At 39.2% G+C, this 503,622-nt stretch overlaps 41 protein-coding genes and 2 long non-coding RNA genes across 106 annotated transcripts; 23 read left to right on the forward strand and 20 right to left on the reverse strand.

Annotated features, from left to right (window-relative positions):
* The first annotated feature begins 21,053 nt into the window (after positions 1 to 21,053).
* Positions 21,054 to 23,012, forward strand: LOC124176567 (translationally-controlled tumor protein homolog). The gene is made up of 5 exons (XM_046558016.1): positions 21,054 to 21,209; positions 21,533 to 21,603; positions 21,694 to 21,881; positions 21,992 to 22,263; positions 22,541 to 23,012. Exons 1-4 carry the CDS (start codon positions 21,182 to 21,184, stop codon positions 22,221 to 22,223), a joined length of 519 nt encoding a protein of 172 aa, XP_046413972.1. The 5' UTR covers positions 21,054 to 21,181; the 3' UTR covers positions 22,224 to 22,263; positions 22,541 to 23,012.
* Positions 22,113 to 76,955, reverse strand: LOC124176558 (retinoic acid receptor RXR). 5 transcript variants are annotated; one of them, XM_046558001.1, is made up of 6 exons: positions 64,734 to 64,861; positions 57,967 to 58,582; positions 35,899 to 36,028; positions 35,422 to 35,592; positions 30,844 to 31,150; positions 22,113 to 30,631 (listed from the first exon to the last, which is right to left on the reverse strand). In XM_046558001.1, exons 2-6 carry the CDS (start codon positions 58,049 to 58,051, stop codon positions 30,032 to 30,034), a joined length of 1,293 nt encoding a protein of 430 aa, XP_046413957.1. In that variant the 5' UTR covers positions 58,052 to 58,582; positions 64,734 to 64,861; the 3' UTR covers positions 22,113 to 30,031. The 5 variants fall into 5 exon arrangements, with proteins under 5 accessions (XP_046413957.1, XP_046413959.1, XP_046413958.1 ...); XM_046558003.1 differs by having other exon boundaries at positions 57,967 to 58,446; positions 64,734 to 64,854; XM_046558002.1 differs by having other exon boundaries at positions 57,967 to 58,542; positions 64,734 to 64,854.
* Positions 76,956 to 77,303: 348 nt separating this feature from the next.
* Positions 77,304 to 79,765, forward strand: LOC124176559 (beta-1,3-galactosyltransferase brn). The gene has a single exon (XM_046558007.1). The coding sequence runs from the start codon at positions 77,623 to 77,625 to the stop codon at positions 78,889 to 78,891; it is 1,269 nt and encodes a 422-aa protein (XP_046413963.1). The 5' UTR covers positions 77,304 to 77,622; the 3' UTR covers positions 78,892 to 79,765.
* Positions 79,766 to 80,227: 462 nt separating this feature from the next.
* Positions 80,228 to 81,424, reverse strand: LOC124176568 (Sjoegren syndrome nuclear autoantigen 1 homolog). Its single transcript, XM_046558018.1, has 3 exons — positions 81,218 to 81,424; positions 80,664 to 80,863; positions 80,228 to 80,564 (listed from the first exon to the last, which is right to left on the reverse strand). Exons 1-3 carry the CDS (start codon positions 81,267 to 81,269, stop codon positions 80,472 to 80,474), a joined length of 345 nt encoding a protein of 114 aa, XP_046413974.1. The 5' UTR covers positions 81,270 to 81,424; the 3' UTR covers positions 80,228 to 80,471.
* Positions 81,425 to 81,881: 457 nt separating this feature from the next.
* On the forward strand, positions 81,882 to 82,754 carry LOC124175626. The gene is made up of 4 exons (XM_046556024.1): positions 81,882 to 82,139; positions 82,382 to 82,559; positions 82,664 to 82,715; positions 82,751 to 82,754. The coding sequence occupies exons 1-4, from the start codon at positions 82,044 to 82,046 to the stop codon at positions 82,752 to 82,754; spliced, it is 330 nt and encodes a 109-aa protein (XP_046411980.1). The 5' UTR covers positions 81,882 to 82,043.
* LOC124176556 lies at positions 82,707 to 84,870 on the forward strand. The gene is made up of 6 exons (XM_046557995.1): positions 82,707 to 82,838; positions 82,918 to 83,014; positions 83,176 to 83,433; positions 83,540 to 84,469; positions 84,531 to 84,629; positions 84,723 to 84,870. The coding sequence occupies exons 1-6, from the start codon at positions 82,762 to 82,764 to the stop codon at positions 84,750 to 84,752; spliced, it is 1,491 nt and encodes a 496-aa protein (XP_046413951.1). The 5' UTR covers positions 82,707 to 82,761; the 3' UTR covers positions 84,753 to 84,870.
* On the reverse strand, positions 82,960 to 90,791 carry LOC124176557. Of its 4 annotated transcripts, XM_046558000.1 has the most exons (8): positions 90,659 to 90,791; positions 88,330 to 88,413; positions 87,413 to 87,459; positions 87,226 to 87,338; positions 86,891 to 87,079; positions 86,166 to 86,703; positions 85,633 to 85,909; positions 85,038 to 85,506 (listed from the first exon to the last, which is right to left on the reverse strand). In XM_046558000.1, the coding sequence occupies exons 3-8, from the start codon at positions 87,430 to 87,432 to the stop codon at positions 85,381 to 85,383; spliced, it is 1,263 nt and encodes a 420-aa protein (XP_046413956.1). In that variant the 5' UTR covers positions 87,433 to 87,459; positions 88,330 to 88,413; positions 90,659 to 90,791; the 3' UTR covers positions 85,038 to 85,380. The 4 variants fall into 4 exon arrangements, with proteins under 4 accessions (XP_046413953.1, XP_046413952.1, XP_046413956.1 ...); XM_046557997.1 differs by lacking the exons at positions 88,330 to 88,413; positions 90,659 to 90,791 and adding exons at positions 82,960 to 83,100; positions 87,547 to 87,965 and having other exon boundaries at positions 85,366 to 85,506; positions 87,226 to 87,459; XM_046557998.1 differs by lacking the exons at positions 88,330 to 88,413; positions 90,659 to 90,791 and adding an exon at positions 87,547 to 87,958.
* On the forward strand, positions 88,312 to 96,116 carry LOC124176566 (calcium channel flower). Of its 2 annotated transcripts, XM_046558015.1 has the most exons (6): positions 88,312 to 88,469; positions 88,556 to 88,676; positions 88,898 to 89,105; positions 89,816 to 89,923; positions 90,673 to 90,842; positions 91,795 to 91,928. In XM_046558015.1, exons 1-5 carry the CDS (start codon positions 88,467 to 88,469, stop codon positions 90,797 to 90,799), a joined length of 567 nt encoding a protein of 188 aa, XP_046413971.1. In that variant the 5' UTR covers positions 88,312 to 88,466; the 3' UTR covers positions 90,800 to 90,842; positions 91,795 to 91,928. The 2 variants fall into 2 exon arrangements, with proteins under 2 accessions (XP_046413971.1, XP_046413970.1); XM_046558014.1 differs by lacking the exon at positions 90,673 to 90,842 and having other exon boundaries at positions 91,795 to 96,116.
* Positions 96,117 to 99,522: 3,406 nt separating this feature from the next.
* On the forward strand, positions 99,523 to 101,009 carry LOC124176561 (phosrestin-2). The gene has a single exon (XM_046558009.1). The coding sequence runs from the start codon at positions 99,623 to 99,625 to the stop codon at positions 100,757 to 100,759; it is 1,137 nt and encodes a 378-aa protein (XP_046413965.1). The 5' UTR covers positions 99,523 to 99,622; the 3' UTR covers positions 100,760 to 101,009.
* Positions 101,010 to 110,867: 9,858 nt separating this feature from the next.
* On the forward strand, positions 110,868 to 138,628 carry LOC124176553 (sodium-driven chloride bicarbonate exchanger). The gene is made up of 23 exons (XM_046557987.1): positions 110,868 to 111,390; positions 116,911 to 117,032; positions 119,173 to 119,307; positions 120,106 to 120,171; positions 121,128 to 121,266; positions 121,346 to 121,565; positions 122,328 to 122,451; positions 123,067 to 123,270; positions 125,661 to 125,765; positions 126,220 to 126,323; positions 126,515 to 126,700; positions 126,859 to 127,065; positions 127,145 to 127,557; positions 127,672 to 127,837; positions 128,112 to 128,279; positions 128,367 to 128,516; positions 128,611 to 128,886; positions 128,952 to 129,341; positions 129,418 to 129,525; positions 130,215 to 130,349; positions 133,880 to 134,070; positions 134,245 to 134,365; positions 136,494 to 138,628. The coding sequence occupies exons 1-23, from the start codon at positions 111,371 to 111,373 to the stop codon at positions 136,569 to 136,571; spliced, it is 3,828 nt and encodes a 1,275-aa protein (XP_046413943.1). The 5' UTR covers positions 110,868 to 111,370; the 3' UTR covers positions 136,572 to 138,628.
* Positions 138,629 to 143,319: 4,691 nt separating this feature from the next.
* Positions 143,320 to 169,211, forward strand: LOC124176551. Of its 7 annotated transcripts, none has more exons than XM_046557980.1 (11): positions 143,320 to 143,448; positions 143,680 to 143,988; positions 160,369 to 160,487; positions 161,123 to 161,342; positions 161,732 to 163,211; positions 163,516 to 163,629; positions 164,117 to 164,859; positions 165,019 to 165,534; positions 166,272 to 166,384; positions 166,758 to 166,965; positions 167,076 to 169,211. In XM_046557980.1, exons 3-11 carry the CDS (start codon positions 160,388 to 160,390, stop codon positions 167,788 to 167,790), a joined length of 4,209 nt encoding a protein of 1,402 aa, XP_046413936.1. In that variant the 5' UTR covers positions 143,320 to 143,448; positions 143,680 to 143,988; positions 160,369 to 160,387; the 3' UTR covers positions 167,791 to 169,211. The 7 variants fall into 7 exon arrangements, with proteins under 7 accessions (XP_046413936.1, XP_046413935.1, XP_046413942.1 ...); XM_046557979.1 differs by having other exon boundaries at positions 143,321 to 143,448; positions 143,619 to 143,988; XM_046557982.1 differs by having other exon boundaries at positions 143,326 to 143,988; positions 161,756 to 163,211.
* Positions 169,212 to 170,744: 1,533 nt separating this feature from the next.
* On the forward strand, positions 170,745 to 177,127 carry LOC124176562 (ribonuclease P protein subunit p40-like). The gene is made up of 7 exons (XM_046558010.1): positions 170,745 to 171,380; positions 171,503 to 171,647; positions 172,062 to 172,226; positions 175,799 to 175,924; positions 176,146 to 176,329; positions 176,426 to 176,764; positions 176,991 to 177,127. The coding sequence occupies exons 1-7, from the start codon at positions 171,261 to 171,263 to the stop codon at positions 176,992 to 176,994; spliced, it is 1,083 nt and encodes a 360-aa protein (XP_046413966.1). The 5' UTR covers positions 170,745 to 171,260; the 3' UTR covers positions 176,995 to 177,127.
* On the forward strand, positions 172,172 to 175,546 carry LOC124176555. The gene has a single exon (XM_046557993.1). The coding sequence runs from the start codon at positions 172,313 to 172,315 to the stop codon at positions 173,879 to 173,881; it is 1,569 nt and encodes a 522-aa protein (XP_046413949.1). The 5' UTR covers positions 172,172 to 172,312; the 3' UTR covers positions 173,882 to 175,546.
* LOC124176565 (inosine-uridine preferring nucleoside hydrolase-like) lies at positions 177,092 to 178,775 on the forward strand. Its single transcript, XM_046558013.1, has 5 exons — positions 177,092 to 177,283; positions 177,427 to 177,610; positions 177,710 to 177,826; positions 177,934 to 178,070; positions 178,235 to 178,775. Exons 1-5 carry the CDS (start codon positions 177,092 to 177,094, stop codon positions 178,592 to 178,594), a joined length of 990 nt encoding a protein of 329 aa, XP_046413969.1. The 3' UTR covers positions 178,595 to 178,775.
* On the reverse strand, positions 178,764 to 180,169 carry LOC124176569 (bublin coiled-coil protein). Of its 2 annotated transcripts, XM_046558020.1 has the most exons (3): positions 180,009 to 180,169; positions 179,655 to 179,860; positions 178,764 to 179,291 (listed from the first exon to the last, which is right to left on the reverse strand). In XM_046558020.1, the coding sequence occupies exons 1-2, from the start codon at positions 180,115 to 180,117 to the stop codon at positions 179,679 to 179,681; spliced, it is 291 nt and encodes a 96-aa protein (XP_046413976.1). In that variant the 5' UTR covers positions 180,118 to 180,169; the 3' UTR covers positions 178,764 to 179,291; positions 179,655 to 179,678. The 2 variants fall into 2 exon arrangements, with proteins under 2 accessions (XP_046413976.1, XP_046413975.1); XM_046558019.1 differs by having other exon boundaries at positions 178,764 to 179,860.
* Positions 180,170 to 185,844: 5,675 nt separating this feature from the next.
* LOC124175627 lies at positions 185,845 to 190,927 on the reverse strand. The gene is made up of 10 exons (XM_046556025.1): positions 189,950 to 190,927; positions 189,807 to 189,875; positions 189,430 to 189,519; positions 189,313 to 189,359; positions 188,014 to 188,036; positions 187,287 to 187,730; positions 186,730 to 187,181; positions 186,579 to 186,647; positions 186,375 to 186,464; positions 185,845 to 185,934 (listed from the first exon to the last, which is right to left on the reverse strand). Exons 1-10 carry the CDS (start codon positions 190,925 to 190,927, stop codon positions 185,845 to 185,847), a joined length of 2,352 nt encoding a protein of 783 aa, XP_046411981.1.
* A 1,326-nt stretch (positions 190,928 to 192,253) lies between these two features.
* On the reverse strand, positions 192,254 to 194,106 carry LOC124176570 (putative gustatory receptor 28b). Its single transcript, XM_046558021.1, has 5 exons — positions 194,045 to 194,106; positions 193,050 to 193,063; positions 192,897 to 192,965; positions 192,729 to 192,818; positions 192,254 to 192,633 (listed from the first exon to the last, which is right to left on the reverse strand). Exons 1-5 carry the CDS (start codon positions 194,064 to 194,066, stop codon positions 192,583 to 192,585), a joined length of 246 nt encoding a protein of 81 aa, XP_046413977.1. The 5' UTR covers positions 194,067 to 194,106; the 3' UTR covers positions 192,254 to 192,582.
* Positions 193,825 to 199,578, forward strand: LOC124176554 (carnitine O-acetyltransferase-like). 5 transcript variants are annotated; one of them, XM_046557989.1, is made up of 13 exons: positions 193,825 to 193,925; positions 196,053 to 196,149; positions 196,326 to 196,456; positions 196,528 to 196,657; positions 196,830 to 197,002; positions 197,081 to 197,234; positions 197,332 to 197,509; positions 197,635 to 197,822; positions 197,883 to 197,983; positions 198,107 to 198,229; positions 198,604 to 198,925; positions 199,008 to 199,145; positions 199,249 to 199,578. In XM_046557989.1, the coding sequence occupies exons 1-13, from the start codon at positions 193,894 to 193,896 to the stop codon at positions 199,447 to 199,449; spliced, it is 1,968 nt and encodes a 655-aa protein (XP_046413945.1). In that variant the 5' UTR covers positions 193,825 to 193,893; the 3' UTR covers positions 199,450 to 199,578. The 5 variants fall into 5 exon arrangements, with proteins under 5 accessions (XP_046413945.1, XP_046413944.1, XP_046413946.1 ...); XM_046557988.1 differs by lacking the exon at positions 193,825 to 193,925 and adding an exon at positions 195,547 to 195,940; XM_046557990.1 differs by lacking the exon at positions 193,825 to 193,925 and adding an exon at positions 195,547 to 195,693.
* A 149-nt stretch (positions 199,579 to 199,727) lies between these two features.
* On the reverse strand, positions 199,728 to 202,285 carry LOC124176560 (GDP-fucose protein O-fucosyltransferase 1). The gene is made up of 6 exons (XM_046558008.1): positions 201,991 to 202,285; positions 201,272 to 201,387; positions 201,059 to 201,182; positions 200,545 to 200,909; positions 200,196 to 200,432; positions 199,728 to 200,056 (listed from the first exon to the last, which is right to left on the reverse strand). Exons 1-6 carry the CDS (start codon positions 202,097 to 202,099, stop codon positions 199,853 to 199,855), a joined length of 1,155 nt encoding a protein of 384 aa, XP_046413964.1. The 5' UTR covers positions 202,100 to 202,285; the 3' UTR covers positions 199,728 to 199,852.
* A 124-nt stretch (positions 202,286 to 202,409) lies between these two features.
* On the reverse strand, positions 202,410 to 204,605 carry LOC124176563 (serine/threonine-protein phosphatase 2A activator-like). Of its 2 annotated transcripts, none has more exons than XM_046558012.1 (8): positions 204,319 to 204,605; positions 204,158 to 204,240; positions 203,875 to 204,078; positions 203,542 to 203,759; positions 203,350 to 203,474; positions 202,961 to 203,061; positions 202,742 to 202,849; positions 202,410 to 202,650 (listed from the first exon to the last, which is right to left on the reverse strand). In XM_046558012.1, the coding sequence occupies exons 1-8, from the start codon at positions 204,359 to 204,361 to the stop codon at positions 202,510 to 202,512; spliced, it is 1,023 nt and encodes a 340-aa protein (XP_046413968.1). In that variant the 5' UTR covers positions 204,362 to 204,605; the 3' UTR covers positions 202,410 to 202,509. The 2 variants fall into 2 exon arrangements, with proteins under 2 accessions (XP_046413968.1, XP_046413967.1); XM_046558011.1 differs by having other exon boundaries at positions 204,158 to 204,243; positions 204,319 to 204,604.
* Positions 204,606 to 204,750: 145 nt separating this feature from the next.
* LOC124176572 (sorting nexin-17) lies at positions 204,751 to 208,749 on the forward strand. Of its 2 annotated transcripts, none has more exons than XM_046558031.1 (9): positions 204,751 to 204,927; positions 205,333 to 205,470; positions 205,555 to 205,920; positions 205,998 to 206,091; positions 206,155 to 206,405; positions 206,654 to 206,863; positions 206,970 to 207,149; positions 207,241 to 207,339; positions 207,414 to 208,749. In XM_046558031.1, the coding sequence occupies exons 2-9, from the start codon at positions 205,411 to 205,413 to the stop codon at positions 207,594 to 207,596; spliced, it is 1,443 nt and encodes a 480-aa protein (XP_046413987.1). In that variant the 5' UTR covers positions 204,751 to 204,927; positions 205,333 to 205,410; the 3' UTR covers positions 207,597 to 208,749. The 2 variants fall into 2 exon arrangements, with proteins under 2 accessions (XP_046413987.1, XP_046413988.1); XM_046558032.1 differs by having other exon boundaries at positions 204,751 to 204,912.
* An 88-nt stretch (positions 208,750 to 208,837) lies between these two features.
* LOC124176571 (serine/threonine-protein kinase 3) lies at positions 208,838 to 215,719 on the reverse strand. 8 transcript variants are annotated; one of them, XM_046558024.1, is made up of 11 exons: positions 215,024 to 215,160; positions 214,741 to 214,821; positions 214,451 to 214,631; positions 214,148 to 214,375; positions 213,690 to 214,008; positions 213,313 to 213,446; positions 213,060 to 213,222; positions 212,901 to 212,992; positions 212,615 to 212,809; positions 212,237 to 212,423; positions 208,838 to 211,198 (listed from the first exon to the last, which is right to left on the reverse strand). In XM_046558024.1, the coding sequence occupies exons 1-10, from the start codon at positions 215,143 to 215,145 to the stop codon at positions 212,244 to 212,246; spliced, it is 1,695 nt and encodes a 564-aa protein (XP_046413980.1). In that variant the 5' UTR covers positions 215,146 to 215,160; the 3' UTR covers positions 208,838 to 211,198; positions 212,237 to 212,243. The 8 variants fall into 8 exon arrangements, with proteins under 8 accessions (XP_046413980.1, XP_046413986.1, XP_046413985.1 ...); XM_046558030.1 differs by lacking the exons at positions 208,838 to 211,198; positions 215,024 to 215,160 and adding an exon at positions 215,491 to 215,719 and having other exon boundaries at positions 211,878 to 212,402; positions 213,313 to 213,443; XM_046558029.1 differs by lacking the exons at positions 208,838 to 211,198; positions 215,024 to 215,160 and adding an exon at positions 215,491 to 215,719 and having other exon boundaries at positions 211,878 to 212,423; positions 213,313 to 213,443.
* A 1,977-nt stretch (positions 215,720 to 217,696) lies between these two features.
* Positions 217,697 to 246,045, forward strand: LOC124176132 (transcriptional coactivator yorkie-like). Of its 2 annotated transcripts, none has more exons than XM_046557005.1 (7): positions 217,697 to 218,178; positions 222,024 to 222,934; positions 238,396 to 238,622; positions 238,706 to 238,881; positions 239,988 to 240,171; positions 240,273 to 240,389; positions 241,083 to 246,045. In XM_046557005.1, the coding sequence occupies exons 2-7, from the start codon at positions 222,255 to 222,257 to the stop codon at positions 241,103 to 241,105; spliced, it is 1,407 nt and encodes a 468-aa protein (XP_046412961.1). In that variant the 5' UTR covers positions 217,697 to 218,178; positions 222,024 to 222,254; the 3' UTR covers positions 241,106 to 246,045. The 2 variants fall into 2 exon arrangements, with proteins under 2 accessions (XP_046412961.1, XP_046412959.1); XM_046557003.1 differs by having other exon boundaries at positions 240,273 to 240,355.
* Positions 246,046 to 246,398: 353 nt separating this feature from the next.
* LOC124176133 (40S ribosomal protein S18) lies at positions 246,399 to 248,195 on the reverse strand. The gene is made up of 4 exons (XM_046557006.1): positions 248,059 to 248,195; positions 247,594 to 247,779; positions 247,129 to 247,230; positions 246,399 to 246,613 (listed from the first exon to the last, which is right to left on the reverse strand). The coding sequence occupies exons 1-4, from the start codon at positions 248,059 to 248,061 to the stop codon at positions 246,446 to 246,448; spliced, it is 459 nt and encodes a 152-aa protein (XP_046412962.1). The 5' UTR covers positions 248,062 to 248,195; the 3' UTR covers positions 246,399 to 246,445.
* Positions 248,196 to 248,240: 45 nt separating this feature from the next.
* On the forward strand, positions 248,241 to 256,602 carry LOC124176128 (histone-lysine N-methyltransferase NSD2). Of its 3 annotated transcripts, none has more exons than XM_046556992.1 (14): positions 248,241 to 248,723; positions 248,835 to 249,094; positions 250,184 to 250,481; positions 250,646 to 251,055; positions 251,178 to 251,985; positions 252,084 to 252,262; positions 252,596 to 252,917; positions 253,069 to 253,291; positions 253,485 to 253,680; positions 254,407 to 254,836; positions 254,920 to 255,175; positions 255,297 to 255,514; positions 255,797 to 255,999; positions 256,140 to 256,602. In XM_046556992.1, the coding sequence occupies exons 2-14, from the start codon at positions 248,873 to 248,875 to the stop codon at positions 256,389 to 256,391; spliced, it is 4,017 nt and encodes a 1,338-aa protein (XP_046412948.1). In that variant the 5' UTR covers positions 248,241 to 248,723; positions 248,835 to 248,872; the 3' UTR covers positions 256,392 to 256,602. The 3 variants fall into 3 exon arrangements, with proteins under 3 accessions (XP_046412948.1, XP_046412949.1, XP_046412950.1); XM_046556993.1 differs by having other exon boundaries at positions 248,241 to 248,615; XM_046556994.1 differs by having other exon boundaries at positions 248,241 to 248,591.
* A 1,407-nt stretch (positions 256,603 to 258,009) lies between these two features.
* On the reverse strand, positions 258,010 to 263,843 carry LOC124176130 (calcium permeable stress-gated cation channel 1). Of its 2 annotated transcripts, none has more exons than XM_046556997.1 (12): positions 263,620 to 263,843; positions 263,007 to 263,133; positions 262,658 to 262,875; positions 262,129 to 262,405; positions 261,914 to 262,017; positions 261,504 to 261,696; positions 261,323 to 261,434; positions 261,002 to 261,198; positions 260,574 to 260,903; positions 260,218 to 260,493; positions 259,857 to 260,090; positions 258,010 to 259,718 (listed from the first exon to the last, which is right to left on the reverse strand). In XM_046556997.1, exons 1-12 carry the CDS (start codon positions 263,637 to 263,639, stop codon positions 259,488 to 259,490), a joined length of 2,319 nt encoding a protein of 772 aa, XP_046412953.1. In that variant the 5' UTR covers positions 263,640 to 263,843; the 3' UTR covers positions 258,010 to 259,487. The 2 variants fall into 2 exon arrangements, with proteins under 2 accessions (XP_046412953.1, XP_046412954.1); XM_046556998.1 differs by having other exon boundaries at positions 259,517 to 259,735.
* A 1,795-nt stretch (positions 263,844 to 265,638) lies between these two features.
* LOC124176129 (putative uncharacterized protein DDB_G0291812) lies at positions 265,639 to 268,824 on the reverse strand. Its single transcript, XM_046556996.1, has 5 exons — positions 268,057 to 268,824; positions 267,129 to 267,895; positions 266,454 to 266,999; positions 266,086 to 266,323; positions 265,639 to 266,008 (listed from the first exon to the last, which is right to left on the reverse strand). The coding sequence occupies exons 1-5, from the start codon at positions 268,579 to 268,581 to the stop codon at positions 265,733 to 265,735; spliced, it is 2,352 nt and encodes a 783-aa protein (XP_046412952.1). The 5' UTR covers positions 268,582 to 268,824; the 3' UTR covers positions 265,639 to 265,732.
* A 31-nt stretch (positions 268,825 to 268,855) lies between these two features.
* LOC124176134 lies at positions 268,856 to 280,007 on the forward strand. Its single transcript, XR_006869310.1, has 3 exons — positions 268,856 to 269,464; positions 269,617 to 275,702; positions 279,721 to 280,007. It is a non-coding gene; the product is annotated as an uncharacterized LOC124176134 (long non-coding RNA).
* Positions 271,795 to 279,868, reverse strand: LOC124176131 (transmembrane protein 268). 4 transcript variants are annotated; one of them, XM_046557001.1, is made up of 6 exons: positions 279,242 to 279,868; positions 278,735 to 279,115; positions 278,314 to 278,481; positions 275,460 to 275,655; positions 272,447 to 272,530; positions 271,795 to 272,082 (listed from the first exon to the last, which is right to left on the reverse strand). In XM_046557001.1, the coding sequence occupies exons 1-5, from the start codon at positions 279,866 to 279,868 to the stop codon at positions 272,478 to 272,480; spliced, it is 1,425 nt and encodes a 474-aa protein (XP_046412957.1). In that variant the 3' UTR covers positions 271,795 to 272,082; positions 272,447 to 272,477. The 4 variants fall into 4 exon arrangements, with proteins under 4 accessions (XP_046412957.1, XP_046412955.1, XP_046412956.1 ...); XM_046556999.1 differs by lacking the exon at positions 272,447 to 272,530; XM_046557000.1 differs by having other exon boundaries at positions 271,795 to 272,530.
* Positions 280,008 to 281,297: 1,290 nt separating the features above from the next.
* Positions 281,298 to 286,647, forward strand: LOC124175561 (mediator of RNA polymerase II transcription subunit 15-like). 5 transcript variants are annotated; one of them, XM_046555949.1, is made up of 11 exons: positions 281,301 to 281,529; positions 281,861 to 282,147; positions 282,714 to 282,946; positions 283,206 to 283,548; positions 283,709 to 283,912; positions 284,115 to 284,129; positions 284,163 to 284,670; positions 284,921 to 285,067; positions 285,323 to 285,769; positions 285,953 to 286,146; positions 286,252 to 286,647. In XM_046555949.1, exons 2-11 carry the CDS (start codon positions 281,872 to 281,874, stop codon positions 286,498 to 286,500), a joined length of 2,616 nt encoding a protein of 871 aa, XP_046411905.1. In that variant the 5' UTR covers positions 281,301 to 281,529; positions 281,861 to 281,871; the 3' UTR covers positions 286,501 to 286,647. The 5 variants fall into 5 exon arrangements, 4 of the variants coding, with proteins under 4 accessions (XP_046411905.1, XP_046411904.1, XP_046411907.1 ...); XM_046555951.1 differs by having other exon boundaries at positions 281,302 to 281,529; positions 284,247 to 284,670; XR_006869197.1 differs by having other exon boundaries at positions 281,298 to 281,529; positions 284,115 to 284,670; positions 285,936 to 286,146; positions 286,252 to 286,389.
* Positions 286,648 to 286,770: 123 nt separating this feature from the next.
* LOC124175562 (dynein axonemal assembly factor 3) lies at positions 286,771 to 289,530 on the forward strand. The gene is made up of 6 exons (XM_046555952.1): positions 286,771 to 287,247; positions 287,561 to 287,750; positions 288,007 to 288,177; positions 288,308 to 288,487; positions 288,784 to 289,021; positions 289,130 to 289,530. Exons 1-6 carry the CDS (start codon positions 287,001 to 287,003, stop codon positions 289,451 to 289,453), a joined length of 1,350 nt encoding a protein of 449 aa, XP_046411908.1. The 5' UTR covers positions 286,771 to 287,000; the 3' UTR covers positions 289,454 to 289,530.
* Positions 289,531 to 290,356: 826 nt separating this feature from the next.
* Positions 290,357 to 290,748, forward strand: LOC124175180. Of its 2 annotated transcripts, none has more exons than XR_006869111.1 (3): positions 290,357 to 290,400; positions 290,505 to 290,624; positions 290,685 to 290,748. It is a non-coding gene; the product is annotated as an uncharacterized LOC124175180 (long non-coding RNA). The 2 variants fall into 2 exon arrangements; XR_006869112.1 differs by lacking the exon at positions 290,357 to 290,400 and adding an exon at positions 290,414 to 290,490 and having other exon boundaries at positions 290,535 to 290,624.
* A 17,586-nt stretch (positions 290,749 to 308,334) lies between these two features.
* LOC124175236 (RNA-binding protein NOB1) lies at positions 308,335 to 310,942 on the reverse strand. Its single transcript, XM_046555273.1, has 6 exons — positions 310,720 to 310,942; positions 310,347 to 310,479; positions 309,758 to 309,969; positions 309,265 to 309,655; positions 308,835 to 309,169; positions 308,335 to 308,725 (listed from the first exon to the last, which is right to left on the reverse strand). Exons 1-6 carry the CDS (start codon positions 310,789 to 310,791, stop codon positions 308,465 to 308,467), a joined length of 1,404 nt encoding a protein of 467 aa, XP_046411229.1. The 5' UTR covers positions 310,792 to 310,942; the 3' UTR covers positions 308,335 to 308,464.
* A 209-nt stretch (positions 310,943 to 311,151) lies between these two features.
* Positions 311,152 to 318,328, forward strand: LOC124175235 (E3 ubiquitin-protein ligase Su(dx)). Of its 2 annotated transcripts, XM_046555271.1 has the most exons (13): positions 311,152 to 311,290; positions 312,100 to 312,238; positions 312,348 to 312,803; positions 312,875 to 313,271; positions 313,440 to 313,671; positions 313,780 to 314,090; positions 314,185 to 314,427; positions 314,510 to 314,669; positions 314,757 to 315,031; positions 315,136 to 315,361; positions 315,440 to 315,536; positions 315,639 to 315,841; positions 315,960 to 318,328. In XM_046555271.1, exons 2-12 carry the CDS (start codon positions 312,181 to 312,183, stop codon positions 315,809 to 315,811), a joined length of 2,628 nt encoding a protein of 875 aa, XP_046411227.1. In that variant the 5' UTR covers positions 311,152 to 311,290; positions 312,100 to 312,180; the 3' UTR covers positions 315,812 to 315,841; positions 315,960 to 318,328. The 2 variants fall into 2 exon arrangements, with proteins under 2 accessions (XP_046411227.1, XP_046411228.1); XM_046555272.1 differs by lacking the exon at positions 315,960 to 318,328 and having other exon boundaries at positions 315,620 to 315,830.
* Positions 316,296 to 320,566, reverse strand: LOC124175239. Its single transcript, XM_046555279.1, has 6 exons — positions 320,346 to 320,566; positions 319,972 to 320,061; positions 319,643 to 319,797; positions 319,395 to 319,545; positions 318,942 to 319,252; positions 316,296 to 318,426 (listed from the first exon to the last, which is right to left on the reverse strand). The coding sequence occupies exons 1-6, from the start codon at positions 320,423 to 320,425 to the stop codon at positions 318,323 to 318,325; spliced, it is 891 nt and encodes a 296-aa protein (XP_046411235.1). The 5' UTR covers positions 320,426 to 320,566; the 3' UTR covers positions 316,296 to 318,322.
* A 26-nt stretch (positions 320,567 to 320,592) lies between these two features.
* LOC124175244 (protein SYS1 homolog) lies at positions 320,593 to 321,752 on the forward strand. 2 transcript variants are annotated; one of them, XM_046555289.1, is made up of 2 exons: positions 320,593 to 321,004; positions 321,109 to 321,752. In XM_046555289.1, exon 2 carries the CDS (start codon positions 321,222 to 321,224, stop codon positions 321,702 to 321,704), a length of 483 nt encoding a protein of 160 aa, XP_046411245.1. In that variant the 5' UTR covers positions 320,593 to 321,004; positions 321,109 to 321,221; the 3' UTR covers positions 321,705 to 321,752. The 2 variants fall into 2 exon arrangements, with proteins under 2 accessions (XP_046411245.1, XP_046411244.1); XM_046555288.1 differs by having other exon boundaries at positions 320,594 to 320,999.
* A 204-nt stretch (positions 321,753 to 321,956) lies between these two features.
* Positions 321,957 to 322,837, reverse strand: LOC124175246 (NADH dehydrogenase [ubiquinone] iron-sulfur protein 6, mitochondrial). The gene is made up of 3 exons (XM_046555291.1): positions 322,658 to 322,837; positions 322,282 to 322,458; positions 321,957 to 322,160 (listed from the first exon to the last, which is right to left on the reverse strand). Exons 1-3 carry the CDS (start codon positions 322,790 to 322,792, stop codon positions 322,095 to 322,097), a joined length of 378 nt encoding a protein of 125 aa, XP_046411247.1. The 5' UTR covers positions 322,793 to 322,837; the 3' UTR covers positions 321,957 to 322,094.
* A 232-nt stretch (positions 322,838 to 323,069) lies between these two features.
* LOC124175245 (U6 snRNA-associated Sm-like protein LSm4) lies at positions 323,070 to 324,446 on the reverse strand. The gene is made up of 5 exons (XM_046555290.1): positions 324,248 to 324,446; positions 324,128 to 324,169; positions 323,956 to 324,054; positions 323,507 to 323,714; positions 323,070 to 323,425 (listed from the first exon to the last, which is right to left on the reverse strand). The coding sequence occupies exons 1-5, from the start codon at positions 324,248 to 324,250 to the stop codon at positions 323,328 to 323,330; spliced, it is 450 nt and encodes a 149-aa protein (XP_046411246.1). The 5' UTR covers positions 324,251 to 324,446; the 3' UTR covers positions 323,070 to 323,327.
* Positions 324,447 to 325,878: 1,432 nt separating this feature from the next.
* LOC124175234 (TLD domain-containing protein 2) lies at positions 325,879 to 405,189 on the reverse strand. Of its 13 annotated transcripts, none has more exons than XM_046555264.1 (20): positions 404,404 to 405,189; positions 395,322 to 395,643; positions 352,807 to 352,872; positions 351,968 to 352,074; positions 348,579 to 348,667; positions 347,890 to 348,127; positions 347,083 to 347,240; positions 346,246 to 346,632; positions 345,932 to 346,165; positions 345,477 to 345,845; positions 343,988 to 344,139; positions 343,645 to 343,827; positions 342,986 to 343,152; positions 342,212 to 342,247; positions 340,844 to 341,006; positions 336,417 to 336,660; positions 335,900 to 335,989; positions 330,055 to 330,336; positions 329,796 to 329,965; positions 325,879 to 329,467 (listed from the first exon to the last, which is right to left on the reverse strand). In XM_046555264.1, exons 2-20 carry the CDS (start codon positions 395,504 to 395,506, stop codon positions 329,332 to 329,334), a joined length of 3,456 nt encoding a protein of 1,151 aa, XP_046411220.1. In that variant the 5' UTR covers positions 395,507 to 395,643; positions 404,404 to 405,189; the 3' UTR covers positions 325,879 to 329,331. The 13 variants fall into 13 exon arrangements, with proteins under 13 accessions (XP_046411220.1, XP_046411222.1, XP_046411223.1 ...); XM_046555266.1 differs by lacking the exon at positions 404,404 to 405,189 and adding an exon at positions 402,826 to 403,076; XM_046555267.1 differs by lacking the exon at positions 352,807 to 352,872.
* A 322-nt stretch (positions 405,190 to 405,511) lies between these two features.
* Positions 405,512 to 408,281, reverse strand: LOC124175240 (MICOS complex subunit MIC27). Its single transcript, XM_046555280.1, has 6 exons — positions 408,127 to 408,281; positions 407,833 to 408,005; positions 407,412 to 407,557; positions 406,223 to 406,456; positions 405,768 to 405,940; positions 405,512 to 405,692 (listed from the first exon to the last, which is right to left on the reverse strand). The coding sequence occupies exons 1-6, from the start codon at positions 408,139 to 408,141 to the stop codon at positions 405,657 to 405,659; spliced, it is 777 nt and encodes a 258-aa protein (XP_046411236.1). The 5' UTR covers positions 408,142 to 408,281; the 3' UTR covers positions 405,512 to 405,656.
* Positions 408,282 to 409,081: 800 nt separating this feature from the next.
* Positions 409,082 to 410,760, forward strand: LOC124175242 (nuclear cap-binding protein subunit 2). 2 transcript variants are annotated; one of them, XM_046555287.1, is made up of 4 exons: positions 409,082 to 409,304; positions 409,391 to 409,711; positions 409,886 to 410,036; positions 410,457 to 410,760. In XM_046555287.1, exons 1-3 carry the CDS (start codon positions 409,236 to 409,238, stop codon positions 409,988 to 409,990), a joined length of 495 nt encoding a protein of 164 aa, XP_046411243.1. In that variant the 5' UTR covers positions 409,082 to 409,235; the 3' UTR covers positions 409,991 to 410,036; positions 410,457 to 410,760. The 2 variants fall into 2 exon arrangements, with proteins under 2 accessions (XP_046411243.1, XP_046411242.1); XM_046555286.1 differs by lacking the exon at positions 410,457 to 410,760 and having other exon boundaries at positions 409,886 to 410,115.
* LOC124175241 (ras-like GTP-binding protein RhoL) lies at positions 410,454 to 424,836 on the reverse strand. Of its 5 annotated transcripts, none has more exons than XM_046555283.1 (6): positions 424,700 to 424,836; positions 414,972 to 415,242; positions 411,916 to 412,045; positions 411,429 to 411,543; positions 411,200 to 411,317; positions 410,454 to 411,071 (listed from the first exon to the last, which is right to left on the reverse strand). In XM_046555283.1, the coding sequence occupies exons 2-6, from the start codon at positions 414,994 to 414,996 to the stop codon at positions 410,869 to 410,871; spliced, it is 591 nt and encodes a 196-aa protein (XP_046411239.1). In that variant the 5' UTR covers positions 414,997 to 415,242; positions 424,700 to 424,836; the 3' UTR covers positions 410,454 to 410,868. The 5 variants fall into 5 exon arrangements, with proteins under 5 accessions (XP_046411239.1, XP_046411238.1, XP_046411237.1 ...); XM_046555282.1 differs by lacking the exon at positions 424,700 to 424,836 and adding an exon at positions 420,627 to 420,940; XM_046555281.1 differs by lacking the exons at positions 414,972 to 415,242; positions 424,700 to 424,836 and adding an exon at positions 420,627 to 420,942.
* A 129-nt stretch (positions 424,837 to 424,965) lies between these two features.
* LOC124175237 (homeobox protein aristaless-like) lies at positions 424,966 to 486,372 on the forward strand. Of its 5 annotated transcripts, none has more exons than XM_046555274.1 (5): positions 424,966 to 425,950; positions 471,373 to 471,703; positions 476,615 to 476,660; positions 484,299 to 484,472; positions 484,760 to 486,372. In XM_046555274.1, exons 1-5 carry the CDS (start codon positions 425,776 to 425,778, stop codon positions 485,354 to 485,356), a joined length of 1,323 nt encoding a protein of 440 aa, XP_046411230.1. In that variant the 5' UTR covers positions 424,966 to 425,775; the 3' UTR covers positions 485,357 to 486,372. The 5 variants fall into 5 exon arrangements, with proteins under 5 accessions (XP_046411230.1, XP_046411233.1, XP_046411234.1 ...); XM_046555278.1 differs by lacking the exon at positions 424,966 to 425,950 and adding an exon at positions 455,918 to 456,537; XM_046555276.1 differs by lacking the exon at positions 424,966 to 425,950 and adding an exon at positions 466,704 to 467,351.
* Positions 486,373 to 503,622: the final 17,250 nt, after the last annotated feature.

Here is a 503,622-nt window from a genome sequence, read left to right on the forward strand (position 1 = left end):
GAAAAGAGCGTGGGATCAACAGCAGAGAAATGACGGAGGAAAAAGCACCTGCTGAAAAATGTCGAAAACACAGGTTCTCGTTTTTTGGCTGTAACTTTTGATGCGTTGATCGCAGCGTATTGGGACTGCGCCCAATCGATTTCTCTCGCAAAATTACGTCGGAATATCGCCTGAGAGAATTGATTCCAGCACTTTTCAAAATCGCGAAAATTTTCGCCAAAAATACAAAGGGGTAAGCCTTGCTGATTTTTTGGGCGAAAAACTTTTAGTCTCCGATTCGATTTGTATGACCCTTTTCTGTCCAATTGGACCCCCAGGAACTCAGAAAACGCAGCAAAAAGAGCGTGGGATCAACAGCAGAGAAATGACGAAGGAAAAGCACCTGCTGAAAAAGGTCGAAAATTCAGGTTTCCGTTTTTTGGCCGTAACTTTCGATGCGTTGATCGCAGCGTATTGGGACTGCGCCCAATCGATTTCTCTCGCAAAATTACGTCGGAATAGTGCCTGAGAGAATTGATTCCAGCACTTTTCAAAATCGCGAAAATTTTCGCCAAAAATACAAAGGGGTAAGCCTTGCTGATTTTTTGGGCGAAAAACTTTTAGTCTCCGATTCGATTTGTATGACCCTTTTCTGACCAATTGGACCCCCAGGAACTCAGAAAACGCAGCGAAAAGAGCGTGGGATCAACAGCAGAGAAATGACGAAGGAAAAGCGCCTGCTGAAAAAGGTCGAAAATTCAGGTTTCCGTTTTTTGGCCGTAACTTTCGATGCGTTGATCGCAGCGTATTGGGACTGCGCCCAATCGATTTCTCTCGCAAAATTACGTCGGAATAGTGCCAGAAAGAATTTATTCCAGCACTTTACAAAATCGCGAAAATTTTCGCCAAAAATGCAAAGGGGTTAGCCTTGCTGATTTTTTGGGCGAAAAACTTTTAGTCTCCGATTCGATTTGTATGACCATTTTCTGACCAATTGGACCCCCAGGAACTCAGAAAACGCAGCGAAAAGAGCGTGGGATCAACAGCAGAGAAATGACGAAGGAAAAGCACCTGCTGAAAAAGGTCGAAAATTCAGGTTTCCGTTTTTTGGCCGTAACTTTCGATGCGTTGATCGCAGCGTATTGGGACTGCGCCCAATCGATTTCTCTCGCAAAATTACGTCGGAATAGTGCCAGAAAGAATTTATTCCAGCACTTTTCAAAATCGCCAAAATTTTCGCCAAAAATGCAAAGGGGTTAGCCTTGCTGATTTTTTGGGCGAAAAACTTTTAGTCTCCGATTCGATTTGTATGACCATTTTCTGACCAATTGGACCCCCAGGAACTCAGAAAACGCAGCGAAAAGAGCGTGGGATCAACAGCAGAGAAATGACGAAGGAAAAGCACCTGCTGAAAAAGGTCGAAAATTCAGGTTTCCGTTTTTTGGCTGTAACTTTCGATGCGTTGATCGCAGCGTATTGGGACTGCGCCCAATCGATTTCTCTCGCAAAATTACGTCGGAATAGTGCCAGAAAGAATTTATTCCAGCACTTTACAAAATCGCGAAAATTTTCGCCAAAAATGCAAAGGGGTTAGCCTTGCTGATTTTTTGGGCGAAAAACTTTTAGTCTCCGATTCGATTTGTATGACCCTTTTCTGACCAATTGGACCCCCAGGAACTCAGAAAACGCAGCAAAAAGAGCGTGGGATCAACAGCAGAGAAATGACGAAGGAAAAGCACCTGCTGAAAAAGGTCGAAAATTCGGGTTTCCGTTTTTTGGCCGTAACTTTCGATGCGTTGATCGCAGCGTATTGGGACTGCGCCCAATCGATTTCTCTCGCAAAATTACGTCGGAATAGTGCCTGAGAGAATTGATTCCAGCACTTTTCAAAATCGCGAAAATTTTCGCCAAAAATACAAAGGGGTAAGCCTTGCTGATTTTTTGGGCGAAAAACTTTTAGTCTCCGATTCGATTTGTATGACCATTCTCTGACCAATTGGACCCCCAGGAACTCAGAAAACGCAGCGAAAAGAGCGTGGGATCAACAGCAGAGAAATGACGGAGGAAAAAGCACCTGCTGAAAAATGTCGAAAACACAGGTTCTCGTTTTTTGGCTGTAACTTTTGATGCGTTGATCGCAGCGTATTGGGACTGCGCCCGATGGATTTCTCTCGCAAAATTACGTCGGAATATCGCCTGAGAGAATTGATTCCAGCACTTTTCAAAATCGCGAAAATTTTCGCCAAAAATACAAAGGGGTAAGCCTTGCTGATTTTTTGGGCGAAAAACTTTTAGTCTCCGATTCGATTTGTATGACCCTTTTCTGACCAATTGGACCCCCAGGAACTCAGAAAACGCAGCGAAAAGAGCGTGGGATCAACAGCAGAGAAATGACGAAGGAAAAGCACCTGCTGAAAAAGGTCGAAAATTCAGGTTTCCGTTTTTTGGCCGTAACTTTCGATGCGTTGATCGCAGCGTATTGGGACTACGCCCAATCGATTTCTCTCGCAAAATTACGTCGGAATATTGCCTGAGAGAATTGATTCCAGCACTTTTCAAAATCGCGAAAATTTTCGCCAAAAATGCAAAGGGGTTAGCCTTGCTGATTTTTTGGGCGAAAAACTTTTAGTCTCCGATTCGATTTGTATGACCCTTTTCTGACCAATTGGACCCCCAGGAACTCAGAAAACGCAGCGAAAAGAGCGTGGGATCAACAGCAGAGAAATGACGGAGGAAAAAGCACCTGCTGAAAAATGTCGAAAACACAGGTTCTCGTTTTTTGGCTGTAACTTTTGATGCGTTGATCGCAGCGTATTGGGACTGCGCCCAATCGATTTCTCTCGCAAAATTACGTCGGAATATCGCCTGAGAGAATTGATTCCAGCACTTTTCAAAATCGCGAAAATTTTCGCCAAAAATACAAAGGGGTAAGCCTTGCTGATTTTTTGGGCGAAAAACTTTTAGTCTCCGATTCGATTTGTATGACCCTTTTCTGACCAATTGGACCCCCAGGAACTCAGAAAACGCAGCAAAAAGAGCGTGGGATCAACAGCAGAGAAATGACGAAGGAAAAGCACCTGCTGAAAAAGGTCGAAAATTCAGGTTTCCGTTTTTTGGCCGTAACTTTCGATGCGTTGATCGCAGCGTATTGGGACTGCGCCCAATCGATTTCTCTCGCAAAATTACTTCGGAATAGTGCCTGAGAGAATTGATTCCAGCACTTTTCAAAATCGCGAAAATTTTCGCCAAAAATACAAAGGGGTAAGCCTTGCTGATTTTTTGGGCGAAAAACTTTTAGTCTCCGATTCGATTTGTATGACCCTTTTCTGACCAATTGGACCCCCAGGAACTCAGAAAACGCAGCGAAAAGAGCGTGGGATCAACAGCAGAGAAATGACGAAGGAAAAGCACCTGCTGAAAAAGGTCGAAAATTCAGGTTTCCGTTTTTTGGCCGTAACTTTCGATGCGTTGATCGCAGCGTATTGGGACTACGCCCAATCGGTTTCTCTCGCAAAATTACGTCGGAATATTGCCTGAGAGAATTGATTCCAGCACTTTTCAAAATCGCGAAAATTTTCGCCAAAAATACAAAGGGGTAAGCCTTGCTGATTTTTTGGGCGAAAAACTTTTAGTCTCCGATTCGATTCAAATGACTCTTTCCTGACTAATTAGACCCCCAGGAACTCAGAAAACGCAGCGAAAAGAGCGTGGGATCAACAGCAGAGAAATGACGGAGGAAAAAGCACCTGCTGAAAAATGTCGAAAACACAGGTTCTCGTTTTTTGGCTGTAACTTTCGATGCGTTGATCGCAGCGTATTGGGACTGCGCCCAATCGATTTCTCTCGCAAAATTACGTCGGAATAGTGCCAGAAAGAATTTATTCCAGCACTTTTCAAAATCGCCAAAATTTTCGCCAAAAATGCAAAGGGGTTAGCCTTGCTTTTTTTTCATTTTTGGAGCCGAAAATTTTAGGTCTTGGATTCGATTCAAATGACTCTTGCCTGACTAATTGGACCCCCAGGAACTCAGAAAATGCAGCGAAAAGAGCGTGAGATCAACAGCAGAGAAATGACGGAGGAAAAAGCACCTGCTGAAAAATGTCGAAAACACAGGTTCTCGTTTTTTGGCTGTAACTTTTGATGCGTTGATCGCAGCGTATTGGGACTGCGCCCAATCGATTTCTCTCGCAAAATTACGTCGGAATAGTGCCAGAAAGAATTTATTCCAGCACTTTACAAAATCGCGAAAATTTTCGCCAAAAATGCAAAGGGGTTAGCCTTGCTGATTTTTTGGGCGAAAAACTTTTAGTCTCCGATTCGATTTGTATGACCCTTTTCTGACCAATTGGACCCCCAGGAACTCAGAAAACGCAGCGAAAAGAGCGTGGGATCAACAGCAGAGAAATGACGGAGGAAAAAGCACCTGCTGAAAAATGTCGAAAACACAGGTTCTCGTTTTTTGGCTGTAACTTTTGATGCGTTGATCGCAGCGTATTGGGACTGCGCCCAATCGATTTCTCTCGCAAAATTACGTCGGAATATCGCCTGAGAGAATTGATTCCAGCACTTTTCAAAATCGCGAAAATTTTCGCCAAAAATGCAAAGGGGTTAGCCTTGCTGATTTTTTGGGCGAAAAACTTTTAGTCTCCGATTCGATTTGTATGACCCTTTTCTGACCAATTGGACCCCCAGGAACTCAGAAAACGCAGCGAAAAGAGCGTGGGATCAACAGCAGAGAAATGACGGAGGAAAAAGCACCTGCTGAAAAATGTCGAAAACACAGGTTCTCGTTTTTTGGCTGTAACTTTTGATGCGTTGATCGCAGCGTATTGGGACTGCGCCCAATCGATTTCTCTCGCAAAATTACGTCGGAATATCGCCTGAGAGAATTGATTCCAGCACTTTTCAAAATCGCGAAAATTTTCGCCAAAAATACAAAGGGGTAAGCCTTGCTGATTTTTTGGGCGAAAAACTTTTAGTCTCCGATTCGATTTGTATGACCCTTTTCTGACCAATTGGACCCCCAGGAACTCAGAAAACGCAGCAAAAAGAGCGTGGGATCAACAGCAGAGAAATGACGAAGGAAAAGCACCTGCTGAAAAAGGTCGAAAATTCAGGTTTCCGTTTTTTGGCCGTAACTTTCGATGCGTTGATCGCAGCGTATTGGGACTGCGCCCAATCGATTTCTCTCGCAAAATTACGTCGGAATAGTGCCTGAGAGAATTGATTCCAGCACTTTTCAAAATCGCGAAAATTTTCGCCAAAAATACAAAGGGGTAAGCCTTGCTGATTTTTTGGGCGAAAAACTTTTAGTCTCCGATTCGATTTGTATGACCCTTTTCTGACCAATTGGACCCCCAGGAACTCAGAAAACGCAGCGAAAAGAGCGTGGGATCAACAGCAGAGAAATGACGGAGGAAAAAGCACCTGCTGAAAAATGTCGAGAACACAGGTTTTCGTTTTTTGGCCGTAACTTTCGATGCGTTGATCGCAGCGTATTGGGACTACGCCCAATCGGTTTCTCTCGCAAAATTACGTCGGAATATTGCCTGAGAGAATTGATTCCAGCACTTTTCAAAATCGCGAAAATTTTCGCCAAAAATACAAAGGGGTAAGCCTTGCTGATTTTTTGGGCGAAAAACTTTTAGTCTCCGATTCGATTCAAATGACTCTTTCCTGACTAATTAGACCCCCAGGAACTCAGAAAACGCAGCGAAAAGAGCGTGGGATCAACAGCAGAGAAATGACGGAGGAAAAAGCACCTGCTGAAAAATGTCGAAAACACAGGTTCTCGTTTTTTGGCTGTAACTTTCGATGCGTTGATCGCAGCGTATTGGGACTGCGCCCAATCGATTTCTCTCGCAAAATTACGTCGGAATAGTGCCAGAAAGAATTTATTCCAGCACTTTTCAAAATCGCCAAAATTTTCGCCAAAAATGCAAAGGGGTTAGCCTTGCTTTTTTTTCATTTTTGGAGCCGAAAATTTTAGGTCTTGGATTCGATTCAAATGACTCTTGCCTGACTAATTGGACCCCCAGGAACTCAGAAAATGCAGCGAAAAGAGCGTGAGATCAACAGCAGAGAAATGACGGAGGAAAAAGCACCTGCTGAAAAATGTCGAAAACACAGGTTCTCGTTTTTTGGCTGTAACTTTTGATGCGTTGATCGCAGCGTATTGGGACTGCGCCCAATCGATTTCTCTCGCAAAATTACGTCGGAATAGTGCCAGAAAGAATTTATTCCAGCACTTTACAAAATCGCGAAAATTTTCGCCAAAAATGCAAAGGGGTTAGCCTTGCTGATTTTTTGGGCGAAAAACTTTTAGTCTCCGATTCGATTTGTATGACCCTTTTCTGACCAATTGGACCCCCAGGAACTCAGAAAACGCAGCGAAAAGAGCGTGGGATCAACAGCAGAGAAATGACGGAGGAAAAAGCACCTGCTGAAAAATGTCGAAAACACAGGTTCTCGTTTTTTGGCTGTAACTTTCGATGCGTTGATCGCAGCGTATTGGGACTGCGCCCAATCGATTTCTCTCGCAAAATTACGTCGGAATATCGCCTGAGAGAATTGATTCCAGCACTTTTCAAAATCGCGAAAATTTTCGCCAAAAATACAAAGGGGTAAGCCTTGCTGATTTTTTGGGCGAAAAACTTTTAGTCTCCGATTCGATTTGTATGACCCTTTTCTGACCAATTGGACCCCCAGGAACTCAGAAAACGCAGCAAAAAGAGCGTGGGATCAACAGCAGAGAAATGACGAAGGAAAAGCACCTGCTGAAAAAGGTCGAAAATTCAGGTTTCCGTTTTTTGGCCGTAACTTTCGATGCGTTGATCGCAGCGTATTGGGACTGCGCCCAATCGATTTCTCTCGCAAAATTACGTCGGAATAGTGCCTGAGAGAATTGATTCCAGCACTTTTCAAAATCGCGAAAATTTTCGCCAAAAATACAAAGGGGTAAGCCTTGCTGATTTTTTGGGCGAAAAACTTTTAGTCTCCGATTCGATTTGTATGACCCTTTTCTGACCAATTGGACCCCCAGGAACTCAGAAAACGCAGCGAAAAGAGCGTGGGATCAACAGCAGAGAAATGACGAAGGAAAAGCGCCTGCTGAAAAAGGTCGAAAATTCAGGTTTCCGTTTTTTGGCCGTAACTTTCGATGCGTTGATCGCAGCGTATTGGGACTGCGCCCAATCGATTTCTCTCGCAAAATTACGTCGGAATAGTGCCAGAAAGAATTTATTCCAGCACTTTACAAAATCGCGAAAATTTTCGCCAAAAATGCAAAGGGGTTAGCCTTGCTGATTTTTTGGGCGAAAAACTTTTAGTCTCCGATTCGATTTGTATGACCATTTTCTGACCAATTGGACCCCCAGGAACTCAGAAAACGCAGCGAAAAGAGCGTGGGATCAACAGCAGAGAAATGACGAAGGAAAAGCACCTGCTGAAAAAGGTCGAAAATTCAGGTTTCCGTTTTTTGGCCGTAACTTTCGATGCGTTGATCGCAGCGTATTGGGACTGCGCCCAATCGATTTCTCTCGCAAAATTACGTCGGCATAGTGCCTGAGAGAATTGATTCCAGCACTTTTCAAAATCGCGAAAATTTTCGCCAAAAATACAAAGGGGTAAGCCCTGCTGATTTTTTGGGCGAAAAACTTTTAGTCTCCGATTCGATTCAAATGACTCTTTCCTGACTAATTAGACCCCCAGGAACTCAGAAAACGCAGCGAAAAGAGCGTGGGATCAACAGCAGAGAAATGACGAAGGAAAAGCGCCTGCTGAAAAAGGTCGAAAATTCAGGTTTCCGTTTTTTGGCCGTAACTTTCGATGCGTTGATCGCAGCGTATTGGGACTGCGCCCAATCGATTCCTCTCGCAAAATTACGTCGGAATATTGCCTGAGAAAATTGATTCCTGCACTTTTCAAAATCGCGAAAATTTTCGCCAAAAATACAAAGGGGTAAGCCTTGCTGATTTTTTGGGCGAAAAACTTTTAGTCTCCGATTCGATTTGTATGACCCTTTTCTGACCAATTGGACCCCCAGGAACTCAGAAAACGCAGCGAAAAGAGCGTGGGATCAACAGCAGAGAAATGACGAAGGAAAAGCACCTGCTGAAAAAGGTCGAAAATTCAGGTTTCCGTTTTTTGGCCGTAACTTTCGATGCGTTGATCGCAGCGTATTGGGACTGCGCCCAATCGATTTCTCTCGCAAAATTACGTCGGAATATCGCCTGAGAGAATTGATTCCAGCACTTTTCAAAATCGCGAAAATTTTCGCCAAAAATGCAAAGGGGTTAGCCTTGCTGATTTTTTGGGCGAAAAACTTTTAGTCTCCGATTCGATTTGTATGACCATTTTCTGACCAATTGGACCCCCAGGAACTTAGAAAACGCAGCGAAAAGAGCGTGGGATCAACAGCAGAGAAATGACGAAGGAAAAGCACCTGCTGAAAAAGGTCGAAAATTCAGGTTTCCGTTTTTTGGCCGTAACTTTCGATGCGTTGATCGCAGCGTATTGGGACTACGCCCAATCGATTTCTCTCGCAAAATTACGTCGGAATAGTGCCTGAGAGAATTGATTCCAGCACTTTTCAAAATCGCGAAAATTTTCGCCAAAAATACAAAGGGGTAAGCCCTGCTGATTTTTTGGGCGAAAAACTTTTAGTCTCCGATTCGATTCAAATGACTCTTTCCTGACTAATTAGACCCCCAGGAACTCAGAAAACGCAGCGAAAAGAGCGTGGGATCAACAGCAGAGAAATGACGGAGGAAAAAGCACCTGCTGAAAAATGTCGAAAACACAGGTTCTCGTTTTTTGGCTGTAACTTTCGATGCGTTGATCGCAGCGTATTGGGACTGCGCCCAATCGATTTCTCTCGCAAAATTACGTCGGAATAGTGCCAGAAAGAATTTATTCCAGCACTTTTCAAAATCGCCAAAATTTTCGCCAAAAATGCAAAGGGGTTAGCCTTGCTTTTTTTTCATTTTTGGAGCCGAAAATTTTAGGTCTTGGATTCGATTCAAATGACTCTTGCCTGACTAATTGGACCCCCAGGAACTCAGAAAATGCAGCGAAAAGAGCGTGAGATCAACAGCAGAGAAATGACGGAGGAAAAAGCACCTGCTGAAAAATGTCGAAAACACAGGTTCTCGTTTTTTGGCTGTAACTTTTGATGCGTTGATCGCAGCGTATTGGGACTGCGCCCAATCGATTTCTCTCGCAAAATTACGTCGGAATAGTGCCAGAAAGAATTTATTCCAGCACTTTTCAAAATCGCCAAAATTTTCGCCAAAAATGCAAAGGGGTTAGCCTTGCTGATTTTTTGGGCGAAAAACTTTTAGTCTCCGATTCGATTTGTATGACCATTTTCTGACCAATTGGACCCCCAGGAACTCAGAAAACGCAGCGAAAAGAGCGTGGGATCAACAGCAGAGAAATGACGAAGGAAAAGCACCTGCTGAAAAAGGTCGAAAATTCAGGTTTCCGTTTTTTGGCTGTAACTTTCGATGCGTTGATCGCAGCGTATTGGGACTGCGCCCAATCGATTTCTCTCGCAAAATTACGTCGGAATAGTGCCAGAAAGAATTTATTCCAGCACTTTACAAAATCGCGAAAATTTTCGCCAAAAATGCAAAGGGGTTAGCCTTGCTGATTTTTTGGGCGAAAAACTTTTAGTCTCCGATTCGATTTGTATGACCCTTTTCTGACCAATTGGACCCCCAGGAACTCAGAAAACGCAGCGAAAAGAGCGTGGGATCAACAGCAGAGAAATGACGGAGGAAAAAGCACCTGCTGAAAAATGTCGAAAACACAGGTTCTCGTTTTTTGGCTGTAACTTTTGATGCGTTGATCGCAGCGTATTGGGACTGCGCCCAATCGATTTCTCTCGCAAAATTACGTCGGAATATCGCCTGAGAGAATTGATTCCAGCACTTTTCAAAATCGCGAAAATTTTCGCCAAAAATACAAAGGGGTAAGCCTTGCTGATTTTTTGGGCGAAAAACTTTTAGTCTCCGATTCGATTTGTATGACCCTTTTCTGACCAATTGGACCCCCAGGAACTCAGAAAACGCAGCAAAAAGAGCGTGGGATCAACAGCAGAGAAATGACGAAGGAAAAGCACCTGCTGAAAAAGGTCGAAAATTCAGGTTTCCGTTTTTTGGCCGTAACTTTCGATGCGTTGATCGCAGCGTATTGGGACTGCGCCCAATCGATTTCTCTCGCAAAATTACGTCGGAATAGTGCCTGAGAGAATTGATTCCAGCACTTTTCAAAATCGCGAAAATTTTCGCCAAAAATACAAAGGGGTAAGCCTTGCTGATTTTTTGGGCGAAAAACTTTTAGTCTCCGATTCGATTTGTATGACCCTTTTCTGACCAATTGGACCCCCAGGAACTCAGAAAACGCAGCGAAAAGAGCGTGGGATCAACAGCAGAGAAATGACGAAGGAAAAGCGCCTGCTGAAAAAGGTCGAAAATTCAGGTTTCCGTTTTTTGGCCGTAACTTTCGATGCGTTGATCGCAGCGTATTGGGACTGCGCCCAATCGATTTCTCTCGCAAAATTACGTCGGAATAGTGCCAGAAAGAATTTATTCCAGCACTTTACAAAATCGCGAAAATTTTCGCCAAAAATGCAAAGGGGTTAGCCTTGCTGATTTTTTGGGCGAAAAACTTTTAGTCTCCGATTCGATTTGTATGACCCTTTTCTGACCAATTGGACCCCCAGGAACTCAGAAAACGCAGCGAAAAGAGCGTGGGATCAACAGCAGAGAAATGACGAAGGAAAAGCGCCTGCTGAAAAAGGTCGAAAATTCAGGTTTCCGTTTTTTGGCCGTAACTTTCGATGCGTTGATCGCAGCGTATTGGGACTGCGCCCAATCGATATCTCTCGCAAAATTACGTCGGAATAGTGCCAGAAAGAATTTATTCCAGCACTTTACAAAATCGCGAAAATTTTCGCCAAAAATGCAAAGGGGTTAGCCTTGCTGATTTTTTGGGCGAAAAACTTTTAGTCTCCGATTCGATTTGTATGACCATTTTCTGACCAATTGGACCCCCAGGAACTCAGAAAACGCAGCGAAAAGAGCGTGGGATCAACAGCAGAGAAATGACGAAGGAAAAGCACCTGCTGAAAAAGGTCGAAAATTCAGGTTTCCGTTTTTTGGCCGTAACTTTCGATGCGTTGATCGCAGCGTATTGGGACTGCGCCCAATCGATTTCTCTCGCAAAATTACGTCGGAATAGTGCCTGAGAGAATTGATTCCAGCACTTTTCAAAATCGCGAAAATTTTCGCCAAAAATACAAAGGGGTAAGCCCTGCTGATTTTTTGGGCGAAAAACTTTTAGTCTCCGATTCGATTCAAATGACTCTTTCCTGACTAATTAGACCCCCAGGAACTCAGAAAACGCAGCGAAAAGAGCGTGGGATCAACAGCAGAGAAATGACGGAGGAAAAAGCACCTGCTGAAAAATGTCGAAAACACAGGTTCTCGTTTTTTGGCTGTAACTTTCGATGCGTTGATCGCAGCGTATTGGGACTGCGCCCAATCGATTTCTCTCGCAAAATTACGTCGGAATAGTGCCAGAAAGAATTTATTCCAGCACTTTTCAAAATCGCCAAAATTTTCGCCAAAAATGCGAAGGGGTTAGCCTTGCTTTTTTTTCATTTTTGGAGCCGAAAATTTTAGGTCTTGGATTCGATTCAAATGACTCTTGCCTGACTAATTGGACCCCCAGGAACTCAGAAAATGCAGCGAAAAGAGCGTGAGATCAACAGCAGAGAAATGACGGAGGAAAAAGCACCTGCTGAAAAATGTCGAAAATTCAGGTTTCCGTTTTTTGGCTGTAACTTTCGATGCGTTGATCGCAGCGTATTGGGACTGCGCCCAATCGATTTCTCTCGCAAAATTACGTCGGAATAGTGCCAGAAAGAATTTATTCCAGCACTTTACAAAATCGCGAAAATTTTCGCCAAAAATGCAAAGGGGTTAGCCTTGCTGATTTTTTGGGCGAAAAACTTTTAGTCTCCGATTCGATTTGTATGACCCTTTTCTGACCAATTGGACCCCCAGGAACTCAGAAAACGCAGCGAAAAGAGCGTGGGATCAACAGCAGAGAAATGACGGAGGAAAAAGCACCTGCTGAAAAATGTCGAAAACACAGGTTCTCGTTTTTTGGCTGTAACTTTTGATGCGTTGATCGCAGCGTATTGGGACTGCGCCCAATCGATTTCTCTCGCAAAATTACGTCGGAATATCGCCTGAGAGAATTGATTCCAGCACTTTTCAAAATCGCGAAAATTTTCGCCAAAAATACAAAGGGGTAAGCCTTGCTGATTTTTTGGGCGAAAAACTTTTAGTCTCCGATTCGATTTGTATGACCCTTTTCTGACCAATTGGACCCCCAGGAACTCAGAAAACGCAGCAAAAAGAGCGTGGGATCAACAGCAGAGAAATGACGAAGGAAAAGCACCTGCTGAAAAAGGTCGAAAATTCAGGTTTCCGTTTTTTGGCCGTAACTTTCGATGCGTTGATCGCAGCGTATTGGGACTGCGCCCAATCGATTTCTCTCGCAAAATTACGTCGGAATAGTGCCTGAGAGAATTGATTCCAGCACTTTTCAAAATCGCGAAAATTTTCGCCAAAAATACAAAGGGGTAAGCCTTGCTGATTTTTTGGGCGAAAAACTTTTAGTCTCCGATTCGATTTGTATGACCCTTTTCTGACCAATTGGACCCCCAGGAACTCAGAAAACGCAGCGAAAAGAGCGTGGGATCAACAGCAGAGAAATGACGAAGGAAAAGCGCCTGCTGAAAAAGGTCGAAAATTCAGGTTTCCGTTTTTTGGCCGTAACTTTCGATGCGTTGATCGCAGCGTATTGGGACTGCGCCCAATCGATTTCTCTCGCAAAATTACGTCGGAATAGTGCCAGAAAGAATTTATTCCAGCACTTTACAAAATCGCGAAAATTTTCGCCAAAAATGCAAAGGGGTTAGCCTTGCTGATTTTTTGGGCGAAAAACTTTTAGTCTCCGATTCGATTTGTATGACCATTTTCTGACCAATTGGACCCCCAGGAACTCAGAAAACGCAGCGAAAAGAGCGTGGGATCAACAGCAGAGAAATGACGAAGGAAAAGCACCTGCTGAAAAAGGTCGAAAATTCAGGTTTCCGTTTTTTGGCCGTAACTTTCGATGCGTTGATCGCAGCGTATTGGGACTGCGCCCAATCGATTTCTCTCGCAAAATTACGTCGGAATAGTGCCAGAAAGAATTTATTCCAGCACTTTACAAAATCGCGAAAATTTTCGCCAAAAATGCAAAGGGGTTAGCCTTGCTGATTTTTTGGGCGAAAAACTTTTAGTCTCCGATTCGATTTGTATGACCCTTTTCTGACCAATTGGACCCCCAGGAACTCAGAAAACGCAGCGAAAAGAGCGTGGGATCAACAGCAGAGAAATGACGAAGGAAAAGCGCCTGCTGAAAAAGGTCGAAAATTCAGGTTTCCGTTTTTTGGCCGTAACTTTCGATGCGTTGATCGCAGCGTATTGGGACTGCGCCCAATCGATTTCTCTCGCAAAATTACGTCGGAATAGTGCCAGAAAGAATTTATTCCAGCACTTTACAAAATCGCGAAAATTTTCGCCAAAAATGCAAAGGGGTTAGCCTTGCTGATTTTTTGGGCGAAAAACTTTTAGTCTCCGATTCGATTTGTATGACCATTTTCTGACCAATTGGACCCCCAGGAACTCAGAAAACGCAGCGAAAAGAGCGTGGGATCAACAGCAGAGAAATGACGAAGGAAAAGCACCTGCTGAAAAAGGTCGAAAATTCAGGTTTCCGTTTTTTGGCCGTAACTTTCGATGCGTTGATCGCAGCGTATTGGGACTGCGCCCAATCGATTTCTCTCGCAAAATTACGTCGGAATAGTGCCAGAAAGAATTTATTCCAGCACTTTACAAAATCGCGAAAATTTTCGCCAAAAATGCAAAGGGGTTAGCCTTGCTGATTTTTTGGGCGAAAAACTTTTAGTCTCCGATTCGATTTGTATGACCCTTTTCTGACCAATTGGACCCCCAGGAACTCAGAAAACGCAGCGAAAAGAGCGTGGGATCAACAGCAGAGAAATGACGAAGGAAAAGCGCCTGCTGAAAAAGGTCGAAAATTCAGGTTTCCGTTTTTTGGCCGTAACTTTCGATGCGTTGATCGCAGCGTATTGGGACTGCGCCCAATCGATTTCTCTCGCAAAATTACGTCGGAATAGTGCCTGAGAGAATTGATTCCAGCACTTTTCAAAATCGCGAAAATTTTCGCCAAAAATACAAAGGGGTAAGCCCTGCTGATTTTTTGGGCGAAAAACTTTTAGTCTCCGATTCGATTCAAATGACTCTTTCCTGACTAATTAGACCCCCAGGAACTCAGAAAACGCAGCGAAAAGAGCGTGGGATCAACAGCAGAGAAATGACGAAGGAAAAGCGCCTGCTGAAAAAGGTCGAAAATTCAGGTTTCCGTTTTTTGGCCGTAACTTTCGATGCGTTGATCGCAGCGTATTGGGACTGCGCCCAATCGATTCCTCTCGCAAAATTACGTCGGAATATTGCCTGAGAAAATTGATTCCAGCACTTTTCAAAATCGCGAAAATTTTCGCCAAAAATACAAAGGGGTAAGCCTTGCTGATTTTTTGGGCGAAAAACTTTTAGTCTCCGATTCGATTTGTATGACCCTTTTCTGACCAATTGGACCCCCAGGAACTCAGAAAACGCAGCGAAAAGAGCGTGGGATCAACAGCAGAGAAATGACGAAGGAAAAGCGCCTGCTGAAAAAGGTCGAAAATTCAGGTTTCCGTTTTTTGGCCGTAACTTTCGATGCGTTGATCGCAGCGTATTGGGACTGCGCCCAATCGATTTCTCTCGCAAAATTACGTCGGAATAGTGCCAGAAAGAATTTATTCCAGCACTTTACAAAATCGCGAAAATTTTCGCCAAAAATGCAAAGGGGTTAGCCTTGCTGATTTTTTGGGCGAAAAACTTTTAGTCTCCGATTCGATTTGTATGACCATTTTCTGACCAATTGGACCCCCAGGAACTCAGAAAACGCAGCGAAAAGAGCGTGGGATCAACAGCAGAGAAATGACGAAGGAAAAGCACCTGCTGAAAAAGGTCGAAAATTCAGGTTTCCGTTTTTTGGCCGTAACTTTCGATGCGTTGATCGCAGCGTATTGGGACTGCGCCCAATCGATTTCTCTCGCAAAATTACGTCGGAATAGTGCCAGAAAGAATTTATTCCAGCACTTTACAAAATCGCGAAAATTTTCGCCAAAAATGCAAAGGGGTTAGCCTTGCTGATTTTTTGGGCGAAAAACTTTTAGTCTCCGATTCGATTTGTATGACCCTTTTCTGACCAATTGGACCCCCAGGAACTCAGAAAACGCAGCGAAAAGAGCGTGGGATCAACAGCAGAGAAATGACGAAGGAAAAGCGCCTGCTGAAAAAGGTCGAAAATTCAGGTTTCCGTTTTTTGGCCGTAACTTTCGATGCGTTGATCGCAGCGTATTGGGACTGCGCCCAATCGATTTCTCTCGCAAAATTACGTCGGAATAGTGCCTGAGAGAATTGATTCCAGCACTTTTCAAAATCGCGAAAATTTTCGCCAAAAATACAAAGGGGTAAGCCCTGCTGATTTTTTGGGCGAAAAACTTTTAGTCTCCGATTCGATTCAAATGACTCTTTCCTGACTAATTAGACCCCCAGGAACTCAGAAAACGCAGCGAAAAGAGCGTGGGATCAACAGCAGAGAAATGACGAAGGAAAAGCGCCTGCTGAAAAAGGTCGAAAATTCAGGTTTCCGTTTTTTGGCCGTAACTTTCGATGCGTTGATCGCAGCGTATTGGGACTGCGCCCAATCGATTCCTCTCGCAAAATTACGTCGGAATATTGCCTGAGAAAATTGATTCCAGCACTTTTCAAAATCGCGAAAATTTTCGCCAAAAATACAAAGGGGTAAGCCTTGCTGATTTTTTGGGCGAAAAACTTTTAGTCTCCGATTCGATTTGTATGACCCTTTTCTGACCAATTGGACCCCCAGGAACTCAGAAAACGCAGCGAAAAGAGCGTGGGATCAACAGCAGAGAAATGACGAAGGAAAAGCACCTGCTGAAAAAGGTCGAAAATTCAGGTTTCCGTTTTTTGGCCGTAACTTTCGATGCGTTGATCGCAGCGTATTGGGACTGCGCCCAATCGATTTCTCTCGCAAAATTACGTCGGAATAGTGCCAGAAAGAATTTATTCCAGCACTTTACAAAATCGCGAAAATTTTCGCCAAAAATGCAAAGGGGTTAGCCTTGCTGATTTTTTGGGCGAAAAACTTTTAGTCTCCGATTCGATTTGTATGACCATTTTCTGACCAATTGGACCCCCAGGAACTCAGAAAACGCAGCGAAAAGAGCGTGGGATCAACAGCAGAGAAATGACGGAGGAAAAAGCACCTGCTGAAAAATGTCGAAAACACAGGTTCTCGTTTTTTGGCTGTAACTTTTGATGCGTTGATCGCAGCGTATTGGGACTGCGCCCAATCGATTCCTCTCGCAAAATTACGTCGGAATATTGCCTGAGAAAATTGATTCCAGCACTTTTCAAAATCGCGAAAATTTTCGCCAAAAATACAAAGGGGTTAGCCTTGCTGATTTTTTGGGCGAAAAACTTTTAGTCTCCGATTCGATTTGTATGACCATTTTCTGACCAATTGGACCCCCAGGAACTCAGAAAACGCAGCGAAAAGAGCGTGGGATCAACAGCAGAGAAATGACGAAGGAAAAGCACCTGCTGAAAAAGGTCGAAAATTCAGGTTTCCGTTTTTTGGCCGTAACTTTCGATGCGTTGATCGCAGCGTATTGGGACTGCGCCCAATCGATTTCTCTCGCAAAATTACGTCGGAATAGTGCCAGAAAGAATTTATTCCAGCACTTTACAAAATCGCGAAAATTTTCGCCAAAAATGCAAAGGGGTTAGCCTTGCTGATTTTTTGGGCGAAAAACTTTTAGTCTCCGATTCGATTCAAATGACTCTTTCCTGACTAATTAGACCCCCAGGAACTCAGAAAACGCAGCGAAAAGAGCGTGGGATCAACAGCAGAGAAATGACGGAGGAAAAAGCACCTGCTGAAAAATGTCGAAATCACAGGTTCTCGTTTTTTGGCTGTAACTTTCGATGCGTTGATCGCAGCGTATTGGGACTGCGCCCAATCGATTTCTCTCGCAAAATTACGTCGGAATAGTGCCAGAAAGAATTTATTCCAGCACTTTTCAAAATCGCGAAAATTTTCGCCAAAAATGCAAAGGGGTTAGCCTTGCTGATTTTTTGGGCGAAAAACTTTTAGTCTCTGATTCGATTTGTATGACCCTTTTCTGACCAATTGGACCCCCAGGAACTCAGAAAACGCAGCGAAAAGAGCGTGGGATCAACAGCAGAGAAATGACGGAGGAAAAAGCACCTGCTGAAAAATGTCGAGAACACAGGTTTTCGTTTTTTGGCCGTAACTTTCGATGCGTTGATCGCAGCGTATTGGGACAGCGCCCAATCGATTTCTCTCGCAAAATTACGTCGGAATATTGCCTGAGAGAATTGATTCCAGCACTTTTCAAAATCGCCAAAATTTTCGCCAAAAATGCAAAGAGCCTTGCTTTTTTTTCATTTTTGGAGCCGAAAATTTTTGGTCTCAGATTCGATATAAGGGGAGAAATCCCTTTGGAAGCGTGAAAAATATGTATTCTTCGATAATTTTAATAGAGGGGAAAAAATTATCTCATTATATCCAAATTTCAAAATAATTTTATTGAAGCATCAAAGGTGAGAAACAATTATTTTTGTTGCGATCATACACAAAATGGTGGCGTTATTAAGGGTCTTGGGACGCCTGTTTTCCGTGACATCGAAAAGTGCTACCGTGGTCACTCTTTTGCTGTTGATCTGAAAAAGATTTAACAAGTGTTATTCGTTTATTGACATATTAAGGAGAAGGATGTACCTAAAAAACGATGACAAAGTGCAAAATTGAAAATTAGGGAGCCCTTTCATTCTCAGGGTCGAATTTTCGACCTTTTTTTTCGACATACTTGACCCTCAAAAAGGTATTCATTCATGCATTCATTCATTCATGCGCTACCTTTCGAACTTTAGGCACATCCTTCCGATAATATTACTGAGTGTGATCTCGTCATGTAGCGAACCTGGAGCGTAGAAACTATGGAGCGGTTGTCCCTGAAGTCGAGTTTCACCAGGTAGCGGATTCGGAGCGCAGGAACAACGGAGCGCTTTTCCTAGAAGTCAAGTTTCACCAGGTAGTGGACCATGAGCGCAGAAACTACGCAGCGCTTGTACTGAAAGTAGAGTTTCACCAGGTAGCGGACCTGGAGCGAAGAAACTACGGAGTGCTTGTTCAAACGTCACCAAGTGAAGAATCTGGACAGTCAGAACTACGGAGCACTTGTCCTGGAAGTCGAGTTTCACCAGGTACCGGACCTGGAGCGCAGAAACTACGCAGCGCTTGGTCAAAAGTCACTTGTTCAAGAACCTGGACAGCTAGAACTACGGAAAATTAGCCCTGAAGGTTAAAAGTCACCAGGTCAAGTACCAGGACAGTCAGAACTACGGAGCACTTGTCCTGGAAGTCGAGTTTCACCAGGTACCGGACCCGGAGCGCAGAAACTACGGAGCGCTTGACCTGGAAGTCGAGTTTCACCAGGTAGCGGACCTGGAGCATAGAAACTACGGAGCGCTTGTTCTAGAACTCGAGTCGCATCAGACAGCGGACCCGGAGTACAGGAAAGATGGAGGTAGACAACCCGGTACTCTAAATATGCGGAGCGCGATTCTCATACGTCCACTGTACTGCGCGGTTGTTTCCAGACTGATGAATTTGGCTAGTTGATTTTCGTCTATATAGATCGATCACGTCGGGAGAAAAAAATTTTGGGTGACGTCACTTTCTGAACATCCGAACATCCAAACTTTGGTTTCGAACTGTAGTACTATGGATGATGTATGATGTAGAATGTATGATGTTGTATGATGTATGATGTATGATGTATAATGATTTTAGTATTTGCATTTCAGATAAGAAATACGCGCTTTATCTTTCCTGCCGATTCCAGACTCAAGCGGCTAGGCCCTTCGATGGTCAGCTGTTGACTGAAGATATATTCTGTGAGCTAATAACGCTGCCGTTCTGCGACAATTGGATATTCAAAATTTTTGCTCGTACCTTTCAAAAGTGTGTTAAAATACACTCGAAGTTTTCAGAAGCTTCGTTCTATCTCTCCCTATCAAAAAAAGGAATCGCCGGCAATCACCTTTTTAGGTCTTTAAATCAGAACACTGCGTCAAATACTGTATTATATGTATACAGAGCATCTCTTTCATCTCGATCAAAATTAGCGCATCCCTGATGTATTACAGTTACTCTGAATTTTTCTCCTCACGAATACTTTTCGAAAAACAATTCTGCTTCTCTGCGCAACGTAGATACTTCACTTGCGAGTAGCTAAAACAGCATTTCGATTGTAAGGCTACGAAAATTCTAGATCGAGAGAGTAAATGAAAGGTTGTTGGAATAATTACGCGTAGTAATGTTATAGAACACAAGGCGGAGCGGGGGGACGAAGAGGACGAAAGTGGTCGGAGATGGTCGGAGGTGGTAGGGGGTAGTCTAAGCTGGTAAGAGGTGTTATGGGGTAGTCGGAGGTGTTCGGAAATGGTAGGAGGTGGTAGGAGGTGGTAAGGGGTGGTACGAGGTGGTGAACGGCAGCAAGGGGTGGTACGAGGTGGTGAACGGTAGCAAGGGGTGGTAGGAGGTGGACGGAGATGGTCGAAGGTGTTTGGCGGTGGTAGGAGGTGGCAGGAGGTGGCAGGAGGTGGTTGAAGGGGGTAGGAAGTGATCGGTGGCGGTTGAGGAGGACGAGAACGACGAAAAGGACAGGGTCGAGGTAGACGAGGACGGCGAAGATGGTCGGAGGTGGGAGGAAGTGGTCGACGGTGGTTGGAGGTGCTTGGAGGTTGTAGCGGTGGTTGGCGGCGGACGCGGTTACGCGTCTTCTCACGGGGATGATCCAGCTCATCGACATTTCCAAGTCGCAATCGTCAAGTAGCCTTACATACTAACTTTGTACCGACTCAATCTCAAGTTTCCATACCGACACTACTTTCGTTGCTACGCATGTCGCGGGGGTGCGAACCCGTTAGGTAGCCCACCTGGGCCCACTTACCCGTCGAAAACTGGTCACAAAAATTTACCCAGGGGTAAATTCATCACATCTTACATCTGTCGTTATATTCTTCAGTCAACGACTGCGTATAGCGAGGTTATGACGCATGATTATCAATCACGCAAGGAAAACATAAAACATCCATGCGGTCGCATATTATTATTATTCTTGCAAGAAACAGAGGATCAAGAGACGCAGGAGTGTCTTGACGTCAAGTTATTACAATATCATAAAGATTCTACAAGTCTCGTAACTCGTTATAAATTTAAACTCATAACATATTCTCACTTCCCTAAAATTTAAAATTGTTACGTCGTTAAGTGCGAGTCTTTCACTCGCACTCTCTGGATACGTTCCACAACTTCCACACGAGATAGGTGGGTCAGAGTAGGCTTTCACCAAACGCGTGTGCGTTCCACCTATAACTATTGCCTACACGCTCGCGGTCTTTTTATGTTAATGGAACGAGAATTTTAGCGGTCGCGTTCGAGGGCCTTGCGAGCGTAAAGTGGAACGTACTCCCTGTGAGATAGCAAAAGACACGGCTATACTGCGTACAGCGCATGCGCGAGCATGTAGCTATTTCGTTCTGCGGACTTGGCCTTTCTCATGCGGTAAAATGAGCCAAACCTTGCCTGCGGAGTTCGGTCTCCTAGTATTTATTTCGTGGTTTTTGGTTACGGAAAGCGCCAGTGGACTAGCAGACTTTATACATTTTCAGTCAACGCTACCGACGCTACAGGCCTAAAATTCACCATCCATAGGATTCTGAGATGCCAATAGACGTCGCTGTGTGCAAATGCGAATAAACCGGATGTTGCGCATTGTCTTGCGCATTATCCGCCCTGTCGTCGATCCATTTTAGCACCGTCCTTTCCGGTTCGCTCTATCGAGTGACTGCGTCTTATTTAGTTTTAGCTGTATACAAATCTTTCTCCATCTTCCACAATGAGGATCTACAAAGATATTTTCACCGGTAATTATATTTCGCTAAACTTATCCTGTTTTTTACAATACGAATTTTCTAAATTTGTAATTCTATACCGGAATTATGAAACGTTCATTATCAACTAAATTTCAAAGTGACATTTCGATAAGCCTCCTTTGTCACATAGCAATCTCGGTCAGCTCTAGTAATCCAACCATACGTTCTTATGCTAAAATCATACAAATCACTCAATTATTTCATATTAGTTTGTTTCAAGATTATGAAGAAGATATTTTACACATCTAGATTTCACTTTCTTCCAAGGTAACCTATGAATACATATGTTTCATCGTTTATTTTACGCATTCCAGGTGATGAGATGTTCTCAGATACCTATAAAATAAAACTGGTCGATGACGTCCTCTACGAAGTGTATGGTAGAGTAAGTATATTACCTTTCCAATTACCTCGATTCTTTGACATGTTATTGACGTCCTTACACGTCGCATCTAACACTCACGCCACATTTCAGCTTGTCACACGCAAGGCTGGATCAATCGAAATAGCAGGATTCAACCCGTCAGCTGAAGAAGCTGACGAAGGTACGGATGAAGCTGTTGAATCAGGAGTTGATGTAGTACTGAATCATCGTCTTCAAGAAACTTTTGCCTTCCATGACAAAAAGTCCTACACTCTGTACCTCAAGGATTACATGAAGAAGTAAGTGTTAACATATTTTTTTACAGTCAATGCTTGAAACCATGTTTATTCATTCTTTACTTGTCACGTTAATTTAATTGACTAAATTTTTGCACTTCTCTTAATTTCAGACTAGTTGCTAAACTGGAAGAGAAGGCACCAGATCAGGTTGAAATTTTTAAGACCAACATGAACAAAGTCATGAAAGATATTCTCTCAAGATTCAAGGAGCTACAATTTTTCACTGGCGAATCAATGGATATTGATGGAATTGTTGGTCTAATGGAATACCGTGATATCGACGGTGACTCAGTGCCGGTACTGATGTTCTTTAAGCACGGCCTAGATGAAGAGAAATTCTAAATAATTCTTAGATATGAAACAAATTGTGGAAAAAAATTTTGTAAGTTTATACCATATTTCATAAAAATTTGATCAGCTATATGCAACAGCTGGTCTTATACATGGAAATTCTCGGTCAACATATGTTATCTGTTAACCGATGCACAAACATGTTATATAAAATTGGTGACTGAATTCCCGTTACAATATTTTTAGTTATTGTAGCGTCTACGTAAATCAAACAGAATTTGTCAACGATGTGGTTGCACTCTCGTTTCTGAACTGGTTCAAATATTTTTAGTTTAATTCTACATATCTTCTATTTTTACGTGTTACAGATAAGCTGAAGCTAAGACTGCCCACATGGCGACGCCGCTGTGAAATTAAGTTACAAATAACCCTTCCAATTTCCTGTATCAATTGCAGTTTTATTTATCAAAAAGAAACCTAAACAATATTAAACACTATTTGATTGTCTTTCTAAACTGTACATACTCAGATTACTCAGATAAATATTTATCACTTGTCGCATTCAGCTCTTACTTTAAAGACATGACCTCCAACTTGTGAGACTAAACATGATTGTTAGTCTATTTATTTTTTGATTACCACTTCTCTTAACAGATTTAATTTATACACTTGTATTTATTACGGAATGGAAGATGGGGAAAGAAGACGGTAGCACAACACTTCGATCAATAATGCATTGTGAATTATTTACAGCTGTTACATCAATATTAATTATTTTTGTTTCTGAAATAAATTCGATACACCTATGCCTGACGAAATAAACTATTGACGTTTTCATAATCTGGTCTTTTGTTCCTTTAAATACCTCAACATCAATTTCAACTTGTATGTATATATTTTTTTCCATTAGCAAAAATTAAAATTAGAAGATGTTTTTATTTCATGGATTATAAATTACACCATAAGCGGTAATGATTAAAACAAGCCAGCAATATTTTGCTCGAAGTGACAATACTTTTCCATCGTCATGGTATGACGTAAAAAAAAAAAATAATAAAAATTAGAGGTAGATGAGGTATGTATTTAATTTTTCAGATATACACATAGATATTGATTTAATAAAACTGAAAGTTTCGTAAAAATATTATATTTAGACAAAATTGGAATAGACAGTCGTACTATATCTTCGCGTTACCGTCACAAATTCGACTGAGAATTGTTACAAATCACCATCATCATATTTTTTATAAAGTACACATGAAAATATTAATTTAGTTTACTATATAATAATATGTACAATTATTCTGTGTTAACTGGTCTTCTCCATATCTTTCTCTAGTCTTTCATCAATAATATATTACTCTTCCTCTTTACAAAACAGTGATTACTCTGATAATGATTAAATGACATTCTAAAACCTGACACATGTGCTTCTTTCCTATTACTGAAAATATTTTGACGTTTACAAAAGCGTTTATATCTAGGTATATGTTTATACATATATGTATATATATATATATTACTATACATCATATAAATATATTATGTATAGTATAACACACATAATGTCACATCTATGTGTCTATTATAATCATATGTATACGTAAGTGAATTTACCTATCCTAAAACAATTTTTTTTGCCAATTATGCATAGAATATCGCATAAAGTTATAACTAATTTTTATATACTACAGATGAGAATTCTTACACGTCTAATAGAAAATAAAAATAAAATCGCTAGGTGAGAAAGAGGATCAAGTCTAGACAGCTGATTTTGATCTGTCGCAAAAGAAATCAGTAAATATTAATCCGTGTTGAAATTGAATTTCGAGGTAATCAATTTCTTTAGATGATTATCACTTCATCGTTTTTACAGAATTAAAACTTTAAAAAATAGCATCGTATCAAAGAGATAAAATATTCAGCTATTTGTAAGGTAAATTCTAGTGGAATCGACCGCTGTAACTTTGGGGATCATATAAATTGCGTAGTGCAATTGGCTCCAGTGAAAAACTGGAATGTTCATTCTGTAGAGCCAACCAACCTGTTTCATTCTACAAAACTTATTGTTAATGAAGAAGATGTCTAAGAGAAGATTGGCCGCACACGGTTGTAATCAATAAATTTAATTTTCAATTATTAAGCTACATGCGCGTTCTTGAGCCAAGAAGAACGTTTTTTGGGTGTCGATGCCAAATGAATCAAAGAATTATGGATTGACGCTTCGTTCTTAATCGGGGAGGGGGAGAGGCACCCCTCAAAACTAAAACATTTTATTTATAAGAACAATGTTGTAAGAGAACTATGTCACGGTATTATACGAGTGTAGTAATGAATTATAAAACTGACAAAGAAAAAAGAAAAAGAGAGGAAATGTAGCAATCACGTGATTTATACTCAAATACATAGAAAACGGTATCAGTGCCGAAAAATTATACATACATCCGTGGACCGCTGACTCCAGCGTGGAAAGGTATAATACACAAACACAGAAAAGTGATTCGGAGACATCGCAAGTCAAGATGAAAGCCGAGTCATTATCTGTGGAAATAACAGGTTGTAAATTCATCATGTTAGAATCTATCATGATCAGAGGTTGATTAAGGAAAAAATCCCCTTTCCTCGATAGGGCCAAATGTCAATTCATAATTCTTTCATTCATTTGACCGTAGACACCAAAAAAGCGTCCTTCATACTTTTCACGCGGTCGAGAAAAATCCCTGTCAAAATTTTTGAGCCAACATTACAAAACGTGTAAGTTCAATTTATACAACTGTGTATGCATAATGTGTTACAGACGATCCTAATAATATATTAGACTATTTTAAAGATATAGTGCATGGTATATATTATATACATACATCAGTAACAGTAATGTGTAAGTATTGTTTTATACGACATTTAGATTGAGGAAAGTTAGTACTCTGGCACTTATATAATTTACTAGCTTAGCTCTCATGAAGGTACAGTAAGTTAGTAGGAGAATCACTACTTTTTAATAAGCGGTCATGATAAATCTTGCTCAAACTGCAAGAGGAATTTTCATTGATAGAAGTTTTTGTACTGGTCTAGTTTTGTCTCTGAAAGTAATTGTCTTGCAATTTTTCTGCCATAATTAAGATCCTAATGACTTATAATAATTTAACACTGTTCGATCAATAAGTGAATGACAAGAATTAACTGACCATTGGAACAATAATGTTGAAACAGAATCTAGACCTTGCTCATCTGAGCCTGCTTCATCCATGTTCGCAATTGTTGAAGATCGTCTTCTCTGCGATAGATAAAAATATCTACTTTTTGTTAACTCCTAGTAAATACATCCATTGTGGTTAATCTTTGCTTTTGTGATCTGCTTTCCCTGAAAATGTAATTGTATTTGTATTTCTATCCTTTTTTAACGTAGTTGAGTTAACAGGGTTCGTGCGCTTTTTGGAACTCGAAATTCCCTGACTTTTCCAGGTGTTCCAGCCTGAAAATATGATTTTTTTCAGTAACCTTCCAAGAAATATGCCGCTGATTAATGACAATTTTTTTGCATATTAATACTAATACCTTCAATATTATCTTATAATTAATTCAGTGTCCGACTACTAATTTACAAACAACAGCCAGCGATTTTCAGTAAGAAAAAAACGAGAGGAGGTTAGATATCAAGTAATGTACGTATAAGAACGAGTTTATTTCTTCAAGAAACTTAAAATTCTAGTCTTATTTTCGAAATTCCCTGGCTTTTCCCTGCTGCAAGAAACTCCCTGAGTTTTCTCGGTTTTCCAGGTTTTCCCTGTGCGTACGAACCCTGGTTAATGACACATGAGCTCATAACAGCTCAAGAATGATTGCTCATGAAGAAAAATATAATTAATATTTCTGATCACTCACGCATGTATTGTTATTTCTCTAGTCGGTGTTGTTCGAGTTTTTTGATTACCCAAGCTAAGGTGAGCCGGCAATACCTCGGATTAGCAAGGTTCTACTTGTAATACATTTTTTAAAATAGAACAAACCTTTGACTTTTCATCTTTTCAACGAAAACTTTATCTTTCGAAGCGTATATTATCTGGTGAAATATTGCAATACTCCTACTTGTGTTTTATTTTTAAGACATAATGCGCGCTAAGCTGAGAAAACGTTAAATACAATTTGAGCATCGTATTATTCCATTTATCTAAATTATATTATGAAACGACATATGGCAAAAAGCGTATACTAGTAATAGACCAAAGACGACGGTGTTGAACAATAACTGATCGTTCATAGTCTAAAGTCTAATAATATTTCATTTTACGTTGACATTTGTAACCAAAAATTATGTATAATATTATCATCAGCTTTTGTATCATTTATATCAGGGATTGATTAGTTATTTTTTAAATGTAATGTTATATTTCCTTATTACAATTATAACATCGTATATATCGCGCAATATAATGCACAATTGAATATTACTTGTAATATTAAATATTTGTAGCTTAATAAAATCTAATCTACTGACCGGCTACTGAGGTTTTCGTATTGTATGTGTTCATTAAAAGATGAGTTACAATTTAGAAATATAGATATTTTTGTTTTATAGTAACATTTATATATTTATTATTTATTTATATTGAAAATCTATGCACAGGTAACAACACTCGCACCCCACAATTCTGTTAAATGTTCGAAACAATTTCATACCAACGGTTACATTTCTATCGAATTGTGAAACAAACGTACTATTTACGGAATAATAATAACTTATTTATACAGATTATAAATAATTTTCTTCATATATTTACGCATATGTAATTAGGGGAATTGTTCACATTTTTACACAATAGCATAGTATACAAAACCTAACGTTATGAAAAGTCATCACACTAACTTCCTGCAAAATTGACAAAATACATCAAGAATATCTAGGCATTCCATACTTTTTTATGCTTTTTAGTTCCGGTGTTATTTGGCCTATAATTCATTAACGTCAACAAACAAGTTCGCTAATAAGTAATACATTTTATCATAACATTTTATCCACTTTTCAAATTCGTTTCTGAATCCCCATTTTAAATTTCGTACTTTCCGATAAGCTGAATAAAATGTATTATAAACTTGCAGTTGCTTGGAATAATTTCAACTCTAATGCAGTAAAAAAAAAAAAAAAAAAAAAATTAAAATTAGGAAATAAAAGTTTCCAATTTGATAATAATCATCATGCGAGGACAACAGTAAATACTCTCTTCAATTTCTCTACTTCTTCCTCTTCAAGCCCATAACAATAACCAACAGCTCTAACAATCGTAGGCAATCACACGCAAATAGAAATATTTTTAATAATACAATAATAGTAATTTCTATAATTTAAGAATCTATTCATATCGTAATAGGTATGATCATCCACCTATGATTGATAAAATAATTAATACTAGAAGATGCGAAATTATCGACCATACGATAGCAAAGAATCCTTTTAAAGACACATGAGGAATTAATTCGCTGCTATGTGAACATGTTGATTATTTGGCTTCGCAGTAAGATGACGCAACATTTTTGATCATAGTTGTGTTCAATTTTTCGCATTTATTTTCCTACAAAGAATAATATTTAAATAGTTGAGGGTCTTGAATCCGGCAAGAATATTGATGCCTCCATTATTTGAAAAATATAACAAAAATGTAAATTGCCCGATTTTCACCTCATTTACTTTGATTATCAGCATTCTCTTCTATCGATTAATTTAACACGAATAATCGTAATCGAAATTTATCTATGCTTGATTCTGATTTCAAATGATCTACAACAGGAAAATATCAATTCAATGCATTATCTTTAGATCAGATTCAAAGCACAACTTGTCAACCAGTAAACTGAATCGGTGATTCACCGAGTACCTAACAAATTCAATTTTATCCACGGTATCATTAATGAAACTATATACATATGTATATAAGTATAATATATTTAGCTTTAACGTTGTAGAGTTTCCATATTATGCGTGGTAGTTGTAAAAATTTAGATCACACGTAATAAGTCGTTGTGAAGAAAATATCTCCGCAACGACCCGTCTTTTTGATAACTAGTCAGACATTCCTATAGACTCGGAAATAACATTTTTACGTTATTTAAATATTTTTAATAACTGACAGACTGTAACTCCGTCATCAGTTTTGAAAAAACCCTAATGGATAAAAAATACAACAATTGCGATTGTGAATTTTTTACCGTCAACTGAACTGATGTTCGAATTTATTATTTTGAAGATTTCATTCAATTTTCCGAGAATTATGCTACAGATCTTCTTTCTCTATCTATTTATCTATATTGTGTATACAGTATAATCGAACCTTAAAATATCTTATATTATAACACAATACAATGTAATGTGACATACATGCATATGATGCATAAAACATAATCGAAAAAAGAAACAGTTAAATGAATGAATTATCAAATTCTTTTAGCTTGTTCTAATATACAAATAATAATAATAAGAAGAAGAAGAAGAATAATAAATTACTGTGATCAAATATCTGCATATTTTGTTGAACCCAAGATTTTTTGGGTTAATATTATTATTGGATTGTATTTTTATTTACCAAAACAATGATTATGTATAAAAATCATTATTGACGCTACCTTTCGATCGTAGACGAACAAAAGCAGAAATAATATAGTAATTAAAGATTAATTAAAAATTGTGAAAATAACAACTATCTTAGGAACATTATTTCATAACATATGTCTACAGGCATACCTATAATGTAGGAGCCTACGTTCATTCAACCATAGTTCAACAAAAATACAATCCATTATGTTGACATATTATTAGTAAAAATAACAAAATTTCATCTTTTCTGTTGTTACAATTAAGTTTTGCCGGGTGTCCTGACTAACGAATGTGTAAATTGTAAGCCGTAGTTGAAGAATTTCAATAAATAATTGCCAGAGACACTTACTCTTGAGATATGTTTCAGAATAAATATATCAATGACGACATAGTATCGTGATATTTTCGCGATTATGACCACCTCACATGTAAGTCTCTGAATTCATTTTTTCCGAAAATTTTAGTTGACCGATATCCTTTTCTACGTAACTAAGTCTCATTGCAGTCAGATAGCTGATATTCAGAAAATCTTACACTGTGTTCAAATATTTCAGTGTTCCGTCTGACCTGTGCACATATCGTACCATTGAAATTTCGACAGACAATGGAAACGATGCGAGTTTAGGGGAAAAAATTATTAATTAATAATCTGCGTACCTTTCTAAATAAAGCGTTCATTAAAGATCGAGTTGAAGTTATATCTCAATACAGCCCATTAGAAATACATCAATTGCAATAGCTAAGAATTTTTGACATTGAATACTTAACTGCTAAATTTCAGAATAGAATAGCACCGTATTTGTATCACGTTTATCTCAATTTTGTCATCACCGAATTTTCTACCTACGCTATGTCTCAACTACCCAATTATTTATATCATACACATTTATCGAGTACACAGATATATGATTATAATTATTATTAGTATTATTATTATTACACGCAATTATAAATTAGAAAAAAATTATGCGCCAATTTACAAAGAACAACGCGTGCCTTGACTTTTTTTCACCTACGGTTTACAACTTACACTTTATTATTTTACCCTGACGCATTTGACGCATAAGCCCCCGAATTTGAAAGTATTAACGATAAAACTGGATATGGGAATGAAAATAATTATAAATAAAAAATCAAAATAAAAAAGAAGAAAAAAAAAAAACAAACATAATAGGTGGTAATGCGAATACTTCGCTTCTGAAATGGGATTGAAAAAAGAATACGTCAGAAGTCACATGTCGGCGTGCCCTAAAATGCGACACACCTCCTGCTCCTAAGGATCTGATGGAGACTCTAACATTTCCATGAGAAAAGTATCGATCGGCACGTCTCCTATTAATCTAAAAAAAAACAGATGCTCGAGGCATTTTAAGCTGATAGAACGTAGCGAAGGTAGTCTTAAAAGGAGCTTTGCGAACCGACCAGGTTCGTCAGGCCTAGATGTGCGGGTGTATTCCTCCAACGATGCATAAACCTTTTCCCTGAGTAGCTCGACCTCTTGCCTGGATTTCAAACCACGAGCATCCGGATTGTAAAGAATGATCGATCGCAAACAGCCAAGCTCTGTTTTGTCCACTTTCATTTCCCGCATTTTAGCAACTAGCTCTGTAAGCACTCGTTCAAATATTGTACCAACTCCTGCTTGACGGGCGGAATCACCGTGAACAGTTAATCCTGTTGCAAGAACAATCCCATCCTTGACTTCGATAGACCGGTGAGAAAAAGCTGCTATCAGTAGCTCGTTCCATCCAGCTCTGAGAAGAAGTACTTGATCCTCAAGCGGTAGCGAGGTAAACTGAGGAATATGCTTAGCCCACTCAACTAACTGAAACAACTGTTTGTTCGTCGCGTTGCAAATATTAGTTACGGCGTTCTGAAAATGTGAAGACAATGTTTTTATTCGTTTTTACAACTTTCAATGATCTCTTCTTTTATGAAAGACATTTCAAATGTTCTTTATTCATACAATTATACTCGTGCAACATTCACTTTCCTGGCTATTCCCTTTGATCAGTCTGAGATCAAAGATTTAAAATTTACTTCTCGAAGGAAAGGCAATTTCTTCTCAACGGTTTAAACACGTACCTCGTAATTTCCTTGGTGCTCGGTTTTACATTCCACTCTTTTCTCCGCCTCCAGTATGCGCTCTATCGGCATATCAGAGTGCAAACTGCTAGTGCTTTCAACTTCGCTTTGATCTCTTTCCTTGGTACGTTGTCTCTCCTCCTGTACCGCCTCACGTTTCATGCCCATTACCAAACATTTTTGATACCGACAATACTGGCAGCGATTCCTCTGCCTTTTGTCTATTATGCACGTCCTCTCTTCCCGGCATGCGTACGACAAGTCTTTGCGTACGGTGCGTTTGAAGAAACCCTTGCATCCCTCGCAGCTGCAATTAAAATCAACGGAAAACGTTCGTTAGTTATAACCGAATCTTGGCATATCGGTGTTAAATTATTCTTGCCTCGGAGCTGATTCGCAACTCCTTTCCTTGACTAAAACGCCAGAAGGTGTTAATCAGAGTTATTGTGAGACTTGCAGCGATCTTTGGATTAAAATACCATTACATTTCTCTCACTAAAGAAAACATGTTCGCCGAAGTTTACACTCACGGTATTTCTCGCAACCAGAGTGGACTTAACGAGTATAAAAATACAAAACCGACTGAAATAAATCGTTTGCGGAATAATATTTTTTTGGCTTGCAGTAGGCAGGCATGCAGAGTTTTGGAGTCAGTCCAAATATAAAAACAGTGGCGTTTGCGGAGACATGAGTCACCCAGCGGAGAGAAGCATGCGTACCCTGCAGAATCTCCCTAACTCACTCACTCTTCTTTAGTACACTCTACACGCTTATCCCGTGAAATTATTTCCCAACGTGTAAAACAACATGTTTTATTTGACTGTCGGATTAAAGAGCATTCTGAATAACGATCTAGGGGAAAAGATTTACGGTGTTAGATTTTCTCCCAGAACGAACGAGCATTAGTTGCTAGTTTAACTAGACTCTGAAGACAAATTCTCACGGCATTGATATAATTTAACAAAAATTCATTAGAATCTATTTGAATATACATATAAATACACACATTCATTGATTATTAGTTTCTTTTTTTTTCTTTCGCAAAACTGGAAAATTAACAACTAACGTCTGAGCTGATAATTGCTCTAAGAAGTATGCATACGAATGACTAGATATGAAATATTATTCAGCTCTGCAGCTGTAACGACATGACTTAAAACGACAGCGGCATTGAAAGAGTTAATAATGCATCCTACGCGCGAAATGAACATCCTACACACATTTACTTCATCCACACTTGCTCGAGATCTTGTACAAGTGCAGTGCATAAATATATAGAAATGTTTAGCACGCGTGCAAGACTGCCCGTCGTTGCCACCCGTCTGTTATTCTCTACAGTTTCTGTTTCTCATAAACATTAAGATCAAAGCAACTACGGTGGTCCAGAATTGAATTAAACAGTCCTTACGCTTGATCATTGGAAAATGATGGAAGGTCTATAGTTCCTCGCGTGTAACGATATCTGCAACAGGCTGCTGATTATTATTATTTATTCGTCATGAACGGAGAGTTTTTTTTTTTTAGTCTTTCTTTTTTATATATAAATAAAACTCACATACAGCAATTACAAGCAAACGGAGAATACGATGTTAATAAGTGAAGCAAAAGTAAGTTAACAGTTTATACCATACAATCATTCTTACAAATATATAACCGATTAATAACTAAACGATAACGGTATATTATAATTATACTGCCGTCTCTTTGACCGTTTGCACACTGTTTTAACAGCCAACGCATTTTCGAGACAAGCGGAACATAAAATTGAAAGGCACGGCCGAAGGGCCTAGAATAAGTAAGGATCACTAGTAATGGCAGGGTAAAAATGATTAGAGAATTCATAAAATGCATGACATACTATGCAGTAATTGTCTGTAACAGCCTGGCAAAAAGTTCAAACTACAACTGGGAAGAAGTACGGCCGTAAACTTGAGCAATTACCAAGGAAAATTCAAGGCAACACGTAAGAGAGCAATATGCAGTCAAGTTATATGCCCAAGACGACATAAAAGTCAGCAGCTCGAAGCGAACCTGATGTCAATTTTATTCATAGATTCAGGGTAACGATTAAAGGCGGGGACGAAGTATTGTCATTGTTAATTATGCAACCTATTGCGAAGTGGCGAATGAAAATTAATCCCACGCCCGCCAATTAATTACCTGGTTTCCGTAATTCACTATGTACATGTATATATGTGTATATTATACACAAGGGAGCAGAGTTTTTCTACTAATTTTCATCGTTACTTAATTAGTTATCGTTCGACGACGAAGATCATGCTGCCTGAAGACCCTTCGCAGAAGGAAGTATGGCTGGGTGGTCAGCAGTGCGTGTGTTACACCTATACACACAATGAGCAAGTCCAAGGTTGCATAGTTGCTTGCACGCGCGTTAAATGCAAGTGTGCGGAATGTATTGCATCTTTGTGTTGCGTGTGTTAATGTCCATACTTCTGATGCAACGCCAATTCCCTTTCCATTTTAACATTCGAACGAACAACATAGATATAAGGTTCACCCGCAGGAATAATAAGTTAGAAGCTTGATTAAACTGGTTAATTTTAACGACGCTGCAGTTAATAACGTTAATCTGTTGAAAGAAAAACAACTATTTAGCACCTTTGTAGAATGTACCTGAAGACGTTGAATTTACAAAATCTGATTTTGTTGATGCTGTATTAATAGTTTACTAAATTTCAAGTCCAAAGATGCACCATTCCAATAACGTTACAAACTTCAGTCTGATTAAGTTGAACGGAGAGGTCAAGTGTAAACTCTAGCATTGTGAATTTTTAACGCTTGTACAGATTGAATAACCGGCTTTAGTGAATTTTTAGAACATAAAAAATCGATCCTCAGTCTTATCGAAGGCCTTAAGGGTTCGCCATTACCTGTTGATTGACACGCATATAGCTATAAGACAAGTTTAAAGAAGATTGGAAGAAACGAGAAACGAGAAACAAGAAACAAACGTCGTTGCCTCAGGGCGAGTTAATTGCATGTAATGATAATGTTTTATTTATAACTTTTTCCACCACTTTTCCACACCAGATATTCGATTACACCCTGTTGCTATGCAGTCGCAAACAGAAATGTTCTTATCACTAGGTAATCTTTATTTTCAGTAACAATAATATATGGAGAGAGAAGGAAGAACTCGCTTTCATGGTACGTTTATAATGAAATCCAATCAATATTTCTTTCATTATTATTATTATTATTATTTTTATCATCAAGCAGGCAACAACCGGAACGTATCAAAGCAAAAATATGGACTGTACTCAACTTTATAGAACTATCTGAATATAAATTTGTTGTTTCTTACAGTAAATTTTTCACCCATAACTCACACATATAGAATCACTCTAAACGCATTAACGAGATTGGTACAAATGTTGAAAGATAATACACTACGTGCAAGAAAATTCTTACGAAATATCATCATTACGAGCACTAGCTTAATGAGCATCGGAGAATACCGCGGTATGATAATTTCAGAGTTTTTCCGATAAATAAAAATAGTGAAAAATGCAACAACCAATCAATATTAAGATGTCATAAACACACTTGAAGGAAATTTATCGTCCGGTATAAGATGCATACAGTAGATACGCTGTTCAGCAAACACTCGTACTTTGTTACGAACTGGTTTAACCTGATGGAAAAAAAACAACAACTTGTAAATCTTGCCTGAGTAGATCTCTTGTGCGCATACGCTGAAATTTTTCTTCGCCGCACTCGCCGGGATACATGTGCAGTTTTTCATCGTAACTCATCGACAATGCGTCGCCCTTTTCTCTTATCGATTAACGGAGAGGATGAAAAAAAAAAAAAAACACCCGACCAAAAGATTGTTGGGTTAAAAACTCGCGATCGGAGTATAATCGACATATTTCACACGATTATTATCTTGCCGCCAGATAATAAACTGCACCACAATAAATAACGACAGCATTTCAAATCGTTAGCAATTAAAGACGCGTTCAACGTAGCGTCGTCTTATCTGTGACTCGATGATTTTTTGACGTCCCAGCCGTCTGTTCGATCGTGTTTTTACTCAGGGCCAGCGATCTTGTTTCATTACGTTGCTGGTAAAGGTTCAACATCCTGTTGTTACGTAAACATTACAATTACGACCTCGACCTCTCTCTCCCTCACCCTCTCTTCCACTCTGTTCCTTGATCAGTCAAGCTCGTCAACAGGTCGACGGCAATCTTTGTCCATTTTTCATTTCTATTATTATCGATGCCCCAAGGTTGTGATTGACGTTAAATCTGTACACGGATTTATTGACCTCTGATTGAAGAGTAAAACCATCTGCTACTTTACGATTAACGCAAGACCAACAAAAACGAAAACAAAGAAGAGAGAAAAAAAAATCCCCCGACGTACACGAAAAGAATCTTTTGTACCTGGTTTATTCCTCCTTCGACAAACCTGGATCTCATCCCACTCTGCATCCCATAACACTGGAAGTCTTTTGATTGGTTGGCAGCACAATGTTCGATCTCGCCTGTGTGAACATGGCCTTGCTGCCAAGGCGAAGGAGCCTGTGGTTATAGAGCGTGTGAAACTCACCTGTAAACTCCGTAGTGTTTTCCACTTGCGCGATCCCCGCATATAGAACAGAGGTGTTTGCTTCCTGAGAGAGGATGATTGGGCGGATACGGTGATCCGGCACCTCCTGACTTGCTCTGACCTCCGGGAGACGTGCTGAGCAAACTGCTGTGCCCTCCGATGCTGAATGACCTGAAGAAGAAGTGCGAAACGTGTGTCGCGTTAAATGTTCGACGATCATCTCTCGATTGCATTGAGACTGCACATTATCTGGTGCTTGGATTGTTTCGCAATTGCCATTGTCAGTCGGGAATCAAACTTTGGATATCAGACCGTATAGTTTTATTACTCAAGTGTTTTGTCTCTTTCTCTTTATTTCTGTCTTTAAAAACAAACGTCGATTAGGTATTACATTTTTCAAAGCTCGGTAAATATATCCGTAAAGAAGGATCGAGAACTGAAGATGAGAGGTATCGAGATATAGAAAATTCCACCTACCCTGGACTGCTGGGTCCTGAGGGACTAAAGCTGCCAGGATTCAAGAGGCTGGAAGCGTCTGGCTTCATTTCCAGAGGACTCTGCGGCCCTGCGGAGGACATTGACAGGTTGCTGTTATCCAAACTCAGCCCTAAAATCATAAATAGATACGATTTGCTTATTACAGTTTCGAAAGTTGATTAGAGGGTGATCGAATAAATATTCATACATCATGTATTATGTGTAAAATAATAAATCCCTCGACTTATTTCAAACTTTATTATCAATCGTCAGAGTGAATCACATGCGGCAAGAGCTAATTGAACGACATACTAATTAGCTTTCGTTACCAACCAGCAGGCAACGAAGTTTAATTGGTTAAATCTATATCGTGTCGCAAGGCATAAGTGGTACCACCCTTCCTCCCTCCCAAAGCTCACGTGAGAAAATCTTTGATCTGCATGGTAAAGGAGTTGTCACGCATGCTGTCTATGTCAAGACCTTCGCATTTCCCTATATATTATACCTGTTGAATAGCTTTTATGCACTGTACGCAGCTTACACTATAATCTCAAACTCTCGAGCTAAACACGCTTGGGGATCTAAAGAGATCGGCGGACGGCTCAAAGTACGTACAACAACTCATTACATGTTTAATCGTACAGATATAACGTTAAACTTATGCAACGTTTTATTACACGATATCTCTATATAATATTATAAATATAGAATCTAAGATCTGCAAAGAGCACATTAATTAATGACGCATTCCCGCGAACCTGCAGCAATAGTCGCACGGTGTGTAACCAACCAAGCGGCGGAAATAATTGCTGCAGGAAGTCACCGTTGCCAAGACCTTGTAATCATTAAAAATTCAATCCGCATGGATATCTCGATGCTCAGCGCGGTAGATAAAATCTCAACACTTTTCGCCGTCACATATAATTTAACGTATCGCACGCCTCGTATACATATAATATCAAAGCTTAATTGTTTAGGCATAAAACTTTCGGCAGTTTTTTCGGTGTATTCATTTGCATTATTTATGTAAAATATCTCTTAGTCTTTATCTACCTCTTTTATTGAGGTGGAATATCTCGTGACTAATTATAACTGAAATCGACCAAACTTTTCCAAATGAACGGGAAATATTGTTGTTAGAAAAACGGCTAAAAATAGCATAAAGATCGTATCAATGTCAAGGTAAAATATGTAATGACCTCCGTGGAACCTGTTACAGACTTTTATATAATTATAAATTAAAGTTGAGGATAATACAGTGAAAAACGAGACGTAAATAAAAAAACGGCCATTATTATAATTCGATACATCTTTTATTGAGCATCGTTATATATTTTCAAGACCAGACGGCGTCTCATTATCACGAGATGCTTGAATATACCCTCACGCTTCCAGACAAGAGTAATGTACCAAAATTTATATGATGAAAGTAAGAATAAAGGAAAAAGGGATTAGTTTGTTCTATACAGTAATTTGACGATTTTCTCAACTACAATGTAGAAACCGCGGTATGCCTGAGAGTTTGGAGGACAAATTGGTTGCGAAAATGACACAGGATGATAAAACGTGTAGGCGCACCGTGGAGCTAATTCAATATCATTGTGCACGTTCGTAAATCCTAATCCAGCGTCCGTCTGATGCGCACTTGGAATTCGCTGGTTATCCCCTTGACGGCTGCCGAGTACATAGGTATATATAGAATAAAAGAGAGAGACAGAGAGAGAGAGAGAGAGAGAAATTATGTTGACTCGTAAATAAAAAATCTCAAAACCTGAGCTACCAAGGACAAAGTACGGGAGTGAATTTTGATTATTTCGACTAATTACACTGTAAATATACATAAATTGTGTAATATATTTTCGAAAATCTTACTCAACCACCGGCAATTTGTCAAAATCTTTCAGCGAAAATGAAGGCGTGAAAAAAATAGAAAAGGTGAAAAAAAAAGATTGACAGATTGAAGAGGTTGTCTGACCAAGAAGAATATTTACTTTTAATAATTTAGATAATAAGAAGCGATACTTTTCAATAATTTTATTACGAGATAATCGTACGCTGAATATTTATCGGGTAATAATATTCATAACCTACAAAGAAAACGTCGAGAAGTACAAAGGTAAAAAAAATACTGCAACCATATACAAAAGCTTATTGTTAGGCATTGATGTTTCGTTTCAATCTCGAAATCGTTAAAAAAAAAAAGGTAGGATAAGATACGTTCGATTTCCACTCTACGATGTGTATTTTTATCCGTAAGGCTATAATTTTCCCAAAAGTCAGCGGAGCAAAGATTTTCCTCTTCCCCTCTGTAACAAATCGATATGTATTGCCATTCATCGATGAATAATAATAAAAATCATCGGTGCAACGTTGCGAAACTAAATATTATTCAACCATTGCGAACTTGACGAAAAAGGGAAAAAATACAAGAAATATTTCAATGACATTGCAGTAAATAACCTTCCGAATAAAACGAGCCACCATCGTGCATCGTGAAATCGAACGAAACTACTACATTTCTCAACATCATCATCGATATCTATACCTATAAATAATATAAGCTTCGATTTTACACAATTCCAGTATTGTCTATTTCCCTGCCTACACTTTACGTTCAAAGAGACCTTGGAGATTGTCAACTGACGAATATAACGAAAGAATTTAATAAATGGCTAGTCAAATTACGACCGTCTCGTGAGGATATTAATAAAAAAGTATGTACACTTGGGGACAATAAATCTGATACGGCTAATTTTTTACACTAGACAGTTACGTTGGCAACACGGAGAAATCTACAGCGCCACAGTCGGCCGAGCGCGAAACTAACTCAATCTCAATAAACGTAACATAACCGATGACCGTCGAATCTAACTTTAGAATACCGCGGGGATAATGACTTGTTAGATTGACACGTATTTTAAGGTTAGATTCGACGGTCATGGGTTATGTTACATTTATTGAGATTAAGTTAGTTTCGCGCTCGGCCGACTGTGGCGCTGTAGGTTTCTCTGTGTTGCCAACGTAACTGTCTAGTGTAAACAATTAGCCGTCTCATAGTCATTGTCCCCAAGTGTACGTACGATCGTTGCTTTTTCGTAAGCAACGCAGAAAGAAAGACTCTCTCGCCGTGTCACTGCTAGGAGAGGGGCGGGAAAAGGGAAGGGGAAGGTGAGTGGGGGGGGGGGGGGGGGGGGGGGATTGGGAGGCGGGGGCGTCTCCGAGGCTTGCCGAGCGTCTGTTTGCATCGCCCACGAGCGACCTCGACATCCCTGACCCGGACAACGCGCTTTAAGAAACAGATACGACGCGATGACGCCGCGACGCTCCTCCAACCGAATTCACTCGAGGGATTGACCGGGTCCTTTGTATCGCCTTTGCGTTTGCGTCTAGCGTCTAGCGTCTAGCGTTTACGATTATCGTTTCGCGTAGCTCGCAGGTATCGCCCGCAAATACGTACGCACGTATTTACGTAATTTGAGATATAGCCTCGACGTTTTTCATCTGTTTAAACATCTCTGACTCGGGGGTACTGCACTGCTGCATTAATTAACATACCTCTGCCAGCTGTCCTAACTATAACCCAGTTATAATAATAACATCAACAACGATAATAGTAATAATAATAACTACACCTCCGCCCTTCACTTTAAATAAGCAGCTTGATAGTTTTATACCGAGTATTCGAAGCAAACTCATTCGTTACAACGAAGTGACAAACTCGAATTATTACGTGTTCGTACTCGTAGGCAGATTTGTTTTGTTTTGTACTTTTCACCCTAGACACCGTCTAAAGAATATTGATAGATTGTGCTTCCACGTATTTCGGAACGTCGAGATGATATTTAAAGTCGTGAAATCGCGGGGAAAAAAAGAGAAGAATAAAAAAAAATAATTGCCACTTTCACTGAAATATGTAATCTACGCTGTACGCCTTCGCGTGTGCAAACACGGCGATACCTGTAATTTTATGTTACATGTAACCTATGTATGCACATGTGTATATAGTTTGTATGATGTAGCGATTTATACAGTTGACCAGATGGAAAGAAAACCACGTGAATCGCAAAAATTCTTCAACTGCAAAAGTTTCATAAAAATTGCCTCTTTACTCCAACTCGTGTTCAATCGAGTTCAGAAAGCAGTGAAGCGTCGGTATTTCTGTTCCAATTTATTGTTGTCATTGTAAATATAATTTATATATGTACGTAACACGTACATTGTACATAGAACTCGACATTTCAATTTTTGCAAAAGATAGCTTTTTAATGAAAAACAAATTAAAAAAAAACAACTTTCAACATTCTCTGTTTAAATATTACATCATCTGCCGCGAATGAAATTTTGTAAAACGTTCATACGATCCAATAAGCTCGTACCAAAATCACAGTTGCACAGAAACGCTGTTTATGAAAGTATATACAATAACGCATAACGTGCTCCGTGAAAATCTTGATAAAACCGAAATGAACTTGTTACGACGACGACGACAGGGGAACCAGAGAAAACTAAACTCAAGTGAAAAAAAAAAAAATATACCAATGAAAAGTATACGTCCATGAAAAAAAAGGTAGATATACGATACCTACAATACCAAATTCAAGTCACGTTTCTGTACGTATATCTATAACATAAATTATATCAATACAATTTCACTACCTAAATTTTATTATATAATACATTAATCGAGTAATTTTGCAGGATCTTTATAATAAACGAGAAGAATATTAAGAAATCGAAAATCCAGGAATTGTTTAAAATGGGGGGGGGGGGGATTATAATCAAACTTGTAGGAAAGAGCATAGATTTCATACATTACTTATCGATCTCTTCGCTTATACCTGTGTAAAGAGCCCGATTATGAGGACGAAGACATCCCCCCCTCCTTCCGAAATGGCATCAGGCTGTGCAACTTGAGCTGACAAGGCCAAGCCGTTCGGGTGCGTCTCTCTCTCTCTCTCATTCTCTCTCTCTCTCTCTCTCTCTCTCATTCTCTCTCTCTCTCTCATTCTCTCTCTCTCTCTCTCTCATTCGCTCTCTCTCTCTCCTTCTTTCTTTCTCCTTCTCGTTGGCGGGCACCTTGACCAGACAAGCGAGCAAACAGAGCCTCCCGCCCTCTTTTTTTTCGTAGCCCCCGCCGCCTTTTCCGCTCACAATCAGCCGCCCCGGAATAACGCGTGGGAGCTAGTGACCTACACCAATGATCGTAGTCTGCAACCGGCGTGGAGTTCTGCACTCTTCTCCACTTCTCCCCCCTTTCGCTGTTCTCCTTCTCTCTCACTTTTCCCTCTCTCGTTCTGTCCCCTTGAGCGCGCCTCGCCGCATTTCGTCTCAACTCGCCTCGTCTCTTTTCACGGTATTATGTGTTGGTGGGTAAAAGGAGCAGCGTGTGTGAACAGCACACAGAGCACACAACGGACTACGGGGTATTTAATTAAAGGGATACGGGGACAATGAGGAGACGATTACAAAGAGATAAAATATAAAATACAAGTAAATGCGTGTTATTACGTTGCGGAAAGTTCTTCTTTCCGATGCTCTCGAGCTTTTTTCATTCCTTTCACTCTCGTTTGCTTGCGTATCTTATAAGCATTGTTGGTATTTGGTCAATTTTGCCTCTATTATTTCAGCGTTCCCCGAGCATAATTGAACGTAAATTGAAACCTAAGGGTACAGGATTCGTCGGAGAGAAAATTGGAAAATAAATACACTGCGTTGATGAAGTTTGCAGACATTATAGATAAATATATATGATGAGAAAGAGTTTCGTTGAACGGCTTGTTAGTCGTAATAAGGAAGAAAAAAAAAACGAAGATATCGAAAATTTCTACTGTACTTTAGCGTGTCATTTTCCGTTGTTAATTTTTTTTTTTTCTAACGATACAAATTCACGTTACATACAAGATTTGTTTCGTTAAAATTTGTACGCGAAACTTTCAGCGAAAAGATTCCAATGGTACGAAGCAGAATAATTTGAAGAAAAAAAAAACCGCAATCAAAAACGACGACGATTCCGTTTAAACTTATCCTCGTGTTTCAACTGATCAATTTCCCCTCAGTAAAGACGGTGAGGACAAAAACGAGAAACGTTAAGAAAAAAACAAAATATACTCGGAATATTAACTGCAGAGTCGTAAAATGTTCAACGCGAATTAAGAAGAGACCTAAATTCTTCTCCGTGTATCTGATCACAAGTAGGCGACGATTTCGACTGATGTGCAAAGAAATGTCTGTTAAAACCTCGCGAGTTTCTATCGCAGTATAACAATTGAACCTTGCGTATACTTCGTCGCAATTTTATACGAACAATAGCAACATAATAAAGTAATACGTAAAAAGATGAAAAAGAAAAGCGAGAGAAGAAATATTATAAAAAATAAATTTTTATAAAAAATATTGTAAAAAGGCTTATGAAGAGTAAAGCAAAAAAAAAAAAAGAAAAAAAAGATTTGTAGAAAATACGAAAAATATTGAAATGCGAAGACGACGAAGAGAAGGAAAAGAGGCGGACAAGAAAATTACTGGTTTCTTCCCTAAACGACAGCGACGCCAGAAAACGGGTCTAACGACCGTAATAACCTCTGACAAAGACAGGTTGAATAGCATAGTCGATGTGAGATATCGCGATCCGAGATTCATCGACTTGCTTTTTCATTATTTAATTTCCTCTTTTTTACGCGAGCGATATTTTTCGACCGTAAAATATGTGAAAATGATATACTCATCCGGTTCTTTTTGTCTATTTGATTTTTTCTTCCTCTCGCTATATCTGTCGTCTTTTATTCCTTTTTGTCAAACAGGAATGCTGATAACCTTTGGCTGACATTCTTTATACCTATATCGCTCTTACATGCATTAATATTTGTGTGTGTGTACCAAAAAATTCAAACGTACACGTACAGGGTGACGACTCTGACATTGATATTTGTAAATGTGAAATTTTGTAAACTCACCGATTTATTCGATAATCTTCTTGAATTCATTATACGTAGGTACACAAGTGAACCGAATAATTTTTCTCCTATTACAAATTATCATCGCCACGGAATGATGTTGCAAGAAATTTTACAACGGTAAAAAATCATACGATAGGTGTGTACGATTTGCGGATGGATATTTTTTGTCGGTATACCTACTTGCGCAAACGAAAATTTCAACAGTTTTTGTTCTCATATATGGTATTATTTTGATGTTGTTTTTTTTTTCTAACCCTGCAACCTTCGCAAGAGATCCGATAAAATCTCGAGAATGTAACACGAACGTCCGTCCGATATCTCCGCATGGCAAACTTGCCTACCTTTACATCGACATTTATTTTTACGCAAGGTGTATGATAGGAATCGCGGTTATAATTATAAATTTAAAATCAACAACGAAATTCTCTCCGGCACCTATAAACATTAATTATTTAAGAAGCGAGACGACATGAAAAAATTCGTCTTTATCGTCGTTTTTTCAATATATATATATATATATATATATATACACAAGGATAAGGATAAAAAATTGTTGCAATTCAAGGATTCTGCCTACGAATATTTTGGTATTTTCTACATCACACGTATGCATACGTGCACCGACATGCATCTGCGTACGTAAGTAAATCCTAGTGTAGCGTGCTTAAAGGTATATAATATAATGACACAATTCAAAAGTTTTTTAAAAAAAGATTTTTTATGAGAACGAGTTAAAACAAAATTCTATGTACGTATGTATAACACAAGACGATGATAATCTTTGTATAAAAATGCAGCAGCAGGGTTAAATGTCAACAGATTTTTTCGATGCCTACGTTTAAAGGTCTTTCGTACACGGCTGGTGTGAGCGTTGTTTTATTTTCAGCTTCTCTCGGCGAGTGATCGTATCGCGATAATTCTACTTTATTGACGGATCCCATTTTAATATTTCACGAGGAGAACTCATCAACTTTCTATCATTCGTATAATAAATTCTCTAAATGTATTTAACATTTAGCTTACAATTAATCAGATTCTTCTTCTCATTTTAATTCCTGTTTCAGTTCAATTCCATCATAATTTACCAATCGTCGAATTACATTACACGTATTAGTACATACATGCCGTGCTCATGTTTTCTTATTTTTCTCTAAACGTCATAAATATAGGTGTACATGCAATTTTGTCTGCCTTTTTGCCCCCCCTTCCACGCAGTCGACGCGCGGCGACTAAACTTTTGTTGCGTAAAACTTTCGACATTTTAATGACAGAAACTAGTTTCGAATATGGAATTCGGGTTATCTGTAATTGAGTGCCTACGCGCCCGTTCGAATCACCGTAGCGGAGTCCCTCTCGATTTACTATTCAATTAAATTCTACAGTACGTTATATACAGCGATACGTAAAAGACTGGCCATTTTTCTTTTCTTTTTTTTTTTTTTTTAACGCCCAATTAATGTTTAACTCTTGAGGAACTTGTGAACTTCGACGAAAACAAAGATTGTATTAAAAAGGAGAGAATTTTCATTTCTTTTATTCTAATTAAATCGTCTCGATCTTTTGCAAATATCTTACTTTATTTTATATTACAAACTGTCAGATTCCTCGGCTACGGCAGCTTTGTCAAAGCGTACAGTTTGTGCATCTGATCCTCTCACGTTTCATCGGCATTGACCCGAAATGGTAACGTATAGATTCACACACACACACACATATATATATATACATATACGTATAGTTGTGATATTTAAATATACTGTAAAAATGCATCGCGAGGGAGAAGAAGAAGAAGAAGAAGAAGAAGAAGAAGAAGAAGAAGAAGAAGAAGAAGAAGAAGAAGAAGAAGAAGAAGAAGAAGAAGAAGAAGAAGAAGAAGAAGAAGAAGAAGAAGAAGAAGAAGAAGAAGAAGAAGAAGAAGAAGAAGAAGAAGAAGAAGAAGAAGAAGAAGAAGAAGAAGAAGAAGAAGAAGAAGAAGAAGAAGAAGAAGAAGACCGCGAGTAAAGACGGGAGAGATGTTGATATACAGGAGGGAAACTGGTTTTTTGCAGTCTTAGTAAATGTTATGCCAAAAGTTGTCAGACAGTGACGTCAGCCCCCCCCCCCCCCTCCTTATAAATCCAGTTAAGGGTCTCATTTTTCTACTTTTTCAACTTTCCTCCACTAACAGTAGACCGAGACTGCAGTGGTTCGATAAAAAGTTGCTGACAATTTTCACGCGTTCGTTCCATGATTTCCCAAATTTAACGTCAATTTTTTTTACCCTCAAAGAAGCCGCGAGAGTTTGAAAATTCGTCGAAAAGGTCTGTTGTACGTAGATGTGCTTAATTCTTTCGACAAATTTCACGAAATATGGAAGAATGAACGATTATACAAAGCAAGTAGTCGGTGTGCGGTAAAATTTCAAGTTTTTCTGCGCCAGCTATTCTGCTGCACGTAATATTATATTCGTTACACAACTTATTGGCAAACGCATTCGGAGACGAATACAGCGTCGGGTGTCTTTTCACTCATACGATATGAAATGTGTTAAATTGGTTAGGGTGCAATGTGCATACGTTTGCTCAATTCAAAGGTTTATATACGCGTTTGACTCGGTACCGCTAAATTTAGAGAAGCGGTTCCATGACGGATCGCCGCTCTCGCCCGTTTCGTTCGATCGCTGCTGCATCCCGCTGCAGATGGCGCTAAAAGTCCCTGCTAAAAGTGATGGGAAGAAAAAAAAAAAGAATAGTATACAAAAAAAAAATTAGCAAGTCAACCCGACAGCTATATATACATATAAATATGAAAGAAATGACGCTAAGAAAAATTATAGTTCTTTTCATCTGAGGTTCAAGTTCGTAACGTTATTGCAACGTTGCATATTTAGGAAAACTAGTTACTATATTTTGCAGCACGAGAATTTCACTCCCAGTGTGAAAGTGAATAAACCGTGTTACTGCAGCACTGAGAAACTCAAATAGTATAAATTCAATCCGTTAAAAATTATACCACAGTTGCAAACAACAGTAATTTTTCTCTTGATCGTTTTTTGACGTTAACGTCGCTAGCTTGAAACTCGTTTTTTTCCTCCTCTTCGTATTATACAAAAAATGAAGTCAAATTTTTTTAACGCGAGTCTCTTTATCGATCGAATAAGTACAATATTTAGTTTTTCGATCACATGCAGTACAGAAATGAGATAGATATAGAAATGAAAAAAGAAAGGAAAGAATGAAGAAAATAAAATACCGTGATATGTTACACAAATGAGAGAGTAAAAATTGCCTAACTGGTCACCGGTTCAGATTTATTGGCGAAAAAATTCCTGAAAAATTGTTTTGCTTACCACAAAACACGCGAGAAATAAAAGCAGAAGCCCGCAGCGACGCCAGCGGCCGCTCCTCCTAATATCCTTTCTCCTTTCCCCACCCACCGTGAACGGTACAAAAAAAAAAAAAATAAATAAATAAATAAGAAAAAAATAAAAAAAAAATAAATAAGTAAAAAAGATAATAATCGTGCAAATTCTCGGAACACCGAAATATTGCAAGGCAAGGTTATATTTTCGCTGCGGCAGGTAGGAAATTCTCCGGTTCGTTCGCTACGGGGCAAAGCTCTAAGCAAAATTACCGGTTATGTGCCGTCTATACGTGCACACGCATACATATATATATATATATACATGTACACCTAGGCAACGTGAAGGGTGAGATTAGTGGAGGCGGGTCACGCCATCTGGGAAATGCGGACTGCACCCAACTGCATCTAATTTCGCCCCCCCCCCCCCCTTCGCGCCCCGAAACAGGCACTCATACGATCGCATTCGGTAATGTCTGCGTAATTGCGTTGCAATATTAATTAAAAGTCGCGGTCTGCCATATACTGCCTTATTTTATTTTACTTTTTGTTTGAATGTGTTGCTTTTCTTTTCATTTCTTTTCATTTCATTTCATTTCATTCCTATTTTCTTTCATCGGTTTTCACTTTCGTGCTACGACGAGAAAACTTGGATTACAAGTTTTTGTACATAGTTTCATTATTGGAAGTTTATTCCTGAGCAATCGCTGCGAACAATCAATGTTGGAGTTTGGTAGAGGTCGTCGGATTTTTAATGACATCGCGATAATTTATTCAGGATAAAATTGTTTATTTTTTCGTTTTAGACTTGAATGGAAGTTATCGAGGTAGTGCGAATGAGTTGGTTCAATCGATCTTTTCGTATTGAAAACTTGCGTCTCGGTTGATTCAATGAAAAATTGTCGGTTTCGGTGGTTTTTTCAGGAAAAAATCAGCTCGCCTGTGTGATTCGTTCAAATAAAGCTTTTCATACAGCAAATTTTGTTCAACGGTTGATTCATTTATTCCTGTAATAACGAACAATCCCCGCAGAATTCTTTTTATTGTAAATTAACGAACTTTGTTTTCTATTTTTTTTTTTTTTTTCTTTTTACTGGACAAATAAATCAAGATACACGTATTTGCGTGAAAAATTTGAATTCCGATTCGTTTTGTTTTCCGCGGGATAAAATTTAATTAAGTTACAGGAAAAGAAAGAAAAAAATCGTGAAAACCCTCTAATTCCTGCAAGACAACGATCTCGTAATAAATAAATAATTCCCGACTACCAATTACGCTACTGAAAATACATATTTGCAGTCTGTCAATTAATTATGATTTTCAACTTGTACAACGAATAATAATTATAATAAATATAATTCATACGACGACGGTCGTTAATATTTTTCACCCCTAATTTCAACATTACCACACGTCCCCGCATATTGTCACGTAATAACTCATAACGACGACGATGAAAAATTTAAATAGATACTTATCTTGCGGAGAGGCACACGCGATGCGTACAAGCTCATTTTACTTACGCACTCGTTTAATACGGAGAATACACGTATCGTATGCCGAGATATGCGTATATTCTATGTACGTGGGTATATATCAGCTTTATTGACGTCTAGCACCTGCAAAACCCACCCAAAAGGGGTGCAGTCAGGCAGCAGGCAGACAGGGAGAAAGGGTGAAAGGGAAGGGGTGGTTAACGGAGCAGGCTGACCTTGAACTTAACCCCGGTAAGACGAGCCGATCCATATTCTGGAGCACTGCATCAACGAAACTACGTACGTGCGGCCACCCTTGCACTTCCATTAGCAGCGTTCTTCTTTTGTTTCCGAGTTAAAGTATGGCAAAGATTTTCTCTTGCTCGATACTAAAACTCGTCAATTTTCAAACGAACAAGAATATGACACGTAAATTAGATTCTTTGCACTTATTCTCGCATAATATTGAATAATTATAAACGATACTGTATTGTGGATAAAATATACTTGGTTATTGCAAGTGTAGAAATCAATGATAATAATAACGACGCAAATCACATATTTTCATTCAGTTTAATTTTTACAAGAAAAGAATGATTCGAATTATTAACGCGTTTCTAGCTCACTCCGCGATTTCGATTTTTTATAAGACGTAGAAAATGCAAGTACATCATCAAGAACATAATGTTCTACAAGAATTGCATCAAACGTCCAGCGTTCAAGTGCCGTATAAAAAAAAATAAAAAAATCCTACTTTAAATATTATCGTCATTTATTGCGCCGAAGGTGCAAAACTAGTTTCGATCTACGGTTCCACCACGAAAGATTATATTTTCGTCACTTTTTCGTACGTATTGTATCAAGCTAATGCACTTTTTGCCGATTCGCTTCGTATAGTTTCCCACGAAAGAAACGAATGTGCGCGGATTGGTTTTTTTTTTTTTTTTTTTTTTTTGCGTATCGCAAATAAACCACAGTAGCTATAAATACTTCGTGCAGAAGTTAGTGCGGAGTTGTAAGCGTATGGATTTCATGGAAGTGGAACAAATGAATATACCATTTGACATATTGTAGGTGCAATAATATTATAGTTTTCTCGAGTACAACGCAGAATAGCTCGGAATAATCCTCGATCGAATGGACCATTTTTAAAGCTCGTGTAAGCGCGGCTGATAACCTGGATGGAGAAAATCGAATAGATTGATCAATCTGACCATCGTTATAGGAATGATTCTACCGAGATTATTCTTTTCATCGCGGGCAGAAGTTAGGACCGAATAGAAAAAACAGCGAGAAAACAAAAAAAAAATTTGCTCCATCAAATGATTTGGTACTTGAAATTTTTCATTCCTTTAAATTAATTCGCAGCGCTATCCGCATCGTTATATTTCAAGAGTAAATTACTCCGCATCGCATCGTTAGACTGGTATTTAATAAAATTCGTGCAATCGTTCGTAGGTACGATAAAAAAGACAATTCGTCGATTCGCTGATTCTTATACGTTCTCTTTTCCGCGGTAGTAATTCAATCCGCATGCATATATGTATAAGTATATCTGTATAAAATAAAGTAATTCAATTGTGCGGCGGTGACTCTTGAACAACATGTCGAATAAAAAGAAACAACGAATAAAAACGACACACACACACACACATATATATATATATATATAAAGATACACGGACTGCGGAGAGAGGAGAAAAAAGAACCCCGAGAGAAAAAAAAGCAAAGGAATTAAGATTGGCATTGAAAAGTTGTTACGAAAAATTCACTCAACGCGAATTGCGTCGCTTTGTTTCACGGTTCAAACCTTAGCGTGTCTATATATTATATATTATATATTACGTACATAACACGTGTCTATATACATACAGCGGCCCGAAATTGAACGAGTATCCGATCCTCGTTCGTTCAAATACCAGAAATATCGAAATGTATTTTTTATTCATGCACAGAAGCGGTATCGCGGCGAAGCTACAGAGGCAGGCAGAAACAACGCAAACCTTGTATACGTATGCTTGAAATTTATCGACGCATGCGTATCATGTATGCCAATGTGTAACATACGTGCATATAAAACGACGTGGCTTCGACAGCGGACAGGGCGAATCGCTTTCAAAGTGTGCATAATGCGCGCTAAACGGAGCAAACGCAGCGACGCGAGAATTCGTCAACGTCGAAAGTGAATAACGATGAAAAAATTGTGTGAAAAATCAGTAACTGACAAAATTATGATTATCCATTCCACATTTGCGTGAAAAACTTTCATAATATGACATACAATCTTACAAAGCATAGAAGCATATACATTATTTTGCACGATTTACCGAAGAGAAGAAAAAAAAATAAAAAATGAATTATAGAAATGAAGAGTAACGACAAGTGTAAGAGAGACCTCGTATAAACTGACCTGATTATATCAATTAATTTCATCGCTTTACGCACGCTGTACGCGTGTGAAATGAAAAACGAAAAAAAAAAAAAAACGATAAAAAATAGTTCTTCTTTTATCCCCGATACAAAAAATTAGGACCGAATAATCACAGCTAGGCAGAGAATATAATCTGAAATCGCATGTCTGGCCCTGAATGCAGTATAAACAACACCTGTACGCATATCAAATGTGCCTCATGCCAGTATAACATACCTAGGTTATATACATACCCATGTGTAACGCTCGCTTTGACACGAATAGAATTGCATGTACATACCTTTGTATATATATATATATATATATATATGTATGTATGTATATATACATAATGGTTACAGAATGTACGTATTACGGATGTGCGGGGAAGGGCGACACGTGGCTCGTCGGTTACGTCAGTGCTAGACGTAACAACAATACACGACGAGCATGGAGGGAGGGAAGGAGAAAGAGACAGAGATATAGGTACGTACATGATGCATAGATACCTACGAGTTTATCCGGGACGGCACGGCGGCATGACACGGGAGGATCGAGGTGGTCATCCGGCGTGAAGGTTATGCCCTCGGCGAAGAAGGAAGGAACGAACGACGCAGCGCGACTTCCTACTACGTTATACTATTCTAGCCTTTCTACGCCACAACGATAACGCGATGCCGCCTCAGCAGCAGCAGCAAAGACGCGGTGCGATGGAATTTTATCTCTCGCTGAGGCGCCTGTGCACCAACAGGAACTAGCGGTTCAAGACTGGCCGTAAGCCAGCCCTCGAACTTCCCCTTCTCACTCTGCAGGTTCCAAGTTCATAGGGAAAAGGAAAATTAATGATATCCGATTCGAATTTCGAACTAGAAATTCAGACTCGTGGTTAAAGCTTGTAAAACTCTCGGATACCGTGTTACGTGAAAGTACGACGCTTTTTGTATCATTTTTTTTTTTTGGAATCTTGTTATTTGAATAATTGAAACAGTACCGAACCGATAAAATCCAAAATTTAATCAGACCTAAGTATTAATAAGCCTCGTCGATTGGGACCAAAATCCCTAGACCTTGAGACTTCGAGATCTAGTGGAAACTCAACTTTCCACTTTCGGGGCGATTACAATGACTTTCGCTTTTCTTTGAAGACAGGGAAACGGGAAGTTACAAGAGAGAGAAAGATGGAGCGGATCGCTACCGCGCCCAATGCTAGACGCGCATTATACCCACGTACAGGATTCAAGTACCTGCCATGCCTCCGCAAATACGCACACGACACACTGTGATGCCGTACATACCTCCGTATAGGTATATCAATGCACACGTGCATGTATGACGTGCTGCAACGTACGACATAAAATTATGCGACTACCTACACGTACGTGTACGGAACACGATTTTGCCGGTAAGTATATCGTATATTACACGTTAAATCAGTGAACGGGCGTCGTGTCGTACAGTGATCAATTCACGTAAATTATCTACGATTATAACTCATTTCTGTAGGTACATGACACAACGGCGTTCGTCATGCGGCACAATCGTACTATATTTTTTCCTACATAGTGTGACAGAAAGAAAAGAGAAAAAAAGGCCATTCGGATTTTCAACTTCATCTTCGATAAATTTTTCCACCTGATACGTAGGTACACGCGCTTATAGGTAGGTGTACGTACTACACATAAATTTAACGAGGTCTAGAAAAAAAAAAGAAAAAAATTCACCTTTCAACGAAAACTTGCTCAACAATATTTGAGTTATAATACCGTACAATACACTACAGGTATGTTAAATATTTTACCATTTTTCAATAATACATATTATACGCATACGCACATCATCTACGTGTAGAGGTTGACTTGAGTTTGAGGTCATTGCCGGGACAAGGTTTTTTTTTTTTTTTTGAAAAAGAGACCCAACTGCACACGTAGTGCACCTCTGTTGTAGGTATCCACGTAAATATTACAATAGGCGTGTTCAACTATGCACAGATAGGCGAGAGCCTCTCTTGGTGCTGCACGCAGCACGGTTTGTTAACAACGGTGCCAAGGTTATGATTGTTACGAGGTATAGAGTTGTAGGTTGGTGGATGTAGGTTCTGTTGGGTAGAGGTATACGCCGTTCAACTTGGCGTAGAGAGCGATTGTTACGTTGCCGCGAGGTTGGCCAGGGCAAGGTCTAGGGCCAAACTCTACCTGTACTCTCCATTCGCCGTAGAAGACCACGAAAAAAAAATGTGAAAACGACGAAAAGCGAAACGACAGTAGTCGAGGGAGAAGAAAATTGAATGTTTTTTGAAAAGAGTAAAAAAATCCATCGATATTGCAAGATAGAGTTGAAATTATATTATCGAATATGCGCTGGCATCAATTGCTCCTCAAGAATATTACGATATTACGTATGCTAATTAAACTCTCGTTATAATTACTGCATATAATTATATCCCACTGTGTACATCATTTTGTTTATCCACTCCTTAAACTTCGTATACTTTAAGCTGTATGAAAAGATCGCTTCAAAGTAATACGAAAATACAAAGTACCGAAATCATAAAGAAACGCTTGGGCATCGACGTTTTGTTTCAAATCACTTCCAAGCTGTTGCGGAAAATCTACTAAATTCGCAATAACTAGTACCGAATTTGTATTACAAAAAAAGTCTTTAGAATAGAACAGAAAAAAAACCACAAAAAAACGCGAGCTATCTTACATAAGGCAAGTGTCCCAGTTATCGACCCTGTCCCAATTATTGAACTTTTTTTGTTGTATCTCTTTGATTCGTAGATACAATTACTACAATTACTAAAAAAGAAATTTGTAACGTCTAACCCTCTAGAAATTGGTTTTAGTCATCGAGAAATTCACAATTTGTACTGTCAGTTTATAATTTTACAAAAGAAAAGCTTTAATAATAGGGTAAACTTAGCATAGTCTAATCAGTGAAATCGAACAATTATTCTATTAGCTTTTAAACAAAGTATCTACAGACTATATCTAAGCTTCCGTTTACAATTCCATTAACCTCAATTTTTGCATGTTTCGAAGAGATCTTTGCTGTTTATGAAAATTTCGATCCGTGAAAATAACCTCCCCCGCCCCCCCGTTCGCGCCAAGAAAAAACGCATAAATAAAAATAAAAAGAGATCGACGCTGTCGAGTGAAGAAGGTTTGAAAGTGAAATAAAATAAAAAATGACGTATGAATCGGTGGAATAATAATAAAATAAATTGCTGAGCGTGATTTGTGCCAGTGGTGCAGCAGGGAAGAGGAGAAGAAGAGACGACACATCCGGACGTAGCTGCGACCGACACGGTTTGCCCTTGTCCTGAGAGACCGACCGGCGCAATTAGACAAGGTCAGTTGGAGGTCTGCCAGAAAGACTTTTTGCGCTAAGCGAACGGTAGGTAAATGTACCCGAATACATGCATACCCGTTACACAATCTACCTACGTACAATGCGCGTACAAATACCTACACCTACAACCTTAACGCACGTCCGTATTGTAACCTTATGCATCGAAAGCCGCCTAATAGGTAGGTAATAATCCAGTTTCGCGGGAACAGAAGTCTCGGTGCTAAGACGTTTAAAATATAACGATGACCGAATTTATGTACGAAAACTAATTGCAAAACGACCCTCGGCCTCGCTCGTAATTTTAAATAAAGATACGGGAAAACAACGAATCTTATCACAAGTCGAATAATTATTTATGCGGGATCGAGTGATCATTTGGTCTCGATTGCGCTTCGAATCCTGCAGCCGGTGGATAATTCTGAAGAAATACATATTTAGACGAAGGAGATTACGGACCGAAAATTTGGACAAACGTTGCGTCAAGTTCTGATGTATAAAAAAAAAAAAAAAAATAAAAAATTTCATTCCTCAAACATTAAACCTGGCTACAATATTTTATTTGTTTCACCAGAAATTTCAAAGGTTTCGAAAATCTTCATTTTTCGCATCTTCGGAATCGAATATTATATTAATATAAACCTCCCGCGATTTTTCACCCGAAAATTTTCCCGACATTCCATTCCGAGAACAGGAGTCGTTGCACCGGAATTCATGCTGCACGCAGGATACACGATATTGCTATCCGTTAACACATGCAAAACACACACGTGAATATAACCGAAATATTCGGGGTAGTAAAAAATAATAAGCGAGCGATGAAAGATGTTTCCTTTGGTCAAAGAGGATTTCTTTTCCTTTTACTTTCTCTTTTTTCCTCGTTTTAGTTTCACACAAAACGAAGCTTCTCGGTATGATAAATTTGAAAAACACTTCGCTTTGCGATATCGCCGGACGCGAGTAAGGAGACGAAAAAAAATAGTCCAAGATATTTAAAATAACCGTAACTACACAATTTTCATCGTTTATTATCACTGTTACTATTATTATTGTTGTTGTTGGTGTTGTTGTTATTATTATTATTATTATTATTATTATTTTCTATACCGTACATAAATGTAAAGTGCAGTTGCAACGAAAATATTTTTAACTCTATAAGCCAACTACTGTACATGTGCGTGAAAAATTCTTTGATGTTTATTCTTAATCAAATGCGGTACAGGAAAACATTCGTACCGTAAATTATCCATGATACGTTTTCAAAAGTGTGTAATACCGTAGGTGAAAAAAAAAAAAAATAAAATAACGGAAACGAAAAATTTCACATGGTTGCAAGAGAGAAGAATTCGATGGCTGAAAAAATTACTTGAACATAGATATAAGCTTCGACAATTACAGGCATGATAAAAATTTGTCGTTAACGTAAGTAAAATTAGTGAGTATCGTACGTACACACTGTACACGTTTCACATACATGTATGCAACTGGCTGCAGCGGCAACGCTGAAGCAAACATAAAATTGCACCGGTTATATCTGAAATGTAGCCGCGACCTTGACGCCGCGCCGTGGAACTAGACGTTATGGCAGTTGCGGTCGAGTTGATAAATTATAACGCATATCGTGTCATAGGGTGCGTGAATGCGATTTCGAGTGTAGAGGAGAAGCTTCGCGATTTTCATAAAATCATATTTTCTCACTGGATTTTTCGAAACCAATCGATTACGTCGCTTCTAGCTATAACTCATCATACTTGGGTTGCATAAATTTATATTATTTCCTTTTCTTGCTGTCTTTTCGCACGATCGTACGTTCAAATAAACGTACTAACAAAGCGTGTATATAACGTACGGATGAAGGGCGGAAAAACTTTAGAAGAATGCCAAGTTCAAGGTGCATTTTTCAAAGGTATAATGTACAATGTACAGATTACACATGTATATAAGTAATACATTTGAAATTATATAAATGGTAATCAGTTTCCGTTCAATTCACATTCGAAACACCGGATCGCGATTAAATTTTCTTTTATTTCTTCGATACGGGTATCTATTTATCTTTATCCATCGACCCGTTTGTAAAATTTTACGTTTAAAAGAAAAATTTCCCGGATCAATTTGTAACGCGTAATGAAATTTCTCAAATAACGAGAAATAACTAACTGAATAAATCTAATCTGCAGAGCTGTATTTGGCAGGGAATAGCTCGTACACGTATGCAGCTACAAAATTAGTCTTTCTCTGTACGATTGTTTGCCATTCCTTGTACACGACCTTCACCTTTGTCTTTAACCGCGTTAAACAGAATTGACAGTGAATAGCTGTAGAGGAGAGAGAGAGAGAGAGAGAGAAACGGCGCAACAACTTCCATGCATTGCAGCAGCAGCTGTCTGCAGCCGAACGATTGAGGAAAACAAACGAGTAGCGTCCGAATATATTATTATTTTTCGTGTATGCGAATTTGTTCATGATTGTTCAACCGCTCTGACACCCGAAAACAATCGATCACAATACGTATTGACTTTCAAATCATTCCAGAGATGATAGAATAGAATAACCAAATTAGCATTCAAGTTGTATTCAGTTTCGCTGTTCCTTTATTTGTTTCTCTTTTGTAAATTTCACATAATTTATAAAGTAGAAACACGATTTTCGTATCGTATTCGCAGGTGTTTCATTCAACATTTTTCGACAACGAAAATTACCTACGTTTTGGGGTGAATGAAATCTTCTTCCAAGATCGAGGATTTTTCAAAACTCCCGCGTTCTTCTTATCCAAATTCGTGCGTCGACTTCACTTCCATGCAAAGTGTGTTTTTTGTTAATCGCTTCGACACGCGTATAATTGAGAATTTAAATAATCACCATTGTTGTATCTGCCGACTATTTCTTTTCTACTTGCATGCATCACGGTGACACAAATGCGTTTATTTATAAATTGTGTATAAAACATCGTTCAAAAATCTTCCAAAAATACTCGCGAGGTCGTGAGTTCGGTATAACAATGATTGATCTAAAATAAATTTTTTTATATAATTACATATAACGCGTTCGAATAATTTTTTCACCGCAGTAAGTAATATACGGTCAGACTGCAGCCGTAATATGGATTTTCTTCTCACCGTAGGGTTCAACTTGGTTATCTCAGCCAACTCGACAGTTTTCGCTGATATTTCGTTTTTTTTCCCCCTTATTGCACATTATCCCCCCCCCCCCCCCCCCCTCTATTTTAAACGTGCAGCATAACTTGCGCATAATACTTTTCGCTTAGGTGAGCTGAAAGAGGAATAAAAAAAAAATTAAAAAAAACGCCTCACGCGGGCAATGCAGGTATTGAATTTTACTTGGACTGCAGGTTGATTGTGCACGTTGTGTCACGCCTAATGTATATAATATACAACACAACGGTGCTGAGATAAGAAGTCACGCGAGAGTAAGTTGCCCGCGTTATAATTCAACCTCATATGCGATTTTATAAACTATAAGTAAAAATAAATTTTATTACATTTTCGTATTACGTGTCGTGTGAACGACAACGTTGCAAATTATTATTCCTCGTTAAATTTTGCTTTCAGCCGAAACTGCGTGACGGTGAGGAAGATGATAGCTTCGAGTAAGATTACAAATGCAGCATTTCGAGGCAACGGCTGCGCCGATGTTACGTTATTCAGCGAAAACCGGAGTTTCGCTGCATCATTGCAATTTAACACGCAACATCTCGTTATTGAGTCATAAGAATCACGATCGTACTTTATATGGTTCGCTAAGTGCGTTATATCCCGTAAATAATTTTCCTGCGTGAAACCTTAAATATCTTCAAAGCGATACTGCGCGACATTAAAATCATTCATCCGTGTGTTCAACCTAAGGAGAAGCAAGCTTTACGCTAATTGCATTTATTTCACTTGGCGAATTAGTCTGCTGTCCGCTAAGTTTTAATAACACTAAGAAGAAAAAAAAACAATTGACCATCAGGATTACAAAAATTCAAGTTCATCGAATAATAGTCCAATCAATTTATTCCGGACTGTCAATGAATTATTTACAATTAGTCGAATTCACCCAGTATTAACTATATATAAGTTAATAATCTAGCAGAATATTCATGCATTCAAGGTTAGTTTCGACGAATGTCAATTATCCTCACTAAATGTCTTTCCGTTGCAATAAATTAACGATTCTTTCATCACCGCTAACAAAAAAACATTCCGTCGAAACCAATTCGCAATTCAACGTAATTCATTTCCTGCCGATTAATATTTAGAAATTTTTCCCATTTCAATCGAATATAAATTTTTTGACACTCTACGTATATAGTTATATAAAAAGCAATAAAAATATTCGTAAAGTTAAATGAATTCAAATCTATTTATACCGATTCTTTGAGCCTAGGAAGCCTCTTTTCCAATGCAATATGAAAATATCATTCCTATATCGTTCGGAAACGGGTTTTGCACCCTTTTCTTTTTGGATCTCGATGCGGTTGTTTTACCTGAGATTTATATTTACACGAAATCTTTTGCAAAAGCATGTTCGATATACGTACAAGTGTTTCCGCGGGCCCAGTGCTGCGCCTGGGTTCCCTGAATGATGGCCGTTACGGACATCATAGGTTTCTCCTTTTTCATCATCTTGAATTCTTCTTTTTTCGCAGCCACTTTGAACAATTCGCGTATTTCTTTCCCGCTTTTCAACACCCTTTTTTATTCCTTTTTTTTCTTCCTTATCCACGATGTAAATTCAATTCGATTATTATCTCCTCGGTACAATTGTTATTATTACGACACAATTTTCTCGCAGAATCTGCATCTTCGTTTATTTATTGCAAATGAAATTTTTCTTTCTCTTTTAGATTCTTTGTACACTGTTGCATATACGTATATGTAACGTATATTTTGAAAATAACGACAAATCACTGGCACGTTTTTTTTTCCTCGCTTTCTTTTGTTAGAAAATTTTGGTATCGTTCACAAATGTTTTACACTTTTCGTTCCCTTTGTCACTGCTTTTGTCGTCGTTGTTGTTTCTGTTGTTATTATTATAAGTTTAAGTTTCCTTTTCAATCAATCTTTTATTCGGCAAAATATAATCCGTTTTGGCGCGCGTTTGCAGCGAGACACGCCTATTAAATACAATTTGCGTAATAGATGAAAATCCTGAAGCTGAAATTATCGTATAAAAATCGCACGTGTAACTTTATATTACGTTTGTGAAAGGATTGACAAAATTTTTTTCGAAAACATAAATAACTTCGAAATTTGCGCCGAAACAAATTTCGAAGACACATTTTCATCGTCACTAATTCGCACGTTATTCCCACTAGATTAATTGAAATTTCTTCCGTGATCAAATCATTTCGTTAATCGGAAAGATTCGCTTTTCAATGTATCAAAAATACGAAAATAAACGATTTCAGAAAAAAAAAAAAAAAAAAAAATACAGTAATTTATTACACGGCATATTCGATAGGCGACTTGCAAGTAATAACTACACATAAATACGTGTAACATCAGTTTACAACTACTGCGAATACCGATGTGAGTTAGGTTACAGGTACCTAAATACCGACTCGCAAGGTGAAGTGAAGTAAAAAGAAACGAGATAAACAAGAGCGAAAAGAAAAAGTGCGACAACAGGAGTTCGACTCGACCCGCAGACCAGCCTTACACTCGTCGCCCGGTCATCGTCTGGGAATTCCTTGGCTCCGAATGACTCCGTGAGTGATTGCTTTTAGAGTTTTAGTTCTACAGCCTATATATACGTGAACAGATGCACAAATGTAGGGACGTACGTAGGTACAGAAGCCGTGCTGCATCCGATACGCTTTTCGCTATTTCTCTTTCCATTCTTTATTTGCTTTTTTATATTTCCTTGTAGGTTTCATTGGTGTTTCTTTTCTTTTATTTCACCTTTTCTTGCTCGCGAAATTTATATCCCCGTACTCGATATACACGCGCAATTTACTGACTAAGCAAAAAGTGTGCAATATATTATACGTATACATACACACTATGTATAATGATATTAGTTGGAGATTATTCGATCGATCGCTTTCACATACGATAATATTGAGCACCGTTTCGCTCTGCGCTGTGCAAATAATGCAGTTATTTTATTAGAAGTATCGGAGAGGGAGAGAGATCCGAATAAAAGTTTGAAAGGATGAAAAATTCGCGGTGCATCACTCATCGCGAACGGATGCAAAAGCCTGCAGAGTTCCCCTCTACGTGAACACTCGGCCGGAAGTCGGCGCCGTTTGCCCGGCGACGCGTCGTCATTTATGTATATAGATACATACGTATACATATAATAAACCGCCTGCTTTTTTTTTTTTTTTTTTTAACCTCCTCAAACGCGCGGCGGTTATAATATGCAATATAACGACGACCGCATCAGCCTCCCTCTCCTCTCGCGTTTCCCATCCACATCCATCATATTCTCGTGCGTGTACATATATGTATAATATCGCGAATACGCATACATATATATATGTATATGTATAATGTGCAGCGCGGCGTGCACGCAACCGAACAAACCTATTTTTGCAAATTTTCGCGTTCTGTTTCAACCCCCCTGTTTTCCCCCCCGCCCCGTTTACTTTACAATTCTTTTTTCCTATTTCGTTAATTTATTATTCCTCTCAACTGTCCGCAGTGTATCCGCACAGTCGGTTGTGTATAAAAATATAACTATTAGCATTTTTCATACAACGAACATCGCGCGACAGGAAGACTTCAAAGGTCGGGGTGGATTTTTTCTTTTACTCTTCAAGTATATAACGGTTGAAAATTTCAAACTCGAATTATACACTTTATGTATACGCGTGTAATAATTCGTGCTGTTTTTTTTTTTTTTTTTTTTTCTTTCTTATATCCAGTTTTGTAAAAAATTGATAACAACTCCCGACGTTTGGTAGATTTTCGATGAACATGGGGACGAAGAAATTTGGAAACAGAAATAATGACCAGACGCGAAAATGATTACCGCGTGCAGCAGCCGCTTATCAAGTCGTCGGCGGGCCGCCGGTGGTAAAACGATACGATTGTTTGCCGGAACGACGACGACGCAACGATGCAAGCAGCTAGTCAAGGTGACCGCGTCGCACCTTGCGGATAACCGGCGAAGCAAAAAACAATAAAGAGAGAAAAAATAATGGAGGAAAAAATGGAAAATAAAAGTGTAAAACGTGGAAAATAAGTGGAAAGAGAGGGAATGCAAATTCGTAAAAATTCCAAGGATACCTCAAATGAATTTACATTACACAAATTAATTAGTCAAGACTTTGCAGAAATAAAATACGAATACGTCATGAAATTCAACGTACACACGCTCTTTTGAATAATAATTTTCAAATTTTCTGAAGTATTTCGTACACCGCTCTGCCTTTCACAATATTCTATACATGCAAAAGTAAATAGATATAACGAAATGAATATAAAGTTGAATTTACAGACCGCAGAGAAGAGGAGCCGTAACAGAAACAAATTTTTGAACCGTATCCGAGGTATTTAAATTTTTGCAATTAGTGAAAATATAATTTAGAAATGGAAAAAGAAAAAGAAAACGGCGGAGACGTGTATCACAGACTGCATCTTGCAGGGCAATTGAGGGGATATTTACGTACGTGAGGTACGTATATAATAGGATGAGGGACGATTACCAAGAGCAATGGCCGACTGCAACACGCGACGACGTTAAAAACACGCGAATCAATATACCTATCCTGGGTAAAAAAGGTTCACCTACTACAGTTATGCAGGGTGGTTAAATCGCTCTTTTCGAAAATACTCCGATTGAACATTTTCACGGCAAAGTTTATCGTTCTTCTTTACAATGAATTTAAGGAATTTTGTCTTTTTGTTCTTTTCCTTTTCAGGTATCGCGCGGAACTTATAAAAAGCAGAGATTTCATTATTTTACCGCACGCAAGTTGTCGCGAAATTACATATGGATGAACCCTGCGGTATTATTCGTTGCATATTATAGCGCGGAATACGGACGACGTTTCAATATATTATGTGGAACATGGGCACGACGAGTGGCATAAAATTCTCGCTTGTCTGTCTTTTACAGCGCAATAATAACATCGATTATCCATAGTTAAATGAGGTAGAACTTTCCAGCCGTGCAATATGTATTGACCGAGCGTAAATGTGAGATATGGATACGTCTTACGTGCAAGCCTGTCGGCGAACGAATGAAAAAACCAAACAGTTTTATCGAAAAATCTTACGTGTAATGTGAAAATTAAACACAGATTTTATAATTCAGAGAAACGTAAAATTATTATTAAATAAAGAGAGTGCCTGTGTGTGACGAAGCGAGAAAATTTACATTCTCGTACGTTTGATAATTGAAAATTCGCATCTTGTTTTATCTGGTCATTATTTTCATATCAAAAATGTCCGATGCGAGTTGTGGTTTGTTGTAGTGCAAATATTTAATTAAAGTTTAGAATTTGGTTTGAATTTTCCAAGATTCTTAGCGTAATTTATACACTTTTAATCAAAACCGTCCAAACTCTGATATATTAAAACGACGAACGACGATTTTCGAAAAACGGAAGTGAATAATACTGCAGTTTTTCAGCGAATCTAAAGTTCCGCATTTCAGCGTCAGAAAAATCTCATTTCTATTTCTGAAATAAATCTATAATGTAATGACTTATTAGTCCTGAGAATTTCCTGATTTTTTTAAAGCGAGTATATCCGCGCTTCAGACTTCCTTTAATTTTCCTATTTTCCGTTTTTTCCCGTACCTACAGATATAATATTGTAATTCATACATGTACGGAGAACCGGAATCGTTATTGCAGATCGACGAAGGTGTCTAGCACAACCTTCGTGATTGACAGGAGACCTTGTTCATATTATTATTCAGTCGCGGCAAGCGTTGCCGATAGCGTGTAAAGCTGCGAAAATACGCATCGATATCTACTTGTAAGAAATAAAAAAATAAAAAAATAACCTCACACAATAAGCGTAAATTGGAAAACTACTTCGCCTTTCTTATTTCATTCGTTTCAAGGAATATTTTACAATACTTGTATACTGTTTATAATATACATACCTACTATATTATAATATCGTGATATTATTAAAGGATTTTGGTTTAATCCACAAGCCGTATAAGTAAAAATTTTGCAAATAATAATTATTTTTGCATGCTTTGTTAACACGCAGAGTATACAAAGCAGTAATTTTGACATCTCGCGAATATTCGAAACTGCAATAATATAAAATGATCGCTGAGTGAAAGTTTATTCGAATTGAAATAAACGCGTACAGGTAGACACAAGTTTTACTAATAAACAACGCAAGTTCAAAACAAGCTACATAAAGAAAAAAAAGAGATAAACACAGTTGGATTTTCAATTTATCGCTGCAATTAATTATCCCACCTTTGAAGTTTCCTTTCTCACTTTGTACAATACCGTTCAACTTTATCACAATCCCAATGACGTTACATTGCCAATCACGCTAATTTAGGAAAAACTAGCATAAATTATCCTACGAAATGTGTTAAAAATCAAACCACCGATCGAAGTTCGTACATTTTGCGATCATTTACGACAATAAACATACATTTTACGCAACACGTTGTGTAACAAAGTAATTCGCTTAACAAGAAACAAAAAAAAAAAAAAAACAAATAGACCGATCAAAATCGAATTTCGCAGACGGTTTAAGCGACGAGATAGCCGATGAAGAAACGAACGAAAATGACTAACGACAATCGTAGACGTGATTTATTAGAGTTTCTCAGCGGCACGGAAACCTTGCAATTCAATATCACGAACTGATTTTCAGAACGCCATTCGCCACGAGACGGTATTCACGGCATCGCAGCACCACCGACGACGCCGAAACTACGAATGCGACATAAAACGGCGAGTAGAACAAACCGGCAACGGTCAGACGCTCGTTCGAATTCGGCCGCGACGAGGCGAGACGACGGAAATCGGTTATTCGCTACTAATCGTAACTGCTGTTATTAATATACTCTTTACGAGATTGCGATCGAGCGGTGCTAATCGTGATTATGTACAGTATACGTGTAAGGTGTACAGGCAGGCGTGCTTCTTCCACCATTCATGTTCCTTTTTTTCTCTTTACACATTTTTCATTATCCGATCGGGGCCTGCCGCGGTATTATAAAGGCAATTCGTTGTATCCCGGTCAATTTCGATCTGACAATACAAACTGCGAATGACGTTGGTAGAAAAAAAAAAAAAAATGGAAGAGAAAAAGCGAAAAGATAATAAAACACGACAAGAATGAGTAACAAGATACAGGTCTGAATGTATTTTCCTTTGATAGAAATTAGTCTCGGTATTATACTGATGAAAACGGAGTGAAACGTGTGCGGACACAACACGTGATGAAATGATGGACAAAATTGCGTACATCTTGTTTACATGTTGTTGTTGTATATTTAATTACGAAGGGTAGAAGAAACTACGATCATTGAAACGAGGCGACGACAGGACGGGCGAATTTGATTAAAACGCGGCAAAATTATGTACACATGTATGTAAAATGAAATATGTATTCCGTACGACCGTGTATATAACGTGTGTCCCTGATGAATTAATTCCACTAAAGAAACAACTGTCAAATCATAGCGAGCCGAATGTTTATTTATAACAATACACGATTCATCTGCGTTATAATTTTGACTACACATTGCAAATTTGTAGATTGTCAATATTACTGTCGTTACAAGATTACGGTTTATACGTTAAGATTCCATTGCCTTGTCAATCACTCTCTATAACGTATTATTAATAATCACACACAAATACTGCATATGCGTGTGTGTATACATATACACGCGTAATGAACCAACGTCGACTCGACACGTTCTTCAAAAATATTGCGTATAAATGAAGCATCGATTATGTTGAAAAGGGACGAATCAAATCTGGATAATCTTGCAATATTAATCGCTCAACGCTTCCGAATGAATATACGTATAACACCTGACATATTGCGATACGACTTATATACCACAAGGAAACGGTACAACAGAGACCAAAAAAAAATCTGGGACGAATGGGTGCGAGAAAAACGAATAAAAACTTTCGAGAGATATTACACGTATTTACACGTACGATTAACTATCTATACGTTTGCCTCTGGTCGAATTGATGCGTGCGTAGGTGTGACGGTGTAAAAATTATTGTTATAAAAAAAAAAAAAAAAAAAAAAAAAAAAGAAATAAATAAACAAATAAATAAATAACACAAAAAACTAAAAGTACAAGAAAGAGAAAATGGGAAAAATATAAAACGCGGAAGCTGAAGATGCGCACTTCGGTTGTAAAAGGACGTCTCGTGCGGCACACTTGAGGTCGGGGTATTAAACCGTGATCGAGCTTTCGCTTGCACTTAGCGTGCAGTGCGCGTCGACGGCGGTGTTTGGCCGCGAACTCCACTCACCGACTGACTGACTGACTCTGAAACTCCCTCCTCCCTCTTTGCTTCCCCCCTCCTCCCCCCCCCCCCCCCCCCCCCATCACGCCCTCGCTACCACCGTCACCCCCCTTTTGCCGACGACGACGACGCGCGCGGTTCCACCTTCTGCGACTTTAGCAACGAAGCGGCAACGCGAGGCTGACGATGAGACGACGTCGTCGTCGACGAGAGAGGGAGAGAGAGAGAGAAAGAGAGGGGGGAGGAGGAGGAGGAACTATACAACACCGCCGCACCGTTGCTCCTACTTTTCGCGACTGCAGTCAAGTTCTAGTGCGCGGCATTGGGCCCCAATGCACTTCGTGCCGCAGCTTTTCAAGCTCTGGTTCTGACTCGGCCGATGATGACGATGACGATGATTCAGAGGAGCTACGCTTCGTCCCGCACTAATCCCTCTTACTCTTATGACGGATGTAGTACGGTTGTTTTATATTGTTGGGATTTGCTCGCTCTGCGGTGTCGCGCGAGCGATTCGAAAGCTTTTGTATGACAATGCAGTGTGTATCGTTCTTGAGTAGGTACTTCGAATCTGCTTGGAATTTGTCGTGAAGTGAAGGTGCGATTGTCGGAAAGTACGTTCTGGGGAATTGATATTGTACTGATTTTTCATTTGTTTATTTCGCTACACGTGACCGGCTTTCAGGATATATTTTGCAAATTGTTCGATTACGTTACACTTGAAAAGAAAGAAAAAACAAAATAAAAAAAATTTGGCAGTATTAAAATTGACCAAGAGTGAACGGTGTGAGCTACTATAGAACAATTTTTGTGGTCAATTCGGAACTTGAAAATCAGATAGTGTTAGATTGACGCAAAAAAAATATTTTATACAAGTTCACACCGCATTTTTTTTACAGCGTATACTTCGCGGGATCATTTATTGGTCATAGCTGACCGAGAGCGCATTTTCTGACGTCAATGCGATCACGTTGCAAAAAAAATTTCAAATCGAATCGATGTTTTGCGAAATAATGAGATGGATTAACGTAAAAATATTTAATCGGTCACGCGACACCGGGCAAAAAATACCTCCAAAAGCTTGGTTCCCCGAAAATTGACACTTTTTGATTATATTATCGCGAGCCGGTCGTACCTTGAGCATCCATTATTTATCTATAACGAGGCAATGTATTCGCAAGCTTCGAAGATCTGGTTTTCAAGAATTCGTTATGAAGGATATAGATAATGATGAAATTATCAACAAAAGCTTGGATGTCGATGAGGCCACGTGACGAATTACGCTTTCAATATCGTTCAATATTTACCAGATTCGTGCAATTATTTCACTGGCTATATACATCTACGACGTCTCATTTTATTCAGTGGACTATATTTACAAGAGTTCATTGAAATACATACATTATTTTACTTCTTACATTACGCCAATATTGTTGGACATTTAATTTTACAACACCCCAACGATATCGATTATATGAAATACCGTGGGCATTGAACGTATTACTTCGAAATATTCTCTACTCATGCTCTTTTGTCCAATCTTTGTGTTTCTTTCTTATTTTTTTTTTTTTTTTTAACAAAGCGTGTATTACTCTTCGACATTCAACCTCTCTCCGTGTTTCATTTTACTTTTTTTTATTTTTTCTCGCGTGTAAAAAAGCGGTTTCGTAACATAAGATTCATGTTGCAAAAAATAAAATAAGAAAAACCACCACCCCCACATCCGGCCAAGAAACTTTTTAGAGACTCGCGTAGTTTCCGAGGTTTCATGCAAACCAGTTCGACGCGCTGCCTGAACTATGTGCTAAAAAAAAAAAAAAAAAATGTCCAACTTTTACAATCATTCACGTTACATTGCGAATTCGTTACGGTCATGAATTCAGCCTCGAAAGGAACTTTTGTTTTGCAAACCAAGCACAAAATAAATCGAGATTTATTGTTGCGGTGTATTTTTTTCAAATCATTTCGATTCTATCTACCCATCTAAATTACATTACTTTTATTCTAGAAATATAAAAAAAAATAAATAAATAAATCGCTTTTGAAAACTTTTCGGGTTAACTTTCAATTGGAATCCTATCGTACTATTGTTGATTACTTTTTTATACGATTATTGCGATGTCCTCTGCTCGACGTGTTCACTGTAGTTGATTACTTGTATATGTTTCAATATTTCATGCTCAATGTTGTGAATAATGACATATTACGTTCTCGTTACATTTACATTGCCATTATTATGACAATTTTTAGTAAAGAAAAAAATCCCAATAAACGCTTAGCGAAAGCCGTAACTTTCGACTTTCACTGAAATATCACAGTTGGCGATGATTCAAGAATTCGAATATATTTTCAGATAAACAGGTAGATAGGTTTTACGTACGAAAATTCAATAACCATCGCAAGTGCGAAAGATAAATGAAACTTGTGTAAAAAAAAAAAAAACAAATAAATTGTTTTCAGCAGATGCGAATATCAAAAGATCTTCCCGAAAGAGTGAAAAAAAAACATCGGGGCGATCGTACGATTACAATTTCCGGATGAGAACGTAAAATTAGACAAGATAAAACATACGATGTACGATAATAATACAGCAAACATTTCGCGCGCGTGCCATTTCAACCCGTTGCCCATCACATGTTGGAATTATGAAAATTGCTCATAAAAGGAAACATTCTCGTATAATTCACCGGATGATTGCAATATGGGCAACCGAGTGAAGAGAGAATCCGCAAGTTTGGACCGTTCATCTCCTTCTGGACGAGGAGGAGGCATTAAGTTAAATTCAAGGTTCACCGACGAAGAAAAGGAGGGAGCGCCTAGTTTTTGCGATGTGGATTCGAAGACCAGTCTTTGACTGCATGCGGGAACGGCGTCGTCTCGACGCGAGGCGCCTTTCTGCCTGCGTGTTTGTACAAGATCTAAGATGAAAATACGTGTCCCCACATGACATGAATCGAGTCGAATTACAGGTGCATCGTTAACCACGTGTGTGTAATCTACACTAAATTCAACCCAGAATTCTACGGTCGCTGTTTAACTAACTCCGCTGCGTCGAGAAGGGGATAAAAATGGAGGGAAGACAAGTCACTTTGGTATCAATAAATTCGGTGCAGTTATTTTTTCACTACCACTTTTTTTCTTCCCCCCGCGCTCAGCTCCTTCGGGAGATTTCAATTTGCGCTTTATCTGTATATTATATACATATTATACATACGCAGAGAGGGAGAGAGGAGGAAGAGAAAAGAAGAGAAGAGAACGATGACGCGTGCTCGTATGTCTTCAGGGTTAACCAGCCCAGCAGCTCGACACATTCGTACCTTATATCCTACAAACCGGGCCAAATTAGGAAGAGAATTTTTGTAGGAATCGCATACATATATATATATATATCTTCATCTTTTTCCTTATCCCTCTTTGCCAGAGGGAGGTTACAACTTACACGTTATGCCTTTTCTGTAACGAAAAATAATCCCTCTATACTACGGAATATATTAGCATGAATGCGTATTTCTGTTGCACTGCGGAATGGAAAGCGTAAATTGTAATGCGTGGCAGTCGTGAAAATTTTACGTCTTTTTCCATATACGGCAGGTCGTTGCGAACGATTTAAGAATAACAACGATAATAATGAGAAAGATCGCGGTTGATCTTCAGTTGAAACGTGGAGTTATTCATTTTTTAGAATGTGGAATGCGTAAGAAAAATTTACACGTAGAAATTCTTCAATAGTTTCCTAGATTTTAGTGTATTTGAGAAGAAAAATGCAACGTTTTAAGCAACGTCAAAATTTGTCCGGAAAAAAGTATAATTATTGGAATTGATTGACTGGAAAAATGCAGAGAATATTATACTAGACATACATGCAAGTAAGTAAAATAGAAAATCATTTTCGATCAGTAATATAAAAGCGTATGATAATTGAACACATAAAAAGAAAGAATAGAAATGTGCTAGCTTTAAAACGATTTTAGATTTAAATTAATAATCGAGCGACTGAATTTTATTCAAATGAGACGACCGTCTAAAAAATATTCCATAATATTATACGGTTATCATTTGATTGGGATTTTCACGACGCGTTTGAATCTCAAATCCTGCTAATCAAGCTCTGCTGCGGAGTTTATTTCCACATCACGTTAGGTACGATAGCCTGTCTATATTCGGTTCTACATAGATATCGCGAAACTGCAGAGTGCAGATTTAAAACGTGCACGCGGCGCAGTTGAAACATCCGTTTGTCGTAAGTCAATAATTATTACAGAAGTCGGTGCAAAAATAACAACGTTTATCAACACGTTAAACATCTGCGATTCGCTTATAGCTTTGTCTGCTACTCGTACAACTGTTGATACGAGGTGAATGTATACGAAACTGTAAGAGAACAACGACTTATCTCGGTATAAATCAGCCGAATTATAACATTTTTTCAAAATTTATCGACATTTTGAAATAATTGATATAATCTACAAATATTCGTTTCCCATTTTGCGCTCAGGTTTCGATCGCGTTAAACTTTTAATTCCAGCAATAACGCACGCGCAGCTTTTTGGGTAATAACCTTTGAGAAAACTGGAGCCTAGCTCGGAGTCTGGTGGAATAATACAAGAAACTCGATGGTGCAGCAGCAGCAGCAGCAGCAGCTGCGCACAGGGACAATAGAAGACGAAAATTATCGTTTGTTGGTGCAAGACGACGGGCCGGGACGAAAGAAACAACCAATTTGACGAACTATTGTTCAGCCATAAAGCCTGAATTTTTTGGGCCTAATTAACGTTCCCATCGTGTCGCGTTGCGGCAAACGTTCCAACGGAATCCTGTCATACAATAATACGTTGTATCGCGAGCGTAAATGATACGTATGAAAAAATTTTGGCTTTATACTTTTCAATTTGAATTTAATAAATATATGAAAGGGTAATCGCAACTTTCTTCCATTTCTCAAAACAAATTTTACTGCACGAATAAGTACGAATCTTTGCTTCTAATATATAAGACACTGTTTTAAAAACAGGTTGCACAAAGTTTTAGGATGATTTAAAGTTGAAATGTTACAGCCAAGTTAAAATATTGCAGAATAACGTAAACTCACTGCAATATTACGAATCACGGAATTTTTAATTATCACTCGCAAGTATCAATGCCATGTTCTTTTTTACTCGTTGACGGGATATCGAATTACGATTAAATTTATTTCGGTCTATTAAACTTGCACCGCTAATTTTCCACTTTCATTGTACATTTTTTTTTCTTCTATTTGTAACTTGAGTACCAATTATCAATAATCTGTCCATCAACTGTAATTTTCACTTCACAGATTTATCGTTGTTTTAAGCAATCGTGTGTCACGTTTAGATTGTATGAGAATTTTTTTTACACCGCGTAACAAGTTTGGATTCACTTGATTTTGACGTGAAACCGAAAATGAAAAATTGAAAATGAATCAGAAGGTTAACATCGTCGTAAAGACTAAAAAATCCCAAACTCCAGTTGCGTCGACGTTCTGTCTTTATTATTTCGATTAAACCGCAAAAACCACGTCACACATATCCTTTCATATTTTCACCATATTTCCGGAGCCGCGAAACGACTTTCGACGAATTTTGCAAATAATTTTACAATAATCCGACCGTGGAAAACGGCGAGAAATATAAAAAGGGTAAGGGTCGCGGCAGCGCAGCAGCGAAAGAGAGATGGATACGTAATAAGAGCAGAGGGCGTTTTCGATACCGGAGGAGGACTGTGACGAAACTACGCGGGTGCAAACTGCACACACCGACGACGAATCCACCCGGGTGTAAACGGGTGCAAGGTTACGGGCAGCAGATATTGTGCAGGGTTGGTTCGGCTGCTCGACGCAAAGCGCAGACTCGACTTCTCGTTACGATCCCGGTGCAGCCCTTGACCGAGTTTACCGCCCGCCGGCGTCTCCCGTTCGCAATTGCATGCATGCCTACCTATGCCACGTAAATACGTACTTACGTACCGCAGGTACGTAACGCTAGTTCATGCACCGAGCTGCACGCGCGTCAAGAGGGGAGATAAGAATTTTTATTTACGGCCGAGCGAAAAGCCTGCGAATTTACCGTGTGCAGTGCACTTTTTGTTGATTGCAATATATATATATATATTGTTTCTTAATATCTTTTTATTCATTATTTAAATGGTCGCGACGTTTCGATCGGCTACGGCCAATCATCTTCAGGCAATAATTATTGACGATCCTACGAACTTGAGGTGTTATTGTCACGCCACGTCAGGAGGAAGTCACTGAAAAGATATTTTACCGTGACCAAATTTGACGAGTCATTTTTAATATACAACCACAGTGGTCACTGATTTCAAACTACTATGTATGTTGTTGTTATTACAGGGTGTTTTCGATGAAAATAATTTGCGATTCACCATCGTGGCACCCCACGAAAAATTTGTTTAGGTCGAATGAAAGATTCTGGAAAAAGACGACAAGGCTGAAGTTTAGAATAGATCGTTGTACAGTTTTAGAACTACTTTCAGGGAGTTGGCTTTTCGAAATATGAACATTTTTTCCATGATTTACTAGTTGAATTTTAGACAATCCCAAGGATGCGACGTAAAGATTTTTTTAAACATGTATCGTTAAGTTGACGTTACTAGCTTTAACTTTATGTATTTTCCTATTAATTTACTCATTTACGCTACGGTAAATACAGTTAGTATAAGCTGATGGGAAAAAATTAAACGGTTTGACACCCTTTTATTTTATTCTTTGTTCAAGTACATACTTGATGCGAATATTAACGTAGGTAGCACGTAATGTACCTATCCGCGTATTTGAAGAAAAGTTGTGAAAAAAAAAAAATATGTCTACTTTCAACTTTTCAGTACAAGGCTGAATATGGTTTCGCGACAAAATTGTTTAGGTAGATACTTCTATCCAGAATTTGCCATATCTAGCAAATAGCTTCTTTTTTTTTTTTTGCGCGAATTCAAGTCCACAGGAATTTTTTTTTGCAAAATTGCAAACATCGTTGCAAGTTCAAAAAAAACAAAAACTTTTCGTGCCTGTTTCGAAAATAATTCGTATGCTTGATAATTTTTGTTCGATTCTTGTAAAAAATAGAAATATCTCATGTAACGTATCGATACGTTACGTATAGAAATCAGAAAAAAAGACAATTCCGTCGCATTCCAATGTTGCACTCTGCAGCCAGCTGCCTCTGTAAAACAAAACGACCTTGGCATTCGCGGCTGTACGGTTTAACTAAGTCTAGCCGGTTTATATATCCCGCGCCGAGAAGCCAGGTATATACGCGTATGTATTATACGTATATATATAAACGAGGGTGCAATTTTCGATCAATAATGGCGCTTTGTTAGCTTGCGGTTGGCACAACCAGTTATATTATACATAACGTAGACTACACACGCGGATCATGTACGACGTGTAATAACATTTGGGAAATGAAAATTTTCACCCGTCATCCACAAGTTCTATTGTTCGACAGCATCGAAATTGTAAATTCATCATATTTTTATTCGCGTCGTGAAGAAAAATATCCGCGCATGATATACTGTGAGTTTGAAATTTGCATCACACGCAGGGACTTTTTGCATCCCGAATTCATGTTTCGACAATCAAACAATCCGAGCGTGAGAATAAAAATTGCGAAAACTTTGGAGCAAGGAAAAATGGAAAAACTTAAAAATGAGGAAAAAAAAAAAACGGAGAAACCCGTAACACGTTATAATAATCGATCCCCTACCCCCGGATCACTTCTCAATTCAATTCTCCCTGAAGTGGGATGTGTTCTATGCGTTGTATATAAGACGTGGGATGAGGAGGATGCGGGTCGTAATTATTACGCCCACATAAAAGAGGGCAGGTGTGACCGTCTAAATGCAAGAATAAGCTAACTCGGAAAGTGCGAAAAAGAAGGGGAAGCAACGCGGCGAGAGAATCGTCAAGGTTATTTATTTTTCTAATCTTTTTCAGCACGCAGGCTGCGCCGCCGGTGGTGCATTTCTTATACGTATATCTATCCGAAGTAATAGCTGCAGGTACGCAAATGAAGTTTAATGTATGCAAATTTATAAGGAAGAAGAAGAACGGCGTGAGCGGTATACGGTGCGGAGGAACCGAAAATAACGAAAATAACAACAATAACGAAAACACGAAAGAAACTCTCTTCTTCTACGATACGATGAATGAAGGGGGTAAAACATGGAGGTATAAAATATCACGCAATATTTCGATCGGCGATCTATACACCTGCTGTAGGTGTGACTGTAATTTTATTATTTACGTCTGGATGTGAGAAATCTCACTACAGGTGGTGGGAATCGGAGTAAAAATCGACTGCGCTGTGACACGAGGATAAGTAAAAGGTGATACAGGATACTGAACAGACATCTGTAAAAAGTCCAATTCATAGCAGGCACCTTGAAATGTATCCGTTACAACTCATGTGTAACCATACTCCGAGGCGGTGTGCGCATTTCCCAGGTTTTATTCATTCTAGACGTGTATATAAATTTATATAATATTTTTGGGAAAATTATTTGCCTGTAGGAAGTGTTACTGGGTAGGGGGTGAAAATATAGAAAGATCAAAAAATTAAAGGGCCGTAATATCGAATTCTTAAAGAAGCGAAAATTTCATTTATTAAATTTAAAAATGTTGAAAGTCAAAGCGTGGAGGAGTAAAAGCATAGAAAGGTCAGAACATAGAATGCCGAACTGTAAAATCGTCAGAATTCCTCTCGATAATATAGAATCGTATTTTCTATATTTTGTCGTTCTGTATTTCGATTTTCTATATTTACAATTTTTTGTACTTGGAGTTTCCACATTTAAAAATTTTATAAATCAGATATTCACATGTATGAAAATGCGATATTCTGGCCCATCTACGCTCGACAATTCTAGTTTTTTAACCCCTACCCTTTTTTGCTGCAGGAGGAGATTGTTACGATAGAAGCTGGTGATTCTGATAACAGACGACGCGAGTAGGGCACCATGTTAAGGCAAAGGTTTCTATTATTCGGAACATAACGCGCGAGAGGAGACGATCGCGTAACATTGACCCATATCCAGGTTGGGAATTAATGCGCGATGATTTGCAGCTTATTGTTAGGTAGCTCTGAGTATCTGTATAAAACGGATGTATAGGTACGCACTTGACACGGAATTTTCGAATAATGACAGGGATTTACGATTATCAAGGTGCGTAGTTGAGAATCAAGGGTTTAATTAAAATTTCATCACACGATATATACCTGCAGGATAATTTTCGACGTTGATTTTTTCACAGTGTTCGTGAACGTGGGTATGTAACTGTGCGTGCATTAGATACATGCATACATGTGTATCTGCTGAGTTACGAAAATAGGCGGGTATAACGCAAAATTTTTCTGACCCCTTAATCAACAGCAACATTATACCTATATGCGAGAATAATAATGTGAAATAGGCTAAAGCCCGCACGGCACGCACGTTGTTTTTGGCGATAGTCATGCGGTATGTATAATTTAGGTATCCTTGAGGAAGACGACGACGACGAAGTTTAGTGTGCCGCCTGACACAAGGCCTGCACACATTTATTTCGCAATATAAAATCCGACTTATTTTTCCGTTCGTTAATTATTATCAACGCTTGCACTTTATCGCATTACATGAGTCATGTTGAGAGTGATGGTCGCGTGAAAAGAAATTTCTTTTGTGCTTTCGTATCGGGAATTAAGTTGAAGTAAAAATAAGTTTACATCGATTACGTACAAATATACTCGACGAAGCGCATTCATATAAGTATACGATCGTAAATATTTAATCCACGAATTTGTTGCTACGAAAAAGGGAACGAAGCTTATCTACGTCAAATTTGTTCCTTACCCTCACGGAAAAAACCCTCAATTTGGGGGTGAATTTGTACCCTCCATTTTCTTCTTGTGGGAATTTAGTATTACCTATGTATTAGGGGTACGAATTGACGCCCAAGTTGAGCGTTTTTTCCGTGAGGGTAAAACAACACTTTTGTTACCCTGGGTATTTCTCTGCAAGAGATATTCTCTTTTGCTTAGATTTTATTTCACTTCTTTGTTCATTAGCGGTGACTTCTTGACGAACAAATTCAGACAACGTATATTCATTATCACAAATCATGGGCAAATGAACAAAAATCTTTCTCAAACCCAAATGGCATGTTGCTACAGGTATGTCGCAAAATGAAGGATGATTCACGATTTTGTTTAATTGGAAACGATTGTTTTTTATTCCCTTATCATTCCGCTACATCTCGAAAAAATTATCTCGAACGCAGATATAGATTCGTACTGATAAACGTTTTGGTTTGTTTTTTTCTTCACGCAGTTGTGAGAATTAACCAATTTAACAACAATGGACAATTAAGCCGACAATTCTCATGTATAATTACCAAAATAGATTAATCAAATTTCACTGTAATGTAAAAAAAGAAGAAAAAATCGAAGAAAGACTCTGGAATATCGTCGAAAGTGTTTATTGGGGGGGGGGGACCAAGTCAGTCTGGAGACAGACGATACGCTACGAATTAAACTCAACAAACGTATATGTATGGGAATTAAAATATATGTACATACATACACTGTTGGTCCATGAGATCTGTTGTCGATGGAACAGAACGTCCTTGAAAATACTTATACGTGAGATCGGGGGGACAGAGGTAGTTAGGCCAGAGTCGCCTTCTTGCAAAATCCGTAACTCTAAACCTGCTCCGAAATAACTGGCCAGCACGAGACAATATTCCCACGTATATCGAGACGCGGAATCCGTAAACGCCAAGACCCAGAGGTCGTACACCCATTAGAAGTATGTGTCATACGCATCCAGAGGTATTTGAGGTGCCGATAAACTCTGCGTCAGGTAAATACGACGAGGCAAGGGGGAGGAGGAGGGGGGGGAGGTAGAATAATAACACAAGGCGAATCGCCTGTGCGTAATTGACCTGATTAACTCCGTTCGAAAGAAGGTAATAAACCCGGTGTAAACGTGACAGCTTTGAGTGTACGTAGCCATGTGTCGTACCAGCTGTACGCAGAATCATATACGAGGTTTGTTTACAAGAAGTAACGATCGTTTTGTTCCGCGGTATTCGGGTCGAACGGAGTAAAAAAAATTTGAAAGAAAAAGAAAAATAATTTGTATGCGCATGTATTATAATAATGTTATATTATGCACGGGACAAAGTTCTTTGGCGTAAAAAATTTGTTAACCAAGGCAGGAATAGTGGGGTAAAATTTCAACGGTACAGTCGGAGACAAGAGTAAGCTGCGTGACACAGATTTCGAGGAGAGCGGTGGGTGACCTTTTTTCAATGAATTATTACGGAGATGGTGGTGATGTTGTAATGGGGAATTTACCGCGGTATGGTTTCACGGATTTTCGTCGTAAAATAGGGGCATTTGTTTAAACACACAGGGGGTGAATGGGTGTCAATGAACTAGTTTTCTTACGACCCTGACACTGCCATTGCTCCCCGGGTTCGATTCGTGTCAGAGCTCTCTTCCTCGCTCTCGCTCAACAATATTGATGGGTGATGTTTAAATATATAAATGAATAGCTCTCACCCCTGTCGCTGGAATCCATCTCCGACGCTGTTCGCAGTTTGTAATCCAAATGGTCACCGATTCACTTACCAATCCAAGTCCAACTGTTCTTTCAACAAACACCGCTTAATTTAGGGCCCCCGATTGATCAGAATTCGCTACAGTGTAAACATGGCCGTAGGTCCGTACCATTCTTGTCACATTTACCGCAGGGTCGTTGAACTTTTCCAAAATTTTCTTTCTCTAATCGTAACCTCTCCTGTATAACCCTCGATTATTTCATTCAACCAAAAACAATCTGGGATAATACGTTACGGGTGCATTACTATAAATAGAACCCTAAATACGACGATGTTTTGACTAATAATTGTAGCGCGACAATCGACCGCAGGTGGCGCCACCTTACCAAGGACTCACTTTCCCGCCCTATTTTCAACACGCCAATCACACTCCTCCCTACATCCCATTCGCCCGTGTAGCGATACCGTTGATCGTATTGAAACTACGGGCTGTCGGTGACGGCGAACTCCACTTGGAAACTGGCTGTCTTTCAACTAATAACTAGACTTAGGTGGTGCTGCGATAAGTTCGAGGCCGAATTAGTATAATTTGTCGTCGAAATGGTTTAAATTTTCACAATAATCACTGCTTCAACATTCACTTCAATCATTACGAATTTAATTTCGCATTGCAAGGCCGCCGGATATGGATTTACACGTTTATTGGCTTACTTTTGGTAATTATGAAAATGTAACATGAATCACTTGATTAATCAATGCGGGGAAATAATTTTTTTTTCGTGATATATTTATGTTAATTGATGATGAAGAAATTGCTGTTCATCTTCGAATAACGAACTGAACGTAAACGACCGTCACGATCGCAGGCTCAACCACTACTGCGGCCTCAGATTGTATCGTACGTCATCTGATGTTGACAATTGAACCTACACGTTACGCCCATTGAGCTAACATCAATATCCGCAGTTAAGTTTTCGGCGGAATCCTAACCTATAGATTTGAAATTTATCTCGAATTTAATGAATACTTAAAACGGGGTGTGTTTATCGTTGATAACGATCGTAGGACTGTGCCTTGTCAAGACAATCAATGAGAAATAGACTTCTTTTATTCTCTATTTTTGTATTTCTTTAGCGTAAAAAAACTAAAGTGACACCAAGTGACGTTCGAATGTTTTAGTTTATCAAAGAACAATGTTTTGCATATTACAACCGCTTTTACGAAAGCTCTACATCCTCTTGTCAAAGATAAAAATAAAATACGTTTGTTTCGGTTTCATTGTGATCGCCACGCTCGATTTTTTCGGCGTATTCCACCACGCTTTTGAGACATCCTATCACGATTCATTTACGTATCCGTACTACGGTGAGATCCACGAATTCGTAGCACAACTTCGTAATAATGAGAAACCGGATGTGGAACCGATCAACGATTATAATTACACTTTCATCTACGACCTCAAAGAAAAGTGCATTGAGTACGAGCACAGTAATCTGCGTTTGGTTTTTCTGGTGAAATCGGCGGTAAACAATTTCGACAGACGAATTGGAATCCGGAATTCATGGGGCTTTGAAAAACGGTTTTCTGATGTGCCGATAAAGACTGTGTTCCTGGTAGGCAGATCACCAGAGAATCCAGAATTGGAGGCACGTCTGAAAGCTGAGGCGATAAAGCACAAAGATATCGTACTGATCGATTTTATCGACACCTACTTCAATAATACCATAAAAACAATGATGGGATTCAAATGGGCAGTGAAATACTGTCAGAATTCAAAATTCTATATGTTTGTCGACGACGACATGTATGTTTCCCTCAAAAACGTTCTCAGGTATGTTAGACACCCGACTGGCTACCCCGACTACCTGAAGGATCCTAAAGGACCGGAACACTTAGGGCTTTCCAAAGGTTCCAAAAAACATCTGTATGCTCGGATGCGTCGGGCAACCGTTAGGGAAAAAATAATTGCCAGAAAGAAACCTGGGTGGATCTTGCATAACAAAACTTTACACCCAAGTGCAGTAGGCATTTCAAGGAACAGGACCAAGAGGCAGATATTTGATATTGAACTACCGGAAGATGTTCGCTTATTTACCGGGTATGTTTTTGTCTCTGCGCCACACAGGCACAGGACCTCCAAGTGGTATGTTTCCTTGGATGAATACCCTTACCATCTATGGCCGCCATATGTAACTGCCGGAGCTTATATTCTCTCAAAAGAAGCGCTGCTTGATATGTACTATGCCAGCTTTTACACCAAGCATTTCAGGTTCGATGATATCTACTTGGGACTAGTTGCCAAGAAGATAGATATCGAACCTTTTCATTGCGACGATTTTCATTTTTATAAAAAAGATTATACAAAGTACAATTATAAGTATGTCATTGCTTCTCATGGGTATGGTGATCCGAACGAACTATTGAGAGTATGGAACGAACAGAAAGCTTTGGGATATGCTTAGATATTCAGATAATCGAGTGGTATATTTATACTTTGACTCTTCTGTAATGGAGGTTTGAGATCTGAAATCGAATCTTTTCATTTGATTTTGTTTTTTGGGCTCGTTCTAATGCCTACGATCCATGCAAAAGCCGTAATAGTTATTTTTGTTGTGCAATATTCAACTAAAAAGATTCCAGTATATGTAAGATATTGTTCTCAAAATCGTGTTAGGTACTTCATTAGGTGCTAATTGCAGTATTCTGTGATTTAAGATGTGAAAGTTAACGTCAAGGGTCTTGAAATTTTTTTAGCTATCATTAAGTTTAGTGTGTAATAACGTCTTTCTTCAATTTAAAAATATATTGGTTCAATGTTTATTTGTCTATCATATAAAATTTCATATTCATCTAACTTTAAATTTAGAATAGCTGCCTTTGTCCATACATATTCCCACTGGAATATGGGTATTCTTTACGTTGCTCGAGTATCAACATGTTTTTAGATCCTTTTTACTTTTTGTTTTACTTTTGTATTAAAGTCATATTAGTATGTAGTCATGATTTAATTGTAATGTCATTAAAATTACTTATAATTGTTAATCTTAAAAATAAAGCTTTAAATGTATCATTGTAAACTTAGTACAAAAAAACAAAGACCTCAGAAATGCTATATCAGTTAATTATGAAGTGAATTCTATAAGTCTTGATGTTGAGAGAAATATTAAACAATAGCAAGACTGAGCATCTATATGTACTATTCCAATTGAAATCATTTTACAGTTGCTGATAAAACTTGTATTGTGTCTATTTATGGAAAGAAAGTGGACCTTGAAAATGCTCTAATACTGAACATTATATATTCTACGAGCTTGAAGTTAGTAATCTTAAGATAATCAAACACTGAACAAAAAATTATTATTTTTCAACTTTAGAATTAAATTGGAGGATTTGAATTCGCAAAAAAAATAAATGTGTTTTGCTTTATTACACATCACTAAATTTTATATTATCTTAAAGTTGTAAAATAAGTAGATTTCCTATAATTGCGCCGTTACATTATAATTACACACTTTATCCTCATGTACATTCTTTAGTATGACATGGAATAAATTGCTCTAATTGTACGACAGGCCCTAAGACCAATACTTTGTAGTTGAATACGAGTGTTGTTACTATATTAGAAAATCGTGTTTATTAACTTTATAAACTTTGATACTCTTTTAGACGGACACGCGTTAATCAGCTTTGTACAGTCAAGTTAAAGACTCGTACTACCTACTTCAATATTTGTAAAACGTTGTCGAGAATAAAATATTTATAAAGTTTAAAAATCGGATGATCAACAAGCCATCAATATAGTATTAAGATAATTTACATTCACATATATTTACAGTTTTGTACTTGGTGTATATTAATAACTATCTTAGATCCTTGTAACGTTTGCAGTTGGGTAGTTATTCCCATAAATTATTTTGTTTTTGTTCCCTTCATTTTTACACTTATTTGAAGTGCACTAAGAGATGTTTGATATATTTACATAAATAAATTTTAAAGTATGTATATTTAACTTTACCCCATTGTTTTAAGCAATTAGTTATTGTCACTTATCGGTGTTAGCTTTTAGAAGGCTCTGGTCTAAACACGTCGCCTCTCTTTTGAGCATATTGAGTAACAATTGAGAACTTTCCAAAATCTGTAACGATGAAATGAATTAAAAAAAGGAAAAACGAAAAATGGATAAAAATTCAATATCTGAATACTCGGGAACACATGATGTAAAATACAACTTCACCTTCATGTAAGCCGATTCAGTTTCTGCAATTGTTCGATCATAATCATTTCTGGCTGCTATTCTTTTTGCCAAACTTTCGTTCAACTGTGTTAATTTGTACGACATCTTTTCTATCTCCCTCTGAAGATTGTTCTTTTCCTCCTCCTGGGAGTCAATTTGCATCTGTAATTCCGCCCGTCGTAACTTCATCTCTTCCAGACCTTTTGATGACAAAAGTAAGCAAATAACTTATTTCTTCTAGATATCGTTTCTTTTTTATTTTAGTAGGAGAGTTGATTGGAAAATTTCAAAGTGCACATCTTTGTTCCACCTATCGTTCCAGTATTATCATGACTAATATTGCAATGAAAATTTATGGTCGCGTCCAGTTGGATAAGAATAATTCGTTAGTTGAGTAATTAGTAATAAATACTTATGCTGTGCACTGAATCGTTATGCGGATTTCCGACAAGATCGTAGAATAGGTTTAAATAATGGAGAAGGCCTCAAAGAACTTAAAAGTACTGATTAAGACTTGATATTGAGGTTATGTTCAATGCTCTGTTTAAACTTACATTTCACAAGTTCTTGATTATAGGTTTGAAGCGCAGCACCGTGTTGAGACATAATCAATTTCGAGATTTTAATTATTCCAGGTATAATAACGCTTTACTCATGTTAAAGGAAATTTATTCACACGTCCTACATAATACCTGTATCACCGAAAATCCGAACATTTGTTTGACAACAATTTTGATTATGAAATCGCGTCGCGACGAATCTCGATTCGACTCCAACATCTTTAAAGCAGTCTGAAGTTGACTCCACACTGCGACATTGTTTTCAACCTCGATTGCTACGGAAGCGACGGCGCCACCGTTATACATTCGAATTTCAAAAATTGGCTTATAAACCAATTTTAACTCCCATACGCATTATTAAACTTGCACTTAAAAGTAATACCACGAAGGTGAACTGATCATATTGCAACACTTCGGACTTATAATTATTCCCAGCGTTAAACGCGTATTACACCTAGTGATCATTACATGAAATGATAGAAACTCAATTTCATTACTGAAATTATTTTGTCGTAAAAGAAAGGATGAATCAAGGCAGAAAATTACTTTCCGCATCAATCCCGAGTATAAATAAATTGCACTGCCTGGTGGGAGAGATAGATTCACAAGAGGTTCAAGATTCGTTAGTTAATTCTTGGCATCATTGGCGCATATTGAAATGCCGGTAATTATGAGAATTCGTTACATATTGACCTCTGTGGTTCTATTGGGTTTGTGTTTTCTTTGCTAATCTGATTGAACACTTACAGATAATTAACAAATAAAATATCATGTTCACAGATTGCTAATTCATTCATTGCCGGATGTTATCGTTTCCCCAATGATGACAAGCAAGGGCAGCATACACATCGTAGCACCTAAAGAGTTACTTGAAACCGGTGAAGTACAGCGAAAGCTCAACGAAATGAACATTAAGGTTGAATTTGACTTTGAAAATAATTTTTTCTTTCAATTTCGCTTTCGATGATGCAGTCAGCATTTATATATTACAACGTCACACTCCGTTCTGACCATGCGATGTATTTCATTACTATCTTTTCGTTGCTTGTTTTCATTACATGAAAATTCGACTGGAACTGACAAATAAAATATTGTCATATACTCATGAGATTGCAGGCTAGGTCATGATCATAAAACAAATTCTTCTCATGTTTCAAGTGCTCCAAATTCATGGATGTTACACAGAAGGTTTACGAAGCCTGTTTAAAATATACAATATCATTTAAACTTGCTCCTGAGTGGAACAGAGTCGGTAACAATCTTTTGAAAGGAAAGAACTTTCTTGTCTCACTGGATCTACCAACCAATGCAATCTCCATGGAAATGATTTCAAATTGTAATTATATTTAAACCGGCGATTCGTGTACAATGTACATGTCTATTTATATGTTTAAGCTTATACAGTCAAAAATTCATTGACCAATACAATTCTTTCAACAGGTGAGAAGCCATATTTTTCTCTATTGCCATTCTGTATTAGTGTTCCTGAATTGTCATTGAGATATTTTTCATTATCTCTAAAAGTAGTTGAAAACTTTATGGAAAATGAGAATGGCTTTATTGATCTCAACGGATCAGAATTAGAACCACAAGTATGGGTTCACGTTTTGCCTAGGTAACAATCATTATTTATTTCTCATGATTCCAATATCTACATTTGTTTTTGAAATTTAAATAACTTCATTCTTCTCCAGCTTCAAGAGAGGAAAGGTAACATCCATATCCAAAAAAATTCCACAAACTTGTTCCTTCAACAGCTACGAACAAATAAAGGAATACTGGAAAAATATGGTCAGTAGATGTTGACTCGTATGAAAATCGTCAACTTCTATTCATTCGCAAATCTGTTAATCGATCTCTGTTGTTAAAGTTGGTATCTGAGTAAAAGTTAACAACGAACGCATCAGAATTTCATCTCCATGACTAGAAAATGATGTGCGCTTATTTTTTAGTATGGCTATAATCTACCAGAAAGTGATGTGGGACTGATTTATTATCAAGTGTGTTTTCCCTGGCCTGAACAAAACTACTATCACTATCCTAGCTGCTGCATTAAAGCTGTCCAGCCCACACAACTTTTCCCAGACAATGGGGAACATATAACGCAGCAGTTCCTTCAAGATCTCACTGAAAGAGTGCCCACGATTTTTGGTTCGACGCTAAAATTACATGAATTACCCTCACGACCACCTTCCGATAACTGGCAAAAAGTATGTGCAAAATTGCAAAGACAAATCATATGAAACTCAATATAGAAGCAATAAAATTTTACTAACAGAAAAAATGTTCAAATTTGTTTTATACATCTGTTCTCAGAATGATCACAAGGAGAATATTTTAAATCAGTCATCATGGGTAGTTCGGAATACAAACAAAATTCCAAATAAACAATTGACACCATGTAATTCTCGGAGTAGTGCAAATCCTGGCTACAAATTGCCTGTGAATTATCTTGCCCAGATTGATGTAAATTACCTCGGTGCTTTATCCACTTTTTCAAATACTTCCGGAACCTCGAGATTGATGCATAACGTAATAAAAGATAAAAACCTGAGGGATGCTCTCAATATAAAACGATTTGTGAGCACATGTTCGACTGATAAAAGAATCCTAGCAGATTGTTATGAAAAGTTTTTTCCTCCAGAAAAGAAATCAAAGTTTTCACAACTTCCTTCCGATTCATGTATTAAGGAATATGGCTCTTCACCATTATCGGATAAGCCTAACATAAAAGTGGAAACTATGTGTTCATCTGAATTGATCAAATCTGATTCTGATAAATCACAAATATTGAATGAATTCGGTGAAAAAGTGGACGACACGTCGTTAAATTATATGCTACGTAGAAGAAGTAGCTTTGATTTAAACGATTTTTGTGCAGGATTAGATGAAAACAATTTGTCTGTTGGGTTACTGGATAAGAATATTGCTTTGTGCCCAGAGAAAAGTGACATCGATAAGAATGAATTTGATGGGCCCAATAGTGTATTGGAAGTGCAAAGCCATTATTTCACTAATATTCCTGATAAATCGCAGTGTAATGAAATTACAGATTTGGTCAATACTTCACTACAGCAGGACAAACAGTCAGAGAAAATCAAACCGTTATCAAAATTGAAATTCAATAACTTGTTCGGCAGGAAATCAAAAACTCAGAGAACATCGACAATGAATTTGGGAAAGCACATGCAAAAAAGCAACTTTAAAACAAACAATATCGACTTTTACTTTAAAGGGAAAAAGCAGGTGTGTAATCACGTAGGTAATTACATTTTTGTTGCCTGATTCCAATTTCACGAATTTTCAGGTGAATGTAAGCCATTTTTCAAAAGTGCCAATAAAACCTTCAATGCCGAAGCTTATTCAAACGAACTTGACCATCAAAAGTGGCGGAAAAATAGAACTGGTAATTTCAAGAATTATTAGAAAGAAATATACATTTATCTCATAGTACTACATCTAATTACTGATAATATTGGGAATTGTTTCTGTTTTTTAGTGTGGCGCAAATAATAAAGAAAGGCAATAGACTAAAATCTCAACACCCTGCCAGAAAGGATTTACCGAATGATTGGCAAGTGATTATCAATCCATATTATTCAATCTGTTTTTTTTTAAAGATATTATTAATATAGTACTATTAAATAGTTATCATTTGAAGTTTTTTAGCTATGGAGTTGTATAACTAGCCAGACATTTGGGAATGATTGAAAATTTCCAGTAAGTTAGAGCAAATGCTGTATTTTTAAAACCATTTTATAGAATTCATTTTTAAAAGTTTCATAGGAAGTATAAAAAATATTTCATTAATATCTAAGTCACAGGTATTATGTCCGCAGATTTAAATATACTACCGATTCATAGTGCAAAATGATAGTGTTGATTAAAAATTTCATGAGATCATTCTTATGTATTCTAACTTTTAAACTATGTTAAACTTTGTTTTACTGCTTAAATATAAAGTTATAATGCTACCCTCGATTTGGTATAAAATCAATCCAAATATCGAGTGCAACATGTAATTACTCAGTCAATAAATAATTCAGTCAACAATAAATCACACATTTTTGACTACAGTAAATAATGAAATAAGTATAAAATAGGGACATCTGTGTTTTCATTCATTGCTTAATAATACCTACCTTTTCCAGCCTTATTTAATATTTCTTGTGTTTTGTATAAGCATCAACCACTGCTAACAGTGCTTTTCTATCTCGGTCACTTACTATTCCAATCTCTATAAGGTCCTGGTCATTCAAAGTTAGAAATAAGCTCATATCAACCTAAGTAACAAAAACTGAGCTATTAGTTAAATACATTAAGTTTTCTGATAAGTATAATTTATTTAATAATAACTAACATAAGAATTTACCATTCGTAGATTAGAAACTTATATCATTCATACACACCTCTTCTGCTAAGAATATTGAGATATGATGGGCCAATTCAAATTGTTTCAATACTGTAACAAGCTTAGCCTGTTCTGAATTAAGGACCATTCCACGAGGCGGCGTTTTATAGTGTGGGGGTGTGGGTGTATCCTCTCCACAGATATCTTCATCCTCGAAATCTAATGGCAAACAGGGAGATCGAGGAGGACTGAACTGTGGTTCAAAGGTGAGATTGATGTGGTCCTTTCTAGAATGATCAGTGATCTTGGAAGTCAACGAATGAATATCGTGTGTTCTGAAAGGGCGTTAAAAACTCTTTATAATTGAATTCAGATTGGTAACGATGGACAGTTCTGTAAGTTCAGTTTTATACAATATCCTGGGTTGGCTCTGAAACTAGCTCTAAAAAAATTTAGGATTACTGTTATGCGCTTTTCAAAATTGTGGAATCAGTGTTTACCATTTTCTAAACTGACATTATTAATAAATGCAGATTGAAAGTATAGTTTGTTTTAAATAGACCGAATTTTATTCACCATCAGTATAGTTACCTCTGCAACGGAAGTGCTAGCGTATGGCTATCAGGTGGTTTATCGAATGTGAAGATGGTGCGTTGTTTTTGTTTTGGACGGTAGAATGTGCAATCTACTTTCTTTGTCGGTTCTTGGATAGGACTTGAAGCTGATATAAGATTCGGTGATTTAGCAAACCATGAGTCTAAATTGTAAATTAAGTTTGGAGATATCACTGCTTTATTTTCATAATAAAGCTCTTTCACGTAAAGCAAGTTAATATTTGGTGGTTTCATTTCTTTTGTCATTACTTTATCGTTCACAAGTTCTGGTTTCAACTTTAGATTTCTTTCCTCTGATGAAATAATTGTACTCGATCTTGGAGCAAGTCCTGTACTTTTAATATTATTAGATATTTTGTCACGACAATAGCCATCATTTGTGCTCCCTGATTCTTTTTTAATTGATATATTGTCTGATGTATTGTTCCAATAATCATTCACATCGCATTGCGATTTAGCTAGGGCTCGGATTTCTGGAAATATAGACTGCCGCATCACTAGATGAGTGTACACACCTGGTATAAAATTAATTTGATGTAACAATTGATGACGAAAAGATGATTATTTGTTAATTGGAGTAAATGAAATTTATGTTCACAATCGAATGCATGGATGAATAGTTCTTGCTATGTGCGTCAATTTGATTCTTAAAATTGTAGCGGCTTACTAAATAATTAGACAAGCCTTAAATTTGTAACCTACTTTCATCCTCCACTTTCAATCCCAAACTCAAGAGCTTGAAAAATAGCTTCTTGTCGTTTCTCATAGCAGCAACGCACAGTGGTGTAACATCATCATGTACTGAATTTGCGAGCATCGAAGTGTGAGCTTTATAGATTGTTTCGAACATCTCGTGGCTAATTCCAGCAGCCAGGGTCAGTATTGATGTTCCTAAGAGAAATATTTTCGGGATTAGCCTGCTTATGGAATATCGTTGACCAATGAAAATTATAAATGTAAGGAAAAATAAATATGTAGACGAGACTTTTATACCGTGATATAATACGAGCAAAGGAACATGAAATTAAATTATGTACCCAAATAGTTCCTTTGAGTTAAATCAGCGCCATATTCTATAAGCACTTCTACTGTTTGAAGTTTGTTGGCCCGAACAGCTTGCATCAAAGGGGTCCAGCCGAACTTATTCTTTCTGTCAATGTTGCAATTATGATTTTTCTTTAAAATATCCCTCACTGATTCTGTACAGCCGTTACTTGCGCTTACATGCAACAGACTGTCTCCATAGTTGTTAACAGCGTTCAGTGAGTATTCTGAAAATTAATATAGGAAAAATTGACTTGGAAAAACTTGTAAGTAATGTTGTTCATTTACTATTACGATAAATGATTGACTTTCACCATTTTTTTGAAGAATCTTCCTCAATTCTACATCCAAGCCCAAGCTGGATACTTTTCGTCGCTTTATTGCAGACATATCCTTTCTTATATTGAATCAATCGCACACGGTAACTCATCAATACATTATGCAATCAAGTATCTGTTTATTAACAGTGAAACTACTAAAATGAAAATGTTATGCACGACGGCGGTCATAAGCGGTTTCAAGCAGGTGTTTAAAAGTAATCAGGTTGCAATTTTAGAGCTTCGTTCTTCGAAATTATTGTCAACAACTCCACAGAGTTGCCAAAAGTAATCCTGCGTTTGATCCCTTGTATCTGGACGGTGACAAATAGGTCACACAAATGACAATAACAATAGATGATAATAGACATGTCAGCACAGCTTTGAGAGCCGAAATTGGCGCTGCTACTCAAATGACGAATAGCAGATATATTTGCGTCTTTATCTGATGTAGGTGAATCATCAAGTTTTGAAAGTTTTATCATAATTACAACCAGATTTTTATATGGTAAAAAAACGAAGTGCCGAAATCTCACGGGAATAATTTCAGTAAATTCGTAAGAATAAAAGGTTGCATTGTTTGTCTTTCCGGGGTATGTAAAATGTGCATTCGGAAATAAGTAATTAATAACGCCTCATTATCTTAAATTGTTTGTTTTTGCAATGTGGGCTTGGAAATTTCGGGGTCGTCAAAAAATTCGCGACGACCCTGTCACGGCGCTTATCATTACTCCACATTACTCTTGGTCGGCGAGCTCACCTGAAACTGCTACTTCTTACCTCTATCGGCGACATCGATAACTAATATATATCCGTGGGTCGATTTTCCTCACGTCAACAGAATTCTCCTGATTGTACTGTCAGCTGTGTCAGAAATATTAGCTATTAAATATTTAGTGAAACAAATAGCTTAAACAATGGTAAATATAAACCGTAAACTAAACCGATTCACGTGACCCTTGAGTCACGTGACATTTTCGTTAATATTGTCTATCGTTTTCTCCAGTCTTTTGGCGAGAAAATAGCGTCTATAATGGAAAGACCCGGACAGGATCCAGTCACCAAAGACGAAGTGCCTTGGTGGATGAAGTACGCTGGTCGCGGTGTAGGAACAATCGGTGGTTTTTGTGAGTAACAGCGTGAATATTTGTTTTTAAATAAAGCTAACCTAATTTTCACTATTCATTTTCTCATTTCACAATTTCACAATTCTATTTTTCCGCGTGAAAAAAATAACAAACAAGACTTGAACAGTTATCTGGCTATTACTCGTGTCAATTAAGCAATATTTTTCAAGCTTTAGGGTTACACGCTGGTTTAACGAATAATCTTTAATGACGTATTTCAGTCGCTATCCTCCTCGGAGCATGGGGTTGCGTTGGTATTATAATGGGATCGGTGTCTGCTCTGATCGCTGGCATGTGGCAGATGGTCGCAGGTTTTCTCGTCATTATAATTGAAGCGCCGTGCTGCTGTCTTTTCATCGACTTTGTACAAAACCTCAGTGACTGGGTGGATCGAAAACCGTATTGGCAAAGAGCCGCCGTTTATTGCCTGTAAGTATCGTCGTCAGAGGTGAAATGGAATAAATGGATCAGCAGTAACCTGCTATTCGACATTCCTTGGAATATGATTGAATTGACTACTTGAAAATGGTTTGAAATATTTTCAAGTTTCAACGGCGTTATAGAAATTTCTTCAATATATCTGTTTGTTTCTTCTCACCGTTAGAACTTCGTTATTTGTAACTATTCTCACTTGATATCTTAGGCGCATGTGTTCAGCCATATTTGTTTCCTGTTGGATATCTTGTTCTTGCGTTATCAGAGTCAATTAATCATGAGATTTCTCTCTTATATCATGTATTCGTTTGTATGCTGATTATCTTTCACAAAAAAACTTGTTACAAAAAAGATAGCCATCATTTTAGAAGTTATACTCTTTGTATCAATAGGTATTTAAACTATTCAAACATATTAAATTAGAAGTAAAACATAGTCATATGATTATTAAACCCAATGCTATGAACAAAATCTTGATATTTCTTTTTGCTTTAGTTTATTTTACCGATACAAATCATTTGAGTAAACATTTACTGCAAACGTTCTCGAAATTTGTGAATTTATCTTACTGGATACTCTGAATAGCTTTTCAGCAAAACGTTTTGCAACAGTCTTCCTGTTCCTTAAAAATCCTAGATTTTTTTATTAAACCATAGTATTTTATACCTGCATTTTACATGTAATTGATTATTTCATTATTACAGAATTGCGCTTCCAGCTATTATTCTCGATGCTGGATTGGGCACCATATTTGGTAGTGGTTTGATATTCGCAACAGGAATAATATACGGTTTAATGTCCCTCGGAAAGAAGTAAGTACAATCGCAATTAATCGTATTGTTTATGTTTTGTCTTTGTTTTATAAAAACAACGTGCAATTTATGAAAAATTATCGAAAGAATCTCTCCAATAAAATCACACATAAAAAACTACTACTGTAACTGGAAAAGTAATCGCATCGTAACAACATTGGATAAAATACATTCCAACTTACAATTATATTAAGAATAACATTATTTGGTTGGCGAAAATTATCTGCTTATCTGTATTGTTTTATTGTTGATATAATTCGTTGTTTGCTTTCGGCTTTGGGAATTTTAATTTAAATGAACTGAAACTGGAAAGAGTGTGCCTGGTTGTATACGTTTAAAGTGAAGACATAATCGTTTTCAACATTTTAAAACGAATTTTTCAGCTAACCGACTTTTCTTTCATTGGTAGAAAAACTCTTTAGCTAGTGAAATTACTTTGACGAAAAAATATTAAAAAATGGCTCTATACAATTGGGTTCGACTATAAAAAGTCAATGATTAGACTTCAAAAATATTTAATCGAACATTTGCTGCGTATTTGAAATTTATAATATTATTATATATATAATTTGAAAATTATAGATTAAAAACAATCATGTAACTAACTGTTAAAACAAAGAATCGATTAAGAAAAGTCGAACGTTGATTGTGTATTCCATGTATTTTGTGTGCCTCGAATTTTCGGCGTCATTAAATAATACAGTAACCGCTTAATGGTTTACTAAAAATACTCACACAATGGCTGACAGAGGGTCTAGACCTGACCTGGCAGGAATGACTTCACCCGGAGTTGGCTCCCCGCAGGGTCCCCCGCCTCCCTCATCTGATCATCATACTACTCTCATGGAAGATCCTGATGTCTGGAGGCCAACCTAAACGCGAAAAATTTTTACTTCACCCTCGCTCCTTCACTAATCAGGCAATAATAATAATAATAATACGATGTGCACTGTTACGTATCTAATTGCATCCCTTTTTTATCCAATTGTTTAGGCAATGTATCTATGCAATCACGTAGCTTCTCTGCTAATTATTATTGTTATTATTCTCTTCCAAAGTATTCATTTTTACATTCTTACAGAGCTTGATTTATCATACGAACATCGGTAATGTATCGATTATTTAATAACAAGACTTGATAGCGTCGATTGGCTGCGTTGTTAATACATATAATTTCATGCTTGCAAACTTTGTTACTGAGATTTTCAATTTACAGAAAGATATATTTCTGTACATTTATAAATTTTTTTTCTTTTCTGTACAACGCATGTTCCTTATCTTCCTGATTAGACGATTTTTAGTGAAAAGAATCTTCAAACTATGATGTCGGTTAGGGTAGATAAAACACATGAAAATTAACGCACATTCCTAATGTCAAATGGCAATTTTTCCTGTCTAACGAATGACGAGTAGTATTGGCACAGCTTAATCATCGTTTTGTGAACATTGATACCAATTTTTCGATCACTTATCTGCTTCTATGACTCTAACTGCTTTAATTGAGTAATAATTGTGAGTGATATGTTTCTTTAATGCATTAAGCACTGGGCCGATTTTGCTGTGCTTTCGTTCAGGTGACGTGCTAGTCCTTGATACCACCGGTCTGTTCACTGTCAGTCCCCAGGACGGATGCCGCCTAAACCAAAAATCCACTGTCGGTCCTCAGGAACTGACACCAGACTTAACGTGCTAATTACAAATGAATAGGAATGGTGGCCTAGTTTTATTCTTTCCATAAATTGCGTTGGTCCGTTTTAGTTTATATTGCAGCCACATTTGTGTAGAAGCCTCGCTGTAACCCTAGTTGGGAATGATTAGTTTTTTGCTTTCAACTTGTCATACTTTCTAATGGATTAATTTTTAATTCACAGAGCTTCGGTGGATGACATGAGAATGGCAGCAGCGGTCGAGACGCAAGTAACACCAAGTTCAAACATGAGATCAACGCTTGTAGAAAATGCGCATCCTATCGGATTTTCAATTGCGCCTGACAGCAACGTCTGATCATATTAGCAACAAATTGGCAGCTAGCCAAGCGTCTTGAATGAATTAAAATAGTAGCTGAGTCGACGAAATTTCAATCACTATATAGACTTTGGTGTTCTTTGTTTATGTATTTAAATCGATTACTTTCTGACGAGTAATCACAGTGGATTTGTAATATATATTTCAATCGGAGTAACTGATAATGGATTCGTATGATTGACTATGGAAATCATTTTTCAGTATGTTATAAATCGATTATGTTTCACTGTAAATTCATCAAACACTGTGCGTATAATTAACGAAACTCATTCTTGAATTTATCACAACTACTCAGATTTACAGGGTGGCGACAACCGGGAATACTGGGAAAACCAGGAGAACCGGGAATGGTCGGGCAATTTCATCTATTGGGAAAAGTCAGGGAAAAATCAGGGAATTATGATGGTCTACAGGGAAAAATGTATTTTTTATAAATTATTTTCAAACTTCAACTAGGCTGCGTAAATTCAGCCAAGCTCGCTTTTGTAAATGGTATTGTGAAATTTCTGTGCAGACACACACGCGCACACAGCTTTTAGTTGTAAAAGCTGCTCAATATTGCCTGAGTTTCATGGAAACAGGTCAGGCAATTCAGAATTTTTCGATGGGAAAAGTCAGGAAATCTTATTCGGGCAAAATTGTCGCTACCCTGATTTTTGACTCACGTATTTAATATTTAAGCCATGTAAGCCGTTTATCTTGCTCGATGCAAAGTACTCGAGGTAAGGTAGACAAAGGGTTGCTCCAGGCTGCTCCAAGCTGCTCCGAAATGATGGAGTAAAAATGAAATTGTCATTTGTAGTGAAAATCATGTTATAAGTTGTAGCTATTGCTTATGAGGCCAAAGTAAATGAACGACCAGTCTTGAGAAAAAGTTAGTTGCTTGTTCGTAAACTCAGCTATTACGAAATCAGACGTTTAAACGTGTCAAAGTGCTTGAATATCAACGAGTTCAGCCAAAAGTTTAAGCAAAAAGTTATATTTTGTATTCAGTATTTGAATTCAATAATTAATTTTCAATCGATTTAACAATTACCCGACGGTATAAGTGATACGTTATTCATACACGGAAAATGTAATAAAATCTTGAATACTGAATACAAATGATAACATAATTTCTCTTTTAAAAAAATGGTGTGTCTGGTCATTGATAAGTGTCTTTCAACGGATTGTGCGGTATAGCCAATTTATCACGTACATATTGAGCGATGTATTTTTATTTTTAACCCGTTGACGTCCGCCTGTCTCGACGAAAAAAACTACGGGTGTCTTAATTTTATGCAAATTGCTACTGAACAACAATTACATAACGTCGATAATTGACACAAGACAACACCGATAGTAGTTGTCTAAACTGAACAGCGTTTCTGGCAGCATAAATCAATATAAGTGATAATTGTTGTAATCTTAAGTAAATTATTTTTTCCTTTTTTTCTTTGTCGCATAGTATTACATTAGCTTTAGTAAGTAATTGTAAATTAATTTTTTCCCAGTATTTCATTAATACGAACTGTTGCCAATTATACAATTGTTACATCAAAGAAATTCGATTTTTCAATGCGTACGTATACTGCGATTCTGATGTTACTTCATAGCAGGCTATGAATGTGAAATAATGAACGGACACAAACTCCTAAATACTAAACGATATCCAGTGGATTTATATGAGCAAACAGGAAAAAAAGGGTGACAATGACAGTTTAAAGGATAATGGAATAGATTTTCGGACATCAATGGGTTGACTCCTTTTCCTCTGTCAAACACACTGCGGTTTTACATCCACTAATTGTTAACCTTCTGATCCGTGTCTTCATTTAATTTCTAGAATGTAAATTCTTCTTGATTCCATTAGATTTTAGAAATAAATATTGCCGATTATTTTTAGTTTAACAAGTACTATTAAATTCTTGATTCCATGGTTGAGTTCACTTTTTTTGACAGAGGAAAGAGGAAAGTTTTTAACATAATACATATATTCTGGCACATTCTAATAATTATCCTTACTTCCCATTTCATTTTCTCCTTTCAATTCCGAATGTGCCAAGTTAATAATTGCTCACTATGATTACAATTGATTTTTGTTGTGATCCAAGTTTTATTATTCCAATAATTATGATGTCATGAATTTTCCTGTGGTATCATGTGTTTTGAACACGTGTCATTCCACTATGCCAAATGTTGTTTGATGTTTTTTCTCTTCACTTTTCAAACAGCCCAGTTATCATTCCACATCCCAACGAAACTACACAACATTTTTCTGTCTACTCCTTTAAATTAAGTAACGTATTTATTAAGAGTAAAAGACTAAATGATATCCTCGTTACTACCCCTAATTAGCTCAATTTTTCACGAAAATTCCAGTGAAAAACGAGCTTTCATATCAATATCATATTCCCGATTAGTATTTTTCTTGAAATTATGCAACGAATTTTTTAACATTCATTAAATTTTTAGCCGAAGTCATTTTCTTTGTTGTTATTTCAAGAAGAGAGAATAGAATATAATGTTGCTAGGCACATTGAATTTCACGTTAGAATTATATATTTTTTTCCGCGTTCCGAAATATTGTCAAGGTAAAGGGGAAAAATAAAGAGGTGAATCAAAATATTTCATACTTTTTACAAAGTTGAATAAATATCGGGAAGCAATTTTTATGAATGGAATTCACTTCTTCCGCGCTAACCAAATAACTTATGATATAACTTCAACATTCATCGTAGTAAAATTATTATGATTTTGTCAATGATTATTTTTTATCCGCCCTGAATACTCAGTCACATACATGCATATATATTTTAAAAGAAAATATTTGACTGTCGTAAAGTGTAAATCGATGCATACAATTTAGACAAAATGTAGTGTTAACATGTACCGATATAACGTGATTAGTGACAGATATACATATTTAGAATTGTTGAATTAGTTACGTAATTGTTGAAAGTCATCCCAAATCAGTTGCAATCTAATCGAGTGTCGATATTGGTCAGAGAATGTGTACAACGGGGAAGTTCCTACATGAACAACAAGCAGATTGCTACTCCCTGAGAAAACCTTGTCTGGCACTATCTGCACTAATGCTATACGTCCTTTATTTCCATTCTGTACGCGGTAACTATTATCAATTTAATCGCCATGCCAAAGATTGCAGTCCCGATGTAAATACGAGGATACTTCTTCCATTGTTGTGAATTACGTCTTACTTATTTGTATAATTTCAACGATTTCCAATATACTTTGCGTAAGGTTTGAACAAGTCTGTGCTTATTTGTGATTGCCAGTAACATCCGAAAGCTGCTTAAGATTTCTCGCTTCTATCGCCGCGTTGCTGACCAGCCGAAGTGCAAAGTGGGAAATTATTATAACGGGAAATTGTTAAGACGGATAATGTTTTAGGATATATCAATACATATTGTAATTAAAACGGTTACGATCGATTTAACCTGATGAACGAATTACTTACTAAAGGGGTACATGAAATCAAAGCATCGAAGAGTTTTTGGTTTTACTTTTTTTTGTTTCTAGCGCGTGCTTGTAGCTTAAAGAAATAATCCATTAATGAATTTGGCTTGTTTCAAGAAATCTGCTTCGCTCAGTGTGACGAGGAAAGATGAAGGTATCGATGGATAAAAAAATATTTTTAAACAAGTTTCAAAAATTAACAAGGACCACATGTACTTCCTCCAGCGAGTAATCGGTCATCTTAGGCTAGAATCACATCTATTATATCTGGTTAGGATTATTTATAGGGACTCGTCGCATCGCTGCGTGTGAAACTTATACATATATAAATATATATATACGTTGCGTTACGATAAACTGCGGTTGCATATGCATACATACAATTGTATCGCTCCTCGAATCCAGGCTCTAAGTAGAATTGTTGATTAGGTAGCTGTTCGATTCATGCGTAAAGCGTAGGGAATTTTATGTATCGATCATTCGGGTGTATCACATACCCATAGTACACTGTGGTTTTCTTTTTTAAGAGTTAAGATTACTATTATTTAATAATTATACATATAATAGGGTATACAATTATTAATACTATAAATACACTATACGTACGATATGCATATAAATATAACAAATATTTAACCACATATGATACGTATAATTATATGTTGATGTGTAATGAAATTGTCAATACATGAATCGGATATAATATGAATATTACTTGTTAATCTATCTACTTTTATTCATTGTCATAAAAAAAAATACTCCTCTACACTGCTCGACTAGTTTTATTCAAGTTTATTTTTTCTTTACTTTACGCACTTTATTGGCGGTATTGGTAAAGGGATCTTCAACAGTTTCTCAGTGAACGAGTAGTCTGAAGTTTAAAAATTTTTTATAGGAGATATACAGATCCTAGAAATCATTGATATCAGGTGAAATTGAAGGCAATTTCGAACAATTGAAAAGCATCTAGAAAACTAATTGAAATGGAAAATTAAATGTAGCTAAAAAAAATCAATCTCCGTTGAATAACTTGTTCGTTTTTAATTTCATTAAAAAAATATAATCAACGTCGTAAAAATTAGTCCGTTGACCTGGAAATTATTGTTTTATAATCTGTTTAGTCGACCTCGTTTCTTCTTAACTTTCGTTCGGTTTATTTGTTTTTGTTTCTTGTTTTATTTACGATATTGACAGCATTCAATTATAGGCAAACGATCTGTCAACGCGGTTTTGCCGTCCGCGTAATTTGCGATTAATCAAATCATTCTAATTAATTCTTGTTCGCGGAAAATTCAACTTTATTATCTTATTATTACGCGGACATGTCAAAGTCAGCTGTGACGGCCAAGATTCTGTCCGATGAAGACTTGTTTCGACTGATTGAGCTGGTGGGACAAAACCCCGTTCTTCATGACACCAGTCATCCATTCGCCAAGGACTTATCCCACAAGAATTCCTTGTGGGAAAGCATCGCTAAGGAATTCAATACGCCTGGTGTGAAAAATCATCATTCCTGCCCGTATTAAAATTTTTATATCGAATTGGCATTACCTTAAATGTTATTTCTTTCTAGTAAACGTTGTTAAAAAACAGTGGAATAGATTAAGTTCCGGGTACATTAAGAAATGCCGCGATGCAGCTGCTGGAAAAATTGCAACGGTCAAGACCGACGATCCCTTCGACGAAGCATTGGTCTTTTTATCGAAGTACGTTGTCTCGATCTTCTGTTATACGCAACGCATAATTTGCTCTCTTAATTCTCATTTCTGCGTCAAAGAACGAAAGAAATTTAAAAAAAAGACTGCATATAAAGAAACCAGTTTGCGACTCGCTCATGTTGTGATTATTTTATGATCATGATTATCAATCATTAAGATTGAATCGTTTTAGTTCATCGAAAAACAGCCCTCTTTTCAACGAATTCACCAGATTTTTGCAAAAACAGACTTGATCATCAGTCTAATTATTAACCTGTTAGATTCTCAATTTCTTTAGAAGGAAAAATCTATACATTAGGATGAGTTAAATCTTGATAGCAAAGTTTTTGCAAAAATTAAAAATGATAACACAAATACACATAGCGCGCGTAAAATAATTATCCATTCACGGCGTAAAGTTCTTTTTTTTTTATTTTTTTTTTTTATTTTTACAAAAGCCAGAGATCCCAACGATTGAAACCGGGCAAATGATGAACTTTTAGCTTTATATGTACGTGAGAATTCTCGTATAAGTAACCGATCATCGGTAAAGTAAAATCAGTCAACAAAAGCTTCAGTCGCTATTGATTATGCCAAAGATTGTTTTTCCACGGTTACAAAAATATCAATATTATCCAAAAAGCAATTAGAACATGACCGAACTCGTGTATGGTTTCCCCTGTTCAAAAGAAAGAAAAAAATCAAGTTCGCTTTAATTGATAGAATTAAAACGGTCACACATTTAAAGATAAAACACTCGTCCGAGTAATCGCAGAACTAGGAAAGTAAAAAAAAGATATAGAGAGACAAAAAAAAAAAAAAACTATTCGCGCAGATCGTCGAAACTGCAGCGTGCGAAGAGCTGCGGTGAAATTCCCTCGATAATCGAGGACGAGAATTCGATGGGCGGATTGTCGGTTCATTCGTCAGCGGCATCGGAAGGGACGAAATCCTTGATAATGGGGGAGGAGTCAACGGGGCTGCAAAAAGTCCCAGGATCAACTCCGCGAAACACGCCGTCGTCGCAGCCGAGTACGATCTGCAACACGAGGGTGCTTCGTCCGCGAAGATCGGAACCGGTTCGATCGGCTGGCGGAGATTTGGGATCGTCGTCGAGAAAATCCAGTGGTGGAGGTGGCAAAGGTCAAATTTCATTCGCGCCTTCTTCGTCTGGACGCAAGAGGAGCAAAGGATGCGGTTGCAATTCCAATTTCACCGCGTATCAGGACGACGCTACCGTAGCCTTTTTCGAAAGCATGGCTCTAACCGTCGCCCTGTTTCCTCAGCATCTTCAGGCATCCGTCAAGATGCGGATCTGCAACGTTGTTGCCGAGACGGAGTACGAGTTGTCTTCTCCAAGTACTGTTGCACGCTAGATCAGCGATTATTCTTGAGTTCCGAAGTTTTTCTTTAGCATTAACAAAAAAACATTACAACGATTCTCTCTTTAAGTTGTTGCTGCTGTTGTTGTTCATGGATTTTGCACGATTTTATACGTTTATTATTAGTATATAGTTTTCGTTGACATAATAAAGACACGTTTTCGTTTGATATTTATCAGTGGCATGATATTAATTTTCACCCACCAAATCGAACCACATACCCATACGTTTCGTCAGATAAGGCGAAAAATTTTCGTACGATAGAAATAGCATACTGACAACTTGAAGATATGACGCACGTCAGATATCGAAGACCTTAAGACAGTTCTACAGTTACGAGGATTGCAGACGAACTACTTCGTGTTCCAAAGATTCTTAAATTGACATTGAATAAACATTGTAGTGTTTTATCGCAAAACAAGCTAGCCTTCCGTGCCCGAAAATTGTTGAAATTAATCGTAGACATTAAAAATACAGAAACAACAACTGACAAGTTGAAGTTTTCATACGAACCGCTCCGCGATAAAAGAAAATGATTGAATCAATAGTTAACAAATTCACAGCATCGTTTTCCACCTAACAAAATTCTATTCTTCTCTATTTCAAGCCGATGTTGCAGTGAAATTTAATATTTCACCTTGGACATTTTTTTTCCTTGCGGAGCGTAGATTCAACATATACTTTTAAGATTCTTACCGTAATTGAATAAAGATCGAAACGTGTTATTGGCGTTTGTTCGTACAAATTTTTGGAAAGCAGCTAGTCTAAGGTTAGCGTAAAAACTGACGTAACGGATCGACAAAAGACCTTAGTAATTTTGATCCGTCCGTATGCAAACCTGCGCGTAGAAATTAAAAGTTCGCAAGACCTTCGCGGAAAGGCGAAGAACGACGCGAGGAAATAGAAACGACGAAGACAATCATGTGCGGCGTAGTTGGTGTTGATCATCCGAATCGCTGAATGGATTAGGAAGTCTTAGAAGTTCCCGGCGTCATGAGATCCGAAGCTCTTATAAAGGGCGCCGAAGAAGACGAGGGTTCGCATTTGGCGTTCGAACAACCGGACGACAGCGTCGTAGCAGAATTGTACCGCGGTTGTTTCATAAAAAAAAAAGCACAAAATAAGAAAACCAAGAGATGGTGGTAAATTTCAAGGTGTACAAGAAGTGCTCGCCGAATGGCAAAGTCACGATATATCTCGGGCGGCGAGACTTCGTCGACTACTTGTCAGGGGTCGAGTCGATCGACGGCGTCGTCCTCCTGGACAAGGACTACGTCGAATGCGGACGAAGAGTTTGGGGTCAGGTGGTATGCAGCTTCCGTTACGGTCGCGAGGAGGACGAGGTGATGGGTCTGAACTTCCAGAAGGACCTCTACCTGGCCTCGGAGCAGCTCCACCCGCCTCCGAAGGAGCCGGAAGCTTCGGGCTTGACGAAGCTGCAGGAACGGCTCCTGAAAAAGCTCGGACCCTGCGCCTTCCCGTTCACCTTCGGCCTGCCTCAGGGGGCGCCGTCGAGCGTGACGCTTCAGCCGGGTCCCGAGGAGACGGGCGAGCCCTGCGGGGTCTCCTATTACGTGAAGATATTCGCCGGTGAGAGCGACAGCGACGACGGGCACAAGAGGAGCACCGTCACCCTGGGTATAAGGAAGGTGCAATTCGCTCCGACGAAGCAGGGCCGGCAGCCCTGCACAGTCGTGACGAAGGACTTCCTGCTGAGTCCCGGGGAGCTGGAGCTCGAGGTGACCCTCGACAAGCAGCTCTATCACCACGGGGAGAGGATCACGGTGAACGTGAGCGTGAGGAACAAGAGCAACAAGGTCGTCAAGAAGATGAAGGCGCTGGTGCAGCAGGGCATAGACGTTGTTATATTCCAAAACGGGCAGTTCCGGACGGTAATCGACGCGGTCGAGACGCAGGACGGCTGTCCCGTAAACCCGGGCTCGACGCTCCAGAAGGTCTTGTACCTCCAGCCGAGGTTGGAGAACAACAAGAACCGCAGAGGGGTCGCGCTGGACGGTCACTTGAAACGCGACGAGGTCAACCTGGCCTCGAGCACGCTTCTCACCTCGCCGGACGTTCGCGATTCCTTCGGCATCGTGGTTTCGTACGCCGTCAAGGTCAAGCTTTACCTCGGCGCCCTTGGCGGCGAATTGTCCGCCGAGTTGCCCTTCATTCTTATGCTGCCGAATCCGTCCGACAGGATCAAGGTCATGACTGCCGAGAGCGTTGCCATCGACGAGGAAAACATCGGCGACGATATCGTCAAGAGTTAGACAACCGGAAGCCGAAGGCGGAGGATCGCGTTCGTTTCTTTTCCTCTTTGGTGTAAAAGGTCTGATAATTTCTTATCCGATCTTCTTTCACTGATCCTTTCTTCGCGATTATTCTCTGTTCCTTACACGCTGTTCAATAAATAATTGTACAATATTCGTATTATACTAAAATGGCTTGGTGATGATTCGATCAACCCTAAATAAAGTTCCATATTTCGACACTGACGGTCGTTGAAAGCGAAAACAATTATACAGCCAAGTATAATTATTTAGTATTCGCATTGTATTCTTTCGATATACCCGGCATTTTTTGAGATCCATCCTGTAACGTAGATCCAAAAATACGTTCCAGATAAATTGTGCGCAGAAATCCCGTCGGTCCTTGTTTTAAATAGACATTCGCAGAAGTTTGAAAATCGTCTCGATTCTTTGTTGCAGACCGAACATATCGTCAATCCCTTCGAATGATATTAATCCTCAGATTCGTGCCAAGCGCAGTTGATTTTCTGAATTTCCAATCAATTAACTACCATTGAAACCGGAGTGTGTAATTACCGGTGGAATATTGCCCAGGTTAGAATAAATTCATTTTCAGTCAGACTTCAAATTATAGGATATTAAAGGCCAATCGAGTAAATGCACTCGTGCATGCAAATTGTAGAGTCTATGTTTTGCGAAAATACTATTCGCTCCTTATTACATGCGGTTGGAGCTCCATTAATCACGTCATCAATCGGCATAATCAACTAGCTGTGCAGGTAAGTTCGTAAACTGCCACACAGAGTATCCGGAGTTGGTTGTAATAAGGCGCATACATCGCTAATTAACAAAAGTTCTAATTTCAGTATAAACGGTCAATGTCACCTAATTAATCCGTTTCCCATAATATCTTAAGGACGGACTAAGGCACCAGCTATACGTTCTGTTAAGTTTAAATAAAAGAAAAGAAAAGCAAGACTCTGCGTGATAAATTTGATTTTGGAATTAATTCAATCAGTCTCTGGTATATAAACGTGACGTCGACGACTATCCGCAACCTTGCAAAGACAAGTTTGTACGTAAAGAGAAGCCATCGTCGTGCAGTCCGCGAGTCCGTGGAGCTTAAGCCAAGAAAGAGGAAAGGAGAGAAAAAAAGAAGAAAAGTACACACGTATGCCTGTAATATTAAGACTTGCGAATATATCCATGAAACCTTTTTTTTTATTTAATTTTTTTTTTCTTTCTTTGCGCCAATAACGTAGGATGTACGTCATACGTACGCCAATCAGAGGTGATGAAAGAGAAGCTTGTGCAAGATTGAGGGAAATGCAATTAGAGATCGGCACTCGATTATTACACGCTTCAAGTCCCTTTTAATACAGCGATATTATATATATATATATATATAATCATTCGCGTATCGCGCATGTCGCAAATAACATTGGAACCACGAAGTGAATCCACGGCAAGGAGAAATTCGCATTACTCTCGACCCGCCGACCGCGCAAGTCGTTGACGAGTGTCTGTAGGTAGAAACGTGCAAATATTAACGCGATGCTACCGCGGTAGAAATCGCAATGGTCAGAAACGCAGTGGAGAATTGGCACGCGTAGCAGGCGCGCGTATTTTCTCGAGACTCGCGGAAACGGCGCAATCAAAGAGAGAATTCTTGAGTTATCGCTTGAAACTGCGTAGGAGTTATATGTGTCATATCTACTCCGCCGACCGCGCCGCGTGTCGTGTTCAGCAGAATTATACGCATTTTACAGCTTTGTTCGGAAGTTAAAAATTCTCAAACCGCACGATCGCTTGGATGAGTTGTCCCTAGAAACTGAGCACTGTAACATTGATGTGAAACTTTCGAAGTTATCTAACTTTCTTTTCTAATCCGTGAACGCTTCTCTGTATATTTGTTTTATTCCCAATTTTCTTCAATAACTGATCCTTCGAGTATATGCGAATAAGATCGCTGACCCGTTACGAATTAATGTGAAATAGTTTCAGAAAAATTGTCCGAAATACTCGATATCACGATATTTTACATCGGAGGGAATATTCAGCACTGACTGTTGTCGATAAACAGTGACGGGCAACTTGGCAAGTGATTTCCAGACTATAAATTATTTCTCGTCATAATGTTTCGTGGTTTTTTCTTCTGTCCGCGAATCTGCGACTCGCCCGTCGATCCCAAAACATTGCAGATTCACAATTATACTTACACCCTAAAATGGTAAACGGAAGCGGAACAGCTGCTGGATGCAGACTAATTCGTCTTATTAAATATGTTGCACTCGCGAGTCGACAAAAAATGGTCATGGACGTTGAAATAAAAAAAAAAAAAAACAAAGGGTGAAGGAAAAATCGTCGTACAAGTCGGCGAGCGTGATCTCGACAAAATTATTCAATTCATTGCATCTATGAATTACACATACGGTGTATTATGCATCCGCGATCGTATGTTTCTCGTTCACGTTCAACACTCTTGGCTTTATGTCGAAGTGCAGCCGGAGAGTTTAAGCTTCCGAAGAAACTGGTTTCAAAACGTCTATATAGCTGTCGAAACTAGCGAGTCTCGAAGGTTGTTCGAGCTCAGATCCAGACACACACACACCGAGACTGGAACGGAGTTGTTTTCTGACTTCATCGGTATAAGAATGCGCAGCGCCATAGATTGCATGGCGAAAGTTGTAATTGCCGTTCGTAAAATCTACAATTCAATATTAGACCGTTTCAGACTCTCGACGTACGTGTTACAAGTTTTCCAATTTTCTAAAAAATATTATTAGAATACGGATGTTATAGTAATAATAATAATAATAATAATAATGATAGTAATTTTAGGCATCGTCTCAAGGACAAGAGAATGTTACGCAACCGTATCTCAAACTCTCGAGAATACGTTGGAAACCTGTTGGAAATAGTCTCCTTAAAAAAAAAACAGAGCTTGTTTACACGCACCTTGTTAAACATGTCTAATTCTCTATTACGATAAAAAAAACTCTGCAGCTCGACGTTCTCTTCTGTTCGATTCGTCGCATCGTACATAATAAACCTGTGCGAAGATCAATTATTAAACAAAAAAAAACTAATAAACGTAAAACAACTATCTTCTAAGAATAATTCTACGCGTTCCGTGCGATGAAGAGAAGAAAAGTTTGTCGATTATCTTTCGAAAAATCTTCTATATCGAGAACATCATGCTATCAGAATTATATATAAAAAAAAAAAAAATAAAGCTTGAACGAACGCTGTGCATTTGCGTGACGTTTTGAATTCTCATCGGCGATAAACTTGACGAAGTATGTCGTATAAAACTATCCAGCGCTTGACATCGGTGAAGAAGCCGGTATTTTGGTGGAAAAAAAAAGATGAAAAATTAAAACGAACCGACAGACATAGATAGATAGATAGATAGATCATATATATTATGCCTTAGAACAATTTGCGGCAAAATGAATGTACATTGAGAGAAATTTTTAGTTGCGGTTACCGCTCGATCCTTGACTATTTTCATTTTTTACCACAATCGAAAAATGTAGTTCTAGGTAGATAATGAAAATTAGTTTTATATCTGTTACCGGGAAGTCTAGTTATCGTTACTATTCTTTCTCATTACGATCACTGTTGCTATATTTTCATTGCAACCGTTGCGAAAATTCAATGCTCGTGCAACATCAAATCGACGTTAAAGCCTCGTTTAGCTAAAAAAAAGTACGTTAAACCTCACAAGCTGATTTTCCGTTTCAATTACCAAAAAAAGGATCGACGATAGCGCAAAATGGTTAGGCGTACCTAGTTTTTCGTAATTCCAACAATATTCAGACAATTTTTTTAACGATGCATGTTTACTCAATTTCTCTAGTTAATTTTTTTCTAATCTTCAGTGTACGTACGTACATGAACAAGTGTAACGACCCAGGTTACGTGAAGAATAAAAAATAAAAATCAACAAAATAGTAACGAATGAAATACGACAAAAGAGACACATATTTGGATAGCAATAAAGTAAAAAATGAACCGAGAGAGAGAGAGAGACAGCGAACACGCAAAGGAGAAAAAGTTTGTCAAAGACGACGGACGTATATAGAGGAGATGTTTGGGCGGAGGATGGAGAAGAATGAGAAGAAGAAGAAGAGGAGGAGCACAATCGGGGTTGGACTTTCCCTCGCACAGCCGCGACGGAGAGTGCGTCGCCCCACGGGGGATCAATACGATGTGGAGGCTGACTTTTCACATCGGTGCGAACAGTGTTGGTCGTGCCGAAGACACGCGATGCACGGTAACCGGCCGATCCTCGCGTCGCACGTTTACTCGCATTGCCACCATTTATGCCTGACCGTTCTTACGTTATTATCATCCCGGGAAATTTCCCTCGGTTATTTCGAGTTCGCCCCTCTTGTCTGAAATAAGTTGGCGAGTAATCGAAAGTAAAGAAATTGTTTCTTTTTTCTTTTTACTCTTCTTCTTCTTCTTCTTCTTCATCTTCTTCGTCTTAAAAACACACACACACACACGTAATCAAAGAGTCGAATGTGTAAAGAAGATAGACTAATAGGTAAATAAAATGAATGATAAATTGCAAATAAAATTAAAAAATAAATATCAATAATAGGCGGAGAAAATAATCTATCGTTAAATTAATTCTTCGAGACATTCCTTTGTTCATATGTCTCGTGTAGTTCGTTTTATCGCGTCAATTTTGTTAATCTTCTCGTTCGCCGTACAATTAACGCGATACAGCTGTTGTGACAATTATTCCCGGTGAAGATCGATCTACACCGTGTAAAATAATGTTCGGACCGTGTTTTTAATAATCTAATTGTGATAATAGTAAAAAAAAAAGAAAGAAAAAGAGAAAAGAAAAACGATTTAACAAAAGTAAAACACGTACGTTCCAGTTTTAAAGAAAATAAATGAAATTGTCGTTACTGTTTGGATTTCGTTTGTCAGTTATAATATATTGTACAGAATACGTATACCTAGATACTCGTTGAATTTTCTCCTCGTAAATAAATTCCAATTATTAAATAAATAGACAAAACAAGACAAAGAGTGTTACGATTTTTGTCTAACCGTTTGGATTGCACCGCACGTCGCGAGTTGAACGTTATCTGAGGTCGGTGCGATATTCGCATTAAACACACAGTGATTTTACCGTAGACGATAAAAACGAAGTACGAAAACCGGATGTGTGTACGTGCATAAGTAGTTGGTGGTAATGCAGTGAACTATATGCTCGTTACTGCCGAAAAAAATTGAGCCTGCAGCCTTTGAGTTTAGACGTTCGATCGACGGTTAAATCAAAAGGGTACGTTAATTAATTATTGCTTTAGTTACAACGAGTTATAACGATGAATATTATGGATTGTAATTATCAAATTCTCTTGTAAAAGTAAAAAAAAAGAAGTCAAAGAACAAAAAATGAAGAAAACAAAAATGTCCTGCATCCAATTGCTTTCGTGTATTTACAATGACTGAATGGTTTTTTTTGAAATCCACTTCACATCACTTGCGGTATTTTTTACATACGAATTTTGAAGGTACCGTACAAAGCGAAAATCTGTTAACGGTACGAATTCGACGACAACGAACCGTCATTTATACACGTGGGAAAAAAATATTCCCGCTGGTAACGAGCTAAAAACTAGAATGGAACGGGGAATAAATTTATGGTGAAACAAACAACGCAATCCAACCTCGAGCTGGACGATTCGCGCAGTTTATTTAAGACGATTCTATGCAGCGAGATTTTACCGACTTAATGTTAATTTCCGAAATACATTTTTCTGGCGTTATTCGTCCGATGAGAGAAAAAAGTTTTTCGATATTTTCGCTCGCCGTATTTCCGTTATTTCCGTTATTGCGTTATTTCCAGCATGGTCGGAATAAGGCGGCATTATACTTGGTCGGTAAATAATCACGCGAGAAATTCTTACAATCGTCAGCGTTGGCGTGTCATGGAAGTGAACGCCGTTAAAACCCACGTCGTTAGGATGGTCCACCATGGGCGTTTCACGTACGTTGACTGAATTGAACGCGCTCACACCGAGTGCGAGAAAAAATGATCACGCCTCTGCGTGTGCATACATTTGAATTTATTTAACGAATCGCGTATCGAAGCAACGCGATAAAAATAAAAAATCACGAAATATAGCGCAGGTTCGAGTATACAATATATCGTGTGAACGTTTTATTTCTGCGGCTATATTTGTCCTCCAACATCCCGACGCACTCTGCACGTGTGTGTCTGGCACGCCCAGATGTTCCCAGAATGAAAGAGCGAAGGAATTTTCACCACCTTGGAAATGTATAATTATTGCATGTGTATTATCGGCATGGTTTTACGTAAGCTTGAAATTCGCCACATATGAATCTTGGCAAAAACTTGAATCCAATTTATCTGTGGGTTCATTTGTAATCCATCTAGATGTTCAATTTGATAGTTGCGTTGCAAAAATTATAGGTGTAACGATATCGTCGCGTCATCGTGCGATAGATGGATAAATTTGATTTTTCAAAAACAGCCGAATTGCGAGGAGAGGTTGGATTGATGGAAAAGGGGAATAAATCTCATCACCCCTTTTTCTCGGAGACTGGAGAGTAAAAATTTTCCATCCGTTATCGTTGCGTATTGAATAAAATATGGGGGAGTTTGTCGGACGAAGCGTTAAGGGTGAAACAAGGGTTGATATGGGTTTGGTAAAACAGTGCGAATTGACTGGTATTCTTGCGTTGAAGCCCACTCGGAATGGGATTTTTAGTTATATTGTGCCGCGGATGCGCGAAAAAGATATTTCTGAAAAAATCGACTGAGCAACCAACACCGGAACAACGAAATGTTTAGCAATACCTGCTTTGAAATTTTTAAATTACACGTTGCCCCGTTTTTTTCTTTCTCGTTTATCTCTAAACTGTATTAATGAATCGTTCAAAAACACGCTGGGTCATTCTAATCCAGTGATTCTTCAAAAATACCTCTTTTTCCAAATTTTTTGTTTCCATATTTTTGACTTATGTTTATAATTCTGAACTACACCTTCGTATTCTAAAACCCTTGTATTTTTTCAAGTAGATCGGACTCGTACATTTGAAACAGTAACACACGAAAAATGAGACAGGGTCATTTTGACCCGGAGTGTAATTCTCCATGATCGAAAAACTAGATGCGTCTTCGAAGGGTGTAATTCTTTCTCTAATCTAATACGTGGATATTTTCCTTCGTTGCTTCTTTTCGAAGTTACATCCGCGCGTGGAAAAATTCAATACCCACCGACCAGCTGTAACAAGCTTTGTGCAATTTCCGTAACAGTTTGACACCGAGTCGTAGTCAAGTCACTCAACCTCTGCTCTCGAGTAACTTACTGACTGTGAGAATAAGTATAAGGTATAACGTAGGTCGGGAGACACGCCACAGCAGTCGTGTCAGGTTCAGGATTCAGTCGCGTGAATCGAACCATAAAATCGAGTATTAATTAACAGTCTTCGTTCCTTTCAAAGACGCGCCGAATATTAGAAGTGTATAAAACCAGTTCAATATCAGGGGATTAAGATGCCGAATTTACAATTTACAATTATACTGATCCGACAGCTGCCAACCGGTGCTCTTATCGCTCTGTCAAATTGCGTGACGCACGACCCACAAAGTCTTTGGCCCGTGGAATCGCGATAAGAATCTTAACGCAGTTGTATCTCCATAGACGCAGAGCTTTTATCAACGCCGTATTGAAGTGGATCATCGCAGCGATCGATAGCCCGTCCGTAAATGAATGATAAGGGAACATTTGTTAGGCAGATTTTATTCAAGTGTCAAAAATCTATTTCATTACGCAATCAACCGGTCACTCAAAATAATATAACCGAGTCAATTTCGCAAGTGGGTGTAAATAATTTTCACATTTTTCTCCATTTTTTAATCATTACTTTCCATCATCTGTTGTCTAGTGAATTAGAAAATGGAAAAGCTATGTAGTTCATAGTTCACTTGTTCATTTTATTCGTAAGAATATTTTTTCATCAGTGACCAGTTTCGTACTGCAATTTGTTGATCGGATTCAATATCACTACAGTTTCGTAAATCTAGATACTCGACGACGCCAACATAATAGAAAAAAGTGCTCCGGTGAATTTGCAGAAAAATATTCTTCGGAATAAAATGAATGTATCGTGAAGTGAAATGGAACGGATCTATATCTACGATTTTTCACAATTTCAAACCGGTTTGAATTGAAGGATCGATATCTAATTGTAAGCTTTTGATTATAATTTCAGTATTTTCAATGTTAATTGTAGGATGAAGTAATTTTGCAGCGTGAAATTGGATCATGGATTGTTTGGGTGTCTTACACTCTACTCGAGTCTCGATACGATAACCAAAACTCATTCATCCCCAAATCTAAGATCTTATAGCACGCAAGTTTACTCTGATTGTGAGAATAAGAAAAAACCGGTGCGGACTGGTTTTCGAATCCGGATTCTTTCACCTGGAAACATTAAATGCGGACGAGAATTGACTTTTAATCCAATTTTTAATCGGCAGTGTAATTAATCAAATTTACCACCAGCGCTATTATTCAAAATGATTAGATAACGATTGTTGAAGTCAATCGATCACAGGCCGATCAGTTAGCCGTGCAATTGGACAAACAACAATGAGTGTGTGGAATGTAACGGATTAAATAATTCGTGATCGAGTGCGTGCAAAATAATGATAAAAAGTATTCAAGTATTTGACTTCGATTTTGTTTTTTCGTATTTTATTAAACTGTACAGACGAATCGAAGAATGAATTGAAAATTCCGGGACTTTTTTTTTATCCACTTTCTATTCGCGATTATCGATTTGGAATAATGGTATTCTCATCTCATGTTCAACAATTGTTCCGCAGGGTCAGCAACTGAACAACACAAGTTGCTCAAGGTTCGGGAGATCCATAGAGCTTTATACGCACAGTCTATCATCAAGATTACATTTCAAGGAGTTCAGATCCAAGTTTGCTCGGTTTTAGACGCCTCGCGATATTTTAAATACATTGTTACGATTCGTGTTTCTCTAATTAAATACCGTCGTCGGAAGTCTCAACATTTCGCAATGCTGAATCGTGTAAGGTAGGAAAAAATGATACAAACTGATTACACATGTGTAAACACAGATAGGCGGGTGCTTACGGCACAACGTATCAAAATATTCGCTCGCAACTTTTCCTTCGCACAACTTCGAGCAAAGATAAATTATTCTTTCGTTTCCTCCTTCCACCTGCATCAAGCATAAATCATTACATTTATTATATCTGTATGAAGTTGAGGTTCTTACATCTCGTGTTCAACATCTGTATAAAATATAGACTCTAGCGTCAAAACATTTCCGCACGAAAAGGCAATCCTGCACGATTATAAGTGCTGCAGTTTTTCATTTCCCTGCACATTTTATACTCATATTTAACGTATAATCGTCGTCTGTTGTTCGTGAACTCCGAGCTTTGGTTATCGCGGGTGTGATAAATTATTACGAAATTATCAGTCGTGACGATACACGTTGTATATGAATATATGCGGAAATGATGGGTGGGCAAGTTAATTCTCGTTCAAAGATTAACACTGGCATGCGGACAGAATGGGATTCAAAACTTGTATAAAAAAAACAGATAGAGAAAAATATCGAACAGTTTCGTCGTTCAACGAGAAAAACTAAAATCGATATGTGAACAATTTTCAAAAACAATACGTCGTTATTCACCGATGATCGGCATGCGGTTTAGAATTGTGAGAAGAGAATAAAAATTAATCCTATCGTTAAATACCACAACTTTTCCGTCAACGAACCGCACAAAGATTAAAATACGATGTAATAATATTTATGCCAAGAATTGTAGCGGTTTCTTAACTGTTACATATGTCGGCGATGATCAAATTACAGACACTCTGTAAAAGCAAAGGAGCTGAGCAACTGCTGTAGGAAAAAGCGATTGAACGGCCTTTAAGAGCAGGAAGTGGGGAGGAGAAGGAGGAGGAGAAGCGATTCAGCGTACAGTTTTCTTATCAGAAATGTATTCTCGTCATTTTTCCTTTGTGTCGGATGACCGAGTGAGTTCCAGTGGCTGTATATCTTTATACATAATCGAGCGAATCAGTCAGTTTCAGCTAGGCGTGGTATCGCGGCTGATATAATTGTCGCTAGCGTGAAACAGACACGTGTTTATAAAACCGCGGTAAATTGATCCGCGTTTATTTAGCAAGGTTTTGCTGTTTCACAGCAAGTTCGGTTTCACAGAGTGTTGAAAAAGAAAATTAAAATTGTTTTATAATCGAATGAATGAAAGAGGAGTTTAAACGAGTTTCAAACGATTTGTAATAAATTATTTTCCACGATTTGTATATTTAAAGTGACCTTAACGCATCGAAAAATGAGAAAATATTGAACGTGTAATCGGAAAATGGAAAGTCTTAGACTGAAAAACGATGACTGTCACCGATTGAGAAATTGAAAAAAGATGATTTGTACATCAAGAAATTTGACTGTTGTGAAAATTTGACAAATTTCCCCTTCGATTTCCGCAGGCATAATTGTTTAAAATCACCACGTGGTGTTGATTTTTTTTAGTCACATAATTTTATCCTGCCTCATCTTCACTTATACATGACCGACGTAAAAAACAAGTAAGAAACAATATCAAGGCTTTTTTTTTATTATTCATCCACTCGACCGAATCTGTTTAGTAATTTCTTCTCTGATATTTTATACGTGATAACGATCAGGCATCAAGTTTACCGTGCACGAGGTGTAAGTTTTTCGTCTCAGAGATTCGGGAATTATTTCTTCGTTTTCTGCTGTCGGAGATTTTCGGAACCCGGGACGAGCCTGCACGTTTAGTTTCGTAATCGCTGATCCGATGAACTCAATATCCACCACCATAATATGTTTGACGGCACGGATACTGCACGAGGTGGATGGTAATACACCAAGTCGCCAAGTCAGCAGGGATTAGCCTTGACTGAGTTAATGGATTGAAAATTCGCATTCACCTAATTCAATAAAGCGCCTAGCTAATTGGTTTACACAAGGTCCAGGGGTTCCTCGTGTTACAGAAAATTGAATAAACCTGCCAAGAGTAAAGTGAGTAAATATGACGCCAAGCAAATGTCATTCGCTCAGGGAATAACAATATTTGCTGAAATTTTACTTCCCCCCGTAAGCCTGTATTAATCCTATAATATTGTACAGCGAAAAGTTTTCGATTCGATACTCGAAAATGATGAAGGGTGATATTTTCTCAAAAGCATACACGCGCGTGGGAGAAAATATGGTACGAAGATATTGTCATTCAATTTCGTTCGCCTCAACTTTCGCAAGTTATTATACGCACCGAGAAACAATTCAGACAAGCGGTTTGAACGATGTTTTCTTCGTAAACCAATAACGAACGCCATATACCGATTGAAAGGCATTCTGGTACAGAATGTAAACGCAAATTAGCGCCCGAGGCTTTCGAAACGAAGGGGAAAGATATTAAAATAATTATCACCTCGAGGAACTGGTTCTACGGAGGTTTACTCAAACACAACATTAATTCCTCGTCCGCGTATAATCGATATACTTAACATCACGGCGTGTGTGTAATGTATGGATATACATAACGCGGATAAGTTTCCCAGCGAGTTACTTGATTTCCCGAAACTTGCTGGTAACCGTTAACGGAATAAACTCGCCACAACATCGGCTGCGGCATTCCGATTGCGGTTGCGGAGAGCAAATACCGAGGCAAATACATTCAATCAAGAAAATTGTTGCAATTATTACGGACTGTGAACCACGATGCTTTGCTCTGCAGTCAGAGAGTTTTTATAATATTGTATTTGAGCTCGTTATTATGAAAATTTAATTCTTATTATATTGCTTTTTCACAATGACCACCAAGTATAATACAATGAAAGAAATGCATCAGGTATATCAATTGGAATATTTGTTAAATTCTTCTTATCGCATGAACTGAAATTTTAGTAGATTACACATAATACAAATATTACGTTAAATACGTGATAAGATTTAAATCGGGCCTATGTTTGCAGCGGGCATTCGACTTCTGAATTTTCTTTTCTCCTTGGAAAACGTCGGTTTCATATTTATAACTAATCGTTGCGAGAATTAAAAAAAAAAAGGTCTCCTTCACAACCATATTAAATATTTATAAATAACTGAGGAGTTGAGTGAAAAATCTGAAAAAAATCCGGGTACTGTTTCAGAGTCGAGACAATTGCTGAAAATTTTTTTTTCTTATATCTGAAACGGCGAGGTTCAGACGTTGATCGGGTTCGCGTGGAATTACCCATATACGTCAATTACAGAGCAATTACATTCGACGTATAGAATGTTGCCGATTACGAATTCACGAATGGCATTAAACAATGTCAATAAAAAAGAATTCCGATTACGCAAAAATCTGAAATTCGGAACTTCCGGGTATTTAGTCGCGCACTTGGTCTACGATTGCAAAGAAAAAATACCAACAACGACAATGATAGTAACAACAACAAATAACGAGCGTGGAAATAACCCATACATCTTGTAAATACACGCGTAAATAGCCGTGAAAGTAATCGTCGTTGCGTTCATAATTTGCTACGTATAAATAACAGCCTGATCGTATGGTACGATTAATCACGAAGCCGTGATCAAGCCGCGATATAATTTTTGCACATTGCAAGATTGTGTGTGAATAAACGCCGCTGGATTCTCAGGTCGACGATCGAATCGACAAAAAACCGATTGCATAATCCACTCAACTCCTTATTTCGCATATAGATGTGTATATATGTATATATGTATAATATATATATATATATATGTTACATGTAACCTAGGCCACGTTGCTTTGCCATTAATTGTCTCTTTGTCCTGATTTTGATAGTCATCTGGTCCATCGTCGTTAAAAACACGTGGCAGTACATCGCATCATGTCGGGGGATATGCGAGAGATGCCTTTAATGGTTTTAACATACCGTGTGCAGATGGGCTTAACGCACCTGTGTATCACAGTGTGTGGCTTACAATTAATCGAGAATTTTTTACGATCAGTCTGTACTGTACGCAAGATAGATACATACATACATACATGCATGGATATATACATACATAATTATATGCCTTCGAGCCCGAGTTCACTTCACCGGTAGGCCGTATTGAAAAGCGAGTCCCGAAGCAAAACCGAGTTAGAATGTCTTCGGCATCTTCCTGGTGAACAGTTCCGATCACTACGGTGTAACAATAACTATACAACGTACGTTCGCAACCATGCATGCCTGTAACTCGAGTAAAACGTGTCACGTGAAATAATGTGCCGAGTGATATTCGAAAGACGTGGGAAATTAACCTCCTTGCATAACGCCAACTCACACAGCAATCGTATAATAATGCAAATTTATTCCAACCTTATATTATCGTAATAATTTTATTCTTCGATGAACATGAATTACAGTCGTATTTGTTTTTCCACGCTTCGAAGCTCGGTTAAATAAAGATTTAACAGATAAAAACAATAAAATAGAGAAATAAGAAAAACGAGATAAGGAAAAATTATTACTGAGAAGTGGAACAAAGTCGACGTAAAAAAAAAAAAAATAAAAAAATTAACTACTGTATTTTTCAAACCGATTGCGATCCCGAGACGGAGTTAATTTTACATCGTAATAATCGTTGGTGAAAATTTGATTCAGAAACGTTGATTAAGCCGATACAACTCGCGCCTTTTATTATATACTCAGATTTCTTGTTAGAGTAACACTCGTTGAATAAACGACGCCCGATGAATATCTAAAATTCAAATCAAGGTACCTACACCTCGTCCTTCGTCACTTACACCGTACCCTATATAACCATCGGCAACTACCGTGGGTGGTACGAATCGGTGTATATATTCTCGCATTTTGAGTACGCACAGTAGTTAAGTGTAAGTGGAGAAATTGAAGAGAATACTGAGTTTTATTTTCATGTGTAATACACGTGTATACATGTACGCGTTTTCAGAGGTTTCCTTTACTTCGGTTGGCGCCAAGTTACGTGCCGTAATTTATACTGCGAACGAATCGCAATGAATCGCACTTGACGTACGAGAACTCTTCGTTTATATTGTATATTCTACTTGCGCGGCGGCGTGAGATATTTTACGCATTTCAATGGCGCCACTCGGAGAACTGGGTATACGTATACTACATGTACATTGTAGACGGATACTCGAATCGGACAAGAAATTGAATATTATGTACCGGTGGTTTTCTGTGAAACTCGCCACTCGACGCTAGAAAAATATGGTCAACAGAGGCAAATGGTTGGAGAACAAAAATAATTGTTTTATATTCTACTCCTGATATCAGTCGGTCATACTTGCCGTCTCTTACAATCTTTGTGAAAATAATCAACCGAAGAAATATCAGCGAAAATGTAAAATTTGGCACGAGGTCGATGGCTTGGCTCGCCTAAGACCAACGCTTGATGTAAAAAAAAAAAAAAAAAAAAATTCTAAATCAAGAACCGAGCGATGCCAAGTGTCAAGTTTTTATGCTCAGGCAGTAGTTTTTTTCCTTCACTCACACGGTGCGAAATGTATAATCCAGCCGTATAAAACTTAGTAGGATTGGTCGTGAGTGTAAAGAAAATGAAAAGCTTAATTCGGGGGGAAATTAATATAAATTAGTATAATATCGGTGATCAATTCGTAATTGCTGTAAATGTAAATTCGGTGTACGTGATATTACGTGCAGGCATAAGACTACTCAGTTATAAAAACACACTTACAGACAAGACTGCGGCATACCGTCCATAAAGATAAGAACCAGTCAGTTCCTCGTAGTTACAGTCAACGAGTATATAAATAGGCAAATAACGCGCTTTCGTATAATACCGATACTTCGTACACATTCGGTTTACAGCAGGTTGAGAGCCGTGCTCGCGACACGTGCGGGATACGTGTAAGAAGGATTAATGAAAAGTTATAGAATGCGAGGGCTGCGTTTTTGCCCGTTAGATACTTCATACCCAGCTATAAAATAATACCTACAACCGCAAGATGCGATAGTGTCGTCCAGCCTTGTGCCGCCCGATAAATGATGCGGCAAGTTCTATTTCGATATAATGTTTGAAACCACGTCGCGCATTTCCGTGGCTTCAAGGCTTACGATATCGTATAGGATCTGCGATGGTTTTTCACTCATTCCACCGTCGTTGTAATTATAACTTATTCTTTTCTGCCAAGACAATGCATGACGGTGAATCTTGATTTTTTTAAATTTTCATCAATGTTTCTATTTCTTTGTTATTATTTGTTGCGCGATTTTCGCTCTACTCGCCAATACAGACGTTACGACAACGACAACAATAATAATCATTTACGCGCGGTGCAAGCGTTAATTTTCTTCACATTCAAGGACCAAATAATTAAAAGTAGATGAATGGAAAAAGTGATAAAATAAAGCAGAAAATATGTGTCACGGTATCTCGCGTGACCCTGCAGGCGTGCGACGCATTCGCACGTTACAGCAAATCATCCCCGTTTTTGTTGAATCGAGACTCAGACAGACGTATTTATGCAACGGCGGAATATTTGTAATAAAAGCCTATATCTGGATCGGCAGATATTTCGCGGCGAAGGGATAAATTGTTCGTGTAAATCGCGTGTCTAACGGCATAAGGTCGTAAGCGCTAAAAATTCGATTTCAGTGGCGAGAGGACGTATAATTTTTATTTTATTTTTTTCTCTATTTCACCATTTTCTCTGAAAATCATCAAAACGTACAATTCGATCGAAATCACGCGTTTCAAAAGACAGAGGCAAAAGGTCTTCCATTAATAAATATATATTAAAAAAAGGGGTTAAAAGGGAAAGGTAAAGAGAAATAAAATATTCTACGCCAGGGTGAAGTTTTGTCAATACATATGCCTCTAATCGCGTATGATGGGCGACGTCGATTGAATCTCCGAGTTGTTGGGAGAAGGAAACGGGGTTTCAAGGCGAGGCGATACTTGGTACGATTTTGAATATCACGTGTGATCGACAATCGGGTGAAAACGTGACGGAAATTCGAATGAATTGACGTTTAAATGAATGAAAATGAAATCAGAATTCACGCGTGAACGTGTCTGAAATAAACGATCGTACCTCAACCTGTGATTCCGCTTGTTCACAGACCCTGGATGCATCCGGGCAGCGGAACGGGACGAGGAGCCGGTGCCGGAGGCGACGATGAAGCGCCAAAGGATCCCGGCGCCAGGACGACTCACCAGTCGTACACTGAAAAGGATTTCGAAGGTGAGTCAGAGCCAGATTCTTGACTATAACACAAAGACACGAACGCAGCGTCGATAATACATATACGGTCAAGACTGAAATTTCTAACGTAAATTTCGCGTGAGAAAATTAACAAATGTAAGGGAGAACCGCAAGCACGGAAAATAATATCCTTCACGCCTGTTCGGAGCATGGTAATCATGCCTGATTGCGAGTCGGTAACGATTCTAATTATACTCCGAGGTGTATTATAGACATTTGCTTCGAAGAAACATCGCGTGAGAAGGTTCTGGTATTTAATCGACCAATCCGGTACTTGTCCGGTCGAATTATCTTCGAGAATAAACAGTGATAAACGGATGTCGATCGCCAACCGACTGGAACGAACGGACGGATATTTAATCCGCAGTCCCTTCCGTCTGGATGAACATGCGTACAATTTTCACAGTATAAGGATCGGGAAATAGTAATGATAATAATAATAATTATTATTATAATTATGATAAAAACGACGAATATCGGCAAGCGCGTGAAGTTAAATGACGGCAGACTGATCGAACTTGTTTATCGACTTGTTTAAATCGATCGCGATCTGTTACTAAAAACCGTAATTTCAGGCTCGATCGTTTTTGTTAATCCGAGCCCACGTGCTACAATCTTAAGAAAAGGGTGCAGACTCCATTCTTCTGCTCCAGTTTGAAAAATATCGGTTTGCAATCGGGAGTTTTATAAGCTCGATGACCGCAACTTGCACACGTGTACAGAGATTTATAAGCGATTGGCACGTTTGCCCATAACGCTGAACGTGCATCAGAGCTTTCAGCGAAATTTGATATCATAGGCTAGCGTGTAATAGGTCAGGTAAAGATTTGGCTTCTGTGTATAATACAGATATAGGTATGCATAGAGGCGTATAAGCGAGTCTGGAAGTGCTTCGTAAATCGTTATTACACAGAGATAGGGCGTTAGAGTGAATTATGTAACCCTGCGGCGTCTGCAGCTAGCACAGTGTCGCAATAATCCAAGCCGAGCCTAGAACACGGCGAAGTATGAATCGGGTTTGTATCGTGGAAATGACACGCGAGGGATTCAAAATAATGTAAATTCGCCTGCATTTATGCAATTTAGTTTACAGTATCGTGTTTTCTGATGATGATAACTATGCTTTGTTACAGAAGTCCGAAGGGCTTGAAGAATAATTTTTCAACGATTTGTGCATCAATTTAGAAAATATTGAATAGTTTAAAGTATTTTAACTTTTAACGAAAACTGAAATTTTTCCATGTTAAATGAATGTGAAATGAAATAAAAGAATCTTTTTTTCTATCAAACACCAAGATTTGAGGGGGCAAGAGCGTAAAAAAACATTTTTCCTCGAACCACCCTAATATGTACAATATGCTGATATCTCTGTACGTCAATAACGAGAAGTACCGAATTCGTGTTTAAAATTCCTGCTGGCATTCGTTATAAAGTCCATTATCCAGCTCCGCTGGGTTATTTAAAAGTTGATTCGATGAAGAAGAGAATAAAAAAGAAGCGAGATGAGAAGAAAACGGAAAAACGGAGTCAATTGAACGAAGTCGAATGAATTGAGAGTGGATGTATCCTGAAGCCTCTTCTTTCGGAAAGTAATTAAACGGACGGATGGAGAAGCTTTAGGGGGAAATTTATGGAAAAATACGCTTTTGAGATATCGACGGCGAGAGTTTAACGCGTATGCGAATTGTAGAGACAATCGACGATTTCGTAGGATCGTTTAATAATTGGCGGGTTATCCACGCGACGATAACATTTTCGCTTACACCCTCGCTTCTAATATTACAGTAACGGTTAAACCCAGACAAAATTACCTGACAGCCTAGCAATTTCACTCCAGCGTTGCAAGACAAAATTAGCCGAAGGAGCAATTTCGGCAGGTCTCCCCCTCTCTCTCTCTCTCGTAGACACACACACACACACACACACACTCTCTCCGTAAAACATGCAGCTTTTGAAATTGCTAGGTTTGAAATATGCAAAATGAGAGGTAGAATCGTTAGTCATCCGAAACAGAGCCGAAGAGGGAAATTAGCATATTTCTCTGGCTCTGGGTGAAGGTACGAAAAATTTCCAGGACTTTTCCAGCCTGCTGTTAAACATCCGTCAATATTTTTTCCAGGTCACAGAGCGCACACCGTATACGTGGGCGTTCATTTACCCGGCGAACGAAGGCACCGACGCCATCACAAACACCATCACGCACCGCGGCAATCATCCTCAGGCGAGAAGGATGACTCCGATTCTGACCGTCCAGGTGAGGAATAGACGTCAAGTTTGACAAATCCGGAATATCCAGACCCGGGGTGTTTCTCATTTACACCTTCCTAAAACTTGATTTTTTAAAGAGAGAAACGCATCAAAGATTGACCGGCATCACTGGAATTAGCGTTGAGAATGAATGAATCTTGTCTTACACTCTCTTCATCTGTCGAACATCGCTCATATCTACCGGTACCATTAGTTGATACAATATCCGTGGGATTCCACGATTCCTCAGAGATTTTTAATCCGGAAAACCTCGAACTGCCACTCTCTCATCTTCCATTATATCCGTATACCCCAGCGATATATCCGTGGGGATCTGGAAATGGAATTGCCACTTTACTCAAACCGCGGTAAGGCCGGAGACAATGAGAACCAATTACTCGTGCCAGCAAACCATAAATCGAAACTCCGTCCAGTGAAACAAAAAGGCTGAAAAAAAACCAACAAAAGGAAAAAAAAACAACAGAAAATAAAGAAATTGTAATTGAAATAAAAATAAATAACAGGGTGTTGAACGTTGGGTTGAAATGTTATACGGTTTAATTAGCCAACGACGTGTACAACGTATCGTCTCAGCTTGGAGTGAAATAAATCCAGGAACGAAAACTGAGAGAGTTGTAAAAATAGATGCGATCGAATTGAGCGAAAAAAATTATGATACTAAAATCTAGATTGCATCCTTGCTCCGTGATCGAACAATTTACACGCATGTATCAGATGTTGTTATACACGTATCGGCAACTGATTCGAATACGAAAAATGCTAGCGCTGACAGTTCGCTTTCCAGGTGAGCTGCTGATGACGCGACGGACCCGGCTTGCCAGTTTTTGCGATCCTAAGGGTGAAACAACATGTAAGCGATACAATTTGCGATTACTTTCGCATATCTGCACTCTGTACGCTGCATTCTTTATATTCCTATTATAGAGATTTGAATTTTACACAAGGGTGTATGTCATTCGTTTTAATGTTATATTCGCGTATGTGTAATTCTTTTCCAACTATAATACACGTGCAGTCTACGCGTTTTTAATTATTCGTTATTTGCAGTATTGCATTACTATGTAACATATTCGTAAATTTCTTTCTTTCTGCGATGTTTATAGTGGTATAAAAGGAATTCTGGTTATGACGCTGAAATTCGCGGCCAAAGCCAGCGGCCACGAGTTACGGATAGTAAAAGCCAAACGCAGACAACTGTCGTTTGGTTCTAATGTTCCTAAGCTTCTAATTCCTTGCAGCAAGCTTCGGCGGCCAATATCATTGTCAAGTGTCACATTCTTTTTTCATCATTTCAACTGGCATGACGATTTATCGCTTGCATCCCTTTTCTTTAAAAATTATCTTTAATGATATGACAAAGAACGATTTTCATCTGGTTATATATTGTTACATACCTGTATGATAACGCGTATACACTTCGGAACATGTAATATAGGTTTGTACAGCTTTTTATGTCAATTATACTCTGCCTGCCTGGGTAGTGAGAATATTGTTAATATTCATTACTGACGATTAACAGGACGAATAAATCCTGCATCGAGAAGAAAGCAAATTGTGCAAGAGATGAACATCAGTAGCGTTAAAATTGGCAAAAAAAAAATCTTCCCCGCCATGGTTCGACGACGAATACTGCAGAGTAACCGACGAGGCGAGGAATTGAATGTGAAATAAAAGCGAGAGAAGAGAAAATGAAAAGTATATTTGACGTGACGCGACAGGTTCCACGCATCGAGTGCCCAGCCATTCGTATCGATCCTTTATCAAAAGCGGGGAATCTCGAGTTTCATAAGCGTGTCTTTGTTCCAGTCACTCCACCGGCGCAAAGGGTCCAATTCATCCTGGGCGAAGAGGTCGGCGATGACGCCCACGCCTCTCACCCGTTGTTCTCCGAAATGGAGGAACTGGTTAAAGACGGTGACGAAATGGAATGGAAAGAAACGGCGAGGCACGTAACGTACAATTTCGATTTATCATCCCCGCGTAGCGAGGGCTGGCTGACTTTGATTTCCGGCTTTGTCGGATAGGTGGATAAAGTTCGAGGAGGACGTCGAGGAGGGTGGAAACAGGTGGAGTAAACCGCACGTCGCCACTCTGTCGCTGCACTCGCTGTTTGAGCTTCGAAGCCTGATATTGAACGGCACCGTTATGCTGGACATGGAGGCATCGAGTCTCGAACAAATCGCCGACCTGGTACTCGACAGCATGATAAGCAAAAATGTGCTGCCGGCCGAGTCGAGAGAAAAGGTAAACTTTAGTCCCGGGTAAAAAGGAGTCTTCATTTTTCAAGGGGTTTTATTCGGTCAGGAGGCCGAAAACAAGCGATTTTTCGAGAACTTTTCACGAACAGACGTTTCAATTTGTTGATATAGAAATTCATATACGTATCGGGGTAGCATTGAACTTCGTCCTGATATTTCTTATTTGTAAAAATAATGATTTTTAAAGCTGCTATAACCGATCTCCGGGAGCACCTCTAAAAAAAGGCGTCTTGCGGTGAGCAAGATATTTTTGGACTGGATCATCCGAAGTGAAAAACCAAAAAAGATTCAGTTAATATCCTTGTATTATCTGGTCTTTCATCGAAGGAATAAGCAAAATATTGATTTTCAACAAAACGGCGGTTTTACGAAAAAAATTTCGATTTTCCATAAAAAATTTTCTCTTGATTTCTTTATTAAATGAAAAATATCAGCGAGAAAAAACCTTCGATCAAGGATTGAAAAATGTGTTCACAAAGCTCATATACAAGTTTGAGTCTGATCGGTTCGGCCGTTTCCGAGAAATCTTGCTCACTGACTTTGAAAACATAGTTTTGAGAAAAATGCGTCCAACGTTTCAAAAGCATTTTACACGCCGCTGAGTCGTCTTTGCAAATGTGCGCGTAACTTTGAGAACATTTGTTGGTACTTGAATATACGTACATTACGAAAATGAGATTAAAAAGAAAAAAGACGATTTTCGGAAAATTCCGACCGGGTATAACCCCTTAATCGACCACGTTCGCAGGTTCGAGAAGCTCTTTTGGTCAGGCATAGACACCAGCATGAAAGACGCAAGGACAACAACATGTCGAGATTGCCGATAATAAGATCGCTGGCGGAAATAGGCCGGAATCACTCCTCGTCAAAGAGTAAGTTTTAACAGAATTATTGGTCTACGGAAACTTGGCGTTAATTGTACATTGAATAAATTTTTATCAATACCGATTATTCATATCTCTTCAGGGGTACATGCACAGGTATACTCAAATAAGTACACGGGCACATACCATTTGAATTTTTCAGGGGTTGAACGTTTCGTTCTTCAATAACAAGTTTTCACATTATTTTTTATCTAACAATAAAATAACAAGCCACAGGTATCTCAACAAGGGATGATTTTTGAGAAAGTTATCAAAATTTTTCATACCACGGGTTATGTTTCAGCTTGTTTCATAATTTTTCATTTCCCACACCGAGGAGAAGGAACAATATTGAAACATTAAAACGGGATTACTCGATTCACCCGCAATTTCATTTTAATGTAATTGGAAAATCAATCTAATTATCAAACCAAAACAACCGTTGTTTGAGTCAAGTAATGCCGTTTAATATTTTCAATCACTGTATAACTCCTCGGTGTGCACTTACGGTTTCTTTTCCCTTATGATTTAAGTCCACACGACGACGAAGTGGCGGCGTGTGGTGAAATGCCAACGGGGATGAAGCATAAATATTGGTTAAAGGCGAGTTAATCGGGTTTTCAGATTGTGACTGTTCATGTGGTTTGCATACGTTGTTGACGTCAGATTTGCAGGAGAGACGTCCCGGCGGGGACAGCTATGTCCCTGCGGGCGATGCTGGGCTCCGGGACGCGGTCGTGTCCCGGAGCAGAAGTTGCCCGAGTCCGGACACGAGCCTCCTGTCCAAGGAGGCCAAGGACTCGAAAGGGCCTTACCTCCTGGTACCAGGTACAGATTTTAGGCCAGTCGCCTCTTCGGCGTGACGAACGCTTTCCAGCTCTTTCACAGTAAACCCGCCACTAACAAAGTCCCTAACAAGCCCCAAACCGGGGAGCTGACGCAATAATTCTGCCGCTAATAACCAGTCGTTGTGCTAGCTTCGAAAGTACGTTGTGTTGACAAAGCTTGGGTTACAGGATTAATAAATGTTACATAACCGAACGCACTGTTGGGAACGATTGAAGGAAGGTGCGGTTAAGTTGAACGTCATTATACTCATTGTGCTTCAGGGTTATATTAATACGTAACGCGAATTCACACGATCGAATTAGAGAGGCGCTGAAATGTGAAATACGTAATTATTATTATTACCAGAAATTTCAGACTCTTGACATTTTTGTGTTGGGCTATGGCCATTCAAATTTTGGTAGTTGAACGTACAACGTGTGAATAATCTTAGCAGCACCATGTTGGAAAGAGTGATGACGAGGTATAGGATTATGGTTTAGAATTAGTGTTCTTTAGATGATTCTTAAAGTTAAATTACCGCACATATTAACGCGACAATAGTCGAGGGCGACAGTTTTCAATACGGTTCCTAACCAGCACCCAAAGAGCACTTCCTGTCTCGATTCATTTTCAAAACACTTGTTGCTTCGCTACTGATCTGCTACCATGACGTAGCGATAGCAGAGCAACGTACGTCGCAAAAAAGTTTTTTTTCTATGAGAAGAAAAAAAATTGTTACCTGAATTTTCTTTAGGCTACCCACGTAATTGGCATCTAGAGAGTACTTAATTGAGCTGCGTCAACTTACAGGCGATTTTTTTCAACATTGCTCTTCTAATATTATCCACGTGACTGCGGTACAGCTGCGTTAATGAAAGAGAAAAAGAAAGATAATAATTATAGTATCGCTTGATCCCACGATATGCATTAATCGAATTGTATCTTTGATTTCATTTCTGTCAGCTGAATTCAACATCCCGCATGTAGTGGGTTTCACGACATGGTTCGCTACTTGTCAACTCAAAGGTTAGCCTCGAATCGATCGAATTGATCTTTGATCTTTTTTATTGTTGAAAATTCAAAAATAAAAAAAGATACTTTTCCTTTCAATTAAATATCATCTACGCTGTCGTCATTTTTCGATTTCGGTATTCAACGAAGAGATTTATTATTATGTCTGTTGTTAGTCACTTTCATACTCTACCTATACACTCGAAGCACTCGACATTACTGAATCATCATGCCCACTGATCTGTCATATTTATTATCTGGGGCATTGCGGCTCGACTCCAGCATTTTAAATCGATGCTGGCGGTTCTAGGAAAACCGTATATCACCGATTCCACGATGCAAAATCAAACTGTTAAAAACGTCTCATAATTATAGCAGAGAACGAATTTCCTTTCGAAAAACTTTTGCGTTCAATCGTTGTTCGAACTAATTTAAATGTGGAAAGTTTGCTATCGAAAAGAAAAATGTATGATTCTTAAGATCTTCGATCAAGGTTGAACTTAAGGAAAAACTATTTCAAACCTGCTTTTTCCTAAACTTATAAAAATTTTAACAAACAAATCTTGAGGGCTGGTAGATTCGGGCCGAATGTCTCAGCGTAAAAACGTAAAAATCTTTCTATCCTGAAATCTGGATGTTTAGAATAGTCGAGTGAATGTTGTTACATATAACGAGTTGTCTATACTACATCACATTGTGTTCTTCAGCTAATCGTGTGTACGAAAAATTGTCTATAAGGCTGCACATCTACAACTCACGAATCATGGACATTCTTACTTCTGAATCTATGTAGACGTACGTTCATTCGATCGACTGAGTAATCTGTGAATTTTACTCCTTTTCCAAATCTTGACTCAACTCTTCCGCTCCAAACAATTGCACTTCGTGGATTTTTCAACGAATTGATCTCGACGTACACTTGAACCAGTTACCTATACATCTCACATACAGACTGTGATACTGACAAATTTACACTCTACGACGCGGAGTTGATTGTGAACGTCCAGTAACTAATTTCAGAAGCCCTGTAAATTATACTGTATATGTATACCTATAAATTGCCACTTTTCAGCTATGCTTGCCTTCGATCTTTTATGTCTCACCTCATCGTTGTCTGTCGAAGAAAGTTTACGAGCATCCACAAGCAACCGGAAATTGTTGACAGTCACGTCGTCTCGAAATGTCTTCTACCGAAAAAAAAAACAGCTCGATAGTATTTTACTATCGACAATTAGCAATGGGTTGCTTACCGTGATGCTAATACACTTTTTACGCTCTTGTCAAATGGAATGAAAGAAAGAGAGAAAAAAAAGAAAGAAACTAACCCATGCAAGTACTGTCCTTGTAAATAAACGACTGTTGGTATTGGTGCTTTGTAGTGGAAGAATCGAATTCTGCACCAGTGATAGCTGGTGCAACGGGTCAGGGAAGTGGCGGAGCTCTAAATGCTGGTGGTCGTTTTCTCGGTATCCCCGGCAGCTTCGGTAAAAATTGCTAACTTATCTCGCTTGTTCCATAACTCTGCTTGACAGTAAATTAAGTAGCAACTAGTTTGAGCCATTCGTATGCATAAACATTTCCAATAATTCCCTTAACGTATACATATAATGTGCATAGTTCAATGTTTGCCTGCGATTCGACATAAACTAATCATCCCGTATTGCTTGCTGTCGTGACATCCAAACACTATGCAGAAACTCGATTGAGACACGAGTGTATTCTGTATCGCTTTGCAATGATTTGGCAAACTGCGTTGCCTCATTTTTCCCTTCGGTAGGTATTTCATTTTTTTTCTCACACAAAATTTATCACGAAACTTGACCGTCGAGAATTTGAGCTCTGCGAATGACTACTGGAAGCGAAAGTTCGAGGTACGCAGTCTGCGATTTCGATAGTAGAAAAAGAGGCGCTGTAGGCTGTAAGCTAAGATTGTTACAGGCCAAGAACCAGGAGGTAACGGATTGGACCGAAGTCCCAGCAGCATCTCGATTAGCAGGAATCACAGTTCGCCCGGTTTGGAAAACGGAGACGTTAATCACAGGGTGTGTATAATTTTCCTTTTCCTTTTTTCTTCAATATTCATGACGAATATCCCGATCCTTCGGAAAAGAAATGAACCAACGAAAAATAACAACGAGTATTTGAATCCCGATCTTTTATCTAAAATGGACTACGGTCGGATGAATGCTGAATGAAAACAGGCAGGGAATACGGACAATGCTATGTGTTTCAGGGTAATACACATTTCATGAGAAAAATACCGCCGGGAGCCGAGGCGAGCAATATTCTGGTCGGTGAGGTGGACTTCCTGGACAAAACCTTGTCGGCCTTTATACGCCTGAGTCAAGCTGGAATAATGGGAGACTTAACGGAGGTTCCCGTACCAACTAGATTTATTTTTATACTTCTTGGACCAACGGTGAGTTATGTGTGCAACACGAGGAAAGACAATGAGACGAAAAATGTGAGGAAATCGTCTCCCCCTTGTAATGATATTCGGACCGAAAATAGAGTGACCATGGTATAAACGAGGCTCTTTTAACGAGACATATCTTTCTTCGAAACAACCGCCGATAGGGTGGAAGCTCGGGTTTCCACGAAATAGGAAGAGCAATGGCGACCTTGATGTCCGACGAAGTGTTCCACGACGTGGCCTACAAGGCGAGAAATCGCGATCACCTTCTGGCCGGTGTCGACGAATTCCTGGACGCTGTGACGGTCCTTCCACCGGGAGAATGGGACCCAACGATCAGAATCGAGCCTCCGGCCGCGATTCCTTCGCAGGTAATCGAATAATTGGGAGACAAAATCGGAGTAAAATTATCGTTCCGGAGGGACGTCTTTTGATAATCGTAAATCGTAGGACACGAGAAAAAGACCGAAGGAGGAAAAGCCCAAGGAGGAATTCGACGAGGAGGCCGACGAGCAGAAGCAGAGAGAAGCGTCGGGGCTTTCGCGTACCGGAAGATTGTTCGGGGGTCTGATGAACGACATAAAGAGAAAAGCGCCCTGGTACTGGTCCGACTTCAAGGACGCCCTGGCACTCCAGTGCATCGCGTCATTTATATTTTTATACTTCGCCTGTCTATCGCCTATCATCACTTTCGGTGGCCTCCTCAGCGAAGCTACCGGCAAAAATATGGCCGCAATGGAGTCTTTGGTCTCAGGATTCGTCTGCGGCGTTGGTTACGGGTTTTTTTCCGGTCAGCCATTGACCATCCTCGGATCCACCGGACCAGTTTTAGTGTTTGAAACTATAGTGTTCGAAGTTTGCAAGTAGGTCACAGAATCACTAGTTGTACGTACGTATACCTGTAGTCGTGTCTCGTCGTTGCAGAGAGGATCGTTTTCACCCTCGATATGTAACTCAATTTAACGTATTTCCAACAGAAAAGCAGCCTGGAATTACATGTCCTTCCGATTTTGGATCGGTGCATGGATATCGGTGATTCTGATCGTTTTAGTAGCCATCGACGCCAGTGCCTTTGTATGTTACATCACGCGGTTTACCGAAGAGAACTTTGCTACGTTGATAGCTTTTATTTTCATCATCAAGGTAACCACTGCATTACAAATTACACAGTACGAATGAAACCTGTAATCGGGATAATTAGAGAGTCGGACTCCCCAACGAATACTCTTGGTAACGCAAAAGCTTACGAAAAGAGAATCAATCTCACGGTTAACGATGTTCGTTCGTTTAATCTACGAACGAACTATCCGATCCCGTTTTACGCAACTCTGTACTCCCTTATGGCGCTTGAAATCAATCGGTTTATGTAAATCTTATGTGTCTATGAAAAATAACAATTACCGCACGCGATTCTCAGGCTCTGGAGAACGTCTTATCGATTGGCCAGAAATTCCCTATAAATACACATCCTGGCGAAATACCGAACTACGAGTGCTGGTGCAAACCACCGAATTTGACATCGTCTTTTGAGTCGTCAAGTGGCCAATACTTGAACTGGACAAACCTGAACCAGAAAGAGTGTCTGGTACGATAGTCTTCGATGAATTATCAGAGTAAAAGAGGAAATTTATCGGTCGTACAGTGTCTCGTAATGATTTTCTAATCCTCGCAGAATTCTAACGGAACGCTTGAAGGCATCGGATGCAACACACCCCATTATATCCCCGACGTATTTCTGATGTCGATAATCCTGTTCATGGGAACATTCCTGCTATCCATCGAGCTAAAGGACTTCAAGAACGCGCTGTTCTTTCCGTCAAAGGTAAGCCATGCATGGCACCGGTTTCCTACGGGACGAAAGAAGGAGTCTATGTTTTTGTTGTTGTTGTTGTTGTTGTTGATTCCAATGTCACCAGGTGAGGCAAATAGTGAGCGATTTCGCGGTGATAATAGCAATATTCTCGATGTCACTGCTGGACCACTTCGTCGGTATCGCAACGCCGAAACTGGAAGTGCCGCAGGAGTTTAAGCCGACGTTAGAAGGTCGCGGATGGATGATTTGGCCATTCAACGAGAATCCCTGGTGGAGTTCGATCGTTGCAGTCCTCCCCGCGCTTCTCGGTACGATATTGATATTCATGGACCAGCAGATAACCGCGGTGATAGTGAACCGTAAGGAGAACAAACTGAAGGTACGTAATCGTCGATCGATACCGCCGCGAAGTCGAATCGTCAAAAACGCCAAATGAATCCGCAGAAGGGCTGCGGCTATCACTTGGACCTTTTCGTCCTCGCGATCCTGATAGCGATTTGCTCAGTGATGGGACTTCCATGGTTCGTCGCTGCAACGGTGCTCTCGATAAATCACGTCAACTCCCTGAAGTTGGAATCGGAGTGCGCAGCTCCGGGAGAGAAGCCGCAATTCCTTGGCGTCCGTGAGCAGAGAGTCACCCACATACTGATATTCCTGATGATCGGTTGTTCGGTTCTCCTCACCTCGATGCTCAGACACATTCCGATGCCCGTTCTCTTCGGTGTATTTCTTTACATGGGAGTCGCTTCGCTAAAGGGTCTCCAATTCTTCGACAGACTGTTGATCATGCTTATGCCGGTCAAGTATCAGCCGGACTACATGTTCCTCAGACAGGTGCGTTTTTTAACTTTGGTGAAAAGTATCGGCATGCACTTATTCTTGAATTGCATCCGTTTCTCTCTCTTTTCAGGTTCCCCTGAAACGGGTCCACGTGTTTACACTCATTCAATTGGCTTGCCTGATCTGTCTTTGGCTCATCAAATCCTTCAGCGCTACATCGATACTGTTTCCTCTGATGGTACGATGCTCAGACTTACTTTGCCACGTTCAATCACTTCGTCGATATTTTTTTATAGCCGAAAATATTTCAAGTTTCCCGTAAACGGTTACACGTTGCAGGGAAAGAAATCGCCTGCATTTTCACGCACGAATATCACAAGTCCGGTACTTTGCCTTTCTCAGAACTTGAAATTTCGAATTTTATCATATTTTCGTAAATGGAACCTCAAAATTCGAATCTACGAGAAGTCTAAAACTGGTCTTAAAAGAATATCTTTAACCCCTTTAGTCACAATGGGATGCTCGGTGTCCCACCTCAAAAATTTTCCATGTCCACAACTTCAAACAAACTTTATTACTTTGTATAAATTCGTGATCAGCGGCCGAAAATCCTCCGAGCAACAAAATTTAGTCCAAAATAACGAGTTGAAAGATAAGTGAATGAAAGGGTTAAATTTCGAAATCTTCAGTTTGTACGAGTAAATACAGGCGGACTTTTTTTGAAATTCTAACACCAAACTGCAACGGTACGAAGTCCTCAAAGAGTTCGAAGAAGCGCAACGCGTACTATAAATCGAAGATTAACTTTGTCCATCGTATGCTTTCTCATCTAACTTGTACTTCTGTTTGTTATTTTGTTGTTTTTTTTTTTTGTTTTTGTTTTCTTCAAAACCAAACCAAAACCAATCAAACCGACGACACAATCAGCTGGTCGTGATGATCGGAATAAGAAAATCGTTGGACTTTTTCTTCACGAGACGTGAACTGAAGATCCTAGACGACGTGATGCCCGAAACGAGCAAGAAGCATGCCCACGATATGCAGCAGCTTGAAAACGGCGAGGTTAGCACTGGAACACGAATTCTGAGGGCAATAACATGCCGTAGCTAACGTTCGAGGATCACGGGGCCGGGGGAAATTCCCCTCGTCATGCCCGTGATCGCCGTTACCGCAGCTGTCTCGGAAGACAATTAGACGTTCTATCGCATTTGCATATTATTATTATTATTATTATTGTTGTCGTTGTTGTTATGATTATTATTGTTATCACTATTATTATTACACCTTAACGCAATTCGACACCAGCGATTAGGTACTTCGTTCAACTTATAATTTGTCCCTTCGAAGGAGGTTTAGAACCGTTTCGACGAATACTGTGAAAAAATTTCAACGGAAATTCCAAATGAATTGCGAATTGTTTTGAATAATTGAGAAAAAGCGGCTCGATTCAAATTAATTAACTGGTTTCGATATATTTCTCTTACAGTTCCACAAGAATACAACACACTTACAATATTACTCGATCCTTGTGGTTGGAGCTTTAAAAGGAGCTGCTTAAATTTCTTGATAATTTCATAATTGTAACATGAATTCAGCACAATGATTGTACAGCTGAATATGATTTCTTTTTGATAATATCGTCAGCAATTTTCAATCGTTTATTCATCGTTATTTTATCAATCAATTAGATCACATCGTTTTGGCATTAGTATGGCCGAACATACTCTCCAAAAACGGTAACTTGATCATTCCAATACGATTCTAAACCTCCTTAATAAATCGTAATTTCGCACTAATGAATATCCCATAATTCGTCAGTATTAGAACTATAATCACTATTATTGTTTCTATTATTATCATCATTGTTACAATTATTATTATCGACAATTGTTCACTTCGTATTTTCGTTCCATTTATGACAATTTTGTTTCCCAACATTATTATACTCACTTCGTAGTATGAATTGTCTTTGCACGTTGATTGTGATGTGTGATTTATTTAGATTTGTTACTTATTATTCGTTAAAGTCCTTACAAAATTTACGACACGAGAGAATTTTATACACACGTCTTCGCGCGGATGATAATAAGTGAAGAGGTGTATAATAATTCTTGAATCGCGTTGACAAAAAATAAACATACATGAGGTGATATTAGATACAATATTAATTATTCAATTGATTTGATATGTAAAATACAAGCTAGTGAAAATTTCGTACGCTCAAAAATCACTGCAATTCCATATACAATATAAAATAATAATATTATATTAGCGACAATATTGTACATTTACGAAAAATCGCAGCTGAATCTTTACTTTGATATACACATATAAATCGTTTGAATTTGGAGTGTAAAAGCTTTGAGACAATATACGAAAAAATATTCCGAAGTTGAATCGAAATGTTCGTCTCGTATACAAAGTGTTTGGAATTATAGAATTGAAATTTTTCTACCAAAACGGTTTACGTAAGCGGTATGTAATATATGATTATTACATACTTATATATCTATACCATATATACCATTCATGAAAATGCCTTGAAAGAAAAATATATAATCAGCTGCGCAAAACGTAGTGATTTAGAAACGATCAGTATTAATATATTGATATTGAATCATCGTATATAGATGAAATGTACGTCGACGTTATTATCCAATATAAATAACTATTAACTAGCTATACGAACACATACCTACGTATACACGGAAAATTTGACAATTAGACGGAAGAAAATTTACAGCAGACTTGTGATACGGTTATAACTGGCACGTTCACACTATTGAAAGACGAAAGAAAAGAAAAAAAGATGAAAAAAAAGCGACATACACGTTACACAAAAATTGCATATTACGACGCAAGTCAAACGTTGACTTGATTATTCGCACGAACAACAAAATTACGACGAATATTGGCGACAAATAAGTTATATTTTTCGAAAGAGGAAAGAATAATAAATTAGCGCATCGTTTCTTTCTTTTCTTTTCTTTTTTTTTTTCTTTTTGCTTTTTCTGAACTTAAGCGGGCTTGTTTTTAATTATATCCGATTTGCAGGATCGCGTAAATAAACACCGTTGCCAATACCGTACAATTTACAGTAATTAATGTTACTTACTCGTTCGTTTCTTTCCTTCGTTGTTATTTGAAAAATTAATTATATGTTTCATTATTGTTTACGTTTCTCTTTGTATGTACGAATTGCTGCACTAACAATAAGAGAGTATCTTCATTTTCTTTTTCTTCTTCACGAATTATAGGTGTAGTGAGTTACATACAATTATTTTCGAGTGAATTCGACCGGCGCTTAAATACCTATATTATATGTGTAACTGGTATGATTATGAAAAAAATATACATGTACACATTGACAAAGACTATTTTGTTTACCGGCACTTTTGAACAAGTTTTCTGTCCATGAACGAACATTGAGCTCATTCGTTATTACACGCATAACTGTGTAACAAACATGTTATGCGTTTATCTTGTATTTGTTATTACACATCCATGTAATTCAATGTTCATTAATATATTGTAAATATAAATATATATATATATATATATGTATATATATGTATATGTATATGTATACGTATATGTATATATATGATCTGAATCACCCGATTATTTTATCATCGTGTGTCTCATCTCTTCTCCACATCGATCAATCATCATTTTCTTATCCCTTTTTGCCAACAATCATCGCGCTTTTACAATTATTACAATATCCGTATGATTTATCTGTCTATTTATCGATAATCCATATCATACTTTGTCCGTCGAGTTCCAGGCGATACAAAAATATTTACATATAGACTTTAATAAGCGCGGGAAAGAACAGAAAATGGAATTTACAAGCTCCGATATTTGGGGGAAAAAAACTGAGGTATCAAATTACATACGTATAAGATCGATGGCTTATCGCAACGTCGGTGTGACAAGAGTGCTTGAATAATTTCGTAATCTCTTGTGTGTGCCTGTAACGAACAGTATCAAGTCTCACGTGGCGGTGCAGGATTCTATAATGAGCTAAATAAAAGGTACGGATTTGAGTAGAGTGTAAGACAAAAGAGCTGCTTAAACGAGCTTTAGAACATAGACTATTATAGAAGAAGAAACAAAAAATAGAAGCAATGATCATCGTGGTTCATCAACTCATCCAAATAGCTCATCGCAATATTGTCCAATTCGTTTTTCTTTTGTTTGTTTCTTTTTCAAAGATTTTTCACCGAATTAGAATGAAAGATTTTTAACCTCGTTGTTTCTGGATTGTAATAATATTTTTTCAGTTACAGCGTGATAGTGAGAAGTTAAAATTGCACGTTTCGATGAATGTTTTTACCGTAGTTAAATTTGCTTTTTATTCAATTTTATCCCGCACCACGAATCGATGAAGCTATGAAAATATGAAATTGCGAATGGCCGGAAAAAAAATACGCAAATGTAGTAAAGAATCGAACGATGATAGCGTGAGAGAAAGAAGAATTTTTAGCTTGAGCTTGCACTGCGCACTTTTTACAACATTAACAAATGACGAAATTGATGTATTGTTAGTAAACGTTTGAAAAAAAAAAAAGGTGATAAATTTATGATAGGACGAGGAGAAATCGCTCGGTTTCGGAACGTCGGGAAATCTTCAAATTCCATTGGCGAATGGAAACATAATGAAGATACCGTTGGCGAGTATAAACATCAGCGAAGAGGTGAACAAGACCGGAATATGGCAGCAGGTCAACGAGGGGAATTCGACGCCCGGAGAAAAGCCGAAGCATCAAAAAATGATCAAGTAAGACGAAGTTTGAATTGTATTAATAGCTACGATAGACGGGTATAACGAATAACAAATGATAAGCGATAAGCGTTGAGCGAAAAAGCGTGTAGCGATAAAAAATAAAAGGGATTTTTCACTTTCATTTTGATATTAAACTGCAAAAATTAAATCATCCCGAAACACGTACAGCGTCGGCAAGCAGAAGAAGCACAGCAGAAGTAAGGAGACGGCTTTGCTGATGGCCGACGAAACTACGAGACTGACGACAATGACCGAAGAGGAGGAAGAAGATTGCGGAATTTCTATAAAGGTGAACGATCGTACAGACTTGAAATTTTAGCCCCAGATATTACACCTGACAAAAATAAGCCAAGGATGAATAATAATTACACGCGAGATTGACGCACCCTGCACAAGTTGTATCTGCATTATGTTATGGTCGTCATATGTACCTGTAATACACGTTGTACGATAACTTATAACACTCGATATTAGAATTCTACCCTGTGGTAATACTTATAGCATGCGATTATTACACTTTGGTAACTAGAAAAAAAAAAAAAAAAATTAATCACCGCATTTTTGCGTTTCGCACATTATATGGTATACATATTCATTAGTTTTTAATTTCTTTAGAGTTGAAGCATTTCGTCCGCACTAAATGTTCATACTTTATGTAATATACAATCATGTAATGGAATTATACCTATATTTGTAATATATGTTAAAATATATATCCACGTATGATTGTAATTATGCGTTATAGATTATACATTTTTCTGCACTACACTCTGATTATTATTATTGCTATTGTTGTTGTAGCACAGATGTATGAAATTATGATTTTCAAACTGAAGTAGAATACCTCATACAAACACGAATCGTGTGACGAAACATCACGATCGTCGATTTGTAATCAATCAATAATAACGATTGTCATAATTCATTTTGCACCCATTTCTTCGTTGCAGCATGCGTGTCAAACAAAAGTTTCAATATCTTCTTTTCATACCAAAAACCAGCATTTGAATCTTTACTTTATTTTTATATCATATTCAAAAACAAAAGCTGAGAACCAATCATTTTTTATATTTAACCTATTTCAATATTTCTTTTTCTATACACGGATTTGTTCACGCCTATTATCTGACAATTTATCAAATTCAACCCACGGCATGCTAGAATTGAGGAAAAAAATTACATTAACAGCACGATGCAACAGTGTTCGAAAAAAATTACTACACGTAATATTTGCTTTTCTTTTGCGAGGTAACGTTTTTGAAGAAATGTTTATTCATTCTTTTACTCAATCTATAACATAGTTCAATCATTATTATTTTAACCCAAAACTCACAATCAGCAGTTACACAGCTCATCGCGTACCTAATTATGGTAAGAATGTAAAAATTATTACTAATCGTAATTTGGTGGCTTGATATTTTCGTATGAAATTTATAAAAAAAACTTTACTAGTGTAATTCATTCGAAATTTGATTCACGTAAAATCTTTTTTCTTGTTCTTCAAATACCGCATGCACGCATTTGTTGTAGCGATAACGGAAATAAATTTTCAGCCTTAGCTGTTGTAAAGTATTGCGAAACCCACGCACAATTTATAAACTCCTACATACGTTATATATAATATGAATATATATTAAGATGTTTCGAAAAATGAAATTCTGTTTTCTTGGAAACAGGTTCCCGAGTTTCAATTAGGTATAAAAATACGCCTGTTAAAACTTGAGCTCTCGATATTAACATTCAGCAGTTGCGCATCGCACTTTTCTACTTTTCGTAAGAATAACACGGGAAAAATAGTTTTTGCTCCTTTTTGATTTTTATATCTAGCTAACGATGCGTCGTACAAAAAATTCCAAGACATATTTTTGTAGGGAATTGAACACTCTGCAAAAACGGTCTTCTATTATTTCATGATAAATCTATTCATTCAAAAGTTATTGGAGGTCAAAAATTATTATAACGGATCTTAAATAACTTTTTAAAGAGTAGATTCATAGTAAAATAATGAGATACCTTTTCTGTTGAACGTTCAATTCGCTACAAGAATATGTCCGCGAATTTCCTGTACGACGCATCGTTACTTAGTTATAAAAATCAGAAAGTGCAAAAACTATTTTTCCCATATCATTCTTACGAAAAGTAGAAAAGTGCGATACGCAATTTCTGAATGTTAATATTAAGAGCTCAAATTTTAACAGGCGTATTTTTATACCCAAATGAAACTTTTGTACCTGTTTCGAAGAACAGAGAAGAAGAAAATCTTTTTTTTTCTGTAACACCATAATCCATGGGTATACCTCATACACACTCACCACACGGCCTTCCGCACTTGTACATTATACATAAGATACAAAACAATGACGTAAGGAAATGAAACCGAATTGGGAGTAATATACAGTTTCGTGAAATAATTCTAGGTCGATTTGATAAGATCAAAGGAGTCTCCGAGTCCTCTAAAGGCAAACGGGACAACATCCGCCGAGACGTCCGTCTGAATTGTTGAAATATGCGTTAGGAAAGAAAACGGAAAGAAATCAAACAATAAGACACATACTCAAAGTGGGAATATTTTTTAAACATTTGTATTGTATTATCAACGTACGAATCGAAACGTGACATGAATTTGACCCCGCCATTTCACCCTTCGATTATTATTTATCTTGTCAAGTTTGGTAGTAGTATAAAAAAGTCTCGTTTTCTTACAAAGATTTTGAAAAATGAATATAAAAAAAAAAGAACTGTTAATAACGATGCAAAATATTTTTACCAACTTTCAAATACTCTCATATTGTTACTCGTTACATCAAAAAATTTAAGATTAATGCTGACCTATCTGCTTGTAAAGGTAGAATTATTGTAATCGTTTGGGTATCATCAGATACGTGAATTTAATGAAGAAAATCAATTAATCCTATATCGATACGAATCACGGCTCTGCAATGGAATTGATGTTTAATTTTCTTCTGTGAACACAAACCATAGCCGAGATATGTTGTGCACTGTATAAGCCTAATATAAAGCAGTGACAATCGGTTGATAATACGATATTAAAATCAATTGGGTAAAATTCCTAATGCTGATTCATGTCGTTATAAAAATTTCACATATCATAATTAAACCGAAATCATATCGAGATATAATTTGACGTTTCTTAATTAATAACCCAGTTTCATTTGCCGCATCAAAGAATAATTAGGAATTGAAAAGTTATACAGCTAAACCAAATTTGCATTTACCAAAAATAATTAGCAAGAAAAATCCGTGCAAGAAATCATTTCAAATTAACAATACGAAGCAACTATAATAACTGTGTAGGATGAAAACAGAAAAGAGAGGTAAAAAAAAAAAAAAAATTGTTATTATCGTACAGACAATGACGGAAAAAAATATTAAAAGTAATAATATTTATACACGTGTACGTAATGAAAAACGATATATATATATTTTCATGTTTACATTTGAGTATTATACAAGCCTGCAGCAGTTTATTATGGTGATAAAAAATCAATTTGAATGGTAACATATTATAATAAAAAGCAAAAAAAAAAAGAAAGAAAAAAAAAACGAACCAACAAACATATACCATAGATATCACATTAAAACGTCTAATAATATTATAAGTGTAATGCAGGAAGCGATTTTTATGAAACAATTTTACGGCAGGCTATAATTAGAAAATAATAGAATAAATTTTAATGAATCTATCAACTTATACACAAGTATAATACATACAACATCGTTGCGTTTAGTTGTGGGATTATTATTGATGGAGAAATTTTTTTTTTTCTTTTTTCTCGTCAAAACCGACTCTCGCCTCTGTACAATGTTTGTATTTTTCCTTCGTGCGGGTATAAATGTAATATTCTTTCACTTGACAAAATATTTACTCTAACCGTATAATAATGATTTACTGTAACGTACCGTATTACGTTTTCAAACACTTTACGTGTTCGACGTATATTCACGCATGCGATATTCAAATTACTACGAATATTGCCGGAAGTGCGTGCGAGATGTGCGATGAGAATTGAGTAAATTATACGAAATAGGGATAATATTACAGGTGTCGGTTTTATAGTGATGTAGGTATCGTAACGATGTGTTGTATGTATATTATACGTTGATGAGGATAGATATATGATTATTCCCAGCGTAGTAAAGTATTTGAAAAAAAAAGAGAGAAGATTTTTCTAACAATTGTCATTGAATAATTGTCCACTGCAATTTTAATCGGTATATGTATAGGGTGTTCCCCGTGTATCTTGTAAAGTTTATTTCTTCATTGCTCACATTGGGTAAAAATCGCGGTGTCGCTATTCAAGGACGATGGATTATTGCGTTTTTCACTTCTCGATATTATTTAAAAATTAGTCTTCATTTTAACGTCAAAACTCGGGCTAGGTGAGAAATATTTATACAGAGATTATTCGATTTTTCTGCGTACAATGAGTTTTTCTTTTCGAGATTTCAGAGAGAAAATGCGAAGGATTGGAAAAAATGAAAGACGCAATTTTTCACGGTTGAATTTATATCCCGAATAATTGTCACCTTTCTGATATTCTGATCGATCGAAACCCAATATACGTACCTACTTCTTACGTCGTTCCATGGATAATATCTACATATTTATACACAACGTTATGCTTTTTTATATAAAAATGTTATAGCTATGAAATTGATGGAAACTGATGTTAATCGATATTGTGCGCAATAAGAATTGCTTGTGACGTGCCTAGACGCGTATATCTACGCATTGATTGAACGAAGCTGGCAAATCAAATTAAATGTGTAACGAGTTTAGAAGAATATCCTTCTATTTAGCCGGCGTCTTTCAATGATGGATATAACGTAACATATTTTTGAAACTCGATATGTCCGCTTTTATAGGTATAAAACACATTTTTTCAAGTAGCGAAAACTCAGTCTCCTCGGCAGTTTCACAATTTTTTATAAAAGATTCTACTCCGTCAGATAAAATCGGAAAATCTATAACTATAAATGGATGTAAGTTTCTCTGGCGTTAAGGAAAGTTTGATTTCAACGTCAGAATTTTAATTCCTTGACAATGTATATTAAATCTTGCATATTAATTGCCTAGTTAAAAAACGTGATCCATCCAAGGTTGAATTGATATATATGTATTACAATATACGTTCTCGCTTGTATGTATGTGTACATGTATGTATATGAAATGTTTCCCCTGATTGATATTATTACATAGCTTTATAATCGTGAAATATATACGCGAGCAAATTTTACGATAATACATCCTACGCAATATATGTGTACGAATATTCGACCGCGTTTCAAAACTTGTAAAAACCTACTTTCCTGTGCTATTTGATAACCCTATACATCAGAGCGGTTAAATATCGTTGTATAAAAGTATTATACATGCATAAAATATTTCAATGTTCAGAGGTAATATTTTGAATGGCGTTAGAATTTACATAAATAGTGTATAAATACAATAGGATCGTATTGAATATAATACAATTTAACTATAAAAATAATACGTGTGAAGTTTTTGTAAACGAATTAGGTATTTATTTTGCTATTGATACGTTGCTTCGATAATATTATTATAGGTCAGTATGTCAATAAGTCATTATGTGTTATTGCGCGATAGATTTATACAGAGAGGATGAATAATTTTTGAAAAGAATGTACGTAAGTCAATACGACGTAAATCCGCGTGTAGGAAAGACCGTTTTTCACCGTTTCGATACTTGTCCATTAAATTACAAAATAAGCAAAACCTGCGACTTTTCCGAATTTCAATAGTTTCAATATCATGTGCGAGAGAAATTCGTCCGATGCGTATGAAAGAGGAGGATAATTTTTTTACTTTTATACACGCGGATTTGCCGTATGGTCTTTATGGAATTGTAACGTTGATTATTGCGATCGTGTAACTTCCATGTTAAATATAATAGAGAAATGGGCTGGTGTCACCGATATAGTATTATTTGGTTGTGAAGAGAGATTAATTGTTAAGAAAAATATAAAACAAAAAAAAAAAGAAACCTCGAAGAAATAAATGACAATGATCAAAACGTGTGACTGTAAAATTTTGTAGCAGGAATTGGAGACCGATTTTGGAAAAAATTATTTCATCATTCCGAACCCGTATTTTCCATACTCTTAACAAATGAATTTATGCACATCGATGCCAACCTTCCCTTGATTGCAAAAAAGTCGATAAGGGATGCGGTTTGCGCTCGATAAAAGCAATTCACTCAAGCAATTATCTGATGGACCTGAGATGCCTGAGAAAAAAATACGAAGATACCTCGGTCATTGTTAAAAGTATAAGCCAGGCGTTTGCCATACCGATAATTATATCGATCGCGTTGACATTCGCCAAAGAGTGACTTTCAGCGTTTATTTCTACGTAACAACATCGATGGGAGCGACGGAGATAAATTTGGAAAATAAAATTTGGATCTGTTATTTCTTTACATCGGCTACTTATTTCTCGTCGAAAGTTTTATTCACAATTTGTATCTGCGAGACGACAAAATCCGAGGCGCGCAAAAGCCGAGTGATTGCGCAAAGAATTTTAACGCGACTAAACGATCATGACGAAATAATACATGAGGTATAAGTAAAATCCTCTTGAATATTAAAACTTTTTTTTATTCCCTCTGATTGATTTTCACCTATGTTTCAGCTGCAATCGTTCTGCCTTCAAATGACACAGAGCAGAGTCTCGTTCTCTGTTCATGGAATATCGTTGAACGGTTTATTCGTAACTGGAGTGAGATATTAAATTTAAGAATGCCAATTTATCCAACAATTATACAAAGATACATACGGGTAGATTTTTTTCTCAAGTATAACTATTCTTTCTAATATTTTTTTATTTTTTTTATCGTTTAGATCGCCGGTGGAATCTCTACGTATCTATTAATATTATTACAGTTTCTTATCGAACGACCTAAATGCAACGGTGGAAAGAAGAATTATAAAAACAACATGTGAGGCAATAATCTGTCCAAGCTTCGCCTAACCGACGAAAGCCGCGCGACATCGATGTAACACGAATTGCCTTACTACAGGCGTTATGGTATTCTTCGGTAACTTAATTCCGGTGGATTCTAATCAAACGAACAACGTCTGATTTGAATATGATAAGATTCGAAGTGAATCAGGACTGAATATTAAGTCGATAAGGGAATTTTTAGTACTAGAAAATGTCCGGATAACGGGTCTCGATGAACCGCCTAGTATCTGAAAAACCGCGCTACTGACATGTCGTACGAGTTGCCTCGTTAGAGGCGTTTTCGTATCCCGATAATTCACTGCATTATCAGCATAATCTCTTATAAATCATAAATTTGAATTGATGCATGAAGTTGACATGTTTAAAAATAATTCTAAAATATAAGTATCATTTCAAATTGCAAGACCATATTTGTACGATTCACTGGGTAAAATTACAATAAGAACGCAATTCGCGTACGAAATGCATCTTTGTGTTTACATATTTAACTTGAGTCATGACTGTACGCATACACAGATTTATTTGGTATAATAAGGCACGTAGCTGTCGAACGAGCCATTATTCAACGACATTTTGCCGAACGTTTGTACGTACATGGACGAGTATGTACAGATAGATGTGTAAAAGAGAGAGGGAGAGAGAGAGAGAGAGCGAGCTTGTTTTTCCCAAGTTGTTACCAAGTCCGGGCAATTTCAAAACAACAATCTGTTTTATATCTTGGCATCATTTGCAGCAAAATATACGTGCGTCACGAATTCGCGGAACTCGAGACTCTGTTTAACGACTTTAACCATAAAATGTGATGCTGGAAACTATGTACCCGTACACTATGATTTTCAACCGAACAAACACATTTTACGCCAATTTATTAGCATCGCCGTTCGTCGTCTTACGTACATAGGTGTAGTGTAGGTGTGCCGTATTATAACAATCTAAAATCTAAAAACGAATTTTAGTAGTAAAAAAGAATGATCCGAAATATCGGATCTTGTTTCGCGTATAACGCGCGTGCCTGTAAAACATCATTGGTATTTTACCTTTACCTTAGGTACAATGTTACAATATTATCATGCAAAAACGGTAATCAATTACGTGCGCAATACAATAGGTACCGATAAAAAAGAAATCGTCTTCACCGACGTCACATGTGTAACCTACGTACTTACGTTAAGTTCGCAGCAAAATTACGATTCGAACGTTTGCGTTTTACTTTTCTATTTGTTTCTCTTCTTATCTTCGTGCCTCTCTTTGCGAAAAGATTCAGCACACTCGTTACCGTGCAATGAATGAAAAGAATAAGAAGAAAACGGTCGGCGCAGAGATCGGACAAAGAAAAAAAATGTAATTCGTACAATACGTTGTGCATACATATACCGAACGACTTATCGAACATTCGTCTGCGTAAATAAATTACCGATATGTATATACGTGTGTATCAACTATAAAATAGGTGTACCCGTGTTACGTTACAAAGAATAAAAATTCCGATTGATAAGAATTATCATTGCCTCGATATAGTGTATTGAATTCCACACATGTCTATTCATCTCTACATTCGTTTATTTTCGATTTATGTCACTATAGTCATAGATAATACCCTTGACTCGATAACGATCTCTCCAGTGAATACAATGTGTGAAAACGAAGATGACGATGCGACTTCGTTGAAACGCCAATCACTGTAATATAAACCGAGCCTACACGAGTAGGTACACAGTAATTTTGCCGTTAGTATAAACGAAACCGTTTGAATTTCCCGCCGCGCCGGTATAACATAATCGAATACATGTATAATTTAAATTCAGCTAAAGCTGCTATCGGCGCGCATTACAAGCCGCGTCTGATGTTTGTCCGAGTACAAAGTGTTTGGAATCGACTAGTCGGAGTCGGAATTCGAACGATAATCATGTTTGTCGATATGATGCACGTAATCAGTAACAACGCGCCAATATGCCACATGGTAAAATCATCAATTGCGTGCGCACCGTGACGCACGGAACGTCTGGAATTGTGTGCGGTTGAACGCGTTGCAGATGCTGGCGCTTGCGTTAAAACTGAAAAATTGAATCCAGCTCCCATCGCAGAGAGCAGCAACGACGAAGAGAGAGAGAGAGAGAGAGAGAGAGAATAAAGACGGAGAACCGAGAGACCGTTCGCCAACGCGCAACTACGACAGCACAGCGCAAGTTTAGACGACGCAGTTAAAGAGTTTCTGTACAGGCGTGTAAGTTGGCGTGTATGCGTGCGCGTGCCTCCCGTGCGTTAAAATCCTTCGGTCAGTAGCGCGGCAACAATCGTACGTACTACAAGTGCGATATCGATATGAGTAGAAGGTGTAACGTGCCGCGTGCGAAAAGTTTTTAAAAGTATTGCGCCCTAAGTTTCGCGGGTTTTTTCTCGTTTCTTTTCTTTTTTTTTTCTCCGATTTTGTTTTTTAAATTCTTTTTTTTTTTTTTTTTTCTTTCTCTCATCTAAGTTGTTTAATATTTTTTTTTCTTTTTTCTTTTTTTTGCACTTATTTATTCAACGCGACAAGCTATTCGGCGCAATGTCGCTGCAGCGTTGATTTACGTTGGAGGTGGATGAAAATTTTAAAGGAGACGAGCAAGCGGAACGGAGCAAGGGAGAATAAATAAAAATAGAAAAGAAGAAACAGCAAGTCGCGAAACAGCGAACGATGAACGTGCACACCCCACGCAGCGTGTGAAAGTGGAAAAAGAAGTTTCTTAAAGATTGTCCAATCTGAAATTAATAAATAAGTAATTGTAATTGAAAGTGGAGTTTAGTCGTGGATAAATTAACGCGTGAGGTAACGTTATGCTTGTAATACGGATTTAAAGCGCAGTGTGACAGTTGTCGTTGTACGTGATCGAATTTCGGAATAATTATCGTATCTAAGCAATGAGGTGAGTTCTTCCTGTAAAATGCGATTGTGTTTTTTTTTATATATACGACCATGTTTACACATTATTTCGCTTCGCGTGACGTAAATGAAAAATAGCTATTTCACGCATGCGTGTCTGATGGATTATATGTAATATATACTACGCATTTACTAAAGATTTTACACGCATTATTGTACATATAAACACATATGTGTTGTACACAGGTATATACATATATACGTACACATGTATACGTATACATGGTATGTGATATCATCGGTATTTAATAAACGGAAAGCGCGAGACGCGCGCGATTTTTACCTTCTTTACCGATCGGAACACCTTTCGCCTGAATCATCTTATACAGGTGTAGAAATTTTTTTCAAACAAAGTATGATATACCCGTGAGACAGAAAAGTGAGAATTTCAGGGGGAGACGTGAATTGCTATTTTATGAAAATCGGAATCTCGCGACGCGTCGATATTACATGTACAGCTAACTAAAAGAGTCATGTGGTAAAGTCGAAGCGGAAGAAAGATCATATTTCACTCTAAATACAGCAACAAGATATACCATAATAACTATGCGTATGAAATTATACGAGATGTTTACATAAATACGGTTCCTCGTGATTTTTCTTTTTTTTCTTTTTTTTTTCTAATCCGTGATAATGTACCGAATTCGTTGTTTACTTGCAAAAAAATTTCCAGACTTGTCCGCCAAGAATGAATCAAACAGAGAAGAAAAAGTCAAAGTAATATAACAATCGGGAATTTCGATAAAAATGTATAACTGCGAACGAAATAATATCCGCAGCGACCTAGCTATGAATTTTTCGTATCATTGACCCATCTCGAGGGAATAGAATCATACATGAAAGATGAAAATGATTCGCCGGCACAGCGATGCGAAAGACAACAAGGAAGAATATCGGGAATTCCTCATGACTCGAATACTGCAAAATAACATCACCGGTTCGATATGCAAACGGCACAGGCATGCATCACGCACACGGAGACACATGAAATGTAACTTTCATACGCCGAGTTGTTATTGTCAAGGACTTGGGATCGCCGCAAGGTGCATGTCGGTACCTACACAATATTCGCGGTACGCGCACACATCGTTCCTTACACGTACCGTGTGTGCGATGCCTATTTGGTAAGATAATGCGGTCATATACGGAGCGCTGCTAACGTCGTCGACGCGTTAAATACATCCGCATACACGTATACTTATATTGTTGTTAGAATACCTGGTTGTAAAATGATTGTAAACGAGTATAGCAACATACGTGGATGTGTAACGTACACGCGTATTGCGTTACGTGAAACACGAGTTTTCGGACAAACATCCCGTAGCTGCATAATCACATCGCACTTCTTTATTTAGCATTATAGTACGCAAAACTGTTCTGTCACGGTGTAAAATGTACGGTATGTGTAGTGCGTACATATATCGAGTGGGTTATTTATAGCCGCGGAGTCGTTTGAGAAGAGTTAACGATTACTCGAATGCCTGTACAGATACATCTAATGCGCCTCGATCGCAAATTGTAATAATCATCTAGACCAGACGATTGTACTTTCCATCCCTGCAGTCTACGTTCTTCTTCTTCTTCTTCTTCTTCTTCTTCTCATTCTTGTTAATATTATTACTATTATTCTTCTCGTTCTTCTCCTTCTGCTTTCGCGTAATAATATCAAGTTTGCACAACACAAACATATTCAGGCGTTTATTCGGGTCAGAGAGTTTAGTTAGTCGTTGCGGATAATTAAAAGCAGCAAAGCAGCGCGCCGCGTGGCCCGCGGGCTTATTCCGCGGCTCTCTCTCTCTTTTATATCTATTTTCAAAGCGAAACTTCGTCGGCGGATTCGCATACGTATTACACGTATGTACTCGTATATATATATATACATATATGTATATATATATATATATATATGCACGTGCGTTGTACCGAGATGTTATGTGTATATTAAATCCAAAAGTGTAACGATGAGTAAATCATACGTTACCGGCAAAAACAGCAACAGCAACAACAACAACATCTCAAACCCCCCAAGGATTTTCGTATTTTAATTAACCTCGTTCTCTGTCCCGTTTTCCCGATAACTTTTCGTCTAATATAGAGTCGAAACGTGATTTTTCAGTAACGGACGATATGCGTACGTATATGCAGGTATATTTTACACACATACTTATGAATTTGATTTCTTTTCTTTTTCTTGTTCTCTCAGTATTAAAACAATACCCGGCGTATAATGATTCGTTAATTTTGAAATTATAAACTGTGATAGAAAATTGCAATGGATGTGATCTTGCAAGAGATGTGAAATAACAAAGGAGAAAGAAACAGCTGTCGTGGATTTTATAGTAAAGAAAATGACATTTGCGTGATCTCAACATTACAAGGTGTCACGGGTAAAATAAAATATGCGCAATCGTGCACCTGTAATATTATTTTAACGAGAACTTTACACAAAAAAAAAAAAAAAAAAGACAAAGCAGAAGAAGAATTTTCTTGCAAAAATAGAAAGTAAAATGAGAGAAAAAAATGGAATAAAAGAAACGCGACAGGAATGACGTATTTGCAAGTATAATATTAAAAACAAAGAGGCAAACGCTAATGAACCGATAATCGTTGTACATACCTGGTGCTTAGAAAAGCAACTATTGTACATGCACGTGTAATATTTATATCTTCAATTTGGGTAGTATGTAGTTTAAACATATTACGTATAATATGTGTATATATATATATATATCAAGTATACACGTGTATATGCATATGTATTGTACAAAAGCTAGTACTACTAGTTATACTTGAAGTATATGCTCGATATGTGTACAATGTACATATGCATGCGTGTAGTCTATAAAATAAATGTATACGTGAGTGAATGTGTATTGACCAATTTTTGCTTGCGGTTTTAGATACTTCACTTAAAGCAGAGATAAGAATTTCCGGTTACACGGTGCGAACTAGTCTAATTTAAACAATTTTTTTTTTTGCCTCTCATTTCATTTCGTTTTCTTTCATTAATTGGTTTCATTTAATTTCGAACCGCTTATTTTCTCTTTCGTCTTCGCTCCTTGTTTCTCGCTATCATATCACGTTACGCATGCGACGAAATGCGCAGAGATACGACCGTATCATTCCGAGTTCCATATACCGGTAGAGTACAGAATAGAGGCGCCTCAATCGCAAGCAGTGGACGTATAAAATATTAACCTACCTAATACGAAGAAAACATACCTGTATGCCTGTGCAAGTGTAACCTGGAGGACCGCGTCTTCGAACGATCGGAGAAGAGAACGCGGCTGCGACAACAACAAACGAATAAACCAACCGAATAACAATATACCAATGAATGACGGTAAATTAGTCATACAAGGTAGCAACTCAAGTATACCTTATTGTGATATCGAGAGTGAAACAATATTATCGAAAATATCGCGACAACGAAACTTTTCACATTACAGGGTATTTAAAATAGAAAAGTATGAGTGACAAGATTCTTTCGAAATTAGTGAAAATTAATTATGAAAAAACACGCGAGGGACAAGAAAAAAAGAACAATAACAAGATGAAAAAACTTGTATAACTAAAACGTATCGATACCGCTGGTTCGAGTAAAATCCTTCTTCTCTCAATAATACGAAATATAAGAAAAAGTAAAATCAGCTTTCCTACTCTTTTTGATGAATATATATATAAATAATAATAATATATTATATAATACATGGTTTAAAATAATGTGTAACCAATATTACACATATCCATAACTGATCCCGCGCTGCAGCCTATTTAGTTACACGTATTGGCTTCTATATATTTTTGCGGACATTTCAAAAAATGTTTTGCACCGCGTATGCTCACGTGCACTTTGATGTGCGTGTGTTTGCATGTATATAAACATGTGTGTGTGGGTGTATACGTATCCAGATATTATAACCGTGAACAAATAAGAAGTTGTTGTTTTTATTATTTCTTTTTACAACTCTTATAATAACTTGCGGGACGACCGACTGCAGCAGCAATTTATGCAAATGGCCTCGTTCGTGTTTTCGACGTTTCTGGTTATACGTATAGTATAGTTTATCCATACACATAAATACTTTCTAACTAGAATAACAATTATGATAATAATAATAAATTCGGTCATAATCCCAATGCAAAAAATTGCTTCACTTGTGCTGCAGTAACAAATGTCACAATAAAATCATGTAGTAAACGTTGTGACTTGTCTCGGTTGTACTTCCAGCCGAGAAAAAAGAAATACACGCAAACGATGATGAAATAAGGTTGAAAATAAAACAGAAAACGTATATATATATATATATATATATATATATATATATATATATATATATACTCTCTTTCTCTGAAAGTTCTTTCTCAACATCGTTTGTCGTCGGAAAAATTATTAATGGAACGTTATTATTTAGTTGTTAATGTCTTGCCTCTTTCTTCAAATCTTCACCTTAACATACAAGGCAAGGCCGCGAAAGAAGACCACCTTGAGAAAAATGAACCCTCGCTAATCATTCGAGCGTATGTATTTAGGGTATGGTAACGGTGCGCATCTTCATATATATATATAATATATATATAATAAATATATATAAAATAATACCAATCATTAGAAACAAATGCGATATGCGAAATGTTATACAGAAAGACATATAAAAAGTTTATAACAGGTCATGTATATATATATAAAATATACTAATATACAAATAGACGACAAGTTTTGGAATTTTTTTTGCATCATGTTTATTCATCACATTTGTTTCTAATGATTGGAATTAATTTATTCCGGACCATGCTCGTGCAATAATTTCCAGCCTTCGCCGATTTTTTCTATCGATAAGTTTGACGGTCCAATTAAACATTCGAATGTTCCAATAAAATTAAAGGTTAACTCATAAAATTCGGTTTTCAACTCTGAGAGAAAAAAAAAACGAAACAAAAATTAAGATTTCAAATGTCGGGTGGTTCTTTTTACACAGAATAGTCCCACGGTAAATAATCTCTATCATACGAAACGTGAATAAAATTTAAAACGTACACGGCATAATGCAGTTAACTTTAATTTTGCCTACTTTTTAAACTGGCTAATATATTACGTAATCAATCAATAGTACAGCCAAGAATTTTTGTTTGCTTATGTTTTTTCTTTTTTGTTCACCGAAACTAAACAAACATATCGTGTGTGGAAAATAATGGATCAACAAACAAGTTTTATGGGTAAGCAAATAAATACGCGATAGAATTCGAAAAAATATTACAAGCCTGTACATGGTTATAAAAGTACGTAATGTCTGAGAGTAAGGTAAAATTGAAAAATAAAATAAAATAAAACAAACGAAACGGATCGTTTTCTTGCGTCTCGACGAAGATAAAGGAAGATTGGAAAACAAAAGGAACAGACGTTTTGCATGTATACGAATTGCGCATTTATACAAATGAATTCACGCCATATGTATATACATATCCAAATAGGCACACATGCATACTGACAAACGTATCCCGCAGCATTTTCTAGCTATACCGAATGTGTATAAAGTTAAACACAGATCGGAACTCAACGGATATGCTAATTAAAAGGCAAATAACCGAACGGGGAGTAGAAAAAAAAGAAAAAAAGAAGAAATATCCTGGATTGATACACTGATTGCGAGAAAACATGTCATTGTACAGCTACGTTGCATACCTATACGTACGCAACGCTGAGGAATTTCACGTGAAAATTGTGATGTTAAAAACGATAAATCACATGTAACGAATAACCTAAAAATATGTACGTTATAGCTGGTATTATACTTGCTGCTATGTAATTGAAAAAAACTCACGATGTTCTTTTGCAGTGCCTAAAATCATCCAATATCGATTATTATACACAAACTGGTAGCAATTTATTCAGTAAACTCACAACCTGTGGATCCAATGATTATTCAAATATCGCTATCGGTAGATAAGTGATCGATGAATCTTCTAGAATATTACCGAAGGAAATCTACGTTAGGAGAAAAAAATAAAATAAAAATTCGACACAGCATCGCAGCGTTTCATTTTTTCCAAAATTAACATATTTAACCGGCATGTTCATCGTTTGACCTAATCGGTCGTTTCCGAGTGTCAAATAAAAGCGTTAAAAAAAAAAACTCGGAATGAATAAATTCTTTAGTAGAACCATGATAGTTTTCAGAAGTAATTCTTCACATTTTTTATCCAATGTAACATTAACGTGTACAATGTATAATACACATTATGATCATTCGGGTACCTGTAACGTTATAAATCATAAAAATGAATGTTTTACCGAATGAAAGATATTACGCACAACTTGTTTTTTTTTTCTCACAGACTTTCATGGTTCTGCTAAAAATGTTATTTACTTCGAGGTTATTTATTTTATACATTTATTTTATATATAATATTTTTAGCAGAACCATGAAAGTCTGTGCCACCGCTCGTCGTCAGACTGCAGTTTGTTTACCTATCTCTGATTCCCAGCTTCCTCTGCCATATCTACATAAATTATACCTAATGTGTACCTGCCCGCTATCTAACTCCAAGATCAAACAAGGCGGGAAGCGAACAGTTGACGTAGAAAAAAAGTGGAGGAGAAAAAGAAAGATAAAGGGGAGGAGAAACTTCGCGGACCATTGCGTTAAGGCCACGTAGTACTCCCAGCCTTACCGACCGAGCAAACTCACCCTTTTTCTTCCTAAACGAACGGAACGGGTTCAAATTTCACGTGAGACCATCTTTCATTTGTGAAATTATTGTATTTCTTAGTTCTTGTCTATAGCGACATCAATATTGCATAAAAACAGTCTCACGATATTCATTTTACGGCTTATTTTTGCAGGAATTGTATCTAAAAATATCTCAAAAACGACACATTGTTTTAACGATTTTTAGGATGCCAATAACTTTCCTGCATTCCGCTACAAAAGAGCGATGCATCGTCGAATTTCGAAGTCTTTCCGTTCGTTATTGTATTTAATGTATGAAGAAAACGGGTGAGTCTGCTCGGTCGGTAAGGGTAGGAGTACCGCACGGCCTTAACGTTATACGAGTTCTATAGGCATACGCAAATTTGTATTCGCATTGCGGTGTATCCGTATACAAGTGCATACATCTGGTGTGTATGTATTAATCGCCACTTATTCGCGGGTATATTTTGAGCTTCGAGAACGAATGCGGAACACGGAGGCAATATTCAAAAGCAAACTTATACGTTCTTTTCACCGTACGAAAGAAATATAGCAGAAATAATTGAAAAACAATATTGTACACAAGAAACAAAAGAATATCTTCGAATAATATTGATACTCTCGCAACTGCAGCCTGCTGCATACATACGTGTGGAAGAAACACAGAGATCGTGACTTGGATTAAAAGTGTGATATATTAGAGAAGAGATCGTCAATTTTTACGATGTTTTTTAGGCCCGGTACGAATTTTTGATTAAAAACCTCGAAGAACCGACGCTTTTCTTATGGAAAAAAGTAAGGCGTTCCAGGGGTGGGTAAATACCGAGGGAAAATTTTTGAAAAAATTTGATATTTTTTTTGAAATATTTCGAACCAATTTGGGGGTTGTGACCATTGAAATTCGATTTTACCCTTATTAAGGAAAGGTCTAATGTACATACGTAATATATCTAAAAAGTGCATACCTAATAACCTTATGAAGTTGAATTGACTATTTCTTTCCTCATATCATACTCGTACGCATCGTTACTTTATAATATTGTGCGCATCAAATCGAGATACGTGTGTATGTGTGTATATATTATATATATATGTATGTTATCGAACAAATTTGACAACGAGTCATAGACCTTGATCGATGAACAATTTAATATTTCCTGTCTCTCTGTATCTCCCTCTCTTTCAATATACATATTGTATGTGTCAGGATGTTCCTTATTTTGATCATTTTGCAATTATTTTGATTTCCTGTATTTTTTTCTTCCTCTATTTAATTTATAAACTAATCGGAATTAGAAGGAAGATCCAGTCCACTCCGGCACGAGGCTTAAAAATTTTTATATGTAAAACGGAATGTTTTGAAAAATATTTAAGATTTTTTAATTGTTCGATTTTAAAAATTGCAGATAATTAATGTGGATATTCTCAGGGAGAGTTGGCATGGAATACCCCATATATACATACAGATATCGCGTTATCGAAGACAGCGAACATTATTTATCGGAGGCCATTTCGACCACCATTTACGTTGCAACGCATGTTATCTATAATTTCGTTATTATACAATGGCGATGATTAATATTTTTCTAAACAAATACAGCCGCTGCGCCTATCGCGCCCAATTAACCACATCCTGTTTTATGTTTATTGGCTTGCTAACCTGCCCACGCATTGTGAACGCAAATTACACCTACCGAAGTACATGATAGTCACACTGGTCAACGGTGGTTTGTTGCCCTTGATATTTCAGTGGTCTTATTGTTAGTAAGATTTGATGGCAACGACCCTAGGAGTAAGCTCAGTTTTTCGAAATTGGCTCCAGTTACTTGTGTTAAAAAATGTATAAATAAAAGCAATGTTTACATGAAGAATACGATTTTTTTTTTTTTGATTTTTTTATCAACATCCAAAGTTTGTCAAAAAAATACCACACGTCTCGCCAATAATAATTTTTTTTTTTTGTCACCTTCATGTTTTTCCGTGAATTTCGGTCTTTGAGAGCGTAAAATTTATGAATAAAATCACGATTATATTATTATAGAAACCATCCTCCCCTTGCAATACAACAATAATATAACAACTGGAGCCAATCTCATACGATTGCCGTACAACGTGAATGTTACATGCGGAAATCGTTAATAAGACAGACATTTATGTTGACTTATAACAAAAATGTTACCGCGTAAGATCTTTTAGTTTATACGCTACGTGCTATTCATACCGTTGTGCGAATATAATTATTTCTTCCTCTGTATAATGGGACGGTACACTGATTCATACATTCATACGCGTATATAATGGACGCTGAGTGAGTCGACACGATAGGATCTTGTTTACTTATTTATTTATTATATATATATATATACATATATACTTTTTCTAACGCCACTACAACTGCTTTATGACGAAACATAGTTTAATTAATAATTGCGATGTACAGCGATGGGAATTTTTCACATTTTCACGACCTTTGCAAAAACAATACTATAATAATACAACATGTTTCTCCTCATATGCAGAAAATGGTTCAATTCGATTAACGACATTCCCCTTTTTATTACCGAAGAGCAGGTATTATACGTATATGCATGTACGTATTAAAGTGTGCACTGTGTAATAAAAATGTATATAAAAAATTCCACCGGCTATTTTGTACGAAATTTAATGCTCTACAAAAAAAAATCTGCAAAAATTTTGTTGAATCTAATATTTATCACGTTACCAGCGAAGAACCGTCCTCATATTTTCGTTAACAGTAACAAAGGAAAGATTTTTATAACGTGTAGTTTTAAAGTGATTAACATATTTTTTTTTTTTTTTTTTTTTTGTTACGTAATTTTTACATCTGTGGTCGTACAGTATACCTTACACATGTGAATAGTGCACCACACATCTTAACATTAAACGACAACTAGATTATTTACGGAAGTACATAAAACGCGCGGTTCAACATCCGACTCGTACGATAACAAATACCTGCAACGTTTCAAAGATAAGATGCCGGGTATCCTTGACCAAGAAACACTCGTACGATACATACAATATAATATACACTGTGCGTGTGTGTGTGTGTGTGTGTGTGTGTTCGGTACGTATATTTTATGCGGTATACAAATACGCAACGCAATTCCGTCACGTTTGTCTGGCATGCCTTCCGTTATTGTTTGTTATCGTTTTACTACAAATACCTAATACGTTATGTCAGAGATGATAATGCAAGTACATGTAACGTATATCCACTGCCGATCGCAAAACCACTTGAAGACCACGTGCGCATTCGCTAATTATTATTATCCATATTATACCTACACGTATACACGTCAGCTGACACTTGTGTCGCGGTTAGAACATGCAAATGCAGGGGAACGTTGGGCACGACTTTTTTTTATATTAAACTAGAGGTTCGTTTACTTTGTGAGTTAAATTAAAGTAAGGCAAAAATAACCTTTTTTTTTTCTTAAGATTTAAAAAGACGATATTTTAGACAAAGATCATTTGCTACGGAATACATACATTTCTTCGATCATACATATCGATGGATAACCAATGATTCGTTCAATACAGGTAGAATTAACAGATGCAGTGGTTACAGGTGAAAAATAAAAAAATTCGTAAAATTTGTCTCTGTCATTTTTTTTTTTTTTGGTCAATTCCGACAATATATATTGATGCTCGTAAACCACGTAAAAAAAAAAAAAAACATTTTGCAACGCATGCACGATTTTCGCGGTTTTTTTGTTACCCGTTAGGCGGGATTTTTTATTACCACATATATATATACATGTTTTAGAAAGAAATTCGAACAATTTTGTTGTTTTCTCTCCTGCTGTATAAAAAAAGAGAGTGAGAAAAAAACATGGTAGTTAATTTTTAACCTCACGGTTGGCGATGAGTTGAGCTTTATTATCGGTTTCCGAAATACCTTCGCGACAGAAGCGGTTTGTTTGGTAAACAATCTAATCTGTGGTTAAAATTTTTTCGCTCTGTAGAAACCGTTTGAAAAAAGAATGGTATATAATTTATCCGTATAAATAAATTAGATACAATCGCATCGGAATCAAAGCGTGTGTAATAAAGTTTGTCGTTTCAATATAAATAATACGAAGTCATCGCGATTTTCAGATTCACGAGCCGTTAATTAATTGCTAGGAAACCGTCTATCGTGTTATTTATTATTACTATAAATTTGTTGTAACTGTATCATAAACACATATTTTATACACGCGCTATAAATATTACATATATCTATATACATGCATGACTATAATACAAGATTTCAAAACTCTGCCGCCTCAAGAAGAATCCGCGTCGCGTAAAATCGTGTTTCTTCTTCTAGCCTTTGCCTAGCTTATAATAGGTATACGTTATAACTATATATTATATACACCCACACAAACACACGCACACACACACATATATATATATATATATATATAACATTTATCCTGCAGTCAGAAAAAAAAAGTAAGAAAAAATGTGTCGCTCATTTGAGCCAATGAAATGCGTTTTGACATTTCAAATGTTAACGCGTAAAAGTTGACCATGGAATCATTTATAAACAGATTTTGATCTACGTACCGCAAAAGAAAAAAAAAAATTGAAGATTTTTTTACACATATTTTGCACAAAATTTGCCAATACTTATCAGATCTGTACGTACTAAGTACGTACAATCGTCTAAGACGTATAGCTATGAGAAATTTACAACAAGTATTGTGAAATTGTGTGTAATTTGCGACAACTTTTTGGGAACTATTCTGATTTCACGCGCGGACGTGAGAGAAGTTGAGAAAGAAAAAAACAACAGGCATTCGATCGATGAAGTCTCGACGGAAAGTTGTGAAACATTTTACCAAATTTACCCGCATCTTTGTCGAAATGAAGTAGGTATAATATTGTACATATATATATATATATATATAAGGCACTCCACCCCAAACCGATCTACGTCTGACCCCCACCACCGGTGATTTTATTTATTTTTAAGTATGGTGTAAATTGTAAAAAAATCATCCATCACTGAGTTGTGAATTTTTTGAACCACGCGTTTGTTTTCCTTACTACCAAAAACACAAAAACCCAATCAATCGGCCTGAAATTTATCTCATAAATTCTTCGTTTAATAGAAAAACGAATTTGGTTTGGAAGTTACAATCAAAACAAGTAATTATAAAGTGAGAAAAATGGAATTAAACATAAATTTGAAAAATAGAAATTTATATTTCATTCCATTTTCTCGAATTTATTTACCTGGTAATATCGATGTTGTCTTCCACGACATAATAATTATAGTTTACACAATGGCGGCAAAAAACTGACACGCTCGAACACTTTGACTATATATAGACTCGGTTACGTACACTAGTACATAATATATACATATATATATATTTCTATGTACACGCATGTGAACGTACGTAGATAAATGAAAACGCCGATCAAACGTCCAACGCTTTAGTTTATTTATGTTTGACTGCAACGATCGCTAAACATATCAGATACACGGGCAGGTCATTTATATGCATAAATGCAGGAGCAGGTAAAACAATATTTTAATACTACACATGTACTCGAGTTTCGCATGCAGCCATACCTGTAGTTCTGTACACTGTATTAATAATTATGAGAGATATCGTCGCATGCCGACGAGTATATTGTTTAAACAATTTAGGCAGCTGCCGAATTTCCAGCCCGATGCACGTTCCATACACCAGCAACACCAACAACGATCACTGCAATTATTTTACACTCACGCATGCGTGCATCCCGTTTTTCATACATTATTTACATTTTTTCTAAACATAATTTACAGACACGTTTGATAATATTATTCGTTTTATTCTCTTCGAGAGTGATTTGTCCTGTTCAATTTTTCAATAATGTTACATCGATCCTATCAATTTTCCTCAACCTTTTCGAATTTCGTTCACGCGTGCAAAGACAATAATGAGTGAACTATCGAACAGTGAAAATATCTGTCACTTATTGCGTATAATACGGGAATATTTCAAGTTAAAAAATTTATGCTTTTGCCACTTTTCAAGTCAATATTAACGTTAGTTTCCTCAAAATTGTTCAAACCACCGACCCAGTTTCCACGATTCGAGTTTATTGATGCGTTAAATCATTTATCAACGATCAAACGAAGGAAACCAGAACTAAAAATTAATAAATACATTTATTTTCAACTTTAACCAAGCGATTAAATTATTTTTCTCTTTTGCCAGTGTAATTACACGAAATAAACACGCCGAGTAACTGTTCCGTGTACAATATCCGATGTAGATATATAGGTGTGTGTGAATATCTACGTACGTATGATATTACATGCATATGTTTTTCTCGACCGCGTTTCACGTTTCGCGATTGAGCGTTCCAATTATTGCGTCGCGAACATGTATTTGTCCGTCACGAGTTTGCACCCAAAAATATCCGAGTATCAAGTTTCAACTGGAGGAGGGAGGGGGTGTATCAGAGACGTATCGGTTAGACTGTCTGGATCAAACGTGTTATTCGCTATGTTGTTTGCGCCAATGATACAAGAACGCGAATAGAGTTAATCAAAAAATATTACCCTAATGTGTATTATAAATACTAATAATAATTCGTCTCCGGTATCGTTGGCGAAAATAAACGTTGCTTGACAATTTCCAAACGGTTTTTTCCCTAACTTTTGATATTAATCTCAGAATCAGTAAGCAATTTCCATGAGCGTTGTTTAAGCTCTCGAACATATGCCACGTATCGTCTGTTTGTGTATTTGCGATACCCACTCGCGATAATGAGGGCCTGCAATGACAAAGGGGGGGGGGGGCATGTGGGACATGATCCACACTGCGAGGATATCTACTTACCGAATATCAGACACGTGGCGCCGACGCGGAAGGTTAAAAAATAATTATAATTAATGTATAATGTATAATGTGTAATATATGTGTGTGAAAAAATAAATAAAATAAATGGTATATTATTATTTTCCTACTTCGTGTGTTTAATCACATGACATGTGCCCGAGTGAATCATATCGATTATATGTATTATATATTATTTAATATATATTAATTACAAACTTTGTACACGTGCTTAAATATACGGTAAAGTCGAAGTACGGGTTGCGTTGTTGATAACACGGTTAATACGGCGATGCGAAACGACGGTAATTTTAAATTATCATTCGTATAATATTTATTTTTAAATCAAATTTCGTTTCATCCCGCGACATGATCTCGAGGATAATTGTTATAAGATAATAATTTCGTGGAATATAGACGGAGGAAAGAAATAAAAAAAAAAAAAAAGAAAAACACATCCACGTATCCGCATGAAATTTTATAAATCGAAGCGCGGTACTAAACTCTCAGCCGCAGTTTTTCTTTCTATTTCTGAACCGCGGACACTCTCTTTTGGACTTCGTATGAAAGTTTCTCTCTCTCTCTCTCTCTCTCGCTCTCCCTCTCTTCTCTTTTCTCTTTTCTACTCTCGCTTTCCTCTTCTCCCTCAAGTTATATTATTAAACTTTATTGTCACCGTTTTATTTTCATCCATACGATATCGCCCGCGAAGAATACTTGCCCCGCGATCTTTCCGCCCGTACAAAATAATGTCACCGGTTCGGCTCTGTAATATGATCGCACTCTCGCACACACACACACACACGCATGTCCGATATGCATTATCGCCCACAATATTATAGAAATGGCTATGGCTAGACCATAACGAGCTGCGGGAATTCGTTGACAAAGTTAACACACTGTAGCAATTGTTTGTCATGTTGAAATTAGTGACGTTATCGTAACGAATTACATATGATGAGGAAAAATCGTTACTTCGCGACTTTTGGCGTTGTTTGAAATTCAGTAAACGGTAATGAGACAAGATATATACGCAATACTCGTACGTATTTGGAAATCTTTAAACGAGCAGTTCCTTCGATCATCGCGAAGCTAAGAACGTTACGATGACGTAACAAACTTCAACATTTTAATTTTTTTACTCTAATTCTTCTTTTTCTCCTGTCCCCATAAATTCATTACAATGTAGCCGATTTTCTACATTTGTCATCGCTGTATAATTTTTGCCAATATTGATCGAACCTGTCACTTCGCATGTGCGTGTACAGTTATTTTTCATTACAACAACTGTATATTTACATTGGCATCGTGAGAAATCTGAAACGTGTTACTTTTCGTATAAGAGGCGTCGCTGGATACGTCGACACTTTTCGTCCAATTTTTAGAACTCGTCATTACACGTGCGAAAAATGTCAACATTGGCCGGGATTAAGGTCGTTGTATATATATATATATATATATATATATATATATATATATATATACACACACAACATATAATAAAATAGTAGTATATATTATATACAAATATAGCCAGCCCGTGGTGGGGCGGGAACTCAAGGCTTTTGACAAACGGATAAACAGCTGGCATTTTATAAGATGAAAACAGAATAAAAGCAAAACAAACAAACCCAAAATTGCCCGAGCTGTCGACTTGAACGTTATTCAGCTACTACACAAATATTCTTGTGTTTTACAAGAACCGCGCGCAAGTAACGGGATGAAAAAAAAAAAAAAAAAAAACCCCGACAGCAACACGAAATGTACGTAAATTTTTGGAACATTTTAAATTCCATACTATATGTTGTAACTCTTATGCGTACAATAATACATATACATTATAGTATAGTTATTATCATTATTATCGTTATTGTTGTTGTTTTTGTTGTTGTTATTATTATTAAACGTCGCATCTACGCACAGCTGTATAATTATTTTTATAATCGGCTGTAGAAAGCATCTTGTAAAATCTTATAAAAAATACAATATCCAGCTGTTTGTCCGTTTGTCAAAAGTCTTGATTATATTATTATACATAATATATCTAGATGGCAAATTTCACTATATTACGTGCGTTTAAGTAGATCGTTAAGAAATTGCTCAATAGGTATGTGGAATGAGCATAAATACATAGAAATTATATACCGACAATCATATCCAGCGTAAACTTTATCTATTAATCGCACTTACATCGTCTCTGTGTTTTATACGTATGATCTGTATGTACGACTCTATTGCCAAATCGGGGTTCAATGGTTAGTAACGTAGACGAAATAAAAACGAATTAATCGTAACGATGTGAGAAATATGTGTATATACATATATATGTGGTGCTATCGGGAGGTTAGGAAACGGATGACGCCAGAGATTGTGGTTGATAGTGATATGGTACTGACAAACTGTCTATTATGAGAGAAATCGAGTTACAAGAATGGCATGGTACAATAGAAATGTGAAAACAGGGTAAAAGACGAAACTAGTTGGTAGATGCGTATGGTTACATATATACATATATATATATATATACTTGTATAGACTAATTATTCAACTTATAATTTTGATGACATTTTTTTTTCATTTCTTTTTCCGCGCAGCATTCCGTGATTACAACGATGTAACAGCTAACATCGCTCCTGTTTTCAAATATATAATCTGCAAGATAGAAATCGCCCGACTTCCCAAGTTTCTTAAATAATCTATGATTTTCTGTTACGTACAATCTGTTTACACAGTCTTGCTCCGTTCTTGTTGTATTTTTTTTTTCTCTGTTCTATTCGTCGAGTCAAAGTTGTTAATCGTTGATCTTTTCAATTTCTACAGGTAACGAAGAATTGGCAAAATGTTTCAAAGTCCAGGGCGTGTTTTATGCCTTCTGGCCGTCTGCACGACGCTGCAACTGGGCAATGGTGATCAGTGCTTAACGAGGCCTATATTTGAAAGTAAGTACCTCCGTAAATATATTGCTAATAACGAATCACTGCGTAACAATTGTTATCCGCCAACAACAATAATTTATCGAGAAGATAAAGAGAATGTAATATTTGACGGACGCGCTTCTCATATCGACGAGGCTGAAGTTACGGTAACGTTATCGTAAGGAAAGTTTGGGGAAAAATAACTATTTTTTTATTTTTACAACGATTTTGAAGTAACTGGGATTGCAAAATATAATTACGCTTTGTTTCGTTACGATTTACTGAATTTTTAACAGTTCCAAATTTGCGAAATACCGGTTTTTCCTCAGCATGAATCGTCACTATAACGTTACTAACTTTATCATGATCATATCTACTACGTATAGGTTACACGGTACGTAACGAGTCGACGAAATTTATTTGTAAATATATTCCACGACGGAATGTACGCAATACGTGATGTTATAACGAGTGTAATGCCTACTTTAAAAGTTTTTACAAATATATCATACGCAAATAATTGGACAATTGCAAGATTTGTTTTCTTCGCATTCCAATTTTTCAAATTCAATTACTACTGCGGATAAAAATTGCCTCCTGCGCGCAGGTATAACAATCATGCGTATAAATAACATACAGTGTCGTGATAAAAATTTCAGAGGTGACGGCGAAGCGGATCGTCCAATTGGAAGGAAAAACTTTGGACATCAGATTCGAATTATCGAGACGAGTAACGCAGCGTTTGGTATCCAGAGTAATGAAAATATTCCTAACCGAGGTACTTGGTTACTCGGCCGTTTCGTTAGTGGAAATAGATGATAATTTTAACGCAGAGGAGGTTATTTCGAGACTATCGGACGGCCAACATCCTCAAAGCATGTAAGTCCACGTCAAAAGTAGAAAATTAACAAACGAAAAGTTGAACCGAGATTGAATCCTTGAAGAAAAAAAGTATCGATGTGATATAAAGAGAATAAAGATCTAAAGGTCGTGGTAATCGATACGCGAATTAAAGAATAAAATTTCGTTTCCTGAACATACGTAGCTGTAAAATCATTACACCGTGATGATAATCTCTCGTGACTTAAAAAAAATGACAAATTTTTACTTTAAATAAAACCTTTACATTCAGCCGGACGTACACTTATCCCGTAGAATCACGGTAGATCAGGACAAAGGTTAAGGGGGTGCTTTGGTCGGTTTCTACGCTGACGTACGCATCGTCAAAGAACCCGATTTCGAGACCCGATCTCTCATTGTCAGTGTAGCATGTCCTCACGGCGTGATTCCAGAATACCAGAAACAATGGTGAACATGGAAGTGTGGCTTCCAGTGCAATTGGACATGGCATTTTACATGGAGTACTACGACGTTAAGGATTGCGGTTTCGTCGCACCACCGGGCTACTTCGGATGGTTCGTGCCGCGAAAATTGTGGAGATCGGACCGGATGTCAAGCAGCTGGGAGATGTTCGCGAATACCGAGAGAGCGTCAGATTTTCAACCGGATGACGAGATCCTCGAGGAGATAAAAAGGGCGACACTGAAACCGGGATCCGATAACCAGCACTACTGCACCGAGAAGGACAACTGTCGGGATGGATTTTACGTGCCGGAACGATGCCGGAAAACGAGCAGTGCCGATATAGCGAACACGTCGCTCAGCAATAACGAGGTGCGGGATGTGAGGGAGAGTTGCGCCCTGCTGCTGACGAGCGATCCGGACGCGACGGGTTTCGTCAAGGACGACGTAGACCGTCTGAAACTGTACGTCATGGTCGCCTGGGTTGGTCCGCGTTTGAAGAACCTTACCGAATGGATAACGGATCGATACGCGGCCTCTAGATCCAACAGATCGCTGGTCATACTCCACTGGAATCCGAGCGACCTTGTGCCGAGCGATCGGGACTTCGTTTCGGTTGATTTTCCGCGATGCGACTTGAACGGCGAGAGGTGTCCCTACGGTTCGAAGAGACTGACGAAGCTGGTCTGGGCCAAGCTTGAAAAGATAGCGAAACTCGCTTACCAGACGATAACGAAGGTGTACTTCACCGGTAGCATGTACCAGGAGCTGATCGGCGGTTACAACAACGACACGTCCGAGGAGAAGGTCGCCTGCGATTGGCTTGACAAAAATTTGGAGTGGACGTTGAAGAACTGGAGGTCCGAAGACAGGGACAAGAGCGTCCTCACCATAGGGGGTATCTTTCCGATGACCGGCTCGTCCTACAAGGCTAAATCGATCCTGGTAGCGGCGGACATGGCGAGGGATTCCGTCAACTCCAACAACACTGTCCTCAAGGACTACAGCCTCGAGCTCCTGGCTCGCGACGGACAGTGCAAGTCGGACATGGTCATGAAGTCGTTCATCGACTACATCGTTTACCAGTACAAGACGCTGATCGGGATTCTGGGTCCGGCGTGCTCGGAAACGCTCGAACCACTGATCGGGATCTCGAAGCAGTACAGCACCATGATAGTCAGCTACAGCGCGGAGGGTTCGAGCTTCGACGACAGGGAGAGCTATCCGTACTTCTTCCGCACCATTGGCGAGAACAAGCAGTACAAACACGTCTACCTTCAGCTGTTGAAGAAGATGGGATGGCGAAGGGTAGCCGCTCTGACTGAGGACGGTCAGAAGTACACCGAGTACATATCTCACATGCAGGATTTTCTACAGGAGAACGGAATCACGTTTGTCGACAATGCTAAATACCCGAGGGATAGGGACATCGACGTTATGCGGAGGGTGAGTTTTTACTCCTATGATTATGATTCTTCTTCCTCTTCTTCTTCTTCTTCTTCGATTGTTACGGAAAAATATCATTTTTCACCGTCCATTGTTCGTTTAATATTATATTATGGTTCGGAAAGAGTGCCGCATCGTGGTAGCGTTTAACTTGCACAGTTGTGATAGCAAAATTCACTTAGGTATACACAATACGATCCGCAGTGGAGAAGCGAGCGAAGAAGAGCGACGGGTATGACAACATTGGTTCGATTGTGCCTCTCATTCTCCGATTCCGAAGATAAATTGTTGTTGTTTGTTACAGTATTTGGATAACCTGAAGAAGAAACGAGCGAGAATTATTATAGCCGACGTTTACGACGAAGTCGCGAGGCAAGTGATGTGCGAGGCTTACAAGTTGGAAATGACCGCCTATCAAGTTAGTATGTCGTTACAATAATGATGAGAATTAGTTTTTACTCTGGGTTTATTTTCACCATTCTTTTTCTCATCCGTCTCCTCAGCCAAACGACGAACCGTCATACGTACGATATTTAAGCATTTGAACAGGATTCGCGATGTCGAAGTAGTTGTTGTTCCGTTCTCTTTCGTGATATAAAACTATACCTAAGACAGTGCCCATCGATTCTACGGAATACCGTTTTTAGATGAAACGTCGTCGAGCATTCGCAACTAGCTAATTTGATGCTAAAATTATTCCGCAACTTTTGGCAGACTTTCGTTTAGGTATTACACGTGAATACGCGGGTTATAAATCAGGAATATATAATATTGAAACTCTGGAACCATAAGTTTCTCACATCAGCGTTTCATCGTATAAATAATATTCTTTGGAATTTAGAATTTCACCGGCATTGACTCTGTAAGATCTCCACTAACACAAAGATCAATCGCGATTTCCGCAGGGTTACGTCTGGTTCCTTCCGTTGTGGCTACTGCCGGGTTGGTACGAGACGGAGCGTTACAACGCGGAGGGTGAAACGGTGCCGTGTTCGAACGCAGAAATGGCAGAAGCGGTGAACGGCTACCTGGGAATAACGCACTCCTTCTGGGCTCCGGACGACGAGACGATGCAGGAAAACATAACGGTGAAAGAATGGCGACAGAGTTACGAGGCGAAGTGCCAGGAGCAGAATCTCCTGCCGTCGGATTACGCCGGTTACGCCTACGACGCGACCTGGACCTACGCCTACGCGATGGACCAGCTGCTGGCAGAGAACGAGAGCTACGTCTTCGCTCTTCACCACGAACAAACGGCGAACAGACTCAGGGACATAATAAGCCGAACGGACTTCTACGGAGTGTCGGGACGGATAAAGTTCCTGGGGGGAGCCTCGCGGATATCCGTCGTTGAAATCGTTCAGCACGTCAATAACGAGACGAAGAAAATCGGCCTGTTTCATCCCAACGTATCGGACACTCACAACGAAGTCGTTGGCGGTCGTTTGGACCTCAACATGTCCGCGATAGTATGGCTTACCGGGGAAAAACCGAACGACGGATCTTTGAAGCCTGACAAATGCGTGTTCTCCGGTATAGCTGAACTTCTCGACGTGACCTGCGAAGTCGCCATCGTCATCGTAAACATCATCGGTTTCGGTTGTCTCGGGGTTTTGCTGATCGTCGGTTTCGTTATGATCAAGAGAAAGTTAGTACCTTGGTTCCGTTATGTTACTAGTACAATATTTCGTCGAAAGGATCTTGACGACACTTTGATTCACGAGCAAACGTTGCGGTCAATTACCGTGCCGTTCATACTTTTCAATACTTTAATGAAAATAAATTGTTGATTGCGCGTTTTTTACAGATACGACGAAAAAGTTCGTCTGCACGAGAGGTACATGAAATCGCTTGGTATCGACTTGCTGCAAACGGACACAGCTGGTCTGGACAAGTGGGAAATACCGCGTGAATGTGTCGTGATAAATCGGAAGCTCGGCGAGGGAGCTTTCGGCACTGTTTACGGAGGCGAAGCTTTCTTTGCGGAAAAGGGATGGCTCGCCGTGGCGGTGAAGACGTTGAAAGTTGGAAGTTCGACCGAAGAGAAATTGGACTTTCTGAGCGAGGTCGAAGTGATGAAGCGTTTCGAGCACAAGAACATCATCAAACTTCTCGGCGTCTGTATTAAATGCGAACCGGTTTACACGGTTATGGAATTCATGCTATACGGCGATTTGAAAACCTATCTCTTGGCCAGGCGGCACCTCGTCAACGATCGCAATTACGAAGAATCCGACGAAATATCTAGCAAAAAATTAACAGCTATGGCTCTCGATGTGGCAAGAGCTCTCAGCTATTTGGCTCAGCTCAAATACGTTCACAGGTACCAATTTCATTCGATTGAATTCAATTATACTCGTTATCAGTTACGTACATCACCCATCATACCTGTCAGAAAATCGAATTACTTCTTTCTCATATGTGAAAATATATCCGTACATATCGTAAGTACACCTCCAATCGAGATTCAGCAGGTTTCCAACGTTAGAAAAACTTATCAAAGATTGCTAGATTTCATTTCTACAAGCAGATGATAACAAATTAACACAATTTTCAAGCCCAAACGATTAGAAAAAAATACATCTATTCGTCCAAAAACTAACAACACAATAGGAATTTTTCAAACCGAAAAATTGGAAAACGGCACCCCAATAATATTATTCAATAGCAATGGGTAGTAATAATACTAATGTTTATAGTAGTCCGGATAATAAACAGGCTGAAAGTGTGTAATAAAATTGTTTACGCACCGGTATCGACGACGAACTGTTTACTGAGTTATTTTAGATCAGGTTCCCATTAACAACAACGCGAGCTTTGCTCAGTGTATATATATATAAATATAGCGAAACGCGTTGTCGTTAATGGGAACCTGATTTATATGTACGTGCGTGTGTGTGTGTGTGTGCATGTATATACATATGTTTATATATGAATGTGTGTGTATAGAGGTACACAAGTAATTATATATATAGGCAATGCTAGGATTTCTCCACATTATTATACACACGTATGAATAACATGTATAGGTAATGAGACACGCTCGTTGGTTTATTCCAGAGACATAGCATCGCGCAACTGTCTGGTGAATGCTCAGCGTGTGGTAAAATTAGGTGACTTTGGTATGACTAGACCAATGTACGAGAACGACTACTACAAATTCAACAGAAAAGGTAAGCAACAACTGATAACTGACAGTGAAACAGGCTGATTACTCCTGGCCACCGACTCGATTAAACGATTGAAATCAGACGAGATTGAAGTTAGTAACGCAAGTTATCGTAACGTAAAATATGGAAAAAATATCACTATCGTCTTATTTTTACAACGCCTTTGAAGGAACAAGTATTTCTAAATATGAGTGTCTTTCGTTTTGTTGCGGTTTACTGGATTTCAAACAATTCCAAAATCGCGAAGAAACGGTTTTTTCTCAGCACGACTCGTTGCGATAAAGTTAGTAATTTCAACGTTGTGAAATCAGTAATAAAAATACCTATGTTGTAAGAGAGTGAAGTTGGCCCGAAGTTCATGAAATTCAAATTTAAGGAATGCTACCGGTGAGATGGATGGCCCCCGAATCTCTGGGACTGGGAATATTCACACCGGCATCCGACGTCTGGTCCTACGGTGTTCTACTCTACGAAATAATAACCTTCGGAAGTTTTCCCTTCCAAGGATTGAGCAACAACGAGGTCCTGGAGCACGTAAAGACGGGAAACACGATAGCCATTCCATCGGGAATAAAGGCCCCCCTGTAAGAGATTTAAAAAATACGATATACGGTACAACGAACGACTCGAGACACCCCGTTTGATCCAGCATATGTAATATTTATTTCTTCTTTTTCTCGGTCGGCGTTAAAAGGGAAAACCTTATACGTTCCTGCTGGAAAATCGATCACAAGTTGCGACCAAACGCGCCGGAAATCGTCGATTTCCTCGCGACGAATCCGCGGCTGTTATCGCCGTGCCTCGACGTCCCCTTGGCGAGTGTGCAGCTCGAGCATACGGGTCAGGTCGACATTCAGCTGCCGGAAAAGTTCCGTAAATTTTCCGTATCGATGAGAAGATCCTCGCAGAGCGCGGCTTCGCCGAGAATGGTGGCTACTTCGATCGTGAGTTCCGGAACGCCGCTGATCCGGGGAATCGAAGACGACGACAGGACGATCGGAAGAGGGCGAGAATTGAATCGCGACAGTTTCATAAGCGCGAGATCGTCCGCATTTGGAAACACGGCGCAAACGGCGGGGGAAAGTTCGAGCCCTTTGCTGTCGACGAATAGCGGCGGACTTCCGGTCGTCGATAACTCCGATTCCGATCAGGCATCCAAATACCTCGAACTCCAGCGTTTCGTGAGCGGCGGCGGCGGCGGCGGCGGAAAATCCACGGACACTGGTAGTAAAATTTCGGCTAGGTACGTCAACATGCGACCGGGAATGGACGCGGAAATTAACGCCTGCGACGAAAGCTTTGATCGGGGAAACGTTTTCTCGACGATGACAAAAACTCCTGGAGCTCGAGCCAACGGCGACGTTGCCGAGGGGCATGACCCCCTAATTCAACGCGCACCTTTCCTCTGACGTCACAACCGTGTTACGTCACATTGTGTGCGGGATTACGAACCTTCGATTAAACCAGTGAAACGCCTTTTCTTAGCCTAAAATATCCACAGTTGTGTGCGATATACGCAAGGCTTACGAAATGTGCAAACATGCGTATATACGCAGTATAAGGTGCGCGTATCCGTCACGCCGCTAATCACGCCGCTAAGGTGCATTACATTTGACAATTAAGGTACGGTGTTTGACCGGGAAGAAATTGAGGTGTTGCATAACAAGAATGATAAATTAGAATGCGAGTTACCTATGAAACGTGAAAACAATCTGCAGCCGAGAAATACTTTTCTTTTTTCACTCTTTGTCGGTATCCGATTACAGGAAACAAGATTTTCCATCAATATAAAGATCACCGAGAACAAAGCTACGATGTTAAATTTCTGTATCCCTCGAAATAATCTTTGTACAAAATCAAATTATTTCAGAGGGTTATTCAACTTCCGAGAAATAACTCTTCCGACTTGAGAGGTTTTGACGAGTGTACAGGTATACAACAATTTTCACAGTATTTATTTACTTGTTTGAGACAAATATTGACCCCTGTAAAATTAGTATCTCAAACCCTTGGTAGAACTTCTTCTCTACGGTCTGGGGAAAAAGAAAGACAGATTTCGAAACGAACTTTTTCAATCCTTTCCTTATTGTATAAAACGATTGCCTCATACTTTGGAAAGGAAAAAATTGCGTCCCGTATTTTTGAAGAAGAATCCTCACTTCGAATTCACAACTTTCGTATCAAATAACGAACTTTGGCAATACTTTAAACATACTCATATTATGACGGATATAATTATATTATAGAGATTCAATTTCATCGGGCTAATTGTGCCTGAATGAGAGAAAACGTTGTTCCTTCTCATAACAGTCATCGTATAACATTCCGTAAAGCATATAACAATATAAAATAAGCAATTGTAACGAATAAATTTTGAGAATTGAAGTAGAATTTCAATTCGTGATACGCACGAGGTTTGATTAACGAATTGACTTCCACGAACTTTTTATATTGCTAGTACTTTTCATCTAACAATTGTCCACATTCTTCGCTGACTTGTATCCCCCAACCCCGTTACTTTTCTTCATTTCAGAGAGCTTATTATTTATTGCTCACACGTTACATACGAATCATTGTCCATATAATACGCCAATAAACATCAAGTCGGGAAAAATGTGGAAAATTGGATAAACACGCAACTTTGCGACTATACTTATATACTACCTCAATCGTGTGAAGTTGATTTACCCACGTGTATATCTATGTTTAAAAAACATGTCTGCTATCGCTGCAGGAGATATTATATTCCCGGAAATGCGTACTGTAGAAAAAAAACCATCCGAATAAACTATGTAACAAAGACTAACGAGAAAATGAATAAGTGTGGAATGAAAGACGGAAACCAAAAAACTCGCTATAAGAACCCTGTGTAATAATAATATTAATGTAAGTGACGAGAATATTTTATTATGGTGTAAAATATACACTATACAATTGAAATGAAAATATTCCAATTTTATTTGTATATAGTGTAATATACGTACAAGTATTTGCGTTACTTTATACGAGAATCAAATAGGTATTTTAGGCTGTGACGTGAGTAATGTATCGAGAATATATTAACACGAGTAAACTAATTAGAACATTAGAAGAATAAAATTATAGCTTTCTTTGCCGTATTTATATTCTTATTTATTAAATATACGAATAATGATGAAATATCCAGTCGAATTTGAGTGACAGGATATTTGATTTTTGACGCAGGTACGCGAAAATACGCCATTTTGGTATTACGGGTTTCGCTCGAGATTCAATCAAAACAATTTCAATTCATCAACACGCGTTATAATTGGAGAATTTGTCGTGTATGCGTCAATCGGTTTGTACGTATTTTAAATATACTTGATTTGTACGGGTATTATTCCTAGGTATAGCATTTGATGTGTAAATTGCGCCGGTCGCAAGTGGGGTACATAAAAAAACAAAGAAAACTATATTGCAAATAATATGGTGTACTATTACTTATACATATAATTATGGGCATTGTTACGAAAACGTACACGTCTCTGCTAGTTTCGTAATAAAATGAGAAAATAATAAACGGTCGATTATTTGTTTCATAAGGACAAATAACTCATTATCTTATCTTCCTTGTTTCTTAATTAAATCAGCTGTGTCGAATGAAGTTTCGACCGTGCGCAGTAACAATACAATGCAACAATATACGACCAGTCACATGTAATACTTTGGTAACCATAGAAATGGTTCCATTCTACGGACACATTGAAAAATAATCAACTGCCGATCAGCACAAATCGTATGAAAAACTCACTTACCAGTGCTTTGGCACCTCGTCAATTCCCTCTTCGAGTTGCCGATAATTGTCTTTCACATCGACGCGTGAAACGAATCATTTCACAAAATTGCAATAGAGCAAGCAAATCAGTTTTTTGAACATTAATCACACGTATATTTATTCGAAAAACAAGATGGATTCTCAGGAAACGAACATCCGAAATAACCGAACTAGAAATCGCGCCTGTTATACTCACGTGTTGATCGAAACAATGGAGAATTTATATTTGTACCAACGCGAGTAAATCCAATTCTACGATTAATTATTACAAGGCAGCCTGTCAATATCTATAAATTATGTAAACCGCACTGATGCCGACACGTGTTAGTTTCTTTGGAAAAATTAATGAAACAAATGCGCATCGGCGAGCTATGACGAATTCAGATCTAATTTAATAGTTGCGACCAACTTCATGGACAAGGTTGCAATATTACGAAATACCAGATTCATCAGACGATGGAAATCTATGTTGAATCAGGGAAAAATTCCGGTAAAACTAACCGAAACCGGTGACTGCTGATTGTGAAACTAACACACCGAGCCCTGCAAACGCGACGCGTTCTGACTTGTCAACTCTAGAATCTAGATGTTCGATGTCAGCGTCAGCTGATGCTCCTTTGTTTGTTATAAGGGAGCACCGTTTCGACGCACGCGGCGGTTGTTGGAACTAACTTTGTAATAAGTTTCTAGGCTTCTGTCTAAAGCCAGACTCGAAGAAATTTAATGCGTGGACTGTACTACATACATGCCTATGTATACCGTACGTATACATATATCACTGATCTGTGGTACGTACGCATGAGCGCATATGCGACGGCCGTCACAATAAATTTTAATTTAATACATAGAAAACAGCTGTTCGAAACGTAAGCGTACGAAGTTTATCTGAATTATTTTCCATCGTTCCTAATACGAGGATCGCTGTATTATGTCAATAACGAAATAAAATACAATACAAGACTAGGCGTAATACGCAATTGGATAGCTTGTCGGTGTTTCCTTGGTTCTTACCTTTCTGACTGACAATAACCGCAATGCCTGTTCGTACGACGCGGTGTACGCATTTTCATTAATAATCGGGAAATGCTGTGCCCAGAAGTGTGGGACTTTAAAGCCCCGCAGCACTACTTCAAGGTCGATCATTCGGATTGTTTAACAAAGAACGTGACGGGCGTGATTAGAAAACACTATTTCAACCACTCGGTAAGCGGTATAACGCGATCTCGCGATTATAAATTATAGGTTAGGTTGATTTTATTATGCTGCGCTGCGTAGCTGTAACGAGAGATTTACGTAATTTTAAATAATTCTTGGATTATTGCCAGGTATCTGTCGTCATTCCTGATACAGTTAATTTACCACCGCATTATTTCGAATCGTTCAACGAAGACAACGACTATTACAGAGTCAACAATTTATCAGCATCCGAACTGGTTGACAAAGAATTCATCGAGGCCTTTGTGAAAAACGGTAATTCAATATTTCCACCAATTTTTCATTATAATTTTAAAACACTTCGTTGCACTTTTTCTACTCTTGATTTCCCGCCGGTGAAGCACTAATAGGATGGAAAATTTTCCGTGTTTCTTAACTTACAATCGATCTGCAAACGCCATATTTAGCAAATTTTCAGAACCTTGTATGCATTTGTTTATCAGCAGGTAGTTGAAAAAAATAAACTGTCCGCCACGGAATTTTCATTTTTCCACTACTTCTTTTGACGGAAACAACTTTTTCTTTTCGCCATCAGGTTTAATTATACAGAATTATTTTCAATAGCATCTGTAGTAGATTACTTTGCATGTATGCAAAAATTATTTAACAGAGCTGCCTTTTTAACTGGCTACTTTTTGTAACTGAATATCATCTAATGAACAATTTCAGGTGAGGTCAGTGTGCTGGCAATAGAGAGTCACATCGACACCCAGAATTCACTCGCTGTAACTCCGTCTGGCCATTTGATACTTTCCTTGGTTAAAGAAGATTTCCAAACGCTCGGTATCGAGGGAAAACCTTCGTTCTTCGACCGTAATATCAAAAATCGCTTTGGTGAGTTGTTGGAAAGCTAAATAAAATCTCTAAATAATAAAGGATAAGTGACAAACGGAAAACTTAAGGGGTATCAGATTGACAAAATGCCAAAGAAACACCAAATAGCTTCGCTGGAAGAATTGGCCCTCAGGTCGGTTGGCCAATTCGTAACTGATGTCGGACGGCACATCATGCAGCCTATTTGTATTATGTCATCAACTGATCCTGCTCATGGTATAGCTACTCTAAATTCGTGGCTAGAGTGGATAAAACTACAGTTGGTATCCAACGTTCCGTGGTATTTGTACGACAGAATGTCAGTGGAAGTGTTGAAATCGATATTGAATCTCATCACTAAAATTAAGAACAGCTGCAATCAGTATTATCGCATAACATCTTATCTCTCAGAGTTGAATGTCGTTGTGAATCTCACCGAGGTTGTGATACACTCAAATTTGAAAACCATCGAGTTTTCTGTGTGGCCTAAAATTATGAGACATATTTTTTACAAAAATTTACACGTCATGACAGGCTTAGAAATATTAGATTTAGGGTCAGGATCCGCGGGATGGAAAACTTCCGGTATAGAAAAGATGATCATTCAAGGAGTATCTGCCATGCCTAATTTAACATCATTTACGCTCTGCTTCGATTGCACAAACAGTATAGTAACGGCGGTTGGGCAAAATTGTCCCAAGTTACAAAAATTAGATGTCACAGCTTCAAGGTCTGTCACCGATCGTTGCCTGACGATTTTACAAAAGTGCTGGCAGCTGCGCGAGATCCAATTGTTCAGAACCTCAGTTTCCAGAGCTGGTTACGCTGAGTTATTACTAGAGCATCCGAACTTGGAAAATATCGGCAGATGCGATGAATTCGGATACATTTTAGAATATATTAGAAATACCAGTACCTACAAAAAGCCATTCAACTTGAAGATATTCGAAAGCCGAGACGTCACGACAGAGCATTTGCACCTCTTGGTAGAAATGTGTCCAAATTTGACTAAAGTATCAATCGTGCTTGACGAATCTATTAATGATCTATTAATTCTGTCAAGACTGAACAATTTAACAGAGTTGAAACTTTTGTGCGGAGATTTCTTTACAGATAGAATGAAAGAACTGCTTGAAACTAGGGGTGCCAAAATAACGAGTCTTCATTTGGAGCATGTTAACGAAATTGATTTAAATGCGCTCATTTACATTAGTCAATTTTGCCCGATGCTCAAACATCTAGTTCTTTACAATTGTGAGTTTGATGAACACGCGGCAATAGTATCGGCTAAATTATTTGTTCCACCATTCAAATATTTAGAGCGCATTAAGTGTGTGGCTGACTGTGCACACCTGCATCTTGAATTCCTTCTTTCTCATTGCGTAAACATTAAATTTATACAATTAGGATCATCGACAGGTATCGGTGACGATACAATGGCCAGAGTTTTGTCTAAGAATCCAATGAACAAGTTGGAGGAGCTGAAAATACTTTACAGCGACGATCTATCGATGAAAACTGTAAGATTATTGATGCAGAATTGTGATAATTTACGACGTCTGTCGGAATTAGAAAGTTGGCAAGGCATTTCACTTGCAGAATTGAACGTATTCCAAAGTGAGCTGAGAATAAACAACATCGACTTGGATATAAGTCCGACATTGTCGTTAGCTTAATTAATTATACAATGGGCATTCTTCTAAGGCGGCACGATTTTAAGAATAATAGCAATAATAGTCATGCGCAAAATATCTGTGTGAAATTCTATTTTTATGACAATTTACACAAGCATAGTGATGAAACATTTTTGCAATTTTATAATCGCGTGCAAAATACTTGCCTACATGTACAAATATCGATATGCTCAATAACAACTTCCATTACGAACTATAGACATCGTTACCGGACTTTGCAGATTGTTCCTGTTTATTTTTTTAATTTATTTGTTTTCCTTTCTGTGACCTGTCAAATCCGTCAGTAATTTCTGCATTAATTATTATTATTGAAAAATTAAAGCATAGAAAGACTCGTATTTAGTCAGATCTCTCAAAAAATTTGCTGTATTATACCTGCTTCAAGTATTTATTGTATTTGTTTACTGCAATTATTAGACAAGATTACTGTGACTGTTTACGCTTAAAGTTGTTAAAGAATTGACTGTAATGAATTAAGATAGTCGAAAAGTGAATTAATAATAATTTTACAACGTGAATAATTTGTAATTTATATAAACTCGCTTGTAATCAGTTGAGGCACAGATAGTTTGGTCTGAATCGCTGTGACAGTCTTTTTTTTCAATAGATTTCAAGAAAAGTAACAAAATGATTGTCGGAAATACCTCTGTCTGGTATTGAAGTTTCTCACAAAAATTCTTTTGTGTAAAAATAAATTGGGCAAAGCATTTCGCATTTTTTCACAGCAAATTTTTATTACTCCAGATTACTTAGTCACTTGAGTGATCGAAAAGACGTCGAAAAAAATTCTGTGAATAATTAGGGCACTTGTCTAAAAACTGTTAGTTGTCCAGAAATGGAAATTTCAGACAGAGATTTCCGTCCAGAAAATATATGCACTGGTGCAAGAATGTTGTACAGACAGCTATTGTTGATGTTGAAACTAATTTCAATTACCGATTCCTTACACAATTTGGTTGAATTAATAGTTGGTTTTTCTTACAGGCTAGTAATGAACGAGTAAAAAAATGTTACGAATGAAAATAATTACAAAAATTACTAATTAATGTAGTAAACCCTCAATGATGTAGTTTTTGTTCATGAATGTTTGAACTATTTGAAAAGGAAGCTTTAAACAAATATGTCTCAGATCTAAAGTTTGAATAACGGAGCACAAGCTTTTATAAAAATGTACACATAATATTAATCAATATTAATATTAATAGGTGACTAGCATTGTAGTATGTGTCCGTAATGATAGAATAATAACACTTTTGTGACTCTACCAAAATTGCTGAAATGAATTTTAATTGTACCATATATCCATATATACATGTATTTAATATTCATGTGGACTAAATTAAATGTTGAAAACTGTGAAGAATGTAAAGAAAAAGAAAACGGGATTGGAGTTGATTTAAATTACTTAGCAATGATAAAATAATTGAGTTTTCTCTATGACTGCTACTTATGTACTAGTCATATTGATACTACGAATAAATAATTAAGTACTGATTAAGTGCCTCATATTTTTTATATTTTGTTTAATTGACGTTTCTCTCGGTTGGGAATGTTGGCAACTTTTATATTACTGTAATCTTTGTTGATCGATACAATGTACCGTTCTAATACAATGGAGAATATACTATAAATTTTTAATCATTGCTACATGGCTGGTTTTTATTTCATTATTATTTGTTATTTTCAATTAAATTCACATCAACATATTCAATTTCATCATTTCAGACATTTAGCGTGGTGGTTTTTTTAAATTCGCACAAAACGTTAGCAGCTATGCTTTATCTGTCATTTGTGTAATAATTATTATTTGAAATATGTATGCTGTGTTTTGACTGGGTCACTCATATGTTCAAATCATTATTTTTTTTCTTATTTTTGATTACCGGTGTGCGATCGTAGTCGTGACTATTGATTTGAAAGAAGAAAGTTTTACACCAGGCAAGAAGAACTATGAACACGTCAGGGAGTCACTGACAAATAATCTACATCAGAGGTTCAACGTTATATTGGCTTGGGAACCTCCGGGTAAATATTAACCACAACAAAGATAAGATTATTGTCTGACTGCTTAGCACTCATCTCAATTACTGAATTCTTTCCAAGTACAATACTGTAAAGGGAAGTTCTTCTAGTTACTATATTGAACAAAGATATGTTACGATTAATCACCTTCGATTTGTCAACTATTACTCCCAACTTTTTAGACCCAGACTTTTATATACACTTGATGATTTTTCACATTACAGATAAAAAATTGTGTCCATCGTCAATAGCTGCGTGGTTTGATAAGCGCGGTTACACAGTTAAGCTTTGCCGTCAAAAGAAAGTTGACCAATGCGAGTATTCCATAAAGATCCCCATCATCAACAGCAGCACAAATCATTCAGAGCTCTTCGAATGGCTGGGTGTTTTGAGTATTGGCGGTGATTTGTGAGTTGATTTTCAATAGTTTCTGCGATGTCTTCATAGTCTTGCTAAATTATCTCATACTTTTTGAGAATATATTTATTTTTTCATATTTTACAGAAAGAACAGTGCAGAAAATTCTTATTTGAATAGCTATAAGTGTTCAGAACCATGGACAGAAGTTGGACAAGTGCGCTGTATCAGGTGGACAGGTTTTATAACTCAGAAACAAGTTGAAACAATATTTAATGAGTTAAAAAGCTACGTCAAAACGAGAGAAACCATACCTTGGGTCAGTATTGACGTGCAAGGCTTTTCGGACAGCCCCACAAGCTGGGAATTAAAAGAGCACAATTTTTACATCGATGGGGACAACAGTTACGCTATTTTCTTAAAACCAAATGGAGGATATATACTAAGAACAAGTTTAAGCTCTAATAATAAACCAAGAATATTTCAGTAAACAATTTTTTCACTATGATAATTCTGTCCCTGAACTTAAAATTGTCAAAACATATCAAATGTTATCAACTGCTTGCTGACAAAATAGCAAATATAAAATCTTAATTTAATGTGTGATATTTCCTCTTCTTTGTAAGAGGGCTTACTCAGATACCTTATTTTTTCATCTCCCTCATTATTCTTTACTTATCTTATCTTTCTGACCACTGACCTTTATGCTCAGTTGACCGGGAGGTATTACAACATTCACAATCGCCTCACTAGATTGATTAGCCTAAAGTAGACTGGTTCAAACAGTTTCTCATTTTTATCAAAATTATTGACATGGAAAAACAACTGGTCATAGTTGACTGCGATGCAGGTATTGATGACGCTCTTGCGTTAATTCTGCTAGCTGGGGCGCACAAATTGAATAAAATTCAACTACTGGCAGTGACATGTGTTAATGGAAATACAATCGTAGAAAATGTGGTCAATAATGTCTTCAGGACACTACAGACATGCGGTCTTGCAGATGTAAGTTTCAGTATTTCCAGTTGAATATTAAAAAAATTATAAAATTCCACAAAATTTTCAATTTCTATGAAACATACATTCCAATCTGTTAAGATAACGTTAATAATAATCTGACAAGTGTAAAGTGTCGATTTCTACCCTAGATACCAGTTTACAAAGGTGCTCATTCTCCATTACTGAGCACAGAAAATGCCAGGATATCCGCTACTGAGCAATTTCACGGGCCCGATGGATTTGGAAATATGTTTAAGGATAAGGTGGACGTAAGCAAACTTCAAAAAGAACATGCTGTACACGCGTTGTATAGAATGGTTTGCAAAAACCCTGGTACTAAACAAAGAATCTAATTGAATATATTCAAATTTAGTACTACACTCCACCGCTTTTATCAATTATAAATATCCATGAAATTTATACTATTTCCAGGAGAAGTATCTATAGCTTGTATCGGTCCTTTGACCAATATAGCCTTAGCTATTAGGTTATACCCTGATTTCATCAGCAAAGTTAAAGCGTTTTATGTAATGGGCGGCAACTACACCGGTAAATAATAATTTTCTTATATATCCCTGCAAGATTTTATTTGATTTATTTTGAAATCAATTATTATGAATTCTATACTTTTGTAGTAATCCGATTAATTCTTTTAGCTCAAGGCAATATCACAGCACAAGCGGAGTTTAATTTTTACAGCGATCCCGAGAGCGTTCACATTTTCTTGGCGAACAGTATAAAACCATACGTGCTTTTACCATGGGAGACATGCATAAAGTGCGCTATGGATCCTGTGAGTACTTTTGTATAACACATTGTAAAATATTTCATAGTTTGATGATAAATTTATGTATAAATGGATAAACGGTAACAGGTAAGGATAGGCAGCAACGAATTGAAGTATTTTTGTCAGTTATTTTAACACGCTTTAACTGTTTGTCTCATCGACAATTACAGAAATGGCACCACCATGTATTTGGGAAAATTAATACTCCAGAAGTGCAAATGATGTCTACTCTTTATCAATTTTACTTGAATAGTAATAAAGAATCCGCTATTTATACGCCTTGTGACGAAATATTAGCTGCTATAGTTCTCAGACCTGACGCGGCTACAAAACTAATTGAACATCATGCAGATATAGAATTAACTGGACGTCGAACTAGAGGCCAGGTTGTCATAGATCACTTGGCGTCAAATAAACCCAACACAAACATAGTCACAGAATGTAATTTGGAAATCCTTAAAGAACTGTTGATACTCGCCTTGGACCCTGAGAACTATGAAGGAGATGTTTGTAAAATCAATAGCATGTAATGAATTAGCGAAATCTTTCGTGTAAATCGATTAAAAAATGTACAAATGTACGTATGTACATACGAATAATCTCAAACTTCAAATATCAAACACGTTCTACCAGCTTATTTGGCATTAACATCAGTCATACAACATAGCTAATGGCAAATCTACTTTAAATAAACTCTGGTAATATCTCGATTTCTTTATTGTTTATATTCTTTACTTAATATACACAAATTTTATCAACCTCTCATTCCAGCTACAACAATGCTTTTTTTTCCATATCCATAAATTTATATGTATTATCTGCAAGTACAACTAGACATAGTGCAAATTTGATGACGTTGCACCATGTAATAAATTTTTTTCAAATTTATCACGCTTCAACATTGTTTCCAAGATTATTATTGTCAAAATTCTTTTTACACACCGTTCATAAGAATAATACAGTGAATCAATGAACAATCATTAGAAGATTATTTTACACCAGTGTACACATGTATGTGTGTAATAAACGCCCTTTTGTCACAGAAGAAACTAAAGCACGCTTTCCCTAAAAGAAATCCGTTTACCTTAACATAGTAACAATGCAGTTATTTGTATACAGTTAAACATACAATTTCGTAAGTCATATCGTTACTCGATCACATTTTAAACCCAACTAGTAAATAATTGTCCCCTAGACTATTACCTGCTAACTTAAATATTTCTGCGTCTATGTGAAAATTTAAGGAAAACAAAAATCAGCCGCAGTCACCTCTGGCAGGTTTGTTATTCTATTTTTGAAGTTTGATTCTGTTTAACTTTATGTCACAAGTAAATCGAATGTAGTGCAAGTAGCCAGAGCTATTTCCCTCAAATACAATAAAATATTCTAAGACTACGAGACCAACAAACTCCGATTAAAGCCTGTCAGATTTGAAACAGCATTGCACTAGAGGGAAACTGCTGCAAAAAATGTTTAAGTTTGTCTCTAAACAAAGGTGACAATATAATTAACAACAATATTATCGTTGTTCTTATATTGTGACATTTGGTTCATAGTAATACTTGATCCGTACGAGGTCGACAAGGATACAGCCTGCGTTTTAGAATTGTTGAATTACGGATTTGGCTTTTCGAAACTTTGCAGTTGCTCTTTTTGCGATTCCTGGAATTGTTCTCTGGCCTCGCGGTTCGACTTTAACAGCTCCACTAGCTCTGCGTGGATGTCGTCATTTTTTCTCTCAAGGGAATCCAGCGCCGAATTCAATTGGTCCAGCTGGGCATTGATCGCCTCAAATTCTGTAATCAGTTCGTTCAATTACCACGTTTTCCTGAACCAAGCAATTCCCTAATTCCTCGGTTTGAGGGTTATAAGGCATTTACGCCAGATTTTTCTATTCCTACGGCGCGATAACGCTTCGCGAATTTAACTGTCCCCGCAATTTACCTTCTTCGTTTATGTTGTCGTCTCCGCTTCCCGCGTCAGCCTCGTTCTCCTCATTCTCCTTGTTCTCTTGCGGCTCCACAGCGTCTTCCCCCATGATTATATCTGCCATCACCAGCTTCGCCAAATCAGCTGACGATGAGCCGCGCCCCCCTTTGACCACGTGACATGTCACGTGGTACACGGGCGACGCGCTCTATTCGAAATAGACCGAAACGTCAACGGCGCGGCGGCGTTGACTGACAACGAGGAGCAGAGATCTACCCGATCTACCTACATAGATCAGTGCTGAAGAGGAACGGCTAAACCGGTCGATCGCGACAAGGCAAAGAAAAACACGGAGTCTGGAGAGTAAACGGTAGGCCTCGGATCTGATGAAGTTGGCCATCCCTTTATAGAGAACGGTGAAATCCCAACGGATGCATGCTGATGGTTCGTAGCTTCATAAATTGAAGCTTTTATGCAATTATTTGACAAGTTGTTGCTTTTCTCCTGTTGGTTACTTTTATTAACTCGTATCTCGAATTTCCCACGCGCCAATTCACCTACCCTTTATCATGTTATAGACACATATTATGTGTCTGTTGTTGAAAATCATCCCCTCGTATATTCGTTGGCTGACAATGAAGTATAGTCTTGAACGAACGATACATTTGAAAAAAAAACTAGCACCGCATGGCGCCTGCAAATCAGAGACAATTTGGTTCAATAGAAAAGAATATTTAATTATTTCGGTAAATACGCATGCACATGAATCATAATCACTGTTTATAAACGTTTTATCTACAAAAATTTACAAATTGACTCATTTGGAATTGAAGCACTTAAAATTATGGAAATCGTATACCTATATCTCACATTGGACATAACAATTGTATCAAGATCAATTAGTACAAGCTCGTTACATAATTACTCAATTGCGTTTACAACTTGGTGACTTCAAAGTCTACTGCAAAGGATCTGATTACTGCTCATATGCAGACTAATCATAAATAGTTCGTGTGGAGTGCCGATTGACCAAACAGATTTATAATCGAAATCTCAGCGGTCGTTGCACTGCTATAACAGTTATGCAGCTACCCAGAGTACTGGACCAGAATAACAAGGTAGGTTACCAACGCTGCTAACATCTGCAATTAAGCAGGATCAATGAAAAATAAGAGCAGATAATCAAAATAATTATTGTAAAATATTACACTCACCGAATGTAAGAGCGTAAAGTCCAACCGAAAGAAACCATACGCTGTGAAATTCAATTCTTCGTGTAGTATCCGGAGAGAGAATTCGGTGAGCTGAAAAGGAAACGTCGGATTAACTTTTTGAATAAATATCTGCATACCTCTGATGAATAAAAAATAATAAAACAGCATTCATAAATCTGTAATTGCGGAAAGAAATAGTCCGCGTTACCTCTGCCTTGATTACCGGTATCGCTGTTGCATCCATCAGCTTGTGAATTACCAGACCAGTTCGCTTTGCCTGCGGTATCGCATGAATTTTGTCACAACGAGAGTTGATTTGCAACCGCTGTTGTTAGTATTATTGAAAGAAAATCAATTACCTCGTTTACAGTTTTTGGAACGTTGTACACAAGAAGAATGACGGGATAAGCAATGACAAATGTTAAAAATATCTCTTTAGCAACACGAGTCACCAAAAACGGTAAATCTGAGCTAAGAAAGATAATTATTATCCAATAAACCCAGTAAACGAGCGTGACGAAGGTATGACAGACGCACATTAAGATCGGAAATGAAAAAAAATTCGCAACGTCGTTAGTAATTTCAAAAATCGATGTACGAATGCTGAGAAGTGATCGAAGAGCTGACAACTGATTGTGAGTTGACAAATCCGATATCTCTGATTCGCTGCTGAGAAAAGGTATGGCGGATGAAAGGTAGTGAAAATCCTTGCACTTTAATAGCATATTGTTAACTCGGTAAAATTCCGCCTCTAGAAGTCCGACAATCAAGAAATATTCGGTAATAAAGCAAGAAATAAATATACATGGTAGGATTGTGACTATGAAATACACTAGGTCGTATCTATATTCTACCACACTGAAAGCAATGCACAAAGAAACGTTCATCACCCCGTGTACAACAGACAGCATCAATCTACCTGTAATATTTGGCCCTTTCTTCAGAGAAAGTCTAAAGTCGGTATCGATAAGTCTATTCATAATAATTACAGCATTGTTCTGCTTAAAAGTCCAGGAAACAATAACAACCCAAACTGTTGAAATCGCGACGATGCTCCACGCGATGTCACAGGATAATCTCAGCTGAAATTTTTCTTCATAATCCGCAACCAAATACTTTGGAACTAACAGCACATTTGCAATTGGAATCAAAATTGCCAGTAGGAGATTATAAACCAGTCCGATTTTGGAGAAACTGAAGGCCCAGATGCACACAGGCTTGCCAAAGTTTGCAAACAAGTTTTTAGCTTGAACGGAAAATGGGGCGAGACCGAAAACCTTGAAACCATGAAGGATGATTTTCGTTAACTGGAGAAATTTTTCCGGACGCTTGGCGGTCATTTTCGCAGTTGGCATCATCACCGCTGTAAATGTTGCGCAAATAAGGAAAAGATCAGTAATCGCAGCGATACGTCGATTTCACGCGAATATTTAATTAATTTATCTACGGCAATAATCAATCCTCACGAAACTTTTGTAACGCGCCCTTTGAGGTACCTTATTGGACCGAACGTTCTTATTATACCGATGAGTTGTGTATGCTTCGAATAGAAAAATTTTCCCACAAATACTGCCGTCTATTATACGACGAATAATAGACGAACGTCGAGGCAACCCAGATAACGTAAAACACCCTTCTTCGTGTACCCACGGCATTGATGGCGGCACAGCTGCGTTCAAAATTAATGTATTTGAACGTGTCCTATGTTCCGATTTTATTCAGTGATATTAATAATTCGCAGATTCACTTTCACTTTAATTTCACGTACCGTCACATTCTTATCTTCGCGAATATCATTTATACGACGGAGTATACCACAAACATTTTAAGGCCTTCTCCAAAATGAACTTTGCATCGCAGTCAAAGATATATCGGAATTTTGAAAATAATCAAAATACTTATAAGTGATGACTGTTTGATGTTATATATAATAGGAAATGTTACAATCAATCATCTGTTTAAATTTTACGTCAATCAGTTGAAGAGATTTTGAAATTTAATACCTGCTATTTTGAAAAACATAGATTCGAGAAAAGCGGTAGAATTAACACTTTTCGTTTTGGTATTCTGTATAAGTTTTTGGGTCCGCCCAATAACACCGGTGGTTTCTTACGTTTTTGCGCAGGGAAAATACGAATATGCAAGTTGTTTTATTGTACTTTTTTCCTTCATTACTTCATAAGCAAATTATTTGTTCAGTTGGTCGCAAGTCAAACGCGACGTTTTTTGCTATACGAATGTGGGAAAATCCGAAAATTGATCATTTGAAAATCCATTCTTCATGGTATTCCCTCAAGAGCACTGCAACTCAGGCCTGAAACACTGAAATTACCCCCGTATAATATGTTTCTCTGAACGCTTGACGGGCATTTTTACAATTGACGATGCCCTCTGAATGTTTGAAATAAGCAATGATTGGTATGATCAAGGGGATCTCCGACCTTCATTCCTCAACATATTTGAAAATTTGATTCTAATAGGAATTTTTTGCGTAGAATTCATCAAAAAATTTGGAACAAAACAGTTCTTCTAGGGCCTTATTAATTTTTTATCTAACTAACAAACCGAGATATCGCAACATCTGTACGATCGTTTGTTCCTAATGAAACTTGAGATACGTACAAATTTTTAAATCGATCTTACCATCTTTGATGCATATTTGACGAAAAAAGCAACATAATTTTCGCTGTAAAATATTGTTTACCGTACAATACCTACATTGCGGATAGAAATATTTCTTTCGTTAGTCGTCATTGCCACTGATTGCGAGATAGCGGTATAATGTTTTTACCACCGTACATATACATATATAAGTGGCATTCCGCGCAAATTCGGCCAAAGTCGGACCTTCGGAATTAATGGTTATGTTGAAAAAAATTTATTTATTAATTACAGTTTCTTTCGTTTAAGTATACCCGTACCACTTATGATTTTCGAAAACCAAAATGTTTCAAGGCATGATATTGAAATGCGATTGAATTTTTAAAAATCCTGCGTCAGATGTAAAAACTTTCAAGCTTAGACCCAGAGTGTGCCGGCGATCGCTTTTTTTCAAGATACTGTTTTGTAGTTCGGACAATCGTATAACATTTTTTAAGAGAATGAAAATTGGCGAGGTTCCACCGTTGGTTGCGTTGACGTCGAATGCCCGATATACTGTCCAACAATTGTCTGCCTAAACAGTTTGATAATAATGGCTTATCACATGAAAGGTACCGTCAAAATGTAATATCACTGTGAAATTCACATCAATACAGCAAACGTAATTGTGTACAACGCGGGACCTCGGATATATGTCTAAAAAATACGTCGATGTCAAGTTTTGAACTTCTCATGCTGGTGACTTTCACGGAGCGAAATGATCTGCTACATATTTTTTCGAATAGCGTATCTCACATCTAGAAACAATCCACAATGGCATGATGTAAATTTCACAGCAATATTCGAGTTTGACGATACCTTTTATTTGATAAAGCATTGTTATCAGACGAGGCAGGCAGACAATTGTTGGATAGCATATCGGGCATTTCACATCGACTAACCAAAATTGAACCCTCAATGTTGTTCAAAAAATTTTATACGATTGTCCCAACTACTTTGATTGCACATAATAAATCGACTCTTTGTTATAATTTTTATCAATTCTTTTTCTTTAAAAGGCAAAAAAAGAGGAAAACCGATCGCCGGCCCCACCTGCGTTAAAATATTTCATATCTGACACAAGATTTTTGAGAATTTATTCAGATTTTAAAATTAGGACATAAGACATGATGGTTTTCGACAATCATAAGCAGTACAGATGTACTAAAAAAAAAAAATCGCAAAAAATTCAAGGTATAATCATCATGATCGAGGTAATTCTAGCAAGTTTAGAGTTATCGAGGACCGAGAGATTCGGCTCTCCGTCTCTCTTCCCTAATCCCGAATTAGTATTTCGATATCCTGGACGGGAGTTGTTTACACTCCAGTTGATTAAACATTCATTATGGAGTTATATCAGCAGTATAATACTGAACTGAATAATCCTTACAACATGTGATAGCAGTGTTACGATTTATTTGACAGAAAAGTTGTACAATATCATGAGAACTATACTTATACAATTATTTTGAATATCCTAGTTTAGGGATATTTGTTTTTACGTCGAATGACCTAGAAGTGCAGTGTTAATATTATCATTGTCGCTAACCGGACATCGATCAGCAATTTTTAATTTACGTTCTGAAATAAAATTCATTATTTATTTGCCATATAGCCTTTTCCCTTGATTCGAACACGTCATTCATTTGCCGTGTACGCTTCAACGTTAAACTATCCAACTCGCGATCAGTGTAATTCTTCCTTTCATTGAATCACATGAGTGAGAATTAGAAACAAAAAAAAAAAAAACTCCGGTATCTGGTTTTCTTGGTACCGTACTCGCGCCGGAGAGCAGCTTATTTCGATCGTCTGTACTGCGCATGCGCGGAGGCGAGTACGCGCGCCGAGCAAGGAAGCGAGCGAAGTCAGTCGCGACTCGGGGTCTGAACCGAACGGTACCTACACCGGAGAAGTTCGTCTCACCACTTAAGTACGTAGGCAAATCATAATTAGTTGGTGTGAAGCTTCGGTAGATTAAACGGATTTATAATCGAAATCTAAGCGGCCCTTACACGGCTAGAAGAGTGATGTAGTTCTTCAGAGAACTGGACTAGAATAACAAGATAGGTTACTGAAGTCGCTAACATCTGCAATTAAGAAAGATCAATGAAAAATAAGAGCACAGAATTCAAATAATAATATAATGAGAGGGTTAGTGCAATATGGGTGTATGTGCATGTTAGCTAATTTTGAAATATCGATGTTCAAAATTATTAAACCTTCCAAAATTCCCCGCAAAGTTCGGAGTGCTCTTATGTATTGGAATGTCTATAAGAATAGTATACTATTTTACAGCCAAAATTCTACTGATTCGAATGATTGAACTATACTCACAATATCTTGCACTTACACCCTTTTTGCGTGAATATTCTTTGTGATTTCAGTCTCAATACTCATTGAGAACGTAGTACCGCAAGTTCGACCGGGGACGAGGAAAGACGCTTCAAGTACACTTGTACAGTTTTGTAGCAAGCGGCTTGAACCTTTTGGACTAACCCCCTCAATTGTTTTAAAATATTACACTCACCGAATGTAAGAGCGTAAAGTCCAACTGAAAGAAACCGTACGCTGTGAAATTGAATTCTTCGTGTAGTATCCGGAGAGAGAATTCGGTGAGCTGAAAAGAAAATGTCGGATTAAATTTTTTATCATATGATTTCCTGTAATAATTAAGAAATAAAAAAACAACAGTAATACGTTTGTAATTGCGGAAAGAAATAATACGCCTTACCTCCTTTTTCATTTCCGGTAGCGTTGTTGTGGCCACCAGCTTGTGAACTACCAGACCAGTTCGCCTTGCCTGCAGTATTGCATAGATTTTGGCGCAACGAAAGTTAATTTACAACCGTTGTTGTTAGTAATATTAAAAGAAAATCAAATACCTCTTCTATAGTTTTTGTAACGTTGTTCACAAGAAGAGTGACGGGATATAAAATGATGAGTATGAAAAGCTCCCGAAGAGCAAAATCCAGCGAAAACTCTTCATTTGAGCCAAAAGGGCCAATAATTATCCAATAAGCGCAGTAAACGAGAGTGACGAAGCAATAACAGACGCACATTAAGATTGGAAACGAAAAGAAGTTCGCAACGTCGTTAGTAATTTCAAAAAGCATCGTACGAATCCTGCGAAGTGATCGAAGAGCTGACAACTGATTGTGATTTGACAAATCCGATATCTCTGATCCGCTGCTGAGAAAAGGTATGGCGGATGAAAGGTAGTGAAAATCCTTGCACTTCAATAGCATATTGTTAACTCGGTAAAATTCCGCCTCTAGAAGTCCGACAATCAAGAAATATTCGGTAATAAAGAGTGAAATTAATACAGATGATGGGACTGTAAATACGAAATACGTTAGGTTGTCTCTATATTCTCTCACAATGAAAACAATGCACAGAAAAATATTGATTGTCTCGTATACAACAGACAGCGTCAATCTACCTCTGATATTTGGTCCTTTCGTTAGAGAAAGTCTAAAGTCAACATCGATAAGTCTGTTCATAATAATTACAGCATTGCTCTGCTTAAAAGTCCAGGAAACAATAACAACCCAAACTGTTGAAATCGCGACGATGCTCCACGCGACGTCACAGAATGAACTCTGTTTAGTTTTGTGTTCATAATCTATAGCCACAAACTTTGGAACTAACAGCACATATGCAATTGGAATCAAAATTGCCAGTAGGAGATTATAAACCAGTCCGATTTTGGAGAAACTGAAGGCCCAGATGCACACAGGCTTGCCAAAGTTTGCAAACAAGTTTTTAGCTTGAACGGAAAATGGGGCGAGACCGAAAACCTTGAAACCATGAAGGATGATTTTCGTTAACTGGAGAAATTTTTCCGGACGCTTGGCGGTCATTTTCGCAGTTGGCATCATCACCGCTGTAAATGTTGCGCAAATAAGGAAAAGATCAGTAATCGCAGCGATACGTCGATTTCACGCGAATATTTAATTAATTTATCTACGGCAATAATCAATCCTCACGAAACTTTTGTAACGCGCCCTTTGAGGTACCTTATTGGACCGAACGTTCTTATTATACCGATGAGTTGTGTATGCTTCGAATAGAAAAATTTTCCCACAAATACTGCCGTCTATTATACGACGAATAATAGACGAACGTCGAGGCAACCCAGATAACGTAAAACACCCTTCTTCGTGTACCCACGGCATTGATGGCGGCACAGCTGCGTTCAAAATTAATGTATGAACGTGTCCTATGTTCAGATTTTATTCAGTGATATTAATAATTCGCAGATTAACTTTCACTTTAATTTCACGTACCGTCACATTCTTATCTTCGCGAATATCATTTATACGACGGAGTATACCACATTTTAAGGCCTTCTCCAAAATGAACTTTGCATCGCAGTCAAAGATATATCGGAATTTTGAAAATGATCACACATATTTATTAACCAGGACTATTTAACATTGCAGCGTATTCGTCACTTTGCAATTCGATAGATGTTCTTTCTTTCGACACGCCTGAATTCAACCTCTTTCTTCATACATTGATATTAAAATAAAATCATCTCTGCTATCACTTTTTTCAATTTTGATTATTCTTCGCAACTACATATCTCTTGCTGCAATGAAAACTTTATTATCGATGAAGGCTATAAATATTCGTCGTCCATTATTTTGTACTATATTTTTCCGTATCTCTCCAGACTTGAGAAATAATGGCTATCCGGCAATAGCAAATTAAATCATATGTTAAGAGGTGGTAAAATAATTAATTCTTTTCAATCGATCTCTAATCTTCGATCAATGCGTTCGTATAAAAAATTCTGTAGCAAATCTAAAATTTCAACTTCACTTCTCGATCGATACACTGTGGAATGCCGCATCGATAGACGTCATGACGAAAGTTTCAAAACTTGCAGCTTCCAAAAAATTGTTTTACACCCTATGTAAATTTAACATTTCGAATTAACTGCCTTAGTTATTGTATTATGCATTCTTGTTTTATTTTATCATCTTTTAAAAGCCAATGACTGCTTCGTATATTTAAAATACTGGCACCGCGTTACGTACACACTGTGCGCTTCGCATTACATTGACACTAGCATTTCATAAACTACTTGATTTTTCAAAGCATCAATCAAAGCATAGCTCCTCGAAAAAAAGTATTACGCATCGGAGAATGTTTGGTTTCTTTTAAAATCATTGCAGTTTCTCAAGTAGTTTAGTGAACTGGCTAAAATGTGGTACTAATTGTAATTTTTGTCCGGCCATCGATACACATCTAGTAAATAAGCTATCAATGTTTACGGACGCTGTATAAAAATAAAATAAGAAATAAAAATAAAAAACTTGAGAATTAACGTCCATGGAATTGAACCACTAAATATCAGTAATAATCGTTTATCTTTCTCTCGTGTTTGACCATATTTACATATTAGCAGTATCTATCGGTACTTGAGCGCCTTATGTTACAATTAATAGTAAAACATCTACTGAAATTGAATAAAAATCACAAGATAGGTTCCCATAGATGCCAGCATCTGCAATGAAAGAAGTAACACTGAAGGTTACGGATTATATCTGCTCTGAAACGTTAATATGAATACCCACCGTATGCAAAAGTGCGAAATCCAATTTAAAAAATCCACAAGCCGTGAAGTACAATTCTTCATGCAGCAAGTGAAGAGAGAACTGTTCGAGCTGTAACCCAACCACACGATTAATTAAAGCTTGCAACTCCCAGAAGCTGACAATAAGTAGTGAAAAAGTATAATTCGCATAGTCAAAAAGATAAGTAGAACCTTGTGAACCAAAACGAATTGAATGTAATTGAGTACGTCCAAAAATAGAATTAACTCGAATTAAAGCGAATTGGAAAGAAAGACTTGGATGTACGAATTCTTTTGAATTGGTTTCAATTTGTTTTAATTAGCGTTTAGATTCCGTTTTTGCCGTACTCAATTCGATTTGGTTTACCGGCACGTTACCTCCGATTTGATTTCCGGTTTCGTCGTTTTGGACAATAACTCGTGCACTACTCGACTGGAAAGTTTCGCCTGGAATGTAACACAATTCGTGTCAGAAGACTTTGTCGATTGTTGGATGGTAAAATGAAGTGAAACCTTCTCACCTTATACATGGCTTGTTCAGTGTTGTAAACAAGTAGCACGATGGGGTACGCAATTACGATAATCAATAATACCGTTGAAAGAAATAGGGGCAACGAAAATACCGCGTTCGGTGCAACGAATGGAGTAATGAGATAATAAACGTTGGTCAGAATTGCGTAAAAAGAAGTGCCGATGCATAATAAAATCGGGAATGAAAAAAAGTCCGAAATGTCACTGGAAATTTCAAAAAGCATCGTACGAATTTTGTGTACCGATTGGAGCATAATCAGCTGACTGTTATTCGGTGAAAAGAATGCTTCTAAATTATTGTAATTGAGAAACTGTGTGCGGAGATACGAGTTGGTCCGAAAATCGTCGTAATCCGATAGAATCTCGTTCACTTTTTCAAACTCCTTGATTATCAATCTGACGACCATACAATATTCTACCATAAACGAAGAAACAATGAAATATGGTACGGTGAAATAAATAAAAACGAGAGTAGGAAGTGTGGGTCGGAAAATTTCCTCGATGTATTCATAAATCCAGAAACAAGCGTTGATCGTCACGTATAGACAAACCGTTACGAACGTCCTTTTCTTTGATCGTTCCTTCTTCGATGTCACGTAAAAGTTGAGCAATAACATTTTGTTAGCAATGTCTACAGCTTTACTCTGCTTAAAAGCCCAGGAAACAATGACAACCCAAGCTGTACAGGATACCGAAAGTCCCAGTACCGCGTCGTGTATTGCAGTCAGTGAAGATTTGTTGTCGTAATTCATAGAAACCGACTTCCAAAATGAAACTGCGGTCAGAATTGAAAGTGCAATCGAGAGTAGAATATTATAGGCCAATCCTAAATTAGATGAATCCACAGCCCAGGTGCAAATGGAGTTGTCGAAGTTTTCAACAGAGAATGTTGCAAGTCCGAGAATTTTGAAAACGTAAACCATCACTTTGATGATCCAAAAAAACTTGACCGAATACTTTGCGGCCATTTTCACAAACTTTGTATTCCACTATGGCGAGTGCGCTATGATAGCGTATTAATATCACACGAATATAAATACGGCAGCAATGAATTATCGCGTATCGCAAACAAATCGTCAATACTCATCGGAGTTTTTTCGCGCTCTGAACGTTTTGTTTACTTGCCTCAATATGATTGGAAAGCTTCGAATATTCCTTTACTTATCATACTAATTACGTACCTCGCATCATAAATAGTCAATCAACTGATGGCTTGTATGTACATCGAACTACTGTTCAGGCGTACCTTATGGTGAGTTAGTATAACGGATGTCACGTCAACTCCTATAACGCTAATTAAAGGGTTACGGGTGATTGGGTTTGAATAATATTAATTACGATTAAAAGGAATAACGAATATGTTTAACAAGTATAAAGGGTGATGGGTAGATTTGATGTATAAAGTTTCAACCGTTTGATTGTTACACCAGGTAGAGTGCACACGTCTGCTCTACTGAAGGGTGCGTGGACAATTGCATTTTGAAATTGAAGAAGAACTTGAGAGAGACAAGACTGCGGGAAAAGATATATAGAGAAAAACCAAAACAAGGCCCGTAACTTTGCAGGATGCAGACGCGGTGGGAAAAAATGCAGCTAGGTACTTGGAAGGTTGAGAATAGCATAAAGGATGGGAAACTGAAGGACGTAGCGAAAGTTGTAAAACACCAGATTTGTGGTTCTAAATTATCCTTTTAACCTAGCGATGGTTTGCGACGCAACAGCTGCAGTAATTCATCACGAATCGAACCGAAGCCTGAATCAACATGCAGTAAATACCCATTTATAAGTTCAGCGATAAGGTAAATTAGTATTTTCAAACATTTTGATTCTTTCCGGGAACATTCAAGAAACTCAGTAATTACGAGAAGGTCTCATCAATTCGATGAGTGATTCGGAAGAGTGCCGAGAAAAATGAATCACTTAACAAATGGATGACAGAGTCGCGATGAGAATTTGCGATAGCCGCGTATAATGTACTTTAAATAATCGATGAAACGTAAAGTTCTCGTTGGTTGTTGTGTCTATCGTCCACCTTTCATAACTGTTGATGTAGTTTTAGTAATGAGACTTCATTCTACACGGACATCAAACTCATAAAGCGAGCCGACGGACGATTCAAGCATTTACACTTGCGATGATACTTGTAAAGAAAACGACAATTTTAATCTTCTCATTCGTCTCAGCTACTTTAAGAAGAAAACATCGACGTCACTGAAAAATGGTGTAAAAATGGTACATATTTATTCATTTTCTTGCAACTTTACATACGGTATGTTAGACGCTGAGGTACCAAAAATTAACTTGACATGAATATTTCATCTTTAGTGCGATCATAAAATCCATAATGTTCGCATGTGTAGATAAGATTGATTAAAGCAAAAGAGAAATCAGTGTGAACCTGTGTATGCTGGATGTTAATTAGCATAAAGGCTTTCTGTTCGAATTCGTGTTTGTTCACTATCCAAGTTACCGAGTTCTTATAATTAGCTTCTTGGCAATCTCTGAGATTGTGCTCATTTCTAGCCATAAGACTTAGAATTGATTGAATCGCCTGCACGTGCCTGTCGATATCGAAATAATTGGGATCGATCGGCAGTTGATCTTCTTGCGAGTAGAACGACAGCTATCGGAATTGGATCAGAATAAAAAGGTAGCTTGCCGTAGTTCCCATCATCTATAATGAAAATATTATTCGTACGACATATTACGTATCGCAGCTTTTATTATGTACTAAATAAAACTTGAAAATATTTAAACTTATATATTTACCGTGTGTAAAAGAGTGAAGTCTAGTGTGAAAAACCCATAAGCCGTAAAATTGAATTCCTCATGCAGTAGCTGAAGTGAGAACTGTTCTAACTAAAAGCGAAGTTCGTATTAAAGATTATTATCAACGATCGAATATTGTTAACAACTAACGAATCAACAGTATGTTACCTGTGATTTTATTTCTGATCTCATCGCTGTGACTAAAAGCGTGTGAACTATCTGTCCGGTTAGCTTGGCCTGCAGCATATCGTATATAAAAGTTTTTTCAGATCACTTCGTCGACTATTCAATGACAATTATTAAAGACAAACCAGTCGCTACCTTTTTGACAGTTTCTGTAACGTTGACGAAAAGTGATATGATCGGAGAAACAATTATGAAAAGCCAAATTGTACAGAAAATGGTCTCAGACAGCGAAAAGGGTTGATTTGGAATAATGGCAGGAATAGAGAGGTAATAAACTTGATGAACCATCGTAACAAAAGAATGAGCAATGCAGAGTAACATGGGGAACGAAAAGAAGTCTGCAACGTCTTTGGATATCTCAAAAAGCATTGTACGAATGCCATGGAATGATCGAAGCGCAACTAGCTGCGCGTAATTTGACAAACTTGATGCCTCTAAATGATTATTGAAAAGCAGTGGCGAAGAGGACAGATAATTCGAAAACTCTCTTAAATTTGACAAACACTCGTTGACTCTTCCAAGTTCGTTGGCCACCATTCCCATGGCCACAGAATATTCCAGGATAAACCAGTGAATAACAAAACTCGGTGTGTAAAAGAAACACAAATTCACCAAATCGTTGGGTAATAACGGAGTTTTTCTGTGTTCTATGACCCAAATAGTAATCCAAAGGAAGGGAGTGATCATCAGATGTACAGCTAAGCATACGAGCATCTTTTTATTATTTGGCCGCAGCTTACTCAGACCGGAAAGCCGAACGTCAACTTCTAAAAGTCTGTTCATTATCCTTGAGGCATTTCTTTGCTGGAAGAGCCAAACAGTGATGACAACCCAAGCTGAACAACTCGTCAATAGGCCCTGCACTACATCAGTGGTCTGATTTATCCAAGACTTGTGTTCATAATTCACGGAAACCAAATCAGGCACATCGAATGCAGCCATAATCGGAAACGAAATTGTGATTAAAAGATTATAAATCATGCCTGTTTTCGAAAACACGAATGCCCATGGGCAAGTGGGAGAGCCAAGTTTTTCAATCGGAGTTTTCATCTGAACTGAGAATGGGGCAAGCCCAAAGATTTTGAGAAATTGAAAGATTATTTTTACGACCCAGAAAAACTTTTTATTACGCGATGGAGGCGCTTTCATCATTCACGGCGGTTGATTAATAATAAATTATACGATTTCAGAGAGGTTTAGTAATTAAGTTCAAGCAGATATCTCAATAATGATCACAGCATTTGGACCGAGAGTTCATCATAATTAAAAACTTTTATCGAGATGAATGATTTTTAGTGAGTTTGCAAGTTGATTGTCTTCTCTTATCAAATGCCTGTCACATAACAACTAAACGTGTAAAACTGAGACGGAACCAGTACAAGTTGCATGTTACAAATACGTAGATCAAAGTCGTTTTTGCTTATTAGCGTGATTGGAAAACCTAATAACGAACTTTATTAAATCATAGCTGAACTTCGGAGTGCGTGCAGAGCGTTACAGATGATTACAACTCAGCTCAGATATGTGCACATATAACAATACATGGCAGCCTGAATTACAAAGTAAGAAACTAGTGTACGGGGAATTCATACGTTGAATGTTATATCAATTGTGCAAAAGCCTGTGAGTGAAATACATTTGTTTTTGCTCAACTATAAAACAATGGATTGTAAGCACTGTAAAAAAAATTACAAAAAGAAAAAAAGCACTCAGCAAATTAATGTTAACAGCTACACGAATGTACGGCCACACTTCGAATTATTGAAATACGCATATGCGTAATGTAAAGTCTACATCCTTCGTCGTTATGTTCCACAAAGATCAAAGTCACGATAACTAAATGACTACACCTGAGATAAATGTTATTTCTGATATCGACATACTTCATTTTGATGAATAATAGCGACTTCTTCACTGCTATGTGACCATCGTTATTTTATGAAGCTCCATTAGTTCAAAATATTGTTAACGCGAAGGCACGTTTGACCACAACGTTGGCTGCACTTGGCAACTGAATAGCATTAATTCCCAAAGCTCTGTCCAAAAAATTCACCCAACTTTTATTGTTCAACCGGATTTTACAAATCTATTCAATTTTTTCCGAGTCATTCAGACATTGTCCAATCAATGTAGTATCCAAGAAAGTTTTCCATTTTATTTAGTAATCGATCAAGTATTTTCCAACCGTGACACACCTAACTGTTTATCTTGTTCAGGACACCAAGACTTATTTTCGCAAATTATTACAATAACATTGAATCTGAATTTGTAATTCTTCTACGCCTAACAACAAACAAATTGGTTTACTGATGGGTTACACAGTTTGCCATTACTAAGGCGTTATCTCGTTCATTATCGGTCACCTTTTTGTCAACGCCTTTTTCTTTCCAAGATTCTAATCAACGTCTTTTCAGCTCATTAATAGTAAGTAAAGTTGCAATACTCAGAGAAATTAAAACACCACTCGTCTCAACAGAATTGTTATCATTGTCAAGGAATGCTACTTACGAAAAATTTAATGCCTGGTCAACAATGGTAAAAATTTTCTTAAATTCAAACAGTGTCGAACGGTAGCGCGATCCGTAGCAATTACGACGAGAGGCGGAACTAAGGGCGGGAAATCGAGGTTAGAACATTTGGATACATGAAACGTAATTAGTCATTTCAAACCGTGCAAAACCTTGAAAAATGAATCAAATTTCACGCGTGTAATATACAAAGCCGCACATTTTACTTCACGACTATTCTGCTATAATTATCGCGTGATCATGGACTCAATGTACGCTGCCTATTTTCTTAACTACACAAATACGTTCACCAAATGCATTACATGACATACCGTTCATTAAGCAATTATAGCTGCATCAGCTGCATCGAACTGTACTTGTGTTACGTTCACTATCTCCGATGATCTTTGAACCGACCAAAATTAGCAGGGACTAGCGTTTCCCACAGAGAGTATCATTAGTAGAAAAACCTCTGGAAAAGCGCTTCATGCTTTCGTATTACGATTTTGTAGAATACAGGTACACGTATCGTCTGCCACCTGATAGCCAATTCATTGTCATAAAATTCTTTGTCACTCTTATCTGTCGGATATTCTCACTTACCATTGGAATAATTATTTTGTAATTACAGCCTCTTGTCTGGGGGAAAAAACCGTGATAACGTAAATAAAAATCAACCAATCATGCAGAGATCTCTAATGACACTTCCCTCACTAAACAGATTTTTGGCAAGTACTGCTATTCGTTGTATTTTTCGCAACTGCTATGGAATTAAGATAACAATTACCACTGTTTTAACGAAAATCAACATCTTCACTTCATGTTTTTTGTCTTACCTTTGCCTTCCTTCCAACCTTTTATAACATTGTAAGAGACTCTGATGATTATTTATTTCAAATTACAGATCGGTGCTAGGATAAAATTTATACCAGTATCAGTACACGCCGCGAATATCACCTCGATTAAATTAAACAAGGAAATACCACCCAAGCAACCTGTTCCTGAACTAAAAAACACTATCAATCGTTATTTAAAGTTAGTACTTGAAATCAAATCTATTTCTTCCACAAATGTTTAGTTTTATTCAAGGTTTTTGTCCTTTTCAGATCTCTCGAGCCATTATTATGCGACAAGGAGTACTGCGAAAGTGAAAAAATTGTCAAGGAATTTGAGAAAGGTGTTGGTGCTGAGTTACATCGCAAGTTACTGGAGCGCTACGAAAGCACAGAGAACTGGGTAAAGGGTATATTGTGGGTCATAGTTACATTCAACATTGTTTTATCAATAATATTTATTTAATTTCTTACCCAAAATATTACATGTTATAAAAAAGCAATTTCTATTGTACGACCGCAATATCTTGATGCATTAAATATTTTTTTCTTATTTACTTACGTTTCCTTTGCAGATGAACGAATGGTTTCTGCATGCTGCATACCTGGGATACAGAATCCCTTTAATCGTTCATTCTAGCCCAGGGACTGTTGGTCCTTTGCAAAAATTTTCCTGCCCAGACGAGGTATTTAACTTTGGAGGAAAATTGATTGCCGCTGTTTGTGAATATGATTCTATGATAAAAAGGTATTTGTATTATATTATACTGCAGATGATTTAAATATATACATATTCTTACCATCAAATAATGTTACCTTTCTACAGTGGCAAAATGAAACAAGAAATGGCAGGAAAGGATCCGCTGGACATGCAACCATATGCTATGATACTTGGGACTTACCGACGCCCTGACATTCCTCTGGACTGTCAGTTGCATACGGATACTTCAGATCATATTATTGTGATACACAACAATCATGTTAGTTTACATCAACAGTTACTATTAATTGAATGATAATTTTACTTCTACATTCTTGTCATACAATACACTAAAATAATTCGTGTTTTGATTACAGATTTTTAAACTAAATATTTTTGACGAATCTGGCAAGAATCGAACCCCTCTATCCGAAGGTCAGCTTGCCGCATCGCTGAAGGATATAGCTGGGCGATCGGCTGTTGCTGGTACACCAATAGGAATCTTGACAGGAAACGACAGAGATACATGGGCGAAGGATTACAAAAAACTTGAGGGTTAATTCTTGTTTACATTATCAAGAGTAGGAAAGCAAATGCAAGAATCGATACGAATTAAAAGTTGGCTAAAGTCCTCACGGTTTTGCAGCGAATAAGAGAATGAATGTCTATTCTCATTACAGCTTGTGGGAGTAACCGAAAAATATTAGAAGATATAGAAAACGCAATGTTTGTACTTTGCTTGGACAAAGCAATGGGAAAAGATATCTCGAGAGAAAAGAATTATGAGTCTTTTAGAGCAGTGCAGAGCCTGACGGGGGTCACCTGCGAGACTAATGCTGGGAATCGTTGGCATGACAAAGCTGTTCAGGTTTGTTGAGTAAGGTAATTTTTAGCATTCAGATATTTATTTTTTCGACCTATTTAACAGTTCATAGTATCATATGATGGATTCGTCGGCATGACTTACGAACATAGTCCGTGCGAGGGTGTTCCAATTGCAGTTCTACACGACCACGTATTAAAATATATGTAAGAATTTTTATTTGTGTATTCATCGTTTGCTGCTTATGCAAAAATTTGTTTTTTGTTTCTACTTTTATTTGTCGTCTTTTCGTTCAATAACTTCTATAACTAACTGTTCTCTCGTTTTAGAGCGAACAAAAAGGACGATACATGTGACCAACCCAAGGAATTTCCTAAGGCCCAGCTTTTGAAATTTTATCTTCCTGAAGGAATAGAAAAATCAATATCTGCAGCCACATCTACAGTTGAAGAGTACGTGTAATATTATTAATCCCAACATGAAATATTAGTTTTGGATTTGAGAATAAATTTATAGTTCAAAAGTTGAGGTCTGATATGGGCCGTCGACGACTACGACGACGACGACTGAACGCTTACCTTACATTACGTCAGTATTATTAATCATAAAAAAAATCAAATTCAACCAAATTTCTTTTCTTTTTTTAACGATCATTTCTAGCTTTTTAGACCCACGAAAAATATGAATCCAAACTAATTTTTTTTACATTGTATAAGTTCATAGCAAAAAATTATTTTACATAGCTGAATTTGAAATATCTTGTACAATAATTATTCAAGTAAACGGTGGCTCCTGAAAAACTGAAGATTCTGTCTTCGATCAACAGGATTTCAAAAGACATTGACATGGAGTGTTTTACTTTCGAAAATTTTGGAACCGAGATGATCAAGAAGAATAAAATGAGTCCCGACAGTTTTATACAAATGGCGATGCAACTCGCGTATTATAGAATTCATGGAAAACCTCCAGCCCACTATGAATCTGCTGGACTGCGTAGATTCCGTAACTCAAGAACCGAATGCATCAGATCCACTTCTGTAGAATCTGTTCAATTTGCACAAGCAGTGATTAGCGGTAATACTTCAAAATTGCAAAAGAAAGAAGCAATGATGAAAGCTATAAATGCGCACAAAAAATTAGCTGGGGAGGTCAGTTTTCACTAAGCAGCAGTTGGGTGTTGATCTGTAGTTCATATAAACACTAACACATTCATTTACTTGGCTTCCATAGGCTGCTACGGGTCAAGGTGTAGATCGGCACTTATTTGGATTAAAAACAATAGCAACGAAAGAAGGCTCAACCCTTCCACAAATTTTTACAGACGTTGGATACAAGAGGAGCACACATTTCACTCTAACATCTAGCCAGGTGAGTGTACATTTCTAATCATTCTCGGTTCACCACTTCTCGATTAACGGAATATTCATGCAGCAGAGAGTTAAAATTTTTATACAATTAATGGCGTTACCAGGTTCCGTATAAGACCGCTTCATTCATGTGTTACGGACCGGTAACACCAGACGGATACGGATGCTGCTACAACCCGCGACCTCAAGATATACGAGTGGCTTGCTCTTCTTTCAATGCGTGTAAAGAAACGTGCACTAAAAAATTTGCAGAAGCACTACAACAATCTTTCTGCGATATGATAGAGCTAGCCACTGAATGTTGAAGCGCTAATATTGGCAATTAAAACTGTCATATATGACATAATCATCATTTTTTTTTTTTTTTTTACAAAGAAACGTATTTTATAAATTTTTATATTGTTTAAGTTTAAATAAATCGAAATAATACTAAATCAGCGTTGTCGTAAAAGAGGTTTAACTGAAATTTGATCGGTTAAATAGTTTGAAAGTACAATGTGCCTTATCTTGTTCCAAGTATTACTTTCAAGTATATACTCCCTACATAAAAAATCTGCCACAGACTGTCGGATCTCTGTCGGATCCGAAACAGATCCGCTACAATCCGCTACACACTGTAGCAGATCTGTGTCGGATCCGACAGAGATCCGACAGTCTGTGTTGGATTTATTATGTAGGACTATAATAAAAATAACTTATCACTAATATTTACAATTCCTCGTGCGAAACGTACGAAACAGTTCTTTCTGGTGGGAAACCCCAAAAAATAGTAGGATACCCACGCACTTCCCTCTCCCTGGCCACAAACGCAGAAAATGATGAAATACAGTTACCGATGAAGTAATTAGATCTACCTAAAATTGCTAGGTCCAAATGAGGAGACGCAGGTTCTTCTTGTTTATGTACAGTAATCTGTAACAGAAAAATATTAGTTAGCAGTTATAAAGATACAAATGTGATTGGGCAATCAAAAATTTTTGTTATAAAAACAATCAATATCAAATTACTACTTATTTTTATTACAGTATAGAAGAAAGAAACTAAAACTCACTTCCATTCGTTTTAGGGCTTTGCTGAGCTCCGGTATCAAATGGTTGCTATCTGATGCCACAAAGATGGATTTAACATCGTTGTTTGCACGAATAATGCGTTTTAATTGTCTGATTATTAATTCAAAGGGTGGTAGACACATAGCAGACGTAGCTTTGCCTCGTTCATTTCTATACCCTAAACACTGTGGTGCAGCAAACAAGTTCGGTGAACTGGAAATGAATTCGCAGGCCCTCACCTGTCAGTAAAAGAACAATTCATTTGTTATTTCACATACACATAAGTAGAGAATCAACTTTGTTCTTTGGTATAAAAAAAAAACACGAAAAAAGAAACGGAATTGAATTTACCCAATCAACTCCATTCCGTAAGTGAATTCCAACGTAAGCTCCTCTTGGCAGGTGGTTCTTCACAAATGACTTGGCTTGATCTGCAATTTTATCATTCCAGCCGACGCACTTTTGCAGCTTTTTGTTCTCCATTTGAACAGGAAAGCTAGCAGGAGCTCCAGTGAATGCTAAAACCGGCCAATAACTTGACGGATATTTACGTGACCACTGATATACCATGTCACTGTGATGAACGTCATAATGCAGTGGCCCATAAAACTCTGACCCAACAAACTCTACGTCAAATGTGTCCCAAAATGGTCCAAAGGGGTTGCCGTCCTTCGCGTTGCATGACCCTGTACTTCCTCGTACAGAGTAACAAAAAGCTTGAACAAGAACCAGAGTATCAAAGTATATATCAATAAGAAATTCTATGACAATATGATTCCAGATACTCCAGAGATTGAATGTGATTGTTTCAAGTAAACTTTTACTGCAAAAATTAAACTGCGACAATAATATCTGGAATACATACAAATCCTTTTTGACTCTGGCCATACAGTAGGTGCAATTTTCTTCATGAATTCTTCCATTACAATCACCCTGTGGCAACTTTCCAGTTGAGATACATTAAAATAGGTGTCAAATGGTACTTGTACCTAAAAAACAAGGAAGGTAAATAAATTACAAATTAAATCGAGATTTTTTTATACTGCCATGTTTTTAAACCTGCATATATAATATTCACCGATTTCGTCTCCCCTGTGCGATATTCAACCCATGGTGGCACAACTAATGTGCGATTTAAGGCAATGGAAAAACCCAATGCACCCAAAAAGTTATCTGCTTGGTTACCAAATCTACCTGGAAATATTGCATGTGACAAAACCATGTTAATGAAGTAATAAGCATTGACGAAATAGTCAGTTTATGTAGGGTTGGAGTCAGAAAATTCGTTTTCTTAATGTAAACAATCGAAATCCAGTAATCATGATTTGTTCTAATTTATAATTATTTGGAGATGAGAGTATAAAGAATTCGTTGCTTAATCAAGTTATGTGTCTGATAGTGAGAAAACTAAAATTTCCAATGTATGTGATTTTTATTTAATCAAGTTGGTCTCGTAAACCTATGAGGATTTATTTCCTAGTATTTACTGATCCTATATGAGGAGCACGAAAAAACAGGATTAGTACTTTTTGTCATCAAGTAGCCGAAGGCTTTATGAAAAATTATATAAAATTATTTAACGGCTTATCATAACGTCAATTGAGATTCTATCGCCTTGCAATCAAATGAACTTAACCTTAAAATTAGGGGTTGAAAAAAGTCTATTCACTTTCCAATTTTCCCAAAAATATTCAAAATGTGGATCTGAGAAGTAGCGAAAGAGATAGAAAGGTAGTAAAGTTAAATGAAAACTATCTGACTCAAATATTGTAATTTGAAAATTAAAAAATTTCTCACCCATGCAAGGACAGTAAAGAATGTAGCCATTCTCGTCGATCTCTGCGTATTTACAGTATCCCATATAAACTTGTTCAAAGAATATAATGAAAAGAAGGAACTTGAACATTTTTAATTGTTACTTTTCGACAATGATCTCTCTATAACTTAAACTATCAAACTTGACAACAATCCTTCAAGGAACTGTAAACAGTCTTCCGACGTGCGGTGGTTTCCATGGCAACCGTAATAGCGGAAGTAAAGATTCAAGCCGCAAACGGCAGAAGCTGATCAAAATTTGCCATGAGTTTGTCAAGCTTGTGAAATTATTTAGCCATTCAATGAATTTTATCCTAGAACAGATCGATACCTAAGATTCAAAACTATCGTACCCGCAGCATATTTTTCTCCTTGTATATAAGAATTCAGTTAAAAATAAATTTCAGCAATATAGGTATATTGTACATATGTAACACAGATAATATCTTTTATTATACAGCAGGAAAAATAGAGTTCAAAATTACATTTTGCCCTGGCCATTTAATGTGACGATGAAGTGCGCGTTGGTGGAGGTGGAGGTGGTCGGCTTAGAGGTTTACAGGTGACATAAGGAGACGCTGGAGTTATGGGCAATAGAGATCCAAACAATACGTGTTGAACTACTGGAAACTTGGCCAAGATCTGTAGATTAAGAGTATTTCAAAACTGTGAATTTCACAATAAATTTGTGGTAAATAATAATTAATATTCTACAGATATTACAAAGGCTTACCTCGGCTTTATACATTTTTATTAACCCACTGTTTACTTTCGACCAGGAAGAAACAGCACTAACGTTCCATAGTTGATTAGAATGCTCAGCAAATGGTCCTGTTTTAACCTGCGTTTGAATGAATTTTACATATCATGTATAAAGTAAAACACAGTACAGGAAACAAAGTTGAATCTAAATTAAAACTTGAATGTTGATAAATGTTACTCATTCGTTTACCTGCGATATGAATTCAATGCAGCTGAGAAACATGAATTGTTTACTAAAACGGTCTAAAATATCTTTGTCCAAAAAATGGTGAGGCTCTATGCATGGGTGACCTGTAATACAGTAATATATACAACGCTTGTGATTAAATAATCTAACGTTTTGCGGTATACAATACAAAATATATGATCCTCTGCATAGCAAAACAAGAGAAAATGTTATTTCGTCTCCAAAGGTAACAAATTAAAACGACACAGATAAATTGAACTTTTCTTTCGAACAATTGACTAGATTTTCATTTGATGAAATTTCCTCAAGTTGTTTGTGACCAAAAGTTTGTAGCATCATCCTTTTGAAACCAAAGTTAACATGAATATATGCTAGTAGAAATTTACAATTACCAACTAATTGTGAGCTCCCCCAGATAAAAGGTACGAATTGATAGTCGTCAAGGCTCCACACACCATGGCTTCCCGCAGGCTCCATGCGATATGTTAGTTGCAACTTACGAACTAGCTGAAGATACCTGATAAAAAGAATTTATATGATGCTATTTCTTTAATTTTGCGAAAGGTTATTCTTTCCATGCTCACCTATTAAAAACCTTTACCACAACAGCAGTTTTATCTTCAGGCTCATATGCTGTGATTTTGAACATGCAGCACAAGAACATAATAAATGCCATTTCGTGACCAGTGCCATAATCTATGCGCGTGGCATTTCCAAAACTCTCATATAAGTACTGGACTACTTCCGGTGCAGCTCGATGGAGCTCCACTGGTATAACATTGCGCAGTTCCTCAAGGCCTTCCTGTCAAATAATTTGATTTTTTATTAGAATTAGAATATTGAATAGTTTCATATTAAACCTCACCTAATTATAATGGAAATAAAATTAATGACTTATGCCAAGGTGTCCATCTTACTTCTAATAGCTTGGTGTGCCACAAACGAAAAGATTTATTGCCAAAACGCTGGGGCTGATCTATGGGTGGGATAGCATCGATCCATTCGTCAAATTTCTTCAACATGTCAACGGTTTTGACAACGATTTGTGATTGCGAACATTCTATGTCCGATGCCTTTCCTTGAACAGACTCGTTGAGGGCTAACAAGAAACCAAGGTATTCCTACGGAGAAAAATTTAAGAATTTAAAAACAATGTTAAACTGTTTAATGATTTTTGAAATTTTTATCTTAATTACTCACGAAATAGGCCTCAGATTTTTGCCAACTTATCATGTCGTCAGGTATTTTAATAGCCTTTTTTGGAACAACAAATTCATGATCGTCTGCTGTGAAAATTTACATGAAACACAAAGGTTAGTTTTCAATGGGGGTTCAACAACGGGGATAAATTGTATACTTACGCGAAAATTTTTTTACTTGAGGAGACAATTCGGCTGCTGACATTGTGCTTTTCTGTTATTTATTTATCAATTTTCTCTTCAAATATTGAATAACGTTTTTGAATGGCTAATAAGTTTGTTAAATCATGAACGACGAACCGAAATTAAATCCGTATTTCTTTGCAATACCGATAAATCAATTAATTATCAGCAGGATAACTTTATGGTTATACGAATCAACAAAACCACTCGCGACTTTTCGCACACCCTTAGCGTCAAATTGAATATGTCCTAAATGACAGCTGTTTGGGCATTGGCAATGTGAATTGAAATAGAGGAGCGGAGCTTGGACCATTGTATGGCAGCATCATCGCACTCTAGCGGAAGTAATCTGCAGTTTTCCCAAATTTAACTACATACTAAAATTCGATTTGTCTATAGGCATACCTATAGTCATGCATGTATTCGTGTTAGGATTCATGTGTACATGCATGCGTGCAATTGCATGAATGCACAGCATTATGGGCTGTCATCTAATCAGCTGTTGAATCAACTTTTCACCTAATCCAGGTGTAAAAAAATTTGTGAAAAATACTCGACACACGGAACCTGAAGGTAATATTATGGCAGGTAAGGAATAATGTCTAAACATACTACGTTCTATTTCGAACAGATGGTTTAAAATGTTATATACGCTATTTAAAACACCTTATGTCAGTCCGTATGAAACATTAAATATTTCGCTCTTATCGTGACATATGATGGATTCCCCAATGATTCCCGTCACTTGAAAATTCATTTCATCGAACTGTAACCTGACACATGTAGCTTACGATTGACATTGATCTTATCATGATTAGCCCAATTTTCTTTGCAACATTCGAGATTAACTTTTTTAACTATTATTATTTCCAAGCCCAACAATATTCCCTTTTAAACCATTTTTCCACATGAATCTCTTATCGCCCAATCAGTATCTATGCGATTATTTCTATTATTGCATTGTGTTGATACAATATTATGTGCTCATTTCAGTTTCTCGAAATGTCAGTACGTAAAGGAATATTAGACACATGTTCTATAGTATAATAAAAGATCATATAATCATCAAGCATGCATTTCTCAATACCGGATACCCAGGAATTCATTGACGACAGTGGGAATGCGTATCTGGTAATACATTAGCCATAACTTAATTATACCTATTCGTATTTTTCAATTGATATGCACTAATCTGTCGATGGTTTACTATAATAGGGATATAACATACATATCAATGGATTATTTCACTGCACTGTAAGGTATAAGCAACTGTTGAACCTACATGTGCAACTAGGAAAAGAGCTTGACGTTGTGCTTCCTGAATTTCCGCCAAAAAAGTTATTCCCATTGACAGTAAATCAGCAGGAGGAAAGACGTGCTCTTTTGGAAAAATATATTCAAACAATTGGGCAAAATTCTGCTATAAACAGTTCTGAATTGCTTAATGGATTTCTATTACATGCTCAACAAGAAACGGCAGGAGAACATTCTGGAGTAGAAAATTTAGATATTTTTCTGATTAATGGGCAGAAAATTACAATATCTGCCTCACCCGGAGAAAACTCGGAACAAATTTTAATGGTTTGTATGAACTCTTTGAAAAAATTACAGGACATAAGACTGATCTTGTTCCAAACTCTAATAAACTAAATTTACAGAAATTCTGCCGTTTAATTGAATTGCATGAAAAGTATGCTTGCTACTTTGCATTGTTTCTTATGCATCAAGAAGAAGACGATAGTAACATAAATGGTAAGTTGTAACAGTAAATCCAAGAGGTCCTTTGTCACGAATTGTCAATTGATTTGATTTTAGTGCTACGAAAGTTGCAAAACTTTGAGTCTCCTCTCGTCACTCACAAGAGTATACCTCTTATTAGCGTCAAGATAGTGCTGGCTAAAAGCTACTGGAACCCTGCCTATGACGAAGAATTGATGCAGGATAAAGTTGCTCTAAATCTGCTCTATGTTCAAACAGCATCAGAAATAGACAGAGGATGGATTTCTGTTCCCAATGAATCAAGAGATCGCCTTGCTAGCATACGAGCTAGAAGCAATAAAAAGGAGGTAATTTATCATCTGAATATAATAAATTGTTGTTGGTCCGACATGATAATAACTTTCACTCGTGTATATATCTCTCGATATTTGGTTTGACTATAGGGTATAGAGACTTATTCATTTTCTATTTTCAAAAGTTTATCGAAAGATGAATAGGATTTTGTTAGAAGATTACATACTTATCAAGAATAAATATCCAAGAATAAATAATAAACTGAAAAATTTTGTACAACATTTGTAAACATATTTTACAGTACATGAAACTGGCCAGATCTTTTAAATACTACGGATATGTTCAGTTTGCTGCGTGTCTCAGTGACTATCCTGAACCACGTACAAGGGTTTTGGTATCCATTGGTAAAAACGAACTTAATTTACGAATTTATCAAGAAGGTGAAGAGGAATGTGAAGCTACATTCGAAGTTACTAGAATGCGTTGTTGGCGCATCACTACACTGCACAATGTGAGTGACATCGCTTTAGCTGGCTCCAGCGACATGATATCTCAACTAGATGAATACTTTCTTTAAATATAAATAACCGAAAACAATTGCAACTTCATTAATATAGACTGCAGAAAAACATGAAGATGAAGAATATAGCCTTGAGTTATCCTTTGAATATCTGATGTCTAAAAACCAGTTGCAATGGATTACAATTTCATCGGAACAAGCTATCCTCATGTCTGTTTGTTTACAAGCTATGATCGACGAGTTGCTGATAAAAAGTATTGGCGGAAATAAAAACCAGGTTGAAATAATACTTATAAAAGTTGTTACCCGTATTTCCTCAGTAATGTTTCACATCCCATTTCACCATTGAAAATTTGTCATTTTAATAGGAAAAATCATCAAAAACTTGGACGTATATGAGAAGAGATGGTAACAGTCAAGTCATAGCGACATCTCCTTCTACGGACAGTATTAATAAAACAGACCAGGTTTGTAAACTATTAATGACAAAGTCATTGTAACTAATTTTTGATTTATTTATAATTCATTTTTTATTTTCCAGGAAAGCGAGCATCAATCTATGCCAACAAAAGCTGAACCAATTATGCGAAAAATAACTGAGAGATTATCAGCAGTAACTGTGAAGAAATCCGATGGGATAAAGAGATCAACAAATGTTTTGAACAAAGGAGACGGCTCAACTGAAAATAATGCATTCCATATGATTGGAGACGATGATCTTTGAACATCTATAACATTCCGGTTGGAATAAGAATGGGTGATATTCTATGCAGCTTTTAATGAACTGATACTCAATATTGATGATCTTTGAACATCTATAACATTCCTGTTGGAATAAGAATGGTTGATATTCTATGCAGCTTCTAATGAACTGATACTCAATACTAACAGGTTTGGAATTCATTTTAAACTGTGTTATTAAACGGGGGAAGGTTTTCATATTGTACATCATTGATGAGCCAAAATGATATTGCCAAATCGAATTGTACAAGTATTCGACATATTAGCATTATTAGAGTGGCACCCTTTTTCACATTATGCTATATTTAAATTCACGATCTCACCAAAGAATGATGTTTTTGTTATCCCAATTTAAAACTTTATTTTTGATAAACAAGTACGGATTTGCAAGTAATCAAACAAGTCAAAAAGTAGAGAATCTTGTTACTTGCATATTTTGACTCTCAGGCAAAAATCATATTAGGTTTTCATCTATTTTCGTGATTTAAAACATATAAGTAATATAAATTATTTAAAAAGTCAATTAATTTCACGCATCAACATCAACGATTTTGATGAACTTAATTAGTAGGAGAGGTATTTCGTTTCTAGAATTTGAAGTAAGCAAAAGCCCAATTTTTGAGCGATTTCAGAAAAGAAAAAATGAGGTATAAAATTATGTCACTTTAATATATTTGTATATTGTAACAAGAGCACTATCAATTCTTCATTGTGCTAGGTAAATCGGGTTGCTGAATATTTCTAAAACTCCTGAAGACAGTAACTGCAAAGACGCGAAAATCACGCGATTTTTTCCATACGATGTATAGACTTATTTTTGTATAATATTTTCAATTTTTTTTTTTTTTTGTTTTTTTAATTAATTATACTGAATACTGACGTGATCGTTGATATAAATTTTGTATTCAAAAACGTTTGCCAGCTGATATGTAAATCATGTAAACAACTCGGATTCGAGGCATAAATACGTTTTACACTGAAATGCCCTTGAATTTATATTATTTATACTTGAAATATAAAGAAAATTAGAATCTTTTCCACTCTGTATTAGAGAAATGATTCATAAGCTTTTGTAATACAATTGGTAGATTTATTTATTTTTCTATCAACTGTCCGAAAGAGTGTTTTACTCAGTGTGGTCTTTTCCTTTTCTTGTAAACAATTGTTGAAGAGAAAAAGAAATCTCCGTAATAATGACGATGATATTTTTTTTTGTTTTTAATATTTAGAAATTATGTTGAACACTGTCACAGAGTTTTTCCTATTATGGTTCCCTAATTTCGCTGTTCGCATTTCGATGGATAAATCTGTGCGATATAAAATTATCGGAAGGGTGAAAACGTGCTCAAATATGGCGTATTCCGTAAGATTTAAGGGTATATTGTTTATGGAAAAAAAAAATTCGATAATGTAAGTTATTACTGAATAATTGATATACATATTCATGTATATGAATCAGATGATTATACGTCCTGTAGAAAATAAGTTTTAATTAAATCACTGTCACCTTTTGAGTGGAGCTGATACAGTGTATTGAAAACACTACTTAATACTAGATTGTATGATAAGAACATTAATTTTTTACTTATTGATTAATATTAATTGATAATAAAACTATATCTATTCACTTAGAGCATGACTTTAGTGAATTGTTTAAGTGTGTTTGATCAAACGATAACACCATTCTCAAATAGCAATATCTCCATATTGTGTGATAATGAGAAAAACTGAACATTCTATACAATATTCATACTTACAGTTCAAAATTGAAAAAAGAACAGTCGATTAGCTGAATCGTGTAAAGCATGCATCTACTGTTATAATCGTGATCTTTTATATGGTTCTTAAATGTGCAGCCTTATGAATTCGATTTGTTTATAATAATGAGATTATACAATTTTTATTATATCACACAGATAGATAGTCTGTAATAAAACTGTGATATAAGAACATGTATAATAATAGAATGAACAACGTATTTTCATAATAATTAATAGTCCATTAAATAAATCGCAACGTAACAAAATAAACAAATATTACTTTCTTTTAAATTATGCAGTCAATATGACAAAACATATCTAGGTATATAGTGATAACTGTTCGAAATATTGCCACTAAAGTTTGATGCCAATACTTGTAATAAATTAATGTACCAATTTATCTAAGGAAATAACAGCGTACAATACTATGATAGTTTTCATTATAAATATTAGGAAGCACGTAGAACAGAAAACTGTTTGCCACAAGATATTTTCTGGAATAATGCAATTTTATAATTATTACTTGTAAAAATACGCAAAATGAATAAATTTTTATATTTATACTAAATACGTAAAATTTTATTATCATCTAATGCCTGTTGGTGATACAGCAATGTTAACTTTGGAGGTATTTCTCATTAATTAAATTATAATATTCAATATGCAAGCACATTGGTTTATTCACTTCCATACAAATATGCAAACCTATATTAAATGTAATGCTATAAAAAAAAAAATTCACAGTCAACGTCATCTGCACTAGATTGACTTAAAAAAAAAGTAATAAATAAATTCTGGAAAAGATTTTGACAAAGGTGGACGTTGTAAAGTAATACAACTTTACAATGGTACACGATTTCTACGTAGGTATAAAAATATACAAGATTATTCTATCCTTGATTATGTGTTCTTAGTGAAAAAAGTACGTGTACTAATGTCAGTTTGACTATATGGTTAACTATATAATACTACATATTTATTATCTAAAAAAATAGAGCAACGTCGTCGATACACTTTATTTTTATAACTCCAATTTGATATTTCATTATTTCAAAATTGATTCGTGCTGCTATACCTGATGATATTTACTTCAATAAGGCAAATATTTAGATATCCCTCCAGACCTGATAGACAAATCAATTGCAAAAAAACTCGAGTCATAAGTCATTTGTAATCAGTATATCGATGAATACTGCCAGTTTATAAATTGAGATACTCGACCTCATTGTCATCATTTGTGACACGAAACTGTTTTCAATCTCACTATAATCCGGAAATTTCCTGCATCACGGACTCAATGATTAAAAGCTTATGCATACTACGGGAGGTGCGAATCTATTGTCTTACCTATCCATATGAAATTAGAAATCTATCCTTCTCCATCTTTACTTATTTGTTGTTTTGTTTTTGTTTTGTTGTTTGTTTTTTTTTTTGGCACATCGGTATGTATGGTAGGTAGTGTAAGTGCAGAACTACTCAAACTAAAACTATTAAATGCTAGTTATTGAGTTACGAGACATGTATTGGGTGAAAAAACTCACCGCGTACTAAAAGTGTATACTTCTAAAATGAGCTGATCATGGGAAAGTTACGTAACAATATTATTCAAGACAATTCGAAACCCATCCGATACACCTTCTCTGCCTTCATAAGGACAAAACTTGGCCAGCAAGATCACCGGGATGTGCAGGTAGCAGAGATCCATTGTTTTACAATGCTTGAAGCGCAATGTCGACACGTTGATATGGGTATACATATGTATGTAAGCATTCTCAGGCGTCGGGCACGACAGTTTCTCGTGCAAACATTAGCCTGAAGCCTCATACTGCAAATCAAATAAAGGCAAGTTAATGTTGCTAGATTAAAAGATTTTTTTTAAAACTTCGGTCAGCATTGAATAAGACATATTTTGACCTGAGTAAAAAATCTAGCTACTCTCGGCGTTGTATCAGATGCATCCCAATAGCAAATCGTATATGTACACAATATTATGTACAAACGGAAAAAACAAAACAACTCACCTCAAACTATATGTTTTTTAGTACGCCGGTACATGTGTTCGTTGAAATAAATAACTTTCAAAGTGTTACCTTTAGCAGTGACCATTTGGTTTGAGGATAAAAAAAATATGTGCCTGAATATCAAAGTAATTCAATCTTTCATATCGTAAAATAGTGCGACAAAGGGTTATTAAGAACAAATAATGTTAATATTTCATCGGTAAATTTTTAAATCACGACAACACTACTATTAAAAAATGTGATATCAGATATGTGCTGGGTAAATAGTAAAATGGTAAAAATGTAATTGCATGTAGTACAATTTTCGGTTTAATATGAATAACAATGATTGAAAAAAACGGATTCACTTGAATGAACCGATGATACTGGACACGATTTATTTTCTAAATTGACTTTATATTTAATTCGTGTATATAATGTTTCTATAAGAATATTGTTTGTATAACAGTAAGTAAAGTTAACATATGTAGTAAAAAAATTAAGTATAGTTGCGATTCCATATTTAATTTGTGTAAAATAATTTACATTGAGTGACGTATCGCTATTACACTAATAATATTATAATAGATTGTAGATCCCTAGATTCACGAAAAAAATATTCATTACTAGAGAAATTTTATTGCAGTTCTTTTTTTTTAATGAGGTATTAAAAAATAGAATATAATGAATTTTTATTAGTGAAACTAGGTTTTGAGAACGCATAATTATAATCTATTCATTCATTTATACAACTGTACACACTTTTTATCTCTCTATCACGCTTGATTCTATTACTTCGTCTAGCAGAAAACAATTAGGAAACAAAGTTTAAAAAAAATATGTGTATATCAATAAAACTATACCGAAGCGTTAGAAGTTTTGCTGACGCTTTCGCTTGGTATCCATGGCATCAAGAATTGGCTGCCTCTTTGTCTGGTACCTCCGTCTTAATTCATCTATCTCACGTTCCATTTCTGCATCCAGGCTGGCCATGCGTTGCTGCAGCTCCTCGTATGAGAGGAACTTCAGCTGAAGGACATGCTTGTTTATCTATATTGAATTTTCGTTATGATGCCTATGACTGCGTTTTTTAAATACATTCATATTCAAACATGTTTAGTTATAATTTCAATAATGAAGCTGATGGGTCTTCCCATGATCCAAATGTATCTATTGACGTCAATTATGCAGTAGAAAGTTTGGTATTCTTTACAGTGGGAAAAATTTTAGAATATACTTACGAAATCAAAGTCTCGTTCTGTGAAGGCATTTTGAAATTTCGATATGTTATTGTGAGCCGGCTCTTGCACAGGACATGATATTTGATTGAGTTGTAGCTGTAGATGGCTTTGAAACCTTTGAGATTCTGTTGGACTCTGTTGTTCCACTTTAGGTTCTGTTTCTGTACTATGTGCGGCAAGAATGTGGCCATTGTCCTGAGAATAAGAAACAAAATCTCCTTTAAAAGTGCTAATACTCCATAACAAAAATGGAACACTGAGAAAGTTACAATAAATTTGAACTCACATTGCCAATCTCAGTTGCTTCCTTCTTGTCAAAATGATCAAGAAATAAGGGACGATACTTCTTTCCAGACTCCACTGATCCTGTGTTATGCCCTGTAGAAGGTAAATTAACCATTTGAAGACAATGTCTTGCTCCGTAAATCAAAAGCAGTATACTCACTTTTCATTGTTGCTTCTGTGTCCGTGTCACTATTAATAACCATTGTTCCTAGATCCAACATTGCAGAAACTAGAGTGCCTGTGTCAGGGAGATCTACACCTGGTACCAAGGTCCCGACATCTTCTGGAAGGGGTTTCATAGTTCCACTGCAGTCTTCTTCGTCCTTCAGGTGAGAAAATTCAATGAGCAATGTGAAAAAATAATTGACTTTGTAAATCGTTGAGTAGTGAATCAAGGTGGAAGTATTTTTTACCGAATCATCAGCATGATTTTTTCCCTTAATAGCCACATTATTAATAACGTGTGCTCGGTTGGTCTGTTTTTCTCTAATTTCATGTGCCTCCGCTATCATTTGACTAAGGATACTTGGCTGCTTCGCATTGCCTTCAACAGTTCAATAGTAAAATTGATATAAGTAAAAGAAAACCTGAGTTTTGTTAACAAGTATATCAAAGATATTTATTGTCATTGGTATTAAATTTGAATTTGTTTTTTTCTTGATATGTAAAACTCATACTATAAAAAAATGTCAAGGCAGTCCTGAGTTACATGTATCGTGATTCGGGTTGTTTCACTAATTACTGACTTGCGACTTAATTCAATTACTTGCATGAAACACAGTACGACTACCTATAAATTCATGACTGAGCAGTTCAGTGGCTGTCGCCCTTTCTTCAGGGTTTTTGACGAGACAGCCACTAACGAATTCTATGAACTCTGCACTCCATTTGTCAGGTTCTCTAAAACTTGGTGGGGGTTTGGTGGGGATCATGAAAATTGCACGCATTGGATGAATGTCACCATACGGTGGCTTTCCTTCTGCCATTTCTAGAGCTGTTATACCCAATGACCATATATCCGCGACGCAATCGTATCCAATCTCCTGAATTACCTCCGGTGCCATCCAGAACGGAGTTCCGATAACAGTGTTGCGCTTAGCCATAGTATCCTATAAACAAGTGGGCCAACATTTTTTTAAAATTCGCAAACACTGATTGTAAGTAAATGTGGATGAATTGTTTTTTTTTCTTTGCTATTCCGTCTAATTAGGGGTCAAATTTTTCTGTTTCTTTGTTAATTTGTTTCACCGTTAACTGTCCAGCTACACCAAAATCAGCCAGCTTAGCATGCCCCTCAGTATTGAGTAAGATGTTTCCGGCTTTGATGTCCCTATGGATTTTCCTCCTAAGATGGAGGTATTCAAGACCCTTAAGAGTATCACATAATATCGTAGCTATCTCATCCTCTTGCAGGGTTTTCTTCCTCAGCCTCATTATATCACTGACAGAACCGGCGCCACAATACTCCATAACAATCTGTAATAACAAATCATTTCACTATCATTGTTCGAACCGATAACATTCACGTAACTCACGAAATTCAATTCATACCCATAAATCCGTGTTCTTGAAGTAGCTTCCATAGTATTTCACTACATACGGTGAATCGCATTGCTGCATTATTGAAATCTCCTTTATTATCTCTTGTAAATCCGTATCCACAGGTACTTGCTTGATCGCAAGCACCTGCCCGCTCTCTTTGTGCAATGCTTTATAAACGGAACCATAAGATCTGAAACAAACATTGAGCCATATTTTAAAAGATGTCCAAGTTATACTAAATTAGTATGGCACACTAATAATTAGATTACTAAGTAGAATTCTCTCAAAGTAACGCTCACCCTTCACCAAGCTTGCAGATTATGTCAAAAACCTCTTCGGGTTGTCGTGTCAAGCTTTCCTCGGATAACTTTTTCAACTCACTGTAAAGGTAGAAGGAATTTTTTAGCGTCTGTTCAAAATTTTAATCTCTCTGATTGTAAGATGGCTTTGTCGTATTGTTTCTAAAAATAAAGTAATCCAATGTCATGTTTGACAGACATAGAGGTTGGACTTAAATCAAAGGTGGTTCATTAGAGATTGGAATGACGTATTGTAAATATTTGACAAGATTTGCGTACATACTATCTGTTTGCAAAACCTGAGAAGTAAAATAAAGATTGACCCAAAGGCAAATTTGGAGTGGGAATATATTTTTCCGTTAGTTCATTCCTTGAGAGAATGGACCTTGGAGTCAGACTAGACATGTATGAAATTCATTAATGCAACTTAATCGGTTGAAGAACGTAACAAATATATTGTGAACGGAGTAAGCGATGAAGAATAGTTTACAGTGACAAAGGTTAACAAAGAAAGAAAACAATTTTAGGTTTTCGATAGTACTGTTATTGCCAATTTGTAAATATGTAATTTTCGAGTGAAATGGAGATTGTTTGGAATAATTTACAGCTTAACAGTCTTTCTAATTATTTTTTTGAGTCGTCGGCATCATTTGGAAAATTGGAACTATTTTGACGCATACATATAAGGGTAGGATTCATTCGGGTCCAGATAAAAAAAAGGAAAACAATTAAATAAATATACATATATACCTTTTAGAAGACATCTTCGTTTTTACGTCAGTCTAATATTAACTTGGATAAAAAAAAAAGAACACACATTCACTACGCAAATAACGAACTTAATACGTCAAAAATACACTATACGCTGATAATAAAATCATATTCAATTCAAATAACTAATATTACATTTTTTGACAATAAAATTAATTTTAACCACAACTGAAATATCGAAACCCTTGATCAAGACGTCCATAGACTTTCAACTCTTATTTGTCTGTAACCGAAGCAAATATATATTTATTGACTAGCTGTATAGTTAGACTGCCTTAGTTCTTTATAACTCCGACTGATGTCAGAGTGAGGGGTCGAATAATTACTTCAGTCAAAGTTTCAAACGTTTCAAGCGTTTCAATCGAGCATTTTACAGTCGAAAGGTCTTTACAACTTATTATCTTTAATTACAGCTACCGTATGAAGGAAAATTAATCAATTATGAAACACATTAATCATCGATATTCTTGCAAGTAACAATCGGAGACTTTTTATCTGTGCCTAAATAAGAGTGGCTTTTCACACGGTATTATTCTCATACCGAATAACGGTACAGAGGATAGCCTACGAGAGAAGAGAAAGAAGAAAAACAGAATTACGATGCCAATTAAGACCGATGTTACCGTGATGCAAAAATCGGTTACGTCTGATCATATTCTATTTCTCCCTAGATGCCCTGTTCGATTTCAACGTTCACGGATATATCTCCAAATATCAAAGGTCACGTATCTCGAAAACGAAAAAATACAATAGCCTTATTTTATACACAGTTCTGAACAAAAATACTCCTAGACATTTTTCATTTGACGCAGAAATAAAGAAATGGCCCAGATTCTACGAAATCGAACAGTCAAATCGTAGAATTCATACTATATATTTCTTTATTTCTGCATCAAATGAAAATGTATTGGAGTGTTTTTGTTCGAAATAGCGTACAAAATAGGGCTGTTAATCCTTTGATCGTGTGTGAGATAGGTGGACTTTGATATTTAGATCAGAACCTGTGTTCAACTCGTCAGCTTTCGAACATTGTAATTGTTGCAAACAAGCGTTCGATTATCTCTCTTCCATATCATGGATTTTCGAAACTCCCGCGCCTACGAGTCCGAAGTGAGCGGTGTATCGTTTAACGGGCAGGCTAGCAGGCGAGCACGCAAGCCTCTCGTCGGAAATGCAAACTACTCTCGGCGAGCCAGCCGTGATCAGTGTGCGTGCGGTGCTCGTAGAGTATGGCGGTAGGGTTTAGAGGAGGTAGCGTTGTCGGGGCGATCGCGATCCATCGTATGTGCCGCGTAGGAATTAGTGACCTGCAGGAGGGTTGTAACAAGAAAGTGTGTATTCCCTGAATGATAAAACGGGGACCGTTCCTAGCGTTGTGCGGTTGACAAAGAAAAGTTGAATCGTGAAGTAAGCGGTTCAATCGGACTGCAGTTGTATCAAGACATCTGAACGATGTTCACAGTTCCGCTGGATCGATAACAACAATGGAATTACTTGTTATCGCGTAAGAAAGAGAATGTGCGTGCGCGCGCTGCCGCTGCTCCTGGTGCTGCTGCTGCTACCCATCGTCGTCGATTCCTCCGCGGTCACCACACTACAATCACGCTAGCAACGCCGCTACCTCCACCTCCTCACCAACACGACGATAGATCCTTATGTACCTACCCACCTACGTACGTACATATATTCCCCTCCACCTAAAATCTTGAAGAAAAAGCAACAGGCCAGGCCAGGCCACACGCCTTGCCTGGGCACGGCGTTTCAGCGACGCGGCGCATAGTTAAAATCCAGACTGGTGTCTGTCTCTTCTTGTGCGCGGCACTGTGTCTTGATCGGTCGGACAGTCGGTCGGTCGGTCGGTCCTCCGGTCGGAGACGGTCGTCTCTTGTTCTGCCCCTCTTCCTCCGCCTAGCCTCTTTATGCGTAGCAGTAGTATTAGTAATAGACGTAGTTTAATTATTCACCGGTGTATCAACAGATCTAGTGCATCGTTCCTCGTCTCCCTCGGAGTTCGTCCTGATTTAAACAACTATCGCAAAGTATCGCCGCTGTCGAGGAACCAGGGAGAGCGAGCTGGAGTGTCGGGTGTTTATCGAAGTGCCTTTTTAAAACACAGTGCCGTGGCTAAATAACGTACATCATATACACAACCGTAGATACATACGTATACAAATATATATTATATATACATATACACAAACACACTCACACCTATCTGTATACACATATTTTACAAATACTATATTTCCCCGTGTATGCGTGTTTATACGTGCACACGCGCGCCTATGTACGTACGTATGCATATGCCGTGTTGTTATTATTATTACATGTATGCACAACCGTGTGTGCCTTGTGTGTTGAATAAATAGTTGAAGACGAAAATAGTAGTGTACCACACATACACGTTAACTAGAGATGGAGCGATAGAGAGAGAGAGAGCGTTGACTGAAGACTATAAAGACAGTACCCCTGGGTAAATTTTTGTGTATCAGTTTTCGGCGGGCAAGTGGGCCCAGGTGGGCCTGGGAGCGTAGGAGGTTTCTGCTCTATCGACTCTACCTAACGGACTTGTACCGACATTCGTAGCAGCCAAAGTAGTGTCGGTATGGAAGCTTGAAATTGAGACGGTACGAAGTGAGTACGTAAAACTACGTACCGATTGTAAATGTTAGTACCATGTCTTTATCGACACAGTCATTATTTTATTCCAATTATACGGATATGCCTTTTCAATGCGACATAATTTTCCTAAAATCGCTTGCCCTCATTTCTCTGTATTCGACCATAATGTCTTGCAGAATTAAATACATTGAATTAATTGGAGACATGAAAAATTTTCATAGCTGTTATTTCGAATTGTGTTCAAATCTTGGAAACAATACATTTGATCTAATTGGGGGTAGTGAAGCTAGCCACCAACTCTAGTCTTATTTTCAAATGGATATTATAATAGTAACTTTTGATCAGAAAGGTGAAAACAAGAATTCGTTCGATGTTGGAGATTAGCACTCGGATTGATTTATCTTTCGATCTTTCGATTTGTTGTTGTGGTGACGAGATTCGAGAGCCCCCGGATCCTGTCGGTCTGCATCAGTAGTATTCTGGATATTATCTAATTTTTTTCTAATATACTGTAGCATTTTTAACGTTAATTTGGAATGAAAGGAATTTGAAAGAAAGGAAGGGTTTCAAGGTTAACATCACGCTGAGTTGATCTATTCAGAAGCTTCTGAACAAACTCTAAGGGCAGATCAAGTTCATTGCTGAACTTCCATCTTAGGTGTTAGACTTCAAACTTAAAGCTAGTTACAGTTGAATATCCCTCGTTGTGGTTGGTCACGCCCCATTCGTAGGTGTTAATCTTAAAATTACTTAGAAATAAAGAATATTCGATGTTTGATAAAACAATTCTTCGGATCGTTTCCGTAGTGCTTTCCGTACTGCACTTGCTCCTGAGCAACCAATCTCTTATTTGTAGTCGCGTTAGTCTACAATGTGTTCCATCACTAAGCCAATTCGAGTTTGTCTACATGTTTAACGAATCTTTCACCATTGTTACCTTCCAAAATTACACTGTTGTTTTCCAAGATTTTCACTATTCTGTATGGACCCTGGTATCGCTTGCTAAATTTTTCCTTTCTTGTCTCTATTTGTACGCGTACCACGTCCCCTGTTTCACCTCTGAAAGGATGCACCTTTCTATCGTAATATGTTTTCGACCTTACTTTTGCCTGCAATAAGTTATTAGCAGTTAGGGTCTGCATTTCTGCCATTCTGATCATTAGATCTTCAAGATATGAGTTATATGTTAAAGGGTCTTTCCCGATATCAAAAGAATTTAGACAACGCGTTAATCTACCGAATACCAATTCATATGGCGTGAAGTTAGTAGCTTCATGTACCGCCGTTTTGTAAGAAAACATTGCAAATTGTACTAGCTTGTCCCAATCATCGAAATCATCTTATCTATATAGTGTTTTCATATATTCTGTCAGAACAATATGGCTTCGCTCTAAAGCGCCATTTGACTATGGGTGATATGTTTTGGTCACACCTTTGTGTCCTCCCATTAGTCCATTATGCATTTTCGAAATTATTTCCAGTCGTATTTCTGATGGTGGTATCTCGGTTATACCTGAACAGATGGTAATGTCAATGTCTTCATCCTCAAAAATATCTATTAGTAAATTCGAGATGTCTATTGATACTTCGTTCAGTCATATCCCCTAATTTTGGAATTCTGAATGTTTTTATTTCCAAATCTAATAATGTCGTTTTCAAATTTGCCAAGGCTACCTTGACGTTATGTAATTCAATTTTGTCAAAGTGTTTTTGTTTAACTACGAGGCTAAATATGCCATATTTTCCCCTTTTTGTAATAATGACTTGGCCTAATTTTGGTTTTGTATCACGATGATCGTCTGCATTTATTAATTCCAAATCGTTTAATAATTTGCTGACTGGTGTAGGAAATTCTGAATGTATTGATATGAAATGAACATAATTGTCCGTTCTGTATGTCAAATTTTCTCGACTGAATGAAATTTTATTCCGCGAATGGTAAATCTCCAGGAAGTTGGTACTGCACTTGTAAGTTTCACAAATTTTGAAGGTTGTTCCAGGTTGTTCTAGGTTTGTTGTTAAAGTAAATCGTCACAATACCTTAGTTAAAAAATATAGAATTGTATTGCTTCGAAAAAAATATTCCTAGCGCAGATTTCATTCAGTTCTGAAAGGGTCAACACCTTTGTAATCCTGAGCCCTCTGACGTTTTAGCAAAATTCAGTTTTTTTCGTAATCATGTAACTGTGTTCAACCACCGTAAGAGAAGTGTCTTTGAACAAAGTAAATGTGTACAAATTATATCTTTTACTTAAAAAAGAAAAATATTTCACAGATTCTTTGAAATGACGTAATGAGGCTAAAATCGTTTTTCTGCTGTTGCAAATTTAATGTTTGTTAATTAATTTTCATCTTGAAATATTTCATAGATGGTTGATGCTTCGATCCAAGTAGCCGTGAGGATAAGACCTTTTATTTGCTTCAAACAGATTTGGCAACAGCGCGTTTGATTATGTCCATTACGGAGGCGTGCATGAGTGTCCAAGTGAGACATATATTTCAATAAACAAAATGCATTGTCGTTACCAGGGAAAATTTAGTAAAAAAAATATTGTTCAGTGGAAAAAAAATTTAATAGCTAGTAATAAAGCTCAGAGTGAAAACAAGGAGAATACCGAGAATACGAACTTTATTGGTAATTATGGATTTACTGTTAATTTGAGGTTATACATATACTGTTACGTAGAATCCTATTACTGTGAGAACGAAAAATAATTTAGTCACATATATGTATAACTCTTCTAGTTGAAATATATTTGATAAATAATATTATTTAATTCAAGTTTGAAATAGGGCTGAGAATAAAACTTTCACAGAAAATCCGAAAAAACCCGATTTTTGAGCTAGCAGCGCACTTTTAAGGTATCACGATTCTGGCGGTTGTTCTGGGTTGTTCTAGGTTTGTTCTATATTGTTCCAAAATATTGCGTTCGAAAAAAATTATTTCTCACAAATTTCGCAAAAAATAATTGTTGAACTAGCACCACATTTTTCGAGCTATCGCAATTGTGATGGTTGTTCTGTGTTGTTCTAAGTTTGTTTTACATTGTTCCAAAATATTGCAAAATATCTCGAGAACCGTGATAGATACGGCAAAATTAACGAAATTTTGGAGATTACTTAAAGGGGAAATTGAATCGGGCAGGTAATTAGGCCATTATAAGGACTTCCCTGGATTTTTATTGTTTAATTTTAATTTGATTCTAATTTTCGAATCTAAAATGGCGAATATCTCGAGAACGGTGATAGATACGGCAAAATTAACGAAATTTGGCAATTACGAATATTAATGTTATGGAATAGATCGAGCGCGTGTCGAAAAGAATCCTATTTCAAAATGAATAATTGTTCTAATTTCTTATTATAAACGTATTATTGTAGATAATCTATTTTGTCTCCTGGAAAATTATAAAATTTATAGTATGCGTCACGTATGGGTCACATATATTAATATCGTACGTGGACCGCATATACATATATACTTTTTGGTCTCTGCATCATTATGACATCTGATCTATCATTATTTATCATCCATCTTATACATACTTTTCCCGGGTGCCTGTACTTTAATTAAATCACGTTTTTGCTACGAATTTTGGAATAAATTGGTTCTCATTATTAATTTCTTGAATCGCTGACGATTCTGTAACGTTACAAGTCGGTAAGTACGCACAAGTTAAATACATATTGACTTGGGCTTACCATTACTTCGACTGTGTTACTCGGCAGTACTCGGAAGGTTATTGCAACCGACATCATGTCGTGATCGGTAACCCTCTGATGCTCAGCAATAAGTTCCCAACTCTGCCGCTGGAACATCGCAGAGGGCGCAAGCGCGCAACGAATTTCGGTTGTCACACCAAAGCCCATAAGGGTAACTGTCTTTATAGTCTTCAGTCAACGGAGAGAGATCAGGAAAAGACGGTCGCGTTGAAAAAAGAAGGGAAAAGAAATTCGGAAGAGGTGCCTAATCTCGAGGAAAAGAGTGTGTGTGTGCGCGTAGGTATATTTACGGACAGATGGGTGCGTGATACAAGATCGGCAAAGGAAGAGAGTGTGGATATCGCACCGGACCGTTGTGTTTGGACAGAGTAATCATTGTTGTCACGTAAAGTTCCAAAATGGCGCTGAACCAGGACGTGGACCAGCTGAAGTCGAGCCTGGTTGTCCGCATAGATCAAAACTCCGAGTCGGACCTCCAGGCGCTCTTCGACAGCGTCTTGAAGCCAGACGCGAAAAGGCCGCTCCAGGTGCCGCTGCGTATGCGCAACCTGCCGAACTCGTTCTTCAACCCGCCCTCGACGGGGAGCAAGAGCCCTTCTATAAGCCATTCCCGTGAGAACAGCGCCGATTCGGCCTTCGGCGCAACCGGTGGCGGTGGCGGTGGCGGGGGCGGCGGCGGGGGTGCCGCAGGCGGGAGCACCGCCCCCGGCAGTGGTTGCGTTTCCTCAGGTACGACCGGCGCCGCCGGCAGTTGCACCACCAGCGCTGCCGGCACCCCGGGATCGGTCGTCGGTTCGGTGGCCGGCGTCGTCGTCGGGGCTTCGGGGGCCGCCGGGGCCGGATCGAATAACGGAGGGCTCACCGTGTCCCATCCCCGGGCCCACAGCAGCCCCGCTTCTCTCCAGCAGACGTACGCCTCTGCTCAACAGTCCCAGCAGCACATACCTCAGCCGCACCCCCGTCATCATCACCACAAGCAGCGCAGCTACGACGTTATCAGCACCGTTGACGATCTCGGACCCCTACCACCGGGTTGGGAACAGGCGCGGACGCCGGAGGGACAAGTTTATTTCCTCAAGTAAGTCGTACGAGGATTGACGAATACGATGCCCGGACTTTCAGGTCTTCGGTTAAATGCACCTTGCCGTCGCCGCGAAATTAAATAACAGATTTAACCCCTGAATTTAGTACCTACACCCATAACTAACTAACTAACCAACTCTCGCGGAATTACGGTCCTTCCGGAAATGTGTAAGGATACACCGTTATTATGTACTTGCAGAGTTCAATTTTCTCTACGTGAGGCCAGAAAACTGTTGAGTGCAGATTCTTGGATCGTAACGATTTTTGTAAAACAGATTATTATTGCGACGATACACAATTATCAATAATTTGCGTCCTTCTATTGTAAATTATCTGCGAGACAAGAACGAAACGGTTCGGTCATGTTGGCGAACCATTTTCTTTATATTCATGCCGTCGATTGTCACGCAAATCATTGACTCTAGACTTCCTCCGTCAACGCACAAATATGCTTAATAAACATCGACATTCAAGATCCTGTCTGTGCATTTTCGTCTTCGCTGACGGAAGAAAAAGAAGAATTGATAAATAAAAAATAAAATGATTACGGAGTAGTAGGAACTCGGAAAGATTGTTGCGTTAATCACGACCAGATTACGTATACTTGTCACATTATATGAATCATGACAATCCATGATGCGTTACACTCGAGAATCATATACTACACCTATCCACTTATAATCCTTGCTTCAGAGATTTTATTAAAATAATTTTTTTTCGTCGTTATTGGAAGAATGCAACGTAGGAAAAAATAAAATATTGGCTGATACGCTAAAGTTGCACAGTCGGACACGGTATCGGGCTGCTTTTATCCTCTCATTCTTTCCTTCTTTCTTTCTCTCGCGAGAAGCAAGAGAGCTCGATGCATACGCGCTCGTGTGACGTTACAGTCATCTTCACGTGTGTATCATGCGCATATATACACGAGCACGTAGCGACGATGTACAAATGTACTGCGCAGAGTAGAGCAACCTGCCGATGGTCAGTCTCTGGCTAACTTCTATCCAGCTTCGAGGTTCTATCATCTACCTGCTGCGACCTCAACTTCCAACACACCGTCATTCTATGCTACTCCGTACCGTTCGTTCGTTCGTTCTTTCTTTCGTTGGGGGGTCCCTCCTGGCTGACTGGCTGGCCTCTGCACCTTTTTCTTCTTACTTAACCTACCCATACCTTTGCCTACCTACCTACCTGTATCCATCTCACCTGCGGACACTCGCCGTGCCCCGTCTTCCGTCTACCTGTTGCCTGAAGCTTCTTCTTACTTTGTTCTCCCCGTCCTTGAGGAATATCGTATTGTACCTATATACGTGTGTATACCTTATGCATCGTGACAATACATAAATATATACATTCCGTATACGAGCTGAATATAGTATACGTGTAGACGGTTGTTTTTTTTCTATGAATCAGGTTCAATGTTTGGCAAGTATTTTATACTGTAGCTGCGTTGTAAGGAGTGTTCCGATTTAGTTGAAGAGGACGACAATTGTTAACAACGTGAAACTATTTCTCGGTACTTGTATGAGAAGATATCTTTTTGTCGAAAATTACAGACTTTTTCTCCATTCGGCATTCGCTTATGGTTTGGCTACCATTTTGACGAAAACTGTATATGTACGGAGAAAAATAGCGAGAGGTATGTGACGAGTATGTTATGCGTAGAAATGTGTTGGTGGATAATTTACATCTGAAATACAACCAAGAGGGCAAAGACGAAGCAAAGGAAATATTAAGAAACAATAATTCTCTCGTTTATTATGTGTAAGACGTCGCTACACGTACAGCAGGTATTATACCTACTCTATAGAGGAATACCGAATTTTCGTCAACCGCTTGAGACTTGTATAACAGACAGTGTTGAGAAACGAATAATTTAATGAATCGAAAACTAAGATACCGAAAAGATTCCCGTTCTCGCGTCTCATATAAATAATTTATTATCGCGAGTCTCGACTTGGGTATACAGACTTGAGCAGCCAGCAAAGATATTCGGTAGATAATTATAATGATGAAAAATTACGACTTTTACCGATCACGATTCATAACACGACATAACTTGAGTAATTTTCCTTCTTTCTTTAACCGACGATTGAACATCGGTATATATTGAATAATAACAGCTATACCAAAGGGGGAAAAAAGAAAAAGGAAATTGCAGGAACCCCGGGGGTATTTGTGTGCACTTTACGCTCTGATTTCGTATCTTGATCTTATTGCGTCCAACTAACCCAACAACACGTATTACGAGAATGAAACCGAGGAATAAACACAAACTTCGAGATAAGAATTCCTTCCGGTCGCACGCTTCTTCGTAGGTTATACACGCTTACCTGTAACACGTTATGAAAAAACACACGGACGCACAGAGGCATTGACGGAGACGACGTAGTGCATAATGTGCAGCGTTTAGAGAGAGCGAGAGAGAGAGAGAGAGAGAGAGAAGATGGCCGACGTCGGTATGGAGAGCATTGAATTGCACCGTGTCTCGTATTACGGTTATAGGCGGCGTACAGTTTTAACACTGTCGTGAAATTTTATACTAAATAAATAAGCTGATAGCCAGCGTGTATTATACGCAGCGGTGGGTAGTACGTAGTTGGTGGTGGTGGTGGTATTGGGTATAGTTAGAAGAGAAGTCGTCGTCGCCGCTGCGAACCGTACGTATATTGTATTAACCCGTAGTCACATATGCGTACCGTACCGAGTCCCTTCCACTCGTAGCTCGCCCAAGTCTCTCTGGCAGAGACGACGAACTCACACTTCCGTACGATGCTCTCTCAAAACACTGTCCATTCATCGCTTGTATTCCGAGAATTTTCCTCTCTGAAACCACTCCGCTGTACATATTCACATTTTACATACGTACCCAGACGGTATACGTACACGTATAATTACGCGCGCACATGCTCACGCACACATTCTCTTCGCATGCTTACTATGTTATTGGCCACGGGATTCTTCGGACCTAACAAACTATAATAACCGCAATATCGCTGCAGCAAAGACGATGCGTTGTCACCGCAACGTTACAATCACGGTGCAATGTTTAAAACGCAGCCGATCTCTATTCTTCGTCATCTCCTTTTTCTTCTTCATTCGTCACTGTTAATTAATTAATCGATCAACGATGATATCGGACAGCCGCGTTTTTGTACGTCAACGAATCGATCGAGTCGTAAATTTTGTTTACAATGTGTACCAGTCCAATGTGTTTCAATTGTGTTTTTGGCAAAGTAGGTCTAACAATAAGCTGTAGTGTAGGCACATGCATGCGTGTACGTGTAACGCGATTAAGATTGCAATCCGCGGGTATGGCAAAATCGGCGGTGGTAATCTTCCTCGTCGTCTGTACAATAACGCCGAGTTGTTCTCTCTCTCTTTTTTTTTTTTTTCTTAATTTTTGCTTCATAGTATTTTAAATTTATTCTATGCGTACTTGTCTTATTCCACTCTATTATCATTCTATTTTTCTGTATAACTTCATACTTCTACATTCGGTGTTACTTCTTGTTATTTCTTGTTACAGCTTTCTATGTGTCCATAATTCTTGTCCAAAATTGCCATTGGCAAAATAAATCTTACCTATCTATTTATCTATCTATCTATCTATCTCTCTATGTACTCGACGAGGCAACTGCATACGTTAACATACTACTTCTTTCTCATGCATACACCATATGAATATTTCCAGGAGATTCCCTTGTCGCAATTATCTATACTTACAATGTACATACGTAGAGTACCTAAATTACTCTACCCGTATCGTGCATATAAGTATATCTCGATGCAATAAACGACAAATAAATATACTTACACATAACATATACACGCGGTTTCCGAGAAATGTGAGAACCTATCGGTGGCTATATCGAGCGATTACCGGGACGGTACACCGCGACTCTTACGCATAATTGTACGTACGTACACCCCATTCTCATCATTATCGAACAGTTCACTTCCGAAATCTGTTGGTCAATGAAGGCATAGTTGTATCGGAAGATGGAAAAAAATTATATGGAAAAAAAAACAATCAAAAAAAAATAAAAATAAAAAACGAACAAAGAAAAAGGAAACGTTCAATTTCAATTAGCGGCGATATTGAATTGGGATCGGAAAAAAAGAAGAAAAAAAAACGTAGCGTCTCGCAGTTTGTCGATTCTGCTAATAGGACGGCTCTCCTTATTCTCGGAGTATAATATAACGGTCGTCACATCCAGTCAGCGAGGTTCGGGGTCGAGCGCCTCCGTCCGTCCTTTCCATCCGTGCATTGGTGTGCAGGTTGTCAACTTCGAATCATCGTGTCGCTGTTTCAAAGCTCTGATTGTGAGCGAACTGGCCTAGAGTTTTTCGTATACATTAATTAAGTAATTGATTCGTTTTTATGCTAATATGCGATCTTCTTCTTCTTCTTCTTCTCTTATTTTCTTTTGCGCTTGTATAGGTATGATGTATAAAATATACATGTATATTTAGTATTTATATTGCGGATCGGAAAATAATTAAGCGTAACCAGTCGGTGACTGTCAGTATTCGGTTTAATGTATAATACACATGTAAAAAAACCTGTCCGGAATCATTCGAAGATAGTGTTTTTATCTTATTCGGTAATTTATTTTTTCTCGTTTTTATTTCACTCATTTCTTACGTTCTAACATATTTTCCTATACGTACGTGTATACATGTACACGCCACTGATATCAGAGTAAAGGTCAGTGAATTAAAATTAAAAACTTGTACAAAGTACAAGGTAATCCTATCTCAAGGTGTTTCGAAATGTGTGTGTGGGTGTTTATATATGTGTTTAATACTTGTATAAATATATCGCTTCAGCGTTGACTATAAGTAAGTTTGTCACAATACATCACTGAGACGTCGTATATGCGAAAAACGTGATAGTTGAACGTGTTATGAGATTTTTTTTCTTCAATTATCGAACAGTAAAGTGGTTTTGAAATCGATCAAATTCAGTTCAAACATTCGTCTTTTTCTCCGTACATCGGTATAGTAGAAAAAAGTCAGTGGTAACAAAGCTATCGTTCTTTATCCGTATATCAGGTACATAACGACGTTTCTACATTTTTAATATTGAATATTCCAAGTAAAACAAGAAGAATAAAAACAAAAAAACAATAAACGACCTATACAAGAAACAATTTATGTGTGTTTTTCGGTTAAAAACGTCTATTGAGAAAAATCAACGCGTATATAACATACATAGGTATGGGAAGATAGATAGTAAAGCACTTTGGACGACACGGTGGCGAGAGAGCGCGGATGGATACCCCGTATTTCTAATATCACCGTACGCGCATGTTTCGTAGATACATATATGTATAATGCCATGTACGCACGCACGTGTCTACACACGTAGTTTTTAGTCAGTGCTGAAGAGAGCGGTTGGCTGGGATGTAGCGGGAGGTGATCAAGCGAAGAGGGGGGGGGGGGGGAGGGGCAAGAGAACGGGAGAGAAAGAAAGAAGAGGGAGAAGAGAGCATGTGGATACGTATAATTGGTGCAATTGATACAACTGGGTAATTTTAGACGGTGTTACTGTACGTTTATAAATAGAATCCCGACTATTTCTGGCCAACTGAAAAAAGGGAAAGAGAGAGAGAGAAAAAGCTACTTACATTGGTATACTTTGGTTAACAAACAAAGGATATCACACCACGGTTCGGGTATTTTAACTTTATGATATTGTTTTTCTTATTCGAGGTAGTTATTTTTATTTATTATGCGTACGTGTATATAATTTACCCGTCCTTTTTTTTTTTTTAATCGTTTTTCCTCTATTTCCTTATTTTCTCGCTTTCAAGTGCCTGGAAGTTTTCACTAAATTTCTTTCACTCGAATATCTCTATTCCTTTGTCAAGCTTTCGCACCTCTTACTGTTTGCTTTGTATAACTATTCTATTTGTACTTGGATCGTTTTGTTGCACGACCGTCTCTCATGAAACGATCACACATAATATTTTACGCACAATGAGTAAATATTATTACCGATTGAGAAGAAAAAAAGCGAAGCGAAAAAGTGGGTAAGAACAGATTATACACTAGATGTGCAAAAGTATAGGTACGTGAGTGCATATCGTTACATGTAACAATGAGTTGTAACAACAGTATGTACAACCGATCTTCTTATACCTCCAGTTTAATAATACACACCGGTTTAAATTTGACGCCGTGGCGTATGCAATTAACAATAACGTCCCAGTTTAACGATAATTTAACTACTTTTCGTTCGTCCGGAACGCGCACGTACGAAGACGCTCGGCCTCGTTGAATAGATTCCTACGTTGTACGTAATATCCGAAGACGTATATGAGGTACATAATACTCACCCTGCAGAGAGGCATCGAGAAGTTCTTTGATTCAAGGTGTGATGTAGCCATATTATACACCCAGTCAATTATCTTGATAATAATTTTTTCCAACCACATACGTACATATATATTACATTCTTGTAAGTATGTAACATATACACATCGAATTCTTTTAATCGTTTCGAGGCTAATTATATACCTGCATGTATTGTTTTTTTGTTTTTTTTTTTCGATTGTAATTCTGTATCGAACATCTCTGTTATTGCACACCTACGATCACTGTTCGTTTTTAGAACAATCATATATTTTTGTAACGTCGTGTGTTTAAATTTTCTCGTGATACCTCCCCCACACATATCATATATCGCTGTTCGTTTTACGTGAAAAATAAGAGAAAAATAGATCGACTGTTTAATATACGCAGAAGTACGTACAGGGTTGTGTGAAATTGTCCGCCGGAAAAAATCTGATTTTGGGGAATATTCAATTATTATTATTATATATATATATATTTTTTTTTTCATATCCCGACACCTGTTGCACGTACGACGCGTTGATATGTACAACACAGAGTACACGAAGTCTGTATGTGTGTGTGTGTGTGTGCGCGCGATAAACATTTCTCCGTGCTGCTGCAGGCTTCTTATCTGTATAACCTACGTGTATATGTATACAACAATATGCAGTAAACATAACGTGGGCGCTGTATAAGAGAGTGCAGGTTTTGAAAATGTTTGAAACTTATTCTAACGGTAAATCGTGCGATATCTCGTTTAAACCTTGTACATACGTTACATTATACATATGCATACATACGTATAAACACATATAGGTATATGCAGCAGCAGAATTTCCATGAGACAAATCTCATTAAGTCGCAAGTGCGATTGTGCGGCTTGTAACATAGCTATATGTATACCTACGCTAATTACCTCGCGTTATAATGGAATATCGTCTTGAGTGTATATTATACATTTAACATGTATATCATGCCCGCCGCCTGTCTGCCAGGTAGTAAAATTACCGTTTCTGGCAAACAGGCTGGACGAATTACAATGTAATACCGTAAATGTAAGAAACGTTCTATTCGTTCGTAGGTATGTAACGCGTGTATAAGACACATGATTTTTATGTATATCACTTGCATGCATGCCCTATATATGACACGCTGCAGCTGTAAAACGTGTTTTATTGTAATAACCGCGCCGCGTGACTCGTGTCAGTGGGGATAGATGTACATGTAATATAATAATGGAGAGGAGAATCCTCCTTGTAAGTTCGAGTGAAAGTAAAGATCGCTGATTTGCAACAATGGCTGACGTTATATACCGTGTATAATGTAAGTATGCAACGGCGTTGGTGCATGCGGCACAATTATACCTACGCCCTGCATAAACCTGCGTTTCTTATACCTTCCGACACGTCGAATATCTCAGCATTTTTCATAAATATTCTTCAATTTTACCCGTTGTAAGGTTAAATTATTTCGATATCCTGGAACGACTTTTCGGATTATTATTACGGCTTCAACTGGTCATAATTGATTTAGGATCAGGCGTGATTGACCGGGCGGATGAGAAAAATACCAATCACAGTAGTACCTCTGAAATCTATCAATTGTTATTTAAAATTCTGGCCACGACTGACCGGCTATTCTAATAACACTTGGTACAGGAATATCGAAAATATGTAGGTACGCGCGTAACGTAAATGAGAGTGGGATCCATACGATCGTTGAGAAACAGGAGACGAGGATCGAGAAGTCGATATTCGTGTGCAACATCCTGTGATCACCGTCTCGTCTCGCCTTGCGTCGGCATTCGATACCATTTCACGATATATGTATACTTACTCGTATGCACTCGGATGGTTCGTTCATGCGCAGCATCACCGAGGAACAATACTTTATGTGCTCTACGTAGTACGTACATACAGAGTATGGACGTAACGTATTGCCAACGGAATTTTTTTTTTTTCCTTTTTGGAACGAAGTTCCTTATCGCTCGTTCACCGTAGGGGCTAGGCGGAAAAAAACGACACCAAAAAACCGACACTTTTTTTTTTTTATTTTCGACCCCCGCCACTTATATTGTACAGTCACTGTACCGATGTATACGTCACTCCGTGTATAAATATCGGAACCGGAAATAGAAGAAGGAAAAATAAGGTATCGAAATACGAACAGGAGTATATTTCACTTTTTTTTATTTATTTATTTTTTACTTTTTTTTTTGCAATGTCAATCTCACGTGTTACGATTTGTTTATTGTTACGGACTATGCGATTCTTTAAGCAAAATTTGTATGGCAAGAAGTAGATTAACGTTCTTCTGTATAATACAAATATATTTATTGATATATATTGATATTTAATCACCTAACCAAGTTATTAAAAAAAATAAAATAAAGGAAAAGAAAATGTGTAGTATCGGCGAGTGAAGAAGGACGAAAAAACATGTAATCGAGAAAGAAATTTCAGCAATTGCGTAACGGTATACTTCGAAGCGTTTAATGATGTAAAATTTATCTCGATGCTCGTTAGTTCTTCGGTTTCTATTTAATTTTTGAGGAATTGTGTTTTTTTCTCTATTCTCACGTGGAGAATGAAAGCATTAATAAACATGCAGTTCTCAATTTATTCGAAACACATTAAACGTGTATAATCGATTGATGTTCATGACTTACAGGTACTCTATGATAATAATATGTATATTATAGAATAATATAATATAATAACGATAACTACAGGGAACAAATATCGTGACGTAACCACACATACGTGTTATATTATTACATTACGCATGTAATACACATCGGTATCGGTATGGCTATTGTGTATCTAATGATTGTTGTTATCGTTGTTATTGTATACTTGTACGCAGATTACGTTGCGTGTACATACAATCGAGTTGATGGTATAACCGAGTGAGAGATAACAACGAATGATTAAGTCACTGTTATTACGGACATGTTTATCTAAATAACTATACGCATGTACATACCTCGTGTACTTACCTGTGTATGGTATCCTTTTACTATTAGGAGCACAATAATCCACAATAATTGAAACTGATAAACCCACCAATAAACATAGTATAATAGCCGTACTATGTATGCTGTATATCATCGTACATCAAACGCTTAATGAGATCGGTTTTGACCGAGTCATGGCTGTTTTTTTTTTTTTTTTTTTTTGGCCGAAGAATCGGCGCACAAATTTTACCCTCTGTAATACTTGATGTACTTTTTGTTTTCTTACAATTAATGGTAATTCAATTACACGGGGAATTCGCTAAATTTACCGCCATCGAGAAAGAACAACGAGGTGTATGTATATATATAATACACGAGTTATCTATAACGGCGTACGTGTTTGAAGATATAAAAAAATATACAGTTTTTACCTATTAATATTTCCGAGAATATGTAATATTTATGTGTAAAGTGTATATAACCTACCCTTGTTTGATTCTTCCTGGAGACGTATGTTTTTCTCACCAAGTAACAATAAATTGTTTCAAACGACAAATTTCCATTTTTCTCCAATTGTATAATTATAGGGTCGTACCATAGACGTTGCGAAGATGCAGATCAACGATCTATAATTAGGACAGACAGACACGTACAAGGTACATTACGATATCCGGAAACGGTAACTCTACCTCAACCGTGTAGAATAATTATTTGTGAATTGTTCAAGCATATGTTAGTGAACATATAGCAGCGTTCCAGGGTCGAATAAATGCCATGAAGCAAAGACCTTGAACGTATCCTATAAATCTGTGAGCGTGTGTGCCACGTGTAATTGGCTGCAAAATGTCGTAAAAGTTTCCTCTTTTTTTCCTCTCTCTTTGCCTTCTTTAAGCAAAATCAAGCCGGATATATAAAAAAAAGATAAAGAAAAAAGAGTAAAAAGATGGAAGAAAAAAAAATCAATGTCACACACGGGTATAATAAACCAGCTCGCATGCATACGCAACGTAGGTATGTCGCAATCCAGTACGTCGACATATCGCGTAATTCTTGATACGCTTCTAATATGTACGAATATAATGTGATTCAGGTACATGAAACGAACGATCGATCATTGTTGAGACACCCTGCATGTATTATTGCCTGTGTAACTATTGAAATTGGCATCCGTTGCACCGCAGCGACAGCTTTGGGATTTTTTTTTTTTTGTTTACAGCTGTTGTTGAAATTTTTATTGCACTCCTTAGAGAGAGCGTGTGATGAGGCATCGATGTACAATGTAGGTACGGTATAGGTATGTGAAACTATACATATAAAGATATGTAAATGTTGCGGATCAGTTTGGCCGGCATAATAATACAATAATTATTGCAGAGCGATTAAAAGATCGTAATATAGGTAGGTATACTGCATCTATTCGAATGCACCATTTCTATATTTATCATTACCGTTCACGTCATCGTTTTCTCGAGTATATATATTTACCCGCTAATCGTAAGAGCCTTACAGAACGTTGTTTGTTATCTACCGATTATGGATGTTTCCACCGTGTTATATCTGTTTACTGCATATTGCGCGCAGCGCAACCTCTCGTATTTACATACGCGAGGGCAGCTTGTTTGGGCTGAAAAGTGAATAATTAGAGATATGGGTAACGCGTGAATTATTTCTAGTCCCTCTTCTATTTAATTTGTCTAATCGAACGATTCGATCTTAATGTCACGTCGAAAAACCTTCTTCCCTTATTGTTCGATACTCCGAGATGCTTTAGGATTTTTACTAATCTTGGGTGTACCTATAAAGACAGAGATAGAGAGAGAGTGAAGAAAAAAATGAATTGAATTTTATTGTTGTACGTACGGTACACGTATTGTAATAAAATGAACACAAAAAGTATCGAGGCTTACAATAAATATACACGTATAGATATCAATTCCTAGGATTGTTGACAAGCGAAAATTATTACGGAGAAAATCCATTAATTTTATTTTGACTCACATCATTCGACACGCGGTTATTTCTGATTCCCTCGGATCGTTTCGATCTCGATTGCGAAATATCACGTGCCTATGGTATAACAGTGAGTCCCTACGTATACCAACGATACAGGTGATCGCCGACACCTCTTACAGGTATCTCACTGATTCATCGTCGGAATACGTTGTTTTTACCCGCGATACGTATAACGAACGGCATAAATGTGACTGTATGAATTTTGGCGCGGTGATCAATCAACGTGATGCTGCTGTGCGTTTCGTCGCGTTCGGAGAATCAATTATGACAAGCTGTTCTTACCCGAAAGCATTTTGGCAATTCTACGTTTTGCTTTGCTGTATATATTCATTCCGAGGATTTTATTATTGTTTGCTTTTCCATATTTTAACTTTTATACTACATCTCACCTTTTCCCATATAGTATTATTTTGGAAATTCTATATCGAAACCCTTCTATCTTTTATTATCTATACCATACATTTTTATTCCGAACCACAACGAAGGTGTGCGAATCGTTCCACCGTTCTGTTACCAGCGAGTTACGTTAACAATTTCTACAAGAAAATTGCGTGAAATTTACGATTCGAGGGGGTTGCATGGTGTAGGTGGACGTTGCACCGTGACGACAATGTTTCCCCCCTACGCGCTAAATATGCGATAGAAGAGAGAGAGAGAGAGAAAGAGAAAGAGGGTGAGGAAGAGGGAGAGAGGAGACGCGGTGTATAACGCTCTCCTCTCGCCTCTTTCAAAATATATCCGTGAGTTCATTCATTGATGCGGGAAAATCTCGCTTCAACGGCCCACGTTCATATTACCCTCTCTGCGCTATGTATTGTCGTATTTATGCCTCCTCGCGTAGAACCTCTATATGTATATAAGTACGTCCCCTCTAAAACGCACACCTTTACACATGTGCATAAATATAACGTTACACGTAGGTACGCGTGTTTCCTTTTTTTTTTTTTATACGCAGCTCGAAAAAAACGTTGCACGATATGCAGCAGCGCTCCTCCACCTCCACTTCCACCTCCCCGTTCAGTTTTTTCCTTTTTTTGGTTTTTTTTTCTTGTTTTTTTTTTTCGTTTGCTATACCCGTGTGTGTTATATTTTCAATGCGTAGTTCGTTTACTTTCGTACATAGATGGATATACATGATATCCGTAAGCATTGTATACGACGCACATTTCTAGATGCGTGCACACGCGTATACATGTGCCTACATACCTACATACATATGTGCGTATGACCGGAAACGACTATGTAAAAGCTGCTCGCAGATTCCACACGTTCACGTTATTATAATACGTGCGTACCTACGTCGTTATATTGGGATTGCGTAATTCAGCCTAATAAACTGACAGATTGCCTGTGATGATTCTGCTACGCCTGTAAAGAAATAGTTAAGATTCGTTTATTCATACATAGCAAATGAAAATTCGTCCCTGTTGCCTGCTAAATTTATTTACAAACACAATGTTAACTTTCCTCTTTCTCCCCTGCAGTTTCACGCAACTGCGGAGGTTCAATTACATATCGGTTGTATTTCCGGTTTTAATCTACATCTCCGAGTCTGTAATAATTAAAAAGGAATTAACAATTGATCACAAATATTATGGCAGTTTTCTCACCTGTTTTTTCCCTAATTCTTCTCCGGAGTGTTAACGATACTTCGTATATTACGGCGTGACCACCTAGGTTAAAAATCGGACCTTAGATACTCCGTTTTAACTTTAACGCGAATCTTTAGGATCGAGTCGCGCGTTGATTTTACCGATAAATGAGGGGAATGAGAGGAAGAAGAGAGAGAAAGGAGGTGGAGATGGAGAAGAAGAAGTGCGCGGTTCTTTCGTAAGGAAAATCGGGCGTAGAGGAACTCTGAGGTACCGTGGTAGCTACGTGTGTCTATTTACGAGTTGTCCGGCGCCGTGATGTCCGGGGTAAAAATACACCGCATATGCCACACACAGAACCCTCTCTGTGCCGTTCTCTACTCGCTTTTTGGAATCTTGCCAACCGCACGGAGAATACCCCCGTGGTTTTCTTGGACTGCTTTCGAAATGGTGCAACGGTATATAATCCCCTCGAACTTTAACCAATTGGAACTAGGAGAAGCGCTGGTTGTATTGGTGGACCTTTCGAGTCGGACGCACGACGTTATCGCGGTGAATAATGCACGATTCCACTACATGGATTCGTTTCGATCCTCGAGCTGACGCCGATTTTTGTTTTGAAACTTGACAAATTAATTGGGAATAAATATAGAATCGGTAATGTCGTGTCGCATTGTTATCGTCTTGTTGAAAATTTAACGTAACTGGACTATTTTCACATTTACGGTAAATAATGGTGATAACGATTTTCCAATGAAAGTTTCAACTTTCTAAAGCTAATTTTATTTCGCTTGAAATTTTCGAACTGTACGCCTATAACGGAATCGTGAAATTTCAATTCGAAAACCTAAAAGTAGCCTGCGGAATTCTTGATTTTAACGTCGTAAGTCGCTTGTTTGAGATATATGGTCAAAGTTTTCAGGTTATACATTTTCGAATTATAGAGTTGAATTATATGGATCTCTTTGCATGCGGGTAAACAATACGGCGCCAGTCTTCTCTTCAGTCTCTTCTCTTTTTCTCCCTCTCACCCTCAATAAAAGGCAAGAATTTATTTGAGACTTTTAAATCAGCATCGTATATTTACGACACGGGTATATAGAAACGTAGAGAGGCAGCTTCTTCGTCGAATTCGTTAAGAAAACAAGCGACGACGTAAAGACGGTTTTTATTTTTGTTATACGATGCGGTTTTCTTTTTATCTGTTATTGTTTATTTATTAATTTATTTATTTTTTTTAAATTCACAATACAACTTTTTCTATTGTTATCTATCACACTTTACCTTATTTATGCATAAATTTTTAATTCTCAAAATCGTTTCCTCGAATGTGGCGCACGTAGACGGTGTCAGTTGCCACAATCGAGGGAGCACGATGAATGGTGGTGAAGAGAGACCGGTCGCTTTATGCCGGAAGTCAAAGAATGTCGTATTTAAATACACTTCATTGTTAGATACTTTCAAAACCCGCTCCGCTGTTGCTGTTGCTGCTGTTGCTGCTGTTGCTGCTGCAACACACACGCCTTTTCCCTATTTCATTCAATGCGATTATACACACGCGAGGATTCCCCAAGTTAATCATAGCCTGTACGTACGGTAATGTGAAAGGTTAAACTTGGTTTGATTTACAAATAAAAAATCCAAGTCGTCGCTTTTGTCGTAATTTTTTCTTTATTTTCCGTCTTTCTTACTTCCTTTCGTCGTTTCTCCGTTTCTTTTGTCAATTTATCGTTCGCCTTTTCCTCGTACAACACATTACTTATATGTATATTATGTCAAATTAAACATTGACGAAGATATTGATTAAGGAAATTCTCTGCAGGGATTGACACATAATCTTTGATAATCGTAATTTTTCACAATAAAATACTTTGTGGTTACGGTATAATGTGTAGAAGATGGCGAGAGTCGTAACTTTTATGTTTACATGCACAATAATTGATTCTAATATTAAATATACACGTATACGCATACATGCATTCACACACACACACACACGCACACAAACACATCTGAGAAAATGTTATATGTAATACAAGAGCCGTCTGAGATATGACGTATATAACTTACTTATTAATAGATTCACGAGTCATAATTTAAGTAATATGTTCAAAGAGTTTGCCTCTACAGAATGTCTATAAGTATCCCGCAATGTGGCATTGCTGTTATGTCGAAAAAACAGAAGTAGGATGTTTGGTGTGCCTGATCCATCAATGAAATTAATCGTAATCTTTCTCATGCTATAATCTGACTTTCTATGTAGTCCATCTTCAAGAAATGTACCAAGTCCCTCTGCTGTCGTAGAGAAATTTATCAACTTTTCCCTCAATTTCGAATTTTTAAATCTCCAACTAGTGAAAATGTTTAACATTTTTCCATGAAACTGATAATTACCTGTCAGACGTAAAATTTTCAATTAAGAAAGTTGTCAAAAAAAGTTTGAAGAATTCGAAATAAATAATTATTTATTTCTTTTTTTCTGATCGTGAGGTAAAATCGAGATAACAAAAAATGGTAAAAATTTTTCAGTGTACCTTAATTTTTTTGTTACAGTCACATGACACGAACTACGACATGGGAAGATCCTAGAAAAACAGCAGCAGCTGCCAGCGTAGCAGCTGTAGCTGCTGCAGTGGAAAGTGGTACCAAAAACTCTAGTGCGGCAACAAGTTCGCTTGGACCTTTACCTGACGGATGGGAACAAGCAAGAACTCCAGAGGGCGAAATATACTTTATCAATCATCAAACGCGTACGACCTCCTGGTTTGATCCACGAATTCGTAAGTCAACTGTCCAGTAACTTTGTTCAAAGAAATTTCAATATCGATGCATGATCTGAATTGTTTCTGCTTTTCTTTCGCAGCGACACATTTGCAGCGCGCTCCTACATCTGGCGCTATGCTTCCCCAAACGTGGCTGCAGCAACCTGGCGCAGCAACAATACAAAGTAGTCAAACGATTCAGGCTTGTCAACGTCTTCATTCCCTTCAATTAGAACGAGAACGTTTGAAACAGCGTCAGCAAGAAATAATGAGACAGGTATACTGAGTTCCACAAGATTGATTAATTGCCAAATTGGCTAATTCGTCATTTTTGAATTCTGAGTAGTTGAAGTAATTGGGAGGGATGTAATGATCTATATTAAAATGTGAAATGCAATACCAAAAATAATTATAGCTATCACTAAATCTGTACTCATTAAGAACGGTTTACAATGTCCGTTACCATAACCGTAACCGCTTCAGTAGGAAGTTTGAGGACAGGGAATCTGTCCTAAGGTTTACAACGCCAACTAGTGATGCTTTCGTAGAATCCGTTTCAGTAGAGTCTAACCAAATTTTAATTTCGTACTGAAGCATTTCTATGACAGCCAATCAGTTTGTAGATATTTACGATGTGTCTAGGTATTCGTTGAAGATGCAACCAATAGCAAGGTTGTACCGTACGGAGATTGTAGATGAGCCTTCTAATTTTTAGGCAAACTGTAATGTTTACAAAAGCATTTGTGGTCATAGTCATGGACATTGTAAACCGTCCTTAATACTTTGAACTGGCAGTAAAAACTCTTGCACGAAAAAAAATGAAATATGTTCCATGTAAAACTTATTAGAAATCTGTCTTAGTGTTAGTGCAATTATAGATTAAAAATGATTGGAAGTATAGTTGAGCTTCATAATGCTCTCATTAGAGCAAGATAATATATTGATAGAAATGTTCAGCTGTAAAAAGTGATGCAATGATTGGTATGAAAACAAACATGCAGTTTATTATCAGTGCACGGTATTATAAATAAAGGGATACCTATATATACCATAACGTCTACCTGTCGGGTTAAATAAATAATTGTGTTGCTCTGAGGATAATAATAATCATGTTGACAACACTCAACATATTTTCATTGTGTATTGACGTTATGAGACTTTTATGTAGAATAGGGTAAGATTATCATCTTAGTATTCTCTAGCTGCGACATAAATTTGCTTTTAAAAAATTGTCAACTAAAATATTTTAGGTATTACACTTTCACAAAGAATTCAGTTGAAAGCTAAAATTTTCAGATCGCGCGATTTGACAAATCATTGAGAGTGAGATTAACGAAAATTCGCAGAAACTATTCTATAATTAATAATGTTTCCTTTCTCCAGCAAGAACTTATGCGACAAACAACAACAGAGGTAGCAATGGATCCATTTTTGTCAGGAATAAATGAGCAACACGCTCGTCAGGAGAGTGCCGACAGCGGTTTGGGTCTTGGAACGGCATATTCCCTTCCTCACACGCCAGAGGATTTTCTAGCCAATATAGATGACAATATGGATGGTAGAAGCGGTAAAGATTTTATAGTCAAAAGAATTGCATATGTATATGTGGGTTCAGTGCGACCTTAACTTTTATTATTTTAATTCTTATAAACGTTCTGTCCTATGCAGAAGGAGCACCGATGGAGACACCCGATTTGTCTACACTGAGTGACAACATAGATTCAACGGACGACCTCGTGCCTTCGCTTCAGGTATCACTGAAAGCACATTGTTACTATATTGACGGTATGATGACGCGGATAAGACGAGTTTTACTTTTTTTTTCTGTTGTATACAATCCTTGCAAGTGATACATCTCATTATTACTTCAGAAAAAATAATCGAACGGTGATCAATGGGAAAATGTAAATTCGTGACAATTCGTGACGTTTATATTCAAGCTTCTCTTCTTTGTCATACAAATTCAACTTCAAATGTTAAAATTGAAGTAATATCAGGAGTGATGTAATATGTTATGATATTTGTTGTACCGTTACATTCCAATAGAGAGGTGGTTGAGGAAAAACCAGTAATACTTGTTATTATAGATTACAGTTTTACGACTGATAGCCAGCTGATCAAGTTCTTGTCTGCTTTCTAAACCATGTTTCAACTTTTTTTTTCTTTATTATCGTGTATACGTCGAGGAAATACGTGGATTATTTGTGACTTTTTCATTTTGCACACAGAATGGTTTTCTCATTGCAGAACAATTTACAAGAAAATTTATTCCATAGTTCTCTTTATTTTAGAATTTATTGGACTAGTAAACAAGTATTCAACCAAGCATAGCTTCGCCCTTCAGATTATCGTTTATCATAATGTTGTCAGTATTGCGAGTACAGTGCTATGGATTGTATAACAAAAACTTGATACGGCGAAAGATATTTATTCGTAATGTATTTTACATTTAGTAAATGTTATATTTTTTCATTACAGTTGGGAGAAGACTTCACCAGTGACATTTTGGATGACGTTCAATCATTGATAAATCCTAACACTAGTAAATCTGAAAATGTATTAACGTGGCTGTAGCAAGTATGAGCAGATAGCGATTGGTTAAATCGGTCGGTAGCTGAGTCTTGGAAACTGCAATATTGCGCAGCATATGTTGCAACTGAAATCGTATAAACCGATTTTTTATGAAGAACACGGGAACCGCGAGGTGCAAGTGCTTAAGTAATTTGTAGATTTGCAAAGATTCAATGTCATAACTTTTATTTTGTTTCTTTTTTTTCAAGACCTGATATTATTAATTTACATCTGCTCAACAATTTCTATATACTTATACGTATACATATATGCATATGCAAACGAGTAAAAAATTCCTCGTGTATATAATATTAAACATAACAATTTATATCGTTGAGGTTACACAGGAAAGAAAAAACAGTAAGAGTATCTCGACAATAATAAGAAGAAGAGTAAATACGTAATCGTATGTTTCACGAAGAAAGAGAATAAAAATATTTGAGAATATAACATATTATCTACTATCAAATTCAAAGGTGTAAAAGCATCCAATTTGATAATTAATTAACGTCTGTTTTCATGGTGCTGAATAATTGAAACAAAAAAAAGAATTTTTTTCTTTTCATTAGTATTTTAGTAAGTATTATAAGGTGTTTTACAAAGTTATTTTTAATTTGATAGTAATGAAAATTAACTGCGACAACATCGTAGGTATCATTACATAAGTAGTTTTACATTAACTCGTTGAGGCTGTGCTGTATAGCGTTAAATATGAATATATTACTTGTTCGTGTAAACTTTGTACAGCCAGTCATAATCAAATAATGAGCGCAAAGAGAAATGAGAAAAAAGAAGGGAAAAACAACAATAACAACCGTAACACACGTCACATTGGGACTTATGCTGTGTCACTTGGCATTATTTGTATTAAGCTCGAAATTATTTCCCAACGATATGATTTTTACATCTCCCATTTTGTCAATGAAAGTTTTGTTGAATTCTTCTTCTTCCTAAGTTGATTCGGCAAATATTGAACAGGATTCTGATACCATGACGTATCGGAAACAGTAACGGGCTCGTAAAAAAGTTATACTCCGAGTTAAAATTTAAGATTCAAATATTTTTATTAACAAAAGTCGGGTAGGAATTGTAACAGTCCTGACAAAATGTATAAAAATATGATATGTAGCTGATTAATTCAAGTTTCTACCTATATAGAGAAGTGCCTTCAAATCAAAATTATATCCTTTATTCCCGACTCAACCATAAAGTCAACTTTTTTGACCTCAAAAGTGGGACGAAAGTGGCATATTTTTCCCTGAAACGCATTTGCGGGAAACATGAGGCCAATTTAAAAGCCCCAATTTTGAAATAAAGCGGCCAGAGTTGAGTCAGAAATAAAGTCCTATATGTAACACAGGAATAAAAGTCGACTTTATTCCCTTGTTACGTAATGTACCTTTTATTAGATGCAATCAATGATAATGGAATATATGTGTGATGCTAACTTCCAAATTACTGAGTTTTGACGTAATTATTGGGAATTGTAGTTTTCATGTATGATTGCTGTAGTAAATGTAGAAAATGATAGTAGATAAGAGAAAAATTGTGATTTTCAAAAAATACCATCGTTTCTAAAATTTGATTTAACATTTTTGAATCTGTAACTAAAAACTTCAGAGTCAAGTTAGAAGAAGAAGAAGTCAGTATATTATCTAACGTACAATATTCTACTGAATTTGAAATGGGATACGATTGGGAAAAAGAGAAGAAAAATATTCTTGAACACGTGGATAAGTAAAAAAGTGCCTTGGCTTTTGCAATTGAACACATATTGCTTCTTGAAAGCAATATAACCGTCCATACATAATGTTTGTTTAAATATACATAGATGTGTCAATTGTTGTCGACACATTTTTAATGTATCATCAAATCACGAAATGATTATACCTTATACAATATATATATATAAAAAAGTGTGTGTATATATATATACACACACATACATATATATGTATATATATATATTTTATATATAAAAGTCTATACTTGTTACGAATACCGAAAAAATTGCAGTTATAAATTGGTATGAGACCTGTTAGAAATAAAAATTCCCTGTTCCCCTACATTTTATACTGTTCACAGATATATTAAAATTAGGTAAATTGGTAGTAGTACATACCGATGTATCGTAGTTTTAGGATTAAGATCAAGATTAACTCATTACAATATGATTTTTTTTTTTTCAAGTAATACGATGACATAAACATTGTCCACAATCGAGTCGACAAAACTGATATTATACATGCATATAAATTTAAACTAGTATGTGACAGCTAAGCACATCTTGACGCCTGTAAAATGGTGTAGTGACTAATTGCCTTGAAAAATATGTTTAGCTCATATATTTAAAGTTCATTATAAAATTCAGACGGTGCTCCTAATTTGGAAAACAAAAGAGGGGGAAAAAGTTGACTCATGGTGCCCATAGCATGGGAATTGGTGAAGATATGGTACTCAGGCTTTGCCATTATTAACTGTTTTTAATACAGATGATAAAATTGATTGATGTTATTTACACGACAGGCTCTTCGTCTTTCTGTGAAGAAAAATTCTTGGAGATGCCTATTAATATGTTTATAAATATATTAATTGTACGCTAATATTTCAATTGTTATAAAATTATTAGCTGTGCAGATACCAAGTAGTACGCCTTAATTATACGTGCATACACAAATAAATAAATTCATAAACGGTTTCATCTATATTTACCTAATTGTTACATTTGTATTATAGGACTGAAAATTGATAAATAATATTGTAATTTTTATCGGTATAATAGCAGTAAGAATAACAATAATATTAATTACAATTATTGCGAAGATTTTGTTATCCTGAATATTATTGACAGCCAGATTTCATAAAACTTTAGACTTTTACATCATTCCTTAAGGAATGCGAAATAAATGTATGTACGAACTTTCAGTATGTCGAAGGAAACGCGAACATAACATCGTGATATAATTTACTGATAATACATTTATCCAGTCAAATACAACACATATCAAAAAATAACGGAGCAAAAAATTTACGTTGTTTGATAAGCTACAGGATCAACACAATTTCATACACGTACAGGATGACCTGTTTAAAATTGGTACCACGTGAAAAAAGTTTTTATAATTTATTCAGAAAACAAAACTAAACGCTACTTCACATAAAACTTGTAAACAAAGCGAAAGCTGCTGAGTATAAATAATAAATACTCTTTGATGTAGGTATTATTCTCCACTATGATCTCACTAAGAACAAATATACTCTTTTCTTTGTTAAACTTGAATTAATTTAACACTGAATAGAAGTTAAGACTTTCCTCATTTAAAAATGTGTTTTCTCAGTATTACAGGCGTTTTATAGCGTACCTTTTTTAAATCGTGTAATCCTGTACTATTTTATTTGTACGTTATCAATATTAATAATATTATACACACATACGTTGATACATCCATACTTATGATATACTTTTATTTTCGTGGTGAAAAATGAAATTATGTTCCGTAAGCGTTCACATATTTTTCCTGCAACAGATCTACCATTAGCGAGACAGATGTTATTTGAATCTAATGAACATGTAAAACTAACGAAACAAGGGGGAAATATGAGCATGCAAAATTGAAAGTAATGCGTATGAAATGATAAAAATAATTAATATTTATTATTATTATTCTTACGGGACAAAATATCACACGCGTTAAAAGAAGATAATAGTAAAGATTTTGAAAAACTATCTGAGATTATAATAAATAAATGAAAAAATAAATTAATTGTTTGTCAGTATTTAAAGTATGCTCATTGGCCAATCATAATTATGACGTACATTTTTTATATAATTGTTATCAAGTGCCTTAGTAATAAAATGATAATAATTATTTACGTACTCACTTATATACATATATAATAATATATGTATATATATGTGTGTGTGTGTGTGTATGTGTATGTGTATGTATGTACGATATGAATAAGTAGGATTAATTTTTTCAAGATAGTATGTTAACCGTGTCAGTTTTCATAGTTCAATCCTTGCCTTTCATTCGTATGTCAATCGCTGATATACACCTAGATATATTCTGGTAATAGAAATGAATAAATAAATAACTGAATGGATCATATTTTAAAGTGCATTAGATTTTGTATCATATTTACTGTGAAGGTTTAATATTCATCATTGTTTTCATATCATAACCATAATGTACTTCATTGACGGTAATCATTCAGAAGATTCAGAATAAGAAATTACCGCCATAACAATGATTTAAGTTGCAACTTGTTTTTCATGATCGACTAATACAAATTTTAGTAGTACTCAGTTTGGGAATAAATACTTTTTTTTGTTAATATTTCAATAACAAAAGCAGAAAATTCCTATCGTACATAAGTAAATTTGAATCACTATAATTTTGAACTGATTGCAATGCGAAGCAATAAAGTACATCTAATTTTGTGACCATGTTTTTTCACTTTATAGATGATAAATATACATAAATATACGAATATCCTGAAAATTTTAATAATTATCATCATCTATTATTAGGTACAATATTAATAGCATTAATAAAGTTATAGCAATAAAAACATGAAATTAATAATTCAATCCATTTCATTCAGGACAATGCCTTACCAGAATATTTCAACATTTAAATTAGCTAATTTGAAAATAAATTTTCGAAAGCAATTTGAAAAAATTTGTACATCTATAACAGATAGAAAAAATAGTTGGTTCTATAGTTACTCATCATTCAATTTGGTCGGGCAAATGTTAACAAATAGGGAATCTCTAGTTTCTACAACCTGTCTTCAGACTTGTCATATTCCATTGTTTTAAGAAGAAACGGTTGAAGGGTGTTGAATAAAAATTGTACGCGAATCATATTAATCTTATATTATCAGATTATTCTGATGATGATCACTTCAAATAGATCCTGATGTGATAGATTCTATATTATTGCAAATGTTTCCCTCGACTGGTTATTTACAATTTAAAAAAATATATTGTTCAGAAATTTCTTTGAATTCCTATTGTGTCATGGGTATTAGTAATACTAGTATTAACCTGAATTCTATATGTGGATGTTCGATGGTTTAGACATGAAAGCAGAACTTGTTAACTACCACATACGATACTATGTGATGCAATAATGAAGAAGTGAAAAAAAAAGAATAATCTGTTAATCAATAACTCAAAAGTCAGGACAGGTTTGCTCAAATTAATGAGTACACAAATTAGAATTGGGTTTTCAATATTTATTGTTATCCAATAACATGTAAAATTACTTCTTCTTAGATACACCGACAGTGCGTCCACGACGACCAGTAGTCTTGGTGTGCTGACCTCGGACACGGAGACCCCAGTAGTGTCTCAAACCCCGGTGAGCACGAATTTTCTTCATACGTTCCAAATCCTCACGCAATTTCGAGTCCAAATTTGAACTGGTTAACTGTTGAATATACATGCAAATGGTGTGAATGGAGACAGTTTATAAGTAAGGAAAAATTGTTCAAGAGTGTTGAACTTTGTTGCATTCTACTTTCTAGGTATTTGGAACACTATTTGGTATACTGTATCATCAAAGAGTGAACCATAATGCAGTTTATCTAGCACAGGCTACCAGCGATGTTATACAAAGTAAAAGTAAACACCGCCGTTTATCCGTGCATAATCTCAATCACTGATCGTCAACCTAAATCTGGATTGTAGATTTTCAGAATAACATGGTCACCGCTTGTGGGTTGTACCAGAAATATTAAAGAGCACATTAGATTATTGTAATTACTTTGGCATGAGCCTACAAAAAACAAATAATACATAGTATAGTAGTTGATAATACTACTTCACACAAAAACGAAGTATGTGAATTTGAAGGATCAGTTGAACATAATATAAGTACTTAGAATTAATTTGCATTGGTAACAACTGGCTCTCATTTAAGTTTGTAAAGTCACTATCCCTTACCTGGGAGTACTTGCCGTCGACAATGTCTTTTTGTCTGTTAAGGAACCAGTCGGGAATTTTGTATTGCCTTGGATTAGACATGATCGTGATGATCTTCTCTACCTGTTGAGAAGGCGGATTACGTTACTACAGTTATGCAGATTGATAACTTGTTCGTAAGACAAGAAAAGACAATTGATCGCTAAGGGTATTAGTCTCTTATTTGGGCAGATAGAGATTTGTGTTGTCAACACTAATACTCAAACACTGTAATTGTAGTGTAAAGCACAATGTGTAGATCAGCTTAGTAAAAAATATTTACAGATTTTATGAACCTAATTTGGACGGTTAATGCTAGAAGATCGGAGGGTGTTTATATTCGAGAAGAAGACAGGAGAGGTTAGGTATATCACGGCTAACCTCGGAGGAAGTGATTGATTTGAACGCGAAAGAGCAGGAGGTGATTGTAGTAAGCTTTTTCGTTACCTCTTCTTCAGAGCATTCCCCGGCACGTTTGTCCAAGTCTACGTCGGCCTTCTTGAGAACGATATTCGCGTAGCGCCGTCCAACACCTTTGATGGCAGTCATGGCGAACATAACCTTTATGTTACCGTCGATGTTCGTGCCCATAACACGAAGAATGTGCTGAAACTTTTCCGGTATAACGAGCGACTGAAATATAGAAATCAATGTGTCATCAGTGTCTTCAGAACTGTCAAAATTATAAACATGTGGTCAGACCACGCCATTTCTTCTCGGGACTGACGAGAGGGCTTTTGTCTGAAGTAAGATATCTGGTAAAGTTGAGGTAAAACGACACAAGTCAGCGAAATATCTAAGGTAAAACTCCACTGAAATATAGCTTATGCATTTCCACAATAAATTCACAGTGTATCTTCAAGGATTCGTCGGATATTTAAAGATTATGCTGCTGATCGGCATGAAACTCACCATTTTCACCGATTGTTAGCTACAAAAGAGAGGATAGAGGTGCCGGTGGAACCGGAACTCGGAAGTAGCGGCACGAGTCGCGCACTAGCGCCATCAGCGCGATTTTCAACCAAATAATTGTGTTCGATTTTCAGCAAATAAATCACAAACCGTTATGTAAAGATCAAATCAACCAGAAAAATTCGGTCGTATTATTTCAGGCAAAACTACTCAGGATAGAGTCATTACAGAATTACCGTAGAAGTAACACAAAGTTTTGTGTACGTTGCCATTCGAACATTAAAAGACCTGTTTTTGAGAGACTACATATCTGATGACATCTGTCGTGGATTGTCGGCATTACCGACTGTGCGAGTAACGGGCCATAGAAATCGCGGGAAACGCGCCCTGTTGCAGCTCAGCAGCTCCGTTTCCCGTGCAATTTCATTATCATCAATAGCAGGACTTTTCCGTCTGTAGTAAAAATTAAAATATTAGTGAAATTTTATCAACTAACCGGATCGAACCAAGCCTTCCGAAATTCAATCCAGAACGTAAATAACCATTTGAAGTACAGGGTAAATTAGACCATTCTAAAAAAGCGGCACACACTTTACATTCGGCCATCGCACTCTCATTCAGGCTACCTACCCTAGTGGCAACGAACACCACCACTTCCTCGTGCAGTGAGAATGAATTTTAATCCGTGTTCAATAAATATTATCATCATTGATTAAGACAAAAACTATCCAAGTTGAACTTGTATACAGATATCATTAATTGTACGTATTTCACAGACACACAACTGCCAAATGTATCAACAACGCAGAGAGTTATGAGTGCTTTCAATGCAGAGGGGCCAAAAGAGGCTTCCACGAATACTACGAAAAACTTCGGATCTACTGTAACGGGAAGCAGAGCCAATGATTCAACCAAAATCCAGGATTCATCGGATACTGTTAATGGCTTAAAAGATTCTAAATCTGTCAGTTATTCACCTAACACGAGCCGATATGGTAGAACAATTAAGTCAAAGCTGCATGGCAGCATGCCTTCGGTAAGATCATTCGTTTCTGCAAGCTCGTAATTTTCAAGCTACCCATTTAAAATTTTCCATTTTACTCCAATTTGTCACTTGCCTATTTTTATACCCCTACTTCAACAATCAAGGGTCAAGCTGCAAGTCGCAGTTCAATGTGTACACGCTTTCACTTCTACACTTTATTACCAGTATAATAATTCCATCTTTATAGAAACCAAGTAATTTGACATATTCAATATAATATCAGCCTTTCATCTTTGCGATGATGAATCTAATTGCCCCAAATTTTGCCACCTTTTGTATGCTTTCTTTCATAGGTAAATTATTAAATCCAAAATTGAACTTACGTACTGTGCCAAACTTGCAGCCTTAAATATTTTTGCTCATAATTGACAATTTTCAGTTACGAAGATAACCCATTTATGGCTATTTACCAAAATAATTTGATAACAAACAATCTTTTTCATTATCTTCAGACACTTATAGTTAATTTTACAAATGTTAACAACATTCGGTGCGGACATTGCTGATAGCTATATAATGTAAATATAATTATGGTTCATTTGTTTTATTTGGAATCCAAATAGTATACGTTTGCATTTGAATTCTCAATTGTACCACAGTATTGATAAAAATTTTATCTGAATCTTCTCTTAATCTGTAGTAAATTTGACTACCGTGGAAAGTTCTTCTAATTTTATTCATAACTCGAGAGAAATAAACACCGATACAATATTTCAGTCACGTTAACGGAGTGCAAAATGGTCTTTAATACAGCTAATACATATCATATATATATATATATACATATGTCAGATGCACACATTACACATAAGATGTTTTACCTTATCCATCGGTAGAAAATTTAAATGTCCAGCTGGTATTATGCTAATAAATAAACCTGTCATATTTTTTGGACTATTTCCTAAAAAACAGGCAATTTTATATTAAATATATTTGATATTAATATATTTTACAGAGCTTCAAGTAGGTATTCGTTGAAAAAACGGAATATTTCGAGTTTTATATTTATAATGCAATGATAAAAATTGTAGATTCAAAAAACATGCATAATTAAATAAATGCAATTCTTTTACATTTCAGAGTGACTATAACTTGCTCTCTAACAAGCAGGAACTCTCTAGCCAAAGCATAAATGGAAACGGTGGCGGCATCAGTAAAAAAATTTTCCAGGACCAAGTTAAATCCGTTTCAAATCCTTCTCCAGGAGAGAGTTTTGATAGTACTTTAAATTTATCAAGAGATTCAAGTAACCTGAGTACTGATATGGAGTGTAATTGGCTTTTAGGACAGTTAGCCTGGGCACGGATTGGCACTTTTCCGTTTTGGCCTTGCGTTGTTACTCTAGAACCAGTAACGATGATATATCACAAAGTGTTGCGTAAGTATTACATCAACACAGGATTTTATTATTCGATACACTTTGTATTGCATTTCTGCAATATTTTGCCATGTTTGGGTAAATCGAGCCAAAAGAAAAAAGATTTATCGAGCATTATCAAAAATTTACATTGCTTGGAAATTGACTCAATTTCTACTCATCAGGAACGGGCAGGGCACAGCAACTGGGCATACATGTCCAGTATTTTGGTGATAAAGGACGGCATAATTGGGTGAAATCCCATTATATGATCCCTTTTAGTGGTATTAAAAATTTTGAAACCCTAGCTGAGTCATTGACCCCAGAAGTTAAAAAAAAAGACCCTAAATATGCAGCAGCATTCATTGTTAAGTCTGGTATGAAACCTAAATGGGACAAAGCAGTCTCAGAGGCTACAGATGTCTTGTCGATGACTAATGAACAACGAGCTGAAGTATTCAAACCGCCAATAAAGTTACTCAGATCTGTGACAACAGAGGTACCAAAAACGAATACTAAAGAGAAAATAGTAGTTCGCAAAAGAAAACTTTCGCCTGATGATAAAACTTCACCAAAACGAATGAAGGCAGAAAACGTAAGGTTCATCTAATAATAATAAGTAGTCTCTTCCTAATAGAAAACTTATCGATCAATTTATTTATTTTTTTTTTATTCTATTTTGTTCTAAAAAAATACTTTTTACTATCGTTCTTACAGGCTGAATCAGAAGTAGATACTGATGAGAAGCTAGAAAAACCAAAATCACGTAAACAGAGACGTGAACATAATGAAAATAAGGCGGATGTGAATCTAAGTGCAAATACACCACCGACGCCACCCTCTAGTCACAAAGATTCAAGCGACGAAGCACCACTTCCTAAGAAACCAAAAACTAAGAAATTGAAAAAAATAGTGGAAGGTGATTTTGAAATTTATTTTGAGAGAAACAGAGACAGAATACAGGAAGAACAGCCTGATGCTTCAGAATCGGAAATTCGAAGATATTTGAAAAAGACTTGGGGCAGCATGAACATTGTTTCCAAAAGTTCATATCAGGTGCGATTGAAGCAAAAGAACAGTTCGCAGGTAAAGGGCAGACGCCTTATAAAGGAAAGTTTCTCCTCATCTGATGATGAAACAGAAGAGGTAAACGTGTCATTAGAAGAGGAGGAGATCTTCACGATAAACAAAAAACTGAAGTCAAGTGTAGAAAAACCTGATCCTGGTACGACTGAAAATGCGAATGGAAAAAAGAAACGACTTCATAATTTATTTAAAGGTATGAAGCAAGAACGAGTGTGCCAAATATGTGAAAAGTCTGGCAAGCTTACGAGGTGTAGAGGACCTTGTTATTCGTATTTTCATTTGTCATGTGTCAAACCCGGTGAATCCAGCCCTGAAAATAGTATAGATGGTAATACTACTGAGGATGAGTTGTTTGATAATTCTAGAGATGCCAAGGAAATATCAGGAGAAGAGGATGAGAATAATCAGGAAGAAGTTGAAACCAATGACAAAACAGAAGGTGAGATATTAGTCTATGGTAAAATATGGGAATCTGCCCAAGCCTAATTTCGGTAAATAAGAAACGTTTTTCTTGCTAAACTTTCTACTATTTTACAGAAAAAAGCGATGACCCGGTTGAACAGTCTGAAGAAGAAGCATTCAAGTGCATAGACTGTTTATCTGGCGTTGCACCAGCCTGTTTTATATGCAATGAACGAGAAGGTGATAGAATTAGGTGTACAGTTTTTGCTTGTGGAAAACATTATCATTCAGCGTGCTTGAAACCGTGGCCACAGGTGATTTTTTCATATTTATTGAACATTTTGTTTTGAGGGGTCAATCATTTTGTCAAATAGCTTACAGGATTTTTATTATGCAAAGGGATTTTACGATTTTCTACCGCATTTACAGAGCCGGAAGTATATCATTTCTCAAAAAGCCCCCATATTTTCAATAATCCAAAATTCCGAGTAATCCCTCCTCATTTTGCTCTAATTATCATCACTCAAAGCTCAGGAAATATTTATATGCTATATTATTTCAATAAGTCTTAGTTTATTGATTACATACTTTGTTCGTGTTTCTCAAGTAACTAGATGTTTTTTCTTTTTTCTTTTCAACAAAATTAGTCGCACTGGCAAGGTGGACGATTATATTGTCCATATCACGTATGCCACACTTGTAGCTCAGACAATCCTCGAGATAGTAATCATTTGAGGTCACCGAACGAAAAGCTGGTTCGATGTGTGCGATGTCCATCATCTTACCATCCATCAATAACCTGCCTTCCAGCTGGTTCAGGTATATTAACTGGTAGTCAAATCATTTGTCCAAAACACTACAAAGCTCCTCATCCTCCGTTGAATGCTGCGTGGTGTTTTCTGTGCACGCAAGGTGGTAGTCTGATATGCTGCGACACTTGTCCAACTTCTTTCCATCCAGAATGTCTAGGTAAATTATAATAATCCATATAAGTAAAAAGAAACAGTATTTATTTACACACTAAATTATTTCATTCTCAAATTTGCATTAATATGTTCATTTTAAAAAGTTATTTTCTGTACAATTTAATTGTCTACAAATTTGATATTTCTCATCATAGGAATAGATGCACCAGATGGTGCCTTCATTTGTGAAGACTGTGAAACTGGGCGTTTACCTCTATATGGTGAGGTAACGTGGGTAAAGTTGGGTAACTATAGATGGTGGCCTTCGATCATCTGTTATCCCCATGAAATACCTCATAATGTGCTCACTATTCCTCACACACCGGGTGAATTTTGCGTTATGTTTCTCGGAACTAAGAACTACTACTGGGTTCACAGGTAAACAGGATATAAAAATTATTTAAATTCTTTCTTTTTAATCTAAAATTGTTATTCCTTTCCGATTCTTTGAGCAAGCTTTTTGTTGTATAGTATAATAATTCAAAAAATTTTCTGCAGTTTTTCGTTTGCTTTCATTTTACAGCTCTGAAAACAAAACACTTAATTGTTTTTTTTTTTCTTTCTTTTGTAGAGGAAGAGCATTTCTTTACCAAGATGGGGATGCGAATACCAAAACTTCGACAGGTAAAAAATACGTTGATGAAGCATATAGAAAGGCATTGGAAGAAGCTCAAGAAATGCATCTTCGATTAAAAATAGAAAGAGCTGCTGCTGTTAAGGAAAATGGTCCGAAAGACTTAAAGCCTCCACATTATGTAAAACTCAAGGTACTATACTAACGTTTTTTCCTGATTAATACAAAATAACCTGTATTTACTGTATTACTTTTAGTTACTGTACAGGTAGTTACATTTTAAACTTTTTCACGTCAACTATCATGAAATCGAAAAAATTGTCATTATAGGTGTGAACCTAAATTGTGTTCTCATATTTTTTTTTTTTAGGACAATATAAAATCCTTAATATTATACCTTGTACTTGATAAGCGAGTTTTAAATTAACTTTGGTTGTAATCTATTTTAGTGCATATGTCTATGACCATGCAGTCGACCAGTGAAATTTCTTGAGTACAAGTAAACTATGATTTACAGAAAGTGACACTGATAGTATTAGATACTGGATACTATTTAACCCTTAGCGACCACACGGGGTTTTTTTTTATGGTAGTGGTATATGTTGTGCGTACAATTCTAAAATTTTAGCCCTTAATATTGAAAAATGGCGGAGTAATGATTTTTTTTCTGAAAAAAGCAATTTTTGCTGAATTTTCACATATATGACCAGTTTTTAGAACACCATCTATAAATTGACCGATAAAAATCGTTAGAAATGTTGAAGAACTCTTCAAAAAACATGAAACAATTGGTTAGAAGTCTCGAAACACCCACATATATGTCTTGTATAACTAGGTTTTTCAGCGTGGGTTAATGAGTTACCCCATGTGGTCGCTAAGGGTTAATTTAGAATAGAAGTGAATCAAATTACTCTTGCAGGTGAACAAGCCCGTGGGAAACGTTAAGCCTGTCGAAGTTGAGAGTATTGCTGCTTGTGACTGTGATGCAGACTGGGATAATCCCTGTGCCCCAGAAACAGATTGTTTGAATCGCATCCTCTCCGTTGAATGTAGTTCAGGGATGTGTCCAGCAGGGCCCAAGTGTGGAAATCAAGCGTTTGTTAGGCGGCAGTATCCCTCAATGATACCTTTCCATACTGCTGGAAGAGGATGGGGACTTAAAGCTCTTGAAACAATAAAATCTGGCCAGTTTGTAGTAGAATATGTAGGCGAAGTCATTGACGAAGCTGAGTACAAACGTAGGTTACAGCGCAAAAAAGAATTAAAAGATGAAAATTTCTATTTTCTAACCATAGATAACTTCCGAATGATTGATGCTGAACCTAAGGGTAACCTTAGTCGGTTCATGAGTAAGTATATACTATGAGAAACTAGGTCATTTGTTACTGCTGAATTAAAATACGCTACTCCTTTCATTCTTTGTCATTTTAAGATCACTCCTGCCAGCCAAATTGCGAAACGCAAAAGTGGACCGTGAATGGTGACACGCGAATAGGACTCTTCGCACTCAGAGACATAGAAATTGGGGAAGAATTGACTTTTAACTACAACTTGGCTTGTGATGGAGAAACTCGGAAGCCATGCCTTTGTGGTTCACCGAATTGTAGTGGGTTTATTGGGCTTAAGGCTCCAAAATTGATGCAGCAACTGAACACTGCGCAAGAAAAAAAAATTTCAAAACAAAAGCGGTAATTTTGTTGTTTCAGCTCATGTCGTTATCGGTAACTTTATAGAATTTTTTGCACAGATTATCAAGCTCAACTTCTTTATACTATAAAATATAACTACAAGATTTAACTTTATCCTCAGATCTGGTAAAGTAAAGTCATGCTGGACATGTGGGAATAAAATATCAGATGACGATTTACTTCAATGTGATCAGAAAACTTGTGGTAAGAGGTATCATAAATCATGTGTTACTTTCGAAGACACGGATTCAAGATTTAGTTGCCCTTGGCATCATTGTGCTGCATGCAGTCGTAGAACTTCAGCTCATTGCTCATTTTGTAGCACAGCATTTTGTCAAAGTAAATATTAATACTAACATAATTATTATCTATTACAGTATAGAGTTTTGCATCTCAATAAAATTTACATTTTTTTTTTTTTATAACTGAATCTTCTACATGATTTCAATATCAAAATGGTTGAAACAACAATTTTTTTTACTACTTTCGATTCATACAACGTGATCTAACTCGTATTGTAAATGATGTAGCGTGGAAAAAGATTCACTACTTTAACGTTAAAATCGTCACGAATTTTTGTGAAAAACCAGAAATAATTCATAAGAAATACTTTCCACACAGTTCACATCGAAGGAAAATTAACAGAATACGGTGATAAAGGAGGGTTCACTTGTAACTCCCATGGAACAATAGGTTCTGATAATAATGAATCTGATAATGATACTGAAACTGAAAAAGCGGAATCTCCAATTGAATTCAGTAGTCCACTTATATCTGGAAACCCACCAACTAGAGATCCTTCTCCAAGAGTTTCTATCATTGAGGTATTCTTGTTCCATACACTTGCAATAAAGTAAGACATTTCTGAAAGTGAATGAAAATTGCACTGTTGTATGTCAAAGTATTATTTTGGATCAAACAATCATTAGAGATTTAAAAGTAAATGAATATTTATGTTTGCCAGGTACACGGAAGTAGCGAGGAGGGAGAGGAATCCCAGAAAGAGGACGAAGATGAACAAGCTGGAAATGGAATTCAACCAGTTAGTGAAGTAGATAAAAAAAAGATATCGAAAAAAAAGACGCCATTATCCCGGCGATTCTCTGTAAGAAAGCAGCGGCAAGAAGAAGCAGCGAAAACTCTGAGCGCTTTGACCTCTAGTCAATTAGAAGCGATAATCGGAGGTAGCGTTTTAAATGGCGAAAAAAATTATTGAGAGACGATTAATTGGTGTGTATTCGTATGGTAGAACTATTTACAATTAAAATTATATTGAGGGACTATTCATTTGTAGTATAAAAATAATATTAAAGGTTAAAAAAAAAAAAAAATCGAGATCCTTTTAATGTTGGACAAGAAAGGACTAATAGGTGTGAAGTTGCATTACACGAGATAAACTGTTAGCACTTCTACCAATTTATCCCTCCCCACAACCCCCACAACATACTCCTTTTACCAAAAAATGATACAGTTAATTAACAATGTGGTCACTAATGAAATAATATAATCCGGTCGTGCATGAAAAGGAATAAATGTATAGAATCTGAACGTATTCAAAGTTCTGACAGTCTTTACTGTCATTCCAGTTACGTAAAAAATAGTTTTTGTTTTGTTTGATATGGTAGAAAACAAATATAAAATTCGTTTATGAGTATACTCTTTTACTTAAAATAAAAAATAATAAACAATTTTAAAAAATAATATTCCTCAACAGTCATTTTAATTACTGAAATTGTGTGGGCAATTACACACGGCTAATAATAATACAATCAAGGCAATAGGATAATAACAACATGTTCCCAGAGTATTCAAGTAATTAACACCTGTTAACATGCCGCCATAGTACATGGATATGAATTGTTTGGTGTGAATAAAACTTTCTTATATTAAAACTAATCGCAAGTAAAGATAGATCTATTATACATACATTATAAAGTATGATAAATGTTAACGACGGTCTTTGAAATTTGTTACGTTTTGAAAATTTATAATTTTAAGAAATTATAAAAGTAATAAAAATTCCAAACAGTAAATCCCATTTTTTTTTCTTGAGGTGTTTTAGAAATTGTACATAGTGTAAAATGCGCTCTATAGGCGAAAAATACTTTTAAAAAACGCCACATTTACTGCATTAAAATAGAATCTAAGTTATGGGTTTCAAAATTAGCTATCCATTGTAAAGTATTCATTGATTTAGGATTTATTGTTACTTGAACTGTGTATTCGTAAGATGTGCATTAAAAGTATGAAAAAGCTATTCTATTTCAAATCAATCATTATTTCCGCTAATTCACGATGCGAAATTTAAAAAGAAATCGTACTCATGTACCTATGTATATGGATACAAGCATTGATATCTTGCAGCATGCACATTAGTTTGAAATGAACTTTGTGTCTAATCGCAACCTGATCCGACACAGAGACGTAGATTTTAGAAAGTATCTTCACTTTGAATAACCAGCAAATTGGTAAATTATTGCCTCCAAGTATTTCAATGCTTTTTGGAAGTCAATCACTGCCATCCACCATGGTTCTCACTGAATAATTCATAAAGCCAACTGTTATACATGTATCATAAAAATTTTATTATACAAATTAGTGTACATCTATTATATGATTTTTGAATCCTGTATGGTGTGTCAATCATGCAAAAGTTTCTCTAACTAGCGATTACGATAATCATTATTTTATCTCTTGGAGTACTTTAAAATACACGTATAACTAATGAAAGAAAAGCTGACAAAAGCAATTTGAGGAAACTTTCGAGTTGTCCAGTAAGCATTGTAGCAGGTATTAAATGAAGAAAAATTCTTTTGTAGATCAATTAAGTGAACTGCAGATCTCCTATTAATGCATAAACATAAATAAAAAAAAATTAATTCGTAGTTAAGTGGCTTATACATATATTACAATTCAACTATAATTTTATATACGTTACACAATTTCTATATATCTTAACGAAGTTACATGAATATTTTTACAAGTTCGTACAGCTAACTGTATGTATAGAATGCAGATTGGAGTGGTCCTTCTTTAGAGATCAATCAAAATTTTTATCATTTGCCCCCCAAATCGACTCGAAATAGTTCAGAAACATTTCCCTAGTTTTTTCAGATCTATTTCTCAACTCTAGCCCTAAACCGCTGCATGTAAGAGGGTGGATTTCCCGATAAAAAATTCACGTATTTCGGCTATATTCTCAGTATGTATTTTATCGTAAGATTAATAATTATCAAGAAAATCTGTAATTATGAGATTTGACTGGGCGCGTTGGTGCTACCATCTGCTAAAAAATTTACATCATCATACCAGGCAATCTAGACGAATTGTACAACCCCTAAGTCTAACTTTTTTTTCATTTAGTGGGTGTGCAATTCGTCTAGATTGCCTGGTATAATGATATGGAATTTTTATCAGATAATAGCACCAACGCCCACTAAAATCTCGCAAACACAGATTTAAAAAAAATTATTACTCTGACAATAAATATATACTTAGAATGTGACCTAAACATGTATTTTAAATGGGAAAATCCACCCTCTTACAAGTAGGGGTTTAGGACTAGAGTTGAGATGATAATCTGAAAAAATTAGGGAATTAGTTTGAACTATTTGGAGCCGATCCGGGAGGCGAATGATAAAAAGTTCGTCCAAGCCCTAAATAAGGACTTAAAGGTTGAAGGATTCGTTCCTTCGACAAAAAAATTTTCGAATTTACATTCTCTACTAAATAAGGACCACCCTGATGTAAATATATATTACTATGTATAGAATTTAATATTAATCTCACAAGTTTTATGTGGTTCAAACATTTCGAATATAATAATCTAAATATTAATAGTTCTTGGTATTTATTAGCTACCATAAAATAGTTCTATAAAAGCAATCCTTTTATTTACACTACATATATTTACTCTTCTATCAAAAATTGGATGCGAAACTCAAAGAAGCATGTAGAATCATCGATGTATAAAAATTTACATCCTTAGAATTGTTAAGCGATGTTTTAATAGACCTCTGATAAACTTGATTATAAAATCTGTGTAGAATATTTTAACTATTGTTTATACGTTCTTTATATTTCTCAAGCACAGATGAGTCGAAGTTAGCGATAATTTTTGATAACGCTTATTACAATGCAAATCTTTCTTCACATCAGAATCCACTTTCTGTTTAATATCAATACTTGTTTAGCTCTAAGAAAATATAATTTTTCAAAATTATTTAGTATGTATAGAATCCCAAAACAATCATCTAAACATAACCACAGTGTTTTAAAAATCAGAACAGAAACAATTATCAATTGGAATAAATTAAACCCTTGGTTCCCGTCCATAATCTTGATACAGCCTTGGACTTTCTTGCATTACCACCATGTTGGGGTCAACGGGAACATTGGAAAGATCGTCAACGATTTCTGATGATAGAGTAGCAGTCGAATTTTGGACACCAGTTTCCACAGGACTATTCGATATAGGTTTTACTCTCAATACCGGTGGTATAAAACTTTGTGCTGTACCCAGATCCCCTCTTGGGGTTTGCATCTAATAAGGTGAATATCCTAGATTAGATGAGCTATCAAACTTTAATGAAAGTAAAGTGAGCACTAATCCTACCTTATTTTTTTTTGGGTTTACAGAGTACTAATATTATTAATTCAATAGTGAATAAATGAATCTTACTTTTGATTTTGACGTGGGTAATGATGCGCCAGTAACAAGGCCCAAAATACTGATGACTAGTCCAATAAGCTGCACTGCAGCAAGTGGAGAAGAACCTCTACGCACTAAACCTAGTGCTAGAAGAGTTGTTTGAGCTAAAATAGGAGCAGCACCTGCTGCTGAGGCAGCTGCTCCAGCAAGTCTGCCACCACCTACACTAGGTCCGTAAGCAAAGGACAGATTATGTCTGTCAACCTGTGAAAAAAAAAAAATAACCAAATAAATCAGAAGTTACCAAGGATATCAATTACGTAGATTTTTCTATGATTGAAAACAGGTAATTTAGAATTGATATCATTTTTTAAATTCAGTTTCCACATACCAGGTGTTTGACACATAAGTACAACAATCCAAACGGTGTTATCAACGGACAGGCTACACTGTAGACCGTAGTCATGGTAAAGACAAGTAATAGCCATGCATAGTGGGCTCCAAGTGGAAATTCCCATAATACTGCTCTCCTGACTGCAACACGTTCAGCTCGACTTCTGGCTATGCATAATCTGAATGTGTACAGAGCTAGTTCAGGAAACCTCACCAATTCCAACCCACACCCCACAAGCGCAGCAGTCACTACGTAGTTCACGAATAGAGCACCCTAATAAAGTAGGTGAGTTAATTTAATTTTAAGATACAGTTGCTTAAATGAATAGGAAAAAATTTCAAATGGTACTTTACCTGATCTGGTAAAAATACACACTCCCACCTATTTGATGTGCCATTACCAGCATTAACTGTCCAACTTAAAAGTGCTTGTGCACTGGTCAATCCCAGACTTGGCAGTATGAGGACCATCAGTAGTAGCAGGAGTAAAGTTTTTCGCATAACTGCTCGATTTAAACCACTTCTAGTCCAATGTTTTACCAACGCTTCACTTTTGCCTACCAATGCTGGCATCACAGCAGCTACGCTTACTAACATCACTGTTGGCAAGAAGGAGGAAACTATGGGACTCAGATTACTTATTTCTCCTGTAATTGGTATTTTATTCAAAGCTGATACTATGACCTAAAGGGTGAAAAGAATATTGAGGTAATGAGTTTTCATCGAATTCCATCAGTATTTTATAATTAGTAGAAGTATGTATTTGAATTCAAATGACTTACTGCGGGTGTGGTAAGGAAGAACAAGATTGCACCAAGTATCAAATTGATTAAAATGGCATTGAGGTACCAGCAAGGTCTAGCTATGCTTAAATTTTCCCAAAATATGTCTGATGGTGCTGGAGCATAATTAACTGACCATTTTATAGTGGGAGATACTCTCAATTGTCTTTTCATACTTCTAGCTGCACCTGGTGTACCTGAAAAATTTGAAAATAAGTATTTCTAGTGCAAGCCACAGGTTATTTAATCAGAAATTACTCAACCACTTATACAGAAAGCAACTTTTGCATTGTACAACTTCGAGAATTTCCTTCCACATACCTAATGTAACAAATGCCATTCCTAGTGGCCTAGCTAAAGCTGCTTTTCTTTCCTCATCTACCAATGCAGTCAGCTTGAATTCTTCCAATGCATAAAAGTCTTGAGCATCCACCTGGTGCGTAAAAGTACAGTGTTATCATCATATAAATCCTCATGTCAAACCTATCTTTGCCTCACATACCGTGTGGCAACAGCATCCAAGAACTTCTCCGCAAGGATATGGATACATTTTTAAAGGTGGCCGCTGCTTCGCATAATTTTCACAGTACAACCTTGCTTGCTCTGCACAATCTCTTTGAAGGTCTAATTCCGTCAGCCGCTTGATATCGTGTGCCAGAGTTACATCCTCAACTGTGAGTGTCGGAAATGCTTCTCTATAAATTAAACAGTGTTGACTTTTTACTAGAAAAAACTGACAAGGTCCACACAACCATGAAATGTGAACAATGATAGTAATTCTCATTAGTTCATACTTGTAACAAAATTCTCTGATATTAATCTAGTAGAATTTAATAACCAAATTTTGTTTTTTGTCACTACCAGTATTACAATTTGGAAAATAATCAGAACAATGAATTTAGTGATGCATACCTGAAATATTGAGTAAGAGCTTCCACGTTACATTGGTGTTTTGGTATATCTGTAATGAGTAATGTTCTGGCAGCAAGTTCTCCAGCTGGTCTAGCATCTCGAACCTGTAACCAAAATTATATTTTCATTAAAACCATAGATAATGACTGCTTGGATTAAAATATTTTAGTTATTTTTGAAATAGATCAGTTTTGAAAACAGGAGTATATTATTACCTGTTTCGTGAAACGTCTCATTATAATGCATCCGATTGGAAGATAAGACAAAATTAGGAGACTATGGACCCAGACCCAGTCAGAATTAGGATCAATATTCGACAAAGTCGTGTGACCAAACCTCGTCCCATTGCTCAAAAAATTCCCATGAAAATTAATAGGTAAAGCAATGCAAAGAGCAGCAGCTGTCATCAATGCTGTCAACATTATTAAATAACGCTCAAATGAAACGTAAAGCAAGCCATCTGGGCCTGCGCGTCTCAGTAACTCCTCATCTCTGAAAATCAGTAAAAGTAAATGAAAATGGGGTTGTTGTTCTTCCATACTAAGGAATCTCTCTAGATCCACTGAGAGTCAATTTATTCAATTACATGATGGTGCTTCATCTGAATTTCAGACTTCCAAGAACAAATTAACTTATACTTTTGCCAAATCAGCTATTAACAAGTATTTAAAGGTTGATATATAAAGCATTATCATGGTATTATATTGATAATTTATAGTCTTATCTAATTGTCATTATACTAACGTTATTCTAAATGCAGTGACGATCCATGATAGGAATCCCCTGTCAACGTGAGATAGTTGAGAATTGACTGAAGCCTCGACACTCACAACATCGATTTCTCTACCATCATTATCCCCATAAAATAACTCTGTCCATCTATTATCGGACTTTTGTAATAAAGCCAGTCTCCCATAGTTCCATGCTCTTTTCCGTAGTAATCCAAATATCAGTACTAATATCTGGGAACAAATGAAGAGAGTATCAGTTGGTATCGAGTAACAAGGAGAATGAAATAATTGATGTATCCTTACAATGAAAATAAAGGATTGCAATACAATAAAAAATGATAAAAAGGATAACTATTGTTTACCATGAAACCAATAGTATTCAACAATAAATTTTCTGGGATTCCGGAGTACACGTCTGTAATAATGGTTGCATTGTGCCTTGGGATAGGAATGCAGGTATCTGGAGATGGAGAATCCCATCCAAGCCAGCTGAAAAAAGTGTGATAACAAGATCTTACTTTCTTATAAAATGATGTATATATATTTATATTACAAATGCGAATGGTCATCTGTTGCATACTCCATACAAACTATAAAAAAATGTCAAATTTCATGTGACAATGAGCAACTATCTAGTAATTAATTATATTGTATGATTGCGATTATTATTGTTATCAATATATTTGCCACCCCAATATTACTATAACAATATAATACTATTTCTTATCGACAATTTGAAAGAAGAAATGTGAACATAATGAATCAAACAACAATAAATTATAGTTCTTAAGGGAAATACGAGTTTACTTTGACAAAATTTGTGTAACTTCGTATGTAGGTACTATAGAAATTCGATGACTCAATCATTGTGCAGGATCTAGGAAATGCTTTGTGAAATAATTCAACCCACAAAAAACAAAACAAAATATTATAAGAAACTACTCAGATTCGCAGGATTCCTCAATTGTCACTCACGTATCATTATAATCATCCATGATCCTAGGGTGAGAGTGACGTGTTTTTAATTTTGATACATCACCAAAAACACATTTTAGCAAACAGCTGTCAATTTGACAGCTTCGGGATTAATTTCGCACTGGACTATTATGCTAACCTAACCTTCTCCCACGCTCACCACTAACAGGAAGTAATAGCATGTAATAAAAGTAATATTAGGGATTACTTCTTGACCACTGATCACTCACTCCTTGCTGCCCGTGCTGCCTTCTGATTTTGCCAAATAGAAGCCAAGAGCGTTCAGTCTAGTTTTCGAAGTGCATGGTCGGTAAGCACTGCATGACACTAACCGACCAATATTCTGCCCCTTTTAGCATCAGGTGAGCACTTAAATCATGGAGACTAGAGGTAAGGAGTCCGAACGCAATGCTAGCCAAATGGTCGGTGAAAGTGATATAGGATCTGCGGATTGTAACCGCCTGGCAGCGCTACCACTGCGGGCTCCGTCAGCGCGGTGATTTTGAATCGTCGATCCTCACGTATGTATCCTATTCGTAACCAGGCGCTGGTATCGCTTGCGGATACATCCCGAACTACAAGATTTTTCATCACTTTCACGAACCACTTTTCGACGATTCCGCCATATGCGTTCGGACTTCTTTTTTACTCTAGTCTCCATGACTTAAATGATACAGAACGCTTCTATGGAAATCAGTAATTGAAATGGTCGAAACTCTTGAAACTGCACAAATTACAAACATCTTCTGCATGCGTGATGTTAAATACGGCAGAGTATTGGTCATTGAACTATAATAAAAGCTAAACGCTATAATCAAGTGGAAGTGCTGTCTCTCTCGCACTGGTACAGTCTTTCAAAAAGTTTATACACTTGCTTTTACTTCAATCACTTATATCACATTTTTGTGTAGACTGTCCCACGCATGCGCAATAGCTAGTAGAAAAAATAGCACTTCACCTCCGAGCGACACCTTCGGCTGAAACCCGACCACCTCAGTTCGGTGCGTTCAGTGGAAGCTGCCGGTCAGTTGGGGCAAATCAGTGACGTCTGCTGTGTACTCTACTACACACAGTAGAGATCATTGGGAGAAATACGGCTGATTTGGTACTGTCGTCAATTTCGCCTACGATTTCTATTCATCTATGGACCGCACCGCTAGGGAACTCAATAATTGAGGTGTGAATCTGACAAGTTAGTATTTTTATAATTTTTAATTTATTTACATTCTTTCACTCCGAAAACGGGTATAACAGTACAGAAGATTGTTGAATTTAATAAATATTTATCAAAAAGGGAGTAATTTTTTCTAAGTTATTACCTATTGTACATACACACTTGCAAACCGATAAATATTATTGCTGATCCTTTATAAAGTCTAATTGCATGGTTTCTTAATAAACTGCACCTGCTAAATTCATTCAGAATCGTAACTTTCATCTAGAGTATTTAAATAACTATATAAATAAATATATAAATATTAACTATATTAAATATACAAATGTACAATAATGTTGAGGGAACAAAAATGATTCCAGGTATTTTACATGACAATTTAACTCACTCGTTTAGAAGTAAATATTTTACAATAATATATATGGGTATAAGGTACATAAATCTATATTTCTTCACTGATTCTTCCCTGCGGATTGTACTACCCTTAATTATATATCGGTCAATTTTAGAAGTTTATGCGATCAAATTTATATTTGCAAGAAGTTCTGCTTGCAAGCATGGGTATAGAAAGTGACTCAGGACTATCGCCCCATAGAATACCAATATTCTTCATGATAATTTGAGACTAAAATATTTTTTATTTCCGACACAAAATTTGTCATTCGCGAATTATAGCTGTTTGAAATTAACCAAATCTGGTAGCATCTGATGGTTTAGATCAGAGCTGGTGGATCGCACTTAATCCTCGTGCACTCGGCAGTTGTCCTGAGCCATCAGGTGTTGCTCTGTAATTAGTCAATTTCAAATGGCTGTAATTTGCAGACGACAAATTTTTTGATTGAAAGTAAAACATGGTTCAGTCGCAAATTTTGCACGAGGACTATATTGGTAGCTTATGGGGTGATAGTCCTAAGTTATCCTATATACTTCGGAACTAAATCATTGCGGTTTCCGTTTCTTTGAATAAAGTTCTAAAGGTTGAATTTCTCCATGTGTTATTGAGTCTAAAATCCAAACTTCTTTTAGACCTCCACGGCCTACAATTATCTTAGCTTCTTCCGGTTTCCTGGTAATTCGACCACTTGCCATGCAAACCAGTTCTTCTAAAATTGAAGCTGGAGTAGACGTCTTATTTTTAATATGTATCAACCCGCATGTGAGAAATATTTCCGACACATATGCTGTTCGAAATAGTTGCTTTTCCTTGCGGTTCTCCTGCAAAAACGAATATATATGCAAACTGCCAACAGGAAACTTTTGGGTATAAACTTATTTGATTCTCTGAAACTCACTTGTACGGCTTTAGAAAAATTGACGATCTCGTATTTTTCTGCATTCACCCATTCCTTAGCCTCGCGTACCTTTGAGATCCACTCATAACTCACTAGCCAACAACCTCTGAGTAGTCCACGCAGCAAGTTTACAGTACGTGTGCCATTGCTAATGACATGTGTAGTATGGCGGGTCACAATTTTTTGTAGTTTGGCTGAACCCAGAGTTGTAACGGTATTTTTTACCAATAATTTTTGCCTACAAAGCATCATGTAAGAATAAGGTTGATCCAAAGCCGACCTTACAATGATGGTTTATGTTCAAAACACCAGAGCCATGAAAAATTGTTACGAAAAAGCTAGAAAAAAAAAAGCAATAAAATACTTACTCTATCGATAATCCAGTCGCTACTATTATTATTTTTGGTCTTTGCTTGCTACTTGTGTTTTGAGTAAGCTGGTTTTTTGGTTGAAAATCGTCTAGAGATGTCCTTCCTATGGCTGAGCTGATACTGTCGCAGCTTTCATTAATAGTATGAGAATTTTCATTCATTCGTTTCCATAGATCAATATCTGCCATCTTATTAATCACGATTTTTTTTGCCTTTAGTTTTCTGATCCTTTTTCCTTTCTCTGGTATTGGCTCAATTTCTTCAGTATCGTTGTCAGATGAAGCTATCGGTTTCTTACTAAGACCCTTAGTTTTGGGGATTTTTTTAGCCGTTTTATTACGTATTTTGACCCGTCTGTTACAAACCAACGGAATTTCTGGTAGTGTTTGAGTTGACACTGGCGACAAGTCTACCATTTCAGACATATTTAATCTCAATAATTTCTTTTTTCCTTTCGCAACTGCTTTTTTGGACAAGTCACGAATTGCATTGGGTTGGTTAACTTTTGGGTGAAGGCTACTATGGTTTCCATTCTCCAATGATCTGTAACAGTAACATAAAATTACGTAAATGATTTACTCCATTATCCCAGTTGCTAAAAAAAATAACGTGTCATGGATTCCAAATCTAAATTGAATGTTACAAAATAGAATTTACATGAAAGTAACTTACAAAGTATCCGACGACCTGCTGTCATTCATAGCATCTGAATTCAACAGGTCTGTTTGCATATTACGAATTGGTTTTCTGCTCCAAGTTGTATTTTCCTTATCGTTTGTCGTAGGAGTATTTGTCGCTCTGGTTATTTTACTTAGTTTTACAGGAGTAGCATGGTTTTGGTCATTGCAATATTTATCATTTTGTGGTATTCTTTTATACAAAGATGGGTTGTATGGAAGATTAATTTCTCTTGGAGATTCCAAATTGATAACAGTCTCTTCGTTAGCTATTTGTTGATAATTATAGTCATTTGACAAATTGTCATGTTCAATTAACGCAGTAGTAATTATTAAAGAACTTGTAGGATCACTGTCCTGCGAAGATGGCGAGGTAGCATTAGTGCCATTTCTTTGATCATGAATCACAGATTGATTTTTACTGATGTTTATGGGGTCATAAAGGCTTGAATTTGGCACTGAGCTGAACCTAGAATCTAGCGATGTATTGACATTCAGTGAGGTGCGTATTGTATTGATACTGACATCTTGTTCTTCAGAGTCTAAAATTACTGTGGTATCTACTCTCTTTTCTATACATGTTAATGGATCTGTATCTGGAATGAAAAACGAGGAACTGTCACTTTTGTTTGTATCACGATGTGAGTTTGGTGTGATATCAGATTTCGGTTGCTCGGAATCCAAAATTGATTTCCCTTGGACAGTGGTGATGTCCATTGAAGTCTCCATAACTATGGTCGCAGAAGAGGACAAAATTTCACCCTGAAAGTTCAAAATAAAACTTATGATACTTTCGTTTGAATTAAATTAAATTTTCTTCGTCAAATTATAATTTTTGTTCAATTCGTGAATACAAAGTATTTTTTGTTTAAGTGCAGAAAATAAATCTGTTGCCAGACCTTTCCACAAGACATGGGTCTTACTTGAAGGGGAAAGCGAACTGGTTCCAGAGCATTGGAGTGCCTGGCATTTTCCGAAGGCGAGAACATTTCTTGCATATTATTAGAATAGAGCCCCATTCCATGTCTACCTGTTACAGGTGTGCTTGTTAGCCTGACGAAGGAAGGTCTGATTCCATATATCTTTGCTTTATGTGACAATCTGCTACATTCATTAGTAATTTTACTTTCAACATTTTCACCAGCAGCTCCTTCCGTGGACTCATTATTATGGTTGTGACTTTCATTTATAAACCGTAGCTTGGAGCTGGATCTCTTCAACGTGTGGTTTCTGGTAAGCGATCTTCTTGGGGTAGCTTCGATCCTCGGTGGGCTGTTCGCAACGATAGTTTTATTCACATTGTCTAAATTCACTCTATTATCGTTAGGCGATAAACTTGGGTCTGAAACGTAGCTTAAGTTCACATTCAGTGAAGTACGCCGATTGTTGTAGGTTTTTTGAATACTCGGAATTCTTAACCTTCTCTGAGTTTTTCGCCTTGGACTCATAACGGTGATGGTTAACACACAATTTCATAGAAATAGACTTTCATCATGAAAAAATCTTAAGTAAATATTGACCTCGAAAGTAACATCATTTGATATTTGTTTTTGTTATTATCTATCGTCTTTATTTACGTCCTGAGGTCAGCGAACCCCCTTTTTTTTGACACCTCCCGCGTTAGGTTAGATTTTTACGGGCAACAAAATACTGCAGCAGTATTTTACTGCCTAGCTCTTGGCCACAGTAGTTTTGACCAATAGGAATGCTGACAAAGCAGAAAAGCGCTACCTGGCGTGCTTGAGTCATAGACCTGAGTGCAAATCTGAGAGCACATATCGTGGAGGAAGCCTGGCGGCGGATAAAGAGTCCCCGACGAGTATTTCTCTCTTTCTACGGCAACCAGTCGCGAGCGTGCGAGACAGAGAAGGGTACTCTGCTTACTATTCCGCTCTCTGTGCCGCTTTCCACTTACACGAAAGGGTATACCAGGCTTCCTCCATAGTATATGCTCCAAGGTGCAAAAATGCTCGTGAAAATCTAGACCACGAAGTCCTTATTCTTCCTTTTGAATTTATCTTACTCAAAATAATTTTACCCATTTTGTTAAAAAAGCTCCTTTGAGGTACTTGGATAAAAAGTTTGTTGAAAATTTTCAAACTACGAACTTCTAAGGGATTACAATTAACCTAAAAATTGATTGACCAGTGTTGTTAAAAAAATGTGAAGAAAATTAATTGATGAGAAACGAAAAAAAGAGATAGCTGAATATGTTTGGAAATAAAAAAAATAATTTACCGCCGAGGCCTCATCCCCCATCACCTGAACAGGTATTGGAAGATATTCTAAATGCAAATAAAGATGATGTGGTTTTCAGATTCAATAACAGGGGTACGTAGATTTAAGTATCAATAATAATAATTTACTTGTTTCCTAATTATATCTTCTCATGTCTAATCTAATATTTCATTTATTTAAAGTCGATATAATTCAGTAAAGAAAGTTAAGAACATTTGTATCTTTAACCTTTGTGTTATTTATAGAGGAATCTGGGGGTGAGAACTTGCATTATCCGATGAATACAAATGATGCGGAATCCGTGTATACAAGGTTGAAAATATATTTAAATGTTAAAAAAACTTTGAAGAAGTTAAGTGACACACTATCGATAGAAAATGAGTCGTTGCAAAGTGCCAATGTAGAGATGAAAACGATGGCTGAGGGTATAAGGAAACAAGCACAAGATGCCCTTGTTAAACAGTAATAATGATATTTGTTTATAACGTGTAATCACAATATGCATAATTATAATCAACAAATATAATTTTCAATATCCAGCTCAAAAGTAATATACTTGTAAATTGTTTTATGTACTATAAATCCTAATTTATTCTAATACAATGTAATGATAAACATATTTCATTTTAAAGTACATATGATGATATGTTTAACTCGATGTTGCTTACTTATTTTAAATACACTTACTCAGGGATATGAGAACACTAAACGCATTCTAAATTTAGTTATGGTGAAAACTTCTGCACTATAATATATGAAAAAATCCACTAAAATTGGACAGTTATTTTGTATGGGAATCTCCTAATAGTCCCTTTATAAATTATGATTCGGAATTAATTTCACAGATAAAAAAATTGGACATCAAATTCAAAGTACGGAAATTCAAACACAAAACTTTTCGCTTTTAAACATACTTTTTTCTTAATTTCACCACTATTAAGTTTGTTAAAAAAAGCCCATCTAGCCCCTTTACCTTAAATTATATGGACGTTCAACATCGAGATACTCATATAGGTATTAAGAAACAGTAAATATAGTCTTGAGATTCTAAATTGTAATATTCGTTTGAGATATTTCATATATAATGTGCGTAATGTGCAGTTTTGCAACGTAATTTAAAAACTGCTATTAAAGTCTACCTAAAAAAAAGAAATTAAAAGTTTTGCCTACAGATTTTGGGTGTCTACAAGTAGTAGTATATAAAAAGTCAAAATATTCCTGCAGCACACAACAAGACTACATATTTGTCCTGTGTAAATATTTTATCAAATTCACATAAATGTTTCCAAGTCATCGTTCATAGCTACAAATTTGCACTACCATGAAATTTAGAAAGGTTTAGTCACCCTGTGTAAAAGGCACAGTTTTACTTTAAAAATATTTTATGCTACATCACTAATTTCATCTGCAATAATTACATTCTTCAAAGGCACATTATTTCAAACTAACAAATGACTGCTCCTGTGAATTTATTGAGAATTAGGAGAATAAAAATGACAAATAATTGGTAGACTGTAAAGATCCTTACTGAACAATGTGCTAACATCATTATCAATTAGCATCTCTACCTACAAAGATTACATCTTCAACGCATATTACCATGTTAATTCCAGTCACACAGTAGAACAAGTTTACACTGAAAACTTCTAATTCCTCATTTGCAATAATGTCTTTTAAATTAATCGGTGCTGGTTTTCTCTTTTCTTAGAAAGTAACAATGTAAATTTAGGAAAACTATTGAAGCTCAAAACTATGATACAGTATGCGTAAGTGTCTGCTTACTTATTTTAGTTGACCCGCAAAAAAGAGAGAAAAATGTCTGAATACATTACGAGTATTCGACTTTGAGTATCGTACAACGAGGTAATCAAAGTGTAATTGAATCTGCATCTTGTTGTCAAGTTGTGCGGAAGACAAGGTGCTTAACAAATTTAAAGCCTCTTTTGAAAAGTACCATTCATGAATCTTGAAACTTACGTGGAAAACTTGGAAACATGGATAAAAGTTTGATTCCACAGATTAATGCTTGTACAGATTAGTTATTCATGGAATATTAAAATACCGCTTGAGAGCACATTTGTTAGCAAAATTAGGACGGAGATCGTGATTAGTACATTTCAAAAATGGGTCCTTTGATCAAGAAATATTTATACAGTAGTTGCAATATTATATATCTTTATACGTTTGAGGTATCTTGAGATTCAAATCCGAAGACCTTACACATTGGAGAATTATAAAGCAATAAATCTGAACTTGAGAATGCGAGCATAATTTTTAGCGAAATAATAAATAGGCACTTTTCAGTCAGACCGTATATATCGATACATTAACGACCCATCACAAATTATTTATTTTTACCCAAACTTTGTATCAAAGGCACGATATTGTTCCAAGAGAATATTATTCATGTTTTACTTGAACTCAGGTGCCTTTACGAAGTTGTCATACTGTATAATAATTCTATGATAAATAATGAATCGATTCATCAGAACGTGAAATAAGTTTGTAAAATAAGTTGTCAAGCACTCGATATTCATTAGTTGAATTTTACAAGAAATTGAGTTGAGTGAAAAAATAAGTTGCACGTATTTTGTGCATCAAGTTTTAATTGTAAGACAATTATTGCTAGTGGTAGTTTAAGTCTGGTATTGTGTTGACTCTAACAGCAGGATCACTAAGATAAGCGCACCAAGTGAAACCAGGTGGATATCCTGTAAAATTGGAAGAATGAGTTATATTACACCATTAAACAAATTGATTTGATACAGTCTAGGGTGCAATAACATACAGTAAATTGGTAGAAACATATCCAGATGCCCTGTGTAGTGTTTGTGTTTGGCCAAAGGTGCAAACCTATTAGTGAGATGAATTAGAGAGGCTCATTGCAAGCGCCTTCTTATTGTATTTAAAGTTAATGTTAAGATGTCAGTAGTTATATGATTCTGTTAGTGGAAAGATAAGTCAAATTAACTTCGTGAAAACTTATTCTAGTCATTTGCGATATCACCAAAGCCAATTTACATTACAATTAATTGCTTAATATATGTTTATTATATTCCCATTTATAATACTTACAAGGTAGTAATTGTGAACAAGTTGTATGCAGTTAATGTGCATGAGGATCCGATAAAACTGCCACCTGTAATGTTTTTTGTCCAGCTGCGTGAAATTGTTATGTTGTTATTAGTCACAACTTTCTAACGGTAGCCCAACCAATTGTTAAAAAATGTGCAGATTTCCTCTAAAAACTGAAGTTTTTTTTCAATTATTATCGTTTGTTCAGTGTAATTCCGGTTGATCAGCAGTTTAAAAAATAGTAAGCAGTGCAAGTCAATTAAAATGCGTGCTATGAACACAGATCTTTTACCTGTGTCCGATATCCCTGTCTTACTGTACTAATTGCTCGACTGGTAATAAACATTCACTCCTTTCCGCTGTCTACTTTCCATTAATAACTTATGCATACAATCGTTTTGAACTGTGCCCTTGCCTAAGAATAGATAGTAAAAGCAGACAAATGATAATTGCATAAACAGAAAAATATAGAAATGAACAGAAATTTGATAATGAAGTAAGTAGGTTGAAAATGATGTCGATGTACACGAGGAAAGAAATGAGAAAAAAACGGAAATAAAATTGTATAATAAGTATTTAATACAGGTCATAACAAGGATGCATAATATGTGTACATAAAAATATATAATTTGTTACTTTAATAATTATATATATATCAAATGCTTTGCATTTGTTTTTTTTACCTTAGAATTTATAAATTCAATATAATCCGAGTGATTCGTGTAACAAAGTCCTATGGGACTATAATCTAAGCGTGTTAATCATACTTCATTGGAAATGCTAAAATTAGCTAACCAAACTCAATAGGGACGGAAAATTGAAGTGCAATATGTTCACCATATGTATACGAAAAAAATACAATAGTGCTGCAGAATAACCGTGTTTACAAAAAAATAAGAAAGTTGAAGAATTCGTAAACTGTAGATAACTTTTACTCTTCGTGATTAATGATTAGATGTTACTGAAATGCATAAATTGCAAAGAATATTTGTTAATTTTCCAGAGAAAAATAGTATAGTATGTATCAAGGGACAGAAGTTGATGATTGCGACAAGTGTGAAGTTTTCACCTGAGCAAAGTGAGGGCAGCAACCACACGAGTTGCAATCGCCAATTTTTGGCTCGAGTCACACAGAATAGTTTTTATAATAAGTAAATGAAAAGTGGTAGGGCTTTGCTTGGCAGTATTGCGGGTACGAATGGCCAATTTTTTCTCCATAGGGACGAAAGTGAAGCAGTTGTGGATTGCGCTTGGGCGAACCTATCTTTACAACACTAAGAGGAAATTGGCTACTTTCTTCCTGCTAAACTGCTATGCAAAGCCCCACTTTTCATGCATGTGTGACAAAACACATATATCAAGTTGTACAGTAAAAATGATAGATACAAATTTAATAATTCCCAAGAATACTTTGCAACAATCAATCAAGGTAATGAACTTCAAATTCTTAATGTATAAATATTATAATAATTATTGTCTATAAAAGACAGATGAATTGAAATTTGCTTCTTTACTGCCATTTGATCAGTTTGTAGTATAGTACGATTATATTTCACATCATACTCATTGCAAAGATGAGTTGAATGTGTTAAAACTTAAATTATACACATTGCTTTCCTTTCATAAGTAAATAAGTAAATCCGAATACTGCTATAATACATACAATATCGTCTATCCGATTTTCTAGCACCAATATTTATGAAGTATTGTGAACATGAGATTTTTGTCCATGAATACATAGATCAATTAGATCGCAAAGTCAGTCTTTTAAAATACAATAGATCTACCACCAAAAAGCATGTTTAAAATAGCTGCTATATATACATATTTTGATTGAGCAATACCTGGAATTCATTAGTTCTTTCAATATTTCTGTAATAGTACAGTTCACTCTTTCAACAGTGCCAGTGTTGGGTGTGTAAGAGAATTTCTTTCAGAGGAAAGCAATAGCGTGCACATCTAGTGTACGACACTATGGAAAGAGCCATAGAATTTAGCCCCAGGTGGGAGAAGCAGCACTATTGGTAAAGCGCAGTGTATCGAGTTACCAAAAAATTAAAAAAACCACAAATAAAATATCTTGGTCACTAATAAGAATCATTTATCAAATTGCTCAAACAAGACAATTAATTATATACCATTTAAACTAGTATAATCCACATAGAATAGAGAACGGCATTATGTAACAATGAAGCAATTTTATTCACTTTTCATGAATTTTTAAATCTCACCATTACCAAAAAATTTACTACATATTTTTATGTGAACTAGAATATGTTTTTGAAATTTTTAACGTTAGCCTTTGATTTGCCTCATTATTGCAATATTTCATTGAAGTATGTTATCTGTCAAACCCCAACCAAAGTACGATGGATTATTTACAACGTGACTAAATAGCAGTGAGTACAGTTTTGATCACTGTAATGTGTGAAAATAAAAAATGAATGAAGTAACAATAAAAATATGCAACATATAATGCTAGTTTGTGATAAATATACCAAAGTGTTTTCTAGTGCAAAGTATATATTCAATATTGAGTAATCCTTGGATATTTGAAAAATTTATAGCCATAATGAAATATTAAATAGGAACTGTTCAGATTCAATAATTTCAAAAAAAAATTCCTTCATCCCATTAGGTACCAGTATTTTATATGGCTATGTATCATAGTGCAAGGTTTCATGTTACATTTGATGAGTAAATGTGGGTCAGAAAGATAACCATTACGTCACACAGCTAACAGAAACATCTTATAATGCCAGAAATAACGTTTTTAGATAAAGTGTTTTCTTATCATTCTTTAAATCTGTTTACAATTATTGTTTCATTTAGTTATAAAGTTAATATTGATCAACCGTCCAACAAAACTAGGACATTTTTAACACGCATCTGTGTTTTAGCATGCAATTTGGAAAAATAAAGGTACGTTTGGAATTTCCACAGATCATATAGTGCCCCTATCATTTGAAGCCATAATTTGGAATAGAAAAGAATTGACGCATGGTCAACTTGCCTTTGGGTTTATATTTGAGGTGATCTTCTATATACTGGCAGGGGCAGCGGGCGGAGACGCAATGTCGTGGTGCGACTGATGTCCCCACAACAGTTCTATTTCGCTCCTGGGAATCTATAACCAGGTCAAGTCTGCGCCTTGCAAAGTGTCGCGCCCATCTGGACGCATATCTCAGCAGCAGCAACTCCGCCCGCTCCTACCAACACAGACCAGCACCGTTCAATACCTGCTATTTACGTTTAGGTAATAAATGTTAATAACTGTAAGTTTGTGCATAGCTGAATTTTTAGAAAATAGGTGATACAAACATACATGATTAGTTTCGTGGTTAAGAATTTAGTCAAAACACCCAATCAACATACAAAATGGCCATGCAGCTTTCCAGTATTGGTAAAATGCGTTTTTCTATGTTTTCACTGTTATCAAAACTGCAGAATCTGTTTGCTAATCGTGACTTATTACAAGCTCCAAAGAAAAAAAAAGTCAGATTGAGTAAATGAATAAGCAGTCAGCAGTTGTTGAAAAAATAAAGCACTAATAATAATTATTCGGCATTATACGATTATATCTATATAATTTGCACAGTACATCAACATTATTGGCAATAATGCTAAATTTAGAATACGAAACACGCGTTGTCAACAAATTTTGATCCTCAGGTAGAGAAAATCAATTAACTTATATAATGTATTCAAGAAGATTCTTAAAATGCCAGACAAATTTTCGTTTAAGGAGTTGAATAAACTTCAAGAATAGGAATGTAGCATGTAATGCATGCAATTCAAATAAACAATTTGTAACACTAAACGGTTGAGAAATGCATAATTTAGTTAAAGACTGATGCATATATTACAAACTCACAACATTTTTTACTGTATACTACAAAGCTGTTTCGCGTATGAATTTATATGAAAAAATGTGTGGCTGCCTACGTTTTTACAAAATTCGTCATTGACATTGAAAACATGAAAATATAATTATAATGGCATAACCGAATAATACTACATGTAATAATACCACTTCACATATAGATGCTTGAAATTCAATGACGTTATGCATTTTACACTGGTACAAATATTGACTAACATTGCCAGATATTTTCTCACAGAAGATGAAAAAAATATTAAACGTAATTAAAAATTGAGACAACTTGACGTGATTATTTCAATATATGCTCGTTGAGTAATGAGATATGTGATACATATGATAATAATACAGCTGTATCCTGGCTATTGTCAAACAATTAATTTTTTTATGTGATGTAAAGAATAAAATATGATGAAAGTCGGAAATAGATCTATGAAATTAAATTAGTATGACGTAATATTTATACATTTTGAAAATCCAACAGTATTGGAATGTATTTTTTTTATTCAAGCTGCAAATCCAAGTTTTAACAAGTACTCTCTTGCCGCCACGTCTTACTTAGAGTGAGAATAATCTACACAGTATTGCATATCTCATTCCGATCCATTTCAACCTGGGATCCACTCAACATTTTTACCATAATCTGTGGCCTCGTATGTAAATATTCTTTCCTCCGGTGTTGTGAGTTCTATAACTTGTTTCTTAAATAGCATTGAACGATTTCAAGTTTATATAAAAGGCAGATCTTCGAGATGGACAATCCGTTCCAGTCAACTTATAATACAGACCACAATAAAGGTAAACATATTTTGGCACGTCATATCACAAAAATCTGATAAACTGTTGTCAATTAAACCATTTCAGCACATAAATTTTGAGGTAGAAGCTAACATTTGAAAGACTTCAGAACGGAAAATAAATCAATTGAACAATTACTAATTCCTTTTGATTAAAATTACAAAAACAATCTGTCCATGAGAACAGCAATGTTCACATCGAGCTCTAGAGGAAGAACTATAACGCATCAAGTATATTTTGATCAATTGCTAAATCCCCCTATCCCTCAGAAATCCACTCCATACGGGGCAGAAATCTCTACCCTGAATACGAGGCTTATTTCTTAACCATTCCTCAATATATTGACAAGGACATAAAGAAGATGCGGAATGACGCGGACATGAAGGGTTACCCCCCTCCTCGTCAACTGTCCAATCCAAACGTCGTCGCAAGTAGTCCTTAGCCCATCGTTGTACGTACCGACAAAGTACTAGTTCACCCTTTCCCTAATACATCATTTTAAGTAAAATAACTGGGGTGTAAATAATATGGTACGTGTGATAGTGTATTGATAAAATGTACATTATAATACTACAAAGTGGGTCAGAGGTTAGGAAGAACTGTAATATAGTTTTAATTGGATACAAAACGAATAGTGTCATAAACGACATCTTACCAAATTGTTTTTTTATTCGTCTTAGAGCTATTATTTAGAAAAGTATGGTATATTTTCTACAGTCAAATAATATGTGATGTGGCATAATTTTTCTAAATATTTCAACAATTTTTGTTTTGTATTTTATTTCAGCTTTATTTGAAGTATAACACAGTTGCTTTCCTGTTTTTTTGACTCACTTCATAAAATGTTACAATTGAAATAAAATATATGGCAATAGTACAAATCCCACAGTTCTAGATGAGAAAGTCTTTACAACACTTTTAACAAGAATTGGAACCCATAAAACTTAATATAATTTGTTTGGATTTCAGTAGATTAAAAAATTTGACTTTGAAAACATACGTTTATTTTTTTATGTTTGACTATCAAAGATATCACCTGTTTTATTGTTATTTCGGATTAATGCTCAATGCTAGTATTTGTGGAAGGGATTTTAAGCCAAATTTAATTTACTATTATAAATTGTCAAACAACGAATATCAGTCAACATACTGTTTGAAACATCGCAGAAATTATTGAATTTATACTGACCTGCTTACGCGATACTCTTGTAGTTGTACTACCCTGTATAACAATATCGCTGTCATCAATATCCATTCTTTGTTGCAGGTCCTGTCTACGTTTTGATTCAGCTGCCTCATCGCCTCCTATGACTCTTCCTTCTCGCTCCTCCCTCTCAATTACTTCTTGCAATTTTTTCTGAAAAAGTAGTAAAATACGCTAGAATCAGCACTCAAAGGACTCGCTGACAAGTCCTGAATTGACACGGGAGTTTTTCTCAACGTGTTTTTCCGAAAAACTATGAATTAAAACTTTTACCAAAAATAAGATTTCCGTTTTTTGTCTTAAATCCAATCTCTCCTTATTTTATACTTGTTTTATATGTTCTTTTGTCTGGCAATGCTCTGTGAAATGGTTACAATAGCAATCATGTTTTTGTTTTCATACTTACAATGCAATCGGTGGTGTCAAAATAAATAAAACACAAGTTGACTTTATGGCATGATATTTTGCCACGGTCATCTAATCCCAGTAATATCTTGTGTCGCAATAAATGCCGGTTTACTTGAGCCATACATTTTTCTAGATTATGGTTCAACTTTATCTTAACAAACATGCACAAAAATATTGCAGCTGCATTCAAGACTAGCCACATAACACCAAGACCGAACAAGGTTAATCCTGTTACTCCTGAGAATAACAATCCCAGTAATACTACAAAGGCAGTGAATATCCATAAAACGAGAATACGTTTGTAGCATATGTTGTACATGTTGAATCGAACGTCGTTTACAAGTACTCCCATTATATACACGTAATCTTCTACTGTAAGCTGAAAAATGAAATATTCAATCAATAAGTTTTGAATAACGATTTTGTACTTCAATAATTGATAAGTAATGCATCGATGCCTATTACCCCAAGTACCTAATATGTTATAGTGATAAGTCCAACTTACCGTCAAACCCTGAGCCATTAATTCTTCTGGTACCAACTCTGGTCGAAATTTGGCGGGCGTAATCCAAGGCCATCTTGTGTTGACTGGTAAAAGTGTGACAATTGTGTCCCCATTGGCAAAGCCCTGCCTAATGTTACCAATTGGGGTGTTAACAACGTTATTAGTACTTGGTCTCCCATTCGAAGTATCTCGAAGGTCAATTGTTTTCAAAGAAGCACTTTTTGGATCCGACACTCTAACATCGGATGGTAAATTTAGGTCAGGTCCTTCTGAAGATATAGATCTGTTCAGACCAGATCTATCTAAATTAATATGAACTGATTCAGTGGCTATTACTGCACCACTGTACTCATCGTTTGACTTCTTTTGTGCACTTTCAACCACTTCCTCAGAGTTTACTATTTTCTCAACATTTACAGCTACCGTGTCTGGTCTCATTACCACAGGATTATTTTCATTTGATTTTTCTACTTTCTCAGGTGGTTTTAAACGGGCTGGTGTTTCTGGTGGCGTTTCATCATCAAATTGGACCCAATTTTTAGTCTTATCTCGTATATCCCCAGACGAATTGGGTGACTTGGATATAGGCACATCGTCAGTTGTGTCTTGAGACATCGAGGAGCTCATTTTTTTCTGGATGAACAAGTGTAAGGTGTTAAATTGAGAATTGATTAACATTAACAATAAATCAAGTATGTTATCACTTTGAAGTAATTGAAAACATAAGTGAAAATGATGAACAAATAATTATATTTATCACTGCAAACATTTTGACCTTAATTTTTTTCATCTTTTTACCACATAATTACCGAGTTTAAAGATACGAGCGCACAAAAGAATTCGGAGAAATTATTTCGTAACTCCTCTTTACCGAAACTAAGCGTACGCAACACAAATCCTAATGACCTACGCGACGTTCGTATTGTTCTGAAAATTATACTGGTGGTGAGTGAAACGTTGTAAATCTTTTGACGTGTGGGTGTGACACGATACGTACGTTTATTATATTGCGTATTGAACCTTACAAGAATACCTGAGCAGATAATAAACAATTGCCGGGAAATTGGTATGATTGACAATTGTTTACCTATTTGACGCCGCAATAGCCGATCCCAAATTAGCGCGTTTAGTGGCAAAGTGTGAATAAAACATCGGACTGCATTCGCTTACCTGATACGCGACGTGAACCGTTCGACTCGAGTATCCTATACTATAGAGAGTCTAGAACCTGGCTAGGCCAGGTGAACCAGGTGAGGGTATACGCAAGGGGGGACACCGACGTCAGGATACGTCCCCTGCAAGCCCCCTGCTACCTGATACGCTGTTTGGTCGTATACACACGTGGAATTGTGTATACATGCATACGGCATATATTAATGTATAACTTGTAAATGTACGGCACATCACCTGACACATCCCCCCCAAACCTGAACGTAATTTTAGGTGCATTTTTAATTGGCGGTATACGGTGGTAAAAAGAAATTAAGAGAGTTAACGAAGTTCGAGACTGAAGTTACGTTGTTCATGACAGGAATGAGAAAATGCGAGAAAACGTTTTCAACACTTGTCCTCATAAAGATGAGGAATATATGTCTATAGGAAGAAAAAAAATGTTTCATTCGAGATTTTTGGACTGGTTGGAGGTGAAACAATTGCCGTGGAGTAATATTTAAATTCGGAAAATACGAAGTTGTAGGGACGCAAATTCGTAAGAAATTCACGGTGGCTTTTACTTGTTGATGAAGTTAATTTGCAAGCGTACAGAATAAAACCTCTGCGAAAGTATTATATTCATTACGAGCCATTTCGAGTCTCATTAATGTTCAGTCAGGTCATATTAAACGTGAATCCGTTGTCTAGAATATGGTAGACTCAAAAAGGATGGACGCGGTCTTTTACTCTGCAATGAGCATATAATTGTAGCAAACTCTGTTGTAGCGCCGATTTTGGCACTGGCTAAGTGGCCGTATAGGGAAGTAAATTTCCAGAAAATAATCGCTCAGTCTTTTCGTAATCCTTTCTCTCTGCTCTGTAGTAAGTAATTTGTAATTGCTTTCGGAACCCCACACGCTGAAAATCCTAGCGGCTAGCGGTCAAATGAAGTTTTAACCGTGGTTTTAACCAAGAAAACTAGTAACAAGTTGGTTTGTTGTAACGTGAATTACGAGTCAAATGAATAAGTTACAGAAAGAATCAATGAAACATTGTTGCACTTATTTTATAAGTCTTTAATTGACGTTGTCCCTTTCTAAAGTAACGCTACTATCACATTGTGGTGTGTAGTAGAGGTACGGTATACTTTATAATCAACTTCCAAAAAGTTTCTCAACTGCTGTCAATCCTCAAGTTAAACTGTGCACGTCCAGAAATTTATGAGATATTTCATTAAATCTTGGGTGGAAGTAATAGTAATTTTTATTGAGTAACTCAACCTCTGCGACTTTTTACTTTTTCCCCATGGAAATTGTAAAAATAAATGTGTTAAAGTGGTCAAAAAATTTTAATAATCAGTGCACAACGATAACAGAAAGAAATGATTTGGGTCTTGGATAGCCCCGTCATATATATTGCAATACTCGTCTCACATTTAAGCCTGATTAATGCTTGATAATATTTCAGCTGAAAAAGGAATGAACCCTAATATGAATCCATTGGATGGTAGTGGCGTTGAAAAGAGGCCACCGGAGGTCAGCCAAACTTTACAAAATATAACTGCGATTCAGAATACTCAAAACATTGCTCAGAGTAGTGTTCCAAGTATTCAGCCGCAGCAGACTATTGTTGGTACATCATCAGCACTACTTGGTAAATCTGTATCTCTGGATCTTAATCCAAAACTATCTTTGATGAAATCTCCGAGCCAACCTGGGAACGTATCAACAGAACAAAGCAAAATTACTACAACGGTGATGTGAAAACTAATTTATAGTAAAGAATATTGCTGTATAAGAACATTGCATATCAAACGTTCTCGTTCACTTTAATTACCTAGTATTAATCATTGGCTTTGATCTTACAAAAAGTTTTCAATGTTATTGGGACAGAAATGATTTTGCAGATATTAGCTTTCAATGTTTCCATCTATGACAATGTGAACAGCTGACAATGAAATTTTTATAAAATTATTGTAAGTTCGCAACAGCAAAGAATTTTGCAAAAAAAAAAAACAATCATTATCTTCAGGATGGTTGATTCAGGTAGAAATGCGAAGCACGTTTGAAGAAGCAAATCTGCAAAAGATCGTATATATAACTTGAGAAAAAATTGAATTTAAGCTGAAGTAATTACATACATATTACGTGTTATTGAGAATAGACATGGAAAGAATCGTTGAGTTTAATTGAATATTGTTAGATATTGAAACCCATCATTCAATAATTGTTTACTCAAATATTTGGTACAAATCCCATCTGAATACAGACAAACTCGAAATGGTAGATTTATTGACTGGAATTTTAACATCTTATTACAGTTATGTCCTGTTGGTTCAACGGTAAGGATAATATCTCCTGGGATGTTAAACAGTGTTGAGAGGCAGAGGGACCAACCTCAGCAGACACCACAAATTGTTTCGAGTATACCTGCAACTTATCATGTACCTCGAGGTCCAGCTGCAGTGGCCAACATTTCGGCTCCTAGATCTACGGTTGCTACTCCAATTGTCAGAGCAAGCACCAGTCAGCCGGTACCAATCTCAAGGCCTGGGTATGTACTTTTTCCCATTATAAGTCTACAGGACAAGTGCTTGAATATTTGTTATTTTTTTTCCCTACCTCAAACCATACAAGTAGCAAATAAGATAATTTTAAATTTAAATGCTTTGTGTAAACTCCGTTTTTCCTCCTTTAAGAATGAATACTGTTTAAACTCATTATTGTTAAATTTAGCTCCAATAATGAATGTAAACATGAATTCTTTATATTATTGTTCTTGTGGTTATTATTCATTATTTTTCTGATAATAGTCCTAGTACAACATCGCCGAGCACACAGTGGCAGCCGAAAGCAACGTCCGTTGTATATGCTACACAGCCTCAACGACACATTGCCCCAGCTGTGAGTAGAGTTACGAAACCTGTGACTCCGGTGTATTCAAGCCAGCAAACTAGACTAATAACACCTCCGTCTGCGAGGCCAGTACAGGCTACTGTAGTTACGGGAGTTTCCTCTGCACCAGCTCGATTGGTTACACCTGTATTACAAACTAGTAGTACTAGTACTCGATTACCAGTTACACAGACGAGACTGCCGATACCGCAGATCAACTTGACCCCACAGCTTGGAAGATCCTTGGCTCAAACAATCCCGGTATTTCTAGTTTTATATATCTTATCAACTCAGTCAGTTGGTTTTTACTTTAAACTTGCAAACAATATTCTTAGAAAAATTGATAAACTATAAATTCAGTAATTGGTGCTAGAAAGGTTTTAAAGCGTTTTAAATACAGTCAATTCACTGTTGATTTCAGACAAATCAAACCAACAGGCCGTTGACCACTCCTGGAACAGTCAATCGAATGACTGTGTCTGCACCTGTGATGTCTACTACTAGTAGGATAGCTACAGCTGGATCTCTGTCAATTCAACCAAATGTTGGGAGACAGTTGGCAATTAACACAGGTGTGAGCACACAAAGTGGAACCGTTAGTCGTATAGTGATTCCTCAACAACAGGTCAGTACTTTAACCAATTATTCCGTACCTTATGGTTACAAATAATACACATCTTTTCTCAAAAAATCGTACTGTTTTCGTGATATTTAATTTCCTCTTAATGCCGCATTTAATTTCTGCATTTTCGCAAGCTCTTAAAACTCACTCTTTATTATGTCATAATATTCCACTCTCATTGTATATGTTTTATTCCATCCATCAGGTCCAGCAACAGCAGCAGCAGCAACAACAACAACAACAACAACAACAACAACAACAACAACAACAACAACAACAGCAGCAGCAGCAGCAGCAGCAGCAGCAGCAGCAGCAGCAGCAACAACAACAACAACAACAACAACAACAACAACAACAACAACAACAACAACAACAACAACAGTGTTCGCCTCGTGTTGTTCAGACAGTAACTTCCCTTCCGAACATTGGCGCAGTTGCCCGTGTCATTACGACAACAGCTAATGTCTCTGGTATTCCGAGAGTAACGCAGCAAAATTCTCCATCAGTTGCACGTATATCTGGAAATGTTATGCCTCTGCATCCTCTACCGATGTCTTCAACGAGAGTTATGCCGGCTGTTGTTAAGACTACTCAATCAACAGGCTTACCTCAAACTGTTCAGCTTAAAACTTCCACTCAACAATCTGGGCTAAGAGTTTCAACAAATACAGCAATCACTGGCACCGGTGCGACACACTCAGTTCAAGGTCAATACTTGCACTCCCCACAATCCACTACTTATTACTCATTTGAAGCTTCTGGTAAGTGTGTAGTTGATTGAGTTGGATTTCAGGGTGCGTGAAATGGATTCTGATTTCATGTTGTTTGGTTCATATGATGTACTTTATATGCAACTGGTAGGTTGTATATCAGTCAGCCATTTGCTTAGAGATATTATAAAATAATGTATGGTGTTTATTGAAATTCTATAGCACTTGAAATAATTAGAGATTACAATAATTTATTATAATATGTTATTGGATTGTTTTTGTAATTTTATTATATCTGTAGGCACATATGCTCAGTATCGTCAAGCCTCTATTCAACCGGTTAGACTCCTGGTTGAGCCAGGGTATGAGGAGCCGCACGTTAAGCCTAACGCTTCGCCTAGACCAAGTATATTAAGGAAGCGAGACCATGACAGCTCGCCTGCAAAAAGTAAGTCACAATATTCAGGCTCCTTATATTTACTCAGTCATTCTGTTACATTAATATTTCAAATTTTACTGTACTTAAGTTTTGCGAATGAACATGCTCACGCTTTGCTGTATACACATCTATTCTGATTTTCTACAAATACCTAGTTAATTAAAGTTTTAGGTAAAGGACTAATGACCTCTAATCATAGTTGTCCAGTTTTGTTAGGATGTATTTCATATAATTGCGGAATTGAGTCATTGTTTTGCCATGCAGGTGCAGCTAAGAATTTAGTGCCTGTGTTGGCATCTTTACCTCCAGCAGTACCAACCTCGAGTCCGCCTGGTTCTCCAAGAGGAGATCGGGACCCTGGTGGTTGTCAGAGTTCTGGCTCTACGACTGTGTCAGCAACTTCATCTCCTGGCTTGGATGAAGAACCTGAACAATCAAGAATTACTATAAATCCTACGGTTGAAATGTCACCACGAAAAAAACCCCGAAAACAACAACTTACAGGCGTTGAATTGACTGAACCAAGGTGTACCGAGGAAGAGATGCAATTTATTACCGAAGAGAAGATTAAGAAAGAAATTAAAACAGAAACGAAAGATAAGGTGAATCATGATAAAAAACAAAATTCTAATAATCAACAAGATCATTCGTTCAGTACACAGCAACAATCTTCTGCACCTGTTAGAAGCCGACCAACACCATCATTGTTAGGTAAGATTGTGATTTCAAAGTTACTTGATACTTCTCACAAACATCCTTCACTTCACCGACTTTACGTGGAATCCAAGATGTGAGGCAAAGAAGTGAGATTGCATGATATTCTAGTGTAGACTGTTTCATTTGTAGATTGTAAAATTGGTTTGTTTTGTTCTCTCTGGTTTGATCAAACTAAAGGATCGTCATGGAAAAATAGATGCGATAGCAGATTACATCATTATCGAAGACCTAGTGACGTGCGTCCGCGAGAAGAGCGTAGACCAACTGTGGCTGAATTGGCGCAACAAAAACATGTACTGCAGAAATTGAATGGTTGGAAAGTGTATCATCTCACAACACAAATGGAGGATTTAGCAGATCTTGAAAAACAAGTATGCAAGGACAATGTTGGATATTGTTCATGAAACAAATTTTAAGCCCTTGAAAAATTTTTAACTAAATGCAAAGCGTACCAGTAAATAAACAAATTTTCGTAGGTGCATGAAAAATTGAAGTCAACCTTGTCAATGCTGGAGTCACAGCAGGGTGGCCGAGGAAGACAGGAGGAAGGATTGGAGCGTGCCAATGAATTGATAAAGGGAAATATGCAGCGGAGTAGCTTAATTAGTGAGGGGATGAATGAGGCTCGTACGCAGCTTGTAGCAATTTTTCAGCACAAAAGCCATGTTACGGAGATTTTGCAACGTTGTGGAAATAAACGAGCTCAGAAAAAAAGGGACAAGTAATATTAACTTCAAACTGTAAGTTATCTATGTCAGAATTGTTAATACTATCGAAAGCTTCTTAAAGAATCAGGTTCTATCACAATACCTATTTTTAACTGTATCGTATAGAATCTATATTATGTGAAATAAATAAATGGTTTTATATGTAATAAGGTATAGTTATCATTACGAATTGGCAAATAGAAAATGCTCTGTTATGAATAAGATTTATGTAATCGGGTTTCTACCTTAATAAGCTTAAAAACGTAATGACAAGTATAATGAAACTAAATCCCTGATTAAAAAATTTTTTTAGATTAGATAGATGTTAGATTATGTAACTCTATGAGACATCTGTAGATAGTTACATCACGTAACTATAGAAACCGTAATAACTGGTTGCTATACACAATTGCTATCAGTCTCCTACGGCGTCTACTCATCAATCAACCTCATTAATTTATAGTCCATCTGAAGAAGAAAAAGAAAAACCTCTGTTATTTCGTGATTAAATATTCGCGATGTGGTGGGGCTACAGTCAACCATTGGACCTGAGGCAAGAAATAAAGGAAAATGAAGATGATAGTTTAGATGTACCTCTGGAAGTTTTGATCCTAGGTTCGGGGGATGCTCGTCATATCGTTAAAACTGTCGCATCAGCCTACAAGCACAAAAGACGCTGTATCAACTTTCATGTAATAGAACCATTTCTGGAACAAATTGCGAGATCTATTCTGCTTTTGAGTACCATCCTTGAAGTGGGATTAGGTGAGCTTAGTAGAAAAAGTAACAGTTTTAGGGATATATTATAGTCCATTCTATATGCAGTGAAAAAGCATTATTCGTCGAGAATAATTCCCTAAAACGCGTTGAGAAAATCTAAACTTTGGTGTTCTAAGAGCTATTAAAAATTTTTCAACAAAGTGTGAAAATTTGTATTAGTTTGAACAACTCAACAGATAAGGGATTCTTAGCCTTATATATTGAATTTTACACTTCCCCATAACAAAATATTCCACTAACGACATATCTATCAAACACGGAATATGCCCTATCAAATATATCTTATTTCCTACTAAAGGACTGCAAGAAGCTACAAGATATTACTTGGAATTGATGGGAAATACACTATTAAGACCGGCAACGGCAAAATATTTAGTGCAGCGAGTTCAAAGCTTGATTGATATTCCAACACAAAGTGTGAACTGTCCGTGGGTGAACTTGGAAAAGCTTAAGCACAAGGACAGAGATAGTTTGGAATCAATTTTCAAGTTTGTACCAGACTTGATATCACTACTTATCTTAACACGTTGAGCGCCATGTCAGCCATCGGTGGCTGACACTAGACTTTCCGTTTAGGCCGCGTCAGCCATCGGTGGCTGACACTAGACTTATCGGTGGCTGACAGCGGCGCGTGTGGCCTGAACGGGATTGTCTTAGAAATACGCATGGCGCTCAACGTGTTAACATTGTCCTAATAAAATCAGATGTAACTTTTTTCTATTACGTATGTACATACATCTATAGGTTTTGGAAAAGAGCAACTTGCGAAGGCATTCCTATTATGGAATATTGGGATCATAGAATACGAAAAGCATTAGAGGTACGATACGATTGCCGAGAGGGTGTTTTTGACTGGGATTATCACATGGTATTGAAGTATAGAGAAAATACCAATTTAACGCTCCACGAGTACAGGTCGACCTTCAGAATTTATGACAATTATATACTTAGCTGAGCACTTTTCACAAATTTTAGTATTAGCACGTGAATTCTTAGTGTGAGCAACCTGAATTTAAACGAAAACATACATGGATTTTTTCTGTAGATTTTGGAGAGGCACCGGTATTGCTTTCACATGGATCGAAGGTGAGCCTGCAAGAAGTAATCCCACTCTCATCAACAACATTATAAGTCATGGGAAAGGGTTTATACACTACGCCTACATGGGAGACATTAATGTTGGGCCATACTTCACATGGAGTTTGGGAAGTGAAAAAAAAACAGAGTAATCGAGCACAAATTAATAAATCAATTTACAGGTGTAACTTGAAACTAAACTATAACTTATCTATGGTGTCAGTATACCATTAAAATCTATATATACACAATTGCCACCAGCTACTGTAATTGTTCAGATTCTTCGTGTTTCCCATTACTGACAAAATGAAGAAGAAAAAAATGGAAGGATCTTTATTGGATAGTTAAAATTGAAGGAGAAATTTCTCGCAGTCTATGAATATTAGGTTAAAATCACCAACACCCTAAATCGTATTGTTAATTTGTAATTTAAATACTTGACAGAAAACTGAGAGCCACCGACATTGCTGAGCGTGAAGTTATGCGTGCTATACATGAAACTAGAAGTAATGAACCCATGTGCGATGATGTGGTTGCTGCTCATCGTGATCCCTCTCTTCTGAATGCAGTAATAATAACAGAAATACCAAACAATGATATTGAACAAGAGACATGGTCAACGGATGACGAATTTAATCGTCAGAAAAAAAAAATTATTTGGAAAAATATTCCGGATTTCAAAGTATGAATCTACCACGTTCTATGTATCATACCTGAAAAAGTGTTTCACTCATAATATACGCACTCAACCATGAATGGATTCATGAAATATCACTTGTTACACTTACAGGTAATCTTCCATCCATTGACAGCCATTGATAAGTATAAAAACAAAAAGGAATTTATACAAAAATTTGACCTGATCTGGATTGCGCATAACATGACAAAACATTTACCAAATGTGATACCGATGGCAAAGTTACATGCAAAAATACTTGTAGAATCACGAAAATTTATGGTAGACTTGCGAAATGAGGATTTGGAGAAATTTACGAAAGAATTGATTGATGAAGCAAAAGAAAATGGAATGGAGAACATACATAAGTTTGATTCGCAAAAGGACAATATAGCAAGATTTCTGAAACGTAGTGTAGTAGCACAAGAAATACTTTAATTTTGAGAAGTTGGGTTTTTTATACTCCAGAAGAGGCTAACATTTGGCCCCTTCCATCACACCAATAAAATAAACGATCATATGTTTTTGGAAATATTGTTATGACTTGGCACGTGCACAAACATTAAAAAATTAATATTCGTAATTATTCCCACAACTTTTCATTTGCTCTCTCGATGATCTCTTGAATTTTCGGAGGCATAGAATCGAAACGCTGTTTTAGCTAGTCGCAAGTGAAGTATCTACGTTGGGTAGAGAAGCAGAATTATTTTTCGAAAAGTGTTCGTATGGAAAAAACTTCAGAGTAACTGTAACACATCACGGATGCGCTAAGTTTGATTGAGATGGAATGGGATGCTCCGTATATGAGACAGTATTTAACGGAATGTCCTGATTTAAAGACCTAAAAAGGTGATTGTCGGCTTTTTTTTTTTTTTTTTTATAGGGCGAGATAGAACGAAGCTTCTTAAAACTGCGAATGTATTTTAACACACATTTGAAAGGTGCGGGCAAAAATTTTTATCATCCAACGGTCGCAGAACGGCAGCGTTAGCTGATCCGTTAATTGAAGAATATATCTTTAGTCAACGGCTGACCATCGAAGGGCCTGGCCGCGTGAGTCTGGAATTGGCATGAAAAATAAAGTGCGTATTTCTTGTCTGAAATGTAAAAACTGAAATCATCATGCGTCATATCATTTCGTCATACATCATACATCATGCATCATACATAGTATTAAAGTTCGAAACCATAGTTTGGATGTTCGGATGTTCAGTAAGTGACGTCACCCAAATTTTTTTTTCTCTTGACGTCATCAATCTATATAGACGAAAATCAGCCGAATTCTTCAGTCTGGAAACGACTGTGCAGTGGAGCGGATGTGCGAGAATCGCGCTCCCCAGATTTCGAGTACCGGGTTCTCTACCTCCGTGGTTCCTGCACTCCGGGTCCGCTTCCTGATGCAACTCGAGTTCCGGGACAAGCGCTCCGTAGTTTCTATGCTCCAGGTCCGCTACCTGGTGAAACTCGACTTCCAGGTCTATCGCTCCAGGTCCGCTTCCTGGTGCAACTCGAGTTCCAGGACAAGCGCTCCGTAGCTTCTATGCTCCAGGTCCGCTACCTGATGAAATTCGACTTCCAGGTCATGCGCTCCGTAGTTTCTGCGCTCCAGGTCCTTGACCTGGTGACTTTTGACTTTCAGGACTAATTTTCCGTAGTTCTGGCTGTCCAGGTCCGCTTCCTGGTGAAACTTGACTTCCAGGACAAGCGCTCCATGGTTCCTGCGCTCCAGGTCCGCTACGTGGTGAAACTCGACTTCAGGGACACGCCGTAGCTCATTTTATAGTATTTTCTCATTATCTTCTTGGTAAAATGTGTAAAAAAAAAATTATATAAATCCTTACACAATATTTTTGATGTGTTCTAATACTTAGAATATTTATTAGTATTCGAGGTATAACCCGAGGTGGTTAGCGGTGGTCGTCGGAGGTGGTTGGCGGTGGTTGCGAGTGATCGCACTGGACGAGGAGGAGGACAAGGAGGAGGAGGAGGAGGACAAGGATTTGTGTACGGTAAGTATAGTATTTAATGGTAATTGTTATTATATTTTACCTACAATTTTTCAAACTTGTCACGTTTACAGTAAATTCTTTCAATTCATTTTTCGCGCAAGCCAAAATTCAGTGACTCACAATGCGCTAACAAAATTTCTATAATTTTTTATAATTTTCTCATAATCTTCTTGGTCAAATGTGTCGATAGTAAAATTATATTAATCCTTAGACAATATTTCTGCTGTGTTCTAATACTGAAAATATTTATTAGTATTCTAGGTATAACCCGAGGTGGTTAGCAGTGGTCGTTGGAGGTGGTTGGCGGTGGTTGCGGGTGATCGAAGTGGACGAGGAGGGGGAGGACGAGGAGGACGAGGATGTCTGCACTGTTAATATACCATTTATGTAATATTGAATAGAGCAAGAGTAGGAGTAGGGGTAGGAGTAGGAGAAGGAGTAAGAGTAGGATCAGAAGTACTCCAGATCCTACTCCTACTCCTACTCCTGATTCTACTCCTGATCCTACACCTACTCCCACTCGTGATCCTACTTTTTCTCCTACTCCTTCTCCTAGTCCTACTCCTGACCCTACGCCTACGCCTGATCCTACTCCTGATCCTGCTCCTACCCCTGAACCTACTCCCACTCCTGATCCTACTCCTACGCCTGATCCTACTCCTGATCCAGCTCCTACTTCTACTCCATTGAATATCATAAAAATGTAATACTTGCAGTCCACAAATCCTTGTCATCCTTGTCCTCCTCCTCCTGGTCCTCCGTGTCGTTCACCTCGATCACCCGCAACCACCACCAACGACCACCGCTAACCACCTCGCGTTATATCTCGAATACTAATAAATATTTTCAGTCTTAGAACACATCAAAAATATTGTGTATGGATCAACGTAATGTTTGATTGATACATTTTACCAAGAACATTATTTATCAGCGCATTGACAGCTACTGAAGCTGGCCTTGCGCGAAAAATGTATTGAAATAATTTATTGTAAACATGACAAGTTTCAAAAATTTTTGATAAAATACGATTACAATTGCTATTAAATATCATTAAAATATTATACTCACTATGCGCAATTAGTAACATAGCGACACGCGAAAAGAGCGTGGGATCAACAGGAAAGAAGTTACTAAGGAAAAAGCACCTGCCGAAAAATGTTAAAAACACAGGTTCTGGTTTTTTGGCTGTAACTTTTGACCCGCTGCTCGCAGCGTATCGGGACTGCGCTTAATCGATTTCTCTCGCAAAATTACGTCGGAATAGTGCCAGGAAGAATTTATTCCAGCACTTTTCAGAATCGCGAAAATTTTCGCCAAAAATGCAAAGGGGTTAGCCTTACTTTTTTCTTCACATAACACTCACGATGAGGACAAAGGACTGTCCAACAGTACTTCTGAATGGCCAACCTCTCCCAGTTGTCAACGAAGTGAGATACCTGGGCATGCACCTCGACCGAAGGCTAACCTGGACCAGCCACATAAAAAACAAAAGAAGACAGCTCGACCTCCACCTACGGAAAATGTATTGGCTAATAGGCAACAGATCGAAATTATCTCTCCACAACAAACTACTAATCTACAAAACGATACTCAAACCTATATGGACCTATGGGATACAACTCTGGGAAACTGCAAGTAATTCGAACATTGAAATACTACAACGATTACAAGCTAAGACTCTTCGCGTCATCACTAATGCCCCGTGGTACGTCACCAACGCCAGGCTGCACAAGGATCTTGGTATAAATACCATAAGAAAAGTGGCATACGAACAATGCACACGCTACGAAACTCGACTCGCCAACCACCCAAACCTGCTTGCATCAAATCTCCTTGACCGGAGAACGATCTCGCGAAGACTCAGGAAACTCAAACCACTAGACCTGCGAGAAAGATTTGGGGCCGAATAAACGCCAAAACAAATAAAGCGACAAACGATAAATAAGCGAGAAGAAAATAAATCGAACAAGCAAAAATAGTGCAGTGTGCATCGCTGGATGCAACCGCTAACGACAAAACCATTATCCACAACATACCTTTGAACATCACACCTATTCATTGTCACTTTATGTAACAGATTAAAGTTCTCTAATAAACGACAAAAAAAAAAAAATTTTGAAGCCAAAAATTTGTGGTCTCAGATTTGACTTGTACGACCCTTTCCTGACTATTTAGATCACCAGGAACTCAGAAAACGCAGCCAAAAGAGCGTGGGATCAACAGAAAAGAAGTTACGGAGGAAAAAGCACCTGATGAAAAATGTCGAAAACACTGGTTGTCGTTTTTTGGCTGTAACTTTCGATGCGTTGATCGCAGCGTATTGGGACTGCGCCCAATCGATTTCTCTCGCAAAATTACGTCAGAATAGTGCATGAAAGCATTTATTCCAGCACTTTTCATAATTGCGAAAATTTTCGCCAAAAATGCAAAGGGGTTAGCCTTACTTTTTTTCCATTTTTGGAGCCGAAAATTTCTCGTCTCAGATTCGATTTGAATGACCCGTACCTGACTACTTGGACCCTCAGGAACCCAAAAAACGCAGCGAAAAGAGCGTAGGGCCAACAGGAGAGTAATGGCGAGCGAAAAAGCACCTGCTGAAAAATGTCGAAAACACAGGTTCTCGTTTTTTGGCTGTAACTTTCGATGCGTTGATCGCGGCGTATGAGGACTGCGCCCAATCGATTTCTCTCGCAAAATTACGTCCGAATAGTGCATGAAAGCATTTATTCCAGCACTTTTCATAATTGCGAAAATTTTCGCCAAAAATGCAAAGGGGTTAGCCTTACTTTTTTTTCATTTTTGGAGCCGAAAATTTTTTGGTCTCAGATTCGATTTGAATGACCCTTACCTGACTACTTGGACCCTCAGGAACACAAAAAACGCAGCGGAAAGAGCGTAGGACCAACAGGAGAGAAATGGCGAGCGAAAATGCACCTGCTGAAAAATGTCGAAAACACAGTTTCTCGTTTGTTGGCTGTAACTTTCGATGCGTTGATCGCAGCGTATTGGGACTCCGCCCAATCGATTTCTCTCGCAAAATTACGTCGGAATAGTGCCACAATTAATTTATTCCAGCACTTTTGAAAATCGCGAATATTTTCGCCAAAAATACAAAGGGGTTAACCTTGCTTTTTTTTTTACCAAAAAATTTTTCCTCTCAGAATTGATTCGTATGACTCTTTCCCGACCAATTGGACCCCAAGGGACTCAGACAACGCAGCAAAAGGAGCGTGGGATCAACGGGAGAGAAGATACGAGGAAAAAAGCACCTGCTGAAAAATGTCGAAAATTCAGGTTGTCGCTTTTTGGCTGTAACTTTCGATGCGTTGATCGCAGCGTATTGGGACTGCGCCCGATCGATTTCTCTCGCAAATTTACGTCGGTATAGTGCCACAATTAATTTATTCCAGCACTTTTGAAAATCGCGAAAATTTTCGCCAAAAATACAAAGGGGTTAACCTTGCTTTTTTTTTTACCAAAAAATTTTTCCTCTCAGAATTGATTCGTATGACTCTTTCCCGACCAATTGGACCCCAAGGGACTCAGAAAACGCAGCAAAAGGAGCGTCGGATCAACGGGAGAGAAGATACGAGGAAAAAAGCACCTGCTGAAAAATGTCGAAAATTCAGGTTGTCGTTTTTTGGCTGTAACTTTCGATGCGTTGATCGCAGCGTATTGGGACTGCGCCCGATCGATTTCTCTCGCAAAATTACGTCGGAATAGTGCCACAATTAATTTATTCCAGCACTTTTGAAAATCGCGAAAATTTTCGCCAAAAATACAAAGGGGTTAACCTTGCTTTTTTTTTTACCAAAAAATTTTTCCTCTCAGAATTGATTCGTATGACTCTTTCCCGACCAATTGGACCCCAAGGGACTCAGAAAACGCAGCAAAAGGAGCGTGGGATCAACGGGAGAGAAGATACGAGGAAAAAAGCACCTGCTGAAAAATGTCGAAAATTCAGGTCGTCGTTTTTTGGCTGTAACTTTCGATGCGTTGATCGCAGCGTATTGGGACTCCGCCCAATCGATTTCTCTCGCAAAATTACGTCGGAATAGTGCCACAATTAATTTATTCCAGCACTTTTGAAAATCGCGAAAATTTTCGCCAAAAATACAAAGGGGTTAACCTTGCTTTTTTTTTTACCAAAAAATTTTTCCTCTCAGAATTGATTCGTATGACTCTTTCCCGACCAATTGGACCCCAAGGGACTCAGAAAACGCAGCAAAAGGAGCGTGGGATCAACGGGAGAGAAGATACGAGGAAAAAAGCACCTGCTGAAAAATGTCGAAAATTCAGGTCGTCGTTTTTTGGCTGTAACTTTCGATGCGTTGATCGCAGCGTATTGGGACTGCGCCCGATCGATTTCTCTCGCAAAATTACGTCGGAATAGTGCCACAATTAATTTATTCCAGCACTTTTGAAAATCGCGAAAATTTTCGCCAAAAATACAAAGGGGTTAACCTTGCTTTTTTTTTTACCAAAAAATTTTTCCTCTCAGAATTGATTCGTATGACTCTTTCCCGACCAATTGGACCCCAAGGGACTCAGAAAACGCAGCAAAAGGAGCGTGGGATCAACGGGAGAGAAGATACGAGGAAAAAAGCACCTGCTGAAAAATGTCGAAAATTCAGGTTTTCGTTTTTTGGCTGTAACTTTCGATGCGTTGATCGCAGCGTATTGGGACTGCGCCCGATCGATTTCTCTCGCAAAATTACGTCGGAATAGTGCCACAATTAATTTATTCCAGCACTTTTGAAAATCGCGAAAATTTTCGCCAAAAATACAAAGGGGTTAACCTTGCTTTTTTTTATACCAAAAAATTTTTCCTCTCAGAATTGATTCGTATGACTCTTTCCCGACCAATTGGACCCCAAGGGACTCAGAAAACGCAGCAAAAGGAGCGTGGGATCAACGGGAGAGAAGATACGAGGAAAAAAGCACCTGCTGAAAAATGTCGAAAATTCAGGTCGTCGTTTTTTGGCTGTAACTTTCGATGCGTTGATCGCAGCGTATTGGGACTCCGCCCAATCGATTTCTCTCGCAAAATTACGTCGGAATAGTGCCACAATTAATTTATTCCAGCACTTTTGAAAATCGCGAAAATTTTCGCCAAAAATACAAAGGGGTTAACCTTGCTTTTTTTTTTACCAAAAAATTTTTCCTCTCAGAATTGATTCGTATGACTCTTTCCCGACCAATTGGACCCCAAGGGACTCAGAAAACGCAGCAAAAGGAGCGTGGGATCAACGGGAGAGAAGATACGAGGAAAAAAGCACCTGCTGAAAAATGTCGAAAATTCAGGTCGTCGTTTTTTGGCTGTAACTTTCGATGCGTTGATCGCAGCGTATTGGGACTGCGCCCGATCGATTTCTCTCGCAAAATTACGTCGGAATAGTGCCACAATTAATTTATTCCAGCACTTTTGAAAATCGCGAAAATTTTCGCCAAAAATACAAAGGGGTTAACCTTGCTTTTTTTTTTACCAAAAAATTTTTCCTCTCAGAATTGATTCGTATGACTCTTTCCCGACCAATTGGACCCCAAGGGACTCAGAAAACGCAGCAAAAGGAGCGTGGGATCAACGGGAGAGAAGATACGAGGAAAAAAGCACCTGCTGAAAAATGTCGAAAATTCAGGTTTTCGTTTTTTGGCTGTAACTTTCGATGCGTTGATCGCAGCGTATTGGGACTGCGCCCGATCGATTTCTCTCGCAAAATTACGTCGGAATAGTGCCACAATTAATTTATTCCAGCACTTTTGAAAATCGCGAAAATTTTCGCCAAAAATACTAAGGGGTTAACCTTGCTTTTTTTTATACCAAAAAATTTTTTCTCTCAGAATTGATTCGTATGACTCTTTCCCGACCAATTGGACCCCAAGGGACTCAGAAAACGCAGCAAAAGGAGCGTGGGATCAACAGAAAAGAAGTTACGGAGGAAAAAGCACCTGATGAAAAATGTCGAAAACACTGGTTGTCGTTTTTTGGCTGTAACTTTCGATGCGTTGATCGCAGCGTATTGGGACTGCGCCCAATCGATTTCTCTCGCAAAATTACGTCAGAATAGTGCATGAAAGCATTTATTCCAGCACTTTTCATAATTGCGAAAATTTTCGCCAAAAATGCAAAGGGGTTAGCCTTACTTTTTTTCCATTTTTGGAGCCGAAAATTTCTCGTCTCAGATTCGATTTGAATGACCCGTACCTGACTACTTGGACCCTCAGGAACCCAAAAAACGCAGCGAAAAGAGCGTAGGGCCAACAGGAGAGTAATGGCGAGCGAAAAAGCACCTGCTGAAAAATGTCGAAAACACAGGTTCTCGTTTTTTGGCTGTAACTTTCGATGCGTTGATCGCGGCGTATGAGGACTGCGCCCAATCGATTTCTCTCGCAAAATTACGTCCGAATAGTGCATGAAAGCATTTATTCCAGCACTTTTCATAATTGCGAAAATTTTCGCCAAAAATGCAAAGGGGTTAGCCTTACTTTTTTTTCATTTTTGGAGCCGAAAATTTTTTGGTCTCAGATTTGATTTGAATGACCCTTACCTGACTACTTGGACCCTCAGGAACACAAAAAACGCAGCGGAAAGAGCGTAGGACCAACAGGAGAGAAATGGCGAGCGAAAATGCACCTGCTGAAAAATGTCGAAAACACAGTTTCTCGTTTGTTGGCTGTAACTTTCGATGCGTTGATCGCAGCGTATTGGGACTCCGCCCAATCGATTTCTCTCGCAAAATTACGTCGGAATAGTGCCACAATTAATTTATTCCAGCACTTTTGAAAATCGCGAATATTTTCGCCAAAAATACAAAGGGGTTAACCTTGCTTTTTTTTTTACCAAAAAATTTTTCCTCTCAGAATTGATTCGTATGACTCTTTCCCGACCAATTGGACCCCAAGGGACTCAGAAAACGCAGCAAAAGGAGCGTGGGATCAACGGGAGAGAAGATACGAGGAAAAAAGCACCTGCTGAAAAATGTCGAAAATTCAGGTTGTCGCTTTTTGGCTGTAACTTTCGATGCGTTGATCGCAGCGTATTGGGACTGCGCCCGATCGATTTCTCTCGCAAATTTACGTCGGTATAGTGCCACAATTAATTTATTCCAGCACTTTTGAAAATCGCGAAAATTTTCGCCAAAAATACAAAGGGGTTAACCTTGCTTTTTTTTATACCAAAAAATTTTTCCTCTCAGAATTGATTCGTATGACTCTTTCCCGACCAATTGGACCCCAAGGGACTCAGAAAACGCAGCAAAAGGAGCGTCGGATCAACGGGAGAGAAGATACGAGGAAAAAAGCACCTGCTGAAAAATGTCGAAAATTCAGGTTGTCGTTTTTTGGCTGTAACTTTCGATGCGTTGATCGCAGCGTATTGGGACTGCGCCCGATCGATTTCTCTCGCAAAATTACGTCGGAATAGTGCCACAATTAATTTATTCCAGCACTTTTGAAAATCGCGAAAATTTTCGCCAAAAATACAAAGGGGTTAACCTTGCTTTTTTTTTTACCAAAAAATTTTTCCTCTCAGAATTGATTCGTATGACTCTTTCCCGACCAATTGGACCCCAAGGGACTCAGAAAACGCAGCAAAAGGAGCGTGGGATCAACGGGAGAGAAGATACGAGGAAAAAAGCACCTGCTGAAAAATGTCGAAAATTCTGGTCGTCGTTTTTTGGCTGTAACTTTCGATGCGTTGATCGCAGCGTATTGGGACTCCGCCCAATCGATTTCTCTCGCAAAATTACGTCGGAATAGTGCCACAATTAATTTATTCCAGCACTTTTGAAAATCGCGAAAATTTTCGCCAAAAATACAAAGGGGTTAACCTTGCTTTTTTTTTTACCAAAAAATTTTTCCTCTCAGAATTGATTCGTATGACTCTTTCCCGACCAATTGGACCCCAAGGGACTCAGAAAACGCAGCAAAAGGAGCGTGGGATCAACGGGAGAGAAGATACGAGGAAAAAAGCACCTGCTGAAAAATGTCGAAAATTCAGGTTTTCGTTTTTTGGCTGTAACTTTCGATGCGTTGATCGCAGCGTATTGGGACTGCGCCCGATCGATTTCTCTCGCAAAATTACGTCGGAATAGTGCCACAATTAATTTATTCCAGCACTTTTGAAAATCGCGAAAATTTTCGCCAAAAATACAAAGGGGTTAACCTTGCTTTTTTTTTTACCAAAAAATTTTTCCTCTCAGAATTGATTCGTATGACTCTTTCCCGACCAATTGGACCCCAAGGGACTCAGAAAACGCAGCAAAAGGAGCGTGGGATCAACGGGAGAGAAGATACGAGGAAAAAAGCACCTGCTGAAAAATGTCGAAAATTCAGGTCGTCGTTTTTTGGCTGTAACTTTCGATGCGTTGATCGCAGCGTATTGGGACTCCGCCCAATCGATTTCTCTCGCAAAATTACGTCGGAATAGTGCCACAATTAATTTATTCCAGCACTTTTGAAAATCGCGAAAATTTTCGCCAAAAATACAAAGGGGTTAACCTTGCTTTTTTTTTTACCAAAAAATTTTTCCTCTCAGAATTGATTCGTATGACTCTTTCCCGACCAATTGGACCCCAAGGGACTCAGAAAACGCAGCAAAAGGAGCGTCGGATCAACGGGAGAGAAGATACGAGGAAAAAAGCACCTGCTGAAAAATGTCGAAAATTCAGGTTGTCGTTTTTTGGCTGTAACTTTCGATGCGTTGATCGCAGCGTATTGGGACTCCGCCCAATCGATTTCTCTCGCAAAATTACGTCGGAATAGTGCCACAATTAATTTATTCCAGCACTTTTGAAAATCGCGAAAATTTTCGCCAAAAATACAAAGGGGTTAACCTTGCTTTTTTTTTTACCAAAAAATTTTTCCTCTCAGAATTGATTCGTATGACTCTTTCCCGACCAATTGGACCCCAAGGGACTCAGAAAACGCAGCAAAAGGAGCGTGGGATCAACGGGAGAGAAGATACGAGGAAAAAAGCACCTGCTGAAAAATGTCGAAAATTCAGGTTTTCGTTTTTTGGCTGTAACTTTCGATGCGTTGATCGCAGCGTATTGGGACTGCGCCCGATCGATTTCTCTCGCAAAATTACGTCGGAATAGTGCCACAATTAATTTATTCCAGCACTTTTGAAAATCGCGAAAATTTTCGCCAAAAATACAAAGGGGTTAACCTTGCTTTTTTTTTTACCAAAAAATTTTTCCTCTCAGAATTGATTCGTATGACTCTTTCCCGACCAATTGGACCCCAAGGGACTCAGAAAACGCAGCAAAAGGAGCGTGGGATCAACGGGAGAGAAGATACGAGGAAAAAAGCACCTGCTGAAAAATGTCGAAAATTTAGGTTGTCGTTTTTTGGCTGTAACTTTCGATGCGTTGATCGCAGCGTATTGTGACTGCGCCCGATCGATTTCTCTCGCAAAATTACGTCGGAATAGTGCCACAATTAATTTATTCCAGCACTTTTGAAAATCGCGAAAATTTTCGCCAAAAATACAAAGGGGTTAACCTTGCTTTTTTTTTTACCAAAAAATTTTTCCTCTCAGAATTGATTCGTATGACTCTTTCCCGACCAATTGGACCCCAAGGGACTCAGAAAACGCAGCAAAAGGAGCGTGGGATCAACGGGAGAGAAGATACGAGGAAAAAAGCACCTGCTGAAAAATGTCGAAAATTCAGGTTTTCGTTTTTTGGCTGTAACTTTCGATGCGTTGATCGCAGCGTATTGGGACTGCGCCCGATCGATTTCTCTCGCAAAATTACGTGGGAATAGTGCCACAATTAATTTATTCCAGCACTTTTGAAAATCGCGAAAATTTTCGCCAAAAATACAAAGGGGTTAACCTTGCTTTTTTTTTTACCAAAAAATTTTTCCTCTCAGAATTGATTCGTATGACTCTTTCCCGACCAATTGGACCCCAAGGGACTCAGAAAACGCAGCAAAAGGAGCGTCGGATCAACGGGAGAGAAGATACGAGGAAAAAAGCACCTGCTGAAAAATGTCGAAAATTCAGGTCGTCGTTTTTTGGCTGTAACTTTCGATGCGTTGATCGCAGCGTATTGGGACTCCGCCCAATCGATTTCTCTCGCAAAATTACGTCGGAATAGTGCCACAATTAATTTATTCCAGCACTTTTGAAAATCGCGAAAATTTTCGCCAAAAATACAAAGGGGTTAACCTTGCTTTTTTTTTTACCAAAAAATTTTTCCTCTCAGAATTGATTCGTATGACTCTTTCCCGACCAATTGGACCCCAAGGGACTCAGAAAACGCAGCAAAAGGAGCGTGGGATCAACGGGAGAGAAGATACGAGGAAAAAAGCACCTGCTGAAAAATGTCGAAAATTCAGGTCGTCGTTTTTTGGCTGTAACTTTCGATGCGTTGATCGCAGCGTATTGGGACTCCGCCCAATCGATTTCTCTCGCAAAATTACGTCGGAATAGTGCCACAATTAATTTATTCCAGCACTTTTGAAAATCGCGAAAATTTTCGCCAAAAATACAAAGGGGTTAACCTTGCTTTTTTTTTTACCAAAAAATTTTTCCTCTCAGAATTGATTCGTATGACTCTTTCCCGACCAATTGGACCCCAAGGGACTCAGAAAACGCAGCAAAAGGAGCGTCGGATCAACGGGAGAGAAGATACGAGGAAAAAAGCACCTGCTGAAAAATGTCGAAAATTCAGGTTGTCGTTTTTTGGCTGTAACTTTCGATGCGTTGATCGCAGCGTATTGGGACTCCGCCCAATCGATTTCTCTCGCAAAATTACGTCGGAATAGTGCCACAATTAATTTATTCCAGCACTTTTGAAAATCGCGAAAATTTTCGCCAAAAATACAAAGGGGTTAACCTTGCTTTTTTTTTTACCAAAAAATTTTTCCTCTCAGAATTGATTCGTATGACTCTTTCCCGACCAATTGGACCCCAAGGGACTCAGAAAACGCAGCAAAAGGAGCGTGGGATCAACGGGAGAGAAGATACGAGGAAAAAAGCACCTGCTGAAAAATGTCGAAAATTCAGGTTTTCGTTTTTTGGCTGTAACTTTCGATGCGTTGATCGCAGCGTATTGGGACTGCGCCCGATCGATTTCTCTCGCAAAATTACGTCGGAATAGTGCCACAATTAATTTATTCCAGCACTTTTGAAAATCGCGAAAATTTTCGCCAAAAATACAAAGGGGTTAACCTTGCTTTTTTTTTTACCAAAAAATTTTTCCTCTCAGAATTGATTCGTATGACTCTTTCCCGACCAATTGGACCCCAAGGGACTCAGAAAACGCAGCAAAAGGAGCGTGGGATCAACGGGAGAGAAGATACGAGGAAAAAAGCACCTGCTGAAAAATGTCGAAAATTCAGGTCGTCGTTTTTTGGCTGTAACTTTCGATGCGTTGATCGCAGCGTATTGGGACTCCGCCCAATCGATTTCTCTCGCAAAATTACGTCGGAATAGTGCCACAATTAATTTATTCCAGCACTTTTGAAAATCGCGAAAATTTTCGCCAAAAATACAAAGGGGTTAACCTTGCTTTTTTTTTTACCAAAAAATTTTTCCTCTCAGAATTGATTCGTATGACTCTTTCCCGACCAATTGGACCCCAAGGGACTCAGAAAACGCAGCAAAAGGAGCGTCGGATCAACGGGAGAGAAGATACGAGGAAAAAAGCACCTGCTGAAAAATGTCGAAAATTCAGGTTGTCGTTTTTTGGCTGTAACTTTCGATGCGTTGATCGCAGCGTATTGGGACTCCGCCCAATCGATTTCTCTCGCAAAATTACGTCGGAATAGTGCCACAATTAATTTATTCCAGCACTTTTGAAAATCGCGAAAATTTTCGCCAAAAATACAAAGGGGTTAACCTTGCTTTTTTTTTTACCAAAAAATTTTTCCTCTCAGAATTGATTCGTATGACTCTTTCCCGACCAATTGGACCCCAAGGGACTCAGAAAACGCAGCAAAAGGAGCGTGGGATCAACGGGAGAGAAGATACGAGGAAAAAAGCACCTGCTGAAAAATGTCGAAAATTCAGGTTTTCGTTTTTTGGCTGTAACTTTCGATGCGTTGATCGCAGCGTATTGGGACTGCGCCCGATCGATTTCTCTCGCAAAATTACGTCGGAATAGTGCCACAATTAATTTATTCCAGCACTTTTGAAAATCGCGAAAATTTTCGCCAAAAATACAAAGGGGTTAACCTTGCTTTTTTTTTTACCAAAAAATTTTTCCTCTCAGAATTGATTCGTATGACTCTTTCCCGACCAATTGGACCCCAAGGGACTCAGAAAACGCAGCAAAAGGAGCGTGGGATCAACGGGAGAGAAGATACGAGGAAAAAAGCACCTGCTGAAAAATGTCGAAAATTTAGGTTGTCGTTTTTTGGCTGTAACTTTCGATGCGTTGATCGCAGCGTATTGTGACTGCGCCCGATCGATTTCTCTCGCAAAATTACGTCGGAATAGTGCCACAATTAATTTATTCCAGCACTTTTGAAAATCGCGAAAATTTTCGCCAAAAATACAAAGGGGTTAACCTTGCTTTTTTTTTTACCAAAAAATTTTTCCTCTCAGAATTGATTCGTATGACTCTTTCCCGACCAATTGGACCCCAAGGGACTCAGAAAACGCAGCAAAAGGAGCGTGGGATCAACGGGAGAGAAGATACGAGGAAAAAAGCACCTGCTGAAAAATGTCGAAAATTCAGGTTTTCGTTTTTTGGCTGTAACTTTCGATGCGTTGATCGCAGCGTATTGGGACTGCGCCCGATCGATTTCTCTCGCAAAATTACGTGGGAATAGTGCCACAATTAATTTATTCCAGCACTTTTGAAAATCGCGAAAATTTTCGCCAAAAATACAAAGGGGTTAACCTTGCTTTTTTTTTTACCAAAAAATTTTTCCTCTCAGAATTGATTCGTATGACTCTTTCCCGACCAATTGGACCCCAAGGGACTCAGAAAACGCAGCAAAAGGAGCGTCGGATCAACGGGAGAGAAGATACGAGGAAAAAAGCACCTGCTGAAAAATGTCGAAAATTCAGGTCGTCGTTTTTTGGCTGTAACTTTCGATGCGTTGATCGCAGCGTATTGGGACTCCGCCCAATCGATTTCTCTCGCAAAATTACGTCGGAATAGTGCCACAATTAATTTATTCCAGCACTTTTGAAAATCGCGAAAATTTTCGCCAAAAATACAAAGGGGTTAACCTTGCTTTTTTTTTTACCAAAAAATTTTTCCTCTCAGAATTGATTCGTATGACTCTTTCCCGACCAATTGGACCCCAAGGGACTCAGAAAACGCAGCAAAAGGAGCGTGGGATCAACGGGAGAGAAGATACGAGGAAAAAAGCACCTGCTGAAAAATGTCGAAAATTCAGGTCGTCGTTTTTTGGCTGTAACTTTCGATGCGTTGATCGCAGCGTATTGGGACTCCGCCCAATCGATTTCTCTCGCAAAATTACGTCGGAATAGTGCCACAATTAATTTATTCCAGCACTTTTGAAAATCGCGAAAATTTTCGCCAAAAATACAAAGGGGTTAACCTTGCTTTTTTTTTTACCAAAAAATTTTTCCTCTCAGAATTGATTCGTATGACTCTTTCCCGACCAATTGGACCCCAAGGGACTCAGAAAACGCAGCAAAAGGAGCGTGGGATCAACGGGAGAGAAGATACGAGGAAAAAAGCACCTGCTGAAAAATGTCGAAAATTCAGGTTTTCGTTTTTTGGCTGTAACTTTCGATGCGTTGATCGCAGCGTATTGGGACTGCGCCCGATCGATTTCTCTCGCAAAATTACGTCGGAATAGTGCCACAATTAATTTATTCCAGCACTTTTGAAAATCGCGAAAATTTTCGCCAAAAATACAAAGGGGTTAACCTTGCTTTTTTTTTTACCAAAAAATTTTTCCTCTCAGAATTGATTCGTATGACTCTTTGCCGACCAATTGGACCCCAAGGGACTCAAAAAACGCAGCAAAAGGAGCGTGGGATCAACGGGAGAGAAGATACGAGGAAAAAACCACCTGCTGAAAAATGTCGAAAATTCAGGTTGTCGTTTTTTGGCTGTAACTTTCGATGCGTTGATCGCAGCGTATTGGGACTGCGCCCGATCGATTTCTCTCGCAAAATTACGTCGGAATAGTGCCACAATTAATTTATTCCAGCACTTTTGAAAATCGCGAAAATTTTCGCCAAAAATACAAAGGGGTTAACCTTGCTTTTTTTTTTACCAAAAAATTTTTCTTCTCAGAATTGATTCGTATGACTCTTTCCCGACCAATTGGACCCCAAGGGACTCAGAAAACGCAGCAAAAGGAGCGTCGGATCAACGGGAGAGAAGATACGAGGAAAAAAGCACCTGCTGAAAAATGTCGAAAATTTAGGTTGTCGTTTTTTGGCTGTAACTTTCGATGCATTGATCGCAGCGTATTGGGACTGCGCCCGATCGATTTCTCTCGCAAAATTACGTCGGCATAGTGCCACAATTAATTTATTCCAGCACCTTTGAAAATCGCGAAAATTTTCGCCAAAAATACAAAGGGGTTAACCTTGCTTTTTTTTTCACCAAAAAATTGTTTCCTCTCAGAATTGATTCGTATGACGCTTTCCCGACCAATTGGACCCCAAGGGACTCAGAAAACGCAGCAAAAGGAGCGTGGGATCAACGGGAGAGAAGATACGAGGAAAAAAGCACCTGCTGAAAAATGTCGAAAATTCAGGTTCTCGTTTTTTGGCTGTAACTTTCGATGCGTTGATCGCAGCGTATTGGGACTGCGCCCAATCGATTTCTCTCGCAAAATTACGTCGGCATAGTGCCACAATTAATTTATTCCAGCCCTTTTGAAAATCGCGAAAATTTTCGCCAAAAATACAAAGGGGTTAACCTTGCTTTTTTTTTTACCAAAAAATTGTTTCCTCTCAGAATTGATTCGTATGACTCTTTCCCGACCAATTGGACCCCAAGGGACTCAGAAAACGCAGCAAAAGGAGCGTGGGATCAACGGGAGAGAAGATACGAGGAAAAAAGCACCTGCTGAAAAATGTCGAAAATTCAGGTTGTCGTTTTTTGGCTGTAACTTTCGATGCGTTGATCGCAGCGTATTGGGACTGCGCCCGATCGATTTCTCTCGCAAAATTACGTCGGCATAGTGCCACAATTAATTTATTCCAGCACTTTTGAAAATCGCGAAAATTTTCGCCAAAAATACAAAGGGGTTAACCTTGCTTTTTTTTTTACCAAAAAATTTTTCCTCTCAGAATTGATTCGTATGACTCTTTCCCGACCAATTGGACCCCAAGGGACTCAGAAAACGCAGCAAAAGGAGCGTCGGATCAACGGGAGAGAAGATACGAGGAAAAAAGCACCTGCTGAAAAATGTCGAAAATTCAGGTTGTCGTTTTTTGGCTGTAACTTTCGATGCGTTGATCGCAGCGTATTGGGACTGCGCCCAATCGATTTCTGTTGCAAAATCACGTCCGAATAGTGCATGAAAGAATTCAATGCAGCACTTTTCAAAATCGCGAAAATTTTCGGCAAAAATGCAAAGGGGTTAGCCATACTTTTTTTTCATTTTTGGAGCCGAAATTTTTTGGTCTCAGATTCGCTTTGTATGACCCACTCCTGACTTTTTGGTCCCCCAAGAACCACGAATACCAATAAATATTCGCAGTAATAGAACACATCAAAAATATTGCGTAAGGATTAATATAATTTTTTTATTGACACACTTCATCAAGAAGATAATGAGAAAAATACTATCAAATGAGCTATTGAGCGCCTGTCTCTGAAGTCGATTCTCACCAGGTACTGTACCTGGAGCGCTCATCCTAGAACTCGAGTTGCACCAGGAAGCGTACCCGGAGTGCAGGAACCACGGAGGTATTCATTTACGTACTCAGGAGTTTTACGTACTCATTTTGTATCGATTCAATCTCAAGCTTCTATACTGACACTACTTTGGCTGCTACGAATGTCGGTGCGAGCCCGTTAGGTAGAGTCGATAGAGCAAAACCCTCCTACTCTCCCAGACCCACCTGGGCCCACTTGCCTGCCAAAAACCGGTCACAAAAATTTACCCTGGGGTATCCGTCTTTATACATATATTTCAGTCAATTAAATTTAAAGCACCAAGAAACGAAAAAGCTATTTTTATTTTCCTGTCATATCTTCTTTCAGAGTTCTTCTAGTACGGATAGTCATTTAATCCACGGAGAACACACAAATTTTATTTATTACGGATAACACTCTTGCTCAAATGGACCTTACACACTTTTCAATCATCTGTCAATTTAGATCAACTGATGCGATGGATTGAAATTTTTCATAGATATACCAAGAACATTGCGAAATCATTCGACGAAGAAAAAAATGTCTGGAATCATTCATTTGTTCTAAAAAATTGGTGAAAAATATTTTTTAATAAATTAAATTGTTTTAAAAATATTTTGTGCAACAGAAAATAAACAACAAAAATTACTAAACGAAACACGAATTTTTTTCAATTTTCAACAATTTTGGTCAAAATTTAATTTGCATATTCTCAAGATGTGTTACAGTTGAAAAAAATTGTTCTTTAGCGTACTTTTAAAAAAAAGTATATTCATCTTGCAAACTAATGGAGGTGAATTTCAGAGGAAAAGAAAATGTATTCGTTGAAGAAACTGTCAAAATATGTATTCTTTTTACATATGCGTGGATATTTTATTTTCATTGAAGTGTGATGAATCTTCACTAATTGATGTATCTTTGACACAGTCGTTGCATAAGTAAGGGTGATGATCATCACACATTGGTCCTAACCAAAATGGACATTGTAGTTTAGTTTTTTTGGTTTTCACATAGGGGCAAAACACACACTTTGCTTTTCAAAATAACTGGTGGTTCACGTTGTAGGACAGCATTACACAAGCATCTGTGCTTCATCTGTTCGAGCATACTTGCAAACAGTGCTTGCAAGTACACAAAATCCCTAAATTAACAGGCGCTTAATCAAGCATTACTCTGTTGCGCGAACAAATCAATGTTTCGTATACACCATCACGATCAAATTAACCCTACGACTTCTTTGAACCATTCAAACCATGCCAAACGTGTACTGCTTACTCATGTGCCTACTACAATGTACAGGGGAAGAATCTTAACGTACATTTAGGACCCCAAGTTACCGCTAAACGGCCGCAGGCCCACCAATTTAAAGATATTCCTGACCAAAATCGATATAGGGGTCAAATTGACCCTCCGTGTTTTCCAAGGGTAACACCAATTCTAAGACAAACAGTTTTTGGCAGCAAAATTACAGAAATGTGAAAGTTAGCTATAGTGTTAGTTGTAGTGTCCTCTAATGGCATCTAATAATCTGTCTCATCGCAATGAATTTTTTGGCCCAAACAAATAGCATGGTTTCGTAGAAACTGGATATGCAACATTACTTCGAAAACACTGAATTGTTTGTAGTGAGATTACTTCCGTTTTCTCCTGGCTTGATTTGGATTTTTTCTCATCCAGTGCTTTATATCTGTTCCGGATCTTATACCGAGCATAGCAGATTTTGAGTTAATATCACGCATTACAAACGGTGAGTAGCCAGCTACGTAATCATCGTTTAGAGGATCATTTTTTGTTCGTGCTAATCTAGACGGCCGCTGATCAGGCCTGGGCTGATCTTCAAATAAAATTGGATTATTGGCGTGTTTTCCGCCCTGTGGTGTAGGTAGCGAGAACTGGAACATAATAAAGTTTAGTAATTAGCACAGATATAGAGGTAAATAAAAATGCTGCAATGATCAATGAGAATTCTTACAGCTTTAGCATGGAAGATGTTAACTTTACCTTTTTCCCCCTTGCCGTAAGTGGTCTTTTGTGATTAATATGGATCTGTTGTTTGCCGTTTTCATCTAGTGAGACCGCGACTTTTTTTAAAGTCTTATTTCCACAGTTGGGACAGAACTCTTTGGTCATGATGCTAGTAGTCTTGAAACACGTGTAACACCTTAGTATGAATGTTCTTAGCTGCTTAATTACTCTCCCATCCAAGCTAACGACTTGGAGGCCAATTTGTTTCAAAACATTCTGCATAGCGAAATCGGTTGTAAGGCAGGCAACTTTAGCTGGTTTTTCTTCTTGAATATCTGCATCCATATCTTTCTTGACTTTCACAATGTTCCCTGGAAAATTATTATTTTAATGTATTCACAGACATATTCAATCAACCTATGTTATCATTAGTCAAAAACAATTCAACGGTTTTTTCAAAACCTACGAGGTGTAATCCAACCCTCATCGTTGTCATCTTCACTTTCACTCTCTTCAATTTCTTGGTCCTCATCAGTAAACTCTTCACAATTTTCAGCTGGAAGAATATCGTCAACGTCTTTGCCATTATCCAATTCCAAATCTTCTGGATTGCATTTCAAAGCAGAAAATTTATCAGGTAAACTATCTTTCTCTATGTTTTCTAAGTCGGAGGTTGCTGTCTCATAATCAGAAATTGATGAGTATTCTGACAAATCGTCCGATTCAGAGGTAGAATCTGCGCTTCCATTTTTCAGCAAGATTACCGTGTTCAATTTATTATGCAAATCTAGATCTTTTGTGTCTTCATTTTGGTTAAAAGTGCAGTGTTCCACAGTTTCTTTTTCAGTACCTTGTTTCTAAATGAGATAAAAAAGCATTGGTACAACATGAAACCAAAAGTTTTGCCAATTGAAAGTGCATGTTGTAAGTTAATTTTATTTATTCCCCGTATTGCTTACATCATTGTCAGGTAAAAAAAATCCGGCCACATTATGCGAGTAATTATCTGGGAGATTGATGCTGATATTGGGCTTTACAGGTGTTATAGGTACATCCTTCAAGTGTTGAGGTCCAACTTTTTCTTTCTCAAGCTGATAAGTTAAGGCAATCACCTTAATATCAGTTGCCGAAAGACTGCGGTAGTCTCCAGTCTTTTTAGAAAATTCGGTAACTATGGGACATACGTACGAATAATAGTGATATGACTGACAAAGCCACAACTGAATGATGTAAACAATGCCAAGTGTAAACAAGAAGGCCACATCTATTAGCACACTATTGTATTTTTTGCAAAATAACAGGTATTGGCACGATTGTTTCTATATACGTACATCATATGTGTATTGTAGTTGCAGATAGTAGTGAAATATGATGATTCATATAGGACTCGATTATAAAATGCTCTAGCCATATCATTTGGCATGTTTGGAGTATCGCATATAGACATGGAAAGAGCTATAGATAGAGACATGGAAAGACACGGAGGCGTGAAAAAAGCCACGTGAAGAAATAATGAATACAAGTAGGCTGATTCTTTATTTCTCTCACCAAAATGAATGTTCTCTGGAAAGACATCTTTAATAATCAAGTCGTAAGGTAAAACAACGAGTCTTCTGAGCTGTCGCTTGTTGGTTATTTCATTAACAACATCTTGAGGAGTTATAACGTTTTCAGCGATATCCTGTTACGAAAAATTGGGAGATGAGCTTTTATCATGATATGAGAATTTTGAGCTGAAAAGTGATACGATATCAAGTAATCATAATCTTATCGGTTTAAGTTATGATAAAAAAAGAAGAGTACGAGAAAACGCATTACTAATTAGGTAACGAAGATGGCATAACCTAATTCGAGCTAGTGCAATGTAATTGAGTGTACGCAGGTGAGTGGACAACTGTACTTTATTTATTATTTATCATACCTGTATAGCTGCGTTTCTAATAAATGCACTAGTATCGACAATCAGATACTCCACTTTTGCGTCAGCCTTCATTTTTCCCAGTTTCCAATGGGAGCTTTACATGTGGCCACGCTACACGGAAAATATCACGCTTCCATTAGGATATTGGGTCTTTAAATGCTTAAAACGTCTGAAACCACGGAGTGGGAACTACGCAGCTCATGTGAGTTGCTTATGTTTTACAATTACGCTAAAAGACGAGGAAATTCTAGACCCCTGTTCCTTTTGAATACACTCTGTAATAATGAAAAAAAATAAACCGCACAAATCATGACGTTACCAAATTTACGTATCCGTATAAAAATTATTAATCCATTCCCGATTTGTTAAACAATTTATTTATCTCAATTTCGTACTACTCACTTTTAGATCTGACGGACAGCAAGATGGCTGACGTCAGATAGTGAAATATCATGATAACGAATCCTCCGAGTGTTTTTCAACTCAGTTTTTGTGTCTTATAATCGACGATACCGAGCGAGCAATGTTTCAAGACTGTACGCGCCTTAGAAATTTGTTCAATACTATATAGGTTTGTATCCTTATAGTTGAAACGTCAAAACCTATCTGCAATGTATGATGAATCAACCATTCGCGAAACGTCAAGATTAATGTCCCGTATATTACTCATAATTTTCGTTTCATTTTTCTGTACCTCATTTCCTAGTCTAATGTAATACTCCCATTGTTACCAAATAGTCAGTTTACATTTCTTAATTTGTTGCTTGTAAAATAGTTTTCCATTTACAGTTCGTTATATTGATTCCTCAACAATTCACACCTTTGTTTTTTATGAATTTTATTTTTGTTAATTATCTTCTCACATGATCAATCAATTGATAACAACAACATTTACAAATTTTGCTGATCTGTTACGTACTTCATTCTTTCCTCTACGCAACATAATTTCTATCTGCACCTAATTTATTAAATGAATTGTAATCGTCTTTGTTTTTTTGTTCTATAGTCTTACTGCGCAAACCTCAATCTGTGTTCTATTGGCTACAAATATTTAAAGTTCTCTCACTTTGCCGACTAACAAACGATCTAAGCAATTTTTGACCATTTTTTAGTCAGCAAATAATAAGACAGGAAAAGAAAGTATTCTTCTAACATATAGTTTAGTCAGTTCTGCTGAGTAACAGCTGGATCCGTGATAAGCTGAATTATAAGCTTTCTGAATCACGAAAATAGAAATATTTACAGATTGATCATTTATATTTACCTTACTCCAGAGAATCTGATTCACAGAAAATATTCCTAGATCCCTTGAACCTATTGTTTTCAATGATTTTAAGTAAATTCTACACATTATACTAAATGTTCTTTTTTATTTTTCAGTTATACAATACTCTGAAAGCTGAGTTTTAATATGAATGGTATTTCAAGATTATTTTGGTGAATCACATCTAAAGGCAAACCATGTCACAGTGCGAAGTGGAAGCTGCAACTCCAGGGTTTCATCAGCTTAGCATCACTAGTAAATGATAATAGTTTTTTAAATTTTGCATCCACTATGATCAAGTTCTACCTCATCTACTTATCTTAAAAACATGTTGATTTCCAAGATATATTAATTTTCATTTCAGTTGAAGCAGCCGTATTGCGCAATTCGTCATTTCTGAAACCTAATCCTTACGTTGAACTCTCAGTTGATGACAAGAGTCCTCGCAAAACTGAGATTGCAAAATCCACATATCAGCCAAAATGGGTGGAAAAGTTTACCATTCTTGTAACACCTTACTCCCAGCTGCATTTTAGACTCTTGGATCACAGCACCTTTCGTAGGGATGCATTGATTGGTGAAAAGAGAATTAATTTGTTTCAAGTTTTGTCCTACTACAGTGGAAAATTGGATAATGTTGAATTAACTTTGGATTTAATGAGCGAAAATAAACACGATGCTTATGGTCCACTATCAAAGGTTGGAGAGTTGGTAACATTATTTGACGGACTAAAAATTGATATGAACGAAGTCATACCCTCTAATTCCTGCGAACAAGTTCGCCACAATCAAGTTACAAGTGGTGCCCTGACGCCACTTGGTAAGGTCTTAAATCTCAGAGATATTTTTTCGCATTAGCTGAAATGTTGATCGAACATTTTTTATTTCTAGGTTCTTCAAACAGTGACTCTGGGAACAATCGAAGTATTCTAAATGGTGGTGTGAGAGCTCGCATGCGATTACACGGATCAGAGAATGCAGCACCTTCCGTAATGCAGCCAGTTATGCATCGAAGTTCAACCAACATTCTTCACAATCCTAGTCACACTGCAAGTCAACCCAGTAATAATACCAACAATGCTCAAATTGTTGGCCTTACCTCTCCTATGGCTAATGGAGTTGGTAATCATTTGGCTACTGAAAGTAGCAGTGGATCAACAGGGCCCCCACTGGGTCAACCAGCTTCTGCTGGACCATCTGGAGTACCCGGGGAGACTGAAAATGGTAATCAACCTGAAGAACCTTTGCCTGCTGGTTGGGAAATGAGATATGACGTCTATGGCAGAAGGTAAATTATGGATTGTCATTTAATTAAAAAGGTTCGTTTGTTTCTGGCGATTTTACAACCATTCTTGTACAGAATATCTGTATCATGGAGTATGTAAAGAGAAATATACTGCTATAAATTTGAAGATTGACGAACTATTTCAGTTTTTTTAGTTTTTTATCGTTCCAGGTATTATGTAGATCACAACACTCGCAGTACATCCTGGGAAAGGCCACAGCCACTCCCACCAGGCTGGGAAGTACGAAGGGATCCTCGCGGGAGAATTTATTATGTAGATCACAATACAAGAAGTACTACTTGGCAACGCCCCAACACAGAGAGGCTACAGCATTTCCAGCACTGGCAGGGAGAACGGCAACATGTTGTCCAACAAGGAAATCAAAGATTCCTCTACCCTCAGGTAATCACCAACTGAAAAAATTGGAGAAAATTTCGTCATTGGAGATGAATTTTTTTTCAGAACAACCAAAAATCTTTTTATTCTTATCTTCTGTACATTTTTTTAAAGGCTCATGGTGGACAAGCAGCAGTGGCTGGTCTTTCAACGGCAGTCGTTGAAGAAGATGATGCTCTAGGGCCCCTGCCAGCTGGTTGGGAGAGACGCAAACAGCCCGAAGGCAGAGTTTACTATGTGAATCATAAAAATCGAACAACTCAATGGGAGGATCCAAGAACACAAGGACAAGAAACAGGAATGGACGAACCACCCTTACCTGATGGATGGGAGATTAGATTAACTGAAGATGGAGTCCGGTATTTTGTGGACCATAATTCGAGAACTACAACATTCCAAGATCCAAGACCAGGAGCGCCGAAAGGGTATGTGAAAGTTTTGAGAATTTCGGTTTAATCGTAAATTGAGTCTAAATTACTCCAAGTACCATAATACATATTTTGGTCACCTTCTTTACAGGCCGAAGGGTGTCTATGGGGTTCCAAAGGCATATGAGCGATCTTTTCGCTGGAAATTATCACAATTCAGATATTTATGCCACAGTAATGCTCTTCCTAGTCATATAAAGATCAGCGTTACCCGACAAACTTTGTTCGAAGATTCTTATCACCAAATCATGAGACTGCCGGCTTATGAGCTCAGACGACGATTGTACATTATATTCAAGGGTGAAGAGGGCTTAGACTATGGCGGAGTATCAAGGTAAAAAATTATGGTCATTAAATTTTCAACCAATTTAAATATTATTTCATGTTTAATGATTGGATCTTTTTCCTCATAACAGGGAATGGTTTTTCTTACTGAGTCATGAGGTATTGAATCCAATGTATTGTCTCTTTGAGTATGCAAACAAAAGCAACTACAGTTTACAAATAAATCCGGCATCGTACGTGAATCCAGACCACCTACAGTATTTCAAATTCATCGGCAGGTTCATTGCAATGGTATGTTAGGATTATTAATATAGTTTGAATTACGAAAACAAGTAATCAAGATCTTTAATCAATTTTCCCCATTTTTTGCATTACCAGGCTCTTTACCATGGACGTTTTATCTACAGTGGATTCACAATGCCTTTTTACAAACGAATGTTGAATAAGAAATTGATCATGAAGGATATTGAGTCTATAGATCCGGAATTTTACAATTCACTTGTATGGATAAAAGATAATAACATAGATGATTGCGGTCTCGAATTGTATTACAGCGTCGATTTCGAGATTCTTGGTCAAGTCATACATCATGAACTTAAAGATGGTGGTGATAAAATTCGAGTTGTTGAAGAAAATAAGGAAGAGTATATGAGGTAAAGTTATCGCATTACACCTTTTGCTACACACATACATGTAAAGAAATGATAAAATATAAGAATAATAAATAATAATAAAAATAAAATGCTCGCATTTCCAGACTGATGACAGAATGGCGAATGACGAGAGGTATCGAGGAACAAACTAAAGCTTTCCTCGAAGGATTTAATGAGGTTGTGCCTCTAGAATGGCTAAAATATTTTGATGAGCGAGAACTCGAGCTCATGCTCTGTGGCATGCAAGAAATAGATGTCGATGACTGGCAACGCAACGCTATTTACAGGCACTACACGCGCAGCAGTAAACAAGTACTATGGTTTTGGCAGGTACTTTGAAACGATAAATTATTAAGGAAACTGAAATTACCTCAATTTTTACGATTATTGTAAATTAAATGTTTTCAGTTTGTACGGACAACTGACAGCGAAAAACGAGCTAGACTGCTACAGTTCGTCACAGGAACATGTCGTGTACCAGTTGGTGGATTTGCCGAATTGATGGGTATGTTGTGAAAAATGTTTTAATCAGCTGAATGAATGTAAAATAGCAACACTGCAGTGTTACCGAATCCTTGAAATTGATAGAGAACATTATTCATTTCAGGGAGCAATGGACCACAAAGATTTTGCATAGAAAAGGTGGGTAAAGATACTTGGTTACCGAGGTCACATACGTGTTTCAACAGGCTGGATCTTCCGCCCTATAAAAGTTATGATCAAATGGTGGAGAAGCTGAACTATGCGATCGAAGAAACAGAGGGCTTTGGTCAGGAATGACCAGTTGCAGTTGCTTTAAAACGAGAACTGGTAAATCAGTTTTTAATTTTTAATCTATCATGTTTGAAATTTCTAAGACCTTCTGAAAAATGTTCAAATAGTGAATTTATTATGTGCTAAGGGTTTTACTTTTTTTTCATATTTTCAGAATGAAGTCAAACTGCACCAGAGTGTAATGCACTTTTAAGAACCAAACTTTAATGTTGTATAAATATTTCATCATATTAATAGTTAATTATATACAATAGAAACTCTATAGTCCTTATGCAAGGTGAGTGGAATTGAACAACTCTTCTATTTTGACTGTGCCTTTGATGGTGCTGAACGGTCTGGATAGAAATATTTTTTCTTGCACGTATAATTATCGTATTTTTTATACTAAAATACATATGCATACAAAATCATGGGATTAATTCTTACATAATAGTCCAAGGACTGTAAGAATTTCTACATCTTTACCACATAAGATATTTTTGAAAAGTTATTTCTTGTTATTTGCTCAAAATCATGTTATTTCAAATCTTTTCAACTTATACTCTTTACCTTTTACTTTTAATCTGCCCTAGATTAGAGAAACTGTGATTCTAGAGACTGGTCTAAACTTTTCTACAATCGTTGCATTTTGACTATAGATCATTTGGAAATAAAATACATAGCTGTGGTAGCCAAAATTTGGCGCGATTTGTCTCAAGTTAGAGTACTTGGGAGACATTGCCAAATGCTGAGGGATTGTGATTGGTTCATGTAGAAATTGTCAAAAATCGAGAAAAATAACAAAATTTGAAATACAATTGGTGTGATTGTTCTGATCTTCAAAAAGAAAGTAAAAAGGACCCCAAAATAAAAGTAGTATAATTTCTTCATAACCCTACTCAGAATTGCATTCCAATGAATCAGTAAGGCATAAGAATTTTCGATAAACTAAAAATTATATATCTTCGGTAATTGAAAGGTAATAAAATATGAGAACGCTAGTGAAATTCAGTATTTGACGCTTTCTATATCTCACCAATCCAAAGTATAGATTCCTCCTGATGATAATAAATATTGTACATAATTGAACTACACACAATAATTTGTGGCATATATTAAAGCCGTTGACAAGCAATGCTTTTAAAGAAATAGTTATCTACTGTATAAAAAGATTTTAATTCATATAAAAGAACCACGTTACTTTAAGAACAAAATAGCAAAAACGAACTTACAAACTATTTCAACACTGATGGCAACAAATAGTTGATGATTTGCTTGACTGTTGAGTTGCAAACAGGCAGATAGAAATTGAACATAAATTCGTCGCTTGTTCACGATAGTATGGTATACATATATATATATAGATATATATGATTATATTTAAAAAAAATAATAATAATAATATTACATCAAATTAAATGGAATAAAGCACCTATATGGATTTATTTTTTGATTCACTTACTTGTTTTTGTGAAATTTCTGAACCTAATCAATAATCGATTTAGATGATTGATTATACCTATTTACAAAGTGATCAAAATTTATCTTGTAATATAATTTAACAAGTAAATTCTCTTTTCAATTACAATATAGTGTATTTTTGTTAGAAGTATATTAATATGTATATGTCGTACGAGTTTCGTTGTATGTCAAAAACAGTATTTATGGGAGTACTGAGGTGCCTAAACTTTATGTATGAAAAGATATTGCACATGTGCAATCGCTTATTATATTATAATTTTCGTACAATACATTTTTTAATCTGTCGATACTAACGATGTTGCATGATTCGAAACGTATGAAACACTGCTAATATTTATCCCTAAGTAACATTAAATAATTTTCATTAAAAATCATTACAATAACAAGTTACAATTATCACAGAGTTGCCACTTTACCTGATTAATAAAAGAATTATGTTTTATTATTTCAATTTCATAAGCAGTGTCTTCACATCGTTTGATCGTAGTTGTATAAACTCTCAACCATGTAATTAAATTTTTAAGTATACATAAAAGTATTTAATCATCAGATTGATGAACATTTTAATACGTTCTATTGCAAATGTTCGGTGAAGTGGATATCTCCAGGCCATTCAAGGTGACATCGAGTCTTGCGCTCATCGTAGTAAGTGACACCCACTGTACATGACTGCGGTCTACTTCACCATATATTCTCAGTATAAAAAGTTTTATTTATAAATGGCCAAATACTAATTATTCCATTCTCGTACGAGTATATTTTTGAGATTAGAATGAGTTATTTTTACTGAGAAGAAATGTGGTTCGGTTATACACAGAATAGCCCAATGGATTTATTAGATTGTATATAATTATGTAAGGTGTACAGATTATAAAGCAGTGAATAAATTTGTAGCTGAAACACAAAGGTTTTTTTCTCAAGTAATTCAACCTTCCACAGTGTAATTGTATAAGTTGAGATAAGTCAACTTTATTTACACTACATAATCGATACTATTAAGATTGATAACATTTTTACATCACTTTGATCCTAAATATTATATTAGAAGTCTATAATCTACAATTTAGGACCAAAAAACTTATGCCATGGAAAGCTGCTTAAAGGACTCTGCTGCTGTCTCTGATCATCCATAACACCTATGAATGTCTGCTCAGGATTAGCTAAAATTTTTACAAACAAAAAAAAAAACAGGTACCAGACTTGTTACTTTTAATTATATGCAATGTTCAAAACTTTGTGCGACATTTTGCGTAAAAGTAAATTAAATGTTGAAATAATTGTTTGAAATGTTGGTTTGAAGCACGTATTCATTCAGGCTAAAATATTACCCGTGATCAAGTTTTGCCGTTTGAAAGTTCAAAGTTTAGAGCAATATCAAATCTGTGCATCATTTCAGATTTCAACCAAAATCACAAACTCAGTAAGTCTGTAAATCAGGTATGTAGAAGATAGTGGGCTGTAGTTTGGCAGAATTTACTCTCTTCAAATTTTCCGTAAGTAAAATAATTAGCTATAAAAATTAAAAATGCAAATTATTGTCTGATTAAACATGAAACAGCCCATTTTGAAAAAGAAAGAAATATAGTACGTATTTATACAATTTAATTAAAGTTCTAAACAAGAGACACTTCTATTTGAATTTAAAATTGCACAATAAAATTATTACTGTACTTACGTTCCATTGGATTGATGGGATTCACATAGTTAGTTTCAGTTTTCGCCCCATTTTTCTCTTTTTTTACAACGACGGTATGTGATTTATCGCCAATCTGACGTGTGACAGTAGTTTCCTCATTTCCTACAGAGTCTCTAACCGTACGATATTGTTCAATAGATCCATCTGGCTTGCGAATAATTTTTGTAGAAATGGATTGTCCGAATGAATGGAAAGAAAATGGATGCTGCTGAGATGTATTAGTACCAGAATTATTTCTTTGTAAGGATGAAAGATCTTTCCAGGCTTGAGACAACTCTTCACTAGTAATCCTGTATTAAAAATGGATAATAAATATGTAACCAAGTGAAAAAGTTTGCATTTCCTTTGCACTAACACAAGTATCTCATTTAGCTGCTTGTCATGGCATATTCAAAAAATAATGTACATTGTTGTAATAAATCCACAACTTACTTTCCATCCAAATTAACATCCAATTTTTCTTCGACAGGTGCGTGAAAATTCTTAGACTCAAGACTTTCGTAACCTGGTTTTAAAACTTCATCCCGTAAGTTTCCTTGTTTTGGTGGGGCCATAAGCATCGAATCCTGAAAATGGCCCTGAGCTGTAAAATGACAAGATCAATGAACAAAATCTGATGTATTATTTTTTATTCACTACTATGACTGACTTAGGACTAATAAATACTATCTGGTATATACCTTTGTCACCGAACGGTAACATAATACCATCTTGACTAAATCCAAAGAAATTTTTCAACATGTCATCTATTTGGCGTTCAAAGTATTGAGTGATTTCAAAAGGATTGCTGTGAATGTTGAAGTGTCCGGAGCCAAAGATTTGCTGTCCACGTTGCCTGTGATGAAATGATTAAATAAAAGTAAATTAACTCTACTTATTTAGATTTGTGAAAAGATCAATGATCTTGGAAGCAAGCAAATTGCATAAAAAAGTGAATTGCTGTCTCCAATACTATTGCTGTTCCAAAGCCAAAATATTTTTATGCAGATGGAATAATTATTGCATGTACCTGAAATCGTCGTTGTCATCATCATCATCCTCATCTGTCTGCCAGATTGGATTCCTAAACTCATGTCCGTGTTGCCACTGGTCTTCAAATCTGTAAATTGAACCGAATTACATCTAATTTCGATTTAACTAAATCTTCACGAAATATTAAGTGATAGCGGTTTTAGGTTTTGTTACATAATGGGACGATTGATAAGGAGTAATAGAATGCATATTAAATTTTCAAAAAGAAATTGAAAGGCTTATAGCTTGTATTGAATAATAGGGATACTTCTTTTAAAATAAAATAGAATACACGAAACCACGGCTTAGTATTTTGGCGGTCACGCAATATCCCTTACGGCTGGGAATGTTAAGTGTTGGTATTATATTCACCCGTATTGCGAGTGGTTGTTTTGTTGATTTTTTCGTCCTCCGAAGTTGAAAAGGTCTCGTAAATAATTATAAAATGACATTTTTCACCACTCTAAACTGGTTTAACGAACCGCAGCAAACTGTCGTCTCAACAACAATTGCGTCATGCTTTTTAAAGTTTTCCGAATTGCATCAACGCAATCTACCGGGAGTTTAGCCTTAGTAATCAGCTGAGTTCATGCGGACTATTATCACGTCCCGACATCGCGTATCCGCATAATTCTAACGTGAATATGATCTCGCTCTAATAAACTTATGCGCACTTGCTTCTTACTGCAGTTTTCGTTCTAACTTTGCTATGATAACGTCTATATGTATTGACAATGAATCCCAAAATAATACTACGGAAAAGCAATAAGTCGTTTCGGTGACAACTCATTGGTTTGAAGTCGCCATGTTAGATGAGATGAGCTATGATTTGTGAAACACTCGACTCGATTCTAATGGCATGCTGACAGCGAGTTCTGTGTTGCTACACGATTATACGAATTGTCGATTCAAAATCTATTTCAACCCACGGCAGGTTTAATTTGGTATATATAGCTAGAATAAATCTGATTCTCAAGGTTTGCTGCTAAAAAAACACATCAAGAGACTTCATGCGGATCAGCACAAGTAAAGTACAACCGCAATATTATTAACAGCTGAATATATCTTCTTCTGATGATGATTCCGTAGAATACTTAACTGCTTTTTTCACGACAAACTTATTACTATTTTGCAGATTCACTAATGTTTGCTGACATTAGTACACCAAAATGATGAGACTTCGGACTTTTGATAGCTAATCTTCGCCAATTCAATGCACACGGAGCACCCTGAAGAGAACAAAATAAGATGAATAACATTTCTGGACAATTTCGAAAGATGACATGGGATCCAATCCTGATAATATCACAAATAATAGCCGTTCAAGCAGTGATATACGTTTGCCTTGGAGTGTGGATATGGATTGTTGCCTCACTTCTTGGATCGACCAAATCATTGGATTATGCTTTTCAGTATAGCGAACTCCACGTTCGTGATCTGGGTGGTAAAATGGTCATCACTATGTTCTTGTTCAATGCCTTAATTGGAGCTTTGGTCTTGTGGTGGATTGTACAAAGGACTAAACAATGTATGGATTTTGCGTGCACCGCTCATCTGATTCACTTACTCTGTTGTTGGGGTTACAATTACAGTTTTCCAACAAGTTTCAGCTGGTGGTGCCTGAACATCGTTTCTGTTACCATAATGTGCATATTTGGAGAATTCTTGTGCATGAGAACTGAACTTCAAGCAATCCCTCTTGGAATGAATACCCAAAAAACAGCTTTGTAAATATTTGCTTGAATTATAAAATCATATTTATCAATCTAATTTATTATTTAAAATAAAAAACGCCAGAGAAAACCAATAGAACCTAATAAATTTTGTTAACAAACTTTTGAAAGAAAAAACCAGAGTATCATTTTTTATTACCAATGTTAAAGTAACATTAGCCCATAATCTTGTAGTTAACACAGGGAGTGATAGTAGAAGGAAATTAAGAAATTCAGTAACAGATTGAAGTGACGAAGTGGTTGACTAGTGTAAGGAAAAAAATGTTACATTATAATTTATATTATACACATATGGTTGTACAGAGTAGCGATGAGATAGATACAACTAATTCAATACATTCTGCCAATTGCTTGACACACTATGAGTTTTTGTTACCGAACCTATAATCTAGTGAGCATCTTCTTTGTAGAATCTAAGTCCGCAGTACCCACAGGAATGATTCCCAGGCTTGTCCTGTAATTGGTAGAGATTGCTGAATTCTTTGTCTTTACAGCGGTATTAATTTATGTGTATGTCTAGGACATAAGTTATTTGTCTGAGGTGATTCAAGATTATTTATAAAGTTATAATCTACCAAGTTAATGTAGACTTTAGGGTGTCCAGTGGGTCCACCTCCACCGTCACAGGCAACAACTCTCTTCGTTGTTGGAGTTGGCGGAACGTCATCGATTAAATTAATAGCCCAGTTTGGATTCACTTGTTTTGGTTTATCCACAAATCTCACCAATCGATAATCCTTCGCGTCCCATTTCTAAAGTCATAATAAACCAAATTAAATAACTTCAATTGATAGCAGACATAAAGATTTTAAATTTCATGGAATACGAATCAAGGTTTACGTCAACGCACCCAATTAAAATTGCGGTAACAGTTTATTAAACAGAGAAAACCAAAGAAGATGAACATAACCTCACATTTACGTAACAGGATAAGTCGTAATTATTATTCACCTGGCCAGTATGCGTTTCTTTTTCGACGGGCTCCCAAGAAGCTTTGTTACGTATTCCGGTTGTGAAAGCCGGGACGTTTATTTTGCAAACTTTCGTTTGATTCCCAAGCAGACAGACAACTTTCTTGCACGCCATATTCACAACTACTGATCGGCTAATCTGTCTGAAGTTGCAGTGAGATAACAGCTGACTCACGGCTCTCGCTGCGCGACAGTTTCATAAACCTGTTCAAATGAGTACTCACCGTAGTATCTCAACGTGTTTCCCCGACCCGTGCACAAGTATCACAAGTGTTCAAGATACGAGAAAAGTATACCAATTATACGTTTCTTAATCCCTAATTTTTTGCTCTATTGAAAATAAAAATAGCAAGTTAAGCGATGAAGATAGTCGATTATTTCACAGATCGTTGTGATGTTCTCTCCGTATATTTTGCAAGTCTCATGCATGATGTTGATCAACTCAAAATACTACAGCAATCAAACCGTAACAGTTTTTTATAGAAATGATTATTATAATCCAATGGTGTAGTTAGATTCAAATACATAGATACGTATATGATGAATATCTACGTGACATGCTACAATTAAAACATAACATTTCTTTACAAGTTAGAAAACATGTATAACCTAGGGTAATTTCATAGTACAAACACTTATTAAATAAATATTTATTTGGTTCTTGGTTTGTTTTGGGGTTTGTTGCCACCTTGATTACCACCTCGACCTAAAGGCGCAGGGCCTCTTCCCCCACGTCCTCCGAAAGTGCCTGAAAGAACATAAGCATAAACTATGAAATCTCAAAATTTCTTTATTTGCTTCATTCAATGTGATTTTGACTATCAAATACCTCTGCCACCACCTCCACCTCCACCTCCGCCTCCGCCTCGACCGCCTCGTTGATTTTGACCGCCACGTCCTTTCATTTCACCTCGTCCCCTCGATTTCATTTGAACGTCTTCTTTAACCATGTCTATAACTTCATCTGGAATTCTGAGATACTTAATGGTACTACCACGAATGTAGCATTCTGGCATCCTCCAAAATTTGTCACCATCCTGTATTGACAATTTGTTATGATGATTAGCAATGATAGTATAGAATAAACTCAATAATTTACAGCAATTTTTATAAACACATTGCAATGAAAGTAGACTTTCCAAGGATGGTTAAACTGGAATGGAACTTTCAGCCTTACAGTACTGCACACATTATTTAACGAGTTTTTGAACGAGGTTACATTCAATGCTGTGCCCGTAGTAAATGTAAGCAAGCTAATTGAACGCCAACTGAGATTACCCTGGATGTGCAGATGACTTCTCTGAGATTAATGTTCATCCAATTATCACAGCTAACCAAGTGTCCATTGTATGTTTCTCCATTTTTGAGTTCGACGAGCTGAAATAAAAAATACCAAACCACAATTGGCAATAAGTAATGAAACGACTAGAATTTTGAGGTTAAGATTTACCATAGGATGGTTTTGTGCTGTTCTCAACAATGAAAGCGGTAGCTGGAAAATGAAAGAACATTATTATTTGAATTTATTAAACCATCTACTGATCATAATTTTAGCATGATCAAACTTTACCATTTTTAAAACCTTCCCGCACGATTTGTTACGTGTGAAGTTTTAAACACTTTCAATTTCGACTAATGAAGTAATAAGTCAACATCACAATTCACAGCTGATATCGACCATATCGACTACATCGCCTATCGACTAGCGAGCTTCGATGCAAAAGTTTTTTACACTGTTTTTTTACCGTCATATAATGCACATAAATTACTAAATGCGACTCGCGAGAGAGAGAGGTTAGGCTTAATGAAATCGATGCCAGAGTGCAGCACTCTTCAGATTACTGCACGGAGGGAATATGCTGAGGATTTAAAACTAACTAATTTTGATTCATATGAGAGGTAATTACAAGACATGAAATGAAAAGCTAATTTATTAAAAATGAAGAATTTACGTCTTCACACTGACTTGGCTCACGGATGACCATTTCAAAAATCTTGATTCTTGGCGCTGCCGACGGCTGACCATATTTTCGTTCAAACTTAGCCAACTTTTCTAAACTCCCGCGTTGGTGGTGCGAGCGCCACACGAGCGCCACATTACTAGGCAGAGGATGCAGAAAATGCTTCTCTTTCGTATATTTTTCGGACACTCCTATGAAGCAATATGAGAGCTCGACTCACCGGCGAGATTTGAACGATGTTACTCCACTTTTTTTTAACTGAATTCTGACCCACCCAATCTCAGAATATGATTTGACTCATACGAATTCCAACATTACTCATACAGTTGGCTGAAGAATTTTGCATAGGGCCCGTAGAGAAATTACAACGAATAGCTTTATTTTGATACTATACGATTGGGGATTTATTGAGTAATATATATTTCTGTGTCAACATATATACATATACATATGTACATATACACGCGAAAAAACACACTGAGTCCTTAAACTATAAGTGTACATACAATACGTAAAGTTTGTATATACTTCGCTTATATACTCCAAGTAAGACTATTCACTGTAATTTCATTGTTACTTAACAATATTGACTGCTTGGGTTGGTAACTATTCTATATTATATGTGTATTCGCAAGATCTTATCATACGTAATGTTTATATAGAGGTATAGATTATATTGTATGTAAATGTGTGTGTATATGTATGTATATTTTATATATATATTTAAAAGTTGGTTTCTACGAGCAGGGTGTTTATAATCCATCAACAAATGTGTATTACATACGAATATAGGTATATGTATACATGAATAATGAATTAGATCAACCGCGTACCTGCACGAGTAGGACTGTAAAATGTGTCAAGATTGGTCCAGAAAGTTTATGGGGAGGTGATCCTTCGGCTTCATCTTGGTTATCGCTATACTTCTAATGGAAATTAATATATAATCGATGACAACGGACTGGACTTACATCGTAGTTCGTATATATTGTGTACATGTGATCAAAGAATTATTAGATAAACGTAATTCTAAGTGCAGTATCGACACACGATTATTGATCTCATCTATACACATATATATACACGCACTTCGGAGAGTCGAAAAAGCTGTACGTGAATTGTTGTTAAATTAATCAGCGGAGACTCAAGTGTTCTTCTCATGTTGCATAACACTAATAATTATCGTGATATTATTCTGCAATAAAAAAACAACAGGTTGATTAGAAATAATTCGAGACAATTTGATTCCAAGATTTTATATCATCTGTCTAGTATACAACTGCGATTTTATGGAATAAATTAATACGATATTGTATATAATAAGATAGCTGCAATCGACTTATCAATCCCTGAAGTCAGTCTGATTCGTACTTTATGCGTACTGTTAATTGACAATTTTCAAAAACCTGTTTCCTATACAAATGCTCTAGCCACAATGCATGTAGTGTCAACGGAGCAGCAACAAAGTTCCTGTCAAGCCCGGAGCGAAACAATGCTTTCTAATAACATCTACAAAAGACGAAAATAACAATAAGGCAAAGGAAGATAAAACGACTTTGAAGTAATATTAGTACCATCACGATTGAGTAAATTATATTGGGCTCAGACGTATTCCTTGAAACTCTCTGTCGATTACGGATGAAATCGAAGTTAGGGATTGATTACCACGTCCACCCATTATATTCCTCTTTTTTGTTAGGGGCCGTACTTAAATTACGTAACAATTTGAGAGGCAGAGGGAGTCAAACCAGTTTATGACATAATTTATCTAAATAGAAATAAAAGTTTGGTGATTGCAAAAATTTTGTAAAAAAATTTGGCAAGCCAGAGTTCGTCTATGGCAAATCTGTTAATATCCTGACAGTAGCGCTTCTTGGCATAAGACAAGTCAACTCAATATAGGAGTTTGCGTGAAGATGACCATAAATTTGCAAGGATCAAAAAATTACGTACAATATAAGAGGCAGGGGGAGTTTAATATTTTGTTATGGTCTGTTGTGTGAAGGGGGTTGAGGTAAAAAAAGCAAACTTAAATGCGTTATGTAATTTCAGTACAGCCCGTTAAAGTAACAGCCTGAACGTTAATGAGATCCATAATTATCTAGAACTAGTCAATTTTGATTAGGTATTCACTGTGATAAGTTTCCCAGAAAACCGATAAACCGTTTTGCTACACACCAAAGAATTAATAACTGCCCAATGAAAATACGAAATGTAACTGATAATTTTAACGTTGGTTGTTTCGCGAAAAAAAATCTTCAACTCGGGATACAATTTATTATTAAAATGATCATCCATGTACTGAAGGTGAAGAATAAAAATTACGAATTAAAATAATGAGTTAAGATCCCTCGATTAGCATTTGTACTCGATCATAATGTATTTTCTCAATTTCTTTCAAATTAAATAAAAATAAGTATTGAGTCTCGTTTGAAATGCCTATCATGTAGTATGTAATATGTATATTATAACAATGAAAGCGGTAGTGTTTACAATAGTTATTGTGAATATCACAAAATACGTTAATTTACTAAATATTTATGAACTATTTATGTATATATGTATATATATATTATATGTGTATATATGTATATGTATGTAACAATAATCTTATCGGTACTATCGCGTTGTATACAGTTATAATATACTATTTATACGTTTCGTCATCGACTTTATCATCATCATCAAAAGAATAAGCAAAACGCAGAACGATCTACAGACTACAATTTGCGTGTGTGTGTGTGTGTGTTTATATATATGCATATTATCATCTAGCAATATAACTAGCAAGCTAGTAGCTAGGCAAAAGGCTATATTCTCTTATGCGAGATCGCTTGATAATTGGCGACCCAATAGCTCTACCTTTATTATTTAGGCAACGTCGATTTAATTCAACAATATACCCTACAAAACAGTTGTATCATACATTTTTTCCCTCAATTTATGAACTACAATGACTTATGTATACGGTATCATATTACATCGCGCGTTTATTACAACACATAATTATGTATACATATAATCATCGTTAATTGTGAGTCCACCACAAAGGCAGAGCATTTAAACATTAGACAAACGGCACGAGAATGAGAAAACTTGAAAAGAACGTAGGGCACGCATAATTCTTTGTCAAATTGATACTCTCGATTGTACAGATTACAGCAAAGTAGTTTTGCACCACTACGGGGTAATTTTTTTTACCTATTAAATCCTTCCTTATATCACGAACAACTAACCAATGCAACATAGATCGCATAGCGTGACGTGTTATATAATATAAATATACACATACACACGGAAGTAACTGTGTGTGCGTGCGTGTGTATATGCAGTTTCTTCTTAGACGATGACGAACGACGACCCAAGGCGACGCTACTAGGCTATCCTATTTCGTACGCATTATACACATAATTCTATACACCCTAGATGCCAGATGTGTTCGACTGTCGATGATATTATTTCATGTTACATCTTATTGGTAGTATTGAACGTGGATACGACGATGTCGTAATATAACATATACAAATATGTGGGTATATTATATGAATATTATATATCTATTCTATCTCTTTCTCTCTCCCTCTCTTTTTTTCAAATCCCACTTTCTTTCCCTGTTTCTTACATTCTTTCTGCTGACACTCAATATCTACATTATCTACACATCAATGAACATTTACTAGCCTAGTGTACCGGTGGAACAGTGTGTTCAGACTGATGAAAACACACAAGTTCAGCCTGTAACCAGTTAGATGACATACGTCATATAACGAAACTGAAAAAGAACTGAACGAATTATACAGGCTGCATTGTTAGAGTGATCAGCTATGTTCATCTCTTGATTATAAGGGCAAGTAATTCACATATTTCTTCTGTTTTCTATCCTCAGTAGCCAAAATTTGTAATGCAAATATGCCTGTTTTTTAGAATTGGATCGAATTAGAATCAAATATTTTCAATTAATAAAGAGTTAAAATTTGTTTGGCATTATACGAAAAAATGCTATCAGGCATCTCAGCAAATAAACATTAAATCTAACGGTCAACGAACCATTACATAACCCTCCTCCCCCCTCCCAATTAATCGTGTTCTTATTATCACATCGTAGACAACACATCGCAGGATCAACGATCAGTAATGTAATTACTTAAAATATAGGATTTAAAAAAAAAAAAAAAAACATAAATACACTAGGATTATACAAAGAGAGAAAACGATCGAAGGAAATACTAAAGAAAAAGAGTAATAACAACTAACAACTAATTCGCAACACAAAGTAAAGTTTGGTAAATAGCAGCTTGGCGCATCATCTCCCCTGTATCAAATTGTTTGGCCACTTTCTTTATCCTCAGAGTACCTCTATTTCCGTTACCCTAATTCTTACCATCAAATTTACACGAAACGGAACAACAACGACGATTACGAGGAGTTTCGTTGGGTCAAACTTATTGTCGTTCAATTGTTTACCAACAAGGTTATTTCTTGCATTCTCTGCCTGTACAGAAGAACACCAGTTATTACATCACATTGCTAGTGCATCAGTTAGCAATGTTTTTAGAGCTCTTCTCCTGGACCCCAGTATCTATCCAGTCCTATGTCCAGTATGGTGCAGATAAATGTGCAACGGCAAAGGTCGGAAAAGTTCGGACCGCCATTCGCAGTTTCAAGGCAAGAGGGTGATCGGTTCGAGCATATCTTATACGAAAGCCCAGCACTCCAGAGTTTTGACAACAAAGTCCTCGTGCGGTGCGAGGGGTTCATTACCATAGGTACTGCATGATTGTGTCCTACCCTGGTACAAGTCACCATCTAGCCAGAGCCCGAATTTCCCACTATAGATAATCAATTACCACGATTTTAATACATAAATTAGCAACATAAAACGCCAAATGATTTGATTGCATCAGTCGATTTGTTCTTAGTACTTCTTTCGGAAACTTACCGATCTACCTTACACAACTAGATCGATAACATCGTGAAAGAATGACCACAAGATCTTTTTCGTAAAAATTATGTGATACTAAGCATGAAGTTATCAAATTAAGTATTCTGTACAAGTTTTTATGCCATTACTTTCACAAATCTCATTGTAAAAGTATTGAAAATAGTTGATTTTACATTTAAGAGATAATTTTTCGTAGAAATGGTATAAATACTCACTCTCCAGCACCAATAGCAAGACTCTCGTTATTCCCTTTGATAAAGTAGAGGTTGTCACCAGTCCAATTAAATGCCTGAAACTTTGGTGTGAACCGGAACAGCAGAGATTCCCCAGTTCCATAGAAGTGATCACTTACGTGTAGAGAACAGGACGTCAATGCTCCAAATACCTGAAAGATGGAAGAAAATTGACATTTTCAATGGTGCTGCAAACACACAAGCAAATCATGAGATGGGAGAAATTTGTGAATCCTCTTACATTGCCACCTGTGTCCTCGATCACCAACAGTATAGGACTCTCAAGCTTATTCATTTTACGGTACATGCTGTTCAGACTGAAGCCGTGAAGGCTGGTACTGAATACAAGCTTCCATTGGTAGCCCTCAGCCCTAGCTGGTAAATGACGACATAGGTGTTCTCTGTGCTCATCGCTCAGTATTTCTGTGGTCCCAACTAGGTCTGGTACAATCACATCTGCATCAATGGATCCAACACTGGTTGCGTACAAGGCTCGTCTGAGCTCCTCGCTCTTGGACAGCGCCTGAGAATCACATAGGATCAAGTTAAATTTAAGGTAATAGATGATTGATTGAACGTACATACATAGGTAATCTATAAATACGTATGTATGTCGTTTTCACATCAAGGGTTGTTTTGCTAAGTAGCAGGACACTATAAGTCCTCAAAAAATGAAAATTTGCTCCATTTTAAGTGTCTAGCCAGTATCTTATATGCGTTCAACAATACAAGTCCTTGATTTTTGATACTGCTGAATCTTATACATCTGAATGTAACCAATCCTACCGGTTCAATATTTTCTAAAACGACCTCTATGATTGTACAACTTCTTGGATACCATAAGTACATGTGAAGAAATTTTATTAGAAAAATTACATTTTTTGTAATTTCAGATAATTGAAAATTTAGGTTTATATACAGTCTGGATGTAAAATGAATGCATCTCGTTGGAAGTTCAATAAATTTAGTTCTTGTAATGAAAAACAATAAAGGTAATGTTAAAAATTTGAATTAATGTTTTTTTCACTACTTATCAACATGACAGAAATTTTGTAAGAGGCCAAAAATTCATCACTGAATTTCCACGAAGCCAGAGGGTGTCGAATGAGCTGTTCGTGATGAGCAAACGTGAGCGTAATACATTTTTTAAAGGACCAATCGTGTGCCGCTGATTGGTGTAAAGCCTCATAAGAGTAGCTAGATAACCTATGTATCAAGTGCAAAGTGCCAACTCGAATTGGGGGGCAACCCCACAGCAGCAGGTGCATCACCGCAGACCGGAAACAACACTCAGCGTCGCATGTATCATTATATACATTATCCAAGGCCGTTAAAGGTATGGCGATAGGAACCTTTGAAATCTTGAAACTTTTAATTTCATCATTTCCCTACATCTTTGGAGCATTCTGTGTTTCGCGTGACAGCAGAAGTGTACCACAAAATCGAAATAAATCAGTTTAGTTAAATCTGCTGAAAATTAACTATTGCCTTGTTTCTCGGGAGGCCAAAGTTCATGACTACAAGAGTTCCTGGTACCCAGCTAACTGTTAAATGCCCCGCCAATGGCTTTCAACAAGAATGGGTACATTGACAGGTTTGGCACACATCACTTATTCTTTACAAGAGGAATACCTCTGATGCAGAGAAAAATTTGTTGTATCTACCAGATAAATGTAGTTATACAAAAATCAATGCTTCAAATAAGTTTCAATTACTATATGAATAAACTACATTTCACTCAACAGGCAAAGTGTCTATTCAAGAAAGATTTGTTTAAACGATGAAAATACTTGTTTATTCATATTGGCGTGAGTCAAATAAACGCGATTAATTTTCTAAACAAATCTCATCTCTCTCTCTGTCTAACCTGTGACAAGATAAAAAATAATGATTATCATTGGCGGTTCATTTGACAGATATGAGTGTTTTTAACGACTATTATCTACGAATGCACCAAGCTACGCTACTACATACTAATATATATATGTATATGTATAGAGATATGTATATATCGGCAAATCATACATGTTTGTAAGAATATACAATATAATTGTATGGATTATAGTCTCAATTATCTATGTATATAGGCTCAACAACACAACGTGCGTACATCCACCTACACTATACTAAAATGGTATTATATGCAGGTAAGTATAATGTACCATGTATCAATATAATACAATAATATAATATAATATATGCATCCGGTAGTGGGTTGATGTTGCTGTTTAACTGTGTCGTGGGTATGTATATCGGATAGTATAATGCAGTTGTATATCGCCGACCAACAATCACGTGCCTTTTCTTTTTAAAACAAATTTTTCTCGTACAAGAAATTTCCAAAAAAAAAAAAAAAAAAATAGGGGGCGTCAATGTGTTTCATTGCACATCCTGGCGGCTCTATAAAATTGTCTCCCTGTATACAAATTGCAACGTATTCACGGACGAAGGATTAGATACCTCACATAACAAGGCCTTTATTTACCCGCTGATTCATTATTCCTCTACATAGTGGCGAGTTTCTGAAAAATAGGTATTCCGACAATCAGTTATAAACGTTTGCATACTATCTTTGTGTACACGTATAACTAGAATCTTGCATGTTGCACGTCACGTCTGCAATTTGACCAGCAAACAGTCATCAGCGACTGCAATGCGAAGGTATGCGAAAATCACATAGGCCGATGTTTGTTTCAGTGTTTGTTTGTTTATTTATTTATTTACGTCTTCGTCATAGGCGGATTCGATGACGCGGCGCTGTAGAAAAGTGGGAAGGGAATAGAGATAGGAATAACGGGAGAAAGACAACGATATAACTGCGCGATTGCAAGAAGTTTGTTTGTCCGAACGGATCGTGCCGAGATCGGCGACGCGCCTTCCTTTCAAATTATTCCGTCGATACTCGCATATGCATAAGTATTATATTCGGTATAACATAGGTAAGTGCCTACAGTGCTCCTGTACATATGTATAATACTCGATGATACGCAGGTATCGAAAACCAGTTTTTTTTTTCACTCGAAGATATTCGTATGGAACATTTAGTCTCGCTCACATATACAATACATTACAATATGATGATAATATGGTATTATGGCGCCCGCGTCATTTGAATTTTCATATCTATTTCGGGACAAGAAAATCTCGCAAACGCAAACGACTCACGGATCTGAAACATTATTTAATAACACATGTAAACGTAAAATTTACCTTGCCCTTTTGCTTCAGGTATTTCGTGATCTTTGCGATCGAGTTGGGTATTCTTGACTTCGGCATTGTATTCGTATGTTGTATACACGTAACAAATTATAAAAAATAAAAAAAACCCACTCACGCACGTAAGTATAATATCTTTTTTCAAATTTGTCCGTTCGTAAAGAAACCCCTTTTATCCTTCTCGGCCGAAGAAGAGGACAAGAGTGTATCTGATGGATATCACGGTTATCCGGCGGATTGAAAATGCAAATCCGGAATTCGCGGGTGAAAACTGCAACAGAGTTCGTTTCACCTAGCACGCCAGCAGCACCGAGTAACAATAACCAGTTCGTGAATGTTAATCGGGATATATTTACACCGCGCCCACAAGACTGCAACACATTGGCTCGTCAGCTATTCCCATCCCCCACATACACACGTGCGCACGTGTACTGATGTACACATATGACCAAGTAAAAATAAAACTTATCGATGTAACCAAGGATCAGTGCGGTGACGATCGTGGGTAAGGAACGATTGATCGATCCCGAAAAACGAATCCCGATTTTGTTGTACCCCCACCTCCCACGCCGAATCTCCTTGTTCAAAGTCTGCTTTGTTGTGTCTCTTGTTAATACCTCGGGGAACTTTCACCCCGAACTGATTAGCACCGAGGCTATTTGAGCAATGACTATCGATCGGTGGGAAGCATCTCGAACCGACACTGCGGGCGACTCGTCAAGTTGTTTGCGCATATAATAAAGCGTTCTGAAAAATTCAGTCCGCGAAAATCGATCTCCCGTTCACCAGTCACAATTTAGCGACAAAGCGGATGTTGCACAATGACCGATGATCGCTGGTTCCGAGCGAGTTGACGCGATTTTTCTTATTCCCACGATTTTTTTCGTCAACATATCGAATAACGTGAAAGTCCCGGAACCGAGGTTCACCTATCAACGTGTAAACCCGAACTGGTCGATCGGCCAGGCGCGATAGAGGTTGGCTACGCGCCACGCTTCACGTATGTTTATAATGGACATACATCTACGTACAACGCGTTGCCGATGTTGCTGCTGCTGCTGCTGCTGTTGCACGTTCTATAAAGTACGACCAGGTTACACCGCAGCATCAGTGGCCGAGAGCGAGTTGCGTGTGCGACGAAACGAACGATCGAGGGAATCGAGAACGATCTTCCCGAGACCAGCGGCTACCGTAATCCATCTTTTTAGAAGCGATATTTTTAGTGTAACACATAAGATGTATGTAGCGTCGTAGAAGTAACGAACAATGGTCAAGAGAATATAACAATAATTATTGACAAACGTGGCGAGAGAATTGTTTGTAGAGAGAAAGAAAGAGATAAAGAGAAAGAGCGAGAGAAAGAAAAAAAAAACGCAAGAGAGTCCATGATAAAAACAAAGGCGAAACGCCATGCCAATGCAACGTTTTGCAATCGCGCGTTTTCCACCATCTGTATCAGCTTTACTACAGCCATGTTTTTGTAATCGATTTATACTTTATAAATGTATACCCTCGTATAATATGCGTATATTATGTCGAACGGCAAACACGACAATCACGATGAACGCTTTGGCATTCAAAACTCTCGCGAAACTATTCCAAGGTCCGGTTAAAGAGATCGAAAGAGAAATAGAAAGAGAGATCGTCTGTATAACAAGATAATTGTGTTACACGACTTGTATGCATTATATATAATACTTTTTCAACTCGACGGACCCTCGATAACTTTCGTAAAAAAATATTGCAAAATCGTAGTTTTTCACAACACACAGACGTGTAAAGGCTATACTGATACACATCGCGTACGCTCGAGGTTTAACAGCCCGGAGGTGAATATTAATTTGAACAGATATTACTACGAGGTGGAAGAGTCAGGAAATTCGAGTTTTAACAAACCCGAGGCTCATCAACATCCCTGCAACTAAATTCAAGGTTCACGTGACATTTGATGCGTGCATGGGTAATTGAGGAAAGATACTCGCCTGTGACAACATACAAATTTCCCCACCGATCGTTAAGCACATGTCTTAATTGCCGTGTCACACGTGTATACATATATGAGCATCGCGAAGGATGTCGATCTTACCTTGATCATAAGCGCGGAGGGAAAAAAAAAATCAAGAAAAAAGCAAAGTGGAATGCCGTATTAACCGGCACAACGAGTCACAGTTTTCACCATTCTACATGTATAAATCTATTTTTGAATACCTCGGCACACATGCATAATGTTTAACCGCGACGTATAAGGTAGCTGATTAGAAAGGAAATCCTAGTATGTATCTACCGTCTCGGTGGGCTCTGACAATTATCCCATACGCGATATGTGTGTACGTGATCGCGTTTTATTACGTCTATATTTAACCGTACCAACATAGACCCTAAGGTTTACACAGCACAAAAATACACATGAATTTATATACTGCGTAGGTATAAACTAAACAATTACGACCTACGGACGCGGACGAAAGATATAGACGAGCTTTGTCGATGGCAAATTTACCGGACGATCACGCGTGCCCGATGCGGGTGAAAACTGATAACAATTCATATTGTTGTACAAAAACTATACACATGTATATAAGTATGTTGCAAGTACGTACGTACGCGTAACAACGAAACATGACTATAATGAAATCGATCCGGGTTGAAGGTATATTTGTGTTACTGTATACGCATCCATGGGGAAGTTATATACTATACTTTCGCAAGTACATACGTATCGGTATACTACATTATATAATGTAATATAATACTAATATGCATCGTTCTTGTGGTAGGTATTTGTAATATTTCTGTTTGTGTATATGGGAATCGTGTTTGTTGCGATACTGGAGCCGACGATTTACGATGATATATCGTAGGATTTGTACCTCGGAGTCGTGAGCCAGCTGCTCCGAATCGGCCGATGCGCTCGACGTCTTCAGGATGCTGTACAGCTTTGCGTAGGGGGCCTTGATCAGCTGCGGTACGCGTATACATATATGTATCGGTATATATAAGGTATATATATGTATACACACATTCAATATATGCATACACATCTATGATGTACACGTGTTTCATCACCTTTACTCAACACAATAATTAGAGGTATGGAAATATAGCATACGTAGGGTTCGTCTCTTTTCATTGATTCGCTAGTCCAATGTTCCATTCATACACCAATACAGGTACACACACCTACTCAACTCTCAATTATGACCGTATAAGCGAGTAACGCGTATACGCCACCCACCGTCACCGTATACCTGTACATGTGTATGTACAATTATATCATAAACAATAATCATGAATTTGAAAACGAAGAAAGAAGATCAGAAGATAACAGTGGAAACGTTTTTGTAAATGACGCCCAAGACAATTATCTTTCTGTCCGTCAACACTCACCTCCCATGATTCACGGGTGCGTCCTGATATATCGTCGATATCTGATGAGAGTCCAGATTTTCCGGCCTCAGCGAGATCGGCGAGATCTCTGTCTTGAAGGGGCGAGTACTCCGGAGAAAGTTCCGCTGCGAGATCGGTGTCGGTGTCGGAAAGAATGTAACCCCGTTCCCTCCATAGATTCTCGTCTAGTTCGCCGTAGAGGGCTGGTACCCAGGCGCTTATGAACCGGTAAAGGTCGTCGACCCTAGAGCCACAACACATAATGAGAAATTTAATTCCACATTTACAATAAGAAAAAAGTGCGGCTCTGCCATCCAGATTTCTGGTTTTTGTAACTATAGTCGAGTCTGTGAGTACAATTGTGCTGCTGTAGTCTTTAATATACAACACGTATTCCGGTAACACGAATGATGCGGCATAACTGCTGGGGCTAAATAATTTGTATATGCGAGCTGTTGTCGTTACATACCAATTATCGCACGAGGAATCTAAAACTATAGTCAGTTCATCTATACCTGTGATTACTGCACCATGCGCATAGCTCCGACAACTACACACAGAAAAAGTGCCTTAAGGGAAAATAGTTACCGTTGCAGGTTCGGACAATCAAATATAGAATTTGATTACTAACTGTATTTCTGAGGAACTACCTACGTACTGCCTGTTTCATTTCCCTCGTTGTAAATAATTGAATCTTTGATTTGTACTAATAGAAATCAGTTTCTTGCGTACTAATTGCCAACTGGCAAGAGCCACACCGATTGCAGTTTACCGTTTCCTAAAAAATTTTCGTTGCTCCTACGTCAGGTTCCAGTATGCAAAACGCAAATAGCTACATTAGTGGCCAATGCGAAAGATTGTCAATTGTATCCTGTGCGGCACCAGATTCCGTGAATAATACGTGAAGCCAAGTAATTAGGTGGTACATGTTTACATAGGAAGTGATGTGTCACTTTTTCGGATCATTACAGACTACAGACTCAGACCTGCAAAAAGTTCTATTAGTGGCTCGGCAATATTTAATTGGCAATACTACTCAGATAGTTGGGGAATCTCGAATAAGAGGATCAAAATTGCCCGTGTTCCCAAAGAGTGATGTGATTTTAATATAACGATAAGTACACATTTTTAATCGATTTGCGATTGAAGGTAAATTCGTAGATACTCAATGTACGCACGGTGCCTCACACGTACGAGATAAAATTACGCGTAGTTGAACATAAAACAATTTTTTTCTGTCCATATAATCACGACAATCTTCGATTTTCAGTGGACCATTCAATATTGTAGGTCTGGTCTACAGCGCACGTGTACCTGAGTATTTCAGTATTGTCTTTACATTATGGCAAAGATATAGTAAATAAAAGTCTGATCTCCCTCAACCTGCAATCCCTACATCAACCATGATATATACGATACTGTCTAAGATAGGAATAAAGAAAGAGCCCTCCATCGAAAAACAAAATCTTTAATGTATAACTGAAGAGAATCCGTGCGGGTAATATTACTCATTGTTACAAAAACAAACACGGGAGCGAATAAACTATACATGGATGTTATGACAATGCTGATAATTTCAGTAAGTAATATGTGTACACCTGTATAATTCATTTTGTTCCATGACCCATTCCATTATCTCCATGAATTTTGAGGAGGTAGAATATTCATGGAATAATGAGAACTGCGTCGAAGCGTTAAATACCGGGGTGATTCGCAAAAATTTCAATCGGGCGGCTGGAAATTAGGGACCAGGATATAACTGGCAGTAATAACAGAACGAGACACGCGGGAAAAAGTAGGACACAACGCGTTGCACAATGTTGGCAAGATTTCAAACTGTTCTATTCGCTGCTGGCAATGCTGCATGTTTGTTCTTGGAAATTTTTTAGATTAGCGTATTATATCGTAAATTGAGGATGTTATTTAATTCATCTTCGTCTCTTCACGGTTTCATGTAGCGGATACATTATCGAATTCTGTTTGTAGAGTCTTCAAATTTTTTGCACCTGCAACGTCTAACATTGTTTTATCTAAAATTAATCAGCGTATCGTGTGTCATACTAGACTCGCAAATTAGCGCACTTCATTACAATATGTGGTTTAAAAAAAAATGTCAGTTGGGAGAATGTGGTTCTTTAAAAAACAAACTTTTCAAGTGATGGTTCATCATCTTTTCATATCATATTATGTCTTGGTAGAAATGGATTAATAGAACTTCCATAGGATTAGCAGTTTAGGGCGTGTAAGTAATTGCGTAATGAGTGGTTTTTCATTAAATATAGAAATACTCGTTATAGTCGTTGTCGAAAATACTTTACGCGGCATAATTCCTCCGTCGTGGTTAATAGCCGTAAATCGATCATGTCATATTCATATCTTCAAAATTCGAGGTTGATGACTGATCTGAATATCCGTAATTACTTACGTTCGCGTTACCTAACTTTGCGCAACCTGATGAAGTATAGTTTACTCTTGCATTACTCGTCAATGGATTTTCGAATATTCGAGCATTTGAAAAGCGAAATCAAAAACGGATGGGCCGAATCAATATAAATATACTGACATCGGTCCACTTAAATTTTGAGTAACTAAATAAAAACGTTATTACTGATCGAATGACAAATATTATCGTAGTCTTCGTATCATTGAAGCCGTAGTTACCAGAACGTTAACCGATTCTCTCTTTACCTTCGATATTTTCACACCGCACAATGTTTAGCGAAAGTTGTCATGTCTAAATAAACGTACTCTATTTTTGCACCCGTCAGTATCGTCGGAATTGCTCCACATTCGAGATCCATTTATATCACATTTTTCGTGGTACTTGAATACGAAACAAATAAACGCCCAAACTTCCATCTCTGTTGTATAAATAATTTTACATTGCAATATTTCGGCCTCAAAATTCCAAGCTGTAAGTCATCAGATATTACAAATTATTGCAGATACATGGAGTGTTCAGAAAGATTAAAAAATAAAAAAAAAAAAAACAAAAAAATCATAATCCTGTTTCTTAGTTGGCGCCGTTGTTATTTATTACCTGCGATAGAGAAACGGCGACACGTGACGTACGACCGCTCTCAACGGCGGAACATAGAGTAGGTCGAAGAGACGGCTGACAGCGTAGCTCATTTTCAACTTTTTCAAATCCGGGGTGAAACGATAAGTACTCTATAATACCCAGGGTATTAATTTAAAAACCCCATCACAACAAATCCGAACGGTACTCATTCGCCGCGCCGCGTGCTTTTAAATCAGTTCATTATTATCGAAAGTGTGATAAGAGTGTTTTCGCGATACGGAGAAAACGAGATTCGTCACACCGCCGTCACGCGATCTATTTCTAGAAGTAGCTGTACATGTCGCGAGCGCGCGCGTGTGCGTGAGCATGTGTACGTGTATATACTCGGGGGCGTAGCGTTCAACCACGTGCTTTCACAGTAGCCGATCTTGGCGTCCCCAGTTTGTGCAGCGTAGTTAAACGAGAATATAAAATTTATTCTTGCGACAGACTCCTTCGCGGATTATAATCTCAAAAATGAACTGTAACGGAAACGAAATTTTATAGTCTTGTTACTTGGACGCGGGAGAACGGATAACTGAACCTGCAGCACACATTACGCAACTCTTTCAGTACACACACGCATACACACATATGTCACATACAGGTCTGTATGATAATGAAATCTCGCATACGCAGACTTCTTTATCCTACTTCTCCTTCTCCCTGCCCTCATCGTGCTCTCTCTTTCTTGTTCACGATTTAACATCGCCTCCCGCCACGCGCCCAAACTCTCGCGCGGGGATAGATACTATTAAATATGTATAACTTTCAGATTGTAATCAATCAAATTTACACGTGAGCATGTAGAGAAACTGCATTTTGATAGCTTGTCGTTTAAGTCGATGCTATATTGAGCGAGGAATTTCGAAGCGTCTGTAATTGTGATTGACTTTAGATTTTCGTATTCGTTTTCGTATTTGATGATTCATTAAAGGTATAATAATATAACCGGAGATAAAAATATTTATTAGCATCACTGAAAAAAAAAAAAATAGGAACCAAGAACTAATTTTAATCCAAAAATTCTTGCAGTTTAACGTTTTTCTAAACTAGATTGTTATTTTAGCATCAAATCCAGTAATCTTACGAGAAAAAATCCTTTGCTCGATTACACTGAATACCTCGAAGTTTCCACAATGCTACCTGTCGTAAACGATTCAATGCGAATAAGATCAATTTCACGTCTAGATTTGTGGTAAATTCGACAAACTGCAATGGGCTTAGTTGCTTTGAATACAATAATATGTAGCGTTTCGCTTTGCGATAAATTCACCAAATTATCATAACCAAACATGTTTACAGCACATTTTATCATTAATGGCCTGAAATGACTTCATTATGTACATACGTATAGTTTACTTACCGATTACGCGGTACACTGAACCAATATTCTGGTCGAAGTTTCTTTTTCCCGTAACTCATGATCGGTGTTGATCGTGGTATCCTCTTGTCTTTAGGACGTCCAGTACGAAGGCGAAGGTAGAGCGGGGGATCGTCACAGGATCGGGCCGGCCGCGGAATCAATTCTGCCATAACGCCACAAACACACACATCAACATCTAGCTACCCGCACACGCACGCACGCGGAAAGAGACACTGGCTCAAAACTTGTGACGTATCAAAAAGTCGAATAAAAAGAGGCTGAACAAATTCAAACATCTTATTAATACTATAATAGTGGTAACAATAATAATAGAAACAATAACTTTGTTCAGAGTGGGTATATTGATCGTAGACATTGTGCGTAGATAGGAATGTAATAGTAAGAATCATATATCATACGTGTATATCAATGATTTTGAGTCAATTGGATAGTATTTAATACACGAAACAACATCGACATGACCGACAACGACGACACGACAATAATAAATATAGCATGTCGACATAGAATGATAATAAAATTGGTATTTAGTATAACGTTGTGTGTACCACTGTGTAATTATAAATGTGTATATAGTTTCTGCATCATGCTAGGGATTGTTTTGATAGTGTTAAGAGGCTGCTGATATATTATACAGGCGTGCGTGCGCGTATAAAATAAATCTCAATCCAAACCAGAATAATCATGGCAAAAGCAAAGTTGACGAAGAATGCCCGTATAAATTCATAGAAAGAGATATGGTTGATTGCAGTGCAGTGGAATACCCAATATGCACCTTCAAATAGATGTACAGTCACTGTTTGACAACATGTTTTGGCAATTTTTGGAAATTCTTGGTACATTCTAGGAAAAGGGAAGAAGTTGATGAATGCCTGTACAAATTGGCTTCGCTTGCGATAACATGCGGACGCCGTGAATTTGTATAAGTATGCAAGTGACGATCAGGTGAATGGTAAGCTAGAATTCTAAGAAAACTGTGGCAAGATATTAAACTCTACCGTACATCTATATGAATAATATCAAGTCACGTTCACCCGCCTACACCCTTGCCAAGTATACAATTACTGTTCGGCAGTATAATATATTTGCAAAAGAAATCACCGCAAACATTTATTCACCGTCGCAAACGACATCCACCGTGAGTAAATTGTAAAAGAACAAACTGCAAACGAATTAAACTGTTATGTCTTGTATAAAGCACAGGGGTATGCAGGGCGCAAGGAGTGGTAAAGTAAAAAAAAAATTCACAAGCAAAGGGACTTGGGGTATAACAGATGGTGGAAAGCGAGTATTGCGGGGTTAATAGGTGTAGGAGAGAGTCAAGCAAGTACTACACTGTGAACCTACCGAGGCCTTCGAGTTCGGGAAAATTGGGTGCTTGGACTAGAGGGGCAACAGAAACAGATACAATATGACATCAGTGTAGGTATTAGTATACTTGAACGTAGGTATATCGTATGTATGTATGTACGTCGAGAGATGAAATTGAGAAAGGGAATCGTGCAGGCATGGTTATCTCGAGAGGAGATAGTATACAGAATTTTCAACTCATATTCAATCTTTATTTATTTTTGCTTCAATCCTGAATTAAAAGTATAGATTTCTTTATTAATATTTTTTTTTTCTTTATTAGTCTACAAGACATTCTATTGCAATATCATATTCTTGAAACACCACGTTTTGAAAACTCGTATCTCAAAACTCTGACATCACACATAGGCTCAAATTACTTCCATGTACCCGATGAAAGCAATTAAACTCTAACCAATTAATTATATTAAATCAGGTTCTATTTTTTTTTTTTTGTGAGTTAATAAAAATTGCTTATTGTATTATTAATAAAAAGTGTTTGAATCATTATCAACTTTGGCGAAACATTTCATCGTTTCAGTTTGAAAAATAAAGATTAAAATAGCGGTGAACACCCTGTATACACCTGCAAATACTACACTACACTTAGGCGAAATATTTCAATGATAGGTAGGTAGGACGCGATGCAATTGTATGTTTGTTACGTGTCACACGACGGTGATACATACGGTATACACATGGGTATTTGTAAATGTATACATGGTAAGTATGTACTAGCGAGCCTATATTGTTTAGAAGGGATATACTCACTGTCAAAACTGACAAACAGTTCCGGCATATCCTCGACCGATACCATACTGCGGTAGTCCAGTCTCGGAGGTGCCGTTGAAGTCTTGCTTCCACGGCTACTGTCAATGCTGCTGCTGCCAGATGAGGTGAGAGGTTGTTGTCTGATAAAAGTACCCATGGACGATCGTCTGGAATTACACGATTGCATGAACAAAAAAGATTCTTCAAGTCAAATCGAAGACCATCATTGAACCCACGAGATTATTTCATACAAATTTTCAGAATAGAACAAAAGTATAGGATCCACATAATATAATAAGCGAAAGTCTCTGTGGTTGTCGCATAATATGTGTTCAACACGTACATACATGAACAATTAGACAAGCAGGCACAATTCACAGGAATTCTGAATTGACGGATATTGGGATTTAACAGCAATGACACAGTATTATATCATTCTAGAGGCAGCTGCATCTGTTAGATAAAGTCTAGATATTCCACTTCTTTGCTCCGAGGATAAATGTAGGAAAAATGACAAATATAGATCAGAGGCAGGCAGTAGTAAGTTCAAGGTGAGACAACGACAACAATAACAACAACAACAACAACAACAATAACGATGAGAAGACCGAGGGAAATCTTTGCAGGGCGAGGGGGGTGGGTCGCTGATATTGACTCACCCGGCAGAACCTCCCGAACCTGCAGGGGAAAACTGCGACGATGCATTGCCGTTGTCTTGGAAGTGGGAATAGGATGAGGCTGAGAGAGGAGGGGTCGCTCCCCCCCTGCCAAAGCCGCTTTCCTCGCTGGGGGTTTTGGCGAAGAGACCCGAGCTAAAGTCACTCACCAGATTGATCGGTGAGCTTACGTTACACAGTTTTTGTTAGTCATGGGAAGGAGGCAGTCATTTTTGTTATTACTAACTGGTTACAACGCATAACTAATCAAATCACCGAAAATGTTTCACATGTCGACATTTGAGTAGGCTTGAAAAGAGTACTAACTTATTGAGCTACAACTCACCTCAAGACTCTGCTGAATACACTTGACTGGGGAGCCTCTGCGCTGTTTGGAAGGCTTGATACTTTGTCTGTGGCAGATTTTCCGCTTTCTTCCTCTCTCTCACCGGTTAGGCCCTCCATCCATGACAAAGGGTAAGAAAGTCGTTTTAACATCTGTAAAAGGTCATAATGAAAATGATCGTATGTACAATCGAACATGTCAATAAAAGGAGGACTTGTTTATACAATACACTGATCATCAAATGCTTTCGTGACTCGCGTATGATTTCACATAGGGTTGCACTATTTCATGCCAATTTCAGATTAGATAAATGCTACAGAATCCTGCGCATCTTCATGTTGATTTCAAGTAGTTTAATATCCACCAGAATTTGTTTGATTCATGCAATGTAATTGTAGATACCTACAGAGCAATTTTAACTAGTCTACTTTAGATGATTCAATTTAATTTAATAATTTTAAGATGGGACAAACCATGAGAGTTGATGACCATGACTATTCGGTGATAGCGAATCTTTAATTATTCCTTCAATAAAGTCTGTGTATGAGTATGACGACATGATTTTTATGAGAGGTGCTCTCTAATGTATTCAATCAGAAGTCTTGAAAGCTCTGTTTATTAGTAGAATCTGAACGTATGATCTAAAAACAGCACGGGAACTTGTGGAGGCAGCTTTTCATATAAGTCATGCCTATTATTCCACGCTAAATAGGATTACGAGAGTTTGGAATACACTACCAAACTATGTTATAAACTGTGACACAATGCACAGCTTTAAATCAAGCCTACGGAAATATAGTGCAGAATTTTACTATACTTTTAATTGTAGGTAGAAAGGGAATAGAGAGATACGTAAAGCTAGTCTATAAGACCTACTATGATTATTTCAGCTTAGTTTGAATGCTCGGGATGTTGTATATTTTATATCATTAACATCCATTCATTAATAATTATATATTTTAACGCATATTATGTATAGGGCAGTAGTGCCCATAGATTATGAATAAATTATAAAAAAAAAACGTTGCACAAGTCTTACAGTAGTCACTGATGATGTATAAAATTTGCGTGCAAATATTAAAGTCGGTTACCGATTGAAGTGATTATTTCACAATGTATTTGGAAAAGCTACATGGCTATGCGTCATGCTGTTTGAGACTAATATTAGCAGAACAAACTTTTGACAACTGTATCTTTTTTGTGTTTCTCCCGTTTTCTCTCTCTGTTTTCAAACGTTATGAAAATTTTGGTGTTCACCGCGATCGCTAATACGCTGCAGCTCAAGAACCAACTGTAGGCCGCACAGAAGAATCATATTACAATAAATTGATTAGATTGAATAGCACGTACTAGCGAAATTAGTCCCACCAAATGCCACATACCGCGAGTTAAGATATTACACATAAAAAATGTCAAATGTCTTACTAATATGTACTGCATCTCATAAGCATATCTTGAATTACAAGTGTATTTATAATTTATTACTTACTTTATTTTTCTTGGATTCTTGCTTATCGTCGTCCCTGCGGTCATCATCTTTATCTGCATCCTCGGCGTTACTATCAAGGCTGAATGATACAGAACTGGCTTTCTTTCTACCATTAATTGCGATTAGGCTGTCAGTTGGTGTAATGGTCACATTGGTGGGAGCAATAGTTATCGGGGGTACCCAGTCCGATGAAAGGACAATATCAGCATCAGAATAAACTTTCTTTGCTTGAATCGGTTGCACAACAGGTATCGGAGGTAACGGTGGGTTTGGATCGCGGATGTCGATGCCAGAATCATGGCACGACTGTTTGACTAGAGATGCCTCCTCCTCAGGAATTACGTGCGATTTTGGCTGTTGCTGATCACTCTGTAAAAATCAATGAAAAAAAACAATCATTAAGATTGGTTAAGTGAAGGAATCATGAAAATCGATTGCAAGGTTTGATTTGCCACCTTATCTGAACTGCTAACTACAGAGGAGTCCTGTTGCTCATCATCGACCGAAAGGGAACAAGACCTATCCTTGCTTGGCACTGCCCAATGGTGATCAAGCATAGAACGCCGGCGTTCTTCCAAGGTCCTGCTTCCTTGAGTGGTGTTAATTATGGTCTGCTCTTCTTTGCTGTCTTCCTCTTTTTCAGTTTTCTTATCCTTATCTTTTTCTTTGGTAGAGTTAGTCCCATCATCCTGTATCGTGATATGGGGAGAAAAATATTACGAAACCATTTAAAGACTAGTTTAAGCAGAATGTGTTGAGATTGACTTACACTCTGTAAATTAGTGGGTGTGACTAGATCCCTTTCAAAAGCTTTGGGAAAAGCATCGCCGTCTCTCTCAGCGCAGCTGCAGACACTCTCGCTATCGTCACCAACAAGTTCAGGAAAATTGTCATCTTTTCCTGGCGATAGTCGACCACGATTGTCGTCAGGCTTTTTCATGTAGTAGATCTCTGGCTTTTTGTCACAGGAATTTGTATCTGTGTGACCAACTCGCATGTGAGCAATGTCGTAGTAAATGGCAGCATTCACTATAAATTCCATGGGTGCTATTACTCCGTATGATTCGGCGCTGTGTTCAATTACTAGCGGGTCTGACACATTCGGATCGAACATGACAGCGTTGGGAGTAACCAACAGCACACCTCCCACCACCCCCTAAATAAGAAAAGCAAAGGACTTGTATTATTCAAAATTAATTTGGATGAGAATGTATTGTTAAGATTTTTGCGAATTTACATTTTTGAAATTTCTTAAATGTTTAAACTTGTAGCGTTCATGCAGCCTTGGGAAGAAAAAATTGTATTTATAATAAGACTAAAGGATGGTAATAAAGTTATTCAGCTCTGTTATCAAAAATCACAGTAATAGAAATTGATTTGCAAATAGTTAATCGTAAACTCTAATCGTAATAGTCCTACAGCAGCGTATTTTTCAAAAAATATGTCTCTGTGTCAATGAGGCTTTTATTAAAAAATTGTTGTTACACTCTAACTTTTATATTTACAATAAAATGTCTGCACTTTTCCCGACTTTCCATATCTATGAAAATTGCCCAATAGCAAATTCTACTTGCAGAGTTACTGCTATAAATTTCAATTGTAATACCTGTCCATCAGTTATGTGGCGGACATTGATCCTAAGAAAGCGTTCCTTGAAAGGCTGTTCATCCTCATCCCCAGTGACATTGGTGTGACCGACAGGAGTCTTTATTCTTTCCATATGTCCAGGTTTTGGTGACACAGGACGCAGGTTATCCAAAAGTTCTGTAACAAAAAGTTGGAAAGGATTTTTTTTTTAAGTTAGAATTCCACCTGCCTTATGGTAACTAATGAATTATAACAACACCAAAAAAACCTGAGGTCTTAATCAATTTTCATGAATTCTTTTATATCATAGGCTGACGCACGACATAACCTCAGTTCTGAGAATATCACAAAAACAACAGTAAGATACTTCAAGTTCTCATTTCCTCAAAGATTGCCTTGATAATAGATATTATTTAGAGCACAGATGCCATTTGTGCTAGATTTATGGTTATTCTGACATTTTCAACAGAATAGATAGTCATGCACAGCTATGTGTGCCGAAACAACGCCATATTGTAGATTAGCAGCTAACGTATTGCTGACAAACTAGAACAAAAAACTCCGCCCTTTCTCGCCAGGTTTCTGGCACAGCTGTCTTGTCAAATGTATATTTAAATAAAGCTAAATAAACAGCAACCTGCAGCTTTGCTTCGATGTAATGCTCCAATAAATCATGCCTGGCACATGTGAGGCTAACAAAAACAAATACAAGTTAGAATTCTTTTACTACCTGAACCGCTATCATTGTAGTACAGATATGAGAAAAGATCAAAGTAACCACAGCACCAGGTGTACCATTTTCTACTATTTCAGTTTTTTCACCTACCTTTTTCCTCCGGGGGCAAATCGTCGTGGGATTCATGATCAAAGTTGGGGTCAGGGCTAGGGGAGTCCGAGGCAACTGCTCCAACGCTAGTTCTGTTGCGTCCCTCTCCCTTGGCAGGCACACGTAACTGCAGTCCTGGGTAAACGAACGTACTGCCGAGTCGATTCAATTTTGTCAGCTCTGAAGGGGTCGTGTCAAATCTGGCAGCAATGGAGGTCAGCGTATCCCTGTCGCTCACCTGTCGATTCAGGATAGTAAAATGATTGACTAAAAAACATTTTTTGTCTATTAACCAATTCTGATTTCTCCTTTAGATTTAAATGCCTTTTAATTTAAAGTATTCTGGTTAGTTTTCGTCGGTATTAATCATTTCAATCTCCTACAGTCTGCCAGAATCTCATACATTGCTTTTTTACATGTGCAGATAAGTTTCCATTGACATTGTTATGGGAAAATCGATGACATTTATTGCCTCAGGTATTACGATTTATCTATATTTTTTTTCCCATTGAAACGAAAAAAAAAATCTTAACCACTGATGTAATTAAAGGGGCTTTATTTTTGAACCGATTCGGTAATTTTTCATCGATATTTTGACACACAAAGAAGGGAATTTGGGGAACAGGTAGAGGATCAATTACGCCCTCCACTTAGTAATCAATGGCATCAAAAAATTTCATCAAACTTGCCGTGTAGGGTACAGTTTCGATATGCTGCCAGGCACGGCTGTGCTTCTTGTCCTGAGAGCCAGTTTCATCCTTACCCTCAGAGTCGGAATCTGAAAAATGAATAGACATATTTATATACAGATAACTATATTTTCTTGCATCTTTCCACTTTCCTTCCGATTTCATTTCAACTACGAATTTGTTCGAAATATTTGTGAAATGGTTTCGAAGAAAATTGGCTCACTGCCTAATCCTTGGAAAAAAGTTACCAATGCCTAGTGTCGTTGCAGTGCAAACAGATTCGGTGTTTTTCAACTTATTCATCTATTCATTTCAACGAACAATACGATTCATACAATTACCGGACATTGACCTAAACTGTAATTGGTTATACCTTCTTCACGGATATTAGGTGCAGGCAGGTTCGAATTCCCACCGACGACGTAGAAAACTACATAACCATCGATTTCCGTTTCCGAAATATAAACACTTGTTGATTCATAATCGGTGATTCCACACTCGGAATCTGCATCAGGATAACGAAATTCCATATCGAAACAATAGCGAACGAATCGAGGATTCAACAATTGTCAACCGAATTGCAGGCCGTAGAAACAAGTTTGATAAAGAGGTAAAAGACACATGGAAACAAAACAACCTTTGTGACGTTGAAGAACGTCGAACGATTAGGTCGAAAGTGGTTAAAAGCCGTTGGTCGATAAATGCATTTAACAAGACTAAATATCCAAGTACTTAGATGTCGAAGTACACAAGATTGAGAACTCGGCGTCTTTCTACTACTTCTGGATACCGTTAAGCTGGCGTATACACTGTATACGTCGTAAATCCGCCCAACATGGATCCCTTCCTTTCACCATTGCTGATAGGCGGAATAGCATCGGTATTCGTCCATGTTTATTGATAAATCGCAATAACAAATAAGTTATATTGTCGTATCCACAGACTGTACCGAGTAACGGGCATCCGACGCCCAACAGCTAAAACAGAAGCTGCGTAATAACCCGAGATTAGCCATAAACACACAATACGTGAATCACAGTACGAGTTCACTCGGTAAACGTTGCCGAAGCTATGCGTGCCGGCGACTTACTGGAGTCATAGGTTCTTAGAGCATAGTTGCTCTAGCCTCTCTAGGCACAGGATAAGGCGCGGATGGGGGCGAAGTAAGAGAGGTAGAAATGGGGAGGGAAAGAGAGGGGGGGGGGGGGGGGGAGAGAAAGAGAGGGGGGAGAGAAAGAGAGAGAGAGAGAAGGAGAGAGAGAGAAAATCCCAGGGCAGAGAAAGAAAGTGCAGGGAGATTCTTATTGTTGGATTTTTTTTACATTAGCCTCGAAGTTTATGAAATTGATAGCGTGCTCAGCAAGCCACGATGCGAAAAAGGAATTAGAAAGGATCAACGAAGTGTAATAATACGGGAATGTGCGATGATAGAATGCATGCCGAGAGAGGTCGTCATGAGTGGTATATTCATCTATCTCGGTGCACCACGATGCAAAAGTTGCATCGATACCATCAACGAAAAATATATTTTCACTGCGCACGCGTCGCCTAGAATAAAAGAAGATACCGCTTGCGATGGTCTCTCTCTCGGCGTGTACTTTTTTACTGCAACACACGCTTTAGCGTTGTTATAAATATTCCAATGATAGGGATATGACGCGAATAATCCATAGCGTTGTTGGCTGCTTATATAATATAAGCAAGGTAAGTGTAACAGTTATTGACCCTGTCCCAATTATTGACCTTTTTTGGTTGCATCTGTTTGATATTTAGTTCTAAAATTACGGAAAAAATTAATTTGTAGTCTCTAACCCTCTAGCAAATGGTTATAATCATCGAAAAATTCACAATTTGTGCAGCCAATTTATAATTGTGGAAAATTAAAGTGTCAATAATTGGGTGTAACCGTATTAACAACTGTTACACTTACCTTAACACGCGGATTGCTCACGCGGCGCAGTCTTCGTACGGTTGGTTAAAATCTTGGCAACGGTTAATGCACTAATATTTCTGTGATACACTGCGTGTTTCGGCGTTGTTCCCAAAAATTATTGTGTTTCTATTTAATGTTCGAAAAAAAACATGCACGTTTATTACGATCGGTATTATTGTCGTTACTATTTTCGCCGAGCTGACACGCGCGCGCGCTTTCGACAATATTAATTTAACAAGCGAGTTTCGGGGATCCCAGCATCTGATGGTGGCGTCGTCGTTGCGGCGATATTACACGGTACATTATTTTTATACCTTTACAATGGTGTTGATTCGAGCCACGCGATGAATTCGGAATATATACAAGAAAGTTTCCACCAAATGTGGGACGTATAACAGGTACGTTATTATACCGGTTTCAAGAGTGGACGCGAGTTGTTAATCAGAGCCATCCCAAACGTCAGGTAAACCTGTCCGTAACGTTTTCACGAATCATCGTTTTGCCAATACACGTACGCCTACGCATGCTGCACATTGCAGATAATATATCGGAGTACTTTGTGACAACGTTAAACGGGCATTTTGACGCAGGATAAAATCCGCCTGCATTTATGCAATTCATGGTACAATTTACCGATCGACGTTCGTTCTTGCGGTCCGTAATTGGAGAGTGCGAGGAGTCGGCTAATCGTAAATAATCCGATAACTGTCGATCGGTATAACAGGATGTGCTCTTGGTTGCCGAAATGCAGGCGGAATTCGATAAAGCGTATCCTGAATTGCCTGGACGCAGGCGGGTTCAACCCGGGTTGAAGTCCGATCGATGTGACGCATCGATAACTTCAAGTAAATATTATATTACGTTATCAATCGCGTCTCGTTCCTGCATGGCGATGGTTGAACGTCTTCAAACTTCCCACGCGCCTTCGCCGAAATAAACAAACAACACGGGCTCTATTTTAACTGTAAGATATCATCGTTCGAAAACTCGAATAGTACATAACGACTCTGATTGATCACTGCGAGATGCAGCGAGTGAATTTGTTTTATACTTACCTCAAAGACGGAGCTATATAAAGCAAACTACCAATTACCGCGTGGAAAACTAACAGAGCTCACTGTCAACGAACGGATATCTAACCTTGGATTCTGAACACTATCCGGCAATCTCTGGAAGAGTTGGCAAGGCGCATATGACTTCAATTTGCTCGATCTATTTGTGAATTTGAAAATCTACGCCAATCTCTCAAATGTTTTACCACGAGCTGAATAACTCGCCAAGTTCGCGAACTTTTCCGTGCAGTATTATTGCAATATTATTACGTACCAAGTATATAATATTATTTTAATCCCATATTTTACGAAATTTTATAAACAATTTCTGTAAATAAATCATTCGTGTTTCCTAACATATGTCGCAATTCTGCGACAATTGTCATCAAAATAAAATAACTAACCTTTGGAGAGTTTATCAACCGACTCGAAACGACCTTCGACCTTGCTGCGTAATGCTTCGAGGTCAAAAGGGGCGGCAAATCCATGATCGACGCTCCGACTTTTGCTCCTGCAAATGGTAAAGAAAAGGTTTAGTTTATTTGGTAATTTGGTTCACCTTCGTCGTATTACTTACGTTTAGGTATACCGTGTAGTGACTAAAATTTATATAGGTAGTTTAAGGTACGCTGTAGAATATTCTCTATCTATTATAGTATTATATATCGCGGCCTATTACGTCACGCGATGAAAACTTTCACACTTCCCGTCTATCGCGACGAGAGTTTCGCGAGAACTCTAGAATATGATTGGACACGGTTAAAATTTACCGGTTTATGAGGATCATTGATCGTTGCTTGGGTCTAGGACGACGAACAACGGCTCTGGAATAATATGACCTAGCCTTATATTATACCTCCTGTTTCGTCGATTCGCCATTATAGCTTACTACGATACTCGGGGGGGGGGGTATTAATATGCGATTATTGTTATGCAAGGCACACCGCCACACAACGGTCGTTAAATCATTCTCTTGCATTACATTATAATTCCCGAGGGGCATAAAATATAATAGTGAAAAAGCGAAAAAAAAGCAAAAAAAAAAATTATAAAAGTAAAAATGTTAGGATAAAACCAAGCATGAATATTGCGTAAAACTGAGAGTGTACGATATATAAATCCGTGCACGCAAAACGTGGCAGCCAATTTTGCGGTATATAAAAAGAAATACAAGAATATAATATGTATAGCAAATGTGGCAAGCGTGCAAATCTCTGAAGATAATGTAAGTATGTATACGAACCTGAATTGGGTCGACAAATTCTCTGTGGATCTGGTGTGCGTGACGTCCTGGGACATGCGTCGCAACCTGTTAGAATCAAACGAAAGAAAAGAAAAAGAGAAAGTAAAATAAAACATGCCAAAAGGTAAGACGTGCTAAGCTAAAAAATTAATAAAAGTAAATAAATAAATAAATAAATAATAATATAGAACCAACCAAAACATATTTTACGTAACAGCACAGCCGTAAGCGCGGTGCCTATAATATACGTATCGAAACACACAGATGCGTTATAGATATGTCAAAGATTATACGCGTACCTCTGTACATAACCGTCAGGCATATGACGGTGTGTCTCCCTGAGAATTTTATCTGAACTGCGATGTATGAATGAATAGCGTTGTTCGCACGCTCAACAATAATTAATTTTTATTACGCAACCGCGTACAGGCACACATGTAGGTACACAAAATTCGAATAATGCGAACAAAATTCAACACGCATGCAGCGTCGCATGATTAGAATGGGTATGCCTCCAGGGTTTGGGTCAGTACGGGGGATGCGTGATTAAAAAATAAACGTGCACTATAATCCGCTTCAGCAAAACCTACGTACGTATAACATTCGTGTCAAAGCTGTGTATCGTGAATACACACCGACGGTGCAACTACGTGTACGTATAATTCGCGTGGCCGTAATGCTCGACGGGATAAACGGCCGCTTGGGTTTGAATCAAAGCTTTGACCCGCATTCTCGTTTGATCTTGGCTTTCAATTAGCGCGCTAACCCACGGCGTCCGAATACTCAGGTAAAACCCGAGCAAATGTAGGCATATGTGCGTTTAAAATATATATACACAGAGATCAGATTCCGCGACAGGCGGGCGACTTTTTCGCCTCTTAGTCATTCGCGTTATATCGCGCGTATCGACGTGTTTCTTCTTTTCTATACCTACCTTCCTACCTACATACATCGTAACTACATTTCTTGGTCAACTTTTCACGGTTAGCGATTATCCATTTCTCAGAGATTTATCCTCGCCCGTTTGTCTCACGGCAGAAATATTTATGTACGAAAAATAATGATCGTGCGGTTCTTTCGAATGACTTATCCGGTATTTTTCAAGAATGACGGAAACTTCATTCTTCGTCGAATATAATTTTTTGATCAATCGGTGATCGGAACGTTGATCCAAGCTTTTGTACCAGACCAACCCAATCAATAACCGAATCAATATATTTAAACGATATACGCAATTTATATGTAACGACCGTCACCGGAAGTTGACAGAATCTTCCGCAGAGTCTCGTATGAAATTATATAAGACATTCTGCCGATGATAAGTTTGACCGGAAATTTCCTAGGAACAAGTTTTTCGTATAAAGAAGAACGATCACATTCAGGAGGAATAATTTACGTTATATTGTAATGATAAAAAAAATTGAATTTGTCGTGCTAGAAATATGATTCGTTAACAATTATTGACGTTGTTACTGAACCGAATTCTTTATCTAAAAATCGTGCAGTAAACATACGATGTATAATAATCATTTATACACTGTGGAAATATTTGACGCCGAATTAGCGGGTTCTGAGATAAGCGATGAACGGCAACGAAAATTTATAGTAGCATACTTTCGTTTCACATTATACCTTGTAGATCAAAAAGTGTATACATTATACGGTTTAATTTAGTGGCACATAAAGAAAAAGCGAATATAAATAAAAAATCGATATTCAGGGGTGCGGAAAAAACAGCAGACTCCAGTTTATCGCCTTGAAAAATTAGTAGATACACGCAAGTTTAATTGCACCTGTACATGTTATATTATACGGTAATACGCATACAACTGTTGAACTGCTCCGCTGCTGGGCGAGAGTCGTTCATTCGTTTTGAAGAAATAGAACATTAATCGAAAGAATGATCGCATTATGAGGCGTATTCAAGGTTGCAAAAATACAGGTTTTTTTCTTTCTTTCTTCTCTCAAGGCGTAACACTGCACTGATGTGTAATCTAAATTTAAAGGTATGCGTATAACACTGATGTATATATATATATTTATATATATGGTGTTTTCACGAAGATCCGATCCCGCGGTTTATACGTTCAAAGACATTACTCGCGGTTCAATTTCTTATTCTTCTTTAAATCTCGATGCTACAATTTTTACGAGCAGTAAAAAAAAACTATAAAGCTTCTGAAAGCAATTCTTACATATAGCTCCGAAACTCTAGGTAACTGTGAATTATTTTTCTTGTTTTCCTCAACATATTCGCACCGCTGATTTTAGATAGCACCTGTAGTCACAGATAGCGGTCAAATAATCATGGTTAATTTAATAATGTTATCTTATCAAGATTATTTTCATGTTCTATAATTCAGTGTTGGTACAACCGGACCCCTGTAGAGTGAATTTTCTCATACATATAAATTTCACGGCTGACGTCATCCGTCGTCGAGAAAAAAAAAAAAAATATGTGCGAACAATAAAAGTTCAAGATCTAATCGATGACCGAGTTTTGTGCATAAATTGTTACCAGATGCTGCAGAGAGCAATAAGCGTGGGTAAAACCCATCGCTGTAGCAGCCGATGGTTTCTCTCTTCTCTTTTCTCCTCGTATCTAACAAGGAAGGTATCCCATTCCAGGTCGATCTCTCCGATTTGATTTCTTTTGTAATACGTTACAGTTGACTAAAAATTAAGCGACACGTACTTCTTTCTTTTTTATCTTCCATTAAACACTTTAAGGGGGTAAAACCACCCTCCAAAGTCAGACATGTCAAGGGGCGGTTTGGCATTTTCACCCACAAGAACGTAATATTTTCTTAATGAATCCACCTGGAAAAGTTTTCTCTTGACGAAAAATGAAATAGTAATTTCGTCAATTGAAAAAAAAAAAAACTCCCAAATCCCTCTTTGACATGCCTCACTTTGGATGGTGGTTTTACCCCCTTAAAGTGTTTAATAGCGGATAGAAAAAAAAAGAAGAAGATATCGCTTAGTTTTCGGTCTACTGTAACATATTACAAATGAAATGAAATCAAAGATTTCCACCTGGGATACTTTCCTTATAAGTATTGTATAAAATAATAGCAAGAGACTATGGCTCGCAGACTGCAAACAACCACCCATACGGTGTACCTCATAGAAATTTTATTCGCTACGTCGCGTCGTCTGTTGCGTCGCAAACGTTGCACACGTAGATTATTATACCCATACGTACACACGTGTCCAGATTTGAGTTGGTGTGCCAGCAACTCCCAGCTAAATTCCGATGCTCTCGGCCTGCGGAACGTGGCTCGAATTTAACAGCTGATATACACACCTAACTACACACGTACATCTACCATACGTACGTACGTACCCCGGATGGCAACGTCGCGCAATGGCGTTGCGACACTGTACATACATGCGGACATACGCGGATAAATAGCTGTACGTATTTACGCGGTAAGTACGTACAATGCGTGCCCGCTTACAGCGTAAGTAACGCAGCGTTATTTCTGAGCTTTTTCTGAAAGCGCGTCACGAGGTATGTACCTACATACATACTCGATTACACGCCGGCTGGTTTCCTATCGCCAAGAAGAGAATAACAAGAAAATCTCTAAAATTGGGTCGCACTGCGGCCTGTCGCTCGATATCGCTCGAGACGCTTCGCCGACTCGTTGCATGTCGGTAAAAGTTGGAAATATGTAACGACAAGGTCTAACGAAGAGGCAACAATTTTTAAGAGTATCCTTCTTTTCTTCTTTTTTTTTTTTCGTCTCAACGAATTGCACAGCGGCATTCTTTCGTTGCGCTACACTCGCGGCAGGAATTGTTTAACCACATAATTGTGAAGATGAACGATATTTCATTTCATTACTGACGCACGGAGAGAGGGAATAAGAGAGATGGAAAAAAGAATTCGCAGATAACGCGAAAAACGGTTGCAGTCACAAAAGCCGTATAGAAATTTGTAATACGTATCTAAAATTCTTGGTAAAATTCTACAGTCCAGAACTGCAGTTGGAGAATTTTATCCTGGAATGTTAATGTTTTTCGTCAAGATTAATGACTGCACAATCTTGAAACCATGACTGCATAGAAAACTCTAATACCTAAGGGACCTGACTAAAAAATTTACAATTCATGTAAACGTAAGATTTGACTTTACATTGATTTCCAGTTTTAAAACATCCGCGGAAGACTTGAAAAATTTATATCTCAATTTTCTCACGCGCTTTATACCTTGAAGATTAGTATCTTCATAGGTATGAAAATAAATTTCTGCAGTGCAATTATAGTATCTTTTTACAATCATGACTGGATCGTACGATCACTTTTCAACTCAAAGCGAGCGACTTACTGTACGCAAAAACTAGTGAAAGCAAAGTTTAAACGCTCTTCTTGATGCCGAGAAAAAAGTAAATGGTACGCGTACCTACGATACATGTATAATTAGACGATAATAGAATAAAACGTTTAAAAAAAAACTTGTTCAACGTCAAACATTATTCTATCCAACATTTAGCAGGCCAATTCATCAGAATTTGAAATTTCCCACAATAATATACATGTATACGTACGTTGATAAAATGACGAACATGTATAGATATAACCTAACGAATACGAAGAATATATTTTCGCAATAAAATTCGTTGATGCGCGTGACAGACAAAGTCCCAATTTTTGTAACGAAACAAAACGTCGCGCACAACGCTCCGCGATATACGATTGCATACGTTTAAAGTCGATTCGCGATGGTGCAGGTCCGATATCATAGGCGAGAAATCGTGAGGCATCTCACGTAGGCACGTTTTATACGTACGAGTACGTATGTACGCATATATATACATGTGACTCGAGCGTGTGCGCGATACTCCATAGAAATTATTACATGTTTCATCGTCCGAAGAGCGAAGTAACCGAACAACCTCCGCCCCGTGGCCGCTTACTAGCGCAGCAAGCGGCGAATGAATGCGCGCAGCGGATTCGTTGCGTCGGAGAAAGGTAGGTGGATCGAACGATCGATCGATCTACAGCGATCCCACGCCCGAACGTCGAACCAAAGGCCTCGTCCCCGTCCCCTTCAGTGGGTCAATGTCAGCTCCGGGGCGAGCGTTCCATGATATCCGATATTATGCTTATCCTACTCCGGAGGAGGGTCGATAAGAGTTACGAACAACGACGCGGTGTTCGGTGTTTGGCATTTACGCGGTTCGAGTCAGTAGCGTTACTTTAACGATACGCGTTAGAAAAATTCATTTAGTAAATCGTGACAAAGCAAACCTGTTGATATTAGTTCGAAAAGCCAACGATTTTTTCCATCATGTTTCGTTATGCTAACGTTACCAACTTCGGTCTCGTTAGTATTCAACACCCTATGGATTCACCCTTACTTCTATTATCTCGAGTACGAAGGTATTGAAGCTTTTCATCGATCACAGTATTACGGACTGCACGGCGAAACGAATGATCTGCAAATCCTGCGACGATGCGACCAATTTTTTTCCTAGTTCCGATACAACGATGCAGAAGCTGGCAGCGCCAATTAGCGGCCAAACATTTTAATGTTCATTCGAATAAGGTGATAAAGTTCGACAATCAAAATTTTGTGAAATACCTTGAACCCCCGAAACTTTCGTACAATCATGAGGATAAAATTGAACTACATTGTTTTTATATCCAAAAAGTTTAAAACGTTTGGCTGCTAACTCTGGCTTCTAGCTCCAGCTTCATTCCGCATCAGATTATACCTGTGCGGTATAATCGCGACCTCTGCCAAGGACCACGAGGATTAATTTCGCCAACCTTGACCCGAATAGGGTCACTGACCCCAAATCGCGTATGCGTGCGGAATAAACGTACAAGAATACAGTGATACGATTCTTGGATCTTAGAAATTACATTTTACCCGACTGTACGTAGGGACGTATAATAAACATGATGTGTAAGAGTTGCGTACCAATGTGCAACATTTTCTCCATATACATATAGGAATAAGGCTTGATCCACGTCCGGAAAGAATTATATTCGTAGTTTTGATTCGAGTACATCGATCCGTGCGAAATAATGAAAGTAAAAAAAAAAGAAAAAAAGAAAAAAATTTCGGAAGGTTATATTACACAGACGGACTTTCATCGTCGTTCAATGACGTCGGGTTCCACTGGCCAATGAAACGAATCCGTGGGCGTGCAGCGAGTTCAATTATCGAATTGTTCCGTCCGCACCACCTCTGACGAACCCCGATTCATTGCATTGGCGTTTGCATGCTAAATATTGCGAATATGCATAATAAAATAGTTTTCAAGAATCGCAAAATTAGGAGGAAAACGATAGTTAGCATTCTTCTCAGAAATTTATACCGCGACGTGTGCTAATTTCAAGTTCAATTCGTCTCTTCTGACACAGTCGTTGTAGTCGTTGCGCCGGCGACTACTCAATTTCGCTCGACTCTTCCTTCTGTACACGCGTATATACATGTATTAAAATTATGCGCACAAATTGGCAATATGTGTATACCATAAATATAAATCGGGATTTCCCAGCGACGGACGAGACATGACTGAAAGCGTACGTACGCAGTAACTATCAAATCGGAATAGGAGGCAATAGAATAAATAGTCGCGAAAGAACAAGAGCAAAATTTAAAAAAAAAAAAAAAAAACACGCTATAAAAAATATTGATTCACAAATATTTACAGTATACGACGTATCACCGCCGCTGTTTACAACTCAGAACAATACATGAACATCACACGCATATGCCTGCATATAATCGATGTTCCTTGAAGTTGAATTCGACGATTTACATTTACGTACCTAAATTTACAAAATAATTCTAAATTCCCGTGATTTGATTGAATTTTGCGAAGAATTGCTTCAAGAATATTTCGTGATTCATTGTGCAACACAACGATGATATACCAGCTCTCAAAGCGCCAAGGATACTCTCGCCCGCGGAACTACCTGCTTTGTACGAGAGAACCACAACAGCCAGTCTACCATGCCACGGTTATAGGATACGACTCGTCGCGCGTGTTACACCCGACGCGGACAAACGTCACGTAGGTACTCCTCCTAGGTAATAATGACTTGGATCATCGGCAGCGTCGCTGACCTCCGACGTATACATCCGCATGGGCGTCGTCGCATCGCTCTCGCATAGCTAAGTGCCCGACACACTCGGTATATGGTCATGTATTTGCCCGGGCCTCGGATCGCCTTATCGATACGGGCGACGAATCGCTCGGATAATCACCAGGTATATCATATACGGCATAGTTGATGCACGTTCGGTATTCCAATCGCGCATTTTTGCCGCGATCAACCGTATGGATTTCCTGCTCCCCCCCCCCCTCCATGCCACTGGCCCAAACGGTTCGACCCTCTTCGCCATCCGCGAAGCGTTATACCGTATAACATTTAATGTAACAACGTGTAACGTAACCTTCGGTGTAACAGAAACGTCTGCTGGATTCTTCTCTCGCATATCTGTAACGCGTGCTTGACACGCGAGTCGATTACATGCACGTACATCAACATCGATTGTTTCTCGTTGTTCCTGGTTTTTGTTCTTACAATTGATTGGGAAAAAGGAGACAATCGGACGCGAGAGGAGTGAAAATTATTGGAAGACACGGCCTCTGCGCTGCTGCTGCAGCCGCTGTTTATCGTCGTCGGTATGTTGCATTATATGTACGGTGCATCGGGGGACGGGGGAAGAGGGGAGGATGCGATCGTTATTACACGCACCGTAATGTACGTTGTGTACATAAACGCGAATATTATTATACTGCAGTGCACCGCGTGCTGCGGATGAAACGTAAATACGCCCGTGCAGATGTTCGACGTGTAACTCGCGATGATGATACGCGTCTGTTTTTATAACCGCATATTTTGACGAAGCGTATCAGTGGGCAGTCTACCTGCCCTGCGATAACTGATCAATCGGATAAATAAACATATATTTTTAATCTTACGACTCGTGTATGAATTTATGCGCCACCGAAGCGAGCGATTCGTGATGCTGCGAGAAATTTTATCCATCCATACGCTTATTGGGAAATCATCCACTCAGATACGCTACCTGACGGATCAAATATAAACTACTCTATGCAGGTCAAGCTTAAACTGCTGATATCAAATATAATATGTGAGAAATGTAGTTTAAAAGTGTTGAACTTTTTTTTAAATATTAAGTAATCAATTATTATCTATAAGCTTAGTTATTACTTAAAAACAACTTAAATTTCAATATTTGATCAAAAAATTTAATCATAGAGTTTCCACCACGAGAAAATAAAAATAAAACTTTCTGCTGCGTGTATGGGCGTAATAGCAAGTCTGGTAAGAACAATACAGTTCGATTTTACACTTTTCCTTCGGCAAATTCTAGTTTTGTAGTAATCAAAAATAAATTTGGTGAAGATGAAGTAATTGATCGTCGATTAGCTTGGATAAAAGCATTGAAAATTGGGAATGAGGTTACACAGTCAAAAAAAGTGTTTTCATTACATTTCACCAAAAATGACTTCATACCAACATGTAAGTAATTACCTATAGAATTTCATTTCATAATTATTTGTTTATCATCAATATGAAATGAAATTTTTTGTAGTGTAATATTTGTCAGACAAAATAAAAAACAATAAACATTAAATTTTATTTTTCATTGCAGCCAATGTTGCGATATTGCACCCACAATTTCATGCAGTGGATCTTTTAAACGAGAAGTTTGGAGACAGAATGCAATTATTTTATACTCATTATCACAACTAGTATCTGATTGCTGTAAGCCACATTTCATTAGATGTCCCGCATCAAGTATATCTTCACCACCAATAAAATTTTTATGACTAGGCTGAGTATTTGCAAACTCGCAAATTTCTTGTATTGAAATTTTCATATTTTATTGAATTTTTTTTGAAAATTCGACTTTAATAACTGTAAATAAATACACGCTTTCACATAAGAACACGAAAGCTGATTTAAAAATGCGTTTTAGAATAGTTACTGCTTCTGCCGCAAGGAGAAGCCACGCCCCCGGCAGATTTCCCAATACACTCATGCATCTTCTCTGATTTGTACACACATGTACAAACATGTGTTACATACATGTGTGTATAAATTGCTATTATACGTATAGACATGTGTATCAGACTGGGCCAAAAAACTGTAAAAACATTGTTCATGACGACAAATAAAAATTATCCTGAAAGTTTGAGCCCTTAATATTAATATAATGTGTATAATAACAAGTGATAATGGTTTTGCCGAGACGGTGCAGAACAATTTATAACAAATTTAGCGTTTCCGTACCGTTTTGCACGTCTCTCGCATGGAACGAATTAAGTTACAAATTGATACGACCTTGCCGGCGATTATATACCTAACAAAGTGCAGCACAATGTTTCTGCACATCGAACGCGACCGGATTCAAGTCTCCGGTCTTTTTACCCCGGTAGAATGGTTTCGTTGTTTGAAAAGAAATTGGCGAAAATTAGAGTGAAGAGGGAAGTCGGTGAGACGGAGGAAAATTCAAGCTCAATGAAACAACATTTATCGGTGATGTGTGAATATAAAATTAACCGTGGAATCATGATTCAAATATTTCAGATTTAACCGTTGTACAGGTTCGATTTATCGATCGGCGATATCTCTGTCGGAGTGGTGATAAGCGAAAATTTGGTATAAAGATCGAAGAAGCTTCATTAGCGGTGAAAAAAACCAAGCAACGGTGAACACTTGTCAAACACGAAAGATCGATTTGAAAGCCCAATATCATTCGACGACAACCGAGTCACTTTGCTGCTGACAAATTATCTTACCTGCAATTTTGTAAATGACAGGGTTTATTGATTGATAATGTATTATCTAAAAGAAGTTTCATTAAGCCTGCATTAACCTTGACTCATATATCGCAACAGACGACTGTTTTGCGCGTCGTCTCTAAAACGTCGGTTATCGCTTTCGAGTATTGATAAATGCGTATCGAAGAATACACGGATTGTATGTGAACTTTGTGATTTGAACGAAGGAAAAAAAGGATTGCACGTACTGCTACGTTATATGAACGAGTGAAACATCATCGGTCATTATTTAAATGAACAATTTCATCCAAATCGGAGTAATACGGATCACGAAATTGGAACTAGGCGAAAACGTGATCGGTTACTTTGACGAACTTTTGTCAACCAATTACACGTGTAACGATATAATCGAGAATCGAGATGTTCCATACGATTCTAAAAACAGTATTAAACGAATGTGTGAATCTAATCCCAATTTCATTATTCTATACTGATTTTGCCCACCTGTCGATAAAACGATTTTTTTCAACTTTTGAAACGCCTACTTGTAGTACGTGACCGAATCGGAATCTGCGCACCTTCGCAGTTTCTGATAGTGAACTTGGTCTGAAAATCCGTCGTAGTCTCTTTGGCCGGAGTGGAATTCTTTGGAGGCTTTATAGGAGCCGTTCTCCGTTATCGAATACGGGATCAATTCGAAAACCGAGGCCTTTGATTCCGCACGCCCTCGGCCATCTAGGCTAACCAACACAACGATCTGAATCTGGTACGGCAGCATGCTAGCCTTGTTGTTGTGTTCGAGTCTCCATAACGCGAGAAGTTGTTGTACCTTACCAACTCACTCACTCACTCACGAACCAACCTACTCTCTTGCAAGTCGGACGAATACGGTCGACCTCTTTACTCTTTCAAGAGAGTGCCGGCCTGGCAAAACGGGTTGCAGCAGCACAAAGTGGGCAGCAGCAGCAGCAGCAGCAGCAACAGGGGACAGCGACCAGCCTTGGTTAGCGGCGTCGAGTTGCGTTCGCGCGAGTTGATGCGAGTTTTTTAACTTTACTTATTCGCGGAGCGAGTAAAAGTGAAAGAGACCGGCGTGTATACCTTCGTGCATACATTACAGAGGTATACAAATATACATAGATATACGAGTTGTACGTATGCGTACGAACGAGGAGTTGACAACGCGAGACCGACTACCTTTCACGTTGACAATGAATCGTGCGTCTTACGATTAGACATAGACGTTAGACATAGTTGCGGTGACATGAGCCGCTGAGCTGCGTTTACCCTTCGCCTAATATTATCCGCGCGTATTAACATTATCGCAATGTCGGCAAGGCCGGTGATCACGCGACGAATGGTTCCATCTCCCTCTGTCCAATTGTTCGGGTGAAATGAACCCAAAAACTCGAGATTCTACTTGGTACCTTCCATTGGAGTGGGGGAAGAGTGCTCTTCTCGAGTTTACGGTCTAACGTATAGTTACAACGACATTCTCGAAAGAATCTTACAAACCTCGAGAGTATTCTCGTGCGCAATGTTATTTAAACAAGCGTGTAATCTATCATCGAACAATTAATCAGCAAGTATGTTGCGTATACCCTACACCCAGCGTCACGATTACACGTGCATGGAGAGAGATAAAGCGGCCGGGCGAGCGCGCGAGCTGTTTTCAAAACATAATAATCTCCGGCATCGATTTGACCGATCGTCGCACGATGCATCATGACTCGCGTTGCTCTCTTCCACGAGCCGAGTATAAAGATAATCGAGCATAAAAATTACTCGCGTTACGACGTGTAACCGGACACACGCGGTTTCTCTACCAGCGGCCGGCCACCGCTGCAACAGCAGCAACAACGTCGTCGTCGTCGTGGTCGGGGAGACGCGGTCCGTTACCTGAACCTTGTCGGTGTTGAGTGTGCTGCCTTCTCCTCCAGGTACTTGAATCTCTCGAATATTTCTTGCCCGCAGTACTGCAGGAGTAAAAGGAGGAGAGAGAAAGACTCGACGACGATGGTTCCGCAACGGTACAAAACCGAGAGAGAAAGAAAGAACAAAGAGAAAGAGAGAGAGAGAAACACCGACTCGCGTGCCGCTTGATCGCTGTTCGGGCCGTCGAGTTGTCGTCAGTTCCGGTAAAACGGTAATAAATAAAAAAAAAAAAAAAAACCGCACACAAAGTAAATCAAAGAAGGGGAAATAAGAGAAACTAGATTAAGCCTGCAAGTATGTGACCGTAACCGGCGAGGCGTTTTCTACCTGCTGTTTGTCTCCGTGGCGAATATGTTCCACCAGGATGCTCTCTTTTGCCGAACGTTATAAACACCCTCGGGGCTGCTTCCGGTCTGCGGCGGTACGTTCGTAACGCCCTTCCTCCGCTTCCGTTCGAGCTTTGGAGGTTTGGCGAGGGGATGCCATGACCTTCGCCGGCCCTTCTGGTCCTTCGCTTCCGGTTCCGCGACCTCGATTTCGGTTTCCGCCGCGACGTTAGCAGCCGCGTCGTCGTTCTCCGTTGACGGATTGTTACTTTCCTCGGGAAGCTCGTCGGACACGTAGAATACCGAACCTCGACGGTTGTCGTCGCTGCTCCGTCGCTTCTCCCCCTTGACGACGACGGCGACTTCGTCTCCCGGCGGAGGTTTCTTCTCCCTGTCCTCGAAGAGGCTGCCGCGTCTCGCCCGTTGAAAAAGGCTGTCGCGTCGTGCCCTGAGATCGTCCAAAACGCTGTGACGACGCCCCCGATTTTCGCTTTTCTCCCTGCCGCCCCTCGGCGGTGGCAAAGGCGGCGGTCCTACGTCGTCGACGGCCTGGACGAAGGATCGCTCGATAAGCGAGGGTATCGAGTCCGCTGACGAGGCGAACTTTACCGAGTTTCGATGATTGTTGTTCTGGTGATGCAGGCTGGCGTTATCCGTGATGTAGACTTTGCTCTCCATCGCGCCTTCTCACGCTGAGTTATCGCAAGTGGATTCGTTACACGCAGCTTACAGTTTCGCTCGACTTTTCTTTCGCCTTTCTTTGCCAATTAATTTCTTCTTCTCTAACTTATTTATTTTTTGTACTCTCTTACCAACCCGCCAAACATTCGCACACACGCACGTAAGCACAAAACACACACGCGCGCACACTCGGCGCACAATTTAGCGACGGCCTTTGACGGTTATCACCATCGTCGTTATCGTCGCTGTTCGTCTGGCTCGTCTGTCTTCTTTTCATCAAGATCCCTCCTCACTCGTCTAATGCGCAACTTCGCAGGTTATTGTACCCCTGCGATTTCCTCACTGCGCATCGAATATCATATCCCTTCCTCGGCGGAACGTTTTATAACAACCGGGGTAATTCCTCCGGGGTTCGTATAACAGCAGAGTGTGCTACGCGCGTAAACAACAAAAACTATAGTCACTCGTGAAAATAATGGTTTTATGTTACACTCTCCCCTTCTTTGCAACCTCCACCTCCTCCTCCTCCTCCTCCCCGTTAGAGCGTTGTTGCAATATCTCTTTCACGATTCACTTTACAACTTGACTCTTCTTACATTATCGTCATTATTACTATATATCGCTTGTATTACGAATACTTTATTTTCACACAACCGATAGCTGCGAGAACGAGAGACTGAGAGAGAACTGACCGAGTGAGTTGACTGACTGCCACTCCGCAGCCGCTGTAGTTGCCGCACACTTTCACCGGCAGTTATTTCTCTCGAACGTAGATACGCAGGATACGTCTCCGTATTCAATTGCACACATGTGTCCTCCCGCCTGGGTGTGGGTACGTGAATGCAGTGCGTGCGGCATAAATTCTTCAGAAACGCATTTCCCTATACTTGCGGTTCGTTCACTCTCTTTGCGGGGGGTTAAACGGTAGACCCGCTTCGAGTGGTACGAACAAGTTCAAGTCCGATTCCTCTGGACCGGCGCCCTGCATGTCACCCTGGTTATGAGGTGCAGCAGCGTTTCGAGTAAATGTTACCAACGACACGTCAGTTTTATTCGTGCACAAAACACACCGCACCGCGCACTTTTCGTTTTTTATAGTTTCAAATTTCCGCGAGTTTGCTTCGTTTTATTTTGTTCATCTCCTCTCGTACTTCCAGAAATCGTTACATCCGCCGTCAATCCCGCGAGCGTGAGACTGCTAACGTAAGTGGGGATCGACGCGACTCCCGTACCGGTAAAATACAACCTACTAACCGTCCGCCGTCTGACTCGGCCGTATTTATACGGTGCCCCCGGTGTCTACCGTCTGGCAGCACCCCCACCGTCTTTCGGAGAGTACGTCTCCCGACGCCTTATTCCCCGCAATCCCCGCGATCCCCGCCTACCTCTCTTGTAGTCGTCTTCGCCGTCGTCCGCGGCCCGACGCAACCCGACGAAACGAAACGAAACGAAACGAAACGAAACGCACCCCGCGATCCATCGAATACTCACACACGGCGCAACGACGTACGTGCGTAATGTTCGATGGGTGAGCGTCTGTAATAACAACATGCAATGAATTATTGGGCAGTTTGAGAGTAAGAAAAGAGAGAGATAGAGAGAGAGATTAGATACAACAAGCAATGGCTTCTGTGAAAAGAAAACAAACGAAACGACAAAACTGTGTGAAATTGGGGGCGAAAGGTTGTTTGGTGTTTTTATTTACTTGGCGACGTTTGTGACCGTCGCGGAATCGGCCGTTACTGATATCGTCAGTGGTTCTCGTCTTCTTCGTGATATAATACGTATTATACATAGAATTGCGAGAGATAGATCGAAACGAAAGAGTGGACAATCTTTGTTATGTCGCGGCTGGTTTTGAGGAGCGACAACACCGACGATGAGGCAGAAACACCCAACGACATAATATTACCTATATCGCGGTTATATTCTTGGCGCAGCTGTTGCGCTTATGCATATGCATATGCTGCGTTTTGTGTATTATAATAAATATACGGCGCGAGAATAGGTAAGACGATGTGTGAAGAATAACGTGTGCAATTAAATTCCGACGGACGTAGGATAATATGCCACGTGATATGCCTGCGTACTGCATATATAATGTAATGCACATTTTTTGAATTACGCATAAACCTTGTCGGTTTTTTCTTTTCCTTATTTTTTCTCCATCCTCCGCGGATAGCCGTGCAGCCTGTGAATTTTTATACGTACAAGTACTCGCGAATAATATCGTGACGCGTGTTTCTCCCGAGGACGAACGGAGTCTCGATTCGTCCGCTTGATTTTAAGATTCTTCAAATTGATGTCTTTCCACGTGTATCTCTGATTTTCGATCACACTCGATCAATGTGCCAAAGTATCGTTTCGATTTGATTAATGGAACAAGGATTAGCGGAGCGGCCGAACTGATGTGTATCTTTTATACGTCGTAGTGTTACACGATCTTTCACCGACCTGCTTGCCAGCTAGGGCTGAGAGAGAAGGGTATTTATTATACTCTGAAATCTGGCAAACGCTACTTCCACGTTACACCGCTATCCAATGTATACAGCTATAACACTCTGTATAAGTGCGTCGTAACGCATCAGCAAAAGCTCGTCTTTTATCTCTCTTTATTCTTTTCTGGCAGAAGGCGACGATACGGGGTTCAAACTAAGGTAAATTATCATTATTATTATTTCTTGTTTGTTTCTCTCTGTCTTTTTTTTTTTTTTTTTTGAAAGCAATATTATGTTGATTATGCAATGAGCGTAAAGGAGTATAGAAGAGAAAAATTAATAATATCAAGAATTTCGACGGATATGTATATTATCAATATTGCGCGAGCGTGATACATGAAATTTATTTTACAGAACGGTAGACGGTGTATGTTTTTATTTTCTCGTGATGTTATTACTGTCTCGCTTCTCTCTCTCTCTCCCTCTCTCTCTCTCTCTCTCTCTCTTTCTTTCTCATGCCTGATATAATTTTATTTTCTTCTTTTCCTCAACGTAAATATTTGACACTGTTATATATTACGGCGTCGACGGTGCATATATATGCAGGAATCGGCGGTAAAGTGGAAGATACTCGATGGATATATATACCTATAATGCAAGCGCTATAATAAAGATGTCGTTATTTCTAGTAAATATCTCTGATTTATACTCATATTATTTGTATGTGTGTAAGTGCGTGTTTAAAATATTATACATATTACGTCAACCACTTCAGTACGATATCAATAAAAGAATTATATACCCCATGTAGGTGTACAATACATGTATGTAAAATAAAATTTCTAGTATTATAATACAGAGAGTAGGTATAATATATGCATGGATGTACGTACACACATACGATACGAGGCTCGCAGAGAAGCTTGCAGTGTGACGTAGGTATGAAACGTTGAAACTAGAGGAGCATCATGGCTCGTTAAACTAATAAAAAGAAATGACAACGATGACAACAACGAGGATCACGGTTAGAAGAAGGAAAAAGGAAGCAGAAGAAGAAGAAAAATAAGAGAATGAGAAATGAGGAAACAGAAACAAGAAAAGGAGAATGACAATGGGCATTGAAAAATACATCAACACATCGCGAAACCCAAACACGCGCTGATACGCGTACAAATTATGTATAGGCATTGTGTATATTCAAGTATATTTAATGTACATACACATCTATAGGTATATACACAGTGAATTTATAACGATAGAATGATCCGTCGTCTGCTACAGTTGAATGCGCATGCGCTACAATCCGAGAGCAGTTGTTTACCAGGCTGCCAACCGTCATGAACGTAACCTCAAAAATTTCGACAACTGTCGGTGTCGAACACAACTGTCAGCGACAAATGTAAAACTTTTCGAGGTTACGTTCACGACGGTTGGTCAGCCTGGCAAACAACTGCTCTCGTATTGTAGCGCATGCGCATTCAACTGTAGCAGACGACGAACCATTGTAACGTTAGAAGTTCATTCTGTACATACATGCGACATTGTACGTATAGGTATGTATACATATGCATATACTCACGCTTGGGACAGATTGCATTATCGTTCGTAATTGTATCCCCCCTCGGTCCTGTCATCGATGATACGTAAGCAAAAATGTCCGGCGTTTGCCAAAAAGGATTTGAAACTCGTGACCGCGTACAGCCTTGTTTCGACGTCGCCGTCACCTCGGAATGTGTGCCGCGTGTGTCTTTTCTTTTTTTTTATTCCATTATTCCTTTTTGTTAAACGCACGCGAGAGAAGCTGGCAGTAATGTGACGATATCGTAGTTTAAAATATATGTATACTCATCCATGCAACAGGAATTGGATGTATGTACCTGCAGGGTAGAGAATATCTGTTGCATCATCCTGTAACCTGACCGCAAGAATGAACCGCAACTCTGAATAATACATTCGCATTGGCATCTCTGCCATTAATAATAAGTGTGCAGCATGAGGGGCGTCAAGAACATTATCCTTATTAACTCGTATAACATACCTATGTACAGAGTGATTACCAATCGACAGAGTGGTCCGTCGTCTGCTGTTGTTTAATGCGCATGCGCTAAAATTCGAGAGCGGTTGTTCGTCAGGATGACCAACCGTAATAAATTCAGATGACAGGTCACCGCCGTGCATGTAACCTTGAAAATTTTTCCAGCTGTCGGTGTTGAACACAACTGCCCGTGACGGCTGTCTAAATTTTTGAGGTTACGTTCACGACAGTTGGTCGATCTGGCAAGCAACTGGTCTCGGATTGTAGCGCATGTGCATTCAACCGTAGAAGATGACGGGTAATTCTGTCGATAAATAATCATATACATATATATGCTATATATGCATATGTATACTCTTGAAAAGGATAATGTTTTTTAGTTACCGAAAAACCGGCGTACCGAGAAAAAGTTCGGCTTTCAGATTAAGATGTAACCATCGGAGAACCTTCGTCGAATTTGCAAATTTCCATCCTACAGAGAATTGTTCGCATTCAATGTCGCGGTAAGAAATTACACGTGCTATCAAGTTGCTTGCTCGGCTACCACGGAACGAATACGGAGTATTGAAAAAACGAAAATTGTTGCGATTCGTGCTGCAAGGTAGGTGGTCTTTTCTTTCCGTTTTTTAATATCGCGAATTTCAAAAAATGTATTCATTTTAATTCGACTTAGGTTCTTCCATACGAATCTTCTTATCATGCAAACTTGGTACGAAACTATACATATAGTATATAAGGATTTGCATATATTTTTTATCACGCGCCGTGGAAACTCTGTGACTCAATGCCGTATGATTCTAGCTACATACGCAGATCTGTGATAATACAAGGTTATACTTCTTCTACCAGCAAATATATTTAAAAAAAATATGTTTGTTACGGTTAGGGTAATTAAGAAAAACACGGTTTATTGTGACGAGAGACTGTATCACAATATATCTAAATAAACGTGCACCCTATATAGATATATAAACATACGTTTGAGAGATATATATTTCAGAGTAAATCAGACGAGAATGATTGACAATATCTGCAGATTGCGAGGTAGCTTCCCCCCTCTGTTCCTCCCCCCCCCCCCCCCCGCCCTTCTATCGAGCTGTCTGACAATGAGATAAGAATTGCGAACGTGCTCGGAGATTTTCATCGCGGGTTCTTCCTTCTCTCCCCTCCCCGGCATCAGGCACAAGAGAGAAAGGTTGTAAAACCGTCATGTCGGTATATTCTACGCGAATATATTTACGCATCTATATATGTATGTTTTATATGTATAATGTATATAAAAAAAAAAACGGCTGCGCGTATATATGTACCAGGGTATCAAACATTTACTACCATGTAACCACGTGGTGGTGGTGGTGGTGGTACTGCTGCTGCTGTTGCTGATGATGATGATGATGACGACGACGATGACAACGATGACGATAAAGTCAAATGAAACAAACAATATGACACGTTTGAAACGGAAAGGCAAAACACATCATCGCAATTCGTGGGCTTTCAATCAAGTTATTATAAACTATAATAATCGAGGAATGGTGATCGGAGGTGATAAAAAACTGCGGCTGCTGCTTTCAGGTTTCACAGTCCGACTGGTCTTTGAAATTGCTGTATCGTTTACGATGTAAAGGGAGGGGGGGGGGGGGGGGAGGGGGTCATTCACCGAAATCACCGAACACGTCTTCGAACCTAAAAATAGACATGACCTGAAATAACATCATGGAATTGCCAGAATAAAATTAATTCAAAATCGGATTAAATCGTCGGAATGTCCAAGTCGCTTGTTGGTCAAACCGTCCGAAATGATTTGATATTATCTGTAAACACTTGTACTGTATTATTAAATATGATACCGCGGAGTGTTAAGAGTCTCTCGACTGGGCGAGAATCGCATCTGGAATAAAAAAAATAATGGAAAAAGTGAGAGAAAAAAAAGTAACTAGTAGCCGATATGATACGGTGGCGTTTATAAATTTAAAAATATAAAGATCCGTAGAGCCCGCGTCCATCTAAAGTTGTGCAATTATTTTTCGCTATTTTTACTCATCTTTTACTCTTTTTCGTTCGCAACGTTTCAATTATCTCGAGGCATGTGACTGGCAAACTGTGTTACATGTGCCTATACGAATATATGCATACGTACGTAATGTAAAACTCCTAAATCACTCAATCTCGGTAAGTGGGTGGTGTTTAATATGTTCACGTAATTCGAATGGCAAAAATGCTTTTCGCCTACAACGTCAGGGGCGCAGATTTGACAAAAGAAGAAGGGGGGGAAAAGCCAATATTTTTTTAGACGCACAATTATATTACCTGCTGCATCGTGTTTTATTTCCTTCTTCTTCACATTGTACGTACAGCTGATACGCGAACGTGATTAAAGTTAATAGCGATTCAAATTTAGCCAATAATTATATGCGATGTCCGTCACTTTGAAAAAGTTTTAATTCCCTCAGTGCAGTTGGCATCAACTTTCTTGTTTCTTGTCGTTAAGGAAACAGTGGTTTCGATTGGGCAAAAAATTCGGGTAAAAGTGTAAAAATAAGAGTAAGAGGAGTGAGTAACGAATCGCGCTGGACTCGGGGAGAGGGAGAAACGCCAATAAGTTAAGAACCTTGAAGTTCGTAACATTGATGTAACGATTTATTTTTAGGAAAAATTATTATTTCGCAACTGTAGGACCGTCTCAAATCGAGTAATCTATTTTTAAAAATCAAAGTGTATTTAGTTGTTGAAAATTAAACTCCTTTAAAGTCGTTCTAAATTTTCTAAACAATGATTTAAATTTTTTTTTTTTTAATTTTCAAAATATTTCGTTCCACTAACGTTACCAACTTCAATCTGGTATGAATTATTAATCTACGGAAGCACCGCGCACTTGCGGTGCAGCCACGACGATTACGACAATTGTACGCCCTTGGTGCCCCGTAAACGGGATTATGGGGGGCCCCATTCTCGTTGCACACGCACCAAATAGGTACATCCGGCACACCGGCCAGTTTTGACGGTGTCAAGGATATCACCAATTTATCCTCCCGTATAATACATCGCAAGGTATAATTGCGTGTACCTGTAGTAGCGATTGTTCGGCGTTAGGCAAGTGTACGCGATCGGCGAATATAGCATACGAGGCGTTCCACCCCGAACTGACCTACATCTAACCTTCGTCGTCGACGTTTGTTCTTTTTCTTCAAGTACGGTGTAAAGTAGTAGTACAAAAGAAAAGCATACTCTTTACGCCGTACTTAAAAATTTAAAAAGAAAAACGCCGATGGTGAGAATCAGACGTAGGTTCGTTTGGTCTCGAATGCCTCATACATATGTGTATATATTATGTATATATAACTGGACTGATAATCAGCAGTGTAATGTATGTAATACTCTGTGCAAAAAGAGAGTTTCAACGAAGATGATTTCCTGGCTAACTTCTTTTTTCAAATCGTTTCCAAAAAACATGTTTCAAGCGAAATTTTTTTCATACACCGCTCAACACTTCGATTTTTACAATTTTTACTCGCAATAAGGTTCATATTTTTAGAAAACATGTTAATAATGTAAAAAAAACAACCATTTTGCTTTAAGATAAAAATAGCGACCTCTCCTCGACATTTCCCGCGAACGACGAACTCGGACGACGAACTTCGGTGGACAACAGCTCATAACTTCGACATTTTCGCAAAAAATGACTTAAAAAAATTTGTAAATGTAATTCAAAATATCCATGAAATAATGTCAAAGTTAGATAAAACATGAATTAATTTTTACGCTCTTAAAGTATACCAAGGGGTGTTTCACTGAAGCAAAAATTGACACCACGATTGTATGTTTCATAATTACACTTCCATTTTACAGAGTAATTACGAGAGATTACTCGACGAATAATTTTACTTTGACTAATTGTAAGTAATTACTCACGATTTCTAATATTTCATACGATTTCTCAAGATTACAATAACATTTCGGTAATCCTAAATGATTTCACCGATGCTTACTAATGCAGAATTTTACTTTGATATTACTGATTTCAGGTGTGATTTCGGAGACTACAAAGCGATTTCGAACGATACTGACTGCACCACGATCCCTTGAGTGAAACAAATCCCTTCGTGCAATGACGCGTTACAAAAATTTAATTCATTTACCTGTAGGTATAATAAAAATGAAATCGAAGTCTGTAAAAAAATGGACGTGATTTCGAACACGTACAAGAAACATGAAATCGTCTCGTACAAAGCGAGATCCGCATAATCTAGGAAGTGTTCATGCCGTCGCTGTTCCACTAATTATGCCGTAACGCCGTATTTACGACCAGTGTAGAAAGTCTCCCCGGCATTCGTTTGTAAGGTGTGTTTACGTGTCTGTCCGTAAGGGATATTGCCTCTAACTCATTTCTATCGACGACGAGCTTACCGCTGCAATTTCTTCCTCGATTAAAATTACACCTAATTTTTAACGCTAAAAATAATTATATCTATATATCGTCCGTGTATAATACCTAACGTTGATTCGCATAGTTTGAATAATATTCAATTGCAGAAGGTTACGATGTCTCTTTTCTTTGTTTTTTTTTTGTTTTTTTTTCATATAAATATATAAAATTTTTAAACTTTCAGATTTTTTCTTTTCAACTCCGTTTTCGCTTATTCTTCAGGGATCATTCTGGAACAATTTATCTAGCGCAAGAACACCGCGAAGGTAACTGAGCGACCCAGTTTAACAAAATGCAAATGAATATTGACAGTAATAATAAAGACAGTTTTTGGGATATACGTTACACGTGAGAAAATAAATGAGGAAACGTTATTGTAATTGTTGACTAATGCGTCCTGTCATTATTGAAATTGAGAAACTCGGCCATTCCCTTAAAACTGCTTCCATACCATATGCACTGCAAACGTAAAAAACGTCAACAATTTTTTCATTATACTGTAGTATTAAAAAAAACCTTCATTACGATCAAAAATTTAACGGAACGATGACAGTGCCGGATATTGATTGACACATGTGCATGTAAGTTTATCGCGACATTTCATTACGTCATCGAAGAAAAAGAGCAGAAAGTAAACTTGGCAGGAAATTGTGTGTCATATTCTTTTTTCGTTGAATATTTTCTTTGCGCTACATCTGGAAGAAATGAATTGCGCGTAACGTAATTTTATACTTCTACCGAAATTAACTAGCTTCTTCTTCGTCGTCCATTGCCTGCATCTTACATCACGTTTATATTACATATAAAACGCGTATATATATACTTACAATATAACGTTATAACGAACGGATAAATATTTGTATAATTTTGCACGAAAGAGGAATTTAAATAATCAAAGGATCCAATTTAAAAAAATGTGCTTTACCCCCGTTAATTAAACGAATGAAATTATTCGAGGTGAATATAAAAAAAGTTTCCTGACGAAAAGCTGAAAAAACAAACTAAAAAGAACAAGTCTCCACATAGCTATAGAGCCAACGAATTACATTTATTCGTTCGATTTAAATGAAACTCCCAAGCAAAGCGGAAATGTCGGCGTAATTTTCTTCTTCTTTTTTCTTTCTTTCGTTATCAATTAATCAGTTTAATTAACGTACCTATATACGATAAAAACGATCGAGAACGACGACCAATTACCTCGATACATTCGGTAGGTAATTATTGAAACAAGTGTCGAGCGGTTGATTATATCACCTAAAATCGTTACACCTCGTGGATAACACAAGAGTTCAAATCGCGGTCCAGCTTCTAAATTACGAACTTTACACACGTAGATCGTAGCTGCATGCCGAAACAGGTACATTGAATATACAATATTACGTGCAACGGCACCGCTCGCCACAGATTCACCGCACAATGACACAAACCTAACAGATATGCAGGCGTGCGTGGAACGCTGGCATATCTGGAAGTTGCCGCATAGGTTGTAGCTCGAATGTAGGTATCGGCTTTTCTCGTTCCGAACGTTTTCCGACTTGATTGCAGGAGGTAGGCATCAATTATATAACGTAGGCGCCTGCCTACGTTAGACGCGAGACCGGAAACTAGGTCGGACTCGAGATTACTGTTTAACTACGACTCGACGCGGTACGTTCAACGTTCCTTTGCATATGGATTACGGAACTTGGGACTCGGTCTTGCAGGCATCCGCGGTGCATTTTCAAGGTACATAATACGATGCCGCTCCTCGATTATACCCGACTCCGTTATACGCGTACCGTGCCGATAACCCGCAATCTTTTCTCCCACGCCTTCGATACGCGGGCTTCTCTGTGCTGTTCGTTAAAACGCTGGCAGCGAAAATTTGCTCAATTTTCTCCAGTTCGCGAAGCCGTGCATATACAATTTTATAATTATTTTATTTTCGGTAAAAACTGTACCCATACGTTTTATCGTAAAGAACGGGAATTGTAAAACGAACGGTAAACTTTTCCCAATACGTTCACGTGTAGGAAAATAATCGGTCTTAAATTTTTTCTGTAAAATAACGAAGGTGAACGTCTATTTTCGATAGACGTCAATTATATTTACCGAAGTCGAAAGATGAAATATTTGCACATCCAGATGTGCGGAAATATACTCGGTAATTATAATCGTAACAAAATGTGGATATCATGCACACACCGTCACCGAACGATCAGGTTTTAGAGAAAATAGTAAGCACGAATAATTCTGCAGAGGGTGATTTTTTTCAATTTAAAATAATAACGTAGAACGTGGGATGATGTTGTGAGAGAAAAGAATTGTTACTAAAAAATACGTAACGGTTTTCAAAAGCGAGATTCAAACGTCGACGTTGTTTGCGTCTCATCTCCCGTCTACTGTAACAAAATGGTGGAAGGATTGAAAAAAGCCAGCGCGTTATACAACGTATCTCTGTGCATTGCAAAAAATAAAAAAATAAAAAAAAAATATATATATATATACATATATATATATATATATAAACGAATGAATATAGCATGAAAAAGAGCGAGAATGAGAGAGGAAAGGAGGAGGAGGTAAAATCAATAAATATTTATCCGAGAATCGTGCCACCATCCATAGCGTTGCCTCGGGGTCGGGCATCGATTTCGCGCGTTGGAAAATTACGAAAATAGTTTGACGGGTGCTATACGTATATATACATATAATGTACATACATATATGTATAGTTATGTATACACGCGAGTGTATCCAATGGCGGTTGAATATTTCATCAATTGATACGCCACGGCGAAGAATCCAACAATAAGCGATCTGATGTCAGCGGATCCTTTTCCCATATTTTATTTATATAAATTATACAGATGTAATGAGAAATTCCAAGCCATTTTCAATGTTTTTGCAACATCGGTATTACGCTCGAATACAACTTGTACCTGCATCATCGGTATAATATTATTCGTCAAGATTATGCGACCCTGCAAAGTAAGCGGTTTTCTAATTTTTCAAAACCTTTGTGACGATTGTTAGAATTTTAAAAGGTGTTTAAAAAAAGAAATTCGGAACGGTGACCGTCTGCGAACGCTGGTTAAATCAGCGTGGAATTTTTCCCATATTATACAGCAGATATCCGTTTTATTCTGTATTTCTATAGTCTCGACTTTTGCGCTCTTTACTGCATCACTTGTTACACGAACGTACAGAAGAATTAAGACGTCCGCTTTAGTGGGTTGTTGTTTTCGAGTTTCAAGATCGCCTGCATGGTCATATCTACATAATATACGATACATCGAATAAACACGTTTGTTATATGTGCGATAATAGACCGAGATAATACAGTATTGACCGAGCATATCAGCTGGGACCAACGGTCAAAGATCAGGCGACGTTGTCTTTTTCTTATTCATCGCGTTCCTAACAGCTTCTTATTTTCACGGATATTTTCTTTCGAGAAATTCTTTGCGGCGTAATTAAATTTGAAAAAATTTCATGGCGAGTTCAATCGCGAGATGCGTAACGATTCTTTTTTAATCAGTTGTTACGATTGCTACGAGCGAAGGTTACTATACGTATACTATGACTGTCGTTATTTGATGTTAATGATCGTTCAATCACGTGAGAGGTCCTTTACCTCAACGGTATCACGTTTTCTAATGCGATTTTTATATAACGAACGAATTTCCGCGTATACAAGAAACGAGAATGACGGTAATTTCGTACCGTCCAAAACTCTTCGTATTTGCATCGTTACTTGCTGTATTAATTCCACGAATTGACATACGGTGGAATAAAAAAAAGTCGAAGATAACCGTCAGCGAATTTAATATTAAATATGGGACCAGCTGTCTACAAAGAAACTTAAATATAATACAAAATTGATTATGTCTCGACCATATCTATAAAGGTCAGAGCGATAATGTGTAAAAGAAAACGAGAGATGGATATTATACGCAGCAGCAGCAGCAGCGAACGATTGACGCATACATTTTATTCACATCGTGCAACTTTCTGACAGAAATTTATCTTATTTATTGTTAAAATTTATGTCTACGATTACACGAAATATACCGGGCGTCAAAGTGTATACAATATAATATAAATTGCTTTAATTTCAATATTTAACGTTCGTCACGTGACTCACAATCGGTCATTATCGCGCAGGCTGTTCATTTGTCAAAACGACTAATCACCCATTATCGTATTACTTTTATCATCCCTCCGAACGACCCCCGCGACCCTTAATCATCTTTCCAAACGTTGTACGGACACCCGTTCAGGATACGCACGATCCAAAGTTTCGAGCGTTAGATTACACTTCCGGGCAGATAGCCATCGCAAGATCGCAGGCATCGACTCGATGCACCCCCATCGACGAAAGTTCACATCCCTTGCACAGGGCTCGGGTAGCTCCCTTTCTCCGTCTCTCTATCCCTCAAAAATTGCTGAAGATAACAAGAGGAAAATAGAGAGAAAATGTGGAAAATCAGCAAAAATTTACCGAGCCTTTAATATCCATGGCTGGTTGAAAGGCACGACACGATCATCCGCTTACCGCGTTTACTTTACACCGTCACGTATAACGACGGCTTGACTCTACCTGTGTAGCGGGCTTATTATACCACCAGCTACTGTCTGAAGCTGCAGATAACGCGAAGCGCAGACAATCGCTCGGCATTACGCGGTACAACGTAGGTTTGTAAGTGTGGACGTGCAAGTTAATTGTTATACCTGGTTATTTGCGTGGCTCGAAAAGTGCGCCACGATGCTACTACACCTGGATGTAAAGGTGTACGTACAACGCCTCGCGGTTACATCCATTCGCTGTTTTACAGACAAGTAGGATACGAATGTGCCGCACTAACGTCACGAAGGATTATTTGGCTCGGTGAATTGTGAATGACGAACAAGGAAAGAGAAACTCGTATGGAGATGTGAATTGAATGTGAGCGACGATGAGTAAGAACGTAACGCACGTGTTGTACGATTTAAGGCGATGTCCCGGTTGGACTGGAAGTTCCCTCAACGTCACAATCCTTGTACGTTTTACACCTCGGCAAGGTTATATTATACCGCGAATGCCTGATGCTGTTCTCGGGATATCGTTTGGTGGCGTATGTATTGTTTGAACGAGAAATAAGAACGACTTCTGACCTCTTGGAAGGTTGGGAGAAGAGAAAAAAAAAAGGAGAAGAAAAACAAAAAAAAAAAAACAAACAAACGTTTGAAAAGACTTCGATGAATGAAAAATGAATCTGAGCAAATTGGAATGGAACACGAGTCGAGATGCGATAAATAATTAAATGAAGGGGGTTCCCCATTATCGAGAAAGTTATAATATTTATGTGACAGCGTCGCTCGCGTGAACGGGAAAAATAGAATGCTTGTATACGCGACGAAAGAAATGTAGAAAAATCGAGTGGTAACAATTCTGCGTAAACGATGATACATATCATATCCAGACGTTTGAAACGCGATTTTCACGGTCACGATTACTGCACTCGATGTCGGACGGAGGCGGCGGTTCGTTAGCAAGCGATACGCTCTGCACGTCGGACGAATTTGGTCGTAAATCAATTTTTGATAGGCAAGATTTACTGCCGATTAGTAAGTCTTGTTATACGCGAGTACATAAATAAAATGTGTAAACATACTGCTCGAGCTTAAGGATAAACGACAGACATCAAGCCGCCTAATCTCGTCTTACGTTTGCTGTAAGTATTTAAGTCAATGCAGCCTTATCTGACAATTACAATCAAGAATCGAAGTCAAGTTCCGGCGTGGTTTTTCTCTTTTCCTCCTTCTGTATCAAGCATACTTTCAATCGCTCGTGTGCCTACGTATTCGTTTTCACAGCAATGATCCGCGTACAATTATTATCCATAGGCCACTACGACTCGGAAATATCCGTGACGTTTTCTCGAACAGATATCCCGGTGATTTCTCGCACTCGCGACTCTGCGTCAATTCCAAATTATATCCGGAAAAGACCTTGATGCAGGGTTGAGGTTAGGAATCTGAAAAGTTCCGAATTACTTGGTGGCGATACTTGAAGTAAAGAAATAAAACTTTGAAGAAACAACAAAGTTTCGAATCGTCGGAAGGCCGACGCGACGGTTCAAAATTCCAGGTACGATAGAGCAAAGTTCTGAAAAATAAAGTTTCGATACAGCGTAGTTTTCTTAACGAGCGGATGTAAAAGATCAGAGAAACCGAAAATCAGAATGACCAGGATTCCGGACGTAAAAATATCGAAAATCCAAAACAGAAAAAGCTCGAAGCGATGAAATCTCAACAATCCAAAAATTCACAAAACTGAAAACTTGGAGTTACGCCTTTTCGACATATTGTCCTTTCGAAATTTTAAGCATCGAGTTTCAGACCACATCTCTACTTTAAGTTTCACCACAAAAAAAATTCGGAATTTGGCGCTATCGTGACGTTTCAAATTCGAAACTTCAACCCAGCCCCGAGACTTGTAGCGAAAAAGATTTTCGTTACTTAACGAGACTGTTGAAGATACGTACGTAGGTTGTACGTACAGACAATGCGGCGTGATCTGTTCCACGCGTGCACAGCGTATACCGGTATTAAGATCTAGCGATATTAGGAGACTGGCAGTTGCAAAGTGACATACTTGATTGCGTGCTGCGTGCATTGTAAACGCGATAGTGCAAGGCAAGTGTGCCGTTTAATACTCACGGTTACGCAGCGGATCATCTTTGACGTACACTATATGGAGCATGGTTGGAAGTAGGTTGGAGGGGTTTCATACCTACCGGTATTTATCCTACGTATATACGGCGGGTATGCATCCGCTGTATACATCACGTACTCGCGTACATACACATGTGCGCACATGTAAGCGCAACTCGTTTTTCAGGATAATTTTATTCCAAGAATCGAGAACGTTCACCCAAGATGTGCCATTGATGACGGACATTATACCTACAGTTTAAAACCAAGGTATACTCACCTGTAATCAGAAAAAACAAAGAAGAAGGTGATCAATGCACAAAAGTCATTATCCGAGCGCGGGTATGAAAGTAAAGTGTACAGTTTGAATCTCGCGTTTCGATTCCTCGACACCATTCGTCAATCGCATAAACATCGATGATAATTCTTCAGCGTCATTCGATACAAGCGTTTTACAATCAGCCAAAAAATATATTATCCCCGACAATTAATGACTTTCCGTCTGTATAACCAAGCTATAAAAAATCGTTCCATCAAATAGTTTCTCACACATAGACGCGTACGCGTAGTTATCGTACATCAAAAGCGTTTGATGCACAATTACGAGCCGACTATTTTATCGGGCGCAGTTAACGTATCGGACGTCGGATCGGATCGGCCAAGTCGACAACGATCTTTCGCTTTACGGTAGCGTTGGCGTAGCTCAAACAACGTGTCATCGTTGTGGCGGCCCTGCGAAAACACGCCGGCACCGTATACCTATAATTCGTGTTGTTTGATCAGGCGAGGATTTATTTACCGCAATTTACGAGCGGGCCGAGTCGAAAAACACAGGCTTCCGTAGAGAGCATCCACCCACGATGCACGATGCGTTAAACGGAATCGCGCGTATATACGTATGCGGCCTCTGAACGTTACTCGTTGTACTTACGAGTGCAATACATCTAACGGAGATAGGTATATAAATAAAATACCGGATGCCGCAGGTTACTCTGCCCGTAACACACAAACTCGCACCGTTTGACGAATCGTCATCCAGGCTTTGGTCAGTTCCTACGTACCTCACACGCCATGTGTTTGAACCGCTCTATGGCGAGAGCGGCCGATGAGCGACTTGGAACGATGCGATTATGCTTAATCGCAGCCGGAAATTGCTGATATTACACTCGATTCGGATCGGTGGGAATGTCTGTACGATACATACGATTCCCCGATCACGCGTGCAGCGATGTATCGTCACTTGTACCGGCATCGTTGTGTAACGTATTACACCTACATCCGACGTTTTGTAATTGGTTTGTTGTAGCGGTGTGACTGTGGTATAGCTACATGTGTGGGTTAGGAAGATATAGCCTGCAGCCCATCCGAGACGGAGGGCCATCTGTTCACACGAATCAAACAAATTGGAAATATTTTAACATCCAGTCTCTGTAACACATGTGCGTATTTGCATTCGAACGACATTAAACTCTGTGTTTGGATGTATAACGATGTTGTCACTGTATTTCTCGGAACGGTAATTAACTCTTCCTGAATCATCTCCTCAAATTATTTTACCTGCGTACTGTAGGATGTACGTGATATATTACAGAGCGTCGTAATCGGGTATTTTCTTACAGCCGGGATAAAACGCGAGTTTCGTTCGTCGTTTGCGAATTGGCCGGTTGATCGTTGAAACGGTTCGGAGCTGTTTGAAGTCCGTTCGGAAGACAAGATCGCCCGAAACGCATCGACGAACAGAAAGATTCGTGAAAATTAATGACGAACGACATTTAGAATAGAATATTAATGTTTCGAGATAACGGCGAAGACGTTTTATTCATTTTTCACTAAAAAAATTCCGGGCAGAGACGCTCTGTGCCAAGAAATGTATATAAGTGTAATTAAGTGCACGGATATTACCGAAACGGTTGATTTAGCATTGGAGATATTTCAGTAGATATTTTTGTCGGTTTCCCGAGTTGTACGAGATATAAATACCTAATAGCTCCTAATGTTGTATTAATTCTGAGAAAAATTCGTTCGAAGAGACAGAAATGCATAAAACGTTTATCTCGTTTCTTTTGCGAAAAGATTTCGAGATTTGGAAACGCTATACGTAATTTTCCCGGAGAAAACGACTTTGTATAGTTCAGAATCACCGGGTCGAAGAATACAATAAAAAAAACGTAGAAATGTAGTTGCGTGTATTAATTGGCTGATTAAATTCGGTTTTGTGATGAGTTTCGAGTTTGTGCGAAGTCAAAAATAGATAAAGGGCTACAACTTTCTCCTTTTCTCTGCCTCAAACTTCCAGGAAAAATATTTTCCTGACGAAATGCAAAATTTTTATTCGCAGTATAAGGAATACTTGACTAAATCGTTGGAAACGTGTTATTATTTCAGTTTATACTTTATTTTCACACCGATATTATCACCAAGTTTATTATTAAAATTAATCTTGTTTAATTCTAATGAATAGCGATAGCAAATTGTATCGCTTCTCGTACCTAATCAATTGAACAAAAGATTTATCGGTTATTGCAAGATATAATACCGATACAAAATATTCAAGGAATGAATAAAGCATGACGAAACTTGAAGCCTAGTTATGACTAATACGTTGTAAAGAAAAATGCAAACACACAAACTTCGAGTGAAACGGTGCCTAATACAAGACAAAATTAACGATACTTGCTATTTGTGCGAAAAATTCCATATAGTATTATTCCGTGAAATAAGTTCGGAAATTGGATGAAGGAGTAAAATTTTTGAAACCATAGCACGAACGAAGCTTCGAGAAAAATGATCTAAGGAGAAAAAGAAAAAAAACTCGTTGGATTCGATAAAACAATATATTTTTGACGAAGTAGCCCGTTTCTTTCGCGCTAAAATTACCGAGTATAATACGTATGTGTGTACTTGTGTATCATAGGTTTGTGTAAAAGCTATTAAATTGTTCCCGATAACACGGTAGATTTTCCGATAACGTCGCTTGCACGCATTAAAATTCAAATGAAAACGTCGTGTGAGTAAACGTCAACAACGGGTTTCAATCATTTGGAATATATAAAAATCATAACGATTCACCAGAGTAATCGTATATATATATATATATATTATATATATGATATTTTATATCGACCTAATGACCGATGAAGTCTTCGTGTCGTGGACGAGAAATGTAATAATAGATAAATATCTCGGACGTTATAAAAAAATTTCACAATCACTATAATTTCAGACTCGAACTTTTTACATAACCGAGATCACTTGCGCCCTCGATTTTTATCGCCAGTAATTCACGTGGCCATCTTTTTTTTTCTACTTTTTTTTTGTCTCTTGAAAACATTTCGAGCTCTGCCAACGAGACGGAGATGTAAACAAGTATATACACGTACACGTAGGTGTTGCTTATCAGGGCACGGAATAAATGTTTTTATAAGATTTATCCCAAATAACTTATATAAGTATAACGAATTCGGAGGGGAATGAATGCGAAAATAAAACATCCAGATATAAACGTGACGAACGTATATGTTGTGTAAGTATATTAAAAATATATAGGGAATGAACGTACAAGCAAAGGGAATTTAAAACCTTTGAAATCAGTGAAAAACGTTCCGATCTTATCGCGTAGCAATTAATCGAAACAGGATAATCGCAGCTCGCAATGATACCAGAGTACAAGGAAAGGATATTTAAAAATAAAACTCCGACAATAACGTTAAAGGAAATTGCGAACTGTTGGAATTCCATGAATCTTCCTCCAAAGGTAAAAAAAAAAAAAAAAAAAAATAACAGGAACAAATAATCTCCATTGAATAACGTCACTTTACTTTGCGTACAAGGGTATTCGTAGAATCATTCGAGAAATGTGATGTTTAAAGAAAATATGCACTGCGTGTTTAGACACGAGGCAACGCACAATAATACTTCGAATTTAAATTGGTTTGCGAAATGAAGGGTGTACCTACGGTGTAAACGAAACCACTGTAACGTCAACGAACCAAATATACGTAGATACGTGATCGCGAGCAGACGCGACGCTTCTCTGTAATTCGATTACGCATTCCCACGATCCTAGTGTGCCAGATCTGTGATAATAACGGGCAATGCGATGCGATGCACGTTGATTGAATCGCGAGAGATGGATAGACACAACGGATAGGAAGAAGAGAAAAGGTGGAAAAAAAAAAAAAGAGGCAGGTCCTTGTCGGAGCGATTCGATGGGTGGGCGAGGCTTCGCGAAATGACAACTGCACCCACACACGCGGATTGACAAGCCTTTGTTCCCACGCGTTAACAGGCGGTGAAAATACGTCGGCATATTAAGCAGGTGTGAGTCGTCCACGCCTATGTATACCTATAATAATAGAGAGGTGCATGTGTCCGTTAATTGAGCATTTTATAAGGTACCAGAGCGACCTCGGATGGATTGGCATCAAAAACGAGGACACGATTCAAGAAGCCCGACTTCCTTGAGTCCGGCGTTCGGTTTGTTAGTTATTATTTCGCACTCGTTTGAATTTCTTTATAATTTTTGCGCCTCTCTCTTTTTTCTTCCTTCTTCTTTTTCTTTTCTTCCGCCACTTTTCAAGTTTACTTTTACTTTCACTTCCGTCTCTTTCTCTCTCTCTCTCACTCGGCGTTCGCTGAAATAATAATATATTAATCCTCGACAATCTTTTCTGCAGCCCGTGTGTGTGTGTGTGTGTGTGTGTGTGTGTAATGATATACGACTGCACGTTTCGCGTACAAACGCTTCTTGCCTCAACGCGACTGCTGTCCTTCCACCCGTTAAATCGACGCTTCAATTTAACGCCCAATTGAGTAATTATCATTTATACGCCAGGCGAAACGAGCTATAAATTACGATCTAATTCATTTCACGTTGCGTATCGCCATGCAGCAGCGCCGCGGGTATATAAGCAGAATTCTAATTGTACTCGTTAGCCACACTTGTATGTCACACCCACCCACATATAGCTGTATTCACGCATACATATGCCTGCTTACACACGCGTGTATTATTATTGGGCACGCGCACACACGCGCACATATATATATATATATATATATATATATACGGCGTTATAATGTATTTATGTAATGGGATTGTAATAAAATATCTAATGATAATGAGAAAATAAAAACACTGATCTAGCGAGCTAGACGCTGCGCGCAGAGGCGCCGTCGGCGCGATAATTGATAAGAAGAATATATGGATACATGCATATAGATACAAAGATACATGGATGTGTAGTAGTATATCCTTATATAGACATCACCTTGTTAAACGCGACTCTGAATGAAATTATGCATCGAGTATAAAATGACCGCGGTTTCACTTGGACGGAAAGTTGTCTCCGCCTAATTTGACTAATAATATGTGTGTCATACGTACCGTTTAGTCGAGTAATTAATGTATAATTCATGGTCATTTCATTGTCAGTAACAGGAAAACGTAAGGAGTGAAGAAAATAAAATAAAACAGATTTCAAAGATACCGTGCAAAGTTTACAAAATGAAGAAAAAATTCGAAATCCGCGGCTTGAGATCAACCGAAAACGACTCGTTGGAATAAATCTAATTTACACCGATGTATGGAATGCAGTTTGGCAAATTTTCGCAGAAAAATTGTACAACGCCCGTTACATATTTATTTATACACCTTACGTATTTTTCATTGCAAATTTACAAGTCCGCCAAACTATGTTATACCCGCACGTTTCATTGAATCCCCTTTCCCTGTTATATCGAAGATTAAAATCAAGGGAAATATTAGCTCATTTCGACCGAAATTAAGCACACATTTTTATGCGTAATTTTTTTTATCGCCTTACTATCATACCTACATCTAAGAACGCGGGTCTGTGGAACAGGTGTCGTCATGTAATCCACGGCTTTACAGACTGAATAGGTTGGCACGAATGTGTTATATACGTTATACCCTGCACTGCACCGCACATCGGCGTTACATGTGTCGTTACGATGGTGTGTATTATACGAATTACAGTCGCACGCGTAACGCGAAACAACGCGCGTTATATATCAGGCACATATTGCTGCTCGATTCGTCGCAAGAGGTTCGTACATACACCTACCTACGCGCATGTAACATAAAATCGACGGTGTTGAAATGTCGCGACACGCAGCCGGTGAGAAAAAAAATTTTTTATACTTTTCACTACTGTAATTGTAGTCATTCGCTTTGATTGTCAATTTTTATAACCGTAACCGAAAAACATTTTAATATATATTATAATTTCGATAATAGAATGAAAATTTCATCAACTTTCTACCCGTAACTATAATAGAAAGAATCGAATATGGTATGTGTTACATACTCTTTATATTATGTATATTCTTTTTGATCACGCAGGTATAATTATTATACTTGTGTATACATTTTTGTCTATCCAGATGTTGCAGCGATAATTCAATGTTGATGGGACGATAAATCGATGTTAAGATCTATAATCGTTCATCTGACAAAAGTACAAGTAACGACGAAAAAAAAAACCACTGATTTTTAACGCGTTCCAACAAAGATATCCAAGCAAGCCGACGATGCAAATTCGGTTACAGAATTTCCTACAAGTTTGCACGTAAACCGCAAGGAATGAAATTTTTCTCAGCGCATAAATAATTGCTGTAACTGCTATTGCAAACGGTCCTTAGCAGCAAACGTTCGCCGTCTTCCCAAGGGTGTGTAGCTCTCCCTATATTTCCGCGGCCTCACTCCACCCCCGTCCAATTTACAGAGATGTTTAAACTCTCTCACCTCGTAAGCGTGCAGCACACATATGCTCGTATCCTCGCCCCGCCAATTACCGTAATTGCGACTTGAAAGTGTTTAATTGAAAGCCGGCGACGCGAGGGGCGTGTATAAAATAATAAGAGTAAGCTTTTTGTTTATTTAAATTAGCATTCAGGCTTCAACGAGTATCCCCAAGATTGTTATTTTCTTCGACGAAAATACAGCCCACGCATTTTTAATTGTTAATCGTTCGCTCGATGCATTCTCCTCCTCCTCCTCCTACTCTTCTTCCTTTTCCTCGTCGTCGTTGCACGCTTTTTACACGCCACCGGTTGTACATGTGTGCAAATACCCCGAGGACAACTGCACATGACCTACATTTGTCACGGTCAATCCGAGTCGCAATATTTCACGGAGATGCGGTAAAACGGATGATGTACGCATGCATTTCCGGAGGTCCTCGCGGCTAGTTCAGATTCTCAACTGTAGAAGCCGAACGGAAATCGCATCGCGATTACGGATAATTTCTAATGCAAGGCTGTGCAAAAAAAAAAATAAATAATGTAATTTTGTCTAATCGTCGGGTCGCAGATTCGACTAATTATTATTCAGTTCGGATATCGGACAATTGAAAATGTCGCCCAATTAACCTTTCGCTCAACGATTCATGTAAATTTTCTTTATTACAATATCGACTGACTCGAATTATATATCGGTGTAATTATATTATTGGTTAATAATCGCGTTTTTTTTAAATTTTTTTTAGAATAGTGAATAATTTAGCCAACAATTACATCACTGCGCTATTGCGGCGCGGTTGAAGCAGTAACTTTGAAACCGCTATAATATTACATCGTAATAAATTAAATTAATAAATCGTGAAAACAAATCACTTTATTTCACTACATCGTTACACGGGCGATAAAATTGATAATATTTTTTGTTGAAGTTACTTTGTACATACTTACGTATAACAATTAAAGGTATCACAGCTTGGCATCTGACAGCCGAGGGGAAAATAACTCACTGAATTGATGTGTCAATTTTTTCTTTGTCAATTAATGCAGAATTACTGAGTTAACCAGAATCAACTGAATTATTAAAAATTGACTGAAATAACGATAATTAACTGAGAAATAACTGAATGACGGAGAAATTAAGTCAAGTTGATTTGAATTAGTGCCAGAATTATCCGTTTATATAGCATAAAAAAATGAAATCGAAATAAAACAGTACAGTTGAATTTAAAAAAATTAATTTCAACAGGAATTACAAAAAGGACGAGTTGAAATTGTTTTAAACTCACTTCTATCACAGTGAATTATCGATAATTATCTAGAAAAAAAATTAAGTTGCAATGCATGAATTGATTTAAATTAATTCAAGTCAAAAAATTATTGTATCACTCAAATTTCAATTTATTTCTGCCTCTACAACTTGTCGGGTACAAGTTTTTCATTTTCCGGGTTGCCTGGATTTATAATTGACTCGTTGATACAATAGTTACGTCCCACGGCCTGGGTCGCGATAGTCGTCAACAACAATAACAATAAACATTGTTCAATAAAAATTCGAAATCGCTACGTAAACACACATACAGTAGCGCTAAAAAGTATTTTGACAATATGAAATTCGTTATTACTTTGATCCGTGATTCTTCTTTTTTTTTCTTTAATTTAACATTATTTTTTAACGAACGAGAGTCAAATTTATACAATTATGTAGAACATCGAATTTCCTTGAATAAAAAATATCATTGATTCTTGTATTTTATATTCGTACCTAATCAACCCAACTTCTATCTCTGTCAAAATACTATCGAGCGCTACTGTATGTATACATACACAATATTCAAAGAATCGTTATAATAATAATGTTAACAATAATGATAACAATAATATACGAGCCTGATTATAATTAATTCCGTATAAATTAACTGCACCTGTGCAGACGCGACGACAAGATTTCATCTTGAAATTGTTTTTCTTTGAAATCTCCTTATCTGTATAATTTGCAGAATTTACAACACATCGCGCCGAGAGAATCCACATATTCCGCATACATCGCCGCATGTTATACACGATACGCGTCGGCGCGTAACGAAAAAATTTCACGCGAATTTCGATAGTCCCCGTAGCGAGCTGGAGAAGAGGAGCGCTATTGTATATCTTTCCACCTGTCAGCAATCTCCCGTTTTCTCCTGGTACGTATGTGACACACGTTACTCCAATTTCTTATCTTCGGCAACGACCTCGATAAAATTATTCTCGGTAAAAATTTTAATGTAATTTTTTCTTGCTTCTGTTTGATAAAAGAATGAGTCGTTATCGTTAGTCACAATATTAATTTCTAGTTCGAAATTCGAATTGGATGTTATCCTGTTTTTCTCTGTGAACTTGGAACCTGCAGTGTGAGAATGGGAAATTCGAGGGTTGTGTCATGGTCAGCCTAGAGCAGTTTGTTTTTTCCGTGGGTACGTCAAGCACGGTCCTGTTAAAGTCACGCGTTTCTCCCTTGTACAATAAAGAGGTAGCGAAACCTTGTTACACATGGATAAAAAGCACGTGGTTGTGCAGAAAACATTTGAACAGGTGTCGTCGCAGTACTGTGTCGATATAAGACCTTATTATATGTTTCAGCAGATAGAGAGAAAGAGAGAAAATGACAGAGAGAGAGAGAGGGAGAGAGAATTCGCATACGCATACAATGTACTCGCGGTGTCGTATACCTACACGATAGGATAAATTGTGGATGTACAACGTATAATAATGTATATACCTGACATACGCGGGATTAAAAATAGCGATTACATAAATCGACAAGACGTCGCGTCGCGTCGGTTGTGTTAAATGAATTTTTACAATCTCCTTGGACCAGTTTTATTTTTATTTTAAACGCACAATTGCAATTAATACTTAATGCACGTGTATACGCAATGTGTTGTGGTTATTCGCGAATGTAAACCTGCCCACTGTCCCAGCGTTACCGAGAATGCACCATTGCCCCTTCGTTCCGATTCATGCTAAATAAGCGTCACTCACTCGCGACTCTTAACACGGCGCAACGATCCAAGGTCGAGAGGGTTAAGTGCGATGATTTAAATTATAAGTTCAAAGACTTTTTCTTTCCTCTTTACCATTCTATACTTCGTACGTATCTCTTTCTCTCTCTCTCTCACTCTCTATTTGTGTTTCTGTGGGTGTTCGATCGTTATACATATATGTATACATACAATAATTCACAATTGCAATATCATTCGAGGGCCGTGAGTATGATAATAAATGCATGTATCTGCACTGTGCGTGAATGCACAAAGTGACGCTAAAATTAGGATAGAGATTAATAACTATATAATGAGTGTAAAGAAACGAGCTATTTCTAGTCTCCCGGTACTTTTATATGAAATTCTTGCTTTGGATTAAAGTTATACGTATACAAAGCATTTCACCCTAAACCGATCTACGTATGACACCAAGATGGAAGTGAAAAGGGAGAAAAATTGAATTAAATATGATTTTACATTTTTTTAATTTATATTTAATTCGATTTCGCGGAATGCCTTATACATGTATAATTATCGGTCCGGTGTAGATCGATCAGGTATTTATTACAGCGGGAAAGCGATATTGTAACACGGTAGCTGTAATCAAATCGATTCTTAACGCGATTGTTGATTGAATTTTTATCACGAGACAAAATTAATTACGATTCACTTGGCTGTTGCGCGAATAACGTTACATGGAGTTGGTGGAATACTCGAAATGCGTACATGACACAAACTTCCGAACGAAAAACTACATCAATATTCAATACTTGGCGTTCCAATGTTTTAATTCAAAGGAAAAATAACTCCATACAATAAGCCACAACGAATAATTTAACTTTTCCTCGGCGCACAAATTCGTTGTTACATCACGTTAGATTTTCATTCCATTTTTATTTTTTCCAACAATGCTCTATGCCCAACGAAAGAAAATAAAAATATATTGGATACTACTTGGACAGTCTAGACTTCAATCGATTGATGTATAGAGCAGAAATAACAGCAAAAAGATCTTTCGAAATAATAGTGGTAAAAACTATACAGTAAACGTAGAAATGTTACAGAGGTCAGCACGCATTTCTTCGTCGGCCGAGGAGTGAGTTCGAATCGTTTAAATGACCGTCTGCGAGTGCGGGAGGCAACAAGATAAATCTATAGTTATTGTTATAGTTATAGTTATACACACCCACACGCAATGATTTGCGAGAGAGTTTCCATAGTCTTTTGGCACTGCGTTCGGTTATCCACGCGCATAAGGATTATACGGGCCGTTTGTCGTACCGTGTTCGTGGCTATTCGCCATTGCTTGTGTATACGTACATTCATGCATACATACATATACATATGTTCTACGCACAGTGTGCGGAATAAGAAGAGATCGCGTCCCGAGACAGACTGGACGTATTATCGCGCGATAACTGTCAGTCACAGCCAGATATATGAGTATATATTACGTATATACGTGTATAAGGATACAGCGTAACACGGCACGTGCGCGTTACTCCCGTTACTCGTATATTTGGCGAACTAATCGCCAGTTTCTGGGTGATTTTACGCTACGGCATATTTACGTTACAACCCCCATAAATTGCCCGGCTGATGTATCGAATCAATTGTTGCCCCGCGGTTGTTATTATTATTATAATTTTGAGTTATACATGACTGCGATTTATTAACGCGTTGACGGTTATAATAGAGAAACTCTACCTATTCATCACGTATGTAAATTCTACAATGTATGCACGTATGGTACGTAATTTTCCGTATATATTAAACGTGCAGCACATCGTGTAAACTGCAGAAATACTATGTTGTGTAATAAAGAGGCAAACTTGGTCTTTTCGGGTCGAGGGTTAGTTTGCAATATGAGTCGTAGGTGAGTCGAAGACTAATATTTCAAACTTATGTATGATTCTTGTTATGTATGTATAACTCGAGTATGTTACGCGGTTTTTCACAAATCGCGAAATTGAGGTTAGGGTCGCGTAACGTCAGATTTGTTCGCGACAGCGCATGCGCGCAGTGTAGAAAGTGCCAGTTTAAATACCCGCGCATGCGCATTCGCGGACTCACTGTACCATTATAGAAGCGGGTACTTTGTGTACGGAAAATACGCATGGAAAAACGCATAAAATATGCTCGCGTTATATAAACATATTTTGTCTTCGTCCTGATTTACATTTTGAGGGGGTTATAAAAACCGCACCAATTTCGAAACCGTGTATTTGAGAAAGAAATAAAAATTTCACGGATCTTCAAACGCGAAAGGAAAGGTTTCTTCTACTACTTTCGAACAATAAAAAGTTCCTGAAACTCATTTCATCGCCTTCAAATTTCATTCGCGTTTTAAATCGATCCGATTTATTTATATTTTTTTTGCCAAAATTAAGACGATGCACGATATCCAGAAGCTTTGTTATATCAAGTTTAATATCATTGGTTTGTTTATTCTAGATTCGTATACAAAGGCTGATACGTGTAGCGCAAAGAGAAGTAATTGAATTGACGTATTTTTACCCTCACCGGGTTTTTTTTAAATATATTCAGTAGCAAACATCGAGCTTACATTGAAAATACAAACTACAATAAAATCTGGGTTAAAAAAGAACCGTTAATCTATAAAGATTCAGCGATAGTGAAAATCCAGGGCATGCAATTATTTGAAACCTAACCACGTCGAATAAACGACTTGATTAATGCTCGCCGATGAAAAATGCGGTGCAGGGATAATTTCCCAATTCTCAGTCTCGATTTAACGCGTGTTGTAAATCCACGCGAAAACATCCTGATCCGCGGATTTTCGAGTCACGTATTTAGGCCAACAGACACACAATCAGACACTGGGTGCGAGTGAGTGAGGAGGAGGAAACAAAAACGCGTCCAGATCCCAGGATATCATTGTACGAAAAGACACAAAGGTTAAAAAAATACCTCGACTTTAATGCGCTATAATACTGCGTGAATTATGTGTACCGTATGTATTTATATGGTTTGTTTATCCACGGTCCACTTTGTGTTGCATTACGTATGTACGATATACATACCTATGTATATGTATCTATATTAATTCTATATACAGCGCACTCTCTCAATAGGGCCGCAACAATACAAGACGGCAAGCGATTTTCCAGGAATCGGGCCCCCCCCCCCCCCATTATTGCGAAAAAGTCGCAAAATCTCTTATTAGAGCGCAGCCTCTCTTGTTTACATCGTTTGGACTCCAAATTCATTTCGCGTGTCAAAATTTTATTAACACATCCGTTTAAATGGGAATAAGTTTGTTTACATGGTAATAGAAATGACAGAACCATTGCATTTGTTGCGCAGCCCATTGAGAGAGTTGTACTTCGTGGATAAACTTGGGCAGTGTAAAATATCGTCCATGCTGTTCTTCACATCCCTGGGCGTAGTGTGATATTATTATTTCTCCCGCAGTTTGAATGTATATGTATTAAATATACCCATATTATACACATACCGTGTGTGTGCTAATAATGTTGTACTCCGTAACATTCATCTCAATTACCGTTATACATGTGTACAACACAACGTTTCACTGTAGATATATACCTATAACCTTTCCCACCGACACGGCGATGCGTTAAACCGTATTATTATACGTATAGCTCTGTACATGACACATTGACCACTTCGTTAATTCCAACAATTCGTCCAATTTGACCCCGTAATATGTGCATGCAGTACACAGCGCGAAAATGTCGGAGAACCGCGGTGGCATAAATTATGTATAATTATTATACCATGCCCATTGGCTTTTAAATGCTTTTGTAAACATTGCTATCCTGTACAGAGTGAGTAGCTAACGGTCGAATGGTCCAATGCGCATGCGCTAAAGTTCTAGAGCAAAGACAGTAATTTTGTCAGGACCACCAACATTTTTGAGGTTACGTATATAGCGGCGACCTGTCATCTGAACTTACGACGGTTGGTCAACCTGACAAAACAACTGTTTTTGCTCTAGAATTTTCGCGCATGCGCGTTGGACCATTCGACCATTAGGTACTCACTGTGTAAATTACTATTATACATATTGTATTGTGCGGTATTAAAACATATATATATATATATATTACACGTAAAAACGCGAGGCGTGCCGAATTTGATTTCAATAATACATATTAAATTCCCTCCGTGTAATCCGTGTCTTATGGTATATTGTAGTCAGACTATGTGCTAAAAACAACGTTGCAAACTTCAGCCTAATTAAAAATACAAGTATCTATGTATGTATCGTGCATTTCACCTAATTATAGGCAATGCAGGGTACAAGTTTACTCTGAGAAGCTCCGAGTTTCGGCATCAGCCGCGTGCCAACAACAAACAAATGAACAGCGTAGCTGCTCAGAGTGAACGTGAACCTTACGATGCGCGTTCACAAAAACGTTCGGAATGAGAAATATCGTGTACTCACTGCCATGTAAATCCTCCGGTGATTCCCTCCCGAAGACGATCCCGGAGGCTGCGTTGCCTCGAGGGTCCGGTTCCGACGGGTGGTGCACTCGAGGAAGACTGATCGGCGCCAGGTACACCCTGAATGGTAACGCCGCTCGAAGATCCGGTCGGCGGCTGATCGCCGCTGCCAGGAAGCAGCGCCATTATTCAGCCGTTGCAGGACTTCCCGATCCTTCCACAGACCGCCTTAGGATGTCCCTTTGCCCGGAAGTGAGCGCGCATTCGCCTTTCCGATCGCGGTTCAGTCCCCTCGCGTTTTCGCAAAAATGCCGCTGCACCACCTGCAATCGAGGACGATACCTATAACTGCGCACCGAATTTTTATCCGAGAGTTTTACTGCCGCGTGGAAACGCCGGAGAAGCAATTCGAACACCCGCGACTCGTACAACGACTAATAATATCGCTTATGCGACGACCGTAGGATTATTCGTTGCCAGCTGTCATTACAAAGATATCACCTAGCCGATGCCTCTCGGCCGTGTTTATGTCCGGCGCCTTTGGCACCATCGCTCGTCTTGTTTTCCTCCGATCGGACAGATTATACACGTCGAAACGATTTCTCCCCCTTGTGCCTGCCTCGATTCTCAGCCTCGTTTCGCTCGCACTTGTAATAAGGGACAATTATACGTGCCGATGACGCAATCGAGCGATTACCTACAATCGATAAAACGGGAGATAACGACACCGGCCATCGTTACCCGTGTTACCATTTTCGTACTCGAAATTGCGCGTAGCGCTTTCACATTTTTTATACCCTTGAGTTTGGGACGTTTGGATTTTAACGACGACACGTTTATTCTGTTCCCTGCGACAATTAAACGAACCACGCGTATAATAATAGCGAATAACTCGAGGATTGTATGCATTGTGTGTGTGTGTGTGTGTGTGTGTTCTTGTGAAGGGCATTCTTAGGATAAGCGAAATATCTCCCCGTCCCTTTCAGCTTGGGTCGGTGCTCCTGGGGTTTCGAGTAATTGTACGTAAATACCGCGAGCTGGGTACACAATCTCGCATATTCTGCAAAATGAATGACTGGCCGACAACAATTTGCTGACAAAGACCAAATTTAAATTCACAGTTTAGGGCTGTGCACGTTTGTTATATTATTGTACCAACGTATACCCAGATGTGTTTTCATCCCGCGCTTAATTGTCTTCTGTTATAATTTTTATAAACTTCTTTCTGTTCTATTAATTACACGCTTCCGATCTACATGTAATACGTAATAACGCATGCGCAGGGTTTTGTCGTCAGTTTGAAAGAATTTTTATATAAAAAAAACCGCGAACGGAGAAATCTGTGCACCATTGTTATACTACATACGAGAATCTTTATAGAGCCAAAAATTTGTAAGATTTTTGCGTTATGTTTGTAGAAATTATTATACATATACTTCTCAACGAAAAAATCTCTCTTGAGTTGAACTGTTTTTGCGCTCTTGGATCTATGATTCAACAGCTTGGCGAATTAAAACGGCGTCATCTCAACTTCTTTCCATTTACATTTGAACCGCGCATAAACCGGGGATAATATTAGCTTTATAAATAAAAGAGACGAGCTCAACAACTTCCTGTGGAATTCAGGGAACGGATATATGCGAAAACAAACTTGTGACTTTTACCGCAAAAAATCGTTCACATTGAAAAGCAAATGATCATATTCCCCGCAGTTATACACAGGTATACACATTACTAGTCAATTCTTCGAAATTTCCGTATGTATATATGTACATAAACATTATACGAAATTTTTTGGAATACCGCCAAAATGATTTCGCCGCGACTAATTTTTGAATCCATGAAAGGTTGCACAGATGAATTCCCGATTAAACTTGATCCTTCTCTTCGTATTCCATCAAAGTTCCCCAATTCAAACGACAGTGAATCGCGGATGTTGCGGATACCTCGTAGTAACATCGACCCGCCATAAAGTGAAAAATCTCTGTATACGTATCTGGAATGAAGAAAGAAAAGAGGCGGGCTCGCACAATCCTACTCGTAGGTGCGGAGCAGCTGTTGCGGCCCGTCGCTCTCCGTCGCTCTCGTCCTCGAAAAAACATCCCTAACTTCCTCGTTCTGCCCCCTCAGGTATTGATCGTCCTTCTCGCCGCCGGTAACCAGGCCGACATTACCACCCCCACCCCCCATCCCACTCCCACCTACGCCACCACCGGCACCCGGCAACAAACCGAAACGGCTGCACCTTCCAGAAACCAACAGACATCGGTATGTATTTATATTCTATAGACTTATTACGAACAGCGATCCAGATCTCTTATTATTCCTTCATCTTCGTCGCGTGCGAGGGATATTCCAGGTTTTGATATTTTTTTTTTTTTTATTTTTGGCTACGGATATATTGGGAAGTATCAAGTTCATGGGTAAGTATAACAACAACGGGATGGTTGAGTCGATACCGAACCGTGCGTCGGATCGGTGTATATCAGGCTATTTAATTTGCTCCATTTCTACCTTTCGATTCGTCCTTTTCGACACATTATAATGTACACAATATATACGCTGCGTCGAGTAATATCAGTAGAAAAGCGCCAATTAATTCCTGACTCATTGAAATTTTTGAACCTTTGCCAATTTTTCAACACATAATATCTATCCGTCATCGTTTACTCGATCGTGTAAGCGCGAGTGCTTTAGTTGAATTATCGTATAAATAATAATAATGTAAAATGTTTGAATTGAATGAGAAAAAAAAAACCTGTTCAAAATGTAGACGTCGCGGTTCTACGTGTATACGTACGTAAAGTACGTGCCTACTTAACGATACGCATATATGTGTATACTACACCCGTGCATAGATCGATGTAGGTGACGGATGGATCGGCGGTGGGTCTCGAACGAAGAGATGTACGAACCGCTGGGGGGTGGGGGGTCGTTTCATGGCTCGAAGGAGAGAACTAGGCGCGTATCGATTCGGCGGGGTGAGCGGCGATGAGAAGGGGAGGACGAAACGGGGGCGAAGGAACCGCCGATTGACCGACATACCGCAGTGTTCAACCTATTTCTCCGTTCATGCCGTTACCTGTGTAGGTGCTTTGTATCTTACGGACACAGGCAAGATGACGAAGACGCCCCCCCCCCCCCCCCCCCCTCCGAGAAGAATCGACTCGCGCGGTTTTTACCCCGCGGATATAGGTGGGTATATACCTATTACCTACGTACATAACGGCTCCCTCATCAATGTCCTTCGCACCGCGCTCCTATCGAAGATTACGTACCCTGAACCCGGCCGAATATCCCCATTCACTCGAGTGGCGTTAAACGAGCTTTAAAGACAATGTCACGCGCCGTCGTACCGAGTGCTCGCGACATCGATGGTTCTCTGTTTTACTACACAGATGATGCATCCCCCCCACCCCCCATCATCATCGTCATCCTCCTCCCGTTCGTTCTCGGCAACGCGGTGAGTTTTAAGGGGTGCTAAATCCTGAGGAGGGTAAAAAGCACCTTTTGTTTTCGAGACTGCGTCACCACGCAGCAATCCTTTTTATGCTCCGATGGTCAGATTTGAACTTTCGTTATACACCTATAATACGGTATCGACGGAGGTCGGGTTTTATTATCAGAGGACGATCTCGTGATTCGCGGTCGTGTTGTTCTTGCATGTAAAGTAATATTCATTTATGCCGTAAACTTTTCGGCTCACTTGTTCTCGTTCCGAAACAAGATGCGAGTTCGATTCTTTACAAATTAGGTAACGATAACTGGAGATGAGGTCGACGTGAGAGATTGGAAGTCATTGTTAGATAATTCGTATAGAATCGAACTCGCATTTTGTTTCGGACCGAGAACAAGTTAGCCGGAAGGTTAAGGCTTTAATGAATATTATTTTGCATACCCGTATCTCTAAACACTAAAGCATAGTTCGTGACATAACGTTTAGTCGAAATTACCTCCACTTTTTGTTCCCGTTTTTACACAAGTTGCGTGCAATCGATTGTTTTTCTTCAACACAGGACCTCGCGGAATCCTTATGGGAATTGGCTCTCATTGAAATTGGCTGTAATTTTAGTATGTTGAAGTACGTACCTTCCCGACCAATAGTTCTCACTGGTACAAGTGTGAAAAATCCGTAGCTTCCGAGATACAGGCCTCGAAAGGGAGGCGTGCGGATTTTTTGTTACCTCTCGATTGCGCGATTTTGACGAATTACAAGGCTTCAAGGGAACTTGAAATCAAACAAATCACTCAAAAAGTTACACGGTCGATTTTCAAAGATAGGCAGAAAGCTGCGATTGATTCCATCAATGAATTTATTCCATCCACGAACTCGCTGGTTTACCGGCAGGAACTGCAAGGTCAGATTTCGCGCGAAGAACGAGATCCTTCGGCTCTTGCAATAATCGACTTGCCCTGTTTTACACGCGTGTACGGAGTCACTGCGAATCGGCTGTGCAGTTTTTCGGTGTGATATGTGTTATTTCAGGTCCCCTTGAAGCTTTGTAATTCAAGAAAGCTGCGTAATTTAGAGATAGCAAACTAAGGATTTTTACACTTGTGCGTGTGAGAACTTTTTTCAGGAGAGCATATACTACAACATACTAAAATTTAAGCCAATTCCCATAAGGATTTTACGGGGTCCCTTGTAAAGATGAATTTGACCCTTGTTCGGAATTTTCGGGTTTTCAAGTGGACGCTTCCAAATCCTGCGTGTCGTTATACGTATACTATGTAAAAACAAAATACTCTCCTGACGATACGCGAGAACTTCCATCAATGGAATGATAATATTATCGGGTTATACTCAAGTATTTGCCGTTTGTGAAGCGTTAATTGTTGTACATACAATATCTGAATTTGCTCCCGCTATCGTCGTCGGTTACACTTCTCTACGTGTCATAGCATATAGTACGCTGTAACCGTTTTGTTAATGCAAAATCGATTAGGTCGGTTTTATCTTCGTATAAATCATACAGTCGTGATAAGTCCGACTACTGCGTGCAATATCGTGACAGGCTGTCCGGGCGAGCACGCCTGTCGACGTTCGTACCTCGTTCAATGTATCTCGTCCTATCTGACACTTAGAGTTTTTTCTATTACATGAATTATTAGGCTCAAAGTACGACGATTCGGTCAACAATACCAAACAATCGTCGATCCAGATTCCGGATGTCAATTTAGATAATCGTAGAGTAAATGGGGGCAAAACTGTCAACTGCACCTCGGCTAAAATTGTGAAAACTTGTATCTAATTCCTTATAAAAACGACTCGAAGAGAAGAAATTTGTGGAAAGTAAACAGCAATTTTTGTTTGCAAAAAAATCTCCATCTTCTCTCGGGTTTACGCATACTTTGCTTTTCTTGTTTCCTGCATATTAGTGCCTCGGACAGTGTGAACTTTATACAAATTGTTCGAAAAATCAACCGCGACCCTTGTGAGTCAGTGCCAATTCATTCGCACAGTATTTACTTAAACTCCATCGTACGCAATTTGCAGCTTGATTATCGCGTTTGCAGAAAATTAGGATCATACAATGGCACGCATAGTTTTGCAGGTGTAGAATCGCCAGAAAAATTGGAAAGACATGTTTCATGGAACGCGTGAAATTATTGCGATGAACAGGTTAGCGAATGTACAGTGAAGCTGAACGTTTCCAGGGTGGCGAAAAATTTTTGGGAAAAACATTCCATGATATTTTTAGTTTTTCCAGGACCTAAAACATAATTTTCCCTGACATTTTGACAGTTCGAGTAAGGAAACTTGTTACTTGAAAATATCATTTCTAATTCCCATGATTGAAAACTGATATTTTCAGTTTTTTCCATGACTAAATTAAAAATCCCCTGACAATTCCAGGTTTTCCAGGTATGTGGACCCCTGGTTTCTTTGCATTTGAACGATTTGAAGCTTCATATTTTACAACTACCCTGTACATATCTGGTTAGTTGAACGTCAAGTGCAAGATTCACAGGAGATGAATTATCGCTCATCGATGAGCATCTCCCTTTCTTACCTAACTATTATAAGTACCTGGTATATATATTTTGTGTACATATCTTATTTCACCGTTTGATTATAGCGGTGGCTACGTAACGGAATATAACGTAACGTAACGTAACAGAAATATATCAGGTAGGAAAGGGTTACAAGGGGGAGATGGAGCGAGAGTAAGTTATAAGGAAGAATGTTGCATAATCCGCAGGTTTCGCGAAGACAATCAGGAATCCATTAAACCGTCGTCGCCGCGGCCGATCGGCCGGAGGTATAAGAGAGTCCGTAGCGGGCCGTAGTTCTCGCGTAACATTGTTTGATTAAATAAGAAGCCAATTGAGCCCCATCATCCAATTACTCGTGAATGTGGGTGGGAGTGGAGGGGGCTGGGGAAGGGGGAGGGAAGAATTGGATACCGGCCCCTGCACCTCCTCTCTCTACGTCGAGGAAATTCGTCATCATACCAGTTGCCGCTTAACCGATAGGTATGTACGTACGTACGTACTTATACGTACAGGCATGTAACTACATAGTGCGTACCTATAGGTATGTCAGTGCGAACTGTGCCTACGCGTAGAACCGTCCTGTACAAACGCATACACACATTCCAGAGCTGGAAATTCGTCACTTCCACCCCGTCTTACAGGATCCCGTTTGATCGTTTCGCTCTGCAGGGTGTGGTATTAGATTCTCTGATTATTAGCTAGTCGACGTCATTCCGTATCACTATATATATATCTAAGGTTTCTAAAGAGGAATGGTGCAGAACGAAGAGACGATTTCGCGTCAATGTTAAAGTATAAAAATTTACGCAGCATTCACGACGGGTGGACGTAAAGTTTATCTTTTCAATTCAATCCGTAGGTACCGAATCCCATGGACAAGTTAACACCTCGTGTATTTCAAAGATCTTAGAAACTCATCGTCCCGACGACATTGCGTACGTATTAGATATATGTACATACGTATGTATTCGCGAACTTTTCCGCTGCAGCTTCTCGCATTCAGGCACAAGTCAGACATCTGCTCTCGGATTTTTGAGGGGTGGGAATGTGCAGAAGGCCCGAACCGTATGCGCGGTCCTCGACGTTCGCAGTCGGTCAGAACGGAGGCGACATTGACCTTGTCTCGCTCTTTGCCCTGTCCATCGGCTCTTCGTAGCGTGTATGCATAGGTATATGTGTGTTAGGGGGATTCGGTGTGATCCTACGACGCATAACGCATCTACGTACGTACATGCGTAAATGACACATTCCAAAAGTCGAGCAACACGTTTTCAGCCATATCCCCCCCCCCCCCCCCCCCTCCGCCCGCCTCCCCTCGTCGACCAACCTCACGAGCCTATAGCTATCGAGCAGGAATGCGAAAACGATCGATCCTCGCTACCAAGGTCACGTTCGATCGAGCTCGGACTTTTCGCATCCGCGACTCTGGTTTTGCGGCGAAACTGCGGGGAGGAAGGCGATCAATCCGCTAAAGTCTCGAGAAATTATAGAGGGTGGCTTCGACTCACGTTGCGTATTTTAGAATTAGGACTAATTCTCCCTGCACGCGGTGAAACAAAATTCACGGGGATTATCTTCCTCCTCCGGAAGATCTTGAATTTATTTCGCAAGGTGTTCGCGGGCAGCTGTGATAGGATACGATCGCGATCCACGCTTTATTCACACACGGGCACTACGTTCTTTCACTCGAAGTGGTGATCAGTCGGATCGCGCCCTTGGCAGGGCTCGGGACCCGCGCGTAGGTGTTGTCCTCGGAACACTGCTCGTCGTCCTCGTCGACGTTCGCGAACCCTCGACCCCGCTCCCCGAATCGCCGAACGGCGAACGGCGCACGCCGACTCCCGTCTACGTGCATATACGTATAGGTGTGTAGGTATATAGATAAATAGGTATATATTCGACTAGGCGGCGCAAAGTTCGAACCCCCGATTACAGGCGTGTGAGCCTCCATCGTCCAAGGATCGCGGCACGCGCCACCCTTAAATTAACGCGCCATTAAGCCGTGACGACTAATCGCGGGATTAAGGCAGCCGCCTTATCTGTTATCTTTATATTTTCACATCGATGCGGCCGTTTTCGGTCTGCGGACATATGTAGATAGACGCGTCGCCTCCACTAGACGAAAAAATCATTTTACGCCACGGGCCCAATCTCAACCAGCTATTCCGTGACCGAGTCAACGGGACGATCGATGCTATCCCGATGATGTCCGTTGTACGATGTGCCTCCAGATATTGTTAATTCATGAAGCTTGAGCTAGCGGACAAACGTGTGACACCTTTTTGGAATCCGAAAATGCAGATCAGTTTTATTATAATAATTCTGTAAAGGTATCGGGGGTTCAAGCTGTTTCACAAAATTTTGATTTTCCGACTTTAGCTATACCTTATTCGAATGCGCATTGGAACGTTTTGCTGCTAGTTTTTTCAGTTTCCTCACGTTTCGGGAAGTCAATTTTTTAACGTAAATATGAATAAATTATACTTTCTTACAGCGATCCATCATTGAGCGTCGAATCGGTATCCACGGCTTATTCGTCTCGCAAATAATTCCTCCTTCCTATAATCGACCAAGTATTTTAGTGTGATTACGTATGCAAAGCGTACAAGTAATAATAAATGTACACGTCGTCGATACGTGAGTCAGACGATCGGAGTCTTTCATTATTTTCGAATTTATATATAATGTATAACGTGGACTTACAACCGTCTCGTCTTTACTGCGAACGGTCTTTACAATTTCGCGAGTTTTTTGTTCCAAGCGTAAGCTCACTTGCAAACGTATATATAATATATACACTTGGGCAGCGCGATAACGAACGAGCAGATTGATTGATAGTTCTTCGGTTATCGAAAGTAAACTGTACATACACACATACGTACAGCAGATTGTTCGAGAATCCATTTTCACGAAACGATATTAAAGTTAAATTAAACTGTGGTTGGGCCGTCGGCCTTGCTCTCACTGTTGCTGTCTAATTTTTGCGAATCCCGCTCACCCTTTTAAAATATATCAACGTCGGGAGAAGAAGATCGGATCACACGTGAACCACCCTCGTCTAGAACAGATTCGTGGCTTTTACTTACATTTCTTTACTCAATCTTCCAGCTTTCGTTTGTCTCCCGTTGACGAAATCCTGGATCCGCAGCCCCGTTACGAATCTCGAACCTCGGGACGAGTCAGTTTTCAGTTTAAATACGCGAAAACTGACGCGTGTCGAACTTGTCGTCACACTTTGCCTGGCGTCTTTTCTTTTTCTCCGACGATCATGCACACAGATATTTACGAAACTCGACGAGAGAAGAGAATAAAAATAGAAAAAAAGAAAAAACAAAAACACGCGAGAGACACCAACAGCCCGCGTTGCAACGATACGCAATCACGCAGGGACCCGAATGAAGTCCGGTTTAAATTCTAATATTCAACGCATTTACTCGGCGGCATTCGGTTGGCCCTGCACATATGTATCGCGAAAGGCAAAGACCATAGAACGACGAGCACATTCTCGAGACGAACGACACACACGTTGCATCCGTCTTTTTCTACGGCTCTGTTTTCTCGCCGTGGAATCGCCCTCTCGCAGTCACTCTCGGCACGTTCGTCTCGACGGCGGTGACGGTCCGTTGTCGAGAGTTAAAAGAGGAAGAAAAAAGACCGAGGAGAATATATATGACAACGTCATACAGGGTAACCTGCACTTTTGCGCCGCGTACACCTCTACGATCTGTCTCCGTGTAACGTAACGACGAACAACATGACGCGCACCTTTTCACAACTCGGCTCTTTTACTTTTGGTATTAAAATCGGTCCTTTATCTTTGGAAAAATAAGAATCGGCGAACAATAATACGTACCCGCGATTCTCTCATCATCGATCGTTCCCGCACCTTGTATACGTACACATGTATGTATAATTGCATGCCTACATGCCACCTTGCCCGGCGTCTCTAAAAAACACAAACAACTGGCGCCATCTCACGGGGGGCTTTGGAACACGGAATGAAATCTGCCCGCCGTCAATTGTTTGTTTGTTTTTGGTACGTGGGGGAGTTTATTCATTAGCACGAGTGAGCAGATAGCAGAAATCTGATAACCATAACACCGTGGAATGAAAACCAAAGTACGAGAAGAAGAACAATAAGAATAATAGTAGACGGCAGCGGGAAGAACAAATGCGAGAACTCACATTTATATATACGTATGCTTATCATTTCTTTATATCTTCACTAGAGTTCAAATGTACATTTGTTATCGGCGATCAGTGGTCAGGGTCCGCGTAATGTGTGTCTCTCTCTCACGGACACACGTTTGAATTACATCCAGTAAGCGTGTTTCTCACACTAACTCTGCTTTGGCTTATCCTCGGACGATTTTGCCTGCGAAAAACGATACAATTGCATTTATACCTTCATTATTGGTAGATTTATAGGAATGTCGGTGCTTCGACTTACCTCTTTAGATTCCGACAAGTATTCCGACGCTTTGCTGGCTAGGTTGCCGATGGTCTCTCCTGCCACTGCTCCCGTCTCTACTACCTGATCAAAGAGCCCGTTAAGCGACGTCGGTATCTTCAGCTTAGGAAGTTCTGGAAATTGGATCTCCAACTGCTCGTCTCCCGGTTTAACTGAAAATTTCTTCCTTTTCTTTCTGTATTTTGAACATTTCCGATATAGCTTATGACTCCTGGGATTTGGAATTTTGGGGTAGGATAGGGACCTGGTGGTTTCATTGTGTCGCTAATGTTGCTCTTTACTTTTGCATGTTTCTTTGTGTGCTAGTAACGTTGCAACTTTCTGGCTCCTTATCCAGGGGATCTTCCGTATCTAGTTTATCGAGGAAGTAAAGAGGATAGGAATTGTCAAAGATATTCGGAAAACTTTTAAACTGTATGCCGGTATATACTCACTTCCGTAAGCAAAGTTGTAACCTATGTTTGCGTAATGTTTGGCAAGATCAACCCCTTCTGCGGCTTGTTTTGGGTAACAGAGCGAGGCCACGAGCAGACCACCCGTGGTTGTGTACAACGTTTTCTTGAACGCACCGCCTCGGAGGCTCAGTATTAGACCAGAAAGAGCTCCGATCCCGATCGCTCCCATTCGTGGCAAAACATTGCTCTCCTCCTTCAGGTACTCGTAGAGGGCTGTAGAAAAGACGAATCGTTATGAAGATGAGAGTTTTGTTACACGACCGTGTCTGTCCATGTGTAATAATTTTTTAAACCTTGCAGTAAAAGTCAACGGAGAATACAATAGTTTGCTGAAAAATTAAATTTTGATTTTGCACAGCATTTTGCAATATTTTATAACTAACCACCTCCGCTGTCCATGTATTTATTTTTGAAACCAAATTTATATTCGCGTCTAACTGTTTTACAAGTTCTTGAAAGGTAATTGTGACTTGATTGCGGAAAACATTGCGTAAGTGAGAAATCTATTCTTTGAAATGGGTGTTTTGAACTCTCTCTACAGGATGGCTGAGTTCTCGATAGACAGGATTTCAAAAGCAATTTCTCGTTATTCTTTACAGCGAAGTCAGTTACCAAATCCAGATAATAATCATAGCAGACATATTTGATGTAAATCATTTTAAAATAGATATTCCCAACTAAATCTTATTTCAAGATTTTTCCATGATCCTCTGTTGCAAAGTGGAATTCTCAACTAGAATTACCTTAATTTTCAGCGAACATCTTATAGCTACATAAATTTGTTTACTGAATGTATATTTAGAAATATTTAAGAAGATGGGAGAAAAATTGTCATAAGAATCGGATCGAAGGAAAAATTGTTTCATGCAATTCATCATGGGTCGAACCTGGTATGCTCCTTGCATCTTTGAGCAACATTTTTTTATACTGTACATGTCGAACATTGTCTGGATCCATTATAAAAGTCCTTATTAACCAGACACGACGGGTATCATATGGAAAATTTTTTCTTCGTCATTTATTTTCTTACAAATTGGAGTAGCTGGAATATGAACAAATAACGTTTGATTGCGAGTCTAGCAGATGCTAAGGACCTACGGCAGTGATGTTCTGCTTCAAATTTGAATTTCCGTTGTTTACAGTGATATGAATAAGTACATCGACTTACATTCACTGTGTGCAACTCCTGTATCTATTTTGTCTGTAATAGATTCGGTAATATGTTGATACTGCGTGAAAACACCAGACAAGGACTTCCTGATCGTGCCAAAACCCTGTTCCAAGTATGACGGCTCACAACTGACAGGTGTGGGGCTGAAACAATGCATGTCTAGTTTAGAACATCATGAATCTTGATAATGTAAGCAACCTGAGAAAAATTATGTCTAATACTGCTGATACTTGTGCTGAAATAATTCACACATTTTATGGCTGAACCAACGTTATGAAGTGCGGGATAAAGGGGGACGCGATCGAAAGGATGCCTTACTGGGTTCGTTTGCTCTGAGGGACGTCGAGTCAGATATCCAAGCATCAATTGCAGGCTTGACTGAAAACAATTCTGAGCGTTGATCAATTACTTGCTTTACCATTGGTCCACTTTTGACGGTGAGCCAAGCGTATATATCGGCAACTCGGAGGGGCGAATCAACTTCTTTTCGTCTAGTTCGCAAGGCGTTGGACAATTTGACGGAGGAGGGGCTGGCTTGAGGATCGGTGTCGCTGCGCACAGCCCACAAGGCATCAGGAATTTCTTGAAAAACTTGAGTAACAACAATTGTTAAAAATATGAATTGAAAATAGAATTGGAAATCGGAGTACTGATAAAATTGATATAAAAATTTGAAATTAAATGTCTTTCTACTCCGTCACGCAATATTTACCTTGATTCCGTGCATGTTGGTCGACGGATTATTTCTCTTCTACTTATACCGAAAGGTCGGATAACCTATCAAGAGTGTCACTGGTCAGTCAGCTGTACCAGCAGACATTCACGTGACGTAATCAACGAAGAATATTCTTGATCGGAACAAGCGGAACGGGCGGAACGCGGACCCGATTGTTTAAATTTAATGTCCGCGTGATGTTGGGAAAAAATTTCACAACAAGCTGCGATTCGGATATGCACGATTCCAACGGTTGTGAAATATCAATATGCGAGGTAACGAGAATTTGAAACGGATGTTTTTCGATGCTATTAACGCTATGTGTGTATAATTAACGGTAAAAACATTTTCCCTCTTCGCAGTGTCAATCACGCATGTAAGTGAAGATGAAAAAAACAATTGACCTTGTTTTTACAACTCTCGACTTGTTCGTTATTCCTTTTCTTTTACGTTGTCTCTTTCCGTCAATTATTAGCCACATGTTGTGCGCTTGTACAACTATTGCATACCCGTTATACATCGTCCTGCATCTTGAAGAATTATCTTATCTTTTCCTCAATACCGACATTGAACTCATGGACGATCCATGCGCACAGCATCGCTGAAATGGGTCTTAATAATGACGTGATAAAGATACGTACTTTAACGCCGGTTCGGCCAAATTCGACCAAAGTTCCTGGTTGGTAGTCGTCGCAACGATCGACCGGCTCTCGACAAGTTATGTCTTTACCAAAAATATTGCCAACCGTTTTTTCCAAAATACTGTGCACGATGTCCTTCATCCTCCGTTATATTGGTTCTTAATTTTTCGCTCACGTCTTACATATCAAACTAATAATTTACCATTTGGATTTGTTCCGTGTTCAGGTTGAATTTCGGGTTGGGTCGTTCAAATATGGCGGGTTCGTCGCAGACCGTTTCCAGCTTTCCACTCGGCTCGTGGTCCACCGTCCGCGTTCCTATCGAGCAAAACGTCGGAACGCAGCGTAAACGCCATAAACGCACGTATGTCGGAGTTTGACGGCGCATTTGACTTTTCTGGTCGAATAAACACATTGGGATATTACAAAAGTTGATTACCAAATTCACGGTACGAGGATAAAGCGATGGCACTATCGACCAGTCCAATTTCACCGTCGGTTGACCTCAGCTCTTATCGTGACCAGCACTTTAAGGTTCGTACTTCGATCACTCTACGCTAACATAACCTGTTCAATAACATTATTCGACGTATTAAAAAACATTATTACTCCTCCTTTAGGGATCTCGAGTTGAACAGGACCGACTATTAAGGAACTCGACGACTCTGTACATTGGTAATCTCTCGTTTTACACTACAGAGGAGCAGATATATGAACTATTTTCAAAGTGCGGAGATATTAGACGAATTATTATGGGACTGGATAAGTACAAAAAAACTCCATGTGGATTTTGCTTTGTCGAGTACTATTTGAGACCTGATGCGGAAAACTGTATGCGATATGTTAATGGGACCCGTTTAGACGATAGAATTATACGTACGGATTGGGACGCTGGGTTCATCGAAGGCAGACAGTATGGTCGAGGAAAGACAGGTGGTCAGGTAAGATACTTTATTCTATACCTGAATATTGGGGAACTTGAATACGGGGTACCGACTAATTCTGCCAGTCAGGAAACTTATCTAATAGTTTGAATTGATTTTAAGATTCAAGTTGATACTTTAACATGTTGCGTGAGTTACTATAATGATTGATAATTTTCATCTAATTACCAGGTCAGAGACGAGTACAGATCCGACTTTGACGGTGGCAGAGGTGGCTATGGAAAAATAATCCAACAAAAAGTAACACCCGTTGTGGATGGGGCATTTGGTCGATGAAGTACACACCTATGGATGACAATCACATTTGATCATGATCGGTGATGTGCGTATTGTTTAATTCTATTCATTGACAAGTACAGGCATATTGTGATGAATATACAAAGTTTTGGGGTGACAAAGAACTTTCGTGTGCGAAAGAGTTATTCTATCTGGTTCTCCTTATTTCATTTATTTATATTTGTGTAAGTAATTAAATGATTCATGTTTCGTGACAAACGGAAGAAAGGTTTTCACACCCACAATATGCACGTAAAAAAACTTTATTCCTACGGATATTATATTTAATATGTATAACGTACACGCGCGATACAATTTTGGTTGACAGTTGAAGATTTTTTGGTTTTTATTAATTATTATATTTTGTACAGAAAAGACACACGTATATTCGCACATTATACATTACAATTATATATGCATATCGTATTGTTCTGGATATAAGCCGAGGTTTTTTTGTCGTTGACAGCAGCCGCCAAAATCGTCGTCGTCTAATACGCGGACCAGTCTTCTGTACGTGTAATCAAGAAAAACATCCTGAAATACTGTCGCAGAATTCGGCGACCGCTTATACTCTGAACAGTACTGTATATATATATATGTATGTACACGGCAGGACTCGAGAGGGATTCTTTGGTTATAATTCGTTCTTTTCGCGTCTTTTAGTATCAGAAATGAAGCTTCGGCGATATAACTTGTCCAATCATAATATTAATGTTATTAATGGTAGGCACCGGTTAAAATAATAATAATAATAGTAATGCTAAAATTAATAACAATAATCTTATCGTTTCTTATTGACGGGTAGCCCCGTAACATCAACAATTTTCAAAGTACCGCGTGAATATATGTGATGTATACGATTGTGCTTGTATTCCGTTTCAAAGAATACCGCACAGTCTCCGCGGTGCCGGTTTTTTCAGCACGGATCTAATCCCCTCTACAAATACCTCTTCCAGTCCCTCTGACTTTATTGCCGAACATTCGACGTATTTGTAGGCCTTGATTCTCTTCTTCATCTTCTTACATTCTGCCGGTGTTATTACATCCGTGTCCTCCCTGTTCCTCAGGTCACCCTTGGTGCCTATCCAAGATGTATGATAAATAGTTTTAAGTGGAATCTAAAGTCTGATCAGTTGTTGGCAAACACACATCACTCGTAGCAGCATAATGCGGAATATTGAATACTTGAAATATTTATTACGCACTTACCGACAAGGACAATTGGCACGTTCGGACAGTGGTGCTTGATTTCCGGATACCATTTGCTGGCTACGTTTTCGTACGAACTGCGCGCACTTATCGAAAAGCACAGGAGAAAACAATCCGTCTAAAATGAATATCGTAGTTTGGTTCGCAAAAAATATAATACGGGATTTTTGTAGTGTTAAAAACTTGATAGAATTTTCAACTACAGACGTAATTGAAATTGTAAACCTACGTTCGGGTACGACAAAGGCCTAAGCCTTTCGTAATCCTCTTGACCGGCTGTGTCCCAAAGCACCATATTGAACTCCTGTCCATCTACGCATATGTTGTCTGCATAGTTGTCGAACCTGGACGAAAGAAATGTTGAAAGTAACTGAAAGTATAGCTGATCTCTTTTCTGTTTACACTAAAAATATGTGATCACAGCATTGCGGTAAGGAATTGCAGATGTTCCTAGAATTGGAGCCCTTTCTTTCGCAAATCTTGACATGAACATGAATTACATATCAAATTATTTATTTTTTAAAACTTTCATTGCAATGAATTCGAATCAGAAAGAAATGGAAAACTTTTAATATTAAATTAAGGGTTGAAATTCATCAGACAGTGTCTTTTAGTCTATGAAAAATTGTATAAAGTTTGGTAATAGAACTGATTCGATTTGATTTGAAATTAGGGAATTAGTATGTCCGATTTATTTGATGTTTCTTGATGCTTACACTGTGGGAACGTATTCGGTGGGGAATTTCTTGGATGTGTATGTGATAAGCATGCAGGTCTTACCGACCATGCCGTCACCAACCGCAGTGACCTTTATCGGTCGTATCCGAGACACCATACTCGCGTCCTCTGAAACAAAGAAGAGAATTTCCGGTTCCCGTAAACTCGTTAATTATCGTTCATTCGCTGATACGGAGTGAAGACTTGACACTCTGATCGTAAAACTTTATTCTCGCACTTGACGAACTCTTTAAAGAACGGTCGGAAATCGATTACCGCTTAAAATTCATCCTGACTACAACTGCGTCGCACGTTCATTTTATCAACAGTTTTTTGGGCCGGTTGACAATTTAACCCTTTAACGGCCAAGCCTTTTTCCCCTTTAAAAAAAAAAAACATTTCTTCCAACCGTTTGAAATTTTTCTCAATCAAAATATTTGAAAAATTACACCTTTTAAAAATACGATTTTTCTGTTTTCATCCTTAAACAAAAAGGTTTTCAAATGAAATTATTCAGTGAAAATTTTCTTTACCGTGCGTTACAATTTTTCAAATCATTTTACGGCTTTTAAATTCAAGTTGAAGATAACATTAAAAAAAAATAGCTGTTTCGTCATTGTCGCAAATATGCTGCAACGGCAGTCAAAGGGTTAAAAAAGAAAAACCTATGCCTTACGACCTGCAAGTTGGAACAGTTGTAGCTCCTTGTTCGTCCAGCTCGGAATTCACGCTCGGCGCGCCTTCGCAAAACCAATTCATTAGACTCGCTCGTGTCACTCATTGTCAATCTACGCATCCTGTCCTCGCACGCGCTCCGGTAGTCGTCATAGTCTCATAGTCTCTCTTATCTCCGGCTCGTTTATTGTACTTAATTCCTACGTATTACCATCCCTCGCAACGCGCGGCCCTCGGAGCAAAGCACTTGTGCTCGCCTGTGTGGAATAGCAAATATTACACCTACGGAGTCGGTGCGTTCAAGTATCTCCTGCATTGCATACGATGCATACGATGCATATTGGCAGACGGACAATCGTGATAAGCGGAAAAACGCGATGGTGACCACTTTGAGTAGGTATTTGTTTTTCAGACGAGAAAGAAGTTATCGCACGATACCGCCGCGTTTCTTCCCGTGCGGTGCAGTTTGTGTCCTCCTCTCTACCACGGTGCAAATTATTTATACGATTTTCTACGAATTTTTAGGAAAATTGGGACATTTCGTAAAATTTTGTACAAAGAATTGTTTTCCGTGAAAGATTGTAGATTTTCATGAAAATTTGTATTTTTTCAATTATAAATCTACAAGGCACTACAATTTTTAAATAACATTGACAAATAATTACGAAAAATTATGCGTATTTACAATTTTGAAAGAAATATGTAATACGAAATGGTCCAATTTCTGTAAATATGCTTAGTAGTAGAATTTTTCACCAGGGTCCCTCTCTCTTCTTAATGCTTGAAATTGTGTATAATGTTAATAACGTGAATTCTAACAGAGCCCGCATTAACTCGGGACGATTTAATTACGACGCTTACTTCATGCACGTTTGTTCTAAAACTGCAGGGACGTCCTGAGCCTCCCAAAGGCATCTTTTCAGCTACCAACAAACAGCTGTGGGTTGATAGATATAATATGATAATGAACACGCACATGCGAGTAGGACGACTGTGTGTATAAAACCGTGCTCGTCCTACATCCGGCGGGCAAGGCTCATATACTTATATGCAGTATCAATGGGCCTGTGCGGCGCCTCGCGCCGCATGACAATCAACTCTCGACCTTTTCCTTTTTCTTTTTCAACGTCCTACGATTCCTTCTCTCGGGCCGAGAGAAATTTCTTATTATCTTACATGCCGTATGATTCCGCACTGCCTGTAATACGAATCACTCGTTGGAGGACGTGTCTGTTCGTGAATCGTTATTTTCTTGATACCTAAAACTTGTGCTAATTAATCGGTGCCATGATAATTCATTCTTATACAGGCCTTGACACGAATTTTGAAAATTATGCTTCTTTTTCTACTTCGAAGATTCGTGTTTAAAGTACAGAAATTGAGGTCGGAGACATTTTCGGTGTGCCTATAAGGCGTTGATATTTTTACACTTTCTAACGTAGAATATTCAGCTGAGAAAAATAAAACTTTCTATCTTTGCGTATTATTATATACGGTACAGGCTTTAGTCAAATATGTGATAAAAATATTTGTATTTATATTTCGTAAACGTGTGTTCGAAAAATTGTTGCTTCCGTCGTATCGGAACATAGAAAATTTAAAACGCGTAGATTTACAATAGTTATAGTCCTTTGAAGTTTTCGTGCAAGTCGTATGCTCATTGTTAGACGGGAAGTAGAGACTAACGCGCGATGGATCGTTCATATATCAATATTCATTCACGAGAAGAATTTCAATGTGTTTTAAATCTGCCTTATCCATACTGTACCTCTATTTGTACACGCCTAATTCGTTTTAAGAACGTATTACACACGCGTTTTTAATTCTCAATTTATACAATGCTGTATAACTTGAGAATATACCAGGCATACAGTCTGGTTCAAAAAGTGTAGAAACTAAACAGTCATAGAACAAATGCTTGAACATTGATATTCATAAAGATCGTTCAAATAACGGTTGATTTTGGCATAAGCAGGGGAAAAAATTGGAAATAATTTAAGTACTGTGCCAGTCAAATTTAACCATCTCGATCCTTCCTGCATAACGTTTTTTTTTTACCATACATACTAATCTTCCAGCCAGACTGTACGCCCGATACATCCGTAACAGGAGTTTATTTTAACCGAGTATTTCTGTCCATAGACATCCCGTCTGCATTATAAAAGCGTTCTTAAAAAAATGTATGCGTACATGAATGGTGCCAAGACTCTTTGACGTTGCGGGTACGTAGACACTGCTCTAGGATAGGTCAGGTCGGTGACTTTGGTGCGATGCAGGTAGTCGTCACTTGGTTACATGCATGATAATAAACACGGCGCGGCCATGGCGGTCCGATAAAGAGGCGCAGCGTTCCTTCTTTCACAGAAATTATCATACGTACCTTCCGACGCTTTTCCAACGCACATCGGGCAGCCGTCGCAGCTCTTTATCCCTTGTTCGAAAGAAGCTTCACGTATATATATTACACGTTGAGCAGCTTCTTCTTTCGCCTCGTCTCGCGTCCGGCGTTCCTTATCGCGCCGTAGGTTTTTCAATCTGTTGTTTTTTTACTCCCAACGTTTTGTTTAACAGTCCCTTCCACGCGAGCTTTTTCCTCTCTATCTTTATCGCTTCCTCGGCTTTGGACCAACGGCTACATTATCGTTCACCACCTAAAACACAGCACAGATTCAGCGTTCTCGTATTTTAAATCGACCGACAACCGAGACGCTTGTTGGAATACACACTGGATACCATTATGCTCAATTAACCGTCAAAGGGATCGGCCTAGCCGCTTCGGTGCGCAGAGCTCGAAACGCGAACTGTTATACTAATTGCTCCAGCAGTAATTGGTTATATGATCGGGGGAGGCCTTATCGCGTTTCTAGCGCTGTAAGCCGGCATCGATTCGTACCAATTTCAAGTAGCAACTAATCAGATGATGATTAAAGAATATCGGGAATTAACCTGTTTTTTAATTCTTTTAATTTCATTATTTTTTTTTATTCTCACACATTTCTCCACCATGATATCATCATTGAACATGGTATGCACCCTTTTTGTCTCATATCATATAAAATTATAATGCATAATGTTGAATAAGGCGTTAAAATGAATATTTATTCTTGCTCCAAGATCGAATTATAATACTCGTAACTTGTACGTATAATCAAGGTGAATACTAAAAGATGCTAGATTCTCTGGTAACATGGTAGCTTACATGTACAAACTCACGTTCATCTCGTACCGAGAACTACTTACCTACAGCTACGTTAATTGTTGGTCATGGTGAAAAATGAGGAGAATCAAAAACCATACGGTAACCACTTATACTAGAGAAATTTCTCGCGGTGTGAAATTCACGGCCTCTGACGCATGACTAACGTTTTCATCAGGGCGGAGGGCGAGGGTCTCTGCAGAGGATGACTACGGTTCATAGAGCAAAGGACGCGCGTAATTATCCGAGCTCTGATGACGAGGCGAGAGGGAGTGAGAATTAATGTTCCCAGTATTTTGTGGTGCAATTTGAGGCGAACGACGTTACGCACATCGTATTGTCTTAATGTCGGCGTTCATAACCGCGATCATCCCTCCACCTCCTCCTCCTCCTCATCCTCATTTTCCTCATTTAATCACGCATTCGGTGACGCCCCAGCTCATTCCGGATCCGCGATCATTGCGGAACGCAGCTGCGCGATATTGCCGCAGGATGTCGAAAGGCGAGACCGAGTACCTTCCGCCTTCCCAAGAATCTCACCTACAAATATACGCGTATAAACACCCCTGTCGACCATACGACTTACGAGTATTTTCAACAAACTTGCTCCACTTTTCTTCCCTACGAGTTATACGTGCATCCCTAAGCGAAGAACCGTATCACGAAACATGTCGCGATCTCTCGTACGTCTCTCTGCTGGTGAACTTTACTCATGTATGCGTGCAGTCACTGTTTTCAGTGACGTGACGGGGAAAACCACTTCCTTTGACCGATCGTCGCCGCCCTTCCGTAGCTCGCTGCGCAGCGTCAAAACGCTTTGAACTGCTGCCGATAGAATGGAAGTTAATTTTAATTTTTTTCATTTGTATTTTACACGTCGTGTAATCGAAACAGGACAAGCTTCGTTACTTTCAGGCTTTTTATCACGTCCATTTGGCTCTTCTACAGCAGGGTAATGTTTGTTCGTATTGTTCGGTCGTTTGTTACCGAAATGTATTGGCTGAATTTGGCAGCTGACTTTCAATGGGTATAAGATTCAAAATTAGAAGCCAAAACTAACTTGAGCATAATTTTGCCAGGTTAAACGATATTCTTGGAGCCTATAAACCTCCTTTTCCCGTCAAACCGAAATTGCGTTCCCCGAAGACTTCGCCATATCCACGTACGAAAATATAACACAACCGGGATTCTCGACAACACGTTAAACGCTGGAGTTTTCTGCGATTAAACTGCGTCGTAATAACGCGTAGACTATATTTTCCCGATCAGAGTTATTGCGGTTTTTAACAAACTGAATCGGGGAAATTTGACAATCACATATGACGAGCAAGTTTATTGAAATTTTTACGGACGTAGTTTTTCGTACCTTTAGGTAGATCAGGCGAGTTTTTAGCACTTTGTTGGCTAACCGTGAATCGTGTAAATGCGCGCGCTCTGCGTATTATCTGAATGACCACATGTAAAATGCCGCAGAAGTCAGTAAAGACTTGCAGGTTTTTCACCCCGACGATAATAGTAGCCGGTACATGATTCATGTATACGTCGGAGGAATGTTTAAACATATCTGGTCAGATTAGATACATAAACCACTGCACGAATTCATTACAGACATCGTTGTGTGTCCTGTATGCATGTGGCCATTACGTTATTACAAGTGGAAAACGATGGAAATATTTCTGAATTATTGCACTGATACGTTAGAATTCTTGTCGCGAGGAATATCGCTGTAAAGTATCGACCAGGGTTGCAAATTTTTTGATGAAAAAGTAATGCATTAACCATTACTTTTTCAATTCATAATGGAAATTATTTCCATTGAAACATTAAGTTTAATGTTTTAATGAAAACACTAATGCAATTAAAAAAGTAACGCATTATTTGCAACTCTGGTATCGACGAACGAAGACGTGGCAGAAATTCTTTCCATCATCGAGCTTCACAATGCTGCAATCTTTCGGCAATGCTGTTACGCCGGGTTTAATATGCGCTAATTGCTCTGTCGCGTGTCGCTTTGACAAACCACGTTGTGCTTTTTCGGTATTACCTACATGTCACGCGAAAATTGTAACTGTCCTCATTTTTTCGTTCTATGTACAGGTACGCACGAAGCATGAATGTCGAACTCTGTTTACACGGCTTTACCCCGGCCTTGGCTCATATATGCTGGATAAAATATTTACGCCAGAAATAACCAACTGCATTGCGGTTGAAAATGGATAATTTCGGAGAGTCTGACCCTCGATTCTTCTCGCGAGTCGAACGAATCGCGAAATTGTTTCGGTATATCGGTATGGAAACGCTTTCAACTTGCGTTTCGATCCGCATTTTCACCGTTCGCCAAAGTTGCGGCAGACTGGTTCCCTCGGAAATCCAAGCAATCGGAGGATATGCGGTAGGTGGGTAACGAAAACGTGTTCTTGTCGTTATATGCCGTAGGTGCACGTGCGCATTCCTGGCATATGCATGTACGTGTATACTCGACTCGTTATCGACGATTAGGAATCCCATTTCGTTGCCAACAGCCGATCGTTAATTCCGTTCCATCGACGTCGATCGAGTTAGGAACATACGCACTGGCATATGCATCGCACAGACATCGTGTACTATATTTACGCCGGGACTTTACCACGTGTAGCGATCATTTTTCGTCTCTGTAGGTACTATACGTGTATAAAAAATGTTGCCATTCATTGTGATAGACGATCATTCTCTTTGCATACGCATAAACAGGTACGCAAACTGACTTACACACGGAGAGAATAAAAGGGCAGATTTTACTTAAAACTAAAGGAAAGGAGGGACACATCAGGTCTTTTTAGTAAAATATGCTTGGCAAAATGCAAACTTTACTTCAAAAACGGTGAACGATTCTGTGTGCGGACTAAAATCTGAAACTGAACTGAATCTACATTTATAGTAAAAATTACATTTGTCATGGGTATTATTTACCGAAAACCTTGGTGTGGCCCTCCTTTGCCCGCAGTGTTGATTAAAGTCTACTCTTTTCATTCTCTACGTGCAGCAAAGCAAGAAAATAGTAATTAAAGTAAATTCTCTAGAAGAAAAATCAGATAACGAAAAATTAGAGTTTATATCAAGTCTGGAATTTGATCGGTAATTTGCAGCAAGAGTTCATCGAACTTTAGTTCAGTTTTGAAAAACTATTACAAACTTGGCTAATAGCAGATCCTTCCATAAAAAGGTCTTTGAAATTCAATCTCGTGACAGGACTCAAGTTTTGTGGAACAGATTCTGGGACATGCTAGTATTGTAAACAGCAATACTAAGTTGAAGTACGATCCAGTGGTAAATTATCATTTCAGTTTGATATGGGGTGTAAAACGCACCACTAAAAAAACACCTAGCTAGCTGATATACGTTTGCCGGCTGCTTTGCCCTATCTAATTCAAAATTAACCTGAAAAGTCGCTGATACATATAAATTGTTTGGAAAAGCGATGGGATTATCACGTATAATTATCATATATTTCCAATTAGTCGCTGCCATCCCGATAGCAACACCACTGTGTTACATAATCGGTGAGTTTCTTATGCCGGAATGATGTGTGCCTCGGTATTCACACCTTATATCATCTCCCCCTCTGGTAACATACGACCTGCAGCCACCGCGAATAAGAGTGAGAGTGATGATCGTGAGGCTCCCGCGATCCCGTAACGTTTAAAAATAGAACAGCTGTTACGCGATGTCTGTTTTTGTTTACTGAACCTTGTTGTCAATTATGAGTTTTGATGAATATTCTATGTATACGTAAGTTCTTACGGCCAACTATGGCTATGGTTTGAAGATATGACAATGTGGTTGCGGATCTACAATGACTTGCAGCTTGAGGCGATGCAATAGCTTATAACAAATTATATTTATCGAGGAATTCTGGGAATACATTTCTTTGAATAACTCAAAATTTCATTCATGTTGATCTTTCGCGATAGATTACGTTTAGAAATTACAGTGTCATTTGAAATTTATGTACTTGAGATGCTGGCCGTTTACGGGACTCCTATTTTATTTGTTCACGAAGCAAACTCAATGCACAGCTTGCACATTCCGCGGTAGACGGAGAATTGCGAAACAGTTGGTATTTCCTTGTTTTCACAATCGTTAAGCTCAGCTATAAAAAAAACCATTTACAAAACTGCGAAGCCATACTTGCAAACGAGGAATTGTTAAAAGGCGCAGGAACCAAGGCCTGATTCTTTTCTCTCGATTCACCAAAAAAGAAAAGAAAAAAAGAAATATATTACGTTCCTCGTTTACATTCCAAACGGTGCAGCAGTTTTATTCTATCGAAATTAATATCATAAATGTATCGCTGAAGAAAATAACAAACTATAACTAAGCTCGCGTGTATCACGATTGTCGCCGATGACACACGAGATTCAGTTTGTGGTATGGAACTCGCGGTGAGATAAGATTAGCCCGAGTTGATATCGCGGAGCGAATTCTAATCTAGATCCCAGGGTACCGAGTACCAATTTTTTTAATGTCATCGCCGAGTATCGGCTAATGAGCAAAAATCACGCTTCGCCTTAGAATTCGCTTACGGTACTTTTGTTGCCTGCATTTTTACTTGCGGTGGTAAATGCAGGTGGTAAAAAATTTTCTGCAATTAGATTTCACTGGATTTCACTCGATCTGAAACGACACCTCGGCCTCCAGATGCTACCGCACTGTACAATGCACTCTTTAAGGCGCACTTCGCACGTGTAATTGATTGTAAAGCAGGACGATTAATGAACCATTCAATCGAAGTACGGATGCTGACCGCAGGATCGGCAAGCCAAGGACTAGGACACGGTGAAGGACCCTGCATCGACTCACCATCAATAATCCTCCACGCATTGGTGACACGTATTTCCCCTTGCATTCAAGTGACAAGCACAACTACTGGGCTGCGGTCCAATTCTTCCTCGCGAAATTGTTACGGCACTGATAGATAAGGACGGTTTTTTTTTATTCTTATCGATAAGAATCGAGGTACGCGCTTCGACGACTTGCAACCAACTGGCGACCAGGTATCTCACTGACTGAGTGACTGACTGACTAACTGACTGACTGACTCGCTGCCGACAATTGACAAGGAACGTGCTGCCTCCGAGAACCATGCCCCTCCACATCGACTACCCGGTAGAAAACCGCAGGACCAGCGACCACCAACATGTTCCAGGTATCCTTTCCAACACGGATGTATACAAGAGAATATATACGGATATTGTGAAAACCTTTGTCCAGCTGGGTTCGATCAGCGATGACCCACTTGCCGCAGTGAGCATGGAATTCGTAAACCAGGTATAACTTTTTCGCGGCGAGCTGATACTCCGATGTGAATTAGTCCTTCTCTAGTCGAAAGTAACGATCGGATAGAGAAATTTTTAACTAATTAACGATCAACTTTAATCGAGGAATTGTTACGCCGTTGAAATGCTGCAAAGGTGACATTTACGTAATCGGCTTTTCAAGCGCATTTATAAAACTGGTTTAAGTATCGAAATAGCAATAGAATTCAAGGATGGAATTACGCTTGCTTTACAAATTTCACAAATGCGATTTCAAATCGGAAGAATCGTATCTTAGAAGCTTTATTGGTAATATAGTAACGGTAAAAGGTTGTAAGAATAATGGCAAATAAATATGAATAGATGTTTTCGATAGTTCTCGAAAGCTTCTGACGAGTTTTTCGTGTCACACTTCAACCCTTTCGTCCGACGATTTTCATGTCAACCTTAATTACGCTCGTTGAGATTTAAGACGGGATTTTATTTCTTATTAGCAACAATGCGAAGACGGGCGATTATTCCATGCAATGAAATAACGTAGAATTATTTTCTACGGTGAGTCTACCAATCGTAAGAGCGCTGCGCATGTCTACTACACCGTCTTATCGCGACGTAGAAATGATACTCCGGGCGACTTGTCGCTTATAATTCGAATTCCAATGAAGGTAAAGAACGTATAATGGTCGCGCGGAAGAGAATCTCGCGCAAAAACGTACACGAGATTTCCGTCGCACAATGCCCCGTGCAGTCTTTTATCGAGGCTCCCGGTCACGTTGACGCATTAAAAATTCTTTCAGCAAAGACAGCTCTTGAGGGTGTCGATTGTTCGACGAGTATGGCGCAGCGCATAATTACTCATTGCACGCAATTTATTATACATGTATGTACGTACGTGGTATAGGTATTTGTACGGATAGACGTGTGTACGACACGCGAAGATGCGGGATATCGTATCGTTGTAATACCGCGAATTGGAATTCGCTCGTAATATTCATGGATGCAAAATCAGTCATAAATGAACATGAGTTTTACTCCAAATCTTGCTTCCAGTCGGCGTGGCAATTTATTCGGTGCATCGCTCCCGTTCGGCACAATTGACATTGCCTATTTTCAATCCAAATCAGTTCCATATTAATCAAAGTTCGAATTATACGACTTTGCGCGGTTCAAAATTGGCTGCAAGTTTCAATGTCAATGAGCGACACTGCAGGTTGAAAAATTCAAGGTGTCGTTGAACCCTCCGCGGGCAACTTTTTTAGCGTCGGTAAGAACGGCGTGTGGCAACGGTCGGTAACGGTAGTTCGTAGTTGTTTTAGATGTCAACAGATGTCACCGCGCGCTCATGTCGAAGCCAAACATGATTCAAACCGACACTCTCTTGCCGGTTAGCCGCTCATCGAAGAGTTCAATGGATTTGTACCTATGATTGCTCGCTTGCGTCATGCGTGCGTAGGGATCAATAATTGATTGCTCGCTGGCAGGTTGAAATATTGATCGACGTTCTCGAATCCTCTTTGTACGCGTATGCAGGGTTTTATGAATTATAGAGGTCGGGTTTGTAGTCCCGTAGACGTAAAGTGACGGATGTCGACTGTCGGTAAGTACAGCTAAATTGTGTAGTAGAATGGGTAGAGACGATAAGAGGTAAAAAGTAGTGACGATATTTTTTTTTCATCTCTGTACTACAAGTTTTATGTGTATATTCTTAGCAGAGTGTTTTTTATGCAAATAGGTTTATAAAGATTTTCAGTAAAACCTAATAATATATATTGAGAAATTACGAGGTCAGGGCTTGCAAATAACTAATTTTACACGAAACATGAACAACTAATTTTCAATTCAGGTTCCTATTGGTTGAAATTGTTATTTTTTCTTCAAAGTTATCGAAATTGTAATCAATTTCATTTGAATTTCGAATGATGTACATTTAAAATCGTTATTGTGTGGGTAAGACGATGGAACACCCTTAAAACCGCGATACAGTGCACGATTCGATGATTTTGCTTCTCACGATCAACGATTTTTTTAAAACTCGCGTAACAGTCAGAACGATTATTATTTCGGTTCCCATCATCGTTAATCACTATTTTTAATTCTTAATGTTTTTATTCGGATGAAAACTTTTCATTCAGAGTGCCGTGATTTTAAAAGAAAACTGGCGAATAGACCATCGTTAGATGTTAGTATTTTCAATTATATCTATTTGTTCAAACCGTAAAGAGACTGAGCTCCCCCCCCCCTCTTCAATTTAACGAAAGAGATTAATACCGTAATCCATATTTCCAAATCCTGTTTTCTGGAGTCACATGCAACTCTATACTTTGATATATTTTTGGTGAAACAAAAATTGCATTTTACGTTATAATTTTCAAACTGTAAATCATGTATTTTCCGGGATACGCCCGAATACGCTAATGTAAAATAAGTCGTTCACGAATCTAAATATCTCTGAAAAATTGTCCCGCGTTGGATGGATGGATGTCAGATATTTATACGTTCCTATATTTGTGTTTGACTCGCAACGGAATTGGTATACGTGATAGGTAATTGAACCGAAGCATTATAAAATTCGAACTTCTAACTTTACGGAAGTGGAAAACAAAAAAAAAATAAATAAATAAATAAAATGCTCATGGCACCTTCGACTGCTTAAATTGAATTTTTCCCTATATGAACGGTCTCTGACATTTCCAGAACTGAATATTGCAACGATTGAAAAAGATAATCGAAGAAACGAGTCACGTCAAGAGTGGTCGAATTGATTTATTTTCCGTACCCTCGCAGCGTCGGCTCGTCGCGGGTTGTGCTTTACCCAGCATGATCGGCGCAACCCTCCCATCAGTACCGCGTAAACAACTCGTACCCTTAGCCCTCTTTTAGCTCGTGTAAGGGATAGGCGTAGCCGTTTCCGTCGCCATTTTGTATAATCGTATTAGCGCGGGGCGTGTCTCGGGTGTGGGAGGGATCGACCTGAGCGATACCTGGACTGCGAAGAGGAGGAGGAGGAGGAGGAGGAGGAGGAGGAGGAGGAGGAGGAGGAGGAGGAGGAGGAGGAGGAGGAGGAGGAGGAGGAGGAGGAGGAGGAGGAGGAGGAGGAGGAGGAGGAGGAGGAGGAGGAGGAGGAGGAGGAGGAGGAGGAGGAGGAGGAGGAGGAAGAGGAGGAAGAAAGGGCTCCCGCCGCAGGAAGACCGAGCGATTCGAGCCGGGCGCGCGCATTCCCGTGTCCCCGAGTCGAGAGAGAGTCCGCGACGCGACCCAAGCGAATCGAATATATACAAACATTATAAATACACATTACGCAGAGAAACGGAGGCCCCTGCGTCCTTTGACAATACCCGAGTCCGCGTCGTTCTACGAAGGAGGAGTAGGAGTAGGATGAGGAGGAGGTGGCGGAGGGGCAGCGAGGGGGTGGGGGGGAGGGAGCGGTGAAAGAACGATGAAAGTATAATTGGCCCGATCACGTGTCGGACGTGAAAACAGCGCGTTTAGCACCCGCGAACGCCGCGCCGTTCTAGTGTGAAAATTGTACCGAGATAGAGAAAGAGAAAAAGATAAAGAGAAAGAGAGAGAGAGAGAGAGAGTGAGAGAGAGAGAAAGAGACAGAGAGGTTTTGTTTACCTTAGGCCAGTCGACACTCGTCACTCGCACGGCGTAGGACAAGCTCCGCTCTCCCGCGTTCAGGACTGACTCTCAAAGTCTCTCGTCTCGTCGATATCCTCTACGTATCCGTCACTTGTATCGCGGTGTTTTGTTCTTACGTACCACGTACGTGTGTACTTTACTGTGCGCACACACGCGACGGGAAGGAACATCGGTCAGGTGAAGAAGGCTGTTGGATTCACACTGGTCGGACTGATTTCGAACGGCGCGGACGTACGTATTTGACCGGAGTGCGGAGTGTGCCGTGTCCTGTAAACATCTCGTGTCGGGGGAGCTCGTTTATCGTTCACAAATTCAAGGATGTACGCAACGCGTTAAGACGAACAAAATAATGTGATAACCAGGTTGACGACGTGTGTGCTAATTTATGCGGTATAACTCGATATTAAACTGTGCTGCGGTATTGGATATAAATATTATATGTATATATATATATGTATATATATATGTATATATATACAAACATATATATTCGTCGGCAATCGACTCCAAGTACAACGCGGGTCATGCGGATATCGAGTTTTATCCCTACAGTGTAGCGCACGTGGCATTCCCGTGACAAATATACAAATGTGAAGAGGGGATAAAGTGTTTAACGCTTGTACGGATTAATGTGTACATGTATAGTAAAGTATAACGTATAATCGTATTGTGCAACGAAAAACGAACCGGGAAGATATTACGCCGCAATGCCGTAGGTATTGATGTTATATCTGATGACGCTGAAGAGTTGGTGCAAGTAACGCGCAGGAACTGATGCCGCAGGACGAATACGTAAAAGTATTGTCGCGAGCGTATAATCTATCCGGTATAATTAACGGCATTGGTGGCTGATTTTATGGGCAATTATTTGACGAGTGAGGTTTTTGCCGCGTGCCTTCTAGATTGTTCACGTAACTCACTGCGCGCACATGAGAGGCGGCACGCGACCCGAAATCGACGCCGCGTCGAACAGTGACGTTACGTTTGAAAGAGGAAGATAGCTGGATCGGCATCGAGGAATTTTGGAGAGACTGTGCCGCTCCGGGATACGTATGATGGATTTGAGGACGACGCAACGACGCCCAACCGACGGCCCGGTTTCCCTCCCAGGCGATCTGCACAAGACCCGGGTCGCCAAGAGCGTCTTCAGCATCCGGAGCCTCGTCGACGTTGGCGATTCCGACGGCTTCCCGTCCAAACCAGCGCAACGCTCCCTGTCGACGCCAGGTAAACACCTCGATTTTATTACACGATCTATGAATTTTGACGAGAGTCGATTTTTCCACTTTCAATTTATTGGTACACGGGTGCAAAAAAAAAAAAAAATCGTCATTTGCTTTTTATTTGAATTTTACATGTAAGCGAATAAGTTTTGATTCTGTACATCGAATAACACATAATGCAGCAGGTGGCGGCGCATTGAGATAAAAAAGCAAATTTTAGCTAATATAACTATTTTTTCTTTTATTAGCTGCGTGGACGAATTCAAAATTTGATATATAGAACCCAAACTCAAAAATCGTGTTGACCGGTGTTACAGGTGTGAACGCCGATGTTGAATTGTCAATAGTTTTTCCTGAATTTCTTCTGCGCCTTTTTTTCCACGTGTGTGGATTTCATATTTTTTAAACTCGAAAATCTGGATGATAATCGCTAGACGTTAAAAAAGTGCGGATTTTATTGACAGCCAGTAATATTGTTATGAATTATATGTAGTATACAGTTGTGAGCCTCGCAGATATATTTCAAAATTCAAGACTTTGAGACATAGGTATTTCAAATTCCGCTGTAACACTGTAATTGATATCGTTCCATTAATTAACGATAGGTACTTTGCACCTACTCATATCCTCAAAGTTGAATTGATTCAATTGACAGCGAACAATGTAAAGCAAAATGATTCGTTATGCACATTGTTCTACCACTGTGTTCTAATGTAAAGTTAAATCTTTCTTGTGTAAATGTAAACATCCTAGTCGCAACAAGGAAAATCTTTACTCCGATTAAATTAGAATGTGGATTATTCCGTCTCCTAGTATACATTTCTGTGTTGTTAAGTATTTGAAGTTGCCCAATTGTTGTTTGCACTTTTCCATCTTCCATACGCCGATGGTTGAATTTCGGCGTTGCATTGGTATATGCCCAAGCAATTGAACGGTACGAAACAATAAAAAGTGTCTCATTTATCCTGGCATACGTACCGATCGTTCAGTCATTATACATACCTATGTATTTTACATGTATACTCGCACTATTTTTTAAATTGACAATGATTCTGTACATCTACGTACATTCAGTCTTTACGGATTGAGCGAAAAATCACTTATTTTGACTGTTGCCTACGCTTACGCATCACTAACGCAAAGAAGCATCGGATAGCGTCGTTCTATACATGCAGTGCCGAGTGATCGAATATCTGGAAAAAGTTTTGTTTTACGCAAGAATAATGCCAGCAAGTGTATTCCTGTAATTCAATTACCACTTATTGCAGGCCTACGTTTCCTGGCGTTATTCTCGCATGAAACAAAAATAGAAATAAAAAATCTGGGATGTCCTGTTCGGCATTGCATGTAGAATGGCGTTGTAGGTAACTTTTTCTTTGCTTCAGGGATGCGTAAGCGTGGGCAATAACAGAATTCAGTGACATTTCACTCGGTCGGTAAGGTCTTAGTACAGTATCCTCTTAATCTATGGAACATCGTACACACGACGTATAATACGTACGTCCTTTCTTGTTCTCGCTCGCGATTAGAAACAGCAGACCTCGCTTATCCACCGACGCTTAAACTTGACTCGGCGTCAAGTACGCGCATCATAATATACGCTTAGACTCTCTAAATATGTATAACAAGAACGTACATGCAAGACGTTAGACGCGGTTCCGCGTTGTGTGTAGATTACAATCGGCAGAGCTGGAGCGTCTCGCTGTCTTGATATCACTGCCGGGGACAGGAAAAAAATTTTTCATTCTCTAGCGTGTAACTCTGTCTTAGAACCGCGTAGATGTATAATTAATGATCAAAATGGCGTCCAATTAAAAACGCATTATTATAACTTTCCGCGGGACAACGCGTGCAGGTGTGCATATGTATACATCTCACGCATTTACGTAATTTTCTCTATTCTCGCCGCTTTGTTGTCAAATCTTCTCTAGTTCTCCAAGATCTTATTCAACCCCTATCCAATTCTTCTCTGTCAAAATTCAAATCATATTTTGCAAACATTTCTTGCAATCGGTAAATTTTTAGTGTACATCTTTGTGTTTGCCATAGATTGTTATAATCGTGGTCGAAAAACTGTCGCGTGTCGCACTGTTTCAGAAATAACAGGTAGCAAACTAAATTTTACTTGTATGTAACTTCCTGTGTTAATTATACGGAGTGCAACGAACTTACGAAATCAGATTAGAGATCCGTTAAAATATGTTTCGACAATCGTGTCGTTTCGCTGACAAGTTGTAAATTTGCTGTATGTAATAAAACATCATGAATAAATTGCCGAATGATGAATAGACTGAAACGCGGTTCAAAACCGCTGAACGGCGTCATTAATATCAAAAAATTTCTGCTCGTTAATGTAAAAAATTAAGTTCATTTACGAAAATAATTACAGCGTGTCTGAAACTGCGTTTTTGCTCCATTTATCAAAGTTAGCTGATACGTTACGCTGGTCGCGTGAGATGGTCGAGCCTCTCTCGACGGACTGGGATTATCCTGTTTTGCAAATTAACTCAGATTATCTACCGAGATTATCCTGCGTTTTCAAACCACACTTCTGTACACAATGTCTTAATGGTTATTCTTATTTAGCCAAAGTTTCGTGAACTCGGCAACACGTTTCCCGTGTTGCCTGTTGATATATTTTGATCGCGTTAACACATGTATACGTTAATCTTTCATACATACCTATACTTAACTTTGCAAATTACGCTGTACAACAGAAATTATTTCTTCACTGACCTTGTCCGACGAAATGTGTATATTTCTTTCATGGGTCCAGATAGAGCTGAAAACTCTCACCTTTTACGAAAAAAATCTCAGCTTACCAGAGCATACGATAGTTGATGGTCTAAAAGTAAAGTTGTAGTCTTGATTTTTTTGTAAACAAAATGTCGTTTTTTTTTTTATAGTCAGTAGATACGTTTTTAGATCCTACTTTCGACACGATATCGCATAGAAATCGCCTGATGTATACTTCACGCTGAGTCTGAATTGAGTCGGCATGTATTCAATAACATGTATTGATGCATTATTTTGTATTCACTATACGGTTATTGGATTGCTAATATATGCTGGAGTCTGAATAACCCGAAAAAACGTTTTATGATATTGGTGAAGGGTCTCAGAAAAATTCCAAAGAGAAGTTATAATCGAAAATTGCAATGAATATCATCTCGAATGAAAGTTTATGATTTATTGAAAAAAGAGGCATTAATTATTATTCTTGAGAAAATTTGCTTTGGTATTGAAAACTCGACGGTTCGAAGTGAATTCGGCAGTCTGGTAGAATCTCACGGAATGTTTTACATTAGCCGAAGTGACAATGACAAACACGACGAAAATCATAAATTTTTTTTATTTCTCTTTATTATGAACATCTAACAATAAGAGTTGCGATGACAATCAACGTTTACCTCGACGCCATGAAGTTCGCCTTACCAAAACAGACAATATAGGATAGAGACAAAAAAAAAGAAGAACAATTTATTCGATCACAAAGACAGATTTTCGCGCGTCGTCCAGTGTTATTGTAACGCGAGAATGAAAATACACGATTACCAGTAATCCTCGTCGCCGCGACTAATTATTCAAGAAAAAAACAAATCACGATTGTATTTATGGTTTCAACGATACGCCTCGGACTTCCTTACGGTGACCGTGCGGCGGTTATCGCCCCAAGAATACGTACCTACGTACATACCTACATACATAAGGGTGTAATACAAGAGGGAGCTGCCACTCGGGCGTACGCAGTGCACAGCGTGGTATATAATGGGTGTTGACGGAAAGGCGATAGTAATTGAAAAGATAAGTAATTACCCGTTATTACCCACTGCACTGCGAGCCGTACAGAACGTATAGATATAGGTACTTATAACTAAACATTTACGTGTATATCCACGTATGCAAGCGCGCACGTAAAGTATCCAGAAACCAAGTGGGTATGTATTAAAGATACAAGTCCATCCACCATTATTAGGTATGTCGAACCTCAACGTACAGGTGCTTGTAACGCTTAAACGTGTACCTCGATACGCACACACACAAGTAGGTACGAATGTACGCATGCATGTATGATTCGCTGCCGCGTATACGTATAATTGTCCTGCGGGCGATTAATCAAATCCGGCTCTCTTTTTCCGCGATAACTGATTCCCGATTCTACACCATCGCGAAGCTGACGGATGTATAACGCAGCTTGTACGAGGTACCCTGACCGTATAAATTATATACACATAAACCGTTGTTGGTATAATCTACGGGGGAATGGCGTCGCCGGCTCGCGGCTGATTGGCCCTCGCGATTCTCGTACACGGGGTATCACGCGTATCACGATCCGTACTGTGGCACGTGATAGGCGCTACCGAAGGGGGCGAAGATCCCCTTCCTTCCTCGAACCTTGGGGGTAGTAACACGTTTGTTACGGGGGATCGGGGTACATGGAGTATTTATGCGTGGTAGATGTGTAACATGTACGAAATATTGTCAAAGTCTTGTGTATCCATCGCGCCTTCCTCGGCCTTTGTTATTGCTACTGTCAGGAGATATCCTTTTAACAAGTAACGTCTGTTACGCGTAATAAATTAACCGAGTGATTGATGACGAACGGAGACACGAGGTGTAGTCCTGACAATGAACGCTTTCTATTACATCTATGGAAACGGCTATTATTGTTTACTGGAAAATTGAATGTTGGGGAATAGTGGAAGCTCGTTGAGCTACCGCGGGTTCGGGGCTGCGAAGTTAATTGTATTTACAGCGGCGAAGAATTGAAATATCATTGTATACCTATAGGGTGAAACGCGACGTTGACTCCGATCGGGAGTACCTGGTCCATCGGCTTTTAGATGGGGAGCTTCGGCTGTGTAAGTTCCTGTAATTGCGGAAAACCAGTCGGACGCTTTGCGAATCTGAGAATGAATAAATCAACCGATTCTCGAGGCTCGTGTTGTCTCGTTTAGAAGCTTTTCGGGGACTCGATAGAGCCGATGTGGTAAACTTACCTGTATTCAAGCGGCTCGTCGCGTCGCGTCGGTCAGGCCGAATTACGAGAGAAAAGGAAAGAAATAAAGCAAAAGATGGTGGAAGGAGGGGCGAAAATCGCGAGCCAAAAAGTTGGCGAGTGCTTTCTGAGAGGCAGCGACTATGCGCCGGATCTGCTTCTCTAATTGCGTTTTATCGGTAACAGCACCTCCTCTCTGATCTCCACCTCTCCCTTCCCGCGTTCTTTCTTCTGATCTTGGCTTCTTCGTAGCCCGATCCTTTTCATTCTTCGGCTTTTCTTCCGAGGACCGATCCCTGTAGTCCGTAATTTGGAGAAACCGGCTCGTTAGCTGCAGCGATGATCAGGTGATCAGGCTTCGCGATGCCGGCGTGGATGGTTGCCGCTGATCTCGCGAATCGTACCCTTCGCTAATTTAAAGTTGGTGAATTTGTTTCTACGTTTAGAAAATTTGTTTGTCACGTAGTTGGAAAATTGTCGCAAAGGTCGACAAATTGCAAATCGTAAATGGTTTTTAAAACAGATTGCATCGCATCGGCAGCTCATCGCGAGGATCTGCTTGTTACGGAACAATCGCAAATTCAAATTATCTGCACTTATTGTTCCTTGGTCTTATTTATAGCAAGATACGGTTTCGGATGAGTCGAGCTTCGATTGGCGTTGATTCAGAAGAAAATATTGTAATTGTTTTTTTTTCCGTGTATTATTTACCGGTAATACGAGCGAAGAGGAGTAGGTATAGGTTACAAGATTAAGTTATTACATTCGACGACAGTTCGCGTTGCATTGCGGCTCCAGACGAACACGAGGTTATATAAAATATACAAGCACGTTCCCTTATTAAAATTCTAGTACGGTTTTCACCCGGTCGTTTAGCCGCATGGTGCAGGTTTTGTGCGTTAAAGAACATGTAATAGCCGGTAAAAGGCATACGCAAAGAGCGCGTCAGCTGCACGGATGCAACGGTGGCGATATATCGGATACATATAGCTGAGGGTTGTAGTTCGTTTCTATCTATCGAACATGCCCAGCTATACCTACGTTTATAGGATCAGTTAATTGGCTCGAGTGCCTTTGCCCTCCGTTCCCCTTGGTCCACCACGGTATCGTTGGTAATTAGCGATTAGCAATTACTCGGAACTAATGGACGCGCCAGGCTCTTCTCGTCCGTCTGTAACGCTACTCGTCGGGTTGGGCATACATACAAATGTACACGCTCGTCTCACCTATTAAATGCACCTAGGTGTACGTGTGTATGAATAACCAACGAATCGACGCGGGGGGGGAGATCGGCTCGATGGAGCGATTAATGGTGCAATTCGCTAATACGACGCCCACTCCGGCCGCGCGGTGTCACGCAACGATTATTCGGCATTGGTACCTGCGGAATCGACGAACGTTGTTGCTTATACCTACGAGATATCGATGTTTAGGTAAATATATTATTTTTTTTAATCTATCGCTCCGGGTGATTTTAGATTGATTTTCACAACTTGACTCACGTGCCGCGTCGCGGGCGAAGAAGTTGAAATATAGTTTTTGACATTCCATCGCGCTAATTGTGTGCTTTTTATCGGTATCAGCTATCCACGGTAGTTTGATCTCCTAGTCTGAAAGATCAAAGCGTAAACGTCTCGGATATACCTGCATTCTGTGAGATCCTGTCAGTCATCAGGATGCTTTCAAGTCGATTCTAAACTTCCCATGTATCTGCACACTACTAGAAGTATACTTCTGCATCAGTGGAAATCGAAGAATTTATCCTGTGTGGGCAAAGATCGTTCTTGTTTACGTATTCGTCGCAGCGAAATGATAATTTTATCTGGCAATATCGGAATACTTGCAGAAATGCCAATTTTTTTTTTTTTCATACCTTTCGCACTTTAATGCATTACGCGTGAGGTATTGTTATAAGACTGCTCGCAAGTTTGAACTTATAACGGACGAGTCGCCATTATTGCAGCGAGCCACGTTTGGCTGGATAATAAATAACAGGGATTTTTTACCTAATTAAATTTCGGCCTAACAAAAATGTAAACAAGCTACGATCCCTCCTCCCGGTCAATTAGGGCTAATAAATGGTCATCGGGGGTGGAGACCTGCGGCCGAAAGCTCCCGCGCCTCTTATGTATACCCCCGGCATATCCCTCCTTCACCCAAACGTTACGTTATTAAAAATGTAAATATCTCGGAGGCGGCTCGTTAACGGATGTAAATATGAAGCCGCCGAGCGGCGCTATTCACCGCTTTGTTTAGTTATTTATTGGAATTTGCTCGGTCCGATCCTTTCATGTATGCATAAGCCGTCAGTGCAGTGCACAAGAATTAAGCGTCATCTTTTTGCCCCATCTTTATACCTACACATATACGTATACACATATATGTGTACACAATCCTGCACCGCGTTGCGGGTATTCGCAATCATCCAAAACTGGGCAGTAAAACACCGCGCACTGCAGTGCGCGACGTATGTTATAAATAACAACGCGTCATTATTTCATTTCGAACGAATAACTTGCACAGGTTTCGCGAATGAGTTTTTACCAATTCAAAAAATAGAAGACGGTGAAATTTTCGAAACGATGCGGTTAAATTTTTCAGTCAAAATACTACGAACGATCGTACGTACGTACCTGTATCGATACTCGTACTCGGTGGAATCTAGATTATAGAACAAAGTCCCGAGAGGATTTCAAGATCGAAGAAAAAAGCTGCATAACCGCGACGAGGGTGTTTTCACAGACGATCTGCGGAGGCAAGAGAGGCCCCATCGTCTCTTCGGACTGCGGCGAGATTTGATATACGGCTCAATAAAACAAGAGCCAACTCTCGCGGCAGCTTGCAATCGGTCGTAGGTATGGCACGGCGTCTCACACGTGTACGTATACATACATGTATACATACACACACCTGTATCAAAAAATCAACCGCAGGACCGTTCGCGTTCACCTCGTTAGTAACGATCTTGTTGGACAGGAATATAATACCGCGAGTTTGCTGTTACACGGCAGGCATTATATTGTATGCATGTGTAGGTATGACGCATACCGCGTGGATGAAGGAAAAACCGCGATCATCCCGCGATATTATTATATTGAAGTTTTTGTTTATTCAGTTTCAGTACTTATCATTTACCGCAGTACGAGAGTATATATGAAAATGTCATTAGAGAGCTTCATCACCCGTGAAATATGTTTGCTCTTGCGTTAGAATTCAGTCGGTTGAGAAAAAAGATTCAATCCAGACGCGCCGGATGATATCCCCAATCTTATGGAGTCAACCATTTTTAGCTGAGAAAGAGAATTTAACTAACGGGCTAGTGGGAAGAGAAGTAATTACGAAAAAGTTGTGTGAAAATTGGCAAAAAAAATTGTAGCAGTTGTAACGAGGATCATAAAATTGAAATGGAAAAATTGAAAGAAAAGGGAATTCGTGTTCATAAGTTAAATATCAAATTTCATCCCTAAATTCAGAGCTGCTCTTGCGGTACTGAATAATAATAGGTTCGAACTCCAACGATGCTTTTGTAATCTAAAAATTTAATCTAGCATTAACGAACACGCATTCTTCTAATTCCACCCTTTCAAACTTATAACCCATATGCCGAAGTTCGGAACAGTGATAATTTCCTTCTAACCTTTCGTTTCGTTGTTACGTTAATCATCTTATAAATTTTCTTGCTTATTTGTCAGATGTTACAAAATTCTCACCACTCCGCACGCTTCACTTATACAATATGAATTTATCAGCGTCTATCTACACACCTATCTGCAATGATAAACGGCACTTTTATACACGACAGAGTTGCAAAGATTTCAAGGCAATTTGAAGATGAATTTCAATTATAGTTAACCATTCAGAAATAGTCCATATTTTGTTTACAACGGTTTACTAAATTTCGGAAAGTCATAAACGTGCCAACTAACAGCGTTTTTTACCAATGACGCGTCGTTACGGTAACGACGCTACTCGCTTCATCCTCACGACACAGATCCCTCTGCTCCATGCAAGACTCACGGAGGTGTGCTCGAGGCAAGGCGACGTCGTCCATCCGGTAAGAGTCCCGCGGGCCGTGAACCGGGGGGTTGGCCGAGAACAAAGCGATTACGACAGCGTTTCTTTTTCACGCGGTTGCGGCTGCGGCCGGCTGAACGCCCGGCGCTGCGGACAACCGGCTGCTGCAGCGGGGGGTTACCGCACCGACGCAAAAGGTGTTAACCAAAGTTATACCTACCTGCAGGTATAGTTACAAGGTACCCCGTCAAGGGATCTCTGCAGCCCCTCCAGGAGGATGGCTTCTTCGCGTATGAAGTCGTAACGGCGCAAACGAGCGACGAGGGAGGATGCGGAGGACAAGGAGGAGGCGTACTCGCGAGGAAACCTGCGGAACCCCCGGCAATTCCCTCAGCCTTCTCATCCTCGCCTCAAACCGCTCGACCTTCGTCATTTTTTTCGCTCTGGTGGTGGGATTTTTTCTTTATCCATTTTTCGACTTCTCGTATGTATATATAATATATATACACACGCACCGTTCCGAAAATAATTAATTTCTATTCAGTCCGCGTTATGCAGCAGAATATTCTCGTCGCGCGTCGAGCAACCGTGAAATTTCTCTGAATTGAGTTTCGTCGCGCGCTCTGTACCTACCTAGGTACGTACCATCCGATCTTCTCGCCTTTCCACCCGAGTTATGTACCTACCTCTACATAACAGGTATGTAAGGTGTATCTACGAATTAACAAATTTATCCCGCAGGCTAGCCGCTCTGATCCTCCAACGCTGTACCGTACAGCAAGTCGAGCAATCGTACACGGGTAATGATCCTAGCTGTCTCGGTATCTACCTGCACTAGTCCGTGGGGACAGGTGCGCGTTTGTAATGCAGCTACGTCTTGTCGAACATGAAAAAAAAAAAGAAACATGTATACCTCTGTAAAGAATGTCTCATATTTGTACAAAATGTGTCACATATACCTGTATAAGCTGAAATTTTTCAACCATATATTACAATCACTATACCTAGTACATACGTGTAATATGTGCAAGGTTTTAATTAATTTTCATTGCTGTACACGGCAATAATATGTATAAGTTATAAGTATACGTATTATTCACGTTTATACACATATACATTGTACATATGTATGTCGTTATTTATCCGTCGTATCTACGCCCCCCGGCGTGACCGCCGTGCGACGTTTCATCGTCGCGGCCGTCATCCTGGTTTTCTTAGTTCCTTTTTCTTCGCTGTAATTTTTTACTCCCTCACCCGCGTAACTAATTTTTGTGGGCGGTCCCGCAGGCCGCAATATTTGTTTTCACTGCGCGGGTGCGACAGGCAAGAAGGCAGACGGTCGGGCAATGTCTCTGGATAACAATATATTATAATACGCCTAACTATCTATATACTTTTACGTAAAAGCGGTAGTCTAAGACTTCGAGGAAAAGAAACAGTGAAGAAAAACGAAGCAAGAGAAAATTAGCGAAGAATTGACTATTTAGAGATATTTATATATTATATTCCCGCAGTGTTTGATTATAAATTTAAACTTCGTTAAACGGAAACTTATTATTCCATTGGTACAGAATTGTCATAGAATCGTACAAGTGTGCAGGTGTTTTGTCGTATAAGAGGTAACAAAACGTAAAGTGGTTTGAAAAATATGTGTGAAACCACCGTATTATGTGAACGCTATGTCTCTTGAGCGCAAAAAACACAATGCGGTTTTATGTTCGGATGAACCGCGTTAATTTGGGAACGAATTGACCACCGTCACGGTAATATTCTCTGCATACCGACTCGAGTTCAAGTTGTCATTCCGGATAATTTATTTGGCGGAGCTGCGGCAACGAGTGTAAATGTCGAGCACGTACGTTCTACGTACAAGAATGTTGAATCTGACGATTATTTCGAGGCCATGTATACACGGTAGACAATTTCACCATTAAACGTAGACGGCCAGGGCAACGCGGAGTTCGAGACGAGTTCATAAACCGTGACGATCGAATTTCGAAAAGGTAAATTAGTCGAGAAGAATCGATTCCTAGGCTCCGAATTGACTTCGGCCGTAATCTTGGGGGGTTTAACCTGCTCGAGTGTACGTTATCGGTATAGCCATGCCAATGTCTGTATATATATTATCGAGTCGAGATTCGAAACCGTCACGGCGGAACGACTCGAGATGTCGCGAGGCAAGAAAAACCCATCGATCGGTACGGTGTAATTAGCGTGGACCGAATCTTGCCAGTCTTCTTATTCTCACTACCGTTCGAATTCTTTATTTTCGTGTAGGACAGCGTCTTTGTAAATAAACAAAGGCGCACAGTGAATGGCCGCCCCCGATCGCCGAGATCGCCGAGATGAGAGTGCAGCGAGATATCGAAGGAACGAAGGAACGACGGAACGCCTTCCGGTTCGGTACTGCAACGCTTCTCCTCTTTCAAAATATACAGCCGGCTATGGTTTTTTGTCATTAGTTCCGCCCGGATCGCGACGCGTCGGACGACTAGATAGATAGATCGGTATATCTGTCCCGATCCTCCTCCTCCTCCTCCTCCTCACGATCGGTAGCTCGAGAATGAAATTACCGATACCCACCGTCAGGTGCCGTGTAACGAGATTTTCCAATGACTGCGTCCGCCTTTCTGTTACACACAATCTATCTGCCTGTAACTCTGTTCGATCTATCATCGACCGTATTAGACCTTATTATTAAAAATATCGATGTCGCAGGTCGCATGGTGTGTAATTATGTAGGAAAAACGACTTGCAATCTATTTTGCCTTGGCTTTTTTCACTCCGCGTACAGCCCAGCGATTGCAGCCCCTGTATATCGCGAGAATGTCGTGAGAATGAATATATTTACAGTGCGATCGTGGCCGTGGTACTTTATACTCGTTATATCAGGTCTGTTAATAATCTGTTGGACAAAAAAATGTACTTTGCTTCTCCGGTGTAACGACATTTACTCACGGAACATGTCAGCTGTATATCATGGGGGAACATGTTTGGTGTCGTGAGGTTATGGGGTATCGAACTGGGGATTCCTGCATACAAATTTCATACGCTTTCCTCGAATATCTTGATTCGGAACACTCGTTTAGATTGATTTAACAGAAATCACTGGCCGTTTAATCGGAGCTGCTAGGAGCTACCGTTTGTCTGTTAAATCAGCCAGATATATTCAATTGACAGCCCGTGACCGTCGCATTTATCTCAATCAAACCAGCATTTTGTTGAATCGACGATTTCTGCAAACACCTCGTGTACCTTCGGTATACTCGGTTTAGCCGAAGACAATGCCAATCAAATCACGCCTATGATGACAAGTGTATACCTAAAATAATGGATATTTTAAAACTGTTGGGGTTTCACAGAAAAGCGGCAGTTTTGTCTGGAAAATATGTTATCGATAAAATGAAAGAACCTGACGATATTTTTTTGAATCGCTAATTCGAAAGAAAGGATATGAAAATGTCGAGCAGTTGAAAACGCAATGTCAAACCTTAGCCGTCAACTGATTCATTCTCATTTACGCTCTACTCGCGAAACAAAGTCACGCGTCAGTTAAACCGGTAAATTTTTCGATCAACATTTGAAAAACTGACGATAAAAACGAAGCTAGTAAGAGAGGGGAGGGAAGCGATGCGTTTCGTACAGGAAACTATCCATGCTTTCTACGTCTGTTTCTTTATTGAAATAAATCCTTGCACACGTTAATGTAAGTCGGAGAGAAAGAAAAAGAGTGAACCGCAATCGAGTGATCGTTCCGTGTAAATATAAGTTTAGTCGGTTCGTGAAACTTCTGGTAAATTTTTGCCCCGTCTGGATGTATAGACGAGGAGTTTTATAAAACCAATCCAATTTCAGGCTGGACGTTGAAAAACAATGAGAAAACTAAACACGGTTACAAAAACAAGGGTAAAAACAAAGAATGACTAATGTTTCTTAAACATCCGTTGTAACGTTATAATGAGTAAAAACAAAGAAAGAAAACTCATCTATACCAACAATATTATCTACGTGGGTACCCGGTACATCGTATTATGCGCTGTGCCCAATTACCATGCGAACTATTGCTATACTTATAAACTTCTCGCGGTCCATTACGCACGGCCATTCTTACGACTATAAATTTCTTTCTATATGTACATTTATATCTATATAACCATATAAATATAGGTGTGCAGTGTGTACGCGACGTCGATATCGACGTTATGGGTATCACATCAAGGTGCAGCTGTAGGCATTGCACGATTCTATGTAAGATATTATCGTGACCACGGCTTGATGTTGTCGATGAAAAAGTTAATTCGCTCTTTTTCGTATAACTATTGTATGTGTTGTACATAGGTGCAGGTGTAATATATACGTGGATTTGAGGTATCACTTACCTCGTGTTGTAACAGCAAGGCATGCCACGAACGATGTCGAAGCTAGTAACGTTACGGTGACGAAACATCGGGGAAAAATCACCGCTTTCCTAATTTTACAACGATCTTGAAGGTATCAAGATTTCGAAATGGGACTGTGTTTCGTTTTATTACGGTCTACCGGATTTCGGACGGTTCAAAAATCGCGGACTAACAGTTTTTCCTCAGCACGAATCGTTACAGCGACGATCACTGACTTGAATATGATTTCCACGATCAGCGATCGTACACAGATTATACGCAGCAATCACGTCGAGATGCGATTGTGTAAGAAGAGACTCGGGATGACGACGAAGAGCAGGAGGAGGTGGATGAGATGATAGACGACAAACGGTTTCGAGCGATCAATTGTCCTCCGTTTCCCCTCGTAGTCGGTCGAGTTCTCTCTTATTCGGGATACCGGACTCAGCATCCGTGTCCATGGAGAAGAACCCGAGCATATCGGTTCAGCCGCCTATACGTATATAGGTATATATAATTGTATACAGACGCTCGTACAGCTTCACGGTAAATTTTAATAACAAAACACCGACCTAACGGTTGTTGGCGCGACGCGGACTTGCCTTGTGACTTGTTGATTTAGATGTGATGAAATTTGTAACGCTGTACCTGGGCAAGAACCGATCTACCTGTCACGTAATTCGACTCGATTAAAATTTCATCCGAAAAAGAGGAGAAAAAATTATACAAATGAAAGAAAAAGAAGATGAACAGAAAAACAACCACCCCGAATCCCTCCACCTCCCGACGAATAAGCTTTACTAGCTGCCCGCGTTCCGCTATGTACGAAATTGTATGATACGTATACGTGTAACACGGACAAATTATAGGTACGTAATTACTCGAGGGAATTGGTTTTGGTCGAAAAAGTGTCGACGGAAGAGATTGACAAAATATATACGTGCGATGTCGAAAAACCACCGCAGCGACTTATCTACGGTGAACTTGACCAGTTCAAATTTCGTACAATCGTTATCTCGTTCGATTCGAGGAGAAAAAATAAATGTAACAAGGATGAAAAAAAAAAATTAAAAAACAAACAAAAAATAGAGAGGCATGCGAACAATTAATGTATAATTATGGCTGTTGAGGTTAAAATTGACGATGGTTTTTCTCGAATTCTCAACTTGGCCGGGATGCAGGGATCGTCTGTAACGACCATTTTGTTTATCCACGAAAAAGAGCGGCGAGACTAGCTCGCCGTTTATCGGTCGAAGCAACCGCGAGATTCGAGATCGGAAGCCGGACTTGGCCGGGGTGCGTTTGAGAAGCGGCGTATGTTCTCAGAATCCATTAGAAAACTTTGGCTCAGCAGGCCGTGTCACTCTGGTCCGTGGTGTGTGTGGCATGTAGGTGGGTCGTGACACGTGCCCACCCTGCTTGACGATATCGCGAGGGGCATTCTCCAAATGCCACCCCGAATGGCTGCACCGTAACGACATTTTCGAAGGGTATAAGAGTCTCGGGGAGAGCGGCGCGCATTCCTAGACATGTGAGGAACCGTTGTCTTGGTAAATTTTGTAAATTTTACTCACCGTCAGCCCTGATAGTTTCGTTTAGATAAACGCGGGGGTTGTTGGTCTTTTTGGGGTAACGGACACGTGCTCGGTCGAAAGAGTGGCTCGTACCTACCTTACTCAAACCGTGATCGTCGAGGCTGCACAGTCGTCGTTTGTAAATTACGAATCGTGAGATTGACACCGCGTGACATTTTTATCATCTGTTGTAAATCGGAATCGTTGCGAGGAAAGAATGTCTCGTTGGTAATGACAGGGCGATAGAAATATAGTCGCAAGTCGCTGCAATGATCTATGGTGGAAAAGTAATTATGCTACTGTAAGCTAAAAACGGCGAAACCTTGTTGTATTTTCTCAATGGTTGAACTCGCGATGTTTTGTCTGAACGTTTTTTGACACACTCAGGTTCCGATTAGTCGGATATAAGCGGTTACGAATCGATTCTGACAGAGAAAAAGTTTTCGCTCCGTGTAAAATCGCAACTTTGACAAAATATTTTCATTGGATTATTTTTATTATATTCTTTTTTTTTTTCTTTTTTTTTCTACAATATCCAAGCAATTATTTTATTGACTTTGACGTTTGCTGCGAAATGTTGTGTCTCGACGAAAAAATCTCCTTAACAATTGCTCGGAGAAATCGATTTCTTTAAAAAGACAGAAGCCTAGTCTTCTGCGAAGGTGTACTTCATTGTTTTATGAATTTATCTGTACATATAATTCCACATTTCTACATATACCATGCCGCATTAAAGGTGACGCGCTAATTGCAAGTACCTAGTAGTTTTAATTGCGTTTGTTTTTTGCGCCGGATTCGTCCATTTTTCATTTTGTCTTTCTCCCAGATAGACATGTAAGATCGGCCTGCCAGACAGTTGAATATTGCGGCGTTCACCGTGCCGATTTAATCTCTACAATCTTATCAATCTTCACGGAAAGTGAACAAGTTGTGCAACACATTGAAACTTTAATGCTGAAAAACATTCGGAATATAAAGTGACCCTGTTCAACGCCCGCGTTAAGTAAAATTACGAACCGATATAATTTGTACGTTAAAGAAATTTATCCGTTAATCGTACATTTCCATTCAATACTGCGCCGATCAGCAACTCGTACGAGGTGCGTGCGTCGAATGGGTCCTCGGACGACACCTCTGATCCGTGAGTTGTTACGTCACTGGATACACTCGCACTAATGGATTCCTCGAACTTATTTTGCATGATTAATCCCAGCGGCCTTTTTTCCCTTCTCACTTCTGTATAACCGAAAGTATCGAGAGTAGAAACTGCGTGTACGCAGATAGAGAGACGCATGCCGCGGGTGTGTGGGTGCGACATCGATATACTCGAATATTACACACGAGGAGGAGTTAGCTGTTTCGGACGGCTATCGCGCGGCCTGCGGTTTTCGGCCACTTATACTTTTATCAAAGCTCTCAGAAACGTTTCGCAGATTAATCGACACCTTATTAATAATACCTGAAAACCTCTCGGGGCCTGGCGCCTTTTCCGTCTCGCCTTTACCTACATTACTCGCATCTGATCTATGTGTAAAGTATAATTTATACTCGCACGCGGTATAGGTTATACCTCTGAGCTGTATATCTCCGCGTGTCATGAGCGCATAATCACTTCGGTCCGGGTTTTTGTTAGTTCTGTAGTTCGATATGCTTGTCTATTTACGTAGGTATAGAGGGATTTCCAATTAACCGATGCTGCGGTAATCTCCTGGCAGAAAAAAGAAATCGACTTGAAATTAACATGCATTATATCATACTTGTTATAAAGCATCCGCTGCTTCATACGTGACGTGTATAAAGTGTTGAATCTTCTCTTATACCAAGGTTTTTTTTTATCCCCTGGCGAAAAATTCGATCCGATGCGTATATTTCTTTTACAAAATATACTCTTGAAATCAACCGTGCGCGTCATCAGGTTCAACCCTAATTTATATTCTGACAAAATTTTGGGAATGACCTTTGAAGTGGTCGGATTCGATCATCTCTATAACTGTATCTGTACTTTGGAACAAAAAATGAGTTCATCTATGAGAATATTTTACAAGATCGAAGCATTGATGTTTTGAATAAAGTAATTATTCTTTATTTTTATTACCTCACCTTTCATACGCACGAGAATCGATTAAATTGCTGCCGAAATAATAGATTATGATTACACTCGATGAAACGCTGTATTACTTCTACGCTAACTCACACACGTATAGGTGGTTACACCGTGACGCAAGGGAGGAGGTGAAATGCTCGCGTGCGGATCGACTAATCAACGCGAGGTAACATTAATTGTCTTTATCTCTGCCTTGTTTGTCGGAGTTGGACCTTAACGCACTTTGCGAGGTACTAAACAACAACCCCGCGGAAATGCCAGATAAAATCGCTTTCACACACCTACCCGTATGTACGTATTAGTCTGACAAGCATTCGCGGATAGATCTATTCACGCTGTGCAGGTATTCCACCATAACGTGTGTAACGGGCGAGTATCGGTACGGTGAATATTGTTTAAAATAAGCGTCATGCGTAAGGGGTACGCGGACCCTTGCCGACGCCTTGCATCGTCAACTTTCGTATCATCGCGATATGATCGAACTAATCAATCGGTGCAGAGCCGGGGGCTGGATAAACAACGTTTCGCTCATCCCTATATAAGGTACCTACTTCATTATTACTACACATGTATACTTCTCTTATACGCGTGCCTTAAATGTTCTTATATACATGCATGCGAATGGTATAACATATGTAGGTACAACGCAAGTATAACGCGCAATGAGTTACATTGCACAGTTGTTACATGCACGTATGCATGTGTATAGGGCTTGTCGCAACGGGTTGATCCGTACAAATTGGTAATTTTAAGATTTTTATTTTCACTGATCTTATTAGTTTTAGTTTTTCGTTTTTTTTTTAGTATTTTTCTTTTGTTTTTTCTACATTACATCGCATTTCGTACGCGGCCAGCTACGTAACAATATAATGTAGAGCGTCTCGGTAAATACGCTGCCGAGCTTGATGGAAGGGGCAATGGAGAAATCGATTGATCAACTTCCGTACATGTATTCATACGTAACCCATATCGTACACGTATACCTTTATACAAACCGCCGCCCTCCGCCCGATGGATCCCACGCGAGGACCACCACCTAATTTGTAATTACCCAGCGCCGGGACGCGGTTTAACCGAACCAATTAAAACTTAATCTAGAATCTAGATTGTCCTTTATTTGATCCGTCCGCGGGATCCTGCCGCGTTGTTATTGGGTGCGGTCGGATTCGTATCACCGACTCAGGGATATACCGTATCGGTTTGGACCAATGAACCTCTTTCAATATTCTTTGTCATATTTCGCGACACTTGGACACGTACGGAGCACAGCTTTCGTATTATAGAAACTTTATATCTTCATGCCCTTGTCTGACTTTCTTTGAGAATTAACTATAGGTAATAGGTACGTACATTGTCCATCAGGCTTTTTGACCACTTGTGCGTGGACTTCATTACTTTGTTCTTTTTTTTTCTCACCGATCGATGGTACATTTTGCTTCAGTTTTTATACGGATTATTACAGACTTGTAACAAATTACTTTGTCTATACTGCATATTTTAGTATGGTACTGAAAAAATCTATCAGGCTCGCGTGTCAATTCGCGATTCTGAGAAACAGGCCGCTGGAGAGCCGTGAAAAGCTTATGAATCGACGGGGGAATTTTTATCGAATCATTTGCCTTAATTCTAAACCCTCGCTTTTACTGTTTTATCCCTTCAATTTTTTCTTGCCTCATTTTCTTTGAGCCATGTTCTATATTCAGCACAATTTCTGGATATTGCGCGAGCGAGTGATACGTGTCGTCGAAAAAACGATCACGACTCGAGGGACCTGATCGCGCAGGTTGTTCTGTTATTTACTCGTTTACTCCTTCATCAGTTTTATGCCCCCCCGAATGAATCGGATCAAAAAAGTGTCCTACACTTTCCATCTTATTTTTATAGAGACGAAATTCCAAGACATTCGTATCCGGCGCTTCGTGGTCGCGGGTAATCTTAACGGTACAATAATTAATAATACGGGGGGGTTCGTTCTCTCCGAGTTACTAGTTTACGTGCACCCCGTGCAGTCCCACGGCTGATTTAATCGAGCAGGGTAAGCGTGTATAATGAGACGTTCTTGCTCCAAGTTACAGATCACCGTTTACTCGCCTCGAACTTCCACGCGTATATCCGCTGCCAGGGTGCAGTGAAACATTGCCGCTTTCATAGGTGGACTCTTAATCGCATCCGGTATATAATACTTGTAGACCCGCGATGCGATCGTAACGCCTGCAATACCTTGCAGAATAATTAACTCGCTCCTGATTCAATCAAACTATCACGGGTTTGACGGCAATCATTCAGATAAACGAACAAATTATTTTACACAGTATGTTAACAACCTTTTTTCACTTTAGTCACGAGAAAAGTAAAAACGAATAAAGATATTGTGCCGCATTGGCATTTTACTATATTTGGAAGACGCGGTGGCGCGAGAAGAAGAAATTTAAAATTCGTGGGTAAAATTTTACTGCGATATAATTTATCGGACGGGCAAGCTCTCGTTTTCATAATTTTCTTAATTTTTTGCAAACCGATTTAGTTCAACTACAAGAAAAATAAGTAAATAAATAAATAAATAAATAAATACTGTACGATAGATTTCGAAACGGAACGTGTTTTTTCCAGTTGGCGTATCATTTCGTTTTCTCGTAGGTATAAATTATCAGGTACAAAGTAGTTTGAACCGATACTCTCGAGCAGTCAGTAGGTACTTTGTATCCATTGATGCATGATAATTGGTAACACGACCGTAAAGCGTATCTGCGTCTCGAATGCCAGGTACCGTACATTAGACGGAACGTTGAAATGTGGAAATTCCGTATCGAGGAACGCACCGGTCACAGATACACAGGCTGCAATTATACTCCACGGCTGTAATTCATAATGACGCCGCGACGCGGTGAAAATTAGTTGGGTAGTCGTTGATTATACGTCTTGGCATATTTGCACGCGGTTTATTCAACGCTGCGGAGTGCACGCAGGTATGTATGCGCCTGTAAGTGTGGACTCGCGTTAGATACACTTTACGGCGTGATACGTTACGTACAGTCTGTCCGTGAATTCCGCGCCACTAGGCGTTTCGATCGCCGTTGCTGCACCGGCAGAAACGAAAACGACACAGTGTACGTTGGTACTTAGGTTACCCCATTCGCCATGCTCGCGCGGCAATTATAATTGAGTATGAAACCGGGACGTCGTAAAATCCAATTAAACGTTATTACCCTACTCCTCGATTACGGCAGTCCCGCGGCCATGCGGCGAACGGCCGATTGTGCCGCTTGTAACTAGCCGTATTCCGTATACCACAGTTCATACCATATGCTCGGCATCGTGCAGCATATTAATTGGTATTTTTTAAAAATTTATTTAGTTCTTTCAAATTCGTGAAGCTTGTATACGAAAAACTGCTTGTGCTGTGAACAATAAATTGTTAACTTGTTAGACACCGTTCGTGGAACTGTGGAATGGTATGGAAGAGAATCCGAAAGTATGTCTTATATTTACGATTCGGAGAAAATTCACACCGGCAAGTTATCGGGTACATTGCTGAACGGTGTCGGAGCACTGGAGTTCAACTCCAATCGTGTGGGATTTTCTTGACTCTGGTAGAATACTGCGTTTAATAGTGCATCCGTGTACATGCGCGTTAGTTTATTCCAACGAGCCACTAGTGGACGAGTATGCTGTGAATTTACACGGCGTCGTAATTATTCGTCAGGTAAGAAACGGTGATTTGACTAAGAAGTCGGGATCTTTCGGTCGTAAAATTCATCCCCCGCATCCCTGAACCTATTAATCAGAACCGAGGAACGGCGACGACGGAAATGGATCCACTTAGGGTAGAGGGTATATAATACAGGCTTGCGCATGCGATGTACGGTTGGATGGGTAGGTACCTCTACGTATCCCGGAATATATATATCTAAGGTATTGCCGCCTCGGATCATGGTCGTTTCTTGGAGCTCGTCCGATCGCAGAGAATCGATCATCGCCCGAATCCTATATAATTTGTTAAGCTGGGCAGCTTAGGCCCGTCATTACGAGCAATCACACTTGATTATTTTTGTCTACAGAGCTAGTTATAGGTATAACGCCGAGGCCAGGGTTTCCGTACGGCCGTGCAACATCCTTCAGCTCGGCTCGTTTCTCGTCTCTCGGATTTCGGATCGTCAGATTATTCTACTATACGAGAAGCATGGGGGCACGAGTAGGTTTGCGTCCGCGCTATCCACACGGGATTCGTTGGGGTTTCGAGCAGCTTTAACCTCAGACCTGGTCAGCCCAGGGTAGGGGGGCTCCACTTACGTGATTACCGCCGAGCTAGCGGGGCCAAGGGCGAGATGCACACTACGACCATCGACGTGTACGAATTCGAACCGGTCAATCGGATACCGACGTTCGATTACCACGAGTCGGGGATGTCTTTTTACGTGTATACGTATTTCTCTCTTTCTCCTGCTCCGCTCCCTCCCCTCCCCTCTCTCTCTCTTTCTCTCTTTCTCTCTTTCTCTCTTTTTCCCTCACAGAGACGATCCGATCTTTCAGGGTACACGCTCGATTGAACCGTATTACGATACGGGGATCGAAGCTCGAATCGTGATTATCCCGCAGAATTCTCTGCGCAGCGACCAAGGCCAATCGTTAATTTTCCTCGTCGAATCGCAATTAGGACAAAGTTTGCACGAGATAATGTAACAGGTTCAATGATAAATCGGTATCGCTCTGCACGTTATATACCCAGCGAACGTTTACTTATTCCGCGAGAGATTCGTCGAGGATTGGGTATAATAAGGCACGACGACGGATCGAGGATCACGGTTAGGACCGGCAAAAAGTTCGGGCCGGAAATCGTAACGACTTAAGTTTCGGTCCTGTGTGGAAAAACGACTTTGAACCGGCGCGGAAACGGCAAAAACAAAGGGCGGGGGGAACTCGCGTCTCTTCGGTTTCACTGTTTTACCACATCAGGTGGCCTTATACAGAGTCCTCCTCTTTCTCCTCTCGTGTCCATCGTCCCGAGACACTGCTTTATTAAATTAGACTTGTACGTACCTGGTAATTCACGGTTGTTTAGTAGTTCTAAATTACGAAATCGCTTCTCTTGCTCGGTTCCATCCCACGATGCAGGAAATCATCGATGTTCGAAACACGTTTCCAGGTCAGTTTTACTATATGTATATTTATTTTTGCGGGATTCTGCCGCAATTGTCCAAGCTAATCGTCGTGGAATCGATTACTGCAAAAAGATGTCGCCAATCAGCGGTTCTTTGTCACTGCTCCGTTAGGTAAAAACGTATATATGCATCGGGTGTACGTGATACAGAGCCTACGACGAAGTCTATGCCGTATAATAGGCGGGCTAAGACGAAGCCAGAGTTTATCGGTCTTACACCTAGTATACGAGAGTTATTTGCCACCGGATCTCCGCCTTATCTGTTTCTCATTAGCTACCGCCGTACCGTCGGTTCGTGCACGAGTATCTAAGGTACCAGTGACTCTGTCATGGCGTCAAATGATTCCAACGAGTCGGACAATGAATCAAAGTTGAAGCGATGCGAGAGTGATTCCATTACACTGTTTTTCGACTGTCTTCGGATCGTGAGTGATTTTTATCATCGCGAGTGAGTGTACGACAGTGTGACATGAGCCATCGATTTTCCTTGACGGCGTTGGCATCTACCACCGCTCATACTTGTAGGCGTAATTTGGTGTAACCGTTGTCGAGTAGTAACGTAATTGCAGTAGCTGGAGGCGAGGCTCTAACCAATTTATTGTACCTAATATGAAATACAAGAAACTTTTCTTCATCTATTTTCATTCCTCGTTGTTCCTTTTTTCCTCTTTGGTACGTTGTATTGGTGAAGTGGACGTCCAGCTACCGAGTGAGGCCAGCCCAACAACCGTTTAGCGTTCGGTGTTCGAGCCTTTCTAATTACAAACCCGTAACCACGTCTTCCCGTTCGTTCATTCGTTCGTTCGTTCGTTCGTTCGTTCGTCCATCCCACGCTGCACACGTGCTCATGCGCGCACGAGCTCTTTCCAACCGTCGGTTGAAAGTTTACAACGTATATACGGGTAGACACGTGATATCAATATGTCCGGTTAACGAGCTAATGGACGTCTCTGGGACTCGCCTTGTTCCCCGGTCAAAACAGGATATCACCTACGTACTTTATACCTCGGTGACACCTCCCTGGTAAACTTTCTCTCTCTCTCTCTTATTCGACACGGTCGCGACGATACACGTGACTAGTTGTCTAGACATTTTTATACTCTCGAACTCGTACACTCGACGGGCTCGATTCGTACACGGTTCGGGAACAAAGTCCTCCGGATACAGTATCGAAAAGTTATTTCGACGTTTACCGGAACGAAGCGTAGGTACACGTACGTTCGAGTTCGACTGAAATATGAGAATAATCGTTTCTCCGCACGTCATTTCTACCGGTACACGATGGTAATGATAATGTATGCCCGATCTCCGCGCGATGCCGTGAATAGCGGGCGGGGGCGGATCTCGGCTACTCGTTGTTTCGCACCGTCGAGGAATAAGTCGGCGTGAAATTGGTAGGAGTTGGTCCGAGGGGAAAGATGCCGAGTCACTCGACGATCCCGCGGACCCGCGATTCGTTTCGGGATTTGGGATTCATTGCCCAGGTATAGGTATAGATTATAGGTACTCCCCTTACACTCTCGTAGGCATATTAACTCCCGGTGGGATAAGGTACAGACGTACGTGTAACGATTCCTCTTGGGAGGTGATGCTTTTTACCGGACTCTTTCTTCATTGAGCATAACAAACCTGTTACTTTTTACAGAGCCCCGTGTTGGCTCTCATGTTCCAACGTTTAGACGTTCGAATTTTCCGCACAATTCTCGAGCTTGCCGCGGTGTTGGGATCTGTGCTGGAAGCACCTGCGAGGGCTAATTGTTTTTTCTCATTTTAAATTGCCAACTAATTCGGCTGGCCTCGGCGCGGTGCAGCCCCTGGGTCGGTCATCCTGCAGCTCTGGGCAAGCGGCGATGATGAATGCGCGACGCCTAATGAATATTTTTCAAATTCATCACCCGGTTTGTGTATCTTTTCGAATTAATGCATGGGAAAGTTGCGGTACCGCACCCCCCTCACACCCCCGGTTACTGGCGCCCCGGCCTGCGGCTCTTGTATCCCGGCGCTCCACCTTCACCTTCGGGAATAATCATTTGTCTCGAGGACCCGTGGAAGAGGTGCGAATGCCACGCATTATACGTATTATACGTATTATACGCATTAGTGCAGCATAGCATTTTCTCGTTACAACTCCGTCGTTTTTTAAACATATTTTATAACGCGATGATGTTGTATATACCGGAAGTGGCCGTTAGGTGTTGATGCCTGACTCGGCGCGGGACGGAGCCAATTGTGTATGAAATTAGATCGGCAACGATCGGGTAAATTAAGGAAGTGAAACGTGCAGTGCAGGATAAAACTCGACGAGCCGGCTATGATGCTCGTTATTCTGCTCGATTGAACAGAAGTGCTGGTTATAATGAGTTACCCACCTACTCGTACCTATATTTCATATTATATTTACATCGGTGCAGCTTCTATACGTACGACATATATGTATATACACGCTTTTATTGCTACTCTGTTATTTGCTTTTATTCCTAACACTTCTCAGATCCTCCAGCCTTTATTCTAACCATTCGCAGTCATTGATCAATAGTTACAAAATTCGTTATGCTCACGGAATTTCTGATTTCTGTATTTCAAGTCGGATCTTGCAGATTAAACGGCACTTTTAGTCAGTGGAATGATTCCTCTACCCACGATGAGGTTTCATAGCTACCCTGTCCATGCTACCCTTTGAGTCTAGGATCACCCTTCACGAAGAGTCTGAGAGATATCGGAGGCATACGGGGTAGGTCTGGAATGTCAAAGGGCGACACGTATAATGACAAGGCTTAGCGGCTGCGGTCATCTGGTATAATTTCTAGGGATAGTCATCCTATCCAGCCTCTACCCCGGGTGCAGTTTGACCGTCGCCGAGGATCGCGGTCTGGGACGTTTGCGGTTTCCACGATCGCAGCAAACTTGGAAGTAATTTGTTGACGCGCGATCGTCGAGGAACGAGGTCTACCTACGTAGTTATAAGCCGTGTGTATAAGGGAAGCGATGCCCACCACCTTCTTCTTCTTCTTCTTCTTCTTCTTCGTCGTCTTCGTCTTCTTCCTCTTCCACTGCAGCTACGCTTCGCGGCATACGCAGGACCAGACGAGATGGTATCACGTTCGGTTTGTTTAAGCCACTCACACACAACACAGACGTACACCTGGCTATACCTTTTAGCCGAGGTAATTGATTCTCGGCTTGGACTTGCGGGGCCCGCGGGGGCCTCCGCCATCAATCACCGAGGGCCCGCGCGGGACCCGGTGCTCCGACGTCGTTCGACGACGAGGAACCATCGCGGTTCGAACGGACAAATAGCACCCCCCCCCCCTCAATTCCCCACCACCTCACTACCCTCATTCTCGCAGCCTCCCACCGACACACGTTCAATAAGGGGAGGGCGAATGCTTCCAAGATAGGGTGTACGTCCAAGTTTGTACAGCCTCCAAGTTATATCTACTCGTACTGGAACGCTGTAATGCGATTCGAAGACGTTTCGTGCGTATCTTTGGTTGATTGGTCTTAGGCTGGTACACAATACAAATATCCTTGGTCGAATATACCTAAATAGCTTTTTCTCTCATTTTAATGCGGTAACGTTGTCGGTTGACTTTCATTCTTTGTGAAAATCTACCGCAAGTACCCGTTATGTACCTACTCGATATATTATTTACTCTTCATTTAGTAAGTTGAGTAAACTCAGTTAGCTTGTTCCGTGAACCGTGTTAATTGGTTTTTTTCGAACCTAGGGGACTCGCTTGATTCGTTTCTTTGCGTTGCTGTTATTTTAATTTATCCAGGACATTTTTCTGCTTATCGAACGGCATGTCACAATTTTTTGGGATATACCAATTTTAACCTGTTTTTCTCCCTACCATAGCAAATTGGTTGAGAAATCTGTCTACGCATTGAAAAAATTATAAAACTTGAAGAGTTCCGGGACATGGTTAAAACGTATTTTCTGTCGAGAAACGTGATTCGACGGTTGCACTTTATGGTTTTTAAAACCCCAGTGTGATATGCTATGGTTATAAGACATTGTTCGGATCAGAGCTTACCGTTCAAAGCGAAAAGTTCTGATCGATCAAATAGATACAGCGGACATGGCAGTTTCTCATTCCGCTATGCAAGGCTAAGTTCAGTTCGTAATTGACTACTCGAACTATGCAGTCAACTTCTGATTATCATTAAAACAAGTCACGCGTCTCTTTTTGTTATTTTTACTGCCGGTCCGTCAACAATTGCCAGAGTAAGAAAAACTCTTGAAGCTTCGGCTCTCCGAGTAGAAGATACTTTCGGTACGGGTAGTCGTTCGCCCCGATCGCTCGATGTCCAGTGGACCGAACCGCGAGGACATCTTTTGTTGGCGCGCGCTGGTCAAAACGCGTGCAACAGCTAATGGCCGTGATTGCCTGCAGCCGTGGCCGGCCGATTGTCAAATTATTGATAATCTCGCTAAACCAACAACCAGCTGCGGGCGAGATACACATACGCAGATATACACTTTCTACGCCTGCAGCTTGAGTCAGTTCAACCGCAGACCAAGATTATTACACAGCTCCACGTCTCGGTCGCGGTCGCGGATGGATGTATACATTATAAGTGTACGCGGCATGCCGTAAGTCTATACATATTATTTACTTACAGTCGCTCCGCGTTTGTGTGGGTACACAGCTTAACCAAAAACTCACTCGGTTGAACAATGGTCGATCGGTTTCCTCCCGTCCGTACCTTAAGCTCTTTGCCTCAATAATTGGCTATAATAATATAGGTGCACGGACCGAAGTGCACTGAAATCGCCAGTCCTACAGGGGAACCGGCCGCGTTGCGGTACATGCGCGGATTATCGCTGTTATCCTGCTGTAAGGTATAATATATGCACACCGGACGTGTTGCAGTATCCATTGCACCTCGTTTAGATCACTTGGAACCAATCCCATTGGAAATTATAGAGATTATAAACTCGCATTTATCAATCGGAAGGTCTCGCTGCTTCGCAGAGTCTGGAGTGCCGGTGCCGCTGATATAGGAAGAGCGGTAGGATAGACGGTAAAACACTTTGATTAAAGATCTCTCGTGGTGACAAGTTATGTGTCTAAGAAATTGAACCAATTTCTTGGGTGGTGAACGATAAGCCTGTACGATTTCTCATCCTTGTCTCGCTGCTGCTGCTGCTGCTGTTCCTCGTGCTGCGAGGCCAAGATCCGTACGCGGCAAGGAGGCGTAGATTAACCAATCAACCGGGCTTTGGTGCCACCGCAGCACAATGGCCACTTTAACGAGTGTTGCCCATAGATATTATATCGGGTAGATCGATCCGTCGTTCGTTTCTATCGGTCATCGGTAGGTAGCCCTTTTTTGTCAATCTCTCATCCAATGCCAGCGGGGGCGATGCCTACGCGCGTAACAACCGGCAGCGTGCGCGAACGAATATCGATTCTCTCGGTGCATCCTCACGCGTCGAAAAATCAGCCGAGTTGCTTTGGTGATGGATCGCGCGTGGAAATCTGACTGTATAATTGTATTACTTTTATAACGAGTTTGTTTGTAATTTTCGAGGGCGTCGCGCGCCTGTTTTACGCGTCAATTTGCTGTTCTTTTGCCGCAAAAACGATGAAGGGAAGCCCCGACCCTCGGGATAATCGGTTGAAAGGAAACGATTGCGTCACGATGATGTCATTAGCAGGCGCCACGCCCCCTACGGCGCTACCCCGTTACGCCGCGTCATCTTTCGATGACTCGCGATCGCTGGTTTCGGTTCCCGATCCTCCTACTCCCCGTTCTCCACAGGGTCCCGCTTCTTCTTAGTTTTTTCGGGAAGGTTATACGTACGCCAACCGCATTAGGCACGGCAAGCAGGTGAACGTATTTACCGGTGAAACAATGTAATTTATCCACCCTAATGGAGTCTAAACCTTCGTAATTATTTCAACCGGATCCCGGGTTTCGGGCAAACGAGAGAAAAAATAAATAACGGAATGGCTCGTCGGCAAACCGTGCAGGGTTGACTGCTCCAAAGACCCTCTAAGTGGTTGCAGGTTACGGATGGCACTTCGCCTCCATTGACCGGTTTCTCCCTTTGCGGCCTCATGATTATTCTCATCTCCGATCGATCCTCGTATCTATTTTTTGGACAATTTGCCGTACGTTAAGGCTCGGCACTGTTTAACAACAAATTTGAACCAAAACTGGAATGGAATATACCTATACTGCTATCGCAAGTCTTACACTTGCTTTCGATAACTTTGTTCTCCAGAATCTGTAACATAGTTTTAAAAATCTACGTATACAGATACTGTTAGATATTTCATCATTTTGAATTTATAGTTTGATCGACCTATCATGTATAGGTATCAACATCCAATTGATAACGACAGCATGTTATAATGCAGGGGAGGTTCGGTTGGGTTAGGTTAGTCATTAGTCTATTACTCGTATAAGACGCAGGATAATCAGATAAAACGTACACGTAGCACACGCCTTGTATGATATACGTATAAGAGAGGATGCGCGGATCGGATATAGGCAATACTGCAATCTAATTGCGCGTAATGAGGGTTATAAAATTCGATTATACCAACTCCTGTTCTTATCTTTCACCTTCCGTTTAACTCACTGCAGACTACACACTCATGTTTCTGTAACCCGTGCACGCTATGTACTGTAACAGCTATTACACCGTAGCTCGACTCATACTTTATATACCGCACACAGTTTCCTCGAACTCAACTGTGATGATGCCAGACTCATGCTCACCCATGAAACCATGGTGGCTCATCCACACGCGCTATGTGTATATCTCTATGTGTCTGCAGTCAATATGTTGTGCAGGGAAAAACCGGCTATCTCCCATATGCCTTTTCGTCCGGGCAACGAAGATGACGGTGATGATGATGAAGAAGAAGAAGGAGGAGAAAAAACAAAGAAAAAGGGGCAGGGGGGAAGTTATTGGGAAGCTATGGGCCGATCGGTGATAATTATAATCGTATATAATTTCTACTCGGTAGCCAGCCTCAATCATCTTGATCAGATTAAAGCGGCATCTGCGGGATCGGGCAAAGAGGGATGTCCGAGGCTCGTAGGTTAAACGTGAGATAAGGAAGATCGACCCGCGCGGTGCACCGTGCCTATGGAATTGACTCGCTCCTGCCGTTGCTGCAAGGATCGTTCACGGTCATCGGCACCATGATGATAATGATGACGATGACGACGACGACGACGGTCTGCGTGATCAGCTCTTGCGATCTCCGAGCTCCGGATTTCTTCTCTCTCTCTCTCTCTCGGCACTCGATGCGTGGTCCGTTGGTACCAACCCTGTTGCTACGTGCTACCAAATTCACCCTCGTAGGGAAAAGGGTGCCGAGGATCACAGCGGTAAGATCGGTGGTGGTATCGCCGCGTTTCCATACCGGCGGTATCTGGTTGGTTGCCATTCCAAGCGACATACCCTCCCTCGTCTCTTCTCCCCCTCGCGTTTCTCCCACCCCTGTTAGTCCCCGGAGGGCACGACGAGGCAGGTTAAGAGACGAAGTACCGCAACGTCATGGGCGGTGTTGCGTACGCGTAGGAGCCCAGTGGTTAAGTCGTACGGATGCGGCTCGGATTGGTCGCCGAACAACCGACGGGGAGGACCTGCGCGTTCGCGGGCGGTTACCATCGCGGTTACCAAGAGAGAGGAGGGACAGGCTCGTTCGACGGAGAGAAAGGCCGAGGGACGAGGACGAGGGAGAGCGGGCCGAGGTGGGGCAAACCGGGTTGCCGATGCGGGAGTCGGGATTCCATCTGCCTCGCAGGCACACCGTTTCACGCAGTCGCAGTGACCGCACCTACCACAACGAACCGTGTACACCTACCTGTAAACACCGGCCGTCGCGCCTCGATCGCGTTACGTTAGAAACCGAAGGCGTTGCGTAATCGAACCCGTGTACTTGCCCGTCCACGATACGGACGTTTCGCGCTACGCGTATTATCATACCTCTGACACTGGGGTGCGGATCACGTAAGGATCGAACGATCCGTCCGATGATCCCGCGATCGCGGCCGAACGGTGGTCATCCTTTGCCTGTGTGGTTGTACACGCGGTTGTGCGTTGTACCACGGTGTTGTGACAAATATATATATATATATATGTATATGTATATATATATAATACATGCATGTATACACACGTGTATATGAATGTACGTATGTGTAAAGAACTAATATTTAAACAACTGTGTTTGAACTGTCGCTCTTCAACGACCTCACGTTTCCTCACCACCGATTGTGTGTCGTAACCTAACCGAGTGCAATTTAACCTCCCGCACGAGCCCCAATAACACCCGGACAACGCGATCATTAACCACGTCGTCGTTTGTCAAGAGTAATCCTGTCGACGCAGAAGGGTGAGTCATTAATACCGCACGCCTTTGCCGCAATTTCCCGATGACACGCGACGAAGAACAACTTTACGCCGATGATACGAGCCGGGGTGTCGCGATGCAATGGTCAGTGTTCGTACGCGCGCGGATAACACTTACGAATTACGCGGTTCGATCGATGTTATACACACTTACGTTCCTGCTGCACACGGGCATGCAACGAACCGATAAACTTTCACTCTGTACATCCAGCTTCACCCTTGGTGTATTTATTTATTTATTTACTCTTGTTGATTTTTTTGCATCACAAAACACGAATTACACACGAGACACTCTACGGTGGCTCGGTCGATCTCTCCGATCACGTAGAACTGCGGCGAGGTACAGAAATACTCGAAGCAAAACACTAATTATCCGAGTAATAATCGAGGGGATATAATAAAGCATTCAAGTACATTTCTTGGTCGTGGTGGACGTTGCTGCTGCGCCTCCTTACAGCCAGCCGAGTCTCCGTGATAATTTGATTTTAACGCGCGAATGATCGTGCCGTGTGGTTACCATGCGCTTTACGTACAGCGACGTCATGCCGTCAGAATCGATTGCGAAAGCTCGAGTTGTTTGTCTGGATGTAATTATCTACCGATGAAGTATATGTAATACCATGGAGTTGATTGATACTGTGTATGTATAATATACGTATTTTATACTTAATACAAACAAAGCTTGGAAATATTGTTGAAATATTTGAAACGCTGTGCCGTGTCAGATAAATATAATATATATATATATAATTTAACGGTAATCGTGTTCTTTGCGATAAGCAATCTTAATTGGATATTACTTATATATATGACTACAACATCGAGTATTTATGTCGTATACTTTCCTGTTACACGATGTGTCGCGATTATTTCCTCTTTTTTTTTCTCAATGCTTATTGACATTGCGATGGAAAATTGTAAGCGAATCGTATGTATTATACGTTCCATGAAAAGTTGCTTCGAGGACTTTTATCCATCGACTTACCGTTATCCCGTGCCCTTTCAACGGCAATCGCTAATGGACCGACAAAAATGTGGCGCCCGGCGTGCCTAACATTACCTGCAGACCGTCGATGCAGCTGCCATGCATCGAACGAAATCGGAGGCGACCCTGGCAGTGATTCCCGTCATTCCTACGCGACGGATAAATTCCACTGTATCCACGCGTGCACGCGTCGAAGAAATATCGAACGACTGTGGCGACGCGATCAATTCCGGATTCCGTATTACACGCCCATACATCCCGGTACCGGAGTAATTGCATTGTGCATGTGAGCTTGTTCAATAAGCTTTTCGATAAGAGGCGCGTTTACTGCCGTTCGAGGCTGACGTGTTCCAGAGCTCGGTTCACATCGTGTACAAGATTCAATCTATGTAAGAACATACAATTCTGTCACGATTAGATAAGATATGCATTATTGTATACACGAAAAGAGCTGCGGTCGAACGAATCTCCTCGCTCAAAGCTGTGTCAGCACGTGTAAATGTGTTAGAGCCGCGAGGTATGCAAGGGATATTTCATCGGAAACTCACGTTACACGGCACGAGGATAATCTCTTACGAAGCTTCGACCTCATCGGGGCTTGTAAATATACATACGAGTTTCTTGGAAAGTATACTCAGGGCGAAAAGATTTTGCATCTAATCCGGGGTCGGATGCAGGAATTAAAATTGCAAATAAGAAGTGGTGATAAATGAATTAAAAAAATAAATAAATAAATGAATAAACAAATAAATAAAAAACGCCAACGACCGCGGGATCCTTCCTCGAATGACAATCTCTCGGTCGCGGGCGAGCAGATTATTGTATGAGTAACGGGCATATATATATATACACACACACACACACATGTATATGTACGCTGTGTCCGGGAGGCAGGGAGGCAGGGAGAGGCGGCTGATAGGGAACTAGTCCTCGGGATCCCCATTAGCGTAATGGGGCAGCGTATATAGTCCCCATGCGCGGAGTGACGGTCATCTCCGAGTGTACCCTACCTGTTCGGGACCGACCCGGGGTGCCAGGGTCGACTGTACCGTCGCCCGATACCTCGGGCCCAAGGATTATGCCAGCTTTTAATAAGAGGGGATCGGGGCGAACCGAGATAACGACGGTAAATAACTTGTTTATATCTACGGCAGCGCGGACTCAACCTGAAAGCGTACGTTGTACCACCGACAACGCGATGCTCACAGAATTTCATGGTATACCGGCAATTCCGGGCTGCGGGAGAATGTCACTCGACGTTGCGTTCGAGGTTACGTCCCAGTTTTTGAAACGAAAAATGGAAGCTGGGAATCCCTGTGCAAAGTTGACACGCGATAAGCTTTCCTGCATCGTTGAAAAGATGTTATTCTTTGAGGGAAACGTGAGGACATCGTCGAATCGAAGACGGTAGATACGCGATTTTGAGGGAATCATGGCATGACCCAGAATAAGACCCGTTCAAACATAAAACGTGTCTACTGGTTTCGCTCGTTGGTTAAACTTAAGTTGCAAATCAACCGTGTCGTTTTTGTCGTGTAACGTCAATTAATTCGTAGAGATGATACTTCGGATTTGTTGGAATGTTTAAAACTTTTCTACTTTTGATTACACTCAAATTTACATAATGTGTCTTTGCAACGATTGTACCACGACGCAGCGAGAGATATTCGAACAAATATTCCATAATCTATACGCGTATGCTAAATAAATCACAGCGTTTATCGATACTTTTTGAAAATTACACCGTTAATTTACTTATCGTTACTTTTACCTGTAGGCGCGGATCTTTACTATGTGAAAAAAATTGAGGAACAGGTTTAAAAATAACGCCAAAGTGGCCTCGCAAGAACCACTTGGAAGCGATGAGGACCCTGTGCTAAAGCTCCGGAGCAGAGATGCAGAGGAAAATATACTTATAATCTGGGCTTGAATTACCGGGATTTCAGAAGAGTGCTGGGAGTTCCAGAGAGAAATAAACTAAAAACCAAAACGAAGCAGGATCGGTGAGTAAGTGGGAGAGAAATCCTGTGGGACTACCAGGTCGTAAATTTTTTTACACAGTATCCGCCGCTCTGTTATTTGCGGGGGTTGCGGAGATCCACTACCACTCTTTTCGCCACCGGTTCGTATTACACCTATCTACTAGAACGAGACGGAACAACCCTAGCTGGATGTAGCGACCTGCGGTTACCTGGGTGGTAGCTGCCTCCCTTTACCCTTGGACACCATCAGGCCTTACCACTTACCGGCTGCATCGCTTCCGGTCTCTGGGTTTCTGCTCATCGATCCACCGTTTATCTCGCCGAGCAGAAGTCCTCGTGAATTTATACCTGCAGCACTGCGACGCGTTGTTGCACAAGGTCCTCGAGTATCCTGCGAGGAACGAGACAATGACGGGAAAACGACGAGAGCCTTGTGCATTCGCAAGTCCGCTCGAATGACGGTGTAATTTAATTCGACGCGGAACGAGAGTCGCTGCCGGTTTCAATCGAACATGTCAAGCTATGACACCGTCTCTCACTGAGACATAAGGTACCGATAGTCCGTCGAGTGGACAGTTTTGTAAATCGATTTACCAACAATGTAGGAAATCGCGGTGCCTAAGCTTCGTTGGCCGAAGTTTTCATTCGATGTACCATCGTTATTTTGATTTCGGAAGAATATCACGGTGCGTTACATATTTCCCGAAGCGAAAATGCATACTTGCAGCAGCGTGCATAACTTGGCATAAACTTTAGATAAATCTAGACAGTCCTCGCCCCCGGCGGGGTATAAATTCTAGCGTAACCGTTGGAGCTTTTCCCCGTGGTTGACGCGGGATGCGTGATAATAAACGTGTTGCCGCGAACACCTCACTCCACCCTCCCTTGCGCCTATTTTGTAATTGTGTACTTATGCAATCTTCGCTGTAATACAACGCGGGAAAGGATGGAGGCCGGCTCACGTATTACGGCTGCATAAATATACAATTCACGAGCATCAAAGCGAGAGGGTACCTGCCTAGTCCGTCAGGCATACATGCGATGCAGGGAAAATGATGACGCGGCATTATCATATATAATGCAAGGAACATTAGTAGCTCGTTAAAGATAGGGAAGTTAACAAATGGATGTGTTCCAAATTAGCACCAAGACCACTCACCGTGCTCTGCGCCTGAAGACCACGTGGCGTTAGGACGCACCTACGCGTTACGTACCTACCTTTGCAGCGTGTACCCAACGCACCCTACAGAAATTTCTACCTACGTGTATGTAACTACCTTATTTCCTCCGGAATAGACCTCGTTACCGTACGCGGCGATTTATCAAACCTGCCGGTTACTACCGCCTGATGATATAATGAATTGCAAATTTATTCCAAGGCTATGGTTAAAAGTGTCTTGTCCGCGGCGTTGTAGGTGTACACCCATCACTCCCCTGCCTCAAACGTTCATTGTACTTTCGTACTTGCTTATATTTTTTTGCCCCAAATACGACGAGACAACGATCGCGTTACATCGTGCGTCGAAGCTGATATCGCGCACAGTCTGCCGGATAATTGAAAAAGAAAATACCTGCGCTGGTTATGTTCTCCGAGAGTTTTTCATATTATCAAACATGTTTCTGACGTGCATACGTTGCGCATATCGCAGCTTAACCGTCGTTCATTATAGTGGTAAAAATTGAGGAGAATTTATATCTTTAATGTCGTTATTGCGCCGATAAAGTATATGAACCTAGAATATACATCCGTGATTTATGATCATTGCCAGACGTAAATGTTCCGTACAATGTTGAAGATCAATTATTGTTCGACCACGTCGTCATGTGACGGCTGATAAATGTAAGGTGTGGCTGTGTGTACACAGCGGTACGCACACTCGTAAGCCAAATTCTGTTGTACATATATTATACGTGCGTTCGTATGAAATAATCGCTAATAACGTAGGTATGTCGCGACGGAGTTTGATTACATTTTACGGATGTTTACCGAACAAAAGCCTATTCGCGAGGAGGAAAAAACGAACGATCAAGGAAAAAGGGGCAAAAAATGGTGACTCTGAAAAAGTGCGCGGCGGTATGATAGTCGGAGAGCGGAGAAACCGGGCAGGGCGTCATGGAATAAATAAAAGCGAAAATCAACACAACCTGCTGCAGGCCTAGGTATAGGTAGGTAGATACCGTAACGGGGAAAAAAGTTAATTGTTCTTGCCGAGGAGGAGATTTCGGCGCTCGGCAAGAGGGTGCGGCGATGAGAGAAGGTGCTCGCTCTAGGATCTGGAAGTCGAATGGTATACGAATTTTGGCAAAGAAGATAACGCGTAACGCGCTGCAACGGGGCCATTCAAGTACTAGCTAACGCTAAAACAGGGGTTGGCCAATCAGAGAAACCTTGTCAAATGTTACCCTACAGTCGTAGGCGTTTCGGGCAAGTGTTAGCTAGCATAGGAAATTCCAAGTCCGTGCTCAAAGCCGACACGCCTGTTACAAAGCCTGCTTGAGAAAAATAAGAAATTTTCTTCAAGGAGGTGGTAATAATGCGTCAATTGCTCAATAATAATATCTCAGCAAATATAGTGTTGATTGCATGCATTTAAAACGAATGACAATGTATCGTGTATTTAATAGTCAGTGAATAACGAATCGACGTTTTACCGAACACTTTAACGTGTATTGGTAATTAATAATAATTAATATTTAACGAAGCAGGGGTAATTGACTACAAGTGGCATTTTTGCCATTCCCAGGTAATGAATCGATTTTTCAATCATTTATCGAAAAGCGTTAGCTAACGTTGAAAAAGAGCAGTTGGGCAAAATAAACTAACTTTACCAACCGTTAACACTGGGAGTGGGATGAAAACATTTGCAAAAAATGAGTTAGCTAATACTCGAATGAACTCAAGTCACCGGAAGCAAGATCCTGCGGATGAAGACCGAAACTTCCTCTCTTCCTCTCTTTCTCTCTCTCTCTCTCTCAATTTGTTCACGTGTTTCAGGCATTATACTGCAGCCATTCTTCCTGTGACAATTACATTATTCCTCGTTTTAAAGATCATTATATATTTGCCGGAAACGAGACCGGGCAGAGGCCCGGCAACACCTGCTGCTGCAAGTGCGTAAGCTGTTCAGCTGGGCAAGGCACCGGGTGCTTAAGTCAAGTTGCCCCCGCGGCTCGCGTTGTTTCTACGGGCAAAAGTACTTTGAATTCCACTTAACAGCATGGTATAAACTACCCTCTCATTTCCTAAGTAGTCGGCCATTAATTATCCACCTCGTCTCTATACCCGCTGCGCCTCGTGGCATCTTCTATAACTCTCTTCGTTCCTTTTTAACATATCTATTAATTACCCTTCGAGTGAGGAAAAAGCTACCCCGGTTATTAGCTCTTTCAGCTATTCCAATGGTGGGATGTTACGGTACATATTATATGTGTATGTAACCATTCTTGGCGCCCGCACATCCGTTCCGATCGCACTCGTTCTTTCCTCGGTCGTTTTTTCCTGCGATGTACATTATAACGGTTTGAATCAAGACTCGTCGATTCTAACCCATGCATGAAATCCGGCTTCTTAAACTGTCTTGCGGCGGCCCGCATTACGGCGTTCATGACTACCTTATATCTCCACATCCGCACCGTTAACAACTTTTACACAGTACACACGTTAACGTCGAGTTGTCCGGCCACAGGATATGACTCGATACTCCTGCAACAGCTCGCTTGAGACCTCAATTTACCTTGAGCAGCTGCACATGCCTTCGGCACGAAGAAAGTAATGGGGATCCTCTACTTTATGCATTCATTTATCATCTTATACAACCATTCGATTCCAGTTTCACATCATCACCACGCTCCGTGTAGTTTTTCTCAAGAATCCTCGCGTATAACCGACCGTCAAATAGAACATTCAACAGTGCATTTCGGTAAGTCGGTCTGGCCCAGTGAAGTTTGCGCCTTTTCTAACGAGCAGTAGCTCGGGTGAGCGTGCAGGTGATTTGGTCTCGTGGTGGCAGCTAGTCGTTATCTCGATGTCGGGGCTTCCAGTTAATGGCAAACCTCTCGTCGTCGCCGGGCTAACAGCGTCAGTCTCTCGATGCACGAGAGATTCCTACGGGCCCCAAAGAATTTTTGCTGGAACATCAAAATGGGTCTCTGTACCATACCCTGGACGATCCGAAGGCCTGGTCCAACCTAGTCGGTCCGGTATCGCGTTATCGATCATGACCATTTGCCATCTTCTCGGTGCATGAAGAGGCAGATAAAACACACCGTCTAACCCTCGAGAGAATTGTGTGTTCCTCATTGCGCAGGTAGTAGTACATTGTACCCAAAGTCACGGTTGACACGTTCTGTGCCACGAGTACAGGTGCGGAGAAGCCTCCGTTTCGACAACCTGCAGACCCGCTCGTTTCTTACTCACCTGGGGGCATCGGAGACGCGGAGAAGGCAGGTAGGGAGGCAGGTAGGAAGGTATTGTCAGCGTGCGACGACTTCATTTCGGACTCGGCAGGGAAAAAAACTGGGTCTGACGGCCGCGACTCGCTACTATTAAACGAAGATCAAGTCGGACCTAACGCCGAGAATTACCGATTATCATCCAGCGGTAAAATCCCTCCCTCACTTCCGTTGTCACGCTACTGTGATGCTGTACACCAGGTAGACTTTGGTCAAAATTATCTCGAGATGCACCCGCGGTCTTTGAGCTAACGAATCGCATTAACGCCGAGCTTCGAAATTTACCGTTAAACCGAGTATAAGGTCCCTGTACTACGCTGAGTAGTTTTTTAAACCACCCCTTGCATGATTGGAAAAACTTTGTAGTAGCAGTACTATGTTGACCATAGACCAAGTTTCGCGAGTAAAGTTTACTGTATTTTTTTTCTCCTATTGTCACGACGCTCGTAGCTGGTAGCGAAGAACGGCACGAGGTGATTGTCGAGTATCCGTAGGTATAGCTACTCCGACGGAGACGATTAAATAAGCCCAAGATAACGGCATTATTCCATTGTACCTACTCTCGTGCAATTAACAGACGGTGGTAATTATTCTCGAAGTTCACGTTGAAGATAACAACATAGGTATACTTACATTAAATGTATTCAATGGAAAGAAATTGTTGATCGATTTTCAATTACCGAGACACCAAAGTGGGTTTGACTCTTGTAATTACCGCAAGATTGGTGGAAAAAATTAAAAATTCCGTGCAATTCTGTCTTTTTGTAAATTACAAGGCTATAAAGCACAGCGCGAGATACATCGAATTCGCAAATTCCGTTCTCGGAATGACTTCGTGCAAGGAAAATCGCAACAGAGACGTAAAACGCAACGCGGTTCCTTGTAAGGTCGCGGGAGGATTCGGCGGTTGGCCAAGTCACAGCTGCGCTCGCTCGAGTTCCTCACCGCACTCGAATCCGCGAATCTCGAACCTCCGCACATTCGCGCGCGTATGCACGTTGCACGCAGGTACACGAAATATGTACGTTTGCGCGCGTAGTCGGTACGAAATGAGTCGCCGGCTGCGGTACAGCGGAATTCCTTTATTCGTTGATGGAGTTTTTGCGCGGAGAGGAGGCGAAATTCTTTGCAGTTCGTTACCGCGAAACCTCCCCGCACCTGACGAACTCTCGGACGCCTTGTCGCGGCTACCCGGAATTGACTCTTTCTCCAGCTATTGTGTACTCCCATGCCGCCGCAAATGCCCGATCCTTGCCGTAAGGTCCGACATCTCAAGCTCCCGGTCCTCGGCAAGAAAAGGAGCCGCTCGCTCATCGAAGACACGTTAAACGAATTAGACAGGAGAATGCGACCGCTCGATGGATTGCCTCGGACTACCTCCTGCCTCGTCTTGCCGAACGATCGTTCTTCTTGAATTAGAAATACGCGCTTGACGAACACCGCGGTGTAAAAAATCGATTCGACGGATCGCTGCCGCGGCACGTTGCGTAGACTGATAAATCTGCAGAGTAATTGGCACTCTTTCGTTTATTGTGAAAAGAAATACATGTATATCGTGGATATTCGTACCGCATTCGTCGAAAAAATTTTTCACGGAAACTTGGAACGGCTGGTTGTTGCGTCCGCGAGGACAACCTCGACCTCGTCCTCCTCTAAATACGAGGTCTCCTCTTCACGCCTGCGGTTGTATACCGTAAAATGACGAGGGAATGACTCTTTGCCGCGAGATATCGCGACAAATGTCACGCCTGTCGGCGTCGTCTTTCTAATGGGGCTTAATTGTGAGCCGGTATAATTTTGTTCGCTTTAAGGGCGCGCTTGACGAATCACACGTCGCGGGTTGTAATACGCCTTTACCTAAACTGTTGCGTACCTGCCGAATGCCAGTGGCTCGGTTATTTCACGTGTAGTTCCGCGGTCGAGATAAGCGCGTACACAGATATACACGTAGGTAGAATACCCGCCGAGCCACCGTGCTTACGGAAATTGAATAATAATTGCCGCTGCTGCTCGCTCGCTCGTCGCTACCGTACGTGTTGTACCTGTTTATGCCTTATACCTGCTATACCTGCAGCAGCTACGACGGGGTGAAAGTCCGTGTACAACACACGCTCGATCTACGTATCGCGATGAGCGAGTTGCGAAGACCACATCCATTCACATCTGTTATACGTGTACGAACGTACACGTATCATCATCATCATCATTTAATAAGCCGTCCGCGGACCCGCGCTTTTCCCGCCCCGAGTCGTTTCTATCCTGCGCGATCTCTTTTAAATTAGGATCACTACGGGGAGATAAAAATTCGAAACAATGGGTTGTAATTGTTGCCTCGGGTACGCTGCCTTTTTCATCATTATGTTATCATCCTTTCCTGTATTAGACTCGTCCCCGTCCGTCTAGCATCTTGCCCTCCGTTCTCTGTTGAATATTGACGATTGAATTTATACGAATTCACGACTCTCTGTGAAAATATCAATTATTCGCGGGCGATGTGGTTAATTTTTTTTTTTTTTTTTTTTTCACATAAATAAAATTTATTCAGTCATTATTCTATTATGTGATACTCAACAAGTGTTCGGATAAATTTAGCAAGCGAAACGTATCCTGTAATTATCAAGTGATCAAAGATAATTGAAAGTGGTTTTGTGAAATATAATCTGCTTAAATCATGGTATTTGGTATCTCGTATTTTACCGGCCGAATCCCGATGCAGTTAATCATCATCGCTGGTCTCGGTTGTAAAAATGTTCAACCTACGTGGTGTACCTATACACGCGTAATGTGAAATGAATTAAAATGGTATTTTTATTAATCATAAAACGATCAGCTACGCTAATAGCCGACATCCGTTGCCTCGTACCTTATACTCTGCCGCTGTATATCCGACTTGTTTGTTTGCGCGTCATACCCGCAGGTCTGATTGTGAGAGGGGATAGGAAGACAGAGAAGCAAACTCGCGAGTGAGTCGCCTGCGGGGTTCTCTGCCATGCCGCCTCGATCCAGAGAATAATTACGCAAGCTGGGATCCGGCAAACTTCTCCAGTCCTCGTTTTTCTCCTTTGGGATCGATGTTGCGGGCATGACGTATCGTTTATAGGGAGAAACAGTGGAAAATATAGGGGTTCGTCTGCGATATCGAAAGACACCTGTGTTTCATTGAAAAATTGGAAATTCGGCCATTCGAGTATCGATCAAAATTGCAATTCAATACTTTTCACGGTAATGAAAAAAAAAATGCCAAATTTTACCAATATCCAACCACCGGTAGGCCTACACGAACTAGCCAACTACACGAGAGTATACGCACAGCTGCAACGCTCGCTTAATTAACCTGCGTGCTACGTGCGCGCGTAATGCGCGGATCGAAGAAGACACGTACGTATCAATTATTATCAATTATATAACGAATTGCAAAGCGTGTAAAAAACGTAATTATACTTCATAAATCAGCCGCGTCGTTCGCCGCTGGCTACCGAGCTTCTGCACTGCTGCAGGCCGTGCAGCGGCTGCACGTTGCTACGGCAAACGAGGAACTCCATCGGCATCGTGGAAGTTGGTCGCAATAGGGATGTCGCCGATCGGGGTGAAATGAAAATGCGTTCATTCTTTGGAAGAAGTAAATCTCAAACTATTTTTCAAGCAGGTATACAGGCATGGGTAATTGCATTCCGCACAGTCCGCCTGATTCGATGTAGGTATCGTTTTGAATGAATATTATACTCGCGTTTAAACACTTGAAAGAAAAATAATTACATAATCTCACAAGGTTTGCATACGTCTTATAACGAGTTCGTTTAATTTCTAGTACAGCAAAAACGTCTTGTCATATTCTCGGCTGTATACGAACACTTCGAGATTCTGTAATAAATAATCACAGTTTTTTGCAAAAATAATCGAACAGGTTATTAACGAAGGCTGACTGACAATGAGTTAATTGAGCCGCGGCAAAATAACGCTTACGATTAGTAATGTACATTGTACAACGCGGTTTATTGCGCATGCGGAATCAACGACGGTAAATAATAGAAACGCATGTGATTCCGTCGTTGAGCAGGTACAGGCGCACACACCTTACACCGGGGTAATTTAATAATTAATAGTGACATTGTAGGTAATTGCCTGCCGTGGATAATTGCGATTGTGCCAGAAGCCATCGTTCGGTGCGGAACAAGAAAACCTGACAATATTAATATCGCCGCCTCGCATATCACGCCTGCGTGTATCGCGCATAAAGTGCCTCGTATACCCGCCTATTCTCATTCTGTTAATTATACCGCTACGTGTTCAACGACGCGCGTCAGTTCCATCCCTAATATCGGGGAAATTCTCGGATGGTCCGTGAAAATTTTTAGTTATTAAATTTGACCGCGCGAGTTTGTTGGCCGCGAAGTACGATAAATGACAATATCTCCTCATCGTTTGATAGAAAGTTTCCAATCGTTCCATAAACTTGGACACGGGGCAGGAGTAATTAATGCACGGTCTGTTACGTGCCGCTGCTCCGTCGTCTATCCCCACGCAGATCGAGATCAAAATATGCAAACCACGTATCTAATCACTATTTATTGATTGGATTATAGCCAGTCGTTACTGTGGAGAATTAGGGAACTCCCAATCTCCCAGTTTTTATGTCAGATTCGGAGGCGTGCTCGTAGGAAGCATGCCAGGCTTTATTCAATTATGAAAAAACATTCTCGAGAGATATATAGAGGGATAAAAATGTTCAAATCGACTATCCAATCTGTTCCTCCTTAACTTTATAAAAGTCTTTCGATTCTTTTAGACTATTTATAATATTCAATTCTACATTTTTTTCTTTCCTGTTTACAAAATAAACGCATGTAATATAACCGACTCTCGTATTCGATTCATTGAATTGCATAATGCAATGACCGCGGACTGTAAAATCTCGGAAATTCCTCGTGTCAGGTAAGATGGACATTTGTGATTGGTTTTAGCCAGAGAAAAGAAAAGGTCTTCCAACAAGAGTTGTAGATATTGTAGGTACCTGTAGCATAGGCGCAAGAACCCGCAAGCGTTTGCGCTCGTTGCGCACCTATTATAACGTACGTCGTAAATAAGGAGGCGAGGCTGGCTGTAGTATCGTTTAACCAAGGAGGAATTAAACATGCGTCAATTATTGTACCATAAACATGAAAATTATCGCGGCATAATAAACTAATTAACCGACTGATTGCGGTTGGATGTTATCCCAGTTGTATTTTACAGGTAATACACAAACGCGTGGCGGTGCGTGTGTGCGACGTTCGCGGGTTCGCGTTTATTAGATCCGGTCTTTTTTTTTTGTTACTGAAAAGATACCGTGTACGATAGGCTCGTACGTGGCCCACCTAAATGCCCAATGGATTTGTCCTCACATGACGCGCTAATGGAACGTATTAATTACCGACGAAAAAAAGATAGACGCAAATATACGCGCCGGTAAGAAATCCCGGCTCCCGGCCTCCGGGGAAAAAAACTCAGCGATATTGTATTCACAAGTAATACATGCGATGTAATGTAATCGGCGTACTTTCGAATCATACTTGCAAATGGTATTGTATTATATACGAGGCGCAAAAGCAAGCAGGCAGGCAGGCTGCGTGTCGTGTCGATACAGCACACTGTGTATAACACATCGGACCTCTCCACCGTCACGTGCAAACTCTGAGGCACAGTCCGCGATGCTTATCCAAGTAATTGAGTAATCGACCCGGGCAGTCGAGTGTAATTGGACGTTGATTATACCCGCCATAATACACCTACCGACGCTTTACATGTTTCGTGGCGAACAAGACCCGAGGGCCAAGAGGCGGGAGTCGAGAATCAGGGACTCGCGGATGTCGTACATGGAAATCGAAGCCAAGCCGGTATCCCGCTGCTTACCGGACGCGAGTCTGCCGCGGCAGTATCGTGGAAACTGACGAAAGTCATTCCTGGGTGCGAAGAGTCGCGGGAATCGGAACCAAGTCGCTACGACGAATTCAAATCCGACCCCCACGGACGATGTTGAATTAGAAATTGACACGGCGCGGAATACCTTCAACAGCTGTACGGACAAATTAACGTTATCCGTGGTGCGCGTCGTTATTAAGTGTACAAGCCGCGGTGGGGGGCGTTTTATTTTACATTTTATTTCACCTTTACGATCCGTTGATTGCCTCGTTATTGCCGGAGAAAGTATAACCAGCCGTAATGACGGACAGACCAATTAAAACACAACCGTGCATGGTTGCCGGCTCCGTATCACTCGGCGGCCTCTCATCTCCGTCACTTCCCAACGCGATCTTACGTCCGTGAGGTCCGTGGGTGTCGCGATGCGCAAGGTACACAACCACGAGCGAATACCAGCGAATACGATTTGCGCAGAGCAGAATATCACGGAATTTCGTGACGTATTCAATTATCTCTGTCGGGCCCCGCGTGCACCTGGGGGTCCTTTCACCGACCTTGTTGCCCCTTGAGTAACGCCTGTCAGACTTTCCGTTCGTATACAAGCTAATTTCGTACAATGTTGTTGGCGTATCTTACCTACGCGCTTGGCTCGAATTCGTTTTGGATATTATTCTTGACTTGTAATACATCTCGACAGGTATTTCACGAGTCGGGCAACGTCTGCCGAGTCACGCACGCAGCTTTCATACGAGAATCCAAAGATCGTCTTCTCACGATCGTTTGAACATTCGGAATTCAAAACTTGTGCCACGTGTCCTCGAGACTTTGTCCTTAACTCGATATGTTCTGGCGAAATGGGGATCTTGACATTGGACAACTATACTTGTACGCGGTATCGCGTATCGGAATTGAACGACAGATTCTGTTCAGAGCGGTGACGTATGCACTCGCTTCTTGGCTGAAATATCGTTCGTTCAATTTTCAATTTACGACAAGTGTAATTATCCCCTCTACGCATACACGAGAGGTATAAGGGTACTCTTTTGTTTCCTTCTTCCAAATATCGTTTCGTCTCCGTTGTATCCCCTTTCATTTCATTTTTTAAATCAACCTCTCTGCGAGACGCTTCGTGCGGCTCGAGTCCCAACGCAGAGACAGCTTTAGGGAGATTGCGGTTAGGCTGTGGTACGGTTATACCGAAGATCGGAGAGGCCGGTTTATGGCGTTCGAGCCCCGGAGCTGACTGTTCTGCTCCGGAAACCAGACCACAAATTTTCCAGCGTGTTCCGGGAATCAATTATGATAATTCTACGCTCACGAAACGGTAATGAGGTTAATGGTCCCTCTCCGCCGCCCATTGCAGGCTAGGAGGCATCCACTCGACAATGAATCCCGATCTAATACACCGCAGCGTATCGTACATAACACTGCAGCGAAATCTCACTTTCGTGTTGTTTTTTCATCATCGCTGAGGGAATATTTGGGCCTTAATTCGTTGCAGAGAACTCGGTGCCAGGCAGCAGCGAGGCGGTCCCGCGGACGAGTCCCGCGGGCAGCTCGAACGGGTCTGTAACCGGAAATCACCCGTCGGCCCAAAACGTCCAGACGGCGTCAAACCAACAAATGGGGATATCCACCGAGGATGCTCGACACGACGACGACGGGGGTCATCCCCGTGCCGCCGCCCCCGCCAGCCCCGAGAGCGAACCGGAAACCGACGAATACACCCCCAAGCGGAAGCAGAGGCGGTACAGGACCACCTTCACCAGCTTCCAGCTGGAGGAACTCGAGAAGGCATTCTCAAGGACCCATTATCCCGATGTTTTCACCAGGCAAGTGCACTTTATCCTCAATTTATACTACAGTGATCGCGGTACGATAAGTACCCACGTTCAATGCAGCCCTCTTCGTTAACTGCTAACCCATGCTCCGTGTTATTATACACGATCTTGGGGTAATTTGACGGAAACGATTTCTTTCACGTTTCATTTCATCCTTGCGTATATGCCCTACCGTTCGCTCTCGCGAATCCTTCAGGTATACCATCGACTCGCCGGTCCTAACAATTTTCAACTCTTGGTCGGTTTCGATTTCGAATGGCTTTCGCGCGAATGAGTCCGTTCGAACGATACAACCGACAAGCTCATCTCTCCTTTTGGATGGCGACGAGTAAAGAACGCGGTGGCGTATTTTCACTCTCGAAATGCGGAAATCACTTATCCGAAGAATCTGAGATTGTCAGGAAATTGAATATTTTTCATACGTAGCTCGCACCCTGCAGCGTGACATCGTCGACGCGAAGGCATAAATCATGGTACGTAGTCGTGTAGTATTTGTGCGACCGCTCGATCACGCCTGTATGCGACTATCGGGATATACCAACGAAGACCTGGACCAGTATAGTTTTCCTGCCCGTACGAACGGGTATATACATACATCCATGCATCCATACATGTACGTACGTACATACATAATATACATAGGTCTCACCGTTAATTACAAGAACCCACACCGTGCCCGCAGCGCTGGGAGCGCACCTATTACGAACGATTACGGCGCTATTAGTTACCAAGTCCGGTTTAAAAATCTCAAGATAGATTACCCCGTTGCAGGCTCGGAAGCCATTCCACCCATACGCTTCGACTATGCCTCACGATCCATCCATCGAGAGCTGGGTCATCACGGGTCGGAAGAATTCTGCTGTAATACGTGCATTACACATTACATCGGGTGTAGTCCTTCCGGGGATGTCACGCGGTATCCGTATGCCCCAGTTTTTGCAACCCCATTTATTTACCCGTTTATTTATTTCGATTATTCAAATTCGAACGCCTTGTGTTCTCAGACGTGTGGTTGGAATAGTTATTGCGACAGGAAATAGCTGAGGTGTAACGAAGTGTATTTCTCCTGCGACCGATTCGACTCGTTGCGTTCTCCGAACGGTACGTCTGAACTCATCCTCGAGTAGGCGACAAGCATTCACGAAGTTTCGGCCTATGTAAATCAGACATCTTGATATCATAATTCGAGAGAACGGCTACCGGACGCATTAATTTTTTCCTCACGATCTATTAGACAGCGCGGTTAATTTCAACGAGCGCAAACTTTCAAAGGTCCAGGTTCATTATAGAGGCGTCCTCCTTCCGTCTCTCTCGATCTCCTGACTCGTATGCCGCGTGACTATTATAATGGTCAAAAACTAACATCGATCGCGGATCATATATATCGATGATATACATTTATCGAGGCGTGCGGCGAGTAGGCGCGGTAGCCAGAGTTATTTTCTTTATCTAAATTAGATCTTGGAAGAGGCGGCAGAGGGGCTGACGTTTATGATCAAGGAGCGTATACGCGCTTTACATGCCTGTATTATCCGTCGGTGCTTCACACCAAAATTACGAGCACGTGTTCGTACACTATGAAAGAAATATTCAGCAATTAAGACGATCGAGTTTTTGAAAAAACGTTCAAGCTTTTCGAGACTCATTTTAGATTGCAGATCGTTCGTAATATTGATGATACGGTGATATGGAGATTAACGAACGGTTATTTTGTACTCTAGTGAAATGAATTTTTGGTCTAAAAACTAATTTTCAAATCAATGATCGTTGACCCGTAATAACAATTACATTTCTTTTTCGAAACAATTAACCGCATATCGTCGAGCTCTGTTCGTGACAGTCAGATTTTTGTTTCTAAACAAAGTCCGTCACTTTCTCAATACCGATTAAAAAATTACCACACATTTCTCGCTTTCGTTAGCCATTGTTCGGTATTTTGAGTCTCGTTGCACTCGCGGTTTATCAAGCAAGCTTATCGCGTCCCTGCACAGTGACGTATCTGCAGTCTTCGGTGGCTGACCACCCAACGCGCAATTCACGGGAGGACTCATTTCCAGTGACAGTCAGGGTGCAGCCGATCCTCTCGGCTCCTGGAGGTCTAGACGATAGCTAAGAGCCAAGAGCGGTTGCGCTTTGGGATGGGATAGGAAGGCGCGTATACCTACATAGGTATAGTTGTACGGACATGGCATAACGGAACCGCGATAGGAGCTACACCCTTCTATTAGTTTGTCCCCTGGTCGAGACCTAATTCCATCGATAGCACCGATTCCATTCTCAGTGCTCCTCAACCGGGTGGCTGCGATATCGTCATACTCGAGATTCAAGTTGGCTCAGCCAAGTTTTACGGAATCGGGGAAAATGGTATTTTCAACGCATTTTTGCGTAACGGAGTAACAGAGTAACAGAATCTTAAGCCAAATTTTCAGGGTGTCAAGCCCCTCGTTCCATCCTTTCTTGGTACCGGCTGGACCACGCGTGTCGTACAGAGACATACTTATCGCACACGCCTCGCGGCAAACAAGATGGCCGTGTGTCGCCTTGTGGAGCTATCACACATGTCGTACAAGAGAGAAAGAGAGAGGGGTATAATATACTCGACAACGGCGGGAGGAAAGTAACGGGACCGGTTCGATCTGACTGGACAACTCTGATTGGTTGGATGAATTCCGTTTGAAGTTTGTTTTGTATACTCTCTCGACTATGGCTTTTGCAACTCGTGAAAAAAACGTGCATCGGAATTACGATTTCTGCTAGCGTTCGCTAAATCATCGTATCATTTATATAGTATTAAAGTTCGAAACCAAATTTTGGATGTTCGGATGTTCGGATGTTCAAAAAGTGACATCACCCAAAATTTTCTTTCTCCTGACGTCGTCGATCTATATAGACGAAAATCAGATAACCAAATTCCTCAGTCTGGAAACAACCGCGCAGTAGAGAGGACGTATGAGAATCACGCTCCGCAGATTTCGAGTACCGGGTTCTCCATCTCCGTGGTTCCTGCACTCCGGGTCCGCTACCTGGTGAAACTCGACTTCCAGGACAAGCTCTAGGTAGTTTCTGCGCTCCAGGTACGCTACCTAGTGACTTTTGACCTTCAGGACTAACGTTCTATAGTTCTGGCTGTCCAGGTCCTCCACCTGGTGAAACTCAACTTCCAGGCAAGCGCTCCGTAGTTTCTGCGCTCCAGATCCTTCACCTGGTGAATTTCGATCTCTAGGACCAGCGCTCCGTAGTTCGTTATAGTTCCTGCGCTCCAGGTGATTTGCCTGGTGAATTGCGACTTCCAGGTCCTCTACCTGGTGAATTCCGACCTCCAGGACCAGTGCTCCGTAGTTCTCGCTCAGTGCAGCGAGCAGTGAAGGCGTGAGGTAGCTCATTAATCTCGTATCATCTGGTAAAACACTAATAACGAGCAAGCAAGCGCAGCGAGCGCACGAGCACAAAATCCAGCTACACTAGGCATCAGACACTAGGTTTTACAGCTGGTTCACATGGTTATTAAATAAATAATATAAGACAAAATTTTGTTTTGGCGATGAGAAACGTCGAGCGTATACTCGAGATTGGTGCTCTATAACTCGATTCCGCGGAAGCCGTATACTTAATACCTGCGGAATCCTTAGTATAATACTAGAACAGCCCAGTTCGCCGGAATTCGTCTCATCGCCTGTTATTTTCGAATTATTTATTTTCTTTCGCTGCATCTGTAGCAGTTGCTTTGTTGCGTGAATAATTAGCCGCGTCAACCTGCAGGTACGTTCGTCCTCGGGACGGCGAGTCAGTCAGCGAGGAGGTTCAAAGTCGGGTTTAAATTGATTAGATTCGCGGGTGAGAGGTGTGGGTTATTACGGCACAGATTTCTGGGAAAGGATTCGCGCGTGTGTATAAACAATTATGAATATAGCTATGCGGTTCGCATATATCTGTAGCGCTTCTCGCGCTCCGCGGGACGTGTCTAACGGCTGGTACTTTGTACTTACGCTTATACGTACTCGTATACATGCATTTGTATTACACCTACACATGCATACTAGCAGCCTTCCAGGGTTCCAGGCAATTCGAGTAATTGCCACACAATTACATTATCTAATTAACCTCTTGGGGGAGCTGGGGTCCCATCCAGCCGTGATTGTTCGTGCCGCAATCCTAATTATTATTGTTAACTGCCGCTGATGCTGATGCCGATGCAGCCGCTGTGCGACGCACCGTGCGGCAAACCCTTTTTTGCAGCATCCCGCACACCTCTGACTGTAATCTTTGCAGTTTACACGATTCGCCGGAGTGCAGCTAGCTACTTCATCCGCCTTGATACTACTTGCATATTATCCCCCCGTGACCTTCGTTGGAAAATGTACCGCAGGATCGCAGCTGAACACCTTTTGCACCGGCACGTCGTCCCTTTTGTTTAATACTTGTTTCTTAATTACACTTCGCTCATTATACACAGTCGTATGAAATTTGCCCGCTGCTGCAGTACGACGTATAAATTCGGGGTGCGGTATCGGTGGAAGCGCACACACGAATGACGCGTACACGAAGGTACACCTACCCGCGCCTGTACACAACCTGTAATTTATACACACTCGAATTTCTTACGCCATTGCGGCGCAAGTGATTCTAAACGCTGAATCGCGGCTTCTGTATAATCAGGAACATTTACCGGCGATTTTGCGAACATCTGGAGCAATTTTCGATCCAAATGAGAGCGCTCGGCTTCGTCGGCCGCCGCTCAAGGGCCCCGAACCCCCGGGCCCCGGGGCCTTCGGGAAGTCCTCCAATCGATCCGGTTAATGCTTTCATCCCATCATCCATTTGGGCTTTGGTGTACGAGTATAGAGAATTGATGATCGAATCGTCTCTGCTATACCACTAATTTTATCCCCTTTTGTATTTCAGGGAGGAACTCGCGATGAAAATTGGACTTACCGAGGCTCGCATACAGGTTGGTCATATCTTTTTAAGCATTTTCAAACGTATATTTACACTTGTTTCAATCCGGCATAATTGCGACATGTTTTGCGAAGAAGTAGATACTTCTCATTCTTGTATTACAGATATAATTTGATGTAGAGTCCATGTAGCTTCATCGCCCTCAACTCGCGTATTTTCAAATTCCCATATGCGGTTCCGGTCCAAAATTCTAAAACAATCTGTACCAGTTTCTTTTCGATAAAATTTTTTGGTCATCCAACGTACAAAGGTGGGAAAACTTGTACACCCTTATGGCGAAATACGTGGTTTACCATGTAACCCGCGACCTTCGCGCCGGGAATGAGAAATGAGATCTCGGGTCGCTTACCGCGGGTTTTCACTGCACTTATAAGGTCGTACCTTAGACAAACATACCTACCACAGGTATAATGTATAATAATGCACATTACAAAGTAGGTAAATGTCGGGGGGAAGAAAAATCGCGCCGTGGCAACGGCTCTGTTGGTATTGCGCAAGATGAAATTGCACGGTCTTGAGAGCCGGCAACGAACATCAGGCACAAGGCTTAACAGCTCAGACCTCTCGGAAACGATTTAGATCGGTGAGGTACGCCACCCGCCCCAACCAACTCCTTTCGCTGCTCCGTAACTAAACCTGCAGGGTAGAAAAATTATCCTACGTCTAAAGGAGCCCTTCAACGCAGGAACTGGTAGGCAGATAAAACGCGGGAATAACCAATGGTTAATTTGTGCGCGGTACGACGATTCGGCCGGGAGGTTGATTCATTCGTTGAACGAGAATTGCGTGTATATATATATATAGAGGTATGTATATACCTGTATAATTGGAGCGGTAATTTCTTGGCGAATCGTAAAAATTATGCTCCCTCCGTTATTTATAAACATTGCGTTTCTTTATTATTTTCTTTCTCTCTTCTTTTACACGTTACGAACCTGCTTCGACCCATGCAGCAAAAGTGTAATAAGATCGAATTGTTCCCCGAGGATAGATGACTTCTCTCATTGCAGAATTAGGTAATTCTTCTCGTAACGTGGGGCAATTTGTTTTGTTTCGTTTTTTTTTTTTTTTTTTTCCAAACATACTTCCGCCTATTTTCCGATCCATCCGAGACGTGCGGGCTTAGTGTAAACGTGGCTGAGAACCACTGACGGAATGACACGCATCAAGAGCCAACAGATAATTATTTCGAGGAATCACTCAAAGTCTTAAGTAGTAGCCTGACTGCGGGATCGCTTGGCCGGCCCTCCATCTCTCTTTCTCTCCACCTATTTCTACGTCTATCTCCTTCCATTTTTTCCATTCTATTCCTTTTTTTCCCCTTCATCTCGTCGTCCTTCCTCCTCGTCCACCTTGTCCGAGTCTCCTACCGTTGCCTCGCAGCCTGTGTAACGATAACCCTTCGAGTCACCCCGCAGCCTAGACTGCAGGCTACCGTGCCGACATAATACGAAAAAGCTGCATTGCCCTCGTGCGGGATGCGGTTTGATGCGAAAAACGGGATGAAAGACGAAAAGCGAAGAGTCAGAGTCAGCTTTCTTACACGTATTGTACCTACTGATACGTACGCGGATGATACCTAGCTAATATATTGGCTTCGTGCCGCGTTGCATTATCGCAGAATTTATGCAAAGTGCTGATTTATTGGCTGTAAGCAAGAGCAAGGCGGACATTAGGGTCCAACTGGGGGCTCGTCCTCCTTCTTCTCCCAGCACTTACCCCGCAGACGACGGCAGCAGCAGCCGTGTTCTACCTTGTAATACCAGCATAATAGCCGCCGTCGCCAATTAGGAACGGGTCTACCCTTCGCCACTGCCGCGAGACGAGACGAGACGAGAATCGGTTTGCTTTGCCTCTCTTATCCTTCGGCTCTTACCCGCTCCTCGGGCACCGATTACGGAAACGAAGACGACGACGAAATGCTCGCGAAAGCGACGAGAAACGAATGAATTAGGCATCACCGTAGCGCGTGATTCCGATCGAGAACACTCTGCGCCACGCTGAATCGAATTAAATAAATCTCGTATCTCGTTTGTAATGCGCGCACACACGCGCAAAGGGATAGGTATGCGACTGTTATGTTGTGAACCCACCTTTGGCGAGATTAATCGGGGGGAATGGAACGGGAGAGACGCGACTATTGGACTTGATTTCTATATCGGGTCAATTAACGAGTATCGCCGACGTTTCAATTTTGTATTTGCAATTGATTGGTTTCATAATTTGCGATATTGATGCGCCTGTAACGAGACTTAACGAGCAAATGATACTGTCGTTGGATTATAATCGCGCGAAATTCTCGTCACCAACTTATAAACTGTATTACGATCCCTGTAAAAATATATTCAATCGTATTAGCTCAAGTTTCAACATTCCAATTTTAAATGTTAGACGTATAGTTGTGTTTTTTGCCGTTTGTTTATTACGCGCGTAAAGAAGTTAGCGCCGTTTTTTCAGAGTCCAATGTACGAATAGGCGATTCTCTCTCTCTGCGCATCCAAGTCATCCTGAAAACAAAGAAACAGGTTCGCAACCTGTTTCATTGACGGATGATCCCCATTAAGCAAGTCAAGCCTCCGAAGTATAAAATGCGATTTATAACGCGTGTCCGTGTGGATCGATTTGGCGAACAATCGTTTTCTAATCGTCACATTATCACGGTCCACCAAACCCTATAAGATCCGTAATAATTGGCTGCAGGTACGTAGTGTAAGAAGAATAGCCGGCAAGTTTTATTCAATCAAATTGTACTGTTACATAGTCTCGTTTCAGGGGATTCCGAGAACGACATGCACGGCCATGCCACCGTGTGGCTCACGTGTATATGGTAGCTGACTAAACAACGTAATAGAAATAATTTCGATTAATCACGTACCCGTGTCCGTGACCGACAGCGGCGCATCTAGCATATCTCTACACGCGTTATGCAACGATCGTTATTTACCCCAACTTCCTAGAATCTCACGCTGCTGGAATTAGTTTTTGGATTTATAAATTTTTGGTACCGCAATTAACGCGTCTTTTCAAGTTCAGTTCATTGTGTTACGCCAACGTTGTATTTACATGTACCACGTGACATACGTTGAATAGAGAACAAATGTAGAACGTGTATCATCGTTTCGTTGCGAGGACACAATGAATACGAATTACTGTCGTATATTATGTAGAAACAAAATGAACGAACGTTAAGTTTTTAATACAACCAGAGTGAAAAGATTCTCTTCCGACAGTGACTGGCTTGTACGTAGAATCGTTTTAAAACACACAATATATGCGGCGGTATGTCCGCACGCGGCGTTGAGTGCGGGAAATGGCTAATTAAATATATAAAAAAGGTGAAACATCATCAGAGGGCACCGCTAACTCGACGTTACGCTGGGCGAGTTAAGGCCAAGGCTGGAGGACTCGTAGGTAGGATACCTTTCATACAACGCCGTGCGTATGTGCTGCGCCTCGCATAGAGCACATATTAGGTACCTACATTAGAGCCTGGGTACCATATCTCGGGGCATTATCTTATCCCGTATTTCTATCGCAGCTACTCGCCCCGCTGTCGCTAATCGTTATTTAATCGAAGAACTTCCTGCACAGGCGAGCCTGCAGGGTCGGGCTGTTGGGATATCGAGCGCCCTTGCAGATGGACAGATTTCAGGGTTACAGCTTATGAAAATATTGTAATAATGGGACTACAAGCCGAGGCGGGAGCGAAACGGAACGAAAGACTCCCATGGTAGGATTAATTGGGCGCCGGGATGGCGAGGAAATGCAGGAATTTATCGTTAACGCGTTAATCGAGGTACACGTGTACCTCTTTGAATATCGTTACCACGCATGCACGCGGCAGTGCGACGACATGCGTGGTGCTTTCTACGCCGGAATCGCGCGGAAGAAGCTTTCCTGACGCGAGTTGACGTCGGTCTGGAGAAGGAAGATGCCACTTAACCGAGGCAGCGGCGATTGTGTGAGATAAGCGTAATCGTTCTTCCCTAATGGTCGTACCTTTCGGGTTGCCCGGTAGTAAATTTCTACTCGGGAAAAATCCTGACGACGCCCTTTGCTTCCGAAGCATATCGAACGAGCTTATGCCCGTAGGTATAATAAGCCGCTGCGATATGGCTTGGCATGCGTGCTTCGTATGTTGCAACTCGTTGGTGAACGCGATTATACTCAAATCATGGTATCGCGTACAAGAATCGGGGTGTAGCAGTTCCGATGCACCGTTCGATTTTATTCGACATGTTTTTTTTTTCAATGTCTAATCCATGTTGAAACGGAGTATCGGAACTCGGATGTTTTCAACAAATTCGACGGTGCGTGGATTGAAAAATAAACCCTGTCACGTAATAATTGTTACAATTTTATAACTTTTCTGTTCGCGTGGATTAATTTCATGTGATATCAATCTTGAAACTGTCGTTTATTTATACAAGGTAAATTATCGTTGTAACGCTTGAGTGGATTGTTCGCTCCGATACGAATCAATTTGCCCTTCTAATATCGTATAACGGGTTCACGTAACTCCCGAAAGCCAATATGCCGTGTAAATAGCCCGTACCACGTAACCAAATTGTTTTTCACATTCCGGGAGTGGTTCGTAAATCTTTAGAATGGACACGTACGCATCAAATTCCACAAGTAATCTAATACAAGAAAACGTTTCGCACGATGGGACTTGACGAATAACCGCAGCTATCTCCTTCCAAAAAATTCATCCCTCTACGGCGTATCCTCAGATCACTTTGAATATCTCACCTCTTCACAATTAACTCGTAATATCTACAACATGTGCCCGTTTATTCAGAAGTACCGGCAATCCGTGCAGAGGACGCATGTGCCACGATTGCAGGTACCTCTTATTCCGGATCGCGAGTCCAGGAGTCCAGGTTCCGAAGCGTTCGATGGGGCAGCGCTTAATTATCTCGATTGAGCGGAATGCCAACTGGCCTCCTTCTCCCCGCGATCGTCGGTCGGGTCGAATGGCCGCTTCCTGGGGGCCCGGACGCACGCGATCTCTCCCGCGCGTAGTTCCAGGAAAACCCCTGAGCGACAACGACTGGGAGAGGACGATGATGGGGGCGGGAGGGGGCGCCGACAAACGGCGATCGACGCCGCGGTCCCGCGGGGACCACCGTGAGCAAAGCTTTTTGCTAATCGCCGATTGTTTCTTCCCTTTTTTATTTCCCATCTAATTTCATTTTTTTTTCTTTTTTTTCTTTTTTTTATTTCGTCTCTCTTCAGATATCTATCTTTTGTCTATTCGGTAGATTTTAGGAATGCGCTTAACTTGCACAGAGAGTCTTGGGACGACACTGCGCAGCTTTTTGCCCAATCAGCCAAGATTTTCGGAACTTCTCGAGTCGAGGAATTTCGGTTTTCTGTAGAAAAATGTTTCCACCAGTTTTTAGCCGCGCGTAGCTTACGTAGGGTATAATGGTATCGCGAGGGATAATCGAGGGCGCAAAGAATCTACATCGTCGTTCCACGGACGTCTTGAAGTCACGTGCAGTAGGTATATGATACACGGTTTGTTTTTGTTGCACGTTTCTCAGGTCGACAGAGCCATCGATATAGCCGTACGAAACTTTTTGTTCCAGAAGAGTAAACGAGAATATGATCGATTACCGATCACGTGTTTTGCCGTTTATACGCGATGAAAAATTTCAACTTACTTCGCGTACAAATACTCGGTTTCTTTGGCCCAAAAAAATGACTTTCAAGTCGGTTTATCATAATTATATATGTTGATTAGGTTATACGCGATACGCGAGAGTAATAACATTAGGGGGAAAATGCTATTCAAAGATTGCCGAATCCCATAGCTACGGAGGAAAAGTTGGGCAGGTAGGTCAGTAAGATATACAGGTATATATACGGATTATACGTATATAGCCCGGTGCAGAGAGCCATTGTCCGTGTAATTAATGTGGTACAATTAAGTCCGGAGTGACCGCGGGGTCCCGCAGTTCGTCGTCGTCGTCGGCTTGTTTTGTTTTAACCCGTCGATGTTTAGCGTCCTGCTGGGGGCAATCCTGGTCACGGCGGGGGGGCCGATCCCCCTTGCCGCCGACAGGCGAGGCAGTGGCGCAGGGGGCGGCCAAAGAGGCGTCGTCGTGGAGTAATGAACCGGCGTGCAGCATCGGGGAGCGAAATAATAACGAGAGAAACAGGGAGTTTGACGAACGCGCGGGTGACACCTCGCCTTGATCCTCGAGGACCGCGGCCAAGATCCGCAACGTCGCGGCGTCGGTAAAGGCGGATATATCGTACGTATAACGCAATAACCGGGCTTTATTAATCAAATTTGGGAGTCAAAGGGCCGCTCGGAGTTGTAGATTAGGTCTAAACATGCCTCGGGACAAGGGCCCGCGGCCTCCGCAGCCTCGTCATCGGCGATGGGGTGTAACGCTGACTCGGCAATCCTCTCTCTGTACCGTCCCTGTAATAATTCGGGCGCCAACCCGGGGGACGAATAACCGACATTGTGCCCGTACGGCACCCGGAGAGCAACGCCGACCGTGTGCTTCGTGCGGCTGGTAGCGGTCCGTCCTTTACTCCTTACCGACCCCGAACCCCATCCCGAATTCTAGCCGCAGCATTGCATCGGTACCGGCACCGGGAGCTACGTCGCATCTTGATTAAACGAGAAATCGAGCAGTGCACCGTCGCGTCGGCTTCTCATACACCTCGGACCGGGCCAATCAGCCGTCCTTACACGTTCGGTATTATACTATAAGGTATAGAGTGAGATTGCTCGACGCTCGTACGCACAGGTATACTATGCATACCTGTACCTGCTTGGAGAACGTATAAAGAGATATAGTAATTTCGGTGGGGGAGATTAGCTAAATTGGGACAACTAACGTTTCAATTAAATTTTGATACACGCGTGTTTATATACTTACACGTGTGTATAGACTTCGATCATTACCACGGCACAAAGGTACTGTGCCCTTCTGTACTCGATAGAAATATGCTTACCCACAGTTGGATATATTGGATAGAACTGTTCGATACTCGGATGTGCGATGATACTGAGCTTTGAATACCGATTACTTCGTTGAACTGATACTGTAATCGTAATCGCGTTTACAAAGTGTACATCAACCACCACCACCACCGCACGGGAGATTTATTGGGATATTTATTTTTCTCCGTTCACGCGTGATCAGAGAGTTTTTCATTCTCTCAATGTCAATCCTCGAATGGGAGATTCGTATGACATACGTTAGAATACCGAATGCCGGTACTTCACACGTGTTTTCTGCAGATTTTTCCCGCAGGTACCGAATAACGTGTAGTTTTGTCCCGGATTCGGCAACCAGACCTTTATGTCTAAAATAATCATTCATTATGAGTGAATATTTCTGCCGATGATTAATTGCGGTAAAATGAAATGTTCTTAAGCCCTGTTTCACTCCGCTTATCCACACGTCATGTCGCATTATGTACGTCGTCGGCGTCACGTGTTTGCATTCCGAGCCCCCACTTGATGCACGGAGTAAAGTAAAATCCCCACCCCGTCGCAACCCTTAGATCGACGTTCAGGTCTCGCATAGTTACATTCGGATTGGATAAGTTGAATTTGTTATTGACATCCTTAATCTGACTGCGCCTTGTCACGGCATTTCGGAATCACGCGGCATGCCAACCGCTATCTACTTGTACAACTCCCTCGCCACCCGATACAACGATCTCGAAGCAGCAGTCATCGGACTGTCAGAGGACGGCACGGATTCTCGATCGATCCAACAAACTCGTTGCGTTACGACGGTCGCAGTGTTTTGTAAAAGCTGCCTCGATCAACGTAAAAATATATTTACTTAGGATAGGTACAAAAAGGTGGGATAGGTATCAATGTTGAGGGTTTGAGTCGCAGAAACCTTCAAGTCACGGACCATCGCGATCCCTCGTTTTATAGTGCCTATATATCTGGACGTGGAGTAATTTTTCTTTACATGACAAAAAATGGTCGCCGTACGTACCTACTGGATTGAAGTAATATATCACGTACTATCCGGTACGTAAGTCTACCGTTATGCGAGGGTGTTTACCGCACATCTAACCATTACTCTGTGCCCGTTTGTGTTTCAGGTCTGGTTCCAAAACCGGCGAGCAAAATGGCGGAAACAAGAGAAGGTCGGGCCACAGGGTCACCCTTACAACCCTTACCTCGGCGGAGGCGCGCCGCAACCGTCAGCGGTGGTTGCCCCGACGTTGCCTAACCCATTCGCCCACCTGGGTACGTTCGCGCTGAGGAAGCCCTTCGACGCCTTTCGATATCCACCCCTCGGGGGGTACCCGCCGCACCCCTATCACAGGGCGCCACCGCCCCTTTCACCCCTGTCGCCCCTACTTCCCCCGGGGATTCCCCTATCCTATACGAGCGCAGCCCAATCCTTCCAGAGCTTCCTGGCTAACATATCGGCCGCCCAGCGTCCTAAACTCGTCGACGTGCCGCCGCCCCCGCCCCAGAGGATCGGCCCCCCAGCCCCGCCACCCCCGACGACGACACCCACGCGAACTACTAGCTCGCCCCAGGGCTCGCCGAACAACGCAACCAACCACGGTGTCGGGGTGCCGCCGGACATGGACCGCAGAACGCACAGCATCGCCGAGCTGCGACTGAAGGCCAGAGAGCACGAGATACGGCTCGAAATGCTGAGGAAAAACGGCGACCTTGTCAGCTGAACCGTGGCGTTCGAAGACCGCTGAAGAAGCGCGGAGGATACGCACACCCCGAGGGATAAGATCGCGCCGTATCATTCCGTTGATCGGTAGGAGTTATCGGTGGTAACAACGTCGATCCGGGCGCTTTCGGATCGGGGTTGAACCGTCGCTTAAGCACGCGTTAGCGATCTTCATTCCCCGTTGGGTTGATCGATATTCCCCCGCAAGACTTGGGCGGAACGTCCCGAAGTACCGGCTCGACCGACACGTCCCACGGATCCTCGCTGACGCAATCGTAGAACCCAAGGAGAGACGAAAACGTGGGACTGTGAAAAATCCCGTTTAATAACAGTCAAGTACTGTTTTGGTGATATTTTTCAAGGATCTCTCTTTTGGATTCTACGCTTCTGTCGTCGCGGTTTAGCGAAGTATCGGTCGGACGATGGAGGTCGAGGCTGAATTTTCACTGAAAACTAGCATTTCTTCTTCTTCTTATTCTTATTATTATTATTATTATTATTATTATTATTATTATTATTATTTGATCGTTATACGCAAGAGAAAAACACTGTCGTATACACAACGCGAACGTATACATACATAGGTATAATTTAAGTGTAGAAAATGGATTACTACAGGATTTACTTCACAGACCTGTGGCGAAGACGAAGGCGTAAATGACAAGAAAACTAACTGTATAAGAACGAACAAATACTAGCCAGGGAGCTGAGAGAGGTAGAGGTTATACCCTACGACATCCGGTGATATCTACAACCTATATCCAGTATTTATGACAGGCATCTTCACCACATCTTACATTGACTAGAAGAATTGCTCCAGAAACCGCGGCAACGTGACGTGCCTTATTTACATATATAGGTATGCATCATCCCTATAATACTACCGATTCACATTGTATGTATGTATATATATTATATATATATATATATATAGATACATATATATGCCTGTGTACATGTATATCTGCATATGTATGTATGTATGTATAATATAATATAATATTTTTCGCCAAAGTATTTTAGGGTATAAACTTGGCGGCACCCCGTAGCCGCGGTATCCTGTCTCTATTTAACCCGGTTGCCAGATGCTGCACAATTATTATATCCAAATATGTGTTAATCAATTCCCTGTCCTGTTTTATATGCATATACACATATGTGTGCGTGTGTGTGTGTGTGTGTATGTAATAGATGTATGACGTTATGTATAGTTTTACAACCGATATGTAATACGGGTCAAGGTAGGAAGAAATCCAAGTCCATTGTGGGACATCCGTCCAAGAGTTCCTTGTTATAATAGGTGTGGCTATTTTCACCGTCGGGTGTAAATTCGTCGTCGCTGCGTTACATTCGCGTCTATAACGCAATTTCGGTACGAACACACACACATACCGCACACACATACATACGCAATCGTCGCACAATTTACTTACGATATATCAATATACCTAGATAGATATTTATACATATTATTACTATTATTATTATAATTACGACATACTATGATATTAATATTATTACTAGTGTTATTATTAGGTATATCATTATTATTATTATTGTTACGGCTACATTAACGCTATTACTATTATTTTTTAATTGACGAGGCACGTATATATTGAGTAATATTGTAAATTGTATGATATATATAAAACTTCCAAGTGTACTTACAAATATATAAGTATACATATATATACATAAAATGTATGCATATTTATACGTATTATTCAAAAGAAACATTCATCACGCGATTAAATATATATAATACATATACGTGCGTACTGATTGTTGCTTTTGTTCCAGCAATTTATTTTGGTTATATATTACGTATACCGACTATGAGTAATATATAACCAAAATAAATTATAAATTATAAGCTTTTCATATCGAGATTCAGTATCACGCTGCTGCTGGCAGAGATAACAAGTATGTGTATAATGTATGCATATATATGAGTCAGTATGTGAGCTATGCACTAAGTATATTGCATACATGTAACTGCTGTAACATGAACAAAGCGTTAAAGATGCGAAACAAGAAAACGAAATATCAACGTGAATGACAAATTGAAAATTGTAATTGACGTGCGAAATATCGCGGGTTTATCTCATTTCGAAAGTACAAAAACTCTTGTGAGATAGGTGAAAAAAAAAAAGTGCACAACCTTGCGCTTCGACTGACGAACCCTCTCAATCGGCGAGACTGAGTCAAAGCGTTAATCGCGGTAATTTTCATGCGAGGTAAATTAGCGAAATAACTTTGACCAATCACGCAAGCGGGATCGGTGCTCACGGGTCGCGGAACACGGAGCTTATAGGGACGAATCTTGGGGCGAGAAGAGGATCGGATGCCGAGACATCGCCGCGGACTTGTTTACATCGGAGTAATTTGCTAATCGGGTAGATTCCCCCCGGCACTCTGCAGGGCTTATTGAGATCGCGGGCGCGTGATCCGCACCCAAATTCTCGTCGTGTAAGATATCGTCAAGCGGACCGTCGTTGGAGAAGCGAGGAAATTTAATCAGATGTACCCCGAGCCCCTTTCAGGCCAATTTTTCATCCCGCTAAACGGCACCGATGCACGTGTGCAATACGCTCCATCGCCTTTCAAGACTTTCAACCAGGCACCGCCGCACCACCCTCCGCCTCTCGGCAACGCTTTATCCATCCGCACGTACAGGCACCACTGAGCTTTATCCTCGATTAAGAAGCCTCGATTACGGGTTATCCGATAACCAACTTAGCGCGAGGCCTCCGCACCATGCCTCCGGTATGCCACCGTGGTTCCTCCTTCGGTGAATGCATTTAACACAACCTGTGCGTTACTTTTGTACAGGACGATTCACAGATGAGGGATGACTTCGCGCTATTTCGATGGAACGCAAACCGGTCGGGTTTGCGGGTTTTGAAAACGTAAAACACCGCGCTTTAACGGTTCCGGAATCTAGATATTTGCAAATCAAATTCCGAATCGTATTCAAGTTTGACGAGTAAGGTTTAAAAAGATAAAAAATTCCGCAACACCGCGGATGGTGACCGTTTAATTTGCGCGTCTATCGCCGGGAGAGTATCGGTTCCATTTTTTTTGCCTCAGAAATATCTGATCCGTGTTTTCACCTGTACGCGAGACGGTATCGTCTACAAGGATCCGACGATGTGAAAGAGTCTGTATAACGAACACCCGGTGGAGCGGGAGGCTGGCCAGCGAGATGAAGGATGCGCGCCGTGACGGTCTAATTGAGGCCTTCTTGATTGCATTTACACCGCCGCTGCCTCCCGTATATACCGGCTTATGTACCTATGTACCCACATACATAAACACAATATCCTGCACCCGGTTCTCCCCGGGAACCCGCCAAGAGTTACACGTGCACCAACCGTCGGCAGCAAGGTCGGAGGAATATGTATAATATTATCACGTCGAGCGGTTGAAACTGCGCCAGGGAATTCCGTCATCTCGCTGGTGTTTCAACTTCTGAGCGACGATAGAGAATGAAAAGGAGCTTGCACATATTCATTGAACACGCGTGCGTGGGTTCGAGAATCAACGGCAATGGGTAAACATAGGTATCGTCAAAAGTGACTGTTTTCAACGGTCCGAAACGACGCCCCGACTTCAAGGGCTTATACAACATGCCCTGCGGTATTATCGAAACTATTACCTCCTAATTTATTTCCTTATTCAAAAAGCGACGCGTATCGTAGTTGTGCCCGGCTCGCCTCGTTTCACCGTGACGTTCGAGTCTCGTAACTCAGGCACGGTATGTTGCGTTTGTAATGTTGAGCGAACGAAACGTTTATACTGAAAATGATTTGTTCCAATATTAATAACTTGGGCTTGTACTGCAAGCGTTACACGAATCGTGACCGCACACACATTACGTCCTGACAAAGTACAGAAGCACCGTGATTTTTAGTTATTTTAACAACGATCATTGGTATTGGCCATTCCGGAGTTCGCGTGAAAGATCAATTACGTAGTTGCAGTACGGTTCAAACGTTGAAACGGTTTCGGGTAAGACCGATCGAGCTCGCTAAAGGCGACAAAATTATGTCCGAACTCTTGCGATCGACTGTACCGCGAGGTTATAATGTCTGGCGTGTAGTTATATTCGAGTGAGAGATACGTTATTGTGGTCAGTAAATTGCTGGGGCAGCGGTCGACGTTTGCGCCTCCAGCTGTGGGAAACTGCAACTTGGTGATATGCACGCGTGCATAGAGGTGACCATCGCCGGACTCGGAGATCTATGCCGGGTATACGGATGGTACGATTAGCGGGTTGACGAAATCCGCACGTCGCGAATGCACGACGACGAGTATCAACCCGCATTCGTGCGGTGCGCGAACGTGACGCGCGGAGACGAGGTCACCGGCTCTTTGGAAACGACACCTTCGACCCGGCCGCGGTGCACCCAAAGCCGCAGCCTGGCCGTCGTCGTCATTAGCGGCGGCAATTTAGTCGGCATCACGAGCAATTCGCGGCTGCGGAAATCTCTCGCATTACGCTGTGCGCCGCGTGGCGTCGACCGATATGCAACTGCGGGGCTGCGAGGCGACGTGAATATGCCGGTTGCACGCGCCCACATCTCAGCTGGTGCACGGGGTCAAATGCCGTGGCGATAAATCAGCCTGCACCTTCCTACGAGGTAGTCGATGGAGAAAAAGCCGCGTGGATCAGGAAGCCCGGTTAATTCGGTGATTGTGGGCTGTGCGGCTTCTTGAAATTAAGCCCCATTGTTTAAAAGAGAATCCATCCTGATTGTCGGTGAATAATGTTGCAGGCGCGATAACGCGCGCCCTACGGCACATCGTCGGAGCTGAAGATCGGTGATGAATCAGGTGTAGGAGGTCGTCGAATGGGAACGGGAAAAGTAATGCGTGTGTGTGTGAACGCAGTTCTGCCTGCTGGCTTCGGTGAACGTCGCGTCTTCTTGCTACTCCGGCAGTTGGCACCCAATGCTCGTGCCGCCGCGTTGCCACCTAGAAAGTTCCGAAGGAAATAATAGATCGCGAACGCGGACAAGGCCGCGTCGCATGCCGGCATCCAGGTATTATTATAATAAATACGACCCACCGCAGCTGCGGAGAAACTTTGCAGCAGCTCGATCCTCTCGAGACGCGACGATGCTGCGGAGCTGCAGCTCTTATCTGGACCGGCTTCTGCGCACCAACCGCGGCATTAGGTACAACGGTATTGGTCCTAATTGAAATGTGCAGACTGGCACAGGGTGGTAAACGGCGCTGTGCTACCTGGCGTTGTCGCATCTCTCTCAATTTCATACAAAAACTGATATCGCGTGGGCTCTTTGGAATGATAATTAACGTAGACCAAATAGCCAAACTTCTAGCGATAAATTTGTGCCAATTAGGTCGTACCTCGTATCGAGCTTCCGGTCCCGCCACCCTGGCTAACCAACGCCAGACACGCGATCGTCGCACTGCGATGCTTCCCGAAGTTTTCTTGGATATCAAGTTATACCGAACACGGTGTGCACGGTGATTTTTTGACATTTTTGCTTTATGCGTACTTACGTGTTACGTAACATATCTTACAGGCTTCGATGATACAGCAGTCGCTTACAGTCGCATTACACGGAGGTACGAAATTTTTTGGCCTGAACAGGCGATTTTCGATAACAGGTGAAAATACTGATTTGAAAAAAAGCGGAGCACCGAATAATAGCGAAGTACGCGTACCCGTGGACGCATGCGCTGATGATACAGGGAGGTTGAATGCGGATCGGCGGGTATATAAAGCGGGTGAAATTTCGGTAATAACGCGTTCGCTACCGAGCCGCGTTCGCGGGTACGAGGGGACGCTAATCGGCAGGCATTATCTCAATCACGTAAAACTCCAAAATTGCATTTACCTTTTTAAATGAATATTTGGCGGGGAACGGGTCCCAGCCGTTGCCTACGCTCGGTAAGTTAATTTACCCTGGAATGCCGGGTAACGCCCTATGCGCCGCGCTCCTCCAACGACGCGAAGATCCTACCACGGGGAAATTATTGTCCGTGCCTCCGACAACATCTTCTCGATCCCTGATCGAAATCCGACGATATACGCCTCGCGATTCCTCTGCTCCACTTTTCGAAACTTATCGGTAAAAGACAAAAAACAAAGAGAGACAGAGAGAGAGAGAGAAAAAAAAATTGCAGCCCCGAGGAAAATGGTCGATACGTCACACGCTGCAAACCGCGACCACGGACCGATCCAAGCTCAACTCCCATGAAAGCTCGGTTAACAGATTCCCCGCGGTCCTCGGTATCTTCCCATCGGATCATTCGGAGGGTTAATTACACGGTGATTAACGGGATCGGCTCCTGCGCACCACTCCTTTTCGCCCCTCGTCTCGGGAGCCAGTTCGTAATCACCGACGTGCCGATGATTCATTTCTCACAAATTTGTGTGCTTTTGGAATCTGTGATTTTTGGCTGTGACGCCGAAGGGTTCGATGGGATGTTCGATCGAATCTCGAGGCGAGACTTTTCCCGCAACTTTGTAATTTTAGGTACATTCGGGACGATTCCGTGATTAGCACGAATTGTCGCTGTCACGTTTTCGCGGGCTCGGACCTTTGCAATATTATACGCGCGCCCGAGTCCGCTCGGCGCAGGACTGACCCCTAAACGTCCGGTTAATTAGACTTTTGTTCTTCGATTTCTTAGCTCGAGCCCCCTAATAACTCGGGCCAACCGTAATGAGGAGTAAACTAATTATTGGCTGCTAGTTGGCCGGTAGAACGATATTTCAAAGTCGCGCTGACAGCCACCAGGAGCAACAAGGATGACGCTTTTGGGTATCGCTCGCAGTCTGCGGCGGAGGAGGCTCTCCCTCTCTGCAGGAACGGGGGACGGGGACAGGATATGCTACAAACTTATAACTACGGCTACCTTGCTACCATAAAAGTGGCCCGGGATCAGGTTGCGCACCTTGTTCGTTTGCTGCGCGAATTGCATACCGTGTTCCCGAATATTTTCCAACTCTTCGACATCGAGCACAAGTCAATAAATGGGAATTTCAGATTTGAATAGACATTCTCGCGTTTTACTAATTACGGTATTTTCAAGGTGTTTCAACAAATTTGGAAAAACCAGACGTTTGTGGAGACTTTAACTATTATGTTAATATTTGCTAATGTACGGCAAGTTTGCCGTTCAATCCGTTTCACGGAGTGGATAGAAATATACTCGTACGAAGCTCGTCAAGTTTAATACAAGTGCACGGATATATTGTTCTCAGCATCGATACTCAAAAGTTTCAAGTCTCTGCATTTGAACTACAATGAAAAAATCGAACCACTTCTGTTTACCGGTAATTATTGTACTCGAGCTCGAACAATTTTGAAAAGCATCGAAAGGTGTCCGTCAGTTAATGTCACGGGTGGTTTAGCGCGGGCGCCTTCGCATAGAAACGGACACATTATTTACGTACCCGTTGACCGTAACCGAAAAGAGTTCGGTGAACAGGTAGATTAATACCGATGCTAAGTACCTGACTGGTTAAAAACTTACCGGCAAAGTTGTGTGTGTGTTATGTGTCGGATGCATAAACGGGATGAAAAAGAACAAACGAATGACATTAGGCGACTCGCTGACTAGACTCGTTGGCCGATAAATATTAAGTGTAGAAATTTTTCCACCGCGTCACTTAGGGTCGCTTTTATAGTCGAGGGTATTATATAGTTTCGTAAAAAGTTTCGAGGTCGTAAAATCTGGTTTCCCTTTGAGATACGACGGCCATTCTCAAATTTTAATCAGTTATATCTCACCGTAATTAACTTGGTTATACAGTTCACAAAGTTATACCCTGCGTATACCGCTGACATATATAACGTACGTATAAGGTACGTCGGCCGGGGGTGGGCGGCCTTCGTTTACGCCGATGTGCGTGTATCCAGGATATTCGAGTTTCCTCGGGATTTCAAAAATACATATAACCCATACGTACGCAACAATGAAGTTGAACCGCTTCCAAAGCACGCACACTCCGGCGAGAGGGCCGAGAAGATGATGGGGGGGTGCGGAGGGAAAGAGGCACAAGACCCATGAATACGAAATCAGTTCTTCCCCGCTACGAAACGGTCGGAACCTCCTAAAATGCTCGGTTCGTAATAAATTGGAATATAATCGTAAAAATTCAAGATCCAATGCAAACAAATGCATTCGAGGATTCCGTCGAGCGAACGGACGGGCCGTCGTTAAAGAATAAAGAATGTGAATATTATGCCAGCCGTTTAGGCCGACCCGGACGGCGATCGTCGATGCCATGGACCTGGATTGTAACAGAGGTTAGACAATGTGGCGGGAGAGGCGTGGATACAACAAATCAAGCGCCTCCCTCGAGATAGATTAATTATTTCTATGAGTCCGAATATCGAGCGGGTACACGCATGTCTTATATACAGCGTTGGCGATAGCAGCCTCTAAAAAACCGTTCTTTACGAGGGACGAATGCGCCGCGCAGCCACGACGGATCGACCCGGACACGCCCATCCGAACCAGGTTCCGAACGAATCCTAATTTAATTAAGACAGACTGTTATTAAGTTCTGATCGGTATATGGAAATTAGTCGCCGACCCGGTCCCACTCGCTCTCTCGCTCTCTCGCTCACTCGCTCACTCCTCCACACACCCAGACACGCAGACTCGCGAGAAATTAGCCGGAACATACGAGACAGTGAGCACCACCTCATCTGCCGCTGTATATCACGATCCCGATTGTCCGCTTGTTGGAACAGTTTTCATAAAGGAGGTGAATAAACAAAATTACAACAAGAATAAGAAGCCATTGAAGAAGAGGGAGGAACCACTCCCCCGTGGTTCCATTCAAATAGAGTCCGTGTCCGCGTCGTTTTTACCCGTTAAGATCGGATTTTACGAGAGGTAAACGTCGCCTTGCTCCTCGTGAAATAATGGGACCGTAATTTGATAATTTAAAGGTCCCAGTGGCGCCAAGCTGGGCTGTTCGAAAGGATCTCTGGAGCGTATCATCCTAGCTTCTATAATCTTCGAGGAATTCCAGTTCCTATAATACGTGTGTAATGTTCCTTTTTTTTTTCTTTTTTCTTTGATCACGGTATCCACGGTTAAACGTACCAGTCTCGGTACAATCTTCGCCCCGTGAAACACCGAGCTACAGTACAGTTCTTTCAGCGATGCGAGAAGTTTCCACCTTCACCGACAATCGTGTGCGATATAATTTCATTCCCACTTTATTACTACGAAGTGAAACGAGCCAAGCGTTAGTATCCTCGATCGTTTTCGATCAGGAAGTACCTGCAGCGGCTCTCTCCGAATCCTCGCCCGCTCGGTTCCCCCGTATTCCCGTAGTGCCGAGTGTCTTAATTTCAGCGTTGTCGCGACATATCCGTATTCGACGTTAGGCGCGAGAGCACGCGTCTCTCGGTGTCCTGGAGCCGCAGGTACCGGGCCTCCGGTGAGCTCCCGGGGCGCGCACCGGGTTTCGACACCCACACGCCGTGTCGCCTCACCAAAGGCATAAATAACGCCGAACGGCCGAGGCCGGCGTCGCGTCGCGGGACTTACTAAGGGGCCCCCTGAATTCGCCGAGTTGGCAAGTTGCGAGTGTAAAGCGGGTCCCCGAGTAGGTACAAGGTGCGACGGTTACGGTGTTCGAAGCGGATGTGGGTCCGCCGATCGGGCGGCAACAGGTGGCGAACGTAAGGGGCGAGACCACCCCGAGTATCCAATCCCCGTTTATTGGCCCTCTCGGGGCGCGGGCAGCAGGGCGCACGGGGGTGGAAAGACGCTCTTCCCGCACGAGGGTGACCCGGGCGGGAGTTCGTTGTAATCATCCCTAATTCAATAACTTGTTAGTTTTACGCTGGCGTGTCGCGTACGCCTTCGTCCGTCTTAGTGTTGTTTCGGGCGTTCCCGCCATGCGGCGGTAATACGTACACATGCATTGATACACACGCACACACACATATGTATGTATACGCACAGCCGGAAATGGTATTTATATTGAGATCCTCGCGGTAACGTACGAGCGGAGTCTTCGGCCGGTAACGAGGCAACTTTACCGAGGATTCCGTATTATGAGCGTATACGGCGAGGGTAGAGCTGCCCCCCATATGCCGCAGCCTGCAGGCTTCCGAAATATTATTTATTTTCTTTTTCCTATTCTTCCGACGGTCATATCTCATTAAATATCGAGAAGAATGTTATATACGGATGGTGCGCGGGTATTTACCTTATATACACACCGGGGCGATCCGGCGCTGAGTCGTAATACTGGAAATTTATAACCGAGAGTCGGTAACGTTTATGCCCTTGCGTCTGCCCATCTGTCCGTCCGGCTGCAAGTGTATGCCCGCACATTCACGTGTACAATGCACGTTAAGCGGCAGAGGAACGGCGAGACTTTTCAACTTTCGTAAACTTTGTCGATATCCCCCCCACCCCCCCATCCGGGAACCCGCGGGCACTGAGAACGCGCGATTTTGGCTCGCGAGCAAACGAAAGATCATCCCACGCTATTTGTACTCCGGGTATATCCACGGTGACATAAATTCCTCTAACTTTATTTTACGACCCCTGCCACTTCGTCTTTGCGAGCCTCTCGCGAATCCTTTGTTGTAGTTGTACGTAATTTTGTTTCACGTTTTTACGGCACGCCGATTCGTTTTTCGGAAATGCTGCTGCTCTCGCGGCTGTTTTACAAACTTCTCAATTCCCGCACGTCGCGTGGGAATTATAGACGTATATGTAACAAACGCCTCGCTACTCGGCTAGCTTCGCCGTATATCTGCGCCTCGGCGGGGGGTCGCGAAATTTTATTTCGCAAGTTCTGGGGAAATAAACCGCGATGCGACGCGATAAAGTCACACCGGCGTGCCGCGACGCGGCGAACGCTATTACCTTTATTGCGATTGACACCGGGCGACTTTGCTCGCGGATCGGACCCGCCGCGGGGTGTGCGACGAGATAAGGATCGCCGGGGCGAAACTCGAATCTCGGACTCTCTCGCGTGTTCGGGAACTGACAATTACCTTTATCAATAAATAATCTCGACGAAGACGGGCCCGTTGCGGGGCTTCCCACGGGCCCCCGCTGGGTATTTAAAACAATTTCACCCTTCGCCTCGCTTCGCCCGCCATGTTACGCATTTGCATGCCGGGTATAATCCGAGTAGCTTGTACCACGCGGGCACGTATAATTCCCGTCGGCGGCCGCTCGCCGCGGACACGCGTTTTTATTCATACCGCAGGTTACAGACGGAAGTAGGCACAGAGCGCGTTGTCGGTAGCTGATCATCGCTAATAGCACCGCTTTACCCCGGAATGCTTGAAATATATCTATCCGACGATAGGTAATAATCGGTTGCCGCTAATTCCACGTCGTCGCCTCCACGTACCGCGCCTCTGTCGAAGGCACGGCACTCGGGGGAGCCGCGGGACCGAAAGACGATGCTCCGGGGCCACCGGCGGGTAATTCCGACTAATTCTTACGGGCGATCGGGAGGATCGGGGCGAGACAGGCGCGCCGGGCCTCCGGATTCTGCCCGACTCCCCGTAATCGGCGATACCACCTCGCTCGCTCGCTGGGGCATAATGGGATGGAATTAAGAGGAGACGTGCCCTCTGCTAATCTATTAATTCCTCGGGCTCGACGGCCATCCCGCTCAACCTTGCCGCGGAACTGAAGATTTAACGTGAACTTCGAGCTCGGACTTTCGATGAAATCGTATTAACCCCTTTGGATTTTTGGTGAAAATTTGACGGTTTTGAAAAGTGCTTGAATAAGTTGGGAGAGGAACCGAATGCGCGCAATCTGAACACGCTGCGAGCAACGAGCCCAGATTCACAGCCGAAAAATAAGAACATCTCTTAGTATTCTCTGAGTTGTTTTTCGAACGATGCTCTGGATGTCATTTTTTTTTTTACAAGGGACTCATTTAGTCTATCAAAAGCCTCACTCATTGATTCTAGACGGGAAAATTTCGGGGTTCGAAAATCGCACAAATAGCAGTGCTGTCCCAGTCGAACGACGGATTAAAAGTTGCAGCCAAAACAGATCAAATAGTTTACTGGGTTCGGAAAAAGGGAGGGGTACAATAATCACAAACCTACTACTATCAAGTTTTAGCTGTTTATTCAATGCGCCTTAGTTTTAGCACATGTGTTTAGGCGTCAGTGTGCAGTATTTTAACAATTTGCCACAAACTAATCTAGTATTAAAGACAAATGGACGTGCAAAATCAAGATTGAATGTCACATGTTAATTCAGATTATTGTAGTAGGAAAATGGAATGCAACATACTCCATTTTCAGCACAGTAAGAGAAGTATTATATCAGGTCGTCATTGTTATAGTTGGTAAGTATATTTCAAAGTTTCGGCTTGCGTACAATCGTAACGTAAGATTCGGGGATAGTATATACCGTATTGTATCGTTACTATTCCTCGCAATTTTTGCCTATACGTGCAAGACTTCAATACAATGCAACCACTCTTCTTATTATTCGCGCGCCCTTTGCCAATGAAAATCGTACAGACCATCAATCAACGTTCATCGCTTTCAAGGATTGTTTTTGAGTGAAATATTCGATCCAGGACACCGTGATTGCTAAATGAACGTTACGTGCATCAGAACCGATTTCCATACCGTTTCAACCGTTTCCCATTTCTTTGAAATACTCAAGGTATATGGAGGACGAAGTATGCGTATAGCCCCGGGAAATATGTGTATAAATTATTGAGTGCCGCTCGTAAACGTCGTCGAGCAATGCGCCCGTGAGTATCGAAAGAATGCGTCCTCAATTAACTTTACCCCGTATTGAGATTTGTTATTAGTTACAAATGTCATTAGATAAACTCTCCGCAGGTTTCGTAATATGCCCGGCACATATAGATGTGGAAATAATGCACGGTTATATTATCGTAAGGTGGTTGATTTATTCAGCTCGCAGCGTCTATAGGCTTGGAAATCGAGAAAACCGAGAGTACATTCCGCGCGGTTATCTCTGCACCGTTCTTGTCCACCGAGTGCAGCCGTACACTTGCAGCTTCTTCCGGTGATTAAGGAAAATTTTCGTCCTAGACGCGTCCTTAAGAATCCGAGAAAAACCATAGCCGCGAGTAGACGCACCGCATAATGTGGCTTAGGGTATCTGCACCAATTCCTGCCGGCGCCGTAGACTCAAACTCTTACATTAGTAAAATCTTTGCGGGCTACTCGCCCTCTCTCTCTCTCTCTCTCTCTCTTTCTCTCAGCTCCGGAGAGAGGTTTAGGTGAGTCATCATGGAATGCGTCGACGGACGGCGTCAAGGAGGAGCTCCAGCTAGGACGACGGGCAGCCTCTTATCGCGAGAACTAAGAGTAAACATTTGTCTCGCATCGGCTTATCACTGCTACTTGTACCCCGCCAACCCCACGCTACAATAAGTAAACCCATCCGTCTTTTGGCCCTTAGAACGGCCGTCGGCCGTACCTTTAACCCCCGTATGTATGCGGTCCTACAGGCATACGTACGAACTCATGACGGCTCGTTGGCAGCGGAGAGACTCTTTCGAATCGCTTCTAATCGATCTCTGTATCTCAACTTTTACCGCCAAATTCACAAATTCACTCTGTTGTATCGCAGAAGCTGTATTTCTACTTCGGACGCGCGTACGATCAAATCCGCGAAATCAGAGTGCACGGGCGGATTTGAAAATGTCTTAAGGGACTTTTACACTCAGGAATTCAGTTTGCGTAACACAGATGTAAGTATACGACAAACGATAAGTGGGTATCCTTGAATTTGAGGAAGAGATCTTGACGGGCATAAGATCGATAGGTGTCTCCTTCCATAATACGGATAAGTGATGCTCGTCCACGGAGAGGAACGCAGACACATCCAGCCGTCGGAAGTTGCGCGTTGTCTCTCGAAGCAGGTATGTAGGTTTTAGCTCCTAATGCCTACCGATTAAGCTCGACACGGCAATCTACCGCAGCTGGGCCCTCGTCCTCGGAGGGTCACAAACGACATTCAACCGGCCGAAAATATGCCTCTCGGCGCGAAGGATTCCGTGTCGGGCTAATCAGACGCCTGGGCGCCGTGACATAAATTTTCGAGGACCTATCAGCCCTCGTGACTTCACCTCGTCTCCTGCAGCGACGATCACTACTTACGGACGGAGTGAGCAGTCCTCGCGATATTAACATTTTTAAACCCCCCGCGCACCTCATCGTACAACGAGTTACGAGTGGCGCGCATGAGGTAGTTGAACGGGCTACGAACGCAACGAGTTTGGATATGCACGTACCTACACACGAGCTGCGGGCAACCGGTGAGTCCGGACTTTACTATTACAGAGACGGTGGGTAGGTGGGTAGGTAGGTAGGTAGATGGGTAGATAAGGGGTGGGGGGAGGACTGGCGCTAGGGCTCATTACGGTGATTGGCAGATTCAATTAAGGTCCAGCTCGACTCGACGGCTCCAGTTTGAGGTCGCGCCGGCTTAACCCCGGCTAAATAATATTAATAATAATCAGCTCATTACCAGCTCCATTAATTATATTCGGTAAGGCGAGAGCGGTCCAGATTCGAGTCGGCCATTCTACAACGCGAGGATATGAAATTGTATCACGGTGGTCCCTCTTCGTACAAACAACGATATTACCTTATACATATATCCCGTAGGTATACCAGGCATGATACGACCGGCATTCGAAGCGTTAATGGGGACCGCGCGCGTTTCACCTAGTCGTATTGTGTAATGAATACGATTATACGCTGGTATGATTTGTTGTTTGTAATTGGGTTCGAGGAGCTGCTCCGGAACGAATCCATCAATACGCGGTCCGTCCACACGCTTCCTGGAACATGGTACAACCTATACCTACGCATCGGGACAACTCTACCCGATACCTACTCGTTGCTCCCAGTCTGACCTGGGAACATACGAACTGTGCGTGCGCGAGTATGCGCGCATCAATTACGTTTGATGGTAATTGATTTTCGAACTTGCACAATTTCGAGATGGGTATTGGTACCCGTCGTATCGTGAGGCGTGGCCGGGCAGTAGGTACGGCGCGAAAAAAGTAATCGGCAGCCGATCGATTCGGGTCAATTGTATACTGCAGCGAATATCGAGATACCGAAACTTTGGGTTCAAATTTTTATATTTCGTTAGACTCGCATGCCATGCAAAAGGATTTCCATCGTCGGACATTCTACTCCATCATATTTTCCGCCACCAGACAGCGTTCGGCAATGTAACTATACCTGTGTAAGTGTGTACGTATAACGCTTCCACGCAGAGGTCGGTCGCAACCGTATGCGCGTGCTGATCACTCTCTCTCTCTCTCTCTCCCTCTCTTTTTTTTCCCCTCCTCATCGCGATCCTCCGAATGCTCCGAAGGTAAGGAAGGGGCGCGGGGCCCCTCGGAAACCGATATGATTTACGCGACGCGGTCCTTTCAGTTTTTAGAACAATGTTGTTTGTTGCGCTCTCGCTAATGGCTGCCGCGGGGGCCTTAATTATAACCAAATACGGGCCAATCAGCCCGTGGGGACTGACCGGGTCCCGCCGCTCGGGCTCCGCGGCGTAAAGCGTGTGTGCGCCGCGTCGGTGTGAGAGCGCGATACCCCGAAGCTGCCGAGGGTTGCGGGACGCGTGTATGGGTAGTTATATCGTGTCCCGGTTATGGGTACGTGTAGGTACCCTGCACCTTATACCTCCATACACGAGCGCGATACGCCGCGATGGCCCCGGCTCGTTAGCACGGGCCCGTAAATCAAACCGCAGGGGTGCCAACCGCTAATACCCGGAGGATCGTTCGCGGTGTGGATCGCGCACGGCCCACGGTAAACGTTAGAAATATCTCATCCGTAATGAGTTTGTTAAATGGATTAAATGTTGCGCCTTCCCGCATTATACGAGAACCCCTGCATGCAGGTTATACGTATAACCCGTACGTATTCCTCGCGATCGCTTGCACGTACAGATCCACGTAAATCCACGCCGGCCGCAATCGGCTCGTCCCGGCTGCTGCAACCGAACACGAGCGAGATGAAAATTTTCCGCGATGTCCACGCTGCGTGTAACAATGTCCGGGCCTGCTCGTACGGCCCGGATAATTGGGCCCCTCGACTCGAGCGCGAGGGGCACGGTAGGCCGATCCTTGACGCGCCACGCGCTAAGATTTACCGTGTGCCGTACGCTCTTCGCGCTCGTAAAATAATCAATAAAATCCAAACTGAGCCACGGCGCTTGACGCGCGTTCGTGATTTAGAGAGCGCCCCGTCCTGCCGCCTGCTTGCCGCGACTCTCTCCTCGACTCTCATCCTCGTCCTCAGCCTTCCGCCCTCCCCCAAGATCGTCTCTACGTACGTGTAATATCAGTTTTTCTTACAGGTACCGTCGGTTCCGTATAACTTTCCGTATACGCCTATCCGGTATAATTCTTACGAATCCGGTGAACAGGTGATTTGCGGTTCAAGTCCCGTGTAACCAGCCGCGGGGAGTCGTGGCATGCACGCCGCATTGATTCGATGCCGCGCGGCTCTGTGAAAAAATCATCTTTATTATTCTTATTATTACTACCTACCTTTTTTTCATTCGGTACTCCTTGCTCCCGCGAGGCGGAGATGCGCGTCGTTGATTGGGCGGCTCGTTACCCGCCAATTAAACAGCATGGCGTATGCCGTCTCGCTGGTTCGCGGGGTTTCTTCATCACGGCGCTAGCGGTCGGGACTTGAATGTCGCGGTATCCAGCCAGGGGAAAACGATGTTGCACTCTGCCTCACGACCGGGTAAATATTGGCTCGGTATTCTCGGTTATAACACGCAAGGTATCAAATTATTGAATTCATCCAGTCACCGCGTGATACGGGATTGCTTTCTGTAAGAAGTTCGACGGTGACGATGACGGAACCAATGAAACGGAATTATCTGCGGAAATTTCGATACCTCTTACAGAACCCTTTCAAAAATTATAACGACATTCAACATTCGATGCTCCATAATGCCTTCCAATGGACGAATCTTGATATTCGAAACTTTCCACGGATCCAAGTCTCTGTGGAGATTTTTAGTTCCGACTAGTATTTTTTGAGATTCTGTACCTATCACGAGACTGCAGAAGCAATCGATCCAACCGAGCTACTTGTCTACCCGTGTATCACGCGTATTATTTAGGCTTGACCAACGAGAAATAACACTGGGATACGGGTCGATAGAGCAGGTTAAGAATAGGGGCAAATAAAGCGATCTGTCGCACTCCCCCCCGATACGCAACGCGGCAGCGGAACTTTCCGGCCGTGTACTGACTTGCAATTTAAATCGTCCGATTCATCCCGTAATTCAGGATACTTCCAGGAAGAGTCGCCCTCTTCGTGGCGTTGCTTGAGTAAGGACGACTGTTTTATTTTTGATTTAGCTTCTTTCACTTTCTTTTTTCAACCCTTTATCTACCTAGTTCGAGGCTCACTCCTTCTGGGAAGCATCGAATGGCCGCATCCTTTGCAGGACCGAACAGTGCAACTCAATCCATTTTAACAACAACTTAATCCACCAGGATGCGAAGGGTTGGGGTTGAGAATCTAGCCGCACGGATAGAAAATCGGTGGAAGGGGTGGGTGGATGCCCGATTGGAAATGCTGCTGGCAGCGAGTCATCGAGGTAAGTAATTAAATCTGGAAATCGCGATTGACAAACGAACAGATACCAGATTTGAGACGGGGTTTAACGATATAAGGCGACGACTTTTATACACTATCCGGTTCGCGGAAAGCATCGGTCCAACTCCGCCACGTCTTCATTTTTTCAAATCGAATTCACCCTCGCTTCCAAGGATTCATAATAACCGTACCTTTTGTTGTACTAATTGTGTGTTACCAAAGTACACACTGTGCCGAGAAATCCCATTGACCTGTGGGCTGCGAGCAAAAAATCAAACCTTTTGTTAGGTAACAACCGACCGCCGGTGTAACTTCTCCGTAACGTGATCAGCGCAGCTCGATTCTCCAGGACTGCAGCCTCCTCAATCGACCCCTGCAGCTCAACTTTGTTACCGTTTAAAATTACTGGTTCGAAACGCGCCTTGGACTTACAGGTGTATTTAGATGCGGAAGAAATAAGGTACGGCCGTACGATCGACGTATAAATTCGATTTTTCATGTATTCATCTATCCACGTTTCAGCTGTTTATATCAGCAAACGAAAGTCGTTGCAATGATACCGAGGAAAAATTCATGTCAATACCTACTTACATTTAAAGCAAATCAGCAAATTACGCTAGGCAAATAACGCGGAACGACG

This window comes from Neodiprion fabricii, chromosome 2, assembly GCF_021155785.1.
Source record: "Neodiprion fabricii isolate iyNeoFabr1 chromosome 2, iyNeoFabr1.1, whole genome shotgun sequence".
Taxonomy (NCBI): domain Eukaryota; kingdom Metazoa; phylum Arthropoda; class Insecta; order Hymenoptera; family Diprionidae; genus Neodiprion; species Neodiprion fabricii.

Bases quoted from the DNA above. Each gene is read 5' to 3' on its own strand.
- LOC124175236 (XM_046555273.1), bottom strand. From the start codon at position 310,791: ATGAAGGCTGACGCAAAAGTGGAGTATCTGATTGTCGATACTAGTGCA. The intron at 309,970-310,346 runs GTGAGAGAAATA...TATGTCCCATAG, and splicing joins TCCAGAGAACATTCATTTTG to TTACCGAATTTTCTAAAAAG. The intron at 308,726-308,834 runs GTAAAGTTAACA...ATTATGTTCCAG, and splicing joins TTACGGCAAGGGGGAAAAAG to TTCTCGCTACCTACACCACA.
- LOC124176568 (XM_046558018.1), bottom strand. From the start codon at position 81,269: ATGTCTCAACACGGTGCTGCGCTTCAAACCTATAATCAAGAACTTGTG. The intron at 80,864-81,217 runs GTAAGTTTAAAC...TGTCATCAAAAG, and splicing joins TAATCAAGAACTTGTGAAAT to GTCTGGAAGAGATGAAGTTA. The intron at 80,565-80,663 runs GTGAAGTTGTAT...TCATCGTTACAG, and splicing joins CTGAATCGGCTTACATGAAG to ATTTTGGAAAGTTCTCAATT.
- LOC124176560 (XM_046558008.1), bottom strand. From the start codon at position 202,099: ATGTTCAAGTTCCTTCTTTTCATTATATTCTTTGAACAAGTTTATATG. The intron at 201,388-201,990 runs GTGAGAAATTTT...CAATATTTCCAG, and splicing joins TCTTTACTGTCCTTGCATGG to GTAGATTTGGTAACCAAGCA. The intron at 201,183-201,271 runs GTGAATATTATA...CTTGTTTTTTAG, and splicing joins GCACAGGGGAGACGAAATCG to GTACAAGTACCATTTGACAC.
- LOC124176130 (XM_046556997.1), bottom strand. From the start codon at position 263,639: ATGGATGATTATAATGATAC. The intron at 263,134-263,619 runs GTGAGTGACAAT...CACTTTTTTCAG, and splicing joins ATGGATGATTATAATGATAC to CTGGCTTGGATGGGATTCTC. The intron at 260,904-261,001 runs GTAAGTCATTTG...TTCACCCTTTAG, and splicing joins TCTTCCTTACCACACCCGCA to GTCATAGTATCAGCTTTGAA.
- LOC124176562 (XM_046558010.1), top strand. From the start codon at position 171,261: ATGCTGTGCCCAGAAGTGTGGGACTTTAAAGCCCCGCAGCACTACTTC. The intron at 171,381-171,502 runs GTAAGCGGTATA...GATTATTGCCAG, and splicing joins AACACTATTTCAACCACTCG to GTATCTGTCGTCATTCCTGA. The intron at 172,227-175,798 runs GTGAGTTGTTGG...GTGCGATCGTAG, and splicing joins TAATATCAAAAATCGCTTTG to TCGTGACTATTGATTTGAAA.
- LOC124176129 (XM_046556996.1), bottom strand. From the start codon at position 268,581: ATGAGTCCAAGGCGAAAAACTCAGAGAAGGTTAAGAATTCCGAGTATT. The intron at 266,324-266,453 runs GTAAGTATTTTA...GATGCTTTGTAG, and splicing joins GCGACTGGATTATCGATAGA to GCAAAAATTATTGGTAAAAA. The intron at 266,009-266,085 runs GTGAGTTTCAGA...TCGTTTTTGCAG, and splicing joins ATTTTTCTAAAGCCGTACAA to GAGAACCGCAAGGAAAAGCA.
- LOC124176551 (XM_046557980.1), top strand. From the start codon at position 160,388: ATGTTTCAAAGTCCAGGGCGTGTTTTATGCCTTCTGGCCGTCTGCACG. The intron at 163,630-164,116 runs GTTAGTATGTCG...CGATTTCCGCAG, and splicing joins TGGAAATGACCGCCTATCAA to GGTTACGTCTGGTTCCTTCC. The intron at 164,860-165,018 runs GTTAGTACCTTG...CGTTTTTTACAG, and splicing joins TTCGTTATGATCAAGAGAAA to ATACGACGAAAAAGTTCGTC.
- LOC124176554 (XM_046557989.1), top strand. From the start codon at position 193,894: ATGCCTGTTTTCGAAAACACGAATGCCCATGG. The intron at 197,510-197,634 runs GTTAATTCTTGT...TTCTCATTACAG, and splicing joins GGATTACAAAAAACTTGAGG to CTTGTGGGAGTAACCGAAAA. The intron at 197,984-198,106 runs GTAAGAATTTTT...CTCTCGTTTTAG, and splicing joins GACCACGTATTAAAATATAT to AGCGAACAAAAAGGACGATA.
- LOC124175627 (XM_046556025.1), bottom strand. From the start codon at position 190,927: ATGGCCGCAAAGTATTCGGTCAAGTTTTTTTGGATCATCAAAGTGATG. The intron at 189,360-189,429 runs GTGGGTATTCAT...CTTTCATTGCAG, and splicing joins ATTTCGCACTTTTGCATACG to ATGCTGGCATCTATGGGAAC. The intron at 188,037-189,312 runs GTAGATGTTTTA...TTTTGAACGCAG, and splicing joins GTGATTTTTATTCAATTTCA to CTGTGCCGCCATCAATGCCG.
- LOC124175562 (XM_046555952.1), top strand. From the start codon at position 287,001: ATGTGGTGGGGCTACAGTCAACCATTGGACCTGAGGCAAGAAATAAAG. The intron at 287,751-288,006 runs GTTTGTACCAGA...ATACATCTATAG, and splicing joins AGTTTGGAATCAATTTTCAA to GTTTTGGAAAAGAGCAACTT. The intron at 288,488-288,783 runs GTAATCGAGCAC...AATACTTGACAG, and splicing joins GGAAGTGAAAAAAAAACAGA to AAAACTGAGAGCCACCGACA.
- LOC124175242 (XM_046555287.1), top strand. From the start codon at position 409,236: ATGGCACTATCGACCAGTCCAATTTCACCGTCGGTTGACCTCAGCTCT. The intron at 409,305-409,390 runs GTTCGTACTTCG...CTCCTCCTTTAG, and splicing joins ATCGTGACCAGCACTTTAAG to GGATCTCGAGTTGAACAGGA. The intron at 409,712-409,885 runs GTAAGATACTTT...TCTAATTACCAG, and splicing joins GAGGAAAGACAGGTGGTCAG to GTCAGAGACGAGTACAGATC.
- LOC124176553 (XM_046557987.1), top strand. From the start codon at position 111,371: ATGACCGACGTAAAAAACAA. The intron at 129,342-129,417 runs GTGCGTTTTTTA...CTCTCTTTTCAG, and splicing joins ACTACATGTTCCTCAGACAG to GTTCCCCTGAAACGGGTCCA. The intron at 134,071-134,244 runs GTAAGACGAAGT...AAACACGTACAG, and splicing joins AAGCATCAAAAAATGATCAA to CGTCGGCAAGCAGAAGAAGC.
- LOC124175234 (XM_046555257.1), bottom strand. From the start codon at position 365,524: ATGGAGAGCAAAGTCTACATCACGGATAACGCCAGCCTGCATCACCAG. The intron at 352,075-352,806 runs GTTCGTATACAT...TACCATTTGCAG, and splicing joins AATTTGTCGACCCAATTCAG to GAGCAAAAGTCGGAGCGTCG. The intron at 344,140-345,476 runs GTAAGTAATAAA...GACCTTTTACAG, and splicing joins AAGAATCCAAGAAAAATAAA to ATGTTAAAACGACTTTCTTA.
- LOC124175239 (XM_046555279.1), bottom strand. From the start codon at position 320,425: ATGTCATTTTATAATTATTTACGAGACCTTTTCAACTTCGGAGGACGA. The intron at 320,062-320,345 runs GTGAATATAATA...TTCAATTTACAG, and splicing joins AACAACCACTCGCAATACGG to ATTTGAAGACCAGTGGCAAC. The intron at 319,798-319,971 runs GTACATGCAATA...ATTTCATCACAG, and splicing joins GATGACAACGACGATTTCAG to GCAACGTGGACAGCAAATCT.
- LOC124176571 (XM_046558024.1), bottom strand. From the start codon at position 215,145: ATGTCTAGTCTGACTCCAAGGTCCATTCTCTCAAGGAATGAACTAACG. The intron at 213,223-213,312 runs GTAAAAAATACT...TCTCACCTGAAG, and splicing joins AAAATCATGCTGATGATTCG to GACGAAGAAGACTGCAGTGG. The intron at 212,810-212,900 runs GTGAGTTCAAAT...TCTTATTCTCAG, and splicing joins AAGCAACTGAGATTGGCAAT to GACAATGGCCACATTCTTGC.
- LOC124176570 (XM_046558021.1), bottom strand. From the start codon at position 194,066: ATGATGAAAGCGCCTCCATCGC. The intron at 192,819-192,896 runs GTAACATACTGT...CTTCGCTTTTAG, and splicing joins GATCAGAAATAAAATCACAG to TTAGAACAGTTCTCACTTCA. The intron at 192,634-192,728 runs GTAAATATATAA...TTTTCATTATAG, and splicing joins ACTTCACTCTTTTACACACG to ATGATGGGAACTACGGCAAG.
- LOC124175240 (XM_046555280.1), bottom strand. The intron at 407,558-407,832 runs GTAAAGCAAGTA...GCATTGTTTCAG, and splicing joins CCGTCAAAAGTGGACCAATG to CCCCACACCTGTCAGTTGTG. The intron at 406,457-407,411 runs GTAAGTCGATGT...TCTTTTCTACAG, and splicing joins AGGAGTTGCACACAGTGAAT to CCCTCTACGAGTACCTGAAG.
- LOC124176555 (XM_046557993.1), top strand. From the start codon at position 172,313: ATGCCAAAGAAACACCAAATAGCTTCGCTGGAAGAATTGGCCCTCAGG.
- LOC124176132 (XM_046557003.1), top strand. From the start codon at position 222,255: ATGGCGCTGAACCAGGACGTGGACCAGCTGAAGTCGAGCCTGGTTGTC. The intron at 222,935-238,395 runs GTAAGTCGTACG...TTTTTGTTACAG, and splicing joins GGACAAGTTTATTTCCTCAA to TCACATGACACGAACTACGA. The intron at 238,882-239,987 runs GTATACTGAGTT...TCCTTTCTCCAG, and splicing joins AGCAAGAAATAATGAGACAG to CAAGAACTTATGCGACAAAC.
- LOC124175241 (XM_046555281.1), bottom strand. From the start codon at position 420,672: ATGCAAGGGGAAATACGTGTCACCAATGCGTGGAGGATTATTGATG. The intron at 412,046-420,626 runs GTGAGTCGATGC...TCTTTGTTTCAG, and splicing joins TGCGTGGAGGATTATTGATG to AGGACGCGAGTATGGTGTCT. The intron at 411,544-411,915 runs GTAAGCATCAAG...TCTTTCGTCCAG, and splicing joins ACCGAATACGTTCCCACAGT to GTTCGACAACTATGCAGACA.
- LOC124176566 (XM_046558014.1), top strand. The intron at 88,677-88,897 runs GTGAGTAACAGC...GACGTATTTCAG, and splicing joins AGGAACAATCGGTGGTTTTT to TCGCTATCCTCCTCGGAGCA. The intron at 89,924-91,794 runs GTAAGTACAATC...TTTAATTCACAG, and splicing joins TTAATGTCCCTCGGAAAGAA to AGCTTCGGTGGATGACATGA.
- LOC124175245 (XM_046555290.1), bottom strand. The intron at 324,055-324,127 runs GTAAATCTTAAC...TTTTTATTTCAG, and splicing joins CAGCACAAAACCATCCTATG to CTCGTCGAACTCAAAAATGG. The intron at 323,426-323,506 runs GTATTTGATAGT...ATGTTCTTTCAG, and splicing joins AGGTGGAGGTGGTGGCAGAG to GCACTTTCGGAGGACGTGGG.
- LOC124176556 (XM_046557995.1), top strand. From the start codon at position 82,762: ATGGAAAATGAGAATGGCTTTATTGATCTCAACGGATCAGAATTAGAA. The intron at 82,839-82,917 runs GTAACAATCATT...ATTCTTCTCCAG, and splicing joins TGGGTTCACGTTTTGCCTAG to CTTCAAGAGAGGAAAGGTAA. The intron at 84,630-84,722 runs GTAATTTCAAGA...TCTGTTTTTTAG, and splicing joins GTGGCGGAAAAATAGAACTG to TGTGGCGCAAATAATAAAGA.
- LOC124175626 (XM_046556024.1), top strand. From the start codon at position 82,044: ATGATGACAAGCAAGGGCAGCATACACATCGTAGCACCTAAAGAGTTA. The intron at 82,140-82,381 runs GTTGAATTTGAC...TCATGTTTCAAG, and splicing joins TCAACGAAATGAACATTAAG to TGCTCCAAATTCATGGATGT. The intron at 82,560-82,663 runs GTAATTATATTT...TTCTTTCAACAG, and splicing joins CATGGAAATGATTTCAAATT to GTGAGAAGCCATATTTTTCT.
- LOC124176133 (XM_046557006.1), bottom strand. The intron at 247,231-247,593 runs GTAACGAAAAAG...CCTTCTCAACAG, and splicing joins GGGAATGCTCTGAAGAAGAG to GTAGAGAAGATCATCACGAT. The intron at 246,614-247,128 runs GTAAGGGATAGT...TATATTCAACAG, and splicing joins TCGACGGCAAGTACTCCCAG to TTAACCAGTTCAAATTTGGA.
- LOC124175237 (XM_046555274.1), top strand. From the start codon at position 425,776: ATGATGGATTTGAGGACGACGCAACGACGCCCAACCGACGGCCCGGTT. The intron at 425,951-471,372 runs GTAAACACCTCG...AATTCGTTGCAG, and splicing joins ACGCTCCCTGTCGACGCCAG to AGAACTCGGTGCCAGGCAGC. The intron at 471,704-476,614 runs GCAAGTGCACTT...TTTGTATTTCAG, and splicing joins TATCCCGATGTTTTCACCAG to GGAGGAACTCGCGATGAAAA.
- LOC124176128 (XM_046556992.1), top strand. From the start codon at position 248,873: ATGAGTGCTTTCAATGCAGAGGGGCCAAAAGAGGCTTCCACGAATACT. The intron at 249,095-250,183 runs GTAAGATCATTC...TTTACATTTCAG, and splicing joins TGCATGGCAGCATGCCTTCG to AGTGACTATAACTTGCTCTC. The intron at 253,292-253,484 runs GTAAACAGGATA...TTTCTTTTGTAG, and splicing joins AACTACTACTGGGTTCACAG to AGGAAGAGCATTTCTTTACC.
- LOC124175246 (XM_046555291.1), bottom strand. From the start codon at position 322,792: ATGGCGTGCAAGAAAGTTGTCTGTCTGCTTGGGAATCAAACGAAAGTT. The intron at 322,459-322,657 runs GTGAATAATAAT...TTATGACTTTAG, and splicing joins AAGAAACGCATACTGGCCAG to AAATGGGACGCGAAGGATTA. The intron at 322,161-322,281 runs GTAGATTATAAC...TACCAATTACAG, and splicing joins CTAAAGTCTACATTAACTTG to GACAAGCCTGGGAATCATTC.
- LOC124176561 (XM_046558009.1), top strand. From the start codon at position 99,623: ATGGTGGTAAATTTCAAGGTGTACAAGAAGTGCTCGCCGAATGGCAAA.
- LOC124176131 (XM_046556999.1), bottom strand. From the start codon at position 279,868: ATGAGCTCCTCGATGTCTCAAGACACAACTGACGATGTGCCTATATCC. The intron at 279,116-279,241 runs GTAAGTTGGACT...TTCATTTTTCAG, and splicing joins TAATGGCTCAGGGTTTGACG to CTTACAGTAGAAGATTACGT. The intron at 275,656-278,313 runs GTCAGTATAAAT...CTGTGTTGGTAG, and splicing joins CAAGAGTATCGCGTAAGCAG to GAGCGGGCGGAGTTGCTGCT.
- LOC124176567 (XM_046558016.1), top strand. From the start codon at position 21,182: ATGAGGATCTACAAAGATATTTTCACCG. The intron at 21,210-21,532 runs GTAATTATATTT...TACGCATTCCAG, and splicing joins CTACAAAGATATTTTCACCG to GTGATGAGATGTTCTCAGAT. The intron at 21,882-21,991 runs GTAAGTGTTAAC...TCTTAATTTCAG, and splicing joins CTCAAGGATTACATGAAGAA to ACTAGTTGCTAAACTGGAAG.
- LOC124176572 (XM_046558031.1), top strand. From the start codon at position 205,411: ATGCATTTCTCAATACCGGATACCCAGGAATTCATTGACGACAGTGGG. The intron at 205,921-205,997 runs GTTTGTATGAAC...CTAAATTTACAG, and splicing joins ACTCGGAACAAATTTTAATG to AAATTCTGCCGTTTAATTGA. The intron at 206,406-206,653 runs GTAATTTATCAT...CATATTTTACAG, and splicing joins CTAGAAGCAATAAAAAGGAG to TACATGAAACTGGCCAGATC.
- LOC124176557 (XM_046557997.1), bottom strand. From the start codon at position 87,622: ATGTCTGCAATAAAGCGACGAAAAGTATCCAGCTTGGGCTTGGATGTA. The intron at 87,460-87,546 runs GTGAAAGTCAAT...ATTAATTTTCAG, and splicing joins GAAGATTCTTCAAAAAAATG to AATACTCACTGAACGCTGTT. The intron at 87,080-87,225 runs GTACATAATTTA...TATTTCTCTTAG, and splicing joins AACTCAAAGGAACTATTTGG to GAACATCAATACTGACCCTG.
- LOC124176569 (XM_046558020.1), bottom strand. From the start codon at position 180,117: ATGGCAGATATAATCATGGGGGAAGACGCTGTGGAGCCGCAAGAGAAC. The intron at 179,861-180,008 runs GTAAATTGCGGG...AACTGATTACAG, and splicing joins CGACAACATAAACGAAGAAG to AATTTGAGGCGATCAATGCC.
- LOC124176559 (XM_046558007.1), top strand. From the start codon at position 77,623: ATGTTTTGCATATTACAACCGCTTTTACGAAAGCTCTACATCCTCTTG.
- LOC124176558 (XM_046558001.1), bottom strand. From the start codon at position 58,051: ATGATGAAAAAGGAGAAACCTATGATGTCCGTAACGGCCATCATTCAG. The intron at 36,029-57,966 runs GTACGTATATCG...TTATGATTTTAG, and splicing joins CTGGGCCCGCGGAAACACTT to GGCTGAGTTTGGATAACAGC. The intron at 31,151-35,421 runs GTGAGTTTCACA...TTTTAATTGCAG, and splicing joins AAACACTACGGAGTTTACAG to CTGCGAGGGATGCAAGGGTT.
- LOC124175235 (XM_046555271.1), top strand. From the start codon at position 312,181: ATGTCACAGTGCGAAGTGGAAGCTGCAACTCCAGGGTTTCATCAGCTT. The intron at 312,239-312,347 runs GTAAATGATAAT...TTTTCATTTCAG, and splicing joins TCATCAGCTTAGCATCACTA to TTGAAGCAGCCGTATTGCGC. The intron at 315,537-315,638 runs GTATGTTGTGAA...TATTCATTTCAG, and splicing joins TGGATTTGCCGAATTGATGG to GGAGCAATGGACCACAAAGA.
- LOC124176563 (XM_046558011.1), bottom strand. From the start codon at position 204,361: ATGTCAGCAGCCGAATTGTCTCCTCAAGTAAAAAAATTTTCGC. The intron at 203,062-203,349 runs GTAATTGTAAAT...ACTGTATTACAG, and splicing joins GGGGAGCTCACAATTAGTTG to GTCACCCATGCATAGAGCCT. The intron at 202,850-202,960 runs GTAAACGAATGA...ATTCAAACGCAG, and splicing joins GCATTGAATTCATATCGCAG to GTTAAAACAGGACCATTTGC.
- LOC124175244 (XM_046555289.1), top strand. From the start codon at position 321,222: ATGAATAACATTTCTGGACAATTTCGAAAGATGACATGGGATCCAATC.
- LOC124176565 (XM_046558013.1), top strand. From the start codon at position 177,092: ATGGAAAAACAACTGGTCATAGTTGACTGCGATGCAGGTATTGATGAC. The intron at 177,827-177,933 runs GTAAATAATAAT...TAATTCTTTTAG, and splicing joins AATGGGCGGCAACTACACCG to CTCAAGGCAATATCACAGCA. The intron at 178,071-178,234 runs GTGAGTACTTTT...CGACAATTACAG, and splicing joins TAAAGTGCGCTATGGATCCT to AAATGGCACCACCATGTATT.
- LOC124175561 (XM_046555948.1), top strand. From the start codon at position 281,872: ATGAACCCTAATATGAATCCATTGGATGGTAGTGGCGTTGAAAAGAGG. The intron at 283,549-283,708 runs GTATTTCTAGTT...TGTTGATTTCAG, and splicing joins CCTTGGCTCAAACAATCCCG to ACAAATCAAACCAACAGGCC. The intron at 286,147-286,251 runs GTATGCAAGGAC...AAATTTTCGTAG, and splicing joins TAGCAGATCTTGAAAAACAA to GTGCATGAAAAATTGAAGTC.